Source organism: Dermacentor albipictus, chromosome 4 (assembly GCF_038994185.2).
Source record: "Dermacentor albipictus isolate Rhodes 1998 colony chromosome 4, USDA_Dalb.pri_finalv2, whole genome shotgun sequence".
NCBI classification, from domain to species: Eukaryota; Metazoa; Arthropoda; class Arachnida; order Ixodida; family Ixodidae; genus Dermacentor; species Dermacentor albipictus.
Window position 1 is genome coordinate 113,126,849 of NC_091824.1, and position 565,786 is coordinate 113,692,634.

Consider the following 565,786-nt stretch of genomic DNA (forward strand, 5'->3'; position numbering starts at 1 on the left):
GCGCCCCCACAAGGGTCCTAATGAAGGTTGCATTTGTAATGGAGCTGTCAATGCCATGTATTGCAGTATTTCCAGCAGAGGGCAGCCTCCTCCATTATTTGTTCACCTTCGTCTATGGCATGGGAACCCATCTGACCCTGGTGACGTTCTACTTTGAGAGACGGACACTACCAGGCGCGGAAGCTATCGAAGTAAGTGCTCGGCACTTCTCCTTCTGTGGACCAGCCTTTGTCAAAGGCTGGTCCACCCAGTAACGTTGAGTCCGCCAGCCGAAACGTCTGTCTCTTCATTTATATATTATCTTTAGAAATAGGATTACTATACTACACCAAGAGAATATATCAGCAAAAGATACCAGAAGGGTTGCTGCATTACGCACTGTTTTGCTACCGTCTGTCAAAACAAGAAGTTAGAACAAGCCTCATTGTTTGGAGAAGCACTTGAAGCCTTTTCGTTATAGACCCAGTTTGGTAATTTAGCACCAATGTGGGTCAATGTTGTGTTTTAATTTTTTCTTACATTTCAGAGGCAGTTCTTCACCACGCTCAGTAAGATCATGGAACACAGTAGTGCGGCCGAACTTTTCTCGGTTTGTGTCCTTCTGTACACGCTCGCCCACATGAGCCTCATGTGGGCTACGTGGACAGCAGTGAACCAGTGGCCAGCAGCACCATGGAGCGGATTGCGGGGGGCAGCGATGTTGTGCGGCATGCTTATGGAACTTTGTATGCCGCTGTTTCCCGCGGAAGGCTCTGCCCTCCACGGCATTTTCACGGCAGCCTACGGCGCGGGGACCCACCTGACGTTGCTGATGTTTGTGGTGGAGCGGTCGACGCTACCAGGCGCAGACGTAAGTTCTCGGCACTTATCTTTCCGTGGACCAGCCTTTGTCAAAGGCTGGTCCAACCAGTAACGTTGGGTCCACGAGCCGAAACGTCTGTCTCTTCATTTATATATTATCTTTAGAAATAGGATTACTATATTACACCAAGAGAATATATCAGCGAAAGATACCAGAAGGGTTGCTGCATTACGCACTGTTTTGCTACCGTCTGTCAAAACAAGAAGTTAGAACAAGCCTCATTGTTTGGAGAAGCACTTGAAGCCTTTTCGTGATAGACTCAGTTTGGTAATCTAGCACCAATGTGTCAATGTTGTGTTTTAATTTTTTCTTACATTTCAGAAACATTTCTTTACTACCGTCAGTATGGTCATCACGTACAGCGAACTGCCCCAACTGTTCGTGGCCGCCTTTTTGGTATACTCCATTGCGCACGGCAGTCTCATTTGGGAAACGGTGGCCCAAGTAAATCTGTGGCCTCTCAACGCCACTACATGGAGCGCCCCCACAAGGTTCCTAATGAAGGTTGCCGTTGTAATGGAGCTGTCAATGCCATGTATTGCAGTATTTCCAGCAGAGGGCAGCCTCCTCCATTATTTGTTCACGTTTGTCTATGGCATAGGAACCCATCTGACCCTGGTGACGTTCTACTTTGAGAGACGGACACTACCAGGCGCGGAAGCTATCGAAGTAAGTGCTCGGCACTTCTCCTTCTGTGGACCAGCCTTTGTCAAAGGCTGGTCCACCCAGTAACGTTGGGTCCGCCAGCCGAAACGTCTGCCTCTTCATTTATATATTATCTTTAGAAATAGGATTACTATACTACACCAAGAGAATATATCAGCAAAAGATACCAGAAGGGTTGCTGCATTACGCATTGTTTTGCTACCGTCTGTCAGAACAAGAAGTTAGAACAAGCCTCATTGTTTTGAGAAGCACTTGAAGCCTTTTCGTGACAGACCCAGTTTGGTAATTTAGCACCAATGTGGGTCAATGTTGTGTTTTAATTTTTTCTTACATTTCAGAGGCAGTTTTACACAACGCTGAGCAAGGTGATGGAATATAGCGGAGCAGGCGAAGTGTTCGCCGTGAGTTTCCTCACCTACACCGTCGCCCACATGAGCCTCATGTGGATTACCTGGGCACAAGTCGAACAGTGGCCAGCCGCAACGTGGAGTGGCTTGAGGAGAGGAGTGATGTTATGTGGAATGCTCATGGAACTGTCGATGCCGCTAATACCGCTGTTCCCTGCCGAAGGCTCCCCCCTCCACGGCATTTTCATGGCAGCCTACGGCGCGGGGACCCACCTGACGTTGCTCATGTTTGTGGTGGAGCGGTCGACGCTACCAGGCGCAGACGTAAGTGCTCGGCACTTATCCTTCTGTGGACCAGCCTTTGTCAAAGGCTGGTCCACCCAGTAACATTGGGTCCACCAGCCGAAACATCTGTCGCTTCATTTATATGTTATCTTTAGAAATAGGATTACTATACTACACCAAGAGAATATATCAGCAAAAGATACCAGAAGGGTTGCTGCATTACGCATTGTTTTGCTACCGTTTGTCAGAACAAGAAGTTAGAACAAGCCTCATTGTTTGGAGAAGCACTTGAAGCCTCTTCGTGACAGACCCAGTTTGGTAATTTAGCACCAATGTGGGTCAATGTTGTGTTTTAATTTTTTCTTACATTTCAGAGGCAGTTTTACACAACGCTGAGCAAGGTGATGGAATATAGCGGAGCAGGCGAAGTGTTCGCCGTGAGTTTCCTCACCTACACCGTCGCCCACATGAGCCTCATGTGGATTACCTGGGCACAAGTCGAACAGTGGCCAGCCGCAACGTGGAGTGGCTTGAGGAGAGGAGTGATGTTATGTGGAATGCTCATGGAACTGTCGATGCCGCTAATACCGCTGTTCCCTGCTGAAGGCTCCCCCCTCCACGGCATTTTCACGGCAGCCTACGGCGCGGGGACCCACCTGACGTTGCTCATGTTTGTGGTGGAGCGGTCGACGCTACCAGGCGCGGACGTAAGTGCTCGGCACTTATCCTTCTGGGGACCAGCCTTTGTCAAAGGCTGGTCCACCCAGTAACATTGGGTCCACCAGCCGAAACATCTCTCTCTTCATTTATATGTTATCTTTAGAAATAGGATTCCTATACTACACCAAGAGAATATATCAGCAAAAGATACCAGAAGGGTTGCTGCATTACGCACTGTTTTGCTACCGTCTGTCAAAACAAGAAGTTAGAAGAAGCCTCATTGTTTGGAGAAGCACTTGAAGCCTTTTCGTGATAGACTCAGTTTGGTAATCTAGCACCAATGTGTCAATGTTGTGTTTTAATTTTTTCTTACATTTCAGAAACATTTCTTTACTACCGTCAGTATGGTCATCACGTACAGCGAACTGCCCCAACTGTTCGTGGCTGCCTTTTTGGTATACTCCATTGCGCACGGCAGTCTCATGTGGGAAACGGTGGCCGAAGTAAATCTGTGGCCTCTCAACGCCACTACATGGAGCGCCCCCACAAGGGTCCTAATGAAGGTTGCAGTTGTAATGGAGCTGTCAATGCCATGTATTGCAGTATTTCCAGCAGAGGGCAGCCTCCTCCATTATTTGTTCACCTTCGTCTATGGCATGGGAACCCATCTGACCCTGGTGACGTTCTACTTTGAGAGACGGACACTACCAGGCGCGGAAGCTATCGAAGTAAGTGCTCGGCACTTCTCCTTCTGTGGACCAGCCTTTGTCAAAGGCTGGTCCACCCAGTAACGTTGGGTCCGCCAGCTGAAACGTCTGCCTCTTCATTTATATATTATCTTTAGAAATAGGATTACTATACTACACCAAGAGAATATATCAGCAAAAGATACCAGAAGGGTTGCTGCATTACGCATTGTTTTGCTACCGTCTGTCAGAACAAGAAGTTAGAACAAGCCTCATTGTTTGGAGAAGCACTTGAAGCCTTTTCGTGACAGACCCAGTTTGGTAATTTAGCACCAATGTGGGTCAATGTTGTGTTTTAATTTTTTCTTACATTTCAGAGGCAGTTTTACACAACGCTGAGCAAGGTGATGGAATATAGCGGAGCAGGCGAAGTGTTCGCCGTGAGTTTCCTCACCTACACCGTCGCCCACATGAGCCTCATGTGGATTACCTGGGCACAAGTCGAACAGTGGCCAGCCGCAACGTGGAGTGGCTTGAGGAGAGGAGTGATGTTATGTGGAATGCTCATGGAACTGTCGATGCCGCTAATACCGCTGTTCCCTGCTGAAGGCTCCCCCCTCCACGGCATTTTCACGGCAGCCTACGGCGCGGGGACCCACCTGACGTTGCTCATGTTTGTGGTGGAGCGGTCGACGCTACCAGGCGCGGACGTAAGTGCTCGGCACTTATCCTTCTGTGGACCAGCCTTTGTCAAAGGCTGGTCCACCCAGTAACATTGGGTCCACCAGCCGAAACATCTCTCTCTTCATTTATATGTTATCTTTAGAAATAGGATTCCTATACTACACCAAGAGAATATATCAGCAAAAGATACCAGAAGGGTTGCTGCATTACGCACTGTTTTGCTACCGTCTGTCAAAACAAGAAGTTAGAAGAAGCCTCATTGTTTGGAGAAGCACTTGAAGCCTTTTCGTGATAGACTCAGTTTGGTAATCTAGCACCAATGTGTCAATGTTGTGTTTTAATTTTTTCTTACATTTCAGAAACATTTCTTTACTACCGTCAGTATGGTCATCACGTACAGCGAACTGCCCCAACTGTTCGTGGCTGCCTTTTTGGTATACTCCATTGCGCACGGCAGTCTCATGTGGGAAACGGTGGCCGAAGTAAATCTGTGGCCTCTCAACGCCACTACATGGAGCGCCCCCACAAGGGTCCTAATGAAGGTTGCAGTTGTAATGGAGCTGTCAATGCCATGTATTGCAGTATTTCCAGCAGAGGGCAGCCTCCTCCATTATTTGTTCACCTTCGTCTATGGCATGGGAACCCATCTGACCCTGGTGACGTTCTACTTTGAGAGACGGACACTACCAGGCGCGGAAGCTATCGAAGTAAGTGCTCGGCACTTCTCCTTCTGTGGACCAGCCTTTGTCAAAGGCTGGTCCACCCAGTAACGTTGAGTCCGCCAGCCGAAACGTCTGTCTCTTCATTTATATATTATCTTTAGAAATAGGATTACTATACTACACCAAGAGAATATATCAGCAAAAGATACCAGAAGGGTTGCTGCATTACGCACTGTTTTGCTACCGTCTGTCAAAACAAGAAGTTAGAACAAGCCTCATTGTTTCGAGAAGCACTTGAAGCCTTTTCGTTATAGACCCAGTTTGGTAATTTAGCACCAATGTGGGTCAATGTTGTGTTTTAATTTTTTCTTACATTTCAGAGGCAGTTCTTCACCACGCTCAGTAAGATCATGGAACACAGTAGTGCGGCCGAACTTTTCTCGGTTTGTGTCCTTCTGTACACGCTCGCCCACATGAGCCTCATGTGGGCTACGTGGACAGCAGTGAACCAGTGGCCAGCAGCACCATGGAGCGGATTGCGGGGGGCAGCGATGTTGTGCGGCATGCTTATGGAACTTTGTATGCCGCTGTTTCCCGCGGAAGGCGCTGCCCTCCACGGCATTTTCACGGCAGCCTACGGCGCGGGGACCCACCTGACGTTGCTGATGTTTGTGGTGGAGCGGTCGGCGCTACCAGGCGCAGACGTAAGTTCTCGGCACTTATCCTTCTGTGGACCAGCCTTTGTCAAAGGCTGGTCCAACCAGTAACGTTGGGTCCAGCAGCCGAAACATCTGTCTCTTCATTTATATGTTATCTTTAGAAATAGGATTACTATACTACACCAAGAGAATATATGAGCAAAAGATACCAGAAGGGTTGCTGCATTACACACTGTTTTGCTACCGTCTGTCAAAACAAGAAGATAGAACAAGCCTCATTGTTTGGAGAAGCACTTGAAGCCTTTTCGTGATAGACTCAGTTTGGTAATCTAGCACCAATGTGTCAATGTTGTGTTTTAATTTTTTCTTACATTTCAGAAACATTTCTTCACTACCGTCAGTATGGTCATCACGTACAGCGAACTGCCCCAACTATTCGTGGCCGCCTTTTTGGTATACTCCATTGCGCACGGCAGTCTCATGTGGGAAACGGTGGCCCAAGTAAATCTGTGGCCTCTCAACGCCACTACATGGAGCGCCCCCACAAGGTTCCTAATGAAGGTTGCCGTTGTAATGGAGCTGTCAATGCCATGTATTGCAGTATTTCCAGCAGAGGGCAGCCTCCTCCATTATTTGTTCACGTTTGTCTATGGCATGGGAACCCATCTGACCCTGGTGACGTTCTACTTTGAGAGACGGACACTACCAGGCGCGGAAGCTATCGAAGTAAGTGCTCGGCACTTCTCCTTCTGTGGACCAGCCTTTGTCAAAGGCTGGTCCACCCAGTAACGTTGGGTCCGCCAGCCGAAACGTCTGCCTCTTCATTTATATATTATCTTTAGAAATAGGATTACTATACTACACCAAGAGAATATATCAGCAAAAGATACCAGAAGGGTTGCTGCATTACGCATTGTTTTGCTACCGTCTGTCAGAACAAGAAGTTAGAACAAGCCTCATTGTTTGGAGAAGCACTTGATGCCTTTTCGTGACAGACCCAGTTTGGTAATTTAGCACCAATGTGGGTCAATGTTGTGTTTTAATTTTTTCTTACATTTCAGAGGCAGTTTTACACAACGCTGAGCAAGGTGATGGAATATAGCGGAGCAGGCGAAGTGTTTGCCGTGAGTTTCCTCACCTACACCGTCGCCCACATGAGCCTCATGTGGGTTACCTGGGCACAAGTCGAACAGTGGCCAGCCGCAACGTGGAGCGGCTTGAGGAGAGGAGTGATGTTATGTGGAATGCTCATGGAACTGTCGATGCTGCTAATACCGCTGTTCCCTGCCGAAGGCTCCCCCCTCCACGGCATTTTCACGGCAGCCTACGGCGCGGGGACCCACCTGACGTTGCTCATGTTTGTGGTGGAGCGGTCGACGCTACCAGGCGCGGACGTAAGTGCTCGGCACTTATCCTTCTGTGGACCAGCCTTTGTCAAAGGCTGGTCCACCCAGTAACATTGGGTCCACCAGCCGAAACATCTGTCTCTTCATTTATATGTTATCTTTAGAAATAGGATTACTATACTACACCAAGAGAATATATCAGCAAAAGATACCAGAAGGGTTGCTGCATTACGCACTGTTTTGCTACCGTCTGTCAAAACAAGAAGTTAGAACAAGCCTCATTGTTTGGAGAAGCACTTGAAGCCTTTTCGTGATAGACTCAGTTTGTTAATCTAGCACCAATGTGTCAATGTTGTGTTTTAATTTTTTCTTACATTTCAGAAACATTTCTTTACTACCGTCAGTATGGTCATCACGTACAGCGAACTGCCCCAACTGTTCGTGGCTGCCTTTTTGGTATACTCCATTGCGCACGGCAGTCGCATGTGGGAAACGGTGGCCGAAGTAAATCTGTGGCCTCTCAACGCCACTACATGGAGCGCCCCCACAAGGTTCCTAATGAAGGTTGCAGTTGTAATGGAGCTGTCGATGCCATGTATTGCAGTATTTCCAGCAGAGGGCAGCCTCCTCCATTATTTGTTCACCTTCGTCTATGGCATGGGAACCCATCTGACCCTGGTGACGTTCTACTTTGAGGGACGGACACTACCAGGCGCGGAAGCTATCAAAGTAAGTGCTCGGCACTTCTCCTTCTGTGGACCAGCCTTTGTCAAAGGCTGGTCCACCCAGTAACATTGGGTCCACCAGCCGAAACATTCTCTTCACTTATATATTATCTTTAGAAATAGGATTACTATACTACACCAAGAGAATATATCAGCAAAAGATACCAGAAGGGTTGCTGCATTACGCATTGTTTTGCTACCGTCTGTCAGAACAAGAAGTCAGAACAAGCCTCATTGTTTGGAGAAGCACTTGAAGCCTTTTCGTGATAGACCCAGTTTGGTAATGTAGCACCAATGTGGGTCAATGTTGTGTTTTAATTTTTTCTTACATTTCAGAGGCAGTTTTACACAACGCTGAGCAAGGTGATGGAATATAGCAGAGCGGGCGAAGTGTTCGCCGTGAGTTTCCTCACCTACACCGTCGCCCACATGAGCCTCATGTGGGTTACCTGGGCACAAGTTAAACAGTGGCCAGCCGCAACGTGGAGCGGCTTGAGGAGAGGAGTGATGTTATGTGGAATGCTCATGGAACTGTCGATGCCGCTAATACCGCTGTTGCCCGCCGAAGGCTCCCCCCTCCACGGCATTTTCACGGCAGCCTAGGGCGCGGGGACCCACCTGACGTTGCTGATGTTTGTGGTGGAGCGGTCGACGCTACCAGGCACAGACGTAAGTGCTCGGCACTTATCCTTCTGTGGACCAGCCTTTGTCAAAGGCTGGTCCACCCAGTAACGTTGGGTCCACCAGCCGAAACGTCTGTCTCTTCATTTATATATTATCTTTAGAAATAGGATTACTATATTACACCAAGAGAATATATAAGCAAAAGATACCAGAAGGGTTGCTGCATTACGCACTGTTTTGCTACCGTCTGTCAAAACAAGAAGTTAGAACAAGCCTCATTGTTTGGAGAAGCACTTGAAGCCTTTTCGTGATAGACTCAGTTTGGTAATCTAGCACCAATGTGTCAATGTTGTGTTTTAATTTTTTCTTACATTTCAGAAACAGTTCTTCACAACCGTCAGCATGGTTATCGTGTATAGTGAAGTGCCCCAACTGTTCGTGGCCGCCTTCTTGGTTTACACCATCGCGCACGGCAGTCTCATGTGGGAAGCATGGGCCCAATTAAATCTGTGGCCTCTGGACGCCACATCATGGAGCGGGCCCACAAGGATCCTTATGAAAGTTGGAGTTGTTATGGAGCTGGTAATGCCATGTATAGCAGCATTTCCGGCAGAGGGCAGCCTACTCCACTACTTCTTCACATTTGTCTATGGCATGGGCAGCCACCTGAGCCTGGTGACGTTCTTCGTTGAAAGACGGACGCTACCAGGCGCGGACGCTATCGAAGTAAGTGCTCGGCACTTCTCCTTCTGTGGACCAGCCTTTGTCAAAGGCTGGTCCACCCAGTAACGTTGAGTCCGCCAGCCGAAACGTCTGTCTCTTCATTTATATATTATCTTTAGAAATAGGATTACTATACTACACCAAGAGAATATATCAGCAAAAGATACCAGAAGGGTTGCTGCATTACGCACTGTTTTGCTACCGTCTGTCAAAACAAGAAGTTAGAACAAGCCTCATTGTTTGGAGAAGCACTTGAAGCCTTTTCGTTATAGACCCAGTTTGGTAATTTAGCACCAATGTGGGTCAATGTTGTGTTTTAATTTTTTCTTACATTTCAGAGGCAGTTCTTCACCACGCTCAGTAAGATCATGGAACACAGTAGTGCGGCCGAACTTTTCTCGGTTTGTGTCCTTCTGTACACGCTCGCCCACATGAGCCTCATGTGGGCTACGTGGACAGCAGTGAACCAGTGGCCAGCAGCACCATGGAGCGGATTGCGGGGGGCAGCGATGTTGTGCGGCATGCTTATGGAACTTTGTATGCCGCTGTTTCCCGCGGAAGGCTCTGCCCTCCACGGCATTTTCACGGCAGCCTACGGCGCGGGGACCCACCTGACGTTGCTGATGTTTGTGGTGGAGCGGTCGACGCTACCAGGCGCAGACGTAAGTTCTCGGCACTTATCCTTCCGTGGACCAGCCTTTGTCAAAGGCTGGTCCAACCAGTAACGTTGGGTCCACGAGCCGAAACGTCTGTCTCTTCATTTATATATTATCTTTAGAAATAGGATTACTATACTACACCAAGAGAATATATCAGCGAAAGATACCAGAAGGGTTGCTGCATTACGCACTGTTTTGCTACCGTCTGTCAAAACAAGAAGTTAGAACAAGCCTCATTGTTTGGAGAAGCACTTGAAGCCTTTTCGTGATAGACTCAGTTTGGTAATCTAGCACCAATGTGTCAATGTTGTGTTTTAATTTTTTCTTACATTTCAGAAACATTTCTGTACTACCGTCAGTATGGTCATCACGTACAGCGAACTGCCCCAACTGTTCGTGGCCGCCTTTTTGGTATACTCCATTGCGCACGGCAGTCTCATTTGGGAAACGGTGGCCCAAGTAAATCTGTGGCCTCTCAACGCCACTACATGGAGCGCCCCCACAAGGTTCCTAATGAAGGTTGCCGTTGTAATGGAGCTGTCAATGCCATGTATTGCAGTATTTCCAGCAGAGGGCAGCCTCCTCCATTATTTGTTCACGTTTGTCTATGGCATGGGAACCCATCTGACCCTGGTGACGTTCTACTTTGAGAGACGGACACTACCAGGCGCGGAAGCTATCGAAGTAAGTGCTCGGCACTTCTCCTTCTGTGGACCAGCCTTTGTCAAAGGCTGGTCCACCCAGTAACGTTGGGTCCGCCAGCTGAAACGTCTGCCTCTTCATTTATATATTATCTTTAGAAATAGGATTACTATACTACACCAAGAGAATATATCAGCAAAAGATACCAGAAGGGTTGCTGCATTACGCATTGTTTTGCTACCGTCTGTCAGAACAAGAAGTTAGAACAAGCCTTTGTTTGGAGAAGCACTTGAAGCCTTTTCGTGACAGACCCAGTTTGGTAATTTAGCACCAATGTGGGTCAATGTTGTGTTTTAATTTTTTCTTACATTTCAGAGGCAGTTTTACACAACGCTGAGCAAGGTGATGGAATATAGCGGAGCAGGCGAAGTGTTCGCCGTGAGTTTCCTCACCTACACCGTCGCCCACATGAGCCTCATGTGGATTACCTGGGCACAAGTCGAACAGTGGCCAGCCGCAACGTGGAGCGGCTTGAGGAGAGGAGTGATGTTATGTGGAATGCTCATGGAACTGTCGATGCCGCTAATACCGCTGTTCCCTGCCGAAGGCTCCCCCCTCCACGGCATTTTCACGGCAGCCTACGGCGCGGGGACCCACCTGACATTGCTCATGTTTGTGGTGGAGCGGTCGACGCTACCAGGCACAGACGTAAGTGCTCGGCACTTATCCTTCTGTGGACCAGCCTTTGTCAAAGGCTGGTCCACCCAGTAACATTGGGTCCACCAGCCGAAACATCTGTCTCTTCATTTATATGTTATCTTTAGAAATAGGATTACTATACTACACCAAGAGAATATATCAGCAAAAGATACCAGAAGGGTTGCTGCATTACGCATTGTTTTGCTACCGTCTGTCAGAACAAGAAGTTAGAACAAGCCTCATTGTTTGGAGAAGCACTTGAAGCCTTTTCGTGACAGACCCAGTTTGGTAATTTAGCACCAATGTGGGTCAATGTTGTGTTTTAATTTTTTCTTACATTTCAGAAACATTTCTGTACTACCGTCAGTATGGTCATCACGTACAGCGAACTGCCCCAACTGTTCGTGGCTGCCTTTTTGGTATACTCCATTGCGCACGGCACTCTCATGTGGGAAACGGTGGCCGAAGTAAATCTGTGGCCTCTCAACGCCACTACATGGAGCGCCCCCACAAGGTTCCTAATGAAGGTTGCAGTTGTAATGGAGCTGTCAATGCCATGTATTGCAGTATTTCCAGCAGAGGGCAGCCTCCTCCATTATTTGTTCACCTTCGTCTATGGCATGGGAACCCATCTGACCCTGGTGACGTTCTACTTTGAGAGACGGACACTACCAGGCGCGGAAGCTATCGAAGTAAGTGCTCGGCACTTCTCCTTCTGTGGACCAGCCTTTGTCAAAGGCTGGTCCACCCAGTAACGTTGGGTCCGCCAGCCGAAACGTCTGTCTCTTCATTTATATATTATCTTTAGAAATAGGATTACTATACTACACCAAGAGAATATATCAGGAAAAGATACCAGAAGGGTTGCTGCATTACGCACTGTTTTGCTACCGTCTGTCAAAACAAGAAGTTAGAACAAGCCTCATTGTTTGGAGAAGCACTTGAAGCCTTTTCGTTATAGACCCAGTTTGGTAATTTAGCACCAATGTGGGTCAATGTTGTGTTTTAATTTTTTCTTACATTTCAGAGGCAGTTCTTCACCACGCTCAGTAAGATCATGGAACACAGTAGTGCGGCCGAACTTTTCTCGGTTTGTGTCCTTCTGTACACGCTCGCCCACATGAGCCTCATGTGGGCTACGTGGACAGCAGTGAACCAGTGGCCAGCAGCACCATGGAGCGGATTGCGGGGGGCAGCGATGTTGTGCGGCATGCTTATGGAACTTTGTATGCCGCTGTTTCCCGCGGAAGGCTCTGCCCTCCACGGCATTTTCACGGCAGCCTACGGCGCGGGGACCCACCTGACGTTGCTGATGTTTGTAGTGGAGCGGTCGACGCTACCAGGCGCAGACGTAAGTTCTCGGCACTTATCCTTCTGTGGACCAGCCTTTGTCAAAGGCTGGTCCAACCAGTAACGTTGGGTCCACGAGCCGAAACGTCTGTCTCTTCATTTATATATTATCTTTAGAAATAGGATTACTATATTACACCAAGAGAATATATCAGCGAAAGATACCAGAAGGGTTGCTGCATTACGCACTGTTTTGCTACCGTTTGTCAAAACAAGAAGTTAGAACAAGCCTCATTGTTTGGAGAAGCACTTGAAGCCTTTTCGTGATAGACTCAGTTTGGTAATCTAGCACCAATGTGTCAATGTTGTGTTTTAATTTTTTCTTACATTTCAGAAACATTTCTTTACTACCGTCAGTATGGTCATCACGTACAGCGAACTGCCCCAACTGTTCGTGGCTGCCTTTTTGGTATACTCCATTGCGCACGGCAGTCTCATGTGGGAAACGGTGGCCGAAGTAAATCTGTGGCCTCTCAACGCCACTACATGGAGCGCCCCCACAAGGTTCCTAATGAAGGTTGCAGTTGTAATGGAGCTGTCAATGCCATGTATTGCAGTATTTCCAGCACAGGGCAGCCTCCTCCATTATTTGTTCACCTTCGTCTATGGCATGGGAACCCATCTGACCCTGGTGACGTTCTACTTTGAGAGACGGACACTACCAGGCGCGGAAGCTATCGAAGTAAGTGCTCGGCACTTCTCCTTCTGTGGACCAGCCTTTGTCAAAGGCTGGTCCACCCAGTAACGTTGGGTCCGCCAGCCGAAACGTCTGTCTCTTCATTTATATATTATCTTTAGAAATAGGATTACTATACTACACCAAGAGAATATATCAGGAAAAGATACCAGAAGGGTTGCTGCATTACGCACTGTTTTGCTACCGTCTGTCAAAACAAGAAGTTAGAACAAGCCTCATTGTTTGGAGAAGCACTTGAAGCCTTTTCGTTATAGACCCAGTTTGGTAATTTAGCACCAATGTGGGTCAATGTTGTGTTTTAATTTTTTCTTACATTTCAGAGGCAGTTCCTCACCACGCTCAGTAAGATCATGGAACACAGTAGTGCGGCCGAACTTTTCTCGGTTTGTGTCCTTCTGTACACGCTCGCCCACATGAGCCTCATGTGGGCTACGTGGACAGCAGTGAACCAGTGGCCAGCAGCACCATGGAGCGGATTGCGGGGGGCACCGATGTTGTGCGGCATGCTTATGGAACTTCGTATGCCGCTGTTTCCCGCGGAAGGCTCTGCCCTCCACGGCATTTTCACGGCAGCCTACGGCGCGGGGACCCACCTGACGTTGCTGATGTTTGTGGTAGAGCGGTCGACGCTACCAGGCGCAGACGTAAGTTCTCGGCACTTATCCTTCTGTGGACCAGCCTTTGTCAAAGGCTGGTCCAACCAGTAACGTTGGGTCCACGAGCCGAAACGTCTGTCTCTTCATTTATATATTATCTTTAGAAATAGGATTACTATATTACACCAAGAGAATATATCAGCGAAAGATACCAGATGGGTTGCTGCATTACGCACTGTTTTGCTACCGTCTGTCAAAACAAGAAGTTAGAACAAGCCTCATTGTTTGGAGAAGCACTTGAAGCCTTTTCGTGATAGACTCAGTTTGGTAATCTAGCACCAATGTGTCAATGTTGTGTTTTAATTTTTTCTTACATTTCAGAAACATTTCTTTACTACCGTCAGTATGGTCATCACGTACAGCGAACTGCCCCAACTGTTCGTGGCCGCCTTTTTGGTATACTCCATTGCGCACGGCAGTCTCATTTGGGAAACGGTGGCCCAAGTAAATCTGTGGCCTCTCAACGCCACTACATGGAGCGCCCCCACAAGGTTCCTAATGAAGGTTGCCGTTGTAATGGAGCTGTCAATGCCATGTATTGCAGTATTTCCAGCAGAGGGCAGCCTCCTCCATTATTTGTTCACCTTTGTCTATGGCATGGGAACCCATCTGACCCTGGTGACGTTCTACTTTGAGAGACGGACACTACCAGGCGCGGAAGCTATCGAAGTAAGTGCTCGGCACTTCTCCTTCTGTGGACCAGCCTTTGTCAAAGGCTGGTCCACCCAGTAACGTTGGGTCCGCCAGCCGAAACGTCTGCCTCTTCATTTATATATTATCTTTAGAAATAGGATTACTATACTACACCAAGAGAATATATCAGCAAAAGATACCAGAAGGGTTGCTGCATTACGCATTGTTTTGCTACCGTCTGTCCGAACAAGAAGTTAGAACAAGCCTCATTGTTTGGAGAAGCACTTGAAGCCTTTTCGTGACAGACCCAGTTTGGTAATTTAGCACCAATGTGGGTCAATGTTGTGTTTTAATTTTTTCTTACATTTCAGAGGCAGTTTTACACAACGCTGAGCAAGGTGATGGAATATAGCGGAGCAGGCGAAGTGTTCGCCGCGAGTTTCCTCACCTACACCGTCGCCCACATGAGCCTCATGTGGGTTACCTGGGCACAAGTCGAACAGTGGCCAGCCGCAACGTGGAGCGACTTGAGGAGAGGAGTGATGTTATGTGGAATGCTCATGGAACTGTCGATGCCGCTAATACCGCTGTTCCCTGCCGAAGGCTCCCCCGTCCACGGCATTTTCACGGCAGCCTACGGCGCGGGGACCCACCTGACGTTGCTCATGTTTGTGGTGGAGCGGTCCACGCTACCAGGCGCGGACGTAAGTGCTCGGCACTTATCCTTCTGTGGACCAGCCTTTGTCAAAGGCTGGTCCACCCAGTAACATTGGGTCCACCAGCCGAAACATCTCTCTCTTCATTTATATGTTATCTTTAGAAATAGGATTCCTATACTACACCAAGAGAATATATCAGCAAAAGATACCAGAAGGGTTGCTGCATTACGCACTGTTTTGCTACCGTCTGTCAAAACAAGAAGTTAGAACAAGCCTCATTGTTTGGAGAAGCACTTGAAGCCTTTTCGTGATAGACTCAGTTTGGTAATCTAGCACCAATGTGTCAATGTTGTGTTTTAATTTTTTCTTACATTTCAGAAACATTTCTTTACTACCATCAGTATGGTCATCACGTACAGCGAACTGCCCCAACTGTTCGTGGCTGCCTTTTTGGTATACTCCATTGCGCACGGCAGTCTCATGTGGGAAACGGTGGCCGAAGTAAATCTGTGGCCTCTCAACGCCACTACATGGAGCGCCCCCACAAGGGTCCTAATGAAGGTTGCATTTGTAATGGAGCTGTCAATGCCATGTATTGCAGTATTTCCAGCAGAGGGCAGCCTCCTCCATTATTTGTTCACCTTCGTCTATGGCATGGGAACCCATCTGACCCTGGTGACGTTCTACTTTGAGAGACGGACACTACCAGGCGCGGAAGCTATCGAAGTAAGTGCTCGGCACTTCTCCTTCTGTGGACCAGCCTTTGTCAAAGGCTGGTCCACCCAGTAACGTTGAGTCCGCCAGCCGAAACGTCTGTCTCTTCATTTATATATTATCTTTAGAAATAGGATTACTATACTACACCAAGAGAATATATCAGCAAAAGATACCAGAAGGGTTGCTGCATTACGCACTGTTTTGCTACCGTCTGTCAAAACAAGAAGTTAGAACAAGCCTCATTGTTTGGAGAAGCACTTGAAGCCTTTTCGTTATAGACCCAGTTTGGTAATTTAGCACCAATGTGGGTCAATGTTGTGTTTTAATTTTTTCTTACATTTCAGAGGCAGTTCTTCACCACGCTCAGTAAGATCATGGAACACAGTAGTGCGGCCGAACTTTTCTCGGTTTGTGTCCTTCTGTACACGCTCGCCCACATGAGCCTCATGTGGGCTACGTGGACAGCAGTGAACCAGTGGCCAGCAGCACCATGGAGCGGATTGCGGGGGGCAGCGATGTTGTGCGGCATGCTTATGGAACTTTGTATGCCGCTGTTTCCCGCGGAAGGCTCTGCCCTCCACGGCATTTTCACGGCAGCCTACGGCGCGGGGACCCACCTGACGTTGCTGATGTTTGTGGTGGAGCGGTCGACGCTACCAGGCGCAGACGTAAGTTCTCGGCACTTATCTTTCCGTGGACCAGCCTTTGTCAAAGGCTGGTCCAACCAGTAACGTTGGGTCCACGAGCCGAAACGTCTGTCTCTTCATTTATATATTATCTTTAGAAATAGGATTACTATATTACACCAAGAGAATATATCAGCGAAAGATACCAGAAGGGTTGCTGCATTACGCACTGTTTTGCTACCGTCTGTCAAAACAAGAAGTTAGAACAAGCCTCATTGTTTGGAGAAGCACTTGAAGCCTTTTCGTGATAGACTCAGTTTGGTAATCTAGCACCAATGTGTCAATGTTGTGTTTTAATTTTTTCTTACATTTCAGAAACATTTCTTTACTACCGTCAGTATGGTCATCACGTACAGCGAACTGCCCCAACTGTTCGTGGCCGCCTTTTTGGTATACTCCATTGCGCACGGCAGTCTCATTTGGGAAACGGTGGCCCAAGTAAATCTGTGGCCTCTCAACGCCACTACATGGAGCGCCCCCACAAGGTTCCTAATGAAGGTTGCCGTTGTAATGGAGCTGTCAATGCCATGTATTGCAGTATTTCCAGCAGAGGGCAGCCTCCTCCATTATTTGTTCACGTTTGTCTATGGCATAGGAACCCATCTGACCCTGGTGACGTTCTACTTTGAGAGACGGACACTACCAGGCGCGGAAGCTATCGAAGTAAGTGCTCGGCACTTCTCCTTCTGTGGACCAGCCTTTGTCAAAGGCTGGTCCACCCAGTAACGTTGGGTCCGCCAGCCGAAACGTCTGCCTCTTCATTTATATATTATCTTTAGAAATAGGATTACTATACTACACCAAGAGAATATATCAGCAAAAGATACCAGAAGGGTTGCTGCATTACGCATTGTTTTGCTACCGTCTGTCAGAACAAGAAGTTAGAACAAGCCTCATTGTTTTGAGAAGCACTTGAAGCCTTTTCGTGACAGACCCAGTTTGGTAATTTAGCACCAATGTGGGTCAATGTTGTGTTTTAATTTTTTCTTACATTTCAGAGGCAGTTTTACACAACGCTGAGCAAGGTGATGGAATATAGCGGAGCAGGCGAAGTGTTCGCCGTGAGTTTCCTCACCTACACCGTCGCCCACATGAGCCTCATGTGGATTACCTGGGCACAAGTCGAACAGTGGCCAGCCGCAACGTGGAGTGGCTTGAGGAGAGGAGTGATGTTATGTGGAATGCTCATGGAACTGTCGATGCCGCTAATACCGCTGTTCCCTGCCGAAGGCTCCCCCCTCCACGGCATTTTCATGGCAGCCTACGGCGCGGGGACCCACCTGACGTTGCTCATGTTTGTGGTGGAGCGGTCGACGCTACCAGGCGCAGACGTAAGTGCTCGGCACTTATCCTTCTGTGGACCAGCCTTTGTCAAAGGCTGGTCCACCCAGTAACATTGGGTCCACCAGCCGAAACATCTGTCGCTTCATTTATATGTTATCTTTAGAAATAGGATTACTATACTACACCAAGAGAATATATCAGCAAAAGATACCAGAAGGGTTGCTGCATTACGCATTGTTTTGCTACCGTTTGTCAGAACAAGAAGTTAGAACAAGCCTCATTGTTTGGAGAAGCACTTGAAGCCTCTTCGTGACAGACCCAGTTTGGTAATTTAGCACCAATGTGGGTCAATGTTGTGTTTTAATTTTTTCTTACATTTCAGAGGCAGTTTTACACAACGCTGAGCAAGGTGATGGAATATAGCGGAGCAGGCGAAGTGTTCGCCGTGAGTTTCCTCACCTACACCGTCGCCCACATGAGCCTCATGTGGATTACCTGGGCACAAGTCGAACAGTGGCCAGCCGCAACGTGGAGTGGCTTGAGGAGAGGAGTGATGTTATGTGGAATGCTCATGGAACTGTCGATGCCGCTAATACCGCTGTTCCCTGCTGAAGGCTCCCCCCTCCACGGCATTTTCACGGCAGCCTACGGCGCGGGGACCCACCTGACGTTGCTCATGTTTGTGGTGGAGCGGTCGACGCTACCAGGCGCGGACGTAAGTGCTCGGCACTTATCCTTCTGGGGACCAGCCTTTGTCAAAGGCTGGTCCACCCAGTAACATTGGGTCCACCAGCCGAAACATCTCTCTCTTCATTTATATGTTATCTTTAGAAATAGGATTCCTATACTACACCAAGAGAATATATCAGCAAAAGATACCAGAAGGGTTGCTGCATTACGCACTGTTTTGCTACCGTCTGTCAAAACAAGAAGTTAGAAGAAGCCTCATTGTTTGGAGAAGCACTTGAAGCCTTTTCGTGATAGACTCAGTTTGGTAATCTAGCACCAATGTGTCAATGTTGTGTTTTAATTTTTTCTTACATTTCAGAAACATTTCTTTACTACCGTCAGTATGGTCATCACGTACAGCGAACTGCCCCAACTGTTCGTGGCTGCCTTTTTGGTATACTCCATTGCGCACGGCAGTCTCATGTGGGAAACGGTGGCCGAAGTAAATCTGTGGCCTCTCAACGCCACTACATGGAGCGCCCCCACAAGGGTCCTAATGAAGGTTGCAGTTGTAATGGAGCTGTCAATGCCATGTATTGCAGTATTTCCAGCAGAGGGCAGCCTCCTCCATTATTTGTTCACCTTCGTCTATGGCATGGGAACCCATCTGACCCTGGTGACGTTCTACTTTGAGAGACGGACACTACCAGGCGCGGAAGCTATCGAAGTAAGTGCTCGGCACTTCTCCTTCTGTGGACCAGCCTTTGTCAAAGGCTGGTCCACCCAGTAACGTTGGGTCCGCCAGCTGAAACGTCTGCCTCTTCATTTATATATTATCTTTAGAAATAGGATTACTATACTACACCAAGAGAATATATCAGCAAAAGATACCAGAAGGGTTGCTGCATTACGCATTGTTTTGCTACCGTCTGTCAGAACAAGAAGTTAGAACAAGCCTCATTGTTTGGAGAAGCACTTGAAGCCTTTTCGTGACAGACCCAGTTTGGTAATTTAGCACCAATGTGGGTCAATGTTGTGTTTTAATTTTTTCTTACATTTCAGAGGCAGTTTTACACAACGCTGAGCAAGGTGATGGAATATAGCGGAGCAGGCGAAGTGTTCGCCGTGAGTTTCCTCACCTACACCGTCGCCCACATGAGCCTCATGTGGATTACCTGGGCACAAGTCGAACAGTGGCCAGCCGCAACGTGGAGTGGCTTGAGGAGAGGAGTGATGTTATGTGGAATGCTCATGGAACTGTCGATGCCGCTAATACCGCTGTTCCCTGCTGAAGGCTCCCCCCTCCACGGCATTTTCACGGCAGCCTACGGCGCGGGGACCCACCTGACGTTGCTCATGTTTGTGGTGGAGCGGTCGACGCTACCAGGCGCGGACGTAAGTGCTCGGCACTTATCCTTCTGTGGACCAGCCTTTGTCAAAGGCTGGTCCACCCAGTAACATTGGGTCCACCAGCCGAAACATCTCTCTCTTCATTTATATGTTATCTTTAGAAATAGGATTCCTATACTACACCAAGAGAATATATCAGCAAAAGATACCAGAAGGGTTGCTGCATTACGCACTGTTTTGCTACCGTCTGTCAAAACAAGAAGTTAGAAGAAGCCTCATTGTTTGGAGAAGCACTTGAAGCCTTTTCGTGATAGACTCAGTTTGGTAATCTAGCACCAATGTGTCAATGTTGTGTTTTAATTTTTTCTTACATTTCAGAAACATTTCTTTACTACCGTCAGTATGGTCATCACGTACAGCGAACTGCCCCAACTGTTCGTGGCTGCCTTTTTGGTATACTCCATTGCGCACGGCAGTCTCATGTGGGAAACGGTGGCCGAAGTAAATCTGTGGCCTCTCAACGCCACTACATGGAGCGCCCCCACAAGGGTCCTAATGAAGGTTGCAGTTGTAATGGAGCTGTCAATGCCATGTATTGCAGTATTTCCAGCAGAGGGCAGCCTCCTCCATTATTTGTTCACCTTCGTCTATGGCATGGGAACCCATCTGACCCTGGTGACGTTCTACTTTGAGAGACGGACACTACCAGGCGCGGAAGCTATCGAAGTAAGTGCTCGGCACTTCTCCTTCTGTGGACCAGCCTTTGTCAAAGGCTGGTCCACCCAGTAACGTTGAGTCCGCCAGCCGAAACGTCTGTCTCTTCATTTATATATTATCTTTAGAAATAGGATTACTATACTACACCAAGAGAATATATCAGCAAAAGATACCAGAAGGGTTGCTGCATTACGCACTGTTTTGCTACCGTCTGTCAAAACAAGAAGTTAGAACAAGCCTCATTGTTTCGAGAAGCACTTGAAGCCTTTTCGTTATAGACCCAGTTTGGTAATTTAGCACCAATGTGGGTCAATGTTGTGTTTTAATTTTTTCTTACATTTCAGAGGCAGTTCTTCACCACGCTCAGTAAGATCATGGAACACAGTAGTGCGGCCGAACTTTTCTCGGTTTGTGTCCTTCTGTACACGCTCGCCCACATGAGCCTCATGTGGGCTACGTGGACAGCAGTGAACCAGTGGCCAGCAGCACCATGGAGCGGATTGCGGGGGGCAGCGATGTTGTGCGGCATGCTTATGGAACTTTGTATGCCGCTGTTTCCCGCGGAAGGCGCTGCCCTCCACGGCATTTTCACGGCAGCCTACGGCGCGGGGACCCACCTGACGTTGCTGATGTTTGTGGTGGAGCGGTCGGCGCTACCAGGCGCAGACGTAAGTTCTCGGCACTTATCCTTCTGTGGACCAGCCTTTGTCAAAGGCTGGTCCAACCAGTAACGTTGGGTCCAGCAGCCGAAACATCTGTCTCTTCATTTATATGTTATCTTTAGAAATAGGATTACTATACTACACCAAGAGACTATATGAGCAAAAGATACCAGAAGGGTTGCTGCATTACACACTGTTTTGCTACCGTCTGTCAAAACAAGAAGATAGAACAAGCCTCATTGTTTGGAGAAGCACTTGAAGCCTTTTCGTGATAGACTCAGTTTGGTAATCTAGCACCAATGTGTCAATGTTGTGTTTTAATTTTTTCTTACATTTCAGAAACATTTCTTCACTACCGTCAGTATGGTCATCACGTACAGCGAACTGCCCCAACTATTCGTGGCCGCCTTTTTGGTATACTCCATTGCGCACGGCAGTCTCATGTGGGAAACGGTGGCCCAAGTAAATCTGTGGCCTCTCAACGCCACTACATGGAGCGCCCCCACAAGGTTCCTAATGAAGGTTGCCGTTGTAATGGAGCTGTCAATGCCATGTATTGCAGTATTTCCAGCAGAGGGCAGCCTCCTCCATTATTTGTTCACGTTTGTCTATGGCATGGGAACCCATCTGACCCTGGTGACGTTCTACTTTGAGAGACGGACACTACCAGGCGCGGAAGCTATCGAAGTAAGTGCTCGGCACTTCTCCTTCTGTGGACCAGCCTTTGTCAAAGGCTGGTCCACCCAGTAACGTTGGGTCCGCCAGCCGAAACGTCTGCCTCTTCATTTATATATTATCTTTAGAAATAGGATTACTATACTACACCAAGAGAATATATCAGCAAAAGATACCAGAAGGGTTGCTGCATTACGCATTGTTTTGCTACCGTCTGTCAGAACAAGAAGTTAGAACAAGCCTCATTGTTTGGAGAAGCACTTGATGCCTTTTCGTGACAGACCCAGTTTGGTAATTTAGCACCAATGTGGGTCAATGTTGTGTTTTAATTTTTTCTTACATTTCAGAGGCAGTTTTACACAACGCTGAGCAAGGTGATGGAATATAGCGGAGCAGGCGAAGTGTTTGCCGTGAGTTTCCTCACCTACACCGTCGCCCACATGAGCCTCATGTGGGTTACCTGGGCACAAGTCGAACAGTGGCCAGCCGCAACGTGGAGCGGCTTGAGGAGAGGAGTGATGTTATGTGGAATGCTCATGGAACTGTCGATGCTGCTAATACCGCTGTTCCCTGCCGAAGGCTCCCCCCTCCACGGCATTTTCACGGCAGCCTACGGCGCGGGGACCCACCTGACGTTGCTCATGTTTGTGGTGGAGCGGTCGACGCTACCAGGCGCGGACGTAAGTGCTCGGCACTTATCCTTCTGTGGACCAGCCTTTGTCAAAGGCTGGTCCACCCAGTAACATTGGGTCCACCAGCCGAAACATCTGTCTCTTCATTTATATGTTATCTTTAGAAATAGGATTACTATACTACACCAAGAGAATATATCAGCAAAAGATACCAGAAGGGTTGCTGCATTACGCACTGTTTTGCTACCGTCTGTCAAAACAAGAAGTTAGAACAAGCCTCATTGTTTGGAGAAGCACTTGAAGCCTTTTCGTGATAGACTCAGTTTGTTAATCTAGCACCAATGTGTCAATGTTGTGTTTTAATTTTTTCTTACATTTCAGAAACATTTCTTTACTACCGTCAGTATGGTCATCACGTACAGCGAACTGCCCCAACTGTTCGTGGCTGCCTTTTTGGTATACTCCATTGCGCACGGCAGTCGCATGTGGGAAACGGTGGCCGAAGTAAATCTGTGGCCTCTCAACGCCACTACATGGAGCGCCCCCACAAGGTTCCTAATGAAGGTTGCAGTTGTAATGGAGCTGTCGATGCCATGTATTGCAGTATTTCCAGCAGAGGGCAGCCTCCTCCATTATTTGTTCACCTTCGTCTATGGCATGGGAACCCATCTGACCCTGGTGACGTTCTACTTTGAGGGACGGACACTACCAGGCGCGGAAGCTATCAAAGTAAGTGCTCGGCACTTCTCCTTCTGTGGACCAGCCTTTGTCAAAGGCTGGTCCACCCAGTAACATTGGGTCCACCAGCCGAAACATTCTCTTCACTTATATATTATCTTTAGAAATAGGATTACTATACTACACCAAGAGAATATATCAGCAAAAGATACCAGAAGGGTTGCTGCATTACGCATTGTTTTGCTACCGTCTGTCAGAACAAGAAGTCAGAACAAGCCTCATTGTTTGGAGAAGCACTTGAAGCCTTTTCGTGATAGACCCAGTTTGGTAATGTAGCACCAATGTGGGTCAATGTTGTGTTTTAATTTTTTCTTACATTTCAGAGGCAGTTTTACACAACGCTGAGCAAGGTGATGGAATATAGCAGAGCGGGCGAAGTGTTCGCCGTGAGTTTCCTCACCTACACCGTCGCCCACATGAGCCTCATGTGGGTTACCTGGGCACAAGTTAAACAGTGGCCAGCCGCAACGTGGAGCGGCTTGAGGAGAGGAGTGATGTTATGTGGAATGCTCATGGAACTGTCGATGCCGCTAATACCGCTGTTGCCCGCCGAAGGCTCCCCCCTCCACGGCATTTTCACGGCAGCCTAGGGCGCGGGGACCCACCTGACGTTGCTGATGTTTGTGGTGGAGCGGTCGACGCTACCAGGCACAGACGTAAGTGCTCGGCACTTATCCTTCTGTGGACCAGCCTTTGTCAAAGGCTGGTCCACCCAGTAACGTTGGGTCCACCAGCCGAAACGTCTGTCTCTTCATTTATATATTATCTTTAGAAATAGGATTACTATATTACACCAAGAGAATATATAAGCAAAAGATACCAGAAGGGTTGCTGCATTACGCACTGTTTTGCTACCGTCTGTCAAAACAAGAAGTTAGAACAAGCCTCATTGTTTGGAGAAGCACTTGAAGCCTTTTCGTGATAGACTCAGTTTGGTAATCTAGCACCAATGTGTCAATGTTGTGTTTTAATTTTTTCTTACATTTCAGAAACAGTTCTTCACAACCGTCAGCATGGTTATCGTGTATAGTGAAGTGCCCCAACTGTTCGTGGCCGCCTTCTTGGTTTACACCATCGCGCACGGCAGTCTCATGTGGGAAGCATGGGCCCAATTAAATCTGTGGCCTCTGGACGCCACATCATGGAGCGGGCCCACAAGGATCCTTATGAAAGTTGGAGTTGTTATGGAGCTGGTAATGCCATGTATAGCAGCATTTCCGGCAGAGGGCAGCCTACTCCACTACTTCTTCACATTTGTCTATGGCATGGGCAGCCACCTGAGCCTGGTGACGTTCTTCGTTGAAAGACGGACGCTACCAGGCGCGGACGCTATCGAAGTAAGTGCTCGGCACTTCTCCTTCTGTGGACCAGCCTTTGTCAAAGGCTGGTCCACCCAGTAACGTTGAGTCCGCCAGCCGAAACGTCTGTCTCTTCATTTATATATTATCTTTAGAAATAGGATTACTATACTACACCAAGAGAATATATCAGCAAAAGATACCAGAAGGGTTGCTGCATTACGCACTGTTTTGCTACCGTCTGTCAAAACAAGAAGTTAGAACAAGCCTCATTGTTTGGAGAAGCACTTGAAGCCTTTTCGTTATAGACCCAGTTTGGTAATTTAGCACCAATGTGGGTCAATGTTGTGTTTTAATTTTTTCTTACATTTCAGAGGCAGTTCTTCACCACGCTCAGTAAGATCATGGAACACAGTAGTGCGGCCGAACTTTTCTCGGTTTGTGTCCTTCTGTACACGCTCGCCCACATGAGCCTCATGTGGGCTACGTGGACAGCAGTGAACCAGTGGCCAGCAGCACCATGGAGCGGATTGCGGGGGGCAGCGATGTTGTGCGGCATGCTTATGGAACTTTGTATGCCGCTGTTTCCCGCGGAAGGCTCTGCCCTCCACGGCATTTTCACGGCAGCCTACGGCGCGGGGACCCACCTGACGTTGCTGATGTTTGTGGTGGAGCGGTCGACGCTACCAGGCGCAGACGTAAGTTCTCGGCACTTATCCTTCCGTGGACCAGCCTTTGTCAAAGGCTGGTCCAACCAGTAACGTTGGGTCCACGAGCCGAAACGTCTGTCTCTTCATTTATATATTATCTTTAGAAATAGGATTACTATACTACACCAAGAGAATATATCAGCGAAAGATACCAGAAGGGTTGCTGCATTACGCACTGTTTTGCTACCGTCTGTCAAAACAAGAAGTTAGAACAAGCCTCATTGTTTGGAGAAGCACTTGAAGCCTTTTCGTGATAGACTCAGTTTGGTAATCTAGCACCAATGTGTCAATGTTGTGTTTTAATTTTTTCTTACATTTCAGAAACATTTCTGTACTACCGTCAGTATGGTCATCACGTACAGCGAACTGCCCCAACTGTTCGTGGCCGCCTTTTTGGTATACTCCATTGCGCACGGCAGTCTCATTTGGGAAACGGTGGCCCAAGTAAATCTGTGGCCTCTCAACGCCACTACATGGAGCGCCCCCACAAGGTTCCTAATGAAGGTTGCCGTTGTAATGGAGCTGTCAATGCCATGTATTGCAGTATTTCCAGCAGAGGGCAGCCTCCTCCATTATTTGTTCACGTTTGTCTATGGCATGGGAACCCATCTGACCCTGGTGACGTTCTACTTTGAGAGACGGACACTACCAGGCGCGGAAGCTATCGAAGTAAGTGCTCGGCACTTCTCCTTCTGTGGACCAGCCTTTGTCAAAGGCTGGTCCACCCAGTAACGTTGGGTCCGCCAGCTGAAACGTCTGCCTCTTCATTTATATATTATCTTTAGAAATAGGATTACTATACTACACCAAGAGAATATATCAGCAAAAGATACCAGAAGGGTTGCTGCATTACGCATTGTTTTGCTACCGTCTGTCAGAACAAGAAGTTAGAACAAGCCTTTGTTTGGAGAAGCACTTGAAGCCTTTTCGTGACAGACCCAGTTTGGTAATTTAGCACCAATGTGGGTCAATGTTGTGTTTTAATTTTTTCTTACATTTCAGAGGCAGTTTTACACAACGCTGAGCAAGGTGATGGAATATAGCGGAGCAGGCGAAGTGTTCGCCGTGAGTTTCCTCACCTACACCGTCGCCCACATGAGCCTCATGTGGATTACCTGGGCACAAGTCGAACAGTGGCCAGCCGCAACGTGGAGCGGCTTGAGGAGAGGAGTGATGTTATGTGGAATGCTCATGGAACTGTCGATGCCGCTAATACCGCTGTTCCCTGCTGAAGGCTCCCCCCTCCACGGCATTTTCACGGCAGCCTACGGCGCGGGGACCCACCTGACGTTGCTCATGTTTGTGGTGAAGCGGTCGACGCTACCAGGCGCGGACGTAAGTGCTCGGCACTTATCCTTCTGTGGACCAGCCTTTGTCAAAGGCTGGTCCACCCAGTAACATTGGGTCCACCAGCCGAAACATCTCTCTCTTCATTTATATGTTATCTTTAGAAATAGGATTCCTATACTACACCAAGAGAATATATCAGCAAAAGATACCAGAAGGGTTGCTGCATTACGCACTGTTTTGCTACCGTCTGTCAAAACAAGAAGTTAGAACAAGCCTCATTGTTTGGAGAAGCACTTGAAGCCTTTTCGTGATAGACTCAGTTTGGTAATCTAGCACCAATGTGTCAATGTTGTGTTTTAATTTTTTCTTACATTTCAGAAACATTTCTTTACTACCGTCAGTATGGTTATCACGTACAGCGAACTGCCCCAACTGTTCGTGGCTGCCTTTTTGGTATACTCCATTGCGCACGGCAGTCTCATGTGGGAAACGGTGGCCGAAGTAAATCTGTGGCCTCTCAACGCCACTACATGGAGCGCCCCCACAAGGGTCCTAATGAAGGTTGCAGTTGTAATGGAGCTGTCAATGCCATGTATTGCAGTATTTCCAGCAGAGGGCAGCCTCCTCCATTATTTGTTCACCTTCGTCTATGGCATGGGAACCCATCTGACCCTGGTGACGTTCTACTTTGAGAGACGGACACTACCAGGCGCGGAAGCTATCGAAGTAAGTGCTCGGCACTTCTCCTTGTGTGGACCTGCCTTTGTCAAAGGCTGGTCCACCCAGTAACGTTGAGTCCGCCAGCCGAAACGTCTGTCTCTTCATTTATATATTATCTTTAGAAATAGGTTTACTATACTACACCAAGAGAATATATCAGCAAAAGATACCAGAAGGGTTGCTGCATTACGCACTGTTTTGCTACCGTCTGTCAAAACAAGAAGTTAGAACAAGCCTCATTGTTTGGAGAAGCACTTGAAGCCTTTTCGTTATAGACCCAGTTTGGTAATTTAGCACCAATGTGGGTCAATGTTGTGTTTTAATTTTTTCTTACATTTCAGAGGCAGTTCTTCACCACGCTCAGTAAGATCATGGAACACAGTAGTGCGGCCGAACTTTTCTCGGTTTGTGTCCTTCTGTACACGCTCGCCCACATGAGCCTCATGTGGGCTACGTGGACAGCAGTGAACCAGTGGCCAGCAGCACCATGGAGCGGATTGCGGGGGGCAGCGATGTTGTGCGGCATGCTTATGGAACTTTGTATGCCGCTGTTTCCCGCGGATGGCTCTGCCCTCCACGGCATTTTCACGGCAGCCTACGGCGCGGGGACCCACCTGACGTTGCTGATGTTTGTGGTGGAGCGGTCGACGCTACCAGGCGCAGACGTAAGTTCTCGGCACTTATCCTTCCGTGGACCAGCCTTTGTGAAAGGCTGGTCCAACCAGTAACGTTGGGTCCACGAGCCGAAACGTCTGTCTCTTCATTTATATATTATCTTTAGAAATAGGATTACTATATTACACCAAGAGAATATATCAGCGAAAGATACCAGAAGGGTTGCTGCATTACGCACTGTTTTGCTACCGTCTGTCAAAACAAGAAGTTAGAACAAGCCTCATTGTTTGGAGAAGCACTTGAAGCCTTTTCTTGATAGACTCAGTTTGGTAATCTAGCACCAATGTGGGTCAATGTTGTGTTTTAATTTTTTCTTACATTTCAGAGGCAGTTTTACACAACGCTGAGCAAGGTGATGGAATATAGCGGAGCAGGCGAAGTGTTCGCCGTGAGTTTCCTCACTTACACCGTCGCCCACATGAGCCTCATGTGGATTACCTGGGCACAAGTCGAACAGTGGTCAGCCGCAACGTGGAGCGGCTTGAGGAGAGGAGTGATGTTATGTGGAATGCTCATGGAACTGTCGATGCCGCCAATACCGCTGTTCCCTGCTGAAGGCTCCCCCCTCCACGGCATTTTCACGGCAGCCTACGGCGCGGTGACCCACCTGACGTTGCTCATGTTTGTGGTGAAGCGGTCGACGCTACCAGGCGCGGACGTAAGTGCTCGGCACTTATCCTTCTGTGGACCAGCCTTTGTCAAAGGCTGGTCCACCCAGTAACATTGGGTCCACCAGCCGAAACATCTCTCTCTTCATTTATATGTTATCTTTAGAAATAGGATTCCTATACTACACCAAGAGAATATATCAGCAAAAGATACCAGAAGGGTTGCTGCATTACGCACTGTTTTGCTACCGTCTGTCAAAACAAGAAGTTAGAACAAGCCTCATTGTTTGGAGAAGCACTTGAAGCCTTTTCGTGATAGACTCAGTTTGGTAATCTAGCACCAATGTGTCAATGTTGTGTTTTAATTTTTTCTTACATTTCAGAAACATTTCTTTACTACCGTCAGTATGGTTATCACGTACAGCGAACTGCCCCAACTGTTCGTGGCTGCCTTTTTGGTATACTCCATTGCGCACGGCAGTCTCATGTGGGAAACGGTGGCCGAAGTAAATCTGTGGCCTCTCAACGCCACTACATGGAGCGCCCCCACAAGGGTCCTAATGAAGGTTGCAGTTGTAATGGAGCTGTCAATGCCATGTATTGCAGTATTTCCAGCAGAGGGCAGCCTCCTCCATTATTTGTTCACCTTCGTCTATGGCATGGGAACCCATCTGACCCTGGTGACGTTCTACTTTGAGAGATGGACACTACCAGGCGCGGAAGCTATCGAAGTAAGTGCTCGGCACTTCTCCTTGTGTGGACCTGCCTTTGTCAAAGGCTGGTCCACCCAGTAACGTTGAGTCCGCCAGCCGAAACGTCTGTCTCTTCATTTATATATTATCTTTAGAAATAGGATTACTATACTACACCAAGAGAATATATCAGCAAAAGATACCAGAAGGGTTGCTGCATTACGCACTGTTTTGCTACCGTCTGTCAAAACAAGAAGTTAGAACAAGCCTCATTGTTTGGAGAAGCACTTGAAGCCTTTTCGTTATAGACCCAGTTTGGTAATTTAGCACCAATGTGGGTCAATGTTGTGTTTTAATTTTTTCTTACATTTCAGAGGCAGTTCTTCACCACGCTCAGTAAGATCATGGAACACAGTAGTGCGGCCGAACTTTTCTCGGTTTGTGTCCTTCTGTACACGCTCGCCCACATGAGCCTCATGTGGGCTACGTGGACAGCAGTGAACCAGTGGCCAGCAGCACCATGGAGCGGATTGCGGGGGGCAGCGATGTTGTGCGGCATGCTTATGGAACTTTGTATGCCGCTGTTTCCCGCGGAAGGCTCTGCCCTCCACGGCATTTTCACGGCAGCCTACGGCGCGGGGACCCACCTGACGTTGCTGATGTTTGTGGTGGAGCGGTCGACGCTACCAGGCGCAGACGTAAGTTCTCGGCACTTATCCTTCCGTGGACCAGCCTTTCTGAAAGGCTGGTCCAACCAGTAACGTTGGGTCCACGAGCCGAAACGTCTGTCTCTTCATTTATATATTATCTTTAGAAATAGGATTACTATATTACACCAAGAGAATATATCAGCGAAAGATACCAGAAGGGTTGCTGCATTACGCACTGTTTTGCTACCGTCTGTCAAAACAAGAAGTTAGAACAAGCCTCATTGTTTGGAGAAGCACTTGAAGCCTTTTCGTGATAGACTCAGTTTGGTAATCTAGCACCAATGTGTCAATGTTGTGTTTTAATTTTTTCTTACATTTCAGAAACATTTCTTTACTACCATCAGTATGGTCATCACGTACAGCGAACTGCCCCAACTGTTCGTGGCCGCCTTTTTGGTATACTCCATTGCGCACGGCAGTCTCATTTGGGAAACGGTGGCCCAAGTAAATCTGTGGCCTCTCAACACCACTACATGGAGCGCCCCCACAAGGTTCCTAATGAAGGTTGCCGTTGTAATGGAGCTGTCAATGCCATGTATTGCAGTATTTCCAGCAGAGGGCAGCCTCCTCCATTATTTGTTCACGTTCGTCTATGGCATGGGAACCCATCTGACCCTGGTGACGTTCTACTTTGAGAGACGGACACTACCAGGCGCGGAAGCTATCGAAGTAAGTGCTCGGCACTTCTCCTTCTGTGGACCAGCCTTTGTCAAAGGCTGGTCCACCCAGTAACGTTGGGTCCGCCAGCCGAAACGTCTGTCTCTTCATTTATATATTATCTTTAGAAATAGGATTACTATACTACACCAAGAGAATATATCAGCAAAAGATACCAGAAGGGTTGCTGCATTACGCACTGTTTTCCTACCGTCTGTCAAAACAAGAAGTTAGAACAAGCCTCATTGTTTGAAGAAGCACTTGAAGCCTTTTCGTTATAGACCCAGTTTGGTAATTTAGCACCAATGTGGGTCAATGTTGTGTTTTAATTTTTTCTTACATTTCAGAGGCAGTTCTTCACCACACTCAGTAAGATCATGGAACACAGTAGTGCGGCCGAACTTTTCTCGGTTTGTGTCCTTCTGTACACGCTCGCCCACATAAGCCTCATGTGGGCTACGTGGACAGCAGTGAACCAGTGGCCAGCAGCACCATGGAGCGGATTGCGGGGGGCAGCGATGTTGTGCGGCATGCTTATGGAACTTTGTATGCCGCTGTTTCCCGCGGAAGGCGCTGCCCTCCACGGCATTTTCACGGCAGCCTACGGCGCGGGGACCCACCTGACGTTGCTGATGTTTGTGGTGGAGCGGTTGACGCTACCAGGCGCAGACGTAAGTTCTCGGCACTTATCCTTCTGTGGACCAGCCTTTGTCAAAGGCTGGTCCAACCAGTAACGTTGGGTCCACGAGCCGAAACGTCTGTCTCTTCATTTATATATTATCTTTAGAAATAGGATTACTATATTACACCAAGAGAATATATCAGCGAAAGATACCAGAAGGGTTGCTGCATTACGCACTGTTTTGCTACCGTCTGTCAAAACACGAAGATAGAACAAGCCTCATTGTTTGGAGAAGCACTTGAAGCCTTTTCGTGATAGACTCAGTTTGGTAATCTAGCACCAATGTGTCAATGTTGTGTTTTAATTTTTTCTTACATTTCAGAAACACTTCTTCACTACCGTCAGTATGGTCATCACGTACAGCGAACTGCCCCAACTGTTCGTGGCCGCCTTTTTGGTATACTCCATTGCGCACGGCAGTCTCATGTGGGAAACGGTGGCCCAAGTAAATCTGTGGCCTCTCAACGCCACTACATGAAGCGCCCCCACAAGGTTCCTAATGAAGGTTGCCGTTGTAATGGAGCTGTCAATGCCATGTATTGCAGTATTTCCAGCAGAGGGCAGCCTCCTCCATTATTTGTTCACCTTTGTCTATGGCATGGGAACCCATCTGACCCTGGTGACGTTCTACTTTGAGAGACGGACACTACCAGGCGCGGAAGCTATCGAAGTAAGTGCTCGGCACTTCTCCTTCTGTGGACCAGCCTTTGTCGAAGGCTGGTCCACCCAGTAACGTTGGGTCCGCCAGCCGAAACGTCTGCCTCTTCATTTATATATTATCTTTAGAAATAGGATTACTATACTACACCAAGAGAATATATCAGCAAAAGATACCAGAAGGGTTGCTGCATTACGCATTGTTTTGCTACCGTCTGTCAGAACAAGAAGTTAGAACAAGCCTCATTGTTTGGAGAAGCACTTGATGCCTTTTCGTGACAGACCCAGTTTGGTAATTTAGCACCAATGTGGGTAAATGTTGTGTTTTAATTTTTTCTTACATTTCAGAGGCAGTTTTACACAACGCTGAGCAAGGTGATGGAATATAGCGGAGCAGGCGAAGTGTTCGCCGTGAGTTTCCTCACCTACACCGTCGCCCACATGAGCCTCATGTGGGTTACCTGGGCACAAGTCGAACAGTGGCCAGCCGCAATGTGGAGCGGCTTGAGGAGAGGAGTGATGTTATGTGGAATGCTCATGGAACTGTCGATGCTGCTAATACCGCTGTTCCCTGCCGAAGGCTCCCCCCTCCACGGCATTTTCACGGCAGCCTACGGCGCGGGGACCCACCTGACGTTGCTCATGTTTGTGGTGGAGCGGTCGACGCTACCAGGCGCGGACGTAAGTGCTCGGCACTTATCCTTCTGTGGACCAGCCTTTGCCAAAGGCTGGTCCACCCAGTAACATTGGGTCCACCAGCCGAAACATCTGTCTCTTCATTTATATGTTATCTTTAGAAATAGGATTACTATACTACACCAAGAGAATATATCAGCAAAAGATACCAGAAGGGTTGCTGCATTACGCACTGTTTTGCTACCGTCTGTCAAAACAAGAAGTTAGAACAAGCCTCATTGTTTGGAGAAGCACTTGAAGCCTTTTCGTGATAGACTCAGTTTGGTAATCTAGCACCAATGTGTCAATGTTGTGTTTTAATTTTTTCTTACATTTCAGAAACATTTCTTTACTACCGTCAGTATGGTCATCACGTACAGCGAACTGCCCCAACTGTTCGTGGCTGCCTTTTTGGTATACTCCATTGCGCACGGCAGTCGCATGTGGGAAACGGTGGCCGAAGTAAATCTGTGGCCTCTCAACGCCACTACATGGAGCGCCCCCACAAGGTTCCTAATGAAGGTTGCAGTTGTAATGGAGCTGTCAATGCCATGTATTGCAGTATTTCCAGCAGAGGGCAGCCTCCTCCATTATTTGTTCACCTTCGTCTATGGCATGGGAACCCATCTGACCCTGGTGACGTTCTACTTTGAGAGACGGACACTACCAGGCGCGGAAGCTATCAAAGTAAGTGCTCGGCACTTCTCCTTCTGTGGACCAGCCTTTGTCAAAGGCTGGTCCACCCAGTAACATTGGGTCCACCAGCCGAAACATTCTCTTCACTTATATATTATCTTTAGAAATAGGATTACTATACTACACCAAGAGAATATATCAGCAAAAGATACCAGAAGGGTTGCTGCATTACGCATTGTTTTGCTACCGTCTGTCAGAACAAGAAGTCAGAACAAGCCTCATTGTTTGGAGAAGCACTTGAAGCCTTTTCTTGATAGACCCAGTTTGGTAATGTAGCACCAATGTGGGTCAATGTTGTGTTTTAATTTTTTCTTACATTTCAGAGGCAGTTTTACACAACGCTGAGCAAGGTGATGGAATATAGCAGAGCGGGCGAAGTGTTCGCCGTGAGTTTCCTCACCTACACCGTCGCCCACATGAGCCTCATGTGGGTTACCTGGGCACAAGTTAAACAGTGGCCAGCCGCAACGTGGAGCGGCTTGAGGAGAGGAGTGATGTTATGTGGAATGCTCATGGAACTGTCGATGCCGCTAATACCGCTGTTCCCCGCCGAAGGCTCCCCCCTCCACGGCATTTTCACGGCAGCCGAGGGCGCGGGGACCCACCTGACGTTGCTGATGTTTGTGGTGGAGCGGACGACGCTACCAGGCACAGACGTAAGTGCTCGGCACTTATCCTTCTGTGGACCAGCCTTTGTCAAAGGCTGGTCCACCCAGTAACGTTGGGTCCACCAGCCGAAACGTCTGTCTCTTCATTTATATATTATCTTTAGAAATAGGATTACTATATTACACCAAGAGAATATATAAGCAAAAGATACCAGAAGGGTTGCTGCATTACGCACTGTTTTGCTACCGTCTGTCAAAACAAGAAGTTAGAACAAGCCTCATTGTTTGGAGAAGCACTTGAAGCCTTTTCGTGATAGACTCAGTTTGGTAATCTAGCACCAATGTGTCAATGTTGTGTTTTAATTTTTTCTTACATTTCAGAAACAGTTCTTCACAACCGTCAGCATGGTTATCGTGTATAGTGAAGTGCCCCAACTGTTCGTGGCCGCCTTCTTGGTTTACACCATCGCGCACGGCAGTCTCATGTGGGAAGCATGGGCCCAATTAAATCTGTGGCCTCTGGACGCCACATCATGGAGCGGGCCCACAAGGATCCTTATGAAAGTTGGAGTTGTTATGGAGCTGGTAATGCCATGTATAGCAGCATTTCCGGCAGAGGGCAGCCTACTCCACTACTTCTTCACATTTGTCTATGGCATGGGCAGCCACCTGAGCCTGGTGACGTTCTTCGTTGAAAGACGGACGCTACCAGGCGCGGACGCTATCGAAGTAAGTGCTCGGCACTTCTCCTTCTGTGGACCAGCCTTTGTCAAAGGCTGGTCCACCCAGTAACATTGGGTCCACCAGCCGAAACATCTGTCTCTTCATTTATATCTTATCTTTAGAAATAGGATTACTATACTACACCAAGAGAATATATCAGCAAAAGATACCAGAAGGGTTGCTGCATTACGCACTGTTTTGCTACCGTCTGTCAAAACAAGAAGTTAGAACAAGCCTCATTGTTTGGAGAAGCACTTGAAGCCTTTTCTTTACAGACCCAGTTTGGTAATTTAGCACCAATGTGGGTCAATGTTGTGTTTTAATTTTTTCTCACATTTCAGAGGCAGTTCTTCACCACGCTCAGTAAGATCATGGAACACAGTGGTGCGGCCGAACTTTCTCGGTTTGTTTCCTTCTGTACACGCTCGCCCACATGAGCCTCATGTGGGCTACGTGGACAGCAGTTAAGCAGTGGCCAGCAGCACCATGGAGTGGATTGCGGAGGGCAGCGATGTTGTGCGGCATGCTTATGGAACTTTGTATGCCGCTGTTTCCCGCGGAAGGCTCCGCCCTCCACGGCATTTTCACGGCAGCCTACGGTGCAGGGACCCACCTGACGTTGCTGATGTTTGTGGTGGAGCGGTCGACGCTACCAGGCGCAGACGTAAGTGCTCGGCACTTATCCTTCTGTGGACCAGCCTTTGTCAAAGGCTGGTCCACCCAGTAACGTTGGGTCCACCAGCCGAAACGTCTGTCTCTTCATTTATATATTATCTTTAGAAATAGGATTACTATATTACACCAAGAGAATATATCAGCAAAAGATACCAGAAGGGTTGCTGCATTACGCACTGTTTTGCTACCGTCTGTCAAAACAAGAAGTTAGAACAAGCCTCATTGTTTGGAGAAGCACTTGAAGCCTTTTCGTGATAGACTCAGTTTGGTAATCTAGCACCAATGTGTCAATGTTGTGTTTTAATTTTTTCTTACATTTCAGAAACAGTTCTTCACAACCGTCAGCATGGTTATCGTGTATAGTGAAGTGCCCCAACTGTTCGTGGCCGCCTTCTTGGTTTACACCATCGCGCACGGCAGTCTCATGTGGGAAGCATGGGCCCAAGTACATCTGTGGCCTCTGGACGCCACATCATGGAGCGGGCCCGCAAGGATCCTTATGAAAGTTGGAGTTATGGAGCTGGTAATGCCATGTATAGCAGCATTTCCGGCAGAGGGCAGCCTCCTCCACTACTTCTTCACATTTGCCTATGGCATGGGCAGCCACCTGACCCTGGTGACGTTCTTCGTTGAAAGACGGAGGCTACCAGGCACGGACGCTATCGAAGTAAGTGCTCGGCACTTCTCCTTCTGTGGACCAGCCTTTGTCAAAGGCTGGTCCACCCAGTAACATTGGGTCCACCAGCCGAAACATTGTCTCTTCATTTATATATTATCTTTAGAAATAGGATTACTATACTACACCAAGAGAATATATCAGCAAAAGATACCAGAAGGGTTGCTGCATTACGCATTGTTTTGCTACCGTCTGTCAGAACAAAAAGTTAGAACAAGCCTCATTGTTTGGAGAAGCACTTGAAGCCTTTTCGTGACAGACCCAGTTTGGTAATTTAGCACCAATGTGGGTCAATGTTGTGTTTTAATTTTTTCTTACATTTCAGAGGCAGTTTTACACAACGCTGAGCAAGGTGATGGAATATAGCGGAGCAGGCGAAGTGTTCGCTGTGAGTTTCCTCACCTACACCGTCGCCCACATGAGCCTCATGTGGGTTACCTGGGCACAAGTCGAACAGTGGCCAGCCGCTACGTGGAGCGGCTTGAGGAGAGGAGTGATGTTATGTGGAATGCTCATGGAACTGTCGATGCCGCTAATACCGCTGTTCCCTGCCGAAGGCTCCCCCCTCCACGGCATTTTCACGGCAGCCTACGGCGCGGGGACCCACCTGACGTTGCTCATGTTTGTGGTGGAGCGGTCGACGCTACCAGGCGCAGACGTAAGTGCTCGGCACTTATCCTTCTGTGGACCACCTTTGTCAAAGGCTGGTCCACCCAGTAACGTTGGGTCCACCAGCCGAAACATCTGTCTCTTCATTTATATGTTATCTTTAATACTAGGATTACTATATTACACCAAGAGAATATATCAGCGAAAGATACCACAAGGGTTGCTGCATTACGCACTGTTTTGCTACCGTCTGTCAAAACAAGAAGTTAGAACAAGCCTCATTGTTTGGAGAAGCACTTGAAGCCTTTTCGTGATAGACTCAGTTTGGTAATCTAGCACCAATGTGTCAATGTTGTGTTTTAATTTTTTCTTACATTTCAGAAACATTTCTTTACTACCATCAGTATGGTCATCACGTACAGCGAACTGCCCCAACTGTTCGTGGCCGCCTTTTTGGTATACTCCATTGCGCACGGCAGTCTCATTTGGGAAACGGTGGCCCAAGTAAATCTGTGGCCTCTCAACGCCACTACATGGAGTGCCCCCACAAGGTTCCTAATGAAGGTTGCCGTTGTAATAGAGCTGTCAATGCCATGTATTGCAGTATTTCCAGCAGAGGGCAGCCTCCTCCATTATTTGTTCACGATTGTCTATGGCATGGGAACCCATCTGACCCTGGTGACGTTCTACTTTGAGAGACGGACACTACCAGGCGCGGAAGCTATCGAAGTAAGTGCTCGGCACTTCTCCTTCTGTGGACCAGCCTTTGTCAAAGGCTGGTCCACCCAGTAACGTTGGGTCCGCCAGCCGAAACGTCTGTCTCTTCATTTATATATTATCTTTAGAAATAGGATTACTATACTACACCAAGAGAATATATCAGCAAAAGATACCAGAAGGGTTGCTGCATTACGCACTGTTTTCCTACCGTCTCTCAAAACAAGAAGTTAGAACAAGCCTCATTGTTTGAAGAAGCACTTGAAGCCTTTTCGTTATAGACCCAGTTTGGTAATTTAGCACCAATGTGGGTCAATGTTGTGTTTTAATTTTTTCTTACATTTCAGAGGCAGTTCTTCACCACGCTCAGTAAGATCATGGAACACAGTAGTGCGGCCGAACTTTTCTCGGTTTGTGTCCTTCTGTACACGCTCGCCCACATGAGCCTCATGTGGGCTACGTGGACAGCAGTGAACCAGTGGCCAGCAGCACCATGGAGCGGATTGCGGGGGGCAGCGATGTTGTGCGGCATGCTTATGGAACTTTGTATGCCGCTGTTTCCCGCGGAAGGCGCTGCCCTCCACGGCATTTTCACGGCAGCCTACGGCGCGGGGACCCACCTGACGTTGCTGATGTTTGTGGTGGAGCGGTCGACGCTACCAGGCGCAGACGTAAGTTCTCGGCACTTATCCTTCTGTGGACCAGCCTTTGTCAAAGGCTGGTCCAACCAGTAACGTTGGGTCCACGAGCCGAAACGTCTGTCTCTTCATTTATATATTATCTTTAGAAATAGGATTACTGTATTACACCAAGAGAATATATCAGCGAAAGATACCAGAAGGGTTGCTGCATTACGCACTGTTTTGCTACCGTCTGTCAAAACACGAAGATAGAACAAGCCTCATTGTTTGGAGAAGCACTTGAAGCCTTTTCGTGATAGACTCAGTTTGGTAATCTAGCACCAATGTGTCAATGTTGTGTTTTAATTTTTTCTTACATTTCAGAAACACTTCTTCACTACCGTCAGTATGGTCATCACGTACAGCGAACTGCCCCAACTGTTCGTGGCCGCCTTTTTGGTATACTCCATTGCGCACGGCAGTCTCATGTGGGAAACGGTGGCCCAAGTAAATCTGTGGCCTCTCAACGCCACTACATGGAGCGCCCCCACAAGGTTCCTAATGAAGGTTGCCGTTGTAATGGAGCTGTCAATGCCATGTATTGCAGTATTTCCAGCAGAGGGCAGCCTCCTCCATTATTTGTTCACCTTTGTCTATGGCATGGGAACCCATCTGACCCTGGTGACGTTCTACTTTGAGAGACGGACACTACCAGGCGCGGAAGCTATCGAAGTAAGTGCTCGGCACTTCTCCTTCTGTGGACCAGCCTTTGTCAAAGGCTGGTCCACCCAGTAACGTTGGGTCCGCCAGCCGAAACGTCTGCCTCTTCATTTATATATTATCTTTAGAAATAGGATTACTATACTACACCAAGAGAATATATCAGCAAAAGATACCAGAAGGGTTGCTGCATTACGCATTGTTTTGCTACCGTCTGTCAGAACAAGAAGTTAGAACAAGCCTCATTGTTTGGAGAAGCACTTGATGCCTTTTCGTGACAGACCCAGTTTGGTAATTTAGCACCAATGTGGGTCAATGTTGTGTTTTAATTTTTTCTTACATTTCAGAGGCAGTTTTACACAACGCTGAGCAAGGTGATGGAATATAGCGGAGCAGGCGAAGTGTTCGCCGTGAGTTTCCTCACCTACACCGTCGCCCACATGAGCCTCATGTGGGTTACCTGGGCACAAGTCGAACAGTGGCCAGCCGCAATGTGGAGCGGCTTGAGGAGAGGAGTGATGTTATGTGGAATGCTCATGGAACTGTCGATGCTGCTAATACCGCTGTTCCCTGCCGAAGGCTCCCCCCTCCACGGCATTTTCACGGCAGCCTACGGCGCGGGGACCCACCTGACGTTGCTCATGTTTGTGGTGGAGCGGTCGACGCTACCAGGCGCGGACGTAAGTGCTCGGCACTTATCCTTCTGTAAACCAGCCTTTGTCAAAGGCTGGTCCACCCAGTAACATTGGGTCCACCAGCCGAAACATCTGTCTCTTCATTTATATGTTATCTTTAGAAATAGGATTACTATACTACACCAAGAGAATATATCAGCAAAAGATACCAGAAGGGTTGCTGCATTACGCACTGTTTTGCTACCGTCTGTCAAAACAAGAAGTTAGAACAAGCCTCATTGTTTGGAGAAGCACTTGAAGCCTTTTCGTGATAGACTCAGTTTGGTAATCTAGCACCAATGTGTCAATGTTGTGTTTTAATTTTTTCTTACATTTCAGAAACATTTCTTTACTACCGTCAGTATGGTCATCACGTACAGCGAACTGCCCCAACTGTTCGTGGCTGCCTTTTTGGTATACTCCATTGCGCACGGCAGTCGCATGTGGGAAACGGTGGCCGAAGTAAATCTGTGGCCTCTCAACGCCACTACATGGAGCGCCCCCACAAGGTTCCTAATGAAGGTTGCAGTTGTAATGGAGCTGTCAATGCCATGTATTGCAGTATTTCCAGCAGAGGGCAGCCTCCTCCATTATTTGTTCACCTTCGTCTATGGCATGGGAACCCATCTGACCCTGGTGACGTTCTACTTTGAGAGACGGACACTACCAGGCGCGGAAGCTATCAAAGTAAGTGCTCGGCACTTCTCCTTCTGTGGACCAGCCTTTGTCAAAGGCTGGTCCACCCAGTAACATTGGGTCCACCAGCCGAAACATTCTCTTCACTTATATATTATCTTTAGAAATAGGATTACTATACTACACCAAGAGAATATATCAGCAAAAGATACCAGAAGGGTTGCTGCATTACGCATTGTTTTGCTACCGTCTGTCAGAACAAGAAGTCAGAACAAGCCTCATTGTTTGGAGAAGCACTTGAAGCCTTTTCGTGATAGACCCAGTTTGGTAATGTAGCACCAATGTGGGTCAATGTTGTGTTTTAATTTTTTCTTACATTTCAGAGGCAGTTTTACACAACGCTGAGCAAGGTGATGGAATATAGCAGAGCGGGCGAAGTGTTCGCCGTGAGTGTCCTCACCTACACCGTCGCCCACATGAGCCTCATGTAGGTTACCTGGGCACAAGTTAAACAGTGGCCAGCCGCAACGTGGAGCGGCTTGAGGAGAGGAGTGATGTTATGTGGAATGCTCATGGAAATGTCGATGCCGCTAATACCGCTGTTCCCCGCCGAAGGCTCCCCCCTCCACGGCATTTTCACGGCAGCCTAGGGCGCGGGGACCCACCTGACGTTGCTGATGTTTGTGGTGGAGCGGTCGACGCTACCAGGCACAGACGTAAGTGCTCGGCACTTATCCTTCTGTGGACCAGCCTTTGTCAAAGGCTGGTCCACCCAGTAACGTTGGGTCCACCAGCCGAAACGTCTGTCTCTTCATTTATATATTATCTTTAGAAATAGGATTACTATATTACACCAAGAGAATATATAAGCAAAAGATACCAGAAGGGTTGCTGCATTACGCACTGTTTTGCTACCGTCTGTCAAAACAAGAAGTTAGAACAAGCCTCATTGTTTGGAGAAGCACTTGAAGCCTTTTCGTGATAGACTCAGTTTGGTAATCTAGCACCAATGTGTCAATGTTGTGTTTTAATTTTTTCTTACATTTCAGAAACAGTTCTTCACAACCGTCAGCATGGTTATCGTGTATAGTGAAGTGCCCCAACTGTTCGTGGCCGCCTTCTTGGTTTACACCATCGCGCACGGCAGTCTCATGTGGGAAGCATGGGCCCAATTAAATCTGTGGCCTCTGGACGCCACATCATGGAGCGGGCCCACAAGGATCCTTATGAAAGTTGGAGTTGTTATGGAGCTGGTAATACCATGTATAGCAGCATTTCCGGCAGAGGGCAGCCTACTCCACTACTTCTTCACATTTGTCTATGGCATGGGCAGCCACCTGAGCCTGGTGACGTTCTTCGTTGAAAGACGGACGCTACCAGGCGCGGACGCTATCGAAGTACGTGCTCGGCACTTCTCCTTCTGTGGACCAGCCTTTGTCAAAGGCTGGTCCACCCAGTAACATTGGGTCCGCCAGCCGAAACGTCTGTCTCTTCATTTATATATTATCTTTAGAAATAGGATTACTATACTACACCAAGAGAATATATCAGCAAAAGATACCAGAAGGGTTGCTGCATTACGCACTGTTTTCCTACCGTCTGTCAAAACAAGAAGTTAGAACAAGCCTCATTGTTTGAAGAAGCACTTGAAGCCTTTTCGTTATAGACCCAGTTTGGTAATTTAGCACCAATGTGGGTCAATGTTGTGTTTTAATTTTTTCTTACATTTCAGAGGCAGTTCTTCACCACGCTCAGTAAGATCATGGAACACAGTAGTGCGGCCGAACTTTTCTCGGTTTGTGTCCTTCTGTACACGCTCGCCCACATGAGCCTCATGTGGGCTACGTGGACAGCAGTGAACCAGTGGCCAGCAGCACCATGGAGCGGATTGCGGGGGGCAGCGATGTTGTGCGGCATGCTTATGGAACTTTGTATGCCGCTGTTTCCCGCGGAAGGCGCTGCCCTCCACGGCATTTTCACGGCAGCCTACGGCGCGGGGACCCACCTGACGTTGCTGATGTTTGTGGTGGAGCGGTCGACGCTACCAGGCGCAGACGTAAGTTCTCGGCACTTATCCTTCTGTGGACCAGCCTTTGTCAAAGGCTGGTCCAACCAGTAACGTTGGGTCCACGAGCCGAAACGTCTGTCTCTTCATTTATATATTATCTTTAGAAATAGGATTACTATATTACACCAAGAGAATATATCAGCGAAAGATACCAGAAGGGTTGCTGCATTACGCACTGTTTTGCTACCGTGTGTCAAAACACGAAGATAGAACAAGCCTCATTGTTTGGAGAAGCACTTGAAGCCTTTTCGTGATAGACTCAGTTTGGTAATCTAGCACCAATGTGTCAATGTTGTGTTTTAATTTTTTCTTACATTTCAGAAACACTTCTTCACTACCGTCAGTATGGTCATCACGTACAGCGAACTGCCCCAACTGTTCGTGGCCGCCTTTTTGGTATACTCCATTGCGCACGGCAGTCTCATGTGGGAAACGGTGGCCCAAGTAAATCTGTGGCCTCTCAACGCCACTACATGGAGCGCCCCCACAAGGTTCCTAATGAAGGTTGCCGTTGTAATGGAGCTGTCAATGCCATGTATTGCAGTATTTCCAGCAGAGGGCAGCCTCCTCCATTATTTGTTCACCTTTGTCTATGGCATGGGAACCCATCTGACCCTGGTGACGTTCTACTTTGAGAGACGGACACTACCAGGCGCGGAAGCTATCGAAGTAAGTGCTCGGCACTTCTCCTTCTGTGGACCAGCCTTTGTCAAAGGCTGGTCCACCCAGTAACGTTGGGTCCGCCAGCCGAAACGTCTGCCTCTTCATTTATATATTATCTTTAGAAATAGGATTACTATACTACACCAAGAGAATATATCAGCAAAAGATACCAGAAGGGTTGCTGCATTACGCATTGTTTTGCTACCGTCTGTCAGAACAAGAAGTTAGAACAAGCCTCATTGTTTGGAGAAGCACTTGATGCCTTTTCGTGACAGACCCAGTTTGGTAATTTAGCACCAATGTGGGTCAATGTTGTGTTTTAATTTTTTCTTACATTTCAGAGGCAGTTTTACACAACGCTGAGCAAGGTGATGGAATATAGCGGAGCAGGCGAAGTGTTCGCCGTGAGTTTCCTCACCTACACCGTCGCCCACATGAGCCTCATGTGGGTTACCTGGGCACAAGTCGAACAGTGGCCAGCCGCAATGTGGAGCGGCTTGAGGAGAGGAGTGATGTTATGTGGAATGCTCATGGAACTGTCGATGCTGCTAATACCGCTGTTCCCTGCCGAAGGCTCCCCCCTCCACGGCATTTTCACGGCAGCCTACGGCGCGGGGACCCACCTGACGTTGCTCATGTTTGTGGTGGAGCGGTCGACGCTACCAGGCGCGGACGTAAGTGCTCGGCACTTATCCTTCTGTAAACCAGCCTTTGTCAAAGGCTGGTCCACCCAGTAACATTGGGTCCACCAGCCGAAACATCTGTCTCTTCATTTATATGTTATCTTTAGAAATAGGATTACTATACTACACCAAGAGAATATATCAGCAAAAGATACCAGAAGGGTTGCTGCATTACGCACTGTTTTGCTACCGTCTGTCAAAACAAGAAGTTAGAACAAGCCTCATTGTTTGGAGAAGCACTTGAAGCCTTTTCGTGATAGACTCAGTTTGGTAATCTAGCACCAATGTGTCAATGTTGTGTTTTAATTTTTTCTTACATTTCAGAAACATTTCTTTACTACCGTCAGTATGGTCATCACGTACAGCGAACTGCCCCAACTGTTCGTGGCTGCCTTTTTGGTATACTCCATTGCGCACGGCAGTCGCATGTGGGAAACGGTGGCCGAAGTAAATCTGTGGCCTCTCAACGCCACTACATGGAGCGCCCCCACAAGGTTCCTAATGAAGGTTGCAGTTGTAATGGAGCTGTCAATGCCATGTATTGCAGTATTTCCAGCAGAGGGCAGCCTCCTCCATTATTTGTTCACCTTCGTCTATGGCATGGGAACCCATCTGACCCTGGTGACGTTCTACTTTGAGAGACGGACACTACCAGGCGCGGAAGCTATCAAAGTAAGTGCTCGGCACTTCTCCTTCTGTGGACCAGCCTTTGTCAAAGGCTGGTCCACCCAGTAACATTGGGTCCACCAGCCGAAACATTCTCTTCACTTATATATTATCTTTAGAAATAGGATTACTATACTACACCAAGAGAATATATCAGCAAAAGATACCAGAAGGGTTGCTGCATTACGCATTGTTTTGCTACCGTCTGTCAGAACAAGAAGTCAGAACAAGCCTCATTGTTTGGAGAAGCACTTGAAGCCTTTTCGTGATAGACCCAGTTTGGTAATGTAGCACCAATGTGGGTCAATGTTGTGTTTTAATTTTTTCTTACATTTCAGAGGCAGTTTTACACAACGCTGAGCAAGGTGATGGAATATAGCAGAGCGGGCGAAGTGTTCGCCGTGAGTGTCCTCACCTACACCGTCGCCCACATGAGCCTCATGTAGGTTACCTGGGCACAAGTTAAACAGTGGCCAGCCGCAACGTGGAGCGGCTTGAGGAGAGGAGTGATGTTATGTGGAATGCTCATGGAACTGTCGATGCCGCTAATACCGCTGTTCCCCGCCGAAGGCTCCCCCCTCCACGGCATTTTCACGGCAGCCTAGGGCGCGGGGACCCACCTGACGTTGCTGATGTTTGTGGTGGAGCGGTCGACGCTACCAGGCACAGACGTAAGTGCTCGGCACTTATCCTTCTGTGGACCAGCCTTTGTCAAAGGCTGGTCCACCCAGTAACGTTGGGTCCACCAGCCGAAACGTCTGTCTCTTCATTTATATATTATCTTTAGAAATAGGATTACTATATTACACCAAGAGAATATATAAGCAAAAGATACCAGAAGGGTTGCTGCATTACGCACTGTTTTGCTACCGTCTGTCAAAACAAGAAGTTAGAACAAGCCTCATTGTTTGGAGAAGCACTTGAAGCCTTTTCGTGATAGACTCAGTTTGGTAATCTAGCACCAATGTGTCAATGTTGTGTTTTAATTTTTTCTTACATTTCAGAAACAGTTCTTCACAACCGTCAGCATGGTTATCGTGTATAGTGAAGTGCCCCAACTGTTCGTGGCCGCCTTCTTGGTTTACACCATCGCGCACGGCAGTCTCATGTGGGAAGCATGGGCCCAATTAAATCTGTGGCCTCTGGACGCCACATCATGGAGCGGGCCCACAAGGATCCTTATGAAAGTTGGAGTTGTTATGGAGCTGGTAATACCATGTATAGCAGCATTTCCGGCAGAGGGCAGCCTACTCCACTACTTCTTCACATTTGTCTATGGCATGGGCAGCCACCTGAGCCTGGTGACGTTCTTCGTTGAAAGACGGACGCTACCAGGCGCGGACGCTATCGAAGTACGTGCTCGGCACTTCTCCTTCTGTGGACCAGCCTTTGTCAAAGGCTGGTCCACCCAGTAACATTGGGTCCACCAGCCAAAACATCTGTCTCTTCATTTATATCTTATCTTTAGAAATAGGATTACTATACTACACCAAGAGAATATATCAGCAAAAGATACAGAAGGGTTGCTGCATTACGCACTGTTTTGCTACCGTCTGTCAAAACAAGAAGTTAGAACAAGCCTCATTGTTTGGAGAAGCACTTGAAGCCTTTTCGTTATAGACCCAGTTTGGTAATTTAGCACCAATGTGGGTCAATGTTGTGTTTTAATTTTTTCTTACATTTCAGAGGCAGTTCTTCACCACGCTCAGTAAGATCATGGAACACAGTAGTGCGGCCGAACTTTTCTCGGTTTGTGTCCTTCTGTACACGCTCGCCCACATGAGCCTCATGTGGGCTACGTGGACAGCAGTGAACCAGTGGCCAGCAGCACCATGGAGCGGATTGCGGGGGGCAGCGATGTTATGCGGCATGCTTATGGAGCTTTGTATGCCGCTGTTTCCCGCGGAAGGCTCTGCCCTCCACGGCATTTTCACGGCAGCCTACGGCGCGGGGACCCACCTGACGTTGCTGATGTTTGTGGTGGAGCGGTCGACGCTACCAGGCGCAGACGTAAGTTCTCGGCACTTATCCTTCTGTGGACCAGCCTTTGTCAAAGGCTGGTCCAACCAGTAACGTTGGGTCCACGAGCCGAAACGTCTGTCTCTTCATTTATATATTATCTTTAGAAATAGGATTACTATATTACACCAAGAGAATATATCAGCGAAAGATACCAGAAGGGTTGCTGCATTACGCACTGTTTTGCTACCGTCTGTCAAACAAAGAAGTTAGAACAAGCCTCATTGTTTGGAGAAGCACTTGAAGCCTTTTCGTGATAGACTCAGTTTGGTAATCTAGCACCAATGTGGGTCAATGTTGTGTTTTAATTTTTTCTTACATTTCAGAGGCAGTTTTACACAACGCTGAGCAAGGTGATGGAATATAGCGGAGCAGGCGAAGTGTTCGCCGTGAGTTTCCTCACCTACACCGTAGCCTACATGAGCCTCATGTGGGTTACCTGGGCACAAGTCGAACAGTGGCCAGCCGCAACGTGGACCGGCTTGAGGAGAGGAGTGATGTTATGTGGAATGCTCATGGAACTGTCGATGCCGCTAATACCGCTGTTCCCTGCCGAAGGCTCCCCCCTCCACGGCATTTTCACGGCAGCCTACGGCGCGGGGACCCACCCGACGTTGCTCATGTTTGTGGTGGAGCGGTCGACGCTACCAGGCGCGGACGTAAGTGCTCGGCACTTATCCTTCTCTGGACAAGCCTTTGTCAAAGGCTGGTCCGCCCAGTAACATTGGGTCCACCAGCTGAAACATCTGTCTCTTCATTTATATGTTATCTTTAGAAATAGGATTACTATACTACACCAAGAGAATATATCAGCAAAAGATACCAGAAGGGTTGCTGCATTACGCACTGTTTTGCTACCGTCTGTCAAAACAAGAAGTTAGAACAAGCCTCATTGTTTGGAGAAGCACTTGAAGCCTTTTCGTGATAGACTCAGTTTGGTAATCTAGCACCAATGTGTCAATGTTGTGTTTTAATTTTTTCTTACATTTCAGAAACAGTTCTTCACAACCGTCAGCATGGTTATCGTGTATAGTGAAGTGCCTCAACTGTTCGTGGCCGCCTTCTTGGTTTACACCATCGCGCACGGCAGTCTCATGTGGGAAGCATGGGCCCAAGTAAATCTGTGGCCTCTGGACGCCACATCATGGAGCGGGCCCACAAGGATCCTTATGAAAGTTGGAGTTATGGAGCTGGTAATGCCATGTATAGCAGCATTTCCGGCAGATGGCAGCCTCCTCCACTACTTCTTCACATTTGCCTATGGCATGGGCAGCCACCTGACCCTGGCGACGTTCTTCGTTGAAAGACGGACGCTACCAGGCGCGGACGCTATCGAAGTAAGTGCTCGGCACTTCTCCTTCTGTGGACCAGCCTTTGTCAAAGGCTGGTCCACCCAGTAACATTGGGTCCACCAGCCGAAACATTGTCTCTTCATTTATATATTATCTTTAGAAATAGGATTACTATACTACACCAAGAGAATATATCAGCAAAAGATACCAGAAGGGTTGCTGCATTACGCATTGTTTTGCTACCGTCTGTCAGAACAAGAAGTTAGAACAAGCCTCATTGTTTGGAGAAGCAGTTGAAGCCTTTTCGTGATAGACCCAGTTTGGTAATTTAGCACCAATGTGGGTCAATGTTGTGTTTTAATTTTTTCTTACATTTCAGAGGCAGTTTTACACAACGCTGAGCAAGGTGATGGAATATAGCGGAGCAGGCGAAGTGTTCGCCGTGAGTTTCCTCACCTACACCGTCGCCCACATGAGCCTCATGTGGGTTACCTGGGCACAAGTCAAACAGTGGCCAGCCGCAACGTGGAGCGGCTTGAGGAGAGGAGTGATGTTATGTGGAATGCTCATGGAACTGTCGATGCCGCTAATACCGCTGTTCCCTGCCGAAGGCTCCCCCCTCCACGGCATTTTCACGGCAGCCTACGGCGCGGGGACCCACCTGACGTTGCTCATGTTTGTGGTGGAGCGGTCGACGCTACCAGGCGCAGACGTAAGTGCTTGGCACTTATCCTTCTGTGGACCAGCCTTTGTCAAAGGCTGGTCCACCCAGTAACATTGGGTCCACCAGCCGAAACATCTGTCTCTTCATTTATATATTATCTTTAGAAATAGGATTACTATACTACACCAAGAGAATATATCAGCAAAAGATACCAGAAGGGTTGCTGCATTACGCACTGTTTTGCTACCTTCTGTGAAAACAAGAAGTTAGAACAAGCCTCATTGTTTGGAGAAGCACTTGAAGCCTTTTCGTGATAGACTCAGTTTGGTAATCTAGCACCAATGTGTCAATGTTGTGTTTTAATTTTTTCTTACATTTCAGAAACATTTCTTTACTACCGTCAATATGGTCTTCAAGTACAGCGAACTGCCCCAACTGTTCGTGGCCGCCTTTTTGGTATACTCCATTGCGCACGGCAGTTTCATGTGGGAAACGGTGGCCCAAGTAAATCTGTGGCCTCTCAACGCCACTACATGGAGCGCCCCCACAAGGTTCCTAATGAAGGTTGCAGTTGCAATGGAGCTGTCAATGCCATGTATTGCAGTATTTCCAGCAGAGGGCAGCCTCCTCCATTATTTGTTCACCTTCGTCTATGGCATGGGAACCCATCTGACCCTGGTGACGTTCTACTTTGAGAGACGGACACTACCAGGCACGGAAGCTATCGAAGTAAGTGCTCGGCACTTCTCCTTCTGTGGACCAGCCTTTGTCAAAGGCTGGTCCACCCAGTAACGTTGGGTCCGCCAGCCGAAACGTCTGTCTCTTCATTTATATATTATCTTTAGAAATAGGATTACTGTAGTACACCTAGAGAATATATCAGCAAAAGATACCAGAAGGGTTGCTGCATTACGCACTGTTTTGCTACCGTCTGTCAAAACAAGAAGTTAGAACAAGCCTCATTGTTTGGAGAAGCACTTGAAGCCTTTTCGTTATAGACCCAGTTTGGTAATTTAGCACCAATGTGGGTCAATGTTGTGTTTTAATTTTTTCTTACATTTCAGAGGCAGTTCTTCACCACGCTCAGTAAGATCATGGAACACAGTAGTGCGGCCGAACTTTTCTCGGTTTGTGTCCTTCTGTACACGCTCGCCCACATGAGCCTCATGTGGGCTACGTGGACAGCAGTGAACCAGTGGCCAGCAGCACAATGGAGCGGATTGCGGGGGGCAGCGATGTTGTGCGGCATGCTTATGGAACTTTGTATGCCGCTGTTTCCCGCGGAAGGCTCTGCCCTCCACGGCATTTTCACGGCAGCCTACGGCGCGGGGACCCACCTGACGTTGCTGATGTTTGTGGTGGAGCGGTCGACGCTACCAGGCGCAGACGTAAGTGCTCGGCACTTATCCTTCTGTGGACCAGCCTTTGTCAAAGGCTGGTCCAACCAGTAACGTTGGGTCCACCAGCCGAAACGTCTGTCTCTTCATTTATATATTATCTTTAGAAATAGGATTACTATATTACACCAAGAGAATATATCAGCGAAAGATACCAGAAGGGTTGCTGCATTACGCACTGTTTTGCTACCGTCTGTCAAAACAAGAAGTTAGAACAAGCCTCATTGTTTGGAGAAGCACTTGAAGCCTTTTCGTGATAGACTCAGTTTGGTAATCTAGCACCAATGTGTCAATGTTGTGTTTTAATTTTTTCTTACATTTCAGAAACAGTTCTTCACAACCGTAAGCATGGTTATACAGTGCAGTCAAGTGCCCCAAGTGTTCGTGGCGGCCTTCTTGGTCTGCACCGTCGCGCACGGCAGCCTCATGTGGGTAGTATGGGCCCAAGTAGATCTGTGGCCCCTGGACGCCACAACATGGAGCGAGTCCAGAAGAATCCTAATGAAAGTTGGCGTTTTTATGGAGCTGTTTATGCCATGTATACCCGCCTTCCCGGCAGAGGGCAGCCTGCTGCACTACTTTTTCACATTTGTCTACTGCATGGGCAGCCACCTGACCCTGATGATGTTCTATATTGAAAGACGGACGCTACCGGGTGCGGAAGCTATCGAAGTAAGTGCTCGGCACTTCTACTTCTGTGGACCAGCCTTTGTCAAAGGCTGGTCCACCCAGTAACGTTGGGTCCGCCAGCCGAAACGTCTGTCTCTTCATTTATATATTATCTTTAGAAATAGGATTACTATACTACACCAAGAGAATATATCAGCAAAAGATACCAGAAGGGTTGCTGCATTACGCATTGTTTTGCTACCGTCTGTCAGAACAAGAAGTTAGAACAAGCCTCATTGTTTGGAGAAGCACTTGAAGCCTTTTCGTTATAGACCCAGTTTGGTAATTTAGCACCAATGTGGGTCAATGTTGTGTTTTAATTTTTTCTTACATTTCAGAGGCAGTTTTACACAACGCTGAGCAAGGTAATGGAAGGTAGCGGAGCGGGCGAAGTATTCGCCGTGAGTTTCCTCACCTACACCGTCGCCCACATGAGCCTCATGTGGGTTACCTGGGCACAAGTTAACCAGTGGCCAGCCGCAACGTGGAGCGGCTTGAGGAGAGGAGTGATGTTATGTGGAATGCTCATGGAACTGTCGATGCCGCTACAACCACTGTTCCCTGCCGAAGGCTCCCCCCTCCACGGCATTTTGACAGCAGCGTACAGCACGGGAAGCCACTTGTCGGTGCTGATGTTCGTGATCGAGCGGTCGACTCTACCAGGCGCAGACGTAAGTGCTCGGCACTTATCCTTTTGTGGACCAGCCTTTGTCAAAGGCTGGTCCACCCAGTAACATTGGGTCCACCAGCCAAAACGTCGGTCTCTTCATTTTCGCCTTGCTTCTCTCCTTCTCAGATGCACTACTTAACTGATGCCTATGAAAGGACGATGTCACGACAGACGAGTCATAGGAATGACTATCCAGGTTTGAATATGAGTACAAAAAATCTTTATCAGTTGTGGACAATGTACCATGTTTTGAATTATCTACTACTGTGGTTAACTTAGACGCATTCCACGTCTTCCCATCATTGAGTACAAAAGAGGATGGTCCTATGTGGGCCTTAACTGTACGATGCGTACTGTACTTAAATCCTTTCTTGGCAAGTTTTACTTTGACGGCATCTCCCACCTTGATACGAGTTGCCTGAGCACCTCTACGTTTGTCTACATACTCTTTAGTTTGCCGCTGTCTCTGCGAGACTCTTTCGCGAACTTGAGGAAGAAAACTGTCCTGAACCGCTGTGTGCTTATGCAACCTGAAGTTGCTAATATTTATCTTTGAACGAGGTTGACGCCCATGAAGTAGGAAAGCTGGGGAGAGACTCGTAGCATGTGGCGTAACCCTATAAGAACCCAAGAATTCTGAAATGCTTTTCGAAGCATCTCGACCTTCAAGCCTTGCTACCTGCAGGTGTTCCTTAATGACTCGGTTGAACCTTTCTATTTGACCATTTCCCTGAGGATGATAGTTTGAGGAGAAAAAATGAGCGATTCCCTTTTCCTTTAGGTAATCTTGGAATTGTTTTGAGACAAACTGCGGACAATTGTCTATAACTATAGAGTCCGGCAACCCTTCACAGCTGAAAGCCCAGTCAAGAAGCTTAATGACATCTGTGGAGATGGAATTAATACCATTACTTCTGGCCGTTTTGAGTAGTAATCAACTAGGGTGACTAGATACCTAGGGTAGGACGTGTGTAATGGGCCAATGATGTCCATTCCCAATTTCTGCCAAGGCTCGCTCGGCCATTTGACTGGCTGCAATGGAGCTACATGAGGCTTTGCAGACTTGTCTGCCAGCTTACATACATGACAATGCTTTACATACTGTTCAACAGTACTATCCATCTGGGGCCACCAATAGCGTTCACGAAGAAGCTGCTTGGTATGTAATATACCCTGATGATTTCCATGTGCCAGCTGTAGAAATGTCGGTATTAGAACACTGGGTATTACGACACGATCACCACGCATGAGTAATCCATCTACAAAGGACAATTCTTCATTTAAATGAAAGTAAGCTATTAAAGCATTGTCTATGTTTTTCTTAGAAGGCCAACCCTCTGCTAGGCATTTGCTGTCCTTCTGAAGAGTCTCATCTGTACTCGTTGCAAGTTGCACAGTTTCCTTGTCAACGACCGATGTAACTAAGGATACTATTTCTTCCTCCTGGACTACATTCTGCGAATCGTTTACTGGAAGTCTAGACAAGGCATCAGCTACTAGATTTTCTGATCCTTTGCAATAATCAATCTGAAAGTTGTAATACAGGAGCCTGGCTGACCATATTGAAATGCGAAAAGGTCGACGACCTGAGTCGCCAGTGGACAGTAATGCAACTACTGCTTGATGGTCAGTTCGAAGAATGAAGCGTCTACACCACAGGTAAACATGCCATTTTTCACATGCAAAGCGCTTCACGCTCTCCTACAGAATACTTTCGTTCAGCTACGGACAAAGTTCTAGATGCAAAAGCTAGTTTCTAGCTTGGAACCATACGGTTGTAACGCAGCACCAACACCAACATCAGATGCATCAGTCGTGACTACCACAGGCAATTCAGGGTTGAAAATCTTAATGACAGGGGAACATGTAAGACGAGCTTTCAACTGATTGAAGCTACGTTGCGCATCATCAGACCAAGCAAAATTCTGCCCTTGCCTGAGCATGAGGCGAAGCGGTTCTACAAGTTCTGCATAATGATCAATGAACTTGGCATAGTAACCAGCTAATCCTAAGAAGGATTGCAATGACTTGATATCTGTAGGAGCAGGCGCGTTCAGGATTGCTTTTACCTTGTTCTCTGTAGGCGAAATGCCTTCAGCTGAAATTTTATGGCTTAGAAAAGTCTGTTCTCTCATAGAGAAGACACATTTTTCATTCTGTTTCACACCACTGTTTGAAATGCAAAGCAAGACTTGTCTTAAGTTAGCATCATGCTCAGGTTTTGTCTGACCCCATACCAAAATGTCATCAAGGTAACAGACAACATTCTTACAACTCTGCAAGATTTGTGACATTTTCTGAAACACTGCTGGCGTGCATGCCAAGCCTAAACAGACACGCTTGAACCTGAATAAGCCTTCATGGGTTATGAATGTAGTGAGATCTCTACTATCTTCTTCCAGTAACAGCTGATGATAAGCAGATGCTAGATCCAGCTTAGAAAAATATGTGGCACCATGAAACATTTGTAATAACTTCTACATGCGGCAAAGGATACCCATCAATAACAATTGCCTTATTCGGTTCCCGTAGGTCAGCACAGAGCCGGATGGCTCCATCCTTTTTGCGCACCACGACGAGTGGAGACACCCATTCAGAATCCTCGACACGCTCAATGACGTCGCAGTTCATTTGTCACCTGGTCACGGAGAGCCAGAGGTAGTCTGCGCAACTTTGAAGATACTGGTTTCATACCTTGCCGCCGATGTATTCGCTGCATGAAGTTTTTGACGAGTGCCAACTCGCCACTGAAGAGGTGATCAAAACCCGGAGGCACACCTGTGGGGCTCTGTACTGGAGGAAGCGTAGCCAGGCAGCATGTCAGCGACGTACCGTCGATTTGTATCCCCAAGCGCTGGATGGTGTCAAGACCCAGCAGTGATGTTCCTGTAGACGTGGAACTTGACTGAGCACGACCTTTGAAGAAACTGGACAGTGGCTTGGAAAAGGCCTCGAATGTCGATGCGTTGCCTGGAGGAATTCCTCAAGTCCACTGCTGTTTTTGACAGTCTGTGCTGTCGACCAAAGTGCTTTCCAAAATCCTCAGCAGTCATCAATGAGACAGACGCTCCTGCGTCCACGAGCAGCCGCATGGCGACGTTAACCACAACCGGGACTTGTAAATCCCTTTTAGCTTCCAAAGTTCTCACCATCAAGACAGACGCGTACGTCTGTCCTGCAGAAGTTGAAGACCGTGTCTCTGCGGAAGAGACATGCTGAACAGTACGGGTTTTTCAGCATACTGATGCAAAATGGCCCAACGTGTGGCAGGCGTTGCACTGCCGGTTCCTTGCGGGACAATTCCTGTACGTTGCAATATGCTTTGTGCTGCCACACCGATCACATGAACTACGGTCGAAATTAGGGTCCTTCGCATCCTGTGCTTCATTGCGGGTCCCGGAGGAGCCTCGCGGAAAATGTCGATCATCTGGGCGGCTCCTCGGATGAAGTCGGCCATCTTGGCGGCTCCCCGGAAGAAGTCGGCCATCTTCATGGCCTCCCGGGCTACGTCGGCCATCTTGGCAGTTCCCCGGAAGAAGTCGGCCATCTTGGCTCGTTGACGGAGCGCCAAGTTGAGCTGCCTCGATTCTTTGTATTTTTTTCGGAGTCGAACGCGCGGTTCGCTCGATGCAGGGCTTCTAACGAGCGTCCAATTTCTTCTGCCTTGTCCAGGGACAGGGTTGCGCCATGAGCCAATAACTTTTCGCGAACGCTGACGTTCGCTACCTTATGTATTATTTGGTCTCGGACGCGCTCGTTGTAGGTTGTGCCGAAGTTGCACTGTACCGCCTTCTCCCTCGAACTGCCTTCGACTGGTGAATTCGTGCCTCTCCGCCAGAACATTTGTTGACGCGGCGAACAGCCGGTCAAGCCGCTGCCAGAGTTTCTGGAACTCTGTGACGCTGGCGGGACCGCATCACTTGACGTTGACGCTGCGCTGGTTGACTGCCTTGCTGCTTCCTGCTCCTCGTCTGCAAAGTGCTTTCGTTGTCCCTCACGCCCGAGAGCGCTGACGAGCGCGGTCGCGCGTCCGTCCAGTCGCCACCGCCGGCTGCTTCAAGGTGGGCCTGAAAATTTTTTTTTCCATCGATACCACGGAATTAACGGAGGCCCAGGCACTTCAAGAAAAACGGGAAGGTTCGCCGTAAAAGCCATGCCGGGTAGCGTGCAGGAGACAGTGCAGGAGGCAAGCCGGAACTCGCAGCAGGAATGGGCAAGAAAGAACAAAGGGGGCGAGAAGGCCTAGGCTCGGAAGCCTCGCGACGCCAAATGCGTCGGCGGCGTTTGCAGGCCGTGCAGACACGTAAAGGACGCTTCACTTACGAAGCTCGTTGGTTTCCCGGGGCTTCGGTCGGAACCGCAGAGGGAATCCCATCCTCGTCGCCAAGAGAGAGAGAGAGAAAAAAACTGGCTGTGGCTTAGCTAAGGTTAAACCCAGGATGCGAAGCATACTAGCCTTTATTTTAACGCGACAGCGTTAAGGAGCTCGTGTCACAGAAAAGCCGGTGTCGTCGGCGTCGGCTCAGGCGTGCGGCATGGTGCGGCGCTTGCTCAGGCGCACATTTCGTTGTCGCGCGGAACGCTGCGTTGCTCGACGCTCACCGCGTCCGATGCGGGGCGCGTAGTCGCTGCGCCGTAGCAAAGCCACCTAGAAACAGTCTCTGTAGCACGCCGCAACCTTCGCTTCTCATTCCAACGAGCAGCTCTGTCTCCAGGAGGCCTCACCCCTCGTGAGTGTCTAGCTAGAGGCAAACGCAGCTGCTTATATACCGCCGCGACGCCGCGAGCACTTTTTTTTCTTTCTCTATAGACGAGCGCACGCCAAGTTTCGCCCGAGACGCCAGCGCTCGTTTCTCCCCTGGCGGCACGGTTTCCAATCCTCCGGGGGTTTGCTTCCGCCGGTTCCCTTCGCTCGCGCTGAGCCAGAGGAGGCCAGGCTGAGCGCGCGCTGCACGAGAGAAGGCTTTCTCGCGCGCGCTGCACGCGAGAAGGTGTAGGTTTCCGTCGCCGCTTCCCTTCGCGGTCGCGCCCGCGTTCAGTTCGCGCTGCGCGCGAAACGTCTCTTGTTTGCGACGGCGCCTCTTCGGATGACCGGAAATTATTATTGTGTTGTTAACTGTCACGACAGCAATGTAAACATGAAAAGGTTGATGCCACCAGTGAAATTATACCGATTCACAAGAAAATGGTACGAAAGAAGCAGACGACAGACATGGATTACTGCGGTGCGCCGAGCGAAGTAAACATCTGGCAAACGAAGCGAGATCGTTTATTGATCACTCCTGAGTGTATGACGGTTTCTATATCTAACCCACGTGAAATTAATAATTACTCGGTACATAATCCTTTTATTCATACAAAAACTTTAAGTTCAACGAGTGCTTGTCCTGTCTTCTTTCTCGTGTTTCGTTTGTGTGTGCGCTGTCTGAGAATGGAAACCACGTCTGTTGTATGCGCTAGCAGTGGCCGAAGTTCACGCGTGCCGAGAAATTGAATATGTGCATGATGCATTGAACATGACCGGAGTTCATTCCCGCTTCACCACTGCACCGATAGATGGGGTTACTGGACGATACACACCCGCGTCTTGGTCGCGCCGGCATTGCTGAAGCAGGAATGATTAATAATACTTTCAACTTCCGTCTCTTGAGTACTGTTAAAAAATGACCAAGCTGTCTACATTGCTGCCTCTATTCCATATTGTAGGGGACGTACTAGTTAAAGTTGTGTGCGCATGTCGTACTTGTGCTATGCAGCGATATATCTTGTTTATTTCCGCACAATGTCGATAGAAGTCCGTTGTCGCCATCAGAGACAACACGGATTTGTAGCAAACATAATGTGAGAAACTGCAAAAATGACTTTAGCTCGTAGGTGCCGTATGTGTGTGCCGCATCGTATGTGCTGACGATTTTTCCGGCGGCACATACGATGTCGTTTCCAATTACCTGCTCAGCGTCCCTTACATGGTTAAGCAGACGCTGCCCTTTCGCCGCATTGCAGCCATAAAAATAATCGTCAAGCGTACCGATCTTCTTAAAGGCAAATATAGCGTGTGCAGTTTGTTTCACACTAAGGGGAAAACTCGGAACGTATTGCATCGCGATGCGGCAAGCAATGGAGTCGTGCGGCGGCAGCAGCTCGAGCAGGCGCACACGCTTGAGGGGCGGTGTCGTGATCTGCGTCGTCTGCTATGGCGGCGCGCGCTGGCCGCATTTTCGGGAAGCGTGGTACTGTCAGGGGCAGTGCACCGATTTCATCGGTACTGCGGGAACTGAGCTGATGTTCTTTACTAAACGTTGTGCGTCGCCACACTCTGATCCTTCACTGGCGCTAATGGAGTTCCACAAACGTCTTTTGACAACATGGTTCATTTGTAATTTCGAAGGGCCGGAGTACTGAGCGTGTGCACGTATATTTCTTCACTGTGTGTGCTACCGTAATGAGCAGCGACGAAACGCACCAAGATGTGCGCGCAACGTGCTCAGTCTTTGTTTGACTCGAAAGGAAAACAAAGCACTCAACAATGGGAGTCGAACACGGTGAAACAAACGGACACGATTAAATGAACGTTTTAGGTTCAGACAATGAGCTGGAAGTGATTTTTCTCGATAATCATTCGCTACACCAGACAGACCCTGCCCGCCGGTGGGGAATTGGACACGTCACGCTCGGAACTTCAGTTAGTATCTCGTCATGTCCCCAGCGGCAGCGATGACAGCGCTCATCCTGGAAGGCAGTGAAGTGTAGAATGACTTGATCAGGGATGTGTTCATTCGCTGCACGTCTCAGTCACTGACGATGGTGGATCGAAGCCTATCCTTGGGCGACTGATAGAGGGGACGTTGCGCCAGCGATACTTTCAACGAGCCCCAGACATTTTAAATGATGTTGGCGCCCGGGGATTGAGGCGGCCGCTCCAAGAGAGTGACTGCGCGCTCTTCTAGCAGTTCTTGCACAGCACGAGCAGTGTGGATCGGCGTCCTATCGCGTTAGAATATATAGTCGCCTTCCAGAAACGGGCCGTCAAGAATGTATGGAATCTGTACGTCGTCTATGACTGCCATGCAGCGATGAACTTACATTCGAGGCGTATCAGTGGGCGTCGCGCAACGCTTAGCAAAGAATACCGGCTCCTTTCACGCAGTAACGATGTGATCAGCGCCCTGCACCTGACAGTAGAACGTTTCTCGACAATGCGGCCAGCGTGCGCCGCCGTAGCAGACGACGCCGTTCAAGATCCCGCCCCTCGAGCATCTGCGCGAGCTGCTGCGCTTCGAGTTTTCCCCTAAATGTGAGAGAGACTGTACACCGCCCTCCGAAGGAAATGTCCACGCGCACACACCGCGCGCGGCGCGAAACGTGCCCAAACACGCGCAGTGCAGGAGGCAATCAAGGCGGCGCGAACGAGAGATGGGAGAAGAGCACCACCGCTAATAGAATTTTGCTCCGCATGCGGCGCTCTCAACGCCGGCGCAGCAGCGCCGCTCTCGGTGCCGTTTTTGTCTATGCCGCGAGCGACGGCGCTAGTTGGAGCCTCGTTTCTCCGCTGTCGTGACGTCACGGTGTCACGTGGTATTGAAGGCGACACCGCCGCGCTTGAGGAGCTGGGTTGAGCTCTCGTAATATGCTTCGCATAAAAATAGTCGCCATGTGTCGGCAGCGGCAGGCAAGTGGGTTGGCAAATGATGCCTGCATTACAAGGAACGTAGAAACAAGTGCGCTTCACTTGGCATACATCTTTATGTTCAGAAGAGGCCATTTCGCTGCTTCTTTTTACATCTTGGTTCAGGCTTCTGAAAGTTCTTCTGGGTCTGAGAATACAGTTTGTACTCCCTACTGTGAGCCTGTATCTTTTAGTCCATGCAAATACAGGCTCACATTAGGGAGCACAAAATGTATTCTGAGCCCAAGAACTTTCAGAAGCTGACACCAAGGTGTAAAAAGAAGTAGTGAAGCGCTCTCTTCTAAACATAAAGATGTATGCCAAGTGAAGCACACTTGGTTCTACATTCCTTGCGACTGGTTAACCTCCCGGCCTTTCCTCTCTCTGTCTCTCTCATTAGCCATGCGAAAATTGGCGCACATGCGAAATGATGCCAAGCTTTTTTCTTGTGTTGTTTGACTGTATGTGCAGCTTATTGCCGTTCACGATGACAGTTGCTATTAGTCTGTTACATGCGCTAATTATGACATGGCTGTACCCAGCCTGACGATATGATCAGAACTTTTCCCGCCATGTCATTATCAACGCATGTGACAGATTAATAGCAGCCGAAAAGGACAGTGGGTTGTGTAAACCATCGAATGTAAGAATAACACGGTGTCTACCAACCGAGAATCTCGGGGATTTTGAGTAGTCTGGAAGAACTCTGGGAAAACCCAGGGAATTTTGTGCGTCTATCAGGGAAAATTCGCTGTAATTTTATTGAAAGAGAACGAAGGTTGCTTTATTGCGGACTCGAGTAACGGAGAGGAATCGTAATGAATTGTCTTGGACGCCGTGTCGTCGGCTGGAGGAGTTGCCAGTGTACAATCAAAACCACCCACTTTCCGGACGCCCGATAATTCTGACGGCTTTGCGGCACCACCACGTAACCGCTAGAGTCAATGTATAAGAACGTCTAGAATTTCGGATGTAAGAACCCCTCGCCTTCCAAATTTCCCGAATGTTTGTCGTCATTAATCAAAGCCACCATCGTTGCCATTTTGATTACCTCGCCGCCTCGACCCGGCGTTCTCACACGCAGATCCGCTGGCAACCGTAGCCACCACCGCGGCAACACTAGGCCTAGCTGCTTCGACGTTCGCTGTTGAGCTTCTTGCCGTTCGATGCAGTGTTTTTAATTGAAAGAAATCTCCGCTGTCAGCTATGGCACCGACTCCGCCCTTGTGTCCCTCGCGATTGGCCTCCAAGCTCGGAAAGCACGGCGCGTTGCATAGTGCCGGTTCCCGAAAGTTAGGTTCGCCTCAATAGAGCGATGTTACGCTATGAAGCATACACGAAAGTATTTGCGGTGAAGCATGACAAACGTGGGAAGAGGCAATTGTCACGGGACATAGTATGCATTCCTTAATTATACATGCGTGCACCCGCCATTTCTTGTTGCAGTACGAGCACTGATATGATGCCTGATAAGTGCGCTGGCAGGCCTTCAGAGCTTTTTCGGATGTGCCTGTGGCGATTTGAGGCTTTAAGGGCAGTAAAAGATAGGCATTTATTTTTTCGAACTGGCCGATTTTCGAACGTTTCGCGCCCCATAGGGAGACCGAAGTACAACTCTCCAAGAGGATGCATCAAATGGTCCGTGTAGCGAGCGTGCAGCGGAAGGAGGACAAGAACACAGGACCTATGCATTAGGTCCATTAATGCATTAATCAGAAGAATAAGAATGGGCTGGGGTGCGTTTGGCAGGCATTCTCAGATCATGAAGAGCAGGTTGCCATTATCCCTCAAGAGAAAAGTGTATGATAGCTGTGTCTTACCAGTACTCACCTACGGGGCAGAAACCTGGAGGCTTACGAAAAGGGTTCTGCTCAAATTGAGGACGACGCAACGAGCTATGGAAAGAAGAATGAAGGGTGTAACATTAAAAGATAAGAAAAGAGCAGATGGGTGAGGGAACAAACACGAGCTAATGACATCTTAGTTGAAATCAAGAAAAAGAAATGGGCATGGGCAGGACATGTAATGAGGAGGGAAGATAACCGATGGTCATTAAGGGTTACGGACTCGATTCCAAGGGAAGGGAAGCGTTGCAGGGGGCGGCAGAAAGTTAGGTGGGCGGATGAGATTAAGGTTGCAGGGACGACATGGCCACAATTAGTACATGACCCGCGTTGTTGTAGAAGTATGGGAGAGGCCTTTGCCCTGCAGTGGGCGTAACCAGGCTGATGATGATGATGATGCATTAAAGAATGAACGGGAAAGGAAGCATGCCGCCGCTTCTTTGAGGAGCTTGAGCTCAAAAAACAAAGTGTTGACATACGCCGAGATGCAGGTGTCCCTCATCCAGTCCAAAATAATCTCTTTAAAGCAGGGAAACGCAACATTGAGGCGTTGTGCGCCGCTCAATGTCGGGACAGTTGAGGTTGACTAATTACCAGCTGTTGCGAGAGAATGTCACTTGTGACAAAGTTCGGGCCTCATACCAATGAGCTCGCTATCAGTTGATAGAAATAGCTCACATTCTAAAATATTTGCTTTTGCATGCATCTCCTTTTTATTCGTATTTGAGAATGTTCGACTCGATTTGCAATGGGCATTACCATTATTTTCGAATTTATTTCATTCGCTCTGCGTTTTACTAACCCTTGCCTTCTGTTTTCTTTTGGAATAAAATAAACACTACTTACTATCCAAACTACATGTAGTCGTTTTTTTTTTTTTTGTAGAGTGTGACAGCGTCAGGCGACGTGGTGTCAGCGCCTCTTGACATGAAACAAAGTTCTGTGTCACTCAGGGAAAAGCTGGAAAACTCAGGAAATTTGGCAATGTCAACTTGGTAGACACCCTGAAGAAGAATAACTGTATTGGAAGGCCCGGCGAGTTATTCTAGGCTTGGGAAAATATCCCCGCCTAGGCGTCGGCCACGAGAACCCCCCCCCCCTCCCAGAAAAAAAGCAGAAAAGGAAAAGCTGGAGAAGGAGATCTGGCATGGTACTCTGTTAGTGAAGCAGATCGAATGAGTGCAGGTAATTTGTGTTGTTTCCATCAGATACCTAGATGTTAGGGATCTTGAGCATACGTACAATACATGCAAAGGTCACAGAGTCGGCTTTCACGTATCGTTTCGTGTTATATGTAAATATCATTTTGGCTTTCATAGAGAGCTAACCTTAATTTCGCTGCACAGTGTCCTCTTGTTAACATTGGTTAATATCAAAATAACATTTTACTCGTTCATGAAGCGTGTATTCGTGTTCTTTACCTCTTCCTTAATCGGCTCTCGGACCTCTTATACCGGTATGTCAATAATGGAACAATGACGTTTGCTGACGTCGTATGAACTTGCAGGGTGGGACTCCAGCGCCAGTTGTGCAATTTTGACACAAACGCAAATTCCTGCTTCAAACTGCCCCAAACACAGAAGATTGATCGAAATTGCGCCACGTTGCCCCAGAACGCCTTCCGCATGTGTGCTGCGGCAGTGGCCGCGAACATCACCGTCGATTACGATATCCCCTAATGCGAAATTTGAACGCAGCTGTATACGTGTTTTCATTTTGCGATATGCTGACTAGCGCAGACGATCTGTCTCGTGCAGCAGTTTGCAGACGGAGCAAAATGCGGCGCAACTGCCTCGCAAGCCGTGACGCTTGGGCGCGATTCACTGCAACCGCCGCTAATAGACCTCCGCTGATGCAGCGCTGTTTCCTTACAGACGACGTGCGATACTCTGGCGCCATCACGCAGCCATCGTCGCCGCACAGCCCGTCTTGTGCGACACTATGCTTTTCTTCTCACGCTTCTGCGACACTCTCCCCCTCCGTTTTCCACTTCATGGTTCCGCTGCGCCCTCCTCCTCCGCTTTCCTCCTCGCGCTCTCATCGCTATCGCCTTCTTTCATCCGCGTTCCACGTTCGCTATTTAATCCTTTTCCTGTGCTCGTTCGCTCGGTTACGGGGACGCCGAGGGACGACGTCGACACTCGGCCACAGGAACGGACGCCCAAGAGCTGCGCTCTGAAACAGTGCAGTCGTTCACATTCCGCACACCGCGCGATGGCGCCTCCCGCGCAGTTTCTCGTAATTTTGGCGCTTGTAACACTGGTCTTTTCGGCGCTTCCGGCAAGTGGCCGGCGCGCATGCGGCCGCTCCTGGTTGTTTTCGCTGCTGTCGGAACGGCCAGGACGGCGGTATTTAGAATGTACTAGAATCAAAGAGGTTAAATGATTGGAACACGGTTGAGTGGACTGAGTGGCGCTGCGCTCCCTAGCTGAGACGCAAAACAACGAAAAGTAGGCTGAGGGCGCTGTGAGCGAACTAGATATTAGGGAGGCCCGTGCTTTAGCCGGTTCAGCGGGCGGGTGTCCCAGTCCCCAGGGCTGGTATAACATCAAACTATTCCAATCTGTCTTTGCGCTCGTATGGGCGAGGCCTCAGCCATTTTGACCTATTGCGATGGGCTAATGGCGAATTTGGCGTAATAACAGCGGAATAGTTTTAGATTATACGAGCCCAGGGTCGACTGCGGCTCTCTGGGTCTGCGGTGACATATGGTGAACCAGAAATTATGTTACCTTGTCGATTGACCGCGTAATTTGAACATTTCCCGCTATCATGAGCGTTGGCCCGGGAATATATAGTTCGATCGTAGTGCAACCGATCTTTTTTGGCTCTGCAGGAAAGCATGCGCCGTGCCGCCGCTCGACCCACTCTTCCATATTCTAGTAGTCTACAAAGCCCACTTCTACCGCCCCGCATTCTGATTAGCTTGCGGCAAAGCGAAACTATTTCTATATTATGTAGAAATAGCTTTGAATAAACCACAGTATACGTCATAACTGTGGCTTCTCCGTACGCTCTGCTGGTGAAACGAATTTCCAGGCACTTCACCCACACTGTCGAGACAAGCTGTCAAGCGCTTTTTAGTCCAAAAAAGGACGCCCCAGCTCATGCGCGAAGAAGTAGAAGAACAGGGAAGATGATGATAGCTATTTACAAATGAAAGCGATGAAGTACGTTAGTTATGCTTACAGTATATATAAAGATGTCTTGGGCTACATTTCGAAAATTCGGACTCACTATTGCAGAATGCGTTTTTTAAGGCGAAAGCCTTTGGTGGCTGATGGGTCGAAAATTTGACCGTCCAGCATTACAGCACCAAAATTCAATGGCACCAAAATTGGGGGTCGAACCCTCGACCTTTGATGGCTACCACTAATTTAATATCTACAGGCACTATTACTAAAATGTGCATGCACTAGACTGTATCAATATCAGGGGAATATGTTACAAAATTAACCAACGCCTTAGCGTTGGTTAAGGCAGTTGAAGCACAGCGCTCGTGTTGGTTTAAGGATAATGGGGCTTTACGTGCCAAAACCACGATATATGATTATGATGCACGCCGTAGGGTGGCACTCCGGATTAATTTTGGCCACCTGGGGTTCTTTAACGAGCACATACATCTCAGTACACGGGTGTTCTTTTAAGGAGTTTCTGGCAACGTACAGTGAGGTGCTTGGTCACTATAGGAAAGAACGAAGAAAATATCCGCAACCCCACGGGCGCCTAGACAGGTCCCAGGCGGTCGACCTGAGACGGTTGCAGATGGGCACTTTCACCAACCCCTCCCACCTGCACCGCCTGTGGCCCGCGCTGCACCCGTCGCCCGGCTGCCCGTGGTGCGAGCACGAACGGGCCGGTATGGCCCATGTGCTTTTATATATATATATATATATATATATATATATATATATATATATATATATATATATATATATATATATATATATATATATATATATATATATTTTTTTTTTCAAATACTGTTGGCCGTCTTGGCCGTAACAGGGTGGGTACAGCAAGTTTGCACATAGCGTAAAAAATGTGAACACTTTACAAACGTAAATAGGACATGAAGCAGCGAATGTTGGAAATACAATGCAAAACAAATAACGAAATACAATAGTTTGGCTTAGAGATACATGATTCTAACATTGTGTCAGTGATATTGGAAGCAGCATAAAAGAAAGACTATTGTGTGTATTTCTAGAATAGTGTGACAATGTTTGCACGGCACTACTAAAATTCAATTTCATAAAAGGTTTTTAAGCGTTCCTCAAAGATTTTAATGCTACTCGACTGCAAAACAGACGCCGGCAAACTGTTTCATTCCTTGATCGTTCGCGAAAAAAATGAACAAGCGTACATGTCCAGATATGCTTTTGGAATTGAGAACATGCAATGATTGCTTGACCTGACGTTTCTAGCCTGCCTGGGAGCAAGCTAGGGTGTGGTTTTAATATTGAACTGGCCTTTTGATAACAAAAAAAGAAATTTAAGTCTAGCCAACTTCCGCCGTTGAGCCAGTGGAGGCAAATCAAGCAACCGAAGCATTTCGGAAACAGAGTCAGTACGATAATACCGGGAAAGAATGAATCTTGCAGATTTTCTCTGTATCTTCTCAATGCGGTTTATTAAGCCTGATCGAAACGGATCCCAAATGACTCTGGCATACTCTAACGTTGGTCTAATGTAAGTTAAATATGCAAGTAGTTTGACGGGTGTCGTTGCTAGCTTTAATTTTCGGCGAGGGAACCATAACTTTTTTTCTGCAGATCCACAAATTCTGTCTATGTGTGATTTCCAACTTAAGTCTTTCGAAATTGTTAAAACTAGGTATTTTATCGTTTCAGCTTTGGTTAGAATTGTTGAGTTCATCTCATAATTACACTCAATACCATGCTTTGTCTTGTTTGTGACTCTGAGCGGGACTAATTTAGACTCGTTAATTTTCATTTTACTTTTTGCGGCCCAGACTTCTACAGCTTTAAGGGCTTGACTAAGTGACGTCTGATCGTTTTGGTTATTGATTTCACGATATAATAAACAATCATCTGCAAATAACCGCATAGTTATCTCGTTACTTATGTTATGAGCAATATCATTTATGTAAACTAGAAAAAGAAGTGGTCCTAGAACGGATCCCCGTGGAACGCCTGAGGTTATTTTTAATTGGTTAGATTTGTTACCATTTATTTCAGTGTATTGTGTCCGATCTGTAAGATATGAGCGGATCCACATAACAACATCATAATTTATATTCATTTCCATCAGTTTTTTAATTAATCCATTATATACGACCAGATCGAAAGCCTTCGAGTAATCTGAAAATATAGCGTCGACCTGCTTTCTATTGTTCAAGGAAGCTGAAAAATCGTTGATCGTTTCTATCAACTCTGTGACAGTCGAAAGGTGCTGTCGAAATCCATGCTGGTTGGGAAAAAAAAAGCTTTCTTCTCTTCAAGGTAGGTGTAGATTGACTTTGAAACTATGCGTTCAAGTAGCTTGCAGCATACACACGTGAGTGAAATTGGCCGATAGTTTCCAATATGTTGCCTTTCACCAGACTTGTGAACCGGAACCACTTTTGTGACCAGCCAGTCATCTGGGACCCGTTTTTGTTTCAGCGAAGAATTAAAAATCATCTCTAGATAGTGAGCTACCCATTCCGCATACATGCGCAGAAAGGCATTTGGTATGCCGTCTGGACCTACAGATTTCTTATCGTTAATTTTAAGCAAAAGAGGTACAATGCCTTCATGCGAAACCTGAATATTAGGCATTGGTGATGTGTACGAGGATTCTAGAGAGAGGGGAGAAAGACCATCTGCAGAAATGTCAGTAAAGACAGATCGAAAAACATCATTAAAACATACTGCCATACGCGAGTTGTCCGACACAAGTTCACCATTAGCGACAATGACACTTGGACCTTCGTTATTATGCGACAAATGGCGCCAAAAACGGTGCGGATCGTGCTTCATAAAATTAGTTAATGTCACATCATAGTAATTTGTTTTAGCAGCTGCCATATTTGCGCGCAATATAGAGCTTAGCGCCGAAATTTTATTATGATCTTTTTCTGACTTCTGTCTCTCACGGTTCATTTTCTGCTTTAAATGTATAATTTCGCGGGTTGTCCACGGGTTACATTTATTTTTTTTTCTTCCGAGTTGGCACAAATCTGTTTATGCAGTAAAAAAACGATATCTTTAAACGCAATCCACATCGAATTGACGTCATCCGTCGAAGTGAATTCATCAAAACACAGCGAAAGATGATCAATAATACTTGTGTCATCGGCTGTATCGAAGCACAGAACATGGGTAGTACTGCCAGCCTTCGGGTATACAGCGGTAGACTTGATCTCCACATAAACTAGCTTATGATCCGAGAGGCCGGTTTCAACCGATGCGTCATAGTCTTCAAATCGCCAGTCTAGAAACACCAAGTCTAATACAGATCTTGATTTCCCAACTACGCGTGTGCACTCATGAACTACCTGTTGTAAATCCTTACTGAAAGCTATTTCTAGAAGTAGTTCACAATGGGCATGTTCGCGAGGCTGAACGCTAAGCGTGGACCAATCAATCCCTGGCAAGTTGAAATCCCCAGCAATCATTATGCGACAGCTGCGCCTTTTAAAGCTTTCTAAGTAAAGCTGCATATCTTCAAGATAGGAAATGGGTGATTTAGGCGGTCTATAAACAGTTCCAAGAATTGTCCTTGTTTTATCTAGCTTAATTTCACACCAGATGCTTTCATGTGTTGGAATACCAGTAATTTGCACACAGTCAATATCAGCCTTGAATACAATAACAACTCCGCCCCCACGAGCATCGCGGCCTCTTCGTATGATTTTATAATTAGGTGGTAGAAGCCCTTGGTCTTGTATTTCGGGTCGCAGCCACGTTTCGGTTATTGTAAGCACATGAGGGTCGTAATTAGCCAGGATGTATTCTAAGTCTCCAATTTTTACTAAACTTCTAGCGTTCAAATCGATCAAGCGGAAGGCATTCGAATCACATTTTTTGTTCCGTCAGTCACCCCTCCCAGCAGTAGGGCGTCTGTTAGGTTACGGAACCTTCACACGGCTGCGCTTTGATTGATCCCACCTGTACACGTCAGAGTCCACATGTAGTTCGTCGTAATTCAGGCTCACGCGATGCCCGTCCTCCCTTTCTTGTTTCGCGGAATACCAGAGCATTTTACGCTTTTTCGGCGTTTCTTTTGAAAAATCATCATAAATGGAGAATGCCATTTCTGGGAATGCCAACGCCACGTGGAACAAGGACAAAGAGGAAGGGGGAACACAACAGCAGAATCCTCTGAAGCGGGGCGCCTCGCTGAGAGATGGCAAGCCGCCCTCCTCAGCGAGGCACCCGAAGACCAGGAGTGGGCCGTCCAGCGGGCCAGGGCCGTTGCCGAGGATCTCGAAAGATTTTCCTCGGGTGATGGACCCCTGGCAGCTTATAGCCCCGGGCACCAACATCAATAACCGTTGGACAAATAAAGTTTATTCCTATCCTATCCTTGCATTTGGCCCCCATTGAAATGCGGCCGCCGTGGCCCGGATCTGATCCCGCGACCTCGTGCTTAGCAACGCAACACCAAAGCACTTATGTTGGTTTATCCTGTGTTCCGTTCTGCTTTCGAAGTGCGCTGCTATATTCCATTATTCCACCATAATTCAGAGTGGCCTGCTCCAAACTGCTTCAAAACGATATTTAGTCTGCTACAAGCTGCTCCAAAAGCAATTTTGCGGGCTCCAAACTGCTCCAAAAGGTAATTTTACTTGCTCCAAAAATTGCTCCAAAATGTCTTTGGGGAGTCCCACCCCTCAACTTGCGTCAAAACATGTCACACGTCTACACGTCGCTGCGTATCTTTCTATGCCTAAAGTAAGCGCCTTGACGTCAAGAAGATAAAATGTGTAAGCCAATATAGCAAGGAGGTTATATGGCCAATACAAGAATAGAAAATGCCTTAACTTTTTTTCTCACTGTTTTCATGCGTATAATGCGAAGCGCGTTGAAGGTTTTCTCAGAGTCATTGTGGTTACATATGATGGACATGCAATGTTTAGCGTATGTTGAATAATTACTGCCTTTGCAGTAAAGTTATTTAAAGCGCTCTAATGCGCTATAGGCATGTTTTGTGAACCGCGTACAATGTATGTCCATTTCCCTAAGGAACTGATGACGGCACCGATCTGATATTTGGTGGAAATGTGGAGCACATTATGTCTTATCTTCAGGCAAAACTTTCGTGCAGTGTGTGGCAAGTGTGTGGCATTACGCCTTTTGCAGTATATTAATTAGACGAAAGCCTTAGATCTGTACGTTTCAAGGTGGCGTTGTGAGGTACAGAAAAACGGATCGCACCGGGATAGTTAAACAGCAGCGCCGGAGGAGGGTTCTGAGAAGGGGCGACGGAGGAGGAGGGAAATGGCAGCGGCGGCGCCCGTAGAATGTTCTGGATAAAGTCCCTTGATAATTTGAAAGTACCGCCACTCTTTGAACTCTGCCGCCGCCGCGCGACCTCCTCGCCTCCTTCTCGCCCCTTGCGCGTACCCCCCAAGGCAACCAGTTTTGCCCCCGTTTTCCTGCACGACGATTGGTCTCCCTGCCGTTGCCCTTGGAAACGCGCGGATCTTGAGTTTTGCTTGTGTTTTTCTTTTTCGTTCGCGCCATTTTCCTCCTCAGCACGGCTGGCTCGGCGCTTTAGCTCGGCGTAGCGAACGTTGAAAGCTGTGTTTCCTGCTGTATAAGCTAGCGCTATGCCTTGCTGTTGCGCATATAACTGCAACAAGAAGCCTGAGCATGGTTATGCCGTTTTTGTGATACCGCAAGGAAAGCGTGACGGCTTGCGCAAGAAGCAGTGGCTGCATAACATCGGCCGAAAGAACTTTGTTCCGACAAAGAACAGCGTTGTTTGCGAGGTGAGGCGTCTCTCATTGCTCGAAGCAAATCATATCGTAATGCATCTAGTAATTCTTCCGGCCTGCTCACCAGCGTTTTTGTTGCGGCAATTTGTACGTTGCATAAAAATGCGGTTGCCCTCAGTAACGTATTATTATAAATGTATGAAGACGTTTTACTCATCCTGCCTGAGTGACTAACTCTTCTCTAATTGTTCTAGCTACATTTCACTGAAGACCAATTTGAGCCGCGCATATTACAAAGACTCGGGAAAAAAAAAGCTGAAGCTGAAAAAAGTTTGCTTTCGCTGACTTTCATTGCCATTAATTTATCATTTGTTTAATTCAATCGGTAAGCACTAGTAATTTCCCCTATGTTGTCCTTCGCGTCTTTGTTGGCTTCTCATGATATCTTACCACTGCTGTGTTCTCTTGAGCGTCTCTTTTTCTCATAATTCTACACTAGCATTGATTCTGATGTTGAATATTATATTCAGTACTATTATTATTGTTGTCGAATATTCTATTTTATGTTCTCGGTTACGTGTATCTTGTCAACCAACGTTAGTGCGTGTACATAAAAATAAAACATTCTGCTGACAATGCTGTTTGATTTTCGTTGCTATAAATGTTTTGTGATGCTTAATTCAAATCAAATTTAAATATGCTACTACATAATGTAACAAAATTTCGTTGTGAACTATTACAATACGTTATCCAAAGGCGTTTCTCTTGCCTAAAGATATAGAATGTCTTCTCCTATAGATATACCGAGTATTTCTTAACGCTTCCTTGACGGCGACCCCTAAAGAATATTCATTAGATGCCCTTCCTCGGCTTCTACTACTGTAGTCAATGAGCGGTTGCCGGCACCGCTTTTTCACACTGAAATTCCGCAATCGTCCTATTCAGTTTACAGACCACAGCAAAAAAGCTATAACTTTCACATTGTGAAGACAAAGGCATGGACAGTCGATGCACTCGCGACTAATTAAGGCATGCTGAATATATTAACTGCGGTGCACATACGCGCACAGGCAAGAAAAAAGGGTGCCAGGTGTTCTTATTTATCGCCCAAGAGAAGCGAGCGTGAAAGCCTTCTAAAGCCTACTGCGGTAAGACATCCTTCATCCAACTTAATCGGCCTTAATCCCCTCAAATGTACCTTAATCCCTCCTAATTCACCCTAATCCACCTTCATCCACCTTAATCCAGCCTAGTCCTTCTTTATACACCTTTATATTTACTAATGCACCTTAATTCACCATCATTCACCCTAATCCACTTTCATCGACTTTAACCCTCCTTAATACACCCGAATTAATCTTAATCCAATCACTAATCAATCATAACTTTGCTAATCAATAATCATGTCTTATACACGGGTGCACATGCTTTGGTTCGCTTCCCGCCTTCTTTCGGTCACGCGATATTTTCTGTAGGTGACAACACGACCTTGAAACAGAGGTCTAAGACTTTTGCTTAATATGCCGCACACAAAGGGATGTGTCACAAGCAATACTAGATCAGACGCACAAAGTAAAGCATCTCATCATGCGGCAGAAAAACTGTCTGGAGTTTAAACTCGCCTCAAAAGCTCCCTTTACATCGGTATACACCGTTCATACGGCTTTAGGAAAAAACCTACCCCCTCATAAATGTTGCCTCTAGCATTATCGATGCTGTTATTAACATTTCTCAAAATTTTCAACCCCACTGGGGCGCGCAACTGGCCCAAAATAACACGCCTCCATAGAATCCTGCGGCCCGTCCGCGGGAGCCAGGGAGGAATAGCGTGCCGTGCGCAGCCGGCGGGCGAGGAGAATCGAGGAGGAAAGCGCCGTGAGGAGGAGAGTGTCGCTACTTTCAAACATCAAGGGGCTTTAGTTCTGGAAACGGCGGCAGCTAGCGGCAGCATGCTCGTGCGCCATATAGGTTGCTGCGTGGGCTCAGAGCTTCATTCCACATCGCTATGGGTGACGATGCACCAAACCCTAGTTGCTGGCGGGGAGACCAAGAAAGTACTACACGGCGGAAACCATGTAACACACAGTCTTAAAAAATGATCAGGGATACATCGGATAAAACGGATTTCTGATCTTTTTCGACGTCTTAAGGACGCCTCAGACTTGTCAGGTATCTCAAAATTGCTTGCAAAACGTTAAAAAAAACTGTATCATCGCCTTCTTCGAAACTTACTACAGCCATGTTTTTGGTGGGAAAGCTTGTTTTCTTTTTTTCCGCGGCGGTGTCACGCATTCTTCGCAGTCGTTAGAAGGTAGTGGTCGGCAAGGCAGTTACAGCGCGTGGTGAAGTCGAGCGGCGCACTGGCTACCCGCCATATTGCGAATTGCGTCAAGCGGACAAAAGAACTTGGAATAAGGCGCGGATTCTCCGCTTTCTGTGAACCTCTTGGCCGGTGCAGGGCGAGTTCGTTGTTGCTGGTTGTTGTTTGCAGATATCTGAATTTGAGAGCAGCCGCCACAGATGCAGTTACTCGTGATTATACCCGCAAACGATGAAAAGTGGTGGGAACGGTCGCATTCATTTGCAACCAGTGCCACCGCAGCATGTGCAGCGTTGATAGTCGTATTTATTCCACGCGTCTATTTAGATATTGTATCGTGAATACTTGAAGTAGAAGTCAGTCTTGAGGGCTGCTACTTTTAGGTTGTGAGCAATTTTTGAAGTGGCATCCACGTGCATGCTGCTGTACGATCGCTGACAGGCCCTGAGTAGCTCCGATGCCTTCTCCTATTTGTGGCAGACAGAACACGTCCTTTCCAAGCCTATAAGGAAGGGAAACGAGCACAAAAAGCTTTTGTAAGGAGCTTCTTAATTTAGCGTGTATGTAACTGTCCATGGGCTTGCTTCTTACCTGTCAGTTACGAATTAGAATAGTAAGAAATGCGCTTTATATGAATTTGTTCACATACGCTGGTAAGTACCTCGCGTTAAAAAGTGGGCGATTCCCATTCACTTTGACTCTGTGTGTAAGTATGCCATGTTTAAGTAAGCTTGTGTGGAACTTCGTAAAGCTAAATAGCTTTCTTTGGCTCTTTGGCCGTTTTCGTGGTAGGTCGTTGGCACGACGGTAGGTGGGACTTGTGGGAGGGAAGGCGAGGAAACGCGTCAAAGGAAAGGGCGCGTGCTCTGAAGGACGAGGGAGGGAAATGAAGGGGGAAGGAGGGTCATGCGTGAGCTCTCGCGCGGGGGAGGGGCACAGGATCTCCAGAGGGTGTTGCGCACCGTCGCTTGTTCGTCGCGAAAAGGCGAGGGAAAGGGCTTTGCTCTTTGGCAAGCGAGTGGCGAGAGGAACCGGAGAGAGGAGGAAGGGATGCTGTCGGCGCGCTCGTTCATCGCACGTCTCGCTGGCCGTCCGGCGGTGACCCACCGGTTCTAGAAGACGGGGTTGACGAGAATCCATAGCAGATCCTCACCCACGAAAAATACACCGCAGGCGCGCGTGAGCGTTTCGTCCAACTCTGATGGCGTTGACACGTCACACCAAGTAGAGCAATAAGTGGACGCGTTCGCTCTCCCGCCCCTCCCCAATAACCTGCGAGTCGTCCCTCTACACCGACGACGGTTGCCATCGCGCCTCCGGCAGCCTTGGTCACATCCCGCCGAACGGCCCGACGGGCTCGCCGCCGCCTGCACTCCCACGCTTTTTGGCCGGCCGCCGCTGAACCCAGCCGCCAAACCGGTTGCCAATCGGACTTTGCCTGCGCGGCCCTGGCGCGCCAGGCTCTCCGACTGTAAAACCACCGCCTCGACTGCTGAAATGGCCGCCGAAGTTTCGCCCGAAGGTCCGGGCCCTTCCAACGGCCACCAACGTACACCATCCATGGTCAACCTCCCTGACGAAGACTCCGATATGGACTCTCGTGATTACTTCACGCAAGAACCAGGCCTCCTGACTTCGTCGTCCGATTCAGCTGCGAGCTTCCCTACCCACGGTCCCGCGTGGGAGTACGTTCTCAGCAAGCATCGGGCGAAGAAGCTCCGCAGGGCCGCCCGGGAAACACAGACCTCCTCATCACCGGAATCAGCCATATCCGTGAGTGGCACTCCGTCCAATCGCAACCTCCTGTCCCCAGGCATAACCCGAAAGCCCGGTCCTCGTCGCCCTAGACTGCCACCCCTACCAAAGGGAGATCTGAAGGTAGTCATCCGGCCGACGAGAGGCCTAGCCCTAAAAAAATACCCCAACCACGCTATCGCGGCAGCAATTGTCAAGTCCTGCCAGAACCCCACCCGTGCGGAGGGGAAATACGTCGTGCGGCCCCACATGGGCTCAAACATCTTGATAGTCAGCACCCCGCACGAGGAGGCCGCTGACGAGATCTGCCAACTCACCCACCTTAAGCTGGACAACCAAGCCCACCCGGTGAGAGCATACGTCCCGTTCTCACCGCAAACCATCAGAGGGATCATTCACGGACTCGACCCCAACAACACAAGGGAAAGCCTCATGGAAGGACTGTGGGTGCGGGACACCCGCATCAAGATCCTGGACGCCCGCATCTTGGGCGCATCTACAACGGCGCTGCTCACGATAGAAGGATCCCACCTACCCAAGCTGGTCTACCACGGAGGGTGTGAATACCCATGCTACCAGTATAGGCCGGCCCGGCAGTTCTGCCGGATGTGTATGCAGCCAGGACATCGCCCGGATGTGTGTCCAGACCCCAAGACGCCGGTTTGCCGCCGGTGCGGCATGCCGAGCCCACCCCCCACCCACGTTTGTGAGCCGAAATGCGGACTCTGCGGTGGTCAGCACGAAACCGGCACCAAAGAATGCCCTAAGAGACTGAAGCCACCAAGAGCGCTTCAGCTGCCACCCACCCGCAACAACGAAGAGAAAAGGTTGTCTCGATGGGACGGCCTCCCCAAGATCCACAATAACCGCTGGTTCGACTCCGAGGACGGGGACTCAGCCGACCGCAGCCGCAGCCGCAGCCGATCCAGGAGCCGATCCAGGTCGAGAACCCGAGCCCGGCAGCAGCAGCCACAACCACAACAAATGCGGACACCGCCCACACCGATGCCGAGAAAAAAGCAGCAGCCCGCCCAAGACACAACCAAGCAGGTGAGCTGGGAAAGCAGGGGCAAGGACTCCTCTGCTCCTCCAACAGACACCCGAATCCCTAAACTACAAGCGATAATAACTGCACAAAATGCTAGGATAGCAGAACAAGACGCCAAGATCGCAGCGCTTATGGCCAAACTAGACAAAGTAGTCAAACAAAACACTGCGCCGCCACCCACCACACCCCCACAGCAACCCGATGAAGTAGTGACACACCAAACGCTACAGCAAACACTACAGGACATGGAGAAGAGAGTAGTCAGCTCCCTCACCGAAAATGTCACACAACTATTCAGCGTGCTTCAAGCTAAAATCGAAACCATAGCGGGCAACCTCGCGCAGGTAACTGCTGCACAGAACTCACACTCGATTTCAATTCAGGCGCTCCAGACTCAAAGCCGCAAACGCGCCTCGTCAAGCGAGCAAGGTCCCTCCCGCAATCGCAGCCGGGCCAGTTCCATTGGGAGCGATGCCGGCCCGCCAGCCCACCTAGCCGCCCAATATGGCCCCAAACCATAAGCCAAACAACACCGAACACATAGAAATATGGCAGTGGAACTGCAGAGGTTTCAGACGAAAACAAGGACTCCTTAAGCAATACCTCTGCACCACCCCCATAAGACCTGACCTTATCTGCCTGCAAGAGATAGGAGCCGAAAGAACCCCAACGCTAGCCGGCTACTACACAATCCACCAACCCCACATGGCGACGGTTGCAATCCTCGTCGCAAAAGACATCACTGTCATCGAGCACTCTTTATCGGAACCGGACATTGAGCACTTAGCCATAGAGATAGTGCCCAATAAACGGGGCCGGAAGAGCACGTTCGTGGTTAACACGTATAAGCCACCAAAACCAGCAAAGGCCGATTTCACCAACCTCCTTTCCGAAGCCAATCGACTGGCGCAAGCTAACCAGCTCATCGTAGTTGGGGATTTCAATTCCCCCCACCATGACTGGGGGTATCAGTCAAACTCAGCAAGAGGAGTGGCAGTCGCACGAGCAATAGAAACCCTCGGACTGGAACTCCTCACCGACCCTTTATACCCGACCAGGGAAGGCAACAGTGTCACCCGTGACTCCTGCCCCGACCTCACCCTAACGAAGAATGTCGCCGACGCAACGTGGACGAACCTAGGCGAAACGCTGGGCAGCGACCACTGCATACTCAGCACGTCCATATCATCATCCAAAATTAGAAGGGGTTTGGGCACCGCCCATATCACAGACTGGCCCAAATTCCGCAATGCACCCTTCCCGTCAGGTCCCATTCAGTCTATTCACGCCTGGAGCGAAGGCATCAGACAAGCATACAGAACAGCAACAGAAACAATACACCGCACACCGGAAGCCCCAGAAGTAGACCGCCACCTACTCAAGCTATGGCAGAAGCGCGGCCGGCTCGTGGGAAGATGGAAAAGGCAACGCCTAAACAGACCCCTCCGCCTGCGGATTGCACAGCTCACGGAGGAAGCTCAAACATACGCCACCAATCTAGCACAGCAAAATTGGCAACAGTTCTGCGAGTCACTGCGAGGAACGCTGGGAACTTCCCGCACCTGGGCAATTCTGCGGAACCTCATCGACCCCTCTAAATCAAAATCACAATCTACACGCACCCTGAAGCGCATTGCTCACCTCTTTCCGGGAGACGACGCAGCACTGCTTCAGGCTCTAAGGGACAAATACATCGGCACTAGTACGGCTCCACCGTGCTCGGCGACCTACCAGGGCAAGGAAAATCCTGCACTCGACGCTCCCATCTCTGCGGCCGAGGTGTATGCCGCCGTCCGATCGTGCACCCGAAACACGGCGACGGGAGTAGACAGAATTACCAACGCCATGATCCGCAACCTGAGCAAGGCACAGATCAGGGACCTCACCAAGTACCTCAATGACTCGCTCTGGGAGAAGAATGAAATTCCCTCCGAGTGGAAACACTCGGAGATCATAGTAATTCCGAAACCGGGCAAGAAGCCGGTGATCGAAGCACTACGACCTATATCTCTCACATCGTGCCTGGGCAAGCTCTACGAGCGAGTCGTCCAGACGCGCCTCCAACACTACATGGAAGACAACAATCTTTTTCATCCCTCCATGATTGGCTTCCGATCGGGCTTGTCGACGCAAGACGCCTTCCTTCTCCTGAAGGAAGAGGTTCTCTCCAACATCCCGAGGGGTGGCGAACACATCATTATGGCGCTGGATCTCAAAAGTGCGTTTGATAACGTGTCTCACGAGGCCATTCTCTCGGAGCTCAGCAACCTCAACTGCGGCAAGCGCACCTTCCAATATATCAAGAACTTTCTATCCAGCCGAACGGCAACAATAGGAATGGGTGACACGAGATCGGACCCTCAAGACATGCCCAACAAGGGCACGCCACAAGGATCGATCATCTCCCCGCTCCTATTTAACATCGCCATGATAAGAGTCGCAAGGGCTCTGCAACAGGTTCCGAACATTGGATACACCCTGTATGCGGACGACATTACGATCTGGACAAACACCGGCTCCCTAGCCGAGAAGGAAGACACGCTCCAAGCGGCAGCAAACTGCGTCGAAACCGAGGCCATTCGATGCGGGCTCTGCTGCTCGCCCGACAAATCCGAAGTTATCCGCATACAGGGACACAACTACAAATCACCAGGCAACCTGAGCATCCTCCTACACGGGGCTCCCATCCGGGAAGTGCCAGTCATCCGGATCCTGGGTCTCTGGTTGCAGAGCGACGGAAAGGCCAACCACACAATCCAACTGCTCAAAACGACAACACAGCAGATCTCTAAGATGATCCGCCGGGTGGCCAGAAACAGAAAAGGCATGCGGGAGGAGGACACGATCCGTCTGGTGCAAGCGCTGATCATCAGCCGCCTCTCCTACGGGCTCCCATACCTCACCCTGCTCCGAGCAGACCTAAACAAAGTCAATGCGATGATACGTGTAGCCTACAAGAATGCCCTTGGTCTCCCACCGTATACATCCAATGTGAGCTTGGAAGCTCTGGGACTACACAACACGTTCGAGGAAATTCAAGAGGCGGTCCTCCTGTCCCAGAGAGAACGCCTGCTCTCCACAGCGACAGGCCGACACATCCTCAAGCGTATCGGCTACCCGGCGGACATTGACACCATCCAGTCGACCACGAACATTCCTCCACGGTACCGGGCCAGAGTACACGTGGACCCACTCCCAAAAAACATGTCTCAAACTCACAATGAAGGCAGAAGAAACGCCCGAGTAGACTACCTCAAACGCACAGCGGGACGAAGCCCGAAGACGGTCTACGTTGACGCTTCCCTCTATCAGGGTGCATCGAACGCAGCAGCAGCCGTGGTGGTGGACTCTACTTACACAGAAGTCTCCAGTATCTCCATTCCGCACTGTACGGTTACGGAAGCGGAAGCGGCGGCGATCGTGCTGGCTGTTCAATACGGGGACGCGACCAACCGAGAACTACAAGTAGTAACCGACTCCTAAGCGGCATGTCGGCTCCTTCTAGCAGGCAGAATACCTCAAAAATTAGCTAGATTCACGACTAATCCATTGGCTACAAACTCTTCACTCAAACACCAGATTACGTGGGCCCCGGGGCACTCGGGGCTGGAGGGTAACGAGGTCGCGGACAGGCTAGCTCGAGGTCACACAAACCGAGCGGCCACAATCCTCGATTCCACAACCACCCTCCCCGTCCCCGCGGCTTACGGCGCGAGACTTCAATATCTGCGTAAACAACGACAGCTTTACCCCCCACCACACAAGGGGCTAAACGCACAGGAAGCGCGGGACTGGAGACAGCTCCAGACCAAGACTTTCCCCAACTTACACAAATACAGCTTCTTCTCAGAACACTACAAAGACGCATGCCCCTGGTGTAACGAACAGCCCACTGCCTACCACGTCACGTGGGGGTGTACGGGCCCCAAACCGCCAGACATACAAACACAACAACCGGAGGAGCAGTGGGAGGCCACCCTGTCCAGCTCAGACCTAGAGACCCAGCGCGGACTGGTAATCCAGGCGAGAGCAGCAGCCAAGGCCACTGGGGTTTTGAAATGAAGACTCCACTCACTGTACATTTCTTTTTTTCTCCGCAGTTCTTTCCTCTTTTGTGAATAAATGTTTTCTACTACCGCCGAGGTAAAGGGCGCGCGCTCTCGCCCAACGGAGGGAGAGCAGCAAGGTGGAATGTGGTGGGGGCCTGTCGCTCACTTGCTCGCTCTTTCGCTCGGGCTATTCGCTTACATTGACAATGACTGCCGATTGTTTCTGCATTATCTTTTGAAGGTATAGAAGAACATGGCAGATGATGTAAGAAAAATATATTTATTCGTGACGTTTCCTAGCTGGACAGAACTCAGTTGACAGTAGCACCCAGTCTGCGTTGTTGTCGTTTTTATCTTACAACCGATAATGAGTTCGCACATAGAAAAAAAAACAGATAAGCAGAATTGCTGCTAGTATCAATGCAGTAGCATGTTTGCTAATGTGGCTAACCGCTAAGTTTCCTTTCACATTACTGTTAAAGGAGTAAAACTATGGCGTTTGCATAAAGGCTGTTGCACTGAGGCATCCATTGTGCCACTAACTTGGGTCAGTGGTTCATCATTCAGCTTTATTGCACAGTCCTATGAACACACATGTATCAAGTTGCACTTTTGCTTGTTCAATCAAAAGGACCTGCGTGTCTCCTAAGAAAGATCAGGTCCCGTCCACTTAACCATTCCTGCTATCACTGCGCGAAGAAAAAACTGGGACAAGGGGGAAGCACACAACACACGCGCAGACTAGCAACTGTTTCTTTCTGAAAGTTGCTACAAATATATAGTTGACAAATGTATACACGTGTCATCACATCTAAGGCAGAAAAAAACAACACCACCTAGATGGCGCAATGCCTGTTCACTCCCACCTATGACGTCTCGCTACTGGCCCGACTGCCGTAGAATCTAATAGGTTTGCTCCCGAGTACGCCGCGGCGATTTTGACCTCATCGCTTTCTTCACGCTAGCCTTGGCAATGGAAATTTCGGGCCATTAGCATGATCTCACGGATTGGAGTGAAGAGGCCTTGCGCTTTCTAGGTGGTGTTGAACGAACTGGCCAAGAAAACATTACGTCACAAAACAATATTTTCCATGTACCGGAATTCAAGATACCGTGCTACAGAGACGCGAACGCTCCTCATCTGTGAGGGCTATTGACGGTTGGCCAATGGATTCTTTGTAGATCCAATATCAAACGTTTCCGTTATCTCGCGGCTCTCTTCTCCTTTTGAGTGTCTGTGCTCTCTAAAGCGTTTGGGTGTATCCACACTCTCGGCAAATGTACAGCCAGGTGGGACAAAGATGCGTTTTTCAGGGACTGTTGATGTTCTCAGAGGCGTGTGTTGACGCACCTTCCACTTAGCCGAACGTAATATTTTCGGCGCGACGAGGGTATCCGGTAAACTATGCCTGCATTACAGGGAACGGAGGAACAAGTTTGCTTCACTTGGAATACACGTTGACGTGCGGAAGAGGCAGTTTCGCTCCTTTTTCACATGCACTCAATTGGGTGCAGGCTTTTGAAAGTTTTTTGGGGGGCCGAGAACACAGCTTGCACTCTGTACCGCAAGGCTATATCCTTTAGCCCGTGTAATAGTAAGCGCACATGAGGAATGACAGTGAGCTTTTTCTTATGTCTTTAGATGGTTTTCACAACGTAATTCTCACCCTTGGCGGTTGTTATTAGTCTGTTACATGCGCTCATCATAGGGGACGTTCTCTGGCTGGGGAAAAGCAACTTTCCAGTTGTGCACTCATTATCGCATGGATTAAAGAATGTAGGCTAGCGGTAAGGAGGGGAAACTGCACTCTCAGCCCCGAAAAGCTTTCAAAAGCCTGCACCCAGGTAGGAAAAAGGAGCGAAACAACAACTTCCGCACCTCGACGCGTATGTCAAGTGAGGCACACTTTCACTTCATAACTTGTAATGATGATGATGATGATGATGATGATGATGATGATATACGTGGTTTTATGGCACGATCTTGTGATGCGGATACTCTGGTCGTACCGTTATCGTTCCCGCATCTGGTGTCGTTTACCGGATACCCTTGTCGTGCGGAAAATCTTGCTTGGGGTAATGTGGAAGGTGCGTCAGGACATGCCTTCGAGAACATGAACTGCCCCTCAAGAACGCAGCTGTGTCACATCTGACTATACATTGCCGAGAGTGCGGATGCGCCCCAAAGCTTCCCAGCGCACGGGCCCTCACGCGGGTAAGGGAACAAATTAACTATGGGACAGCGGATGTGTTTTGCATTGAAAAACTAAAAGAAGCATGCATAAGCGAACCGTCAATAGCATTAGCAGATCAGTTTTTGTATCTGTATAGCAGGATGCATTGAGTGCCGACGTATGGCAAATATTTTGTGACAAATACTGTTTTTTCCCCGTTCATTTAACCTTAAAATAATTACGAAGATACATGTACCTTGTTCAACTGTTTATTTGTAGCACGGCACCTTCCAGAATAAACCAGTTGTTTGTCAGAGCATGTGTTGTGTGTTTCGATCAACCTTGTATCCGTTTTTATTCGCGCAGTAATGGCGAATTCGTACCAACTCGCCCGACTTTCAGTGCTTCCAATCCACTTTACCATGTTTTGGGACTGTGCTACTGTGACTGCAGCGATTTGAAGATTAGTAATGCTCCTGGCGCGGTGTCTGATTCTAGGGGATTACTCGAGATTTCTTTTCGTGTTACGATTACTTTAGGTCTCTATCATATGTTACACAATTGTCTACATGGTTGCGAATAATATTGAATAACCTACATGCATTTAAATCCAATTATCTTGCTTCTAGTTGTTATATGAAGCGGTAAAAAATTCACTCGAAATACTTTTGTATGCTCAATCTGTTTCTCTTTCAGAGGAATCACATGTAACTAGAAATTTACATGAAGAGAAACGGGGGGCCTAATTTTTTGGTAATCATAACCATATGGATTCAATTATAGAAAAAGTTTACCTCGTACCTTCAGGTTCCAGTCACTTGAAAAGATGAATTACAAGTTCTGTGTTGCAGTACTCTTTGCAGGAGAAAAAGAAGAAACTTTATTAAAAAGAATGGTCCGGCAGTTTTTGTTGTGGTGGCCTTTGCAGAGGCAATTCTTTATTAGAAGTGGGGAGTCCGCCTTTGTAGCCTGCAATTGCTTTCATACTTAGTTATGTATTCTTCCAAATGTCTGCGTTCATGTGTTGATTTTATTCATTTTTGAAAAATATATATTACTATGAAAGCTGTGTTTTTGCCACTGATGACATGCTGCTTCTTGTTATATACTAGTACTGATAAATTCTATAGAACAGCAAAAGGTATTTATTAATCATAAACTGTTTAGGTGTTCTGTGAAAACTTGAAGGCATTTTATTTTACTTGGTTGTAGTTTACCACACCAGATTACTATTAGTTTTTGATGGTATGATTAACTTTGGAAACTTTTTTACCTTGTTCTACATTTCCGGTCTGCTGTGTTGTATGATGACTGTGTTCATTTTTACATTGTCGGTGGTGTAATTTTATTATACTGGTATAGTGTAATTGTGAATTTGAAAATAAAGTCATGATACTCCATCAATATCTGTTTGGGTATCTACTTATTACGGTGCAAGAGCTTCCTTTCGCACGTGCTGTGACAAAGGTTAGGAAAGTGACCGGGGCTGAGAACTGCGAAAGGTGACGCTGTTGTGAAGACGTATGCAGATAGTGAGAGCGCTAGGCTCTTTCTCACGTTGTTATATGGCGAAATTAGAAGTTGTCGACAACGGCGGGCGCGCGATTATGGATCGGCATCACGATTTGTTTAGCTCTGGTTCGTGCGTTGACCAGCCACCAAACCAAACAATTACTTCGACACCGCAACTGGTAGATCGAACTACCTTCGAGTGCGAACAGTGGGAACGGCTCGGGGCTCTTTCTCCTTAGCGCCGTGCCGTTATTCCGCTGCTCCGATTGCCGGCTACTCGCGCGGACCTTTTTCCGTTACCACAATACCATGCAAAAAAAAAAAGAAAGAACAAAGCTAAGCTGCAAAATCAGAGCCAAACAGTAAGCCGGATTCCTCTCGGCGGTTTGATAAGGTCTTAAAAATAATTTTGACAGCGATTTCGACGAGACTCTTTAGGTATTTGGAAACCCCTTTTCGAGACAGGGTTTCCTGCGACGTTTTTAAAACTGGATTTAGAACGTCTACAAAATGGATTCAAGCCGGACATTAAACTGAATATACGACGTCTGCCAGGGTATATGAGCTTTTATTCACTGTATTGTTTTAGACGTTTTTATTGTCCAGGATAAACGGTGAAAAAAAAAATGTAATGTGTCCCTTTTGTGCTATCTGGGAAGAGGTAAGATCAGATCGAAATGCCGCTCGTCGTAACCGCCGTCGGGAGGAAGTGTCTATGGACGAAGCTGGGGCAGCGGCCCGACGAGAGCGACATGCGGCCCTAATGCAAGGCAGGCGTTCGGGGAATGCAGAATTGGGGAAGAGAGAGGCCGCTGGCATCACGTGCAAGACGAGCCTGGTCTTTCGCCTTCACATTCTCAGAACGTTTTAAATATTCCCCGTAATTTTTTTATTGCAGCGCACGAAAGTGTTATACAAGTGTTATACAAGTATTGTACGCATGCTTTCTTGGTGTCCTTGGAGAACGAAATGTGACACCGAGTTTAAATTTGCAAGAAATTGGTGTCGTACGTGTCACGAATCATAATGCGGGCAAAACTTCGAAGTGCGTACTTTAATTACAGTCATGAAAATTAATAATACAACTGCTCGAAAGCGATACGGCTTCGTTGGAAAGCGCGCTAGCTGTGATTGCGCAATGTTGCACAAGCTTGCTGTGTTTCTTATTATATTGTGATCGTTACAAGACGCGACGCAAGTCAAGCTTAGATTTATGCGGTCTGTTCAGCTTGAACGTGGTGCAATTCGAATGATACGTATGAGCAGCCATGTTCTAAGTCAAACGCACGCTTGAAAACGGTCTCTCTCTGTCAGCACGCACTGGCAATTGGTGGAAATCTGTCACACTTTGTAAGGAATGCGTGGAGGTACGTTTCGCCAGTTAAAAGATGTGCTTACGAAAGAAAAAAAAAGAAAACATTTACCGATTGCACTAGAAGTGCACTTTTTTGCAACAACAAAACCAGGGAAGATGAGACGAAAAATTGGAGGACGCTTAAGCTTCGCCTTCAAGAGTGGGACGCGACAGCGTTCCCGTCGACCCGCCAAGGGGTATAAGACAATGCGCTACGGCACAGCGATCACTTACGATGCGCCCCGCATCGGACTTAGCGCCCACCTATCACGCGGTGAGCGTCGAGCAACGCAGCGTTCGCCGCGGCAACGAAACGTGCGCCTGAGCGAAAGAAACGAACCAAAGAACTCGGTGTCTCGGAGGGGAAACGATCTACGCCAGCCGTCAGCCGCCAGCCGCCAAACGTCGTGATCGGCACGGGCAGAGAGATAGATAGTAATCTAAACCGGCAGCACGGCGAAGCGTCGTCAGGGGAGAGGGAGTCCCGCGACGCGCCTGGCAGCGGTCCCAATGCGCGCGCGGCGCGCCTCCTGTCGGGGCAGCGCCGTACATTGAGAGGAGGGGGTCTTCTGTGTTTGCCGCAAGATGGCTCTGCGTGTGCGGAAAGCGCAGAAGAAATGCAGCGGAAACGCACTTCGCAACTCGTGTAATTGTGACTTCTGTACGTTACATGTTCATAATTACCGATATACACCGCAGTATAACTTTCCACGGCTCGTTTCGAAGGCAACACCGCATTCACTAGAGGCGCGTTTGCACCGCTTGGAAGCATCGAACTCGTGGCTGAGTGGTAGCGTCTCCGTCTCACACTCCGGAGACCTGGGTTCGATTCTCACCGGGCCAATCTTGGAAGTTGCTTTTTATTTATGAAGCGCCTGCCGTGATTTATCGCTCACGGTCAACGCCGCCGACGCCGACGCCGACGACACCGGCTTTTCTGCGACACGAGCTCCTTAACGCTATCGCGTTAATAAAATGTGTTGTCGCTGCACGTCCCTTGCTGCAGGCGTTTCAACGCGTATCACCGCTCTATAGGCAAACTCAAATTCTTGCGCCACTACCCACTCTGACAATGAACTGAGGCGCATCATATCGGACACCTTTAACTACTTTAAATTAGTAATTGTAATGGGAAAACTTAAAACGTAGGTTTCCGGGTATCAATTTATTCATCCGCGAGCAGTCAAACCGCCGTAGCCCTCGCAGTGCAAGGCATTGGAGTAGGAGCGGAAACGTCGCGAAGGCCGTATTTGAGTGGCAATAACTGCGCTTCTGCTGAACGCGTTGAATTACTTTTTGCAGCAAAGTATTTCTGAAGTAGGTTATCTTAACTTCAAACGCATTTCACCTCTTCGATAAAAAGTCGTTCAGGGCCCCTTTAAGTGTCTCTGTGAAATTTTGGAGGTACGATTAGTTGAAGAATTAGTTCAAGCTTAATTATGCAAATATTAAGTATCAGTATTAGGGCATACGCCGTATTTGAAAAGTGGATCGTGCTCAGAGGCACCCAGTGAAGTTGTTTCCGTTACGTTATCTTTAACGCATTTCTTTCTTTCAGTATCTTAAGTAAGTACGCAAAGTATTAAAAAGGTCACGCAACCGCACGCGTGCACATCTGGACTGCAACCCTCTCAATTGTGTTTTCAAAGAACGAAGCCCTACACGCCCGTCCTAAAGAAAGCCGACGAGTTTGACGTTATAGTTCTGCGGAAACCCGTAAGGTGGAGAGAAGTAATCAATTAAGAGAAAATGAGATATTCATCCAATCATAGCAATTGCTACGAAGGAAACCCATACGGGTTTCTCGAAAGAAAGGCCTCGCAGTTGAAGAAAAATTCGTCCTTGTCAGGACTCAGACCCGGGACAACCGTCTTTCCAGGGCAGTCGCTCTGCCATCTCAGCTAACCTGGCGGCTAGCAGATAGCAGGGCGAAGTCGAATTTGTCAACAACTCGAAGCAAAGGCATCAGTTTGACGTAATAGTTTTGCGGAAACCCGCAAGGTGGAGAGAAGTAATCAATTTACTTGAGCAGTTCATCACTTCAGGTTTCCTTTGTAGTGATTGCTACGACTTGGCGGTTGTCTCATTTTCTCTTAATTAAAGCCGACGAGTTTATTTTCATCTGCGTTTCAGTGTCATCCGGTTTCCATCCGTGATGGAACTTATATAGTAGGAATATATGTGTGTCGGGAGATAGGGGAGAAAAAGGCTTAAATGAGAGCTGGGAGTGTCAGCTCATTCAAACTCCTAGCATTGATATTGCGATATTCCTCGCAAAAGGGCGCACATAAGGTTTCTTTCTGCTGGTGTAACTCGAGCGTGTTGCAGGCGACGCACTATCCGCCGTGGTCGCTTAGCGGCCATGGTGTTGCGCTGCTAAGCACGAGGTCGCGGGATCAAATCCCGGCCGCATTTTGATGGGCGCGAAACGCAAAAAAAAAGAAAAAGAAAGAAACGAACGATTGTGTCCCGCAGGCATTGGGGCAACATCTCCTATATACTTGTGTTGATTGGGGGTACGTTAAAGATCCCCTAGTGGTCGAAATTATTCCGGATCGAGCGCCCCCCCCCCCTCCTCCAATGCGGCTTGCCTCATACACACATCGTGGTTTTTGGAACGTAAAACCCCAAAATTAAATTCAGGCAACGTGCTGTTGTGCGACTGCCGTATACCCTCCCGTGCAGAGCGTCTCTTTTCGTGCCTTTAGTGCGTTCGCATAACTTCCACTGAAGCTGATTAGTTCAGCATGCATGTGAAGTCACGGTTTAACTAAACGTCATCTTGAGGTTTTCATAACTTTAATATGCATTACATTTACAAACGGGTATTGACGGATTGGTTTTAACGTTGCGGTGCCGTGGGTATAACAGGGGCCGTGGTGACTGACTCGGAATTAATTTTGATTTCCGTATAATTTCTATGACATGCACATAAATCGAAGTACACGATCCTTTTAAATTGAGCCCTCGTCGGAATGTTGCCGCCGCCGCTAGGAACCGAACCCGCGTCCTCATGCTCAGAAGCAAGACGCCATAGCCACTTAGGCACCGCGGCAGGTAGTAGAGATTAGCTTTGATTTACTACACATTGCAAATGTAGAAATGAGTGGACGACAGAGGACAACGACATGGTGAGCAAACGTCATTGTTTTCAAACAAAAACAAGGGACCGTTCGGGTCCGTGCTAGTTCCCGGTTCACGGACAGCGTACCGGTTCGACCCGTGATAGACCACCGATGGCAAATTTTAAAAGTGCCAGCAGCAGAGGGTGCCCTTTTGCACGCCGCGATTGCCGCCGATGCGACATCGAGGTTGCCTGCACATTGCATAATTCCGCGAAGCTATTCAGCAATCGCATCTTGTTGCAGCCGTGCTTGAAAGGACAGCGTCACAATCAAGCATGGCACATGCGTATGTGCCGCCGCCCGTGTCCTTTCTTTTTGCCGTTGCCCTTCGTTACAAATGCGCTGCACGTCAGGTTACACAAGCGCATATCCAGTTAGTTCGAGTGATCGCTGCGGTCAGATACACTATAGGGTGCTATCCTTGAAGAAATGAGCAAGAACAAACAAAACCGGAAAATTAGTTTCGTACGTCTTGTAGGGCACTTTTCTTTCGTATCATACCCCGTGTAGGTGACCCACGCCGCCCAGAGTACATGCTTTTCAAACATTTTGTTTAGGTGGCATTGCATCAGGGAAGCTGAAGAGTCACGTGTGTGTGCACTTATTGGCGGATATGTGCAGCAGAATGCATTATCTCGCAGTAATTAACAGTTAGCGAAAAAAAAGTTAGCGATATTTCTTGCAGAACTAACACTTACATGAACTCTTTATTCCCCCGTACCATCCGTCATTGGAATCGTTTGCCCAGAGAAGTAATCAAGAGCTCTTCTGTTGTCACTTTCGCTGCCGCACTTCAAAATGTGAAATGATGGTGTCTGGTGTCTTTATCACCAATGGTCTAGCAACGTTCCATGAAAACGTCGCACTTACATGCTGCTTTTTTATTTTTATGTTTTTACAGTTATGTTTTCTGTATACTGTGCATCGCATTGACATGCATAACGCACCTAACCAAATACATTTCTTTTTTTTCTTTTTTTCTTCACATTGCCAATTGTTGAGCAACGCTCTTGCCTAATGCGTCTTGATGTGTATTCATATATTTACTATTGCGATATGATGTGTATTCGTATATCCACTATTTTGCCATTTGAAATTACATTGTTCAATGCCGTACTTCACACACCGGTCGCTTTTCTCCAGTTCCGTTAGTTTGCATGTGTGCTCTTTTTGTTTTTCAGGTACATTTGTTCCGAAGTGTAACCCACTCCTGCTTAAGGCCTGGAATTCACGCTAGCGGTACTTAATAAATAAATAAATATAAATAAATAAATTTCTGCTAAGCATGTGCGATGATTAGAAAAAAGTAAATAAACAACACGATTGAAATAAAGATGACGCGTAAAGCGCTATATTTACGACAGAATTGTTTGTTTTCCGGAGGGTTAAATGACAGATAGGAGATTTCCATGTCCGCCCGCCTTCAATGGTCTTCATACTGTTGCGCGTCGAGAGACATACATTGACACGTGTCGCTAACATAACGCAAGGGCACAATGGCGATAGATAAACAGGATGCCCGCGCTCCGCACCCTCGCCACTGAAAGCTCTGCGTCCATCCGAGGTCGTTTACTCAGTCGGCCTTGGCAAAGACCGAGGGGTTGCCCGACAAATGGCCATTATTCTTGCAGACCATTGAGTCATACAACGACGAGACGAAATACGCGACTCGGAGTGTGTTCTGGAGATCGCCGGGAAATGCTTGTGTTCACTGATCGAGCGTGCAGAAGAGAGGAGTAGTTTCTTTACGAGAAAGGGAAAGGTTGCCGTGGGGGACGCAAACTCGCGTCAACCTCACCGTAGATGTCATCACGCCCCCATTTGTTCTGTGACGCTACCCCCTCTCTCGTTTCGGCCTCGCCTCTCTACGCTAAGAATGTTCTCTCGCTTTTCGGCAGTGGCGATATAAGAAAACCCGTTTTGAAGCGGTGCACCGTGTGCCGTCTGCAGCTGTGCGGAACGCGCGCATAGCGAGCGTAGAATCTCCCTCGCTTCGGCTGTTCTCGCTTCCGAATCGAGTCCCCAGGTGCGCGAGCTGCTGACTCGCGCCTACACTCGACGTCACACTCCAGAGGACGCTACGATGGAACTGATTGGTCTGCCGGACTGGTTGCTGCTTGCGGCAACCGCCGTCATTCTGTTTTATCTGTAAGCCTCTTCCGGCTCCGTTTTCTCCCCTATGCCGCTGTTGTCGCGTTTGTGGCTGTCATTGTTGATTTCGTCCTTTCAGTTGCTTCTTTATTTATCTTGCTCGGATTTGCACAATCTACACGTTTCACTGATGCACAGGGGGCGATAATATTGGTGATGCTGTTCCTCTCTTTACAATCGTACTATCGTCCAGCAATTTGTGTCCCATTTACTTGCGCTGAATGTTTCGCGTTCATATTAACGTGGATGTTCGCTTCTTATGAAGTGAAGAGTGACGTCAATGCACATTGTGTACAAAAACAGATTAAATGTTAAGTGCAAATATGTCTGAAGTGCTGCTCGCACATACACGTGAAACTTCTACATGACTTGTCAGGTATGCGGCAAGGAACCGAAACTACTGGAAGAAACAGAACATCGCTCACGAAGACTTTTCCTTGGTTATCGGCCCGGCGATGCGAATATTTTTCAAGGTGAGTTGGATATCAGTCACAATTTTCCATAGGCGAGTGCGCGCTTCCGTGCGAGTTCCGGAAGCTGCGGTGCTATATGCCGTTCGCTCCAGATAGTTTTGGCGGAAAGTGATTTCTCTAAAAGGCATTCGCACAGCTATAGTGAAGATGTGGTGAGATGGTGCACTGATTATTTCTAAGACATTGACAGTCTACAGAGGTGTAACTTTGAAGAGACTTAAACTGCACACTATATACAGGGCGTTTCACTTGAACCAAACTTTAAAGATATGCAAATGCTACGTAGCTGGACAGAACCAAGGTAATGGTGTTTGCCATCGCTTGGAGATACTCAGATTATCTTGTTTGCACTCAAGGTAATTAGAGAGCAAGTCTTAATTAATTAATCAACTTCTGAATTATAATAAATAAATGAAAAGTGTCAATGAGAAAATTGTAGAGCAGTATGAAAAACTCCCGATACAGCTTTCTGTTGCTCAATACGTGCTACATAAAAGTGCTTTTCCAAGCGTGAAAGAAGTCCATGAACACACGCAACCGCGAATATTGCCTCGAGCGGCCAGCAGCGCGCCAATTTTGCGTTGATTTGCCGGGAACATTTGAGACGTCGGTGTATGTTTCGAGGGCAGCGTAAGCGAAAACCTCAACAGAAGGAAATGTTGCAGGTTAGCCTGTGAACTGCGACCGCCGTATATATAAAAAAAAGATAACATAAGGTCGCATTCACCAACGCTACAATATCCTATAGTCGTATGTGATCATGTGGGCATTAGCCGATGTAGAGGTGTTACGGTAAATGGGACATTCTATTTTTACAAACGTTAGGTGGTTGCGTTAGCTCAGTGACAGGAGCTTAGGAAAAGTGCCTTAGCTAAATTTTCAACACTTCTTAATTGGAATGGATGAAACAGATCCACTTGTATTCACAACTGCTCTTCCGTCACTTCCCCCTCTCCCCTTTCCCCTACCCTTTTTTTTTCTTTCTGCAGCCTTTCCACGAGATAGATGATCAGCGCTACAAGAAGTATGGCAGAGTTTTCGGGTGAGTGGTATACTTCTTCTTTTTGTCTCATATGTGCAAGGAATAACCGACGACATCTCGCTTGCGTCTTGTTTCTTGACATCGGCAGGATCTACGAAGGAGGAAAACCGACTCTGTTGGTTGGTAAGCCGGAACTCGTGAAGCAGGTGCTTGTGAAAGACTTTCCACTGCTTTCCAACAGACGGGTAAGTAAAACATAAATGCGTATATATGCCCAAATAAGAAAAAAAATATGTTTGTCAACCACAGACAGTTTGTAATCCCGTGTAAGTCAGTAATTACGTAGCACATAGGCGCCTAAACGCCGTCAGTGAATAGGTATACATGCTTGATATCAACAACAAAAAAATGGAGTAATATGAGATTGGTATTGAGGTTTTCGGGCACAGAAATAAGATACACACGGGATAGCTGTAAAAGAAAGAAAGAAGTTGGCACCCCACTATTCACCAGTGTACTGCCAGAGTCCTTCCATGTTTTTTCTGGTCACGAAACTGCCGCCTCAGTTTCATATAGCGCCAGCGCCCGCCGCTAGAGGCGCAACCGTGCATGAGAGGGCATGCGAACGCCGCTACCGCTGTGGTTGTGTGTGGGGCAGCCTCGGTATTCTAGCTTTCTCAACTTCCTCAACGATCGCTTTAGTTTCACGTAACTATTTTTAACATTGAATATAATTAAATTACTGCCTGAGCGTGTCTTCTGCGATGATATGAGCGCACGGGACGAAAAAAAAAAGCCGCTCATAACATGGAGCTTGCGGCTGTCTCAGATCGAAAAAAAAGAAAGATCTGGAATTTTAAGAGCCAGAACCGCGATACGATTATGAAGCACGCCGTAGTGGGGGACTCGGGATTAGTTTTGACCACCTGGGATCCTTTAAAATGCACCTAAATTTAAATAAACGGGTGTTTTGCATTTCGCCCCCGTCGAAGTGCGTCCGCTGTACACGGCCGGGCGGTCTCGGTCCGGATTTCTTCGTAATCGCCGTTCGCCTCAACGCTTCGGTGGGCTCCGCTTTTCAATATTTGCCTTAAATTAAACACCGCGCATTCGCAACAAAACGCCAGTGGTCCCACTTATCACCAGATGAGTAAGCGCCAATTCTCCGTTGTGCATAGCGCCAGATTGTTCGCCGAGCACAGCTGTTCAGTTTCTGTTAAACTGTGGCAGAGAAGGATTCTGTGGCAGTATCTTATAACGAGATCAAAAGAATGAAATTGCTCTTGCAAAGGGCTGCTACCGTAGAATACTTAATGACAAAGAATGAGCTGCTCCATATGAGCTTAAGATTTCTTGCAAAGCGATGCCATTTCTGAATAAGATTTAGGTAGAATTAATGCAAGACAAACTTCGCTACTGAATGTCTTCGGTCCGGCTTTTAACAACGGATTAAGGCGAACCTGAAGTGTTAGGACCTGCACAGTTGAAACTAGCTGTAATTAGGCAATTGCCTTAGCAAGCAGTCGTTTAGACGCGTCAGTGAGCCCAGCACTTATTCACGCTGCTCGTGGTTTCGACGCAGAAACGACGAGGCTTAATTCGCAACTATTTACAATATGTTAAAATGTTGCAATCACCGGTCCTGATATTTTTATCATGGTCGAAAAATGAAGAAAAAAGACTTTATAATTCGATTAAGAAAAGAAATAAAACGTGTTGGTGCAAAAACAAAATACAAGCACGATCATTTATTTATCATGTAATATAAGCGGAGCGAAATACAGATAGCTCAGAGGCGTCCGGTCATAAATGGTCCACCGTTCACAATGCAAGAAGTTTGTTAAAAGCATGACACTGATATAATACGCATAAAGAAATAAGATCAAACGGGAGAGGTATGCATTGGCAGGCAGGAAACAAACACCAGCAAACGAATGGCAATAAGTACAGAATGCATAGTCGATTGTTTCTATAAACAAGAAAGTGTAAAGCATAAGCATTTCATAACACACGGCTAAAGAACTCACAAACGAACACAAGTAGCCACATCACAAATACAGCAATTTTCTTAAAATGGCTTGTTAGAGATACCACCTTTCTACTTCTTCAGCTGTTACTTAAACATGCACACATAACTTGCTCAGCAAATCACAATACAAATGTAGCTAACAGTGTGCTAATAACCTTCTTACTCATAGCAGCTTATAGACTTAAAAGTACGTGCAATTGAAGAATTGTAGCCCATTAATAGCCAAGACTAAAGGACAATGGAAAATAAAACAATGCATATTATTCTGTTTTAACACTTGCATTTAAAGGAATTCTAATGCTATACCTTTCATAGATGGTCGGGGTAAGGGCGCTATTGCTGTGAACTACTCTATCCTGGTATAACACAAATTGAGCTTGCAACAAAGCATAAAGCAAATGTGTTTTGTCATCAATGCCCTGATCAGATCTCACAACACCCTTATTCTCCTTCATCATCAGCATTGCAATTTTTTGTAAGTGGTCACCTTTACACGATAATCGTGATACCTACTGCGTCACTTTAACTGGTACCCCTTCAACTGGTTGGTTTCCTACCACCCCCGGTGGACATGAAGCTCGCCCCTTTGCTTGCATTTGCTTGTTTTTTTTTCTCTCGTGAAAAAATTCAAGCGGGTCTTAAGAAAAAACTGAACTACTTCTGCAGTGGTGCTTACAAAGTGTGATTTGCAGCCGACAGCGGCTGTAGCAGTACGACTGTCCATCAAAACATTCTCCACAATATTAACGTACACATCAGAACAGGCAATTTCACTTCCAGATGATCTTCCACAATTTGGAGGAGAGCGACTAGCTGGCTGGAAGGCACTTGTAGACCACCTTTGGATTTGGCAAGAATCAGGCCAGTTGCCGCTTGTTCAAAACTTCTCATTGTTCTTACACACCTCGAGCAGCTCAATGAAGAAAACTTTTTTTGCGACATAGCCACACACGTGTATACGTTTTTGCGCGCACACGTGTATACTTCGATTCGAAATTAAAACCGCCACTTTCCTGCCGCGGTATGGCCCGCTTCCATTTCTCGCGCTGCTCCTTGTTATTAGGTAAACAGAACAACGACACCTTTTCGGTCGTGCCCTTGTAGCCGGAACGGCACCCAGGCACGCAACACGTGTTCGGCATCGTTGTCCCACCCCACCACTTCAACCAAACAGCCCAACACACGAAAAATAGCACAGCACATGCACAAATCGCACCCGATCAGTCAGCTCGCCTCGCACTGCGCACGCGTTTCGGTACGCGAACGATGCCCTCTGTGGCACAGTGGCGCCGCATCGCGGCACCTTTGGGCAGCATATGAACCTCTCCCATAGCGTGACGGCGGAGTTTCGTGACCAGAAAAACATGGAGGGACTCTGGTACTGCTATATACAAAAATAAAAACAGAACATATACCGTATAAGTATTACGCTAAGAAGGTTAAGTGTTGAACGGCTCCTCTTCAGTTGCTAGTTCTGATGGATTGTCGTTACATAGATGCAAGTTATGCGTTTTATTCTGAGCCGCTGCAGACATTATCGAAAAAGAAATTCAAGGTGGCGGGATGATGCGTTGCTCGTTTTCAAACGAGTTCTCATAGTTACAAATCAATCAAATTTAGGTTTAGTGTACAGTCAGTCATATCGTGTCTTTTATGAAACAAAAATCAAATCACCAGCCCAAAAATCAAATCACCAGCCCAAAAGACATGCACCAGTTAAATACTGGCTGCAGGCATTACGAGAAAGGAAACGCTATTCTTTCTTAATCGCTGGAGCAACATACCGTCAAGCATATATGGCAGTGCCCTTGGCAAAATTGTGAAACGGAGAGTTTAGCGTGCCAGGGCTTAAATTATTCACAGTCCGATGTCAGTTCTTTGTTAACATGCCTCCACTAGACAGAACTGGTAAAATAAAACGTGTACACCATGAACGAAAGGGTTAAAATCGACATATTTCAATTTACTCCAATCTATATGTGTGCGCGCAATTTTGAATCATGCTTTGGTTACTTTGATCATCGCTGGTGTTCCGTACCTTCAAACATGTCAGTGCCTTTGGCAAAATAGTGAAATGGAGAGTTTCATGTATCAAAGCTTAACTCATTCACATTCCGATGTCAGTAATTACCATGCCTACAGAACTGGCGGAAGAAAACGTGTACACCATGGACGAAATGGTTAAAGCCGACATACTTCTATGTACTCCAAGCTATACGTATGCGCGCAATTTTGAATCATGCTTTGGTTATTTCTCCTCGTTTTAGCGCCGTAATGGTAGAAACTGAATGCCTATTCGCCGCAAGAGTACAGGTCCTTTATATGCACGACCGATAGTCAAGAAATAAAGCGCTGACATGTATTTTTTAAAAATCTTCTCGTCACTTTGACGAAATCGACAAATAATTTGACGCAGGAATTTTTTTTTTGTTATACTGACTGCCGTGACGCGTGTACGAGTGCTTCATACAGCCTGCCTGTCATCATAAGCAGCTCTAATGTCTGCCCGCGATTAGTGGCACAGCATGTCGACTGCAGCGCCCCTTCAAACGCACTCCACAATGTTCTTACCGAATGTTAATGCTCTGGTATTATACGCTAGTCGCAGTGCAACGGCAATTGCTATAGGCACTGTAGCTCTTTGTCGTGCTACATCTGCACCTTCCATTACAACAGCCGCTGCAATTTTTCGACCCGATTCTGGACAACATGATGAGCATTGCCCCCGTGGAACGATGGAGAAAGATAAGACCATCAGCAAGTCCGGCCTTCACCACTGGAAAACTCCGCAGGGTAAGAAAGATGTACGACCACGCGAATAACGACTCTGCCATAGCAACCCCCCCCTCCCCCTCATCCCCACCTACTTTTTTCACTACCCGCCCTCCTTCTTCTTTTGCAACCGAAGGGTTGCAGTGTTTGATTCTGACTCTGTGAGAGATATTAAAACTTTAAAAAAGGAACACTAAGTTAGTTTACACTTATTAGGTATTCTTTCGAAGCTTCAGTTACGCTTATTTCGCGGTTACAGGTTGATTATGAGAAGAGAACATGGTAGCAGTCAAAGTTACATTTCTCTTTAATTTCGTGGCGAAGCTCCAACGCCAGTATGTCAGAGCGGCATCACGCATTTCAAGCGTATTTTCTCGTATACGGGCTGTTGAGGTGCAGTAAAGGTTCTTCAGGCTTGCAAAGTTCAGTCTTTGGCTCCTCACCCGCCGTGATTGCTCAGTGGCTATGGTGTTAGGCTGCTGAGCACGAAGTCGCGGGATCGAATTCCGGCCACGGCGGCCGCATTTCGATGGGGGCGAAATGCGAAAACACCCGTGTACTTAGATTTAGGTGCACGTTAAAGAACCCCAGGTGGTCAAAATTTCCGGAGTCCCCCACTACGGCGTGCCTCATAATCAGAAAGTGGTTTTGGCACGTAAAACCCCATATATTATTAGTCTTTGGCTCCTTCAGAATGCAGTGTAGTCAATTTTTACCGACAAAAAAAAAAGAAGAAATCAACTAGTTTGGAGCAGACGCCGTCAAAATCTATTATATCACAGCGAACTGGTATTCGGAAAAACAAAGGTAGCGTCGGCCACCTGTCATTCGTTTGTACTATTGTTAGCAGCATTAATTAGTACAGCTCAACTTATTTTTTGTTTTTAGTGTCCCTCCATAAAGTGAACTCCCATAGCGATTGAAACATGACAGCGGGGCACGAACAAGCAATGTTCGACCAAGTCGCCGCGACAACTGTGTTGTTGTGAAAACTGTCATAACGAATTTAGACTTCTCACTGCCCCAGACACATATAGAGATGAAGAGAGGAAATTGGACAGGCATGCTAATTGGAACGGCATCTGCCTTGTCATTCAAGAGAAGCGTCGGCGAGATAGAAAGAATGCTTAACGGATTCGCCGGATACGCGTGCACCCAAGGGCATCACTTTACCTCGAATTCGCCATGCTGTGATGTACCAACCCGTTTCCCGTCACCGGGACACCACCTATTCCCATTTTAAGTAAAACGATGTCTGTGGTACAAAATGCGCTTACAATTTTCCCGCATCTACGTGGGAACAGCAGATCCCAACGTGTCGTAGAGACAACACGCCCAAGCTTAGCCCGATCACGTTGCGCTCGCATTACAGCCGCATTTTTCTTTTCTTTCGTGTCATCCTTGCCTCAGGAGCGCACGTAGGACAGTGTAAGCTCGTACGCTAGCAGGTTTCGTCGCGCAACTGCGCCAGTTGAAAAAGTGTGTGGGCACAGCCTCCTATATTTGCTGGTGTGGGGCGACTTCGGACCGTATGCCGTGAACATTGCCGCAAACAGAAGCGAGGTGTATGCGTACCCTACACATGTAGCAAAAGACACGAGCGTTCGCTGGCACTGGGCGCTCGTGTCACTCGCTTCCTCGGCACTCACTTTCGCGTTGTCGCTACGTGGGTCGTAATACTGGTCCCGAGTCAACACTTTGCGAGGGGTTCGATGAGGTGACGAGTTCCAATAAAGATTTGTACGCCGTTCGGGAGCTCCCGTGAAGCCATCACGCTTCACTCTCGAACTTTTCTTAACGAACGGTTTTTAATATTATCATTATTATTTGCTTCAACTGCGAGTCAACGTCCGCTTGTCCCTCCCCTATGTGTTCGTTTCTCTTTTTTTTTGTCATATTACGTACCGGCTTTGAATGGTGAGCGATCTTTATGGCTGGTGATATTGCAGTAATAACAACTGTGGGTAACGTGCTCTCTGCCCACACCTATCCTCTGAAGCGAAAAAAGGGGCGAACTGTACGTACTTCGATGGTTGTGTGTGTTCTCGTTTCCAACGTTGAAAAACGATACCCTCTATGGCTAACGCAAATCGAATGCGTTCCAGATGAACGAACTGATCCAAGCGTGCGCTGAGATAACGTCGGAGCACCTCAAGAACGCTGCTCAGCAGAAAAAGGACATTGACGTCAAGCAGTAAGTATTCCTTGAAGTTCAAAGAACGCTTAAGTTTTGAAAATTGCCCTCTTGTTTGTGTTTCCTGTTATGTGAAATTCATAGCCTAGTGGTTGTTTACCGGCTGCAACCATGTAAAGCAATATGTAGAAAGCGCCATGTTGGTAAGTTAATCGTGAGTGCCACAAAACAGAAATGGAACTCATGGGCACGCAGTGGCAGTAAATGTGGCCCAACTGCCCATGTTTACCGAACATACCGAACACGCATGTTTACAGAAGAGGTTTTACGCTTCACCGGAGCGCATGCTGAATATTTCACCAAACACTCACGGCTCATTATTAGCGTATCATCCAATTAGTTCCGGTTATGTCATGTATTCACTTACTTCGTGAAGATTGTCATTTCGACTACTTTTCTATTTTGTGGACCTTGCGAATGAAAGAATAACAGAGTAACTTTTCCGGGAACAGAATGACAAAAAACAAAGGTACAAACAAAAGAAAAATAACATTTACGTTTGCTTACTTAAGTTCGTTTTTGTTTTTCGGCAAAGCTGGAGGGTAACTGCATTGCAGTGCATCTTCTGAATACCGTGTTTTCCTTTCATCTGTAAAAACTCAAGACTTTCTTTAACGAAACCGGGGACTGAGGAGATCAGCTAAGTGTTGCTACAGAAAAGCTTCAGATAGTGACGTCACGCAGATGCGGCGACGCTGTCGTCGCATTAAATACAAGCAAAAAGAAGCTTACCGACTTTATTGGCGGTAATTTTCTCGGGAGGCAAGATGAATAGACGTGGCCCAGTTTTAAACATTTACTTCGCAAGGACTGTAGGTCAAAGAGACTAGCAGCGAAGAAGAAAATTGTTAAAATACTCGTCTGGCTACAGTTCTGCTAGTACAATTTCTATTTGTTTACGACTATGGGGCTTATTCATAACAGTGTTTCAAAAATATAGTTCTGTTAGTGCAATGACCACTTACAACCAGGATGCCTACATATAGCAATGTTTCGAAACTGCCCTTAACTTAGTCAGAGCCGGAGACATGTCAGGGACATTAGCACATTCGCATCAGCAGCGGTTGTTATTACCGACTGGTATGTTACTGTGTGGTGCAGCGCAAGGTGGCACAATGGGCACAGAAAAACGAGAACAAGCGATTTTTCTGCATCCCTTGTACCGCTTCCCGCTGCACTACACAGCCTAAAGGAAAACCAACTAGCCCAAACCATCACCCTTTTAAAGTATGCTACTACCGTGAAAAACAGCTTTTTTTCTTTTTGCTTAAATACTACGGTCGGATACTGAAAGCAATATTTCCACGTACGCGTAGAAAGTAATCGCTCTTCAGGCATCCTGTACTAAAAGAACAATATTTTTGTTCTCTCTCTTTCTTTTTTTTTTTGCCTAGACACAACAATGAAGATGTAACTTCATGTGGTAGGTCGACGTGTTAGTGCCACATCCCGAATTTTCATTTCGTATCACAGTATTCGAAACGCGCATCAGAGGTGCTCTTCGTCGTCTGCGACAGCGGTCTAGACGAACTCGGTGTGAATTTCCACGAAACCTGACGGCATAAATATGAGTAACACCCCTAACACACGGGCGAACTAAAGTCCTTTGAAGTAAACCCTTTTCTTCTATAGGCTGAAATACCACTTATCAGGAGTTTCGTTGCTGACACGTGGTACAGCGTGGTCTCCTTTACATGTTTTGAGTAAGAAACACAGCAGACCACATGGCGCTTCTTCTATAACCTGAAACAGACAAAATGTCAGAAAAAACATTATGTATATTGTCAAATCGCGTCACTGCTAGCTATAAAATTGCTTTAGAGCGCATCTCTTAGGCTCGTTCCTTTACGGCAAGCGTCGGCGTTTCCCCTTGTAACCGAGTGAGCAAGCACAGCGAAAGATGAAAGCGAACGTGGAGTGCAGCGGGTGGTGTAAGACGGCGATAGCGAAGAGAGCGCGAGGATGAAAGCGAAGGAAGAGGAGGGAATGGCGAAAGCGTGAGAAGACAAGCCTAAAACCCCTTAAACTTCGTAATGTAGCGACACTCTCCTCCTCCGCCTTCACTCCTCGTTTCTCATCTCTTTCGCGCTTCCTTCTCGACCGTGGCGCCGCCTACACTGCTCGAGCGTAGCAACGGCGCCAAACATGTGCTCCTCGCCACTCCGCAGACGCTTCTCGAGCAAAAATGGCGCTGATGCATGGCGCGAGGGCCCACGTGATGCTATTAGGCCAATAGCGACGCGGCGTCGGCCAGAGCGCGCGAGGAGGAGGCGGTATTCTTCAAAGCGTGGCCGTACTTTACGAAGTTTAAGGGGTTTTAGACAAACCTAGCGCCGGCGCAAGACGGGCTTTGCCGCGATTATGAGTATGCGAGATGGCGCCAGAGTAGCGCGCGATGTCTGTATGGAAACAAAGCGCTGCATGAGCGGCGGTCTGTGTGCAGCGACTGCTATGAATGGCGCCCACGCGTCACCAACGCGCTGCCTCTCGCGATCTCCCGATTAGCGAGGCAGTCTCGTTACACTTCGCTCCGTTTGCAACGTGCCGCACGAGAGAGATTGTCCGCGCTAGCAAATATATACGAAATAAAAGGGCCAAAATTTCCCGTTAAAGAGTGTCGTAATCGTCGGTGAATTATTTGTAATCACTAAAATTGTTAACACTACACTAAATGAGTATTGTAATGTTTTGTGTTGTTAAAGAGCTGCGCACTACGTTACCCTTTTAGCTCCATAAAAGAGTTCAGATATCTCCCCTTCTGCAAGGGACCTTCACCAAAAAGGAGATATCCCCTTTTTTGTATGTCTCTGTGAACTCTTCTACAGTAGGGGTCCCCTACTCAAAAGGTATTTGGAGTGCCCGTTTGTCAGGGGTATAAGCCACTATCATACGTTTTCGCATGCATCCGATTTTATATGCTGAAAGAATGTTTCGCGTAATCACTTCAGAGTTTATTTTAAAAAAAAGATCAAAAGCAATCTCCACTATTACGTACAAAAGGTCTCAAGAGGTTAAAAAGTTGTGTTGTACCGCAGGTTTTATGGTCACTACGCTCTGGATGTCATCGCGAGATGCGCTTTCGGCACGAAGTTGGACTCTCACACCGACGCAACTAACGAATTCGTGACGAAAGCAAGAAAAGCATTCTCTGGCGGAGTTACCCTGCCTCTGCTGATGCTGTGTATGGATATAACTCTTATTTTTTTTTAAAGACGACTTTCTCGTTTTCAAAACCCTAACAGCCGAACGAGCCAAGTAAAGCATTATAACATGTGCATGGATGTGTCTTTGCAGTTCTCTTCCCTGGCCTAATGAAGGCTCTGAAAGTGAAGGCGTTCAACTCGGAAATTTTCGAATACTTCAAGGACGTTTCCGTGAATATCATACAAAAGAGGAAGGATAAGCATTACGTAAGCAAAGGCTTGCTATTTTTCTATGCCCAAATCACGTTGAACAGTGAAAGTTGTATAGGACGACCTAAGTGTAGCTCCAAAACCTGCAACGGACTCTGCAAGCAAGATGGGATCAAAGCGGATAGGAAAAATTAACAGCCCGAAGTCAGCGAGACCACGTTGGTCGCAAGTCTCGTTAACAGAATTAGCTGCGCGCGCAAATGCAGAGCGCGCAAGAAATGTGAGGTGCGTGTTTATTTGCGCATGCCATAAATGTGGACGCCAGATGGCTAGTTTCATGCAGTTATATAATATTGAAACAAGTTGTAGCTTTTAGGGGACGCTTGCATATGGTTGGAAAACCGATGAACGTGCCGATACCTTAACTATAATGCAACCAATGGCATTTTCAGTGCTAGTCCCCAGGACGCCTGTAGAATATTATAGCGCGCCAACTGAAATCAGGCCCTGTTTTATTATTTATTTATTTTATTTCTTGTTTCAGCGTCAGGAAGACTTTCTGCAACTCATGATGGATGCTCAGGAGGGCGCCCTTCACGAAACTACCGAATCTACACCCGGTAAGGAGTCCGCAGAAATCTTCAATCTCGATTCTGAAGTCAAGAACGACATCACTTTCATTTCTAAGGGTGAGTACTCCAGGAAAACACGTGATCCACAATTTTTATCAGTTGTGCGAAATGGGTACGGGGTTATGAGCCATTGCACTTTTGTTTGCTTACGGAGGTACGACCCATTGATGCGTCACTGCTTGTAACCTCTGCCTTAAGGGTGTATGAGCCATTGCTATACCCTGCATTGCCACCGCGGTCGGCCTGCTGTTGTTTTTTATCGTGCCCCGCGTCGCAGAATATCCGTTGTCGGGGAAAGCGTCAACGGGTCTCGATAACGATATCGCGTGCTTTAGCTCGGGCCCAACTACGACGCGGCCTATTCAAATACATGTAAAACGCAAAAACATTTTTCCGAGATAACCCCTGGGCCAATTCTGATGAAATTTGTTGCATTTGAGAGAGAAAGTTAGATTCTAATGACTGTAGGAAGCGGAATGTCTATTTAGGGCTCGAATTTTGTTACAAGAACTTTCAAAAATTCGGAAGTTTGAAAAAAAAATAGGAAAACGAAGTTTACAAATTAATAGCTCTCCACCAAGAACAGATATCGCGGTTTTGTAAGCGGCATCCATTAGATCATTGAAAGCGGACAAACTTGATGTTTATGTCTTACGTAAATTTGTTACGTATTTCCATATTCCTCAATTTTTCGAGACTCATGTGTAACATATCAATTCTTTTCCGCTTTAGATGTACTATTAGATGCAAGTGACAGATTTATGGTATAATTTTTCATTGCAAAGTTACAGGGTTGTAAACTTGATAGCTTCGTTTCCTGAAGATCTTCAATTTTTGCCAATTTTCAATAAAAAATTGACAACCTAAATAAAAAATCATAGATTTTAAGTTCTTCTTTTAAATGCAGCAAACCTCGTCAAATTTGGTTCCGTGGTTGACGAGAAAAACGAATCCTCCTTTTAGTGTATTTACATAGGAGCACCCGAGCTAAAGCTTGCTCTTAAAGGCGAAGCTTAAGCGTACAAGTTTTTTTTCAGTGCTTGATTACCTCATGGCGAATCAGTGCACTTGAAATGCAAAACCAAGGGAAAACGTGCTGAATAGTGGTTAATTTATTTCTTCATCGCGTTCTACTACGTATACGTTTATCATCCATCGACTGTATTCGCGCCCGTACTACAATGGCTTTATTGGGAACTCTCTTGAACGAAGGTGCTCCGCAATTAAATGTGTTTCCCCAGCCTTCTAAGAGCAGTGGATGCGTAAAAGAAGAGGAAACTGTATATATATATATATATATATATATATATATATATATATATATATATATATATATATATATATATATATATATATATATATATATATATATATATATATATATATGTATATATATATATATATAAACGAGAAGAGGGGGTTAACCCACAACCTTCGCTCAATGCGAAGGTGTTGCTTTTTCATCCACTTTAATTTCCATTAATTTTCAATTCTTTATTTCATTTATTAAGCACAACTAATTTCCCCTATCTTGTCCTTGGTGTCGGTGTTTGTTGGCTTCTTATGATATGACTATATATATATATATATATATATATATATATATATATATATATATATATATATATATATATATATATATGATATCGTTTTTGTGTTTGCGATATTCTTATTTGTAATTAAGTGAGAGTAATGGTCTGGCAATGTGACTTCAGCATACGCTGGATAAAGATGATTGAACTTTATTGAGAGCAAATGAAGTGCTTTGGTCGCCTTGCTTGCGTGTGACCTCCCGTGTCCAGGAAGCCATGTGACTTGGACACCCACCTTGCTCTGTTCCCAGCTGACGCTGGTCATCAGGGCTGATGCTGGTGAGCTGGGTCTCCCACTGCTCAGTTGTGGGGTTGGGGAAATGGGGGAATGTCGGTGCTTGAGTCGCATTCTAATACCATGTGGCACAGGGTTTACTGGCGTCTGGCCGAATTTGCAGTCGTGCTCGTAGGGTGTGGGGTAAATGAGATGGTATCTCGTGTCGTGTGGGAAAATGCCGGTTTGCAGTTATCTCTAAGTTATAGCACCTCTTTCGAGAGCTTCGCGTGTGCCGGGGCATAGATTATTCTACCCAGCCTGTGGTGTTCGAGTACCGCAGCGTATCTGTGAGCTACCGGTTTACATAGAGGCGAATTTTTTTTAGCGGTGAAAAATGATCGCTCGTATAACAAAACATCTTTGCATTTCCCCGTCATTCTTGCACTTCCCCGTCTTCCTGTGGGGCAGAGAGAAGTAAAGGTTTCGTCATTGTTGAACCTCGTGTATCAAAAAGTTTATCGTTTCTATTGCGTCTCTTTGCAGCATTGTCTGAAGACGAAGCCTTGGCGCAATGTGTTCTGTTCTTCCTCGCCGGCCATGACACGACATCATCTGTACTCTCCTATGCCGCCTACTTGCTGGCACTGAACCCCGAAGTACAGGCCAAGCTTCGCATGGAAGTCGACGAATGCATTGCTTCACATGTACGTGGCGCTATTTGAACAGCACAGTTGGCGTCAAAAGTCCACGGGAGGTGGGGTCTGAGAAAAAAAAAATATGTTTCGTGATCTGTAGCACATCACCTGGATTTCAGACTTGCTATCTCTACAGGTATACTAGACCAGCATTATGTAGATATTATTTTACTGGGTGCCTTATCTCTTCGGAGAACTCGCATCTCGCACGCTTTTGACGCCAATTGTACAGCTTTTGTCACATGGTTTCGCCGTACCGATTAGCCTGAGTAACACCAAAAATGGTGCTGCATGTAAGCCTTAACCTTGTGTTTTCGTGGTATATATATATATATATATATATATATATATATATATATATATATATATATATATATATATATATATATATATATATATATATATATAATGTTCGAACGACACATTGGAACTAGCAGTTATTGCACTGCGTACAAGCAGTGCAAGCAGTACTGCTAATATGTGTTAATGCTTCCTCTAAGGGTCCAGCGATTATTATAGCGAAAGCCGTAAGAAGTCGGTCTAATGTGTGCATAGTCTGCATTATAAAGACGCCACCGCGGAATACGGGACGACAGAGGGCGGATGACAAAGGCACCGGCAACGCATGCGCACCTTGTCAACCTTCTCTCACCTGATGTACGTTATGCTGGAGCACTTGGAAGGAGTCGTAAAATATCATCATAAAAGAAAACTGCGCAATTTTTTTAAGAAGGCAGTTTATAAAGCATTTAGAACGCCCAATGATTTGGTATTGCTTGTGCGCAGTCAGTGCCGAGCTTTGAATGCGTAAGTATTTTTATACTTATCCAACGAGAAAACTGTTCGTCCGTACAGTAAAACAATCGCTTTCAAGATAGCACCACTTAAAATTAAAACTGCGCACTTTTTAAAGAAAGCCGTTTATAAAGGATTTAGAATGGCCAGTGCTTCGGTATTACCCGTGTGCAGCCATTACCGATCTTTATATGCGTAAGTATTTCTAAGCTTATCCAACGAGAAAACTGTTCGTCCGTCCCGTAAGAGATCGCTTTAGAGATAGCACCATGTAAAATTAAAGCTGTGCACTTTTTAAAGAAAGCACTTTATAAAGCATTTAAAACGCACACTGATTTGGTATTACTCGTGTGCACTCATTGTCGATTTCTAAATGCGTAAGTATTTTTGTGCTTATATCCAACGAGAAAACTGTTCGTCCGTCCCGTAATACGATCGCTTTAGAGATAGCACCATGTAAAATTAAAGCTGTGCACTTTTTAAAGAAAGCACTTTATAAAGCATTTAAAACGCACACTGATTTGGTATTACTCGTGTGCACTCATTGTCGATTTCTAAATGCGTAAGTATTTTTGTGCTTATATCCAACGAGAAAACTGTTCGTCCGTCCCGTAATACGATCGCTTTAGAGATAGCACCATGTAAAATTAAAGCTGTGCACTTTTTTCAGAAAGCAGCTTATAAAGCATTTAAAACGCACACTGATTTGGCATTACTCGTGTGCAGTCATTACCGATTTCTAAATGCGTAAGTATTTTTGTGCTTATATCCAACGAGAAAACTGTTCGTCCGTCCCGTAAGAGATCGCTTTAGAGATAGCACCATGTAAAATTAAAGCAGTGCACTTTTTTAAGAAAGCAGTTTATAAAGCATTTAAAACGCACACTGATTTGGTATTACTCGTGTGCAGTCATTACCGATTTGTAAATGCGTAAGTATTTTTGTGCTTATATCCAACGAGAAAACTGTTAACCGTTGTCTCGAACGCGGCCGCTGCCGGAATGCGGTGTATAACACGGTTCCTAATGATTCGACGACTTGGATAAGGCGCTGAAGAGCGATAACGGCCTATAACGATTGGGACGTCATCAGCGCACGCGGCGCCGCCATCTGCAGTAGTTTGCGCCATCAATTCACGTTGCGCCGCCGTCGCAGCAGCTCGTGTCGCCGCAGCGCCGTAGTTTGTACTGGTCGGATGCAGTTTCGTAACATTGATAATGACGCCAGGTTGCGTGGCACTGAGCAAGTGGCATAGTGATTACGCATACGTAGACAGCTCCCAGATGCGTTCCTTCATATCTTTATTTCTAGCTTTACCATTCTGTCTTTTAAGTATTCAGGTTCTTTTATGTATTGTGCAAAATAAATATAAAAAAAAACGTCTTTATTAATTGCGTAACCGGCTTCTATATATGTATGCAGGGGAAGGAACCAAGCCTTGATGTCGTTTCCAAGTTGCCATACTTGCACTGCGTTGTGTCGGAGGTCTTGAGAATGTACCCACCAGCACCACGGTAAGTTCAACAGTTGTGCCATTAAAAAAAAGTGGCAGTTTAGCCCGAAAAGCGAAGCATCGATTGCGATAGCAAATTAATGGACAGCTATACGAAGTGAAGATAGTAGGTTCATCGGCCGTATAAACTTGCGAACATAGGTACACTAACTAAATTAGCAAGCATGGTGTCACGCGCACTAGCAAACATGAACACATCTGACTCGATGACCATGAAATGGCAACCGGCAAAGCAGATTGGTTGGAGATGATACTAGTCACAATCTTGAAATTGGTTGTAGTGCATGTTCGTGACGGCACACAAACCGCACCACGCCGTACTGTGCACTGGTCTATATGGACGCTACCCAGCCAGAAGAAAACCGGCTGAAGGTCGCGCGACAGGCAGCGAGAGACGCCGGGGAGACAGAGCCCATTGCCCAGCTAGAAGAAGAATGAATTGAATTCTGGGGTTTTACATGCCAGACCCACGGCTTTATTATGAGGCACACCGTAGTGAGGGACTCCGGATTAATTTTCACCACCAGGGAATCTCTAATGTGCTCCCAATAGACGGCACACGGGCGTTTTTGCATTTAGCCTCCATCGAAATGCAAACGGCCGCCGGGGCCAGGATTCGATCCCGCGACCTCGTGTTTAGCAGCGCAACACCATAACCGCTAAGCCACTTCGGCGGGTAGAAGCGCCTGAGGGAGGCGTCACGCACGCCAGTGCACTGGCGTTCAGCGTTCAGCACAAAAAGATGACAATAAAGTGCATGGTGCCCTGTATCTGCCTTTTGAGCGTTGCTATGCTATTGGAAATGACAAATAAAGCTTCAGCTTCATGCTACAAGTTACAGCTTGAGTGATATTCTGAACAAATATGAGGAAGAGCTCGGACGCATAATTTTTTTCTCACTTGTTTGGGCAGTAACTAGCGTATGTAACACGGCCTCGTACAAAGAGTTGAGGGCCAGAGACCGCATTTCTTTTAGTTTTGACTGGCTGCCCGGATGATTTCGTTTTGTTCTCGCAACTTGCCCAGATAACGGCTCAGGCTTATGGCTCAAGGTCACTCGAAGGTCGCTGACAGCGGGAGCTAAAAGCATTCCATGCTTAAAATGCCGGCGTGAGGAAACGCGGCAGCAGCAGCAAGCGAAGTGACATTCGCGCTGTCTGTCTCTTCAGCGCAAAGTGAGCGCTGAGAACACATAGCACGGACAAAGCTATACGAACCGCCGGCGCACCTAGACTCTGCCCCAACGCAGATCGCCCTCAATATACAGCCGCGCGACCGTGCGCAGCCGCGTCATGCACGGTTGCAGCCGGAGTAGAACACCCCTTCCCCCCACCCCCATCTGTTCCCCTCTCCCCGGTGCCTCGCAACGTGGGGTGTCTCGCGCACGACGGAAGACGGCGCGCTTCTTCCTCGCTTTCGCCTCTTTCGACTCTTTCGTGCAGGCGAGGTTGAGCCGCGATTGTCAGCTCTTCTCGCAAGCCTTCACTGGCACAGCGTAGGGCGCGCGGCGAAGCCTTTATCATCCTTGATGCGAAACATAACGCCGACGGCTGAACTGGGCTTGGAGTGCCCGTGTAATTGGTATCGCAATAAAAGTAAGACATGTATGTGCTCATATAGCGCAGTCATTGATAAACGTCTGGGGTAGTACAAGAACGCCGTAGAAGAAGATATTTGTCTTATAAGTTTCATGATCGTGGTAGCATGAATGTCAATTCCAGCATGTTAACACACTGCGCCTCTGGGAGATTGCGAGTTCTGATGCAAACTTGTTGTTCGAAGCCACTAAGGTGTCGGTAAAGGATAAATATCTATATAGTGCAATATTTGCAAATACTTCATTTTTTTTCAGCCTCGAGAGGTCGGCACACGAAGACTACGTTCTTGGTGATACGGGAATCCGGGTGCCCAAGGGATGTGTCATAGGCGTACCGGTGTACTCTATGCATCACGACTCCGAGTTTTTCCCCAGTCCAGAGACGTTCGATCCCGACAGGTGAGGACGACTACTTGCACGTGCCGTCTTCGGTCGTTGCTGTATAATGCACTAAATATTTGATTGAAAATGTCACAATAGCGAAATGTTATGATGCAACGCGAAGTCCCGCATTTGACGCAAGTGAACATGTGCAAAATATACAATGCGTATTATCTCGCCGCGCGGATGTACGTTGTGTCAGTGTCATCGAATAGTTTTGCGCGTACGATGTCGCTGCTCGAGTCACTGGTGTGTAAAGTATCAGTCAATTTATCTCTATGACGTGCTTATTATCCACAATAATTGTGTTTTACGAATAACGAAGCTGCTCAGTGGGCTGCGGGGTGCCTTGGTCTGTGCTCTGGAGTAATTTAGAGCGCCTGGAAAACTTTGACTTGTGCCTAAGTAGGACATGAGCATTTTTGCATTACGCCCCCAACGCAATGCAGGCGGTTTGTATACGAACGCGCGACCTCGTGCTTCGCCGCAGAAGTTCACAGTCACTAAACTTCCGTGACAGGTTATCTTCCGCGATGCCTTTAAAGCTGGCTTATTAATTATTATTTTTTTTTGCATGTAGGTTCAGTGAAGAAAACGTTGGTTCCATACGGCCGTACTCGTACCTGCCTTTCGGAGCCGGGCCTCGAAATTGCATAGGCATGCGCTTCGCCTTGCAGGCCGTCAAACTATCTCTGCTCCATTCCATACATAGCGTGCAGCTTGTGCCCACGGAGAAAACAGAGGTGAGTGCTGATAGACCCCACATGTACGTGGATTAGGCGCTTATTTCGAGCCATTTTTATCGTTTGCGGTTATGCATGTTCCTTGGCAGAAACTTGACCGCGAGCTCATGCAGTTTGCGGGCTGCGTATTACAACTGCCGGTCAGGCCTTTAAAGGACCACCCCTCCCCCGCCGTCCCTCCCCCCCCCCCCCCCCCAGCTGCAGGGTTCTACAAATGTTGAGGCTATTGCAACTTGTGTTGTTCCCAGACGGCTTAACCGGAAGTCTCTTCGCAAGTCTTGTCCGTAAGCATGAAAAGAGTCCATAGCTTTTTGAGACGCAAGTGCTGCCTTGGTGCATCCGAACGTTTAGAAATGGGAGGCGCCGCTACAGACAACACCCATCTGATGAATCGGCTTATATGTGTAGCCGCCTACACTATCGCTACAGTTGCGCTGGGTTAACGGCTCTGTTCTGTAATGAAATACTCGATGAAACAACAAACGTCACAAGTATCCCGACTGCAATATATATATATATATACGCCTTCAGTCGCACCACTCCTCCAGTAAAACGAATAGCTTTCCAGAGGCGTTCGGCTATTCACTTGCACTGGCAATCACCGTCGATGGTTCCCGGACATCTTTTTTTTTCTCTTTTGTTATTTGCAGGTGCCGCTCAAGTTCCTCCCAGGCCTCGGCCTTATGAATGCTAAGAATGTCACCGTGGGCATCAGGGAGAGGCCGGAGCGGTGACACTGGACAAATGTGTTGTGCACAAAATATTCGTAGCAAGGCGAAACATTAGCCGCTTGTACAGTGTTAAAGTTAATTTATTGTCTTGATGCCTGTACGTAGCGTTTCAAAGGAAAACTACCGTCTGCATAGAAGTTGCGCTTTATTTCCTTTAGCAGCTGGCGCAGCTTCGAATAAACTTCCTTTTTTTTGTACTGAGTCTCTTTGCTGGAACATATAAAAACATGTCAACGTTTCAACACCTAGTACGAATGCTCTTATCGAAGTACAGAACACAAACTGCAAGATCGCGGGACACAAACGGTTTCACCAAACTGAATTAGAAAAAAAGAAGGATGACCGCGAAGGAGGAATTACGAATTATAAACGCAAGAATCGACATGTATACAATCAAAAATGCGAAACTGCGTGAAACGGCACATGCTTATTTCTCTTTGAACAAATTCGAGCACGTAGTCATAATGAAGGCAAGTTAACGGCGTTGTTGCCCCGTCTGTAGCTGACGGCTGTGTAAAAATGAGAGGACGACTAAAGTGAGAAACTGGAAACAGATGCGAAATGCGTAAGGACAGGAGCTGGGTTGCTGGTACGCGATCGTAAATTTTCATGGCAGAAAATACGGAATTTGTGTCTCGTTTTCGCATTAAACAGACTTAGGTCGGTCATGAGATTATAGTCTAGCTTTTAAAAAGTTGTAAGATGATACGTGTAAATTACTTGGCAAACTTCCTGACATTGTTGCCATGGCATCATGGCGTCGTCGCATGTTTAATAGCGCCAGACATTTTTTCATTCGCGCAATATGTGAGAACTGCTACGTGATATTTTTGATTGATTGAATGATTTATTTATTTATTTATTTATTTATTTATTTATTTATTTATTTATTTATTGCATGACTAACTGACTGACTGACTGTTTACAGCTAATCCAGGCAGATCAGGCAAGCAGGCCCTCCGAAAATCTTGTGCGCTGTTGCTTGAAGAGAGAGAGAGAGAGAGATTTCATACCGGCCCCCTGTCCGGGGCTACTGTTGCTTGGAGATTTCAGGTTTCTACAGTGCACATTACGGATCTGCCTATTCCGATTGATGGCGGTGCGTTTCTTTATTGTATAGGGAGCCTGAGGAGCCAGTAGTTAAAGGAACTTCTGCCTTTTGTAAATGCCATTTTAACAATGTAGGTGAACTAACAATAAGGACATCTATTCAGCGCCATATGGGCAGTTCTGCTTTCTAAAGTTGCTGTACATTTAACTGACAATGGGTGTTGCCACTTTAGCGAATTCGTCGCCAGGTTAAGTGACCCTTATCTGTTTGGCAACACTTTAGAGACTTGGAAGTTAGTAAAGCTGATTCGAAAATCGCCTTTTAAAACGCACTTTGTTATTCAAAAGCTATATGTAAGGGGCCTAGGTCGGGTGTACGACGCATAGACTCAGTCACCATGAAGCAACAGTATCTTTCACGTCTGTGGCCTTCACACTGTGCTTAACTGCATAGTGACCTTCACGGGATTCACAATATGCTCACAAAAATCATTTCGTTGTCTTTTATTTACGAAACCGATTTTAATGGATCTTAATGATTCGTGTTCAGCACTAAATACGTTCGAGTGGTGGACATCTGCAATAGTAGCAGTCACTGTTAATGAGAGATTTGGAACGCAGGAAGTGTCACAATAAGAAGACAGATCGACTGTCTGAAGGGGTAGATATTAGAGCACCTAGGCTCCTTCACGGCAGTCTGAAAACACCGCTTCTCTGTCTTATGGCTTTTGGACAAACCAATACTGTGAAGAGCTTTCAGGTGATGATGATGATATTAAACATTCGTCTATTTGCATGCCGCAGAATTTAGGTTTTCTATAAGAAACGCCGAGAAATAGGCAATTTGCAGGGGTTATGCGAATCAAGTACCTTTGCGTGCTAGAAAAAAAATAGCTTGCTTTTGTTTGAATCGTGCTGCATTTGTAACCTCAGAATATGAAGGTAAACAATAAATATCAGCTATCATTGTCCGTCGTTCGAAAAGTATAGCAGCAAATTAAAGGCCCACTACACATTGCTGGTCAAGCAGCTGTCTATTCCTCACCTACACAAAGCTTAGACAAACGTGATACGTTTCGGTAAATAATTTACGCCACATAGGCTTATATTACAGCGTTTCAAAATGCTTCCGCCAATTAATACCTTCACAAAAGCTTTAGACAGAAATTTAGCGACCTTGCAGCGAAATGTCTGGCACTTTAAAGACACGCGTGAAATGTTTATGGCAACTCTGGTAACTGAGATAAACGATTAAAGGAACAGTCGATAATTTATATAAGCCAGTCAATAAACGGCTATGTGTACCACGAATATGCTCAATCCTAGACGTCGACACGAGAAATTTGCTTTTGGAAACTCATAAATATTTTTACCGAGCCGCCGCGGACAAGGATCGCACTGACGTCGTAACCTTACTCACTCTTTAGAGCTAACGAGCCGAGGATGACAAACCGCCTTTGACACAGACAAGTCCATCTACCAAAACGTTTGCCAGTCTTTTGAGGTACTTTATCTTCCTTTATGCCACTTCTATCTCCCACATTTATATCCCTGCAACGGCGGCCGCATTTCGATAGGGGGGAAGTGCGAAACCACCCATGTACTTAGATTTAGGTGAACGTTAAGGAACCCCAGGTGGTCAAAAATTCCGGAGTCCCTCACTACGGTGTAAACCAACCAATTTTTTCCAGTGTCATAGAAATTGCGGAAACGTAAATTCTACGGAATCACCGAGGCGGAGGCTGCATATCTGTTTCGACAATGTTGACAATAGAGTAATTCCCAACGACAGTCACGCTATAGTGCGACTAGCTCGCTGCATTTGGAGTCGTCGCCGGTAAATCAGTAGTAAATGCACCGAAAGTTGTACCTTGATCACGATGGTGCGCTTCGAAAAGAATATATTCAGCTGCAGTGAGGGACTGAGCCACGGGCTCCTCGCCGGACACTTCTATTCAAATTTAACACATCAAATGTTTTGAACGACTAAGCAGCTAATTGTGGACTCAGCTAAATGTAAACATGCAAAAGTGACACGGCCATTGTACCAATTTTGACACCTCGCCTGCCTGTTTGTGCTGTGCGCATCGTTTTTGCAGCAACTCTAGTTTATTAGCGCTATTGCCCCACGTTTGCACACCTATTGCTCACGTGCTCACGTGCTATGGTTCCGTCCGCAAATATTCATTTACAAGAAGTCCCATATCTCCATGGAATCATATCGCTAATGTTTACGCACAATCGAAGTTAAAGTCACAAAGGATGGATGACTTGTAACATGCAGCCATGGACGATGCACGGAGGTCTTCGCTGATGCCTGTCTCGCGTACAGTTATAAATCGTTCCGTCGACGCGTAGTAATATAAAATTTCTGCGAGCAGTGTTCAAAGTCGCTCCTTGTGAGTAGGCAAGCCGGACTTCCCTTGCACTAAGACTTAAGGAAACCGAAATACCCTTAGCTGTGGCCTGGAATGGTGCGCGTTTAAGACTCGGCTTGTGACCAGAACGGAAACAAAGTGGAGCTGCGCGCGTGTACGCCTGCAGTCAAACAAAGAAGTTAACCAAAGAGCGCGTCGAGGGGGCGTCACAGGCCAGCGAGGTCCCTGAAGAACTCCAGCGTGCGGTGCATGCAGTCGCTGATCTTGCGATAGGGCCTCAAGAGCTAGTTGCGACTTGGCGTGTGTACCGCGTTCACCCGGATGATGACCACCGTCACAGCACTGCTCAGCGCCAGGCAGAAAAAGTCAGCTACCAGTACGTCTGCAGAAGTGTACCAGACGTGCACAGAATGCTCTAAGTATCTAAAATGGGACACTAAACAATATATGCAAACATTTACTTAATGTTCTAATTCCAAACAACTATCCCACTAAAATACGAAATGTTAAGAAAGGTATTTCGTTACTTTCAAGATGCTTTCAGAACACCAGACATTGCACAAACGAAACAAATTTCCGCATCGTTGAAGTACTTTATCTTTTTAAACTAAGCAATAGGCTATAACATAGGCGCTGACTAAGGGGAGGGGGGGGGGGGTGCTCCGGGGCTCGAGCCGGCTCTGAAGGTTTTGTGCGGGGGGAGGGGGGAGGCTCAGCCCCCTTCGGGCTGAGCCCCCTCCCCGCTCCCCACAGATATATATTTTTTGCTACAGCACCTACCCCACAAGAGTGAATTGACAAAGTCAGTGCAAAGGTTTAAAGGTGCGTTTTGTTTAGTCCCAGTCGCCACGCCTTTCTCTATGAGCAGAAGGTAAACATGATCGTTTACTTGGGATCTGCAAAATAGATACCAGTCATGGAAGTGTTGCGGAAGACCAAACGCATCCACTATCCTATTATGATAACATGGGACAAACCGGCAGTTAAAAAAAAGAAAAACACCGGCGGAGGACTAAATCTTTGAGTGCTAGCCTACGCACGGATGTTTTATGGCCTCAAACCTTAAAGCTAGCGTACGGGACGTGGCCGCCCAGGTACCTATTTCCAAGTCATCAGTTTGGAGGATTCTAAATGATGGCCATTCACCCGTATTACCTTAACCAGCACCAATGCTCAGAAGATAGGGACCCATATAATTGTCTAGATTTCTCGAATTGGGGTCCTCAGGAAAGCCGATGAGTCTACGGACTTTTTGAGCAATATTATGTGCGCAGGTGAAGCCAACTTTTGCAGAAATGCCTACGTAAATTTGCATAATGCGCACTATTGGAGGGAGTCCAGTACACACTGGGTAAAGCGCACTCGGCACCAGTACCAGTGGTCGTTCAATGTGGGGTGCCGAATTGAAACACACCAAACGCCTGCTCACGCAGACGTCCTCTATAGGAGGACGTGGATGACGGTAAGCCTTTCCTCGCATCTACCACAGGTTGGAGGGTCGTTTCCGGTGAGTAGAAAATTATGGGTGCCAAATGTGTGTCCTATTCTGAGACGACAGAATAGGACATCTATTCGGCGTGATTTTGTTACAGAAGGCCAGAATCCTAGCTGTGGCTTTATCACGTGGAGCTTATTACTTGTTTCCGCGTCCCACAGGTGTTGCCAGTAGTTCCGCAGTTTCCTCCGTAAGAAGGGCTTCATGTCTGTAACAGGGACTGCAGCGGTGGGATTGACAGAATGCGATGCAACTGACATGGCCATCTGGTCCGCCAGAACATTACCTTCGATGCCCCTATGACCTGGCACCCAGCATATAATGACATGCTGATTACCTATATACGCTTTACACAAAACGGAATGGAGTTCATTAATTACCGGATTTTTGTGGTTTACGAATGACATGAAGGCCTTTACAACACTGAGGGAGTCCGTATATATAACTGATTTCTGGAGTTTTGATTTCCTGATATGCTTCACAGCCGACAATAGTGCGTAGGGCTCAGCCGTAAAGATGCTTGTTTCGGGATGTAGTACATCGGATTCCGAGAAGGATGGGCCGACGGCTGCACAGGACACCCCCTCGCGTGATTTCGATGCGTCTGTGTAGAACTCGGTGCAGGCGTACTTGTACTGGAGTTCCAGGAAATGCATTTGGATTTGAATCTCTGGATCGTGCTTTGTAACTTGAGTGAAAGATATATCGCATTGTGTCAGCTGCCACTCCCAAGGAGGTGGCAGCTTGGCTGGATAAATTAGGCGAAGCTCGAAGAGTGGGACATGCATTTCTTCACTAAGCTCCCTCAGACGCAGCGAGAAAGGCTGTCTTACGGAGGGACGATTGCGAAATAGTGTAGCATATGTCATATCATTAACGGTATTAAGACACGGTTGTTGAGGATTAGAGGCAACTTTCACAAAATATGTTTGGCTGATGTATGTTCTCTGTAGATGGAGTGACCACTCATTTGATTCTACATACAAACTTTGAATGGGACTTGTTCTGAAAGCGCCAGTGGCCAGTCGGATTCCTAGATGGTGGACCGGATCTAGCATCTTTAGCGCGCTCGGGGTGGCTGAATGATAGATCACAGCACTGTAGTCCAGCCGGTGATCGAACGAGGCTCTTGTAAAGATTCATTAAGCATTTCCTGTCGCTGCCCCATGCTTTGTGGGATAAAACTTTCAGTAAGTTCATTGTTTTCAAGCATTTGGTTTTGAGATTCTTTATGTATGGAATAAATGTTAGTTTAGAGCCAAGTATGATGCCTAAGAACTTGTGCTCTTTGTTCACAGGTATTCGCTGACCATACATTTCGATACTGGGACCTGCAATGAGCTCTTTGTTTCTAGTGAAAAGCACGCAAGAACTCATGCTGGGGTTCACTTTAAGTCCGTTTTCGTCTGCCCATTTGGACACTTTGTTCAAGCTCTGTTGTACTTGCCTCTCGCATACTGTAAGGTTGCAGGATTTGAAACCTATTTGTATGTCATCTACGTAGACAGAATAAAATATAGCTGGTGGTAATGAAGCGCGGAGTGTGTTCATCTTAACTATAAAGAGGGTGCAGCTGAGCACACCTCCTTGGGGTACACCAGTTTCCTGTATAAATGGACGTGAAAGTACACTCCCCACTTTCACGCGGAATGTACGGTTGGACAAATAGCTTTCTATTAGGGCGAGCATATTGCCACGGATGCCCATTTAGGACAAGTCTCTCAAGATTCCAGAGCGCCACGTTGTGTCGTACGCCTTCTCCATATCGAGGAATACGGATAGGAAATATTGTTTATGTAGAAAGGCGTGGCAAATGTTTCCCTGGATGCGCACAAGGTGATCGGTTGTGGACCGCCCTTCTCTGAAGCCACACTGAAAGGGATCAAGCATTTGGTTTAATTCCAGGAAATGTATGAGTCGCCGATTAATCAGTCTCTCAAACAGCTTACAAATGCAACTTCTGAGGGCTATCGGGCGGTAACTTGACGCCAACGAAGGATCGTTACCTTGCTTCAGAATGGGAATCACAATCACTTCTCTCCATGCAAGTGGAAGATATCCAGCAGCCCAAATGGTGTTGAAAAGTGCAGTAATGTAAAAGTGCAGAATGCAAGCCCTTTTCATGGAGTGGAGCCTCCATGTCTCGGAGTGCAAGATATGCGTACTTGGAAGTGGCATATTAATTTCACGTTGTGTGGTACTTTGTATGAGAACGGATCAAGCGTTCGAGAGTGGGGAATGGGAAATGTGAGAAGTACTTTCACGTATATAATTCTAACGTTATTTTTTCGTCTGGTAAGTGTGACGTATTTTCCTTATTTTTCTCTAGGAAACTCTGGAACGACACTGGTTAAATTGAAGTACACTGTGCGAATGACCTGCTACGCTCGGAACCGTTATCACCACTCGGTGAAGAAATTAGGTGAGACGCTTGTGTGGTTGTCATTGTGGAAAAGTCATAAATAATTCGAAGTCGCTTTTGTTTCCACACATTAAAAAACAATAAAAGCAAACAAATGTAAATATCCACTACTGTACGGTACGTCTCGCGCATTGCAGGTAAGAATGAATGATTTTTACAGGTTAGAATGGATGGAGGTTTCCGTTTGAGGTCTAGAGTAGATATAGGAACATCTAACAAAAAGACACGTACGTGAAACACTGTGGACAGCCGATATGTAACTTGTTCCTAAATTTTTCTGTTGTCGCATTTTCGTAGATTACGCGTAATACTTTGGAACCGCAGTCTCGACGTTATGTATAACTATACATGTGTCTCGTGGCAGTTTACGTGCTATTTTGTTTGTGAGGTCGCGGGATCGAATCCCGGCCATGGCGGCCGCATTTCGTCCAAATTTCTTTCTGGGCGAGTTGGTGCATACTTGACATAAAAATTGTAACAGCGCGAACACATGCTACCACAAAGTAACAAGGACGAGACGCAAGCGCTTTCCGCATTTGGATGATGGCGAAATGCGAAAACACCCGTGCACCTAGATTTAGGTGCACGTTGAAGAACCCCAGGTGGTCTAAATTTCCGGAGTCCTCCACTACGGCATGTCTCATAATCAGAAAGTGGTTTTGGCACGTAAAATCCCATAATTTATTTTTAATGTTTTGTGCAACCATGTATTGTATTCATTTCTTGCGTTACCTGGATGTATACTTTTTTTGCAATGATATTCTCAGCCAAGTCAGTAGATCAATCCTTCCTGCAGTCGTCATTTTTCCTTGGGCGTCTCTAAAGCGTGAATCACGTCGCAGAAGTCGAACACACTAATTTTCCCTTCAATTGCACAAAATATGTTTATTGCATGCATGTGCAACGACAAAATAATCCTTTTGTCTGTGACTGTGTCACGATCGGGATCTCCTGCACACGAATGTGAAAAATGTCACTAAACCATCTGCACGGTTTACAGAGTTATTCATTACTATATTATTTGTTTGTTCGTTTGTTTCATTTTGTATGAGCACTGTAACTATCCAAGCTTCACTCTCGATGGTGACAGAGAAATGCCAGATGCTATACCGTTCAGAGACAAGAACCTGTGAACGGCTGAAAGAGAGCCTCCCGGGCAATATGGGAAACTCTCACAGCAGACCAGCGCTGTCCTTTTGCTGTATCGTAGTATTTCAGTGAACAAAGAATACTTGCAATTGTGAACACTGCTGCACGAAAAAATTAATGCATTTTATGATTGCAAAATCACTTGCCGATGGTCGCTAGACGTGGGGCCAGTGTCAATCCCTGACACTGGCCCCCATCAGGCACCGAGGTCGGGCCAACCGTTTTGCAGTCGGCCAGAGACGTCGGGCCGATGTTGTAACGGGGACTTTCTCCTGCTTGAGTATATATGCAAGTGGCGCTGTCGTGCCGGCTGGTTTGTTGTGCAAGCTGCTACTTCTGCACGTTACAATGCGTTTGTTTGATTGCGTGTTTTTGTGTTTGCTTTATCCAAATGTGCCGCAGTTAGCGGGCCCAAAAGTGTCAGAAGATAGCTTGTGCCTTGCTGCAAACTGGCCGTATGGGTGGCGCGCCAAGCAAGTGTGGACCAGCGATTTTCATGCCGTGGTGTGCGTTCCCTTGGTGTCTGCAACTGGAAAGTTTGGTGGATGTCGCAAAGAAATAATGTGTGTTATTAGCGTGCCTCAGGTCGTCCACTAGGCAGTGGCATGTATGCTGGGAGTGACATTTTCGATGCAGCAACAGCAACATGGAGAGCGCTTTCCGACCACGTCGTACCATTCGAAAGGTAAGTAATTGTGCTTGCTTACACACGTATTGTGCGTGCTTCTCCTGTGTGCATAGAGTGCGTGAGCGTAGGTAGTAGAACTCTCACGACAACAGTGGAACCTGTGCTGATGGTTGCTGAGAACTGGTTGCCAGAATTTTGTTCCGCAAGTTTTTATTGCCTCAAAGTAACATTGAAAATCTTCAGAAGCATTTTCTTGCGATGAGGAATGTTACGTTTGGAAATAATCGTGTTCTTCACCTGCGACTGTGTGTGATGCCCCGCTTTTATGCTGAAGTTGTATAATAACGACTCATCGGTCTCTTCACCTATTCTTACTGCAGCGAGGTTTCCTCGCTTATAAATGCTTCGAAGTTTGACGTACAAATTCTTCGATCTCTGCTTAGGCGTTTTTTTTTTGTTTACGAGCTGTTTTAGAGGGAAAAAATACGAGAAATCAAAGCTTGCTACTAGTACAGCATACCTTTTAAGACAAGATGTGTTGACATAACTTGTGCGTAATTAAACATGACATGAGAAAGTTGCTGAAATACAGTCGTGAAAAAGAATTGTTATGTAGGTAAACATTTCTTTGTAATGTGCTGCTGCTGCGTGTCAAAAATTTTACTGTGATGAAAATGTCCATCTGCTGCCACCTTTCACTAGTACAAACATTGTTTTAGTGACTATATTAGATGCCGCTTGCATGTGTTCATAATGTGACTGCTTTAATGTGCCACTGCTATGAATTAACACGGAATTTACTTTGTAGTGGCGAGGCCTTCGCCCACAACAGTGCCCACATAACGGAGCAACAGAAATGCAGGGCACTTTTAGGTGGCTGCCGTAGAGCAATCTGTAATCTGGATGGTTGGGTCAGATAAGTGTGAAGTATACGTGTTCCACGAAGTAGGACCTCGGTATCACTCGACACAGCTTACTAAATAGGTTAAATATTTATGGAACTTGCTGATTATTTCTGTTGTAAACACAACACACTCTGCGCTCCGTCTGTTTCTTTTGGCGATCGCACGCACTTACAAAGCCTGGAATGGTGCCCCGGCTTGCTGCCTTCGGTGACTATCTCCGTGGGTGACAGATAACTCTAGTAAAATTCATAAGAAGGAGAAAAATAGACTGCTTCTGATGCGGCTGTAGCTTAGGTCTCGCGTCCCCGCTTCGCTTCGAGCAAGCGTCATGTTTGCTGTGACGACACCAGACACCGTCCGCTTTGGACCAGGCAATGAGAGACGAGCAGGTGTGCGAACGGGAAAGTTGCGACCACTCGTCCCTCTCCACTAGAGAGCCATCCTCACGCGAGTGGAAGAGGCGGGTGCGGCGGGTGGATTGATCATGTTTGGGCCTAAACAGTCATTCAATATTTAAAGAGTACATATATTTATAAATGAGGAAATAAGGGAAGAATGAAATGGGTAATTCGTTTGACAATGAAATCGGTTTGAATCAATAATGAATTTCTTTATGGCGATGCATACATTCCTATGTGATTGCCTATGCACAGACGCTCCGAAAGACAGCAATACCTAAATGCTCAATGGCAGACCGAACGGTCGCACTGTAATTTCCAATGTTTCTCAGGGAGTGAAAACGCCGGCAGTTGTGTAAGTAATGTGCATTCATTTCTAATACCTTGCAATAATGGCACAAAGTCGAAATTGCCATACGAGATTGGTGCATGTATAAGTTTAGGAGCGGGACTATACATCGCAGTCGCCTTAATGTTACTTCTGTTAGTCTGCTTTTGCAAAATTTCCCGCTCCAAGAGAATTGTTTGTGGTGTAGGTCCATGGATGATGTTAAATCTGATTTCTATGTCACAAGGGTGTATCTTCTGAACCTGACAGACTGGATAAAACCCGTAGTGGAAGGACGGTAAACACATGGCCACTAATAAAAGGCTCGGCCAAGCCGTCATGTTTATAATCTGTTTGCTACCATACTACAGTCACCAGTGCACTGAGCGATCACGTACGTAGATGAGCCAGGGCTGGGAGGCTAGGGCAGTTACCCTGTGCCGATGGTTCAATGTAGCCCTGGTTGGTGGCCGCCATTACGGAGGGTCACAACGACACTGACGTGGGTTGTGGTCAGTCAAGCATAAGTGCTGCGCGTGATTTAGTTACCTAGTCGCAGTGTAACGAAATTGGGCGGGGTGATTATCTATGGACTTGCTAACCGGTCAAGTCTTGAGGATGTTTGCTCGTCACCCTAGGATACCGGTCATGCTAAAACTGTCATCAGGGCGGGTTCTCACAATATTGGGCGCACTGCCATGCGCTATACGTGAATATGTGCTTAGTCATAGACACCTAGTAAGAGTCAGTTGGGACTCAACCGGTCTTGTTTGGTAATGGGTGCAACACGTGAACCACACATTGCCATTTATTTTGAGTGGGCACATTTAGCGTTTCTAACGAGATTATGGAGCATGTAAAAGTGATTCAGACGAAAAGCTTTTCAGACTTCGCAAGATAAACTTGCTTTGCTGTATTATTTGGTACGCCAATACTTTTAGTGCCAACGGACGAGCACAGAAGCAAGACGCTGACAACACGTTTTACTAACTTCAACGATTTATTCCAGCAAATAACTGTCCTCATAAACCATGCAACGTAGCGCCACACGCCACAGGTAGCACCATATGTGAAACTGACTTTTCTAAAAACGCGGCTCACTAATCTGTCATTGGTGGAAGTTCGGAGTCTCCTGTAATCCTGGAATTGCGCTGCCGGACACTCCCGGCCATCGGGACCACCGAAACTACCCCGAGCTCCAGTTCAGCGAGGTTATCGGCCACCCTGCTGTTCGAAAGCTCTCTGCCGAACAGCGTCTGCGGCAGCGCTATCAGCAACCTGGTGAGACCTTTACCAGCGATTCCGAAGTGGTCATCGACCTCTGCAATTACGTTGATGCGTCAATGACCGAGAAAATAAAATCAAGCATATATTGAAGGGTATCGACGAGGACGCCTTTGAGATGCTGATTTCGAAGAGCCCCTCTAAGCTGTGCCAAAGCTATGGAGAGCTCCGTCGACAACGCCTCGTCACCGCGTGTCGTAGGGTCGGACTAGGGGACGAACTTGACTCCGGCGGGTTGGATATGAGGGAGAGCTGGCGAGCAACTTCTTCCCGCATGAAAGCCTTCATCTGCGAGAGCAGGGTGAGAGCTTTAAAAGGTGGGATTAAGCCGGACAAGGATTCCTGATGTGGAACAGGGCGGCGGGTGACGAGGCGTTGTGGACGGAGCTCGTCATAGCTTTGGCACAGCTCAATAACTTGGGAAATCGTAGAGGGGCTCTTCGAAATAAGCATCTGAAAGGCGTCCTCATCGATACCCGTATATATATATATGCTTGATTTAATTTTCTCGGTCATTGACGCATCAGCGCATTTACAGAGGTCGATGACCTCTTCGAGCTCGCTGGTAAAGGTCTCACCAGGTTGCTGATAGCGCGATCGCAGAAGCTGTTCGGCATAAAGCTTTCGAACAGCAAGGCGGCCGAAGAGCACGCTGAACTTTACAAGCACAGTCCAGCTTGGGATCTCGCTTTCGAAGCTCCGAAACCACAAGTGGGCAATTCCGGTGAGGCAAAAAGGGACGGTGGTTAATTTCATGGTGTCATCTTATTTGTTGTTCACATTGACACCTTCATGAGATGACAGCCAGCCATCAACATCGTGGTCGTCAGTGCCGCTGGAGATGGAAGGGTCACGCTGACGGAGTGTGCCGGTGCATACGGAGGACTGGGGAGCAGATGGTGGGGAGCTCGCGGTAGTTTCGGTGGTCACGATGGCGAGGAGAGTCCGGCAGCGCAATTCCAGGATTGCAGGAGACCCCGCACCTCCATCAATGACGACAAAGTCCGACACGGCTGTGAACCAGATTGAACTATCTTTTCAGAAAAGTCAATTTCACATATGGTGCTACGTGTGGCGCTACGTTGCATGGTTTATAAGGGTAGTTGTTTGCTGGAATAAATTCTTGAAGTTAGTACAACGTGTTGTCAATGTCTTGCGTCTGTGCTCGTCCGCTGTCACGAAAAGTGTTATCCCGTTTGGAGTACCAAATAATACAGCAAAGCAATCTATATTGCGAAGTGTGAAAAGCTTTTCGTCTGAATAACTTTCACATGCTGCACAATCTTGTTAGAAACGCTAAATGTGCCTACTCAAAATAAATGTCAACGTATGACTCTCGCATTGCGCACATTACCACAGAAGACCGTTTGAGACCTATTACACTGTGGTAGCAACTGACTCTGTCTAGGTGTCTATGCCTAAGCACATTTTCACGTAAACAGAGGGGTGTCAAATGCGCCAAATATTGAGAACCCACCCAGATACCAGATTTAGCATGACGGGTATCCTAGGGTGACGAGCAAACATCCTCAAGTCTTGAGCTCAGTTAGCAAGGCCATAGATATTTCACCCCGCCCAATTTCGTCACACTGCGACTAGGTAACTAACTCGTACGCAGCACTTATGCTTGACTGACCACAACCCACGTCAGTGTCGTTGTGCACCCTCCGTAATGGCGGTGTTACGTTTTGGCCGAGCAGGGCTCCGAGCCGAGACAGGAACACTACGCCGAACGAAGAACGACGTTACTTTATTCCGGCATAGCTGCTGCCGGTTGATACAACAAGCCACTACGGCGTGGCTGCGCTGGCCTTTTAACCAGCCTCGCGTTCACAAAGGGAGAGGGAAACACAACCCTCCTCACGAGCAGAACCATGCGCGACGGTACCTTATCTCACAGAAAGGCTCGCCGAGCTTCGGCACTTGGTGTAGGCAGACGCATGCGCGTGAGCGCAACAGCTCCTCCCCACGGAAGAAGAATGGGGGGGGGGGGGGAGAGTGGTTCCCAGAAGGTCCACACTGCAACACAAATGCACTTCCGAACGTTTGTCGAAGTTTGACAGAAGAACACATTCGGTTTTCCCTTGAAGCAGTTGAAGCGGGCGAAGTGCCGGAAGGTGAGCCGAGGGTACGGAGCGACTCCGGCGTACTGGGCGCTGCTGATGCGCAATCCGGCGCCAGGACCTATGGTGACCCCAGACGTCACAAGACTGCCAGTAGAGGCTTCCTTGGCCAAATCGGGCGCATTGTTGAGAGATGAGCCCGTGGTGAAGTGGTTCTGGAGTATTGAGCTACTGATGGGTGGACAGATCGGGCACCGGGTTTTCAGGTGACCGCAGACGTCAGAGGGTTGCTCGAGGAGGCGTCCATGGCCAAGATCCTGGGCATAGGCAAGAAGGCAAGCCCCCACAAGCACAACAACAACCGCCGGATGCGGCCCGGCCCGACCCCGATACGCAGAGGGTTTTGGAATCTTTTTAAAAGAAACAGAACTGACGACCAGTGAGGACCCTCGACAGACCCAGGCCGGATAATGAATTCGGAATGAATGCTTTGCTGCATTACTGCCGAGTGACGCCGAGTGAGAGAAGGCCCTGCTCAGGCCATCTGCATTTGCATGCAGAGATCCTTTCTTGTGTTTAACCGTGAACGCGTATGGTTGCAAACTTAGGCTCCAACGTAGTAATCTACCGTTTTTGTTCGACATTTGTTGAAGCCATGTGAGCGGCCTATGATCTGTAATAAAAATGAATTCTGAACCTGACAAGTAACATGAGAGCTTCTCTAGAGCCCACACTAGGCACGCGCATTCTTTTTCTATGGTACTGTAGGCTTGTTCGCGAGCGCTCAACTTTCGGCTCACGTACAAAATCGGATGTTCGTGTCCGTGCTCGTTTTCCTGGCTTTGTACTACACCCACCCCTTTTTCGCTGGCGTCACATTGCACAAGAAAGGGCCCCGAGTAGTCCGGGCTTGCGAGGATTGGCTTTTCTGCAAGTGCAGCTTTCAAAGAAGCAAATGCAGTCTGTTTGGCTTCGTCCCATTCTACCCGAGTAGGGGCGTCTTTCTTTAGTGCGTCTGTAAGTGAGCTAGCAACCTCCGAGAAGCCCTTGATGTAGTGTTGGTAATAACCTACCATTCCTAGAAATGTGCGGATTTCAGTTTTCAGAACAGAACTGTGGGGTATCTTGATGCCACACTTGTTAAGGAACGTGGTGGTCAACTCGCTCGTAAAGACGCTGCCAAGATCCGACTGGATTTCACTCGGGAAACCAACGCGGGAAAAGATGTAGAGGAGTGCATGCACTACGTCTGTTGACGTCTGGGCACGCAATGGCACTGCCTCAGGAAATTTAGTTGCAGGGCACACCATGGTCAAGAGATATTTAAACCCCGACTTTGTCACTAGCAAGGGCCCGACGATGTCTACCACGACTCGGCGGAACGGCTCCGTAATAATCGGTACGGTGGCCATGGGCGCCTTACGTTTCTCGTTCGGTCTACCTGTGCGCTGACAAACGCCACAACTACGAACAAACTGTTCCACATCTTTAAAGCAGCCGGGCCAGTAATAATGGCATAGCAACCTTGCTTTTGTTTTGTTAATGCCGAGATGACCGGACCAGCCTGCCCGATGGGAAAGCTCCAGAATGTTCTCGCGGTACTTAAGAGGAACCACAAGTTGGTCAACGCTTGTACCTTTCTTTCCGTGAAACAAACGGTACATTATGCCACTCCTTTCATAGAATGAGCCGCTGCCTGTTTCTTGCTTAAAAACGCTTTCACGGCATTTTGCGAGAGTTGAATCTTTCTTTTGTTCCTCGATCAACGTGTCCTTATCAACGGAAGACAACGCCTGAAAATCGCGGCTCGTGGGGGGGATACAACGGGTTTCAAGTTCGCTTTCTTCGTCGACGGATTCCTGCGAGCCTAAACTTGGGCCACCGTTGTTATCGGCCAGACCGTGATGCTGGTCCGCAGCGCTGCGAGTGATAGCGCGTGGGAGAAGCTGCGGTTGAGTTTCAGCTTCTTTCGCCATCGACCTAGTAACAATCATAACAGGGTTCATGTCGAGCGTGACTCCAGACTTCAGCAGCTCTTTTGCCGTTCTGTTTGATAACAAATATGGACACCTTGGCAATACATCGTCAGAGACGGCTGCTTCGGTCTCAATTTCACCGAACGAACCTTTCAAAGTTACTTTGGCTACTGGTAGGCTCAACGTACTTTTTTCCAAGGCCTGCCGTAAGCACACGCTACCCCCCGTGAAATCTCCCGCCTTTACGAAGGACGAGTGCACCACGTCATACGTTGCACCTGTGTCGCGCAATACTTTACATTCCTTTCCGTTAACTTCCATGTCGTGAAGGTACGGACGCAGTAGGTCTTCGTTTGGCTCGTGAACGAACTGGACCGGGGACACTCTCGGAACCCGGCATCCCGCGGCCACGTGTCCGGATTTCTGGCAGTTAAAGCAGACAATTTGTTTCGGCGCCTCAAACGACTTGTGCCGTGAATTGAAGGATTCCTTTAGTTCATTCTCATCTTTCTTCTCTGGCTTACGAAATGATCTCGGCTGTCCTGTGGAGACACCTGCTACCCATCCGTTTTTTCCGGAATTATCAGAACGGTGTTTAGCGCAGTAGTCATCGGCATACTCCGCTGCCTTTCGTGCAGTTTTCACGTCTGACCTGTCGAGCACCCATTCCCTCAATTTGGTTGGAAGCGTGGAATAGAACTGCTCTAGGCAAAATTCCTCAAACATTTTCATCTTGTCATCAAACGCGTCGGCGCCTTTCAGCCAGTTTTCCAAAAAGCTTGCTAGCTTGTATGCAAACTTCGAGTAGCTTTCGTCTGGCTGTTTAGTTGTTTCTCTAAACTTTAACCGAAAAGCTTCAGGCGACAAGTTATACTTTGCTAACAACGCTCCTTTTATACGTCCGCGTAAACCTCCGCTTCTTCGGGGCTCATCCTGGCTAAAATATTGGCGGCTTCCCCCGGTAACAAACTCAGAAGTCTCTGTGGCCAGGAGGACAGCTCAAAGCCCATTCTTGTACAAGTGCGCTCAAAGTTTGTCAAAAACAACCCCAATTCACTATCGATGGAAAAAGGCTGAAGAAAACCTCTCATGTCATAGTTGACAGGACTCTGTTCTGCCCTTTTTGCCAGTGTTTGTTTTAGTTGTTCCAGTTGACACTGCTTAAGTTCCTCCTCTCTTTCTCTGGCTCGGCGTTTCTTTTGGATTTCACTGCTTCAGCAATTTCATCGTCTTTGGCCTTGCAAGCTAAAATTTTGCTCACAATTTCGGGCTTCCGAATAGCTTTGCTACATTCCACACCGAGCTCTTCTGCTACGGCTAACAAATCTACTTTTAGCAAGCTATTCAGATCCATGGCTGCCCGCAACTGTAACGAAAGTCCCCTCTAGTCGCCTTTCCTATTTCCTGCTTATGCCAAGAAATTATAACGCTCGGCGTACCAGAGTACAAGACCAAAAGCCTCACCGACTGCTGCCGCAGAACCTCCGGGAATCCGCCATCTTACCGCTGCCACCAGCTGTTACGTTTTGGCCGAGCAGGGCTCCGAGCCGAGACAGGAACACTACGCCGAACGAAGAACGACGTTACTTTATTCCGGCATAGCTGCTGCCGGTTGATACAACAAGCCACTACGGCGTGGCTGCGCTGGCCTTTTAACCAGCCTCGCCTTCACAAAGGGAGAGGGAAACACAACCCTCCTCACGAGCAGAACCATGCGCGACGGTACCTTATCTCACAGAAAGGCTCGCCGAGCTTCGGCACTTGGTGTAGGCAGACGCATGCGCGTGAGCGCAACAGCGGCCACCAACCAGGGCTACGTTGAACCATCGGCACAGGGTAACTGCCCTTGCCTCCCAGCCCTGGCTCATCTACGTACGTGGTCCCTCAGTGCGCTGGTGACTGTAGTATGGTAGCAAACAGATTATAAACATGACGCCGCGTGCCAGGAGCCCATTTAGCTACCTTCCTTGATTCAGATAAATTTATTAAAATTCATTAACACCACACGCGCCCTAAAATATTAACTGCGACAGTTATTCGTACTTATAAGGGACCAATGTCAACATACAAAAGTCCAGACCAGACCTGTTCACTACCTAAACAGTTCCAATACGGACCCACCTCCAGCAGCACTGGACCAGATGACATCAGGGGCATGACACCGTGAAGCTATACTAAAGAAGATGAAGGCGAAATCCTGCTCACTCTCGATACACTCATTAAATTAAAAGCTTCCAATACAATCACGGCAATAATCAGGCTCTTTATCGTTGTGCGCCTCACTTACTGCCCCGCGATGAGTCGCATATATTAAAAACTTTGTACTCACTGGCTCCAATTGATTTGTGGAATTTACGATTAATATGGGTACCTGGGCATAAAAGCATATTCATAAATGAAGCGGCAGACAGCTTGGCCAAGCCTTCTATTAGAGGCCATGTGATTACCGTTCTTTCAACTACGGTTTTTATCACGTCTGTCAGGTTCAGAAGAAACACCCTTGTAACATAAAAATCAGATGTAACATCATCCACGGAGCTATACCACATACAATTCCCTTGAAGCAGGAAATTTTGCAAAAGCAGACAAGCATAAGTAACATTAACGCGACTGCGATGTCGAGTCCCACTCCTAAACTTATGCATACACCAATCTGATATGGCAGTTTCGACTTTGTGCCATTTCTGCAAGGCATTAGAAATGGATGTACATTACTTCCGGACTGCCGGCGTTTTCCCTCCCTGAGAAACATTGGAAATTATAGTGCGACAGTTCGGCCTGCCATTGAGCACTTAGGTACCTCTGTCTTTCGGACCGTCTACGCATAGACACTCACATAGGAATGTATGCATCGCCATAGAGAAATTCATTATTGATTCAAATTGATTTCGTTGTCAAACGAATTACCCATTTCATTCTTCCCTTATTGACTCATTTATAAATATATGTACACTTTTAATATTGAGGGACTGTTTAGGGCACATGATCAATCCACCCGCCGCTCCCGCTTCTTCCACCCGCGTGAGGATGGCTCTCTAGTGGAGAGGGACGAGAGAGAGAGATTCTTGGTTTGGGAAGGAAAAATGGGGTAAAGTACAGCGCAGTAAGTGTCTATGAGGACACCTCAACCGCGCTGCACAAGAGGGAGAGGGAATTGAAAGAAGGGTGAAAAAAAATGGCTGTGGCTTAGCTAAGGTTAAGCCCAGGATGCGAAGCATACTAGCCTTTATTTTAGTTGTTGAACCACTGTTTAGCCTGGTGAACTGCTGTTGCTTGGCTATATTTGGTTCGGCTAGACGAAAAAACAACTCATGCGTTACTCTGCTTCGCCTTCAAGAGTGGAACGCGACAGCGTTCCCGTCGACCCGCCAAGGGGTGTAAGACAATGGGCTACGGCGCAGCGACTACGCGCCCCGCATTGGACGCGGTGAGCGTCGAGCAACGCAGCGTTCGGCGCGGCAACGAAATGTGCGCCTGAGCAAGCGACGCACGCCTGAGCCTTAGAAACAGCTCGTTTCTAAGGCAACACCGCATTCACTAGAGGCGCTTTTGTACCGCTTTGAAGCATCGTACTCGTGGCTCAGTGGTAGCGTCTCCGTCTCACCCTCCGGAGACCCTGGTTCGATTCCCACCCAGCCCATCTTGCAAGAGTTGAGCCAAAGCCACTAGAAAATCAGTCTCTGTAGCACGCCGCAACCTTCGCTTCTCATTCCAACGAACAGCTCTGTCTCCAGGAGGCATCTCACCTCGTGAGTGTCTATCAGAGGCAAGCGCAGCTGCTTATATACCGCCGCGACGCCCCGAGCGACGGCGCGAGTTGGAACCCCGTTTCTCCTCTGTCGTGACGTCACGGTGTCACGTGGTATTCAAGGCGACACCGCCGCGCCTGTGGAGCTGGGTTGAGCTCTCGTAATTGGCCTCGAGCTCCACCACTGGAAAAGCTGGCGCCACCGTCGGCGTGACGTGCTAGGAGGGATCACGTGGACATAGCGGCCGCGTCGGCTGCTTCGAGCGCGGCGAAGCGAGCTGAAAACGAGAGTTTAAATTCCCTCGTACGCTGCGGTCCTCATTTAGTGGCGAGATTTTCCCGCTTCGAGTGTCTCCTTTACAACGCTTGAAAGCACTACAATAGGTAGTGGCTGCCTTTGAAGGCGCACAACATGGTAGGCTACTGCTCGGTGCCGCAATGCCGGACGCACGCAACGGAGCACAGTGTCAGCCTTATTCACACGTAGCCGCAGGACAAGAAGCTGTGGGAAGCTTGGCTCGCGAAACATAAAACCGGCAAACAGTCATCGGCTACAACTCGGGTATGCAGCAAGCACAGACGCGAGGAAGATTTCTACTACGGCGCCCGGTCTGCGATGTTCTGAAAACGCGCACTGAGACGCTCGCCCGAGTCCGCTGCCCGACTAATGTCATGACGGTTTGGTCTATGAACTTGTCGATGCTATAGATACTGGCAAGTTCAGTGGAGTGGAAAGGCAGCGGTAAGAAGCACATTTAAAAAAAGCATATGGCATATGGTCATGTTTGTGTTATGAATTAATGCACTGCATTACAAAAAAGGAGCAGCGGGGAATCGCACGCTGAGAACACCGATAAACATACAGTGCGACGCAACTCGAGAAATAGTATTGAAAGGTAAAAGAATTTAGAAGAAAAAAAAGATTGAATCGTCGCGACGTCACATCACAGTCTCCGTAGGCGTCGAAGTCTCTACAATGAAATTATTTTTGAACAGCTGTGATAGCGCCCACGCAACAATGGTTGCTTGTATACTGTCAAGTGCTCATATTCTGCGGCCTAAAGCTCATGGCACGGTGCGAAAACGCGCGCGCGGTGAAAGGGAAACAGTGCGCGGACAAGCATGCAGACGCGCATGCTTGTCCGCGCACTGTTTGTCCGCGCAGTCGGTCGCTTCGAATCTGCGCGATCGCTGCATTGAGGCTTAATTCTATTACGCTCCATTTAGTTATACAAACACTATAAGAACATATTTCAGATAGTTTGCTCTCAGCGTTTACCTACCTTTCACGCAAGAAGCCGGTTCGGGAGACTCCATCGCGGCGACCGCGCGCAGTGGCGTTCACTGTACGTATTCGGTAAAGAGATGGCGTCTGTAAACGATTGTGTGCGTTTCACTGCGTGCCAAGCAACGATATTTGAGTTGGAACCCCGTACCTCTGTCTGTAAAGTACTTACAGAAATGTCCGGGAGAGCTCGCGCGTGCTGTTTTCAGTGAGCGCTGACAGCAAAACCTATGAGGAGCGTGCCACGTGATCCCTCATACTACGCCAGCAAGGCGCTTCGGATAGATGGCGACTCCGTAACTCCTCGCCGCCAATAGTCGGGCGCACCGGCGCAGCTAACGTAACCGGCGGCTTCCAACGCACCCCGACGGGCCCGGCGCCGATTTGGCTCCGGAGCCATTCGCGCGTCGAAGTCGGCGGAACTCTCGCACCACAATGCATTGCGCGCGAAGAAAAAGGCGCCAACACAACTCCGCAGACGGCTTTTGCGGACGGCGCGCGACTTGGCGAACCTTCTGCGCATGCTACGAAGATAGCAGCCTACGGCGCGCGCGTTGAAGTGTAGAGGGGATGGCATCTCGGCTGGCGCAGCGCAACCGACGTAGCATGACTGACCGCGAACGACGCTCGCCCGCGCGCCGATAACGTCGGACTATAAACGGCCTTTTAGTCTGCTTCTCGTTCCAACGGGGCATCAAAACTCGAGATTGCGCACCCTTCAATACTAAACGCGCGGGAAAACGGCTTAGATGATGCCGCGCCGTCTTGGCATGCCCGCTCTTTCCACACGCAGCAGATTACCTCTAGAGCAGGGTGCGCGGCTGCGTATGCGCTCAGCCGCGCTCAGTCATGGCCGAGACGCGCGCCAACTTACCCCGCCCCCTCGCGCGCGCTTGATCGCGTTACCGCGAGCTCGCTTTCCTTCCCTACTTTGCCATTGCTCGCGTGGGAAGGCCGCGCTTACGAAGCCACCATTTTCTTGCCTCACCCTCGCACACTTTCACTCGCACCTAAAGCACAAGTGCGCGAGGCGCGATAGGATCTGATCGCATTTGGACTTAATTTATACGGAACATGATGCGGCTCCAAGCTGCTGTTGTTGTTGCGCTGCACGCAGTTTGAGAGGTCCGTTTGCAAGCAGCCGCTTGTAATTCAATCATGTGACTATCTGCGTCCGCGGAAGTTATCATCGATTGTCTTGGCACTCCTCTGCGGCAGAAGCGAAATTTCGTTATATTGAAATTGCACACAAACACACTTCTTTATATTGAGGCTCTAAATGCATGGTGTTCTATGGAGAAGAGGTTATGAAAAGTTAAATACTTCGTTATACGAGAATTTTGTTATACTGAGGTTTAACTGTACAGAGATTGGAATTTATATAGCTTGTTGTGCAGCTCCTTGGGTCATGACTATGACTCATATGACTATGACTCATATGACTGTATCTGTTGCGTAGAAAATCTCTCTCGCCCCGTTTTCCTACCGTTCTCCTTTTGGAGGAGGCCCCCTCTTGATGCTATCTTTGTTCCACTCTTGGCCTACATCATTTCATAATGGAGGCATGTAAGGCCACAGTTCCTTATGCGATGCAGCTCTGACATCATGCGTACCATACAGAATTGTACATGAGCCTGAGCCCATGCATAACCATTCTTCTGATCAAATGTTAATTTTTAGACTGACATCCTTTCCTCTTGCATGACAGTTATCTCTGCTGTATTGTTACTGCTCTCTCATGTATGTATACCAATAAATTATCTTAGTCAATTTCTTCTTGAACATTGAGTCCAAACTTTGCCAACTTAAGTGTGTGTTGAATGTTAATTTTTTAAGACCTGTCTTCACAATCTGCCTCCACCTCATCCATTTTAGCATCCTCAATTCCGTCACTTCTCCATCCTGACTTATAGGTGACTTTATTAAAATTGTTTAGGTTCCATACAGTATTGCTGGTCATGTATTGTCTTATAAGTTTATTAGACAGTGAAAATCTTCAACTTGACTGGAATCTGTGTAACATAAATATCATAATGCATCTTTTCAGTTTTTCCAAACTATGTCAATTCTACTGATTCTGTGGGCTGTACAAATTTTCCATGTTGGTGTTTTCAGTTATCATTGAACCGAGGTATCCGTCTTCTCTATGGTTTACCCTCAAGGCTTCCCTTTCATCTACTCTGAGAAATTGGCATGCGGCTACCAGATGTGGGCAGCTTGCACCACAACACATGCACATGCTCAGCTACTTTTGCCAACCTTTGTGCTAGATGTCAATCAGCATGAGTGAAGCAGCGAGAATGGGGAATTATGAAATTAAGGCAGAGGTTCGAGCATTAAGGGAAGTCATACTTATGAGGTGAGTACATATGAAGAAAAGTATTCAGAAATGTTGGGAATTTGCAGTTTCCTGTTTATTGGTCTATTAAACTCTCCCTAGCTATTTCAGTTATTTCATCATGTGTTGCAATTTTTAGTTGCAATATGTTTTTCTTAAGTGCTGCCACACTTACTACTAGAAGTTTGAGAACCTATATTTCTTATTCACTTGGTTCATTCAGACCTACAAGCAGCAGTCTTTTCACTTTGCATCAGCTATTGAATGTAATGCCCAGATATGTTCTCAGTCTACTTCAGTGGGAGTCATTACCACAGTGAATGATCATGAAGCATGTGTGTTCCTAGAAAGTGCCTTCACGTGATGCAGCTGTAAGTTAAGGTAGCGGATGCTTTGGAAAGCATGTTATGTGGCTTACATGAGAATTATTTTGTGCCAGAAAGCACACAAATATTCGTGTTTATTTCTGGTGTTCTCCTTCCTTAATTGCCTTCTTGATTCAGCGCTAATATATGAAGCAAGCGATCTTGGCTTGTTCTTTCTTTACATTAGCAAATTACGTTAATCATATAATAGCACACTTTACATAATTGAGCACACTAAATGTCACTTGGCGAGCAAAACATGTACTTGTCTTTTTGAATATCCCAGTTTAATGTTTTAGTGTGTGCAGTTTGGACGGGATTCTTCAGAAGCACTACATCTGCTTCAAGTATATGAGGTATAATTACTTTTGCTTAAAAATAATCCTAATCTTTCTTGATAGCTGTCCTTTTTTACTAGACAATATAAGCATGGTGCTTAATTCCAAGATAAATATGCCTGCTGTAAATGTATGCATCAGTGTTTAACTATTCGTTACCTACTATTCCTATTAGAAAAATGTGTTTGCCAACCTCCAATTATTTGCATTGAAGTAGTGAAGAGTTTGACGACAGCCTGTCTGGTTTGGTCAAAAGAGGCACGGTAAGTCGTTTAAAAATAGATGCCAAGCATAAAAATAAAAAATAAGAGCTGGTTCTACTGGAGCTTTGTTCACAATCTTTGTGAACAAGGCTTTCAAGTGGGAGCCGAAATATCTATCTTGTATGCCCGATCTTCATTTGCTTATAATTATTATTTGAATTCACCTAGCCCTAAAGAAGTGGCAATTTATTTCGAATACTACTCTTTGCATTTTGTTTCCATTGCTGAGTTTTTTTTTAATTAACTTCATGCAACACACAAGTACAACTCAAACATTTTCATTCTTTCAAGGACGTCACAACTAGTGGAAGGTATTCTGCACTAACATAATTATTTTGAGATTTCCAGTAAATATGTAGTCCTCATAAAAAGTATCTAAATAATTTTGGCCTAAGCGGTTATACATTAACCATGTAGGCTTCATCAACTTCTGACATCACTTGGTCTTGGCAAACTTGTGAGCTCACAAGTTTGAGCATGCAATCACTTCCCTCCATGTTTGTTTCGATGAGGGCTTGCCCTTTGGTGCTACTCTGGATCCACCCCGGTTTCCTGTGATTACCACTACGGGCTTCAAGGCACACACCCTTAGGAAAACTTTTCATGCACAAACCTGGTTCCTTCACACTTTTACTAAGACAGACATTGAAAGCAAGGATGGTATTCTGCACTAACATAATTATTTTGAGATTTCCAGTAAATATGTAGTCCTCATAAAAAGTGTCTAAATAATTTTGGCCTAAGCGGTTATACATTAACCATGTAGGCTGTAACCATAACCATAACCATGGAACCATAGCAGGCATGTTGGTTTCAGAAGTACTTTATTAAATAGCTTTGCAAGTATTCATCTAGTGGACATGTCCATATCCTCTTCTGCTGAAGTGCAATTAGCTGGGGGAGCATGTCTCCTTCCCATGCATACCCCAGCCCAGCGAATCAGAACTTCAGCGGATGAAATGGATATTACCACTAGGTGGACACGGAATACATCCCCTGTGCTCTGTCCTATCTTTCCACCCTTCTCCGTGTATTTTACTCAGTAAACTACTGGCTCAGCATGTAGGTCACCTTAATCAATCTTTCAATAGCTCAGCACTTAAAAGGTATACAATACAAATAAGGCACTGTAAACCCAAGCAGTTAGGCTGGCGATTGCTGCTGTTATGCACCATACAGGCAGAAGCAATGGTTTCACCGTGGCTTTCTATGTTAACTTTACTGAACTTTGAATTTAGAGAAGGCAGAATATAAAAACAGACTAGCATTTTTCTTATGTGCTTCACCCCTCTGCTTTTTTGTGTTATTAAAATCAGTATATTGAACCTAAGTGAAATAAAAAGAAAAGGATATTGTGACACTAATTTTATTTCACTGTCTTTTTAAAGGTATAGCAAGGTTTTTTAATTGCATTACGAGTTGTTACTTATGTTTCGACCTTAATGTTCATTTCTCATGCTCCAAATAGGACTACAACTGTTCCCTCATCCACAGCTATCAAGGCCTTATGGCAACTTTGGAAGCTCTCTGAACTGAGTAAATGCTATGCATTGCATAATTTCTTACTACATTTTCATAGCTACCTTTAACCTCTATAGTTCCTCATTAAAGCCAGCATCTCTCTTGTGACCACCTTTAAAGAGCTTGTAGTAATGTATGCCTAACAAGAAAGATGGGTGCTTTGTAGTGTTAGTATGCTCAAAGTAAATCGTTTTATGCAAAAATTGCTGACATAATTGTGTGACAAATACTGCATCATCATTATTCAAAAGACTAGCGCTAAATAGCAGGGACAAAGACAGGGAAGACGACAGGACGAGCTGACGAGGATGACAGCGACGTTCTGTCGTCTTGTCTGTCTTTGTCCCTGCTATTTTGCACTAGTCTTTTGAATAATGATGACACACAAACTAGCCCAGCTTACTGCCTTGAATACTGCCTATCATGTTTGCTATTTTGCCTTCTGTTTCAATTTCACTGCATCTATACATTTTACCAGTGCACGAGTAGGGTTGAAGGCTGTTCTTTAAAATGCTCATGAGCACTTATCATGATCAGTTCCCCATATAAGAGGTTTTGCTGAAGAGAATACAGGAATACAAGCAAAATTGACATGGAACCAACATATCGATAACATCTGCATGACTGCCTATCAAAAGTTATATTTTCTGAGAAAAAAACTGGAACGTGCATCGCGTAATGTAAAGCTTATTGCATACACCACCTTCATTAGGACGATATTAGAATATTCAGCCGTTGTTTGGAGTCCCCTTCAAGTGACGCTTAAGAGGAAGTTGGGAAGGATACAGAGTCTGGTGGCATGTTTTATTTGTTCGACGTACCGAAGGAAGAAATCGGTCACGCTTATGTTACAGCATTGCAACTAGGATCTTCTTGAGGTACGTAGGAAAAAATATAGGTTGAAGGTGCTTTATGAAATAATGCAGGATCAACTTAAGATTGATAAGCTCAAACATCTACACGCTCCAGGCAAAAGAAACCCGCGAACTAACCATGACTACGTCATAAAGCCGTACCGTGCCAATAGTGATACATATCGATACTCAATTTTTCTCGGATGCGATAGAAATGTGGAACCAATTGCCAAATGCTATTGTTAGCCTAAAAGATCTCACCGACTTTGAAAATGCTGCCGAGGCATATTTATGGGAGTTTTCGATTTAGTTTCCAAGTGATATGTGCAGCTTGATATTCATTGTACGTATTTTGATAAATGTCACAAGTGTGCTGAACAGCATTCAAGTGAACATCTTATTCACTGTGAATTGATAAGTGTTAAGCAACTTTACGTATATATTACGTAAAGTTGCTAAAATACGTAAAATTTATTAGGTATTATTATTATGTATTTATTTAAATAAATAAATAATTAATTAATTAAATAAATAAATAAACAACGAGGAGTGTGAGTAGGAACACTTTATTTTCAGCACACATATTTTTTAAATTAACTACTGTTATACTGCAAAAATCTGCACATTTAATAAAAGTACACTGCTCTGCTTCATCCCTCCAAGCCAAGTGCAAGTATCCTGTACCAAGAAGTCAAACCTAGACGTGGGATGTTCAGTCTGTGAAAATAAAAACGAGTTTGAAACATTAACAAGCAAAAACTAAAGCGCACTCAAGAAACTAAACACAGCACAGGAGCATATCCAATGAATCAGAATTACCTTTTAGAGCAAACATATAGTTTCCATGGCACAGTGAATAAACCTTATTCCTCTGGCCTTTCTTGTGCGCAAGAAAATATGAAAGTGCATGTGTTCTCCCTATTTTGTGTAATCTGTCACCTTTTCACACACAACAAAGATGTTGTCTCAATGCGCCCAACAGCCTTTGCATATTTATTTCTCTGCTCTCATACCATGATACCTACAGTTAAAGGATGTAGTAATGCTTAGCTTGAATGAACCAACACCAACTACATGCACTGTGCTGTTCAACATGGCATTGTAAGTTAGATTCATGCACATCACATTCATGTGCTATAAACATTTGATTGTGATTATAGGCGAGATAAATAAAAAGAAGGTATGTAAATAAGGATGTTCCCTAATGAGCTATGCAGAAGCGCTCTCCCGTTAGGATAGAAACCGAGCACAACTGCAGTCAACAAGAAGCCAACTTAACTTATACAGCATTTACAATCTAGGTTTTAAATGTGCTGCAGGTTTTTCTGAATTCATGGTCAAAAATCTAGGTGTTAAAGGTGACAAACATTTAAACAGGTCTCTGTTCGGACTGGTAATGCTATGTGTTGCCTAGTTTGATAAAATATGCCATATCACTGGTCTCCCAAGCTAAGGCTGCTGTCAAGTTGCAAGTGCAAATCACTCAATCATGTCTAGGGCATGTTTGAGCAAAAGGCAGCCAAGATTACTGTGCCACTGAGGTCTATTTCCTGACATCTGATTTCTTCTCAGAAAGCTGCCTCTCTAAAAAAACCTTCACAACAAAATAACCCAAACCTTTCTTGAGAAAAGCCATCACACTCGTCCTTGAACACTAATTACACAGTGGCTCCTTGTGATGTAATGTTATGTACGTCAGCACCTTACAAAGCACAGGAAAATATAATAATGGCAGCGTGACAGGTACACAAAAAATTAAAGGGATAAAACATCACACAGGCTGCCATTAGTGTTCATATCTCCATTTCAATGTGGATATTTTTAGGAGTGAATACGTGTTCTCATTAAACTGACTCATAATATCACAAAAGCGAATTGCTTTACATTCTAAACTGACAAATGTGCTTTATTACAATTCACCGCAATACAGGATGTGTTTTGCAGTGAACGGTCACGTAGGGTTTTGGCTAACCACGGCGGGCGTGTCCTGCAGCAGGGCCCCTTACGTATTGCGGTAAGGCATATTATGGTGACAATAGCTAACCTGGCATGTATGGCTTTAGCCAACAAAAGTTCTCAAGACATCATGCATCCTGCCACGAAAATCTCCTTTGTTGAGAGTAGAACATTAGGTTCGTCGCTGATTGAAACCACACATTTCAGATTCACGTAAATCTTTCCCAACATCGGTATGCTTCACCGCAACACACAAATATGTTGCGGTGATAACGGTGGTCAAACAGGCTGGTGCAAATGTTTCGACAGGGGAGCGTGCCTTCACCAGGGCAACTGCTTTCCTTGGCAGTTTTCATATACGTGAGTCTCCCCCACTCCCAACAGGGGAGATTTAGCTGGACCTTTGCCAAGAGACGTACTGACAAGCATTTGGTACTGGCTCGTAGAGATGCAGGAGTCTAAAAAGCGTTGCGAAATTCGGTTCCGTAAGGTTAGGTTCATCATCATCAGCCTGGTTACGCCCACTGCAGGGCAAAGGCCTCTCCCATACTTCTCCAACTACCCCGGTCATGTACTAATTGTTGCCACGTTGTTCCTGCAAACTTCTTAATCTCATCCGCCCACCTAACTTTCTGCCACCCTCTGCTACGCTTCCCTTCCCTTGGAATCCATCCCGTAACTCTTAATGACCATCGGTTATCTTCCCTCCTCATTACGTGTCCTGCCCATGCTCATTTCCTTTTCTTGATATCAACTAAGATATCATTAACTCGCATTTGTTCCCTCACCCGATCTGCTCTTTTGTTATCCTTTAACGTTACACCTATCATTCTTCTTTCCATAGCTCGTTGCGTCGTTTTCAATTTAAGCAGAACCCTTTTCGTAAGCCTCCAGGTTTCTGCCCCGTACGTGAGTACTGGTAAGACATAGCTGTTATATACTTTTCTCTTGAGGGATAATGGCAATCTGCTGTTCATGATCTGAGAATGCCTGCCAAACACCCCCCAGCCCATTCTTATTCTTCTGATTATTTCAGTCTCATGATCCGGATCCGCAGTCACTACCTGTCCTAAGTAGATGTATTCGCTTACCATTTCCAGTGCCTCGCTACCTATCGTAAACTGCTATTCTCTTCCGAGACTGTTAAACATTAGTTTAGTTTTCTGCAGATTAATTTTTAGACCCACCCTTCGGCTTTGCCTCTCCAGGTCAGTGAGCATGCATTGCAGTTGGTCCACTGAGTTACTAAGCAAGGCAATATCATCAGCGAATCGCAAGTTACTAAGGTATTCTCCATTAACTCTTATCCCCAATTCTTCCCAATCCAGGTCTCTGAATACCTCCTGTAAACATGCTGTGAATAGCATTGGAGAGATCGTATCTTACTGCCTGACGCCTTTCTTTATTGGGATTTTGTTGCTTTCTTTATGGAGGACTACGGTGGCTGTTGAGCCGCTATAGATATCTTTCAGTATTTTTACATAGGGCTCGTCTACATCCTGATTCCGCAACGCCTCCATGACTGCTGAGGTTTCGACTGAATAAAACGCTTTCTCGTAATCAATGAAAGCTATATATAAGGGTTGGTTATATTCCGCACATTTCTCTCTCACCTGATTGATAGTGTGAATATGATCTATTGTTGAGTAGCATTTAAGGAATTCTGCCTGGTCCTGCCTGGTCCTTTAAGGGTACCTGGCCTTTGATGCAAAGCAGCTTCCCAGGAGGCACGCTAATCCCATGCCTAGTTATGCAGCTCCCCGCGTTGAGTGGTTTCCCAGTGACATACAAAATTACATTGATTGACTGTGTTGTGAATAGGCGACGGTAATATGCTGATGCAAAAGCGTCGTTTCGCTTTCTAAAACTGCGCTCGGCTAAAGAGAACACGCATATGACCAAAGCAGTTGGACAGGAAACTACGAAATTACGTAGCTATTATGGAAGAAATAAACAGTTCAGAAAAAAATAGCCGTGTAAACATTAACTGGCTTACGAGGTCGACAAATCAATGGTTCGAAGCATCACAGCCACGTCCGAAATAGCGCTGAAGGCCGGCCAGTACACTTAGGCGCCTCGGCGCGCGTAATGTAACAGGAGACGGCAGGTGCACGCGTACATCATTAAGCAACACATATTATATATGTCGGTGAAAGCGGTCACTCTTCACTTCTGACATGCTTCACCACGTAACAACAGTCTATTGTGGCGAAGCTGACTTCAGGACGCCGATTTATTCAACTCATCTAGCGAGGCAGGTCCGTTTATCACGCTTGGCAACGTTTGACATTTTCTGCATTAATTTCGTTTGTTCTTTTCTAATCTTATTATCATAGTGACCCTGTATCACGCAGTAGCAGAGCTGGTGCCGCGTCCTAACTGCATTAGGAAAGGTAAGCGTGTATGCAGCAGGCACGGCGGCATTGGCTCTTGTTTGGAAACTTCGAGAGACGCTCTTCCGCGCAGCGATGCCATTCGTATTATTAAAAGAATGCAGGTGATGGTTAAGTGAGCCGCAGCAAAGCTGTAAAAAAGGAGTAGTCATGCTGTTCTAAGATCCTCTCGCTCGAGCGAGATGGTCTTAGAAAGAAAGCGCGATGTAACACGATCTGACGGAACAGCTCCGTCATGCCAGTGTTTTCTTACGTCCTCGTTCTTTCGCGCATCCTCCCCTGAACCAGACTACTGAATGGTTCTGCGCACGCACCGACGATCCTGACGGAGGCAATAGCACTAGCTGCCACGGCCCATTCCACATGCCGGCTGCAATTTGACGCGGCCAGGAGGCAAAATATGCGCACAAGGTACCTAATGGTAACGCATCAAACAGCTCACAGCCCCAAGCTTTTATTACACGCATATAGCGTGGAAAGATGAATTACTCACGCTCTAAGTGGGCACGGAATACGGACCGCTTCGCAGCGCAACCAGCTCCGTAAGACACGCCATGGAAATGAACGGATGTGACATCATGGGTTATAGCGAACGTGACGTCATAGGTGAACGTAGACATTTTGGGCATCTTTTGCATGCTGTGCCCCGGTCACACCAGACACGGCCTTTATGTTTCGAGTGCAAGTGGTTCTTTATCACAAAGGGGCCAATACTGCAGCACATTGTCGTTGACTCGAATGTTCTACTACGTGACGTTTGTACACATCAATGCTTGCGAGCTTGGTGCTTGTTTTTGAGCCCCATTATCTGCGATGTCAAACGCGTCGTTTTTTTTTTCACGTAATTTGCGGAAGGTTCCGGCGTAAGCGATGGTGCCCGCATTACTTCCAGAAAGTACTACACAATTCGTGTCACGCATACAATCTGATTACTCTAGGTTAGGCGATAACATATATACACAACAAATATAATCAACGATATAACATTAGAGTAAGTTCATCAGAGCGATAAACTTAAGTGGCCAGTGGGTGAGTGCAGTTACCGAGAAAAGTGTTGTGCAAGACTTGTATAGCACATAGAAGTATTAAGCGTATACTGGCGTGCACCTGTAGCTCTGCTTAACGTGTAAGAGATGCGCATGCACTACTAATTTAATTTATTGATGGGGTTTTACGTGCCAAAACCACTTTCTGATTATGAGGCACGCCGTAATGGAGGGCTCCGGAAATTTCGACCACCTGGGGTTCTTTAACGTGCACCTAAATCTAAGTACACGGGTGTTTTCGCATTTCGCCCCCATCGAAATGCGGCCGCCATGGCCGGGATTCGATCCCGCGACCTTGTGCTCAGCAGCCTAACACCATAGCCACTGAGCAACCACGGCGGGTACATACACTACTGATACACATGCCTGTATGATGTATAAGTAGAATTGCTTGTATGCAGTGGTTGCCTTTTTACTGAATGCATATAAATATTTCAGATGGTGATATGTGCAAGAGTTACGAAATGTGTAAACGTGTGCAAGGTCATCAAGGGAGCATTCAAGACGTTTCATCGCTAAACACAAGCTCAAGTGTTCCAATAAATGTCAAATTTCAACACCAAGCTGCTTCGGCTGCATAAATTTCTCTGAACCGGCTGGTTCTTTGCGACACGCGATGACAACCACAAAAAGCATACAAGCTATGACCAGCCTGAATCCCATTTGTATGTAAACGTTTACCAGTGGCTCCTGCCCATGGCTCACCATCCCTATTGCACTATCGATGCCAGTTGCAATAGGAACTGGAACCTGTTCCGGACCAACTGCGACCAGTTGCAAGGGGGATCAACTGGGACCAGTTGCAATGGGGACCAACTGGGAATTGTTCCATAAACCAGTTGAAGTGGAACCATGGTTGCATTCCCAGTTGGAAATTTTTACCTGGTTACGTATCTCTTTTGTGCTACCTGGGGCCCCTGGGCAATGGAAGAGCCCCTAGAAGCCGCCGAGCAGGGTCGCCGCTGCTCACTACGTCAGCGCGGACCTCCCGACCGCTATACGGCACCTAATGCGTATAAGCTACCTGAAGGGCGTAAACTGTTCTTCCACTCTTAGGCAAAGTTACACCCTTTGGAGTGCCCCTTCTGCCACACAACAATAATCGTTATCTGCCTTGATGCGTTTCCTTTCTTGAAAACGCCGCGCCCGCTACTTTCTTGTCGGGAATACATATCATGTTGATAACGCGTATGCCGTCCGTTACTGGAAAGTACCGGGCTCGCAGCGTTATAGAAAGGAAACGCATCAAAGCAGATGACGATTATCGTTGTGTGGTAGAAGGGGCACTCCAAAGGGTGTAACTTTGCCTAAGAGTGTAGAGTGTATCTTTGGTACGTCAGTTATAGGAGTCAGCCACAGGGACGTGTGTGCACTTTAGGAACAGTTTACACCCTTTGGAGTGCCCCTTCTGCCACACAACGATAATCGTCATTTGCCTTGATGCGTTTCCTTTCTTTAACGCTGCGAGCCCGGTACTCTCACTCTAAGAACAGTTTACACCCTTTGGAGTGGCCCTTCTGCCACACAACGATAATCGTCATCTGCCTTGATGCGTTTCCTTCCTTTAAAACGCCGCGCCCGCTACATTCCTGTCGGGAATGCTATCATGCTGATAACGCGCATGCCGTTCGTTACTGGAAAGTACCGGGCTCGCAGCGTTAGAGAAAGGAAACACATCATGGCAGATGACGATTATTGTTGTGTGGCAGAAGGGGCACTCCAAAGGGTGTAAACTGTTCTTACCCCCGTATTCAGAAATGCATCTTCATTCGAAGCCCATGCTTGACTTGATTTAGACGACGCCTGTCGTCAACGCACCAAAAGAAACGCAATGAGCGTCTTCGGCGCGTTCGCATAAGACGTCATTCATATCAAGTCAAGCATGGGCTTCATGTTAAGACGCATATACGGGGGTTAGAGTGCATGATGCCGTTTGCAGTTACATACAATCAACTAAACGAATAACTTTTTGAATGTTCTTTCGTTACTTGTTTTGCATGTTTTTCTCTCCCTCTTTTTTAATTGAATAGGTAAAGAGAGAGAAAGAAACGTTTATTATACGAAACAGTGTCTCGAGCGAGACCGGGTATCACCCTGTATAAGGTGGGAAGGCTCCTTAGTCCAGGAACGCCGTAGCGATCGAACGCCACGCGACGACTAGTACCGAGATTTTCCCGAACTCAATTTTTGCAGACATTGCCACTTTCCAGGAGTTCCAGGTGTTCCAGGAGTCCCTGTGAAAGATCCAGTGAAAATATTCCAGGAGTTGGAGTGAAGAAGGTAGGTTGCAGAGTGGGCAGAGGTAGCCGTAGAGCGCCGGGTAGAGGCGATGCATTGAATAGGTAGAGCTTTGAAAAATTAGATAATTGTTGCAGCACGCAATTCTTGGCCAATCCCCCACTGTGGGTACGAGCCATAATATGCTATCATCGTCATCATTTTTCACTGATGTAGGGGACCTGTAGCCATGTCGAGGCGCTGTGTAGCAGCAGCAGTGGTCCTGGCACTGTACCTCACCTACCTGAAGGAGTGCCTGGAGAACCGTGAATGCCTGTCCAAAAAATCCGGGGTAAGTAACAACCCACAGTACCATGTACCTGCCAGACGGGCCGCGATAGCACGCTTTTTGACGGGGATTACTGGGGGAAATTACATTGCTGGACGCAATCAGAGTTTATATATTAACAAAAGCGATTGTGAACATTTAACTTATGGCAATCGTTGCAAGAAGTAATCGCAGCGAGCTGAAATACCAGTTCCTCTCTTTATGCATTCTAACAACTCTCTTTGTAAACTACTCTCAATAATTCGGTGCCAACTTTGAATCTAGGAAGGACCGTCTGCCAGCTTCCCTCGAAGTGCCGAACCAAATTCTACTATTTCGCAACAATTCCAGAACTAGAACCTGCTCATAGGTAACCTGCGATCATTAAATAACCAACTCTGCACCTTTTACCAACAATATATTTTTTTTTACTTGGAAGCGCCTCTCGCGTCTCGGTAACGACAAATCAAAACGCACCAAGCGTCTCAACGCGCTTGCTTTCCCGCAAAGAGCTCGTAACTCGATGGACCGCACAGCGGCGTTCCGTTGGACATTAATGCTTTTATGCGCAAGCGTACTTCCCCCGCCGTGAAATCGGCCGTGTGTGTCGCCGCGAGGGAAGCTAGCGCCGGACGAGGAAGGCGCCAGGAGGTGTTGGAGAATCGCCGCGTTCGTGTCCTTTCAGTTCGTGCTTCTGTGTTCGCGGCGTCATATCTTTTCATATGCAGCTGTGTGTGCTTTCCCTGAAGCACACCAAGATCAATGTAGCGTCCGCGACTGCGCCCTTTCCGTTAGTGCTTCGACGCCGTGATATAGGCTGCGCATATTCGCGGTGTCCAAACGCTTGCGCGTAACCCGCGTTCACTAAGTCAAACGCCACTGTAACTTTTTTTTTATTTTATGCACTAAAGCGCCACCTCCTTCCCATTGATTGAGCCGTCGCGCGTGCAATGACGCACGCACTACGAACACATTTAGTATTTGAGAACCGTGAAGCTGCAGTGGCGTTATTCTATGCTGTGCTGTTCATTCTTTCGATAAAGAAAAGGCTGCGGCGTCGTCGGAAAAGCGTGCTCGTTTCGTACGTTAAAGGCGCAGGTTCGATTCTTATCTAGACTAAAATTTACGAAATTTTCTTTTCAAAGACATTAATTTGCTTTGTTTACAGGAACCTCCCCGATACATTTAACCTCAATCCGAGCATTTTGTGGCATATCTTTTTACTCTTTGCGCCATCGGCCATTTTTGTACCACCTTTCTGCCTCACATTTTCGCATAATAGCGCATATAATGCTTTCACACTGAAACATCACAAAGGCTTCACCTTTTGCACACTTTACATCCATGGTTGCAACACCAAGGTGCAGAGATTGCGAAAGTCAATCATACGCAGCTGTGACGCTATATAACTGCAAGTGCACCATTTCACCTCAATAAAAGAGAGCCCAGAAGGGTCATGGCAAGGACATGGCAAACGGCGGCTGCTTTACGTGGAAAGCTTAAAGTTGGCCATTATGATGCACTCGAGGAATTCGCCCACCATGTTCATGTATATACTCGTCTAAAGCTCTGCATTATGTTTTAAACCGTCGCAGAGGCAATGTCTCCATCATGTATCTTGAACCTACTAAATGCGTCTAGACGCATTTAGTAGGTTCAAGTGCACTGACAAAGATTGGCGACAGCTGTCGCCAATCTTTGTCAGTGTACTTGTTTGCGCTCTCTATTACTCCTCTCAATGAGCCTTCATTCACGAAAAATTATTGTACTGCCAATATTGTATAGGGAATTGATTTATAGATTATCTTTAGAAATAGGGTTACTATACTACACCAAGAGAATATATCGGCAAAAGATACCAGAAGGGTTGCTGCATTACGCACTGTTTTCCTACCGTCTGTCAGAACAAGAAGTTAGAACAAGCCTCATTGTTTGGAGAAGCACTTGAAGCCTTTTCGTGATAGACTCAGTTTGGTAATCTAGCACCAATGTGTCAATGTTGTGTTTTAATTTTTTTTTACATTTCAGCGGCAGTTCTTCACGACCGTAAGCATGGTCATCACGTACAGCCAACGGCCGCAACTGTTCGTGGTGGCCTTCTCGGCATACACCATTGCCCACGGCTGGCTTATGATCGAAACGGTGGCCCAAGTGGATCTGTGGCCTCCCAACGCCACTGCATGGAGCGCCATCAGAAGATTCCTCATGAAGGTTGCTGTTCTGATGGAGCTGGCAATGCCACTTATTGCCGTTTTTCCAGCAGAGGGCAGCCACCTCCACTATGTGTTCACTTCTGTCTACGGCATGGGAACACATCTGGCACTGCTGACTTTCTACTTTGAAAGACGGGCGCTACCAGGCGCGGCCGCGATCGAAGTAAGTGCTCGGCACTTCTCCTTCTGTGGACCAGCCTTTGTCAAAGGCTGGTCCACCCAGTAACGTTGGGTCCACCAGCCGAAATGTCTGTCTCTTCATTTTCGCCTTGCTTCTCTCCTATAGAGTGCGTTTTCTATTACGCTCTTCTGCGTAAAAAGAACGAAACAACGAAGATTTGCCACGATAAGGTGCAGCGCAGAAGAACAAAAGATGACTTGTTGCGTTCGCCACCGGGCCCTATGCGTCAGCACTCGTGACTCGTCAAAAACCGGCCGCAGTGGCACGCGCAAGCTCACGTTTTTAAACACGCTTCACAGTGGCACACTCTCAAAAGAGTTGCCCGATTTGGGGTGTTTTTTTGTCCCACAACCATAGTCGTCATCTGTCTTGCCCGTGTTTCCTTTCTTTAACGCTGCGAGCCCGGTACTTCCCAGTCACGAACGGCATGCGCGTTATCAGTGTGACGCAGCATTCTCGACAGGAAAGTAGCGAGCGCCGAGTTTGCAAGAAAGGAAACGCAAGCAACGCAGATGACGATAATTGTTGTGGGACAAATATACACCCTAAAGGGTGAAAACAGTTTTTAGAGTGCCGCGGCGACATTAATCGCTCCTCAGCATCATTCAACCAATTTGATTCAACAAAGGCGGAATGACAGGATATATCCTGCCATTCGCGGGTACGTGTATACACGTACCGGTACATACGTATATGAACGTGTACGTGGATACACGTACCCGTCCGTTGTTGCCACCCACGGCACGGAACCGCGCCCTAAGTCATATACATTCGCCACACACTTTCCACAACACCACATCGCAACGTTCATCAAGGGTAGGCACCAACACGGCAATCGCGCTGTCGCTTTTGGTGCACCTCACAAACGATTGCAATCATATATGGGTCGTTTTCAAACGAGGGAGTGGTCACACACATGACAACCGAAACCAAACGTTTTGTCGATGAAATATCGATCGGTGGAATCGCGCATCTGCACCAATGTAATTATCAGCCGTCCGAGCGCGGTACCTTGATTGTTGCGCCGCATTAATCGCTTTAATATCTGGTTCGCTTTCTGATCGAGCTCACCGCTTACGGGCAGCCTCCTCAGCCTGCTCCTCACTGGTTCATGCCACCCGCCACTCTCGCTCAAGCTTGCGCTCCTGAAGTGTGGCTTCGTGAGCACCTTGTTCTCTGACAGCATGCACTACATGCGGCCACCTAATGCCACCGCAGGCAAGCAGGCGCGGATATGCAGCAGATGGCTTGTAAGCAGTAAACCTGTTGCCTTCCCAGCCTTCCGAGCGTCGTGCCTCGATTGTTGCGCCGCATTAATCGCTCTGTTGGCCTTTCTGCTCGAGTTGGGGCCTTCGTTGTAAGCAAGATCAAAGCACTCGAGGAGGGAATTTATTACTTCACCCTAAATCTAAATGTGGTGATGTAGCCAAAGTTTACCATTATTTGGAATGTTTCCGCAAAGCTGGTGTCACGTACCGGTTTCTCATGTTCTCCTTTCTGAAATTAAGGCTTCTCCCAGGAGAAGTTTCCTAGGCTTATGCAATTTATTTTTCAGGAATTTGCAAATGCATTCAACATAATCCTTGTTTTGCAAATTCGCAGGGCGCTTTAATGTGGCTGAGAGCGTTCGTCTTCATCCACGGTACGTCACTGCTCATCATGGCACTTGGTTTTGCCGTGCACACCGGTGGATACGAGTACTGTAAGTTCCTAAATTATTCACCCTGTCCTACAGACTGATTTGAAAAAAATATACTGCCTTAAAGATAACACTTTTCGTGTAACCAAAATTTTCCATAATAACCAAAAATGGGCTCTGGATAGATAGTCCTCAATTAAACAATTTTAGTGTACTTTGTATATATTCCAGAGACCTGTACCGGATCTTAAGAGTTTCAAGTAGCACTGTGCGTGTGTTTATGCGCCTCTTGTGTTCTGTGTCTTGTGTGCTTTCAGTCAGCAAAGCTCAACTTTAATTGAACCTCCCAGATACATTTAACCTCAATCCGAGCATTTTGTGGCATATCTTTTTACTCTTTGCACCATCGGCCATTTTTGCACCACCTTTCTGCCCCACATTTTCGCATAATAGCAGATATAATGCTTTCACACTGAAACATCACAAAGGCTGCACCTTTTGCACACTTTACATGCATGGTTGCAACCCCAAGGTGCAGAGATTGGGAAAGTCAATCATACGCAGATACGCAGCTGTGACGCTATATAACTGCAAGTGTACCATTTCACCTCAATAAAAGAGAGCCCAGAAGGGTCATGCAAGGACATGGCAAACTGCGGCTGCTTTACGTGGAAAGCTTATAGTTGGCCATTATGATGCACTCGAGGAATTCGCCCACCATGTTCATGTATATACTCGTCTAAAGCTCTGCATTATGTTTTAAACCGTCGCGGAGGCAATGTCTCCATCATGTATCTTGAACCTACTAAATATGCGTCTAGACGCATTTAGTAGGTTCAAGTACACTGACAAAGATTGGCGACAGCTGTCGCCAATCTTTGTCAGTGTACTTGTTTGCGCTCTCTATTACTCCTCTCAATGAGCCTTCATTCACGAAAAATTATTGTACTGGAGACAGCCAATAATGCATGTCGAATTGATTTATAGATTATCTTTAGAAATAGGATTACTATACTACACCAAGAGAATATATCAGCAAAAGATACCAGAAGGGTTGCTGCATTACGCACTGTTTTGCTACCGTCTGTCAAAACAAGAAGTTAGAACAAGCCTCATTGTTTGGAGAAGCACTTGAAGCCTTTTCGTGATAGACCCAGTTTGGTAATTTAGCACCAATGTGGGTAATGTTGTGTTTTAATTTTTTCTTACATTTCAGAGGCAGTTCTTCACCACGCTCAGTAAGATCATGGAACACAGTGGTGCGGCCGAACTTTTCTCGGTTTGTTTCCTTCTGTACACGCTCGCCCACATGAGCCTCATGTGGGCTACGTGCACAGCAGTTAACCAGTTGCCAGCAGCACCATGGAGCGGATGGCAGAGGGCAGCGATGTTGTGCGGCATGCTTGTGGAACTTTGTATGCCGCTGATACCACTGTTTCCCGCGGAAGGCTCCGCCCTCCACGGCATTTTCACGGCAGCCTACGGCGCGGGGACCCACCTGACGTTGCTGATGTTTGTGGTGGAGCGATCGACGCTACCAGGCGCAGACGTAAGTGCTCGGCACTTATCCTTCTGTGGACCAGCCTTTGTCAAAGGCTGGTCCACCTAGTAACGTTGGGTCCACCAGCCGAAACGTCTGTCTCTTCATTTTCGCCTTGCTTCTCTCCTTCTATTGAGCGCGTTTTCTGTTACGCTCTTCCGCGTAAAAAGAGAGAAACAACGAAGATTTGCTACGATAAGGTGCAGCGCAGAAGAACAAAAGATGACTTGTTGCGTTCGCCACCCGGCCTTATGCGTCAGCACTCGTGACTGGTCAAAAACCGGCTGCAGTGGCACGCGCAAGCTCACGTTTAAACACGCTTCACATTGTTTTGCCCGTCGAAGCCGCCAGAGCGCATATCGCAAGAGGGGCACCTCGTGGCTACATTCGTATATCGCCGGCACGCAAGGGGGATGCGCGCTTGCAGTCTCGGAGGGACGCACTCGCATTGCGCTGTGGTATGTTTGCGGCTGTTGTGAATGTGCTGCCGCTGCCCTTTGTCATGTAAGTGTCGCAGTGTTTTGCCGTCAAGAAAACGGCATTCTGTGATTAGTTTGGGTTGTGCGATCTGTTTGTGTCGTTTTATTTGGAAATCAGTAGTGTTTTCAATTGCAGGGCGCCGAGTGGAGGGCACTAATCAGCTCTTCAAGTTCATTGTCATGTTATGTGAGGCGCCTTTTCACTGACGCTGTAATTAAGTCAGTAAGGGCAGTATAAGGACGAAAGTTTGAGCTACCAAATTGTGCCTGTGTGTCCCTAGCGTCAGGATCGGCCGCTGTGCGTGATCCTAACAAGAAAGCATTTTGCAGAATGCGAAGAACGGCGGCGAAATTGCGGTCTGTGTGCACCTTTCTGATCTCCGCAATAGAGGCGTCATCGTGGTATTTTAGTCTCCCCTTTAGCAAGAGTGTTGCAGACAAGAAAACTGGTTCAAACAGGCTTTTTTTAATGGCTCAGGACTAGTATGGTATCCCAAAAGGTGAGGTCAAGTGCCTGCCCTATTTTCTTCCCTTGTGCTACAGCGCACTGACAGAATTTTGCGTGCACCATACCGTGCTTTTATCGTTTGCGCTTCAGGTTCTCGATTGTGTTTTCGCCCCCTTTACCCATGTGATGGGTACGTATTTCATGGTCTTACGGGGAACCACGTGTGTCCATATATTGTGTCCAATATATGAAACGGCCAAATTCGATTTTATTTGACTCCTCAGATGGTTTATTGAGTCCCTTGTAGCTTTGTGCTTGTTATCAATTTTACTACTTGGCGAATGGATAACTCTGCTGCAACTCGCTGCATAACTCGCTTGTGGATACTGCGTACGTGAGTTGAGTATGTCCTTGGTATAAAATAACTTGTATGCTTTATGTAGTACGATTGTTTGCAGTTTGGGACGTGTCGGAATGTACGCTGTGCGCCCTTCGCGCTTTACTTAGTCGGTGGCCTGCCAAGTTCTTGTGGGTGCCATGTGTGCGCATTGAGTTTGCGAAGCGCGCGCGCGGTTTCTTTTTTTATTAGTGTTCTGTTCGCACGCTTCGCACAACAGGGCATGCCGCAGTTCTTTGTCCTTGTGCAACACATTTTCCTAGCATACGTCTGTTCATTATTTGATACCGGTTTCACACGGGGCTCTTTTAACCGCTATCCAGTCCGTTACAAATAGAATTTCTCAGTCGTGATTGGCTCCTTTGCGCAAGCTATGAGAGTGAGCCAGTCGTATCGATAATTTCGATCCGGATCGGGCTTGATCGCGATCGAGAGTGGTCGTGTGACACCGGTTTTACACATGGCTCCCACATAGGGAACACTGTAAGTTCAATGCTACTGAGTGAAGATCAAGTGCATATATGATGTGCATATATGTGTGTATGTGGGCAAGTCTTTCTGGATAAGCCAATACTTGTGCATTCAAAACATTTCAACTACCAGCGTAGTGCATCAATGGGTCTAGTTCGACAAAATGGAGCGCCAGTGCAGATATATGAGCATACCTGTCCAGGGCAGCAAGTGTGTCTGCATTGAAACCACTACCAGCATGTGCGGCAGTTCTATTTCCAGCGGGACTGCAGAATAATCAATAGGGTGCTCTCAAGCTGTTTACCTATGAAGCTCTGCCTGGACTGTGTGCCAAATAATATAATGCAACACTTTCTTATGCCTTATAATTATCGAGTAGTCAGGATTATTCAGGCAAATTTCAATGAAATTCGATGATGATGTTTTTTTTATATCCAAGTCAAAGTTGTCACTTTTTTGACGTTCTTGAACTTCGGCCAATTTTGAGGCCATATTGGAAGATATCTGTCAAGTGTAGAGCTACAAAACTTGCCTTAAGTGACTAAAAGTAGCTTAAAAATATTGAGAAAAAGATTCAGTGTGGAGATCTTTACGCATGTTGCCCTGAGGCTGCCCTGAAAAGTGCCTTTTTTGCACTGCATAGCTCCAGAAGCGAAGTTTGCGATTTTCTATTTATAAGATTTACACAGCAAGAAAATGTCTTATTTATTTGTTTGTATAGCACAAGTTGCAAAGAAGTAACGAAAAAATACTTATGTGTGGAAAAAATTTATTGTGCATGCAGTGAGGCTCCAAACTTCCACCCCATATAATTTTTTTCCGAGAAAACTACGAAGTTTCTTGCAAAACTAATGTTCATTCCTTTGTGTGGACACATTTACCCATCACATATAAAAATTTAATTTAATGAGAACAAGAAATGGTCATGGGACCTCGATTACCGTTCTTCTCTGAACATGCCATATATATATATATATATATATATATATATATATATATATATATATATATATATATATATATGAAAAGAAAGGTGACAAACATTATGAAAACATTTTAGTAACGTGTCAATCCAGGGATCAGCCTGACAAAGGTGGGACCCTTGGCTGAGCGGTTACTGAAATGTTGTCATAACACTTAAATTAAATTTAAATTTAAATTTAAATTTGTGCCTTTGGGTGCGGTGGGAAAAGAACCCTTCTTTATATATAAATACACACACTTTACTCCACTTTGTAATTTATAAATTGTAGCCAGAAAGCATGCAAGATCGGCCTACTTGAAACGAATTCTCAGGATTACATGTTTCAACACATAATTGTTGGTGCAGTTACTTTTGTGCAACAGTGCATGTGGGAAACATTGCTTGGTTAAAAAAGTGGAATGACAGTAGATTTTTTCTGCAAGTTTGATAGTGCATGTCTCAAAAATGGTGTCATACACAAAATTATTTATAAGTTTATATGGCTTGCAGCCTTGCTGGATAAGTTTTTCATGTTGCAATATGCGTCTTACGTAATTATGTATTAAAAAATTGTGCATTTTATAAATCAGTCAATTACGCATTTCAATTTCTCGTTATAATAACGTCCGCCTCTTTCAGCGATGCAACTAAAGGACTAAGAATTGTGCTACCTGCCACAGGTGACATTTAAAAAAAATGTCAGTGTTCACAGAAACACCATATAATATGGAGTGGTTTTCTTAGACCATACAATATTTTTAAAAATCACCTGTGGCAGATAGCATAATTGCAGTTCTTGAGCTGGAGTACTCAAAGTAGCGGACATTTACTCACAGAGAAAATCGATGAATAATTGCAAAATTATGTAACTAAGTTACATATTAATTGGTTACTCTGTCATCATCATCATCAGCCTGTTTTATGTGCATGGCAGGACGAAGGCCTCTCCCTGTGATCTCCACTTACTCCTGTCCTGTGCTAACCGATTCCAAATAGCGCTTATGAATGTCCCAATTTCATCGCTCCACCTAGTCTTCTGCCATCCCCGACTGCGTTTCCCTTCTCTTGGTACCTATTCTGTAACCTTAATGGTCCAACGGTTATCTATCCTGCACATTACATGACCTGCCCAGCTCCATTTTTTCCTCTTAATGTCAATTAGAATATCGGCTATACCCGTTCGCTCTCTCATTCAAACCACTTCTTTCTGTATCTTAATGTTATGCCTAGCATTCTTCGTTCTATCACTCTTTGCACGATCCTTAACTTTGTCTGAAGCTTCTTTGTCAATTTCCAAGTTTCTGCCCCATATGTCAGCACCGGCAAAATACACTGCTTGCACACCTTCCTTCTCAATGATAATGGTAAGCTTCAAGTCAGGAGCTGACAATGTCTGCCGTATGCGATCCAACCCGTTTTTATTCCTCTATGACATAATTTCCTTCTCATGATCAGCGTTCCCTGTGAATAGTTGACCTAGGTAAACATACTCATTCACAGACTCTACAGGCTGACTGGCGATCCTGAACTCTTGTTCCCTTGCCCGGGTATTCATCATTGTCTTTTGCATAATAATCTTCAACCCCACTCTTACACTCTGTTAAGGTCCTCAATCATTTGTTCTAACTAATATGCAGTGTTGCTGAATGAAACAATGTAATCGGCAAACCAAAGGTTGCTGAGATATTCACCATCGAACCTTACTCCTAAGCCTTCCCAATTTAATACCTTAAATACTTCTTCTAAACATGCAGTGAATAGCATTGGAGAGGTTGTCTTCCTGGATGACCCCTTTCTTTATAGGTATGTTCTAACTTTTCTTGTGTAGAATTAAGGTAGCGGTGCAATCTCTGTAGATATTTTCGAAGCTATGTACGTAAGCAGTCTGTACTCGATTATTTAATGCCTCTATGACTGCTGGTATCTCTACTGAATCGCATGCTTTTTCGTAACCTACGAAATCCATATAGAGAGGCTTATTGTACTCTGTGGATTTCTCGATTACCTGATAGATGAAATGGATGTTATCCATTGGAGAGCATCCCTTCCTGAAGCTACCCTGGTTGACTAAAGTCCAGTGTTGCCTTTGTTCTATTGGAGATTATTTTGGTAAATATTTTATATAATACTAGGAGTAAGCTAATGGGCCTATAATTTTTCAATTCTTTAATGTCTCCCTTTTTGTGGATTAGTATAATGTTTGCATTCTTCCAGTTTTCTGGGACCCTTGCAGTCAATAGACACTTCGTATAAAGAGCCGCCAGTTTTTCAAGCATTATGTATCCTCCATCTTTGAATAAATCAACTGTTATTCCATCTTCTCCTGCCGCTCTTCCTCGTTTCATGCCTTGCAAGGCCCGTTATAGGAGGAGTTCCTGTATCCTGTTCATTACTGCTTTTAATTGAGGTATCCTGACTCCTCTGGGTACTGTACTGGTCAGCATAGAATTATTCCGCTGCATTTACTATATATTCAAGATTGCTGATGATATTACCCTGCTTATCTTTCAGTGCATACAGCTTGGGTTGTCCTATGCTAAGTTTCTTTCTCACCAATTCAGGCTGCATAAATTTTTTATGGCTTCTTCAGTCTTTCTCACATTATAGTTTCGAATATCCCTTATTTTCGCCTTGTTGATGAGTTTTGACAATTTCGGGAATTCTATCTTATCTCTTGATTTGGACACTTTCATTCTTTGTCGTTTCTTTATTAGGTTTTTCATTACCTGGGAGAGCTTTCTATTTGTTGCCTTAGTGCCTTGCCTCCCACTTCCTTTGCTGCCTCTGAAGCCAGCCTAGATATGGTTTTATTTATTACCTCTACGTCATCATCATCTCTGTTCCAATGTTGCGTATTTGTTTGCAAGTACCAGCCTGAATTTCTCTGCTTTTACCCTTACTGCCTCTAGGTTGACCTGTTTCTTCTTACCTTTCTCTCTTCAAATTGAGGTGAACCGTAGCCCTCACTAACCTATGATCACTGCACTTTACCCTACCTTTCACTTGTACATCCTGTACTATGCTGGGATCGACAGAAAGTTTGAAGTCAATTTCATTTCTTGTTTCACCATTAGGGCTTTTCCTGGGTCCACTTTCTGTTGATACACTTCCTGAAAAAGGTGTTCATTATTCGAAGTTCATTCCTTTCTGCAAATTCTACCAGCATCTCTCCTCTAGTGTTCCTAGCATCGACGCCGTTGTTGCCAATTGCTTCTTCACCAGCCTGCTTTTTCCCCACTTTTGCATTGAAATGGCCCATTATTACAGTGTACTGAGTTTGCACTTCTCTCATCGTTAATTCGACACCTTCATAAAACTGATCTTGTTCATCATCATTGTGACTGGATGTTGGAGCATAGGCTTTAATCTATACCTCTTATTAAGTTTGATTACGACTACTGCTACCCTCTGATTAATGCTGTAGAATTCGTCAATGTTGCCCGCTATGTCCTTATGAATTAAGAATTCTACTTCGTATTGCTTCTCATCTGGGAGATCTCTATAGCAGAGGACATGACCGTTATACAGCAATGTATAAGCCCCACCCGTTTTTCCAAGTTCACTGAGGCCAATGATATCCCAAGCAACGTCTGATAGTTCCTGAAAGAGTCCTGTTAAGCTAGCCTCAATCGACAGCGTTCGGCTGTTAAAGGTTGAGAGGGTCAGTTTCCATTGGTGGCCTTTCTGGACCCAGGGATTCTTAGCACCCTCTGCTGCATTACAGGTATAACCCGGGTTACTGTGTGGCACATAATAAAATATACAAATTGTAGCAGGTGCGTTGGTAAGGCACATCCTCTTGGAATGAATTCTAAGGATTTTATGGTTTTCAAGATATGCAGCATGAAACTTGTAGTAAAAATGCACTATTGTTCCCCTTTTAGCAAACCTCAATTTTATGCATTCAAGCACAAAAGTAACGGAGTACTTTGTATTTTGGCTCACACCTTGGGAATGAATATTTTGTAACTGGTGTCATCCTAAAAATTTGCTACAATTGAATAGACTTTTGAACTCACTGGTTGTATTTCGTAAATTGCAATATGTGCCATGAGGTCATCAATCAAACATAATTGGTGTTATTTTATTAATCAGTCAAATATGCAAATAGATTTTTTATGAAAGTAATGACCACTTCTTTGACTAATCTAGCTCAGTGGCTAAAATTAAGCTATATGCCACATGCAATTCTTAAAATTTCGGTATAAATAGTTGTTTTTAACATTGTCAAAAATCCATTTCTGGAGATCGACGACTCTCAGAAGCCAAGTTACACTGAAGATCCACATGTTCAAATGAACACTCAACAAAATTTCACTCATAACCATAAAATGATTTTCGCACATGATACGCTGGACATTAAGGAAATTGCATTAAGTTTTTAACTAATGACATATAGTGCAATCATTGTAATACAGAAATTGAAGCGAGTGATTCTGCAATGTATATTCAAGAGAACAAATTATAATGCTGGAACCAGTTTTGAGATAAGCACTGTAAAAATTGCGATAAATGTACATGGTGTCCCACAAGCCTAGTGCAAAAACCAGGCACACACAAATAGGCGCTCGGAAAAGCGTTCGTATAAAATTTTTGCCTAGTGCAGAAACCAGGGGCACATTATTCTGCGCTAGGAAAAGCGTGCGAAAGAACATAGCGAGCCGCACCAATCTAATACAGAAGCCAGAGGGTGGGGGGGGGGGAAGTAAAGTGTTACACTAAGCTCAGTGCTACCACTTACTCTTCCAATGCATTGACTCTTCTAACAAAGTCTTGTTATACATTGAAGCTCAAAAATTAGCTGGCCGCCAATGCATTTCATCGCAAAATTTGGGACCGCGTATCTCAAAACCGGTGTCATCCTCAGATTTTATTCCAAGTGGACATGACTTTCAATGTCATCGGCCATGCACATAAATTGCACCAAGAGGCGTAAGATAATTAGCAAATCATTTGAATTTCTCGAGCAAATAGTGTTGATCTCTCAGACTAATCGCGCTTGAGAAGTAAAATTGTGCTGCATGGCACGGGCGATAAAAAAATATAACAATAAAGAAAACTCCCAGCATTTTCGCTGTGAATCTGGGATACCAGCTGAGCTTTAAAAGAAGCACACAAAGATCACTCTGCGAGTAACTACGAAAATGAATGTCACCTACTTAGGCCTCTTCCAGAATACACTCAAACGTGCCCGCATCAAAGTGTGTACCATAGTACTGGTTCAGTGGCGTTACCAGTAGAAACTGCAAACAGACCTTGATGTATTTTCTTCTGTATAAAACCCGGTGCACGTGGTGCGATATTGTACTGCAGTTTTTGCAGCTACAATTCCCGCAAATGCAAACATCACGACTGTTTCACATGCACCGAGCGTTGCAGCTGCCATTTTTGCATTTGCGAGCACCTCGTGGAGGACTTAATTATTCTTGGCATCATTTCGCTTCTATAAGAAGAAAGTAAAGCAACTTATTTGTTCCCCGTCCTTGCCGCCTGAGCATTTTCGCAGAGTTCAGCACTACGAATATCAAAGAATCGCACGCATGAAGGTTCAGTTGGCCCATTTCCTATAACTGCGAATTCGCAAGTGCGAAAACGCAGTCAAATTTGCACCATGTGAAGGCCCCTCTTGCACGTCAGTTTTGCCAGGAATCTGCGCTTAATGTGCACCTTGATTGCCCTATCGTTGCTGATTTATCATGGTTAACACCGAACCACGTCTTGTACATCAATGGGCACGTTTTCCGCCTGCCCCTTAATGACCACCTCCATGCCTGAGCCGATGGATGGACATAGGGCAAGCATGGCGACAACAATTGCTTCTCAACGTGATTGAACCTAGGCAACTGAGGAGGAATGACAGGACGCATGTACCCGTTCACCGTGGCCTATCGTGGCACAGAACCACACAATAACGCATATAGATGCGCCACACACTTTCCACAATGCCACATCGGCTCCGTTCACCAAAGGTAGCCACCAACACTGCAATCGTGCTGTCGCTTTTAGTTACGTCATAAACGTTCGCAATCACAAATAGGTCGTTTTCAAACAAGGAATCGGTTACACACACGATAACTGAAACCAAACATTTTGTCCATGAAGTCTCGATCAGTAGAATCGCACATCCGCACCAATGGAACTATCAACGTTCCGAGCGTAGTAGCTCGATGGTTGCGCCGCATTACACGCTTCGATTTCTGGGGAACTTTCTGCTCTAGCTCGGCTTGTACGGGCAGCCTCCTCACTCCGCTCCTCAGTGGTTCTTGCCACTTGCCACTCTCGCTCACGCCTGCGCTCCTGAAGTCGGGCATTGTGTGTGCTTTGACAGTACGCACTACATGCGGCTGCCCAATACCAGCGCAGGCAAGCAGGCGCGGAAATGTAGCAGATGACTTCTAAGCAATAAACCTCTTGTTTGGGCTAGTTATCTAGAAAGACCCAATTGGGTCTTTCTAGAGCGTGTAACAGGGCAGCACAAAAAAACCTGTCAAACCAAATGATCAAGAGAGGGCGGCGTTATGTAATATTGCGCAGTTTCTTTGCTTTCCTCTTGCTATACAGACATGGAACACTTCGTTGTAAAAAAAAAAGGCATATAATGGGTGTGTGAGAGCACGTGCACGGCTATATGCTGCTCAAGGGGATTCTGACACATTGCCCTGGATTTTTTCCCCCTTGTTTTTAGCAAGGGAAATGGAATCGGCAGATAATGCTGCTAACATTCGACCTCAATGCTTCACAAGAGAAACTGTAGCCTACACTCCTTGTGAGAGAAAAAGTATGCGAATTAAAAATTGTGTACATGCAGCAAACATGCTAAACAACAAGATGGATGCACTTGAGGAAGGCATTTACGACTTGATCAGGCAAATGAAAAATGTGGTGATGTAGCCAAAGTTTACCTCCATTTTGGAATGTTTTCGCAAAGGCGGTGTCACCGGTTTCTCATGCTCTCCTTTCTGAAATTATGGCTTATGCCAGGAGAAGTTTCCTAGGCTTATGCAATTTATTTTGCGAATTTGCAGGTGCTGGCCAACATCATCGTTGAAATTGAAATGCTGTGTTGCAATGCTGGAAGCATTGCCTTCATGGCAGTTGCGTTCTGGCAACACATGTCGGGCACCCCCTTCTGTAAGTTTCTAAATTATTTACCCTGTTCTTCTAGACATTGATTTGACAGAAGTGCGCTGCCTAAAAAATCACACTGTTTGTGTGACCAAAATTTTGCATTATAACCAAAAATGGGCTCCGGATAAATTGTCTTCATTGGAATAATTTTTGTGTGCTTTGTATATATTCCAGGGACCTGTACAGGATCTTAAGAGTTTCAAGTAGCACTGTGCGTGTGTATGCGTCTCTTGTGTTCTGTGGTTTGTGTGCTTTCAGTCAGTAAAGCTCATCTTTAATGCAGCTTATCCTTTAGCTTGGTTAGGCTAATCTACTGTCAATTTATATATGAAGTTTCAAGAGAAGTTCTGCGTCAAAAATTTCTAAAATATTTCATACCACGACATTGCAAACTCCTTCCTTTAGCAGTTTTCGCAGTTCCTATGGTTTATCAATGCCAATTTTGGCCATTCTTTTCATAACTTATTTGCAATCTTCACAAGAAAAAAAGGCAGCAGATGTGTGCAACCTTGGAGAATTATAACCGGATTTTTAGTGAAGCTGTTTCTTTCGAAGTGTTGCAATAAATGTTTCAGTTTCTTGCGATTATATTGCATACATTCTCAAGTTGCCCGCATATATATGACTGTTCCGTTTTGTTTGTAAGGGATTTCAGTAAGGCATTAGGAAGGCATTTTAGTAACGAATTCGACAAGTAGTTCATTATAAACTGATTCAATGCCTTAGAGATGATCACCTTCTTAAGGTTACTCTTTCTTGGATAGCAGCTTATGTTTCGGATCGCGTGCAGTTTGTCTCAATTGAAGGTAACAACTCCAGCTGTGTTCCCGTAGCATCCGGTGTACCCCAAGGTAGCGTCCTGGGGCCATTGCTGTTTCTACTCTAGATAAATGGCATTGTCACCGTTGTTACACCAGGCACACAAGTTAGATTGTTTGCGGACAACTGCATCTTCTTTACCGAACTTTATCTAAGCTGACACAATATACAAGTATGATATGATAGGTTGAGCATGGCCTTGAACACAGACAAAACCGTCTGCAAGAGAAGCCTTTTAAGATATTGATACACATTGGCTGCTTCACCATTAAAGGAAGTTGAAAATTATAAATATCTAGGCATGAGATTTTCTAATAACCTTTCCTGGAATTTACATATAAGTAATTGTTCTGCCTTCCGTAAACCTTGCTTATCTCCAATTCTTCCCAATCCAGGTCTCTGAATACCTCCTGTAAACATGCTATGAATTGCATTGGAGAGATCGTATCTCCCTGCCTGACGCCTTTCTTTATTGGGATTTTATTGCTTCCTTTATGGAGGACTACGGTGGCTGTGAAGCTGCTATAGATATCTTTCAGTATTTTTACATACGGCTCGTCTACACATATATAGTGGTCCGAAAAAACTGGCCATGATGCAAGTTATGCAAGCTGACATTTGTTAGGGCGGGTACTGCCCAGCACCAGGCACATTGCAACGCGAGTATGTATGGCGAATACCGTGCGTGGTCTGGTACAAGGCATCCTGATAAGGCACAAAAGGCAAACCTTGCTGTCCAAGCAAGAGATGCGTAGCAAAGAAAATCATTACTTATGAAGTCACTCTGTTAAGAAAGAACATTTAGCTTGAGGTGTAGTTCTGTTGGAGTTTTCAGCATGCAGCCGAAAGCGCCCGCTTTCAAGGGGGGGGGGAGGCAAATGACACACTTTGCCCCCCCACCCGCTCCAAATAGATACACCTATCTTTCATTGCGTACCATATACCTGAGCCCTCATTTGGATATAGCACATTGTTTAGCAATGCAAGCCTAGGCAAGAAGGCATAGACTACTTGCTGCACCCAACAAACCATTTTCTAGCTTTGCTGTTTGCATTTATGATAACATAGTAATTTCTGTTTCAAATACAAAACAAAAATTGCAGGATAAAAGCAGGTGCTATGGTTTACAACAGCACGGTAATTCATCAACAAGCACATAATTGGTAAAGACACTTATAAAAATTTATTAACACATGTATGTAGGCTCGTAGTGCTAGTAGTTTTCTTTATGTTGCAGGGCACAGTAGGTTAGGGGTTGCTGGCTTCAGTTGCTTGCTGTTCTGGGAATTGGTGACCGTCCCGGGTGAAGCAAACCAGTGAAGTGAGTTCTGTTGCATCTTTGCTGTTATAAATTTTTTGACAAGACAAATCAATGAGGCATACCACATAAATAAGACATATGAGCCAGCCCCAATTAACATCACAAGAAAAAAAAAGGCGTCCTTTCCAGATGGCAAAGGATAGAAATTAGTCTGCACATATCTACTTTTCTTTTTATGCAATACTATTTATTGTCATTTTATGCCTTTATATCACAGCTTATGCCTTCCCTATGAAAGAAATTGTGCACAGTATAACCATACATCTAGTGTTATTGTTATTTTTAATCCTTTCATCAAAATAAAGAGTAAGTTGTTAGCAGCAGTCATGTTGTATGGTATTCCTTGCCTCCTTTTGTAAACTTTGTCCTGAAAAGTCACATAACTGACTGGCAAACTCAAGAACAGACTCCAAATTACATTTAGCAAACACAGGTGTTTTTGAGAAAATGCAGAAATACGGTGATGGGTATCTGTTGACATACCGTAGCAATAGTAGGTGCGAGCAAGCTTCAACATGACTGCAATACTTCAGCTGTAACAGGACTACAGTGCTTAAGATACCACAGAAGTGTAACTGCACAACAACAAAAACAAGCAGGTGCATCAACCACACATTTCACTTGAGCAGTCACAGCATAGGCTGTTTCCTCAAATGAAAACGCTAGCTATATGTAGAAAGTATATGCACAGGTATACTTAGATATAGAAACTTGCATATATCCAACTTAAAACTGTAAGAGTTGCAGTGCATATGATGCTTGTTTTAGACACTGGTATATTTGTCAAAAATACTTATGGAATGAGATAAAATGCTTTCAATTCCTCAGCCCAGTAATGAAAGTCTTACTGATAGCCTTATAATTCTGACTTGCTGCTTGAACATATTCTGACCTGAACAGCACCAAGCAAAATAAACAGAAGACTGCCCGCTGTCCTGAGCAAATACTTGGAAAGGGACCCAAAGAAATAAATATAATTCTTGGCAGCTGTAGAATTCGAGCGTGTTGTTTGATTATCACTACTAAAATTACACCAGTGCCTAGGAGGTGTCCTTCGTGGTGCTGCTGAAAGCAAAGTCATTTGATGAGCAACATTGCAACAACGAGCAAATGCCATAGCAAGTGCAAGAAGACAATTTTGCACTGTGTACGAAATAGTGTTCTTTAATATTTGAGCATCAATACACTGAAATTTCTACCAGGTAACTATGTGGTCTATGCTGCACTGACTTAAAGTAAAAAATAATGTAACCGGACAAAGACTACTTGCATGAATGGGGATAACGTTCCCAGAATATAAGAAAATGGCAGAGAAAAATTCAAGCTTACTAAAAAACAGCTCAATACAGTAGTAACTGCAGTGCAGTAGCATAAGGCAGTGGCAGTTATTCTGAGAACAAGAGCGGAATAATTGTGAATATGAATGTTAAACATTGGTAAGCATGCGGTGTGCTTAGACCTGCGACATAGTTGGTCCACAACACTTTGAATTCTTATATACGCAGAAACTGCACGAGCCTGTAGCATATACAGAAAAATTTGGCAATAAAAGCTGCAGCATAGTTTCAAAACAATATGACCAAAAGAAAAAGTGATACAACAAATGATTGAGGACCTTTATTTACAGAGAGAGTATAAGAGTGAGGTTGGAAGATTAAAATGCAGAAGACAAAAATAATGATCAAGAACCGGGCAACTGAACAAGAGTTCAGGATCACCAGTCAGCCTGTAGAGTTTGTGAAGGAGTACGTTTGCCTAAGTCAGTTGCTCACAGGGAACCCTGATCATGAGAAGGAAATTCATAGAAGAATAAAAGTGGGTTGGAGCGCATACGACAGTCATTGTCAGATCCTGACAGGAGGCTTACCGTTATCATTGAAAGGAAAAGTGCATGATCAGTGCATTCTACCAGTGTAAACATATGGAGCAGAAACTTGGAGATTGACAAAGAAGCTAGAAAATAAGTTAAGGACCGCGCAAAAAGCACCGGAATGAAGAATGCTAGGCATAACGTTAAGAGACGGGAAGAGAGGGGTGTGGATCAGAGAGAAAGGAGGGAGAGCCGATATTCTAATTGACATTAAGAGAAGGATGGAGCTGGGCAGGTCATGTAATGCATAGGTTAGATAACCGGTGGACCAATAAAGTTACGGAATGGGCGCCAAGATAAGAGAAGCGCAGTCGATGACAGCAGAAGACTAAATGAGACAATGAAATTAAGAAATTGGCAGGTGCTAGCTGGAATCGTTTGGAGCAGGACAGGGGTAATTGGAGATCACAGGGAGAGGCCTTCGTCCTGCAGTGGACATAAAATTAGGCTGACTATGATGTTGAAATGCGCTGTGTAGTAAGCAAAAATTAAATTTAACTTGCAGCCAAGCGAATGATGCATGAAAAAATACTCAACATCAGGATATGTTAGGTCTAGTTTTATGTAGAAAATGATAATGCATGCTTAACAGCTATGAACACAAATAATCAGCAAGTTCCATAAATATCCAACCTATTTAGTAAGCTGTGTCTTGTGATACTGAGGTCCTAGTTTTTGGATCATGTACACTTCACACTTACCTGACTCATCCATCCAGATTAAACATTGCTCTCTATGGTAGCCACCCAAAAGTTCCCTGCATTTCTGTTGCTACATTATGTGGACACTGTTGTGGGTCACGGCCTCACCACTACAAAGTAATTTCCGTGTTAATTCATAGCGGTGGTACATTAAAGCAGTCATGTTGTGAACACATGCAAGGTGCATCTAATATAGTCACGAAAACTATGTTTGCACTAGTGAAGGGTGGCTCAGATAGACCTTTTCATCAAAGTAAAATTTTTGACACGCAGCAGCAGCACATTACAAAGAAATTTTTGTTTACATAATTTTTTTTCAGGACTGAGTTTGAGCAACTTTCTCGTGTCATGCTTAATTACGTATAAGTTATGTCAACACATCCTGTCTTAAAAAGTATGCTGTACTAGTAGCAAGCTTTGATTACTCATATTTTTTCCCTCTAAAACTGCTCGTAAACAAAAAAAACCTTGTAAGCTGAGATCGAAGCATTTATATGTCAAACGTCGAAGCATTTATAAGCGAGGAAACGTCGCTACAGTAAGAATCGGTGAAGAGATAGATGAGTCGTTATTATGCAGCTTCAGCATAAAAGCGAGGACTCACGCACAGGTGCACGTGACGAACACAATTATTTCCAAACATAATATTTCTCATCGGAAGAAAATGTTTATGAGGATTTTCAATGTGGCTTTGAGGCAATAAAAACTTGCAGAACAATATTCTGGCAACCAGTGCTCAGCAAGCATTAGCACGGGTTCCACTGCTGTCGTGGAAGTTCTGTTTCCCACGCTCGCGTACTCTAGGCACACACGAGAAGCACGCACAATACATGTGTAAGCAAGGACGATTACTTACCTTTCGAATGGTACTACGTGGTCGGAAAGTGCTCTCCAACTTGCTGTTGCTGCATCGAAGATGTCACTCCCAGCATACATGCATTTTCGCAGAGTTCAGCACTAAGAATATCAAAGAATCGCACGCATGAAGGTTCAGTTGGCCCATTTCCTACAACTGCAAATTCGCAAGTGCGAAAACGCAGACAAATTTGCACCATGTGAAGGCCCCTCTTGCACGTCAGTTTTGCCAACAATCTGCGCTTAATGTGCACCTTGATTGCCCGATCGTAGCTGATTTATCATGATAAACACCGAACCACGTCTTGTGCATCAATGGGCACGTTTTCTGCCTGCCCCTTAATGACCACCTCCATGCCTGAGCCGATGGATGGACATAGGGCAAGCATGGCGACAACAATCGCTTCTCAACGTGATTGAACCTAGGCAACTGAGGAGGAATGATAGGACGCATATACCCGTTCAACGTGGCCTATCGTGGCACGGAATCACGCAATAACGCATATACATGCGCCACACACTTTCCACAATGCCACATCGGCTCCGTTGACCAAAAGTAGCCACCAACACTGCAATCGTGCTGTCGCTTTTAGTTACGTCACAAACGTTCGCAATCACAGATAGGTCGTTTTCAAACAAGGGATCGGTCACACACACGATAACTGAAACCAAACATTTTGTCCATGAAGTCTCGATCAGTGGAATCGCACATCCGCACCAATGGAACTATCAACGTTCCGAGCGTAGTAGCTCGATGGTTGCGAAGCATTACACGCTTCGATTTCTGGGGAACTTTCTGCTCTAGCTCGGCTTGTACGGGCAGCCTCCTCACTCCGCTCCTCAGTGGTTCTTGCCACTTGCCACTCTCGCTCACGCCTGCGCTCCTGAAGTCGGGCATTGTGTGTGCTTTGACAGTACGCACTACATGCGGCTACCCAATACCAGCGCAGGCAAGCAGGCGCGGAAATGTAGCAGATGACTTCTAAGCAATAAACCTCTTGTTTGGGCTAGTTAAATCTAGAAAGACCCAATTTGGTCTTTCTAGAGCGTGTAACAGGGCAGCACAAAAAAACCTGTCGAACCAAATGATCAAGAGAGGGCGGCATTATGTAACATTGCGCAGTTTCCTTGCTTTCCTCTTGCTATACAGACATGGAACACTCCGTTGTAGAAAAAAAAAGGCATATAATGGGTGCGTGAGAGCACGTGTACGGCTATATGCTGCTCAAGGGGATTCTGACACATTGCCCTTGATTTTTTCCCCCTTGTTTTTAGCAAGGGAAATAGAATCGGCAGATAATGCTTCTAACATTGACCTCAATGCTTCACAAGAGAAACTGTAGCCTACACTCCCTGTGAGAGAAAAAGTATGCGAATTAAAAATTGTGTACATGCAGCAAACATGCTAAACAACAAGATGGATGCACTTGAGGAAGGAATTTACGACTTGATGAGGCAAAAGAAAAATATGGTGATGTAGCCAAAGTTTACCTCCATTTTAGAATGTTTCCGCAAAGGCGGTGTCACCGGTTTCTCATGCTCTCCTTTCTGAAATTAAGGCTTCTCCCAGGAGAAGTTTCCTAGGCTTATGCAATTTATTTTGCAAGAATTTGCAAATGCTTTCAACATAATCCTTGTTTTGCGAATTTGCAGTTGCTGGTCAACATCTACCTTGAAATTGCATCTCTGGTGTGCAATGCTGGGAGCATTGCTTTCGTGGACATCGCTTTCTGGCAACACATGTCGGGCGCTGCCTACTGTAAGTTTCTAAATTATTTACCCTGTTCTTCTAGACATTGATTTGACAGAAGTGCGCTGCCTTAAAAATCACACTGTTTGTGTGACCAAAATTTTACATTATAACCAAAAATGGGCTCCGGATAAATTGTCTTCATTGGAATAATTTTAGTGTGCTTTGAATATTTCAGGAACCTGTACAGGATCTTAAGAGTTTCAAGTAGCGCTGTGCGTGTGTATGCGTCTCTTGTGTTCTGTGGTTTGTGTGCTTTCAGTCAGCAAAGCTCATCTTTAATGCAGCTTATCCCTTAGCTTGGTTAGGCTAATCTTCTGTCAATTTATATATGAAGTTTCAAGAGAAGTTCTGCGTCGAAGCTTCCTAAAATATTTCATACCACGACATTGCAAACTCCTTCCTTTAGCAGTTTTCACATTTTCGCTGTTCCTATGGTTTATCAACGCCAATTTTGGCCATTCTTTTCATAAATTATTTGCAATCTTCACAAGAAAAAAAGGCAGCAGATGTGTGCAACCTTGGAGAATTAAAACCGGATTTTTAGTGAAGCTGTTTCTTTCGAAGTGTTGCAATAAATGTTTCAGTTTCTTGCAATTATATTGCATACATTGTCAAGTTGCCCGCATATATATGACTGTTCCGTTTTGTTTGTAAGGGATTTCAGTAAGGCATTAGCAAGGCATTTTAGTAACGAATTTGACAAGTAGTTCATTATAAACTGATTCAATGCCTTAGAGATGATCACCTTCTTAAAGTTACTCTTTCTAGGATAGCAGCTTATGTTTCGGATCGCGTGCAGTTTGTCTCAATTGAAGGTAACAACTCCAGCTGTGTTCCCGTAGCATCCGGTGTACCCCAAGGTAGCGTCCTGGGGCCATTGCTGTTTCTACTCTAGATAAATGGCATTGTCACCGTTGTTACACCAGGCACACAAGTTAGATTGTTTGCGGACAACTGCGTCTTCTTTACCGAACTTTATCTAAGCTGACACAATATACAAGTATGATATGATAGGTTGAGCATGGCCTTGAACACAGACAAAACCGTCTGCAAGAGAAGCCTTTTAAGATATTGATACACATTGGCTGCTTCACCATTAAAGGAAGTTGAAAATTATAAATATCTAGGCATGAGATTTTCTAATAACCTTTCCTGGAATTTACATATAAGTAATTGTTCTGCCTTCCGTAAACCTTGCTTATCCCCAATTCTTCCCAATCCAGGTCTCTGAATACCTCCTGTAAACATGCTATGAATTGCATTGGAGAGATCGTATCTCCCTGCCTGACGCCTTTCTTTATTGGGATTTTATTGCTTCCTTTATGGAGGACTACGGTGGCTGTGAAGCTGCTATAGATATCTTTCAGTATTTTTACATACGGCTCGTCTACACATATATAGTCATCCGAAAAAACTGGCCATGATGCAAGTTATGCAAGCTGACATTTGTTAGGGCGGGTACTGCCCAGCACCAGGCACATTGCAACGCGAGTATGTATGGCGAATGCCGTGCGTGGTCTGGTACAGGGCATCCTGATAAGGCACAAAAGGCAAACCTTGCTGTCCAAGCAAGGGATGCGTAGCAAAGAAAATCATTACTTATGTAGTCACTCTGTTAAGAAAGAACATTTAGCTTGAGGTGTAGTTCTGTTGGAGTTTTCAGCATGCAGCCGAAAGCGCCCGCTTTCAAGGGGGGGGGAGGCAAATGACACACTTTGCCCCCCCCCCCGCTCCCAATAGATACACCTATCTTTCATTGCGTACCATATACCTGAGCCCTCATTTGGATATAGCACATTGTTTAGCAATGCAAGCCTAGGCAAGAAGGCATAGACTACTTGCTGCACCCAACAAACCATTTTCTAGCTTTGCTGTTTGCATTTATGATAACATAGTAATTTCTGTTTCAAATACAAAACAAAAATTGCAGGATAAAAGCAGGTGCTATGGTTTACAACAGCACGGTAATTCATCAACAAGCACTAAAGACACTTATCAAAATTTATTAACACATGTATGTAGGCTCGTAGTGCTAATAGTTTTCTTTATGTTGCAGGGCACAGTAGGTTAGGGGTTGCTGGCTTCAGTTGCTTGCTGTTCTGGGAATTGGTGACCGTCCCGGGTGAAGCAAACCAGTGACGTGAGTTCTGTTGCATCTTTGCTGTTATAAATTTTTTGACAAGACAAATCAATGAGGCATACCACATAAATAAGACGTATGAGCCAGCCCCAATTAACATTACAAGGAAAAAAAAGGCGTCCTTTCCAGATGGCAAAGGATAGAAATTAGTCTGCACATATCTACATTTCTTTTTATGCAATGCTATTTATTGTCATTTTATGCCTTTATATCACAGCTTATGCCTTCCCTATGAAAGAAATTGTGCACAGTATAACCATACATCTAGTGTTATTGTTATTTTTAATCCTTTCATCAAAATAAAGAGTAAGTTGTTAGCAGCAGTCATGTTGTATGGTATTCCTTGCCTCCTTTTGTAAACTTTGTCCTGAAAAGTCACATAACTGACTGGCAAACTCAAGAACAGACTCCAAATTACATTTAGCAAACACAGGTGTTTTTGAGAAAATGCAGAAATACGGTGATGGGTATCTGTTGACATACCGTAGCAATAGTAGGTGCGAGCAAGCTTCAACATGACTGCAATACTTCAGCTGTAACAGGACTACAGTGCTTAAGACACCACAGAAGTGTAACTGCACAACAAAAACAAGCAGGTGCATCAACCACACGTTTCACTTGAGCAGTCACAGCGTAGGCTGTTTCCTCAAATGAAAACGCTAGCTATATGTAGATAGTATATGCACAGTTATACTTAGATATAGATACTTGCATATATCCAACTTAAAACTGTAAGAGTTGCAGTGCATATGATGCTTGTTTTAGACACTTGTATATTTGTCAAAAATACTTATGGAATTAGATAAAATGCTTTCAATTCCTCAGCCCAGTAATAAAAGTCTTACTGATAGCCTTATAATTCTGACTTGCTGCTTGAACATATTCTGACCTGAACAGCACCAAGCAAAATAAACAGAAGACTGCCCGCTGTCCTGAGCAAATGCTTGGAAAGGGACCCAAAGAAATAAATATAATTCTTGACAGCTGTAGAATCGGAGCGTGTTGTTAATTATCACTACTAAAATTACACCAGTGCCTAGAAGGTGTCGTTCGTGGTGCTGTTGAAATCAAAGTCATTTGATTTCAACAGTTTTTTGATCGACGTCAGTTCTCCTCTCAAGTACCGTGAATGGCCCTTGCCACGTAAGAATCAATTTGTTGTTGTTCGAAGGGAGCAGTAGCAGAACCTTGTCTCCTACAGCTAAGTAACGTGGTCTGGTCTTACGGTCGTAGTGCTTCTTGTGTACAAGTTTTGCTTTTTGAATCTCCTCCTTGACCAAACGACAAGTGTCTTCAAGACGCTTCCGTAGCTCAACTACATACCCGTGTGAGGTTTTTGCATCATCATCAATATGATCACCTGTCCATAATTCTTTCAATATCGCCATGGGTCCTCTGACGTAACGGCCATACAAGTCGAAGGGTGAAAAACCCAGGCTTGAATGAGGGACTTCTCGATAAGCAAGAAGCAAGGGTGCCAAGTAACGGTCCCATTTTTTTCGGGCTCTCTTGACACATTCGTCTTATCATTTGTTTAAGGGTGCCGTTGAACCTCTCCACAAGGCCATTTGCCATCGGATGATATGGAGTTGTTGGCAACTGCGTAAAAGAGAGAAGACGGCTCAGTTCCTTCATAAGGCGTGACGAGAATGATGTGCCTCTGTCACTGATCATCTCCTGTGGGACTCCCACACGAGAGAACATCTCTAGAAGTGCCTCAGCTATTTTTTCTGTTTCAATGCTTGGCAATGCCACAGCGTCAGGATACCGCGTTGCCATATCGACCATTGTCAGAACGTACTTATTCCCTTTCTTTGACATGGGAGTTAATGGTCCCACAATGTCAATGGCAACTCTCTGAAACGGGGTATCAATGACGAGAGTACTTCCCAATGGTACTCGACCTATTAGATGTTTAGGAAAAGTCCTCTGGCACGTATCGCACGATTTAACAAATCGCGTGATGTCTGATTGGAATCCAGGCCAGTAGAACTCTTTGCTCACACGGTCTGTGGTTCGCTTTATTCTTTGATGTCCGGCAAGGATCCCTTCGTGAGCCATTTTCATCACAAAATGACGAAGGCTTCTGGGTACGACAAGCTGTTCCATTTGTTTCTTTGACCGAAGTGTGTATTTTCGGTAAAGAATTCCCTCCTTTATAAAGAATTGGACGTCGGTGAACGTAGTCTTCATCTCTTCGTCCACTGCTTCAAAGCATTTACGTAGACTGCTGTCCTCCCTTTGCCTGCTTTTCAAGTCGATTGGGCTGATGTCTAGGGGGCTTATAGCTGGCACTAGTAATGAAGGCGGACTTGATCTTGGCTGTCTGGTTGTCGCCACCACTTCCGACTTTTCCCTGGTTTCACTAGCAGCCGTTGATAAAATGTCAGCAGAGATGGATTCATTAATAGAACCGTTTCGACCTTCTGCTCTAAAGCACTCATCCACAGCGCTCTGTGTATAAAGATGTCTTTTCCATTCATTGTCAGGATTGGAGGCATTCCGTACGCCTTTCACATTTCCCAGGACAGCATCATATAAGGGATTGCCTATGCATAAAACTCTAGTCTTGCCTGTGAAGAACGGTGACGCGATCTCCACGGTTGCTTCAGGTAGCTTCAACAATCTTCTATCCAGGAGACACACCGAGGAAATGTTTCCTGTCAGCTTACTGTCTGGTACACGGGACCTCTTGACAATAATAGAGTCACATCCCGTATCTCGCAAGACAGTAGCGGGATGTCCTTCAAGCACACCTTCGGCAGTAGGCATAGACTTTTCGTCTTGTTTACGCGTCTGCGTTCTCCCGCGTTCCAAACTTCCGGGAACTCGACGCAAGGTCTGTGTCTCTTCGGTTACTGCCTTGGACATGTCTACTTGTTGCATCGAGCACGAAGCCTTCTCAGTACTGTTGGGTTTTTTGGGGCAGTCACCTGTCTTATGCCCAGTGCGGCGGCACTTTCCACAGAAAGATGTATTTGTATATGGACCCTTCGTATTGGTCCAGCAATCAGCAGCTCTGTGACCGCGCTTACCACAAAGAAAGCACCAAATTATTAAAGCAGCTAGATATGAATGCTAAGGCTTTATTTTCTCCCATGGTCATGTTTATGATTTTCACTGGTGGTGGGAAGAAACTTGCAGGCCCGCATCGGAACCTTCTGTCATTCATGCCAGTTGTGAAGGTCTGAAAATAACTGAGCCACTGCACATAACTTGTTTTGGCGCTAGGGTAGCTTGGTGACGAGCCTAGCATTTCATTAATGACAAGGAGAACCGAGGGCCCAGAATTTTGTTAGTCTCAACCCTATGAAGCCAATAGACAATAAAGGAATGGAAGTAGTAGGGTAATTAACTGATCTTTAATTAAAATTAGAAATTATAGCGAAAAAGGAAATGAAAGTGGACAAAAAGATAACTTGCTGCCCGTGGGATCCAAACCTGCACCTTCTGCATTATGCGCATGATGCTCTACCACTTGAGCTGTGGGCAGTAGCTACCCCCTTATTAACTTTTTTTGGTAATTTATGTATGTGTACTAGCTCTGGTTCTGGGAGTGTTAGCCAGCACCATGCACCACTAATGGCCATGGTAGCAGATGTGACATGTCGATTTTCAATCACAGGCATCACGCAGTAGTCCGTGAGCTATAGGAGCAGGCAGATAGCCAATAGGCCCTCATATCCTACCCGGAAGCATCAAAGTTGTCAGAGTCAAGACCTTTGGTATCCAAAGAAATAAATAAATTCCTGTGTATCATGCGCCAAAACCGCGATCTGATTATGTGGTATGCCATAGTGGGGGACACTGAATTAATTCCTTGTTACCTAAGGTTCTCAAACGTGCGCCCAATGCATGGTGCATGACTGTTTTTGCATTTTGCCCCCACCAAGTATACAGTGAATGACAAGAATGAGACCTCATTTATAGAATTAATTTAGTAGAGACCTTGACACCTCGGCAGCCTCTTGTGTAAACTACCCTGTTCACTAAATGGTTGTTAAGTTCAGTGGTTGTTGAAGATGACCGCATGCAAGCTGTGGAACCCTATTGAGTTTGTTGGCCATTGGCTGGAAGGCTGTAAAAATTCTATATGTGATGCAGGTGTACTAAACCTTACGTTCTTGAGAATTCCTTCATTCACACTCTGCCTCAACTGCCATTGAGTGCATGCAACTGGGCATGTGTATGCCATCAGGTGGGCACCGGATAAACAAGCAGAACAAGAGACGAGAAGTGAATACGTCGATAACAGAAAACTGAATTCAGCCTCAGAAAAGTAAGAAAGATGGCATCGAGAGGAGCCAAGTGTGGAGAAAGAAGTGAACAGAATGGGACCAGAGTGTGCATTGAGTGAGGAGTGCTGAGGTAGAGAAGTGAAGACGAGGTCAGTAACAGAAAATTGAAAAATTTGGCTACACAGAAGTGAAGAATTTAGCAATACAGTGTGTTACTGCAATGATTGAATGCTAATTGCATTAATGTTGACAGTAATTGCGACATAGGTTCTTTCAGAATATTTTTTTTGTGCTCCTGCTGCCCCCTTCCTCCCTTATGCTAATGACCCATCCTTACAGATATGGTCTATTCATTCATTGCATACTTTGATTGCCCTGGAGAAAACAGAAGGGTCAGTGGCATATGCAGTGGCCCAGCTTTCTGGAAAACGCAGCCAGCTCTTGTTACTGATTGGTTGAAATGAGGCCAAGCCTTTGCTGCACTAGACAGTTTGTGATGCAAAGTACATTCAAATCTCTATATAATAAACATGGATATAGCAAAGTAAATATAAAACATTTTTCTTCAATATCCGCATTTTGTAGTGAACATGGAGGCATAACGAATGCCATAATAAAAAAATATATTTTCGTGTCAGATCCAACTTTGATATAATGAGATTCAACTGTGTAGGCATCCTCACACATGCTAAAGGGACAATGAAGAGAAGCACTCATTCAGTTCACCTTGAAGAAGAATTCTTCCAGCTGTCTATATTTGTTAATTTAGTGTTTAGGACATTCGTTATAAAAGAGGAAATAAAGCTCAACATTGCATTCTTCTCGTTTTCCACATATTATGCTGAAGCTCTCCTGACATGTATCAGTCGACGGTCACTGATCATGAAGTAGCCTATTCATCTATATTAGGCCTGTTATGGCTCAGCAAAAGTTTTTGAAACTTCAGTCTTTGACCCTTTAGGAATACGATGTGGTCCATCCTACCCGATAAAAAGATTAAATATGCCCAAGCAGATGGTGTCAAAATCCATAACCTCACTACGAGCTGGTGCAGAAACGTCACTGCGTGGTCGCCGCCTGTCTTTCATTTATCCTCTTTTCTGGCTTACTTAGCTTCTGCTCATGGTGACAGTAGCTTTGCTATGGCATTGCAGAAGAGTAGTTTAAACGAATACAGCTCAAATTAGCCTTTTTAGGGTTCCTTCATGAGGGGCATTCATTGGTGTTTTTAAATGAAGCTTGTATTGGCTCACAAGCGGTATTGTCATGGTCCCGCAAAAAAAAAGAGCCTGTTGCTCCCAGAGCAGAGCAGCTGCAGGAAAGCGATGAGTTGACAGTTGCGCCGGCGCCAGAGGATGAGTCATAAGCAAGGATTCCAGCTGCATAGGTGCGTGCTCACGCCACACGTGCAACCAATGAGAGCCGGTTCGCTTCCACTGGGGAGGGAAAGGGCACCAAAGAATTTAACGAGTGCTGCGCCGGCTTCATTTCCGTTCAATTCAGTCTTGGAAAACGGATGGGACGGCCATGCGTTATGCGTTCCCCCGAGAAACGGGCAGCCTTCGACGAGCGGCAGCGAGAACTCGTACGTGAAAGGGCTCGCCGTTGGCCCACCGATTCATCCGTTAAGGGCTAATGTAACTAAGTATAGTCTCACATAGCATGAGTGCGCGCACACATCACATCACGTTGGCGAGAACGGCACCTATAGTTGATCGATAATTCAACGTGCTGGCAGAGCCAACGTAACCGGGCACAGCCAATGCACTTCGACATGCCCGATGTCGAGCGACACTCACCCACGCGCCGATAATGTCAGACTGTAAGCACGCCTTTGGACCCACCCAAGCCCAGGCAATCAGACAGCAACGAGAAGATCCCGCGATGAGGGAGTGAGAGGCCAAGGCAGTACGGCACTGTTACCTGTGGCTTACTTAACTGTGACGAAGGCCGGGTGCATGCAAGACAAGCTTCGCTTACCCCCATTTTCTAGTTGGGGAAGGGTAAGTCATTCTTTTATTATGTATTACCATGAAGGAACACAGAGATTAAGATTGGGTGGGAGTTTAATCTGAGCCCGCTGTCATGTTAACCTGCAACATTATTCATTCAGCAGTTACCTGTTGGTCAACAAGTACTAGGGCCTCTACTTTTGCGTAAATTTGCAGTTGACCATCAAACAATGGTCGGCCGCATCATTTTTGTTGTGGCTTGTTCGTCCTCATTAAAATCTTCGGCACTATTTCGCAACAGTCATAAGCTGGGACATTGTCAGCACACACCGCCACCAGTTTGGCACTGCTGGTGGTGTTCACTGCTTGTGCTTCAAACAACTTTCCTGTATATGCTCTGCAATATTCGCTTAGTTGTCCTAGGGGTGCTTTGTGATATATATATATATATATATATATATATATATATATATATATATATATATATATATATATATATATATATATATATATAAAATTTTTATATTCCATAAAAACTGGAGAGACATGGGTTTATTTTCATGCTTATTGTGTACGCCCGTTCAAATTTGTGGTGCGCATAATACAAACTTTATGAACTCCCCTTGTAGGATCCACTAGATGGTAAAGCACGAGTTGTTAGCTAGCCAAAATCTGCACTTACCTTGTGCTTTTTCTTAATATACAAAATGTCCAGTCAAACAGGCTCCCATGTTGCATAGTCTCTCGGGACGCAGTTAAATTTATATATTTTTTTTACCACTGTGCACTTCCATGTTGTCTTTTATGCTATTAGAAGCAGGAAAAATAATTTGGTGTTTAAGGGATTTTATATTTGAAACCTGCATTTTTCTAATGTTTGTGTTCAGTTGGAAAATGTGACTGCTCAGGCACCCTTAGCAATGCCAATGGGGCCATGGGCTGACGGTTACCAGAATTTTCTGATTTGAGTTATTTAGTTGTAGTTGGCATTGTTTTCCGCTGCACCTAGAAAAGAACAGTTGTAATCAATATCTTCAATAATGGTTGGTTTGCTTCAAATGCCTTTATAGCAGTTAAAGCTAGCACTGCTTTAAAGGGTCAGAGCCCCTTTCTAAAACTTATCTCAGATCACTCAGCGGGGTATTCGTTTGTAAATTTCGATGACTCCATAAAAAAGATTGTGTAAAGTGCCCAGTGGCTCGTTGTGTATTGCTCCTCAAGCAGAAGATCACACTTGCCTACCCCATGCAGTGGTGGCCACGAAACAACCCCTGCACTTCGACAGAGACGAACGTTTAGAACAGCAGGACGTAAAGTTTTTAAGGGGTCTTCTTTTGCGCCATAGCGAACCGCTGTCTGCAGCTTATAGTTTTGAGGTAAGCCAGTTATACGTTGATTTTTTTAAAGGGTATAAAGAGATGACAGGATTTCAGGCCCATGAACCGCTTCTTCACTCTATCCTTATCACCCAACGTGTTCCACTTTCTTTTCCTGCTTTACTGACGATTGAAATAAATAAATCCAGCAATAAACACTTCCATCGTCCGCTTGGTCCTTCGCTGGTAAGGTGGCTAAATGAGCATGCCTTACGACATTTTATGTGTACTGTATCATCAATAAAAATATTCTAGATGACAAAGCGCTTAGGGTGTTTAATAATAATAATAATAATAATAATAATAATAATAATAATAATAATAATAATAATAATAATAATAATAATAATAATGTTTATTGCCGCAAAATATACAAAACAACACAAGCAGGCCGGTCTAAGCCTCAGTTGGCTTTGTAGGACCGTGCCAATTAATGCGATAGACAAAGCAAACAAGTATACATAACTTGATGAGAAATTAAGAAAAATAAATAAATAAAAAATACGAAAAAAATGAGGCAAAGAATTGAAAAGAACAAGTTAACATTTGGTTATCTACATATAACAAAAGTTCAAGAGGTAAATGTTGCGATGCAAAAAAAAAATGTACAAGAGGGTAATTTTACTGTAGCTGCTTCAAGAAGTGTTTAAGCGTGCTTTTTGATGTTGAGTTAAAGATTTCTTCTGGTAATTTGTTAAATATGTCAGGCACATAAGCACAGCGTTTGGCCGCGCCATACCTTGTGGCTGAACGCGGAACTACATAACAGACATGTTTTCTAAGCTCCCTTGCGGCGGAAAATTTTTGTTTGAAAGCGGAATTCCAGAAATATTTAACAACAACTGTTTCTCTAAGTAATGAAAGGAAGTTTGGTAGCCCAAGTTCATGGAAGATGTTTGCAGATGTTACTATTGGGGAATTGTACGCAACATTTTTAAGAACGTTTTTTATAATTCGGTCAACCCTGCATCTCCAATGATCCAAACGAAAGCCAAAGACTGTAATGCCATACCTCAACACACTGTAACCTAGTGCCTGTGCTATAATCTTTTTTTACAGACAAGGGTGCAATACTTTTGATATTGAATAACAGCCAGGCTACTGACCTCAGTTTAGAACAAATAAGTGATAAGTGATGTTGCCACGATATGTTATTATTATTAGTATTATTATGCAGTTACAACCGAATACACAGTGTGACTGCCTGCTTGAGAGGAGGGCTGTACATGTAATAATGGCTATCTGCTAGGGCCATTATCCGTGAATTCTTACGCTAGCACAGTAGTGCGACGTCACGGATATAAATTTTCTTTTTTTCGCATTCAGGTCGTTGTGGCATGGCAAATGTTTTCGAAGCTTGTTAACTTCAGTCTTTGGCTTCTGTAGAATACAATGGAGTTCACGTTTACCAGTCAAAAAGAACAAAAAAGATAAAAATTTGCTAAGTCCTAGCAGACGCTTTCAGAATCTCGTCACGGCGAGCTCGTAACGGGAATTTCCAAGCCGAATCGGGACCATTCGTGTTTTTCGTTCTTGCGTCTTTTCTGGATGATCGAGCTTCCGCTCGTAAGAGCTGCTTTCTACTTTGTTTGGTAGTGAACTATGTGTATTGAACTAAGGCAGCTCGAACAAGTCTTCTCTTTAGTCTCTTTTTGAGCGAACACGTGTGCGGCACGTAGGAACCTCCCTGCCTTCTGCTCTTCTCTTTCCTTCCTTCCTAGGGACTCGCGGGCAGACGGCGGCAGTCTTTGCTGATTCATCGACCGCAGCGGCGAGCCGTTCCCCGTCGTCGGCAGCGTGCAGTCAAAAGCGAAGCCTACCAGGCTCCTGATACCACCAGCGATACCACCAGGCTCCTGACAGCATTGAGCTGATCACACTTACGCCTGCCCTTTTAGACTTGCAGATCATTGTCGACAAACACCGAGAAATGTAAAATACGTAAATTGCTACCATTATCACTGCGTCAGTGGCAGTGCCTTGTTTATATTGTGTTGCAGTTTGAAGTAGTACTTGTGATATATCTGTGCAAGTTTTGTAACTGTGTGACCGGTGCCTTGTGTGTAATATATGTTATGTGTTTGTGTGTAATTTGTTTTTCAGAAAAATATAAATATAATGTGTTGCATTTAAGTGATGGTTGTGATATAAGTGTGCAAGTTCTGTCTTGATTGTAGGACCGGTGCCTTATGTCTAAGGAGGTATGCACTGAGCTCGAACCGCGAGGCGGTGACAGTGTCGCTGGGGCAGCCGCGCCATATTGACGGTCGGGGAGCATCGAAAAAAATGGCAGCGGTCTTACTCGCGCAAACGTCTGATCCCTATCTTTTGGCCCGCCGTTCACCTTGTTTTCTTATCCAGTCGCTGATGTATAAGCAGGTCGTTTCAGTGTCTCAAGCGCAGTGCTGTTCTACGTCTGCGAATAGGTCTACGTACAATGTTTACGTATCCGGACAGACTACGCTCTGGCGTGGCCGTGCGTCAACTGAGCTTCGGTGTCGCGGTGAACTGTGCTGTGTTCGGATGCAGTAGTCACACAAGAAAGAAACTCGGTGATAGGAATATGTTGTCCAGATTAGGTTCCTGTCGACACGTGGTTATTTCTCTTCTTAACTACAACCTTAATGTAAAAGAGCAAAGCAGCTATGTGTGAGCACGCCTCTGCCAGGCCTGCCTTGCAGGCGCAGTGTGCCGCCAGCACCTCGCCATTTTATTTTGCGAGAAGCCATGGTGCGAGTGGCTTTTCATCGAATGATTGTGACTGACAAACCTGGGAGGGCAAAAAAAAAAAGACTGTTTTGGCAAGACCAGAATAAGTGACGTAACATAAAAATTACGAAGGCTGTGTAAAACCAGTGATTAGTTCTCGGAGGCAGGGGGGGGGGGGTCATTTTTTTTTTTCATTGAAGCAAATTTAACGCAAGTGGACAACGCGGTGTAAATTTTGTAATGAAGGCGATCATGTTACGCGAGCACTTTGACGCGCGGCTGCTGCGTGCACCCAGCCGCTCGGCAGATTATTGTGGCCTTCCATCGACTTATAGGATTTCGATTGCTCGCGGGTCGCGAAGCTTGTTGCATTCACAGTGTAATCCTTGATGTCTGCGACGTCCATGCGAGGCAGTAGTCCGACATCGCCCCGAAGCTTATGATCTTTGAGTTAGAGCTGGTCGACACAGTTGCACGAGCGCACTACGTTTTCATAACGCGATTTTTCTGGTTCGCTCAACCCACGCACGTACATGCTTTGGCCCATCGTTGACCTAAGACCTACTACTTTATAGCCAAGTCAGAAAGGCACATTGAAAAGGTCGTTTGACGGTTCGTGCGTATCGGTGGGCCACTTGGCGACGTAGGCCTGCTCGCGTAGGCAGCGCGAACTTGTGACAGCAGTTATGGCGGCCTTTGCAAATGCCTCTAGCGCTCCTAGCGGATGACGTCATGTGCATGTATTGTTTTTTCAGAAAACTGTTATAATTTATGTGCACTGAGAGAATGCCATCTGGGCTTTTTTTTCCCTTACATTTTCTCTCTCAAGGTAGCTACATTAGTTTAGTCAAGTTCATCATCATGTGTTCTCTATTTCTATTTTAGTCAGAAAGTGAACTGGGAATGTCTTTATTCTGCAGCTGTAGGTATGGCGCATTGCGTGCCCGAGTTGTTAATCCATGGCCGTGCTCGAGTTACTGTAGCAAAAAGACATGAGAGTTGCAGTCAATACAAGCTTGTGATACAAGTTGCAAGTCAATACAGACTTGCAACTGAGCTGTTTCTCGAGGCAATGCGGAAAAATGTTGTGTGGGCTTTGTCAAAATGCATGTCCTACTTAAGAGTGTAGACGTAAATGACAAGAGTGTTAGCTCGCTAGTTTGTAATGGTTTATTTTGGGAGCCGCAGTGTGACGAGCATAGAAATAATCCACGATGGTTGCTAACTCGGACAGTAAGTGCCCATCCGATATTAATTATTAATCGTTGTTTTTACTGCACTCCCGTAAATGAGTTGCATGCAGTGGCTTACGTAATAAATAACTTTGGCTGTTACAATAGAGCACCATTAAAGTGAGCAATGGCTGTTATGAAAAGACGCCTGGCCTGCCAAACTCCGATATAAACGGGTTCATGCATATTCTTATGTAGTGGAGTTGGCTGTGTTGAGGAAACAAAATAAAAAAAATTCAGTTCGCTGTATTTGAGAATACCCAAATGGCACACACATGCACACCCACCCACTTATTTTACATATCATCCCAATAAAATACAAAGTAGTAATACACAAAATAGTGCATCTATATTAAGCAAACATACACGACTCAAAAAGCAATATCAGAAATCAAAATTTAAATAAATTTAAACAAAATATGAGAGGCAATAACCTTCATAAGGTGTAGCAGAACAGAAAAGTAGCATGAAGCAAAAGTATTATAGACTAAAAGGTAACCAAGATTTAACAGCAGATTTCAATTTTTTTACCGACTGAAAATGCATCATTTCCTCAGGCAATTTATTATATTAAAAATTTTTGAAGGATCTGCCTCAAAAGGTTTGTTTCAGGCTTAAGCATGCAAGATGACTGTAAACTGAAAACTAGGTACTAAAAATAGACCAAAGTGCTCAAACCTCCTTGGCCCTGTAGGACTCGACGGGTATGAAACTTAAAAAGAAAAAAGAAAAGAAAAAAGCAGTTGCAGTTCTGCAGACAAAGAAACTCTCCACACGAGGCATTGCACTCGAGATTTGCCTTGCAACGAGTATTTTTACATCGATGTGATTCAAGCTTCACTCCATGGTCTGGGAAGTATCCCGTCTGTCAAATATGATGTCATCAATGGGCAGCGGAATTATCACCATCGTTATCATTGATGACACATGAAAACCTGATGGCAATGAAAAAGAAGCCCATTTTGAGTTTTCAAGTTTGTAGCATTGATCAACTAAGCTCCTACTAAATAATTTTCCCCCACTTCGGCCTCTTCCAGTCCCCCTTTCACCCAAGAGAAAATGATGAAGCTCATTAGGGCCCAGGACCAGACCTCTCAAATCCTGGCAGTCCAGAGGGCTTGCGAGAGGGCCGTCAGGTTTTACCTGACGGTCCCCGAGTGGGCCTATCCATGTGACGTTGAGTTGTTTCGAGTGGGCCTAGTTGGTGACGTTGAGCCAGGTGACGAGTTGAGATAAAGTTGTTTCACTCATTCCACTTGGGGTGTGCCTTTGCTAGTCGCCGGGGGAAATGTGTGTTGACTTCAATGTCGTGACCCCTGTTTTTGCTCTCCATCTCTGCACTGCCACAACCCTCAGCATCATCAACAAATTAAGCTTGAGATTTTCCCGGATCCGAAAAATTGCCATGGCTACCTTGCAAGAACACCTCAATTTTTTTGTATGTCAAATATTTTGCCGGAAGCCATAAAGTAGCAAGACCCACAGGCCCCAATTGCGGACATCAAAGTTAGTCTCCTGAGCTGCGATAAACCGCCCATCTTCTCCATATAAATTATACACGTGTGATCTGTGAACTTTTTTGAAAAGGCTTGCAAAACATAAAAAGCTTTGCAAAGCATGATGTAACGACAATGAATAAACGTGAGGTTGAAGACGAGTGCTTTTGCTTGAGGAGGCCATCTTTGGATGCAACTGTTCTTGCCATCTCATGCACGGTGCACAAACTAGTACACAAAAATGCAGCTAATTCACATTGAGAGAGATCCCTGGCTCTAACAACTAACTACACACGCTTAAATCAGTGACCGAATTCGGGGTCGCAGGGACTGAGGAGTATATAAGCACTACTAGTATTAGTGACGTAAAAAATGAGCTTCAGCTGCTGTCATTTTTGAAATACCATAGAGTCTAACCCATCACAGTTTGTACCATACATGTTAGCCAACGACCTATGTAAAACTTATTTAATTTGTTGAGCTCGTGACTGAGAGCAAGAAGCATACACAGTAATACTGTACCGCAAGATTTGCACAAGGCTTTGAATACAGTAGTCTGCAGATGAATGGAGCTGTTGGGCTTAATTCGATATGATTGGACAGAAAGCAGGAGACACTTAACTATGTGTCCTGCACGTGAGCATTCCAGGATATTTTCGCATTGTAGTGCAATTCCAAATTAATATACCTAACAGCAGTAGAACAGAATGGTATAGGTGAACATTGACACCTTGTACATGAGCTGCCATGAAGTACAATAACTTCTCTGAACTCGACTCTCTTGTGAGGATTTCTAAAGCATACTAGCGTGGTTTTGGCTTTATTTACATACATTTCGTTATCCGATAGCTAATCAAAAAGTGCCTCAACATCAGCTTGTAATAACATCAATGCTTGATTGTGTGACTGATGAAGTATTATTATTATTGTTATTATTATTTTAATAGGTTTTTGTGACTAGTGTATAAAGTGCTGCTGTTGATTTCGTCACGTACAATATTCAAAGAGCTGATATATCTGCACAAGCTGCGTTGTCAGCATGGTGACCGGCAACTAACAAAAAAAATGGACGTAAGGATTTTCCCAGTAAATTCGCATTCTTGTTACCGTCAGGACATTGTTTCGAATCCTATTTGCAATGCCTTTCATAAATTAAGCAATGTGTCGAGCTGTGCAGGGTGTCGAACCAAACCCGAACTGAAATCCTTGCCCAAACTGGTACTTTAGCCGGAAGTGAACCCAAACTGAATTTCTTGGAACATGCCAGAACCAAAACCTGACTGTAGATATATTGATGGTCATCGGTTCAGCATGAAACAGTTCAAGCACATACAGTGACAACTGTTGCTCAATAAATAAATGATTCTTCGAAATAATTATTTATTCTGTGCATTCCACTAGCATACTGCTAGGATTCACGAGTTGCGTTGTGTGCGAGAATGGGCTTGGGTAGTAGTAGGGGTACAGTAGCCTCGTGCGTGACTGGTGACGTCAGTCGGGGGACCCGCCTTAGTCGTCTGCTATGCTCCGGCTATTCGCGGCGAGTACTTACGGAGTCGCCATCTATCGGAAGCGCCTCGCTTGCGTAGTATTACAGTGTACTAGATAGGGGCAGTGTGTTCAGACGGCGCCGCGCGCCACGCACCGCTTTGAAGCGGGGAGCGTAGACAGGTCTCGGATGTATGCGGCGGCGCTGCAGTCGCACGGGCTGTACGGACGCGTTCTCCGTGTGTTGCGGCCAGTTGCAGCGTGCTTGCCATGTGCTTGCTCTGAAGGGCTCTGAAGGAATTCCTCGAGTTTCTGTCTCGTTGGGAGTCACATGCAAAAGGATTGCCATTTGTTGGGCATGTTGGTAGCCTGACTTGGAAATCATATTTAGCGCCAGCGAACTAGGACAGAAGGGAAACGACACCACAATGCGCTAACTTCAACTTCATTTTCAGTAAACACCCGCCTATTTAACTGTGCATGGGTTAAATAGGTGGGTGTTTCCTGAAAATCAAGCTGTTGAAGTTAGCGCATTGTGGTTTCGTCTCCCTTATGTCCTTCTTCGCTGGCGCTAAATATGCTTTCCATAGCAAAAGGACTTTGCGGCTTGAGCCAGTCGACGGCAGATAGGCTCCGTGTCACATTGTGCAGCACTTTGGCTCTGTTAGAATACTTGGAAGGAGAGGGTTTTAAATACCTATTGACATCTAGACTAAGCCAATAAAAGTTGGAGAACTTCTTGTGTGGTAGTCGTGCGGATCCAACGATCACCCAACGCCGTCTCAATTTTTGATTGTTGTGTATTGCGTTTTTATATATTGCCGAAGGCGATGCAAACAGGGAACACAGAAGTCAGTAAATATTTGGTATCGCTACTTCACTCACTTGATAATTCTGACAAGGAGGGGGACGTTGCGTAACAACTGACGAGTTAGTTTAAGCTGGAAATCTGACGCTGGTAGAGCAAAGGCTAAACAATACTCCGGCAGAGCATCGGGCTTATGTGGAGGAAAGGAGTGATGACCGCCTCATCTATTATATATGGCAAGGTATGTCGCGCAGAAATTTTTTATTCGCGAGAACTGTGAGGACTGCCGCTCTCTTCTTTTGCAGAACTCTAGTGTCAGTAGCAGCCTCAAAATTCATGACATTTGTGACAAGGGTGGATTGCTGTATCCCTCCAAGTTGCTTTTCGAAGCACTAAAGAAACTTGAGGGAATCTATTTACAACCTTCTTCAGCAAAAAGGAGCTTTGCAGCGACAGCATAGTTGATGTCATGATTCTAGTGAAAGCTTTAAATTTGGCTATATATATAGCTTAAAATTACATGCTGATAATTTCACATCAACAGTTGTGCGTCTTTATGTCCTAACAAGGCTGCACTTTCCCGTTAAAGGTGTTAATCAGCTAGTGAAGAGAAGCACCACGAAAAAAGAAATTGCACTTTATAGTTAGCTGCACTGTTCTTAGCAGGCTGGTGCAACATATGTATGCGGACACTTCTTTGTGTTTTTCTTCTGAATGCACAACTTCTTCTGGTGCATTCAAAAAGCCAACTTTGTGAATATAATAAAATGAATTAAGTAATTTATTTGCGCATTATAATTCCGCTGTAGGTCTCCGTTGTTTGGGTAGGAATGTACTTGCACTGTTTTTCTGTGTTTTGGCATGCTGTGTGTAGTTTTGCAGAGATCCCTTTTACTTGGCGTCATTCCTACCTGTTTTATTCGTTCCATAGGAATGTAGGATGTCGGTGTGTCTCATACTCGCACATGAGCCTGACGTTCGGGAACACTTCATGATGTAAATAAAAAAAAAATCACGAATAAACTGTGCAAATGTAGTTGCGGGGCGCTCGCGAAACCGAATGAAAGAACGAGGGCACAAATGTTTATCGCGAAAGAAGGTAAATGACAAGCAGGGAAGCTCTTTGGCTTTGGGCTATGTACGTACATATTGTTTTGCCTTCTCTCCTACCAAGAGCGGCTGAGGAACTAAGCGCTTGACGTTGGCTCGCGGATGCCGCGGCCGCTTTTTTATGAATGCGAACCGCAAAAGAAAATGTGCGCACCTGGAATCCGAGTTAGTTTAAATCAATTCGATGTCCTTAACTACGGCGTTATTTGCAGCCGACTTTTCCGTTCGAATAATTTCTAGTTACGTGGCAGCGTGGCTCAAAACAAATTTAACGGCTTTACGCCACTACTTCGGTGTCTGCAGAACCTTTGCTGTTAGGTTAATAAATGTGTCGAATGGGTGTTGAGATGCGCTAGGAGTGCACATACAATTCAACTCTTATTTGAAGTGAGTTTCGGGGATGCATCTTAACACCCGCCGATGATTTGCACGTCTATTTGATTGCGACAGAAAATGATTATCAAAATATCAGCATGCAGTGCTGGCGCTGCGCCGTACGTTCCGTACAGCCCATGTTCCTACAGCGCCATCTCGTGCTATCTACATGAAGCGCCTCAGCGGCGAGGGCTTCCTGAACACACTGCCCCTATTCTAGTACACTGTAGTAGTATGAGGGCGCGCTCCTCAATGGCTGTCGGTAAAGAATCTCCCAAAGTAGCGCCATTCACTTCTCTCCTCCTCCGCTCGGCGCGGCCTCGACGGTGGCGCCGCCGGCAGTGGGCCTGCCGTAGCAGACGACGGCTAACACGCTACGGGAGGAAATCCGCGGAAAAGTTCGTTCGAGTCCTGCGGAGCAGTTTTTTCAATCTAGATCTTGCTTTGTCAGTCGGTAACTGGCCTTAAGAATGTCGTGTCGGATTTGCGGAAGAAATAGAGAAAAGCACCATTATTCAAGGCGTATTTAAGGCGTAAAGCGCGCGCACGTTGAAAGTTCGTGTTGCTGAAACACGACACAAGCACGCGGTGTGCTCAGACACGCGAGTAATTACCAGAGTTTCAGGTTTTGACAGCGCGAAAGTATGTGCACGTGGTTTCGTAGGTTAATTTACGTACCTGCAGGATGCTTTTGTTCGGCCGGCGCGTGAGAGATTCCGACTGTCTGCGGTCAGCAATGCCTGGCAGCAGGGCCGTTTCTGTTCCGCGCCTTTTACAGATGTACGTAGCTCATGCACAGGTTGTGGTGGCCATGAGCAACGTTTTCACACATAGGCGGTATAGATAATTTTAACAACTTACCAGCATATGAAATCGTTATTTATTTATTACAGTGCAAATGGTTAGAATTTGATAGAAAAGAAAGAAGGAACTTGATGGGACAACTGGAAAGAGGTTCAGAAAATAATTATCCCCCTCCCTCATTGGCACCAGCAACACTTTTGTTGAAGTGCTAATTTTATCTCTGTATACTACGTGCGTCTGTATTCTTTTGCGTTGTAAGTTTTCACAAGGAAGCAGTGTTGCGTTAACTGGAACAGTCAAGGCACACAAGACAGAAGAAAAGTTGATTCTTGGGTTTTACATCCCAACACCACGATCACATAAGGCACGCCATAATGGGGGCTCTGGATTAATTTTTTTTGCAGCTGGGGTTCTTTAACGCACCCCCAATGCACTGGACACGGGCCCGTTTTGACACGGGCGTCAAAAGAAGAGGTTGGAGGAGCCGTGTCACTTAACAAAGCCGCGCGTTCTTTGCCACTTGGTCGAAGTCAGCCCGCCCGATCTTGTGAATCCACACTTTTCTTCGTTTTGCGTTGCGCCCGGCGGATGGTAAAACAAAAAGCTTTTTGCCGTCACTGGCTCTGTTGTGGCAACCGTAGGCGCAGCAGCACGGCATCGCAATTAAGCACTCGGCCCTAACACATTGTATAAAACTACCGCGCTCCTTCAAACCGCCTGCCGTACTTCGTCGCGGAGGCCCAAAAATGGGGGTCGCAGGCCCAAGATTGGGGGTCGCAGCGCGCTGGAAAGAAAAGATATACAAAAGCGCAGCGCCTGCTCTGCGCCGGAAAGAAAAAAATATACAAAAGCGCGGGGCCCGCTTTCACGTGATACAGATTGGCCAATGGGGGAGCGGAGGAGGCTGGGGCGACAGGAGGAGTGGAGGAGGAAGCGCCTGGGTGAGCGGGGTGGCGGAAAGATCTAAGAATGGCGCTACTTTTGGAAAATTGAGGGGCTTTAGCTGTCGGCGTTCAATAAAAACACCACGCGGGAGCCCTCCTGGACATTTCTGTAAGTACTCTCGAAACGGCTGTCAAAATAATACTCTTGGGCCAAATAGAAAGCACAGAATTGTTTACAAACGCGTTTTTTTTTTACAGAATATGTATAGTGAACGCCCACTGCGCGCCGTCGCCGAGTCCCCGATGGAGTCCCCGAGCCTATTTCTTGCGTTAAAGGACCCTTCACCAGGCCCCATAGCAAATTTTATACATGCACTGAAAGTTACGTGTCTTTTAGGGAGTGTTCTGCCGCAAAAAGTTTTCAAGTGGACTTTCAAGTGGTTTTCAAGTGGTTTTCAAGTGCCGCGAACCCATGGTTTCAACAGGCGGGCTCCACTGCCAAGCAAGACGCTCTATCCACTCGCCCCGTCTAGCCTTCGCAAGCGAAAATCATCCCCTGCGTCCTCCCATAACAGACCTCGAGGATCGCGTGACTCATGCGTCACGGGCCCCCCTTCATTTTTTTCCTCTTGTTTTTTTTTCTCCGGCGCTACGCATTTCCGTTGGCGGCGTCGCGCGCGAGCTCTTGTCTCGTTCGCGCTGCGCACGATTTTGCGCGCTGTGCACAAGGAAACATGACTAGCGGTATAATTCAGTGCTACACGATTACTGAGGCAGAACAGGCGGATCCAGAGCATGATCACGCGCTGGAGCACGGTAGAAAATGGCATAATTTCGGCACCTACGCACGTAACCGCACGACCGTGGGATCGAACAAACAGACTAAGCGGAAGTACATCTCTTGCTTCGGTGCGAAGCAAAAAAAAAAAAAAAGAAAACAACAGACATTCCAGTTGTGTGTTTTATTATTTCTCTAAACATCAATCCATCAATTCAAGCAACAGATCGCGCATATGACAGATGTCTTGAATAATTCTCCAAGTCACGTGTCACCACGAGCGACGTCACACTGCGGACTCGAGTACGTTGCCGCAGGGACGGGCGTACGTCATCCTCCGGCTTCGAGCCTGACGGAATGGAAGCAAAATTTCATAATTAGCCATAGCAAAAGGGCCATTTGGAATTTTGGAAAGGGTCGGATCTCGCCGGAAGCGGCAAGGGTTCTTGCCAGTAGACGGCTAAACAGAAAAATTAGCTATATAATTTGGATGCCCTCCCCCCCCCCCGATCTATAAACGGTGCCCCCCCCCCCCCAACGCCCCCACGCACACACACGTCCATTCCTGGCAAAGACGCGGCCCACGAGTTAGCGTTAGCCCGAGCTCTCTACTTACAGCTGTCCGACTGTCGGAACATGGACGAGCGTCTGCAAAATTATACGGAGATTTTCGAAAATTATCGGCTACGCAGGGGACTGGTGCCACCACCGGATAAAAGTCTAAACAATAGAGAGGCAGTCGCATGGCGGCGCCTGCAAGCTGGGAACTTCGTAAACCCGGTCTGGGCATACCATGTTATACATGATAGAGAAAACGATAAGTGCAAACACTGTGGGGTGAGAGGGACCCTCGACCACATAATCTGGAAATGCGCTAGCTCCCCAGGGGCTAAACAGAGGCCTAGGAAGCCCCGCTGTGGAGCGAGGACCCTACTCCACAGCAACACGCCATCCGCCTGGCTGAAGAAGCCGCGAAGAGTCAAAACCTCTTTGCTTGCTTCTATTCGCGGAGGTCCCGGCCCTCGCCCTCTAGGTCTGTGTGCCAGGGACAGGGAGTAGGGGGACAATAAATTTGCTATCATCATCATCATCGAACGCAGCGGCCGCGAAGAGAAGGAAAAACGGCGTTCGGTTTGAAATTTCAGATCTTTCCGCGGTGCGTAGCGGCGTATTACTTTGCAGACACGATCGCTATCACGCAGTGTATGCTCTGTTCTTGTAGCTCAAAATGGTCAGACCTCTGGTGAGGGGCCCTTTAGAGGTAGGCAGTCGCTGATAGCAGACTATGTGAAAACATGCTTCATTTTCGTTCGTTTTCTCGCGCTCTGAGTCTCGTGTAGCACAGTGCTCTCGGAATTACTCCCTGTATTTTTTTTCTAGCTTTAGTTCTATAAATGACAGCCTTAGGAAGACAACAAACGTTGTATATTTAATTGTCCCTGCTGTATCACCACCAGACGTTGTATGTAGCCCAGTTGCGCCGCTAAGCTCGAGGTTACAGATTCGACCGCGGCCGCATTTCGATAGGGGCGAAGTGCGAGAACGCTCGCAGCCGGGTGAAAATTTGGAGGACGCTTAAGCTTCGCCTTTAAACCAGCTAGTCTTGAGGTTGCTGGTTGTACCCGAACCGAACTGTTTTTTTTTTCTTTTTTTTTGGGGGGGGGGGGTCGACATCCTGGAGCTGTACCACGCCTCATATCTCCAGCAATAACTTCAGGTAGTTCTTCTTTGGGGGAAAAGAGAAGCTGGATTTTGGAGAGAGCATCCAAAAAGCGCCATGGCTACAATTGCGCCCTTTCCTTTTCTTCGTTGGGCTTCGATATTTTACAACAAAAGGGGTCAAGTGTACAAAAGCCGTGAACTAATTGAACTGGCGTTATCATTCTGAAATTGCAGTAGAAGTACTGTCAATGATTTCTTTCTGAATTTCGCCAAAGGCTGACTCTCCACTACTCCGCGGAGGCGCGCACGGCGCGAGATATCGATTGAATGACTAGAAGCCCACGTGCAAAACCCCTGTGTCTGTATTTCATTCGGTAGACCACGCGCGCTAAAGCCGGTAGCCAAAAGAAGCCTTGAATCGCCTCGCACGGTGCATAGTGTGGTAACTGCTCGTGAAATTCTCACAGGTCTCGTCGCACCCGTGATTGGCCGGCATCGACCCTTTTAATTCTTTTTCTCCCTTGCCCTGTAAGACCTCTCTATTCTTGGCCACGCTTAGCCGCCAACCGAAGTTACATTTCGTCTTCCCTTTCCGCTGTAATACGAGCCCACAAGCCATGTAATCGGGCGCCAAGCACGGTTCGAGCCAAAATGATCCGCGTCGTGTATTCTCCAGTGTGTCGCTAACTGACAGATCGCTATGCCACGAGATGGCAGCCAGCTGGGGACGGCCCCGTACAAACTTACCCGCGAACTTTCGTGCCTGTACAACACGCGATGTCATTATACAACACGCTATGCCATTACTAGAGCCCTACCGACCAGATGTGCCACAGACGCCGCTGATTTCTTGCTTCATGACGTTATCTTGCACCATGGTGCACCTCGTCAACTTCTCACCGACCGCGGCAGATACTTTCTTGCCAAAGTCATAGACGACCTACTTCAATCATGTGCTACTAAACACAAACTTACTACCGCTTACCATCCTCAAACTGACTGTCTTACCGAACGCGTGAACCGCGCATTAACTGCGATGTTAGCAATGTATGTTTCCTCCGATCATCGTGACTGGGACATTGTTCTACCATTTATCACGTTCGCCTACAATTCCTCGCGCCACGACACAGCTGGATATTCACCCTTCTATCTCCTCTTCGGCCGTGAGCTGACTTTGCCTTTCGAGACTCTCCTTTCGACCACACTCGACTCGCCGACAGAGTACACTCGGGATGTCATAGCCACAGCGACCCAAGCACGCCAGATTGCCCGCATTCGTCTTTCTGCTTCACAGACACGCCAGAAGGGCCGTTACGACCAGCGCCATCACGAAGTGCACTACGAACCAGGTGCTCTTGTGCCAGTTTGGTATCCAACTCGGCGTGTTGGTCTTTCGGAGAAATTCCTCTCGCGCTACTACGGCCCTTACCGCATCCTTCGCTAGGTGACCCCTGTCACATATGAAGTGTCTCTGCTGGATGCCACGGTGCCTTCACCTCTCTCTGACATCATCCACGTCAGCCTCCTCGAACCCTACCTATCTCAGACCAATGAGCCGCACCAATAAGGTGCTTTTTCCGATGGGGGTGATGTCACAGTCGGTAATGTGGGAAAAGGAGGACGATGATGGTGGCCTTGGATACGACGAAGAAGATTGGCATTATCGCTGCTCTACGCTTGCTGGCTCAGCCATTAAAAGCCATCTGTAAATAGACGCACGCTTCTTCCTTCTCGTAACAATATGTTGCTTGAATAGACGAATTAAAGCTAAGAGAAATAATAAAACACACAAACCGAATGTCGGCAAGTTCTTGTTTTACTTCGCACTGCAGCAAGAGAGGTGCACTTCCGTTTCATCTGCTTGTTCCCACGTCGTGCAATCACCCGCGCAGACACCGAAAGCGCGGGATCATGCTCTGTCATACGCTCATGTCTGCCTCAGTATTCGTGTCGCACTGACTTACGCATCTAGTCAGGTGTCCTCGTACACAGTACGCAAAATCGTGCGCTGCGCGAAGCGAGACAATCACAACAGCTCGCGCGGGATGCCGTCAGCGCAAGTGCGCAGCGTCACCATAAAAGAAGAAGAAAGAAAGGAAATGAAAAAAAAAACGCGAGGAGGAAAACAAAATGAAGGCGGAGCCCGTGTCGTATGTGTCACGCGATCCTCGAGGTCCGGTGTGGGAGAACGCAGGAAAGGTATTTCGCTTGCGGAGGTTAGACGGGGCGAGTGGAGAGGGTGTATTGCTTTACAGTGGAGCTCACCTCCTGAAATCATGGGTTGTCGGCACTAAAATATTTCTACTCGGCTATTAATGAGCCGATCTGAAATATCTTTTGCGGCAGAATGCTCGCCAGAGGACACGTAACAACTTCCAGCTTATAACCACAATTTCTTATGGGGCCTGGTGAGGGGCCCCTTAAGGGAAATAAAATATACGCATTCATTTTTTCGAACGGTCCTATTTTTCAGACGTTTTCGTGGCGCCTAGGGAGTCCGAGAAATCGGACGTTGACTGTACAACTGACGAAGAGGATGCTTCAAATGGTCTGTGGGGCGAACGCACGGCAGAAGGGAGAGAACAGAAAGGACCTACGCACTGAAGAATGAACGGGAAAGGAAGCGCGCCACTGCTTCTTTGAAGGACACACACACACACACGCACACGCACACGCACACACACACACAAACACACACACACACACACTCTCTCTCTCACACACTCACACACACACACTCACACACACACACACACACACACACACACACACACACACACACACACACACACACACACACACACACACACACGCACACACACACAAATGAAGTGTTGGCTGCCGCAGAGATGAAGGTGACCATCGTACAAACAAAATAAGCTCTTAAAGCAGTGACACGCAACACTAAGGCGTAGTGCGTGGGCTGAGAGTATGTGAGAACAGTTGAGGTTTACTTAAAAGCTGTTGTGAGAGACCATATTACCTGCGAGAAATTTCTGGCCTTATACGAATGAGCTTGCTATCAATTGATAAAAATAGCCCACACTGAAACATTGCTTTACATTTCACTAACCCCTCCCTTCTGTTTTCTTTATATTACTCCTCCCTATTAAACTGGATTAAGTCGTTTTTCTTTGTTCTTAAAATACTTACTAGAGAGTGACAGCAACGGTCAGCCCGTCTTGAAATACAACAAAGTTCTCTGACACTCAGGGAATCTTACGAAGCCACTCAGGGAAAAACTGGTAAACTAAGGGATTTTGGAAGTGTCAACTTGGTAGACACCCTGGTTTTTAGACATGAGCACGATAAGTCCTACAAATATAAGATATGAAAACTAGCTCAAATCCACCCAAAATTCAGCCAAACCACCAAGCAAGTTCCAGCTTGAAAACACCGGGGCGGAGGACGAGGCGAGCGGACAGTGACCATGGCGGGGCGTCTTCCCAATGTCGCAAGCTTCGCTTGCGACAGCCTGGATAGTTTGGAGAGTTTGGATAGGACAGCAAGAGAAACTTTTCTTTTTATTCTTTTTCTGGCGTCAAATTTTGGCACGTATTTATTGCCTCTATTTGGTGCATATGGATGGGGCTAAACCCACCACGGGAGATCGGCATTGAATGGGTCGGCAGTAGGCAAGAAGGAAAGAATACTCGGATAGAATTTGCAATTTAAAAATGATAATGAATACTAGTCGTTATTATCAATTTTCAGACTATTATATTAAAAATTGAAGGTAATATTTTTGTGTTCATATTGGGGAAAGTAAAACAATGAAATTGACATGACACTCTCTTTGCTTCGCTTCCAAATTACATATGGCATCACATACGTTCCTATTGCAGTGTCCTATAGTGCCGACGCGCCAAGAGACAGTATGACAGGGCGCCTAATGACCAATCCATGTTGGCGAAGGGGACCTTCCGGAAGCCGTTTTCTACGCACGTCGAACCTACGAAACTCTCTAAAGGAATGTTCAACGGTTTCATGTCCGTTGCAATGAAAGCATTGAGGGGAAGGTGCCGAACCAGACCTGTGGGAATAATAATTAAGCATTACTATTCGGCAACGCATTCTCATGAATGAAACGCCAAATTTGCTGAACACCACCTACTGTGCCAACAGAATCTAAGGCGCTCAAAATCGGTGGTATTTAATACGTGTAATACACGTGATTTATCATGTTCTTGTTCTTTCTGAATCATAAATATAATGTTTGAACGCGGTATCTTTCCAGACCTTCCAAAATTACCCGAGTGTGCCCAATTTAAGAAGGATGTTATAAACACCTAATGACATATTATCAGCCGATATCTGTTTTTCCTTTTCTATCAAAGGTGTTCGAGAGTGCCCTGAATACTTTTTCAGTATATATAACGTAATTAGTGTCATGCAATATGGTTTGAAAATATTGAAAATGGAATGTACACATTAGGTTTATTTGTAGACCTCAGGAGCGCCTTTGATTCAGTAAGCCACAATTTATTAATTAGCAAGTTGGAATGCTATGGTGTACGAGGAATCATACTGGAACTTTTACGATATTACAAAACACATCGTTATCAATATGTCAGCATAAATTAAGAGGTCTCATCATACGCGGAAATCATAACAGGTGTTCCACAAGGATCAATACGGGGACCTATTTAATTTATAATACTTACCTGTGCGACATCCCCGAATCTCCTCAATTACTTATGTGTGCAGATGATACTAACATATTCTTTAAAGCTGCCACTATAACAGAGCTCGACTTAAAGTTAACAATTACCTGATGCAACTTACTTGCTGATACGTTACAAATGAATTATTCTAAAGCAAAACATATGATATTTGTTCCTTCTAATAAACCACGTACGTAACTGCAATATAGCTATTCTTTTTATTGATAGTACGATATAACTGGTACAATGTGAGAAATTTCTCGGAGTGGTTCCAGGAAGATTTGGCCTGGAACATGCATGTCGACCAAACTTCTATGGGGCTAAGTAGAACTGTCACTTGCTTATGTAGACTGAGCACCCTGGTTCCTCCATGGTTGCAACATTCCTTGTACTACGCACTTTGTTATTCTCGATTAACTTATTGCATATTAATTTGGGGCACTATTTCGCAAAAAATATAATAAATTGATAGTACTTCAAAGCAGTCTTTTTTATTTATTTAGTTTATTGCATACACACAATGCACAGGGTTCTTTGGACCCATAGCCTTGGCGGCTAGTTTGGGTTCCAGTAATAAAATAGACATAAGAAGAACAGCGTACTTGTTGTACGAGACAAGTTAAACACACGTTATTAACGCATTTTAACTTGGAAAATATAGAATAAACAAAAGACAATGTCCTGACATCAGGGGATACAAGTAGAAAGACCCTGTGAGCATTCATGAAAGAATTTTTTTAAGCATTGCACAAAGTTTTTGACTGGTGGTTACACTGAGTGGGAGTGCGTTTCATATTAGAGCACCGTTGAACTCCACGAGTCTTTGTCCATACACGTTGTGAGACGATGGTAAGTTAATACAGTTGTTAGTAGCTGCCTGCATGTGTCGTGCGAAAAATTAAATATTTTGATAGGTAGTGGATTATTAAAAAGTATTGCTGCTTTAACTACCTGAGCAACTTTTACTTTATGCTCCTCACTGAACGGCAGAACCCGAAGCAATTGAAGCAGAGGTTTACTTGGATCAGCATCTTTAGAAAAGAAACTATTCTTAGCGTCCGTTTTTGAAGACCAACGACAGGTGCTACCTAGGTTTTCTACGTACGGCCCCAAGACTCCAAACACCAATAAACGTAACTCTGTATAAAAGCAAAGTAAGGTATCCATAAATCTTGAGGGTAAAACACTAGCAGGCTTTTAACAATACATGACAATCAAACATTGTGTCAAGCCCCCGTACAGACCATCCACGTGTTAGGCGTGCTGGTGCAGAACAACACGCAGAATTCGGAAGCCGTCCAACGCCTCCGAACCACAGCCCACCAAATCAACGGCCTAGTCCGCCGCATTGCCACTCGCCGCAGGGGAATGCAGGAGACCGACCTCTGCCGCCTCACACAAGCCTACCTCATTAGTAGGACTGTCTACACATACCCATATTACCACCTCCTCCGCAAAGACGAAGAGGCGGTAAATAGCATCATCCGCTCGGCGTACAAGGCGGCAATGGGACTGCCCCAGTCCGCCAGCACACAGCGTCTGCTCCAGCTTGGAGTATACAACACCCTCACAGAACTGATACAGGCACACAAGACTGCACAAATACACCGTCTTTATCGCACCGAACACGGTCGTTACATTCTCAATCGTCTTAACATCAAACCTACAGGTGACATCCACCCCACTACTCCCCTCCCGACTGGAGTCTTCAGTCGGCTGGTCATCAAACCCATGGCTTCGAGGAGGGTTGGAACTCCGAGGAGGGTTCGAACCAGCTGCTGCCAAGAGCAGACAAGAAAACGCAACTCGCACTCGTCTCGTGGGCCCAAGACGTCGCCCCCACCTGGGAGCCACACTAAGCCTACCTGCCCTAACTTCCTACCCTACAGTGGCAAATAAAGTTGTTTCTCTCTCTCTCTTTCTCTTTAATAGCATATATGCTGAGATTGACCCGAATTGTTATTGCGTGGCCTGTGCTGATCCTGCTACTTTGTCTCACACGCTCTGGGAGTGTGGGTCGTTGGGCCCGAGGTTCACCAAGGAAGAGTGGGACGCGCTCCTGCGAAATCCCGTCTTTGAAGACCAAATCCTGGCTGTCCAGTGAGCCTGCGATCGGGCCGGCAGGCTAGACCTGTCAGTCCCGTCGTAGGATTAACCGGGTGTGTGTGTTATCGCGTTTTGCTGGACCCTATAAAAGTCTATTCACTATCCCACGAGGCAAGTGAGAACGGCTGGCTGCTGCATTTGGACTCGAGTGTGATGCACGTAGCGTAGTGCCTGCATGACTGCTTGCTGTTGCTTGTATTAATATCCGAGAACTTTGTCGTTCGCGTCACCACTGTACAAGAGCAACTAACACTCGTATCATAACATTTCAGCAAACTGCAGACTTATGCTATGTTCAGACTACGTTCGTAAGGCGCCGATTTTTCGTAACATACGTAAGCGGAAGCGCAACAAGCGTATGCGTCTAGTTCAGACTGCGAACGTAAAGGTACCAACGTGCGCAATTCTCGCAAAAATCGTGGGTGAGAGTGTTAAAGGGTCGGCAACATTTACGACTGTTATGTTACGACCGTTGCGACACAGCCAATGACCGATAAGCTTTCGGCTTTCAACAACCGGTGACGACACTTCCGTCCTCCCGTCTGCAGACAGCTCCGGGCGCGGGAAGTGCCATTCCGCCATTCCGTGCGCACTATTGGCTGTGTTCGTGAAAATTTTTGCAGTGCGCCTTGCGAGACTGTTTTCAGTTCATCTGGTTTATCCGCCGAGGAAATCGATGGCCGCAGATGCGTGCTCCGAACTTCGATGAGTGGTCTCATTAGGTTTTCAAGGAAGCGGAACTGCTGGGGCGACATGCGCATGATGTTATGAAACATCGCAGCGTCACCAACTCGGAGCTTGGCGAAAAGGTTGTGAAAATCGCCGTCCACGGCCCTGTCGAGAAATACTTGCCGCACCCAAACCCTTCTGCGTCGCCTTCGTCGTCTTTGGGCGATTGAATACATGACTATAAGTTTGTTTTGAGCGTGAATTTCTTCGATCTCGGCCAGCGCTCGCATGTTGGCAGGAGCCATATTGGACCGCTGGTGACGTCGATTCTGCAGCTCCAAATTTGATTGGCCTGTTGTAAAAGCCGTAATTTAAGCAGCAGTAAATGTGAACAAATGTGCCGGCTTAACTGCCGTAACGTGTTTTACAGCCGTTACGTTCGATACGCCAAAAGAGCTGTTACGCGCGTTACGACCGTAGTGTGAACATAGCATTACGTTCCAGCCGACCACGCTAGCGCATTCAACTTGTCCTGTCTTCGCTTGTCTACTAATTCGGGCTCATACCATGCAACTACGGGGGATTACCCATGAAGCAGGCGGTTTCAAGTATGTTCAGTGTAATTAAATGAAAAATTAAATTCCCATAGCAGGGCGTGGGATAAAGAAATCGTCGCTTGAGTATGTTTGTTTCTTTCCTCTAAGAGTGGCTGATACCGGCTACAGGCCTTTGGCCAATAAGTGTATCTGTCGTAGCTGCTGCTCTTTCATTATACCTGTATGGCTCGTACTCACTACGGTTGAGTAACAAATGAATACGTAATTACCTAATTATAGCCCAAATAATTCACAGTTGCGAACTTCAAGAACTCATGATGAATATGGACTGTAATTAAACGTCAAGTAGTAGGGTAGTCTTAAACAACGATGAAAAAGCATGATTCGGGATAAATAACAAGAAAAGCATAAACAAGTAAAAAAAAGAACACAGAAGAACAAAGTAGTTAGTTGCGCTGTTGCGGAATCAAATCCAAGTTTGCAGTGAGAACCCTTACTTTTAAAGTTGCAATAATAACATTATGATTATTAGAGTTTGTTTTGAAAACATATATACATTTGAAAGGAAAGGGAAAGAGAAATGAGAGAAGGAAGCTATCAGCTCAATACCCGGAGGGCCACTACAAACTCATGATACCCAGCATAGTCCTCAGAAAGAAGACGCAGAAACGAAGAAATCGAAGATGGGCAGTGAAAGAAACTTTATGATGGGTGTAACAAAACCACGCACTTATTAACTTTATTTATTGTTATCCTTGATAGTAGTTTCTCCAAAATATTATGTTCTGCCTTCTTCTATATATCTGCCGTATCATGCATACTCACGATAGTATTGTTGCTTGAGTATTTCTGGAAGTTGCGAACTACTTAATTTATTCCAGCAGAACTTTTTGTTGGGCTAGTTGGTCCATATTACTGAAGTACTATAGCGCCAAACAAACGACACAAGAAGAAGAGACACGGACGAGCGTTTACTAAGAACTGATTCTTTAATGGCGGAAACACACAATATATATACGCAAATTTTGCGGCGCAACTCGCGCATTGTCAACACATCACATGGTAACTTGGCAAAAGGCGATAGAACGATTGTGAAGGTGACGTTTATAGCGCTGTCCTGTGATCCTAACTTCTTGTGTTTCTTGTTCTGTGTGCCACGATGTTTCAAACCATAGCTTTCACTTTTCTCCATACTTTCGGCTTGGCCAGTTTCTGGCCTTCTGTGCTTGAGCTTGAGACACAATATATCACTAGTTTCCACCAAGTTTAAACACCACCACCAGTGGGAAGTCGTTCTACGTAGTTCATAGATACAGTACAGATTCTGCATTATAAAACAAGCTTCAATAATCTCACGGGACATGTTATATTCAGCTATGTGTTCAATGCAATCTCTCTTAAATAATTCTTGCTGAGCGATTTGGGGTGTAAACAAGCTCAGTGCGGGTGCGATGACCAAAGCCCTAACGGGGCTTCTGCGTTGAAGTAAAACCATGGTTGTCAGGAACAAACAGTTAGCATGCGCAGACTCTGCAATGTGTCGTCAAATGCGGACCTATGAAACCTTTTAGATCATTCTTGTTCTGACAAAGCGCCTGTTCAGACATCTGGTCAGCTGGCCTACCTGTACACATTCGCACGTGACAGGGAGGTTTTACACGACCACGCATACGCACGACACGAACGACCTCGTGCTTGGCTGGATATGCGCTTTGGCCACTCCTTCGTAGTGCCGGTTTGTGACTCGTTGGCGCTTTCTTCCTCGCCGTTTGTCATATTCTCCTCCGGCTTTCCTACAGTCATGCCAAAGTGCATGCCCTTGCCGAGTGTTGGAGAAATTTTATTCATCAGGGTATGGCTAACCCGGCAAAGACAGCTCCACCCGTTGGCAGCGGCAGACGCTGAGCTTTTTTCTTGGGTTGCCACTTTACGCCGTGCTGCTCTATGAGGGATCCCGTGCCAGAAACAGCAGACACAATCCGACGATTTTGAGTGCTCTTTGACACTGTGTCGGGACGCCGCCGTTCATGCCCCATCGCTGAAGGCTGGCGAACCATCCTCTCCTGGGGGTGGCACCTCCTTGATGAAGAGACTGCAGCCACGACGCCACGGTTCCGGAACGAACTCCTGCTGTGCCGAAGCCGAGGGCGTCCAGTATGTTTATGGAAGGCACGATATTGAAGGTCATCAGCATATCCAGAACTTCATCCACGATGATGTAAATATAAAAAGCGCCTGCAAGGAAAACGAAATGCTCTTTCAAGTACCTTAAATTATTCCGCTTACGTCTAGAACATACTACATGATATTTATTAGGCTAACACAATGGCTTTTCAGCGCACCAAACATATAGGAATATCAATTGTAGTAATGACATGCTGCAAAAAAAGTCGGTATTTTGCGGGTTCTGCCGTCGAACCGCAGTGGCAAAGGTGGCCATGAGTAAAAAGACGCCTTTGTCTAACAACGGATTATGATGTACTAACGATGTATTTGACTTATTACGGCTTCATGAGTGATTGCCTGATTACCGTGTCCTGCACGCGAAAATGTGCACTATTTCCACGAAAAAAATAGGCGATCGGACATCTAAATTGGCGCTGCGAAATATGTCAATCAACAAACCGCGAAATCCCCGGAAAGTGTCTTGATGCGCTGTTACCCACTCGGAAAAATTGTGCGCGCTGCAACGCGCACTGGTATTCCCACTATGTGGCTCTACGAAGTTTACCTAAACACACCGAAAGTTCTTATTAGCGTTAATACAAATTATTCACAGCCAAGAGTTGTCGTACCACACGTTTCTACAAGTAATTGTAACATGCATGCAACATAAATGCACATCTCATGCAACACCCACGTATTTGAAAGTCCGCAATTGATGAACTCTGGTAATAAAGTGTTCCTGCTCATATACATATTTGTTGTCCACATAACCACTCCTTTCTCTAACGCCCCCCGCCCCTGAGAGTACGTAACTAACCCCATCAATTCTCTAAAATACCTTTCGAAACATTGGACAAGTGAAGTATTAATCTGGGACCAAATCAGATACATTTAATTTAGTCAATTTTCTGCGAGGGTTGTTCAACTAAACTCTGAAATCCTTCAATCTGAAAATTATCAATCGGTATATTGATCATTTTCTTTATGGTCCCAAGTAAAAAAAAAAGGCACGGGTCCCTCCCTTTTTACTAAGCCATGATAACATGGGTGAAGTCATCTTCACATCTACTTAAGATCGCTTCCAATGTCTTAACTGAATCTTGTAGCATGTCATAGCATTGTCATTCTTATAGTGAGGTACATAAATAAGTCGGAAAGTGCCACATCTCAAATGCAGGGTGGGTAAGGGGATTGTTGCGATGCTTCGGGAAACGGTTAAAAAAAAAGAGCACATCCTTGACATGAAACAGGCGGTGCGACATCCCTTCATACCAAGTTTCTTTACCCAGGTTAGTGTACGCGCCTCGCTATCATCATTCCCGGTGGGAAGGGTTCTACCCTCGCTTGACCGGACCGAGGCATCGCTTTCCGATCACACTCTGCGCATTCGCTTAGACGCAGGCCTTCTTGGATATTGACGCGTGAACGCGTTTATCTTTTACGGGTGAGCGCTTTTACCGTCTAAGGAATGTTATCGCTCAGCACAGGACGCGTCTACATGTGGCGGAAATATCCAGAATTTTATCGATGCTTCTATCCGCTGTCTGTTGTCGCCGAACCCTGTGTATTCTGATTGGATGTATGCGCGTCGCGAATGGAGTAGAACTTTGTGGAAGGTACGCGGGTCCCAGCGATTTCTCTGGAACTTCGACGACTGATCTATAAAAGCTGACGCGCTCGACCCGCTGATAAGAATTTCGACGATCGCCGACTGTGTTCGCCGCTGTCGCCGTTCTTGTGTAAGTGTAACCTGTTTTTGTGGGCACAGGTTCGCCCAATAAAAGTTAGTTTCGTCTTCCGCAGTATTGCTAGTGTGTTCTTTATACGTCACTACCACGTGACAATATAGTGCGGCGACAGTAGCTTTTTCGCCTACCCACGACCTTGGGTGCACCAGGCCAGTCCTGGTTATAACGGACAATTTCGTCAGGCAAGGTGGCAACTCGATCGATAGAGGGAACTCGGCGTGGCTGTGCGGCTGTAGGACATCAATGCAGCCATGCGCTTTCTACAATTATTTTACCAAGGTGAGTAAAGTTAATAAGGCTGCTTGCTTCCGCAGCCCCGCCTAAGGGTTAGTGGCGTTGAGTGCCTGCGCTACATATGCTGGCTAGCATAGATGAATGTGTCAGCGCGATGCTTTTTTTGTTTAGCATAGTGTTTGATCTGCTAATATTGCTGTATGGAGATGTGGAAAGAAACCCGGGCACTCTTGAGGCTTCAGAAAGAAGGCAAGCGCAAGTATTGATGGCATTTACGTTATTGGCACGCGTACTTATTTATACTTCTTCTGATAGCTGCATTTCACCAACGATACCTAGATCGCACAAGGCCTGCTCAGTGAAATCCATGACGCCATGATAGCTGTCCAGAAATTTCCTTTGACCAGGCTGGCATCACGAAAGCTGTGACATCAAAATTACCGCGGCATACTTGGGAGCGTCCCCATTAGATTCTATGGCAGTCGGGCAAGCTTGCACGGCATCATGGATCGGAGTGAACATGCCTTGTGCTAAATAGGTGGTGTTGGTTTCACCCGCGAACGTAACCTTACCGCTCCACGCAAGCCGCGCCTGCGCGATTCGGAACTTATTCGAATGTTAGCGTTGATTCTATCCGTCGCGTAAGTTCACGCCTAATCTTGTGTAATCAGATTGTATGCTCGATGTGAATCGTAGTATATCTTCATAAAGCTGCACAAGCACCAACGATTACGCTGCAACTTTCGACGAGTCATGCACAAGAGTCGACGCACTTGACCTGCATATCAGATTCTCGGCGATCGCCTACTTTCCTTGCCGCTATCATTGTGCTTAAGTGTCGCTTGTTTTGCTGGGTCTTAGTTCGCGCTATGAAACGTTAAATTCCTAACTCAAAGTATGAACTCTTCGTCGTTTGTCACTGTCACAACAACGTGATACCTGGCTGAGGTGCTTCATCGTTAATGTTCAGGACACACCCTCAGAGCCGTGACCGTAGCCCCAACCACGCATACAACGCCAGCGCCGCTCTTGACGTTCGAGTTAGCCGAAGGCAACAAAACATGCCCCTGGACCACAGACTTCGACCCGAAACGACCAGAAAAACCAAGGTCAAATCAACGAGCACGATGGAGGATGCAGCATCCCCTGTAACCATCGACCCATAGCACGCAAGGGAGCCATTTATTTATTATCCGCGGATCCTCGTCATACGACCGCGAAACCAGGCTTAAGACTTTTGAAAGAATTTATACATTCAGCAAATGGAACACTTAGGAGCGGTTGCGCCATGTGTACTTCTACTTGGAAGACGCCACGAGGTCGTGGTAAGAAAATCGAGAATTCCCCCTAACAGCATGGGACACTGGACATTTTGCAGAGGCTTCCTGCAAAGCTTCACAATCGTAGTGTACAAAGAGCAAGCTCACACCGCGCGGTCTCACCTCTTGATCCAGAAAAAAACCTGAAATAGAACATACTCCGATTCGAGAAGATCTGAATACGGGGCCTAACAAGGGCGACACCATACGACATAGCTGTGACTCAACGCAGCGACCTAAGTGCAATGCAAGGTGAAAAACAATTGACCTCTATTTGCTTCTCGGTGGACACGAAGTCACAGCACTTGTAGACTCAGGAGCCTAATATTCCATCATGACATTACAAGTGATTTATTCACTGCGAAGATGAGGAAAGTGAAGACTGCACGAGACGGCCCTCATATCTCGCTAGAGGACACCTTATAACGCCTACTGGAATATGCACTGCAAGAATTACCGTTCATGACGGGACCTACCCTGCAACCTTCGTTATTTTCCAACCGTGCTCGCGAAATGTAGTTATCGATATGGACTTTCTGAACCAACACGGCACAATATTTGACCCGAAGTCCGAGTCGATAACGCTACCCGAAGGCCAAGCGAGACAACTGGAGAGCTCGCGGAGTGACCATATGCTTTAAGTGTGCTCGGAATTGTAGTGAGCGTTCCGCCTCTTTGCAGTATCATCATTTACGTTGGCACCGAAACACCTGCAAAAGTGGAAGGTGTCTTTGAGGCACACCAAAATCCGCTGTTCAACCGTGAAATTCGCGTCATAAAAGCGATTACTCGACTTGATGTTATTCCATCAACGAAAGTGATGGTGACAACCTTCAGCAAGGAGTACAAACACCTTACCCAGGGCACGACGATCGCATACATTCAGAAAATAGTGGAAGCTAGTCGTGCGTTTGTCATCTTCGATTCTGCAGCATCCGCCATGACGGCCATAGTTCGTGAACCAGCCGTAGACATCAGTTCAAATCTGCCCAACAGCTCAAAAATCTCTTTCGATGAAACAATCACTACTTGCCGGCGTCAGAGAAGATTCGACAAACATCAGTTACTAACGTCGTATAATAACCGGGGCAAGCGCTCGGTCACCCCGTCAGAGCCCGCACTAAGTTTCGAAGTTTCGATGCGGGAATGAGAAGCCATCAAGCAACGAAATCACCCAGCCTTAAAGGAGCCCGTGGGCCATTCTTGTAGCCTTGGTGACGGAACAAATGACGGAACCCTGCTTTCCTGCGTCGATTGTCGTCGCCTGAACGTGATCAAAACGAAGGATGCATAGACCCGCCCACGGATAGACGACGCATCGAACCGCATCTGGGACGCTATGCATTTTACTTCGATCTATCTCAAACCTGGCTACCGACAAATAAAACTCGACGAGAGAGATCCCAAGAAGACCGGGCTCATCCCGCCGGACGGCCTCTGTTATATCAAAATTGTGCGAGTCTCGCTGAGCGCGGCACCTGCACCCTTCCAGTGCGCGATGGACACGGTTTTCTCAGGGCCACAGTAAAATTAAGCTGGACCCAAAAGATCACTCTACAACTTTCACCTGACGTCTTAAAGCGCAATAATGAGCATCTAGAGCAAGATCAGTACTTCACGAACGTCTGACTCGGCTTAACTAACACATAATAACGACATAACCAGTTGAATTCAGCAATGACCTCTTTCAATCTTTTGATCTCTCTGCTAACTGCTCTCATCATCCTTGATCAATATTAATCTGGAGTCCCCCCTTACGGCGTGCCTGATAATCAGATCGCAGTTTCGGCACGCATAAAAGTCTAAAATTAAATTTAGGTTTAGTTTTCATCACAATATGAGAGCATATATAGTACCCCGCTGTGGGGAGGATATACTAGTATATACCATTATATATACGAAAACTTTAGCATGAGTTAGCATGGTATTAGATCCCAGTGAGGGCATCAGCTTCTTCCGTGTAAACAACTTATTGGATTCTCCTAGCTTTTTTAAAGGCTAAAACAGAGAAATTTCACGTTGGCTAAAATGATTATAAAAAAATATAGTATTCACTATTGGTGGTCACGGGGCATAGCTGCGAAAATGAAGATAAGGTAAATATGACTGAATTAACTACATCAACAAAGCTTCACTTAGCATAGATTCCGGCATGCGCGTTGTATCTGCGTGATATTTGTTTTTGAAATATTTGTTGAAGCTCCGTATCCGACGATATCTTACAAGTAAAGTGCAATTCTGTTTCTGTTGCAAAAACCGAATGCACACTAATAATCCCTCAGCTTCTCGACGTTCAGTCCCTCGTAAGCTAGAATTGCTTGTAAGATAAAATTTCAGCCAATCCTAGTGCTGAATAGAATAGTACCGAAGGAGCCGGGCCAGTGGAAATGATGCTTTACGAACGAAAAGCTTTGTGAATCCAGCCCCACATTTCTGTAATATTAGCCTTATTCGTATATTAAGCAGTGTTTGCGGAAGGCACCGTCAGGGCTTTACGAAATGTCTGTCAAGTTATGAAAAGAAAGATTTTGCTCACGGATCACCAGCAAGACGCCCATGATGCTCGAGCGATGTAACTGCAATGGGAGGAGAACATAAGTATGTGAAAAAAAAAACGAACTTGAAAAAGTCGCAGTTTAGTCCGAAAAGCTAAGCACCGATTGCGATAGCAAATTAGTAGACAGCTATACGAAGGATAGTAGTTTTGTCGGCCGTATAAACTTGGAAACATTCGCTTACTAATAGAATTAAATGGCATGGTGTCTGCGCGCACAAACAATCATGAACACATCACATTCGATGATCGCACACACTCGCTGTCAAAACGCCGGTGTGAGCAGCGAGAGAAGTGACATTCGTACGGTCTACGCATCAACGCAAGAGATCCCTTTCAAGGTAGATTCCTTTCAACGCAATACATCGTGTTTCAAGATAAAGGGCGTGCGACGGTGTAAATTGCACACTTGTTGGCGGAGTCGAAGTCACCCCTCTCTCTCGCGCGTTGCGTCCCCACTTTTCTACATGGCGCGCGACATTGAGCCGCGTTTATCATCAGTTGCCCTTGGTCCTGGTCGCGAAATTTCTGGTCCTGGTCCCTTGGTCCTGGTCTGGTGTCTGGTCTGGTCTGGTCTGGTTTCTGGTCTGGTTTCTGGTCCCTTGGTCCTGGTCGCATTTCCTCCTCTCCCCCCCCCCTCCCCCCACAGCCTTACGCTCAACGGAAGACGGCGCGTTTGCGCTTCGCCTTCCGCCTTCTCGCGAGCCTGAATGAGCCGCCATCATGGGCCTTCGTCGCCTGCTTTCACTTGCACATACAGCATAGACGCATTTCGACAGTGTTATCGCTTCTGGGACTTTATATCGAGCATTATGGCGACGGCGTCGGAAAAAAATGCGCCAGGAGTGTCCATAACTTTACTACCGCTATGAAGCGAATAATAAGGCAATGAGGGTAATAGCGTAAGGAGCAGCGCCAATCGCAACAGTGTGAACACGCAAAAGCCCACCGCACTGCTGCGACCATCTTTGTGCTGAAGTGTGCGATAATTGCAGTGGGCTGCATATAAACATGGGTGTATTGGCATAAAGTGAACACGTTCTCACCGTTAGGGGAGCAACTGCGGTGTCCTGCGTCAGGTGGTCTCGGCCGAGGCTACCGGAGATTCCTTACGGTGGAACCTCGTCGGCAAATTTTGCCGTTGTTCTTGAATTTCACGACGTTGTCGGAATGGGCATCGGGACTTCGCCGCCGCTGCTGCACCTGCTGATGAAGAAAACAAATAGTCGTGGGCCAAATGTTTCATTATTATTTTAGAATGCTGAAGATTAAGGGAAACTGCAGACTTACGACGTTACAGCCAGCGGGGTCTCCGTCCTTTTCGTCGTCGTCGTCGAATGCGTAGTAGCACTAATTGTTTTTTTTTTTATTGCGTGGCTGAAACCCACTATGACGGGTTGGCAAACGTTCACGTATCGATAGAGCGAAATGATAGCAGGAACTAATTCACAGTGGCATAATTCACGTGGTCCTGTTGGCTAAGGGATGGGATAAGGGTTGAATAGCAAGTAAAAGGTAAAAAAGGCTGAGATAAAAATAAATAACTTGGAGAACTATTGATTAAAAGGAGTTGTTCGCGCACATTTGAAATATATATTCATACAAGACCCTATCACAGGGAAACGGGATAATATAGAATGTAGTATTACGTCACGCCACCAGACTTCTCAAGCCAACTCTAACAGAAAGCATTCCCTTCTTCATTGCTCTGTCAGAAAGCCGTCACAACACGTGACCCTGCACATCTGATCACGGCTTGGTTCAGTTGTTGCTTCAGTGCTTGGCTCCCGGTAGGTTTTAATTCCTCTTTTGCGATTTGCTAGAACTCAGCGCCATCTATCGCCGCCGCCCCGAAGCCTGCGCATGGCCTTCCAAATGCATGGAGCACCAGTGGTTGGCAAACGCTAAGAAACGCGTCATGTGGCCCGGGATGTTCTTACCGGCTTCTTTCTAGACATGCTGCGCCATCGAGTGGCCATGCCGAGAAGTTCTCGCGTGATCTCCGAGACGAGAAGCGTGGCGCGCCAGCGCCTGCGAACGCTGAGAATTGTTCTCTCGCTTGCCGCGCAATCAGCAATACATAACCACTGACTCATGTTGGCGAGAGGTTCATTGAAGAGCGGTGCATATTCAGTGCATTTGTAGCGCAAGCCGCTAAAGCATCGCATCGTTGTTCTTCGGTAACCCTGGCGATCTGTCCAAGGATGTATTGCATAAGTTTGTACCCGTTGTAACTGCCGCTCTTTCTTCTTCCACAGCTGGCTCGTTGGCGGCCCTCGGCGCTTCCGTGAGAATGCGCTCGTGCAACTGCTCCTGCGTTCTTAGGCGTCATGAATTAACTAATTAATTAGTTAATAAACACAAAGACGTAACAAGCCTTACAGCGAACTTGTGTGGCTGGTACCCACTATAGCCTAATGGCGAATATTTGCGTAATTATATAGTTGCAGTGGGCTGCATATAAACGCCGGTGTATAGGCATAAAGTGAACACGTTCTCACCGTTACGGGAGCAACCGCGGCGTCCTGCGTCAGGTGGTCTCGGCCGAGGCTACCGGTGCTTCCTTACGGTGGAACCACCGGTATTTCACAAAATATTTCACTATGAATAACGCATAGAGTTTCTAAATAAATAGCCTAGAGGGAAATGTGGCGCTAGTATCTACGTGGGCTCTTTTGCGCGTTGCCTGAACCTACATGGGAATGATGGGAAATACAGGCCTAAATAATTCACAGCCTCAAAATTAAAAAAACTCATATGAGCAAGGTCTTTGATAAATGTAAAGCATAATGTTAGTCTTATAAAACTACGAGAAGAAATGATTCGAGATACATAATTATGAAGGTATGTCAAAGTAATTAAAGAAGATAAGAACAAACTGGTTTCTTCCGTAGCTGTTCCTGAATCAAAGCCGAATTTCCACTGAAGCCGCTTCTTCTTCTTCTTCTTCTTCTTCTTTCTCTTTTTTTCTTTCACTTTCTTTTCTTTTCTTTCTTTTCTTTTTTCTTCTTCTTATTATTAAAGTGTATATTATTATTTATTATTTATTACAAGCGCTCGTGTGTCCCCCTTCACAGTGTCCTTGTCAATTGTGCGCGCAAAATATTTCACTATGAATAACGCATAGAGTTTCTAAATAAATAGCCTAGAGGGAAATGTGGCGCTAGTATCTACGTGGGCTCTTTTGCGCGTTGCCTGAACCTACATGGGAATGATGGGAAATACAGGCTTCGGATTGACTTCGATCTTTAGACTAGCGGTGTTTGCTTGCGGCACAGTAAACAAACCTATACTCAAATGTTATAGCTTAAATTATAATTTTATTTCGGAATTATCCTATTTAATGCACAACACATTACATAAACTTTGTGTGACATTGAGATGGAAGCGCAGTTTACCACCGGTGAACCCAAGGGTATGCATTCTTCTACAAATCTGTTCCAGATTTACCGCCGAAGAATAACTATTTATTTTTACAATAATAACAACCGTACATGAACTTAGATAAAAATATTCAAGTAATAATGGAAATAAAAATTTTGTATTGTTAAAAAGTGTTGCGCCTTTGAGAGGAATGCTACAAGTGTCGTCTGCTATGACGCCTGCTCGCTTCGAAAGCGATGGTTTTCTGTCTACGTCAAAAGACAGGCTGATCGTCAGCGTGTCCCTGAAGACAACAGACCCCGCAGTTGCCGAAGAAGCGGCCGTGGCCCTCGCACAGCTGAGCGTGGGCACCATAGTCACCGACTCAAAGACAGCCTACGGAAGCTTCAGCAGGGGGGTAATCTCCTCCGCGGCCCGAGCCATTCTATAAGAGCGCAAGCCCCCGGGAAGAGCCATAGAGCTCGTGGAGGTACCTGCTCACTCGTAGGTAGCAGGCGCCACCATAGCCGACAACCATTCCCGAGAAATGTCAATCCGGGCCGACCACGAGCTGGAAGGGCTACCGCAGCCGGTTACCAGCTATTGGGACATTACCCGGATGTACCCAGATGAAAGGTGCAGACTGCCAGAACCGCACCCCAAACTCACCAGGCAACAACAGACGATCCTGCGTCGAGCGCAGGCGGGATCGCTATAGCATCCCGTACTAATGAACCGCATGTACCTTGCGAAACACGATATGCTCTGTACTTTTTGCAAACGAGAAAAGGGCACCCTGCCGCACGTCTTGGCAGAGTGCAAAGAACTAAAGACCCCCCTCCTCCCCTTCCCACCAACAGCCCCAACCCCCAACCCCTTGAGCGATGGGAGACCTTGATATCCAGCCCCGCCCCACCGATTCAGCTCGCACTGACGGAAAGCGGCAAGGAGCTGCTGGGAACATATGGGTCCCGTAACTAGGCAACTACCCCATCTGGTGCCTGCGTGCACCACCGATTTTTTTTGGGGCCCAATAAATGTTGCTTCATCATCATTGCCGACGTCAGGCACTTGCAAACTCTCTCGCTCTTTCGAAAGGCCGCTTTGGCTGCCATGATTGCTGAAAGTCTTCAAGAACTTTTAAACATATCTAACGCAGTGCTAGCTATGACGCTTGTGGCCTCCTACGAGTATCCTTCATTATATTTTATATTGACGTACACCTTCTGAGGCGGCCGCAAGCAGATGTTATGGCGTGGCTTCGCAGTTAACCATTTTGCGATAGCGGAAGGCCAAAAAGCAGCAACGTTTTCTACCACAGCTTTGTCTTTCAAAGTCGTAAAACATACATTTAAACGAGCTCATAAACGAGCAATGTGTAATGAAGCCCTCGAAAAAATTTGATTAACGTGCCACTAGATGTTCAAGAGTCTGTCTTGTCAGAGTAGTGCCTTCCTTTTGCTCTTCTGAAGTTACATAAAGCATGTAACGCTACAGCGCCGACCTAACACAATTAACAAACGAAGGTCAAAACACTTTCTTCCAGAGTTTACGATGCGGTCACCTTCTCGTCAGGGCTGCGACACCACACCGCGGCTTCTGCCTAGGCGCTCGCCGAGCGCACTATCGCCACTTCGAGCAACACGACGAAACACTTGCGTCGCACTGTCCCACTGCAAGTTGTAGCAATTGCGCTTGGAGAGAAACGGAAACTGCCAAAAAAATACTTGTATACTAATTCGCCAGTCAACAGAAAGCCAATCCGTAGCCTGTACTTTTCTTCATTCCCATGATAGTTGAACGATCACAGCACCAGATTTCCCTCTAGTTTGGCTCAGGTGAAACTCCATAGAAAACCGTAATTATTATTACATAGAAATTGAAGATGGAAGGAATAAAACTAAATTTGTCATTCCCCTAACGAAACCACCAACTTAATAACTGAATTTATTCTTATCATTCATAGTAGTTCCTCTAAACTATTATTTTCGGCTTCTGCTGTATGTTTGACATATCTTGCCCACTTAACATAGAATGGTTGCTTGAATGTTTTGGTGTGGCCTCAACTGCTTATATTGCAGCGTCATCACTTGACCCTAACTTCCCTTGCGTTTCTTCGGCTGTTCTCCACACTTAAGGGTTTGCCAGTTTTTTGCCGTTCATGGACAACTTGAGACCGTAAATATCGCTAGTTTCCATCGAATATAAGCAACACAGACAGTGGGCAATCGTTCTACGTGGTTCACAAATACATTTAAAAGCCCCATCACTACAGATTTTGCACTACAAAACATGCTTCCATAATGTCACCATACATCTTATGTTTAGCTGTGTACTCAAGCCGATGTATTTTGCATGCATCTTGCTGAGCTGTTGGGCGGGTCAACTTCCTCATGGTGCGCATGATGACCGAAGTCTAAATAAAGCTTCAGGGTCGAAGCAAAACCGTGGCTGTCAGGAACAACAGTTCGCACGTACAGCCGCGGCATTGTGTTGCCCAATGCGGGCGTGTGAAACCTTTTACATTATTTTTGTTCTGACAAAGCGTGTATTCAGTCATCTAGCCAGCTGGCCTACCTATACACGTTCGCATGCAACAGGGAGGTTGTTCACAACCACGCATACGCACAACACGAACGACCTGGTACATGGCTGGATATGCGCCTTGGCCACAGCTTCATGGTGCCCGTTTGTGACTTGCACACGAACTGCCTTATTTATTATTGGCCAAGACTACCTTCAGTAAGATTCGATAGCTGTCCTTACGATAACTGCAACCCGAGTTCAACAATCCCACACGCTGGCGCGTGGGTTTAACCGGGAATGACATTTGCGTGAGACAGCGTGCAACATCATCAATCCCTGCTCACTCACTTTTCCTCAGGAACTCTCCTCACTCGATGGCGCTTTCTTCCTCAACGTTTGTCATACTCTCCTGCGGATCTTCAACAGTCATGCCGAAGTGCATGCCCATACGGAGTGTTGGAGAAATTTTATTCATCAGTGTCTGGCTAACCCGGCAACGACAGCTCCACCTGTCTGCAGCTGCAGACGCTGAGCTGCGTTTTTCTTGGGTTGCCAGGTTACGCCGTGCTCCTCTATACTAGAAGCAGCAGGCAACACCCGACGATTTTGAGTGCTGTTTGGGTCTGCGTCGGGACGCCGCCGTTCATGCCCCATCTATGGAGGGTGGCGAACCATCCTCGCCTGGGGGTGGCACCTCCTTGATGGAGAGACTGCAGCCACGACGCCACGGTTCCGGAACGAACCCCAGCTGTCCCGAAGCCAAGAATGTCCAGTAGGCTGATCGATGGCAGGATGTCGAAGGGCCCCAGCAGTATCTCAGTCACGAGAAAGTAATAATACACGGCGACTGCAAGGAAGACGATACGATTTTCAAATACTATAAATTATGGCGCTGACGTGTGTAGAACACACTATATGATATTTATTAGGCTAGAACGGCTTTCAAGCGTACCAAACATTCGTATCTATAGCGATTAATATATAGTGGTGGCATGCTGCAGTAACGTTGGTGTTTTGTGGGTTCTGTCGTGGTAGTACAGTGGTAAGGTGGCCATCTGTAAAAGACGCGTTGGTCCAACAATGTATGCTATCATACTAACGATGTATTTGACTCATTACAGATTCATACACGATTATCGTGCCTTGTACACTCTAAAAAAGTTTACACACTTTAGGGTGTGTATTTGTCACACAACAATAACAGTCAAATCCCTTGCTTGCGTTTCCTCTGTTGAAAACTCGGCGCCCGCTACTTCCCTGTCGAGAATGCTGTGTCAAGCTGATAACGCGCAAGCCGTATGGGACAATAGGAAGTACGGGCTCGCTGCGTTAAAGAAAGGAAATGAGGGCAAGACAGATGACTATTGTTCTGCGGCAAGATAAGCCCCAAAGGGCCTAAACTTTTTTTTAAGGCGCAAGCGAGAAATCTGCACTATCTGCACGAAAAAAAAATCCGATAGGACATATAAATTTTCGCTGCCTGATATGTCAATAAACAAACCGCGATATCCTCAGAAAGTGCCTTGATGCGCTGTTATCCACTCGCAAGAACTGTCGGCGCTGCAACGGGCACTGGTATTCCCGCTATGTGGCTCGGCCAAGTTTACTTACACACTACGAAACTTATTAGCGTTAATAGGAATTATTCATATGCGAATAATTCTCACACCACACGTTGCTACAAATAATTTGTCCCAAAGGCCAACGTCGACAGGAATTGTCCCATCTCACTCCGGTGCAATACCCACGTATTTGCAAGTCCGTAATTGAGGAACTCTTGTAAAGAAATGTTCCTGTTCATATTCATTCTTGTCCACACACCTCTCTGTAACGTATCCCGTCCGTCAGAGCACGTAAATAAATAAATAAATCCTGTGAAACATCTTTCGGAACATAAGACAACAGATGTAATAAATCTGGGAATTAATCATATACCTTTAATTTTAGTCTCGTTTCAGCCAGGGTTGTTCATCAAAAACTGAAAGTAAACTCGGAAATATTTCTGTCTGTCTGAAAGTTTCTATGTGGTTAGCAGTATTAAAAACGCATTGGACCCTGCCTTTCTACCGAGTAATGATAACATGGGTGAAGACGCCTTAACACCTACTTAAGATCGCCTCAAATGCCTTAACAAAACCTTGTAGCAAGCATTGTCATTTTTACGCTCAGCTACATAAAGAAAGTCGGATAATACTGCATCCCGAATGCATGAAGCGTAAGGGGATCAGTGCGATGCTTCGGGAATGGGTTAAAAAAAAGCACATATCTTTGACGTGAAACAGGCGGTTTGACATCGCTTCACACTACGTTTCTTTACCCAGGTTAGCGTAGGCGCCTCGCTATATATACAGTTTTAGAAAAGCGCTTGTCGCCTTACGTACGGTAAAGGTAAGCATCTTTGCGGGACATTACGGTGCGTGTCCTTTCAAGTATTTTAGTTTACTTCACGGAAACTCAAACGTAAAGAAAATGGATGGCTGATTGTTATGAGCGTCCCCTTTGGAACGTGGTGGTGGGTTGCGCCACCAAGCTTTTGCTTTTATACTGCCTAATGTCATACCTAGGTTAAAGAGAATAAAGAAAGAAAAACCAATATGAACTCCCGGAACCAAATTTTCTGATCACCTTTTGCGACCTTTGCTTTTGTACGTCTCCGTTTTCTGTCGTTTCCTTGCTTTTCTTCCACCAATCTTCCAATCGCCTCTTACTAATCTCTATTGCAGACAAGTTTACTTTTGCTGTGCTCTCGCTGAACCAAAGGGCTTCCAAGAAATTGAAGGAAAACATTATAAAACCGGGCGCCGTCTGTTAGGTCTGTTGCCTCGCGCCAAACATATCCAAGCCAAGACGACCCATTAGCGACCATACTGCTATTTCTATGCGGAAGTGTCTCATTAGGCCCACGGGTGGCAGAATCGCCCAACGACCTCAAAAAATGGACGCGCTATGCGCTGAAAATTAACCTTTGACGTGATTTTAGCGAAAGCGATAGCTCAATACGGGAGTTACTAGCGATCAACGCGAGTGAGAGTGTAGCCTTCATGAGAATTCCCGCTGAAGCAAGAGCCATGGGTGCCGCCTTGTTCTACAGCGATATTTCTTAGCGTTTGTAAACATTACGAATCATTCCCGATGGGAGTGGTTTCACACTCGCTTGACCGGACTGAGACATCACTTTCCCGTCAGACGCTTCTCGCTCGCTTAGATGCAGGCCGGCTGGGATACTTTGCAGCGACAGCAACCTTTCGCCTACCCTCGATCTTGGCAACACCAGGCCAGTCCTAGCCATAACCGTGAATTTCGTCAGGCAAGGTGGCACCTCGATCGATAGCGGGAACTCGGCGTGGCTGTTTAGGCATCAGGTCACCGAACAAATGTGGTTGCGCGGCATCATTGCAGCAATGCGCTTTGTACAATGCTTTTACCAAGCTGAGTTAGGTGAAAAAGATTGCGTGGCACCGCAGCTCTGACTAAGGGATAGTGGAGTTGTAGTGTCTGGGCTACGTATGCTGGCTATAGCACAGATAAATTTATCAGCGCGCTGCCTTCTGTGTTTGCCATAGTGTCCGATCTGCTAATATTGCTGCCAGGAGGTGTGAAAAGAAACCATAACCCTCTTGATGCTCATAGAGAGAATGCGAGCGCAACTATTGACGACGTTTACGCTATTCACACATGTAGTTATTTAACCTTTTGCTGAGGACTGCATTTCACCAACGTGACCTAGAAGCACAAGGCCTGTTCATTCTTATCCATGACGTTGTCTTACCTTTCCGGAAATTTCCTTTGCCAAGGCTGGCATGACGAAAGTGGTGACGTCAGAATTACTGCGGCATACTTGGGAGCATCCCGATTGAATTCTTTGGCAGTTGGGCAAGCAAGCTAGTATGACATCATGGATCCGAGTGAACAGGCCTTGTGCTATGTAAGTGGTGTTGATTTCACCTGTTAACTTAACCTTATCGCTGAACGCAAGACGCGCCTGCGTGATTTGAACTTACTCAAATGTTAGCGTTGATTCTATACGCGGTGTATGTTCTCGCCGAACTTTGTGTAATCAGACTGTACGCGTGATGTGAATCGTTTATATCTTCTGTTAAGCGCCAGCGAGAAAAGCCGACGCACTTCACCTGCATATCAGATTCTCGGCGATTGTCTGCTTTGCCCTCTGCTATCGTTGTGCCTAAGTGTCATTTGTTTTTGCTGGGCTCTAGTTCGCCCAATAATATGGTAAATTCCCAGCCCGACGAAAGGAAAGTTCACCGTTTTTCACTGTCACAACAACGTGATACCTTGTTGAGGTGCTTCATCATTAATGTTCAGGATACCTTCTCAGAGCCGTGACCGTAGCCTCAACCACGAAGACAAAGGCAATGTCTCTCCGGGCCATCGAATTACCCGAAGGCTACAAAACGTGCTCCGCAACCCGGAATCCGACGGGAGACCACCAGGAAAATCAAGGTCAAGTCAGCAAGCCACGATGACGGATGCAGCATCTCCCGCAGCCATTGTCCCATAGCAGGCAAGGGAAATCGTGACATCATCGGGAAATCTGGCTTAGGACTTTTGAATGGATTTCGACATTGAGCAAATGGAACACATAGGAGCTCCTAAGTTGCGCTATGTGTTCTTCTGCTTGGAAGACGCCACAAGGTCGTGGTTAGTGAATTGAGAATGCATCCTAACAGCATATTTTGGTACATTTGGTATATGGTATATTAGACATGGTATATGGTAGACATGGTATATTTTGCAGAGGCTTCCTGGAAACCCTTCACAATCGTCGCATTCAAAGAGGTAGTTCACACTCCGTTGTAATACCGGTTGCAGTTACCTAACGAGAACGTCGAGATTATCGCCGAGAAAATGACTCGGCTAATCCGCCACGCCAATACCGACATGTCCAAATAGGGTTCGTTTCGTTATAGGTGGTGTAAAGCACTCGACTTGATGGCATTCTATTAAAGAAAGTGATGCTGACGAACTTCAGGAAGAAGTAAAAACACCTCAATAAAGGGCAAGACGATCGCATACATTCAGAAAATTGTGGAAACTAGTAGTGCATTTGTCCACTTGCATTTGTGCATTTTTGCATTAGTGCATTTGTCCACGTGACGGGGTAGCCGAGCGATCGCTCGGCCATCCCGTCAGATCCTGTTCCAAGTTTCAAACTTTCGATGCGGGAATGAGAAGCCATCAAGTAGCGAAATCACCCAGCCCTAATGGAGCCCGTGGCGTTTCTTGTAGCCTTGGTGAAGCCAAAGGTCGGAATCCAGCTTTTCTGCGTCGACTGTCGTCGCCTGAAAGCGATAAAAAATAAGGGTCCATAGCCCCGCCCAGGGACAGACGACGCATCGGACCGGCTGTGTAACGCTATGTATTTTATTTCGATGTGTCTCCAACCTGGCTACCGACAAATAAAGCTTGACGAGCGAGATTGCAAGAACACCGTGTTCGTCACGCCGGTGGTCCTCTATTATATTGAAATTGTGCGAGTGTATAGCTGTGCTCGTAACTGCAACGTTCCGATGGACATGGTGTTAGCAGGGCTACAGTAATATTAAGATGGACCCAAAAGATCCCTCGATAACTTTCAGACGACTTCTTAAAGCGCAATAATTAGCATCTAGAACAAAATCAGTACTTCCTGAAAGTACGACTCGGCTTCAGAGCGGGTATTTCTTGGGTCACATAACTACTTGAATTCAGCAATGACCTCTTTCAGTCTTTTGATCTCGCTGCTAACTGTTCTCATCATCATTGACTAATATTAATGTGGAGTCCCCCCTTACGTAGTGCGTGATAATCAGATCGCAGTTTTGCCACGTATAAAGTTCTAAAATAAAGTTCGCTTTAGTTGTCACAATATGACAGCATATATAGTGCTCCTCTGTGGTAAAAATATATTAGTATATACCGTTGTGAAAACTTTAGATACTGGCGAGTTAGCACGGTATGTGTTCACAGCGAGCGCATCAGCTTCTTCCGTGTAAACAACTTATTACATTCTCCTAGCTCATTGAAAGGCTAAAACAGAGAAATTTCACGTTGGCTCAAATGAATATGAATAAATTTAGCACTCCTTATTGAGGTTTCTGGGGCGTAGCTACGAAAATGAAAATTAGGTAAATTATCAGAATCGCGTATAGTTGTATGGGACTTGATTCACTGCATCAATAGAGCTTCATTTACCATAGGTTCCAACATGCGCGTTGTATATGCGTGATATTTTTTTTGAAATACTTGTTGAAGCCCCGTATCTGGCGATATACTACTAATAAAGTGCAATTCTGTTTCTGTTGCACAAATAAAATGCCCTCTAATAATTCCTCAACTTCGCGTTCGACTTCCCGTTCAATTCCTCTAAGCTGGAATAGCTTGTACGAAACGTCTGTCAAGTCAGGAAGAAGAAAGATTTTGCTCACGGATCAGCAGCAAGACGCCCATGATGCTCGAGCTGTGGAACTGCAATGGGAGCAGAACATAAGTATGTAAAAAAAAAAAACTTGATGAAGTCGCAGTTTAGCCCGAAAAGCTAAGCACCGATTGCGATAGCAAATTAGCAGACAGCTATACGAAGTAATGATAGTAGTTTATGGGCCCTATAAACTTGGAAACATTGGCTTACAAATAGAATTAAATAGCATGTTGTCAGCACGCACAAACAATCATGAGCCCATCACAGTCGATGATCGCACACACTCGCTGTCACTACGCTGGTGTGAGCAGGGAGCGAAGTGACATCCGTACTGTCTACGCATCAACGCATGGGATCCGTTTAAAGATAGAGATTCCTTTCCACGCAATACATTCAGGAAAGGGGCGCGCGACCGTGTAAATTGCGCACTTGTTGGCGGAATCGATGCCACCCCCTTTCCCTCTCGCGTTGCCTCCCCACTTTCCTACATGGCGCGCGACATTGAGCCGCGTTCATCAGTTGCCTTAGGGCCTGGTCGCGAAATGCGCACTTGCTGTAGGAGGTCAACGTCATCGTTTCGCTCGACGGAAGACAGCGCGCTTGCGCTTCGCCTTCCGCCTTCTCGCGAGCCTGACTGAGCCGCCATCATGGGCCTTCGTCGCGTGCTTTCACTTTTAGACGCATAGACATAGACGCACTTCGATGGTGTTATCGCCCTTGGACATTATACCGAACGTTATGGTGACGGCGACGAAAAAAAATGCGCCTGGTGTGTACCTAACTATACTATCGCAGTAAAGCGAATTATAAGGTAATGCGCACCGTTAGCGCAAGGAGCTGCGCCAATCACAACCGCGTGAACACGCAAAGACCCACCGCACTGCTGCGACCGTCACTGTGCTGAAGTGTGCGTTAATTGCGGTGGGCTGCATATAAACGCGGGTGTATAGGCATGAATCGAAAACGCTCTCACCGTGACGAGGGTAGCCGGGGTGTCCTGTGTTAGATGGTCTGGGCCGAATCTACCGGTGGTTCGTTACGGTGGAACCTCGTCGGCAAATTTTGCCCGTGATCTTGAATTTCACGACGTTGTCGGAATTGGCATCGGGACTTCGCCGCCGCTGCTGCAGCTGCTGATGAAGAAAACAAATATCCGTGGGCCAAATGTTCCATTATTATTTTAAAATACTTAAGGTTAAGGGAAACTGCAGACTTACGACGTTCCAGCGAGCGGGGTCTACGTCCTTTTCGTCGTCGTCGCCGAATGCAAAGTAGCAGTAATTGTTTTGCTTTTTTGATGCGTGGCTGAAGCCCACTACGGAGGGTTGGCAATGTTCACGTATCGATAGAGCGAAATGATAACAGAAATTAATTCACAGTAGCAAAATTCACGTGATCCTAATGACTAACGGATGTGATAGGGGTTGAATAGCAAGTAAAAGGTGAAAAGGCTGAGAGAAATAAATTGGTGAACTATTGGCCAAAAGGAGTTGTTTGCACGCTTTTAAAATATGTATTCATCAAGGACCCTATCATAGGGAAAGGGGATAAAATAGAAGGCAGTATTACGTCTCGTCATGAGACCTCTCAAGCCAACTCTAACTGAAACCATTCTCTTCGTCTTTGCTGTGTCAGAAAGCCGTCTCAACACGTGATCCTGCACAGCGGATTGGTTGGTTTTAATTGCCTGGTGCTTGGTTCTTCGTTGGTTTTAATTCTTCTTTCGCTATATTCTAGAACTCACCGCCATCTGGCGGCGCCGCCCCGAAGCGTACGCTTGGTTTTCCAGATGCATTGAGCACCGGTGGTTGGCAAACGCTAAGAAACACGTCATGCGGCAACCGGGATCATCTCTCCGGCTTCTTTCTTGACAGACTGTGCCTCGTCGGGTGCCATGCCGAGAAGCTTTCGCGTGACCCCCGCAACGAGAAGCGTGGCGCACAGGTACCTGCGAACGCTGATAATTGTTCCCTCACTGGCCGCGCAATCAGTAGTACATAACCACTGACTCATGTTGGCCAGAAGTTCATTGAAGAGGGGCACATAGCCAGTGCATTTCTGGCGCAAACCGCTAAAGCATCGCGTCGCTGTTCTTCAGTAACCATGGCGACGTGGGTTCGATGCCATTCAGGACTGGACAAATTCAAGGGATCTTTTTCGCCATTCTAAAGAAGCACATTCCCAGCTGCAAAAACCTAGCTACACAAGTTGGCATCAAATACGTTCACTGTAGATCAACACATGCCTTCTGAAACATACTTAGTGACCCAAGCTCGAATTCAAAAAATTAAATTTGTATAGCAGGGCATGGTGTAAGGAAATCATCGCTTGAGTATGTTTGTTTATTTCCTCAAAGAGTGATTGATCCCGGCTACGGGGGTTTGGCCAATAAGAGTATCTGTCGTATTTGCTGCTCTTTAATTATGCCTGTATGGCTCGCACCTACTATGGCTGAGTGGAAAATAAGCACGTAATTACATAAATATAGCCAAAATAATTCACAGTTGTGAAATTCAACAACTCATGAGAAACATGTGGTATAACAAATGTAATGTAGCATGCTAATTTTAAAGAAAAGCTATGAGAAGAAACGATTCCGGATACATAAATCGAAAAGTGTGGGAATCAAATCCAAATTTATAGTGAAGACGCTTGTTAATACAGTTGTAATAATTGCGGTATAATTACTATTGTTTGCTTTGGAAACAGGAAAGGGAAAGATAGATGTAGGTTGTCAGCGGAAAGCAGTAAGGGACACTACGCCTGCCCACTTTTCAGAAATAGAGATATGGAGAAATAGAAATTGAAGATAGGAAGAACACAAATAAACTTCATGAAGCCCGCAACAAAGCCACCCACTTATAAAGTGGATTTATTGTTATCCTTAGGAGTAATTCCTCCAAGCTAATATTTTTTTTTTGCTTCTGCTGTATACTTGATGTATGATGCACCCTCAACATAGTAATGTTGCTTGGATGTTTCTGGTAGATCTCAACTGCCCATTTTCTAGCGTCTTGTTGAGACCCTAACTTCCTTTGCGTTCCTAGACTTGTGTTTAGCCATGTGTTATACTATGGGTTTCTTTGACTTTTCTCCACACTTTGCGGTTTGTCAATGCCTTGCCGTTTATGGCCAACTTCAGACACTACTTGTCATTGGTTGTTACTAGAAATAAATTAAACATCCTTGTCCGATGATCTGTTTTACATACTTTGCTTCACATAATAGAAGCTCTAACCATTAGTCCACGGACACCTCCCCCCCCCCCTCCGCTCTTCCCTGAAAAGGAGAAATAATCTAATGGAAGCGTGTACTTGCGAAAACTTAGCGCGCTGGGCGCGCTATAAATAGGCGCTTCACATAGCAACAGTCTAGTTATAAAAACGGGCAGTTTGTCCCCAAGGGCGAAGCACTTCTCAGTGTTCGGGTGGTGTTTGAACTATGCGCGGGTCTGCCTAAAGTTCCAAGATGTTTCTCGCCGGTTCTTTTATTTTTATTGCCCAAAAAGCGCAGACTAACGCGGACGTGACATGTGCGGGTGTGCCAATTTCGCTGGCACCCTGGGAAGCTTTAAGACGCCGTGTAGGCCCTGTAGTGAGATCACGCAGGCACCCATACGCAGCACGGAACGAGCGACGCCGGTAACACTATATCGTCTTGAGATTTCAGCAGCGATATTCTTTTGAACATATAATGTTTATTAACCTGAAAACATGTAAGATGGACGACTTGCGCTGTAAATGGTGTTTCATGACATATGGTGGCGGGTTGCCATTCTGCAAATTCTGAGCAATAAGGTTGAATAATATGTTCAATAGTACAGCATCCATGTACGGCATATACGGCCATGATAGACATATAATAATAATAATAATAATAATAATAATAATAATAATAATAATAATAATAATAATAATAATAATAATAATAATAATAATAATAATAATAATAATAATAATAATAATAATAATAATAATAATTTTGTATGTCCATTGAAGGATGAAGTCCTCTCCCAGCGATCTCCAATTACCCCTGTCTTGCGCTTGGCGATTCCAAGTTGTGCCTGCCCATTTCTTAAATTCATCGCCCCACCTAATCTTTTGCCATCCTCGATAGGCCTGCCCTTGTCTTTGCACACAATCGGTGACTTCAACAGTCTACCGGTCATTTCCCTTGCGCATTAGATGGCGTGCCCAGCTGTATCTGTTTTTTCTCGTAATGTCAGCAAGAGTATCGTCTATCCCCGTCTGTTCTCTGACCCACACCACGCTATATTAAACCTTAATTCAATCTAAACCAGAATATGCCTGTGGTATTTATAACTACCTTCATAATAGCATGATCGATACCCTCGAATCGGTCCAGCATCGAGTTGCTAGGTTCATTCTTTCTGACCACTCTTATAAAACATTCTTTTAAGCATCAAGATACCCCAGTTGCGTCTTCCTTCGCTCGTCTCTCGTAGCGGAACTGCTCGCCCTTGCTTATTTTTTTGGCTTTTTTCATTCACCAGCAAATCAGGAACCAGATCCTCATTCCAGCGCATCGTTTCACCCGCCTGATGCAGCCTGATGCTGTGTATCCCCCACATGCTCATACCACTACATATCAATATTCTTTTTTTTGTGCCAGAGAGCCCTAAAATTGAACACTCTTTCTAATGGCATTGTCATCATTACCGACGTTTCTCGTTTTAAAACTACGATTGAAGGAGACCATCTTTCAAGTCGCGCCACCTAACCTAACCCGCCATTTTTCTCTGTGCCCTCTTCTCAAGTATTGTCCCTTTCCTTGAAAGTTTCGAGGTGTTACGAATAAACGAACAGACAAATGAACACTTATATCAATAAACAAATAACTATAGAATGAAAAGAACAGACTTCTGCACAGTTGCGGGGTCAGAGCCCAATTTCAGGTGAAGGCGTTTGTATTTACAGTTCTTGCAGTTTAATTGACTTTCTGGTGCCTTAGCGGACGATGATTTATTGTATTCCTTTTGAAATGAGGCAGTGACATAGTCACTTAGCCAACTGATTGATACAGGTACACAGTTCACATTTTTTCTAGCATTCGTGTATACATCTCTTTAAACTTGATTTTCTTTCATAAACCTTCTTTGACTGCCTTGTACCGGTAGATGTGCATCTGCTATGTGGCGTTCTATCTAGTGCAAGTAGGGAAACGACAAAATAAAAAAAAATGAAACCAGGCGTACAAAAACAAACTTCACAAGAGGGGGTGCCGAAATTCGGTTATGAGAATTCATCGTCGGGGTTCTTTTATATTTTTCTGTTCTTTTCTTCTTTAATCTAGGTAGGACATTAGGCAGTATACTAACAAGAGCATGGTGGCACAACTCAACGTCCCATTTCGAAGGGGACGCTCATAGCATCCCTCCATCCATCCATCCATCCATCCATGCTTCCAATACGCACCTGCAATTCAATATGGGTATCTAGAGACGCTACGTGGCGCGCATGTCACACCGCGTGCCTCCTCGCGCGCTAGGACGCGTTTATCGGTCATTTCATCTGCTGCATGCTAGCAAGGACGCACGATAATGGGGAACAGGAAACAATGTGTCTACTATTGCAGCACAAATTTCTTCGCTGGAGGCAGTAAAAATATAATCAATAATAAAGTGATCCTTAAGGAAGTGAAAGCCTTCAACAATCTCCTTCAAGAATTGAGACGCCAAGCTGGGCGAGTTGGTGATTGAACATGTTCCGATGGGTGGGCAGCGAAACCCGGACGAAGGCAGAGAGTAAGTACACAGTACGAGCGCAGCTTCCGTTCGTCTTTCGCCCGGGTTGCGTTGCGCACCCATAGGAACATGTTCCTTCAAGAAGCCTCAAGGTGGTGCACAACTGACAAAGTACCACACAACTATTTATGGAAGGTAATATATTAGTCGAAGTTGTAACATCGCTTTAGAAATGGATTTTACATCACGAAAGACGAATAACCGCGAGACAAGTTGCCGAAAGAAAAGGTGAACTTGGCTAAGACCCCCAATCCCAATATGAAGAAAGAAGATTATTACGCTGCATGGCCTCAACACACGAGCTCAATATATGTAGCAAACACATGACGGAAAATTTGCAACCTAGGATGCTAGCCCTGTAATATCTGCAGGACCTACATAAGTAGAGCTTGCAGGAACACATCGCATGCTTCAGATTGCCTAAGTAACGATAACTGCCACGCCTGCCATTTATTAACGTTCCGTCATATTGCTGCAAATCCCGCTGACCAGAGTGGATTACGATTGCGATATTGAGAGATGGGTACACCTAAGTACTTAGTTTTGCCTCCACTGAATGCCTGCGAAGTGGGTTGGCATCGTACACCACAGACCGAACCAAAACCCGGAACTCTTTTCAATGTTTACTTCTGCACCAGAAACTGATCAAGACTGTTGTGTTATGGAAAGCGCAATATCTACACTTCACTTGAAAGCACAGAAGAAGGCTATCTCTTCTTAAGCGTTTACGTGGAATGAACATGCCACAAGCAATCAATATATTTTAAAGTTTCGTTCTTCAACATTTTCTGTCAAAATATGGTTAGGAAATATGGGTTGTTTCGTGCCGTGGTCGACAAACTGCCGATTCTGTACACAGGCTGCAACGATTGATCACTTTTTTATAGATTACACGGATACCGTGTTCTTCTGGGGCATTCTCCAAAAAACAGTTTTATTTAGGTATCTAAATTTTTTAGGTATCTATTTAGGTATTTTATTTAGCTATCACACCTTATACAATTTGTTTCCCACGTTATAAATGTCCCTGTGACCCACCATATGATATGTTCATGGTACTTGGCCTACATAGCTTTTGTCACTGCAGAATTTCTTACAGGCACGCTGGGCCACTGCGAAGCAACCGGTTGGTTTTTTTTTCTATAATCTGCTGCCTGCGTTCGAAGTGTGTACGCTGCACAAGGAACAGCGCCGGATTGGATGATATATTGGGACGCTTGTGTTTTCAGTAACCTTAAATTTCTGTAGCGTTATTTTTTTATTTGGTGAAGATTCTGCTCCCAGGAAATAATGCAAGTGAGCGCTAGCTTGGCTCCATGGTAGAGTAGGTGACTCCCACGCGCCTGGCTATTGTTCAACCCCGTCGGGGACTGGGTATTTTCTTTTTTTTTGTCTCATTCTCGGCGATAGCTGCTACGGACACCGGACAGCGGCGGCGGACAAGGATGCGCACAGAATCGCGAACCGAAACGGCTACTGCAATCAGCCCACAAAAGTTTTCGCGACACTGGTTTTTGAGCAACTGCCTCTGTTTGACTTTGAAATCAGGGTTTTTCTTAGGCCATTTTAAATAAAGCCACGAAGCTGAAATATATTTATGACAAGTCTTCAAAAGATTTCACACAAACTGAAAATTAATTATGTAACTGCACCAACTATTAATTTCGTTATTAAATCCCAAAAATACCCAAAGTGAAAAAAAAAGATATAGCGCGTAGAGGAACATTTAAGAGCCGTCCTAAATAAATATTCATCGCCGATATTTATGGAAAATTCATAGCATATCCACGCAGGAATGGTAAATATAGCACTGAAAATCATGTTGCAATCATGTAGCCGAAATTTGAACTTAATTTAACACCCATGTATCACCATCCCAAAGATATGTCTCGTTCTAATATTAAAATAAATGTCACACTCATCTTGAATTTTGAACTCATTATTTCCGGACTCATCATTTCTGTAGTACTACAGAAGAGAAACTAAGAGTCTCATTTTCTTTTAGCCCCTTTTTAGCGATGAAATGAGTTGAGCTTTAGTTTTCAGGGCCTCCTGCATCTGTATTCCCACTACGGTGTGTTGGGGTAGCAAGCACGCGAGAGCGCGTATATACAGCAAGTTTTCTGAGAACTAGTCCGGCGAATATATTTCTCGCATTGATCTCTAATTACAACTGCTGTCTGAAATGTTTCCCGTGTACATGAAAGGGGCAGTTCCCTAGTGGGAAAGCACGATGGGTCCCGAATATTCTTCATTTGCACTTAATTTTTTATATTAGGCATACAAATTCTTTCACGCCACGGAAACGCGACTACTTTTCGCACATTTGTTTCCACACACAAAAATCGTAACTACGACAACATGCAAGAATCTCGTTATTGAGTCGTAAACCATGGCAAACTTTAAAAGCGCGTAGTATGGAGAACAGTTTTCTACACGCTAGCCCTTCTATAGCCCACATTTACACCGCCTCTCGCACCGGATTAAGGCAAACGGAATCTAATTAACATTCGACTCGACAAAACGCGAAGAGGTCAGCGGCTTATTGGAAAGTGTACAGGGCGCCTTCTATCAAGGGTTAAACTTAAATATCCCCCCCCCCTATTGTTCGCTAAATGCTGCTCAATTTACAGACAAGTTCGTTCCCCCTTTTCTGGGTTTTGCTTGAAACTGGATGGCGAATTAGGAAAGGAGGGCATGAAAAGTAAGGTTCCCGCCTATTTTTTTTCTTCGAATAAATATATTTGTACTCGTGTTGGTACGCTCTATAGGGCTGGTATGCTCTATTAATAACTAAAGCATTCGATGTAGACTGGGAATTTTGATCTACTTTACGCTGAACTGCTTAGGTAATTGTCCTAGTTTTAGGCGTACTGATCCAGATTTGGTTTATAACGCAACGAACTTGATTGTGGCAGGACTTAATTGCAATAATGCACAGGCAGCCCGAGCATTACTGTGTTCAGGGGTATTTAGAGGCTACCAAGAGTATGATATACACAGAATAATTTATTATTCGCAATGTGGGCCGAAAGGGAGGGCATGAAGGAGTCATTCTTGCACATGTGGCTTGTCTGAATTCTTTGCAGCCTCCTGGCACCTTCCTATTTTTTTTTTTTGCCATTTTCTGAAGGCTTCTACTTCACGCTTCTTATGTGCAGTAATAAAACGTTTTCTTTAGGTTTCTAAGCTAAAATGTTCACAAACTCTCTTGCTCTCAAAAATCTCTAAACAACGCTCGAATGACAAACATCATGGTTTCCTTGTCGACCTTTAGCTGAACGACGCACTTTTATTTATGCTGCTGGGATCACCAAAGGCTATGCGCCCTAATATTGCAGTCCAGTCAAAAGAAGCCCTATGGTGAGACGAGTTCCATACGAGCGCGTAAAATGCCTATTGTAAAATTTTTACTAAGGTATCATTAAATTGGTTTACAATCCCCAATTTTAGCCTTATGTGTTAGAAAACAAGAATCGCTGTGTTTTTTCCCCACAATGGTTAGACTAATTAAATGCACATAGCTTTCATTCTGTGTGAGAAGTGGTATAGATGTCGAGTGAGAAAGTTAAAGTGTAGGAAACTGCGGTATGTATACCACGCGCTTTTAAAGCTGGCAACTTTCTTTGACCAGATAATGAGATTTGTGCAGCTTGTCTGAGTTAAGATGTTTTGTTTGTGAAAAAAATATGTTCGCTAAAAAAATAGTCGCATTTACGCGGTGTGCAAGAATTTGTATGCCTAATATACGAATTTAAGTAAAAATGAAAAATATTCGGGACCCATTTTGCCACTGCCCTCATTTGAGTCTACCGCGCTGGCTCATCTGTCGCAATGGTGTCATCGCGCTTTCCCACTAGGCTGGCGTATCGTTCATGTACAAAGGGAGCATTTCAGATAGCAGATCTAATTTGAGGTCGATGCCAGAAACGAGCTCTCCCGGCTATATTCTTGAAAATATCTTGTCTTTGCACGCTTTCGCGTGCTTCTTACCTGAATGCACCGTAATAGCAATACGCATTATAGGAGCCCTGAAAACTCAAGCTCAACTCATTTCGTGGCTAAAAAGACGCAAGAAAGATAACCTGAGTCATCCCTCTTCACTAAAACAAAAACAATCAGTTCAGAAATAAAGATCAGTATGATATTTAGTTTATTATTAGAACGAGAGACATCGCTGGGATGACCATGCACGGGTCTTGAAATAGCCTCAATTTTCTCGCTTAAAATAGAAGATTGCAACTTGTTTTTGCAGTACTAGATTTACTAGTCCTGGGTTGGTATTCAGCAAAATTTTCATAGAAATCGTTGATGATAATTTTGTTTTAGTCGACTCTAAGGTGTTCCAATTTCGCTATCTTTGACAATCTTGGAATTTTTTGGGATTTTAAAACGAAATTGATACGCTGTGTAGTTGCATGCTTTTGTCTAGTTTACGAGTAACGTTTTGAAAATGTGTCAAAAATATTACATAGCCTCATCGCCTTAGCTAATATGAAACCCAGAATGCATCTTATGTCACGGTCAGTCAGAGGCAGTTGGTGAAAACCAATGTTTCAGAAAACTCTACTGTGGATGGCGCAAATCTAACTTCCGATGAACCAATATTACTAGTGGTGTATATTCACCGGAAAAAAATTATTGATAAATTATATTAGGAATAAATTATTGCGAAAGGAGTTGCCCCCGAATGCATTACACAGTTATGTGATTAGCCATAATGAAAACAATAATTCCGTTTAACAGATCCCAAGACTGATAATAATTAGGCAGATGTACATATATAAAACATTTAGGAAATATTGTGATCTGCTTCACTAATCATGCTGTAAATGTTCCGGCGTCATATATGTGTATGCTGGTACTATTTATTTGTTGAAGCGAGCACTTCAGCTCGAAAATCTACATGTAACAATGTTGCTTTGTTTTTGGACATTGCTGATTTTCCGATGAAATAAAGAACTTTCGTTTTTTCGAACCTCAATCATTGTCGGTGTGGCTGCTTTGTCATTTCCTTTTACAATACCCTAGTCCGAATAGCGTGTGACCTACGGGCGCAGGGCAGTTTTCGAGTGTCAGAAATCAGCTTTCCTCTCAGCGTCCGTTCTTTGTGGCACTGGAGCACTGTACCATACCTAGAAATAAATCTGCATCAGCGTCTGTCACACCGGTCCGCGCTGTATTTCATGAGATTTTTGGACCCACAGAGGAGCCAGGGCAAGTACTCATTAAAGCGTCCTACCCTGGAGTTGTTCGTAAAAAAAAAAAAAGAACGTCAGGCAATCATGCTGCTGGACATATTAGGGAAACCTCATAGCCAATAGCAAAGAGCACTCGCGAACGGAAAGCTTTGTGAATTCTTCTCAAGTTCCGCCAACGCGTTCAACGAGCCCAATGCTGTTTTCACTGAGAGAGTAAAGGACGTTTCAATCTGCTTTCGCACCAGGTCTGCACCACGTGTGCTCAATGAAAAGGTGTGCTGTATTTCTTCAGCTGGTTAAAAAAATATACAGATGAATTCCATGGGCGCTTGGCCATGGGCGCAAATGCAGCTGGCTGCTGAATTTGCGCCAGCAATACAGCAGCAATACAGCAGCAATACAGCAATGCTATCACTCGTAGCATAATAAGAGTTAAACGTAGTGCACAGTTATGCTCCAGCCGACAGCGTCACCAATGGTGACGGTAATAACGATAAACCTCTGTCGTGGCTCTAATACAACAAGGGGGATAGGCCAAAAGCCTTTCGATCACCTCCTTAGTCTTATCTGTCTCAGAATACTGGTTCATATACATTACGGGGGAAGCATGTTGGTTTCAAACATGTTTATTATAATTCAAACAAAATAAGTTTGCATATGGCGGAGCGTGGGTTAAAGAAATCGTCGCCTAAATATGTTTGCTTCTTCAAAGAGTGGCTCATACCATAGGCCATTGGCCAATAATAGTATCTGTCCAAGGATGCATTGCAGAAATTTGAATCTGTTGTAACTGCCGCTATTTCTTCTTCCACAGCTGGCTCGTTGGCGCCCCTCTGCATTACCGTGCGAATGCGCTCGTGCAACTGCTCCCGAGTTCGTAAGCGTCATAAATTAAGTAATTATTTAATTAATAAACACAAAGACGTAACAAGTCTTACAGTGAACCAATGTGGCTCGTACCCACTATAGCTTAATGGCGAATATTTGCGTTATAGCCCAAATAATTCACAGCCTCAAAATAAAAAAAGAACACATAATAAGCAAGGGCTGTGATAAATGTAAAGCGTAATGTTAGTCTTATAAAACGACGAGAAGAAATTATTAGAGATACTCAAATAGGAATGTATGTCAAAGTAGTAAAAAAAAAAGATAAGAACAGAGTGGTTTCTTCCGTAGTTGTTCCTGAATCAAAGCCGAATTTCGAGTGAAGCCACTTCTGCTTCTTTTTCTTTTTCCTTTCTCTTCTTTTCGTTCTTTTCCTTTTTCTTCTTTTCCTTTTTCTTCTTCTTCTTATTATTATACTATATATTATTATTTATTATTTATTATAAGCGCTCCTGTGTCCCCCTTCACAGTGTCCTTGTCAATTGGGCGTGAAAGATATTTCACTATGAATACGCATAGAGTTCCTAAATAAATAGCCTAGGAGGAAATGTGGCGCTAGTATCTACGTGGGCTCTTTTGCGCGTTGCCTGAACCTACATGGAAATGATGGGGAATGCAGGCTTCGGATTGACTTCGATCTTTAGAATAGCGGAGTTTGCTTGCGGGACAGTAAACAAACCTATACTCAAATATTATCGCGTAAATTATAGATTTATTTCTCAATAATCTTATTTAAAGCACAACACATTACGGAAACTTTGTGTGACATTGAGGCTGAAGCACAGTTTACCATGGGTGCACACAAGGGTATGCATTCTTCTGCAAATCTGTTCCAGATGTACCGCTTAAGAATAAATATTTATTTTTACAGTATTAACAACCGTGCATGAACTTAGATAAACATACTCAAGTATTAATGGAAATAAAAATTTTGTATTGTTAGAAAGTGTTGCGCCTTTGAGAGGAATGCTACAAGTGTCGTCTGCTACGACGCCTGTTCGCTTCGAAAGCGATAGTTTTCTGTCTACGCCAAAAGACAGGCTCATCGTCAGCGCGTCCCTGTGGACAACAGACCCCGGAGTTGCCGAAGAAGTGGCCATGGCCCTCGCACTTGCACAGCCGAGTGCGTACACCGTGATCACCGACTCAGACAGCCTACGGAAGCTTCAGCAGGGAGGTAATCTCCTCCGCTGCCCGAACCATTCTATACAAGCGCAAGCCTCCAGGAACAGACATAGAGCTCTTGTAGGTACCTGCTCACTCGCAGGTAGCAGGCAACACCATGACCGACAACCATTCCCGAGAAATGTCAATCCGGGCCGACCACGAGCTGGAAGAGCTATCGCAGCCGGTTACCAGCTTTCGGGACATTACCCGGATGTACCCAGATGAAAGGTGCAGACTGCCAGAACCGCACCCCAAACTCACCAGGCAACAACAGACGATCCTTTGTCGACCGCAGGCGGGATCGCTTTCGCATCCCGTACTAATGAACCACATGTACCTTGAGAAACACGATATGCTCTGTCCTTTTTCTAAACGAGAAAAGGGCGCCCTGCCGCACGTCTTGGCAGAGTGCAAAGAACTAAAGACCCCCCTCCTCCCCTTCCCACCAACAGCCCCAACCCCCAACCCCTTGAGCGATGGGAGACCTTGATATCCAGCCCCGCCCCACCGATTCAGCTCGCACTGACGGAAAGCGGCAAGGAGCTGCTGGGAACATATGGGTCCCGTAACTAGGGAACCACCCCGTCCGGTGCCTGCGTGGACCACCGATTTATTTTGGGCCCAATAAATGTTGATCCACCATCATCGCAGACGTCAGGCACTTGCAAACTCTCTCGCTCTTTCGAAAGGCCGCTTTGGCTGCCATGATTGCTGAAAGTCTTCAAGAACTTTTAAACACATCTGATGCAGTGCTAGCTAGGACTCTTGTGGCCTCCTACGAGTATGCTTCATTATATTTTATATTGACGTACTGCTTCTGAAGCAGATGTTATGGCGTGGATTCGCACTTCCCCATTTTGCGATAGCGCAAGGCCAGAAAGCAGCAACGTTTCTACCACAACTTTGTCTTTCAAAGTCCTAAAACACACATTTAAACGAGCACATAAACGAGCAATGCGTAATGAAGCCCTCAAAAAACATTGATTATCAGACTACTAGATGTTCAAGAGTCTGTCTTGTCTGAGTAGTGCCTTCTTTTTGCTCTTGTGAAGTTTCATAAAGCCTGTAACGCTACAGGGCCGACCTATCACAATTAACAAACGAAGGTCAAAACACTTTCTTCCAGAGTTTACGATGCGGTCACCTTCTCGTCAGGGCTGCGACACCACACCGCGACCTCGGCCTAGGCGCTCGCCGAGCGCACTATCGCCACTTCGAGCAACACGACGAAACACTTGCGTCGCACTGTCCCACTGCAAGTTGTAGCAATTGCGCTTGGAGAGAAACCGAAACTGCCAAAAAAATACTTGTATACTAATTCGCCAGTCAACAGAAAGCCAATCCGTAGCCTGTACTTTTCTTCATTCCCATGATAGTTGAACGATCACAGCACCAGATTTCCCTCTAGTTTTGCTCAGGTGAAACTCCATAGAAAACCGTAATTATTATTACATAGAAATTGAAGATGGAAGGAATAAAACTAAATTTGTCATTCCCCTAACGAAACCACCAACTTAATAACTGAATTTATTCTTATCATTCATAGTAGTTCCTCTAAACTATTATTTTCGGCTTCTGCTGTATGTTTGACATATCTTGCCCACTTAACATAAAATGGTTGCTTGAATGTTTTGGTTTGGCCTCAACTGCTTATATTGCAGCGTCATCACTTCACCCTAACTTCCCTTGCGTTTCTTCGGCTGTTCTCCACACTTAAGGGTTTGCCAGTTTTTTGCCGTTCATGGACAACTTGAGACCGTAAATATCGCTAGTTTCCATCGAGTATAAGCAACACAGACAGTGGACAATCGTTCTACGTGGTTCACAAATACATTTAAAAGACCCATCACTACAGATTTTGCACTACAAAACATGCTTCCATAATGTCACCATACATCTTATGTTTAGCTGTGTACTCAAGCCGATGTATTTTGCATGCATCTTGCTGAGCTGTTGGGCGGGTCAACTTCCTCATGGTGCGCATGATGACCGAAGTCTAAATAAAGCTTCGGGGTCGAAGCAAAACCGTGGCTGTCAGGAACAACAGTTCGCACGTACAGCCGCGGCATTGTGTTGCCCAATGCGGGCCTGTGAAACCTTTTACATTATTTTTGTTCTGACAAAGCGTGTATTCAGTCATCTAGCCAGCTGGCCTACCTATACACGTTCGCATGCAACAGGGAGGTTGTTCACAACCACGCATACGCACAACACGAACGACCTGGTACATGGCTGGATATGCGCCTTCGCCACAGCTTCATGGTGCCAGTTTGTGACTTGCACACGAACTACCTTATCTATTATTGGCCAAGACTGCCTACACTAAGATTCGATAGCTATCCTTACGATAACAGCAACCTGAGTTCAACAATCCCACATGCTGGCACGTGGGTTTAACCGGGAATGACATTTGCGTGAGACAGCGTGCAACATCATCAATCCCTTCTCACTCACTTTTCCTCAGGAGCTCTGCTCACTCGATGGTGCTTTCTTCCTCAACGTTCGCCATAGTCTCCTGCGGATCTACAACAGTCATGCCGAAGTGCATGCCCATGCCGAGTGTTGGAGAAATTTTATTCATCAGTGTGTGGCTAACCCGGCAAAGACAGCTCCACATGTCTGCAGCTGCAGACGCTGAGCTGTGTCTTTCTTGGGTTGCCAGGTTACGCCGTGCTCCTCTATACGGGATCACGCGCCAGAAGCAGCAGGCAACACCCGACGATTTTGAGTGCCATTTGGCTCTGCGTCGGGAAGCCGCCGTTCATGCCCCATCTCTGGAGGGTGGCGAACCATCCTCGCTCAGGGATGGCACCTCCTTGATGGAGAGACTGGAGCCACGACGCCACGGTTCCGGAACGAACTCCAGCGGTCCCGAAGCCAAGAATGTCCAGTAGGCTGACAGACGGCATGTCGATGTGCAGCAGCGTGATAAGCTCAGCCACGATAATGTACAAATCTATGGAGACTGCAAGGAAGACGATATGATTTTCAACTACTATAAATTATGGCGCTTACGTGTGGAACACACTGTATGATATTTATTAGGCTATCAGAACGGCTTTCAAGCGTACCCAAACATTCGTAGATAGAGCGATTAATTGTAGTGATGGCATGTTGCAGTAACGTTGGTATTTTGTGGGTTCTGTCGTGGTGGCGCAGTGGTAAGGTGGCCATCTGTAAAAGACGCGTTGGTCCAACAATGTATGCTACCATACTAACGATGTATTCGACTCATTACAGATTCATACACAACTATCGTGCCTTGTACACTCGAAAAAAAGTTTACACATTTTGGGGTGTCTATTTGTCACACAACACTAACAGTCATCTCCCTTGCTTGCGTTTCCTCTGTTGAAAACTCGGCGCCGGCTCCTTTCCTGTCGAGAATGCTGTGTCAAGCTGATAACGCGTAAGCCGTATGGGACAATAGGCAGTACCGGGCACGCTAGTTAAATAAAGGAAATGTGGGCAAGACAGATGACAAATATAGTTCTGCGGCAAGATAAGCCTCAAAGGGCCTAAACTTTTTTTTTTAGGGCGCAAGCGAAAAAATGTGCACTATCTGCACAAAATAAAAGATCCGATAGGACATCTAAATTTTCGCTGCCAGATACGTCAATGAACAAACCGCGAAATCCTCAGAAAGTGTCTTGATGCGCTGTTATCCACTCGAAAGAACTGTCGGCGCTGCAACGGGCACTGGCATTCCCGCTATGTGGCTCGGCCAAGTTTACTTAAACACTACGAAACTTATTAGCGTTAATAGGAATAATTCATATGCAAATAATTGTCACACCACACGTTGCTACAAATAATTTGTCCCAAAGGCCAACGTCGATAGGAATTGTCCCATATCACTCCGGTGCAATACCCACGTATTTGCAAGTCCGTAATGGAGGAACTCTTGTAGTGTTCCTGTTCATATTCATTCTTGTCCACACACCTCTCTGTAACGTCTCCCGTCCCTGAGAGCACGTAAATAATTAAATAAATCCTCTAAAACATCTTTCGGAAAATAAGAAAATTGATGTAATAAATCTGGGAATAAATCATATACCTTTAATTTTAGTCTCATTTCAGCCAGGGTTGTTCATCAAAAACTGAAACTAAACTCAGAAATCTTTCTGTCTGTCTGAAATTTTCTATGTGGTCAGCAGTAACAAAAACGCATTGGACCCTACCTTTCTACCAAGTCATGATAACATGGGTGAAGACACATTACCACCTACTTGAAATCGCCTCAAACGACCTAACAAATCCTTTTAGCAAGCATTGTAATTGTTATGCTCATCTACACAAAAAAAAATTTGGATAATACAGCATCTGGAATGCAGGACGCGTGAGGGGATCGATGCCATGCTTCGGGAAACGGTTAAAAAAAGCGCATATCTTTGACATGAAACAAGCGGTTCGACATGGCTTCACACTACGTTTCTCTACCCAGGTTAGCGTATGCGCCTCGCTATATATACAGTTTTAGAAAAGCGCTTGTCGCCTTACGTTCGCTAAAGGTAAGCACCTTTGCGGGACATTACGGTGCGTGTCCATTCAAGTATTTCAGTTTACTTCACGGAAACTCAACGGCAAAGAAAATGGATGGCTGAATTTTATGAGCGTCCCCTTTGGAACGTCGTGGAAGGGTTGCGCCACCAAGTTTTTGCTATTATACTGCCTAATGTCATACCAAGTTTTTGCTATTATACTGCCTAATGTCATACCAATTTTAAAAAGAAATAAAGAAAGAAAAGCCAATATGAACTCCCGGAACCAAATTTTCTGATCACCGTTTGCGAATTTTGCTTTTGTACGTCTCCATTTTCTGCCGTTTCCTTACTTTTCTTCCACCAATCTTCCAATCGCCTCTTACTAATCTCTATTGCGGACATGTTTACTATTGCTCCGGCCTCGCTGAACCAAAGCGCTTCAAGGAAATTCAAGGAAAGCATTATAAAACAGGTCTTCGTCTGTTACGTCCGTTGCCTCCTGCCAAAGTTATCCAAGCCAAGACGATCTATTAGCGACCATACTGCTATTTTTGTGCGGAAGTGTCTCATTAGGCCCACCGGTGCCCGAATCGCCCAACGACCTCAGAAAATGTACACGCGATGCGCTGAAAACTAACCTTTCACGTGATTCTAGCGAAAGCGATATATCTCAATACAGCAGTTACTAGCGTTGAACGCGAGTGAGAGCGTAGCCTTCATGAGAATTCGCGCTGAAGCGGGAGCCATGGTTGCCGCCTTGTTCTACAGCGCTATTTCTTAGCGTCTGTAAACTTTACGAATAATTCCCGATGGGAGTGGTTTCACACTCGCTTGACCGGAACGGGACATCACTTTCCTGACAGACGCTTCCCGCTCACTTAGATGAAGGCCGGCTGGGATATTGTGCAGCGACAGCAACCTTTCGGCTACCCTCGATCTTGGCAACGCCAGGCCAGTCCTGGCCATAACCGTGAATTTCGTCAGGCAAGTTGGCAACACGATCGTTAGCGGAAACTCGGCGTGGCTGTTTAAGCATCAGGCCACCGAACAAATGTGGCTGCGCGACATCTTTGCAGCAATGCGCTTTGTACAATGCTTTTAGCAAGCTGAGTTAGGTGAAAAAGATTGCGTGGTACCGCAGCTCTGACTAAGGGATAGTGGCGTTGTCGTGCCTGGGCTACGTATGCTGGCTATAGCACAGATAAGTTTATCAGCGCGCTGCCTTCTGTGTTTGCCATAGTGTCTCATCTGCTAATATTACTGCCAGGAGGTGTGAAAAGAAACCATAACCCTCTTGATGCTCATAGAGAGAATGCGGGCGAAACTATTGATGACGTTTACGCTATTGACACATGTAGTTATTTATCCTTTTTCTGAGGACTGCATTTCACCAACGTGACCTAGAAGCGCAAGGCCTGTTCATTCTTATCCATGACGTTATCTTACCTGGCCGAAAATTTGTTTTGCCAAGGCTGGCATGACGAAAGTGGTGACGTCAGAATTGCTGCGGCATACTTGGGAGCATCGCGATTGGATTCTATGGCAGTTGGGCAAGCAAGCTATATAGTATGACATCATGGATCCGAGTGAACAGGCCTTCTGCTATGTAAGTGGTGTTGATTTCACCCGGTAACTTGACCTTATCGCTGAACGCAAGACGCGCCTGCGTGATTTAGAACTTACTGGAATGTTAGCGTTGATTCTTTACGCGGTGTATGTTCTCGCTGGACTTTGTGTAATCAGATTGTACGCGTGATGTGAATCGTTGTATATCTTCTGTTAGGTGCACAACCACCAGCGAGAAAAGCCGACGCACTTCACCTGCATATCAGATTCTCGGCGATTGTCTGCTTTGCCCTCTGCTATCGTTGTGCTTAAGTGTCATTTGTTTTTGCTGTGCCCTAGTTCGCCCAATAATATGTTAAAATCCCAGCCCGACGAATGGAAACTTCACCGTTCTTCACTGTCACAACAGCGTGATATCTTGTTGAGATGCTTCATCATTAATGTTCAGGATACCTTCTCAGAGCCGTGACCGTAGCCTCAACCACGAAGACAAAGGCAGTGTCTCTCCGGACCATCGAATTACCCGAAGGCTACGAAACTTGCCCCGCACCACGGAATTCGACGGCAGGCGACAGAAAGGACTATGAGGATTCAGCTTGAATGCGTAATGTCCGCGATAGGTGGAATGACCATGGGACACCTTCGACTGCAAGGAAGCAACTGAGGGCAGACTGCGACGATCTTGCCGTTCGCCGTCGCCTGACCGCTACCTTTTTCCTCAGCGCCGACCACACACTGGCCCAACCCGTAGCGGGTCAGTTAACCCATGTCCCGAAAACTGAAAGCAGCAACCCATCAAGGTGCAGTTGCTGTTCGTAGAAATTCCGAAAATCCTACGCCCCTGACGACGATGCTTCAAGATCCAACTCAAAGACGGAGGAACGACATGTCTCGCTTGTCCACGCGCGAATCTCCACTCGCTTTTCCTTTTTGCTTGTTTGTGCTCAGTGACAACTCTCGTGCTCGTTATAACGTAATGGAATATCAATATAGCATGGTCTCACACCTTCATCCAGCAAAAACTTGAAATCCAACAATACTTCGCCTCCAGAAGACGTTAATATGGGGCGTAAGATGGGCGAGACCATACGACATAGCCGCGACCCAACGCAGGGACCTAAGTGCAATGCAATGCGAAAAATAATCGAGGTCCATTTCCTCCTCGTTGTCCACGAAGTCACAGCACTTGTAGACTGGGGAGCCGAATGTACCATCATGACGTTATAAGTGGTCTATTCACTGCGAAGTTGAGGAAAGTGATGGCTACACGAGACGTCCCTCAAATCTCGCTAGAAAACACTTTATAACGCCGACTGGAATCTGCGCGGCAAGAATTATCGTTCATGACTGCACCTACCCTTCGACGTTCGTTATTTTCGTACCGTGCTCGCGAGGTGATATATCGATATGGACTTTGTGAACCAACACGGCACAATATTTGACCCGAAGTTCGAGTCGATAACGCTACCCGAAGACCAACCGATACAACTGGAGAGCTCACAGTCTCCATATGCTTTAAGGTTTCTCGAAGTTGTAGTGAACCTTCCGAGTCTCCGCAGTATCATGATCTACGTTGGCACCGAAACACCCGCCAAAGTGGAAGGTGTCGTTGAGGCAGACCAAAATCCGTTGTTAGACCGTGAAACTTGCGTTCTAAGAGGAATCACTCGACTTGATGGCATTCTATTAACGAAAGTGATGCTGACAAACTCCAGGAAGAAGTAAAAACACCTCAACAAAGGGCAAGACGATCGCATAAATTCAGAAAATAGTGGAAACTAGTGCATTTGTCCAGTTGGATTCTGGCACACCCGCCATGACGGCCATAGTTCGTGAACCAGCCTTACACGTCAGTCCAAATCTACCCAACAGCTCAAAAGTCTTCTCCGATGAAACAATGTCTGCTTGCCGGCGACAACGAAGATTTGACAAACACCAGTTGCTAACATCGTATAATAACCGGGGCGAGCGCTCGGCCACCCCGTCAGATCCCGATCCAAGTTTGAAACTTACGATGCGGGAATGAGAAGCCATCAAGCAGTGAAGTCACCCAGCCCTAAAGGAGCCCGCGGCGTTTCTTGTAGCCTTAGTGAAGCCAAAAGTCGGAATCCTGCTATTCTGCGTCGATTGTCGTCGCCTGAACGCGATAAAAAATAAGGGTCCATAGCCCCGCCCAGGAGAGACGACACATCGGACCGGTTGTGTAACGCTATGTATTTTGTTTCGATGTGTCTCAAACGTGGCTACCGACAAATAAAGCTTCACGAGAGAGATTGCAAGAACACTGTGTTCATCACGCTGGTGGGCCTCTATTATATCAAAATTGTGCGAGTGTAGCTGTTCTCGTGCTTGCATCGTTCCGATGGACACGGTGTTAGCAGGGCTACCGTTATATAAAGCTGGACCCAAAAGATCCCTCGATAACTTTCAGACGACGTTTTAAAGCGCAATAATGAGCATCTAGAACAAAATCAGTACTTCCCGAACGTCCGACTCGGCGTCAGAGCAGCCATTTCTTGGGCCACATAAGTACTTGAATTCAGCAATGACCTCTTTCAATCTTTTGATCTCGCTGCTAACTGTTCTAATCATCCTTGATCAATATTAATCTGGAGTCCCCCCTTACTGCGTGTCTGATAATCATATCGCAGTTTTGCCACGTATAACGTTCTAAAATAAAATAAATTTCGCTTTAGTTTTTGTCACAATGTGACAGCATATATAGTGCTCCGCTGTGGTAAAAATATATTAGTATATACCGTTGTGAGAACTTTAGATACTGGCGAGTGAGCACGGTATGTGTTCACAGCGAGCGCATCAGCTTCTTCCGTGTAAACAGCTTATTGCATTCTCCTACCTCATTGAAATGCTAAAACAGAGCAAATTCACGTTGGCTCAAATGAATAATAATAAATATAGCATTCCCTATTGAGGTTTATTGGGCATATAGCAGCGAAAATGAATATAAGCTAAATTATGAGAATCGCGTGTAGTTGTATAGGACTGAATTTACTGCATCAAGAAAGCTTCATTTAACATAGATTCCAACATGCGTGTTGTATATGCGTGATATCTCGTTTTCGAAATACTTGTTGAAGCCCCGTATCTGGCGATATCCCACTAAACAAGTGCAATTCTGTTTCCGTTGCAAAAATCAAATGCCCTCTAATAATTCCTCAACTTCGCGTTCTACTTCCCATTCAATTCCTCGTAAGCTAGAATAGCATGTAAGATAAAATGTTGGCCAGTACTAGTGCTGAATATTTTAAGAACGAAGGAGTCGCGTCAACGGCAATGAACCCTTAAGCACGAAAAGCTTTGTGAAATCCGCCCCACATTTCTGTAATATTGGCCTTATTCGTATATTAAGCAGTGTTTGCGGACGGCACCGTCAGGGCTTTACGAAGCGTCTCTCAAGTAAGGCAGAAGAAAGATTTTGCTCACGAGCAAGCAGGATGAGGCCCATGATGCTCGAGCGATGGAACTGCAATGGGAGAACATAAGTATGTAAAGGAAACGAACTTGAAAAAGTCGCAGTTTGGCCCGAAAAGCTAAGAACCTATTGCGATAGCAAATTAGTAGACTGCTATACGAAGTAATGATAGTAGTTTGATGGGCCTCATAAACTTGTAAACATACGCTTACTAATAGAATTCAATAGCATATGGTGGCAGCACGCACAAACAATCATGAGCACATCACAGTCGATGATCGCACACACTCGCTGTCAAAACACCGGTGTCAGCAGCGAGAAAAGTGACATCCGTACAGTCTACGCATCAACGCAAGGGATCCGTTTCAAGATAGAGATTCCTATCCACGCAATACATCTCTTTCAGGAAAGGGGCGCGCGACCGTGTAAATTGCGCACTTGTTGGCGGAGCCGAAGCCACCCCCTTTCTCTCTCGCGTTGCCTGCCCACTTTCCTACATGGCGCGCGACATTGAACCGCGTTGATCAGCTCCCCTTTGGCCTGGTCGCGAAATACTCACTTGCTGTAGGGGGTCAACGTCATCGTTTCGCTCGACGGAAGACAGCGCGTTAGCAATTCGCCTTCCGCCTTCTCGCGAGCCTGACTGAGCCGCCATCATGGGACTTCCACGCGTGCTTTCACTTTTACATACAGCATAGACGCACTTCGACGGTGTTATCGCCCTTGGACTTTATACTGAGCAATATGGCGAAGCCGACGAAAAAAGATGCGCCGGGTGTGTACCTAACGTGGCGATCGCAGTAAAGCGAATTATAAGGTAATGCGCACCGTTAGCGTAAAGAGTTGCGCCAATCACAACCGCGTGAACACCCAAAGACCCACATCACTGCTGCGACCATCAGTGTGCTGAGGTGCGCGATAATTGCGGTGGTCTGCATATAAACGCGGGTGTATAGGCATGAATTGAAAACGCTCTCACCGTGACGACGGTAGCCGGGGTGTCCTGCGTTAGATGGTCTGGGCCGAGTCTACCGGTGGTTCCTTACGGTGGAACCTCGTCGGCAAATTTTGCCCTTGATCTTGAATTTCACGACGTTGTCGGAATGGGCATCGGGACTTCGCCACCACTGCTGCCGCTGCTGATGAAGAAAACAAATAGCGGTGGACCAAATGTTCCATTATTATTTTAGAATGCTGATGATTAAGGGAAACTGCAGACTTACCACGTTCCAGCGAGCGGGGTCTACGTCCTTTTCGTCGTCGTCGCCGAATACAAAGTGTAGTATAGTGTCGCCCCCTGTCAGATCTATGTGTCATCGCACGTGTATGTTTTGTAGTTGGTTAGCTAGATGGCGCACCCCCCTTCTGTCATGAGACGAGCATTGGACCAATCGGGTGGTGTCATCTGGCGTGTGAACCCTTTATGAGCAATAAACAGCCGCCGGTCGGCGGAGTCTTCGCACCGGTTTTCAACGGGTGCAGTTCGCTCCGCGTCTCCTTTACTGCGCCGGCGTTAGCCGGGCGTTCGCTGGTCGGGGCCCCCCGCTTGCCTGCCGCTGCCGACACAACATCATTGGCGACGAGGATGGGATTCCCGCAACGGTTCCGACCGAAGCCCTGGGAAACCAACGAGCTTCGTGAGTGAAGCTTCCCTTCCGTGTCTGCACGGCCGGCAAACGCCGCCGACGCACTTGGCGTCGCGAGGCTTCCGAGCCTATAGGCCTACGCTCCCCCTTGCTCTTCCTTGCCCATTCCTGCGGCGAGCTCCGGCTTGCCTCGTGCACGCTACCTGGCATGGCATTTACGGCGAACCTTCCCGTTTTTCTTGAAGTGCCCGGCCCTCCGTTAATTCCCTGGTACCGGTGGAAAAAAATTTTTCAGGCCCACCTCGAAGCGGCCGGCGGCGGCGACTGGACGGACGCACGGCGAGCGTCTGCGCTCGTCAGCGCTCTCGGGCGTGAGGGACAACGGAAGCACTTCGCAGCCGAGGAGCAGGAAGCAGCAAGGCAGTTAACCAGCGCAGCGTCAGCTTCAAGCGAAGCAGCAAGGCAGTCGACCGGCGCAGCGTCAACGACAAGTGATGCGGTCCCGCCAGCGTCAGAGTTTCCGAGACTCTTGCAGCGGCTTGACCGGCTGTTCGCCGCGTCAACAAATGTCCTGGCGGAACGGCACGAGTTCACCAGCCGAAAGCAGCTCGAGGGAGAAGGCTTCCTGGAATTCGTGACCGCATTGAAGGAGAAGGCGGTACAGTGCAGCTTCGGCACAAGCTATGACGAGCGCGTCCGAGACCAAATCATACACGGGATAGCGAACGCCAGCGTTCGCGAAAAGTTGCTGGCCCATGGCGAAACCTTGTCCCTGGACAAGGCAGAAGAGATCGGATGCTCGTTAGAAGCCCTACATCGAGCGAACCGCGCGTTCGACTCGGAGAAAATACAGAGAATCGAGGCAGCTCAACTTGGCGCTCCGTCGACGAGCCAAGATGGCCGACTTCTTCCGGGGAGCCGCCAAGATGGCCGACGCAGTCCGGGACAATGTCCGGGAGGCCATGAAGATGGCCGACTTTTTCCGAGGAGCCGCCAAGATGGCCGACGTCTTCCAAGAGGCCGCCCAGATTATCAACATTTTCCGCGAGGCTCCTCCGGGACCCGCAATGAAGCACAGGATGCAAAGGACCCTAATTTCGTCCGCAGTACATGCGACCGGTGTGGCAGCACGAAGCATATTGCCACATATAGGAACTGTCCCGCAAGGAACCGGCGGTGCAACGCCTGCCACACGTTGGGCCATTTTGCATCCGTATGCCGAAAAACCCGTACTGTTCAGCACGTCTCTTCCGCAGAGACGCTGTCTTCAACTTCCGCAGGACAGCCGTCCGCGTCTGTCCTGACAGTGAGCACTTTCGAAGCTAAAAGGGATTTACAAGTCCCGGTCGTGGTTAACGACGTCGCCATGCGGCTGCTCGTGGACACAGGAGCGTCAGTCTCATTGATGACTGCTGAGGATTTTGGGAAGCACTTTGGTCGACAGCACAGACTGTCAAAAACAGCAGTGGACTTGAGGAATTTCTCCAGGCAACGCATCGACATTCAAGGCCTTTTCCAAGCCACTGTCCAGTTTCTTCAAAGGTCGTGCTCAGTCACGTTCCATGTAACGTCTACAGGAACATCACTGCTGGGTCTTGACGCCATCCAGCGCTTGGGGATACAAATCGACGGTACGTCGCTGACGTGCTGCCTGGCTACGCTTCCTCCAGTACAGAGCCCCACAGGTGTGCCTCCGGGTTTTGATCACCTCTTCAGTGGCGAGTTGGGACTCGTCAAAAACTTCGTGCACCGAATACGTCGACGGCAAGGTATGAAACCAGTATCATCAAAGTTGCGCAGACTACCCCTGGCTCTCCGTGACCAGGTGACAAATGAACTGCGACGTCTCGAGGACTGCGACGTCATCGAGCGCGTCGAGGCTTCTGAATGGGTGTCTCCACTCGTCGTGGTGCGCAAAAAGGATGGAGCCATCCGGCTCTGTGTTGACCTACGGGAACCGAATAAGGCGATTGTCATTGATGGGTATCCTTTGCCGCACGTAGAAGAGTTGTTGCAAATGTTTCATGGTGCCACATATTTTTCTAAGCTGGATCTAGCATCTGCTTACCACCAGCTGTTACTGGAAGAAGGTAGTAGAGATCTCACGACATTCATAACTCATGAAGGCTTATTCAGGTTCAAGCGTGTCTGTTTTGGCTTGGCATCCGCACCAGCAGTGTTTCAGAAAATGATGTCACAAATCTTGCAGAGTTGTAAGAATGTTGTCTGTTACCTTGATGACATTTTGGTATGGGGTCGGACAAAACCTGAGCATGATGCTAACTTAAGAGAAGTCTTGCTTTGTATTTCAAACAGTGGTATGAAACTGAATGAAAAATGTGTCTTCTCTGTGAGAGAACTGACTTTTCTGGGCCATAAAATCTCAGCTGAAGGCATTTCGCCTACAGAGAGCAAGGTAAAAGCAATCCTGAATGCGCCTGCTCCTACAGATATTAAGTCATTGCAATCCTTCTTAGGATTAGCTGGTTACTATGCCAAGTTCATTGATCATTATGCAGAACTTGTGGAACCGCTTCGCCTCATGCTCAGGCAAGGGCAAAATTTTGCTTGGTCTGATGATGCACAACGTAGCTTCAATCAGTTGAAAGCTCGTCTTACATGTTCCCCTGTCATTAAGATTTTCAACCCTGAATTGCCTGTGGTAGTCACGACTGATGCATCTGATGTTGGTGTTGGTGCTGTGTTACAGCAACCGTATGGTTCTAAGCTAGAAACTGTAGCTTTTGCATCTAGAACTTTGTCTGTAGCGGAACGAAAGTATTCTGTAGGAGAGCGTGAAGCGCTAGCATGTCTGTTCGCATGTGAAAAATGGCATGTGTACCTCTGGGGTAGACGGTTCACTCTTCGAACTGACCATCAAGCAGTAGTTGCATTACTGTCCGCTGGCGACTCAGGTCGTCGACCTCTTCGCATTTCAAGATGGTCAGCCAGGCTCCTGTATTACAACTTTCAGATTGAATATTGCAAAGGATCAGAAAACCTAGTCGCTGATGCCTTGTCTAGACTTCCAGTAAAGGATTCGCAGAATGTAGTTCAGGAGGAAGAAATAGTATCCTTAGTCACATCAGTCGTTGACAAGGAAACAGTGCAACTTGTAACGAGTACAGATGAGACCCTTCAGAAGGTCAGTAAATGCCTAGCAGAAGGTTGGCCTTCCAAGAAAAACATAGACAATGCTTTAATAGCTTATTTTCATGTGAATGAAGAATTGTCATTTGCAGATGGATTACTCATGCGTGGTGATCGTGTGGTAATACCCAGTGTCCTCATACCTACATTTCTACAGCTGGCACATGAAAATCATCAGGGCATAGTACGTACTAAGCAGCTTCTTCGTGAACGCTATTGGTGGCCCCGGATGGATAGCACTGTTGAACAGTATGTAAAGCATTGTCATGTATGTAAGCTGGCAGACAAGTCTGCAAAGCCTCATGTAGCTCCATTGCAACCAGTTGAATGGCCGAACGGGCCTTGGCAGAAATTGGGAATGGACATCATTGGCCCATTAAACACGTCCTACCCTAGGTATCTAGTCACCCTTGTTGACTACTATTCCAAGTGGCCAGAAGTACTTGGTACTAATTCCATCTCCACAGATGATGTCATTAAGCTTCTTGACTGGGCTTTCAGCCGTGAAGGGTTGCCAGACTCTATAGTTACAGACAATGGTCCGCAGTTTGTCTCAAAACAATTCCAAGATTACCTAAAGGAAAAAGGAATCGCTCATTTTTTCTCCTCCAACTATTATCCTCAGGGTAATGGTCAAATAGAAAGGTTCAACCGAGTCATTAAGGAACACCTGCAGGTATCCAGGCTTGAAGGTCGAGATGCTTTGAAAAGCACTTCAGAATTCTTGGGTTCTTATAGGATTACGCCACATGCTACAACGGGTCTCTCCCCAGCCCTCCTACTTCATGGTCGTCAACCTCGTTCAAAGATAGATATTAGCAACTTCAGGTTGCGTAAGCACATAACGGTTCAGGACAGTTCTCTTCCGCAAGTTCGCGAGAGAGTCTTGCAGAAACAGCGGCAAACTAAACAGTATGTAGACAAACGTAGAGGTGCTCAGGCAACTCGTATCAAGGTGGGAGACACCGTCAAAGTAAAACTTGCCAAGAAAGGATTTTTTAAGTACAGTACGCCTCGTACAGTTAAGGCCCATGTAGGACCATCCTCTTTTGTACTCAGTGATGGGAAGACGTGGAATGCGTCTAAGTTAACCACAGTAGTCTATAATTCAAACCATAGTACATTGTCCACGACTGACAAAGATTTTTTGTACTCGTATTCAAACCTGGATAGTCATTCAGATGACTCGTCTGGCGTGACATCGTCCTTTCATACGCACCGCTTAAGTAGTGCATCTGACTGTATCGCTTCCGAGTCTACACAGTCAGCAATAGTTTCAGATTCCGTGGGGGAATCGGTAGTATCCCAGGACTTGTTGGGACTTCGAGGGGAGCGTCCTGGGCAACCCTCTCCAGCTTCGAACGACAACCACATTCAACTTTCCAACCAGGGGGAGGGAAATAGTAGTGGGACGACTGGGTCTTTAAAGTCGACCGAAACGCGTCGCAACCCCCAAAGTTCTTCTGAGGTACGCACGCGTCCTCATCGTGTCAAAAAACGGCCTCCGCGGCTTGACGATTATGTTTCCTGAATGCAGAGCGTTTTGCCGTCTTCGAAATGCCACGGCTAGGGGCCTCGCTGTGACATTTAGGAGGCAGTTCACATTTTTCGTTCACACAGGTAAAATGTGTTCCTTGTTGCGGTGCAGTGAGTTTTGTGCCGTATTCCTTGTTGGACTTTGTTTGAGTGACTGCCTGTGTTTTGGTGCCCAAGACTGGTGCGCGTGTATGTGAACTTGGGCGGGGACGGATTGAATTTGTTGTGGACTTAAGTGCGTGCTTTGTGTGCAACTGGTGCGCGTGTGTGAACATGGGGGGGGGGGAATGAACTGAAATCTCCTTTGGACTTAAGTGCGCGTCGCGTGTGCGCGCTTCACTGTATGTTACTTTGTTTCTAGGGGGGGATGATGTAGTATAGTGTCGCCCCCTGTCAGATCTATGTGCCATCGCACATGTATGTTTTGTAGTTGTTGAGCTAGATGGCGCACCCCCCTTCTGTCATGTGACGAGCATTGGACCAATTGGGAGGTGTCATCTGGCGTGGGTACCCTTTATCAGCAATAAACAGCCGCCGGTCGGCGGAGTCTTCGTTCCGGTTTTCAACGGGAGCAGTTCGCTCCGCGTCTCCTTTACTGCGCCGGCGTTAGCCGGGCGTTCGCTGGTCGGGGCCCCCCGCTTGCCTGCCGCTGCCGACACAACAACGTCGTAACCTTACTCACCCTTTAGAGCTAACGAGCCGAGGATGACAAACCGCCTTTGACACAGACAAGTCCATCTACCAAAACGTTTGCCAGTCTTTTGAGGTACTTTATCTTCCTTTATGCCACTTCTGTCTCCCACATTTATATCCCTGCAACGGCGGCCGCATTTCGATAGGGGGGAAGTGCGAAACCACCCATGTACTTAGATTTAGGTGAACGTTAAGGAACCCCAGGTGGTCAAAAATTCCGGAGTCCTTCACTACGGTGTAAACCAACCAATATTTTCCAGTGTTATAGAAATTGCGGAAGCGTAAATTCTACGGAATCACCGAGGCGGAGGCTGTATATCTGTTTCGACAATGTTGACAATAGAATAATTCCCAACGACAGCCACGCCATAGTGCGACTAGCTCGCTGCATTTGGAGTCGTCGCCGGTAAATCAGTAGTAAATGCACCGAAAGTTGTACCTTGATCACGATGGTGCGCTTCGAAAAGAATATATTCAGCTGCAGTGAGAGACTGAGCGACGGGCTCCTCGCCGGACACTTCTATTCAAATTTAACACATCAAATGTTTTGAACGACTAAGCAGCTAATTGTGGGATCAGCTAAATGTAAACATGCAAAAGTGACACGGACATTGCAACAATTTTCACACCTCGCGTGCCTGTTTGTGCTGTGCGCATCGTTTTTGCAGTAACTCTAGTGTGCGTAGCGCTATTTCCCCACGTTTGCACACCTATTGCTCACGTGCTCACGTGCTATGGCTCCGTCCGCAAATATTCATTTACAAGAAGTCCCATATCTCCATGGAATCATATCGCTAATGTTTACGCACAATCGAAGGTAAGTCACAAAGGATGGATGACTTGTAACATGCAGCCATGGACGATGCACGGAGGTCTTCGCTGATGCCTGTCTCGCGTACAGTTATAAATCGTTCCGTCGACGCGTAGTAATATAAAATTTCTGCGAGCAGTGTTCAAAGTCGCTCCTTGTGAGTAGGCAAGCCGGACTTCCCTTGCACTAAGACTTAAGGAAACCGAAATACCCTTAGCTGTGGCCTGGAATGGTGCGCGTTTAAGACTCGGCTTGTGACCAGAACGGAAACAAAGTGGAGCTGCGCGCGTGTACGCCTGCAGTCAAACAAAGAAGTTAACCAAAGAGCGCGTCGAGGGGGCATCACAGGCCAGCGAGGTCCCCGAGGAACTCCAGCGTGCGGTGCATGCAGTCGCTGATCTTGCGATAGGGCCTCAAGAGCTAGTTGCGACTTGGCGTGTGTACCGCGTTCACCCGGATGATGACCACCGTCACAGCGCTGCTCAGCGCCAGGCAGAAAAGGTCAGCTACCAGTACGTCTGCAGAAGTGTACCAGACGTGCACAGAATGCTCTAAGTATCTAAAATGGGACACTAAACAATATATGCAAACATGTACTTAATGTTCTAATTCCAAACAACTATCCCACTAAAATACGAAATGTTAAGAAAGGTATTTCGTTACTTTCAAGATGCTTTCAGAACACCAGACATTGCACAAACGAAACAAATTTCCGCATCGTTGAAGTACTTTATCTTTTTAAACTAAGCAATAGGCTATAACATAGGCGCTGACTAAGGGGAGGGGGGGGGGTGCTCCGGGGCTCGAGCCGGCTCCGAAGGTTTTGTGCGGGGGGAGGGGGGAGGCTCAGTCCCCTTCGGGCTGAGCCCCCTCCCCCCTCCCCACAGATATATATTTTTTGCTACAGCACCTACCCCACAAGAGTGAATTGACAAAGTCAGTGCAAAGGTTTAAAGGTGCGTTTTGTTTAGTCCCAGTCGCCATGCCTTTCTCTATGAGCAGAAGGTAAACATGATCGTTTACTTGGGATCTGCAAAATATATACCAGTCATGGAAGTGTGGCGGAAGACCAAACGCATCCACTATCCTATTATGATAACATGGGACAAACCGGCAGTTAAAAAAAAGAAAAACACCGGCGGAGGACTCAATCTTTGAGTGCTAGCCTACGCACGGATGTTTTACGGCCTCAAACCTTAAAGCTAGCGTACGGGACGTGGCCGCCCAGGTACCTATTTCCAAGTCATCAGTTTGGAGGATTCTAAATGATGGCCATTCACCCGTATTACCTTAACCAGCACCAATGCTCAGAAGATAGGGACCCATATAATTGTCTAGATTTCTCGAATTGGGGTCCTCAGGAAAGCCGATGAGTCTACGGACTTTTTGAGCAATATTATGTGCGCAGGTGAAGCCAACTTTTGCAGAAATGCCTACGTAAATTTGCATAATGCACACTATTGGAGGGAGTCCAGTACACACTGGGTAAAGCGCACTCGGCACCAGTACCAGTGGTCGTTCAATGTGGGGTGCCGAATTGAAACACACCAAACGCCTGCTCACGCAGACGTCCTCTAGGAGGACGTGGATGACGGTAAGCCTCTCCTCGCATCTACCACAGGTTGGAGGGTCGTTTCCGGCGAGTAGAAAATTATGGGTGCCAAATGTGTGTCCTATTCTGAGACGACAGAATAGGACATCTATTCGGCGTGATTTTGTTACAGAAGGCCAGAATCCTAGCTGTGGCTTTATCACGTGGAGCTTATTACTTGTTTCCGCGTCCCACAGGTGTTGCCAGTGGTTCCGCAGTTTCCTCCGTAAGAAGGGCTTCATGTCTGTGACAGGGACTGCAGCGGTGGGATTGACAGAATGCGATGCAACTGACATGGCCATCTGGTCCGCCAGAACATTACCTTCGATGCCCCTATGACCTGGCACCCAGCATATAATGACATGCTGATTACCTATATACGCTTTACACAAAACGGAATGGAGTTCATTAATTACCGGATTTTTGTGGTTTACGAATGACATGAAGGCCTTTACAACACTGAGGGAGTCCGTATATATAACTGATTTCTGGAGTTTTGATTTCCTGATATGCTTCACAGCCGACAATAGTGCGTAGGGCTCAGCCGTAAAGATGCTTGTTTCGGGATGTAGTACATCGGATTCCGAGGAGGATGGGCCGACGGCTGCACAGGACACCCCCTCGCGTGATTTCGATGCGTCTGTGTAGAACTCGGTGCAGGCGTACTTGTACTGGAGTTCCAGGAAATGCATTTGGATTTGAATCTCTGGATCGTGCTTTGTAACTTGAGTGAAAGATATATCGCATTGTGTCAGCTGCCACTCCCAAGGAGGTGGCAGCTTGGCTGGATGAATTAGGCGAAGCTCGAAGAGTGGGACATGCATTTCTTCACTAAGCTCCCTCAGACGCAGCGAGAAAGGCTGTCTTACGGAGGGACGATTGCGAAAGAGTGTAGCATATGTCATATCATTAACGGTATTAAGACACGGTTGTTGAGGATTAGAGGCAAGTTTCACAAAATATGTTTGGCTGATCTATGTTCTCTGTAGATGGAGTGACCACTCATTTGATTCTACATACAAACTTTGAATGGGACTTGTTCTGAAAGCGCCAGTGGCCAGTCGGATTCCTAGATGGTGGACCGGATCTAGCATCTTTAGCGCGCTCGGGGTGGCTGAATGATAGATCACAGCACTGTAGTCCAGCCGGTGATCGAACGAGGCTCTTGTAAAGATTCATTAAGCATTTCCTGTCGCTGCCCCATGCTTTGTGGGATAAAACTTTCAGTAAGTTCATTGTTTTCAAGCATTTGGCCTTGAGATTCTTTATGTATGGAATAAATGTTAGTTTAGAGCCAAGTATGATGCCTAAGAACTTGTGCTCTTTGTTCACAGGTATTCGCTGACCATACATTTCGATACTGGGACCTGCAATGAGCTCTTTGTTTCTAGTGAAAAGCACGCAAGAACTCATGCTGGGGTTCACTTTAAGTCCGTTTTCGTCTGCCCATTTGGACACTTTGTTCAAGCTCTGTTGTACTTGCCTCTCGCATACTGTAAGGTTGCAGGATTTGAAACCTATTTGTATGTCATCTACGTAGACAGAATAAAATATAGCTGGTGGTAATGAAGCGCGGAGTGTGTTCATCTTAACTATAAAGAGGGTGCAGCTGAGCACACCTCCTTGGGGTACACCAGTTTCCTGTATAAATGGACGTGAAAGTACACTCCCCACTTTCACGCGGAATGTACGGTTGGACAAATAGCTTTCTATTAGGGCGAGCATATTGCCACGGATGCCCATTCAGGACAAGTCTCTCAAGATTCCAGAGCGCCACGTTGTGTCGTACGCCTTCTCCATATCGAGGAATACGGATAGGAAATATTGTTTATGTAGAAAGGCGTCGCAAATGTTTCCCTGAATGCGCACAAGGTGATCGGTTGTGGACCGCCCTTCTCTGAAGCCACACTGAAAGGGATCAAGCATTTGGTTTAATTCCAGGAAATGTATGAGTCGCCGATTAATCATTCTCTCAAACAGCTTACAAATGCAACTTCTGAGGGCTATCGGGCGGTAACTTGACACCAACGAAGGATCGTTACCTTGCTTCAGAATGGGAATCACAATCACTTCTCTCCATGCAAGTGGAAGATATCCAGCAGCCCAAATGGTGTTGAAAAGTGCAGTAATGTAAAAGTGCAGAATGCAAGCCCTTTTCATGGAGTGGAGCCTCCATATCTCGGAGTGAAAGATATGCGTACTTGGAAGTGGCATATTAATTTCACGTTGTGTAGTACTTTGTATGAGAACGGATCAAGCGTTCGAGAGTGGGGACTGGGAAATGTGAGAAGTACTTTCACGTATATAATTCTAACGTTATTTTTTCGTCTGGTAAGTGTGACGTATTTTCCTTATTTTTCTCTAGGAAACTCTGGAACGACACTGGTTAAATTGAAGTACAGTGTGCGAATGACCTGCTACGCTCGGAACCGTTATCACCACTCGGTGAAGAAATTAGGTGAGACGCTTGTGTGGTTGTCATTGTGGAAAAGTCATAAATAATTCGAAGTCGCTTTTGTTTCCACACATTAAAAAACAATAAAAGCAAACAAATGTAAATATCCACTACTGTACGGTACGTCTCGCGCATTGCAGGTAAGAATGAATGATTTTTACAGGTTAGAATGGATGGAGGTTTCCGTTTGAGGTCTAGAGTAGATATAGGAACATCTAACAAAAAGACACGTACGTGAAACACTGTGGACAGCCGATATGTAACTTGTTCCTAAATTTTTCTGTTGTCGCATTTTCGTAGATTACGCGTAATACTTTGGAACCGCAGTCTCGACGTTATGTATAACTATACATGTGTCTCGTGGCAGTTTACGTGCTATTTTGTTTGTGAGGTCGCGGGATCGAATCCCGGCCATGGCGGCCGCATTTCGTTCAAATTTCTTTCTGGGCGAGTTGGTTGCATACTTGACATAAAAATTGTAACAGCGCGAACACATGCGACCACAAAGTAACAAGGACGAGACGCAAGCGCTTTTCGCATTTGGATGATGGCGAAATGCGAAAACACCCGTGCACCTAGATTTAGGTGCACGTTGAAGAACCCCAGGTGGTCTAAATTTCCGGAGTCCTCCACTACGGCATGTCTCATAATCAGAAAGTGGTTTTGGCACGTAAAATCCCATAATTTATTTTTAATGTTTTGTGCAACCATGTATTGTATTCATTTCTTGCGTTACCTGGATGTATACTTTTTTTGCAATGATATTCTCAGCCAAGTCAGTAGATCAATCCTTCCTGCAGTCGTCATTTTTCCTTGGGCGTCTCTAAAGCGTGAATCACGTCGCAGAAGTCGAACACACTAATTTTCCCTTCAATTGCACAAAATATGTTTATTGCATGCATGTGCAACGACAAAATAATCCTTTTGTCTGTGACTGTGTCACGATCGGGATCTCCTGCACACGAATGTGAAAAATGTCACTAAACCGTCTGCACGGTTTACAGAGTTATTCATTACTATATTATTTGTTTGTTCGTTTGTTTCATTTTGTATGAGCACTGTAACTATCCAAGCTTCACTCTCGATGGTGACAGAGAAATGCCAGATGCTATACCGTTGAGAGACAAGAACCTGTGAACGGCTGAAAGAGAGCCTCCCGGGCAATATGGGAAACTCTCACAGCAGACCAGCGCTGTCCTTTTGCTGTATCGTAGTATTTCAGTGAACAAAGAATACTTGCAATTGTGAACACTGCTGCACGAAAAAATTAATGCATTTTACGATTGCAAAATCACTTGCCGATGGTCGCTAGACGTGGGGCCAGTGTCAATCCCTGACACTGGCCCCCATCAGGCACCGAGGTCGGGCCAACCGTTTTGCAGTCGGCCAGAGACGTCGGGCCGATGTTGTAACGGGGACTTTCTCCTGCTTGAGTATATATGCAAGTGGCGCTGTCGTGCCGGCTGGTTTGTTGTGCAAGCTGCTACTTCTGCACGTTACAATGCGTTTGTTTGATTGCGTGTTTTTGTGTTTGCTTTATCCAAATGTGCCGCATTTAGCGGGCCCAAAAGTGTCAGAAGATAGCTTGTGCCGTGCTGCAAACTGGCCGTATGGGTGGCGCGCCAAGCAAGTGTGGACCAGCGATTTTCATGCCGTGGTGTGCGTTCCCTTGGTGTCTGCAACTGGAAAGTTTGGTGGATGTCGCAAAGAAATAATGTGTGTTATTAGCGTGCCTCAGGTCGTCCACTAGGCAGTGGCATGTATGCTGGGAGTGACATTTTCGATGCAGCAACAGCAACATGGAGAGCGCTTTCCGACCACGTCGTACCATTCGAAAGGTAAGTAATTGTGCTTGCTTACACACGTATTGTGCGTGCTTCTCCTGTGTGCATAGAGTGCGTGAGCGTAGGTAGTAGAACTCTCACGACAACAGTGGAACCTGTGCTGATGGTTGCTGAGAACTGGTTGCCAGAATTTTGTTCCGCAAGTTTTTATTGCCTCAAAGTAACATTGAAAATCTTCAGAAGCATTTTCTTCCGATGAGGAATGTTACGTTTGGAAATAATCGTGTTCTTCACCTGCGACTGTGTGTGATGCCCCGCTTTTATGCTGAAGTTGTATAATAACGACTCGTCGGTCTCTTCACCTATTCTTACTGCAGCGAGGTTTCCTCGCTTATAGATGCTTCGAAGTTTGACGTACAAATTCCTCGATCTCTGCTTAGGCGTTTTTTTTTGTTTACGAGCTGTTTTAGAGGGAAAAAATACGAGAAATCAAAGCTTGCTACTAGTACAGCATACCTTTTAAGACAAGATGTGTTGACATAACTTGTGCGTAATTAAACATGACATGAGAAAGTTGCTGAAATACAGTCGTGAAAAAGAATTGTTATGTAGGCAAACATTTCTTTGTAATGTGCTGCTGCTGCGTGTCAAAAATTTTACTGTGATGAAAATGTCCATCTGTTGCCACCCTTCACTAGTACAAACATTGTTTTAGTGACTATATTAGATGCCGCTTGCATGTGTTCATAATGTGACTGCTTTAATGTGCCACTGCTATGAATTAACACGGAATTTACTTTGTAGTGGCGAGGCCTTCGCCCACAACAGTGCCCACATAACGGAGCAACAGAAATGCAGGGCACTTTTAGGTGGCTGCCGTAGAGCAATCTGTAATCTGGATGGTTGGGTCAGATAAGTGTGAAGTATACGTGTTCCACGAAGTAGGACCTCGGTATCACTCGACACAGCTTACTAAATAGGTTAAATATTTATGGAACTTGCTGATTATTTCTGTTGTAAACACAACACACTCTGCGCTCCGTCTGTTTCTTTTGGCGATCGCACGCACTTACAAAGCCTGGAATGGTGCCCCGGCTTGCTGCCTTCGGTGACTATCTCCGTGGGTGACAGATAACTCTAGTAAAATTCATAAGAAGGAGAAAAATAGACTGCTTCTGATGCGGCTGTAGCTTAGGTCTCGCGTCCCCGCTTCGCTTCGAGCAAGCGTCATGTTTGCTGTGACGACACCAGACACCGTCCGCTTTGGACCAGGCAATGAGAGACGAGCAGGTGTGCGAACGGGAAAGTTGCGACCACTCGTCCCTCTCCACTAGAGAGCCATCCTCACGCGAGTGGAAGAGGCGGGTGCGGCGGGTGGATTGATCATGTTTGGGCCTAAACAGTCATTCAATATTTAAAGAGTACATATATTTATAAATGAGGAAATAAGGGAAGAATGAAATGGGTAATTCGTTTGACAATGAAATCGGTTTGAATCAATAATGAATTTCTTTATGGCGATGCATACATTCCTATGTGATTGCCTATGCACAGACGCTCCGAAAGACAGCAATACCTAAATGCTCAATGGCAGACCGAACGGTCGCACTGTAATTTCCAATGTTTCTCAGGGAGTGAAAACGCCGGCAGTTGTGTAAGTAATGTGCATTCATTTCTAATACCTTGCAATAATGACACAAAGTCGAAATTGCCATACGAGATTGGTGCATGTATAAGTTTAGGAGCGGGACTATACATCGCAGTCGCGTTAATGTTACTTCTGTTAGTCTGCTTTTGCAAAATTTCCCGCTCCAAGAGAATTGTTTGTGGTGTAGGTCCATGGATGATGTTAAATCTGATTTCTATGTCACAAGGGTGTATCTTCTGAACCTGACAGACTGGATAAAACCCGTAGTGGAAGGACGGTAAACACATGGCCACTAATAAAAGGCTCGGCCAAGCCGTCATGTTTATAATCTGTTTGCTACCATACTACAGTCACCAGTGCACTGAGCGATCACGTACGTAGATGAGCCAGGGCTGGGAGGCTAGGGCAGTTACCCTGTGCCGATGGTTCAATGTAGCCCTGGTTGGTGGCCGCCATTACGGAGGGTCACAACGACACTGACGTGGGTTGTGGTCAGTCAAGCATAAGTGCTGCGCGTGATTTAGTTACCTAGTCGCAGTGTAACGAAATTGGGCGGGGTGATTATCTATGGACTTGCTAACCGGTCAAGTCTTGAGGATGTTTGCTCGTCACCCTAGGATACCGGTCATGCTAAAACTGTCATCAGGGCGGGTTCTCACAATATTGGGCGCACTGCCATGCGCTATACGTGAATATGTGCTTAGTCATAGACACCTAGTAAGAGTCAGTTGGGACTCAACCGGTCTTGTTTGGTAATGGGTGCAACACGTGAACCACACATTGCCATTTATTTTGAGTGGGCACATTTAGCGTTTCTAACGAGATTATGGAGCATGTAAAAGTGATTCAGACGAAAAGCTTTTCAGACTTCGCAAGATAAACTTGCTTTGCTGTATTATTTGGTACGCCAATACTTTTAGTGCCAACGGACGAGCACAGAAGCAAGACGCTGACAACACGTTTTACTAACTTCAACGATTTATTCCAGCAAATAACTGTCCTCATAAACCATGCAACGTAGCGCCACACGCCACAGGTAGCACCATATGTGAAACTGACTTTTCTAAAAACGCGGCTCACTAATCTGTCATTGGTGGAAGTTCGGGGTCTCCTGTAATCCTGGAATTGCGCTGCCGGACACTCCCGGCCATCGGGACCACCGAAACTACCCCGAGCTCCAGTTCAGCGAGGTTATCGGCCACCCTGCTGTTCGAAAGCTCTCTGCCGAACAGCGTCTGCGGCAGCGCTATCAGCAACCTGGTGAGACATTTACCAGCGATTCCGAAGTGGTCATCGACCTCTGCAATTGCGTTGATGCGTCAATGACCGAGAAAATAAAATCAAGCATATATTGAAGGGTATCGACGAGGACGCCTTTGAGATGCTGATTTCGAAGAGCCCCTCTAAGCTGTGCCAAAGCTATGGAGAGCTCCGTCGACAACGCCTCGTCACCGCGTGTCGTAGGGTCGGACTAGGGGACGAACTTGACTCCGGCGGGTTGGATATGAGGGAGAGCTGGCGAGCAACTTCTTCCCGCATGAAAGCCTTGATCTGCGAGAGCAGGGTGAGAGCTTTAAAAGGTGGGATTAAGCCGGACAAGGATTCCTGATGTGGAACAGGGCGGCGGGTGACGAGGCGTTGTGGACGGAGCTCGTCATAGCTTTGGCACAGCTCAATAACTTGGGAAATCGTAGAGGGGCTCTTCGAAATAAGCATCTGAAAGGCGTCCTCATCGATACCCGTATATATATATATGCTTGATTTAATTTTCTCGGTCATTGACGCATCAGCGCATTTACAGAGGTCGATGACCTCTTCGAGCTCGCTGGTAAAGGTCTCACCAGGTTGCTGATAGCGCGATCGCAGAAGCTGTTCGGCATAAAGCTTTCGAACAGCAAGGCGGCCGAAGAGCACGCTGAACTTTACAAGCACAGTCCAGCTTGGGATCTCGCTTTCGAAGCTCCGAAACCACAAGTGGGCAATTCCGGTGAGGCAAAAAGGGACGGTGGTTAATTTCATGGTGTCATCTTATTTGTTGTTCACATTGACACGTTCATGAGATGACAGCCAGCCATCAACATCGTGGTCGTCAGTGCCGCTGGAGATGGAAGGGTCACGCTGACGGAGTGTGCCGGTGCATACGGAGGACTGGGGAGCAGATGGTGGGGAGCTCGCGGTAGTTTCGGTGGTCACGATGGCGAGGAGAGTCCGGCAGCGCAATTCCAGAATTGCAGGAGACCCCGCACCTCCATCAATGACGACAAAGTCCGACACGGCTGTGAACCAGATTGAACTATCTTTTCAGAAAAGTCAATTTCACATATGGTGCTACGTGTGGCGCTACGTTGCATGGTTTATAAGGGTAGTTGTTTGCTGGAATAAATTCTTGAAGTTAGTACAACGTGTTGTCAATGTCTTGCGTCTGTGCTCGTCCGCTGTCACGAAAAGTGTTATCCCGTTTGGAGTACCAAATAATACAGCAAAGCAATCTATATTGCGAAGTGTGAAAAGCTTTTCGTCTGAATAACTTTCACATGCTGCACAATCTTGTTAGAAACGCTAAATGTGCCTACTCAAAATAAATGTCAACGTATGACTCTCGCATTGCGCACATTACCACGGAAGACCGTTTGAGACCGATTACACTGTGGTAGCAACTGACTCTGTCTAGGTGTCTATGCCTAAGCACATTTTCACGTAAACAGAGGGGTGCCAAATGCGCCAAATATTGAGAACCCACCCAGATACCAGTTTTAGCATGACGGGTATCCTAGGGTGACGAGCAAACATCCTCAAGTCTTGAGCTCAGTTAGCAAGGCCATAGATATTTCACCCCGCCCAATTTCGTCACACTGCGGCTAGGTAACTAACTCGTACGCAGCACTTATGCTTGACTGACCACAACCCACGTCAGTGTCGTTGTGCACCCTCCGTAATGGCGGTGTTACGTTTTGGCCGAGCAGGGCTCCGAGCCGAGACAGGAACACTACGCCGAACGAAGAACGACGTTACTTTATTCCGGCATAGCTCCTGCCGGTTGATACAACAAGCCACTACGGCGTGGCTGCGCTGGCCTTTTAACCAGCCTCGCCTTCACAAAGGGAGAGGGAAACACAACCCTCCTCACGAGCAGAACCATGCGCGACGGTACCTTATCTCACAGAAAGGCTCGCCGAGCTTCGGCACTTGGTGTAGGCAGACGCATGCGCGTGAGCGCAACAGCTCCTCCCCACGGGAGAAGATTGGGGGGGGGGGGGAGAGTGGTTCCCAGAAGGTCCACACTGCAACACAAATGCACTTCCGAACGTTTGTCGAAGTTTGACAGAAGAACACATTCGGTTTTCCCTTGAAGCAGTTGAAGCGGGCGAAGTGCCGGAAGGTGAGTCGAGGGTACGGAGCGACTCCGGCGTACTGGGCGCTGCTGATGCGCAATCCGGCGCCAGGACCTATGGTGACCCCAGACGTCACAAGACTGCCAGTAGAGGCTTCCTTGGCCAAATCGGGCGCATTGTTGAGAGATGAGCCCGTGGTTCTGGAGTATTGAGCTACTGATGGGTGGACAGATCGGGCACCGGGTTTTCAGGTGACCGCAGACGTCAGAGGGTTGCTCGAGGAGGCGTCCATGGCCAAGATCCTGGGCATAGGCAAGAAGGCAAGCCCCCACAAGCACAACAACAACCGCCGGATGCGGCCCGGCCCGACCCCGATACGCAGAGGGTTTTGGAATCTTTTTAAAAGAAACAGAACTGACGACCAGTGAGGACCCTCGACAGACCCAGGCCGGATAATGAATTCGGAATGAATGCTTTGCTGCATTACTGCCGAGTGACGCCGAGTGAGAGAAGGCCCTGCTCAGGCCATCTGCATTTGCATGCAGAGATCCTTTCTTGTGTAACCGTGAACGCGTATGGTTGCAAACTTAGGCTCCAACGTAGTAATCTACCGTTTTTGTTCGACATTTGTTGAAGCCATGTGAGCGGCCTATGATCTGTAATAAAAATGAATTCTGAACCTGACAAGTAACATGAGAGCTTCTCTAGAGCCCACACTAGGCACGCGCATTCTTTTTCTATGGTACTGTAGGCTTGTTCGCGAGCGCTCAACTTTCGGCTCACGTACAAAATCGGATGTTCGTGTCCGTGCTCGTTTTCCTGGCTTAGTACTACACCCACCCCTTTTTCGCTGGCGTCACATTGCACAAGAAAGGGCCCCGAGTAGTCCGGGCTTGCGAGGATTGGCTTTTCTGCAAGTGCAGCTTTCAAAGAAGCAAATGCAGTCTGTTTGGCTTCGTCCCATTCTACCCGAGTAGGGGCGTCTTTCTTTAGTGCGTCTGTAAGTGAGCTAGCAACCTCCGAGAAGCCCTTGATGTAGTGTTGGTAATAACCTACCATTCCTAGAAATGTGCGGATTTCAGTTTTCAGAACAGAACTGTGGGGTATCTTGATGCCACACTTGTTAAGGAACGTGGTGGTCAACTCGCTCGTAAAGACGCTGCCAAGATCCGACTGGATTTCACTCGGGAAACCAACGCGGGAAAAGATGTAGAGGAGTGCATGCACTACGTCTGTTGACGTCTGGGCACGCAATGGCACTGCCTCAGGAAATTTAGTTGCAGGGCACACCATGGTCAAGAGATATTTAAACCCCGACTTTGTCACTAGCAAGGGCCCGACGATGTCTACCACGACTCGGCGGAACGGCTCCGTAATAATCGGTACGGTGGCCATGGGCGCCTTACGTTTCTCGTTCGGTCTACCTGTGCGCTGACAAACGCCACAACTACGAACAAACTGTTCCACATCTTTAAAGCAGCCGGGCCAGTAATAATGGCATAGCAACCTTGCTTTTGTTTTGTTAATGCCGAGATGACCGGACCAGCCTGCCCGATGGGAAAGCTCCAGAATGTTCTCGCGGTACTTAAGAGGAACCACAAGTTGGTCAACGCTTGTACCTTTCTTTCCGTGAAACAAACGGTACATTATGCCACTCCTTTCATAGAATGAGCCGCTGCCTGTTTCTTGCTTAAAAACGCTTTCACGGCATTTTGCGAGAGTTGAATCTTTCTTTTGTTCCTCGATCAACGTGTCCTTATCAACGGAAGACAACGCCTGAAAATCGCGGCTCGTGGGGGGGATACAACGGGTTTCAAGTTCGCTTTCTTCGTCGACGGATTCCTGCGAGCCTAAACTTGGGCCGCCGTTGTTATCGGCCAGACCGTGATGCTGGTCCGCAGCGCTGCGAGTGATAGCGCGTGGGAGAAGCTGCGGTTGAGTTTCAGCTTCTTTCGCCATCGACCTAGTAACAATCATAACAGGGTTCATGTCGAGCGTGACTCCAGACTTCAGCAGCTCTTTTGCCGTTCTGTTTGATAACAAATATGGACACCTTGGCAATACATCGTCAGAGACGGCTGCTTCGGTCTCAATTTCACCGAACGAACCTTTCAAAGTTACTTTGGCTACTGGTAGGCTCAACGTACTTTTTTCCAAGGCCTGCACTAAGCACACGCTACCCCCCGTGAAATCTCCCGCCTTTACGAAGGACGAGTGCACCACGTCATACGTTGCACCTGTGTCGCGCAATACTTTACATTCCTTTCCGTTAACTTCCATGTCGTGAAGGTACGGACGCAGTAGGTCTTCGTTTGGCTCCTGAACGAACTGGACCGGGGACACTCTCGGAACCCGGCATCCCGCGGCCACGTGTCCGGATTTCTAGCAGTTAAAGCAGACAATTTGTTTCGGCGCCTCAAACGACTTGTGCCGTGAATTGAAGGATTCCTTTAGTTCATTCTCATCTTTCTTCTCTGGCTTACGAAATGATCTCGGCTGTCCTGTGGAGACACCTGCTACCCATCCGTTTTTTCCGGAATTATCAGAACGGTGTTTAGCGCAGTAGTCATCGGCATACTCCGCTGCCTTTCGTGCAGTTTTCACGTCTGACCTGTCGAGCACCCATTCCCTCAATTTGGTTGGAAGCGTGGAATAGAACTGCTCTAGGCAAAATTCCTCAAACATTTTCATCTTGTCATCAAACGCGTCGGCGCCTTTCAGCCAGTTTTCCAAAAAGCTTGCTAGCTTGTATGCAAACTCCGAGTAGCTTTCGTCTGGCTGTTTAGTTGTTTCTCTAAACTTTAACCGAAAAGCTTCAGGCGACAAGTTATACTTTGCTAACAACGCTCCTTTTACGTCCGCGTAAACCTCCGCTTCTTCGGGGCTCATCCTGGCTAAAATATTGGCGGCTTCCCCCGGTAACAAACTCAGAAGTCTCTGTGGCCAGGAGGACAGCTCAAAGCCCATTCTTGTACAAGTGCGCTCAAAGTTTGTCAAAAACAACCCCAATTCACTACCGATGGAAAAAGGCTGAAGAAAACCTCTCATGTCATAGTTTACAGGAGACAGTTGACTCTTTCTCTGGCTCGGCGTTTCTTTTGGATTTCATCCACTGCTTCAGCAATTTCATCGTCTTTGGCCTTGCAAGCTAAAATTTTGCTCACAATTTCGGGCTTCCGAATAGCTTTGCTACATTCCACACCGAGCTCTTCTGCTACGGCTAACAAATCTACTTTTAGCAAGCTATTCAGATCCATGGCTGCCCGCAACTGTAACGAAAGTCCCCTCTAGTCGCCTTTCCTATTTCCTGCTTATGCCAAGAAATTATAACGCTCGGCGTACCAGAGTACAAGACCAAAAGCCTCACCGACTGCTGCCGCAGAACCTCCGGGAATCCGCCATCTTATCGCTGCCACCAGCTGTTACGTTTTGGCCGAGCAGGGCTCCGAGCCGAGACAGGAACACTACGCCGAACGAAGAACGACGTTACTTTATTCCGGCATAGCTGCTGCCGGTTGATACAACAAGCCACTACGGCGTGGCTGCGCTGGCCTTTTAACCAGCCTCGCCTTCACAAAGGGAGAGGGAAACACAACCCTCCTCACGAGCAGAACCATGCGCGACGGTACCTTATCTCACAGAAAGGCTCGCCGAGCTTCGGCACTTGGTGTAGGCAGACGCATGCGCGTGAGCGCAACAGCGGCCACCAACCAGGGCTACGTTGAACCATCGGCACAGGGTAACTGCCCTTGCCTCCCAGCCCTGGCTCATCTACGTACGTGGTCTCTCAGTGCGCTGGTGACTGTAGTATGGTAGCAAACAGATTATAAACATGACGCCGCGTGCCAGGAGCCCATTTAGCTACCTTCCTTGATTCAGATAAATTCATTAAAATTCATTAACACCACACGCGCCCTAAAATATTAACTGCGACAGTTATTCGTACTTATAAGGGACCAATGTCAACATACAAAAGTCCAGACCAGACCTGTTCACTACCTAAACAGTTCCAATACGGACCCACCTCCAGCAGCACTGGACCAGATGACATCAGGGGCATGACACCGTGAAGCTATACTAAAGAAGATGAAGGCGAAATCCTGCTCACTCTCGATACACTCATTAAATTAAAAGCTTCCATTACAATCACGGCAATAATCAGGCTCTTTATCGTTGTGCGCCTCACTTACTGCCCCGCGATGAGTCGCATATATTAAAAACTTTGTACTCACTGGCTCCAATTGATTTGTGGAATTTACGATTAATATGGGTACCTGGGCATAAAAGCATATTCATAAATGAAGCGGCAGACAGCTTGGCCAAGCCTTCTATTAGAGGCCATGTGATTACCGTTCTTTCAACTACGGTTTTTATCACGTCTGTCAGGTTCAGAAGAAACACCCTTGTAACATAAAAATCAGATTTAACATCATCCACGGAGCTATACCACATACAATTCCCTTGAAGCAGACAAGCATAAGTAACATTAACGCGACTGCGATGTCGAGTCCCACTCCTAAACTTATGAATACACCAATCTGATATGGCAGTTTCGACTTTGTGCCATTTCTGCAAGGCATTAGAAATGGATGTACATTACTTCCGCACTGCCGGCGTTTTCCCTCCCTGAGAAACATTGGAAATTACAGTGCGACAGTTCGGCCTGCCATTGAGCACTTAGGTACCTCTGTCTTTCGGACCGTCTACGCATAGACACTCACATAGGAATGTATGCATCGCCATAGAGAAATTCATTATTGATTCAAATTGATTTCGTTGTCAAACGAATTACCCATTTCATTCTTCCCTTATTGACTCATTTATAAATATATGTACACTTTTAATATTGAGGGACTGTTTAGGGCACATGATCAATCCACCCGCCGCTCCCGCTTCTTCCACCCGCGTGAGGATGGCTCTCTAGTGGAGAGGGACGAGAGAGAGAGATTCTTGGTTTGGGAAGGAAAAATGGGGTAAAGTACAGAGCAGTAAGTGTCTATGAGGACACCTCAACCGCGCTGCACAAGAGGGAGAGGGAATTGAAAGAAGGGTGAAAAAAAAATGGCTGTGGCTTAGCGAAGGTTAAGCCCAGGATGCGAAGCATACTAGCCTTTATTTTAGTTGTTGAACCACTGTTTAGCCTGGTGAACTGCTGTTGCTTGGCTATATTTGGTTCGGCTAGACGAAAAAACAACTCATGCGTTACTCTGCTTCGCCTTCAAGAGTGGAACGCGACAGCGTTCCCGTCGACCCGCCAAGGGGTGTAAGACAATGGGCTACGGCGCAGCGACTACGCGCCCCGCATTGGACGCGGTGAGCGTCGAGCAACGCAGCGTTCGGCGCGGCAACGAAATGTGCGCCTGAGCAAGCGACGCACGCCTGAGCCTTAGAAACAGCTCGTTTCTAAGGCAACACCGCATTCACTAGAGGCGCTTTTGTACCGCTTTGAAGCATCGTACTCGTGGCTCAGTGGTAGCGTCTCCGTCTCACCCTCCGGAGACCCTGGTTCGATTCCCACCCAGCCCATCTTGCAAGAGTTGAGCCAAAGCCACTAGAAAATCAGTCTCTGTAGCACGCCGCAACCTTCGCTTCTCATTCCAACGAGCAGCTCTGTCTCCAGGAGGCATCTCACCTCGTGAGTGTCTATCAGAGGCAAGCGCAGCTGCTTATATACCGCCGCGACGCCGCGAGCGACGGCGCGAGTTGGAACCCCGTTTCTCCTCTGTCGTGACGTCACGGTGTCACGTGGTATTCAAGGCGACGCCGCCGCGCCTGTGGAGCTGGGTTGAGCTCTCGTAATTGGCCTCGAGCTCCACCACTGGAAAAGCTGGCGCCACCGTCGGCGTGACGTGCTAGGAGGGATCACGTGGACATAGCGGCCGCGTCGGCTGCTTCGAGCGCGGCGAAGCGAGCTGAAAACGAGAGTTTAAATTCCCTCGTACGCTGCGGTCCTCATTTAGTGGCGAGATTTTCCCGCTTCGAGTGTCTCCTTTACAACGCTTGAAAGCACTACAATAGGTAGTGGCTGCCTTTGAAGGCGCACAACATGGTAGGCTACTGCTCGGTGCCGCAATGCCGGACGCACGCAACGGAGCACAGTGTCAGCCTTATTCACACGTAGCCGCAGGACAAGAAGCTGTGGGAAGCTTGGCTCGCGAAACACAAAACCGGCAAACAGTCATCGGCTACAACTCGGGTATGCAGCAAGCACAGACGCGAGGAAGATTTCTACTACGGCGCCCGGTCTGCGATGTTCTGAAAACGCGCACTGAGACGCTCGCCCGAGTCCGCTGCCCGACTAATGTCATGACGGTTTGGTCTATGAACTTGTCGATGCTATAGATACTGGCAAGTTCAGTGGAGTGGAAAGGCAGCGATAAGAAGCACATTTAAAAAAAGCATATGGCATATGGTCATGTTTGTGTTATGAATTAATGCACTGGATTACAAAAAAGGAGCAGTGGGGAATCGCACGCTGAGAACACCGATAAACATACAGTGCGACGCAACTCGAGAAATAGTATTGAAAGAAAAAGAATTTAGAAGAAAAAAAAGATTGAATCGTCGCGACGTCACATCACAGTCTCCGTAGGCGTCGAAGTCTCTACAATGAAATTATTTTTGAACAGCTGTGATAGCGCCCACGCAACAATGGTTGCTTGTATACTGTCAAGTGCTCATATTCTGCGGCCTAAAGCTCATGGCACGGTGCGAAAACGCGCGCGCGGTGAAAGGGAAACAGTGCGCGGACAAGCATGCAGACGCGCATGCTTGTCCGCGCACTGTTTGTCCGCGCAGTCGGTCGCTTCGAATCTGCGCGATCGCTGCATTGAGGCTTAATTCTATTACGCTCCATTTAGTTATACAAACACTATAAGAACATATTTCAGATAGTTTGCTCTCAGCGTTTACCTACCTTTCACGCAAGAAGCCGGTTCGGGAGACTCCATCGCGGCGACCGCGCGCAGTGGCGTTCACTGTACGTATTCGGTAAAGAGATGGCGTCTGTAAACGATTGTGTGCGTTCAGTTTGCCCAAGATTATTATTTAGACAGTAAGAAACTTACAGTACTTAACTTACTTAACTTAAGTACTTAACTTAAGTACTTACTTAAGTACTTACAGTACTTAAGTACTTACAGAAATGTCCGGGAGAGCTCGCGCGTGCTGTTTTCAGTGAGCGCTGACAGCAAAACCTATGAGGAGCGTGCCACGTGATCCCTCATACTACGCCAGCAAGGCGCTTCGGATAGATGGCGACTCTGTAACTCCTCGCCGCCAATAGTCGGGCGCACCGGCGCAGCTAACGTAACCGGCGGCTTCCAACGCACCCCGACGGGCCCGGCGCCGATTTGGCTCCGGAGCCATTCGCGCGTCGAAGTCGGCGGAACTCTCGCACCACAATGCATTGCGCGCGAAGAAAAAGGCGCCAACACAACTCCGCAGACGGCTTTTGCGGACGGCGCGCGACTTGGCGAACCTTCTGCGCATGCTCCGAAGATAGCAGCCTACGGCGCGCGCGTTGAAGTATAGAGGGGATGGCATCTCGGCTGGCGCAGCGCAACCGACGTAGCATGACTGACCGCGAACGACGCTCGCCCGCGCGCCGATAACGTCGGACTATAAACGGCCCTTTAGTCTGCTTCTCGTTCCAACGGGGCATCAAAACTCGAGATTGCGCACCCTTCAATACTAAACGAGCGGGAAAACGGCTTAGATGATGCCGCGCCGTCTTGGTATGCCCGCTCTTTCCACACGCAGCAGATTACCTCTAGAGCAGGGTGCGCGGCTGCGTATGCGCTCAGCCGCGCTTACAGCCACGCGCAGTCATGGCCGAGACGCGCGCCAACTTACCCCGCCCCCTCGCGCGCGCTTGATCGCGTTACCGCGAGCTCGCTTTCCTTCCCCACTTTGCCATTGCTCGCGTGGGAAGGCCGCGCTTACGAAGCCACCATTTTCTTGCCTCACCCTCGCACACTTTCACTCGCACCTAAAGCACAATTGCGCGAGGCGCGATAGGATCTGATCGCATTTGGACTTAATTTATACGGAACATGATGCGGCTCCAAGCTGCTGTTGTTGTTGCGCTGCACGCAGTTTGAGAGGTCCGTTTGCAAGCAGCCGCTTGTAATTCAATCATGTGACTATCTGCGTCCGCGGAAGTTACCATCGATTGTCTTGGCACTCCTCTGCGGCAGAAGCGAAATTTCGTTATATTTAAATTGCAGACAAACACACTTCTTTATATTGAGGCTCTAAATGCATGGTGTTCTATGGAGAAGAGGTTATGAAAAGTTAAATACTTCGTTATACGAGAATTTTGTTATACTGAGGTTTAACTGTACAGAGATTGGAATTTATATAGCTTGTTGTGCAGCTCCTTGGGTCATGACTATGACTCATATGACTGTATCTGTTGCGTAGAAAATCTCTCTCTCCCCGTTTTCCTACCGTTCTCCTTTTGGAGGAGGCCCCCTCTTGATGCTATCTTTGTTCCACTCTTGGCCTACATCATTTCATAATCGAGGCATGTAAGGCCACAGTTCCTTATGCGATGCAGCTCTGACATCATGCGTACCATACAGAATTGTACATGAGCCTGAGCTCATGCATAACCATTCTTCTGATCAAATGTTAATTTTTAGACTGACATCCTTTCCTCTTGCATGACAGTTATCTCTGCTGTATTGTTACTGCTCTCTCATGTATGTATACCAATAAATTATCTTAGTCAATTTCTTCTTGAACATTGAGTCCAAACTTTGCCAACTTAAGTGTGTGTTGAATGTTAATTTTTTAAGACCTGTCTTCACAATCTGCCTCCACCTCATCCATTTTAGCATCCTCAATTCCGTCACTTCTCCATCCTGACTTATAGGTGACTTTATTAAAATTGTTTAGGTTCCATACAGTATTGCTGGCCATGTATTGTCTTATAAGTTTATTAGACAGTGAAAATCTTCAACTTGACTGGAACCTGTGTAACATAAATATCATAATGCATCTTTTCAGTTTTTCCAAACTATGTCAATTCTACTGATTCTGTGGGCTGTACAAATTTTCCATGTTGGTGTTTTCAGTTATCATTGAACCGAGGTATCCGTCTTCTCTATGGTTTACCCTCAAGGCTTCCCTTTCATCTACTCTGAGAAATTGGCATGCGGCTACCAGATGTGGGCAGCTTGCATCACAACACATGCACATGCTCAGCTACTTTTGCCAACCTTTGTGCTAGATGTCAATCAGCATGAGCGAAGCTGCGAGAATGGGGAATTATGAAATTAAGGCAGAGGTTCGAGCATTAAGGGAAGTCATACTTATGAGGTGAGTACATATGAAGAAAAGTATTCAGAAATGTTGGGAATTTGCAGTTTCCTGTTTATTGGTCTATTAAACTCTCCCTAGCTATTTCAGTTATTTCATCATGTGTTGCAATTTTTAGTTGCAATATGTTTTTCTTAAGTGCTGCCACACTTACTACTAGAAGTTTGAGAACCTATATTTCTTATTCACTTGGTTCATTCAGACCTACAAGCAGCAGTCTTTTCACTTTGCATCAGCTATTGAATGTAATGCCCAGATATGTTCTCAGTCTACTTCAGTGGGAGTCATTACCACAGTGAATGATCATGAAGCATGTGTGTTCCTAGAAAGTGCCTTCACGTGATGCAGCTGTAAGTTAAGGTAGCGGATGCTTTGGAAAGCATGTTATGTGGCTTACATGAGAATTATTTTGTGCCAGAAAGCACACAAATATTCGTGTTTATTTCTGGTGTTCTCCTTCCTTAATTGCCTTCTTGATTCAGCGCTAATATATGAAGCAAGCGATCTTGGCTTGTTCTTTCTTTACATTAGCAAATTAAGTTAATCATATAATAGCACACTTTACATAATTGAGCACACTAAATGTCACTTGGCGAGCAAAACATGTACTTGTCTTTTTGAATATCCCAGTTTAATGTTTTAGTGTGTGCAGTTTGGACGGGATTCTTCAGAAGCACTACATCTGCTTCAAGTATATGAGGTATAATTACTTTTGCTTAAAAATAATCCTAATCTTTCTTGATAGCTGTCCTTTTTTTACTAGACAATATAAGCATGGTGCTTAATTCCAAGATAAATATGCCTGCTGTAAATGTATGCATCAGTGTTTAACTATTCGTTACCTACTATTCCTATTAGAAAAATGTATTTGCCAACCTCCAATTATTTGCATTGAAGTAGTGAAGAGTTTGACGACAGCCTGTCTGGTTTGGTCAAAAGAGGCACGGTAAGTAGTTTAAAAATAGATGCCAACCATAAAAATAAAAAATAAGAGCTGGTTCAACTGGAGCTTTGTTCACAATTTTTTTGAACAAGGCTTTCAAGTGGGAGCCGAAATATCTATCTTGTATGCCCGATCTTCATTTGCTTATAATTATTATTTGAATTCACCTAGCCCTAAAGAAGTGGCAATTTATTTCGAATACTACTCTTTGCATTTTGTTTCCATTGCTGAGTTTTTTTTAATTAACTTCATGCAACACACAAGTACAACTCAAACATTTTCATTCTTTCAAGGACGTCACAACTAGTGGAAGGTATTCTGCACTAACATAATTATTTTGAGATTTCCAGTAAATATGTAGTCCTCATAAAAAGTATCTAAATAATTTTGGCCTAAGCGGTTATACATTAACCATGTAGGCTTCATCAACTTCTGACATCACTTGGTCTTGGCAAACTTGTGAGCTGACAAGTTTGAGCATGCAATCACTTCCCTCCATGTTTGTTTCGATGAGGGCTTGCCCTTTGGTGCTACTCTGGATCCACCCCGGTTTCCTGTGATTACCACTACGGGCTTCAAGGCACACACCCTTAGGAAAACTTTTCATGCACAAACCTGGTTCTTTCACACTTTTACTAAGACAGACATTGAAAGCAAGGATGGTATTCTGCACTAACATAATTATTTTGAGATTTCCAGTAAATATGTAGTCCTCATAAAAAGTGTCTAAATAATTTTGGCCTAAGCGGTTATACATTAACCATGTAGGCTGTAACCATAACCATAACCATGGAACCATAGCAGGCATGTTGGTTTCAGAAGTACTTTATTAAATAGCTTTGCAAGTATTCATCTAGTGGACATGTCCATATCCTCTTCTGCTGAAGTGCAATTAGCTGGGGGAGCATGTCTCCTTCCCATGCATACCCCAGCCCAGCGAATCAGAACTTCAGCGGATGAAATGGATATTACCACTAGGTGGACACGGAATACATCCCCTGTGCTCTGTCCTATCTTTCCACCCTTCTCCGTGTATTTTACTCAGTAAACTACTGGCTCAGCATGTAGGTCACCTTAATCAATCTTTCAATAGCTCAGCACTTAAAAGGTATACAATACAAATAAGGCACTGTAAACCCAAGCAGTTAGGCTGGCGATTGCTGCTGTTATGCATCATACAGGCAGAAGCAATGGTTTCACCGTGGCTTTCTATGTTAACTTTACTGAACTTTGAATTTAGAGAAGGCAGAATATAAAAACAGACTAGCATTTTTCTTATGTGCTTCACCCCTCTGCTTTTTTGTGTTATTAAAATCAGTATATTGAACCTAAGTGAAATAAAAAGAAAAGGATATTGTGACACTAATTTTATTTCACTGTCTTTTTAAAGGTATAGCAAGGTTTTTTAATTGCATTACGAGTTGTTACTTATGTTTCGACCTTAATGTTCATTTCTCATGCTCCAAATAGTACTACAACTGTTCCCTCATCCACAGCTATCAAGGCCTTATGGCAACTTTGGAAGCTCTCTGAACTGAGTAAATGCTATGCATTGCATAATTTCTTACTACATTTTCATAGCTACCTTTAACCTCTATAGTTCCTCATTAAAGCCAGCATCTCTCTTGTGACCACCTTTAAAGAGCTTGTAGTAATGTATGCCTAACAAGAAAGATGGGTGCTTTGTAGTGTTAGTATGCTCAAAGTAAATCGTTTTATGCAAAAATTGCTGACATAATTGTGTGACAAATACTGCATCATCATTATTCAAAAGACTAGCGCTAAATAGCAGGGACAAAGACAGGGAAGACGACAGGACGAGCTGACGAGGATGACAGCGACGTTCTGTCGTCTTGTCTGTCTTTGTCCCTGCTATTTTGCACTAGTCTTTTGAATAATGATGACACACAAACTAGCCCAGCTTACTGCCTTGAATACTGCATCATGTTTGCTATTTTGCCTTCTGTTTCAATTTCACTGCATCTATACATTTTACCAGTGCACGAGTAGGGTTGAAGGCTGTTCTTTAAAATGCTCATGAGCACTTATCATGATCAGTTCCCCATATAAGAGGTTTTGCTGAAGAGAATACAGGAATACAAGCAAAATTGACATGGAACCAACATATCGATAACATCTGCATGACTGCCTATCAAAAGTTATATTTTCTGAGAAAAAAACTGGAACGTGCATCGCGTAATGTAAAGCTTATTGCATACACCACCTTCATTAGGACGATATTAGAATATTCAGCCGTTGTTTGGAGTCCCCTTCAAGTGACGCTTAAGAGGAAGTTGGGAAGGATACAGAGTCTGGTGGCATGTTTTATTTGTTCGACGTACCGAAGGAAGAAATCGGTCACGCTTATGTTACAGCATTGCAACTAGGATCTTCTTGAGGTACGTAGGAAAAAATATAGGTTGAAGGTGCTTTATGAAATAATGCAGGATCAACTTAAGATTGATAAGCTCAAACATCTACACGCTCCAGGCAAAAGAAACCCGCGAACTAACCATGACTACGTCATAAAGCCGTACCGTGCCAATAGTGATACATATCGATACTCAATTTTTCTCGGATGCGATAGAAATGTGGAACCAATTGCCAAATGCTATTGTTAGCCTAAAAGATCTCACCGACTTTGAAAATGCTGCCGAGGCATATTTATGGGAGTTTTCGATTTAGTTTCCAAGTGATATGTGCAGCTTGATATTCATTGTACGTATTTTGATAAATGTCACAAGTGTGCTGAACAGCATTCAAGTGAACATCTTATTCACTGTGAATTGATAAGTGTTAAGCAACTTTACGTATATATTACGTAAAGTTGCTAAAATACGTAAAATTTATTAGGTATTATTATTATGTATTTATTTAAATAAATAAATAATTAATTAAATAAATAAACAACGAGGAGTGTGAGTAGGAACACTTTATTTTCAGCACACATATTTTTTAAATTAACTACTGTTATACTGCAAAAATCTGCACATTTAATAAAAGTACACTGCTCTGCTTCATCCCTCCAAGCTAAGTGCAAGTATCCTGTACCAAGAAGTCAAACCTAGACGTGGGATGTTCAGTCTGTGAAAATAAAAACGAGTTTGAAACATTAACAAGCAAAAACTAAAGCGCACTCAAGAAACTAAACACAGCACAGGAGCATATCCAATGAATCAGAATTACCTTTTAGAGCAAACATATAGTTTCCATGGCACAGTGAATAAACCTTATTCCTCTGGCCTTTTTTGTGCGCAAGAAAATATGAAAGTGCATGTGTTCTCCCTATTTTGTGTAATCTGTCACCTTTTCACACACAACAAAGATGTTGTCTCAATGCGCCCAACAGCCTTTGCATATTTATTTCTCTGCTCTCATACCATGATACCTACAGTTAAAGGATGTAGTAATGCTTAGCTTGAATGAACCAACACCAACTACATGCACTGTACTGTTCAACATGGCATTGTAAGTTAGATTCATGCACATCAGATTCATGTGCTATAAACATTTGATTGTGATTATAGGCGAGATAAATAAAAAGAAGGTATGTAAATAAGGATGTTCCCTAATGAGCTATGCAGAAGCGCTCTCCCGTTAGGATAGAAACCGAGCACAACTGCAGTCAACAAGAAGCCAACTTAACTTATACAGCATTTACAATCTAGGTTTTAAATGTGCTGCAGATTTTTCTGAATTCATGGTCAAAAATCTAGGTGTTAAAGGTGACAAACATTTAAACAGGTCTCTGTTCGGACTGGTAATGCTATGTGTTGCCTAGTTTGATAAAATATGCCATATCACTGGTCTCCCAAGCTAAGGCTGCTGTCAAGTTGCAAGTGCAAATCACTCAATCATGTCTAGGGCATGTTTGAGCAAAAGGCAGCCAAGATTACTGTGCCACTGAGGTCTATTTCCTGACATCTGATTTCTTCTCAGAAAGCTGCCTCTCTAAAAAAACCTTCACAACAAAATAACCCAAACCTTTCTTGAGAAAAGCCATCACACTCGTCCTTGAACACTAATTACACAGTGGCTCCTTGTGATGTAATGTTATGTACGTCAGCACCTTACAAAGCACAGGAAAATATAATAATGGCAGCGTGACAGGTACACAAAAAATTAAAGGGATTAAACATCACACAGGCTGCCATTAGTGTTCATATCTCCATTTCAATGTGGATATTTTTAGGAGTGAATACGTGTTCTCATTAAACTGACTCATAATATCACAAAAGCGAATTGCTTTACATTCTAAACTGACAAATGTGCTTTATTACAATTCACCGCAATACACGATGTGTTTTGCAGTGAACGGTCACGTAGGGTTTTGGCTAACTACGGCGGGCGTGTCCTGCAGCAGGGCCCCTTACGTATTGCGGTAAGGCATATTATGGTGACAATAGCTAACCCGGCATGTATGGCTTTAGCCAACAAAAGTTCTCAAGACATCATGCATCCTGCCACGAAAATCTCCTTTGTTGAGAGTAGAACATTAGGTTCGTCGCTGATTGAAACCACACATTTCAGATTCACGTAAATCTTTCCCAACATCGGTATGCTTCACCGCAACACACAAATATGTTGCGGTGATAACGGTGGTCAAACAGGCTGGTGCAAATGTTTCGACAGGGGAGCGTGCCTTCACCAGGGCAACTGCTTTCCTTGGCAGTTTTCATATACGTGAGTCTCCCCCACTCCCAACAGGGGAGATTTAGCTGGACCTTTGCCAAGAGACGTACTGACAAGCGTTTGGTACTGGCTCGTAGAGATACAGGAGTCTAAAAAGCGTTGCGAAATTCGGTTCCGTAAGGTTAGGTTCATCATCATCAGCCTGGTTACGCCCACTGCAGGGCAAAGGCCTCTCCCATACTTCTCCAACTACCCCGGTCATGTACTAATTGTTGCCACGTTGTTTCTGCAAACTTCTTAATCTCATCCGCCCACCTAACTTTCTGCCACCCTCTGCTACGCTTCCCTTCCCTTGGAATCCATCCCGTAACTCTTAATGACCATCGGTTATCTTCCCTCCTCATTACGTGTCTTGCCCATGCTCATTTCCTTTTCTTGATATCAACTAAGATATCATTAACTCGCATTTGTTCCCTCACCCGATCTGCTCTTTTGTTATCCTTTAACGTTACACCTATCATTCTTCTTTCCATAGCTCGTTGCGTCGTTTTCAATTTAAGCAGAACCCTTTTCGTAAGCCTCCAGGTTTCTGCCCCGTACGTGAGTACTGGTAAGACATAGCTGTTATATACTTTTCTCTTGAGGGATAATGGCAATCTGCTGTTCATGATCTGAGAATGCCTGCCAAACACCCCCCAGCCCATTCTTATTCTTCTGATTATTTCAGTCTCATGATCCGGATCCGCAGTCACTACCTGTCCTAAGTAGATGTATTCGCTTACCATTTCCAGTGCCTCGCTACCTATCGTAAACTGCTATTCTCTTCCGAGACTGTTAAACATTAGTTTAGTTTTCTGCAGATTAATTTTTAGACCCACCCTTCGGCTTTGGCTCTCCAGGTCAGTGAGCATGCATTGCAGTTGGTCCACTGAGTTACTAAGCAAGGCAATATCATCAGCGAATCGCAAGTTACTAAGGTATTCTCCATTAACTCTTATCCCCAATTCTTCCCAATCCAGGTCTCTGAATACCTCCTGTAAACATGCTGTGAATAGCATTGGAGAGATCGTATCTTACTGCCTGACGCCTTTCTTTATTGGGATTTTGTTGCTTTCTTTATGGAGGACTACGTACGGTGGCTGTTGAGCCGCTATAGATATCTTTCAGTATTTTTACATAGGGCTCGTCTACATCCTGATTCCGCAACGCCTCCATGACTGCTGAGGTTTCGACTGAATAAAACGCTTTCTCGTAATCAATGAAAGCTATATATAAGGGTTGGTTATATTCCGCACATTTCTCTCTCACCTGATTGATAGTGTGAATATGATCTATTGTTGAGTAGCATTTAAGGAATCCTGCCTGGTCCTGCCTGGTCCTTTAAGGGTACCTGGCCTTTGATGCAAAGCAGCTTCCCAGGAGGCACGCTAATCCCATGCCTAGTTATGCAGCTCCCCGCGTTGAGTGGTTTCCCAGTGACACAAAATTGCATTGATTGACTGTGTTGTGAATAGGCGACGGTAATATGCTGATGCAAAAGCGTCGTTTCGCTTTCTAAAACTGCGCTCGGCTAAAGAGAACACGCATATGACCAAAGCAGTTGGACAGGAAACTACGAAATTACGTAGCTATTATGGAAGAAATAAACAGTTCAGAAAAAAATAGCCGTGTAAACATTAACTGGCTTACGAGGTCGACAAACCAATGGTTCGAAGCATCACAGCCACGTCCGAAATAGCGCTGAAGGCCGGCCAGTACACTTAGGCGCCTCGGCGCGCGTAATGTAACAGGAGACGGCAGGTGCACGCGTACATAATTAAGCAACACATATTATATATGTCGGTGAAAGCGGTCACTCTTCACTTCTGACATGCTTCACCACGTAACAACATTCTATTGCGTCGAAGCTGACTTCATGACGCCGATTTATTCAACTCATCTAGCGAGGCAGGTCCGTTTATCACGCTTGGCAACGTTTGACATTTTCTGCATTAATTTCGTTTGTTCTTTTCTAATCTTATTATCATAGTGACCCTGTATCACGCAGTAGCAGAGCTGGTGCCGCGTCTTAACTGCATTAGGAAAGGTAAGCGTGTATGCAGCAGGCACGGCGGCATTGGCTCTTGTTTGGAAACTTCGAGAGACGCTCTTCCGCGCAGCGATGCCATTCGTATTATTAAAAGAATGCAGGTGATGATTAAGTGAGCCGCAGCAAAGCTGTAAAAAAGGAGTAGTCATGCTGTTCTAAGATCCTCTCGCTCGAGCGAGATGGTCTTAGAAAGAAAGCGCGATGTAACACGATCTGACGGAACAGCTCCGTCATGCCAGTGTTTTCTTACGTCCTCGTTCTTTCGCGCATCCTCCCCTGAACCAGACTACTGAATGGTTCTGCGCACGCACCGACGATCCTGACGGAGGCAATAGCACTAGCTGCCACGGCCCATTCCACATGCCGGCTGCAATTTGACGCGGCCAGGAGGCAAAATATGCGCACAAGGTACCTAATGGTAACGCATCAAACAGCTCACAGCCCCAAGCTTTTATTACACGCATATAGCGTGGAAAGATGAATTACTCACGCTCTAAGTGGGCACGGAATACGGACCGCTTCGCAGCGCAACCAGCTCCGTAAGACACGCCATGGAAATGAACGGATGTGACATCATGGGTTATAGCGAACGTGACGTCATAGGTGAACGTAGACATTTTGGGCATCTTTTGCATGCTGTGCCCCGGTCACACCAGACACGGCCTTTATGTTTCGAGTGCAAGTGGTTCTTTATCACAAAGGGGCCAATACTGCAGCACATTGTCGTTGACTCGAATGTTCTACTACGTGACGTTTGTACACATCAATGCTTGCGAGCTTGGTGCTTGTTTTTGAGCCCCATTATCTGCGATGTCAAACGCGTCGTTTTTTTTTCACGTAATTTGCCGAAGGTTCCGGCGTAAGCGATGGTGCCCGCATTACTTGCAGAAAGTACTACACAATTCGTGTCACGCATACAATCTGATTACTCTAGGTTAGGCGATAACATATATACACAACAAATATAATCAACGATATAACATTAGAGTAAGTTCATCAGAGCGATAAACTTAAGTGGCCAGTGGGTGAGTGCAGTTACCGAGAAAAGTGTTGTGCAAGACTTGTATAGCACATAGAAGTATTAAGCGTATACTGGCGTGCACCTGTAGCTCTGCTTAACGTGTAACAGATGCGCATGCACTACTAATTTAATTTATTGATGGGGTTTTACGTGCCAAAACCACTTTCTGATTATGAGGCACGCCGTAATGGAGGGCTCCGGAAATTTCGACCACCTGGGGTTCTTTAACGTGCACCTAAATCTAAGTACACGGGTGTTTTCGCATTTCGTCCCCATCGAAATGCGGCCGCCATGGCCGGGATTCGATCCCGCGACCTTGTGCTCAGCAGCCTAACACCATAGCCACTGAGCAACCACGGCGGGTACATACACTACTGATACACATGCCTGTATTATGTATAAGTAGAATTGCTTGTATGCAGTGGTTGCCTTTTTACTGAATGCATATAAATGTTTCAGATGGTGATATGTGCAAGAGTTACGAAATGTGTAAACGTGTGCAAGGTCATCAAGGGAGCATTCAAGATGTTTCATCGCTAAACACAAGCTCAAGTGTTCCAATAAATGTCAAATTTCAACACCAAGCTGCTTCGGCTGCATAAATTTCTCTGAACCGGCTGGTTCTTTGCGACACGCGATGACAACCACAAAAAGCATACAAGCTATGACCAGCCTGAATCCCATTTGTATGTAAACGTTTACCAGTGGTTCCTGCCCATGGCTCACCATCCCTATTGCACTATCGATGCCAGTTGCAATAGGAACTGGAACCTGTTCCGGACCAACTGCGACCAGTTGCAAGGGGGATCAACTGGGACCAGTTGCAATGGGGACCAACTGGGAATTGTTCCATAAACCAGTTGAAGTGGAACCATGGTTGCATTCCCAGTTGGAAATTTTTACCTGGTTACGTATCTCTTTTGTGCTACCTGGGGCCCCTGGGCAATGGAAGAGCCCCTAGAAGCCGCCGAGCAGGGTCGCCGCTGCTCACTACGTCAGCGCGGACCTCCCGACCGCTATACGGCACCTAATGCGTATAAGCTACCTGAAGGGCGTAAACTGTTCTTCCACTCTTAGGCAAAGTTACACCCTTTGGAGTGCCCCTTCTGCCACACAACAATAATCGTTATCTGCCTTGATGCGTTTCCTTTCTTGAAAACGCCGCGCCCGCTACTTTCTTGTCGGGAATGCATATCATGCTGATAACGCGTATGCCGTCCGTTACTGGAAAGTACCGGGCTCGCAGCGTTATAGAAAGGAAACGCATCAAAGCAGATGACGATTATCGTTGTGTGGTAGAAGGGGCACTCCAAAGGGTGTAACTTTGCCTAAGAGTGTAGAGTGTATCTTTGGTACGTCAGTTATAGGAGTCAGCCACAGGGACGTGTGTGCACTTTAGGAACAGTTTACACCCTTTGGAGTGCCCCTTCTGCCACACAACGATAATCGTCATTTGCCTTGATGCGTTTCCTTTTTTTAACGCTGCGAGCCCGGTACTCTCACTCTAAGAACAGTTTACACCCTTTGGAGTGGCCCTTCTGCCACACAACGATAATCGTCATCTGCCTTGATGCGTTTCCTTCCTTTAAAACGCCGCGCCCGCTACTTTCCTGTCGGGAATGCTGTCATGCTGATAACGCGCATGCCGTTCGTTACTGGAAAGTACCGGGCTCGCAGCGTTAGAGAAAGGAAACACATCATGGCAGATGACGATTATTGTTGTGTGGCAGAAGGGGCACTCCAAAGGGTGTAAACTGTTCTTACCCCCGTATTCAGAAATGCATCTTCATTCGAAGCCCATGCTTGACTTGATTTAGACGACGCCTGTCGTCAACGCACCAAAAGAAACGCAATGAGCGTCTTCGGCGCGTTCGCATAAGACGTCATTCATATCAAGTCAAGCATGGGCTTCATGTTAAGACGCATATACGGGGGTTAGAGTGCATGATGCCGTTTGCAGTTACATACAATCAACTAAACGAATAACTTTTTGAATGTTCTTTCGTTACTTGTTTTGCATGTTTTTCTCTCCCTCTTTTTTAATTGAATAGGTAAAGAGAGAGAAAGAAACGTTTATTATACGAAACAGTGTCTCGAGCGAGACCGGGTATCACCCTGTATAAGGTGGGAAGGCTCCTTAGTCCAGGAACGCCGTAGCGATCGAACGCCGTGCGAAGACGAAGAGAGAGAGAGAGAGAAAGAAACGTTTATTGTACGAAACAGTGTCCCGAGCGAGGACGGGTATCACCCTAAGGTGGGAAGGCTCCTTAGTCCAGGAAACCTCTGGCTTCGACTGCCCTCTTGGCCCTGGCGACGAGTTGTCGTTGGTCTTCCAGGTCCCCGAGGGTTAGCTTGGCCTCCCACGTTTCGAATAGGTCGTTTGCTTCTATTGCTCGTTTTGCGTGCGTCTCTGGTTGCATTTCGCTGCCTTCCTGCCACGGGCATTCCAGGAGCAAGTGTGCCAGAGTGTCGGGTACGTTGCAGAGTGGGCAGAGGTATCCGTAGAGCGTCGGGTAGAGGTGATGCATTATCATTCCGTGCGTGTACGTACTACTTTGCAGGCGTCTGAGGATCAGGCTTTCTTCTCTGTCGAGTTTAGGGTGCGGTGGAGGGTACACTCGACGCTCGAGCCTGTAACGTTGCAATATGGCCGAATAGTTGGTGGGTACGGCCTCCGTCTCTTCTGTCGTGGGTCCGAGAGCGCGTGGGGAGAGGGGAGCCCGGCTGACGTACTCGCGGGCAGCGGCGTGGGCCGCTTCGTTCCCCTCTAGTCCCTCGTGACCGGGTACCCACGTTACGGAGGTGTACGGGAGCGGAGTGCTTCGTCTTTTTAGTATCTTGAGTGCATCGGCCGAGATGCGGCCCCTCAAGAAGTTTCTGCAGGCGGCCTGAGAGTCGGTGAATATAACCGCTGAGTCTGTGCATGTAGTGGTGGCGAGAGCGATTGCCGCTTCTTCAGCCGTTTCCGGGTTGTGTGCCTTGATGGTTGCCGATGCTAGCTCGGAGCCTTGGGAGTCTACGACGCTGACAGCGTACGCGTTTCTATGCGGATACTTGGCCGCGTCGGTGTAGCGGGCATTCGGGTCATGCTTGAAACGTCGTTTGATGGCGTTGGCTCTAGCCTGTCTTCTACTCTTGTGATATATGGGATGCATGTTGCGCGGGACGCGTGCGATGCAAATGCACTCTCGAACGTCCGGTGGTATTCGCTCTTTCTTGTCCATGTCTGCGACATACGTCTCGCTGTAGTTCAGGTGTCGCAGTACTGATCTCCCTGTGGGCGTGAGCTTGAGTCGTTCTAGCTGGCTGTTCTTGTGCGCTTCGGCGAGTTCTTGCCACGTGTTGTGGACGCCCATCTTAAGGAGACGTGATGTAGAGGCCATGGCGGGGAGTCCCAGGGCGACTTTGATTGGTTCCCTTATCATGATGTTGAGCTTTTCTATTTCACCGTTCTTTAAAGCCAGGTACGGCGTGCCGTATGTGATGCGGCTGGTGAGCAGTGCTTGTATTATGCTTAGAGTGTCTTGCTCCTTGAGCCCGTTTCTTTGGCTTGAGATCCTCTTGACAAAGTGCGTGAGTTGCGAAAGGGTGCGTTCTAGTCTCGGTAGGCTTGCAGCTCCCGATCCGTCTTTGTGTATGTGGAGTCCAAGTACTCGCATGGTGTCGACTTTCGGGATTGTTGTCCCGTTGAGTGTGATGGTAGGGTCGGCCTCTTCGTAGTTGGGTGGTCGGCCTCTCGTTCTTGCTTTCAGGACGAGGTGCTCAGACTTCTCTGGGGCGCAGCGGAGACCGCAGTTTCGGAGATAGCTTTCGATGGTGTCGACGGCTTCTTGTAAGCTACTTTCTTGCCTTCCAACGTTCGTAGCTCTGGTCCAGAGCGTGACGTCATCAGCATACATAGCGTGACGCAGATCTGGTATGGTCTCGAGGAGTGGGGGTAGCTTTATCATAGCTACATTAAAGAGTAGCGGTGAAATGACCGACCCTTGCGGGGTGCCTCTGTTTGGAAGTAGGAAGCTTTCACTGCGGATGTTGCAGATTCCGACTGTTGACGTGCGGTCCATCAGAAAGTTTCTGACGTATGCGTAGGTCCTAGCGCCGCAGCCGGTGTCTTCGAGATTGGTGAGAATCGCGTCGTGGCTAACGTTATCGAAGGCTCCCTTGACGTCTACTGCCACTATGGAGTATTTGCTTCGATTGTTTAGGTGATCTAGAAGGCCTTCTTTTAGTTGTAAGAGCACGTCCTGCGTTGAGAAGTGCTGCCTGAAGCCGAACATGGTGTCTGGTAGGTGGCCGTTGTCTTCCAGGTACTGGGTAATGCGATCGTGAACCATATGTTCGAAAAGCTTTCCCGCGCACGAGGTGAGGGAAATTGGGCGTAGGTTCTCCAAGCTGAGAGGTTTGTTGGGCTTGGGGATCATGGTGATGTCCGAGTGTTTCCACACAGCAGGCAGTTCTCCTTTCTCCCAGCACTCATTGTAGTAACGGAGGAGAGCCTCGGTGGCCTGCGGCGGTAGGTTGCGTAGCTGTTTGTTAATGATCCGGTCTTTACCAGGGCTAGTATATCTAGTCAGCTTGGATAGGGCTACGTGGATTTCGGCCTGCGTGAAAGGTCGGTCGAGTTCTGGATTCGGTTTTCCAGAGTATTCTTTGCTGCGAGTTGCCGCGGTAGAGGGTGCGTCCCCGCATAGTTTATTTTAAAGTTCTCGCAGGAGGTGTTCTTCTGATCCGGCGTGGTTGTGGATAAGACTGTGAAGATGGTGCTTCTGTTTCGTTTTGGTGGGTTCAGTGGCCAGGAGTGCGTGTAGGAGGTGCCAGGTCCTCTTCGTGCTCAGAGTCCCCTGTAGCTGGTCACAGAAAGCGTGCCAGTTCTGCCTGGCGAGGTGGTCCGCATAGTCTTGAGCCTGCTTGGTCAGGAGAGCGATACGTGTTTTTAGCTTTCTGTTAAGCTTTTGTCGCTTCCATCTCTTCAGGAGGCCACGTCTTGCCTCCCAGAGATGGAGGAGGTGCGTGTCGACCGCGGGTGTATCGGCATCGAGTTGTATGATCTTGGTGCAACGTTTTGCTGTGTCTAATACATTTTTGAGCCACTCGTCAATGTCAGTTATGCTTGCTCCGGAATCTAGCTTGTCCCTAAAGGATTTCCATTCGGTTAGCCGTGCAGTTCCGGTCTTGGTCTGTTTACGGGTGTGTGCTACATCTAATTGGAGGATATGGTGATCGCTACCTAAGGTTTCCTGGAGTCGACTCCATTCTGCCCAGGGGACGTCCGCAGTAAAGGTTAGATCGGGGTTTGTGTCCCTCGAGACGCTGTTTCCAATTCTCGTGGTCTGGAGAGGATCATTCCAGAGGGTGAGTCTGTGTTGCCGGGCAGCATCATGCACTCTAGCACCCTTCTTTGTGGTGGTATGATAGCCCCATGCCGTGTGCGAGGCGTTGAAGTCTCCCACTATGACGAGTTGGTGTCCATTCGTGGATTTCCTGATTTTTCGCACAAAGTGATCGAAGTCCGGTAGCTGGTCGCGAGGCGGGCTGTACACGCTGGCCACGAATAGGCTTTTCTGCGTCTTTCATTCCGGTAAAACCTCGATTAAGGTGTGTTCGGTCTGGGTGTTCTCTACGTCATGTTTTTGGGCTGTGAAAGTTTTCTTCACCAGTATGGCAGTTCATCGGGTTTGTGGATATGTGGCGTATCCTTGCAGTCGGACGTTCTGCGTGTTGGTTTCCTGTAGTGCTATGACGTCGGGTTGATTCAGCTTGACGAATTCTTGTAGATTGGCGTGTCGAGGGCGGTATGATCCACAGTTCCATTGCCATATGCGTATAGTTGAATGCTGGTTCTTTGCCTTGTGGTTAGGGGTCGCCATCGTCGTAGGATTCGAATTCGCGTCGGCGATCGCGAGTGGGCGAGACCGAGTGAGAGTCGCTGTGGCTGTTCGCCCGTGCCTTCTTCCGAGTCGTGGGGCGCGAATTGTCGAGCTGTGCTTTAGTGATGTAGTTGTTCTTTACATGCGCGATAAAATTGTTGAGCTGTGGTGCGATCCCATCAATTTTGGCGTTTAACGTGGCGATCTTGTTTTCGAAGGTAGCGGCCGTTTTTTCGACTGCTGATTGGACAACTGTTTCCATTGTGGCGTGAATGTTCTTCATAAAGGCTTCTTGAAATATCAGGCACCTTGCATCTACTATGGCTTCAACGTCGGCTTTGGTCAACGTCGTTCCCGACTGTCCGTTCATGTTTTCGAGCTCCTGGCATTTTTGATGCAGCTTGTCTGTGAGTTCTTGTTGTTCTTTGCATTTTTGAAGCAGTTTGTCGGCGAGCTCTTGCTGTTTCTGTTGACTGCGGAGTAGCTTGTCTATGAGGTCTTGCTGGCTTTGTAATTGGCTGTGCTGATTCTGCAGTTTGCTCTGCTGGTTCTGCTGCTTGTTTTCTAAAACCCGTAAGACTGCCGCCTCGGCCGATGCATCCAAGCTGCTCGTACCACCCGAGTCGCTCGAGCCGTTTACCGCATCGGCGTAGCTCGCGCGTTTGACTGAGCGGGAGCGAGAGCGGGAACGTGAGCGCGAAGGACTTCGCAGTATTGGCTTGGAGCTGCTGCGCCTGGGCGAGCTGCCCGCACTCACACTGCTCGAACTGGTGGCCGAGGTGCCCAGCTCCAGGACCTCTTCACTGCTGGAGCTCCAGCGGTTGTCTCTTTCTTGTAGTCTGTTAAGGCGCTGTTGCCGTATATTGTAGGGTGGAGGGCTTGGCTTCAGTCTCTTCTTTCACTGTGTACTTGCAGTTTCGTGCGCTTCTCCGCAGAGCTTGCAGGTCGGTTTGCAGTCATGGTCTTGTGGTTGTCCAGTCTTGCCGCACTTGTAGCAAAAATCTCGGATGGGTTTCGGACAGACGTCTTGGCGGTGTCCCGTGTTGCCACAGGTGCGGCAGTACTGCACTGACTTGCGATATGGTCTGCAGCGGAAGTCTACGCTCTGGAAGATGATGTAGTAGGGAACGTGCGGTCCTTCGAAGAATACGATTGCCGCGCTCGACTGACCCATCATTCGGGGGTGAAGGACGGTGTATCGTGCCGGTGCTCGGATTCCTGTCGTAAGTTCTGCGGTGCTTGTTCCTGGTATGAGGCCATTGATGACGCCTCGGGAGACGTCGTCAGGGGTTCGTATGTTGCCTTTGACGTTGTGGTAAGTGTCTCCGAGCTGTATTCTGTTGATGCTGACCAGCATCTTGGCGTCTTCCTTGTCGGCCGTGCTCGCGATGATAAAATTTTCGATTCTCTGTACTTGTACGCGTACTTTATCATTGAAGTCCTGCTGCGATAGTCCACTCGCTCTACCGATGGCGTGCATGACTGCGACGGTATTCCATTTGGCGAAGTCGAGACCTGCTTGCGGGCGGTAGACGATCTTAAGGTCATCAAGTGGTAGGGGCGGCATCCTGGGTCTGCGTTGTTGCTGTAAAGGTGCTGCATTGGGCATTTGCTCATCGGTTGGTTTTTTTTTTTTTTTTGCCGGCGTCTTTGAATTCGAGGTGTCCTTCTTGGCTTTCTTGCTTCTTGTGATCCAGGCGCTTTCCGCTTCGATCGTTCGGCCGCTTTCTGCATCATAGTTCCAGGTACCTTCCCCGGTGTTTTCTTCCGTCCGGTCTGTTTGCATAGCGTTTGCTTCATCTTCTTTCTGGTTTGACATTGCGCTTGCAGCAGCTGCTTCTCGGCTCATCGTAGAGGCTCTTCGCCGCGGCGTGGGCGAGCGCTCGTGTGCTCGTGCTCACGCGGCGCGCGGCCAAAGCCAACCGCGCGGCAGTGCAGAACTCGTCACTGGCCTTGTTCCGGGTTGAGACAACATAAGACCGATTTCTCTTACTTCCAATGTCGTCAAATTAATAGAAAGAGTACTTCACGGCCGCATAACAAATTGGATGCAGGATGATACCCTTCTCAGTCCTTGCCAGATTGGATTTCGTCCCGGTCACTCCATATGGTGCGCCCATGTAGATTTAGAGAGCCGCATTAAACTTGCTCGCCGCAAACGAGAGTACGCAGCTTTGGTAACACTAGATGTATCAAAAGCATACGACTCTGTAGAACATGGTATTTTATTCGATAAACTTCAGTCTACGAATTTTCCTAAATATATAACCGCTTGGATCTATGAATTTATAAGAGATAGAGAGTTTTATTGTTACCAAAACGGTATTTCGACTTCCCAACACAAGCAGACAAGAGGTGTACCACAGGGTTCCGTTCTTTCTCCTATATCATTTAACATTTTGCTAAGCACAATTCCTTTGTCTCCGGAAGTACGTGTTTATGTTTATGCCGACGATATCGCATTTTTTACGTCCGCAAATAATATACATTCACTACAACAGTCGTTGCAGAATTACTTAGGAATGCTGGAAACATGGCTAGAGGGGTTACGCTTGTCGTTAAATATTAGCAAAAGTGCGGTATTAGTTTTCCCATTAACTGCACAGGTGCATATATCTTTACAATACCGACAGGAAATCATTCCCCAAGTTGACGAAGTCAAGTACCTTGGTGTCATTTACGATGGCAAACTCACCTGGCACAGTCACATTGAATATATTAAAACAAAGGCAGAACGAACCATAGGCATGCTCCGCCGGCTCAGCCACCGACGCTCTGGACTACGCAGGGATACTTTACTGATGATCTATAAAATGTATATTCGGCCCATATTAGAATTCGGCTGCGTAATATTTTCCGGTGGCCCGGCCTACAAAATTAAACCTTTGGTACTTTTAGAAAGAGAAGCTCTACGGTCATGCCTTGGGCTACCTAGATTTGTTGCCAACGTTATTCTTTATCAGGAAGCTCATATACCCACCCTAGATTGCAGATTCCGCATACTTACGGTTCAGACATTTTTAAAAATTTACGATTATTTCAAAAGGCGTACGCAATATATATTTATCACTGAACCGTCTGAGTTTTTCCAAGTATCATGGTCGAGATTCCACAGTCCTCAGGTAATATTCGTTCAAGAACAGTTACAAAAATTGGATGTGTCCCTACACCATGTTTACCATTCAAATGATGCCTTCCCAGACCTCAAAATTCAGTTCGATGACATATTTCCAAATCATGTTAAGCTATTACCAAGACGAGATTTAATTAATATCTTAAACGGCCACCTACACCAGCTAACCACTGACAATGTAATAGCTACGGACGCTTCTGTGTGCAACGAGAAGGCAGGAGTGGGGATCTTCTCTGAATCTCTTCAGTGGTCTTACTCCCTTCGCCTTCCCGACTTCACGCCTATATTTCAGGCGGAATTATTAGCGATAACACTAGCATTACGAAAACTGCCCCAAAATGACCCATTAGCTGTTATTGTGACCGACTCGCTATCTGTATGCACAGCACTAACTGCATCTTTAAATTCAGCAATTCAAAGAACATTTCGTTCGATGGTGCCTCCGTACTTACGAAAAGTACGTTTGCTTTGGGTACCCGGACATCATGGGTTGCATTTGAATGAAATGGCTGATTCTCTCGCACGAGCTTCCCTGAACGGCCCAATCATATCTGTTTTACCGACATTGGCTTATGTCACCGCGGCTAGGTACAGAAATTTCGCTATATCTCAAAACTCTGCAATATCCATGCTAACACCCTCTTCTGATTTCCACCATCTTGGCTTCCCATGGAATACTAATTGGTGTCCTTCAAGGCAATTGGAAGTTTCCTTTACAAAATTGAGATGTCGCATACCTCCTCTAAATTTTTACTTACACAGGTCTGGCCTCGCAGTGTCCCCTCTATGTTCTTTTTGCAGTCAGCCTGAAACTGTCGAACATTACTTTCTCTCGTGCCGCCGCTTTCTAAGACAAAGAAAACTATTAGAATACTCATTTACTAAACTTAGCCTTTCGCTATCCTCGCCAACCATTCTTTCTTTTGGGGCGACTTCACTGGGATCCAGCCACAGGGATGCTTTTCTAGCAGTTTACAATTTCATCAGAGACACAAAAAGAGTACCTTGCTGAATTTCTAAAATTATCCATAATTTATATTATTTCATTTCTTCACGTTTACTTATTTTATTGGAATTCCTAACAATAATCAATTAAACTTCTAATTTACAGTACTATCGTCCCACGCTCCACTATAGACCGTTTTTTCGTAGGCGCCGCCTATGAGCAGCGCCATACTGGCTTGGGTGAAAGCGGTCTTTTGCATGGCAGGTATACGCTCGACGGTAGGTTCTGGCGTTTGTTTTCGCGGTCATGCGGTCTGTTTAGCATGACGTGCGTCTTGTACGTGGTAAACGGTTCTGTGAGACGTGCTGAAGTGGTTTAAGGCGTCATGGCCGGAATTTCTGCTGGCGTTGAGGTGGATGGAACACGCAGCGCGATGTGTGCGCGCAACAAGCCTCGGAGATAAATAGTGTATTTCTGAATGTTCCAATCACTAATGTGGCGTTATTACAGTATTATTCTCTATTTTTAAGCTGCGGTTTAAGAGCCATGAAACATACCCGACGATCGTAACAGCGTAAGCGCGGGTACCGTTCTGCTACGATATAGGAGCTGTGATGTTATACTTTGACAAGCGTTCAAACTGTTCGCTGCAGGTTACATTGCGTGACAACTTGGTTCGATGGATGAGTTTTCCGCCCCTGAATAAAATAGTTTTGGCAAGTAATAGCAGCATACCTTACAGCCTGAATTACGCTTTCCCAGCAAAGGGACTGTTTACGAACTGCGCGAGCGTCCTAAGCAGTGGGTGCTGGATTACATATATCTTTGTTCTATATACCGCATGGTCCAAGCATACGGCATCAGCGGTTATATATTTATAAACGCTGTGCGGCGTGACTATGCGAGATCCTATTGCTGCGTTAGCCCGTTTTCTCTTGCTTTTTCGAGAAAGAGGATGACTGAATTTTTTTTTTCGGTTGTGTTCGTTCCGTTATCTACGACGCACTCACACGTATTACGGAAATTTTGTCCTCAAAAATAGCCATCGCATTCTTTTTATGCGATCCCTTTCACACATTATGGCTGTATACAGGCCAAAAAGGCAATGCCGAAGCACACAGCTTACATATGTATCGTGCTGGCCTCACCAACCGCAGTGATCGTTGTGTTGAGCAGCGCCATCGGCCTCATGCAGGAAGGCTTGCGTAGACATATGGTAATTTGAAGCCTACTAGACTTGAAATGCGCGAGAACAATGCCGGTGCATCACACATATTTGATAGCGCCTTCCGCTTAGATGTTTCGTGGTTGCCTGAGGTCGGCCGTGCACGAGCATGCGCTCTTATGCTTTATGTTTTACTCCCTACGCCAGGCGATCAGATATTGAGCAGATTTACCATTTCATGCTGCTAATACAGAGACACCGGTTTTCTTTGTTGAATTAAAACTGATATAAGCAAAATAGTTCACAACACATACACGCACCGCGACTGATAATGTGCGTACACCGCGGCTGATAAAACGCGTCACATTTTTGCGCCCCCAAGAGATATTTCCACCTATATACTGTAGTTACCGATGCACCGAAAGGCTTCCCTGACGACCTTATATGAACGGACATGGCGTAAATTTCATAAAGTACCATCCAAAACATCACGAAATCGTTCCGCAGCACGCGACAGCAATACCTTCAAGCAGCGCCGCGCCGGATCGCACAAGCCAGAGAGGAGGAAAGGCCCTCCGCGCGCCCTATCCTCCTCGCCCAAGATTGTCTCTACTTCTAACCATACGGAAAACCACGACCTACTGAACTACAGACCTGCACAGATCTCCCTCCTCCAGCACGCCTTGTCTAGTTCGCCCCTTTTGCCGCTAGGGAAAGAACTTACGAGCAGAGTGGCGCTAGTCATAACCTGTTCGCTGTCGTCTGCTTCTGCGATCTGTTCAGCGCTTGTCTTGCCATTTCGGCAGGCACAAAGCGCTTGTTTTGGCGGTAAATGAATAAATTCACAAATATACAAAAGAAGACATATTTGCGAATGCTTTGCGTTTGAATAGTGAAACTAGAAGAGGATGAGCGGTGCAAGAAATGTAAACAACGAGCATAGGTGGCCGCTGCAATGCTAGATCAACGGCATAAATTTCCCTTTCCTAGCCTCCTCAAGAGACTGGAAAAATTGTTTAAAAAGATTCATAGGATAATATAGCTTTCTTTAGTTGATTACAGACAGCCTAATGTCGTAGATGACATTAGGATTTACTACTGTGTGCCGTAGTGAAAGGAAGATGATCTGGTAAAAGTATAGTAAAAGTATTCACTAGTAAGTCCTCCACCCGATATGTGCAACAGTCTGATCGATTCTGTTTCAAGGGAAGGTGAGCATATCTTGTTTTTAATATCGTTGGATGTCTAGTTCAGTAGAAAGCGCGCAAAAAATTAAGCGATCCCAATGCTTTAAAACGTGCTGCAGTGCAGGCCTTAAAAATCGTGTCACGGAACTCTTTTCAAACTGTAAAGCTAGCTTTTCCGCGTAGTACGGCGGTAGCATAACGGTGGTGCTGAAGATACGTACGCAGTGAAGCTGTGTGCGTAATTCACTTTTTGAGCTCGTGACGCATTCACGGACAACATTTAAGAGTTAAAATGAGTGGTAATCGTTCTGTCGTCGAACATTACGGTGGCTTCAAGTTTCTAAAGAGCGCAGACGCGAATTTTACAACGTGTACAATGAAACTGTTGGGTACGTTGCGAACTCTATACACAATGGGATTTATAATAATCTCCTTGAAAAAGGCAGTGGGAGCGGCTATTTAACGCTATTTTAGAGAGCAGCGGACTACACGCTCCGACATTCTTTAGGTTCGGGGAGTCAACTTTTGGAGCCAAGTTACCGATCAAAGCCTTGTGACATCTCTGTCACTGTGTTAGCAAAAGTAATCAACTAGAGAAGCAGTTCGTCGCAACACCACAGCTGCCGTACTACTTACAACGCCGCACAACCGCCCACCGCGTAGCAGACGAACAGGTTATAAAAGCGCCACCTACGGCAGTCGGTTGAACGAAAGTGGGCGCAAGCTGCTCCCATAGAAGCCGGATATCTGTGCAGGTCTGGAGTTCCAGTAGGTCGTGCGGAAAACCACCTGCTTCTTGGCCAATCCCCCATAGTGGGTACGCGCCACTCTCGAGGCCACAAGACAAGACAAGACAAGAGAAGCACAAGAAGCGGGAGCCCACATTTGAACTCAACGGTCCTCTGGCGGATTCGCGTTCAAGGTGCTCCAGCTTCTTGTGATCCAGGCGCTTTCCGCTTCGATCGTTCGGTCACTTTCTGTATCATAGTTCCAGGTACCTTCCCCGGTGTTTTCTTCAGTCCATCCGTCAAGGTGCTCGAGCTGCTGCTGTGAAATACCCAGCGAAAAGATTCCAGAAGTTGGAGCGAACGTAGGTAGGTTGCAGAGTGGGCAGAGGTAGCCGTAGAGCGCCGGGTAGAGGCGATGCATTGAATAGGTAGAGCTTTGAAAAATTAGATAATTGTTGCAGCAAGCAATTCTTGGCCAATCCCTCACTGTGGGTACGAGCCATAATATGTTATCATCGTCATAATTTTTCACTGATGTAGGGGACGTGTAACCATGTGGAGTCGCTGTGCAACAGCAGCAGTGGTCGCGGCATTGTACCTCTCTTATCTGATGGAGTGCCTGGAGAACCATGAATGCGTGTCCAAAAAGTCCGGGGTAAGTAACAACCCACAGTACCATATACCTGCCAGACGGGCCGCGATAGCACGCTTTTTGACGGGGATTACTGGGGGAAATTACATTGCTGTAGGTAATCAGAGTATATATCTTAACAAAAGCGATTGTGAACATTAACTTATGGCAATCGTTGCAAGAAGTAATCGCAGCGAGCTGAAATGCCAGTTCCTCTCTTTATGCATTCTAACAACTCTCTGTGTAAACTACTCTCAATAATTCGGTGCCAACTTTGAATCTTGGGAGGACCGTCTGCCAGCTTCCCTCGAAGTGCCGAACCAAATTCTTCTATTTCGCAACAATTCCAGAACTAGAAACTGCTCATAGGTAACCTGCGATCATTAATTAACCAACGCTGCACCTTTTACCAACAATCTTTATTTTATTTTTTTACTTGGAAGCGCCTCTCGCGTCTCTGTAACGGCAAATCAAAACGCACCAAGCGTCTCAACGCGCTTGCTTTCCCGCAAAGAGCTCGTAACTCGATGGACCGCACAGTGGCGTTCCGTTAATGCTTTTATGCGCAAGCGTACTTCCCCCGCCGTGAAATCGGCCGTGTGTGTCGCCGCGAGGGAAGCTAGCGCCGGACGAGGAAGGCGCCAGGAGGTGTTGGAGAATCGCCGCGTTCGTGTCCTTTCAGTTCGTGCTTCTGTGTTCGCGGCGTCATATCTTTTCATATGCAGCTGTGTGTGCTTTCCCTGAAGCACACCAAGATCAATGTAGCGTCCGCGACTGCGCCCTTTCCGTTAGTGCTTCGACGCCGTGATATAGGCTGCGCATATTCGCGGTGTCCATACGCTTGCGCGTAACCCGCGTTCACTAAGTCAAACGCCACTGTAACTTTTTTTTTATTTTATGCACTAAAGCGCCACCTCCTTCCCATTGATTGAGCCGTCGCGCGTGCAATGACGCACGCATTACGAACACATTTAGTATTTGAGAACCGTGAAGCTGCAGTGGCGTTATTCTATGCTGTGCTGTTCATTCTTTCGATAAAGAAAAGGCTGCGTCGTCGTCGGAAAAGCGTGCTCGTTTCGTACGTTAAAGGCGCAGGTTCGATTCTTATCTAGACTAAAATTTACGAAATTTTCTTTTCAAAGACATTAATTTGCTTTGTTTACAGGAACCTCCCCGATACATTTAACCTCAATCCGAGCATTTTGTGGCATATCTTTTTACTCTTTGCGCCATCGGCCATTTTTGTACCACCTTTCTGCCTCACATTTTCGCATAATAGCGCATATAATGCTTTCACACTGAAACATCACAAAGGCTTCACCTTTTGCACACTTTACATCCATGGTTGCAACACCAAGGTGCAGAGATTGCGAAAGTCAATCATACGCAGCTGTGACGCTATATAACTGCAAGTGTGCCATTTCACCTCAATAAAAGAGAGCCCAGAAGGGTCATGGCAAGGACATGGCAAACGGCGGCTGCTTTACGTGGAAAGCTTAAAGTTGGCCATTATGATGCACTCGAGGAATTCGCCCACCATGTTCATGTATATACTCGTCTAAAGCTCTGCATTATGTTTTAAACCGTCGCAGAGGCAATGTCTCCATCATGTATCTTGAACCTACTAAATGCGTCTAGACGCATTTAGTAGGTTCAAGTGCACTGACAAAGATTGGCGACAGCTGTCGCCAATCTTTGTCAGTGTACTTGTTTGCGCTCTCTATTACTCCTCTCAATGAGCCTTCATTCACGAAAAATTATTGTACTGCCAATATTGTATAGGGAATTGATTTATAGATTATCTTTAGAAATAGGGTTACTATACTACACCAAGAGAATATATCGGCAAAAGATACCAGAAGGGTTGCTGCATTACGCACTGTTTTCCTACCGTCTGTCAGAACAAGAAGTTAGAACAAGCCTCATTGTTTGGAGAAGCACTTGAAGCCTTTTCGTGATAGACTCAGTTTGGTAATCTAGCACCAATGTGTCAATGTTGTGTTATAATTTTTTTTTACATTTCAGCGGCAGTTCTTCACGACCGTAAGCATGGTCATCACGTACAGCCAACGGCCGCAACTGTTCGTGGTGGCCTTCTCGGCATACACCATTGCCCACGGCTGGCTTATGATCGAAACGGTGGCCCAAGTGGATCTGTGGCCTCCCAACGCCGCTGCATGGAGCGCCATCAGAAGATTCCTCATGAAGGTTGCTTTTCTGATGGAGCTGGCAATGCCACTTATTGCCGTTTTTCCAGCAGAGGGCAGCCACCTCCACTATGTGTTCACTTCTGTCTACGGCATGGGAACACATCTGGCACTGCTGACTTTCTACTTTGAAAGACGGGCGCTACCAGGCGCGGCCGCGATCGAAGTAAGTGCTCGGCACTTCTCCTTCTGTGGACCAGCCTTTGTCAAAGGCTGGTCCACCCAGTAACGTTGGGTCCACCAGCCGAAATGTCTGTCTCTTCATTTTCGCCTTGCTTCTCTCCTATAGAGTGCGTTTTCTATTACGCTCTTCTGCGTAAAAAGAACGAAACAACGAAGATTTGCCACGATAAGGTGCAGCGCAGAAGAACAAAAGATGACTTGTTGCGTTCGCCACCGGGCCCTATGCGTCAGCACTCGTGACTCGTCAAAAACCGGCCGCAGTGGCACGCGCAAGCTCACGTTTTTAAACACGCTTCACAGTGGCACACTCTCAAAAGAGTTGCCCGATTTGGGGTGTTTTTTTGTCCCACAACCATATTCGTCATCTGTCTTGCCCGTGTTTCCTTTCTTTAACGCTGCGAGCCCGGTACTTCCCAGTCACGAACGGCATGCGCGTTATCAGTGTGACGCAGCATTCTCGACAGGAAAGTAGCGAGCGCCGAGTTTCCAAGAAAGGAAACGCAAGCAACGCAGATGACGATTATTGTTGTGGGACAAATATACACCCTAAAGGGTGAAAACAGTTTTTAGAGTGCCGCGGCGACATTAATCGCTCCTCAGCATCATTCAACCAATTTGATTCAACAAAGGCGGAATGACAGGATATATCCTGCCATTCGCGGGTACGTGTATACACGTACCGGTACATACGTATATGAACGTGTACGTGGATACACGTACCCGTCCGTTGTTGCCACCCACGGCACGGAACCGCGCCCTAAGTCATATACATTCGCCACACACTTTCCACAACACCACATCGCAACGTTCATCAAGGGTAGGCACCAACACGGCAATCGCGCTGTCGCTTTTGGTGCACCTCACAAACGATTGCAATCATATATGGGTCGTTTTCAAACGAGGGAGTGGTCACACACATGACAACTGAAACCAAACGTTTTGTCGATGAAATATCGATCGGTGGAATCGTGCATCTGCACCAATGTAATTATCAGCCTTCCGAGCGCGGTACCTTGATTGTTGCGCCGCATTAATCGCTTTAATATCTGGTTCGCTTTCTGATCGAGCTCACCGCTTACGGGCAGCCTCCTCAGCCTGCTCCTCACTGGTTCATGCCACCCGCCACTCTCGCTCAAGCTTGCGCTCCTGAAGTGTGGCTTCGTGAGCACCTTGTTCTCTGACAGCATGCACTACATGCGGCCACCTAATGCCAGCGCAGGCAAGCAGGCGCGGATATGCAGCAGATAGCTTGTAAGCAGTAAACCTGTTGCCTTCCCAGCCTTCCGAGCGTCGTGCCTCGATTGTTGCGCCGCATTAATCGCTCTGTTGGCCTTTCTGCTCGAGTTGGCGCCTTCGTTGTAAGCAAGATCAAAGCACTCGAGGAGGGAATTTATTACTTCACCCTAAATCTAAATGTGGTGATGTAGCCAAAGTTTACCATTATTTGGAATGTTTCCGCAAAGGTGGTGTCACGTACCGGTTTCTCATGTTCTCCTTTCTGAAATTAAGGCTTCTCCCAGGAGAAGTTTCCTAGGCTTATGCAATTTATTTTTCAGGAATTTGCAAATGCATTCAACATAATCCTTGTTTTGCAAATTCGCAGGGCGCTTTAATGTGGCTGAGAGCGTTCGTCTTCGTCCACGGTACGTCACTGCTCATCATGGCACTTGGTTTTGCCGTGCACACCGGTGGATACGAGTACTGTAAGTTCCTAAATTATTCACCCTGTCCTACAGACTGATTTGAAAAAAATATACTGCCTTAAAGATAACACTTTTCGTGTAACCAAAATTTTCCATAATAACCAAAAATGGGCTCTGGATAGATAGTCCTCAATTAAACAATTTTAGTGTACTTTGTATATATTCCAGAGACCTGTACCGGATCTTAAGAGTTTCAAGTAGCACTGTGCGTGTGTTTATGCGCCTCTTGTGTTCTGTGTCTTGTGTGCTTTCAGTCAGCAAAGCTCAACTTTAATTGAACCTCCCAGATACATTTAACCTCAATCCGAGCATTTTGTGGCATATCTTTTTACTCTTTGCACCATCGGCCATTTTTGCACCACCTTTCTGCCCCACATTTTCGCATAATAGCAGATATAATGCTTTCACACTGAAACATCACAAAGGCTGCACCTTTTGCACACTTTACATGCATGGTTGCAACTCCAAGGTGCAGAGATTGGGAAAGTCAATCATACGCAGATACGCAGCTGTGATGCTATATAACTGCAAGTGTACCATTTCACCTCAATAAAAGAGAGCCCAGAAGGGTCATGCAAGGACATGGCAAACTGCGGCTGCTTTACGTGGAAAGCTTATAGTTGGCCATTATGATGCACTCGAGGAATTCGCCCACCATGTTCATGTATATACTCGTCTAAAGCTCTGCATTATGTTTTAAACCGTCGCAGAGGCAATGTCTCCATCATGTATCTTGAACCTACTAAATATGCGTCTAGACGCATTTAGTAGGTTCAAGTACACTGACAAAGATTGGCGACAGCTGTCGCCAATCTTTGTCAGTGTACTTGTTTGCGCTCTCTATTACTCCTCTCAACGAGCCTTCATTCACGAAAAATTATTGTACTGGAGACAGCCAATAATGCATGTCGAATTGATTTATAGATTATCTTTAGAAATAGGATTACTATACTACACCAAGAGAATATATCAGCAAAAGATACCAGAAGGGTTGCTGCATTACGCACTGTTTTGCTACCGTCTGTCAAAACAAGAAGTTAGAACAAGCCTCATTGTTTGGAGAAGCACTTGAAGCCTTTTCGTGATAGACCCAGTTTGGTAATTTAGCACCAATGTGGGTAATGTTGTGTTTTAATTTTTTCTTACATTTCAGAGGCAGTTCTTCACCACGCTCAGTAAGATCATGGAACACAGTGGTGCGGCCGAACTTTTCTCGGTTTGTTTCCTTCTGTACACGCTCGCCCACATGAGCCTCATGTGGGCTACGTGGACAGCAGTGAACCAGTGGCCAGCAGCACCATGGAGCCGATTGCAGAGGGCAGCGATGTTGTGCGGCATGCTTATGGAACTTTGTATGCCGCTGATACCACTGTTTCCCGCGGAAGGCTCCGCCCTCCACGGCATTTTCACGGCAGCCTACGGCGCGGGGACCCACCTGACGTTGCTGATGTTTCTGGTGGAGCGATCGACGCTACAAGGCGCAGACGTAAGTGCTCGGCACTTATCCTTCTGTGGACCAGCCTTTGTCAAAGGCTGGTCCACCTAGTAACGTTGGGTCCACCAGCCGAAACGTCTGTCTCTTCATTTTCGCCTTGCTTCTCTCCTTCTATTGAGCGTGTTTTCTGTTACGCTCTTCCGCGTAAAAAGAGAGAAACAACGAAGATTTGCCACGATAAGGTGCAGCGCAGAAGAACAAAAGATGACTTGTTGCGTTCGCCACCGGGCCTTATGCGTCAGCACTCGTGACTCGTCAAAAACTGGCTGCAGTGGCACGCGCAAGCTCACGTTTAAACACGCTTCACATTGTTTTGCCCGTCGAAGCCGCCAGAGCGCATATCGCAAGAGGGGCACCTCGTGGCTACATTCGTATATCGCCGGCGCGCAAGGGGGATGCGCGCTTGCAGTCTCGGAGGGACGCACTCGCATTGCGCTGTGGTTTGTTTGCGGCTGTTGTGAATGTGCTGCCGCTGCCCTTTGTCATGTAAGTGTCGCAGTGTTTTGCCGTCAAGAAAACGGCATTCTGTGATTAGTTTGGGTTGTGCGATCTGTTTGTGTCGTTTTATTTGGAAATCAGTAGTGTTTTCAATTGCAGGGCGCCGAGTGGAAGGCACTAATCAGCTCTTCAAGTTCATTGTCATGTTATGTGAGGCGCCTTTTCACTGACGCTGTAATTAAGTCGTTAAGGGCAGTATAAGGACGAAAGTTTGAGGTACCAAATTGTGCCTGTGTGTCCCTAGCGTCAGGATCGGCCGCTATGCGTGATCCTAACAAGAAAGCATTTTGCAGAATGCGAAGAACGGCGGTGAAATTGCGGTCTGTGTGCACCTTTCTGATCTCCGCAATAGAGGCGTCATCGTGGTATTTTAGTCTCCCCTTTAGCAAGAGTGTTGCAGACAAGAAAACTGGTTCAAACAGGCTTTTTTTAATGGCTCAGTACTAGTATGCTATCCCAAAAGGTGAGGTCAAGTGCCTGCCCTATTTTCTTCCCTTGTGCTACAGCGCACTGACAGAATTTTGCGTGCACCATACCGTGCTTTTATCGTTTGCGCTTCAGGTTCTCGATTGTGTTTTCGCCCCCTTTACCCATGTGATGGGTACGTATTCCATGGTCTTACGGGGAACCACGTGTGTCCATATATTGTGTCCAATATATGAAACGGCCAAATTCGATTTTATTTGACTCCTCAGATGGTTTATTGAGTCCCTTGTACCTTTGTGCTTGTTATCAATTTTACTACTTGGCGAATGGATACAGCATGTACGCTGCATAACTCGCTTGTGGATACTGCGTACGTGAGTCGAGTATGTCCTTGGTATAAAATAACTTGTATGCTTTATGTAGTACGATTGTTTGCAGTTTGGGACGTGTCGGAATGTACGCTGTGCGCCCTTCGCGCTTTACTTAGTCGGTGGCTTGCCGAGTTCGTGCGGGTGCCATGTGTGCGCATGGAGTTTGCGAAGCGTGCGCGCGGTTTCTTTTTTATTAGTGTTCTGTTCGCACGCTTCGCACAACAGGGCATGCCGCAGTTCTTTGTCCTTGTGCAACACATTTTCCTAGCATACGTCTGTTCATTATTTGATACCGGTTTCACACGGGGCTCTTTTAACCGCTATCCAGTCCGTTACAAATCGAATTTCTCGGTCGTGATTGGCTCCTTTGCACATGCTATGAAAGTGAGCCAGTCGCATCGATAATTTTGATCCGGATCGGGCTTGATCGCGATCGAGAGTGGTCGTGTGACACCGGTTTTACACATGGCTCCCACATAGGGAACACTTTAAGTTCAATGCTACTGAGTGAAGATCAAGTGCATATATGGTGGTATGTGGGCAAGTCTTTCTGGATAAGCCAATACTTGTGCATTCAAAACATTTCAACTACCAGCGTAGTGCATCAATGGGTCTAGTTCGACAAAATGGAGCGCCAGTGCAGGTATCTGAGCATACCTGTCCAGGGCAGCAAGTGTGTCTGCATTGAAACCACTAGCAGCATGTACGGCAGTTCTATTTCCAGTGGGACTGCAGAATAATCAATAGGGTGCTCTCAAGCTGTTTATCTATGAAGCTCTGCCTGGACTGTGTGCCAAATAATATAATGCAACACTTTCTTATGCCTTATAATTATCGAGTAGTCAGGATTATTCAGGCAAATTTCAATGAAATTCGATGATGATGTTTTTTTTATATATCCAAGTCAAAGTTGTCACTTTTTTGACGTTCTTGAACTTCGGCCAATTTTGAGGCCATATTGGAAGATATCTGTCAAGTGTAGAGCTACAAAACTTGCCTTAAGTGACTAAAAGTAGCTTAAAAATATTGAGAAAAAGATTCAGTGTGGAGATCTTTACGCATCTTGCCCTGAGGCTGCCCTGAAAAGTGCCTATTTTGCACTGCATAGCTCCAGAAGCGAAGTTTGCGATTTTCTATTTATAAGATTGACACAGCAAGAAAATGTCTTATTTATTTGTTCGTATAGCACAAGTTGCAAAGAAGTAACGAAAAAATACTTATGTGTGGAAAAAATTTATTGTGCATGCAGTGAGGCTCCAAACTTCCACCCCATATAATTTTTTTCCGAGAAAACTACGAAGTTTCTTGCAAAACTAATGTTCATTCCTTTGTGTGGACACATATACCCATCACATATAAAAATTTAATTTATTGAGAACGAGAAATGGTCATGGGACCTCGATTACCGTTCTTCTCTGAACATGTCATATATATATATATATATATATATATATATATATGAAAAGAAAGGTGACAAACATTACGAAAACATTTCAGTAACGTGTCAATCCAGGGATCAGCCTGACAAAGGTGGGACCCTTAGCTGAGCGGTTACTGAAATGTTGTCATAACACTTAAATTAAATTTAAAATTTAAATTTAAATTTAAATTTGTGCCTTTGGGTGCGGTGTGAAAAGAACCGTTCTTTATATATATATACACACTTTACTCCACTTTGTAATTTATAAATTGTAGCCAGAAAGCATGCAAGATCGGTCTACTTGAAACGAATTCTCAGGATTACATGTTTCAACACAATTGTTGGTGCAGTTACTTTTGTGCAACAGTGCATGTGGGAAACATTGCTTGGTTAAAAAAGCGGAATGACAGTAGATTTTTTCTGCAAGTTTGATAGTGCATGTCACAAAAATGGTGTCATACACAAAATTATTTATAAGTTTATATGGCTTGCAGCCTTGCTGGATAAGTTTTTCATGTTGCAATATGCGTCTTACGTAATTATGTATTAAAAAAATTGTGCATTTTATAAATCAGTCAATTACGCATTTCAATTTCTCATTATAATAACGTCCGCCTCTTTCAGCAATGCAACTAAAGGACTAAGAATTGTGCTACCTGCCACAGGTGATATTTAAAAAAAATGTCAGTGTTCACAGAAACACCATATAATATGGAGTGGTTTTCTTAGACCATGCAATATTTTTAAAAATCACCTGTGGCAGATAGCATAATTGCAGTTCTTGAGCTGGAGTACTCAAAGTAGCGGACATTTACTCACAGAGAAAATCGATGAGTAATTGCAAAATTTGGTAACTAAATTACATATTAATTGGTTAGTCTGTCATCATCATCATCAGCCTGTTTTATGTCCATGGCAGGACGAAGGCCTCTCCCTGTGATCTCCACTTACTCCTGTCCTGTGCTAACCGATTCCAAATAGCGCTTACGAATGTCCCAATTTCATCGCTCCACCTAGTCTTCTGCCATCCCCGACTGCGTTTCCCTCCTCTTGGTACCTATTCTGTAACCTTAATGGTCCAACGGTTATCTATCCTGCACATTACATGACCTGCCCAGCTCCATTTTTTCCTCTTAATGTCAATTAGAATATCGGCTATACCCGTTCGCTCTCTCATTCAAACCACTTCTTTCTGTATCTTAATGTTATCCCTAGCATTCTTCGTTCTATCACTCTTTGCACGATCCTTAACTTGGTCTGAAGCTTCTTTGTCAATCTCCAAGTTTCTGCCCCATATGTTAGCACCGGCAAAATACACTGCTTGCACACCTTCCTTCTCAATGATAATGGTAAGCTTCAAGTCAGGAGCTGACAATGTCTGCCGTATGCGATCCAACCCATTTTTATTCCTCTATGACATAATTTCCTTCTCATGATCAGCGTTCCCTGTGAATAGTTGACCTAGGTAAACATACTCATTCACAGACTCTACAGGCTGACTGGCGATCCTGAACTCTTGTTCCCTTGCCCGGGTATTCATCATTGTCTTTTGCATAATAATCTTCAACCCCACTCTTACACTCTGTTAAGGTGCTCAATCATTTGTTCTAACTCATATGCAGTGTTGCTGAATGCAACAATGTAATCGGCAAACCAAAGGTTGCTGAGATATTCACCGTCGATCCTTACTCGTAAGCCTTCCCAATTTAATACCTTAAATACTTCTAAACATGCAGTGAATAGCATTGGAGAGGTTGTGTCTTCCTGGCTGACCCCTTTCTTTATAGGTATGTTCTAATTTTTCTTGTGTAGAATTAAGGTAGCGGTGCAATCTCTGTAGATATTTTCGAAGCTATGTACGTAAGCAGTCTGTACTCGATTATTTAATGCCTCTATGACTGCTGGTATCTCTACTGAATCACATGCTTTTTCGTAATCTACGAAATCCATATAGAGAGGCTTATTGTACTCTGTGGATTTCTCGATTACCTGATAGATGAAATGGGTGTTATCCATTGGAGAGCATCCCTTCCTGAAGCTACCCTGGTTGACTAAAGTCCAGTGTTGCCTTTGTTCTATTGGAGATTATTTTGGTAAATATTTTATATAATACTAGGAGTAAGCTAATGGGCCTATAATTTTTCAATTCTTTAATGTCTCCCTTTTTGTGGATTAGTATAATGTTTGCATTAGTTTTCTGGGACCCTTGCAGTCAATAGACACTTCGTATAAAGAGCCGCCAGTTTTTCAAGCATTATGTCTCCTCCATCTTTGAATAAATCAACTGTTATTCCATCTTCTCCTGCCGCTCTTCCTTGTTTCATGCCTTGCAAGGCCCGTTATAGGAGGAGTTCCTGTATCCTGTTCATTACTGCTTCTAATTGAGGTATCCTGACTCCTCTGGGTACTGTACTGGTCAGCATAGAATTACTCCGCTGCATTTACTATATATTCAAGATTGCTGATGATATTACCCTGCTTATCTTTCAGTGTATACAGCTTGGTTTGTCCTATGCTAAGTTTCTTTCTCACCAATTCAGGCTGCATAAATTTTTTATGGCTTCTTCAGTCTTTCTCACATTATAGTTTCGAATATCCCTTATTTTCGCCTTGTTGATCAGTTTTGACAATTTCGGGAATTCTATCTTATCTCTTGATTTGGACACTTTCATTCTTTGTCGTTTCTTTATTAGGTTTTTCATTACCTGGGAGAGCTTTCTATTTGTTGCCTTAGTGCCTTGCCTCCCACTTCCTTTGCTGCCTGTGAAGCCAGCCTAGATATGGTTTTATTTATTACCTCTACGTCATCATCATCTCTGTTCCAATGTTGCGTATTTGTTTGCAAGTACCAGCCTGAATTTCTCTACTTTTACCCTTACTGCCTCTAGGTTGACCTGTTTCTTCTTGACCTTTCTCTCTTCAAACTGAGGTGAACCGTAGCCCTCACTAACCTATGATCACTGCACTTTACCCTACCTTTCACTTGTACATCCTGTACTATGCTGGGATCGACAGAAAGTTTGAAGTCAATTTCATTTCTTGTTTCACCATTAGGGCTTTTCCTGGGTCCACTTTCTGTTGATACACTTCGTGAAAAAGGTGTTCATTATTCGAAGTTCATTCCTTTCTGCAAATTCTACCATCATCTCTCCTCTAGTGTTCCTAGCATCGACGCCGTTGTTGCCAATTGCTTCTTCACCAGCCTGCTTTTTCCCCACTTTTGCATTGAAATGGCCCATTATTACAGTGTACTGAGTTTGCACTTCTCTCATTGTTAATTCGACATCTTCATAAAACTGATCTTGTTCATCATCATCGTGACTGGATGTTGGAGCATAGGCTTTAATCTATACCTCTTATTAAGTTTGATTACGACTACTGCTACCCTCTCATTAATGCTGTAGAATTCGTCAATGTTGCCCGCTATGTCCTTATGAATTAAGAATTCTACTTCGTATTGCTTCTCATCTGGGAGACCTCTATAGCAGAGGACATGACCGTTATACAGCAATGTATAAGCCCCACCCGTTTTTCTAAGTTCACTGAGGCCAATGATATCCCAAGGAATGTCTGATAGTTCCTGAAAGAGTCCTGTTAAGCTAGCCTCAATCGACAGCGTTCGGCTGTTAAAGGTTGAGAGGGTCAGTTTCCATTGGTGGCCTTTCTAGACCCAGGGATTCTTAGCACCCTCTGCTGCATTACAGGTATAACCCGAGTTACTGTGTGGCACATAATAAAATATACAAATTGTAGCAGGTGCGTTGGTAAGGCACATCCTCTTGGAATGAATTCTAAGGATTTTACGGTTTTCAAGATATGCAGCATGAAACTTGTAGTAAAAATGCACTATTGTTCCCCTTTTAGCAAACCTCAATTTTATGCATTCAAGCACAAAAGTAACAGAGTACTTTGTATTTTGGCTCACACCTTGGGAATGAATATCTCGTAACTGGTGTCATCCTAAAAATTTGCTACAATTGAATAGACTTTTGAACTCACTGGTTGTATTTCGTAAATTGCAATATGTGCCATGAGGTCATCAATCAAACATAATTGGTGTTATTTTATTAATCAGTCAAATATGCAAATAGATTTTTTATGAAAGTAATGACCACTTCTTTGACTAATCTAGCTCAGTGGCTAAATTTAAGCTATATGCCACATGCAATTCTTAAAATTTCGGTATATATAGTTGTTTTTAACATTGTCAAAAATCCATTTATGGAGATCGACTACTCTCAGAAGCCAAGTTACACTGAAGATCCACATGTTTAAATGAACACTCAACAAAATTTCACTCATAACCATAAAATGATTTTCGCACATGATACGCTGGACATTAAGGAAATTGCATTAAGTTTTTAACTAATGACATATAGTGCAATCATTGTAATACAGAAATTGAAGCGAGTGATTCTGCAATGTATATTCAAGAGAACAAATTATAATGCTGGAACCAGTTTTGAGATAAGCACTGTAAAAATTGCGATAAATGTACATGGTGTCCCACAAGCCTAGTGCAAAAACCAGGCACACACAAATAGGCGCTCGGAAAAGCATTCGTATAAAATTTTTGCCTAGTGCAGAAACCAGGCGCACATTAATCTGCGCTAGGAAAAGCGTGCGAAAGAACATAGCGAGCCGCACCAATCTAATCCAGAAGCCAGAGGGTGGGGGGGGGGGGGGGCGGAAGTAAAGTGTTACACTAAGCTCAGTGCTACCACTTACTCTTCCAATGCATTGACTCTTCTAACAAAGTCTTGTTATACATTGAAGCTCAAAAATTAGCTGGCCGCCAATGCATTTCATCGCAAAATTTGGGACCGTGTATCTCAAAACCGGTGTCATCCTCAGATTTTATTCCAAGTGGACGTGACTTTCAATGTCATCGGCCATGCACATAAATTGCACCAAGAGGCGTAAGATAATTAGCAAATCATTTGAATTTCTCAAGCAAATAGTGTTGATCTCTTAGACTAATCGCGCTTGAGCAGTAAAATTGTGCTGCATGGCACGGGCGATAAGAAAATATAACAATAAAGAAAACTCCCAGCATTTTCGCTGTGAATCTGGGATACCAGCTGAGCTTTAAAAGAAGCACACAAAGATCACTCTGCGAGTAACTACGAAAATGAATGTCACCTACTTAGGCCTCTTCCAGAATACACTCAAACGTGCCCGCATCAAAGTGTATACCATAGTACTGGTTCAGTGGCGTTACCAGTAGAAACTGCAAACAGACCTTGATGTATTTTCTTCTGTATAAAACTCGGTGCACGTGGTGCGATCTTGTACTGCAGTTTTTGCAGCTACAATTCCCGCAAATGCAAACATCACGACTGTTTCACATGCACCGAGCGTTGCAGCTGCCATTTTTGCATTTGCGAGCACCTCGTGGAGGACTTAATTATTCTTGGCATCATTTCGCTTCTATAAGAAGAAAGTAAAGCAACTTATTTGTTCGCCGTCCTTGCCGCCTGAGCATTTTCGCAGAGTTCAGCACTACGAATATCAAAGAATCGCACGCATGAAGGTTCAGTTGGCCCATTTCCTATAACTGCGAATTCGCAAGTGCGAAAACGCAGTCAAATTTGCACCATGTGAAGGCCCCTCTTGCACGTCAGTTTTGCCAGGAATCTGCGCTTAATGTGCACCTTGATTGCCCTATCGTTGCTGATTTATCATGGTAAACACCGAACCACGTCTTGTACATCAATGGGCACGTTTTCCTCCTGCCCCTTAATGACCACCTCCATGCCTGAGCCGATGGATGGACATAGGGCAAGCATGGCGACAACAATTGCTTCTCAACGTGATTGAACCTAGGCAACTGAGGAGGAATGACAGGACGCATGTACCCGTTCACCGTGGCCTATCGTGGCACAGAACCACACAATAACGCATATAGATGCGCCACACACTTTCCACAATGCCACATCGGCTCCGTTCACCAAAGGTAGCCACCAACACTGCAATCGTGCTGTTGCTTTTAGTTACGTCATAAACGTTCGCAATCACAGATAGGTCGTTTTCAAACAAGGGATCGGTCACACACACGATAACTGAAACCAAACATTTTGTCCATGAAGTCTCGATCAGTAGAATCGCACATCCGCACCAATGGAACTATCAACGTTCCGAGCGTAATAGCTCGATGGTTGCGCCGCATTACACGTTTCGATTTCTGGGGAACTTTCTGCTCTAGCTCGGCTTGTACAGGCAGCCTCCTCACTCCGCTCCTCAGTGGTTCTTGCCACTTGCCACTCTCGCTCACGCCTGCGCTCCTGAAGTCGGGCATTGTGTGTGCTTTGACACTACGCACTACATGCGGTTGCCCAATACTAGCGCAGGCAAGCAGGCGCGGAAATGTAGCAGATGACTTCTAAGCAATAAACCTCTTGTTTGCGCTAGTTAAATCTAGAAAGACCCAATTGGGTCGTTCTAGAGCGTGTAACAGGGCAGCACAAAAAAACCTGTCGAACCAAATGATCAAGAGAGGGCGGTGTTATGTAATATTGCGCAGTTTCCTTGCTTTTCTCTTGCTATACAGACATGGAACACTTCGTTGTAAAAAAAAAAAAGGGATATAATGGGTGTGTGAGAGCACGTGCACGGCTATATGCTGCTCAAGGGGATTCTGACACATTGCCCTGGATTTTTTCCCCCTTGTTTTTAGCAAGGGAAATGGAATCTGCAGATAATGCTGCTAACATTCGACCTCAATGCTTCACAAGAGAAACTGTAGCCTACACTCCCTGTGAGAGAAAAAGTATGCGAATTAAAAATTGTGTACATGCAGCAAACATGCTAAACAACAAGTAGGATGCACTTGAGGAAGGAATTTACGACTTGATGAGGCAAAAGAAAAATGTGGTGATGTAGCCAAAGTTTACCTCCATTTTAGAATGTTTCCGCAAAGGCGGTGTCACCGGTTTCTCATGCTCTCCTTTCTGAAATTAAGGCTTCTCCCAGGAGAAGTTTCCTAGGCTTATGCAATTTATTTTGCAAGAATTTGCAAGTGCATTCAAAATAATCCTTGTTTTGCGAATTTGCAGTTGCTGGTCAACATCTACCTTGAAATTGCATCTCTGGTGTGCAATGCTGGGAGCATTGCTTTCATGGGCATCGCTTTCTGGCAACACATGTCGGGCGCTGCCTACTGTAAGTTTCTAAATTATTTACCCTGTTCTTCTAGACACTGATTTGACAGAAGTGCGCTGCCTTAAAAATCACACTGTTTGTGTGACCAAAATTTTACATTATAAACAAAAATGGGCTCCGGATAAATTGTCTTCATTGGAATAATTTTAGTGTGCTTTGAATATTTCAGGAACCTGTACAGGATCTTAAGAGTTTCAAGTAGCACTGTGCGTGTGTATGCGTCTCTTGTGTTCTGTGGTTTGTGTGCTTTCAGTCAGCAAAGCTCATCTTTAATGGAGCTTAGCCTTTAGCTTGGTCAGGCTAATCTACTGTCAATTTATATAAGAAGTTTCAAGAGAAGTTCTGCGTCGAAACTTTCTAAAATATTTCATGCCACGACATTGCAAACTCCTTCGTTTAGCAGTTTTCACATTTTCGCAGTTCCTATGGTTTATCAAAGCCAATTTTGGCCATTCTTTTCATAATATATTTGCAATCTTCGCAAGAAAAAAAGGCAGCAGATGTGTGCAACCTTGGAGAATTAAAACCCGATTTTCAGTGAAGCTGTTTCTTTCGAAGTGCTGCAATAAATGTTTCAGTTTCTTGCAATTATATTGCATACATTGTCAAGTTGCCCGCATATATATGACTGTTCCGTTTTGTTTGTAAGGGATTTCAGTAAGGCATTAGCAAGGCATTTTAGTAAGGAATTCGACAAGTAGTTCATTATAAACTGATTCAATACCTTAGAGATGATGACCTTCTTAAAATTACTCTTTCTTGGATAGCAGCTTATGTTTCGGATCGCGTGCAGTTTGTCTCAATTGAAGGTAACAACTCCAGCTGTGTTCCCGTAGCATCCGGTGTACCCCAGGGTAGCGTCCTGGGGCCATTGCTGTTTCTACTCTAGATAAATGGCATTGTCACCGTTGTTACACCAGGCACACAAGTTAAATTGTTTGTGAACAACTGCGTCTTCTTTACCGAACTTTATCTAAGCTGACACAACATACAAGTATGATGCGATAGGTTGAGCATGGCCTTGAACACAGACAAAACCGTCTGCAAGAAAAGCCTTTTAAAATATGCCCAGCACCAGGCACATTGCAACGCGAGTATGTATGGCGAATGCCGTGCGTGGTCTGTTACAGGGCATCCTGATAAGGCACAAAAGGCAAACCTTGCTGTCCGAGCAAGGGATGCGTAGCAAAGAAAATCATTACTTATGTAGTCACTCTGTTAAGAAAGAACATTTAGCTTGAGGTGTAGTTCTGTTGGAGTTTTCAGCATGCAGCCGAAAGCGCCCGCTTTCAAGGGGGGGGATGCAAATGACACACTTTGCCCCCCCCCCCCCGCTCTCAATAGATACACCTATCTTTCATTGCGTACCATATACCTGAGCCCTCATTTGGATATAGCACATTGTTTAGCAATGCAAGCCTAGGCAAGAAAGCATAGACTACTTGCTGCACCCAACAAACCATTTTCTAGCTTTGCTGTTTGCATTTATGATAACAGTAATTTCTGTTTCAAATACAAAACAAAAATTGCTGGATAAAAGCAGGTGCTATGGTTTACAACAGCACGGTAATTCATCAACAAGCACATAATTGGTAAAGACACTTATAAAAATTTATTAACACATGTATGTAGGCTCGTAGTGCTAATAGTTTTCTTTATGTTGCAGGGCACAGCAGGTTAGGGGTTGCCGAGCTCTTTGCAGGCTTCAGTGGCTTGCTGTTCTGGGAATTGGTGACCGTCCCGGGTGAAGCAAACCAGTGAAGTGAGTTCTGTTGCATCTTTGCTGTTATAAATTTTTTGACAAGACAAATCAATGAGGCATACCACATAAATAAGACGTATGAGCCAGCCCCAATTAACATTACAAGAAAAAAAAAAGGCGTCCTTTGCAGATGGCAAAGGATAGAAATTAGTCTGCACATATCTACTTTTCTTTTTATGCATTGCTGTCTATTGTCATTTTATGCCTTTATATCACAGCTTACGCCTTCCCTATAAAAGAAATTGTGCACAGTATAACCGTACATCTAGTGTTATTGTTATTTTTAATCCTTTCATCAAAATAAAGAGTAAGTTGTTAGCAGCAGTCATGTTGTATGGTATTCCTTGCCTCCTTTTGTAAACTTTGTCCTGAAAAGTCACATAACTGACTGGCAAACTCAAGAACAGACTCCAAATTTCACCTAGCAAACACAGGTGTTTTTGAGAAAATGCAGAAATACGGTGATGGGTATCTGTTGACATACCGTAGCAATAGTAGGTGCGAGCAAGCTTCAACATGACTGCAATACTTCAGCTGTAACAGGACTACAGTGCTTAAGGTACCACAGAAGTGTAAGCGCACAACAACAACAACAAGCAGGTGCATCAACCACACATTTCACTTGAGCAGTCACAGCATAGGCTGTTTCCTCAAATGAAAACGCTAGCTATATGTAGAAAGTATATGCACAGGTATACTTAGATATAGATACTTGCATATATCATATGCAACTGTAACTGCAACTGCATATGCAACTGCATATGCAACTGTAACATATGCAACTGTAAGAGTTGCAGTGCATATGATGCTTGTTTTAGACACTGGTATATTTGTCAAAAATACTTATGGAATTAGATAAAATGCTTTCAATTCCTTAGCCCAATAATGAAAGTCTTACTGATAGCCTTATAATTCTGACTTGCTGCTTGAACATATTCTGACCTGAACAGCACCAAGCAAAATAAACAGAAGACTGCCCGCTGTCCTGAGCAAATATTTGGAAAGGGACCCAAAGAAATAAATATAATTCTTGACGGCTGTAGAATTCGAGCGTGTTGTTTGATTATCACTACTAAAATTACACCAGTGCCTAGGAGGTGTCTTTCGTGGTGCTGTTGAAATCAATTCGTGGTGCTGTAAACAATAGGAAACAGATAGATGCCATCTGTCTTGATCTCTCGAAAGCATTCGACAGAGTGGTACATGCAGAATTGATTGTGAAACTGACTAATATGGGAATAAACGCGAAAATAGTAAAATGGATAACCGCGTACCTCCGGGGCAGAACCCAATACGTAGAAGTGGAACGCACTAAATCAAAGCCGTTGAACGTAACGTCTGGTGTCCCTCAGGGGTCTGTGTTAGGCCCTGTACTATTTCTAGTATATATTAATGACATTTCCTCAGCAATTGACGAAGGTATCACGGTGCGACTTTTCGCCGACGATTGCTTACTATACAAAGAAATTAATAGCACAGAAGATCAGAAATTACTCAGTGACGCTCTTAGTGCTATAGAAAAATGGTGTGACAAATGGAAAATGAAAATAAATGAGAGTAAAACTGTTGTATTGCGCATAACGAATAAAATAAATCATATTTTTGATTTTAATTACACAGTGAATTTTTCGGTGCTTTCCACGGTTGACGTGCTCAAATACTTAGGCATACATATATCCGCGAATTTAAGCTGGTCCAACCATGTTACAAAAATATGCCAAACTGCGGAAAGGAAGCTTTGGTTCTTACGACGGAAATTGCAGTTAGCCTCACAGTCAGTAAAACTAACAGCTTATTTAACGTACGTTCGACCCACGTTAGAATACGCCAGCATAATCTGGGACCCTTATCAGTCAGGGCTAATTGAGAGACTGGAAAGAGTTCAACGTCGAGCAGCAAGGTTTATCCTATCGCGTTATTCTCGCACAGATTCAGTCTCCGAAATGCTCGGATTGCTGCACTTGCCTACGCTCGCTGAACGCAGGTGCATAGCTAGGTTAAAGTTCTTTTTTCTTCTCACTAAAAACACATTCAACATTAATAGCGAACAGTATTTGATAGCACGACAAGGTAGAACACTACGGAAAAGCAAACATAATACTTTTCAAATACCTCAGTTACACATTAACGCCTATGCATTTTCCTTCTTCCCAAGAACCATTAAAGAATGGAATGAGTTACCGGTGTTAACGCGAGAAAGCGTCAGTGCGGAAGAATTCGAGAAAAACTTAAGGCAACATTGAAAGAAGCTCGCACGTATTCGTGTTTTTTTGTTTTTGTTTTGTTTTGTTTTGTTTTTGGGGAGGGGAGAGTGTATGACCTCGTTTATTAACACTGCGTTTATAGTCATATTTATCGGAGTATATATATGTATTATATTTTGCTTATGTATCTTCTTTGTTCACTTATGTTCTCATATTAAAACACTATTCATGTACTGACTTCATGTACTGTACTAATTGCCGAAATACTGCTACTAACTTGGTTTTTTTGTTTTTTGTTTTTTTGCTATGTGTATAATTGTAATACCATGTATTGTACTGATTGTCCAAGTGCTGCTTTGACCCACCCTGTAACGGCCGACAGGCCAACAGTATTCGTAAATAAAAAAAAAAAAGTCATTTGATGAGCAACATTGCAACAACGAGCAAACGCCATAGCAAGTGCAAGCAGACAATTTTGCACTGTTGTGATGTTGTTAGGATCGTCACGTTGCAAAGCGTGTGACGCGAGGAAGGTGGAGGAGACGGTGCATGATGAGCAAACACACAATTATATTAGACGGCACGTGAACACGAAAAAATATCTTAACCTAGGCCCACACATACAAAGTTGTTCGTAAGTAGGAAAAATGTAGTCTCACGAGGTTGTGGTTAAGTTCGTAGTGTGGTGACACGTAGAGTCCTTGACATGAAACGCTTGTTCGTCGAGTGATGACCGGCGTGGAATAGCAGGCGCAGCAGCACGGGGCAGGAAAAGGTGGACGGCCCAGAGCTCCGTAGACGAGAACAGGCCACTTGTTCGCCCGGTCAACCGAAACTCGCGCATAGAAGCGGGTTCCAAGATGCCGGCAGGCCGACCTGAGGTCTTGTGCCAGGCAACGACCCGAGGCGCTCCTCGTCTCGACGACGGACGCTCGCTCTCCCGAACCTCGTGCGTAGATGCGGGTTCGAGGCTGCAGCAGGCTGTTCCGGGGTCTCGTGCCGTGCAACGACCTGAGGCGTTCCCTGTCCCGAAGACGGATGCTCGGTCAGGTGAAACTCACCAGGAGATGTGGGTTCCGAAGGCCCGGTGGCCCTAGTCGTGCCGGCGTTCCAACCATCTCCGTTGCGCGAGCCCCCTTTTCATACGCTGCACGAGCCTCCTTCGTCTTTCTTTTCCTCGTGTTGAGGACAGCCGCAATGTCGTCGGCTCTTGCGCTCGGTACTTTTTGTGTACTTCTTCACAACTGTGTACGAAATAGTGTTCTTTAATATTTGAGCATCAGTACACTGAAATTTCTACCAGCTAACTATGTGGTCTATGCTGTACTGACTTAAAGTAACAAATAATGTAACCGGACACAGACTACTTGCATGAATGGGGATAACTTTCCAAGAATATAACAAAATGGCAGAGAAAAATTCAAGCTTACTAAAAAACAGCTCGGTACAGTAGTAACTGCAGCGCAGTAGCATAAGCCAGTGGCAGTTATTCTGAGAACAAGAGAGGAATAATTGTGAATATGAATGTTAAACATTGGTAAGCATGCGGTGTGCTTAGACCTGCGACATAGTTGGCCCACTACATTTTGAATTCTTACATACGCAGAAACTGCACGAGCCTGTAGCATATACAGAAAAATTTGGCAATAAAAGCTGCAGCATAGTTTCAAAACAATATGACCAAAAGAAAAAGTGATACAACAAATGATTGAGGACCTTTACAGAAAGAGTATAAGAGTGAGGTTGGAAGATTAAAATGCAGAAGACAAAAGTAATGATCAAGAGCCGGGCAACTGAACAAGAGTTCCGGATCACCAGTCAGCCTGTAGAGTTTGTGAAGGAGTATGTTTGCCTAAGTCAGTTGCTCCCAGGGAACCCTGATCATGAGAAGGAAATTCATAGAAGAATAAAAGTGGGTTGGAGCGCATACGGCAGTCATTGTCAGATCCTGACAGGAGGCTTACCGTTATCATTGAAAAGAAAAGTGCATGATCAGTGCTTTCTACCAGTGCCAACATATGGAGCAGAAACTTGGAGATTGACAAAGAAGCTAGAAAATAAGTTAAGGACTGCGCAAAAAGCGATGGAACGAAGAATGCTAGGCATAACGTTAAGAGACAGGAAGAGAGCGGTGTGGATCAGAGAGAAAAGAGGGATAGCCAATATTCTAATTGACGTGGTGCAGAAAATATGAATGTTGTTGTAAAGGCAGCACACTTGTGGGTGCAGGCACTAACACAAAGACAATCATGGGTGCGTATGTTTATCTTTTTTAATATTTGTGTCTGGAAGCGTACTGCTTGCGGACACAAATATGAATATATATATATATATATATATATATAAATATGAATATGAATATATAATATGAATATAACGTTATGCCTAGCATTCTTCGTTCCATCGCTTTTTGCGCGGTCCTTAACTTATTTTCTAGCTTCTTTGTCAATCTCCAAGTTTCTGCTCCATATGTTGGCACTGGTTGAATGCACTGATCATGCACTTTTCAATGATAACGGTAAGCCTCCTGTCAGGATCTGACAATGACTGCCGTATGCGCTCCAACCCACTTTTATTCTTCTATGAATTAGGCCACCAATATTTCCTTAGCAAGATTAACCCTCATCTTCTATTAGCTATACTACATTTTTACATTATTTTGTTACAAACCAAAATATTAAAGCAGCTAGATATGAATGCCAAGGCTTTATTTTCTCCCATGGTCATGTTTATGATTTGCACTGGTGGTGGGAAGAAACTTGCAGGCCCGCATCGGAACCTTGTGTCACTCATGCCAGTTGTGAAGGTCTGAAAATAACTGAGCCACATCACATAACTTGTTTTAGCGCTAGGGTAGCTTGGTGACGAGCCTTGCATTTCATTAATGACAAGGAGAACCGAGGGCCCTGAATTTTGTTAGTCTCAACCCTATGAAGTCAATAGACAATAAAGGAATCTGATCTTTAATTAAAATTAGAAATAGCGAAAAAGGAAATGAAAGTGGACAAAGATAACTTGCTGCCAGTGGGATCCAAACCTACACCTTCTGCATTATGCGCATGATGCTCTACCATTTGAGCTATGGGCAGTAGCTACCCCCTTATTAACTTTTTTTGGTAATTTATGTATGTGTACTAGCTCTGGTTCTGGGAGTGTTAGCCAGCACTAGCACCACTAATGGCCATGGTAGCTGATGTGACATGTCGATTTTCAACCACAGGCATCACGCAGTAGTCCGTGAGCTATAGGAGCAGGCAGATAGCCAATAGGCCCTCATATCCTACCCGGAAGCATCAAAGTGGTCAGAGTCAAGACCTTTGGTATGCAAAGAAATAAATAATTAAATTCCTGTGTGTCATGCGCCAAAACCACGATCTGATTATGTGGTATGCCATAGTGGGGGACTCTGAATTAATTCCTTATTACCTAAGGTTCTCAAACGTGCGCCCAATGCATGGTGCATGAGTGTTTTTGCATTTTGCCCCCACCAAGTATACAGTGAATGACAAGGGTGAGACCTTATTTATAGAATTAATTTATTAGAGACCTTGACACCTCGGCAGCCTCTTGTGTACACTACCCTGTTCACTAAATGGTTGTTAAGTTCAGTGGTTGTTGAAGATGACCGCATGCAAGCTGTGGAACCCTATTGAGTTTGTTGGCCATTGGCTGGAAGACCGTCAAAATCCTAGATGTGATGCAGGTGTACTAAACCTTAAGTTCTTGAGAATTCCTTCATTCACACTCTGCCTCAACTGCCATTGGGCCATTGGGTACATGCAACTGGGCATGTGTATGCCACCAGGTGGGCGCCGGATAAACAAGCAGAACAAGAGACAACTTGTATTTCAATGTAACACCTGCCTTTTCCTATGTTCACATGTTAACCACCCCTTATGTGATACCCCGAATGGGGTCTTTAAGGTAATAAAATGAAATGAAATGAAGAAGTGAATACGTCGATAACAGAAAACTGAAGAATTCAGCCTCAGAAAAGTAAGAAAGATGGTATCAAGAGGAGCCAAGTGTGGAGAAAGAAGTGAAGTGAACAGAATGGGGCCAGAGTGTGCATTCAGTGACGAGTGCTGAGTTAGAGAAGTGAAGATGAGGTCATATAACAGAAAATTGAAAAATTCGGCTACACAGAAGTGAAGAATTTAGCAATACAGTGTGTTACTGCAATGATTGAATGCTAATTGCATTAATGTTGACAGTAATTGCGACATGGGTTTTGTCAGAATATTTTTCTTTGTGCTCTTGCTGCCCCCTTCCTCCCTTATGCTAATGACCCATCGTTACAGATATGGTCTATTTATTCATTGCATACTTTGATTGCCCTAGAGAAAACAGAAGGGTCAGTGGCATATGCAGTGGCCCAGCTTTCTGGAAAACGCAGCCAGCTCTTGTTACTGATAGGTTGAAATGAGCCCAAGCCTTTGCTGCACTAGACAGAGTTTGTGATGCAAAGTACATTCAGATCTCTATATAATAAACATGGATATAGCAAAGTAAATATAAAACATTTTTCTTCAATATCCGCATTTTGTAGTGAACATGGAGGCATAACGAATGCCATAATAAAAGAATATATTTTCGTGTCAGATCCAACTTTGATATAATGAGATTCAACTGTGTAGGCATCCTCACACATGCTAAAGGGACCCTGAAGAGAAGCACTCATTCAGTTCACCTTGAAGAAAAATTCTTCCAGCTGTCTATTTTTGTTAATTTAGTGTTTAGGACATTCGTTATAAAAGAGGAAATAAAGCTCAACATTGCATTCTTCTTGTTTTCCACATTTGATGCTGAAGCTCTCCTGACATGTATCAGTCGATGGTCACTGATCATGAAGTAGCCTATTCATTTATATTAGGCCTGTTATGGCTCAGCAAAAGTTTTTGAAAGTTCAGTCTTTGACCCTTTAGGAATACGATGTGGTCCATCCTACCCGATAAAAAAATTAAATATGCCCAAGCAGATGGTGCCAAATCCATAACCTCACTACGAGCTGGTGCAGAAACGTCACTGCGTGGTCGCCACCTGTCTTTCATTTTATCCTCTTTTCTGGCTTACTGAGCTTCAGCTCATGGTGACAGTAGCTTTGCTATGGCATTGCAGAAGAGTAGTTTAAATGAATACAGCTCAAATTAGCCTTTTTATGGTTCCTTCATGAGGGGCATTCATAAGTGTTTTTAAATGAAGCTTGTATTGGCTCACAAGTGGTATTGTCATGGTCCCGCAAAAAGAAAGCCTGTTGCTCCCAGAGCAGAGCAGCTGCAGGAAAGTGATGAGTTGACAGTTGCGCCGGCGCCAGAGCGTGAGTCATTAGCAAGGATTCCAGCTGCATAGGTGCGTGCTCATGCCACACGTGCAACCAATCAGAGCCGGTTCGCTTCCACTGGGGAGGGAAAGGGCACCAAAGAATTTAACGAGTGCTGCGCCGGCTTCATTTCCGTTCAATTCAGTCTTGGAAAACGGATGGGACGGCCATGCGTTATGCGTTCCCCTGAGAAACGGGCAGCCTTCGATGAGCGGCAGCGAGAACTCGTTCGTGAAAAGGCTCGCCATTGGCACACCGATTCATCCGTTAAGGGCTAATGTAACTAAGTATAGTCTCACATAGCATGAGTGCGCGCACACATCACATCACGTTGGCGAGAACGGCACCTATAGTTGACCGATAATTCAACGTGCTGGCAGAGCCAACGTAACCGGGCACAGCCAATGCGCTTCGACATGCCCGATGTCGAGCGACACTCACCCACGCGCCGATAATGTCAGACTGTAAGCACGCCTTTGGACCCACCCAAGCCCAGGCAATCAGACAGCAACGAGAAGATCCCGCGCTGAGGGAGTGAGAGGCCAAGGCAGTACGGCACTGTTACCTGTGGCTTACTTAACTGTGACGAAGGTCGGGTGCATGCATGACAAGCTTCGCTTACCCCCATTTTCTAGTAGGGGAAGGGTAGGTCATTCTTTTATTATGTATTGCCATGAAGGAACACAGAGATTAAGATTGGGTGGGAGTTTAATCTGAGCCCGCTGTCATGTTAACCTGCAACATTATTCATTCCGCAGTTACCTGTTGGTCAACAAGTACTAGGGCCTCTACGTTTGCGTAAATTTGCAGTTGACCATCAAACAATGGTCGGCCGCATCATTTTTGTTGTGGCTTGTTCGTCCTCATTAAAATCTTCGGCACTATTTCGCAACAGTCATAAGCTGGGACATTGTCAGCACACACCGCCACCAGTTTGGCACTGCTGGTGGTGTTCACTGCTTGTGCTTCAAGGAACTTTCCTGTATATGCTCTGCAATATTCGCTTAGTTGTCCTAGGGGTGCTTTGTGATATATATATATATATATATATATATATATGTGTGTGTGTGTGTGTGTGTGTGTATATATATATATATATAGAGAGAGAGAGAGAGAGAGAAAATTTTTATATTCCACAAAAACTGGAGAGACATGGGTTTATTTTCTTGCTTATTGTGTACGCCCATTCAAATTTGTGGTGCGCATAATACAAACTTTATGAACTCCCCTTGTAGGATCCACTAGATGGTAAAGCACGAGTTGTTAGCCAGCCAAAATCTGCACTTACCTTATGCTTTTTTCTTAATATACAAAATGTCCAGTCAAACAGGCTCCCATCTTGCATAGTCTCTCAGGACGCAGTTAAATTTATATATTTTTTTTACCACTGTGCGCTTCCATGTTGTCTTTTATGCTATTAGAAGCAGGAAAAATAATTTGGTATTTAAGGGATTTTATATTTGAAACCTGCATTTTTCTAATGTTTGTGTTCAGTTGGAAAATGTGACTGCTCAGGCACCCTTAGCAATGCCAATGGGGCCATGGGCTGACGCTTACCTGAATTTTCTGATTTGAGTTATTTAGATGTAGTTGGCATTGTTTTCCGCTGCACCTAGAAAAGAACAGTTGTAAACAATATCTTCAATAATGGTTGATTTGCTTCAAATGCCTTTATAGCAGTTAAAGCTAGCACTGCTTTAAAGGGTCAGAGCCCCTTTCTAAAGCTTATCTCAGATCACTCAGCGGGGTATTCGTTTGTAAATTTCGATGACTCAATAAAAAAGATTGTGTAAAGTGCCCAGTGGCTCGTTGTGTATTGCTCCTCAAGCAGAAGATCACACTTGCCGACCCCATGCGGTGGTGGCCACGAAACAACCCGTGCACTTCGACAGAGACGAACGTTTAGAACAGCAGGACGTAAAGTTTTTAAGGGGTCTTCTTTTGCGCCATAGCTAACCGCTGTCTGCAGCTTATAGTTTTGAGGTAAGCCAGTTATACGTTGATTTTTTTAAAGGGAATAAAGAGATGACAGGATTTCAGGCCCATGAACCGCTTCTTCACTCTATCCTTATCACCCAACGTGTTCCACTTTTCCTGCTTTACTGACGATCGAAATAAATAAATCCAGCAATAAACACTTCCATCGTCCGCTTGGTCCTTCGCTGGTAAGGTGGCTAGATGAGCATGCCTTATGACATTTTGTGTGTACCGTATCATCAATAAAAATATTCTAGATGACAAAGCACCTAGGGTGTTTAATAATAACAATAATAATAATAATAATGTTTATTGCCGCAAAATATACAAAACAACACAAGCAGGCCGGTCTAAAACTCAGTTGGCTTTGTAGGACCGTGCCAATGAATGTGATAGACAAAGCAAACAAGTATACATAACTTGATGAGAAATTAAAAAAAAAAAATAAATAAAAAATACGAAAAAAAAACGAGGCATAGAATTGAAACGAACAAGTTAACATTTGGTTATCTATATATAACAAAAGTTCAAGAGTTAAATGTTGCGATGCAAAAAAAAAAATGTACAAGAGGGTAATTTTACTGTAGCTGCTTTAAGAAGTGTTTAAGCGTGCTTTTTGATGTTGAGTTAAAGATTTCTTTTGGTAATTTGTTAAATATGTCAGGCACATAAGCACAGCGTTTGGCCGCGCCATACCTTGTGGCTGAACGCGGAACTACATAACAGACATGTTTTCTAAGCTCCCTTGCGGCGGAACGTTTTTGTTTGAAAGCGGAATTCCAGAAATGTTTAACAACAACTGTTTCTATAAGTAATGAAAGGAAGTTTGGTAGCCCAAGTTCACGGAAGATGTTTGCAGATGTTACTATTGGGGAATTGTACGCAACATTTTTAAGAACGTTTTTTATAATCCGGTCAACCCTGCATCTCCAATGATCCAAACAAAAGCCAAAGACTGTAATGCCATACCTCAACACACTGTAACCTAGTGCCTGTGCTATAATCTTTTTTACAGACAAGGGTGCAATACTTTTGATATTGAATAACAGCCAGGCTACTGACCTCAGTTTAGAACAAATAAGTGATAAGTGATGTTGCTACGATATGTTATTATTATTAGTATTATTATGCAGTTACAACCGAATACACAGCGTGACTGCCTGCTTGAGAGGAGGGCTGTACATGTAATAATGGCTATCTACTAGGGCCATTATCCGTGAATTCTTACGCTAGCACGCTAGTGCGACGTCACGGATATAAATTTTCTTTTTTTCGCATTCAGGTCGTTGTGGCATGGCAAATGTTTTCGAAGCTTGTTAACTTCAGTCTTTGGCTTCTGTAGAATACAATGGAGTTCACGTTTACCAGTCAAAAAGAACAAAAAAGATAAAAATTTGCTAAGTCCTAGCAGACGCTTTCAGAATCTCGTCACGGCGAGCTCGTAACGGGAACTTCCAAGCCGAATCGGGGCCATTCGTGTTTTTCGTTCTTGCGTCTTTTCTGGATGATCGAGCTTCCGCTCGTAAGAGCTGCTTTCTTCTTTGATTGGTAGTGAACTATGTGTATTGAACTAAGGCAGCTCGAACAAGTTTTCTCTTTAGTCTGTTTTTGAGCGAACACGTGTGCGGCACGTAGGAACCTCCCTGCCTTCTGCTCTTCTCTTTCCTTCATTCCTAGGGACTCGCGGGCAGACGGCGGCAGTCTTCGCCGACTCATCGACCGCAGCGGCGAGCCGTTCCCCGTCGTCGGCAGCGTGCAGTGAAAAGCGACGCCTACCAGGCTCCTGATACCACCAGCGATACCACCAGGCTCCTGACAGCATTGAGCTGATCACACTTACGCCTGCCCTTTTAGACTTGCAGATCATTGTCGGCAAACACTGAGAAATGTAAAATACGTAAATTGCTACCATTTTCACTGCGTCAGTGGCAGTGCCTTGTTTATATTGTGTTGCAGTTTGACGTAGTACTTGTGATATATTTGTGCAAGTTTTGTAACTGTGTGACCGGTGCCTTGTGTGTAATATATGTTATGTGTTTGTGTGTAATTTGTTTTTCAGAAAAATATAAATATAATGTGTTGCATTTAAGTGATGGTTGTGATATAAGTGTGCAAGTTCTGTCTTGATTGTAGGACCGGTGCCTTATGTCTAAGGAGGTATGCACTGAGCTCGACCCGCGAGGCGGTGACAGTGTCGCTGGGGCAGCCGCGCCATATTGACGGTCGGGGAGCATAGAAAAAAATGGCAGCGGTCTTACTCGCGCAAACATCTGATCCCTATCTTTTGGCCCGCCGTTCACCTTGTTTTCTTATCCAGTCGCTGATGTATAAGCAGGTCGTTTCAGTGTCTCAAGCGCAGTGCTGTTCTACGTCTGCGAATAGGTCTACGTACAATGTTTACGTATCCGGACAGAGTACGCTCCGGCGTGGCCGTGCGTCAACTGAGCTTCGGTGTCGCGGTGAACTGTGCTGTGTTCGGATGCAGTAGTCACACAAGAAAGAAACTCGGTGATAGGAATATGTTGTCCAGATTAGGTTCCTCTCGACACGTGGTTATTTCTCTTCTTAACTACAACCTTAATGTAAAAGAGCACAGCAGCTATGTGCGAGCACGCCTCTTCCAGGCCTGCCTTGCAGGCTCAGTGTGCCGCCAGCACCTCGCCATTTTATTTTGCGAGAAGCCATGGTGCGAGTGGCTTTTCATCGAATGATTGTGACTGACAAACCTGGGAGGGCAAAAAAAAAAAGACTGTTTTGGCAAGACCAGAATAAGTGACGTAACATAAAAATTACGAAGGCTGTGTAAAACCAGTGATTAGTTCTCGGAGGCAGGGGGGGAGTCATTTTTTTTTTCATTGAAGCAAATTTAACGCTATCCTTTGTCGACGCAAGTGGACAACGCGGTGTAAATTCTGTAATGAAGGCGATCATGTTACGCGAGCACTTTGACGCGCGGCTGCTGCATGCACCCAGCCGCTCGGCAGATTATTGTGGCCTTCCATCGACTTATAGGATTTCGATTGCTCGCGGGTCGCGAAGCTTGTTGCATTCACAGTGTAATCCTTGATGTCTGCGACGTCCATGCGAGGCAGTAGTCCGACATCGCGCCGAAGCTGATGATCTTTGAGTTAGAGCTGGTCGACACAGTCGCACGAGCGCACTACGTTTTCATAACGCGATTTTTCTGGTTCGCTCAACCCACGCACGTACATGCTTTGGCCCATCGTTGACCTAAGACCTACTACTTTATAGCCAAGTCAGAAAGGCACATTGAAAAGGTCGTTTGACGGTTCATGCGTATCGGTGGGCCACTTGGCGACGCAGGCCTGCTCGCGTAGGCAGCGCGAACTTGTGACAGCAGTTATGGCGGCCTTTGCAAATGCCGCTAGCGCTCCTAGCGGATGACGTCATGTGCATGTATTGTTTTTTCAGAAAACTGTTATAATTTATGTGCACTGAGAGAATGCCATCTGGGCTTTTTTTTCCCTTACATTTTCTCTCTCAAGGTAGCTACATTAGTTTAGTCAAGTTCATCATCATGTGTTCTCTATTTCTATTTTAGTCAGAAAGTGAACTGGGAATGTCTTTATTCTGCAGCTGTAGGTATGGCGCATTGCGTGCCCGAGTTGTTAATCCATGGCCGTGCTCGAGTTACTGTAGCAAAAAGACATGAGAGTTGCAGTCAATACAAGCTTGTGATACAAGTTGCAAGTCAATACAGACTTGCAACTGAGCTGTTTCTCGAGGCAATGCGGAAAAATGTTGTGTGGGCTTTGTCAAAATGCATGTCCTACTTAAGAGTGTAGACGTAAATGACAAGAGTGTTAGCTCGCTAGTTTGGAATGGTTTATTTTGGGAGCCGCAGTGTGACAAGCATAGAAATAATCCACGATGGTTGCTAACTCGGACAGTAAGTGCCCATCCGATATTAATTATTAATCGTTGTTTTTACCGCACTCCCGTAAATGAGTTGCATGCAGTGGCTTACGTAATAAATAACTTTAGCTGTTACAATAGAACACCATTAAAGTGAGCAATGGCCGTTATGAAAAGACGCCTGGCCTGCCAAACTCCGATATAAACGGGTTCATGCATATTCTTATGTAGTGGAGTTGGCTGTGTTGAGGAAACAAAATAAAAAAATTCAGTTCGCTGTATTTGAGAATACCCAAATGGCACACACATGCACACCCACCCACTTATTTTACATATTATCCCAATAAAATACAAAGTAGTAATATACAAAATAGTGCATCTATATTAAGCAAACATACCTGACTCAAAAAGCAATATCAGAAATCAAAATTTAAATAAATTTAAACAAAATATGAGAGGCAATAACCTTCATAAGGTGTCGTAGCAGAACAGAAAAGTAGCATGAAGCAAAAGTATTATAGACTAAAAGGTAACCAAGATTTAACAGCAGATTTCAATTTTTTTACCGACTGAAAATGCATCATTTCCTCAGGCAATTTATTATATTCAAAATTTTTGAAGGATCTGCCTTAAAAGGTTTGTTTCAGACTTAAGCATGCAAGATGACTGTAAACTGAAAACTAGGTACTAAAAATAGACCAAAGTGCTCAAACCTCCTTGGCCCTGTAGGACTCGACGGGTATGAAATTAAAAAAAAAAGAAAAGAAAAAAGCAGTTGCAGTTCTGCAGACAACGAAACTCTCCACACGAGGCATTGCACTCGAGATTTGCCTTGCAACCAGTATTTTTACATCGATGTGATTCAAGCTTCACTCCATGGTCTGGGAAGTATCCCGTCTGTCAAATCTGATGTCATCAATGGGCAGCGGAATTATCACCATCGTTATCATTGATGACACATGAAAACCTGATGGCAATGAAAAAGAAGCCCATTTTGAGTTTTCAAGTTTGTAGCATTGATCAACTAAGCTCCTCCTAAATAATTTCCCCCCACTTCGGCCTCTTCCAGTCCCCCTTTCACCCAAGAGAAAATGATGAAGCTCATTAGGGCCCAGGACCAGACCTCTCAAATCCTGGCAGTCCAGAGGGCTTGCGAGAGGGCCGTCAGGTTTCACCTGACGGTCCCCGAGTGGGCCTATCCAGGTGACGTTGAGTTGTTTCGAGTGGGCCTAGTTGGTGACGTTGAGCCAGGTGACGAGTTGAGATAAAATTGTTTCACTCATTCCACTTGGGGTGTGCCTTTGCTAGTCGCCGGGGGAAATGTGTGTTGACTTCAATGTCATGACCCCTGTTTTTGCTCTCCATCTCTGCACTGCCACAACCCTCAGCATCATCAACAAATTAAGCTTGAGATTTTCCCGGATCCGAAAAATTGCCATGGCTACCTTGCAAGAATACCTCAACCTTTTTGTATGTCAAATATTTTGCTGGAAGCCATAAAGTAGCAAGACCCACAGGCCCCAATTGCGGACATCAAAGTTAGTCTCCTGAGCTGCGATAAACCGCCCATCCTCTACATATAAATTATACACGTGTGATCTGTGAACTTTTTTGAAAAGGCTTGCAAAACATAAAAAGCTTTGCAAAGCATGATGTAACGACAATGAATAAACGTGAGGTTGAAGACAAGTGCTTTTGCTTGAGGAGGCCATCTTTGGTTGCAACTGTTCTTGCCATCTCATGCACGGTGCACAAACTAGTACACAAAAATGCAGCTAATTCACATTGAGAGAGATCCCTGGCTCTAACAACTAACTACACACGCTTAAATCGGTGACCGAATTCGGGGTCACAGGGACTGAGGAGTATATAAGCACTACTAGTATTAGTGACGTAAAAAATGAGCTTCAGCTGCTGTCATTTTTGAAATACCATAGAGTCTAACCCATCACAGTTTGTACCATACATGTTAGCCAACGACATATGTAAAACTTATTTAATTTGTTGAGCTCGTGACTGAGAGCAAGAAGCATACACAGTAATACTGTACCACAAGATTTGCACAAGGCTTTGAATACAGTAGTATGCAGATGAATGGAGCTGTTGGGTTTAATTCGATATGATGCGACAGAACGCAGTGAGACACTTAACTATGTGTCCTGCACGTGAGCATTCCAGGATATTTTCACATTGTAGTGCAATTCCAAATTAATATACCTAACAGCAGTAGAACAGAATGGTATAGGTGAACATTGACACCTTGTACATGAGCTGCCATGAAGTACAATAACTTCTCTGAACTCGACTCTCTTGTGAGGATTTCTAAAGCATACTAGCGTGGTTTTGTCTTTATTTACATACATTTCGTTATCCGATAGCTAATCAAAAAGTGCCTCAACATCAGCTTGTAAAAACATCAATGCTTGATTGTGTGACTGATGAAGTATTATTATTATTGTTATTATTATTTTAATAGGTTTTTGTGACTAGTGTATAAAGTGCTGCTGTTGATTTCGTCACGTACAATATTCAAAGAGCTGATATATCTGCACAAGCTGCGTTGTCAGCATGGTGACCGGCAACTAACAAAAAAAAAAGGACGTAAGGATTTTTCCAGTAAATTTGCATTCTTGTTACCGTCAGGACATTGTTTCGAATCCTATTTGCAATGCCTTTCATAAATTACGCAATGTGTCAAGTTCTGCAGGGTGTCGAACCAAACCCGAACTGAAATCCTTGCCCAAACAGGAACTTTAGCCGGAAGTGAACCCAAACCGAATTTCTTGGAACATGCCAGAACCAAAACCTGACTGTAGATATATTGATGGTCACCGGTTCAGCATGAAACAGTTCAAGCACATACAGTGACAACTGGTGCTCAATAAATAAATGATTCTTCGAAATAATTATTCATTCCGTGCATTCCACTAGCATACTGCTAGGATTCACGAGTTGCGTTGTGTGCGAGAATGGGCTTGGGTAGTAGTAGGGGTACAGTAGCCTCGTGCGTGACTGGTGACGTCAGTCGGGGGACCCGCCTTAGTCGTCTGCTGTGCTCCGGCTATTGGCGGCGAGTACTTACGGAACCGCCATCTATCGGAAGCGCCTCGCTTGCGTAGTATGAGGGCACGCTCCTCAATGGCTGTCGGCGTTCAATAAAAACACCACGCGGGAGCCCTCCTGGACATTTCTGTAAGTACTCCCGAAACGGCTGTCAAAATAATACTCTTGGGCCAAATAGAAAGCACAGAATTGTTTACAAACGCGTTTTTTTTTTACAGAATATGTATAGTGAACGCCCACTGCGCGCCGTCGCCGTGATGGAGTCCCCGAGCCTATTTCTTGCGTTAAAGGACCCTTCACCAGGCCCCATAGCAAATTTTAGTCATGCACTGAAAGTTACGTGTCTTCTAGGGAGCGTTCTGCCGCAAAAAGTGTTCAAGTGGACTTTCAAGTGGTTTTCAAGTGCCGCGAACCCATGGTTTCAACAGGCGGGCTCCACTGCCAAGCAAGACGCTCTATCCACTCGCCCCGTCTAGCCTTCGCAAGCGAAAATCATCCCCTGCGTCCTCCCATAACAGACCTCGAGGATCGCGTGACTCATGCGTCACGGGCCCCCCTTCATTTTTTTCCTCTTGTTTTTTTTCTCCGGCGCTACGCATTTCCGTTGGCGGCGTCGCGCGCGAGCTGTTGTCTCGTTCGCGCTGCGCACGATTTTGCGCGCTGTGCACAAGGAAACGTGACTAGCGGTATAATTCAGTGCTACACGTTTACTGAGGCAGAACAAGCGGATCCAGAGCGATCACGCGCTGGAGCACGGTAGAAAATGGCATAATTTCGGCACCTACGCACGTAACCGCACGACCGTGGGATCGAACAAACAGACGAAGCGGAAGTACATCTCTTGCTTCGGTGCGAAGCAAAAAAAAAAAAAGAAAACAACAGACATTCCAGTTGTGTGTTTTATTATTTCTCTAAACATCAATCCATCAATTCAAGCAACAGATCGCGCATATGACAGATGTCTTGAATAATTCTCCAAGTCACGTGTCACCACGGGCGACGTCACACTGCGGACTCGAGTACGTTGCCGCAGGGACGGGCGTACGTCATCCTCCGGCTTCGAGCGCGACGGAATGGAAGCAAAATTTCATAATTAGCCATAGCAAAACGGCCATTTGGAATTTTGGAAAGGGTCGGATCTCGCCGGAAGCGGCAAGGGTTCTTGCCAGTAGACGGCTAAACAGAAAAATTAGCTATATAATTTGGATGCCCCCCCCCCCCACCCCGATCTATAAACGGTGCCCCCCCCCCAACGCCCCCACGCACACACACGTCCATTCCTGGCAAAGACGCGGCCCACGAGTTGTCGGAACATGGACGAGCGTCTGCAAAATTATACGGAGATTGTCGAAAATTATCGGCTACGCAGGGGACTGGTGCCACCACCGGATAAAAGTCTAAACAATAGAGAGGCAGTCGCATGGCGGCGCCTGCAAGCTGGGAACTTCGTAAACCCGGTCTGGGCATACCATGTTATACATGATAGAGAAAACGATAAGTGCAAACACTGTGGGGTAAGAGGGACCCTCGACCACATAATCTGGGAATGCGCTAGCTCCCCAGGGGCTAAACAGAGGCCTAGGAAGCCCCGCTGTGGAGCGAGGACCCTACTCCACAGCAACACGCCATCCGCCTGGCTGAAGAAGCCGCGAAGAGTCAAGACCTCTTTGCTTGCTTCTAATCGCGGAGGTCCCGGCCCTCGCCCTCTAGGCCTGTGTGCCAGGGACAGGGAGTAGGGGACAATAAAGTTGCTATCATCATCATCATCGAACGCAGCGGCCGCGAAGAGAAGGAAAAACGGCGTTCGGTTTGAAATTTCACATCTTTCCGCGGTGCGTAGCGGCGTATTACTTTGCAGACACGATCGCTATCACGCAGTGTATGCTATGTTCTTGTCAGCTCAAAATGGTCAGACCTCTGGTGAGGGGCCCTTTAAAGGTAGGCAGTCGCTGATAGCAAACTATGTGAAAACATGCTTCATTTTCGTTCGTTTTCTCGCGCTCTGAGTCTCGTGTAGCACGGTGCTCTCGGAATTACTCCCTGTATTTTTTTTTCTAGCTTTAGTTTTATAAATGACAGCCTTAGGAAGACAACAAACGTTGTATATTTAATTGTCCCTGCTGTATCACCACCCGACGTTGTATGTAGCCCAGTTGCGCCGCTAAGCTCGAGGTTACAGATTCGACCGCGGCCGCATTTCGATAGGGGGCGAAGTGCGAGAACGCTCGCAGCCGGATGAAAATTTGGAGGACGCTTAAGCTTCGCCTTTAAACCAGCTAGTCTTGAGGTTGCTGGTTGTACCCGAACCGAACTGTCTCTTTTTTTTTTTTGGGGGGGGGGGGGGGGGGGTCGACATCCTGGAGCTGTACCACGCCTCATATTTCCAGCAATAACTTCAGGTAGTTCTTCTTTGGGGGAAAAGAGAAGCTGGATTTTGGAGAGAGCATCCAAAAAGCGCCATGGCTACAATTGCGCCCTTTCCTTTTCTTCGTTGGGCTTCGATATTTTACAACAAAAGGGGTCAAGTGTACAAAAGCCGTGAACTAATTGAACTGGCGTTATCATTCTGAAATTGCAGTAGAAGTACTGTCAATGATTTCTTTCTGAATTTCGCCAAAGGCTGACTCTCCACTACTCCGCGGAGGCGCGCACGGCGCGAGATATCGATTGAATGACTAGAAGCCCACGTGCAAAACCCCTGTGTCTGTATTTCATTCGGTAGACCACGCGCGCTAAAGCCGGTAGCCAAAAGAAGCCTTGAATCGCCTCGCACGGTGCATAGTGTGGTAACTGCTCGTGAAATTCTCACAGGTCTCGTCGCACCCGTGATTGGCCGGCATCGACCCTTTTAATTCTTTTTCTCCCTTGCCCTGTAAGACCTCTCTATTCTTGGCCACGCTTAGCCGCCAACCGAAGTTACATTTTGTCTTCCCTTTCCGCTGTAATACGAGCCCACAAGCCATGTAATCGGGCGCCAAGCACGGTTCGAGCCAAAATGATCCGCGTCGTGTATTCTCCAGTGTGTCGCTAACTGACAGATCGCTATGCCACGAGATGGCAGCCAGCTGGGGACGGCCCCGTACAAACTTACCCGCGAACTTTCGTGTACTAAGTGCCTGTACAACACGCGATGTCATTATACAACACGCTATGCCATTACTAGAGCCCTACCGACCAGCTGTGCCACAGACGCCGCAGATTTCTTGCTTCACGACGTTATCTTGCACCACGGTGCACCTCGTCAACTTCTCACCGATCGCGGCAGATACTTTCTTGCCAAAGTCATAGACGACCTACTTCAATCATGTGCTACTAAACACAAACTTACTACCGCTTACCATCCTCAAACTAACGGTCTTACCGAATGCCTGAACCGCACATTAACTGCCATGTTAGCAATGTATGTTTCCTCCTATCATCGCGACTGGGACATTGTTCAACCATTTGTCACGTTCGACTACAATTCCTCGCGCCACGACACAGCTGGATATTCACCCTTCTATCTCCTCTTCGGCCGTGAGCCGACTTTGCCTTTCGAGACTCTCCTTTCGACCACACTCGACTCGCCGACAGAGTACACTCGGGATGTCATAGCCACAGCGACCCAAGCACGCCAGATTGCCCGCATTCGTCTTTCTGCTTCACAGACACGCCAGAAGTGCCGTTACGATCAGCGCCATCACGACGTGCATTATGAACCAGGTGCCCTTGTGCTAGTCTGGTATCCAACTCGGCATGTTGGTCTTTCGGAGAAATTCCTCTCGCGATACTATGGCCCTTACCGCATCCTTCGCCAGGTGACCCCTGTCACGTATGAAGTGTCCCCGTTGGATGCCACGGTGCCTTCACCTCTCTCTGACATCATCCACGTCAGCGGCCTCAAACCCTACCTATCTCTGACCAATGAGCCGCACCAATAAGGTGCTTTTTCCGATGGGGGTGATGTCACAGTCGGTAATGTGGGAAAAGGAGGACGATGATGGTGGCCTTGGATACGACGAAGAAGAGTGTAGCATTATCGCTGCTCTACGCTTGCTGGCTCAGCCATTAAAAGCCATCTGTAAATAGACGCACGCTTCTTCCTTCCCGTAACAATATGTTGCTTGAATAGACGAATTAAAGCTTAGAGAAATAATAAAACACACAAACCGAATGTCTGCAAGTTCTTATTTTACTTCGCACCGCAGCAAGAGAGATGCACTTCCGTTTCATCTGCTTGTTCCCACGTCGTGCAATCACCCGCGCAGACACCGAAAGCGCGGGATCATGCTCTGTCATACGCTTATGTCTGCCTCAGTATTCGTGTCGCACTGACTTACGCAGCTAGTCAGGTGTCCTCGTACACAGTACGCAAAATCGTGCGCTGCGCGAAGCGAGACAATCACAACAGCTCGCGCGGGATGCCGTCAGCGCAAGTGCGCAGCGTCACCATAAAAGAAGAAGAAAGAAAGGAAATGAAAAAAAAAAAACGCGAGGAGGAAAACAAAATGAAGGCGGAGCCCGTGTCGTATGTATCACGCGATCCTCGAGGTCCGGTGTGGGAGAACGCAGGAAAGGAATTTCGCTTGCGGAGGTTAGACGGGGCGAGTGGAGAAGGTGTATTGCTTGACAGTGGAGCTCACCTCCTGAAATCATGGGTAGTCGGCACTAAAATATTTCTACTCGGCTATTAATGAGCTGATCTGAAATTTCTTTTGTGGCAGAACGCTTCCCAGAGGACACGTAACAACTTCCAGCTTATAACCACAATTTCTTATAGGGCCTGGTGAGGGGTCCCTTAAGGGAAATAAAATATACGCATTCATTTTTTCGAACGGTCCTCTTTTTCAGACGTTTTCGTGGCGCCTAGGGAGTCCGAGACGTTGACTGTACAACTGACGAAGAGGATGCTTCAAATGGTCTGTGGGGCGAACGCACGGCAGAAGGGAGAGAACAGAAAGGACCTACGCACTGAAGAATGAACGGGAAAGGAAGCGCGCCACTGCTTCTTTGAAGGAGCTTAAGCTTACACACACACACACACACACACACACACACACACACACACACACACACACACACACACACACACACACACACACACACACACACACACACACACACGCACACACGCACGCACGCACGCACACGCACACGCACGCACGCACGCACGCACGCACGCACACACACACACACACACACACACACACACAAATGAAGTGTTGGCTGCCGCCGAGATGAAGGTGACCCTCGTACAAACAAAATAAGCTCTTAAAGCAGTGACACGCAACACTAAGGCGTAGTGCGTGGGCTGAGAGTATGTGAGAACAGTTGAGGTTTACTTAAAAGCTGTTGTGAGAGACCATATTACCTGCGAGAAATTTCTGGCCTTATACGAATGAGCTTGCTATCAATTGATAAAAATAGCCCACACTGAAACATTGCTTTACATTTCACTAACCCCTCCCTTATGTTTTCTTTATACTACTCCTTCCTATTAAACTGGAATAAGTCGTTTTTCTTTGTTCTTAAAATACTTACTAGAGAGTGACAGCAACGGTCAACCCGTCTTGAAATACAACAAAGTTCTCTGTCACTCAGGGAATCTTACGAAGCCACTCAGGGAAAACCTGGAAAACTAAGGGAATTTGGAAATGTCAACTTGGTAGACACCCTGGTTTTTAGACATCAGCACGATAAGTCCTACAAATATAAGATAAGATAACTAGCTCAAATTTACCCAAAATTCAGCCAAACCACCAAGCATGTTCCAGCTTGGAAACACCGGGTCGGAGAACGAGGCGAGCGGACATTGACCATGGCGGGGCGTCTTCCCAATATCGCAAGCTTCGCTTGCGACAGCCTGGACAGCTTGGAGAGTTTTGATAGGACAGCAAGAGAAACTTTCTTTTTATTCTTTTTCTTGCGTCAAATTTTGGTACGTATTTATTGCCTCTATTTGGTACACATGGATGGGGCTAAACCCACCACTTGAGATCGGCATTGAATGGGTCGGCAGTAGGCAAGAAGGAAAGAATACTCGGATAGAATTTTGCAATTTAAAAATGATAATAAATGAATACTAGTCGTTATTATCAATTTTCAGACTATTATATTAAAATTTGAAGGTAATATTTTTGTGTTCATATTGGGGAAAGGAAAGCAATGAAATTGACATGACACGCTCTTTGCTTCGCTTACAAAATTACATATGGCATCACATACGTTCCTATTGCAGTGTCCTATAGTGCCGACGCGCAAGAGACAGTATGACAGGGCGCCTAATGACCCATCCATCTTGGCGAAGGGGACCTTCCGGAAGCCGTTTTCTATGCACGTTCAACCTACGAAACTCTCTAAAGGAATGTTCAATGGTTTCGTGTTCGTTGCAATGAAAGCATTGAGGGGAAGGTGCCGAACCACACCTGTGGGATTAATAATTAAGCATTACTATTCGGCAACGCATTCTCATGAATGAAACGCCAAATTTTCTTGCTGAACACCACCTACTGTGCCAACAGAATCTAAGGCGCTCAAAATCGGTGATATTTAATACGTGTAATACACGTGATTTATCATGTTCTTGTTCTTTCTGAATCATAAATATAATGTTTGAACGCGGTATCTTTCCAGATCTTCCAAAATTACCCGAGTGTGCCCAATTTAAGAAGGATGTTATAAACACCTAATGACATATTGTCAGCCGATATCTGTTTTTCCTTTTCTATCAAAGGTGTTCGAGAGTGCCCTGAATACTTTTTCAGTATATATAACGTAATTAGTGTCATGCAATATGGTTTGAAAATATTGAAAATGGAATGTGCCCATTAGGTTCCACCAAGTCTAAACACCACCAGTGGGAAGTCGTTCTACGTAGTTCATAGATACAGTACAGATTCTGCATTATAAAACAAGCTTCCATAATCTCATGGGACATATTATATTGAGCTATGTGTTCAATGCAATCTCTCTTAAATAAATCTTGCTGAGCAATTTGGGGTGTAAACAAGCTCAGTACGGGTGCGATGACCGAAGCCCAAACAGTGTTTCTGCGTTGAAGCAAAACCATGGTTGTCAGGAACAAACAGTTAGCACGCGCAGACTCTGCAATGTGTCGTCAAATACGGACCTATGAAACCTTTTAGATCATTCTTGTTCTGACAAAGCGCCTGTTCAGACATCTGGTCAGCTGGCCTACCTGTACACATTCGCACGTGACAGGGAGGTTTTACACGACCACGCATACGCACAACACGAACGACCTCGTGCTTGGCTGGATATGCGCTTTGGCCACTCCTTCGTAGTGCCCGTTTGTGACTTGCACACCGACTGCAATATTTATTATAAGCCAACACCGCCTCCAGTAAGATTCGATTGCTGTCCTTACGATAATAGCAAAATAGGTTTAACAACCCCACACGCTGGCGCGTGGGTTGCAGCGGGAATGAGGTTTGCGTGAGACAGCGTGCAACGTCATCAATCGCTTCTCAGTCGCTTTCGCTCAGGAGCTCTCCTCACTCGTTGGCGCTTTCTTCCTCGCCGTTTGTCATACCAAAAATTGGTCATACTCTCCTCCGGCTTTCCTACAGTCATGCCAAAGTGCATGCCCTTACCGAGTGTTGGAGAAATTTTATTCATTAGGGTATGGCTAACCCGGCAAAGACAGCTCCACCCGTCGGCAGCGGCAGACGCTGAGCATTTTTCTTGGGTTGCCACTTTACGCCGTGCTGCTCTATGAGGGATCCCGTGCCAGAAACAGCAGACACAATCCGACGATTTTGAGTGCTCTTTGACACTGTGTCGGGACGCCGCCGTTCATGCCCCATCGCTGAAGGCTGGCGAACCATCCTCTCCTGGGGGTGGCACCTCCTTGATGAAGAGACTGCAGCCACGACGCCACGGTTCCGGAACGAACTCCTGCTGTGCCGAAGCCAAGGGCGTCCAGTATGTTTATGGAAGGCACGATATTGAAGGTCATCAGCATATCCAGAACTTCATCCACGATGATGTAAATATAAAAAGCGCCTGCAAGGAAAACGAAATGCTCTTTCAAGTACCTTAAATTATTCCGCTTACGTCTAGAACATACTACATGATATTTATTAGGCTAACAAAATGGCTTTCAAGCGCACCAAACATATAGGAATATCAATTTTAGTAATGACATGTTGCAAAAAAAGTCGGTATTTTGCGGGTTCTGCCGTCGAACCGCAGTGGCAAAGGTGGCCATGAGTAAAAGGCGCCTTTATCTAACAATGGATTATGATGTACTCACGATGTATTTGACTTATTACGGCTTCATGAGTGATTACCCGATTACCGTGTCCTGCACGCGAAAATGTGCACTATTTCCTTGAAAAATATAGGCGATCGGACATCTAAATTGGCGCTGCAAAATATGTCAATCAACAAACCGCGAAATCCTCGGAAAGTGTCTTGATGCGCTGTTACCCACTCGGAAAAACTGTGCGCGCTGCAACGCGCACTGGTATTCCCACTATGTGGCTCCACGAAGTTTACCTAAACACACCGAAACTTCTTATTAGCGTCAATATAAATTATTCACAGCAAAGAGTTGTCGTACCACACGTTTCTACAAGTAATTGAAACATGCATGCAACATAAATGCACATCTCATGCAACACCCACGTATTTGAAAGTCCGCAATTGATGAACTCTGGTAATAAAGTGTTCCTGCTCATATACATATTTGTTGTCCACATAACCACTCCTCTCTCTAACGCCCCCCGCCCCTGAGAGTACGTAACTAACCCCATCAATCCTCTAAAATACCTTTCGAAACATTGGACAAGTGAAGTATTAATCTGGGACCAAATCAGATACATTTAATTTAGTCAATTTTCTGCGGGGGTTATTCCACTAAACTCTGAAATCCTTCAATCTGAAAATTATCAATCGGTATATTGATCATTTTCTTTATGGTCCCAAGTAAAAAAAAAAAAAAGGCACGGGTCCCTCCCTTTTTACTAAGCCATGATAACATGGGTGAAGTCATCTTCACATCTACTTAAGATCGCTTCCAATGTCTTAACTGAATCTTGTAGCATGTCATAGCATTGTCATTCTTATAGTGAGGTACATAAATAAGTCGGAAAGTGCCACATCTCAAATGCAGGGTGGGTAAGGGGATTGTTGCGATGCTTCGGGAAACGGTTAAAAAAAAAAAGAGCACATCCTTGACATGAAACAGGCGGTGCGACATCCCTTCATACCAAGTTTCTTTACCCAGGTTAGTGTACGCGCCTCGCTATCATCATTCCCGGTGGGAAGGGTTCTACCCTCGCTTGACCGGACCGAGGCATCGCTTTCCGATCACACTCTGCCCATTCGCTTAGACGCAGGCCTTCTTGGATATTGACGCGTGAACGCGTTTATCTTTTACGGGTGAGCGCTTTTACCGTCTAAGGAATGTTATCGCTCAGCACAGGACGCGTCTACATGTGGCGGAAATATCCAGAATTTTATCGATGCTTCTATCCGCTGTCTGTTGTCGCCGAACCCTGTGTATTCTGATTGGATGTATGCGCGTCGCGAATGGTGTAGAACTTTGTGGAAGGTACGCGGGTCCCAGCGATTTCTCTGGAACATTCGACGACTGATCTATAAAAGCCGACGCGCTCGACCCGCTGATAAGATTTTCGACGATCGCCGACTGTGTTCGCCGCTGTCGCCGTTCTTTAAGTGTAACCTGTTTTTGCGGGCACGGGTTCGCCCAATAAAAGTTAGTTTCGTCTTCCGCAGTATTGCTAGTGTGTTCTTTATACGTCCGCTACCACGTGACAATATAGTGCGGCGACAGTAGCTTTTTCGCCTACCCACGACCTTGGGTGCACCAGGCCAGTCCTGGTTATAACGGACAATTTCGTCAGGCAAGGTGGCAACTCGATCGATAGAGGGAACTCGGCGTGTCTGTGCGGCTGTAGGACATCAATGCAGCCATGTGCTTTCTACAATTATTTTACCAAGGTGAGTAAAGTTAATAAGGCTGCTTGCTTCCGCAGCCCCGCCTAAGGGTTAGTGGCGTTGAGTGCCTGCGCTACATATGCTGGCTAGCATAGATGAATGTGTCAGCGCGATGCTTTTTGTGTTTGGCATAGTGTTTGATCTGCTAATATTGCTGTATGGAGATGTGGAAAGAAACCCGGGCACTCTTGAGCCTTCAGAAAGAAGGCAAGCGCAAGTATTGATGGCATTTACGTTATTGGCACGTGTACTTATTTATCCTTCTTCTGATAGCTGCATTTCACCAATGATACTTAGATCGCACAAGGCCTGCTCAGTGAAATCCATGACTTCATGATAGCTGTCCAGAAATTTCCTTTGACCAGGCTGGCATCACGAAAGCTATGACATCAAAATTACCGCGGCATACTTGGGAGCGTCCCCATTAGATTCTATGGCAGTCGGGCAAGCTTGCACGGCATCATGGATCGGAGTGAACATGCCTTGTGCTAAATAGGTGGTGTTGATTTCACCCGCGAACGTAACCTTACCGCTCCACGCAAGCCGCGCCTGCGCGATTCGGAACTTATTCGAATGTTAGCGTTGATTCTATCCGTCGCGTAAGTTCACGCCTAATCTTGTGTAATCAGATTGTATGCTCGATGTGAATCGTAGTATATCTTCATAAAGCTGCACAAGCACCAACGATTACGCTGCAACTTTCGACGAGTCATGCACAAGAGTCGACGCACTTGACCTGCATATCAGATTCTCGGCGATCGCCTACTTTCCTTGCCGCTATCATTGTGCTTAAGTGTCACTTGTTTTGCTGGGTCTTAGTTCGCGCTATGAAACGTTAAATTCCTAACTCAAAGTATGAACTCTTCGTCGTTTGTCACTGTCACAACAACGTGATACCTGGCTGAGGTGCTTCATCGTTAATGTTCAGGACACACCCTCAGAGCCGTGACCGTAGCCCCAACCACGCATACAACGCCAGCGCCGCTCTTGACGTTCGAGTTAGCCGAAGGCAACAAAACATGCCCCTGGACCACAGACTTCGACCCGAAACGACCAGAAAAACCAAGGTCAAATCAACGAGCACGATGGAGGATGCAGCATCCCCTGTAACCATCAACCCATAGCACGCAAGGGAGCCATTTATTTATTATCCGCGGATCCTCGTCATACGACCGCGAAACCAGGCTTAAGACTTTTGAAAGAATTTATACATTCAGCAAATGGAACACTTAGGAGCGGTTGCGCCATGTGTACTTCTACTTGGAAGACGCCACGAGGTCGTGGTAAGAAAATCGAGAATTCCCCCTAACAGCATGGGACACTGGACATTTTGCAGAGGCTTCCTGCAAAGCTTCACAATCGTAGTGTACAAAGAGCAAGCTCACACCGCGCGGTCTCACCTCTTGATCCAGAAAAAAACCTGAAATAGAACATACTCCGATTCGAGAAGATCTGAATACGGGGCCTAACAAGGGCGACACCATACGACATAGCTGTGACTCAACGCAGCGACCTAAGTGCAATGCAAGGTGAAAAACAATTGACCTCTATTTGCTTCTCGGTGGACACGAAGTCACAGCACTTGTAGACTCAGGAGCCTAATATTCCATCATGACATTACAAGTGATTTATTCACTGCGAAGATGAGGAAAGTGAAGACTGCACGAGACGGCCCTCATATCTCGCTAGAGGACACCTTATAACGCCTACTGGAATATGCACTGCAAGAATTACCGTTCATGACGGGACCTACCCTGCAACCTTCGTTATTTTCCAACCGTGCTCGCGAAATGTAGTTATCGATATGGACTTTCTGAACCAACACGGCACAATATTTGACCCGAAGTCCGAGTCGATAACGCTACCCGAAGGCCAAGCGAGACAACTGGAGAGCTCGCGGAGTGACCATAAGCTTTAAGTGTGCTCGGAATTGTAGTGAGCGTTCCGCCTCTTTGCAGTATCATCATTTACGTTGGCACCGAAACACCTGCAAAAGTGGAAGGTGTCGTTGAGGCACACCAAAATCCGCTGTTCAACCGTGAAATTCGCGTCATAAAAGCGATTACTCGACTTGATGTTATTCCATCAACGAAAGTGATGGTGACAACCTTCAGCAAGGAGTACAAACACCTTACCCAGGGCACGACGATCGCATACATTCAGAAAATAGTGGAAGCTAGTCGTGCGTTTGTCATCTTCGATTCTGCAGCATCCGCCATGACGGCCATAGTTCGTGAACCAGCCGTAGACATCAGTTCAAATCTGCCCAACAGCTCAAAAATCTCTTTCGATGAAACAATCACTACTTGCCGGCGTCAGAGAAGATTCGACAAACATCAGTTACTAACGTCGTATAATAACCGGGGCAAGCGCTCGGTCACCCCGTCAGAGCCCGCACTAAGTTTCGAAGTTTCGATGCGGGAATGAGAAGCCATCAAGCAACGAAATCACCCAGCCTTAAAGGAGCCCGCGGGCCATTCTTGTAGCCTTCGTGAAAACATATGACGGAACCCTGTTTTCCTGCGTCGATTGTCGTCGCCTGAACGTAATCAAAACGAAGGATGCATAGACCCGCCCACGGATAGACGACGCATCGAACCGGCTCTGGGACGCTATTTTACTTCGATCTATCTCAAACCTGACTACCGACAAATAAAACTCGGCGAGAGAGATCCCAAGAAGACCGCGCTCATCCCGCCGGACGGCCTCTGTTATATCAAAATTGTGCGAGTCTCGCTGAGCGCGGCACCTGCACCCTTCCAGTGCGCGATGGACACGGTTTTCTCAGGGCCACAGTAAAATTAAGCTGGACCCAAAAGATCACTCTACAACTTTCACCTGACGTCTTAAAGCGCAATAATGAGCTTCTAGAACAAGATCAGTACTTCACGAACGTCTGACTCGGCTTCAGAGCGGGCATTTCTTGCGCCACATAACCAGTTGAATTCAGCAATGACCTCTTTCAATCTTTTGATCTCTCTGCTAACTGCTCTCATCATCATTGATCAATATTAATCTGGAGTCCCCCCTTACGGCGTGCCTGGTAATCAGATCGCAGTTTAGTCTAAAATTAAATTTAGGTTTAGTTTTCATCACAATATGAGAGCATATATAGTACTCCGCTGTGGGAAGGATATATTAGTATATACCATTACATATATGAAAGCTTTAGATCCTATTGAGTTAGCATGGTATTAGATCCCAGTGAGCGCATCATCTTCTTCCGTGTAAACAACTTATTGGATTCTCCTAGCTTATTTAAAGGCTAAAACAGAGAAATTTCACGTGGCTAAAATGAATATAAATAAATATAGTATTCACTATTGGTAGTCACGGGGCATAGCTGCGAAAATGAAGATAAGGTAAATATGACTGAATTACCTGCATCAACAAAGCTTCACTTAGCATAGATTCCGGCATGCGCGTTGTATCTGCGTGATATTTGTTTTTGAAATATTTGTTGAAGCTCCGTATCCGACGATATCTTACAAGTAAAGTGCAATTCTGTTTCTGTTGCAAAAACCAAATGCACTCTAATAATCCCTCAAGTTCTCGACGTTCAGTCCCTCGTAAGCTAGAATTGCTTGTAAGATAAAATTTCAGCCAATCCTAGTGCTGAATATAATAGTACCGAAGGAGCCGGGCCGGTGGAAATGATCCTTTACGAACGAAAAGCTTTGTGAATCCAGCCCCACATTTCTGTAATATTAGCCTAATGCTATGTTCAGACTACGTTCGTAAGGCGCCGATTTTTCGTAACATACGTAAGCGGAAGCGCAACAAGCGTATGCGTCTAGTTCAGACTGCGAACGTAAAGGTACCAACGTGCGCAATTCTCGCAAAAATCGTGGGTGAGAGTGTTAAAGGGTCGGCAACATTTACGACTGTTATGTTACGACCGTTGCGACACAGCCAATGACCGATAAGCTTTCGGCTTTCAACAACCGGTGACGACACTTCCGTCCTCCCGTCTGCAGACAGCTCCGGGCGCGGGAAGTGCCATTCCGCCATTCCGTGCGCACGATTGGCTGTGTTCGTGAAACTTTTTGCAGTGCGCCTTGCGAGACTGTTTTCAGTTCATCTGGTTTATCTGCCGAGGAAATCGATGGCCGCAGATGCGTGCTCCGAACTTCGATGAGTGGTCTCATTAGGTTTTCAAGGAAGCGGAACTGCTGGGGCGACATGCGCATGATGTTATGAAACATCGCAGCGTCACCAACTCGGAGCTTGGCGAAAAGGTTGTGAAAATCGCCGTCCGCGGCCCTGTCGAGAAATACTTGCCGCACCCAAACCCTTCTGCGTCGCCTTCGTCGTCTTTGGGCGATTGAATACATGACTATAAGTTTGTTTTGAGCGTGAATTTCTTCGATCTCGGCCAGCGCTCGCATGTTGGCAGGAGCCATATTGGACCGCTGGTGACGTCGATTCTGCAGCTCCAAATTTGATTGGCCTGTTGTAAAAGCCGTAATTTAAGCAGCAGTAAATGTGAACAAAGGTGCCGGCTTAACTGCCGTAACGTTTTTTACAGCCGTTACGTTCGATACGCCAAAAGAGCTGTTACGCGCGTTACGACCGTAGTGTGAACATAGCATTATGCTATGTTCAGACTACGTTCGTAAGGCGCCGATTTTTCGTAACATACGTAAGCGGAAGCGCAACAAGCGTATGCGTCTAGTTCAGACAGCGAACGTAAAGGTACCAACGTGCGCAATTCTCGCAAAAATCGTGGGTGAGAGTGTTAAAGGGTCGGCAACATTTACGACTGTTATGTTACGACCGTTGCGACACAGCCAATGACCGATAAGCTTTCGGCTTTCAACAACCGGTGACGACACTTCCGTCCTCCCGTCTGCAGACAGCTCCGGGCGCGGGAAGTGCCATTCCGTTATTCCGTGCGCACGATTGGCTGTGTTCGTGAAAATTTTTGCAGTGCGCCTTGCGAGACTGTTTTCAGTTCATCTGGTTTATCCGCCGAGGAAATCGATGGCCGCAGATGCGTGCTCCGAACTTCGATGAGTGGTCTCATTAGGTTTTCAAGGAAGCGGAACTGCTGGGGCGACATGCGCATGATGTTATGAAACATCGCAGCGTCACCAACTCGGAGCTTGGCGAAAAGGTTGTGAAAATCGCCGTCCACGGCCCTGTCGAGAAATACTTGCCGCACCCAAACCCTTCTGCGTCGCCTTCGTCGTCTTTGGGCGATTGAATACATGACTATAAGTTTGTTTTGAGCGTGAATTTCTTCGATCTCGGCCAGCGCTCGCATGTTGACAGGAGCCATATTGGACCGCTGGTGACGTCGATTCTGCAGCTCCAAATTTGATTGGCCTGTTGTAAAAGCCGTAATTTAAGCAGCAGTAAATGTGAACAAAGGTGCCGGCTTAACTGCCGTAACGTTTTTTACAGCCGTTACGTTCGATACGCCAAAAGAGCTGTTACGCGCGTTACAACCGTAGTGTGAACATAGCATTATTCGTATATTAAGCAGTGTTTGCGGAAGGCACCGTCAGGGCTTTACGAAATGTCTGTCAAGTTAGGAAAAGAAAGATTTTGCTCACGGATCACCAGCAAGACGCCCATGATGCTCGAGCGATGGAACTGCAATGGGAGGAGAACATAAGTATGTGAAAAAAAAAACGAACTTGAAAAAGTCGCAGTTTAGTTTGAAAAGCTAAGCACCGATTGCGATAGCAAGTTAGCAGACAGCTATACGAAGGATAGTAGTTTTGTCGGCCGTATAAACTTGGAAACATTCGCTTACTAACTGAATCAAAGAGCATGGTGTCTGTGCGCACAAACAATCATGAACACATCACATTCGAAGATCGCACACACTCGCTGTCAAAACGCCGGTGTGAGCAGCGAGAGAAGTGACATTCGTACGGTCTACGCATCAACGCAAGAGATCCCTTTCAAGGTAGATTCCTTTCAACGCAATACATCTGTTTCAAGATGAAGGGCGTGCGACGGTGTAAATTGCACACGTGTTGGCTGAGTCGAAGTCACCCCTCTCTCTCGCGCGTTGCGTCCCCACTTTCCTACATGGCGCGAGACATTGAGCCGCGTTTATCAGTTCCCCTTGGTCCTGGTCGCGAATTGCGCACTTGCTGTAGGTCAACATTATCCGCCGGAATTTCCTCCTCTCCCCCCTCCCCCCCACAGCCTTTCGCTCAACGGAAGACTGCGCGTTTGCGCTTCGCCTTCCGCCTTCTCGCGAGCCTGACTGAGCCGCCATCATGGGCCTTCGTCGCCTGCTTTCACTTGCACATACAGCATAGACGCATTTCGACAGTGTTATCACCCTGGGACTTTATACCGAGCATTATGGCGACGGCGTCGGAAAAAAATGCGCCAGGAGTGTCCATAACTTTACTACCGCAATGAAGCGAATGATAAGGCAATGAGGGTAATAGCGTAAGGAGCAGCGCCAATCGCAACAGTGTGAACACGCAAAAGCCCACCGCGTTGCTGCGACCATCTGTGTGCTGAAGTGTGCGATAATTGCAGTGGGCTGCGTATAAACACGGGTGTATAGGCATAAAGTGAACACGTTCTCACCGTTAGGGGAGCAACCGCGGCGTCCTGCGTCAGGTGGTCTCGGCCGAGGCTACCGGAGGTTCCTTACGGCGGAACCTCGTCGGCAAATTTTGCCCTTGTTCTTTAATTTCACGACGTTGTCGGAATGGGCATCGGGACTTCGCCGCCGCTGCTGCACCTGCTGATGAAGAAAACAAATAGCCGTGGGCCAAATGTTCCATTATTATTTTAGAATGCTGAAGATTAAGGGAAACTGCAGACTTACGACGTTACAGCCAGCGGGGTCTCCGTCCTTTTCGTCGTCGTCGTCGAATGCGTAGCAGCACTAATTGTTTTTTTTATTGCGTGGCTGAAACCCACTATGACGGGTTGGCAAACGTTCACGTATCGATATAGCGAAATGATAACAGGAATTCATTCACAGTGGCATAATTCACGTGGTCCTGTTGGCTAAGGGATGTGATAAAGGTTGAATAGCAAGTAAATTAAAGGTAAAAAGGCTGAGATAAAAATAAATAACTTGGAGAACTATTGATTAAAAGGAGTTGTTCGCGCACATTTAAAATATATATTCATACAAGACTCTATCACAGGGAAACGGGATAATATAGAAGGTAGTATTACGTCACGCCACCAGACTTCTCAAGCCAACTCTAACAGAAAGCATTCCCTTCTTCTTTGCTCTGTCAGAAATCCGTCACAACACGTGACCCTGCACATCTGATCACGGCTTGGTGCAGTTGTTGCTTCAGTGCTTGGCTCCCGGTAGGTTTTAATTCCTCTTTTGCGATTTGCTAGAGTTACTGTATATGCTACCGCAGGTAGCAGAGTTGCGCGTCTGTTTTATCACGCCGCTAGCGCCCCTATTGGCAGAGCGTCATCACGTGGTAGTCAAGCAACCGTGCATTGCGGAGAAGCAGACGCCCGGGCCAATTTTTGTATTTCCCGACGCCGCCGCTGCAGCGAACTGGATTGACACAAGTTATCGCCAGTCAAATTCAAAGCGAATCCGGCCGATCTTGGCGTTCGCTGTTCGCGTGCGCGCTAGCTGCGGAGAAACAACACAACGTGCGCAGCGTATCTCACAGTTGGTTCATCGCAGTGGCCGCGCAGTCCCATCGGAATGATATAATGACCAGGTGCTCTGCTCCCGTCTGCACGAATCGCTCTGAAAGCGGAAAAGCTTTTTATTCGATCCCATTCAAACCCATGCACCACACTGCTTTCACAGAACTGTCATAAAAATGCCAGCTCACATTTTCAGGATAATGCACTGCTCTGGTTGCTGTTTCTGAACATAAAAGAGGTTACACAACTAAGTAAAGATATTTCATCTACTACTGCTTATGTGAAGCAGGATGCAAGAGGAATTAATGTCGTTATTTACCATACGGTAAGGGCCTTTAATGTGTTTTGCATTATTACCCATATGGTAGCTATGTCAATCCTGTGAGAGAAAAACTTTCACTACACTCCCACAGAAGGTTACTTTTCGAATCCCTGCAGTGAAAAGGCACATAATGAAGTGGCACTTGAAGGTGTGGCTGATATCCAGTGCCTGCTAGTAGGTGGGTACGTTTCTACAGCAAATTTATTGGGGTACGTACCAGAGTCGAAATACTAATGGTTGGTCATTTATTCACCAGTAATATTTAAGACTGCCTACACGTTGAGAGCTTTGGCACATAAGCAGGCAGTATCCGGTGTCCAGTGCAGCGCCGGATTATGGGCCCAGTGCCGCGCGCTGGATGCTGGGCAGGCGCGGCGTACTGGGAGGCACTGGGTACTGGTGCGAAAAACAGCTCTAGCTCGTTAAATACGTGGTGCATGGACACCGTATATATATTTTTTGAGAACAGAAATAAACAGAGAGCCTCTTGGCGCATTAAAAAAAAAACAAAAAAAAGCTCCGACCAGGATTCGAACGTCGGACCTGCAAATCCCAAGCCCAGTACTTTAGCACTACGCCACGCCAGAAGCCCAACATCGGCGCAAGATTTCCTATGTCAAGGACCAAGAAGCAGTTTTAGTTTCACAGAAGTCTCGCTCAGTCATGGTAGATGCGCTATCGCCCAGCAACTAAAGCTCACGCCTGTACCACAAAGAAAATTTTGCTGTCCATATTCAGTAGCTTGCTCGGAAGCGCCACAACACCGATTTTCACTTGCGATTGGCATTTTAACTTCGAAAAAAGTCCTAAATGAACCACCGACCCGGGATGCTGTATTAGCTGTTACTACCGATTTGGATAGCCGTTTGTTGTTCTTTACGCGAAGGATATGCAAAGTTTTCTTAGTTCAGCGATGCCTTTCAGTCGACACGTCTGTCTATTCATATATCTTCGTCAGAGAAGCGCAGGCTAGGACTGTGATCCTTCGGCGACAGCACATACCTGTGTTCATGACGCGTCACATCGGCGCTCATCGCTACTTGTGCTGTTTGTGCGCGCATGCTACTTGTGTTAATTTAAGGACACTGATGCGAAAGCTGAAATATGGTGATTTATCCTTGTTAGACTTCTTGATTCCTGAGCCTAAACGCGCCGAGAGCGTGCAGATGGACTCGGCGGATACGCTTGGCATAAGCTTCGGTGGGGACCGATCTCGGCGCCTTTTCTTGACGATCTTATTGTCAGCTGTTTCGATGCACTTTGTTTGCGATTAGGCGGAAAAGCAGTCCACAAGCGATGCAAAAGCGCCCACGGTCGATCGACAATACGGTAGGCAAGTCGCCTGCAAAAACAGAGTGCGGCTTCGCCGCATAGATTTGGTTGCTTGCCAGGCAAGATGGCGGACCTACGCGCAACTCTGCTACCTGTGGTAGCATATACAGTAACTCTACGATTTGCTAGAACTCAGCGCCATCTATCGCCGCCGCCCCGAAGCCTGCTCATGGCCTCCCAAATGCATGGAGCACCGGTGGTTGGCAAACGCTAAGAAACGCGTCATGTGGCCCGGGATGCTCTTACCGGCTTCTTTCTAGACATGCTGCGCCATCGAGTGGCCATGCCGAGAACTTCTCGCGTGATCTCCGAGACGAGAAGCGTGGCGCGCCGGTGCCTGCGAACGCTGAGAATCGTTCTCTCGCTTGCCGCGCATTCAGTAGTGCATAACCACTGATTCATGTTAGCGAGAGGTTCATTGAAGAGCGGCTCATACCCAGCGTATTTGTGGCGCAAGCCGCTAAAGCATCGTATCGTTGTTCTTCGGTAACCCTGGCGATCTGTCCAAGGGTGTATTGCATAAATTTGTACCCGTTGTAACTGCCGCTCTTTCTTCTTCCACAGCTGGCTCGTTGGCGGCCCTCGGCGCTTCCGTGAGAATGCGCTCGTGCAACTGCTCCTGCGTTCTTAGGCGTCATGAATTAACTAATTATTTAGTTAATAAACACAAAGACGTAACAAGTCTTACAGCCAACTTGTGTGGCTCGTACCCACTATAGCTTAATGGCGAATATTTGCGTAATTATATAGTTATTGCCTAAATAATTCACAGCCTCAAAATTAAAAAACTCATATGAGCAAGGGCTTCGATAAATGTAAAGCATAATGTTAGTCTTATAAAACTACGAGAAGAAATGATTCGAGATACATAATTATGAAGGTATGTCAAAGTAATTAAAGAAGATAAGAACAAAGTGGTTTCTTCCGTAGCTGTTCCTGAATCAAAGCCGAATTTCCAGTGAAGCCGCTTCTTCTTCTTCTTCTTTCTCTTTTTTTCTTTCTCTTTCTCTTCTTTTCCTTCTTTTCTTTTCTTCTTCTTATTATTAAAGTGTATATTATTATTTATTATAAGCGCTCGTGTGTCCCCCTTGACAGTGTCCTTGTCAATTGTGCGCGCGAAATATTTCACTATGAATAACACATAGAGTTTCTAAATAAATAGCCTAGAGGGAAATGTGGCGCTAGTATCTACGTGGGCTCTTTTGCGCGTTGCCTGAACCTACATGGGAATGATGGGAAATATAGGCTTCGGATTGACTTCGATCTTTAGACTAGCGGTGTTTGCTTGCGGCACAGTAAACAAACCTATACTCAAATGTTATAGCTTAAATTATAATTTTTATTCGAAATTATCTTATTTAATGCACAACACATTACATAAACTTTGTGTGACATTGAGATGGAAGCGCAGTTTACCACCGGTGCACCCAAGGGTATGCATTCTTCTACAAATCTGTTCCAGATTTACCGCCGAAGAATAACTATTTATTTTTACAATAATAACAACCGTACATGAACTTAGATAAAAATATTCAAGTAATAATGGAAATAAAAATTTTGTATTGTTAAAAAGTATTGCGCCTTTGAGAGGAATGCTACAAGTGTCGTCTGCTATGACGCCTACTCGCTTCGAAAGCGATGGTTTTCTGTCTACGTCAAAAGACAGGCTGATCGTCAGCGTGTCCCTGAAGACAACAGACCCCGCAGTTGCCGAAGAAGCGGCCGTGGCCCTCGCACAGCTGAGCGTGGACCATAGTCACCGGCTCAAAGACAGCCTACGGAAGCTTCAGCAGGGGGGTAATCTCCTCCGCGGCCCGAGCCATTCTATAAGAGCGCAAGCCCCCGGGAAGAGCCATAGAGCTCGTGGGGGTACCTGCTCACTCGTATGTAGCAGGCGACACCATCGCCGACAACCATTCCCGAGAAATGCCAATCCGGGCCGACCACGTGAGCTGGAAGAGCTACCGCAGCCGGTTACCAGCTTTTGGGACATTACCCGAATGTACCCAGATGAAAGGTGCAGACTGCCAGAACCGCACCCCAAACTCACCAGGCAACAACAGACGATCCTGCGTCGAGCGCAGGCGGGATCGCTATCGCATCCCGTACTAATGAACCGCATGCACCTTGCGAAACACGATATGCTCTGTACTTTTTGTAAACGAGAAAAGGGAACCCTGCCGCACGTCTTGGCAGAGTACAAAGAACTCAAGACACCCCCCCCCCCCTCCACTTACACCCCGAATCCCAACCCCTTGAGCGATGGGAGACCTTGTTATCCAGCCCCGCCCTACCGATTCAGCTCGCGCTGACGGAAAGGGCCCAAGAGCTACTGGGAACATATGGGTCCCGTAACTAGGGAACTACCCCATCTGGTGCCTGCGTGCACCACCGATTTTTTTTGGGGCCCAATAAATGTTGCTTCATCATCATTGCCGACGTCAGGCACTTGCAAACTCTCTCGCTCTTTCGAAAGGCCGCTTTGGCTGTCATGATTGCTGAAAGTCTTCAAGAACTTTTAAACATATCTAACGCAGTGCTAGCTATGACGCTTGTGGCCTCCTACGAGTATGCTTCATTACATTTTATATTGACGTACACCTTCTGAAGCGGCCGCAAGCAGATGTTATGGCGTGGCTTCGCACTTAACCATTTTGCGATAGCGGAAGGCCAAAAAGCAGCAACGTTTTCTACCACAGCTTTGTCTTTCAAAGTCCTAAAACATACATTTAAACGAGCTCATAAACGAGCAATGCGTAATGAAGCCCTCGAAAAAATTTGATTGAGCCACGAGATGTTCAAGAGTCTGTCTTGTCAGAGTAGTGCCTTCCTTTTGCTCTTCTGAAGTTACATAAAGCCTGTAACGTATACAGCGCCGACCTAACACAATTAACAAGCGAAGGTGAAAACACTTTCTTCCAGAGTTTACGATGCGGTCACCTTCTCGTCAGGGCTGCGACACCACACCGCGACCTCGGCCTAGGCGCTCGCTGAGCGCACTTTTGCCACTTCGAGCAACAGGACGAAACACTTGCGTCGCACTGTCCCACTGCAAGTTGTAGCAATTGCGCTTGGAGAGAAACCGAAACTGCCAAAAAAAAAAAAATACTTGTATACTAATTCGCCAGTCAACAGAATGCCAATCCGTAACCTGTACTTTTCTTCATTCCCGTGATGGTTGAACGATCACAGCACGAGATTTCCCTCTAGTTTTGCTCAGGTGAAACTCCATAGAAAACCGTAATTATTATTACATAGAAATTGAAGATGGAAGGAATAAAACTAAATTTTTCATTCCCGTAACGAAACCACCAACTTAATTACTGAATTTATTCTTATCATTCATAGTAGTTCCTCTAAACTATTATTTTCGGCTTCTGCTGTATGTTTGACATATCTTGCCCACTTACCATAGAATGGTTGCTTGAATGTTTTGGTTTGGCCTCAACTGCTTATATTGGAGCGTCATCTCTTGACCCTAACTTCCCTTGCGTTTCTTCGGCTGTTCTCCACACTTAACGGTTTGCCAGTTTTTTGCCGTTTATGGACAACTTGAGACCGTAAATATCGCTAGTTTCCATCGAGTATAAGCAACACACAGAGTGGGCAATCGTTCTACGTGGTTCACAAATACATTTAAAAGCCCCATCATTACAGATTTTGCATTACAAAACAAGCTTCCATAATCTCACCAGACATGTTATGTTTAGCTGTGTACTCAATCCGATGTATTTTGCATGCATCTTGCTGAGCTGTTGGGCGGGTCATCTTCCTCATTGTGCGCATGATGACCGAAGTCTAAATAAAGCTTCGGGGTCGAAGCAAAACCGTGGCTGTCAGGAACAACAGTTCGCACGTACAGCCGCGGCATTGTGTTGCCCAATGCGGGCCTGTGAAACCTTTTAGATTATTTTTGTTCTGACAAAGCGTGTATTCAGTCATCTAGCCAGCTGGCCTACCTATACACGTTCGCATGCAACAGGGAGGTTGTTCACAACCACGCATACGCACAACACGAACGACCTGGTACATGGCTGGATATGCGCCTTGGCCACAGCTTCATGGTGCCCGTTTGTGACTTGCACACGAACTGCCTTATTTATTATTGGCCAAGACTACATTCAGTAAGATTCGATAGCTGTCCTTACGATAACTGCAACCCGAGTTCAACAATCCGACACGCTGGCGCGTGGGTTTAACCGGGAATGACATTTGCGTGAGACAGCGTGCAACATCATCAATCCCTGCTCACTCAGTTTTCCTCAGGAACTCTCCTCACTCGATGGCGCTTTCTTCCTCAACGTTTGTCATACTCTCCTGCGGATCTTCAACAGTCATGCCGAAGTGCATGCCCATACCGAGTGTTGGAGAAATTTTATTCATCAGTGTGTGGCTAACCCGGCAAAGACAGCTCCACCTGTCTGCAGCTGCAGACGCTGAGCTGCGTTTTTCTTGGGTTGCCAGGTTACGCCGTGCTCCTCTATACTAGAAGCAGCAGGCAACACCCGACGATTTTGAGTGCTGTTTGGGTCTGCGTCGGGACGCCGCCGTTCATGCCCCATCTATGGAGGGTGGCGAACCATCCTCGCCTGGGGGTGGCACCTCCTTGATGGAGAGACTGCAGCCACGACGCCACGGTTCCGGAACGAACCCCAGCTGTCCCGAAGCCAAGAATGTCCAGTAGGCTGATCGATGGCAGGATGTCGAAGGGCCCCAGCAGTACCTCAGTCACGAGAAAGTAATAATACACGGCGACTGCAAGGAAGGCGATACGATTTTCAAATACTATAAATTATGGCGCTGACGTGTGTAGAACACACTATATGATATTTATTAGGCTATCAGAACGGCTTTCAAGCGTACCAAACATTCGTATCTATAGCGATTAATATATAGTGGTGGCATGCTGCAGTAACGTTGGTGTTTTGTGGGTTCTGTCGTGGTAGTACAGTGGTAAGGTGGCCATCTGTAAAAGACGCGTTGGTCCAACAATGTATGCTATCATACTAACGATGTATTTGACTCATTACAGATTCATACACGATTATCGTGCCTTGTACACTCTAAAAAAGTTTACACACTTTAGGGTGTGTATTTGTCACACAACAATAACAGTCAAATCCCTTGCTTGCGTTTCCTCTGTTGAAAACTCGGCGCCCGCTACTTCCCTGTCGAGAATGCCTTGTCAAGCTGATAACGCGCAAGCCGTATGGGACAATAGGAAGTACGGGCTCGCTGCGTTAAAGAAAGGAAATGAGGGCAAGACAGATGACTATTGTTCTGCGGCAAGATAAGCCCCAAAGGGCCTAATCTTTTTTTTAAGGCGCAAGCGAGAAATCTGCACTATCTGCACGAAAAAAAAATCCGATAGGACATATAAATTTTCGCTGCCTGATATGTCAATAAACAAACCGCGATATCCTCAGAAAGTGCCTTGATGCGCCGTTATCCACTCGCAAGAACTGTCGGCGTTGCAACGGGCACTGGTATTCCCGCTATGTGGCTCTGCCAAGTTTACTTACACACTACGAAACGTATTAGCGTTAATAGGAATTATTCATATGCGAATAATTCTCACACCACACGTCGCTACAAATAATTTGTCCCAAAGGCCAACGTCGACAGGAATTGTCCCATCTCACTCCGGTGCAATACCCACGTATTTGCAAGTCCGTAATTGAGGAACTCTTGTAAAGAAATGTTCCTGCTCATATTCATTCTTGTCCACACACCTCTCTGTAACGTATCCCGTCCCTCAGAGCACGTAAATAAATAAATAAATCCTGTAAAACATCTTTCGGAACATAAGACAACAGATGTAATAAATCTGGGAATTAATCATATACCTTTAATTTTAGTCTCGTTTCAGCCAGGGTTGTTCATCAAAAACTGAAAGTAAACTCGGAAATATTTCTGTCTGTCTGAAAGTTTCTATGTGGTTAGCAGTAATAAAAACGCATTGGACCCTGCCTTTCTACCGAGTAATGATAACATGGGTGAAGACGCCTTAACACCTACTTAAGATCGCCCCAAATGCCTTAACAAAACCTTGTAGCAAGCATTGTCATTTTTACGCTCAGCTACATAAAGAAAGCCGGATAATACTGCATCCCGAATGCATGAAGCGTAAGGGGATCAGTGCGATGCTTCGGGAATGGGTTAAAAAAAAGCACATATCTTTGACGTGAAACAGGCGGTTTGACATCGCTTCACACTACGTTTCTTTACCCAGGTTAGCGTAGGCGCCTCGCTATATATACAGTTTTAGAAAAGCGCTTGTCGCCTTACGTACGGTAAAGGTAAGCATCTTTGCGGGACACTACGGTGCGTGTCCTTTCAAGTATTTTAGTTTACTTCACGGAAACTAAAACGTAAAGAAAATGGATGGCTGATTGTTATGAGCGTCCCCTTTGGAACGTGGTGGTGGGTTGCGCCACCAAGCTTTTGCTTTTATACTGCCTAATGTCATACCTAGGTTAAAGAGAATAAAGAAAGAAAAACCAATATGAACTCCCGGAACCAAATTTTCTGATCACCTTTTGCGACCTTTGCTTTTGTACGTCTCCGTTTTCTGTCGTTTCCTTGCTTTTCTTCCACCAATCTTCCAATCGCCTCTTACTAATCTCTATTGCAGACAAGTTTACTTTTGCTGTGCTCTCGCTGAACCAAAGGGCTTCCAAGAAATTGAAGGAAAACATTATAAAACCGGGCGCCGTCTGTTAGGTCTGTTGCCTCGCGCCAAACATATCCAAGCCAAGACGACCCATTAGCGACTATACTGCTATTTCTATGCGGAAGTGTCTCATTAGGCCCACGGGTGGCAGAATCGCCCAACGACCTCAAAAAATGGACGCGCTATGCGCTGAAAATTAACCTTTGACGTGACTTTAGCGAAAGCGATAGCTCAATACGGGAGTTACTAGCGATCAACGCGAGTGAGAGCGTAGCCTTCATGAGAATTCGCGCAAAAGCGGGAGCCATGGGTGCCGCCTTGTTCTACAGCGCTATTTCTTAGCGTTTGTAAACATTACGAATCATTCCCGATGGGAGTGGTTTCACACTCGCTTGACCGGACCGAGACATCACTTTCCCGTCAGATGCTTCTCGCTCGCTTAGATGCAGGCCGGCTGGGATACTTTGCAGCGACAGCAACCTTTCGCCTACCCTCGATCTTGGCAACACCAGGCCAGTCCTGGCCATAACCGTGAATTTCGTCAGGCAAGGTGGCAACTCGATCGATAGCGGGAACTCGGCGTGGCTGTTTAGGCGTCAGGTCACCGAACAAATGTGGTTGCGCGACATCATTGCAGCAATGCGCTTTGTACAATGCTTTTACCAAGCTGAGTTAGGTGAAAAAGATTGCGTGGTACCGCAGCTCTGACTAAGGGATAGTGGAGTTGTCGTGTCTGGGCTACGTATGCTGGCTATAGCACAGATAAATTTATCAGCGCGCTGCCTTCTGTGTTTGCCATAGTGTCCGATCTGCTAATATTGCTGCCAGGAGGTGTGAAAAGAAACCATAACCCTCTTGATGCTCATAGAGAGAATGCGAGCGCAACTATTGATGACGTTTACGCTATTCACACATGTAGTTATTTAACCTTTTTCTGAGGACTGCATTTCACCAACGTGACCTAGAAGCACAAGGCCTGTTCATTCTTGTCCATGACGTTATCTTACCTGGCCGGAAATTTCCTTTGCCAAGGCTGGCGTGACGAAAGTGGTGACATCAGAATTACTGCGGCATACTTGGGAGCATCCCGATTGGATTCTTTGGCAGTTGGGCAAGCAAGCTAGTATGACATCATGGATCCGAGTGAACAGGCCTTGTGCTATGTAAGTGGTGTTGATTTCACCTGTTAACTTAACCTTATCGCTGAACGCAAGACGCGCCTGCGTGATTTGAACTTACTCAAATGTTAGCGTTGATTCTATACGCGGTGTATTTTCTCGCCGAACTTTGTGTAATCAGACTGTACGCGTGATGTGAATCGTTTATATCTGCTGTTAAGCACCAGCGAGAAAAGCCGACGCACTTCACCTGCATATCAGATTCTCGGCGATTGTCTGCTTTGCCCTCTGCTATCGTTGTGCCTAAGTGTCATTTGTTCTTGCTGGGCTCTAGTTCGCCCAATAATATGGTAAATTCCCAGCCCCACGAATGGAAACTTCACCGTTTTTCACTGTCACAATAACGTGATACCTTGTTGAGGTGCTTCATCATTAATGTTCAGGATACCTTCTCAGAGCCGTGACCGTAGCCTCAACTACGAAGACAAAGGCAGTGTCTCTCCGGACCATCGAATTACCCGAAGGCTACAAAACGTGCTCCGCACCGCGGAATTCGACGGGAGACCACCAGGAAAATCAAGGTCAAGTCAGCAAGCCACGATGACGGATGCAGCATCTCCCGCAGCCATTGTCCCATAGCAGGCAAGGGAAATCATGACATCATCGGGAAATCTGGCTTAGGACTTTTGAATGGATTTCGACATTGAGCAAATGGAACACATAGGAGCTCCTATGTTGCGCTATGTGTTCTTCTGCTTGGAAGACGCCACAAGGTCGTGGTTAGTGAATTGAGAATGCATCCTAACAGCATATTTTGGTACATTTGGTATATGGTATATTAGACATGGTATATGGTAGACATGGTATATTTTGCAGAGGTTTCCTGGAAACCCTTCACAATCGTCTTATTCAAAGAGGTAGTTCACACTCTGTTGTAATACCGGTTGCAGTTACCTAACGAGAACGTCGAGATTATCGCCGAGAAAATGACTCGGCTAATCCGGCACGCCAATACCGACATGTCCAAATAGGGTTCGTTTCGTTATAGGCGGTGTAAAGCACTCGACTTGATGGCATTCTATTAAAGAAAGTGATGCTGACAAACTTCAGGAAGAAGTAAAAACACCTCAACAAAGGGCAAGACGATCGCATACATTAAGAAAATTGTGGAAACTAGTAGTGCATTTGTCCACTTGGATTCTGGCACACCCGCCATGACGGCCATAGTTCGTGAACCAGCCTTAGACGTCAGTACAAATCTGCCCAACAGCTCAAAAGTCTTCTCCGATGAAGCAAGGACTGCTTGCCGGCGTAAACGAAGATTTGACAAGCACCAGTTGCTAACGTCGTATAATAACCGGGGCGAGCGCTCGGCCACCCCGTCAGATCCTGTTCCAAGTTTCAAACTTTCGATGCGGGAATGAGAAGCCATCAAGTAGCGAAATCACCCAGCCCTAATGGAGCCCGCGGCGTTTCTTGTAGCCTTGGTGAAGCCAAAGGTCGGAATCCAGCTTTTCTGCGTCGACTGTCGTCGCCTGAAAGCGATAAAAAATAAGGGTCCATAGCCCCGCCCAGGGATAGACGACGCATCGGACCGGCTGTGTAACGCTATGTATTTTATTTCGATGTGTCTCCAACCTGGCTACCGACAAATAAAGCTTGACGAGCGAGATTGCAAGAACACCGTGTTCGTCACGCCGGTGGTCCTCTATTATATTGAAATTGTGCGAGTGTATAGCTGTGCTCGTAACTGCAACGTTCCGATGGACATGGTGTTAGCAGGGCTACAGTAATATTTAGATGGACCCAAAAGATCCCTCGATAACTTTCAGACGACTTCTTAAAGCGCAATAATTAGCATCTAGAACAAAATCAGTACTTCCTGAAAGTACGACTCGGCTTCAGAGCGGGTATTTCTTGGGTCACATAACTACTTGAATTCAGCAATGACCTCTTTCAGTCTTTTGATCTCGCTGCTAACTGTTCTCATCATCATTGACGAATATTAATCTGGAGTCCCCCAGTAAAGTTTCGTTCGTTCTCCGTCCTCGCTTCACCGTTGGAACTTGAAGCTTCTCGGATGATGATCGGCAGTTGTTGATCAAACGCAGGCAGGAAACGATGAGGTCAGATGTACAAGAAGTATTTATACGTAAACGTTTCTATATACATGGCAGGTAAAACAAATACATTACAAAAGTGAACAATTGAGAAACAAAGTCTCACTCTTCGACTGTCTCAATGACTGTTAGAGCCCAGACTCGTTTTAACGTACATAGTACGGAGGCTCACTGATCTATCAGCAATCCTGATTTCAGCCAAGTCTGAGGGACAGCATGTCGTCCCGATTTTTATAGCCCAAATATACAAAGAAAAAAAAAGGCGGTAGGGCCGTTGGCCCGTCCCACAGGTTCAGTTGCCAATCAGAGTCAACCGTTTGTTAAGCCACAACCCACAGGGATCGGCTTACTCTTAAAAATAAACATATTGGAAAACAAAGCTCTTTTCCTTCTTCGCCAAAACTCCGTTGCCCTCTCATTTCTCCGTAGTGAGTGACCGGCTCAGCAAAACACGCCAGGCCCGAACAAGTTATCGCCAGACCGTTTCAAATGCCAACGGCGTCTAGGCTGCAAATGTCTCGGAAGCAGGGGCACCGGCACCACGAAGTGCCGCTGTACTCAAAGTTTGGCCGTCTGGGAGACGGATGACCCTCCTTGTCCTTCAAACTTATTGTCTACAAGACAAAGTTCTTTGAGTGCGTGTTTCCAAGACGCCGTCGTGCGAATGCACTCTTTACGCGTGCACCGCATTCCTACAGCGTGCACGGTAAGCTGGTCTTAGACACCACGCAGGCAGTCGCACCCAACAACAAGGCTGGCGACTACGTTCCGGAGGCGTAGAGGATTAGGTCCATGCTCACTGCATGCGGCCCGGAGTCAGAGTTGCTAAGTCCTTCTTAACGTCGGCGGCGCCTCCAATTAGTCAGGGACTCGGGCGCCAGACCCACAATACCTTTTGTACAGCGGTTCATTTCAAGGCTGGTCTGTGTGACCCGTCGGCGGACTGCCAACATCGTGCGCACAATACTGACTCCCAGGAATCGGCACACGCCCGCCTGGCACCTGCCGCGACGCGTCACCCAACCCCGCGCGTTGCCTGTGACCCCGCATAACACAGCAACTGTCGCCCCGCTGACATGGGGGGAAGTGAACCCCCTCTCTATACACAAAGCACGAGGCCGATTCGTGAGACTTAAGAACCCGAACAATCAGAGCGACCTTACACCCCCCTTACGTAGTGCGTGATAATCAGATCGCAGTTTTGCCACGTATAAAGTTCTTAAATAAAGTTCGCTTTAGTTGTCACAATATGACAGCATATATAGTGCTCCTCTGTGGTAAAAATATATTAGTATATACCGTTGTGAAAACTTTAGATACTGGCGAGTTAGCACGGTATGTGTTCACAGCGAGCGCATCAGCTTCTTCCGTGTAAACAACTTATTACATTCTCCTAGCTGATTGAAAGGCTAAAACAGAGAAATTTCACGTTGGCTCAAATGAATACGAATAAATTTAGCACTCCTTATTGAGGTTTCTGGGGCGTAGCTACGAAAATGAAAATTAGGTAAATTATGAGAATCGCGTATAGTTGTATGGGACTTGATTGACTGCATCAATAGCGCTTCATTTAACATAGGTTCCAACATGCACGTTGTATATGCGTGATATTTTTTTTGAAATACTTGTTGAAGCCCCGTATCTGGCGATATACTACTAATAAAGTGCAATTCTGTTTCTGTTGCACAAATAAAATGCCCTCTAATAATTCCTCAACTTCGCGTTCGACTTCGCGTTCAATTCCTCTAAGCTGGAATAGCTTGTACGAAACGTCTGTCAAGTCAGGAAGAAGAAAGATTTTGCTCACGGATCAGCAGCAAGACGCCCATGATGCTCGAGCGGTGGAACTGCAATGGGAGCAGAACATAAGTATGTAAAAAAAAAAAACTTGAAGAAGTCGCAGTTTAGCCCGAAAAGCTAAGCACCGATTGCGATAGCAAATTAGCAGACAGCTATACGAAGTAATGATAGTAGTTTATGGGCCCTATAAACTTGGAAACATTGGCTTACAAATAGAATTAAATAGCATGTTGTCAGCACGCACAAACAATCATGAGCCCATCACAGTCGATGATCGCACACACTCGCTGTCACTACGCTGGTGTGAGCAGGGAGCGAAGTTACATCCGTACTGTCTATACGCACCAACGCATGGGATCCGTTTCAAGATAGAGATTCCTTTCCACGCAATACATCTCTTTCAGGAAAGGGGCGCGCGACCGTGTAAATTGCGCACTTGTTGGCGGAATCGATGCCACCCCCTTTCCCTCTCGCGTTGCCTCCCCACTTTCCTACATGGCGCGCGACATTGAGCCGCGTTCATCAGTTGCCTTAGGGCCTGGTCGTGAAATGCACACTTGCTGTAGGAGGTCAACGTCATCGTTTCGCTCGACGGAAGACAGCGCGTTTGCGCTTCGCCTTCGGCCTTCTCGCGAGCCTGACAGAGCCGCCATCATGGGCCTTCCTAGCGTGGTGGTGGTGGTGGTGGTGGTGGTGGTGATGTTGAAGCAGGCGGGGTTAGCCTGGCATACATAGCCGGCAATTGTTCCGCCTGATCCTCCTTCGAGTTGAGATCAGTGGTGTGTCACCAGGTGTCGATGAGCCCCGTGTCTCGCAGGAAGGCTATCAGAAGTCGTTGCGCTCTCTTCCTCAATGCCGCGGGCCCTCCGGGGAAAACAATATCTTCAAAGGTCGCTTTTTTGTAGGTTGTCGACCGTTCAAACCGCTTTTTTGTAGGTTGTCGACCATTACTTTTCGTTCTGTGTCAAACTGAGGGCATAGCCAAATGAAATGTTCGATGTCGCCAATGTCACCACAGAAAACACAGAGTGGGGAAGCGCGAAGCCCAGTCTTGAATAACCAAGCTGGCGTGTACGCGGAGTCGGTCCTGATGCGGTATAAAAGCGTCGCTTGTTCACGTGTAAATCCATGAGTCACACAGGATTCGTGTGGATTCTTGAAAATCTCTCTAAAGTGAAGGCGGATTGCACCCTTAGGGTTTCGAAAAGCTTTTGGAGCTTTCACTTTTGGGACACATGTCAGCGCTAGGTGTGCAAGAGTGTCAGCTTCCTCGTTCCCATCAATGCCTACGTGCGATGGAATCCACTGAAACCTTATGTTAAATCCTTTGCTCGTTAGGTCGTCGATCAGTGCCAGAGACTGCCTTGTAAATTTCTCTAGAGGTAGGCCCCGATGTAATCTCTGTAATGCTGACTTGGAATCCGTCAGTACCACGACATCTCGTGCAGAAAAGGCCCGTAGTTTCCGCAAAGCCGCGGTGATTGCGGCACTTTCGACTGTTGTAGAGGAAACTACGCGATCCAGTCGGCCAGACCATGACACAGCAAGGGATGGTATGCAGAATGCCGCTGCACAGCTATCTGTTTGTGCGCACACCGAACCGTCTGTGTACACTTGTAGATGGCTTTGAAACTCAGTGCTCAAGTGGTCCAGCACAATGAACTTGGCTTCGGCAGTTGAAATGGTGCGTTTCGTCGGTAGGTGGGGTACATTGAGGCTGCAGGTAACGTCCGGAAAAGACCATGGCGGGTCAAGGCGACTTCGTTTAGGCCATTCCAATCCTAAAAATCGGAAGGTGTTCAGCGCCGCATAGAAATGTGAGCGAGTTCTTGCTCTTAGCCGCCGGAGAAGCGCCGTGCCTGCGCGTGACTCGCCCAGCCTTAATAGCTGCGTCAGCAAGGCCTGAGATGCCAAGAGGCGGAGTGGGAGAGACTCTGCCTCATTAGTGACTTTCTTGTTTGAAGCCGCCGTTGGAACTCCCATCGCCAAGCGAAGTCCCTTTCTGTGCACTGCCTCCAAGCGCTCCAATTGACTCGATGACGGTGATATCAGAGGGAGCTGATAGAGAATGCGGCTTGTTATCAGTGCAGCGTTCAGTTTAAGCATGGATATAGGATTGTTACCCCAACGTATACCTGCCAATCGACGAAGTGCGTTGATTCTTTGCACTGATGCAGCCACAACACTTTCGACCGCACCACGCCATAGCAGCTTGTTGTCGACGGTGACGCCCAGGAATCGAACATGAGTTGCACGAAGAATTGAATGCCCTCTGATATTCAGCGTCAGACGTGTTGACTTGCGTCTCACTCCCGGGAAAAGCATGAAGGCCGATTTTTCTGCTGATAAAGACAGGCCAAGCTTCGATAAGTGGCGATCGATAGTGGAGATTGCGGCCTGGGCTATTCGGGCCAAACGTTTGTGCTGGTACCCCGAGATCCAAATGCAGATTCTGCGTAGATGGACATTTTAACTGCCGTCCGACCTACTTTCAGGGCATTTGGAAGGCTGGCCATGGCAACGCTAAAAAGCAAGGGGGATAGGACACTTCCTTGTGGGACGCCGAGGGCATGCACTTCGATGGTCTTATCGCCCTTGGACATTATACCGAACGTTATGGTGACGGCGACGAAACAAAAATGCGCCTGGTGTGTACCTAACTATACTATCGCAGTAAAGCGAATTATAAGGTAATGCGCACCGTTAGCGTAAGGAGCTGCGCCAATCACAACCGCGTGAACACGCAAAGACCCGCCGCAGTGCTGCGACCGTCACTGTGCTGAAGTGTGCGTTAATTGCGGTGGGCTGCATATAAACGCGGGTGTATAGGCATGAATCGAAAACACTCTCACCGTGACGAGGGTAGCCGGGGTGTCCTGTGTTAGATGGTCGGGGCCGAATCTACCGGTGGTTCGTTACGGTGGAACCTCGTCGGCAAATTTCGCCCTTGATCTTGAATTTCACGACTTTGTCGGAATGGGCATCGGGACTTCGCCGCCGCTGCTGCAGCTGCTGATGAAGAAAACAAATAGCCGTGGGCCAAATGTTCCATTATTATTTTAGAATGCTGAAGATTAAGGGAAACTGCAGACTTACGACGTTCCAGCGAGCGGGGTCTACGTCCTTTTCGTCGTCGTCGCCGAATGCAAAGTAGCACTAATTGTTTTGCTTTTTTAATGCGTGGCTGAAGCCCACTACGGAGGGTTGGGAATGTTCACGTATCGATAGAGCGAAATGATAACAGAAATTAATTCACAGTAGCGAAATTCACGTGATCCTAATGACTAAGGGATGTGATAAGGGTTGAATATCAAGTAAAAGGTGAAAAGGCCGAGAGAAATAAATTGGTGAACTATTGGCCAAAAGGAGTTGTTTGCACGCTTTTAAAATATGTATTCATGAAAGACCCTATCATAGGGAAAGGGGATAAAATAGAAGGCAGTATTACGTCTCGTCATGAGACCTCTCAAGCCAACTCTAACTGAAACCATTCTCTTCGTCTTTGCTGTGTCAGAAAGCCGTCTCAACACGTGATCCTGCACAGCGGATTGGTTGGTTTTAATTGCCTGGTGCTTGGTTCTTGGTTGGTTTTAATTCTTCTTTCGCTATATTCTAGAACTCAACGCCATCTAGCGGCGCCGCCCCGAAGCGTACGCTTGGTTTTCCAAATGCATTGAGCACCGGTGGTTGGCAAACGCTAAGAAACACGTCATGCGGCAACCGGGATCATCTCTCCGGCTTCTTTTTAGACATACTGTGCCCCGTCGGGTGCCATGCCGAGAAGCTTTCGCGTGACCCCCGCAACGAGAAGCGTGGCGCACAGGTACCTGCGAACGCTGAGAATTGTTCCCTCACTGGCCGCGCACTCAGTAGTACATCACCACTGACTCATGTTGGCCAGAAGTTCATTGAAGAGGGGCACATAGCCAGTGCATTTCTGGCGCAAACCGCTAAAGCATCGCGTCGCTGTTCTTCAGTAACCATGGCGACGTGGGTTCGATGCCATTCAGGATTGGACAAATTCAAGGGATCTTTTTCGCCATTCTAAAGAAGCACATTCCCAGCTGCAAAAACCTAGCTACACAAGTTGGCATCAAATACGTTCACTGTAGATCAACACATGCCTTCTGAAACATACTTAGTGACCCAAGCTCGAATTCAAAAAATTAAATTTGTATAGCAGGGCATGGTGTAAGGAAATCATCGCTTGAGTATGTTTGTTTATTTCCTCAAAGAGTGATTGATCCCGGCTACGGGGGTTTGGCCAATAAGAGTATCTGTCGTATTTGCTGCTCTTTAATTATACCTGTATGGCTCGCACCTACTATGGCTGAGTGGAAAATAAGCACGTAATTACATAAATATAGCCAAAATAATTCACAGTTGTGAAATTCAACAACTCATGAGAAACATGTGGTATAACAAATGTAATGTAGCATGCTAATTTTAAAGAAAAGCTATGAGAAGAAACGATTCCGGATACATAAATCGAAAAGTGTGGGAATCAAATCCAAATTTATAGTGAAGACGCTTGTTAATACAGTTGTAATAATTGCGGTATAATTACTATTGTTTGCTTTGGAAACAGGAAAGGGAAAGATAGATGTAGGTTGTCAGCGGAAAGCAGTAAGGGACACTACGCCTGCCCACTTTTCAGAAATAGAGATATGGAGAAATAGAAATTGAAGATAGGAAGAACACAAATAAACTTCATGAAGCCCGCAACAAAGCCACCCACTTATAAAGTGGATTTATTGTTATCCTTAGGAGTAATTCCTCCAAGCTAATATTTTTTTTTTGCTTCTGCTGTATACTTGATGTATGATGCACCCTCAACATAGTAATGTTTCTTGGATGTTTCTGGTAGATCTCAACTGCCCATTTTCTAGCGTCTTGTTGAGACCCTAACTTCCTTTGCGTTCCTAGACTTGTGTTTAGCCATGTGTTATACTATGGGTTTCTTTGACTTTTCTCCACACTTTGCGGTTTGTCAATGCCTTGCCGTTTATGGCCAACTTCAGACACTACTTGTCATTGGTTGTTACTAGAAATAAATTAAACATCCTTGTCCGATGATCTGTTTTACATACTTTGCTTCACATAATAGAAGCTCTAACCATTAGTCCACGGACACCTCCCCCCCCCCCCCCTCCGCTCTTCCCTGAAAAGGAGAAATAATCTAATGGAAGCGTGTACTTGCGAAAACTTAGCGCGCTGGGCGCGCTATAAATAGGCGCTTCACATAGCAACAGTCTAGTTATAAAAATGGGCAGTTTGTCCCCAAGGGCGAAGCACTTCTCAGTGTTCGGGTGGTGTTTGAACTATGCGCGGGTCTGCCTAAAGTTCCAAGATGTTTCTCGCCGGTTCTTTTATTTTTATTGCCCAAAAAGCGCAGACTAACGCGGACGTGACATGTGCGGGTGTGCCAATTTCGCTGGCACCCTGGGAAGCTTTAAGACGCCGTGTAGGCCCTGTAGTGAGATCACGCAGGCACCCATACGCAGCACGGAACGAGCGACGCCGGTAACACTATATCGTCTTGAGATTTCAGCAGCGATATTCTTTTGAACATATAATATTTATTAACCTGAAAACATGTAAGATGGACGACTTGCGCTGTAAATGGTGTTTCATGACATATGGTGGCGGGTTGCCATTCTGCAAATTCTGAGCAATAAGGTTGAATAATATGTTCAATAGTACAGCATCCATGTACGGCATATACGGCCATGATAGACATATAATAATAATAATAATAATAATAATAATAATAATAATAATAATAATAATAATAATAATAATAATAATAATAATAATAATAATAATAATAATAATAATAATAATAATAATAATAATAATAATAATAATAATAATAATAATAATAATAATAATAATAATAATAATAATAATAATAATAATAATAATAATTTTGTATGTCCATTGAAGGATGAAGTCCTCTCCCAACGATCTCCAATTACCCCTGTCTTGCGCTTGGCGATTCCAAGTTGTGCCTGCCCATTTCTTAAATTCATCGCCCCACCTAATCTTTTGCCATCCTCGATAGGCCTGCCCTTGTCTTTGCACACAATCGGTGACTTCAACAGTCTACCGGTCATTTCCCTTGCGCATTAGATGGCCTGCCCAGCTGTATCTGTTTTTTCTCGTAATGTCAGCAAGAGTATCGTCTATCCCCGTCTGTTCTCTGACCCACACCACGCTATATTAAACCTTAATTCAATCTAAACCAGAATATGCCTGTGGTATTTATAACTACCTTCATAATAGCATGATCGATACCCTCGAATCGGTCCAGCATCGAGTTGCTAGGTTCATTCTTTCTGACCACTCTTATAAAACATTCTTTTAAGCATCAAGATACCCCAGTTGCGTCTTCCTTCGCTCGTCTCTCGTAGCGGAACTGCTCGCCCTTGCTTATTTTTTTGGCTTTTTTCATTCACCAGCAAATCAGGAACCAGATCCTCATTCCAGCGCATCGTTTCACCCGCCTGATGCAGCCTGATGCTGTGTATCCCCCACATGCTCATACCACTACATATCAATATTCTTTTTTTTGTGCCAGAGAGCCCTAAAATTGAACACTCTTTCTAATGGCATTGTCATCATTACCGACGTTTCTCGTTTTAAAACTACGATTGAAGGAGACCATCTTTCAAGTCGCGCCACCTAACCTAACCCGCCATTTTTCTCTGTGCCCTCTTCTCAAGTATTGTCCCTTTCCTTGAAAGTTTCGAGGTGTTACGAATAAACGAACAGACAAATGAACACTTATATCAATAAACAAATAACTATAGAATGAAAAGAACAGACTTCTGCACAGTTGCGGGGTCAGAGCCCAATTTCAGGTGAAGGCGTTTGTATTTACAGTTCTTGCAGTTTAATTGACTTTCTGGTGCCTTAGCGGACGATGATTTATTGTATTCCTTTTGAAATGAGGCAGTGACATAGTCACTTAGCCAACTGATTGATACAGGTACACAGTTCACATTTTTTCTAGCATTCGTGTATACATCTCTTTAAACTTGATTTTCTTTCATAAACCTTCTTTGACTGCCTTGTACCGGTAGATGTGCATCTGCTATGTGGCGTTCTATCTAGTGCAAGTAGGGAAACGACAAAATAAAAAAAAATGAAACCAGGCGTACAAAAACAAACTTCACAAGAGGGGGTGCCGAAATTCGGTTATGAGAATTCATCGTCGGGGTTCTTTTATATTTTTCTGTTCTTTTCTTCTTTAATCTAGGTAGGACATTAGGCAGTATACTAACAAGAGCATGGTGGCACAACTCAACGTCCCATTTCGAAGGGGACGCTCATAGCATCCCTCCATCCATCCATCCATCCATGCTTCCAATACGCACCTGCAATTCAATATGGGTATCTAGAGACGCTACGTGGCGCGCATGTCACATCGCGTGCCTCCTCGCGCGCTAGGACGCGTTTATCGGTCATTTCATCTGCTGCATGCTAGCAAGTGCGGGCGTGGCTCCAGCACATCTACATAATTAGATTTCATAGAAGACGCACGATAATGGGGAACAGGAAACAATGTGTCTACTATTGCAGCACAAATTTCTTCGCTGGAGGCAGTAAAAATATAATCAATAATAAAGTGATCCTTAAGGAAGTGAAAGCCTTCAACAATCTCCTTCAAGAATTGAGACGCCAAGCTGGGCGAGTTGGTGATTGAACATGTTCCGATGGGTGGGCAGCGAAACCCGGACGAAGGCAGAGAGTAAGTACACAGTACGAGCGCAGCTTCCGTTCGTCTTTCGCCCGGGTTGCGTTGCGCACCCATAGGAACATGTTCCTTCAAGAAGCCTCAAGGTGGTGCACAACTGACAAAGTACCACACAACTATTTATGGAAGGTAATATATTAGTCGAAGTTGTAACATCGCTTTAGAAATGGATTTTACATCACGAAAGACGAATAACCGCGAGACAAGTTGCCGAAAGAAAAGGTGAACTTGGCTAAGACCCCCAATCCCAATATGAAGAAAGAAGATTATTACGCTGCATGGCCTCAACACACGAGCTCACTATATGTAGCAAACACATGACGGAAAATTTGCAACCTAGGATGCTAGCCCTGTAATATCTGCAGGACCTACATAAGTAGAGCTTGCAGGAACGCATCGCATGCTTCAGATTGCCTAAGTAACGATAACTGCCACGCGTGCCATTTATTAACGTTCCGTCATATTGCTGCAAATCCCGCTGACCAGAGTGGATTACGATTGCGATATTGAGAGATGGGTACACCTAAGTACTTAGTTTTGCCTCCACTGAATGCCTGCGAAGTGGGTTGGCATCGTACACCACAGACCGAACCAAAACCCGGAACTCTTTTCAATGTTTACTTCTGCACCAGAAACTGATCAAGACTGTTGTGTTATGGAAAGCGCAATATCTACACTTCACTTGAAAGCACAGAAGAAGGCTATCTCTTTTTAAGCGTTTACGTGGAATGAACATGCCACAAGCAATCAATATATTTTAAAGTTTCGTTCTTCAACATTTTCTGTCAAAATATGGTTAGGAAATATGGGTTGTTTCGTGCCGTGGTCGACAAACTGCCGATTCTGTACACAGGCTGCAACGATTGATCACTTTTTTATAGATTACACGGATACCGTGTTCTTCTGGGGCATTCTCCAAAAAACAGTTTTATTTAGGTATCTAAATTTTTTAGGTATCTATTTAGGTATTTTATTTAGCTATCACACCTTATACAATTTGTTTCCCACGTTATAAATGTCCCTGTGACCCACCATATGATATGTTCATGGTACTTGGCCTACATAGCTTTTGTCACTGCAGAATTTCTTACAGGCACGCTGGGCCACTGCGAAGCAACCGGTTGGTTTTTTTTTCTATAATCTGCTGCCTGCGTTCGAAGTGTGTACGCTGCACAAGGAACAGCGCCGGATTGGATGATATATTGGGACGCTTGTGTTTTCAGTAACCTTAAATTTCTGTAGCGTTATTTTTTTATTTGGTGAAGATTCTGCTCCCAGGAAATAATGCAAGTGAGCGCTAGCTTGGCTCCATGGTAGAGTAGGTGACTCCCACGCGCCTGGCTATTGTTCAACCCCGTCGGGGACTGGGTATTTTCTTTTTTTTTGTCTCATTCTCGGCGATAGCTGCTACGGACACCGGACAGCGGCGGCGGACAAGGATGCGCACAGAATCGCGAACCGAAACGGCTACTGCAATCAGCCCACAAAAGTTTTCGCGACACTGGTTTTTGAGCAACTGCCTCTGTTTGACTTTGAAAACAGGGTTTTTCTTAGGCCGTTTTAAATAAAGCTACGAAGCTGAAAAATATTTATGACAAATCTTCAAAAGATTTCACACAAACAGAAAATTAATTATGCAACTGCACCAACTCTTAATTTCGTTATTAAATCCCAGAAATACCCAGAGTGAAAAAAAAAGATATAGCGCGTAGAGGAACATTTAAGAGCCGTCCTAAATAAATATTCATCGCCGATATTTATGGAAAATTCATAGCATACCCACGCAGGAATGGTAAATATAGCACTGAAAATCATGTTGCAATCATGTAGCCGAAATTTGAACTTAATTTAACACCCATGTATCATCATCCCAAAGATATGTCTCGTTCTAATATTAAAATAAACGTCACACTCATCTTGAATTTTGAACTCATTATTTCCGGACTCATCATTTCTGTAGTACTACAGAAGAGAAACTAAGAGTCTCATTTTCTTTTAGGCCCTTTTTAGCGATGAAATGAGTTGAGCTTTAGTTTTCAGGGCCTCCTGCATCTGTATTCCCACTACGGTGCGTTGGGGTGGCAAGCACGCGAGAGCGCGTACAGCAAGTATTTTAAAAACTAGTCCGGCGAACATACCTCTCGCATGGATCTCTAAATACAACTGCTATAAATGTTTCCCGTGTATATGAAGGGGGCAGCACCGTAGTGGGAAAGCACGATGGGCCCCGAATATTTTTCATTTTTACTTAATTTTTTATATTAGGAATACAAATCCATTCACACCGCGGAAACGCGACTACTTTTCGCACATTTGTTTCCACACACAAAAATCGTAACTGTGACAACATGCAAGAATCTCGTTATTGAGTCGTAAACCATGGCAAACTTTAAAAGCGCGTAGTATGGAGAACAGTTTTCTACACGTTAGCCCTTCTATAGCTCACATTTATACCGCCTCTCGCACCGGATTAAGGCAAATGGAATCTAATTAACATTCGACTCGACCAAACGCGAAGAGGTCAGTGGCTTATTGGAAAGTTTACAGGGCGCCTTCTATCAAGGGTTAAATTTCAATATCCCCCCCCCCCCCCCCTGTTGTTCGCTAAATGCTGCTCAAATTACAGACAAGTTCGTTCCCCCTTTTCTAGGTTTTGCTTGAAACTGGATGGCGAATTAGGAAAGGAGGGCATGAAAAGTAAGGTTCCCGCCTATTTTTTTTCTTCAAATAAATATATTTGTACTCGTGTTGGTACGCTCTATAGGACTGGTATGCTCTATTAATAACTAAAGCATTCGATGTAGACTGGGCATTTTTATCTGCTTTACGCTGAACTGCTTGGGTAATTGTCCTAGTTTTAGGCGTACTGATCCAGATTTGGTTTATAAAGCAACGAACTTGATTGTGGCAGGATTTAATTGCAATAATGCACAGGCAGCCCGAGCATTACTTTGTTAAGGGGTATTTAGAGGCTACCAAGAGTATGATATACACAGACTAATTTATTATTCGCAATGCGGGCCGAAAGGGAGGGCATGAAGGAGTCATTCTTGCACATGTGGCGTGTCTGAATTCTTTGCAGCCTCCTGGCACCTTCCTATTTTTTTTTGCCATTTTCTGAAGGCTTCTACTTCACGCTTCTTATGTGCAGTAATAAAACGTTTTCTTTAAGTTTCTAAGCTAAAATGTTCACACTCTCTTGCTCTCAAAAATCTCTAAACAACGCTCGAATGACAAACATCATGGTTTCCTTGTCGACCTTTAGCTGAACGACGCACTTTTATTTATGCTGCTGGGATCACCAAAGGCTATGCGCCCTAATATTGCAGTCCAGTCAAAAGAAGCCCTATGGTGAGACGAGTTCCATACGAACGCGTAAAATACCTATTGTAAAATTTTTCCTAAGGTATCATTAAATTGGTTTACAATCCCCAATTTTAGCCTTATGTGTTAGAAAAGAACATTCGCTGTGTTTTTTCCCCACAATGGTTAGACTAATTAAATGCACATAGCTTTCATTCTGTGTGAGAAGTAGTATAGATGTCGAGTGAGAAAGTTAAAGTGTAGGAAACTGCGGTCTGTATACCGCGCGCTTTTAAAGCTGGCAACTTTCTTTGACCAGATAATGAGATTTGTGCAGCTTGTCTGAGTTAAGATGTTTTGTTTGTGAAAAAATATGTTCGCTAAAAAAATAGTCGCATTTACGCGGTGTGCAAGAATTTGTATGCCTAATATACGAATTTAAGTAAAAATGAAAAAAATATTCGGGACCCATTTTGCCACTGCCCTCATTTGAGTCTACCGAGCTGGCTCATCTGTCGCAATGGTGTCATCGCGCTTTCCCACTAGGCTGGCGTATCGTTCATGTACAAAGGGAGCATTTCAGATAGCAGATCTAATTTGAGGTCGATGCCAGAAATGAGCTCTCCCGGCTATATTCTTGAAAATATCTTGCCTTTGCACGCTTTCGCGTGCTTCTTACCTGAATGCACCGTAATAGCAATATTCATTATGGGAGCCCTGAAAAATCAAGCTCAACTCATTTCATGGCTAAAAAGACGCAAGAAAGATAACCTGAGTCATCCCTCTTCACTAAAACAGAAACAATCAGTTCAGAATTAAAGATCAGTATGATATTTAGTTTATTATTAGAACGAGAGACATCGCTTGGATGACCATGCACGGGTCTTGAAATAGCCTCAATTTTCTCGCTTAACATAGAAGATTGCAACTTGTTTTTGCAGTACTAGATTTACCAGTCCTGGGTTGGTATTCAGCAAAATTTTCATAGAAATCGGTTATGATAATTTTGTTTTAGTCGACTCTAAGGTGTTCCAATTTTGCTATCTTTGACAATCTTGGAATTTTTTGGGATTTTAAAACGAAATTGATACGCTATGTAGTTGCATGCTTTTGTCTAGTTTACGAGTAACTTTTTGAAGATGTGTCAAAAATATTACATAGCCTCATCGCCTTAGCTAATATGAAACCCAGAATGCCTCTTATGTCACGGTCAGTCAGAGGCAGTTGCTGAAAACCAATGTTTCAGAAAACTCTACTGTGGATGGCGCAAATTTAACTTCCGATGAACCAATATTACTAGTGGTGTATATTCACCGGAAAAAAATGATTGATAAATATATATTAGGAATAAATTATTGCGAAAGGAGTTGCCCCCGATTGCATTACACAGTTATGTGATTAGCCATAATGAAAACAATAATTCCGTTTAACAGATACCAAGACTGATAATAATTAGGCAGATGTACATATATAAAACCTTTAGGAAATATTGTGATCTGCTTCACTAATCATGCTGTAAATGTTCCGGCATCATATATGTGTATGCTGGTACTATTTATTTGTTGAAGCGAGCACTTCAGCTCGAAAATCTACATGTAACAATGTTGCTTTGTTTTTGGACATTGCTGATTTTTCGATGAAATAAAGAACTTTCGTTTTTTCGAACCTCAATCATTGTCGGTGTGGCTGCTTTGTCATTTCCGTTTACAATACCCTAGTCCGAATAGTGGGTGACCTACGGGCGCAGGGCAGTTTTCGAGTGTCAGAAATCAGCTTTCCTCTCAGCGTCCGTTCTTTGTGGTACTGGAACACTGTACCATAACTAGAAATAAATCTGCATCAGCGTCTGTCGCACCGGTCCGCGCTGTATTTCATGAGATTTTTGGACCCACAGAGGAGCCAGGGCAAGTACTCATTAAAGCGTCCTACCCTGGAGTTGTTCGTAAAAAAAAAAAAAGAACGTCAGGCAATCATGCTGCTGGACATATTAGGGAAACCTCATAGCCAATAGCAAAGAGCACTCGCGAACGGAAAGCTTTGTGAATTCTTCTCAAGTTCCGCCCACGCGTTGAACGAGCCCAATGCTGTTTTCACTGAGAGAGTAAAGGACGTTTCAATCTGCTTTCGCACCAGGTCTGCACCACGTGTGCTCAATGAAAAGGTGTGCTGTATTTCTTCAGCTGGTTAAAAAAAATATGCAGATGAATTCCATGGGCGCTTGGCCATGGGCGCAAATGCAGCTGGCTGCTGAATTTGCGCCAGCAATACAGCAGCAATACAGCAATGCTATCACTCGTACCATAATAACAGTTAAACGTAGTGCACAGTTATGCTCCAGCCGACGGCGTCACCAATGGTGACGGCAATAATGATAAACCTCTGTCGTGGCTCTAATACACTAAGGGGGATAGGCCAAAAGCCTTTAGATCACCTCCTTAGTCTTATCTGCCTCAGAATACTGGTTCATATACATTACGGGGGAAGCAGGTTGGTTTCAAACATGTTTATTAGACTTCAAACAAAATTAGTTTGCATATGGCGGAGCGTGGGTTAAAGAAATCGTCGCCTAAATATGTTTGCTTCTTCAAAGAGTGGCTCATACCATAGGCCATTGGCCAATAATAGTATCTGTCCAAGGATGCATTGCACAAATGTGAATCTGTTGTAACTGCCGCTATTTCTTCTTCCACAGCTGGCTCGTTGGCGACCCTCGGCACTACCATGCGAATGCGCTCGTGCAACTGCTCCCGAGTTCGTAGGCGTCATAAATTATTTATTTAATTAATAAACACAAAGACGCAACAAGTCTTACAGTGAACCAATGTGGCTCGTACCCACTATAGCTTAATGGCGAATATTTGCGTTATTATATAATTATAGCCTAAATAATTCACAGCCTCAAAATAAAAAAAGAACACATAATAAGCAAGGGCTGTGATAAATGTAAAGCGTAATGTTAGTCTTATAAAACGACGAGAAGAAATTATTAGAGATACTCAAATAGGAATGTATGTCAAAGTAATAAAAAAAGATAAGAACAGAGTGGTTTCTCCCGTAGTTGTTCCTGAATCAAAGCCGAATTTCGAGTGAAGCCACTTCTGCTTCTTCTTTTTCTTTTTCTTTCTCTTCTTTTCGTTCTTTTCCTTTTTCTTCTTCTTATTATTATTATACTATATATTATTATTTATTATTTATTATAAGCGCTCCTGTGTCCCCCTTCACAGTGTCCTTGTCAAATGGGCGCGAAAGATATTTCCCTATGAATAACGCATAGAGTTCCTAAATAAATAGCCTAGGAGGAAATGTGGCGCTAGTATCAACGTGGGCTCTTTTGCGCGTTGCCTGAACCTACATGGAAATGATGGGGAATGCAGGCTTCGGATTGACTTCGATCTTTAGAATAGCGGAGTTTGCTTGCGGGACAGTAAACAAACCTATACTCAAATATTATCGCGTAAATTATAAATTTATTTCGCAATAATCTTATTTAAAGCACAACACATTACCTAAACTTTGTGTGACATTGAGGCTGAAGCACAGTTTACCATGGGTGCACACAAGGGTATGCATTCTTCTGCAAATCTGTTCCAGATGTACCGCTTAAGAGTAATTATTTATTTTTACAGTATTAACAACCGTGCATGAACTTAGATAAACATATACTCAAGTATTAATGGAAATAAAAATTTTGTATTGTTAGAAAGTATTGCGCCTTTGAGAGGAATGCTACAAGTGTCGTCTGCTACGACGCCTGCTCGCTTCGAAAGCGATAGTTTTCTGTCTACGCCAAAAGACAGGCTCATCGTCAGCGCGTCACTGTCGACAACAGACCCCGGAGTTGCCGAAGAAGTGGCCATGGCCCTCGCACTTGCACAGCCGAGCGCGTACACCGTGATCACCGACTCAGACAGCCTACGGAAGCTTCAGCAGGGAGGTAGTCTCCTCCGCTGCCCGAACCATTCTATACAAGCGCAAGCCTCCAGGAACAGACATAGAGCTCTGCTACCTGCTCACTCGCAGGTAGCAGGCAACACCATCACCGACAACCATTCCCGAGAAATGTCAATCCGGGCCGACCACGAGCTGGAAGAGCTACTGCAGCCGGTTACCAGCTTTCGGGACATTACCCGGATGTACCCAGATGAAAGGTGCAGACTGCCAGAACCGCACCCTAAACTCACCAGGCAACAACAGACGATCCTGTGTCGACCGCAGGCGGGATCGCTTTCGCATCCTGTACTGATGAACCACATGTACCTTGCGAAACACGATATGCTCTGTACTTTTTCTAAACGAGAAAAGGGCACCCTGCCGCACGTCTTGGCAGAGTGCAAAGAACTCAAGACCCCCCTCCTCCCCTTCCCACCAACAGCCCCAACACCCAACCCTTTGATCGATGGGAGACCTTGATATCCAGCCCCGCCCCACCGATTCAGCTCGCACTGACGGAAAGCGGCAAGGAGCTGCTGGGAACATATGGGTCCCATAACTAGGGAACCACCCCGTCCGGTGCCTGCGTGGACCACCGATTTATTTTGGGCCCAATAAATGTTGATCCATCATCATCGCAGACGCGAGGCACTTGCAAACTCTCTCGCTCTTTCGAAAGGCCGCTTTGGCTGTCATGATTGCTGAAAGTCTTCAAGAACTTTTAAACATATCTCATGCAGTGCTAGCTAGGACTCTTGTGGCCTCCTACGAGTATGCTTCATTATATTTTATATTGACGTACTGCTTCTGAAGCAGATGTTATGGCGTGGATTCGCACTTCCCCATTTTGCGATAGTGCAAGGCCAGAAAGCAACAACGTTTTCTACCACAGCTTTGTCTATCAAAGTCCTAAAACGCACATTTAAACGATCACATAAACGAGCAATGCGTAATGAAGCCCTAAAAAAACATTGATTATCAGACTACTAGATGTTCAAGAGTCTATCTTGTCTGAGTAGTGCCTTCGTTTTGCTCTTGTGAAGTTTCATAAAGCCTGTAACGCTACAGGGCCGACCTAACGCAATTAACAAACCAAGGTCAAAACACTTTCTTTCAGCGTTTACGATGCATTCACCTTCTCGTCAGGGCTGAGACACCACACCGCGACCTCGGCCTAGGCGCTCGCCGAGCGCACTATCGCCACTTCGAGCAACAGGACAAAACACTTGCGTCGCACTGTCCCACTGCAAGTTGTAGCAATTGCGCTTGGAGAGAAACCGAAACTGCCAAAAAAATACTTGTATACTAATTCGCCAGTCAACAGAATGCCAATCCGTAGCCTGTACTTTTCTTCATTCCTATCATGGTTGAACGATCACAGCACAAGATTTCCCTCTAGTTTTACTCAGGTGAAACTCCATAGAACACCGTAATTATTATTACATAGAAATTGAAGATGCAAGGAATAAAACGAAATTTTTCATTCCCGTAACGAAACCACCAACTTATTAACTGAATTTATTGTTATCCTTCATAGTAGTTCTTCCAAACTATTATTTTCGGCTTCTGCTGTATGTTTGAAATATCATGCACACTTAACATAGTATTATTGCTTGAATGTTTTGGTTTGGCTTCAACTGCTTATATTGCAGCGTCATCTCTTGATTATGACCTCCCTTCCGTTTCTTCGGCTGTTCTCCACACTTAAGGGATTGCCAGTTTTTTGCCGTTCATGGACAACTTGAGACAGTAAATATCGCTAGTTTCCACCGAGTTTAAGCAATACAGACAGTGTGCAATCGTTCTACGTGGTTCACAAATGCGTATAGAAGCGCCATCACTACAGATTTTGCATTACAAAACAAGCTTCCGTAATCTCAACAGACACGCTATATTTAGCTGTGTACTCAATCCGATGTATTTTACATGCATCTTGCTGAGCTGTTGGGCGGGTGAACCTCCTCATTGTGCGCTTCATGACCGAAGTCTAAATAAAGCTTCTGTGCCGAAGCAAAACCGTGGTTGTCAGGATCGAACAACAGTCCGCACGCACAGCCGCGGCAATGTGTTGCCCAATGCGGGCCTGTGAGACCTTTTAGATTATTTTTGTACTAAGAAAGCGCGTATTCAGTCATCTAGCCAGCTAGCGTACCTATACATGTTCGCATGCGACAGGGAGGTTCTGCACAATCACGCATACGCGAAAACACGACCGACCTCGTGCATGGCTGGATATGCGCCTTGGCCACAGCTTCGTGGTGCCAGTTTGTGACTCGCACACGAACTACCTTATCTATTATTGGCGAAGACTGCCTACACTAAGATTCGATAGCTATCCTTACGATAACAGCAACCTGAGTTCAACAATCACACATGCTGGCACGTGGGTTTAACCGGGAGTGACATTTGCGTGAGACAGCGTGCAACACCATCGATCCCTTCTCACTCACTTTTCCTCAGGAACTCTCCTCACTCGATGGCGCTTTCTTCCTCAACGTTCGTCATACTCTTCAACAGTCATGCCGAAGTGCATGCCCATGCCGAGTGTTGGAGAAATTTTATTCATCAGTGTCTGGCTAACCCGGCAAAAACAGCTCCAGCTGTCTGCAGCTGCAGACGCTGAGCTGTGTCTTTCTTGGGTTGCCAGGTTACGCAGTGCTCCTCTATACGGGATCACGCGCTAGAAGCAGTAGGCAACACCCGACAATTTTGAGTGCTCTTTGGCACTCCGTCGGGACGCCGCCTTTCATGCCCCATCTCTGGAGGCTGGCGAACCATCCTCGCCTCGGGATGGCACCTCCTTCATGGAGAGACTGGAGCCACGACGCCACGGTTCCGGAACGGACTCCAGCTGTCCCGAAGCCGAGGATGTCCAGTATGCTGATCGACGGCAGCGTGTCGAAGTGCAGTAGCGTGATAAGCTCAGCCACGATAAGGTACAAATCTACGGCGACTGCAAGGAAGACGATATGATTTTCAACTACTATAAATTATGGCGCTTACGTGTGGAACACACTATATGATATTCATTAGGCTATCAGAACGGCTCGCAAGCGTACCCAAACATTCGTAGATAGAGCGATTAATTGTAGTGATGGCATGTTGCAGTAACGTTGGTATTTTGTGGGTTCTGTCGTGGTGGCGCAGTGGTGGCACTTAACGCTACGATGGCTACATTTGGCAATCGGTAAAAGACGCGTTGGCCCAACAATGTATGCTACCATACTAACGATGTATTCGACTCATTACAGATTCATACACAACTATCGTGCCTTGTACACTCTAAAAAAAGTTTACACATTTTGGGGTGTCTATTTGTCACACAACACTAACAGTCATCTCCTTGCTTGCGTTTCCTCTGTTGAAAACTCGGCGCCGGCTCCTTTCCTGTCGAGAATGTTGTGTCAAGCTGATAACGCGTAAGCCGAACGGGACAATAGAAAGTACGGGCTCGCTCCAACAAGCCACTCTCATAAAGAAAGGAAATGCGGGCAAGACAGATGACAAATATTGTTCTGCGGCAAGATAAGCCCCAAAGGGCCTAAACTTTTTTTTAAGGCGCAAGCGAAAAAATGTGCACTATCTGCGCGAAATAAAAGATCCGATAGGACATCTAAATTTTCGCTGCCAGATACGTCAATGAACAAACCGCGAAATCCTCAGAAAGTGTCTTGATGCGCTGTTATCCATTCGAAAGAACTGTCGGCGCTGCAACGGGCACTGGCATTCCCGCTATGTGGCTCGGCCAAGTTTACCTAAACACTACGAAACTGATTAGCGTTAATAGGAATTATTCATATGCAAATAATTGTCACACCACATGTTCCTACAAATAATTTGTCCCAAAGGCCAACGTCGGTAGGAATTGTCCCACATCACTCCGATGCAATACCCACGTATTTGCAAGTCCGTAATGGAGGAACTCTTGTAAAGAAGTGTTCCTGTTCATATTCATTCTTCTCCACACACCTCTCTGTAACGTCTCCCGTCCCTGAGAGCACGTAAATAATTAAATAAATCCTGTAAAACATCTTTCGGGACATAAGACAACAGATGTAATAAATCTGGGAATTAATCATATACCTTTAATTTTAGTCTCGTTTCCGCCAGGGTTGTTCATCAAAAACTGAAACTAAACTCAGAAATCTTTCTGTCTGTCTGAAATGTTCAATGTGGTCAGCAGTATTAAAAACGCATTGGACCCTACCTTTCTACGAAGTCATGATAACATGGGTGAAGACACATTACCACCTACTATAAATCGCCTCAAATGACCTAACAAATCCTTTTAGCAAGCATTGTAATTTTTATGCTCATCTACACAGAAAAAAAGTTGGATAATGCGGCATCTGGAATGCAGGACGCGTGAGGGGATCGATGCCATGCTTCGGGAAACGGTTAAAAAAAGCGCATATATTTGACATGAAACAAGCGGTTCGACATCTCTTCACACTACGTTTCTTTACCCAGGTTAGCGTATGCGCCTCGCTATATATACAGTTTTAGAAAAGCGCTTGTCGCCTTACGTTCGGTAAAGGTAAGCACCTTTGCGGGACATTACGGTGCGTGTCCATTCAAGTATTTCAGTTTACTTCATGGAAACTCAACGGCAAAGAAAATGGATGGCTCAATTATATGAGCGTCCCCTTTGGAACGTGGTGGTGGGTTTCGCCACCAAGTATTTGCTATTATACTGCCACTGCCTAATGTCATACCAATGTTAAAAAGAAATAAAGAAAGAAAAGCCAATATGAACTCCCGCAACCAAATTTTCTGATCACCATTTGCGAATTTTGCTTTTGTACGTCTCCGTTTTCTGTCGTTTCCTTAATTTTCTTCCACCAATCTTCCAATCGCCTCTTACTAATCTCTATTGCGGACATGTTTACTATTGCTCCGGCCTCGCTTAACCAAAGCGCTTCAAGGAAATTCAAGGAAAACATTCTAAAACAGGGCTTCGTCTGTTACGTCCGTTGCCTCCTGCCAAACATTTCCAAGCCAAGACGATCCATTAGCGACCATACTGCTATTTCTGTGCGGAAGTGTCTCATTAGGACCACCGGTGCCCGAATCACCCAACGACGTCAGAAAATGGACCCGCTATGCGCTGAAAATTAACCTTTCACGTGATTCTAGTGAAAGCGATATATCTCAATACAGCAGTTACTAGCGGTCAACGCGAGTGAGAGCGTAGCCTTCATGAGAATTCGCGCTGAAGCGGGAGCCATGGGTGCCGCCTTGTTCTACAGCGCTATTTCTTAGCGTCTGTAAGCATTACGAATCATTCCCGATGGGAGTGGTTTCACACTCGCTTGACCGGACCGAGACATCACTTTCCCGTCAGACGCTTCCCGCTCACTTAGATGAAGGCCGGCTGGGATATTTTGCAGCGACAGACACCTTTCGGCTACCCTCGATCTTGGCAACGCCAGGCCAGTTCTCGCCATAACCGTGAATTTCGTCAGGCAAGTTGGCAACACGCTCGTTAGCGGGATCTCGGCGTGGCTGTTTAGGCATCAGGTCACCGAACAAATGTGGCTGCGCGACATCTTTGCAGCAATGCGCTTTGTACAATGCTTTTAGCAAGCTGAGTTAGGTGAAAAAGATTGCGTGGTACCGCAGCTCTGACTAAGGGAGAGTGGCATTGTCGTGTCTGGGCTACCTATTCTGGCTATAGAACAGATAAATTTATCAGCGCACTGCCTTCTGTGTTTGCCATAGTGTCTGATCTGCTAATATTGCTGCCAGAAGGTGTGAAAAGAAACCATAACCCTCTTGATGCTCATAGAGAGAATGCGAGCACAACAATTGATGACGTTTACGTTATTCATACATGTAGTTATTTATACTTTTTCTGAGGACTGCGTTTCACCAACGTGACCTAGAAGCACAAGGCCTGTTCATTCTCATCCATGACGTTATCTTACCTGGCCGAAAATTTCCTTTGCCAAAGCTTGCATGACGAAAGTGGTGACGTCAGAATTACTGCGGCATACTTGGGAGCATCCCGATTGGTTTCTATGGCAGTTGGGCAAGCAAGCTAGTATGACTTCATGGATCCGAGTGAACAGGCCTTCTGCTATGTAGGTGGTGTTGATTTCACCCGGTAACTTAACCTCATCGCTGAACGCAAGACGCGCCTGCGCGATTTCGAACTTACTCGAACGTTAGCGTTGATTCTTTATGCGGTGTAGGTTCTCACCGAACTTTGTGTAATCGTTGTATATCTTCTGTTAGGTGCACAACCACCAGCGAGAAAAGCCGACGCACTTCACCTGCATATCAGATTTTCGGCGATTGTCTGCTTTGCCCTCTGCTATCGTTGTGCTTAAGTGTCATTTGTTTTTGCTGTGCCCTAGTTCGCCCAATAATATGTTAAATTCCCAGCCCGATGAATGGAAACTTCACCGTTTTTCATTGTCACAACAACATGATATCTGGTTGAGATACTTCATCATTAATGGTCAGGATACCTTCTCAGAGCCGTGACCGTAGCCTCAACCACGAAGACAAATGCAGTGTCTCTCCGGACCATCGAATTACCCGAATGCTACAAAACTTGCCCAACACCATGGAATTCGACGGGAGACGACCAGGAAAATCAAGGACAAGTCAGCAAGCCATGATGACGGATGCAGCATCTCCCGCTGCCCTCGTCTGATAGCAGGCAAGGGAAATCGTGACATCATCGCGAAATCTGGCTTAGGACTTTTGAATGGATTTCGACGTTCAGCAAATGGAACACATAGGAGCTCCTAAGTTTCGCCATGTGTTCTTCTACTTAAGAGGCGCCACGATGTCGTGGTTACTAAATTGAGTATGCACCCTAAAAGCATAGGACATGGGGCATATTGCAGATGCTTCCTGCAAACCCATCAGAATCGTCGTACTCAAAGAGGGAGTTCACATTCTGCTGTAATACCGGTTGCAGTTACCAAATTAGAACGTCAGGATTATAGCCGAGAAAATGACTCGGCTAATCCACCACGCCAATACCAACATGACCAAATAAGGTTCGTTTCGTTATAGGCGGTATAAAGCAAGAGCCCTTCGCCGGAGTGAGGCCAAAGGCAGTGGTGAAATATCTGACAAAGGCGTCGTGGATCAAAAAGACGCCGGAAATGTGCAGCAGACAATCCATGGGCCGCGTGAGGCCAGATTGCGCACGAGCCTATGGACTCCACACCTACGACCCGCGGGAGACGCTCAGAACCGTCGCGCCGAGAAACTACTGATGTTGTTCCCATTGCCGCAGCCTGAAGTGTCCTTGACTGTCTACATCGTCCACGAGAAAATTCAGCACTCTCTGAGAGTTCCAGAAACAGTGCAGCCTCGTCTCGAAGCCATGAACTAGGCTGCTGCCTCCTGCCGCCATGTTTCGCCTCCACGCCCTCGTCAAAGCATCATGACGCTGAAATTCCGTTGTGAATTGCCGCCGCCGCCACCACCAGCTCACGCGCTCGTCGGCTCATGCAACGCCGGGAGGAAGGCGGACCTTTGGCACGCCCCGCCCATCGCCCGCTGCGTGACCAATGTGGAGCACTGACCCACGTCCAATGCCTATACCGTCAGAAAGGACTATGAGGATTCAGTTTGAATGCGTAATTGCCGGGATAAGTGGAATGACTAGGGGACACCTTCGACTGCAAGGAAGCAAATTAGGGCAGACCGCGACACTCTTGCCGTCGCCTGACCGCCACCTTTTGCCTCAGCGCCGACCACACATTGGCCCAACCCGTAGCCGGTCAGCTAACCCATGTCCCGAAAACTGAAAGCAGCTGCCCATGAAGGTGCAGTTGCTGTTCGTAGAAATTTCGAAAATCCTACGCCCCTAACGACGACGCTTCAAGATCCAACTCAACGACGGATGAACGACATGTCTCGCTTGTCCACACGCGCATCTCCACTCGCTTGTGCTTGTTGCTTCTTTGTGCTCCGTGACAACTCTCGTGCTCCTTATAACGTAATGGAATATCAATATAGCCTGGTCTCACACCTTCATCCAGCAAAAACTTGAAATCCAACAATACTCCGCCTCCAGAAGACGTTAATATGGGGCGTAACAAGGGTGAGACCATACGACTTAGCCGCGACCCAACGCAGTGACCTAAGTGCAATGCAAGGCGAAAAATCATCGACCTCCATTTCCTTCTCGATGTCCAACAAGTCACAGCGCTTTTAGACTGGGGAGCCGAATAAAGCATCGTGACATAATAAGTGGATTATTCACTGCGAAGGTTAAGAAAGTGAAGGCTACACGAGAAGTCCATCAAATCTCGCTAGAAAACACTTTATAACGCCGACTGGAATCTGCACGGCCGGAATTATCGTTCATGTCTGCCCCTATCCTTCGACGTTCTTTATTTTCGTACCGTGCTCGCGAGATGATATATAGATATGGACTTTGTGAACCAACACGGCACAATATTTGACCCGAAGTTCGAGTCGATAACCCTACCCGAAGACCAAGCGATACAACTGGAGAGGTACGTCTCTATATGCTTTAAGTGTTCTCGAAGTTGTAGTGAAGCTTCCCAATCTCTGCAGTATCATGATCTACGTTGGCACCCAAACACCCGCCGAAGTGGGAGGTGTCGTTGAGGTAAACATACATCCCTTGTTCGACCGAGAAACTTGCGTTCTAAGAGGAATCACTCGACTTGATGGCATTCTATTAACGAAAGTGATGCTGACAAACTTCAGTAAGAAGTAAAAACACCTCAACAAAGGGCACGACGATCGCATACATTCAGAAAATAGTGGAAACTAGTAGTGCATTTGTCCACTTGGATTCTACCACACCCGCCATGAGGGCCACAATTCGCGAACCAGTCTTAGACGTCAGTCCAAATCTGCTCAACAGCTCAAAAGTCTTCTCCGATGAAACAATGACTGCTTGCCGGCGACAACGAAGATTTGACAAACGCCAGTTGCTAACGGCGTATAATAACCGGGGCAAGCGCTCGGTCACTTTGTCAAATCCCGCACCAAGTTTCGAACTTTCGATTCGGGAATGAGAAGCCATCAAGCAGCGAAATCACCCAGCCCTAAAGGAGCCCGCGGCGTTTCTTGTAGCCTTAGTGAAGCCAAAAGTCGGAATCCTGCTATTCTGCGTCGATTGTCGTCGCCTGAACGCGATAAAAAATAAGGGTCCATAGCCCCGCCCATAAATAGACGACGCATCGGACCGGCTGTGCGACGCGATGTATTTTATTTCGATGTGTCTCAAACCTGGCTACCGACAAATAAAGCTTCACGAGAGAGATTGCAAGAACACTGTGTTCATCACGCTGGTGGGCCTCTATTATATCAAAATTGTGCGAGTGTAGCTGTTCTCGTACTTGCATCGTTCCGATGGACACGGTGTTAGCAGGGCTACAGTTATATAAAGCTGGACCCAAAAGATCCCTCTATAACTTTCAGACGACGTTTTAAAGCGCAATAATGAGCATCTAGAACAAAATCAGTACTTCCCGAACGTCCGACTCGGCTTCAGAGCAGGCATTTCTTGGGCCACATAAGTACTTGAATTCAGCAATGAGCTCTTTCAGTCTTTTGATCTCGCTGCTAACTGCTCTAATCATCCTTGATCAATATTAATCTGGAGTCCCCCCTTACCGCGTGGCTGATAATCATATCGCAGTTTTGCCACGTATAACGTTCTAAAATGAAATAAATTTCGCTTTAGTTTTCGTCACAATGTGACAGCATATATAGTGCTCCGCTGTGGTAAAAATATATTAGTATATACCGTTGTGAAAACTTTAGATACTGGCGAGTTAGCACGGTATGTGTTCACAGCGAGTGCATCAGCTTCTTCCGTGTAAACAGCTTATTACGTTCTCCTACCTCATTGAAATGCTAAAACAGAGCAAATTCACGTTGGCTCAAATGAATAATAATAAATATAGCATTCCCTATTGAGGTTTATGGGGCATATAGCAGCGAAAATGAATATAAGCTAAATTATGAGAATCGCATGTTGTTGTATAGGACTGAATTTACTGCATCAACAAAGCTTCATTTAACATAGATTCCAACATGCGTGTTGTATATGCGTGATATCTCGTTTTTGAAATACTTGTTGAAGCCCCGTATCTGGCGATATCCCACTAAAGAAGTGCAATTCTGTTTCGGTTGCAAAACTCAAATGCCCTCTAACAATTCCTCAACTTCGTGTTCTACTTCCCATTCAATTCCTCGTAAGGTAGAATAGCATGTAAGATAAAATGTTGGCCAATACTAGGTGGTGGTGGTGGTGAAAACTTTATTGAAAATGCCCGGCGATTTGGGTGGGGTGGGGCCATAAGCACCCCAGCCTAGGTGACGGCCTCGAGTCCTTGGACCCGGGCGGCTTCCTCGGCGTGCCGGACGGCCCACAGTTGATCGGCGAGGTCGTGGCTGAGCAGGGCCGCCTCCCAACGCGCCCCTCGTTTCGAGATTGCCATTTCTATCCCGTTCGTCGGAGACTCCTGCTGCTGTCTACCGGCGCATGCCCACAGCATGTGCTGCAGCGTCGCTCTGGCTCCGCACGCTTTACAGTCGTCGGACGGATATATGTCGGGGTAGCAGAGGTGAAGGATCACCGGGTTAGGATATGTGTGTGTCTGCAATTGCCTCCAGGCAACCGCCTGTTTCTTGTTTAGGTTGGCGTGCGGTGGTGGGTATTTACATCTGTTCAATCTGTAGTGTTGCGTGATGTCTCTGAAAGTGGTCATGCGATCCCCCCACGTCCACTCCTGCATCGCTCTCGCGGTGGGCGAGACGTCGGGATTGCCGGCGGGCGCCGCGGCTCGGCATGTAAGTCCTCGAGCCGTGGCGTGGGCCGTCTCGTTTCCCGAGAGCGGAGGGTCCGTGTGGGCGGGGGTCCATACGAGGAAACGGTCGTTTTTGCGGCAAATATTGCCCTGTTGAATTTGGAGAATGTGGGCCGCTTCCCGGGAGATCCGGCCGCTAGCATAGTTGCGTATCGCTGCCTGCGAGTCGCTGATTATCACCTCGGCATCCGTGGTGGCCACCGCGAGGGCTATCGCTGCTTCCTCGGCCGCCTCCGTCTCTTCCGTGCGTATCGTCGCGCTCGCGACGCAAGTTCCGCTATGGTCCGTGACTGCAACCGCGAAACCACGCTGCCGCTCGTAACGGGCCGCATCTACGTAGACAGTTTCTTTGTTGCTGCCGTATTTCTTTTGTAAATCTCGCGCGCGCCTGTTGCGCCGGCCAGCGTGATGCGTCGGGTGCATGTTCTTGCGCAACGGCGAAACGGCGATGCGCTCGCGAATCGGTATGGGTATCGCAACCTTTTCGCCCTGCTGTGTGTAGTAGCTGATGCCCAGCGTCTCGAGAATGTGTCGTCCGGTTCTGCTTTTTGACAAACGCTCGTACTGCGCGATGTTGTGCGCTTCTATTATCTCGTCTAGGGTATTGTGTAAACCCAGTTCGAGAAATTTATCCGTGCTGGTATTGATCGGCAATCCTATGGCACGTTTGTACGCCTTGCGGATGAGGCGGTCTAGTTTAGTTCGTTCGGCCACCTGCCACTTGAGGTAGGAGGCGACGTACTTTATGTGACTGGTTACGAACGCTTGTACCAGGCGGATCGTATTGCTTACTTTCATTCCGCTATGTCTGTTCGTGATGCGTATCAGTAACCGGATCGTTTCATTGACCACACGCTCTAGTCTGCGTACGGTTTCGCCGTTGTGGCCGTTGGCCGACAGGTGCAAGCCCAGTACCCTAATTTTGTGAACATGCGGGATGATGGTGCCGTCAGATGTGACTACTCTAATTTCTCTGTCGGCGTGCTCGGCTGCGGAATCGGAGCTCCTGGGTTTGCGACCCCTGCGCGTGGGTCTGTAAAGCAGGAGCTCCGATTTGGCCGCGGAGCATTCGAGGCCCGTGTCACGTAGATACTCCTGCACCGCGTCGACGGCCACCTGTAAGGTTTGCTCTACGTGGCCGTCATTTCCCTCAGCAACCCAGAGCGTAATGTCATCGGCGTACAAGCTGTGGTGGAGGCCTTCTATCTCTGCCAGTTTCTGGGGTAATCCGAGAAGCACGACGTTAAAGAGCATGGGCGAGATGACAGAGCCCTGCGGTGTGCCCGTGCAACCTATGTCTATGTCTTGCGATTCCACTCCGCCGATCACTATGCGGGCATGGCGACCCGTAAGGAAGTCCCGTACGTAGTCGTACGTTCTCTCGCCCAGTCCCAATGCTCGTATGCTTTCAAGTATCGCAGCGTGTTTTACGTTGTCGAACGCCTTTTTGAGGTCAAGACCGAGTATTGCTTTTGTGGATCGCGTGGGATTGTCTACGTTGTGGTGGTTGAGTTGAATCATGACGTCCTGCGTAGAAAGGCCACGACGGAACCCCAGCATCGTGTGCGACAGCATGTCTCGGTCCTCGAGGTAGTTGGTAAGGCGAGTGAGAACCGCGTGTTCCATGACCTTGCCGACGCAGGACGTCAGGGATATTGGTCGAAGATTGTCGATTTGTACCCGTTTGCCCGGTTTAGGGATCATAATTATGCGCGCCGTTTTCCACGAGCTCGGTATCGCGCCGGCATTCCAGCACACGTTAATGTAATCCGTCAGCCGTTCTATCGACTCGTCGTCCAAGTTGCGGAGCGTTTTATTGGTTACGCCGTCCGGGCCCGACGCCGATTTTCTGTTGAGCTTGTGCAGTACCGCCCTCACCTCTGCTACGCTAAAGTCTTTATCTAGCTGCACGTTACTCTTCCCCGCGTACGCCGGATGCGAGACGGGGCTAGTTGCCTTGACGTAACGGGTTCGCACGGCTTCTAGAAAGTCCGCGGACGTGCCTTCGTAGTCGTGTACTAGCTTGTTAATCTTATGAGCGTGCGCTGATTTGGTCTCCTCAGGATCCAAGAGGTGCCGGAGGAGGTGCCATGTCTTGGCCATTCCTAGCTGATTTTCCATACCGTTGCACGTCTCCTCCCATTGCGTTTTGCATACCTGCAATGCGTGGACTTCTATGTCTCTGTTTAGCCGTGCTATGCGTCTGCGTACCCAGTTGAAAAACACAACAGGAAATTTTACCAGTCTGTTGTATTTTGGGACGTTGTTTCTGTAGTTCTGTTGCCTGTAGTTCTGTTGCCTGTAGTTCTGTTGCCTGTAGTTCTGTTGCCTGTAGTTCTGTTGTCTGTAGTGTGACGTCCTGTAGTAGAAAGTTCTGTAGTTCTTGATCAATATTTAATTAAAAATTGACAGAGACGTCCGTAAGATTACGTAAATGTGTTAGCACAAAAAAGAAAAACATAAAAGTAAAAAAAAAATTTAAAAAAAAAACCGTCTTTGCCTAGGATTCGAACATGCAACCTCTCGATTCCCAGCCCGGCATCTTACCACTGCACCACCCCTGACATGCTCTTGGAGTGTATATTTTGGCCATGTGAATAGTACGACGTGCTGATGCGCTGATGTTTACATTTGCATTTTGAGAGCCAAGATCCGCTATCACTCCACCGCGACAAGTGCCGCATCTCTAGAAGAGCAAGAGTGTTCGTACCATCGACAAGTACATCGTGCAGTGCTAGAACATCGATTTTGATGTACGATATCCATATTAAATAAGAAATTCAGAAATATACAACGTTGACTTTTAGGGTTATTACTGCTAGTTTCGACAGTTGTCTCTCGTTTTTTACACTTTTGAGCGCGCATATAATTCGTGTGTTCAATGCAAAATAGCTACATAAACATTCGTGGATTAGAGTTCTTTCTGACAGCATACTGGCTTCTCACGGCAGCACTGTATCAGATTAATGAGACCCGAGCGAGACAGCTTTTCACGCAACTTTGTGGAACAACCGAAATCTTCTTTTCCGCTTCGCATAAGCTTGTGAAATATTCCTGGGAAATTAACTAATGTGTCAGTGTAACAGCACATGTAAGTCCACAGGCCTGTGTGCCACATCTTACAAAAAAAAAAAAACGGATACGCAGCCATTCCCGCAGATGCTATGATTTTGATCAGCGGCCGATTTTGAGGAGGCCGGTAGGGCGTTGCTGGTGCCGCGTCGTCACGGCACAATTATAACTATTCGCCACGTCGACTTTAATACCGGTGTCGGTGCCATCGGTGTCAGCATTGCCGGCTTCAGAGAAGTGCGATTGAATACCGCGCAGGAGAAAAGTACAGTGTACACTACCGATGCAAAAACATACAATTTTAAAGGACCGCGACGGGAAGCGCTTCTGTTGCGACTTCGGAACTCTTGGCCGTCGCGACCGAATGTTTCTGCTGCGACGTCAGAATTGGTGTCGTAACGTCGGAGTCGCTGTCAGGATATAAAGCTGTTGTTCCGACTTCAGAACTCTTGTTGTCGCGACAGAATGCTTCTGTTGCGAAATCAGAATTTCTGTCGTAACGTCAGAAATGTCTCCCAATTAAGAAATGTCAACAACTTCTGTCGTACAACAGAATTTCTGTAGTTGCGACAGGAATTCCTTTTGTCTTTTTCAACCGGGCACTACAGAAGCTTGTCGCATCACACAATTTCAGTGAACTTCTGTTGTGATCATTGGGTATATGTTGCGGCGATAGGTTCCCGTTGTGGAACAGTTCTCTGTAGTACAACAGAAGTTTGTCCATTACTTCAGGAACACTTCTGTTATGACAACTGGGGGCCTGTTGCAATGATAGGTTTCTGTCGTACAACATTTTTCTGTAGTACAACAGAAGTTGGTCGCATTACATCAGGAACACTTCTGTTGTGACAATTGGGGGCCTGTTGCCACAATAGGTTTCTGTAGTATTTCAACAGCTCTCTGTAGCACTACAGAAGTTTTTCGGGTTACTTCAGGAGTATTTCTGTTGGGACAACAGGGTGCCTGTAGTGATGACAATTTTTTCTGTAGTACTACAAAAATCTGTTGTAGAGCTTCAGCTTTCTGTTGTAACAACAGACATACGATAGACTGTACTTCTGTAGTAGCAACAACAAATGTCTGTTGTACATCAGAAAAGTCTGTCGCTCCATCAGGAATCTGTAGTTACTACAGAAAAATCCTGTTGTACAACAGAAATTTCTGTAGTACTACAAAAATCTGTTGTAGAGCTTCAGCTTTCTGTTGTAACAACAGACATACGACAGACTGTACTTCTGTAGTAGCAACAACAAATGTCTGTTGTACATCAGAAAAGTCTGTCGCTCCATCAGGAATCTGTAGTTACTACAGAAAAATCCTGTTGTACAACAGAAATTTCTGTAGTTGCGACAGGAATTCCTGTTGTCTTTTTCAACTGGGTAGCGTTCGATTGTGTCGTTGACGCTTCCACCTGTCCTGTAAGCTGCGCTTGGCTTCCCACATGTGTAGGAGTTTACTATCTATCACCTCTAGGTGTGCTTCCTGCGGTACTTCCCGCGTTGCCGCTTCGACATCCCTCCTGAGCGTCGCGGTCCAGCTCTCGATGTCGTCGATAGCATCGCTGCCGCGATTATGCTCCTTCCGGGCTTTGCGAAACGCGTCCCATTCTACCAGCCGATAGTGGTTGCCCTTGGTGCCGTCCCGATGACCGTGGTGATGGTAGTGCGGTCCCACATCGACCTGGATCTCGATCACCGAATGATCGCTACCCAAGTCCTCCTGGGTGTTATGCCACCGCGCGCCAGCGACGTTCTTCGTAAACGTAAGGTCGGGCGAAGTGTCCGCACATACGCTGTTGCCCTTGCGTGTGGGCGCGGAAGGGTCCGTAACGAGCTCCAGCCCCTCATTCTGCGCGTCTTCCCACAGGCGCTTACCCTTCGGCGTTTCGTACTTGTACCCCCACGCCGCGTGAGGCGCGTTGAAATCACCCGCGATGATTAAGGGCCTGTCGCCGGCTGCCTCGCTCGCCTTTCGCAGTAACGTGCTAAAGCGGTGTTTGCCTTTAGGTCTACTGTACACGTTCAATACAAACAGACCGCGCCCTTTCGTCGGAATAAGCTCAATCAGCACGTGCGGTATTCTAACGTTCTTGAGTTCGCGTTGCGCCACGGTGAGGTTGCGTCTCACTAGCGTTGCAGCGGCCGGCGGTACTCCCGCGGTCACGGCCTCATCGATCGCTTTGTAACCGGCCAGCTTGACCGCGTCATTGGTTTCTTGTAATAGGATTACGTCAGGCCGTTCCCGGTTGCGTAGGAATTGTTGAAGATGCCCCCGTTTCCTCCTGTACCCCCTGCAGTTCCACTGCCAGATTGTGAACGTGTTCTGTGTGTTACGCGGTCGTGGGCGTTGTGTTTGTGTGTTGTGTTGAGCCATCGTGACTGTCCGCATTATTATTTGCCGTCCGGCTGATCCTGCACCTCTTCGTCCGGTATCGGCCTAAGGTACGGTTTCCCAGTCGTCCGTACCGGGCGACCCGCTGCGCCCGGGAGCCGCATTTCAATATTGTCTATGCGCGATTGGAGCGTCGCAACCATTTGAGTGAGTTGTGCTATTGCACTGCTCAGCTGTTCGGTTTGCGCGGTTTGCTGAGCGATTGCGCGGTTCAGTTGCGTTGTTTGATGCGCTTGTTGCGTCATCATCGCGTCTACTTTGTCTTCGAGTCTGTCGACTCGCTCGCGGAGTTTCTGCTCGCGCGTTTGCAATGTGGTCTCGGTCTGTTGCGGGTCTAGCGCCTTGCGTTTAGTAGGAGCGGGTTGTGCGTCCTGCGCCTCCATGACTTCCTCCGCGCTCTCGACCGTTCGAGCAGCTGCGTCTGCGGCGACTGGTTTGGTCAGAGGAGGAGGAGAGGGGGTTGCTGGGGCCCCTTTTAACGTGGTAATTTCGTTCTTTAGCCTAGCATTTTCCTGCTGTAGTGTTTTGATGACGGATTCTAACTGATCCAGTCGCTTCTGTAACACGCTTTCTGTTCCGTAGTTGCTACTCTGAGCGCTACTGCTGCTTCTAGTTGCTCCGGGGTTTCTATTAATGGCAGTCTCGGTTCGCGATAGCGGCGCACGAGGTGCGCCTCCGGAGGCGACCGCCGCCCAGCTCACCTGTGGGGGGTTGGATCCTCGTCCATCTTCCGCTGCAGCTGCATGGCTGGCACGGGCCGTCGACCTGCTGCGAGGCCTCACCGAGCGGGGGCGGGAGCTGGTGCGAGAGCGGGCTCGAGAACGAGTGCGGGAGCGAGTGCGGCTACGTGCACGGCTCTCCCTCGAGGCCGAGCGGCTGTCGGCGCTAGGTCGTCTCTGTGTGGGGCGTTGTCGGTAGCTCTCCTCTCTGCAGTCGTAGGTGCTGCTGCTGGCGTAAGCGGCCTCAGCCTCCTCGCGCATTCTGCGTTCCCATTGTCGTCGCTTGACTAGGTACGGCGTCTTGTACCTGGCTTTGCACTTGCGGTCCCCGGTAAGGTGACCCTTACCACACAGTTGGCACACCGGCTCGCACCGATGGTCGTCGGGTGGGTTGCTGCATCCGCACCCGCGGCACTTTTTGTCGTTCGGGTTGGGGCACACGTCGGTCCTGTGTCCCAGACGACCGCACTCGTAGCACATGTCGATTTGTTTCTTGTAGAGAGAGCACCTCATCAACATCCCGCCGTAGTTCACGTAACGGGGCACGTAGTAGCCGTCAAAGAGGATGACCACGTTGCTCGTGTTCCCCATGCGCTTGGCATGCAAGACGTTAGGGTTTCGCTGGTTCACGAGACTTCTCACGACGTCCGCCGGCTTTTCGTCTAGCGATATGCCCCTGATAACACCTTTGGATGTGTTCTCCGGAGCCGCTCTGTAGGCGCTTGCTTCGAACTCGCGGTCGCCAATGCGCAGCTTGCAAATGCTGCCGTATCGTCTAGCGCGATCTTCGGACGGAGTGCTCACCACTATCACGTTTTGGCGCTCATTGAGACAAACGCTGTCCTCCTCAGCTGCCTCGCGTCCCACGCCTGCTGCGTTGCGTATGCAGCAATGGACGCGGTCCTTCTGGTACTTCGACACGTTGATGCCGTCCCGGGGCCGCACGATGATCTTGTAGTCGTCCGTGGGTAGGTTGGGCATTCGGCTCGCCATGGTGATCTTCTGCACGTAGTGCGTCGCTTGCTTTATAGACGCCGCCTTCTTGGAAGACGCTGTCGCGGCTTGCTGCAGGGTTCGTCGCAGGGTCGGCGTCTCCCGCCGCCTTCTTGGTGTTACGCTTGATCTCGCACCATCCCTGCTGTTCTCCGAGCTCCGTCGGCGATATTTCCTCCCCGTCGACTTGCACGACTTCCATCTCGGAAGCCGACGCAGCGGATCGGGGCTCCGCTGACACTTAGGCTTACCGTGCCTTGTCTACCAGCCTGGCTGTCGTGCCGACGTGGCGACGTGGAAAATCTTCGAAAAGTGGCCGGAAAACGGGCTCACCTGCCGAAATCTGGTATCTAGAGAGTCCGTAGAACTTTCAAAAGCAGCTGGGAATACCGTGAACAGGATAGTTGTAGATAATTCGCCGAAAAGCACAGAAAATTTGCGGAGCCGGTGCGACGCGCGTCCGCACTCCGTGGCCCCCTAGCGGCTTCTCTTGGCCAATACTAGTGCTGAATATTTTAAGAACGAAGGAGTCGCGTCAACGGCAATGAACCCTTACGCACGAAAAGCTTTTTGAAATCCGCCCCACATTTCTGTAATATTGGTCTTATTCGTATATTAAGCAGTGTTTGCGGACGGCACCGTCAGGGCTTTACGAAGCGTCTGTCAAGTCAGGCAGAAGAAAGATTTTGCTCACGAGCAAGCAGGATGAGGCCCATGATGCTCGAGCGATGGAACTGCAATGGGAGAACATAAGTATGTAAAAGAAACGAACTTGAAAAAGTCGCAGTTTGGCCCGAAAAGCTAAAAACCTATTGCGATAGCAAATTAGTAGACTGCTATACGAAGTAATGATAGTAGTTTGATGGGCCTCATAAACTTGTAAACATACGCTTACTAATAGAATTCAACAGCATATGGTGGCAGCACGCACAAACAATCATGAGCACATCACAGTCGATGATCGCACACACTCGCTGTCAAAACACCGGTGTCAGCAGCGAGAAAAGTGACATCCGTACAGTCTACGCATCAACGCAAGGGATCCGTTTCAAGATAGAGATTCCTTTCCACGCAATACATCTCTTTTAAGATAAGGGGCGCGCGACCGTGTAAATTGCGCACTTGTTGGCGGAATCGATGCCACCCCCTTTCCCTCTCGCGTTGCCTCCCCACTTTCCTACCTGGCGCGCGACATTGAGCCGCGTTCATCAGTTGCCTTAGGACCTGGTCGCGAAATGCGCACTTGCTGTAGGAGGTCAACGTCATCGTTTCGCTCGACGGAAGACAGCGCGTTAGCAATTCGCCTTCCGCCTTCTCGCGAGCCTGACTGAGCCGCCATCATGGGACTTCCACGCGTGCTTTCACTTTTACATACAGCATAGACGCACTTCGACGGTGTTATCGCCCTTGGACTTTATACCGAGCAATATATGGCGAAGCCGACGAAAAAAGATGCGCCGGGTGTGTAGCTAACAATGCGATCGCAGTAAAGCGAATTATAAGGTAATGCGCACCGTTAGCGTAAAGAGTTGCGCCAATCACATGTGCGTGAACACCCAAAGACCCACCGCACTGCTGAGACCATCAGTGTGCTGAATTGTGCGATCATTGCGGTGGGCTGCATATAAACGCAGGTGTATAGGCATGAATTAAAAACGCTCTCACCGTGACGACGGTAGCCGGGGTGTCCTGCGTTAGATGCTGTCGGCCGAGTCTACTGGTGGTTCCTTACGGTGGAACCTCGTCGGCAAATTTTGCCCTTGATCTTGAATTTCACGACGTTGTCGGAATGGGCATCGGGACTTCACCGCCACTGCTGCCGCTGCTGATGAAGAAAACAAATAGCGGTGGGCCAAATGTTCCATTATTATTTTAGAATGCTGATGATTAAGGGAAACTGCAGACTTACCACGTTCCAGCGAGCGGGTTCTACGTCCTTTTCGTCGTCGTCGCCGAATGCAAAGTAGCACTACTTGTTTTGCTTTTTTAATGCGTGGCTGAAGCCCACTATGGAGGGTTGGCAACGTTCACGTATCGATAGTGCGAAATGATAATAGAAATTAATTCACAGTAGCAAAATTCACGTGGTCCTAATGACTAAGGGATGTGATAAAGGTTGAATAGCAAGTAAAAGGCAAAAAAGCCGAGAGAAATAAATTGATGAACTATTGGCCAAAAGGAGTTGTTCCCCCACTTTTAAGATATATATACATAAAAAATGGCTGTGGCTTAGGTAAGGTTAAGCCCAGGATGCGAAGCATACTAGCCTTTATTTTAGTTGTTGAACCACTGTTTAGCCTGGTGAACTGCTGTTGCTTGGCTATATTTGGTTCAGCTAGACGAAGAAACAACTCATGCATTACTGCTTCGCCTTCAAGAGTGGAACGCGGCAGCGTTCCCGTCGACCCGCCAAGGGGTGTAAGACAATGGGCTACAGGGCAGCGACTACGCGCCCCGCATTGGACGCGGTGAGCGTCGAGCAAAGCAGCGTTCGGCGCGGCAACGAAATGTGCGCCTGAGCAAGAGACGCACGCCTTAGAAACAGCTCGTTTCTAAGGCAACACCGCATTCACTAGAGGCGCTTTTGTACCGCTTTGAAGCATCGTACTCGTGGCTCAGTGGTAGCGTCTCCGTCCCACACTCCGGAGACCCTGGTTCGATTCCCACCCAGCCCGTCTTGCAAGAGTTGAGCCAAAGCCACTTCTCCTCTGTCGTGACGTCACGGTGTCACGTGGTTTCAAGGCGACACCGCCGCGCCTGAGGAGCTGGGTTGAGCTCTCGTAATATGCTTCGCATAAAAGACCCTATCATAGGGAAAGGTGATAAAATAGAAGGCAGTATTACGTCACGTCATGAGACCTCTCAAGCCAACTCTAACTGAAACCATTCTCTTCGTCTTTGCTCTGTCAAAAAGCCGTCTCAACATGTGACCCTGCACAGCGGATCACGGCTTGGTTCTGGGATTCACGCTTGTAATGCAGATGTTGTAATCAGAACGGAAACGCGGTTAACTCCTGAAGTTAGCAATTCTGAGTTACAAATTTTAAATTCATTCACTGTTTTTCGTAAAGACCGTGTGGATAGAAAGGGAGGCGGTGTCGTAATAGCCATCAGAAAGCATATAAAGCTAAAACACATACCTACTGACAGCATTCTTGAAACTATTTGGGTTGCATGCTATTTACCAGCTGGAAATTTGGTTATTGGAGCATACTATAGGCCACCTGACTTTCTACAAGATTTTTCTGAGGAACTGCAATCTGTATTAGGCTCCATCCAATCCGAATACAATAACTCTCCCATAATTTTGGCCGGCGATTTTAACTTTCCAAGCATAGAGTGGTCCGCTTTAAAATTCCCTAGCACGCGCCAGACACGCGATTGTGCAGATTTTGTTGACCTTTTAGAATATTTTCAGTTGCCTCAACTTGTCGAAATCCCTACGTGGAACAATGCTATTCTTGATCTGCTTCTAACAACACACCCCGAGCGTGTTACCGTGGATGTACTATAGTATATCAGGGATCATCGTGTCATACATTGTACCTTTAAAACGCAGACCATGAAGAAACCGCGACAAAAAAAGAAGATTTATACTATTCTAAAGCAGATCCCGAAAGCTTCAACTCTGAGCTTTTTGAATTTTACCTGTCATTCATGCAAACGTATGAAAACTGTTCGCTGCAAGATAACTGGATTCGTTTTCGTGACGAGTTGTTAAGACTTCGGGAGAAATACAATCCAAAAAAATGGATCTATGAAACAGCAGACAAGCCATGGTTTACTCGCGAGATTAAGCTATACCTGAATAAAAACAAGCGTTTGTTTCGAAAGGCAAGAAGCGCAAAATCTGTTGAAGCTAAGTCAGAATATTTACCGTTTTCTAAAGGAGGAGGAGTAGATTTTAATGAACAGAAAGGAGGAGAGGTCGGCCTGGAGAGCGTGTCCCTAGCCTGCTACTCCTCACTGGGGAAAGGGGAAGTGGGAAATACAGGGAAAGGTAGGTGGCGGGTGATTATGTTATGGTACAATGAGATACTATATACACGTTATCGGGTGCGGGTGCGCAGTGCGGGTGCGGGTGCGCAGTGAACGCGCATACACGTAACGGTAATCTTGTCCATACAAAAAGTAATATTGTCCCAAAAAGTTATTGCGCAAACACATTTCGTATTGACTGCACGTCTGACAGCTTCTAAAGGCGATCGTCTTGACCAGACTCACTTAAAAAGTTCAAAAGCGATTTTATGGCACGTTGGGCACAGTGAACACTCCTCCAAGCGCCCAAAAGCTTTTCTTCTGAAAAGGGACGGGAGTCCAAGCTGTCAACTATTGATTTGAGTTTTCTGCGTTCGGCTGCATATTGAGGGCACACACAAAGTACGTGAGCTATTGTCTCGAGAGTGTGACAGACGCTACATTCAGGGTCCCGTGCTTGTCCAATCTTGTGAAGGTATCGGTGGGTGTACGCAACACCCAGCCGTAATCGATGAATCAGTGTTTCCTGGCTTCTCCGCAACCGAAGTGGAAGCCGGAATTGTAAGCCAGCGTCAAGTCTATGAAGGCGCTCTTGTCGATGTTCGGGGTTGTCCCAATGTCGTGCCGTAGAAGTTTTAAGGGAGGTATGGAGCAAGGCGTTAATGTCATACCGGGAAAAATGAATTTTTATAATAGTTCCGTCAGTGTGCGCCTTTTTTGCTTCCGCGTCAGCCTGTTCGTTTCCAGCTATTCCACAATGGCCAGGAATCCACTGCAGCACGATGGTATGCCCGGAGTGTGACGCCTCAGCAAGTAGAGACATGATGTCATGAACCAGAGGACTATATGCCGTTCTCTCACTCATATAATTGCTGATGAGTTGCAGTGCTGGTTTTGAGTCACAGAACTCGTTTTCTAAAGAATGTGCATTACATATTGAGGCTGCGAAATATAAGTTTTTCAACCAGGATATTTCGTAATTTCTAAAAACAGATCCAAAAAAATATTTTGGACAGTCATTTCTGCCGCACCTACAAAAGAGGTAACTGTTTTTGACACTGAGTCTGGTGCTGCAATTTATGTCATAGATGCTGCTGAATGGTTTAATTTATTCTTTTGTAGTGTATTTAGTGACGAAAAGCGCCTAGATAAGTCTACACATTTTTCTGATAGTTCTGCATTTATGGAATGTATAACTGTGACAAGTGACGGTATTGTGAAAGTTATTGAGCGTTTACCATCGTTTTCTAGTCCAGGTCCAGATGGTATTTGTACTAAGCTACTAAAAATGACAAAGCACAATTCTGCTCTTATACTTGCACTATTGTTTCAACAGTCTCTCGACACCGCCGAAATTCCAGACGACTGGAAACTGGCACATGTCATACCAATATATAAAACCGGTGACAAAAACAAGCTAACAAGCTATAGGCCTATATCCCTTACGTCTGTTGTATGCAAACTATTTGAACACGTATTATGTTCTCAAATCATGCAGTACATGGCTAGCAACCACATTCTATTTGCAAACCAGCATGGTTTTCAACGAGGGCAGTCATGTGAATCCCAGCTTCTTGAACTAACTACAGACATTCACCTTAACCTTCGCGAACTTACACAAACTGACGCCATATTTATAGATCTTGCTAAAGCCTTTGAACGTGTGGCTCATAACTGCCTCATATATAAAATGAAGCTGATTAATGTTGACGAAAAAGTGAAAAAACTGGGTTAAAGAATATTTAAGTAACAGACGACAAGCTGTCGTAGTCAATAATGTACGTTCTTCATTTCAACCTGTTCAGTCCGGTGTGCCTCAAGGTTCCGTTTTGGGACCCACTCTATTTTTAATTTATATAAATGATATTCATCAGAGCATAGACTCAGAAATCCGGTTATATGCCGATGATTGCGTTCTGTATCGTCCAATAAAACGTAAGGGTGATTGCGATAAATTACAAAATGACTTGAACAGTACTGAAAGATGGTGCTCCGACTGGCAAATGAGCGTAAATACCTCGAAAACTAAACTTATGAGATTTACTCCTTGCAGTGAAATTACGAAACACCCATACTTTCTTAATGGTGAGGCTCTAGAAACTACAGAATCATTTAAATATCTAGGTGTTCGTCTTTCTCCGACTTTGTCTTGGCATAATCACGTGGGTTGTATTGTTTCCGCTGCATGCAAATCTCTCGGCTTCATTCGTCGAACGCTTCGTCAGGCTAATAGTGATACTAAGCTTCTTGCATATACCACCGTACTTCGTTCAAAGATTGAGTATGCCTCATTTATATGGAACCCACACCAAACGCATCTTTTTACAAATTAGAATTTTTTCAGAACAAGGCAGCGCGATTTATTACAGGTAACTATTCACAACATTCAAGTATCACCAAAATAAAACATGACCTAGGACTCATTTCATTGCAGACTAGAAGAAAGATATGTCGGCTAACTTTCTTCCATCAGCTTTTTCACACCCCAAATATATTCTCTCAGGCACACATCTTACCAGCCAAAAGAAAATTCTCACGAACTGATCATGAATTTAAGGTCGAACAACCATTCGCACGTACTAAACTATTGCAGTTTTCATGTCTGCACTTAGCCATTTCGGAATGGAATCATCTCCCAAGTAATATAGCTGAAATAACTTACCATATTATATTCAAACAAGCACTTAATGAAACATTCGTGAATTAATAACATTAACATTTCTTCCAAGCCTTTCTTCATATGTCATATTATTGTTTGTATAATTTAATAATTATTGGCGTATGATGTTGTCGAATTAGAAGTGATGTAAAGATAGTATAGCATGTACTACGTCATATAAGGATATCCGACTTACAATGTATATTGTATATCATTGTATATTGTATATCAATTGTTCTCCCCCCCCCCCTATGTAATGCCCAAGCTGGGCCTTTAGGGTAAATAAATAAATGAATGAAATTGCTTCAGTGCTAGGTTTCCGGTTAGTATTAATTCTTCTTTCGCTATATTCTAGAACTCAACGCCATCTAGCGGCGCCGCCCCGAAGCGTACGCTTGGTTTTCCAAATGCATTGAGCACTGGTGGTTGGCAAACGCTAAGAAACACGTCATGCGGCAACCGGGATCATCTCTCCGGCTTCTTTCTTGACAGACTCCGCCTCATCGAGTGGCCATGCCGAGAAGCTTTCGCGTGACCCCCGCGACGAGAAGCGTGGCGCACAGGTACCTGCGAACGCTGAGAATTGTTCCCTCACTGGCCGCGCAATCCGTAGTACATAACCACTGACTCATGTTGGCGAGAGGTTCATTGAAGAGGGGCACATAGCCAGTGCATTTCTGGCGCAAACCGCTAAAGCATCGCGTCGCTGTTCTTCAGTAACCATGGCGACGTGGGTTCGATGCCATTCAGCACTGGACAAATTCAAGGGATCTTTTTGCCATTCTTGAGAAGCACGTTCGCAGGTGCAAAAACCTAGCTACACAAGTTGGCCTCAAATACGTTCACTGTAGAGCAACGCACGCATTGTGCAACATACTTAGTGACCCAAGCTCGAATTCGAAAAATTAAATTTGCATAGCAGGGCATGGTGTAAAGAAATCATCGCTTGAGTATGTTGGTTTATTTCCTCAAAGAGTGATTGATCCCCGCTACGGGGGTTCGCCAATAAGATTATCTGTCAAATTTGCTGCTCTTTAATTATACCTGTATGGCTCGCACCTACTATGGCTGAGTGGCGAAAAACACGTTATCAGTGTTATCACATAAATATAGCCCAAATAATTCACGCTTGTGAAATTCAACCACTCATGAGAAACATGGGCTGTAACAAATGTCATGTAGCATGCTAGTTTTAAAGAAAAGCTATGAGAAGAAATAATTCAGGATACATAAATAGAAAAGTGTGGGAATCAAATCCAAATTTATAGTGAAGACGCGTGTTAATACAGTTGTACTTATCGCGGTATAATTATTATTGTTTGCTTTGGAAACAGGAAAGGGAAACATAGACGTAGGCTGTCGCCCGAAAGCAGTAAGGGACACTACACCTGCCCACTTTTCAGAATTAAATATATGGAGAAATAAATATTGAAGAAGGAAGAACACAAATGAACTTCATGAAGCCCGCAACAAAACCACCCACTTATTAAGTGGATTTATTGTTATCCTTGGAAGTAATTCCTCCAAGCTAGTATTTTTGATGTATGATGCGCGCTCGACATAGTATTGTTGTTTAGAAGTTTCTGGTAGATCTCAACTGCTAATTTTGTAGCGTCTTGTTGAGACCCTAACTTCCTTTGTGTTCCTATACTTGTGTTTAGCCATGTGTTTTACCATGGGTTTCTTTGACTTTTCTCCACACTTTGCGGTTTGTCAATTCCTTGCCGTTTATGGCCAACTTGATACACTACGTGTCATTGGTTGTTACCAGAAATAAATTAAACATCCTTGTCCGATGATCTGGTTAGCAAACTTGGCTTCACAACATAGAAGCTCTAACCATTAGTCCGCGGACTCGTCCCTCCCCTCCACTCTCCCCTAAAAAGGAGGAATAATCTAGTGGAAGCCGGCACTTGCGAGAACTTGGCCCGCTGGGGCGGCTATAGATAGGCGCTTCACATAGCAACAGTCTAGTTGCAAAAATGGGCAATTTCGCCCGAAGGCGGAAGCACTGTCAGCGGTCGGGTGGTGTTCGAACTATACGCGGGCCCGACTAAAGTTCCTGGATGTTTTTCACCATTTCTTTTTAAAAATCTTTTTGGCCAAGAAGCAAAGACTAACACGGACGAATGTTGTCTTTGGCGCGCGTCTACAAATTTGTGCACAGTTTTTTTTAAAGATTTTTTCCGTGCCTTTTCGGTGTTTCGCGTGGGTCGGTTGCTGGTCGTGTTCATGACTAGTGGGCTCAGCGGTGTTTGAACCCTATAATGTCCAAGATATCACATATGCCTTGCTGAGTTTGATGCCTCGTAAACGTAATTAAAGCGTCGGAAACATTATGCACAGCCCACAGTTACGTCACTGATATGCTGAAGTGAAGTTTCAGCTGTGGGTAGGTTAACAAACCAATTGCTAATTAATTCATTCCTACAATAATTAGGTTGTAACTGAAAACTTTTCTTTGATTATTTTGCAATGATGTACTCCCGGTGGGCAGAAATAAATGCAAACAATTTGTTCCAACTTTCCAACGATGTGGAACTGTGTTTGGACATTACAGGGTTAGCAAAAGCTACCACTAAATACAAAAAAAAGTAAGGCACGTCCGACGGTCGTACTTGAACCAGGGTCGTCGGGCACATACTCTAAAAATTAGGCCCCATGCATAATTCTTAGCTTTAGTATTCTTCGCTCATTAAAATGCGTGGACGCGTCCGAAAGTTCTAGTACAGAGCATATCCACTCGTGAACGTATGCCGCATAATCACAAAGCTGCACCAAAACTGCCGCTCCAAAAGGCGGCAGTTGCATATGGAGACACATGCTGGAGCAAAATTAAAACTTCCACATTTTTGCGGAACATATGAATAGTTGGTGATTACTCAGCGACTTTACGCCTTTTCTTCATTTGCCGCAGCTGTTCACTGGAAATGGACACTAGAAAGGCGCCAATCCAACTAAAGGTGATAAATGATTAATTCTTACTTTTGATTCATTCATACAATTTATATAGATTTCGCAGAAAAAAAAAACGTGTTAGGCTATTTATACATAATCAAAATAAATTTTGTGGCATGCACTGTGAATGCACATTAGCGAAAGAAATGATTACTTCAGGTTAAAAGTTTGGTATGAAACACTCTTCCCGGAATGCGCCGTGCTGAAGCGGTAGAAATGTAAATACCGTTTCGTCGTGAACCGTCTTTAGAATCAGTGCGAGGTTGACTTGTTAGAACGGCATGTAAGCAAAACATGTTATAGCATTATCGCGTATATTTTTTGCATCCATACTCAATATATTTCACTAGAGTATAATTTTGTACAGAAAAGAAGTCATTGCTCGCTCATGCATGGGGTCAATTGTCGCGCCACGCATAACTGAATAGGGGTGAAATTAAGCCTCTCGTTTGGCTCTCCGAGACTATTGCTCGGCCGTGCGATTGTCGAGCTGGACAGTAATGATAGCATTTTAGAGAGATCACAACGCCACGTAGTTGGTGTTAATTATTACACTCAAGGTAGTGCTAGTTAAAGGGCCTACTAGTGTGCAATTCGTTTTAAAAATTTCAAGCTTGCTCGGCCACGGTCCCCTTGTGCTCTACAAGCAGGGTACAGAGATGGCATGAAGAAACTCCGGCAGCAAGACAGAGGGAGGTACAACCTCTTTGACCACGCCGGAAAGCGTCCGTCTTCATATGGAAGCGCAAGCGCACGAGATGGAGGCCAGCGCAGGAGCCCTAGGTATCTAGTGGTGCTGCCGGTTTCAGTGCTATAGGTCAGTCTCGCGCCCCACCAGATGCGGGGTCATTTCTTTAACTTAGTGGACCATAAACATGCTCTTCAAAACAAACGGGCCCACTACATTTTGAGAGCGAGCATGATAGCAAAAAAAGACCGCGTAACTCCCACAAGTTGTAACGTGGGTTAACATTTCAGCTTTGTAAAACCTGAATAAGTAACTTTTGTATACAAGATGTGGACGTTTTCGGCAAGGTGAGATGCAGTGGCTATAGGATTGTAAGAACGCGAAATTAGCCTAGACTTGAGGAGGGAACGGAAGAAACTGGTACATAAGAAGCCGATCAATGAGTCAGCGGTAAGAGGGAAAATAGAGGAATTCCGGATAAAGCTACAGAACAGGTATTCGGCTTTAACTCAGGAAGAGAACCTTAGTGTTGAAGCAATGAACGACAATCTTATGGGCATCATTAAAGATGGGGCAATAGAAGTCGGTGGTAACTTCGTTAGACAGGATACCAATAAACCATCGCAGTAGACGAAAGATCTGATTAAGATGCGCCAATTTATGAAAGACTCTAACCCTACAGCTTGAATAGAACTGGCAGAACTCTCCAAGTTAATCAACAAGCGTAAGACAGCTGACACAATGAAGTATAATATGGATAGAATTGAACACGCTCTCAGGAACGGAGGAAGCCTAAAAAGCAGTGAAGAAGAAACTAGGAATAAGCAAGAATCAGATGTATGCGTTAAGAGACAAGGGTGGCAGTATCATTACTAATATGAATGAGATAGTTCAAGTGGCTGAGGAGTTCTACAGAGATTTATACTTTACCAGTGGCACCCACGACGCTAATGTAAGAGAGAATAGTCTAGAGGATTTTGACATGCTACAAGTAACGCCACAAGGGAAGAAAGCCTTGGGAGCTATGCAAAGGGGGAAGGCCATTGGGGAGGATCAGGTAACATTAGATTTGTTTAAGGATTGTGGGCAGATTGTTCTAGAAAATCTGGTCACCCTGTATACGCAATGCCTCATGACCTCGAGCGTATCGGTATCTTGGAAGAACGCCAACATAATCTTAATCCATAAGAAAGGGATGCCAAAGACTTGAAAAATTAAGCCCGATCAGCTTATACTGTCCATTGTCTACAAAGTATTTGCTAAGGTAATCGAAAACATAATCAAGAACACCTTAGACTTCTGTCCACCAAAGGACCAAGCAGTATTTCGTAAAGGCTACTCAACAATAGACCATATTCCCACTATCCATCAGGTCTTAGAGAAATGCGCGGAATATAACCAACCCTTATATATAGCTTTCATTGATTACGAGAAAGCGTTTGATTCACTTTAAACCTCAGCGGTCATGCACGCATTACGAAATCAGGGTATAGGCGAGCCGTACGCAAAAATACTGAAAGATATCTATAGCGGCTCCACAGCCACCGTAGTCCTCCATAAAGAAAGCAACAAAATCCCGATGAAGAAGGACGTCAGACAGGGAAATATGATCTCTCCAATGCTATTCACAGCGTGTTTACAGGAGGTATTCAGAGACCTGGATTGGGAAGAATTGGGGATAAAAGTTAATGGAGAATACCTTAGTAACTTGCGATTCGCTGATGATATTGCCTTGCTTAGTAACTCAGGGGACCAATTGCAATGCATGCTCACTGACCTGGAGAGGCAAAGCAGAAGGGTGGGGCTAAAGATTCATCTGCAGAAAACTAAAGTAATGTTTAACACTCTCGGAAGAGAACAGCAGTTTACAATAGGTAGCGAGACACCGGAAGTGGTAAGGGAATACATCTATTTAGGGCAGGTAATGACCGCCGATCCGGATCATGAGACTGAAATAATCAGAATAAGAATGGGCTGGGCTGCGTTTGGCAGCCATGCTCAGATCATGAACAGCAGATTGCCATTATCCCTCAAAAGAAAAGTGTATAACAGTTGTGTCTTATCATTACTCACCTACGAGGCAGAAACCTGCAGGCTTACGAAAAGGGTTCTACTTAAATTGAAGACGACGCAACGAGCTATGGAAAGAAGAATGATGGATGTAACGTTAAGGGATTACAGCAGATTGTGTGAGGGAACAGACGCGAGTTAATGACATCTTAGTTGAAGTTAAGAAAAAGAAATGGGCATGGGCAGGACATGTAATGAGGAGGGAAGATAACCGATTGTCCTTAGGGGTTAGGAAATGGATTCTAAGAGAAGTGAAGCGTAGCAGGGGGCGGCAGAAAGTTAGGTGGGCGGATGAGATTAAGAAGTTTGCAGGGACAACATGGCCACAATTAGCACATGACCGGGGTAGGTGGAGACGCATGAGAGAGGCCTTTTCCCTGCAGTGACGTAGCCAGGCTGATGGTGATTATGTATTTGATTACATCATATTTGTGCCGTAGTGCCTATTCTTGGGCCACAGCACAATTGATGTACCCCACTGTGGCTCTGTCCCTGATACAACCTACCCAATTTTATGTGCCTAAGAATGGCTTTTTTGTATATACATATGCCTACTGCGATCTCCATTTCGTGATATTATTAGTGGGGTACATAACGTTCTTGTTAAACGATTGTGAATACATGGACATACATTAGGCGCAGGTTACCACGAGCTATCGCGGATGTGACATGTAGGAGCATCGGAATACAAGTCATGCGGTTGCAGTTCAATTCAACCGATAAGTTCACGCTTATAATGGGTACAATGATAATGAGGGTGGCGGGAATTATGACTATATGTAGCTCATTCCAGACGACTACTGAGCGCTGGAAGAGTGAATACATAAAACGCTTGTTGTGTCTGCAATGATGGCTTATTGTAATCTCCTGCTTTTGTCTAGTAAAGCCTGAAGAGAAAAAGAATCGTTCATGTTAGCACTACAATGTCCTTTTACTGGTAATCCAACAACTTCAGCCTTGAACAACGATATTCTAATATGAAGGGTGATAGCTGAACTCTGTTTAAAAGGTCTTTAACTGAAGTAATTGAAAACAATATAAGAAACATGCCGTTCTTGTTTCTCGTTTCTGTATTTTATTGTATACAATTTAGTACATGTGTCCCATACGATTGTGCCGTAACCTAAAACTGTCAGAACAATCAATTTGTACGCCAAAAGGTGAACAGGAAGAGTACAAGACTTCAGAGCGCGCCAAAGGAAAAAGAACTGCTGAATATTTGGATTTATTTTTGTATGCGTGTTTTGTCTGAATACATAAAGAAATTCGGGTCGCCTCGATCCTGGATGTCTGTCCATGTAAGCAGAGCTTTCATTGTTTCGGAGAACATTGCACTCAACCACAACGCCTCTTATACAGAGTGTTTCGGCGAACACTTTCAAAATGTTTTAAAGGTTGCCTGTCGCAGATAGCGCAGTTCTGGTTCTTCAGCTTGTCTATTGGAAAATGTTCACATTACCTGCACACAAAAAATTGAATGACATAGTTGCCTCATTAACAGACATTCGGTAATTGAGTTTTTAAGTAATTACCTCACGGCGCATAGTGCAATTTACAAATTCTAGCCGTGTAGTTCGCAAGGCTGATCCACTTGCAACGCATTCTCAGGATTTTCGAAATATTAATTCCCAAACTTTGCGGAGAAATGCATTGGCGTTCCAGTTACTTTCTTAATAATACGTAGTTTATGCATTCAAGTACAAAATCAACTGGAACGCCAATGCATTCTTGCGCAATGTTCTGGAATTAGTATCTCGAAACTTGTGTCATCATGAGAGTTCGTTCCAAGTGGATCCGCCTTGCGAACTCAACAGCTAGAAGTGCTAAATTGCAATATGGGCCGCAAGGTAATTAGTTGGCGAATATTTGTTAATTATTCAAGTATGTATTTCCATTTTTTGTGCTAGTAGTGTCCACCGCTTCGAGTAGACCAACTCATGAACTAGATCTGTGCTGTGTGCCACAGATCCTTTAACCTTTAAGAATTTTTGAAAGTGTTGGCTGAAACACGCTGTATATGTGCAATGTACAAGTCTCTTTCCTCGCAGATTACTGCCTTACTCCGGTAAAACGCCACGTTCGCTACGTGGAAATCCGGTTTTTAACAAATTTGCATAGTGTGAAGAAAAGAAAGAAGAAACAGGCATATGAAGAAAAGAAAGAAGAAACAGACATACTGTTCATATTCATAGAATAAGCAAGTTAAAGAAAAAGCATATGAACAAAACACTATTCAGGCTAAAAAATACGGCAGAACACCCGCAGCAATACATTTCGTCGATGAGAACTATTTATTTGGCTTAAACAACGGCTATCTACGGAAGTTCGCAGGCTGGCTCGTCCACCTCGCAGGCAAACGCGTCGGCAAATGGACGAAGCCTTCGCAGGGCGCTTGCCTCGCAGTTGGCCTCCATGCCGTGCCTGCTGCGGCGACAGGTCTGCACAAGAGTAGCAATTCAATTGGGCTAATTGATTTTCATGCGTCAACTTCAGGGGTGTCCAAGACGGGAAAAAAGTGTATGTCTACCAAGTGCGGGTAGCCATTAACGTGGTATACAGGGTGTCCCAACTATCAAGCATCAAGATTTAAACATATGGAAGTGCCACATAGCATGAAAGGACAAAGGTAATGTTGTTTGCCGTCGTATGAAGGTACTCAGATAATTTTTTTGCATTCGCCTAATTACATGATTAGTCCTAATAAATAATCAAGTTCTCTATTATTGTAATTAGAGGAAAAGCGCCAATGATAAAATCGTAGGGCAACACCAAAAACTCCCGATACAGCTTTCTGTTGCTCAATACGTCCTACATAAAAGTGTTTTTCCGAGCGTGAAAGAAGCCCACGAATACACGCAATATTGCCGCGCGACTGGCCACTCGAGCCAGTTCGTGCGTATCACATTTGTATCGCATTTATCGCTGGTGAATTTTTTATCACGTTATTGATGTCGTGTCATCACGTCCTCACATGCATGCATACGGCATTCATGACATGACAACGTTATTCCTGCAAGTCATTCGTGTTCAAGCTATGTCATGACGTTACTTATGTCATGCCTGTCAGGACGTCACGGTCATGTCATGCATGTTATGTGTGATATGATGTCATTAGATTTCATGCCATTCATGTATGTCATGCATAACTTGGGCCATAGGTTCGTGGTACTGCATCATATATGTTACGACAAAAATTAAATTATGGGGTTTTACGTGCCAAAACCCCTTCCTGATTATGAGGCACGCCGTAGTGGAGGACTCCGGAAATTTCGACCACCTGGGGTTCTTTAACATGCACCTAAATCTAAGTACACGGGTGTGTTCGCATTTCGCCCCCATCGAAATGCGGCCGCCGTGACCGGGATTCGACCTCGCACTCACTGAGCCACTGAACAACCACGGCGGATTATATGTTACGACCAATTGTTCAGGTTATTGTCATTACATGTCGTGCATGTCAAGTCATGACGATATTTATGTCACTCACGTCATGCATCCCATTTAGGTCACACGTCATTAATGTAATGTGCCGCATGTTGATTGATTGATTGATGCTTTATTGGTTTATCACATATAGATGTGATGGGAGGCGAAGGGAAAAGCCATTCAAGGATGGCTTGAGGGAGTCCTTCGCCCCCATATACCGGCAAGGACAACAGCAGAGGCACACCAATTTTGTTCAAATAGCCGTACACTTTCACAAAACCATCATATTAAGCACAAAATTTTCATACACTTTGACAAAGCCTTGAAATTAAACAAATTATTATTTACTGTCCTACGTAGGCCATCATGCGTTAACATACGTCACTTCGCCTCAGCGTCGAATGCCAGCACATTTTATAACAGCGTGCGCGTAGTCATAGTGGCATTAAAGCAATATAATTAAATACAAATTATAAACAGCTCTAGAGGTCAATGTTAGGCTAGAAAGAACGTGTACAAGTCAGATAATTTTACTTCGCGAATATCGATTTGATTCTGACGAAACTCATCTAGTAGACGTGGTAGAGAAATTTGAAGCATTTGCCGACCATAGCCAGTGCGACAATACGGAACATTCGATATTTCTGTTGTTCTTGTGTTACATGATACTTTTTTTGAATGGAGATTTACTAAACCCATGAAGAGAGAATTATGGCAGTCATAGTTAAGGCGATATCACGCAACAATTTATACTCATATGTGTTTTGTGCTCAAATTATTAAAAATTTTTAAAGAGCTCTACAGTAGAATGCCGGAGTGGCACATTCTCAATTATTCTCAAAACTCTTTTTTTGCATTACTAATAGCCGCGAGAAATTCGATTGTATAGTGGTCCCCAGACCAAATGAGAATAGTTTAGATACGAAGCAAAAAAGGCATTATAGATCAACAGTGTTATTGACTTCGGAATTAAGTAGCGGTTTCTGTTCACAATTCTCGTTATCGCACCTATGTAGTGTAATGTCGCATTGATATGCTCATCCCGCTGCAGGGATTCTGAAAACGCACATCGAGTACGTTAATAGAGCTAACTAGCTCTATCTCTGAGCAGCGAAAAACTGGGTTGAAATACCTGTTTCATATATATATATATATATATATATATATATATATATATATATATATATATATATATATATATATATATATATATATATATATATAACAACTTCATGTTCTACTGTTGCTTCTACAAAGGACGTATTTACATTATGAGGATAAGAGCTGTGTAGAATGCTTATAGATAAGAATGTGTGAATTCACTCATAGGACGGAGAGAGAGGAAGGAACCGGTGATGGAAGTCCTACACGGTGGGAGAACAGTCAATGGTGACTGTGTGATAAACGTGTTTAACAACTATGTCGGGCAGCGAGATTTTGACAGTGGGCCTCGAGCATATATATATATATATATATATATATATATATATATATATATATATATATATATATATATATATATATATATATATAACAACTTCATGTTCTACTGTTGCTTCTACAAAGGACGCATTTACAGAGGATAAGAGCTGTGTAGAATGCTCGTGGCCCACTGTCAAAATCTCGCTGCCCGAAATAGTTGTTAAACACATTGATCATACATTCACCATTGACTGTTCTCCCACCGTGTAGGACTTCCATCACCGGTTCCTTCCTGTCTCTCCGCCCTATAAGTGAATTTAGCTTGTTCCATAATACTGTTCGTTTAGAACAGGAAGAAAATAGGTGATAGTAATACATTTCCTTTGATTTTTGAAGTTCCTTATCTAAGGCATTCCGAAACCGCTTAAATGCAATTAAGTCTACTTCTTTACGTGTACGCATAAACTTCTTGAATAAACGATGTTTTTTCTCAATCAGGTGTGATCCATGGCTTTCGACAGCCTTTCACCCTCTCTAGACGTTCGTGGACTAAGTGTTTTTTGTATACTGCCGAGGAACAACTCAATAAAGTATCGTAAGCCACATTGGCATCAGTAGAATGAAAAATATTGTCCCAACGCACGTTACTTATAGCGAAATAAGCACCCAGAGCCGTTTCCGAGACACACTGGAAACCAGAAGCAACATAAACGTCCACTCTAAGGTTGTCGGTCTTAATACAACAGCATATTGGCCTATGGTCGCTGATGGAATACGAAAGCACTCTTGTTGTAACCAAGTACTTATAAAAAATTGTTATGAACAAATCAAGGATAGTCTGCGAGCACATGGTAGCCCTTGTAGGAATGTTTACTATGTTTTCACAGTTATAGCATGAAAGCAGGTTTTCGAACTCAGATGTTTTACATTATAGGAATTCATATCTATATTGTAGTCTCCGCCAATGACAACATCATACTGATTTTCATTCACAAATGTGAGCATGTTATCTAAGAAAACAAGAAAAGGACGCATGTTGCCATCTGAAGGACGATAACACGAAACAGTGACGACATTGCAAAAAGAACACACACTACTTCGTGATCAGCAGTTGCGCAAGAAAACTCGTCAAATAGAACTGCTTTAAAATAACTATTGAATAACAAAGACACGCCTCCACCTCGTCGCGTTAGCCTATGCAAGAAGAACGTTTTGGTGCCGGGAAGTTGAAAAGCATCCAAGTCATTTGACTGCCAGGTTTGTGTGAACATAATAATATCAAAGCAGTAATTCATTCTCTTAAAAAGACATTCAAGCTCCGTGAACTTGTTTTCAATGGACTGCACATTTAAGTGAAAGCACCGAAGAAAACCATTGTGCTTGTTATCAAATTCTCGGACTAATTCAGTGAGTACAATAAATCCGAAAGAATCCATTGCAAGTCGTGTAATACGTTACACAAGCAGATACGCTGACAAAATAGAAAGTCAATCAGCCAGGACAGTGAAGTCGTTCTCGCCTCTGGTGACTGCAGCTGGTTCCTCGTTCTTTCTGCGCACCAGGACTTTCCCGTTCGAGTGCCATGTATAATCATACACAACCCTTGTAGCCCATGCTCTTGTTATCCCAAGGATAATCCTTGCATGCCTAGTCATGTTCTCTGTTATATAGAGGCCCTCACTAGAATGTCGGAGAGCATTCCTCCTCTCCAGCCAGATGTGACATGTGTCCTGGTGCCCAAAGCGAAAGATCACTCCCCGTATCTTGCCCGACTTAGATGCCATTCTACAGTGTGAAGGGCGGAAATGTCTGCTCGAACAAGTTTATCACCACGCAACTTTGTAGAGACATCACTGACATTAGATAGAAGGTCCTGCCCGTCTTGCTCAGGTATTCCATGGATTAGAATATTCAAGCGCCTACTGCGCCATTCAAGGTCGTCAACGTCAAGCTATCGCTGCGCAAGGCTTTTAGCATCCCAGGCTTCCTCAATTTTATCAACACATCCATGAATGCATTTTATCTCGTTCTCGTGCTTGTTTAGACGCTCCTGAATGTTATCAGATTTATCGGAGAGCAGTTGAGCTAGCCTTTCCACTTCTCCGACTTTGTCACTCAAAGGGAAGAGAGAGGTTATCTTCTTGCTCATGTCTACTATTATGAGCTTGATTTCGGCATCTCCCAAGAGTTCTGCAGTCGGTGCATTGCCTATCGTACCGCCCGGCCTGTAAGCCTCACACTTCCAGTTCTTCCTGTCAGTACCGCATTTGGTGGGAAATGCTACTTCAGTCATGCCCGAACGGACCTTGCCATGAAAGCTAAATTCACAAACGCTGCATGTAATAACATTCTTGTCATCATTCATTACAGCACGACAAGTGTAACACTTAGGCATGCTTTCAACACAAACTATCAACACAATGTCACGAAAGAACACAACGGATGTTGTTTTGTGCCACATGTTATCACATGTCGTGTGGTGACATGTGATTCACATCACTGATTTCAAGCATGCCGGTGTATTGCGATGACAAAATGTTGGCTTCGTGCGTTCATGAAGCTGACTTCTCTGCAACGCGGCGGAACATTTCCCGTCATAGACCGTGTGGTGGCGCTCGGCGAGTAGCGGCATTAAATTCACTCAAACCTAGACGGTAGCGAAGCCATTGGAGCGCTCGCAGGCAACATTGTGCTGTTGTTGCCAGATTTGGTTCAACGCATATGCCTGGCAACGGCATCTCAACTGCGTAGCTTCGCTTTCCGCGCTTTATATTAGCTTATATCGACGCATTTCTGCATCCCTTAGAAAATCACATATTGCATCTATGATGCATGCTAGGAAGTTGTGCAAATATGTGGGATCGCAAACTGGCAGCCAAATCACATGAAGCGAGACGGATGAATGGGAGGGGCACTTGACCTACTGCGCTATCGTTCACGCCAGCCTTTCCGAGTTGCCCGATAAGTGATGTGTTCGCTGCAAATATCACCAGGTGCTTGCTAAAGTGCTCAACACTATGATAAACACTGCGAATATTTAAAGCACTTATACGTCGCCGGCCGGCGTGCATCTCGCGTTCGTCAAGAAAGAGCGACCGGGTTGCTCTTTGCTTACTCGTAGCTTCTCAACACGCTGAGGAAAGCGTGGAGAGCTTTTCACATTTTCAACATCTGCGGCAGTAAATAAGGAATAATAGTTGTTGCATTTGGCGCTATAAAAATTCCCGAATGAAATCAAACGCATCTAGCAATCAAGCGCTGCTACGCATGCTTTAAAACCGTGGAGCTGATGATGTTTTACTGGCGCTCAAAACACTTCATACGGATTGATGTCAATGAGGATTGAAATGACCCGTGTGGCTGTAGTGTAGTAAAGAAGTGGCTAATAACTACGTGAGCAACGTTCATCTTGTTTTAACTTACCGCAAACACGAAACACTTCCGTGTAACTCGTGTTGTAAAAAAAAATGCGTAATAGCTGTGACTTGCGGTGAATCACGCAAGCATTTCACTTTAGCGTTGCACGACACAATGCGATGCTTCTTTCAAATGTTTGCCTGTAGAAACCATTGCCTCTCCATAAAGCACAAAAAAAAACTAAATTATGAGTCTTCACGTACGGAAACAAGGATATTGTTACTAGGTACGCTCTATTGTGGTTACCTGGATTAATATTGACAAGCTGGGATCCTTTGATGTGCACCCAGTGCTTGGTACAGGAGCATTTTTGCATTCTGCCCTTATCGGAATGGGGCCACCGCGACCGAGATCGAACCCATGACCTCGAGCTCAGCAGCGTAATGTCGTAGCCACTAATCTGCCGCGGTGGGTCTCTCTAAGTCAGTTGTCTCTAGTGTGTGTGAATTTCTCAAACTCTATCTTTTGCAACCATATGTCCCGAAATTTGCTGTCGTTCTTAAGATTTGGTATTGCAAAGAAGTATTTCAGCAAAACAGGACATGAACAGGATGTAATCTCAAAAAGTGTTTTCTTGGACTCCAGGCGGTGGCCGTACAAGAAAGCTTACCTCCAGTGACATTTTCTTTTTTTAAATAAATTCAGTCAAAAATACAAAATACAACAACGCCCATCCCTCGAATGCGTTAGGATTGCGACCGATTGCTTCATCTAGCCGTTCGCGCTGCCGTGGCGTGTACAGCTTATGGCGAGATGTCATCACGGGATGGTGACTCTACAATCGGCGGCCGAGGGAAAAAAGGTTGCGGTCCTTTCAAAGTTCCAGTGACCTTAAGCGGCCCGAGAGCCGCAGGGAGAAGCAACTCTGCTCCCTTTGAGAGCATACACAGGTACATTCTCTGAGTTGCGCCTGTTAACTGGCGGGGCACTGTTCCTTTTTTTCTAGCAGCAGTTGTGTGGCATACAACGTCCCACCATACAACATGACGCTCCGGCGTATATTTGAACACCATCCGGAAACGTCGAGCGCAACGCTAAAGCTTCGTTGTGACTGTTAGGAGTTTCACTGTTCGGGCGAACTGCCGTATTACAGCGAAGATGTATAGCTCTACCTCTCAGTGGGTCTGTCGTCTCGCTAGGCAAGCACTCGGGAGCAGCGCCGCATGCGCCACTGGGTTCCTTGCAGCACCAGCAGATGGCGCAAAGAATAAAAAGAACCAGAAAGCTCGCCTTCGTGCATAGCGCACGCTGTAAGCGTTTCCCGGTAAAGATCACTGTTGAATAAGCTGCAGTTGCCGAGAAGCGGCAACTGTGGCTCATTCTAACCACACTTTCCCCACGCCTCGTACGAGGTGCGGGGAAAGTGTGGTTAGGCGCATTGCTCTCCTATCTGGTCCAGTCTTTGTAGGCGCACAAAGTGGCGGCACAAGCGAAGTCGCAGGCCGTGGAAACATCTTAGGCTAATAATTAGGTAAAGCGCACATGAATGCATCACCATGCGAATAATTTCAAGCTACGTTGCAATGAATAATCGTTCTAGTGGTTATTTACAGCTTGGCTGTCCCACCACATTCCCAGCGTGTATCGACGCCCATTTTGACCATTTTGTTCCTTCCTTCAGGGCAATTAGGCAAATTGAAGAATTGAATATGAAGCTCTCCACGAGCATAAAGATATGTGTCCTTTGCGCACCTGCATCAACTGCGGATAGATTCTGAACGTAGCACACGTAGCTGACCTAGTTACATTATCTCTTAAAGGTTTCTGAACTTAAACTTATAGCGCAAGCACCTAAGATGAACCACGAAAGGAAGACACCACGACACACACTTGTGGTTCGTCTTCGGTGTTTGCGCTGTAAGTTTAAGTTCATAATTATGTACCAACTAGGCCCAAATGAAGTTTTACTTAGCGATTTCAATGCAGTGTAATGTTCATGACGGGCCTTTTGGCACTGGTGTTCTACACGAACTGTGCACACACGCAGTATTGTTTTCTACTTGAATAAATCCTTTCGTAGCTTGCAAGTGCCCTTCTCTGCGTTGTCCACTTGCCCAACTAATGACGCCACTGACTGCAAAAGTGACTACATCGCCATTGCCTCTAGAAACTGACAGGAAAATGACATTTGCAATTATGAAAACGGTCCGATGTTGGCTCAGTCAGTGCGGTGCAAGCGCAGCGGCAGTACGCATAAGTGAATTTAACCCTAAAGCATTTCAGCTTACCGCACTTCGTGGCAAGCTTCTTCCGACACCTTTGAACCTTCAGGCTAGAATCACTGTAGCAGACTGCGCGTCCTGTCATGTGAAGACTGCAACACACGCAAAGTCACATTCCACTCGAACAAAGTGTATACTATACAATGCGTGCACGTTAAAGAGCGGCATGTGGTCAAAATTAATCCGGAGTCCCCCGCTATGGCGTGCCTCATAAACACATAGTTGTTTTGGCGTGTCTAGTACCGAGAATTTGATTTTATTTTCCTCGAATAGAGCCTTTTTTTCATTTGCCAATGGACTGGCCATTTTCTCTCCTAAATGTTGAGATGAGAGAAAGGTACGACACTGCCCTAGTCATACTGTGTGTCCTACCTAAGGTTAACGAAGCTGCCGGAAAAACAAAAGGAGATTAAAAGGACATGGTGCAAGATACAATTGTAAGACCGATGATGTCCAGTCGCCATAGATCTGATGACCGAATACTGCAGGCATGAAAGTCGTATCATGCACCGTGTTTTTTACATTTTAAATCCGTAAGCACTTATGTGCTTACCCAACGAGAAAACCGTCCGTCCGTCCCTCGGCTAAGACGACCAGTTTCGGAGATAGTGCCCGAAGCAGCGAGCGAATTCACCTTCTTGCTGCTTCTCGCTTCAGCGCCAACGAAGCGGCGGGAACACAGCGCTCATGGAGCTCTCAGAACATGCCTCACTCTGCCAATTTCGTAGATTGTTTTCAAGATATACAGGCCCGCGCGTCTCGATTTAGCGCTAAGTGGCTCGAACACAATGCACGAAGCTATGAGCAGTCGGTAAGCTTTGTCGACATTGCAGATTGCCTTCAAGATGCGGCCCTCGCATCTTTAAAGGAGGTGCTCCTGTTTATTGTTGTGAGGTTCCGAATAATGGCACATGTAACGCCGCCGAGGTCAGATGAAGTGCTGCGGCGAAGTTGTAGAAGCGCGAAGTGAATTTGGATATTGTAAAGAGCGAGCTGATTCCATCGTCTTCGCATTGTTGTGCCGGCAGCTGGTGCAGCAAGCGGGGGCCGGAGGAAGTCTGTATAGAAAGTGTCTTTTACTTCTAGAAGCTCAGCAGTGCTGCAACCATGTTGAAGTCATTATCTTTATAATGCATGACGGGACTTGCGTTGACCCATGAGAGATCAAATAGGTACCGCACTCGAGCTGTATGAAGCTTACCACTCATTTACGTTCAAAGCTGACTCCAATGCTCCACCACAGGCTGGTCCTTGTAATCCTGACTTTCTTGGTTGACTTGGAAGATATGGTTATGAAGAGGCTTGTGCTTGTGCTGCTTCCATCTTCCTATAAGTTTGCGCCGCTTCTCTTACGGTGCTCGAAGGTGCAAGTCGACATGGGATTGGTCTTGTGTTGGCTCTAGAGAGCGTGTACTGACGGACAGCGAAAAGGAATTCCCTAGTCCAATCCTCCAGATCAGCTGTGTTGTTGAGTACTGCTTCTAAGCGTGTCTTTGCCTTCATCCAATTTCTGATGCAGTTGGTCCGGTTGCGAGGGATATTGTTCTGCAGGTTTCGCTCACCGAAATATTCATTTACATTAAGTGATCACATACGAAGGAATGGTGTTTTTCTATGTGATTCTTTTTTGAGTGAGTGTCCAGGCAAGATCAGGGGACATACAGGTATCTTGTTCACAGGAACTGCCTGTTCTGCTTGGGGTTATGATCTCACTGAGCAGAGATACATGGTGATTACTCATGAAAGTTTCTAGCTTGCGACTATTCGACGAGGTGTTGGAATAGTCCCACGCTGTATGAGAACTGTTGAAGTCGCTCAGTACGATTAGAGTATGGTCGGGTGCTCAACGTTAGCGTAAAGCTAAAAAATATCGCAGAGTCCAATCTTTCTGACCTGGAATCGAATGGCTTTTGAGCAGTTATAGCGTATGGCCTCCAAGATAGCTACGTACTCAGCAGTCGGTGTACTTATGAGGTATGCATCGACTTAAATGTTAGATGGTGTATGCTTGACGCAGGTGACTGCCATGGTAGGCGTGAGCCAATCTATAGGGTACCACTTTGTTTTTGCGTTACGCTGGTTGCGCCGAAATGTCCGTAAGCATGCAAGGCGAAAACAGCTTGGGTTTCTTGCTGAGCTATTATGTCCGGCGTCCTGTTGGTGAAGTTCATGTGCTGCAAAATGTTGTTTCCTGGGGTGCAAACCACGGCAGTTCCACTGTCACATAACGAGGAGGAGATAGGGGGCTTGCGTACAACGGTTGTCGATTTCAGTTACAAAAATGAAGGTCTGGGGGCAGGGGGGGGCAGTGGGCCGTTACTTGGGATCTTCTCGATAGATTGTAAATGTAATGAGAGTTGGTTTACGTGCGCAGTGAGAAAGGAAAGGGCCTAGTAATTACATGATGAATTTGCTGGGTTGTGCTGCGGGCTAGGGCTTGCTCCCCTGTTTGTTGGACTATGGGCGGGATTCGGCTTTCAAATTCCGCTGACTTGATGACACTGTGCACGACAGAGGTGGGCACAGCTACTGGCTCACTGGCTGTTTCGGCTGAAGCGACTGTCACAGCACTCTGATCCCTACTGGGCAGCGGTAGTGTCTCTTGGGATCGTGACGGTGTTTCCGCAATCCGCCCAAAGGAAGGTTGGAGGGGTTCGTGCCAGACGATGCTGCCGAAAGCTGTCCGTACTTCTGTGAGCTCTTCTGCTTTATGTTATCATTGTGGGCAGAAAATGTCACCTTTGGTTCATGTTGTGCTTTTTTTGGCTTCGGCTGTCGAGTACACTTGACTGTCCTGCTGCGAATACGGTCGCGACTACGACTGCTACTGCGACTTGCGTGCAATAAAGCGAGCGCTCTAAACCAACTGTTTGTCGGAAAAACCGTCTGATCTATCCGGGGAAAATGTTTACCAGGCTTTTTTTGTGGTCGCGATGGTGATTTAGACTACTTGCGGCGGCAGGCAGCTTTGTTCACCGCCTGTCGTTCTGGGCACTCTGGATCAGTTACAAAGTGTGCTCCATTGCAGTCTCTGCACTGTACATCACACTCATGGGGCGTGCTAGATGGGTTCGTTCCAGGCGGGAAGCGTTGGCTGCATGAAGCGCGACAAGAGTACACAGTGGCATTAGGACACACGTAAGTACGATGCTTCAGGCTTAAACATTGTGTGCACTGCTGGCTCTGTCTGTTTTGCGCGTATAGTAGGGAAATGGTAGATGAGGATGGTGTGTCGCGAAATCTGCGGTTCATCGACAGTGAATCAGAATGGTATGCGTCTAGACAAGCCGGCGAAACGAAAGAATGTGGTGTCCTAAAATCACGAGTTCCTCGCGGCTAGAGTTCTCTGGTAGTGAAAGTGGGACGCCATGCAGAGCGCAACCTGGAATCGTTAGCTTCGTAGACGTGCATGGGGTGCTATTTGTTTTGGAGGGGCATGATGTCGACACGAAGCTTCCGCACAACGGAGTCCAGGTATGTGTCCGCCCCGACGATGTTCTGAGCGGCCTGAACGCTAATGTGTGTATCCTGCTTCTCAAGCCTTGTCAGTAGTGCTGTTTGTCGGAGCTGGAGAATGAACTCAGCAAGGGTGATTGTTGACAGGCCGAACCCATCTGTGAGTTTACCTATAATTGTTGTGGCGTCAGATTCTCGAGGCGCCAAGGGCCCAGTTGTCGAGGGGGCTGAAGTTTACCAATAATTGTTGTGGCGCCGGATTTTCGAGGCGCCATGGGCCTATTTGTCGAGAGGGCTGAATCTTTGTTAACATCCGTGCATTGCGCACAGTCCTTACTCAACGAAGGTATCTTGGGAGTTCGTGCCATGACAAGCAAGTTCGTGAGTGCTTCGTAGCTTCCAACATGGAGTGGGAGGTGCTCCAATTCCCTCGTTGGTGCCGTTGGAGCTGGCGGGCCCACCCCAGCCTGCCTTGATTTCCAAAGCGTGTAGGCATGGTTCAAGGCATCCTCCAAGGTAATGACCTCAGAGGAGTTGGAAAGTGGTTGGGTTGCGCGCTAGGTGGCGAAATGCACCCATTCTGCAATCGTCGGCAGCGTAGGTGGTCGAATACTGTCGGCGTTGGAAAGTTTTTCATAGCTAGACGCGAAGAAGATTTCTTCCGTAGAGCGACCATGGGGCCCCGTCATACAGAGAAAAAAAAATTTTGGACAACGGTGTGCCTCTCGCCTCCCCCCTTCCCCCCTTGCGTAGCATTCAACGCGCTAGTGAAGACGCAATGAGAGAGAAAGCCACGCATCGGTGCGATATCTACTGCTTACTCCGCTTATACTCTAAGGATACGAAAATTTTTTGTGGGAGGAGATTAGTGAGGTGACGCCCTTTAATACTGAGGCCATTCTGTTATTACGTTCAAAAGTTATCCAGGGCCCCTTCATGGTTGATTCTAAGCAGGCTACACTCGTCAGCTACAATATCAAAATTATATCATGCGGCAATATTCAATCATATGTACCAGATAATTGCCGAGTATTTTCAATCTGCCAGTGGGCACCTCGGCATTGCAATTTGCCTCGCAAATAACCTCCGCCCTATTGGTTAGGCACCAATGCAGGCACATGACTGCGCTATTATTCGAGGCAGTAACTTGTTCGAACTAATAAGTAGCCAAAGGGCGACGCATTGATTGCGATAGCAAATTATTAGAAAACTAGTGTTAGTGGTAACTAAGGGCAGTAGCCGTATTGCCTGTATGAAGTGGAGGAAACATTCGCTTACTATAGTCGGATACAACTTTAGAAAAAAGGGGAGGCCCCGCCCAGATGACCGAAGCGGCGAAGTCACCGGCCGTCCGGCGCATGACGTCGGTCCAGAGTGCGCGCCCATTGGTGGATGCTCGTGTGCATCCGCCGCGGAGGAGTAAACGCCCCCTTTTTTCTAAAGTTGTATCCGACTATAAATCAATGAACTAGCATGGCGTCACGCGCAGAGAGGGAAACATGAACAGATGTAATTCTCAGAAAGCTGGCGTCACGAATAGAGACATCGGTGGTGAACGAGATCTTCGCGCGGTCTTTAGCTCCAACACACCTTTGAAACTTGACATCACGCACCCTACAACACAAGGCGCGCGAGAATGCAAGTGCAGAGCGCACACGAAACCCCGCGCCCTCTCGGCTTTTGTAAGTCGCAGATCTGTTCGAATAAAGGGAGCGCGCGGCCGCGCTTACCGTGCCAACGCGCAGCAGCGGCGGGGCAAGCCGCTCACCTGCTTCTATTCGTCCCCCTTAGTGTATACTCAGGCAACAGCCCCCCCCTCCCCCCGCACACACACACAATACCCCTTTCGAGCACAACAGCAGCGGGGCACAATAGGATATTCTGGCGCTTGGACTTCATACGGCACATCATGGTGACGGGGGAAGTTGTATCTGGAGTGTCCGTATAATCGCTATCGCAATGCATAATAAAAAAGGAAACCGACAGTATATAACGCTTCCTTTTTAGCTCCGCCACAAATGCAATCAGTCTTTACCTTAAAGCAGGCAGCGACAAACAATTGTCTGGCCGGAGTCAGGTTTTGATGCATGGGTAAGGCTGTCCTTGTATTCGGAACCACGCTGCCGCTGAATATTTTTCGGGTGCACTGGTAAGCGAGTAGAGACTCGAACACGTTCTCTGCCTTTGAATCGACTGGCGCACGACACTGGGGCTTCGGCTTCACACTGGGCCGCTGGAACCTGTGGAACACACGTGCGATAGTCTTTAACGGCGTTAGATTCAACATTCCGTCTTCGCTGTCAGTAATCCTGGCTAATCACTCTCTTGCGTAATGACCCACGACTTGTAACTTCTGCTAGCCACATAGGCTCCCCTTCCGAACTGAACCCGTTGTATCTCCGGAAACGACTGTTCTCAAGTCGATGGGACACGGAACCCCGACTACGATGAGAAGTAAGAAAAATGGGAAAGTACCTCTGGAGAAAGCTTCTGCCGATCCATTGACCAAGGCTACCCATGTTGATTGCTGGAAGGTCGCCATCTCGGTATAAGGCGAAGACAGCTCCAGCTGGCACTACCACCAGCCCGTCTCTGGATACCACTATGTCAAGTTCAGTTGGGTCGAAGTGCACGTGAGAGATGTTGAGTCGCTGCCTCCTGATCTTCATCGCTTGAAGCCAATCTGGTAGGAATTCACCGCGCGCTTTATCTGCAGGTGCAACGTGAAAGAAGTGATTCGCATAATTAGTGCGCATTGAGGGCAGACATAAAAGGCATGCTTCCGAAACTGGCAATCTAGATTTAACTGATACAATAAAAGAAATTTTAAGGTTGTTACATGTCTTTTCCTTGTTGCCTTCTAACCAGTGACGTGACTGCGGGATGTTGTGTATTTCGCGGACCGTGTGTGTGTGCGCGTGTGTGCGCGTGTGTGTGTGTGTTACAGAACATTGGAAATCTATGGCTCTGCAGGAATGGCTGTCTGTTAACTTGCATAGTAAAGCTCCAGAAAAACTGGAACGTGAAGGTGGCATACATGTGCAAAAGCGCTTAGAGCAGTTTGGCGTGCACGGCCATGGGCAGGTGATCACAAAGGCTTTAGGACCGTACAGTGACGATTTTTTTCACTAAGGTGAGACCCCAATTCGTGGATTTATGTTTCATTACCTAGGTAAGGTGCGTAGCGCACGTTCAGTTTCTCCAAGGTGTCCTCCTCTGGCGGAAAGCCGATGACTACATTGGTACCTTCTATTGAGGCAGCGGATGGAAACCAGCGGTGCGTATTTCTGGCCAAGCACTCCACGATAGCGCGAACTATTCTCCGCACGTCGTTCCGTAGCGTCTGGCTGAGAGGCGAACATGCGCAGGCCAGAGAACAAGAAAGAAGCTCGATGCTGAACACTGTCGATAGACGATGGCCACAAAGATTATTATTATTATTATTATTATTATTATTATTATTATTATTATTATTATTATTATTATTATTATTATTATTATTATTATTATTATTATTATTATTATATAATTAGCTTCATAATAGAATTAGAGACAGTTTTGAAGCGTTTCAGTTATGAGGAGGTGTTTTGCCTCACCGTTGATTTAAAATTGACGTATTATGCCCAGGCAAAGCTCAAGTGTCAAACTATTTATCTGCCCTTTCTGCTTTTGGCCTTGAAAGCATGGTCACCACCTTCACACGTGAAGAAATTGTGAATGGCCGAATAACGCATTCTTGTTTAGACCACATCGCCGCACGGGCGCCTAATCATGATCTGCATTCATGCGTGATTACGCAACGCTTAGCAGACCACTATTTCACTGTCTGTCGTTTTAGCTTGAGGCACATTTTTAACACACCTCAACGTTGGAAAGTGAATAGCTCAGATAGGCGGACGCGCGTTGTCTTTGTTTATCAACGCAAATTGGATGAGATGATTGGCAGGTTCGACTGGTCTTCACTGATTGTTTCCGGAGTGCCAGTGTTTATTTATGAACAATTTTGTTCGAAAATACGCAGCTTTCAAGAAGCCTGCACTCGAATTGTTCTAACTAAACAGAGAAGGAATCATAACTGGCTTACCGTGGATATAATAAATGCAATCGCCTACCGAGACTTGCTGTGGAAACGGCTTAAACGAACTCCTAACAATGCTGAGCTTCGCGCTAGCTACAGAATCGCAAGCAATGAAGTCGTCGCCCTTATACTATGCGCAAAATGACGCTACTTTCAACGTCAGTTTCAATGATCTGTTCGAAATCCGGCGAAGACGTGGTCACTGATAAAGCACCTACGCGGGAAAGACACTAATAATTCAAAGCTAGCTGACGCTTTCCCATGTGATCTTGCACAGGCAGCCGCAATCTTCAATCAACATTTCGCGTGCGTTTCGGGAGCAACTTTAATGGTGCCAGCTGGCCGCTCTGGAAAAGAAAAAATCATATCGGCTTCCGCGTTCTTACCGACGATAACATTCGACACACTCGCAAGAATAGTCGCTGGGTTTAGGCGGCATAAGCCAGCTGGTATAGACGGTATATCGTTATCTTTGCTCCAATGAAACGTCAACGCACTATCGCGTATTCTTCTTGTCGTACTTAATGGATTCCTAGAGACGGCTACAATGCCGGCGGAATTAAAAACGGCTATAGTATCTCCATTATTTAAAGGAGAAAAGAAAGGTATTGTGGACAGTTACCGACCTATTTCGATCTTGCCTATCATGTCAGAAATAATAGAAAAATTTCTCTTAGAACCTATGACGTCATTTCTAGATAAGTTTTCAGTTATATCGAGTCGTCAGTTCGGCTTTGTCGCAGGACGGGGCACCATTCTGGGCACCATTCTGCTCGAGGAATTTTCCGATGAATTAAACACAGCTTTAGAACAAAACATGTTTGCATGCGCATTGTTTCTCGATACTTCTAAAGCCTTCGATACTGTGAACCACGAACTCCTGCTTGAAAAACTATACCTGCTCGGTTTCAGGGGGCCATTTTACCAGTTCCTAAAAAACTGTTTGTCCGGCCGCTCGCAGGTGATATCTTTAGACAACGAGTTATTCATCAATAACAAGCTACCTTTGAAAGCTGGAGTGCCTCAGGGCTCTATATTGTCTCCTCTTCTTTTTAGCATATTTATAAATGACTTTTCTTCAGCTGTATCGCAGTGTACGATATTTCATTATGCAGATGACACTGTCCTTTTAACTAAACATATCTGTTACTCAAAAGCAATTGCGTTACATCAAGAGAGTGTGTACGATGCAGTGACCTGGTTTGCTAACGACTGTTTGTCAATAAACAAAGAAAAAACAAAAAATGTTATGTTTTAGAAATCCACTTAAAGCAACGGTTACAAATTTACCCTTGTTTCTACACTGTCGTACTTGCCAATCGTGTCAGTGTGCCCCTGTAGAATATGTTAACTCCATTAAATACCTTGGCGTTTTCTTTGACAGTGACCTCTCATGGAATGATCACATGACATATCTTTGCGGCAGGCTCAGAAGTGTTTCCTCGCTGCTTTTTAATATTAAATCCATTGTTCCGATGCCTGTGAAAATCACTATCATGCACGCCTTAGCATACAGTGTGTTACGTTATGGCATTACATTGTTCGGATTTTGCTCATCTCGATGGCTCTGTCGAATTGACAGAATTCTAAAAAATATGTTGAAGTCCATTGTTTTTAACTCTTCCTCGGCCGACAATGTGAACTTATTTATACACCTGGGTCTTCCGTCATTTAAAACTTTGTTCACTCAAACGGTTGTGGTAAGACATTTTGGACCCCTGATTTCAAACAATATGTTGCTCCCCGTGCACTGCGGTAAACATTGCGTTATATAGTACCCCACTGCAACACAAGATTTGGTAAAGCTAGTAGGTATGCTTATGTCCCAAGAATATTCAATGACCTTCCTGATCATATATTTACTGCAACTTCGAAACGAAACTTGAAAGAAATGTTGAAGGCATTGTAAGATATGTATAATACATTTCTCTTTTCTTGTTTCTTGTATTTCTTTTGTCACTGATTTCAGCTGAGTTTCTGTTTCATTTTCTGTGATAAACTTCACTAGCTTGTCATTTCTGTACATGTTACCATTTTGACTTTGTTTGCCGACATGCCGGGCCAAGTCACGCAAGCCACTTCCTTGGCTTTGACGGGCCCGCCTTCTGATGTACGATTATTGTAAGATGGTAATAATAATAATAATAATAATAATAATAATAATAATAATAATAATAATAATAATAATAATAATAATAATAATAATAATAATAATAAGAAGAAGAAGAAGATGGAAAACGCTTATTGATAGCTACAAAACCCCTCAAAAATTCAATATACCCTCATAGGTTTTATACTGAACTAAAAGCGTAAATAAAGCTGAAAAGCCGTGCACACAGAAAAGGGGGGCAATCAGGCCTGGATAACTGGAAACTTGAATTTCAGTTCTATCTTTGACTGTGCAAATTTTATTATAACAGCACACAGCCACATTGAATGTGTTGAAGCTAGCATGACGCACAATTCAACATATTTCTGGAGCTACGCGCGCTCTCGTTTGTTAAAGAGCGCCGATGATGTATGTCTTATTGATAAAAATGGCGATTTTGTCTCGAACGCTGCTGATGCCTTTTGCAGCACATTTCTGTTCAGTATTTGATGTAAAAGATTCTTTTACCTGAGGTAACCTCCATTCTTAGTCTTGTACGCTTTATATGCTATCACTCAATGAAGACCTTGTTTTCAGCTGCATGAAGCGCCTCAAACCTTCCCTTTCTTGTGGCGCTGACTTTCTTAAGACGTACGGAAGCATACTTGTCCCTTTTCTCAAAAGCATCTTCAGCAGTTCTCTACGTCTAATACATTTCCTAGCAGTTGGAAGACAGCATACATAATTGTGTGCAATGTGTGCAGTTACTAACTACTGGCCTATATCTATCCTCTGCGCTCCGTCAAAAGTGCTTGAATCTGCACTGAATTCCTCACTTTCTGTTAGGACTAAAAAGATTTTAATAGATGAACAGCATGGATCAGCGCGCTCCACAACACGAAATTGGACTCATATGTGACCCATGCTTCCAGTGTGGTACATGGTAAGGCCCAATTAGACGCACTATACTTTGACCTAGTTAAAGCATTTGATGTATTTTGCCATGAGCTTCTTATGACAAAGCTTACGCAAATGCACATACCTTCTTCCATTACCGCCCTGGTATCAAATTACATAAACAATAGATCGTGCTTCGTTGGGATTATTGGCCAGAGTTCTTTTAGGTATGAGGTCACTGGCGGAGTTCCTCAGGGATCTGTTTTTGGCCTTCTTCTCTTTCTACTGTTCATAAATGACATTTCGTCAGCAATTCGACACTCTTACTTCCTTCTATATGCTGACGACTTAAAGCTATTTAAAACTTTCAGCCATGTTCACGATTGCATTGACCTTCAAAAAGACGTTTTTTTTTACTCTCAAAGCGATGCAGGAACAATAAGCTACTCTGAAATGGTTCAAAATTATGATATTAAGTTATAACCGGGAAGCGCACCATGTACAATTCCTATACGCCCTTCGGGCTGCTCCACTGACCATCATCGATGAAACGAAAGATTTTGGTGCGTACTTGGACAAAGCCATAAGCTTCCCCTTCTCTTCACACGCTAAATATGCGAAAGAACGTGCCCTTCGCACTCTTAGTATTTTTTGTTGTAAATCGCATTACTCCCACTCCCTTGTTGCCTTTCTGAAAGTGTGTTCTACTGTGTGCCTTCCACTACTATTATATGCCTCTGTAGTTTGGGGTGGAACCTGCAAATATAATTCTGTCCTCCGTGAACGCAACCAAAATAAATTGATATCTATTTTCAAGCACCGTTTTGGCCTTTCTGGAGATCATAGCACAGGCCTCTCAAATATACTTCAACTCACACTTCTAAAATCAAGACGTATTAAATCAGACATTTTGTTCCTCTATAAGGTGATCCATGCAATTATACATTGCTCAAAGCTTCTTAATCAATTTTCTGCGCCACAATGGTGTACCAGGCAACATTCCACATATTCTGCTTGGCCATGTTGTACTGAAGGCTGTCCTTTGGTTCGACTACAAAAAACACATAATAGGTATTCTGTCTTTATTACATATTCCACAGTTCCTTTACTATGTTTTGCATAAATGTAGATAATCCTGCATTATCATAAACTACCGATCACGCCCGCCTCCTTGTTTTATATCTCCCCCTTTGTTTTTCCATCTCGCATTGTCTTGTCTAGCACATATGTCGTCTTTGTACATTTTTCCTCGCGTACCACTTTTTACGCGCACCAACACGAAGCCTCCGTAATTGTTCCTGGACACTAGAATAGACAAGTGATTGATTGATTTGATTGACTGATTACTTTCATTGCACTCTTGCATTCTTATTGTCCTTACTTAGAGGCCGACGAAAGTGCTTTATCTTTTTGTTTTTGCTTTCTGTTTTTTTTTTGAACCCCTTCAAGGTATGCTCACCCGCCACGAACTCCTCAGTTGTATCATGTTTCGTATTCTGCCCTAGATCACCAGAGAACTTGAACATTTCCATGTTTCTGCCTGTCATCATCAACGCTCAGCCGCCTACAGAATACCGAGCTTTTACAATGCGTATTTCATGACGTCAATATTTTTAGGCGATAGCCTTAGCTGGCTTGTTTCAATAGCCCATACCTGAATAAAGCAGCTCCTATCCAGTGATGCAAAATATATCATTATCAGGAATAGCTCCAGTAAACAAGCAAAGATGCAATGGCTGAATATGAATTAAGAAATGAAAGAAAGAACGAAGGAAACAAGGAAAGAAATGACAGAACAGAAACAACGAAAAAAGAAGGAAATAGCGAAAGAAAAAAAAAGAAAGAAAGAACTCATTGAGGAGGTCAAACTACAGGGCCATACGTTTACTTCACACTGCGGCACGCTATGTTTTGCAAGAAGTCTGGCCCCTCGGATCCTATAACTTACATAAGCGTAACGTGCTGCTGCTGGATTTTTATCTCACTGCCACTGTTGTTTTCCGAGGTTCGCGTTGTGGTATCAACTTTTCACACATTCTTCAACTGCTGTTCCCCTCCTTTTACTTTGCTATATATTTTGCGTAATGTTGCACGCACACTCTTCTTATCCTAATTGCTCTTATTAGACAATGTGTTGTTTACTTGTATTTTCATGTATTTCCGTAATGTCTTTCTTTGTTTTAATTCATGCGTTCGGGAGCTTATTAATATTATTATTATTATTATATGTTTCTTTGTATTGTGTTTAATAATAATAATAATAATAATAATAATAATAATAATAATAATAATAATAATAATAATAATAATAATAATAATAATAATAATAATAATAATATTATTATTATTATTATTATTACCAAGCTCAACATTTCACTGGCATTCTGCAGGACGGAATGCGCATCTGCGTTCTCCTATAACGACTGCGCCCTTCACGCTACCCTTTCTAGTTTTCGACTGAGCTTTGCAAATAGCTGAAATCCAAGGAGAAATGCAAACACAGCTGTAGCCCAGAATGATGTCTTTCTTAAGAATCCTTTGAAGCACATCTCAACACAATGTTATTCTGGTTAACCTCCCTGCCTTCTGCTTTTCTCTTTCCCTCCTCCTCTCAACACAATATTGCCTCTCTAACTCATGAAGCAATGATCTGTAATTTCGGAAGCATCGCAAAGGCGACAATTCAGAGGAGATAGAAAAATGGCTATATTGTGCAAACAAGTTTTCCCAAGTAGCCGTTTAAAAATGTTTCTGTACATGGGGATCAAGAGGCATTGTGGACTCGCTGAAGTACGCCATGCCTTGGCAAACTAGAGAATGTAGAACGATAAAGGGGAGGGGGAAAATAATTGATGTTAATTCTTTATAAAGCTTTTTTCTCGATATTGTATAGAGATGCTCAGCAGGAAACCAAACCAAGAGGAATTGCACACAAATTTACTACATATACATAAAAGCCCACAAACAAGGTCACTCAGAATATTGGGAGCAAACTACCGGTTTGGGTAAAGCATTGACTAAATTAAACTCTAAGAATGATCGTAGTATTGGGTTGAAGTATCTCGAAAAAGGAATAGACGACAAACAACCTGTCGCTAAAATAGATGCAACAGACCAAGTCCGCCAGAACATACGGACCTAAAGGTATTATCTCGCCTCATAGGCTCGTACGTAGAAGACAACACAAAAGTAGCAAATATTCTGGGAAAACCGTGAATGTAAGTCCTGGCACAATGAAGAATCTGCAGTACTTAAAATATTTTTGCAGCTAGGAATGGCCAGCGACGGCTGGCCAAGCCGTCGAGACGTTGGGTTTTACCTGAAGCCTTACTGGGATGAGAGTCAAAGCATTGCCCTTGTCGAAAACCTGCTCATGTGCGGGTCTCGGATAGTGATCCCATCGACACTTCGGCAGCCCGTCCTTAAAATAATTCACTTCGGCATCGAGAAGTGCCGGGCACGCTCCAAGAGCTCAGTTTGGTGGCCAAGTATCGACGCGGAGATTGAACGACTTAAGAACTGCCACAGCTGCCTCAAGCAGAGCACCAACCTAAAGATGCTTCTGCAACAGACCAAGCTTCCAGATAGGCCATAAGAGCGCATTGCGATGGATTTACTCTTTCTTGAGGGAAAATGGTGGCTGATCATCAGGGATTATTTTTCACGATACCCGGAGCTCGTACCGCTAAATAACCTGACTTCATCAACAGTAATACACCACTGCAAATCCATTTTCGCCAGACACTGGATTCCGGAAGTTGTTGTTTCTGATAATGGGCCGCAATTTTCAAGAGCCTTCGGCGGTGAATTTTCAAAGTTTGCATCAGAGTACAACTTTCAACACGTGATGTCTAGCCCTCATTATCATCAGAGCAACTAAATGGCAGAGTCCGCCGTGAAAATTATCAAGGGCTCCTTAAACAAAACTGCTGACGCTTATAAAACTCTTCTGGCCTACAGGACAAGCCCACTGAAGTACGGATACAGCCCGCGGCCGAGCTTCTCATGGGGAGACGACTGCGCACGGCTGTGCCCACGCCCAGCGAAAGCCTCCAGCCTCGGACACCAGACTTCCAAGAACTGGCAGCGTTTGAGAGGTTGCAGCGTTAGCGCCGGAAGAGAGACTACGACCGACGCCACAGAATGCGCAATCTATCCGAACTGTCCGAAGTAACAGACGTATGGTTCGTAGCCCTCCAAAGTGAAGGAGTGGTTCGAGGAAGCACCGACGAGCCCAGATCGTACTGGGTCGACTCCGGGGAAACTTATCTACGCAGAAATCGCACTCATCTCGTCCCGCTGACTCCGACTGGTTTAGAAGACGGCCGAGGAACAACGCAACTGACAGCGGATGCACCAGAAATAGTCAATGATGAAAGAAGCAGCGTGCAACAGTGTAACGATCCCTGTCACAATCACACACGAAACGGAAGGTGTGTGGTTTCTCCAGAACGATTTCAAGCTTCGTAACAAAAATGGCTTCATTCAACAAAAATAGAGAGGGAGATGTCCTTCGCATTGCTATCACGAGCGCCTATCACCAATTATGTGGATCAGATGCTTGTTTGATCTTGTTTTTTATTGAAACGTACGCTGTTCTGTATGTTGTATGCGTGGTTCCAAAGAATATATGCACTGTTCACTTCACTTTGCCGGGTGCCTTTAGCCTCTGTCTTACGGGGATATGATATTGAATTTGTTGCTTGCTTACATGGGTATGGGCAATTAATGATAGTTTTCGGTATGCTCTTCTTTATGTCGTATGTGTGGTTCCGAAGAATGTATGCACCGTTCGCTTCACTTTGCCGACTGCTTTTAGCCTCTGCTTTACGGGGCCATGAGCCATTGCATTTTTAGCTTGCTTACATGGTTATGAGTGTTTACGGGGTAGGAGCCATCGATGATGATAGTTTTCTTTCGACGGACGCGAGAGAGCGAGAGAAAACTCTATTTGGTCCATTAAGGGTTTAGCGTTCGGTCTTCTTCTTCATCGCTGCAGGCGCTTGACCTTCTTAGCAGGGTTAGGCCCCTAGTCCAGGGCTCCACTGAGCCGCGCTGCTTCACTTGCGTGCTGCACCATTGCCCTTTGGGCGGCGAGCTCGCAGCTGGTGAGCCGGCTCTCCCACTGCTCCACACTCGGGATTTTGTGTTGCTGGAATGTGTGGTTACGTTTAAATTCCCAGGTTATATGGTAAAGCATGCGGGTTGCCCCGCACCACGGGCATGTGTTCCTAAATTGTGTAGGATACATCTTGCTTAGACAGAGCTGCTCGTTGGAATGAGAAGCGGAGGTTGCGGCGTGCTACAGAGACTGTTTCTAGGTGGCTTTGCTACGGCGCAGCGACTACGCGCCCCGCATCGGACGCGGTGAGCGTCGAGCAACGCAGCGTTCGGCGCAAAAACGAAACGTTCGCCTGAGCAAGCGCTGCACGCCTGAGCCGACGCCGGCGACACCGGCTTTTCTGCGACACGAGCTCCTTAACGCTGTCGCATTAAAATAAAGGCTAGTATGCTTCGCATCCTGGGCTTAACCTTAGCTAAGCCACAGCCATTTTATGCGAAGCATATTACTAGAGCTCAACCCAGCTCCTCAGGCGCGGCGGTGTCGCCTTGAATACCACGTGACACCGTGACGTCACGACAGAGGAGAAACGGGGCTCCAACTCGCGCCGTCGCTCGCCCTCGAGCTCCACCACTGGAAAAGCTGGCGCCACCGTCGGCGTGACGTGACATGAGGGATCACGTGGACATAGCGGCCGCGTCGGCTGCTTCGGGAGCGCCGAAGCGAGATGAAAACGAGAGTTCCCTCGTACGCTGCGGTCCTCATTTAGTGGCGAGATTTTCACGCTTCGAGTGTCTCCTTTACAACGCTTGAAAGCACTACAATAGATAGTGGCTGCCTTTGAAGGCGCGCAACATGGTAGACTACTGCTCGGTGCCGCAATGCCGGACGCACGCAACGGAGCACAGTGTCAGCCTTATTCACACGTAGCCGCAGGACAAGAAGCTGTGGGAAGCTTGGCTCGCGAAACATAAAACCGGCAAACAGTCGTCGGCTACAACTCGGGTATGCAGCAAGCACAGACGCGAGGAAGATTTCTGCTACGGCGCCGGGTCTGCGATGTTCGGAAAACGCGCACTGAGACGCTCGCCCGAGTCCACTGCCTGACTAACGTCATGACGGCTTGGTCTATGAATTTGTCGATGCTATATATACTGGCAAGTTCACTGGAATGGAAAGGGAGCGGTAAGAAGCACATTAAAAAAAGAAAGCATGGCATATGGTCATGTTTGTGTTATGAATTAATACACTGAATCGCAAAAAAGAAGCAGCGGTAAATCGCACGCTGAGAACACCGATAAACACAGTGCGACGGAACTCCAGAAATAATATTGAAACGTCCAAGAGTTTAGAAAAAAAAAGATTGAATCGTCGCGACGGCACATCGCAGTCCCCGTAGGCGTCGAAGTCTCTACAGTGAAACTATTTTTGAAGAGTTCTGATAGCGCCCACGCAACAATGGTGGCTTGTATACTGTCAAATGCTCATATTCTGCGGCCTAAAGCTCATGGCACGGTGCGAAAACGCGCACGCGGCGAAAGCGAAACAGTTCGCAGACAAGCATGCACACGCGCAGTCGGTCGCCGCGAATCTGTGCGATCGCTGCATTGAGGCTTCATTCTATTACGCTCCATTTAGTTATACAAACACTATAAGAACATATTTCACATAGCTCGCTCTCAGCGTTTACCTATATACTTTTCACGCAAGAAGCCGGTTCGGGAGACTCCATCGTGGCGACCGCGCGCAGTGGCGTTCACTGCACGTATTCGGTAAAGAGAGAGCGTCTGTAAACAATTCTGTGCTTTCAGTTTGCCCAAGAATATCATTTAGACAGTAAAAATCTTCTCTCATTTCGAAAGTACTTACAGAAATGTCCGGGAGAGCTCTCGCGTGGTGTTTTCACTGAGCGCTGACAGCAAAACCTATGAGGAGCGCACCGCGCGATCCCTCATACTACGACAGCGAGGCGCTTTCGGTAGATGGCGACTCCGTAACTCCTCGCCGCCAATATAAGCAGCTGCGCTTGCCTCTGCTAGACACTCACGCGGTAAGATGCCTCCTGGAGGCAGAGCTGCTCGTTGGAATGAGAAGCGAAGGTTGCGGCGTGCTACAGAGACTGTTTCTAGGTGGCTTTGCTACGGCGCAGCGACTACGCGCCCCGCATCGGACGCGGTGAGCGTCGAGCAACGCAGCGTTCGGCGCGACAACGAAATGTGCGCCTGAGCAAGCGCCGCACGCCTGAGCCGACGCCGACGACACCGGCTTTTCTGCGACACGAGCTCCTTAACGCTACCGCGTTAAAATAAAGGCTAGTATGCTTCGCATCCTGGGCTTAACCTTAGCTAAGCCACAGCCAGTTTTTTTTTTTTTGCTGTGTTAAGGCTTTGTGTGGCGGGGAATATCTAATTCTTTTGCCTCTGTGGTAGTTCAGTAACTCTGAATAGCCGATCTCCACGGTGAAGTGCTGTCCCAGGGCGTGTGGCCGCTCGACTCGGTACTGTTAGATATGGAGCTGGTTCCTGCGATTACTTCGAGTTCCCCAGACCACATCGGATTGCAGCACAGCTAATTGAGGAATGCAGAAGCAGGAAAGCGCATTCCAGAGAAGCGGCCGAGCAAACAAGTTTAAGGCATCAAGTTCACGTGTCAACAAGTTCGTGCACCGCCGGGATTTGCAGGTGGGCGTCGGACAATGGAGCAGGTGCTGCCCTCCCCTTCTCCTTGTTCGAAGTGTATGGCCAGTCTGCGATGCAAGACCGCAGCAAGCCGCCAGGTGTGACACCACGACACGGGCGCCTACCATTGGCTGCAAGTGGCGTCATCGGAGTGGACTCTCCCATTGGTCAAACATGACGTGACTTGCAGTGCTCGAAGGGCTTATAAGAAGCCTTCCAGAGAGACCTGAGGATGCTGGGACATGCCCTGATTCCCTGTTTCACCTCTCTCGAACTTCTTGCCGCGGGCCGCAGCGTCCGAGTTGCTGCCGGCCCGTAATGTCTGTACTACTGTTACTTGACGTCTCAGCTCCCTGTACATAATGTAGAATAAATCCCTCCCAAGTTTGGGTTTTCATCCCGAAGTCCCGTCCTCCAACCCCTACATCTGGTTGGCAGCGGTAGGATCGCCTCCGAACGCATCAGCTGGTGGCAGCGCTACGGATCAACCTTCGTCGAGAAAGATCATAAGGAACCGGGAAGAACGAAGAAGAGAGAGCCTTCGTCGAAAGAGGTCCGAAGAGACTGGGAGTATCGAAGAAGGAGCGAGCCTTCGACCCAGGGAGTCCGGAAGGAACCGGGAACAGCGGACAAATGAACCGGATGGCAGGGTGCTGCAACCGTAAGTGAGCGCGTGGTTTTTTTCCTTATGATTCGCCAGACTCAAAGGTTGTGTGTTCAATTTTGATAGTTCTGGGAATCGGGAGTTTGTTGCATTGTGTGTTTGCACAAATTAATTAAGGAAAACAGTTTTAACCACCTGTCGGGGCAGCTGCCATGGATCTTAGAAGGTTGACGAGGTTGGACTTGTTGTTGGTGTGCGACGATTTGGGAGTTGAGGCGGACGAACGGATGGAAACGCCAGCTATCATAAAGGCGATTAATGATAGTGGCAATGATGACAAAAGCATTGAGCTTGCTTGGGAGGTGATACAGGAGCCTCGGCAGCGTGAGCGTCGTGTACGTTTGCGAGCGCGTCGTGAGCTTAGGAGTGAGCGTCAGCGTGAAGAACGCGAGAATGAACGGAAGCAGGAGCTTCAAGAACTTACTCTTAGGTGTCAGCGTCACGAACGTGAGAAGGCACGCGAACGTGAGCGAGAGGAAAAGTATGAGAGAGAGAAGGCAGCACTGATCAAAGAGCTACAGTATTGCGATCAGTTATTGGCACAGAGACAACGGCTGTCTGAGAATTCTGTAGGTAGTACAGAGCGAAAGAATGAGGCAGCATCGAGCAGATTTTCGCCAGAAGCCGACGAAAAGAGTAGTGCCTGTGAGATTGGCTGCCGATTCATAAGTGAAGGGAAAACGCTAGCTGCTAACGATGCCTTAGTGGCAACAGAGGCCGTTAAAGGCCGTAGTGAGAGCGACGAGGTGCTGTGCCAACAGATGACTGTGGAGACAGCTAGGCCAGCTGCGAACAAATTGGCACAGTTACCGAGCGTGTGCGTCGCTGGTAATGTTAGCGAGGTTGCTAGCGAAGAGAAGGGCACTTCTGACCCGACAGAAGCGAGCACCCATGTAGAGCCAGATGTGCGTGCAGAAGTGAAGTGCGAGCTGGACGATGCAGTTGAGAATAGTTCTCGGGGTGGCGAGCTCCGTAGCTCACGAGAGAACAACTGCATTGTTCAGGGATCGGTGCGGCTCTCCGCCAGTCTAGATGGCCTAGATAGGGATGATTCAGTTAATCATTCGGACTGTGCGCGTGAGACAGCGATCGATACCGACGGGCTGTGTGCCGATTCACAGCGTGCGCTGGGCAATGTAGTAGAGGGCAGTTCGCAAGAGTGCGAGTTGTCTTACTCGAGTAAAGCCTGCTGCATTGTGCCAGAGTCGGTTGGGCTGTCCGCCAGTCGAGGCAAAGTGAGAGTAGATTTAAATGTAAATCACTCAGACTGTGCGGGTAAGAGGCCGATCCGGGCCGACGAAATGTGTACCGGCCAGCACGAGGCACGAGAAGGCGACATGAAGGCTAGTGCAAAGAGAAAGCGCCTTAAAAAGAAGCGCGGTAAAAACCGAAAGTCGGTAATTAATGTAGCGCCGCCAAAAATGGCGAGAAACCCAAATGGGCAGGGCGCGAGGAAAAAGATGCGGTCGTCTCGGACGATGTTGACGCATCGAAAACGTTCAAGCCACCGGTCAAAGGGGGACCGCGAAGAATGTTCTGCACGGACGCGGACAAAGGGCACGGGGCAGTTAATCTCCTCGTCGTTCCGTAGTTCTTTTCATAGCTCAGCGTGCAGTTCGAAGAAACGCAAGGTGGCAGGACGAGACCAGGTGGGGAGTAGCGACGCGGTCAATCGAGTTCGTGTTGAAAGCGGGGCGCGGGGACGCAAATTGGCAGGAGACCGTAACGTCTTGGGGGAGCTGATAGTTAGTCAGCCCTTTTGTTGTCTCTCGGCAGCCAGAGTAGCTTTCAAGCCGCGACGACCGCGAGGACGGCTCAGAGTATGAGTCAGACATAAGCGTTTGGAAAGGGAGGCGAAGAGCCCTTCCGTAGAAATGGAGTGTCTTGTTTTTTATTTTGAGCATCGGAAAAGTTTTCGCGATTTGAGACTAGGATTTCTTTCAAGGTGTAAGGTTTGAGCTTTGTGTTTTCGTTTGAGAAGCTCGAGATTTGAAAGATGCGTTTTAAGTAAACATGTAGTCTCGCGAGATGCTCATTAATAAGTAGATAGGCTTTTTTTTGTGTGTGTGAGTAACCTGAGGGTCAAGGTTATTGTTGAGAGGCCTATCGTAACGCGCGTGTGTGTTATTTAACCTTCTTTCTTTTTAAGCGTTTTTGAATTTTGTAAGGTTAAGCGCGTAGATTTGAGTGAGTGCATGATTTGCACTGAGAAGCGTTCTTAGTTCCATTAGCGCGTGTCCTGTGTGGACGGAAGGAAGCAGACTTTATGACTGGGTTGCTAGTGTGTGTGTGAGGGCAGCCGTGTATTCTGACTTCTTTAGTGAACGTGCGTGGAAAGAGTTAGTAGAAGACGCATCATTTTAAGAGTTCTGCGGAGTGTGTAAGTCCCGCAAGTTTAATTGTTCGTTTATGTCACGTGTCCTGTAGGACTTTCAGGAAAGAAACGTGAGTAAGCGTAAGTGAAAAGTTTGCCTACAATGCAAGTACGCGTTTTGTTTAGTGACCACAAGGCTAGTGCGCTTGTGATTACGTACTTGTGAGGGTGACCAGATTGTTCAGTGGCACCAATACGTGTGATAAGTACGCCACTGCGATAAATTGGAAACATGCTGTTCGTGTAGTTAGGCCACTTATGTTATGTTCGGCTGTTTTCATTTGTTGTTTGCATCGTCGACGACCCTTTTGTTTTGCAACAACAATAGTACTCTGGTCTTGTCGGCAATCGGGGAGAAATGGATAGCTGTTTGGAAGGGTGGTTGGAACTGTTGTCAAAATTGGGGAACTAAAAGATCAGGGTTGATTTTGACTCAGTAATAGTCTGGCGAGTCAGGGGTGAAGAGCCTGCGCTTACGCGTGGTGCAGCGCTGTGCTGTTTTGTTTGTTTGACGTTTGTTCTCCAGGGCCTAGGATCCCGAAGTTCGTCAAACGAGGCTCGACCCCAGTACCCTGCAGCTTCTTTCAGCGTTCCTCCTGGCCAGCGAATTGAGTTCACCGGCCATTCAGAACAACCGGGGCGAGGACGAGCTGTTAGATATGGAGCTGGTTCCTGCGATTACTTCGAGTTCCCCAGACCACATCGGATTGCAGCACAGCTAATTGAGGAATGCAGAAGCAGGAAAGCGCATTCCAGAGAAGCGGCCGAGCAAACAAGTTTAAGGCATCAAGTTCACGTGTCAACAAGTTCGTGCACCGCCGGGATTTGCAGGTGGGCGTCGGACAATGGAGCAGGTGCTGCCCTCCCCTTCTCCTTGTTCGAAGTGTATGGCCAGTCTGCGATGCAAGACCGCAGCAAGCCGCCAGGTGTGACACCACGACACGGGCGCCTACCATTGGCTGCAAGTGGCGTCATCGGAGTGGACTCTCCCATTGGTCAAACATGACGTGACTTGCAGTGCTCGAAGGGCTTATAAGAAGCCTTCCAGAGAGACCTGAGGATGCTGGGACATGCCCTGATTCCCTGTTTCACCTCTCTCGAACTTCTTGCCGCGGGCCGCAGCGTCCGAGTTGCTGCCGGCCCGTAATGTCTGTACTACTGTTACTTGACGTCTCAGCTCCCTGTACATAATGTAGAATAAATCCCTCCCAAGTTTGGGTTTTCATCCCGAAGTCCCGTCCTCCAACCCCTACAGTACGTGATCTCGCGAGCCAAGCTGTCTGCCCTTTGATTTCCTTCTATCCCCGTGTGTGCCGGAATCCAGATTAGTTTGTGGGTTGCGGTGTGTCTGAGGTGTTCTGCCTTGCGGAGGATAGCTAAGGCAGCCCTGCAGATTCTACCCTTTGTGTGGTTCTTGCGTGTCTCTTTTGAATCCGTTAAAATGACCATCGATTTGTATTTTCGATAGCCCTCAGCCGCCACCAGCGCCACAGCGACCTCCTCCGCTTCCACTATCCTGGCGCTGCGTGTAGTTGCGCAGGTGATTAGCTTGCCTGCGTTGTCAAGCACTACCTAAGCTGCCTTAATGTAATTTGCATATCTATTCCATGGATACAGCGCTGCATCCGTGAAAACCGCGTTTTCTAGTTTGGCTAAATGCCTTTCCACATAATCTGCCCGCGCCTGAATTCTGGCCGCGTGGAGATTTGGATGCTTGTTTTTCGGAATGGGATTGACCTGCAGCGTCTTGCGAATCTCGTCGGGTATATCGGCGGATCGATCGAGATGCCTCCTTGGGTCGCGACCTAACCTTGTCAGGAGCGCTCTTCCCGTAGCCGTGTCTCTGAGTCGGTGAAACTGTGCTCCAAGCTGTGCTTCTGCCAATTCGGCGACAGTGTTGCTAATCCCTGTAGCAGCTTGTCGTTCAGTGTGTTTCTTGGTAGGTTGAGTGCCGTCTTGTAGGCCTTCCGCGAGATTTTCTCTGCTTGTTCCGTTTCGCTCTTGATCATGGGGTGGTATGGTAGCGAGTAGATTACCCTGCTGACTGTGAGGCTTCTGACGAGCTTTAGCGTGTCGTCTTCTTTCATCCCATGCCTTCGGTGGGAGACTCTGGTTATCATTCTGCCTACCTGTTCAGCCGACTTGCTGAGCAGGCTGAGTGTGTGGCTGCATTTCTAGCTTGCTTGTAGCCACATTCCCAGGACTCTTATCATGTTCCTCTCCGCAATGTTTTGCCCCTCCAGTTTCAACTCGTTGAATCAGTGGGGTGCCTTCCTACCCTCAATAGCTCAGACTTCTCTGTAGAGCAGGCTAGTCCTCTTTCCTTCATGTATCTTTCTATGCAGCTTGATACTTGTTGTAGCTTCTGTTTCTTTCCCAGGGATACATGGTTCACGCAGACCGTGATGTCGTCTGCGTACATCGCGTGCTGGATGCACTGGGTTCTGCTGAGTCTTTCTGCTAGGGCGATCATCGCCACATTAAGAGTATAGGCGAGATGACCGAGCCTTGGGGTGTGCCTTTGCTTGGGGTGGTGAAGACATCACTCCTCAACTCCCCTAGTCCCACTGTGGCCGTTCTGTTGGTCTGGAAGTCTTTGACATAGTCATGGATTCTTCTCCCGCAGTTGGTGTTATTTAGCCCCTCCATTATAGCGGCGTGGCTGACGTTGTCAAAAGCAGCTTTTAAATCAAGTGCCGTGACTACGTATTCCCCATTCTTGGGCATTGTCTCCAGGACCTCTTCTTTAAGTTGCAGATGCATGTCCTGCGTCGAGAGGTTCACCCTGAAGCCGAACATGGTGTCTGGGTAGAGCCTCTTGCTTTCTAGGTGTTGCTGGATGCGTTGAAGAAATTTTGGGATCCTAGCCATAGACAATTTCGCTGTGAAAGAAAACGACGTTCGGCTGGGGGCTGCCTCTCTACGGGTCCCGGCGTTCGCCAACCATTCTGAGTCATGCCTCACGTCTTTAAAGTAAACGCCTTTCTCGCAACAATATCAACTGCAAGTGGACAAGGATAAAAAAAGGATAATATGAACCCCTAAATCGGTGATTTCCAACTACATCATTAATTCCAACTGCAACGGTTTTCGTCAATGCTCTTGTTCGTCTTGACTTTCTTTGTCCTTGTCCACGTGCGCGATGTAGTATTCATGCCATAGATAACCAAGCACGCCAGTTATTTACGTGTCTTGGTACATACTGTCGAAGTCATACATACTAGAACTTATCCGCATTTGTTGTCTATAGGTACTTACGTGGGAAGTAGTGCAATGGCAGCAAAAGGCGCTCCGAACGGCTGCCTGATCCTCTTTATACATCCATTGACGAATTCATCCTTCCCGTACAACTTGGCAACGGCGGGATACACGTAAGGCAAGAGCTGTTCCAGCACCGTCCAGCTGGTCCATAGATACAATTCATCCGAACCTACTCGTTGCCATACAGCCTCCAGCATGAACGGCACATGCGAGTTCATGTCTACGGCGGCGCTCCGTGGGTAGGGCGTCTTGGCTGCCACCGCATCCGCGAACGCTTTCTCACCTATACCTTCGAGGACAACGAGGTCCGCGTTCGTGTGTATCACAGAGGGGCCCTGCAAATCGGAGACAGAAAGAGAGATCAGGGCATAGGTTTATTTTCAGAAATTTAAGACATATTCATATTTCTAATATCCAATCCATAAAAGCTTGTCAATAACCTTGCAGGGCTTCTTTTATGCGAAGCATATTACTAGAGCTCAACCCAGCTCCTCAGGCGCGGCGGTGTCGCCTTCAATACCACGTGACACCGTGACGTCACGACAGAGGAGAAACTGGGCTTCAACTCGCGCCGACGCTCGCGGCGTCGCCTTCAAGGCTGACCACGTGACACCGTGACGTCACGACAGAGGAGAAACGGGGCTCCAACTCGCGCCGTCGCTCGCGGCGTCGTGGCGGTATATAAGCAGCTGCGCTTATCTCTGCTAGACACTCACGAGGTAAGATGCCTCCTGGAGACAGAGCTGCTCGTTGGAATGAGAAGCGAAGGTTTTGGCGTGCTACAGCGACTGTTTCTAGGTGGCTTTGCTACGGCGCAGCGACTACGCGCCCCGCATCGGACGCGGTGAGCGTCGAGCAACGCAGCGTTCGGCGCGACAACGAAATGTGCGCCTGAGCAAGCGCCGCACGCCTGAGCCGACGCCGACGACACCGGCTTTTCTGCGACACGAGCTCCTTAACGCTGTCGCGTTAAAATAAAGGCTAGTATGCTTCACATCCTGGGCTTAACCTTATCTAAGCCACAGCCATTTTTTTTATACATGTGACAACAGGCTCACCAAGCGAACGGCAAGGCGGAGCTCCCACAATTATTGCGCAAATTTCTACGGGGGGAAGCATTATTAGGCTCCTAGAGATTTTTTTTTTAAATTGCGTGTGGCAGACCGCTTAATTCTAGTCCTTCAGCTGCGTTATTCAAAGAGGCGCACATCACTTGCACAAGAAATTGAAACGTATAATCAATTAAACGAGAAAAATTCAATAATTAACTTCTTAATTAATTTCTGTGCGGCACATATTGCAGTTTACGAATAGTAGCCGGAGAGATTGCTAGGCATATTCACTTACAACGAATAGCGAGGACTTCTGCGATTCCTTGGCACATTCTACCGCACATAACTTCCACTAGCACACTGGCTCGTGGAAGAAGCGTAACGATTTTTTCGGAAAGACTAAGGATATCGTCACGTCGCTTGTAGTACCCGTCGACTGCTCGGTCGGCTGAAAAGGCGACTACACCTCCCTGTAGGTCAATAACAGCGCTGTATTCTTGCATAAAGTCAACCCGAGAATGAAGTCACGGGAGCATTTGCGTAGGACAAGGCACCTCGCCCCATATGTCGATACTCGAATCCGAACTCTTGTCGTACAGATTCCCAATGGAGTAACGACGTGGCCACCAGTCGTTCGAATCTGCGAGCCATGCCAAGGGGTAATTACTTTCTTCCGAAATGTCCCCATCTATCCGCTTAAGAAAGAATAGTCCGCGCCGGTATCCACTAAAGCGCTAACTGCGTAACCGTCTATCACCATTGGTATGTTGAGCGAATGCCGGTCATTCATTTCAACTGCGGTTGACATCGGGTCGGGGTCCGTCCTTGTTCGCGTCGATAGGAAGCCTTCAGCGCGTCCACTGCCTGCGGCCTCGCCTCCAAAGGTCGCTGTATTTAGTTTTCCCGGTGGTGAGTTGGCGATCGTGCGCTCGAATATCGCTGGGGCAATGGCGAAAATCGCCTTGGTGATGGCGAGTGTGACTGTCTCCCGATAGGGGGTGGCATGCGCTGTTGGGCGAGATAATCTTCAATGGCCCAAGGTCGTTGGCCAAGTGGCGGTGGCGGTGAGTTGGCGGAAAAGCCCCGCAACCCGAGACGTTGGTATGGGCAATGGCGGTACAAAGGATCTGCTTCACCGCAGTGGAAGCACAGGGGACAGTGTTCCGGTATGCGCCAAGCATCCAACTTCCGAGGGGCCATGCGTCGGTCACCGCCGTAGTATACTGGCTGCTCTGAGTCCAGCGTAGCAGAAGGAGCTGCAAGGGGGAAACGCAGGAGGCGTGCGTCGCTCTGCGATTTATTGTACCGGTTGGGCTGGTGAAAGTGCTACCGGGTGAGTGGCGTGAACAAACTACGGGGGTGATGAAGCAGGGAGCCTCAGGGCTTCTTCGTAGGTCGCACAGCGTAGGTGCACGGTAGCACGCATTTACGCCGTCATGCGATAAAAGCCGCATGCCCAGATACCTACACCAGATATAACGCCCTGTCGTGGGCCAGTCTCGCTACAGCCGACCTTGTTCATCCGTCGCACGCTTAAGAGCAGCACAGTAATTGCGCAAGAACCCCGTCCCGTGTTTTTTTTTTTTCATATTTCGCGGGCTTTCTTTGGAACGCGGGAAAAAGGACCACGTGAGATATATCGTGTTGGAAACAAGTTTCTCAACACGTTCTACAACATTGCGTATCACACTTGGGGTCTGCAGCCATTACTTAAAAAGTTGAGTAATTAAACATAACTAAGCCTTTATTTAAGGGGGAAAAATAGTCTGAGTAACTCTAGGCCAGTGCCAACATTACGCATTCAGTTAAACTCGCGTCAGGGGTGCCGCTCATTTTTAAATCTTTGGCTCAATCTATGTGACACAACCTGTATATTGTTGCAATGAACGACTTTATTTACGAAAGATAGTCGATTGAGTTACTGCACAGTCCGGCAGCAGGAGCTCCTCGCTATCCTTCCTCAATCCACTTCTACTATGTCCGTTACATTACCCCGGTAGTAGAAAGGGTGATGGTTTGTGCTAGTTGGTTTTCCATGAGGCTGTGGGACGCAGCGCCAAACGGGACAAGCAACACAGAAGCGACTGACATGACATGACAAGAACTTTATTTGAGTCCTGAGGGACTGAGACCTCGGGGAGCCAAACCGAAGGCTCCCGAAGATCAAGTCGGTGGCTCCGCCCACGATGGAACCGGGAGATCAAGTCCCGCAGCAATGTCGTGGGCCCTCTGGACAGCCTGGAGTTGAATGTTGAGATTGCTGCTCTTGAGAGTGTCCTGCCATTGTTCTTTCGTGATGGGTGGAGAGGCGTTAAGGGCTGGGCACAGCCAGAGCATGTGGTCAAAGGAGAATGAGTCATGACCACATTTGGGGCACGACTGTGAGTGTTCAGGATCTATCCTGTGAAGAGACCGAGGAGTGGGATATGTACGGGTTTGCAGGAGTCTTAGTGTGGTAGCCTGAGGTTTGTTCAATTTGGGGTGAGGGGGTGGAAATGTCCTCCTGCCTAGTCGATAATGAGAAACAATTTCGTGAAATGTACTTAATGGATCTTTGTGGATATTGACCTTGTTCCAAGCCTGGCTACCCGCGACAGTGCGGTGCGTAAAATCGCGCGCTCTCTGGTGGGCCTGCTCGTTAGGATTACATCCAAGCGGGTTAATTGAGTTATCTAGATGGGCTGGGAACCACGAGATTTGGTATCCTCCTTCGGTACTGTCCCTAGTCCTTTGAAGTGCTCTGATCACAATACTGTACGCCTGTTCAGATATGAGGACGGACGAGAAGCATTTAACCGCGGTGCGCGAGTCCGAGAAGATGATAGCGGGAACTTTAGAGCTGTGAAAAGCCAGAGCGATCGCCGCTTCCTCCGCCACATGAGCAAACTTAGTATAAACAGAGGCTGCATTGACCAGATTGCCCCCCGCGTCTACCACCGAGACAGCGAACTTATCCCCACTGTCATATCTGGCAGCATCGACAAAGAGGGTATCTAGCTTCTGCTGATTAATCTTGTTAAGGATGGACTTGGCTCTCGCGAATCTTCTTCCCTGGTTATGCACTGGGTGAATGTTTCGCGGGACGGGGTCAACCATGATGCGAGCTCTGGTTTCCCGGGTCAAGCTAACTTTGGTCGCCGGTTCATGTCTGGGTTGGATTCCTGCTTCTTCTAAAATCTTAATCCCTGGCTTAGTGGATGAAAGTCTCATTATCTGAGCCACTGTGTGAGCTTCTATTAGCTCATCGATGGTGTTATGGAGTCCTAGCTCCAGCAGCCTCTCAGTGCTTGTGGACTGCGGAAGGCCGAGCACGCGCTTGAGGCCGGTTCTGATTAGGGAGTCGAGCTTGGCCTTTTCCGCTTTACCCCAATTAAGGTACGGCGCGATGTAGGTGACATGATTCAGGAAGAATGCCTGATAAGCTCTGAGCAAATTATCCTCTTTAAGACCGCCTCTTCGATTTGAGACGCGGGCTACAAGTCTTAGGACATTACTAGCCTGTCCAGTGAGCCTGTTGAGGGCTGTCGAGTTACAGCCCTTGGCGTCAATGAGGAGAACTTGTACCTTGACCGAGTCCTTCCTCGGTATGGGATGCCCATTTTTAGCTCGAATTTCTACCGGCAGAGTTTCCAGAGGCGCAAGATTCCTGACCCCCTGTCTGGACTGGCGGTATAACAGTAGCTCCGTATTAGCGGGGGAGAGTTCAAGGCCCGTGTTTGAAAGAAAATCTTCGGTAGCCTCCAACGCGCTTTGTAACGAGTGTTCGAGCATTGCTAGCGATCCGCCCGTCGCCCAGATCGTAATATCGTCCGCATAAATGGCGTGACCCACGTTCGGAATTGCAGCGAGGCTTATTTATATGTGGAGGTTTTCCTGGTTGTCCTCGTTTTTCTTTGTCCCTTGTCCCGCTTCGCACTGCACCACACAACCCGGTAGCAGACGAAGCCCTTTGAGACAGTAAGGATGGATTGGAAGGGTATAAACATTTCAGGCGAGCATTATAAGTCCTCTGCATTATGTTGCATCGCCAGCCACTGTGCATTCCCTTACAAAAGTTTTTATAGAAAGTCTATAGACAATCTATAGACGTCCATAGACTCTCTATAGAACTTCTATAAAAACTTTTGTAAGGGTTAGGCGAGCTATTACGTAAGCGAACTCACTTAAATGGTCAAGAACGACAAATGGGCCTGCATACTGCGACAAAACGTTTTGGCATAATGCGCGCTTGCATTACGGGGTCCGTAGAAGTCACCAAGTCACCTATGGTGAATGAGACTGGTTCATGACGGTCATCATATTGTTCTTTCGAATGACGTTGCGAGGCCAGAGCACGTAGATGGGATATCCGACGGGCTTCTACAAGCAAGACATAAGGCTTTCGATACAGAATCGTCATGGTGAAGAGTAAATGGTAAGAAGGCATGCATCCAGAAAGATTTGTGGTGATCTTGCGTAGAGGAGGCAGAATGGGCTATAATTCGTGGTTTCATATGCCAACGTGCTGCATGCGTAAGTTATGAAGAGCAACACGTCGTCCCTGTTCTTGTGGTTGGAGGACAAGTACGTGGCAAGCATGTTAGTGTTCTATTCGTCCTTTCAACGAGGCTATTGGTATGTAGAGTGCACATACGAAGTAGCTCTTCAACGACGTCAACAGCGAACTGGCTATCACGCTCACTGATGATAACATGTGGTGGGCAATCACTGGATTACAGAGCGCAACAGGAATACCGCCATGCAAGCATTCGTGGGAGAAGGCATGGCTGCAATTTCAGCGTACCTTGTAAGCTGGTACACACAAACAATTATGCAACAGCTCTTGGTGTTCCATAGGAGAAATGGTCCCAAAAGGTCAACGTATATTTGCTCAAAAGACGTACTGAGTAGTGTTAAGGGCCGAATAGGACCTGGCGACGCTGTTGCCGGTTCACACGTTTCGCAACTGGTGACGTGCCAGTTGGTTGACTGGTGCATGTTGGGCCAATGAAACCGTTCCTGCGTGTACTGCAGCGTTCGTACGAAGCCAAGGTGACCGGACGTCGCATAATCATGCATTGTGCATAGGACGTCCGAACGGAGCCTCTCGGGGACAACTAGGAGGAAAGGCGCTGCATTTCCGGAGTAATTGGTCTTGGAGAGCAGCCAATCATGAATATAGATGCTACCACTGCCTTGATAGCCGCGGGCAGTGAAAAAAAGCGAATGCAAGCTGATATTGTGTTGTTCTCGCTGAAAGGTAGCTGAGTTAGGGAACCTACAAGTAATAGTAGCGAAATAGTCATCGAACTCCTCTTCATCACCCTCTGCAGTCGCAAGAGAAATGAAGGAAAAAAGGTCTGCGCAAGCGTGACGTCGGCCGCTCTTTTATGACACCAAAAGTATTCTTGAAGGCGCAGCGCCCGGCGAAGGAGCCGACCAGACGGATCATGCTAGCTAACCAGTCAGCATACGGAATGATGGCCGGTGAACATGGTACATGGTCTTCCGTAAAGGTAAAATCGAAATTTCTGCACGTCGAAAACAGGCGTGAACCATTCCTGCACCATGACTGTATAATTGCGTTCAGATTTGCTCAGGCAATGACTGACATACGCGGCATTTTCTGCATTATTGTGGCGTTGTACAATCACCGCTACTGTTGCGATTCCATTAGCGTCACTGCGTATTTAAGTCGGGCAAGATGGATCGAGGTGACGCAAGAAGGACTCCAATGTCACCATGAACTTCAGTTGAGAAAATGACGGGTCACTCTTCGGCGTCTCATTTGTAGTCCGCAACTTCCCGCAGAATACATGTGAATGGGTTAACTATGTCAGCAAACCGGGGCACAAAACGACAAGAATGGGAGGACAATCCACGGAAAAAAGGAAGTCCTCGTGTTGACTGTAGTGGTTTGAAGGAGCTCTCTGCTTCATCCTTGCGAGGGTCGGTCTGACGCCATCCTTGTCGACTAAGTGTCCCAGAAACAAAGTTTTACTCATAATAGTAAAGCCTTTAGCGCAATTCAAAAAGACAAAAACGTGACAGAGACACAGGACAGCGCTGTCCTGCGCTGTCCTGTGTCTCTGTCACGTTCCTGATTTCTGAATTGCGCCTAAAAGCTTTGGCATTATGAGTAAACCGTACCAACTAGCCCAAGAATCAGCCTTGTTAAAGTTTGACGTTCGCCAAGCCGACCCATTTCTTTTAGTTTAGAACCAGTCCACCTTTTTCGATACAGTCGACAACAAGGCTAAGGCAAGTCTTATGTTCATCAAATGTACAAACAAATATTACATTATCACAGTAACACATGCAGATCTCCCACTTTAGACCACGTAATATTGTGTCCATAAATCTTTCGAAGGTGACAGCGGCATTCCAAAGGCCAAAGGGCATAACATTAAATACAAATAGGCTATTTGCATGGGGCCACAAATGCGGTTCCATGTCGTCATATTCCATAGTTTTCTTCCAATAGCCTCATCACAAGTCAAGTGTCGAAAAATGAGAAGCAACATGTAGACAGGCAATCAATGACGTCGTCGATACTTAGTAGCAGATATACGTATATACTGCGTCTCACCGTCTGTAAATTACGCAGAATCTCGAGGAGCCATCTTTCTTTGTTCGAATCAGGATGGCAAGCACCGCCCTTAAACTGAACGACTATCGAGTGGCGCCTTTTTTTAGCAGTTCTTTGACTTTCTCTGTAATAACTTTTTGCTCGGAGCATTAAACTCGATAAGATTACTGGTGGATATGGTGTGCTGAGCCGGTAGCTATTCTGTGGCAGGCGCATGACGATGGCAAATGAACTGCTGCGTCTCCGTGTGCAAAGTCGAAAGCAGCAGACAACTTTGGCGTGATTCTTTTTGTCTTAAGTTGCTCGATTAATCAGCTGTGCCGAATTACGTCGCCGACAGAGGTTATGTTCTCTTTTGCGATGAGGCAACTATAGATGTCCTAGGCGAATCCTTTCAGGACGTGCCCGACATTGTCTTCCTCGGAGATTCGAGATTTCACCGTCCTCCAGAGCTTTATAATTGCCTGGATATAAGTTGCGTCGGTTTCACCTGCTGCTTGCGCGTGTTGTAGTAGCGTCTAGCCTGGTCGTTTCGTTTTCGCTGCTGAATCGCCATAGCGCTCCTTGATTTCCTAAACGAAGCGGTTCCATATTGTCAGCGTTTCCTCATGACTGTCTAAGCACACGAGTGCAGTATCCGTTAGAAAGAATACGAAATTCTTAAGCAGGGAAGCGCTATTCCAGGAGTCGTAGTCGCTCACCTATTTGAAGTAAATGAGCCATTCCTCGACGTCTTCGGCCAGCTTTCCTGCCAATTGGCAGGTATCTCTCAGTTGTTTCACAGAGCTAACAGTTGGAACAGGCCGTTGTTCTTCGGCGTCGTAAGACATCTCCAACTCACGTAGATTTGGCAGGAGAGCAGCGAGAGGAGGACTTCGTCGAAGGATTGGTAAGTCAACGTCCGTCTTCGGGTGTTGAGTGCGATTACCCCGCAGGTCCACCAAAATCGTTAAGATCAAATGCTTTATTTACAGAAGATGGAGTATGGCTTCCCCTACAGTCTGACAGCCAGAGTTTTTCGTTCTACTCTTCTTCCTCAATATATTCCTACTATATCCGTCAAAATATATATACGAGGGTTGTTTGATAAATATGGCAATAATACAAGCGAAGGCCCTACAATTTTGTTTTCTTCTAGGTGGAGCGCGAGATGCACGCTTCATATGACGGCGGAACTTGTTAGTACCGACAGTTATTAGGCTTCTGACAGCCATCGGCCTTGAACTGTATGTTGATTCCAGCCAAAATGGAAAATGGTGAATTTCGACCAGTGATCAAACATTTTTATTTAAAACACTGAAAGGCTGCCCAAATTAAAGCCGAGTTGACCGAAGCTCATGGAGACTCTGCACCATTACTGAAGACCATTTACTACTGGATAAGTGAATTCAAATGTGGCCGAACTCCGACGCAAGATGAAGCACGTCCTGGGTGTCCAGTGGAGGTCACCACGCCAACAAAGGTATCGAAAAGTCATAAAATTGTCATAGAATTATCATGAAATTCTCATGGAAGACCGCCCGCCGAGTCAAGGTACTGGAAATAGCTGAAATTGTAGGCATCTCGGCAGAGAGAATTCACAACAATCTTCATGAGAAATTGCAGATGAAGAAGGTCCGTGCACGTTGGGTGCCGCGACTGCTGACGATTGAACAAAGGCGCATGAAGGGAGACATCTCGGAGCAGTGTTTATCGATGCTTGATCACAATCCGCAGGACTTTAGGCATCAATTTGTGACAGTTGACGAGATTGGGATACAACATTACACTCCAGAGTGTAAACAGCTGTCAAAGCAGAGGACTGGGTCTGATGAAGGTGCTCCAAAAAAAGGCAAAGACTGTTCAGCCGATCCTGGCGACTGCTTTTTGGGATTCACGAAGAATAATGTTTGTAGACTACTTACATAATAGCAAAACGATAACAGGATCATATTATGCAACACTCCTAGATCAACTACAAAAAGAATTGCGCGCTCAACCACCTAGGTTAACACGGTAGAAACTTCACTTTTACCAAGGCAATGCTCCGCCACACAGATCGCTTGTTGCAGTGGCCAAATTGCACGAGTTAGGCGTCATGGTTGTGCCTCATCCACCCTATTCTCCAGATTTAGCCCCATGCAACCTTTTCCTTTTTTCAAACCTGATGGGTGCATGGAGAGAAATTTCCTTCAGATGAAGAGGTTACCTCAGTGATAAACGACTGCTTCAAGGGCCTCATGCCATCCTTTTTTTCTGAGGGGATAAAAAATTGGAGCCCCGCTGGAAGAAGTGTGTGGAGCTGGAAGGAAACTATCTTTAATAGCTTTTTACCCCACTTATCAAACGAACCTTGCATATTGTTGAGACTGCTAGCGCTGAGAAACTTATTGACTCGTTAAAGAAACACTCCTCGCCGGGGTTGTGTGCCGGCTGACTGAAAATTTCTACAAGAAACAAAACTGTTACTATCACCTTGTTCATTATTGCGAAACTTTTCCACAATTGCTGTTGTAGCGAAGAGGAGGACGAACGAAATGCTCTTGTGTCGGCTGTGCGCGCGATCAGCGTTCATGTACTGCCGGGGCAACTAGACTGTGCCTAGTGTCTTGTAATAAATCCTCATATTACACTAAATATGTCTGCTCTATCCAGTCAATGAACAATTCGGATAGAATTTCCTCTGCACAAATCAGCATAAAGACTCGTCAGCCAATTATCTCTCCATCTAGCTTTTCTGTATTTGCTATTAACTACTACAGCAGACAATATATAAGAATCTTGTTGACTTTCTAGAACCTAACGACACGTTTTGCAAAAACACAGCGTGTTTGTAGGAAAGCACTTCCTTGTGAAACGCAGGTTGCGTTACTTACGCACCAGTTGCATCGTATTCTCGATTGCTTCTTATTCGCAGATTGCTGTTTTTTCAAAACCATTTTATAAATTGGGCCATAATATCGCACTTTAAAAACTAAGTTAACTTACCCTTCACAGCAAAATCTTTATGTGGATGTAATGCTTTCGTATTAGTTGCATTCCCTTTGTTACTACGACATATGGTGAACCAATGACAATACGAAAAGTCGAGGATGGAAAGGTGACACATGCATGCGGATTGTCTATGTGTGCTGATTACGTATGTAACTTCCGGCGTGCCGCAGAGGTCGGTAATGGAACCTCTCCAGTTCTTTATTTATATTATTGATCTAGCTTTCTCGCTTTCATCTAACATTAATATTTTTAACTATCATCGTGCGACCTCTCGGGAAATAATTATTGCTGATGATGCTCACCGCCTCCGGTGTGACCTCATCAACGTAGCTAACTCGTGGGAAGAATGGTTAATGGAACTTGACGTTAGCAAGTGTGTGACATAGGGATGACGTTGTGCGCAGTCATGCACACGCGAAAGCATAGCGTTGGACGCCCCCCTCGCACGGCGGCTATGTAATCTTTGGTCTACTTGATTAAAGCGTCTTTCCAAACCCGCACTCGTCTCATGCGTATTACAAAGTGCAAATTGATGCGTGCCTCTCCAGCGATCAATAATATACGTAGTTATCACTTAAATAATGTTACCCGCCGTGGTTGCTCAGTGGCTATGGTGTTGGGCTGCTGAGCACGAGGTCGCGGGATCGAATCCCGGCCACGGAGGCCGCATTTCGATAGGGGCGAAATGCGAAAACACCCGTGTACTTAGATTTAGGTGCACGTTAAAGAACCCCAGGTGGTCAAAATTTCCGGAGTCCTCCACTACGGCGTGCCTCATAATCAGAAAGTGGTTTTGGCATGTAAAACCCCAAATATTATTATTATTAAATAATGTTCCCCGGCAATTTGTAACCTCGTAAAAATGCCTAGGTGGGGCGTCGAAACTAACCTAACATGGACGATCCATTACTGACTACGCAATTAACAATGATAACACCATGCTAGGCTACCAGCATCAAAACTCTAAAATTCGTCTCTAAAATTGTATCTTTTAAGAGATCACGTCCCAAGGTAGAGTATACCAGCGCTGTATGAGATTCTGTTCAGAACAGGCAAGTTATTTCTCTGCAACTTGTTCAGAATAATTTAGATATTTTCACCTTGCGTAACTATGATAGAACCGCGAGTACATCTGCTACAACTACTAACCTGGCACTCACACCGCTATCACACCTGGTCGCAAAATCAAGCATTTCGTTTTTTTCCCATAAAGTATGCCCTTATTATACTCGGTGCGATTAACTAATTCCTTAGCCACAGTACACGTCCCATCAAATGCACCACCCTTACACAGATGATCGTGAATCATGCCACGTTAAATCTGTTGCCGAGCCCTCTTGCCCTTGCTCCTCCGTTGACTGGAACCACTTTCTCGAAGAAGTTGTACCTGCCAATAATAAACAATGATATTGCGCCCCTCTTCTTCACATTGCGTAATCAGATGTATTTATACCTTGCATTTGTAACAAACTGCCTTTGTCTACAAACATTACTTTTTTTTATGAGCCCTTTTTTAGTATGTTGTGAAACACCCGCTGAAATTATTTAAACAAAGTCCTCGCAATTAATTTTCTAACACACTATATTTTCCTTCGAACATATTTTTGTTTGTTTGCGCTTTGCTTTGGTCCTGAGAGCCTGATAAAAAAATATCATAACTAGACCCAAACGGACGCCATTAATGTTTGTGACGTCACGGCGAACTGATGCTGGAAGTTGTAAATCTTATGTTGCATTGAGCTTTTTTATTATTTTCTTTTCTTTAAACAGCTTGGCTAACGTTAGCTGGGGCACCTTATACAGACTCTGGAAAGTGAATTGAATGGGATTTCCTTTAAACGTTTTTTTTCTACGTTTTCTATATCTCCGACAAAGGCGTTCAACCATTTTCAATACCGTACCATGGGGATAGTGCCAGAAGCCGCTGCTTTGATGTACGTAAGCAGCGTTGAATATCTTCTGATAATGTCATCCGTGTCCGTAACACCGCCTAGTGAAGCTGTCATCTTCAATAAGGCGCTGCTTTCTTGTGAGGTCAGAGCTTTGTAGACGCCATCGCGCTCGGCCAACCAGCTATCCACTTCAACCGATAGGCAGCCAGGAGTACCTGCACCCAGGTGCAGGCCGAAAGTTTTTATACGCTCGCAGTTGCCGTTTTCAAAGGCATCAGAAAACTTCAGCACAGCGGCGTGTGTTTTCGCTTGTCCTTGAATGTCTGCAGCCTCGAAATCAGTCCTTTCTTATGTTGTGTCGTCACAATCAACCATGTCCGCTAGAGGAGGGAGGCTTCTGCCATCGACCTCTGATCCCCCTACCTTGCGTAACCTAGGCGCGTTCCGTGTATGCGAATTTGCTCATTTCGTCGCACCACTTAACATTGTAGTGCACGTGTCATATATGTTATGCAGAACTTCACTCGTCAAAATTATTTTTTAAATTTATTATAACTGAATCACCGTTTGTGTGACATTTCACTTGATATCCATGACCATATACTACATAACATACGAGAACATCGAACTGAGCGTATGAATAGTGATCAGTAAAGGCTATATATTTTCAATTAGCAATGGTAACAAAAGGAATACTTGATTAATTACTTTACTTTTTCATCGATTCCAATGACGACGTGCGCGAATGAAGGCAGCAAGACATACAGAACAAAGTGATTCATGATTACTAGTGGCCCAGGTCTACCACCCATAATTATAGTTGAATTACCGTTTTAGTGACTTCGTTTGATATACATGACGCTAGGCCGTATGAAAGTACGACTCGGCGTTATCGATTAGACACGGTAACCAAAAGACTCATTTAATTACAGCGTAAATGGCACCAATAATGACGGGGCCGAATAATGCTGCCATCCTCACAGTAAAATAATGGATTCATCATTACTATTGACTTACTCATACCATTTCCTAGTAGGAATAGTTTGATCACTGTTTGTTTTTACACTTAATTTCATATCCATGGCATTCGGGTGTGTAAAACAGCGAGAACTCAGCATAGTAAGTTATTAACTTGGGATGACTAGTGATTATTCGTATAGGCTGGTTTTGTTTCACAGTTATTTATTTAATCGCGCATTTAATTGGAATCTAATTACTGATTGGCACTCATGACGACGTGTTCGATCGGAGGCTACCGACAGCGTAGTAGAAAAACTGCAGTGACGTTTCCCTTCGTGAACGCTACGTTACGCGCAAGCATATGGGTGCTATACCCATGCACTTGTGCGTAACCCTCGCGTTTCTATAGCCCGGGTTGGTCGACTCCAGCGAGCCTACATGCAAACTCTGGAGCTTGCATGTAGGCTCCCTGGCTTGAATCGCGCTCGTCCTGCCGCCTCGCTTTGCTGCGGTGGCCTTCTCACTCGGCGCTCGGCCTCTCGATCGCCAGGCGAACCCGGTATATCCATAGCGCACACAGCACACAGAACCCTTGGCAACTTCCAGAGAGGTGTAAAGCCCCTTGAGCTTCGTAAAGTAGCGCCACGCTTTGAATAACACCGCCGCCTCCTCGCGCCCTCTGTCTGAGGCCGACGCCGCGTCGCTATTGGCCTAACAGAATCACGTGGGCCCTTGCGCCATGCTTCAGCGCCATTTTCGCTCGAGAAGCGTCTGTGGAGTGGCGAGGAGCACATGTTGGCGCCGTTGCTACACTAGAGTGGTGTAGGCGGCACCACGTATCGAGGAGGGAGTGGGATGGAGAGGAGAAACGAAGAGGAGTTAATGCGGAGGAGGAGAGCGCCGCTACTTTATGAAGCTTAAGGGTTTTTAAGGAGGTGAGCCTTAGAGCGCCTTGTATAACTTCCTCCTCCTCCCTTCCGTCACGCGCGTCTCTGTACCTTCCGCGATACGCCCTCCTTTTCTCCAACTCTTGGCGCCCTCCTGCTCCTACACTCGCTTCGCTCTCCCAGCTCGGCAGCCTCAATCACGCCAATGTCACAGACGGGTCAAGTACGCTTGTGCATAAAAAAAGGGAATCATATTCTCAAGAGAGCAAAGCCTACCAGTGCCTAGCGATGTCTGATGATCCCGTTGATAGCCCCCACGACGACATCAGGCGTGCGTCATTAACTCTGTCAACAATCTCATGCTAACATATCCTTAAAATATTTGCGCTAATCGGAATCTGCTTGCTTCATATGTCCTGGAAAAAAATGGCCCAGAACGTTGACATTAGGCATGTGGGAGGAAAGCCACTAGTCTTCTATGTTACATCTTTATTTCGAACAAAATGTTTCAACTCCTAATATCATCACAATGTTTTACTTCCCTCGAAATTTGAAGTTTCTTGCAGGACGTTATGCATGGATTAACCTCACTGGCGCTAAGATTAAATTGGCTGACGTTTGAATTGGTTGATATGGTGCTTGGATTAAATCGAGTGGCGCATGCACCAAATTAGCTGGCTTGGATTAACATGAGCGGAAAAATGTGTAGCTGATACACCAATGGTCTGATCAATCACAAACCGCCATGCTGATCTTGCTCTGTACCGGCAATCTCTTGTGAAGATGTTAGGAATGTCATTTATTTATTTGCATGTAGGTTCCTTGGCGACACCCCAGCCAGTTTGGCACATGAAATGGTTCTAGCATGAAGCTCACGTATACTCACTAGGAACGATGCGGACGAGTCCCCCCAACATGTAGTCGAAAGACAGGTGCACGTGCAAGGCCAGCACGTCCGCTGGTCCCGTGGCCACGTTGGCAGGAGGGCCTGTCAGGTTGAGCCCCTCATTTCTCGCGAACTCGATAAGCTCTTCGCGACTTGCGTTGCTTGAGCGCACGAAGCTCCATGTACAGAATAGTAACAGGTAGGCGGCCTTCTCGGGAGCGCCAATCGGATGCCTGGGTACCGCTTTCACGAGAGCTGCCCACTTCGTAATCAACTCCTTGACTCCACATTGCCCCAGGGTAGAACGAAGAGGAGAAAAAGTTAGTGTCGTTCGTTCGATACTTTGCTAGCAGTGTGACTTTTTTGTCGTTCATTTCGTTGCAGTGCTATCACTGATCAAAAAACTCGCAAATAAGTTTGATTGGGAGACCGTGAGCACATGGGCGGCAAAGAGGCAGTGAGTGTCGAGTTATAGAACATCGCTAGAGAGGTATTTCCCTTGAGAAGCATATTTTCAAAATCCTGCCTCTGTTAAAAAAGGATAGGCAGATTGAACGCACGTATTCGTATCTATGTGAAGCGAAGCTTTGCTGAAGCGGGTAATCAAACGCTATAAGCTTGTCTATTCCATTCTTGCATCTTTGGCGTAACGGATACTGGTGCGCACGCATGTGCTATTCAATGTGATACACGTGGTGATCATTTCAAAGAGCTAATCAGCACTGGCAAGATAGAAGCATACGAGCGATTGTCGCCTACTAATAAAGGAAACAAAAAAGTGCAGTCGTGGCCTCCACAGCATTCCCGACGCAAGAAGCCGGCGAACTTTGCGTTTCAATGCTAGGAGAAACGCGGCGCTGAAGGGGAACTGATGAAAAACATGTTTTTTGGTGGCCAAACCAAACTTCACTTGGATCCTCCAGCGCTTGACACGAGGAAGCAAACAAGATAGCGGAGAACCATGGCAGATACCACAGAAGAAAATGCGCGCTCGTCATCAACGCTTCTCAAGTGGAAATCCTTAAACGGGTCTGTCGTGAAAATACACCATATACAACTACAATGTGGTCCCGAGATCGGATTGTATTCAGTTTGCGTCCAAGTGGACGCACGGTACATCTGGGGTGATTGTGCGGCAGTCACTCCATTCACTTTTAAGGACTAGGTATTTCTCTTAGTGAATTACCACCACTTTTTCGTATCAGGCGTCTTACCCTCAACCAATCCCGGAGGTATAGTACCGCCTAAAAATGTGGGCCGCTTTGGGCTGCTGGGTATGTTCCCCACAATCCACTGGACGCCGTCATGTAACGTATATAATGTTATATATGTGTATACCTATACATCATATTTATTGAATGAACTGGTCTGACGACAGGATTTGCACAGAGGACCCCCTTGCACAAAAGCCCGATGCTCGAACCATTAGGCCACGGGCTCGTGCCCTAGCTGGGGCAGTGAAACATCCTTAAGCGTTTCTCGCGAGTAAGCCAGGGTGTTGAGACACTTGGCACGTTTTATTGCAATATCGATTATATGAACACTCCATGCTATCTGTCGCTGTAGTCGACAGTTTCACATAAAAAGCTGTTTTTTTTTAGGTTTGCTACCGCTTTCTGAAGAACATCACTCACATTATCAGCAGACTTCTTTCGAGTTCCATCGTAGTTTGAACGCCAGGTGACGGCGAAACATGTCTACACTCTTAGGCAAAGTTACAACTCTTGGGGTGTACCTCTGCCAGACAACAATAATCGGCATCTGCCTTGCTCGCGTTTCCTTTCTTGAAAAAGCCGCGCCCCATAATTTCCTGTCGGGAATGCTATGAGATGCTGATAACGCGCATGCCGTTTGTGACTGGAGAGTACCGGGTTCGCCGCGATAAAGAAAGGAAATGCGGACACGACAGATGACGATTATCGTTGTGTAGCAAAACGGTGCAATATTGCTTAAGAGGGTAGGCGTGTTCGTGTTCGAATCGCGCAGATTGGTGCACAGAAGGTATTTGAAGTTTGCCATGGGTGTAAGACCTCAGGTACAAACAGCTTTGCTTGCTGCAACGAATTTTACCACAACTTTGAAGACTCTACAGCGTTTGCCATCGTTTTCCACATGTAAAGCATGGTAGTACCTATCGGTGCGGGGTTTCTGCAGACAAGCACCGCGTCCCTGACATCGCGCAAACATGCCCGCTCGTGTAAATTGCCAGGACGCCAACCGAGAAGCTGCTGTGAAACGCTAACGGCACTGAAGCAAGCAGGGCTCACATACGCGCTAAGGCCACTTGCTCTGTGGACCAGAAGCAGGAACTACGTGCTGCCGCGTGTGCTGCGCATGATGCGGCTCAACGCTGGGGCGCGTAGACGTGGCGCTGCGGAAACGGGAGGTGAGGCTAAGCGATCACGGTGGCAAAACTCTGCAGTTCACAAGCGTGCAGCGGACGCACACACCGTGCCCACCGTGAGCACTGCGTAGAACAGGAACGCGAGGCCGACGCAAGGCGAGAACGCCGACAAGGTCCCGAAGTTCTTGCCCATGCTGCTCGCGGTCGTCGAGTTCTTTCTGTCCCTGTGAGTCTGCGAACGTCACATCAAGCGTGTTAACGCGACAGCGTTAAGGAGCTCGTGTCGCAGAAAAGCCGGTGTCGTCGGCGTCGGTGTTGGCGTCGGCGTCGTCGGCGTTGGCCATGAGCGATAAATCCCAGCAGGCACTTCATGAATAAAAAACAACTTGCAACATGGGCTGGGTGGGAATGGAACCAGGGTCTCAGGAGTGTGAGATGGAGACTCTACCACTCAGCCACGAGTTGGATGCTTCAAAGCGGTACAAAAGCGCCTCTAGTGAATGTGGTGTTGCCTTAGAAACGAGCTGTTTCTAAGGCTCAAGCGTGCGTCGCTTGCTCAGGCGCACATTTAGTTGCTGCGCCGAACGCGGCGCTGCTCGACGCTCACCGCGTCCGATGCGGGGCGCGTAGTCGCCCACTGTCTCACACCCCTTGACGGGTCGACGGGAACGCTGTCGTGTTCCACTCTTGAAGGCGAAGCTTAAGCGTCCTCCAATTTTTTTTCTTAGTCAGCTTATGTTTGCGACAATACTGCCACTCTATACTCTATACTCTATACTGCCACTAAAGCTACGAGCCTTAGTTCAGGTAATATTTTAACCTGTCTGTCGCACTCCTTGCTTCGCCTTTATGCTGAAATTGTGATTTATTAAATAAAAAAGTAAATAAAATTGCCCGACAGCGGAATTTGAAAAGAGGACGTATAGCACGGAAGCCGGATGCGATATTCATTAGGCCATGGACGTTTTTATCCCATGTCGAAAAGAATATTGAATATTGAAATGAGTACTGAAATGCCTCATAATCGGATCGGAGTTGCGACATGTCATACCTCGGGAATTATTTAAACTAAATTAATCTCTCATCAGACGTCAAGATTTGGGCCGGTCCCGAAGGTTGCGCAGTATCAGAATGTGTGTTGATCCAGAAGATAGTGCCGTAAAGACATTTACGAGTCCAACGCTTCTCCTACTCCCCTCCGGCGCGGAGTGACGCGATTAAGTGCAGTGCGCAGTGGCTCCGGCCCCGTCTAAGCTCCCGACTCGATCTGGAAGACAGTCTTTCACCGACTTCAATTAGAGGTTGGATCGTCTTCTAACTTTTATCTCCTCTATGCTCCAGCGAGGTGAGTCGTGGGCTACAGAGAGAAATTGAAGGACCCTTAAGCTTCGCCTTTAATCGTGGAACGCGAAAGCAATCAAAGATCCTTGACTGCTTGTGACGCGTCCCAGCAACTATAGCTTCCATTTTTTCCTCTGCCTTTGCCTCGACGCGCCGTTACCGCGGGTGCGCTGAGGCGAACGCCATCTGGATGGTGTTGCAAGGAACCGAGCGGGGCGCACCGCTCTAGGAAAAGGGGTTTGTGTTTGAGTTTCCGCGTAACAAACTTATATTTTCTCGTATATTCAAATTGCAACCCGATGCTACCATGTCTGTAGGTTGTGTGTCACTGTTCGTAAATGTGAAAATTCCTCAAATATTATTCAAACATTTCAACTTGATAACTGCTCACAAATAAACATAAAATTTTCTCAGGGGAACAGGCTTCGTCATTTAGGTAGCCATACTTTACAGGCTGCACAGCGATCATTCGCACTCTCTGAAGAGCCCCGTGCATAGGAAGAAATTACTTGTTTGCTCCTAAAGGTCCAGTTGTACTTTTCATAAACAACGCTTCATAACGTACTATGTAACGACAGAATCTTGAGAAATTAAGAATAATGGGATGTGAACATTTTTTTATATTAATTGTGATAACGTCTGTTCACAACTCGAAAATATTCGAAAAGTATTTTATATTCGATTCGTTTCTCTTTCAATTATCGATTTGTATTTGATACGCTCTCAAAATCACTATTCTTGCACCCCTCCTTGTTTCCGTAGGGTAAAACACTATGCTTGCAGAAATAGATCGCTTTTTGAAATTAGTGTGCGAAACGACAGCAACCAGGAAAGCACGGCACCACAAGGTCGGCAAGTGTATTAAAAAACAATCGAAAGGTCCTCCGACCAACTGACGATGATCCCGCGCATGGATTCGCCGAGAAGAGCAGAGTCAACGTAATCGGCTGCCCTTGTCCTCCCACCTAGAGTCGCCAGCATCAAGGATGTCACGATCACCATGGATGGAGCGCTTATCAGAACTATGGTAAGCTTCATCTTCTACAATATCTACGCGGCACTCTGTGAGGCCACCAGCCTTTAACTTCACCTCATGAGCAGTCGGCTCAAAATGCTTCAAGAAAGTATATGTTTTTCAGACGAGAAGATTGAAATACTGCTTTCTGATGAAGCAATATATAAATAATATAGCCTCTATGTAGATTACAGGAATATATTAGTTAGACTGAAGCCTAACATCAGAGTTGCTATTGAGATGAGGCAGAGTGTAGGAAGCGATGGCGTGTCCTTGATCTCTGGAAGCGAAATTGCCAGCCTATCACTCATTCCTCTAAAGCATTGCAAAAGGCAGGACAGGTAATACATTCTAAATAGAACCTTCGAGCCAAGACAGCATTGAAGTAGGTACAAGAATGAACGCCATAAAGACAGACAGCTTCACTGCCATCAAGACCCACTGAAGCAAAAATTGTCTAAACCTTGCAATAATGTGGTTAGTGAGTTGGATGACGGAATTGGAAGCAGCTATCAACTGATGTCAGTGTGTTAGATTTCAGAGTGGCGTAAAAAGCACAAGAAGGGCAGACAAGAAGATTTTGTTGCCACAAGAATATCGAAAGAGCCTTTCTGGAGTGTGCAGGCCCTGCGACTGGTTCAGATAGCAACACGTAGCTCAGTAACGTCGCTTCACCAAAGAATGTTGTTAGGTTCACGCAAAGTATCAACATAAGACTGACCGTTTTCTTGAACTTGAGCACTGTGACGAAAACCAATTGGACAGGAGCATGAACTGAAATAAATTCTGACGTTTCATTTGCCAATACTATGATTTCATTATGAGGCATGCCGTGGTGGATGATTACGGGCTAATTTTGACCACCAGGGGATCTATAACATGTCCCCAGTGCACGGGACACGGACATAATGCATTTCACCCCCATCGAAATGTGGCCGCCGCGGCCGGGATGATTAGATCCCGCGGCCTCGTGGTTAGCAGCCTAGCACCTTAGCCACTAAGCCACCGTGGCGGGTAGGGCAAGAGAGACCAAATCAATTCCAGCTAGTACAGGTGGCCACAACAGGAGGTCGATCATCACAGTGCAATCAACGTAGAAGCGGTTCTGCCCACTGAGCAGTCTCTCGCGTTCAAAACTGACTGCTTAACTTTTTGCAGGGTCCTGCGGGGCACAAACAGCCTACGTTCAGCCAGTAAGACTGCGTCTAACACAGATATCGAGTAATCCCAGGACAACGATGCGTCGTAGGCCAAACATCGTCCGCGCAGAAGCAACGCAGAAGAATGACATAACAAGATGTCCGTTCAGCAAAGTGCTTTGCCGATGCTCCAGATCGCCACCTTGCACGGCGGTGTGTCCACACTGTTTCAAGGAACATCAAGCAACGACAATGGAATGCTCAACCTTAACTTCTGGTGTTGTTACGTCTCAACACCACAAAGGCGTTAATTGGACTTTGCCACAAGTCGAAACACCCGCCCATCCATCAGCTCCTATCCAGACGTCAACGCAGCGTGGACACCGATTCTTGAGGGGTCCCAAAAAAGTACACAACGCCACCATTACCTGGCAGCCAGAACTAAGGATGAAAGGGGGGCCTCATTCAATGCTACCAAACTATGGTGACCTGGGATTCGCATTTAATTAGACCTTTGCCACGAGGCAAACCACCACCTATCCACCAGCACCTATCAAGAGGTCAACGCAGCACGGAGACCCACTCTTGACGAGTCCACAAATGGCCAAACCCCACTATTACCTGACAGCCTGAACTAAAGATGAATGGGGGAGGGACGCCTATTTATAGCTACCAAACAACAACGGCAACCTAGTATTCGCAAAGTGCTTTCTTGCCAAATATTCCAAACCATCGGGCTTTGGAGGCGGGATTACGGCAGAGTGTTGCAAGCTTGGGCGTGGTATCGCCACGGATCCAACAACTGTGATTTCCTCCTGGACGGTCTTCAGATTCCCTAGTCGACTCGCCTAAAGGCGACGGAATTAAAAGCGAAGGCTTCTCGAGCAGGGAGGCAGATGGTCCTGATATGAACTCAGACATTTAACTTGCTTCTGCATGGAGTGGGCTTCCGTAACTGGAGCCGGGTAACTAAGCTAATAAACCCTTTTTCCTTCATTCTTACAACCTAACGTAGCCGTCGATGGGCTTGGTGGATTCTTTTCCTAAGCTGCAACAATGTTCAACGTTGAGCAACGTCGTCTAACTCTCCTACGCGTGCACATCAGAATTGGCACTAGCATACGAATTGCAACTTTGCATTTGCTAAGACAAGAAGGACAGGGCACACATCGTGGCAGATTCCCGATCGCAAAGCGAATGTGCACGAACTAACACGAACCGATGACGAACGCCGCCTGTGCGACGTTCCCTTCGCAGTCACTGAACTTCTAGTTTTTTGTTCTTGTTTTTTATGGTGTAACCGAACTGTCCCTTTGCCAAGGATACGATAATAATCTTTCATGTCTTATGGGTAGTGTGTTTAGCCGTCTTCCGATCGCTGTCGTGCTATCATCATCATCGTTATGATTACTTCTCGCTGTTCTGTTAAATCACCATGTTAGTCCATCGACCACACTACCCTTCTTGTGTAGTCTGTCGCGGGTTTCTACATGCTGTTTTGATACCACAGCATGTGTCCCTTGTCCTTTTCGTGTAGGTATCGTTTCCTCCAGTGATTAGAAGTATGCTTCCTTTCCTGCATCCGAATGGGTCTCTCCTGAGGCTCAAGTCCCGTGATTTCGTGCTTCTGTATATTGAGAGCCACCGGGTTACGACGAGCGTTCAGGTTCTGGAAAGCGAGCGTGTATGTCCATTTGTGCAGAGTAAATTTGTAATGCAGGCAGTATGCAGCACTGAAGTCTGTTAAAATGGTGTGAAGAAACGCAGATTTTCTCATTTACCATACAAAAGAGCCTAATCAAAAGAAATTACCTTCTCGCTTAACAATAATCGCTGCAAGAGGCAGAAGTTGTGCGCCCACGCCGTGGAAAAGCATCGCCCGGTGCCGCTGAATGTATAACACTCGACACGACATCCAACTTTACACGTCACTCGCGCTCTGGCGATAGACGGTGCCCCAGTATGTATTCGCTCTTGATAGCCTCTTGAGACGCGAAAAACGCTACGCAATGTGATCGCGTTTCAAGTTGGTTCTTATCACCCATTGGCTTATTACAGTGTGAAAAAATAATGTTTTGTTAATCCCTAAGTATCACATTTACGTGCTGCAAGCAGCATTTCCATCTTAGTGGGCGCAGTAAGGACATCCTTATGTTTGTTTGCTTGGTTTCCTTGGAAACGCTTGGAAATTGCTTTCTTTTGCCTAAACACAGAAATGAATATGTGACGTCATGTAGTAGGTTGGTACCTTAGTGCTGTATGTAGCACATGTCATTTCACGGCTTTCGGATTGCACTTCACAATTGGTTTTAGCCGTCTGTGACGACCGCGGCTATGGTCCGCGTCAAATTAGTGCCAGTTTTCTGAAAAGCCGGCGGCAAGAGAGTAATTAGATCGCTCCCACACAGTTTATCCGCATTTAACTGATCTTAGGTCAGGGATCAATATTTTACGCAATCGCATTTGGTTTGATTCATTTGAAGCGATGCTCAATATAACGTGCAAGAGGTCTAGGCAGAATATACGTATTGTGCCTCCTGGCGAACGAACAATGTTTGCAAGCTATTTACCTTTAGGCGTCCCCTTTGCACTTGAAAGGCCGGCATTAACTCCATTGTCGTGCTTTCTGAACGTGAACAGCTCATGATGCATTCGCAGCGTAATCGATAGCCGTCAATATGGGCAGCAGGCCCATCTTCTTGAGGTAACAGCGCGTGTCAGGCAACCTCCGCAGTTTCCCGTAGTCTCTGTTTAAGTGTTGTGTAGTGCGCAGTACAGTATTTACGAGCCCCCCATTATACATACTGGGCTATGAAGTGCAAGCAACAAAAAAATCTAACAAGAAAGCAATATTAAGGCGTCAGGTATCCTCAAGCAATTCGCTTATGCACCCGGTGTCCCGAGAGTTCAACGTCTGTATCCGATTTGCGAAGTGTGCTCAGCCACTCACCATGAGAACCTCTAGGTTTAGTTCCGCTCGGGCGCTGCCATATTGAAAGCTGCGGCGTCCACAGACATAGTCCTGGAAGTGTTCGCACGGCGGCACCACAGGGTTAATGGAGTCGCGCAGCTCCTTGGCCGTCTTCGCACACGCAGCTGTGTAGCAGACTTTGTCGTTGGGCTGGTCACGGAACCACGCCTGTGACTGTGCCAGACTTGTAGTATGCGCCATGGGAGCGGCTGGTGAAGTCTGCGTAGTTTCGCAGGTAGTCAGCGGAAAGTAGCAAATAATGAGATCACGAACCGTAGTTGAGAGACACTAAAACTTAGCACGTTAGATTACGTTTCTGTTTAATGTTAGAAGAATGTAAGTCTTCCATCTAAGAGATGTACGGAAACTTCCATCAGTTCCAGGGCAGTGGTATCTTGGCTTTCACCAAAATACCGCTACCGGAGAGCTGATGGAAACTTTTTATATATCTTTTAGAGGGAAGGCTTGTGTAAGTGACGCATCTATTTCTTTAATGGATAGTGAGAAGTGTTTTTTTTTTGCGTGGCTTGCGCTAATCTACGGTTGTGACAACGTGATTACATGTTTCGAGCATTCGCGCCTTAAGATATATATTGACGAGCGACGAAGAATAAACGTAGCGTGTTCGTTATTACGTCTTTGTTTTGAATTCCACGCAGTCCATTTATTCCTTCGCTGTCATTGGAATGGTGAAATGTAACAGATTTTTATATTTACGTTATTTTTTTTATTTAGCCACTAAGTACTTGCGTATGCCCGTTCTTGGCCACTCCTCCAGAGAGTGTATGTCTTACTAGAATGCTACATGAACCCTGAGCGTTGCATGCCGTCGTTTCCGTAGGAACGACTCGAAAATAGCAGTAACGAGCGTGCGGGAAAACCCAGTCGAAGACCATTGCAGTTTTCAGAGCCAAAGACAGTCTCATACCCCTGTCACATGGGAAGATTTGATGTCATTCGAATCGAATGGCATTCGCATATAATCCCACTAATCGAGATTTACACGGGAACATTTTATGTAATTCGAATGGCATGACATTTGCCATCGAATGAGTTAGGGCAACGCATTCGCATTCAATTTAGAACCAAATGTATACTCTTGACCCCAGATAGACAATAGCGACACGCAACGCGAAAAAATAATGCGTGCATCAGCAAAGTTAGAAGATATTTTTTATACTTATAAAAAGGAATAATTATTTTTGCCGCGATGATATTTTCACCACGGGCTCTGCTCAAGCGTTATTACTCTTTGCACTAGAAGTCTGTTGCGGTGGTAGGTCATATTGGATGTGTTGATCGAAGTGCTTTTAGTTGGGAATAATTGGCTTCAACACGTTTTCGACCGTTTGAAAAGTACTCGTAAAAGTTCTTAAACGCGCCTAATAGGCACAAAATTTCCTTGAATTTTACGAATTTCGTTCCAGATCGTCATTGCTATGATTTGCGAATGCCATTATATTTTACTGTGTAGCACCGCAAGAGACCGAAGGGCATTCGATGCATCGAATGCCATTCGATTCGAATGACATTGCATCTTCCCGTGTGACAGGGGTATAAGACGAGAGCAGGACATTCAGCTGAAGAAGATCGAAGCTTTCAAAGTCGATTGGCTCAGCGACTTTAGCTGGGTTTTCGCTCACGGCCTTTACTGCCATTTCCAAGTCTCTCCTCCCGAAATTCAAGAGCAGGGAAAAAAAGACAAAAAAAGGCAAATCAAGCTAAGCTAACTGTAAGGACTTATGTGCACCGTGTATTCCAAAGCCTAAAGGATGTCGCAAACAGGCATGGGGTGCCCATCTTGTCTTCTGCTCCAATAAAAGCTCGCCCACCTCCACCCACGCAAACTATCTGATAATAGCAAGAAGTTTGGTTGCACTAGGAAGCACGTCAAGTGGTTCATAAAAAGTGCGAACAGAAAGCTGCGGGTGTCATCACGTCCAGTTCACGTCGAACGATTCGCACCACGTCCTCTGATGGCGACGCATGCTGCTGTGCGGGCTGACCTTTACACGTCGACGTTGCGGCAGTATTGGGAAGTCCGGTGAATGGATGCAGGACGCGTCGGCTTTTGGCCTGCTCGCATTGTCGGCACTCTTTGCTGACAGCATCAACTGTAGAGGAGCTTTTGCACGTGAGCATATCAAAGGCATCGTGAGCGATTCCCTTGAGCACATTCCCTACCTTCTCAGCTTCTGTCATGTACTTACCGGCTTTACGACAAAGCCCCAGCACCTCCTGTATATACGAAGCATAGGACTCTGAGGGAGATCGGGCACGAGAGGCCAGTTCCTGCTTTGCGGCAATATTACGGCCGGCTGGTTTGCCAAACAACTCTGTTAACTTCTCTTTGCATTGGTACCAGCTGGTCAGCTCCTCTTCATGGTTTTCAAACCACACCTTTGTGTGCCTCTTAGGCAGAACAGCAGGTTAGCTAGCATAAGCGTAGTGTCCCATCTGTTGATTCCACTCACACGTTCGTACACAGCCGCTCTCTTTTCAACGTCGGCACCATCAGTTCCGCAGAAAGTTCAAGAATCTTTGGGTTGCAAAACCACAACCGAAGGGGACAGCGACGTAGCGGGCGATGGTGACGTTGGAGGCGGCAACGACTTTGATCCCGAGTGTTCACCAATCATTCATGGTGAGGACGGTGATGCGACGTCCGCTGCGGAGCTCCGTCTCCAGCTGTGGTACCCCGCACCTCCCTTCAATGTGTTACGGAGATGTTGGGAGTATAAGAGTGTATTTACAATGTATATGCAAGCAGAACCAATGTGGTAGAATGGCTCACTAGTAACAACACGCAGCCGCCACCGTCTCGCAATCTTCTTCTTCCTCTCTTCTTTCGTCCTTCCGTGACAATATATTCAGAGCCTCGAAAATTGGTTCTGTCTGTGTTGTGCGCTGCATTAGCGATGTTACGAAGGGCTTTCCTTTGGAGTGTGTGTAACTATTGAGTGTCTGTTTTTATGATCACCGCCAAGTCTGAGTGGTTAAGAAAACTGAGTAAGAAGATGGATATGTAAATAATAAATTTGTCTTGTGACGCCAGATATAGCGAGATTTCCACAAGATCCCTAGAGTTTTCGAATGTTTATTTAATGTTGCATTTGCTTGATCATGTCACGTGTTCTTCAAAAATGACGCCAATGCTGCTGAACAGGCGCGGTAGTTGTATAGTTGACGGCCGTAATTTTCAATTGTTGGTTATATTGGGAGTTATATTGAATATATGAGTGAATATGAGTCTTCGCATATTATGCTGTTGCTTTATTGAGTATATATGAAATTGGTTTAAAAATACTTGTGCATTAGAATTCTGAAAATCAGTGACTACTTTATTAACTCGCAGCGGCTATTCCGGAAACCATAATGCTTGTTATCGAAGAGCAGCTGATTCATACTTAAGTATAGGTCATTATGTGCGACTACAGGACGTGTTCTAGAAACTGACCACAGGTTTAAGTTTGTGAAATGGGCCTGTACTTGTTCTGATCAGAGGTATCACCATACATAAATACAGGTATGATAACAGCTCCTTTCCAATGATCCATGATGCTTCGGGAGTTTAGAAACTGCAGAAATAGAAGGGCTAGAGTGTAAGAATAGCAGACACAATGCAATTTTAGTAATTTGGCGCTTGCCATCAGCATTGCCGAAGCGCACTCTCTAATTCAGCCGTGAAACGGCGCTGAAATCCATGGAGTACGTGTAGGCTTACAAAAATAGCAAACAAGAAATCATGGTGGTGGTAAACATTATTGAAAGGGGGAAGGGTAAAGGGAGACGTGGCTAAGGGATCAGGCTCAAGTAAGGCCCTGGGCCTGCTTGGCCTTCTCCGCCCAGTCCACCAGTTCAAGCTGTCGGTCAACGTCCCCGGAACTGAGCCAAGCTGTCCAGTCAGTCTCGATGCTGACGGGGGGATGAGGAAACGGGAGCTGGGTGCATTCCCACATCATGAGTCTGATTGTTCCTGTTTGTGAACAGAGCCTACATTGGTCGCTTTCCTTACTCCCTGTGATTTGGGTAACGTTCCTAAACGAAACACTGCACAAACGCAAAAGGCAAGTTGCTGAGTTTTAAGGCCCGAGTCACTTGCGTGATAACAAAAACATACAGGAGTAAATATTCGCACTGTGAATGTAGCCTGCAAGAAAGAAAAAAATACTGAATACAATTCTACCGCATTACAGATGAATGTCACGGTATTTGGCCAACCAGAACCACTGGGAATGTCTACCTTCAATGAGCGCTGGGGTTAGTAGCTGATGAAGCGTTAACTGAGCAGGTGGTTCAGGTAAGTAGGATATGTTTGAGCATTCGTGAAAAAAGAAAAAAAAAGCCTCAGTGCCTTTCCACTCTATGAAGCAGGATAACCAGCGAAGCAGTGTATGTAGGCCCTTTAACGCCTGCTTCACCTCCGCCTTGGGTCGGCCAGGCATTGTACTATCTTCGGGATCGGCCCGAGTAATGACGTTTTATTCTACTAGGGCCACGTCAATCACGGCACGTGCTCGACGGAACAAAAACAGGTGGCATCTGACGCAAACGCCACACGAGAAAGCTCGAGTTTTGTGTCTACGCAAAGATGCGATCCTTGGGGAACGAGCCCTTAACAACTGCGCTGTAAATAAAAGCACGGAGCAGATGATGACGGCTTCATCAAAGCCATAGGTAACCTTACGAAATAAAACAGGCTGGCAGATGGTATAGGTTACGATTGGATAGGACTCAGGTAGATTATAATGCATGGATGTTTATTTGGCGCCAGCAAGATTTTAACTTATTCCATTATACACATTCTTCGTGGGGTCGAGAAAGAACATCTAGACGAAGAAAGTTTGTGCGTACGTGGGTAACCGCGTGAACCAAAACATGAAACACGTTTGGCATATGCCTCAAAGGCGATTTTTTTTCGTTCCCTTTCATAGTCTTATTCAGCCACCACACAATACAAAGGCGTAATATTCTTACTCACCGAATGGCGAGCAGTGAAGTAAGCCACATAAAAGATCAGGCAGCCCACCAGGTAACCGATGCCCACGGACGCCAGCAAAGCGGCAGTCGCCGCTGTCCGCCTGATGCACCAAGAATCCTCTCCTGTCTCCTTAGCGTCGGACGCCTGGAGCGGTGGTTTGAATTACACCCATTTTAAACAGCGCCAAAAAGAAAACACGCACAAGAAGCACAGGTCCAGCGCTTTATTAGTGTATAACACTAATGTAGGTTGCTTCGATCCAAGCTCCGCCATCACGAGTGGCGTCCGCTTTTCTCCGACGCTGAGCGTCTACGAACCTTGAGCGTCATAACACTCATGCTCCTCCGATTCTGTAATTTGCGTAAGCCGTAACCCCTGTTTCAATGAAGGCGCATGCATGATATCACCTGTCTACAGCATGTCACGGTACTTGGCAACCATTAATTTTTTTTTTATTTTCATTTCACCTCACTTAGGACCGCAATCGTGAACATCGTGTACTCTCGCTTCGAGGTATCCGCATTCCGAGTTGTAAAAGTGCCTTCAAAGCTCGCTGGTTATACGCATATTATGTGCGACTTTCTGCAATACATTAGAAAGAAAAAAAAATACATGCCCCAAAACAGCGCTAATAGCCTTTGACAACTTCCGAATGCGTGTTTGCGCTTGTGTGCAAGTGCAGCTCTTCCACAGCGGAACGTAGAATTTCGAATTGAGCTGGAAAGAATTACACGTTACCTGAGTGGTCGACATCTCGGTTCGATTTGGTGTCGTTTCGGGCCTAATAGCATGCCTCTACCCACTACGGGGAATGGGCCGTGAATTGGGCTGTAATATAGAAAAAAAATCAAGAACAACTTAAAACAATCTTTTCGAACATATTAAATTGATAATAATCGTTAATGTCAATTTAAGGGCTATATTGTGGATGATGTTCTTTCGAGGAAGTCGCACGTACCCACCGTGGGGTGAACGGAGAAAAATTGTTCTCCTTTGCGATTTGTTCACTTCTGCATCGTTCACTAAACTTTTTCCTGCATTTTTAAAACTAAATTTTCGTTAATGCAGTTAACATTCGTTGGAACCTCACGAACTTTTTGGGAACTATTGGGCTGGGTCTCTCCACGTTTTCCCGCCTGCATGCGCCTATATATATATATATATATCATCAGGGCACTGATGTAACAAGGGTTTAAAACCAAACGTCGAACCGTCTTGCGTCACTTGGTTATGTGCCACTGAGTTTGTGCCGTTGGCTACGTGCGACTGTTTAATCACAAAAAAAGATGCCTTAAAATGTTTCTCTTGTTGGGCAGAATCGAACGCACAACATATACACGGTGCTTTTTTTAGATGCACCATTTTTTTTTTTTACAGATTACTTATGCCAGACAACGCAGATCTAACCCTCGATCTAAATTACTCGATGAGGCTGCCATTACTTCTACGAGAAATCGAAATGTTCAATTGAATTATTATGCTGATTATGCTAAGTAACTTTTTTAAATATTTTACGCCACATATACGCCACATATATACGAAATACAGCCGCTGATTTCGCGCGGCGTATCCACTTGGAACGAATTGCTGGACAGCACCAGTTCCGCAATATTAATTTTCACTGTCCGTCGACATTCATTGGTGTTCCAGTTATTCTTGCGCTTCGATGCGTAAAAACAGCGGTTCCTAAGGACGTCCGCCCTTTCTGCCGCAGGCGTCACGAGTACGTGATCTATAGTCGGATACAACTTTAGAAAAAAGGGGGCGTTTACTCCTCCGAGGCGGATGCACACGAGCATCTGCCAATGGGCGCGCACTCTGGACCGACGTCATGCGCCGGCCGGCCGGTGACTTCGCCGCTTCGGTCATCTGGGCGGGGCCTCCCCTTTTTTCTAAAGTTGTATCCGACTATAGTTGAGTGACGATCACTGGCCAGTAAACCCACACATGCTACCCGAAGGCATCAGTGTTGCTGAATTCTGAACCCTCGTAATTTAATGAACGAGAAAAAAAAGGAAGTAAGGGGCCCGATGTTTATTAATCCTATCATAAAAAGCCAATAAACAAAGACACCAAGGACAACAAGGGGGATATTGCTTGTACCTACTGAGTTAAGGAAATCGAAAAATAATTGAAATGAAACTGGATGAAGGAACAACTGGTCACAGTTGTTCCTTTGGGCACTATTTGGGCACTATAGACAGCCCACGTCTTGGTATTACGCCGTTGAGGTCACCGTGAGGTGCCGTATCAAAAGAAATTGTGACACATTCCTATCGCGCCCTCCGCGTGTGAGGGTGAGCCAAGCAGGATGGTGGCTTGAGGCGCCCTCGTTGTTGGAGGTCACGAGAGTGAGTGAGTGAGTGAGTGAGTGAGTGAGTGAGTGAGTGAGTGAGTGAGTGAGTGAGTGAGTGAGTGAGTGAGTGAGTGAGTGAGTGAGTGAGTGAGGGAAACTTTCAAAGGGTCCAGCAAAACGAGATAAAACGCACACTCAAGGCAGGGGGCAGGTGAGCATCGGTTTCCTCCTCTATACCGACTTTGGCTGCGCAAAATTGCACGCGGTTGAGCAAGTGCAACTTTACTTACACGACATATACCTTGCGGGTTTCCGCAGAACTATTACGTCAAGCTCTTGCCTTTGCCTCTAAGTCGTTGATAAATTCGACTTCGCCTGCCATCTGCTAGCCACCTGGTTAGCTGAGTTGGTAGAGTGGCTGCTCCGGAAGGCGGTGGTCCCGGGTTCGAGTCCCGGACAAAAACGAGTTTTCCTTCAACTGTGAAGCTTTTCTTTCGAGGAACCAGTATGGGTGTCCTTTGTAGCATTTAGCTATGTTTGGGTTGATGTCTCATTCTCCCTTTATTAACTTTACGTACACCGCCCGCGCCCTATTTTAGAAGCAATGATTGGCCGATGCAATGTTCAAGCGAGCCGAGATGGCTGGCTGTTGTGTTTTCGCTGTCTTTCCACGCGACTATTGTTGGAAGTCGTGTAACGTCATGTTTCGGAGTAGGCTTGCAAGTGTTCACTCCCCTCTGTGCTCTTGAGGACACCAGCAGTGGGACAGCGAGTGTTCGATGTCACCCAGTGAGGACTGCTCATGTTTGACGGCGTGTGACACCACTCTTGTTAATTTAATTAGCAAGCGAAAATTTATTACTATTTACTTGGTCGGTAAAACTATGAACCTTTTTTCATGTAGTTGTCTAGTGCTTTGCTACCGCTATCAGTGCTTCGCCTTTCGGACAACATTTATGATTAGGCGATTTTTATGATTAGGCTTAAATATTGTCAAGTGGCGGTTCGCCCTATTCTATTTTGTTCCTCTACGGCATGTTTCCTTAACTTTAACGAGATCTTTACCATTTTTTCGTTTTTTTTTCTCGTCGTTATATTGACACTGTCTCGATTGCCATTGGCAGAAATATTTTTGTTGGTTATAGGTACGAAGCAAAGCACAAGAGAAAACAAAATTACCCTTTTCCCCTTTCAAGGGGTAAAATAGCCGGTTCGATCACGTAAACTAAGAACTCCGCCCTGCCCCCCCCCCCCCACCCACTGTCTCTTTCTTTTAAAAAATAATATTCTTTCTTCCTTCCATGACTGTCTTCGTTTTCGTTTTGCTCGTTCAGCTCATGCTTGTCTCACTGCCCTCCAAATAATTCTTTTTTTATTCCAACTTAAATGTTTTATACATGAAATTGAAGATCGCTGAAGATGTGTTGGCTCACACTACCCTATTTTTGGCCAATACACTACAGTGGGTAGTATGTGGCACAGTTTCTAAGGTCATCATCATCATCATCATCATGGTCGTCGTGACCAAAACCGCGCTACCAAATTTATAGCAGCAACAAGCCAAAACTAGGCCTTAGCAAATAAGACAAGGGAGGGGGGGTGCAGCTTTTGACTCGCTGATCTGATGGGTCAATTCTCGGCTAGACCACAGTGGACACCTGCCATTATCAACATTATCATCATAATCATTAATACGGAAACCAAGAGACAAATTCCAGGTCTTCTTTGTCAATATTCTCTTAGAGGGTAAGCATCCTTGCTTGAGAAGAAGTTGAAGAAGCAGCGCATGAGCTCTAATGTGCAGGCGTCGTCGTAGCAGAACCGCAATTAGAGAAATGGAGGCAGTTGGAACTGATTGGGTGAGCTACTTTCATCTTTCTGTGAAGCGTTGCTCATTTTAATTGGCTATAGATGTTTCATAAGGCACACGCCCAATACGGCAAGGAACGGACTTCGAGGGGAGTCAGCGCAGATTGTCACTGAAGCATCGTCTAAAAGAGACCATGCTAGTACAGCTGCGCTTTTAACAAAAGAGAGAACTAAGCAGACTTGAGAACCAAAGGGAAACTGAGTAAAGTTAAGCAAGGTGTTCCTGGTAGCGATGTCGGCGAGTTGATTTTGGTAGGCTGAATGGCCTAGCATCGCACGGGGTACATGACATAGCTGAGGAAGGAAAAAGAAAGATTAGGGGCGGATGAAAAGGAAGCTTCTTGTGCATGACCCATATTATAAGATTATTCATAATGCAAACAAGTGGTATGAGGTGCAAACACGGACACAAGAGAAGTGGACAACACGAACGCCGGGTTCGTGTTGTCCACTTCTCTTGTGTCCTTGTCTGCACGCCTTACCCCTTCTTTGCACTATGGATCCTTACCAACTAGTTCAGCTTTCACTCGTCCTAAATATTATACGCTGTCATAGCATCAGGTACCACGTCAACATGTGGCACAGTTGTCCGACTTCATTTTAGCAACCTTATTACTGGCTCAACACAACACGCCTCGCCAATTCAGTAGGCGCTATAGCTAATCATGTATTCGCACAAGAGTCGCTCAACTTCCTATGCTACCCTGGTACATTCTTTCTGGAGTACTTGTGTTTTGTGGTCCTCCTTTTGTACTTCTGCTTTTAATTATCACGCAGCATTTTTCGGCACTTCTTTTGATGAGTGTGCCAATATTTTTGGCGCAAATGTGCAATAGCACACGCCTCGAATGACTCTGCACGACCGTACAGTACCACGACAATTTAATTTCGTTTATCGATTTGTGTAGTTTGTGTGAAAGCCCCAAGTGCAAGCGCCGACCAGCTCACGGACGCCCGTCCTGCCTTTTCCTGCCTCTTACGGCATCTTCCTGGGCAGCAATGTCGGTGCCGCTCTTCAGCGCTCTAGTGAAGTAACGTGAGTTCCCATGCTGAATAAGGTTGCCACCCTCCATCGGAAACGCTACTGGCCTTCAGGGAGCAACAGCTTTACTGCGGACAGAGTATCCGTGTTGCCGTTCACAGGAGACTTCTATCAGACGCCACGACTGAACGACGATCAGTCCATTACCAAATCCGGCGTTTTCTTTAGTGCTCAGAGGTTTTGAACTTGGCTGGCGTCTAGGCCATCCTCAATGGGCGTAACGACTTTATGTGCACGTTTCCACGCAATGTGTCACGCGTGAAAATTGCCTTAGTCGTGATCACTTAGTTTGTATAGTCGAAGCCGTCACACTACAAATCCCGAAAAATGATGTTACAAGCTTCGCACAATAGGATTGTGATATCGAAGCATAGGGGTAAAGAAACCTAATTTTTTCAAAATATTGTACATGACGACGTCACTGGCATAGCAAGTCTTGATCTTGATGCTGTGTTCGTTTCGCGCGGTTGGCGATAGGTTAGCAGGAATATTTGTCAGTGACCGTGATGAACGTAAGGCAAATGAAAATGCCGGGGTGCATGATCATGTTCATACCGGTTCATACATACGTGTTACGTAGGGTACGTAGCACTAAGGTACGTACTAAGGTACTAAGGTACGTAGCAATCTCTTGTGCTGCGGATGGCTGACGCCTTTGTCCAGCATCAACCTCCCTGGCTCCAATAACAGAATTTTCTGTACCGCGTACTCGGCCGCCGCAGCTGTTGGTGCCTTGACGTTTCTAACTCCCAACACTCGACTGTTCAACGAGTTTATTATGATGACTTTTACGAACGATCATTGGAGTTCCACCAAATGGCATGTAAATCTGTCCTCACCATGAACCCCGTTAAGGAGAAGCTGTGAGTACAAACTCCGGGTGCCTGCTGGCTGTCGGGGCTGTTGGGATGTCGGACGGCTCCGGAATGGTTTTGACCATCTGGAGTTGCCTAACGTTCACTTAAATTGAACTATAGGCACGTTGTCGCGTTCAGCGAGTATAGAAAGTTTGCTGCTGGTGCTCCACTGCTGTGGTCGCAAATGGAACCTTCGACCTCGTCCTCGGCCACAAAAGACGATAACCACTGAAGCACCACGGCAGGTGCGTTGCCACTTTCGGTAGTGGTGACGACGACTGGAGGAAGGTTAATCCGTACATCTCGTACCAGCATACGTCGCATAAACGCTCGCAATGCAGTAGTCTTTTCCACAAAATTCAAACAAATGGCCTTAGCCAGCGCTGCACCAGAATAAGGCACTCGTGCTGACATCTTGCGTGGTATTTTACTCTTACCGTGCAATAATGACACAATCGGCAAAATAGAACACATGAAGTATTCCCGGTTCCCATCATTCTGAGAAGAAATGACGCTCCTTTAAAACTATAGCTCTACTCGCGTATCAGGGAAACAACTCATGTACTCAAGTGAATGAGTACTAGGAGATGAAAACGGCCTCCGAAAAACAAAGGCTGATTCACTAACGTATAGAATGACATAGGAAATTCAGGAGCTCGCTGTCACGTTGGGCACGCCGGCGGAACACAGAACTAACACATATTATAGCGGGATGCTTCGGTGGCGAAAAATGTTGGTCTCTCGGTAACAAAAAACTATACCCTAGAGCCATGAGTATACAACAGTGCAACTCATCCTTGCAACGGTAATTTAGTTTCGCTCCATCTAACCAGCCCGCTTCCTCGGTGATCTGCGGACCAGTTCTTTCATCCCTTTCGCTCGCACGAGGTTGACATCATGGATGTTTGTTTCAGGTGCCTGCTTCGACTCCGCAGTCGGGACACCAGCGGGATAACAACCGCGCCACCTTCGTTTTCTTCTGGCTTACCAGCGTCACCTTCAGAGACGTGCTGTGGTTCGCGTGCGTCGTGCGTGCCTACTCTGACGCCAGCGTCGGGGCGGGGCCGCACCCTCCGCCAGTGCTGGCTCCGATGGCGCCGCCTGAGCAGACAGCGCCTCAAGGGCCAGGGTCCACGATCCGGAGTCCAGAGGAGAGCATCACACTACCGATCGCTGCCGCACCTCCTAAGCCGCTAAGCACGAAGGCGCGTCTACTAAATATAGACAATTTTAGTTGACCATAGCTTCTGCTCACTTTTCACGCGCACTGGCGCTGCAGATGGTTGCAGTAATTTGTAATTCCAACGAAGGGTGGCACCACAGCCGAAACATCAGTATATGGTCGCTTTTGTTCTCCTACATACTTCTATAGTCTTTTTTCTCTCTCTTACTACCGGATCCTATAATCCAACGCTTCAGTTTATACACACACACACACACACACACACACACACACACACACACACACACACACACACACACACACACACATATATATATATATATATATATATATATATATATATATATATATATATATATATATATATATATATTTGAACACCGTGGCATCTCCATGCGTGTCAAACGATTACAACACCAGCGAATTTCCTAATTTAGTCGCACCATCTAGTCGTCTGCCGTCCCCTACTGCCCTTCCCTTGTCTTCGTACCCATTTTGTCACTGTAATGGTCCAACGGTTATCTAAGCTGCGCATTAATGACCTGCCCAGCGCCATTTCTTTCTCTTGATGTCTATTAGAATAACGTCTATGCCCGTTTGCTTTCTGATCCAAACACTCTATGACTGGAAACCCTCATTCCAGGGTGCGTGATGCGAGTGGTGAGGTCGGCATTTCAGTCTTCAACGTCAAGATTTCTTAGGAAGGCTGAAATGCATCCGTATCACCTCCAGCTGCTTCGAAAGCTGCAAGAAAGAGTCTTTCAATGGCGGCTTGATTTGTCAAATTGGATCCTTGAGAAGAGTGACGAAATACCAGATTGTGTTGACAAAGTGCTCTGGACAGATGAGGCAACCTTCTCCAGAAATTCTCAAGTCAACATCCATAATGCGCATTACTGGAGCGAAACGAATCCGCATTGGGTGGCGCAGACCAGAAACAAGTGCCAATGGTCATTCAGTGTGTGGTGCGGTATCTGACGGAAGAAAAATTCCCCCCATATTTTTTTACCACATGCTCACTGCTCAGCGGTACGTGAACGGCATCTTGGAAGGTCATGTCGAAGTTTTTCGCTGTGATCTTCCTCTTGCTTTTTTAAAGCAAACTTGGTATCAGCACGACGGCGCACCAGCTCACAGCGGCAGCCTTGGCCGAGCCTGGCATGACGAAGCCTTCAAACGCCAGTGGGTCGGGCAGCATGGACCAGACGCGCTAAAGGCAGAGATTGCTGAGGCCTCCAGCGAGATACCGTCTTGCGTCATCGAAAAAGCTACATCGGACGTGCTGAAAAGGTGCCAATACTGCATTATGGCAGAGGGTGACTTGTTTGAACGCATTCTTTAGACAGACATCACAGCGAATAAATCTCTGCAACCGTTATCCTTGAAAAGAGTCATCTGTGTGAAACTTTTTGTACGACTTGGAAAACGCGCGCAAGTAATATGAAATTACAAATTTTCTGCCGACAATGAATGGACAGGAAGCTAAAAAGCAACCTTCCGTGTCAGTTTACAATTCTTGCTTTTGTGACAACCAGCGTCATTCACACAACGTTAACAAGCTTGTTATAATGCGTGTTTGCTTGTTGGGGTCTTGCTCCCAAATTCGAACTCATGAGCTTGTCATTTTTCCTCCGCATGCATTCTGCTAGCGTGAGTGTGCAATTATCACCGCAGAAATGGTAGCCGCGCTGTATTTCAAATGCCGTTCGAACACATTGGCGTTTATCTCGGAACCAAGCACAACGTGAAGCTTTGTCGTGGGCAGCACGAAAGGTGCGAAGCGAGCGATGTTTTTTACTAAGCACGGTTGAGAACTCTGTAATCGTGGCGCATTCGGCCGTGCAGAGCGTGCTGTCACGTGGTATTTTTTAAACTCCGCGGGCTTTCGTTTTTTCCCGAATAAAAACCGCCACACTAAGTCTATCTCGTTGGAAGTGCCTGGGTTGGGCCATATTTGTTGAACTCCACAATTTTTCGATTGACACCGTTTCAAGTTATACTTAAGAAGTTAATTAATTTACCTCGTTTAATTACTCACAAAAATACGAGCACAAAATGGTATGGTAAGTTTAGATAAACGCTAACAATATCCATGCGATTTCTGTTCTGAAGAACGCATAGGTTTTTTCAAAATCTGGGTCCAAGTTGGCTGGGTCCGCGTTGTGTAAACTTCTCGCGCCTACTGTTGCTCATGTCGTTCATGTGAGTTCGCCTTTTATTTTTTATTAATATGTTTCATACTCTCGATACGTTAAATGCAGTGCATGTATCGGTGTTATTTGGCCGTTCGCATCGCAAAAATGCAATTGTGAAATGGTGCCCTTCATAAATGCTGGTGGGCCAAAAAACACTTCAGAAGAACTCGTGGAGACCTTAGTCGGTACTTTCAGTGCGGTGTAACTTGCCGCAAAAAGAAAGGAGGTACACGGAAGCGTGGACGCGGCAGATAACAATCCCGACGACACGGACCACACGTGTCCCTGTTTCCGTGTGCGTCCTTTTTGTACCAGTTATGTCCTACAACAAGAAGTGCACTTTGCATGAAAAGCAATAGCGGGTGCACAAATTCTCACGCCTGTGCTGACCACTTTCCGTGTGCTGATAACCACGACGTCAATGTACACCTACACAACCTCGAAGCATCTGTACCTCGGTATAAGCGAAGTGGCGAGAGAAGCAAGTCTGCCGCTGACGGACGCCCAGAAGAAGGCCGCGTCCCTCGTGGCCGGCTGCATTCACCGGTTTTCGCAAACCACGGCAGTCCACGCTGCACTCTCAGACTTCATGAAAGCGGCGCAGCTCATCGTGGAGACAGTGCCTACCAGCGTGGCAACGAGCCTCGAGAGCGTATTGACACTGTAAGTGCACCGGTCCTTCGCCTGTGATCCGCCTGTGATCCACGTCATGCAGAATGAAGATTCGTGCTGACCCGCTTTTCTGCCTTATTGCCACCTCATTGTGCCTACGTTGTGTTATTAGATTCGTTCACATCAACTCGACGTGAGTGGCTAGAGTCAGGAATCGGGGATGATCCGGACCGACCCAACCGCGCTTCCATATATTTTACCGAGAGGGTGTTTTATCGCAGTCGGTGTTGACTCAACGCGACCCGGCCTATAGCGTTTACATTAGTACGATGATCAGATTTCATGCCGATAAGCCAACTCGACTTGACTACGACTTGTCCATGTAATAATACCTATGGTGGACTCGCGCATATTCTTATAATGATTTGATTAAAACGCGGGCCGCACCCGAGGGTGCCACCAGTCGGATGCAGCACGTGGGCCACGTGTTTGATATCCGTGGATCAGAGTGTCCCATTTCGGATTTAAAGCCACGGATTCAGTGCAGGTTGCTAATGAGACGTGGCCGTCAACGTCAACGCGAAATGTTGAATTGAAAGTTGTTCGCTACAATATGCGGACTAAATGACACGGGACATTGACTTTGTTGTTTTTTTTGTTTTTAGAAATGCAGAACATAGTGTCAGGTTTTTTTTTCATGTTTACAACCTAGAAAAGTATATTTGCAATATATGGTCGAGATATTGCTATAAGGTAGTGCCCCCAATGGGTGGGATGCGCTGCCCTGGCGGCGGTCAACAGTGGCTTACAGGTTTCGGATAATATGGAACGAGAGGCCCTACTGCTATATGCAAGAGGAGTCGCAGTACATCTTGTCGTCCGAGTTGCGCTGCGGTGGAAGTTTCGGAACATCTCGTGCCTGGAAGGATTTGTAGCGTGCTTCTCCGTCGAAGACAAAGCCAAATGTTTGGCCAAATGCGTACGCCGGTTACAAGAATTCTGAGACGGAGTTTTGCTGCGCTGCAGATTTCGAGTGTGTTCCGCTCAAGTCTCATGATGTCAAGCTGCTATGGTAGATTTTCGCAATGTGCTTCTATTCGTTCAACGCACATGAACTCAGAACTGTGGCCTCTGAACAATAATGTATTCAACTAATAAAATTAATATTATAATAAATGAGCTGCCATAGCGTTACCACTGTGGCTGAGTCTGACTTGTTCCAGTGCGCGTCGACGCATAACGCCGTTGTAGTGTCGAACATAAAAGCGTGCTTCGTGCGCTTCGTAAACGCGTGCGTCAAATTCACATTTCCTGGTAGTGGCCGTCGGTGGCTATACTAAGAATAGTATCTATCCAAGTATGTATTGCACAAATTTGTATCCGTTGTAACTGCCGCTCTTTCTTTGTTCTTCCACAGCTGGCTCGTTGGCGCCCCTCGGCGCTACCATACGAATGCGCTCGTGCAACTGCTCCCGCGTTCGTAGGCGTCATAAATTAACTAATTAATTAGTTAAAAAACGCAAAGACGTAACGAATTTTACAGGGAACTTATGTGGCTCATACCCACTGTGGATGATTGTCGAATAATTACGTAATTATAAAATTGTAGACTAAATAAGTCACAGCTGCAAAATTTAAGAACTCATAATAAACAAGGGCTGTGATGAATGTAAAGCGTAATGTTAGTCTTATAAAACAACGAGTAGAAATGATTCGAGATATTCAAATAGAAAGGTATATGAAAGTAAAAAGAAAAGGTAAGAAAAGAACAAAGTGGTTTCTTCCCTAGCTGTTCCTGAATCATAGCTGAATTTCGAGTGAAGCCGCTTGTTTTTACACTTGGATGAAAAACCGATAGAGTTGCTAAATAAATACCCTAGAGGGAAATGTGGCGCTAGTGTCTACGTGGGCTCTCCTGCGCGTTGCCTGAACCTACGTGGGAATGATGGGAAGTACAGGCTTCGGATTGACTTCGATCTTTAGACTAGCGGAGTTTGCTTGTGGCACAGTAAACGATGCTATACTAATGTATTATCGCTTAAAATCTTATTTTATTTCTGAATTATCTTATATAACGCAGAACAACTTACGTAAGCTTTGTGTGACTTTGAGATTTAAGCACGCTTTACTACCAGGGCACATCAGGGTATGCATTCTTCCGCAATTCCGTTCCGGATTTACCGCCAAAGAATATTTATTTATTTTTACAATGATAACAACCGTGCATGTACTTAGATAAAAATACTCAAGTATTTATGCAAATAAAAAGTTGTACTGTTAGATAGTGGTGCGCCTTTGAGAGGAATGCCGCAAGTGTCGTCTGCTACGTGGACTACATGCTTCGAACGCGATATTTTTCTCGCAGACGACAGCCACTTGCCAACTCTCTCGCTCTTTCGAAAGGCTGCGTCGGCTCGGCTGTCATGAATGCTGAAAGTCTTCAAGTACTTTTAAACACATCTGATGCAGTGCTAGCTAGCACGCTTGTGGCCTCCTACGTGTATGCTTCGTTATATTTGATATTGACGTACCGCTTCTGAAGCGGGCCTCAGCAGCTGTTACGGCATGGCTTCGCGCCCATTTTGCGACAGCGAAAGGCCAGGAAGCAGCAACGTTTCCTACCACAAGTTTGTCTTTCAAAGTCCTAAAACACACATTTCAATGAGCCCATGAACGAGCAGAGTTTAATGAAGCCCTAAAAAAAAATTGATTCACAAGCCACTAGATGTTCAACTGCCGGTCTTGTACCAGTATTGCGTTCCATTTCCTTTTTTCAAGTTTCATAAAGCATGTAACACTACAGTGCCAACCTAACACAATTTGCAAACCAAGGTCAAAACACAGTATTTCAACGTCTAACGTTTACGATGCAGTTACCTTTTCGTCAGGGCTTCGACACCACACCGCGACATCGGCCCAGCCGCTCACCGAGCGAACTATCGCTATTTCAACCAACAAAACAAAAGCTTTGCGTCGCATTGCCCCACTGCAGGTTATAGCAATTGCACTTGGAGAGAAACCGAAACTGCCAAAAAAATAGTTGTAGCCTAGTTCGCCAGTCAACAGAACGCCAATTGGTAGTCTGTACGTCCCATCATTCCCATGATGGTTGGACGATCGCAGCACCGGATTTCCCTCTAGTTTTACTCATATGAAACTGCATAGAAAAACGTTCGTTATTACATAAAAATTGAAGATTGAAAGAATAAATTGGAATTTATCATGCCCGTAACCAAACCACCAACTTATTAACTGAATTTATTGTTATCCTTCATAGTAATTCCTCAAAACTATTATTTTTTGCTTCTACAGTTTGTCACTTAGCAAACAATACTTAGCAAAGTATTGTTGCTTGAATGTTTTGGTTTGATCTCAACTGCTTATATTGCAGCGTCATCTCTTGATCCTAACTTCATTTGCGTTTCTTCGGCTCTTCTCCACACTTAAGGGTTTGCCAGTTTCTGGCCGTTCATCGACAACTTGAGACACTAAACATCGCTAGTTTCCACCGAGATTAAGTAACACAGACAGTGAGCAATCGTTCAACGTGGTTCACAAATACATTTAGAAGCCACATCATTACAGATTTTGCATTATAAAACAAGTTTCCAATAGAGCGCAGGCATTGACCCTCAGATTACTGCAAACAGGCTCATATCTTAGCCCGGCTTTATTCCACAAAATTTATCCCGACACCTATACCACTAGTTCTTGCAGGCATTGCAATGACATCGCTAGCCTAGATCATATGCTCTGGCGTTGCCCCTCGTTACGAGGCACTGAAGAAATCAATGAAGACAAGTGGCTCTCCGCTATCAAGAGCCCTGATGCCGGGGTGCAACTATGGGCTGTCCAGAGGGCCCACGATGCGGCGGTCGGGCAAGGCCTGGCTGTCCCAACGTGGGAGCGGCCCGCAGCGCGCTGAGTCGCGTACCTCAGGACCTTATTAAAGTTTCGCATCCATCCATCCATCCATCCATAAGCTCACCAGACATGTTATATTTAGCTATGTATTCATTCCGACCTATTTTGCATCCATCATTCTGAGCTGCTTGGTGGGTCAACAAGCTCACTGTGGGCTTGATGACCGCAGTCTAAACAAAGCTCCTGTGTCGAAGCAAAACCGCGGTTGTCAGAAACAGTCCGCACGCGCAGTCACGGCATTGCGTTGCCAAATGCGGGCCTGTGAGACCTTTTATAGTTCTTGTTCTGACAAAGCGCGTGTTTAGAGATCTGGCCAGTTGGCCAACCTTTACACGTACGCACGAGACTGGGAGGTTGTACACGGCACCACATACGCACAACGCGAACGACCTCGTGATTGGCTGGATATGCGCCTTGGCCACTGCTTCATGGTGCCCGTTTGCGACTGCATTATTGGCCAAGACGGCATCCAGTAAGATTCGATAGCTGCACTTACGATAACAGCAACCCGAGTTAAACGATCCCACACGTTGGTGCGTGGGTTGTACCGGGAATGACTTTTGCGTGAAACAGCGTGCAACATCATCAATCCCTTCTCACTCACTTTCCCTCAGGAGCTCCCCTCACTCGTTGGCACTTTCTTCCTCACCGTTTGTCATACTCCCCTCCGGATCTTCAACAGTCATGCCGAAGTGCATGCCCTTGCCAATTGTTGGAGAAATTTTATTCATCAGTGTCTGGCTAACCCGGCAAAAACAGCTCCACCTGTCTGCAGCTGCAGACACTGAGCTGTGTCTTCCTTGGGTTGCCAGGTTACGCCGTGCTTCTCTATACGGGATCACGTGCCAGAAGCAGCAGGCAACACCCGACGATTTTGAGTGCTCTTTGGCACTGCGTCGGGACGCCGCCGTTCATGCCCCATCGCTGAAGGCTGGCGAACCATCCTCGCCTGGGGGTGGCACCTCCTTGATGGAGAGACTGGAGCCACGACACCACGGTTCCGGAACGAACGCCAGCTGTGCCGAAGCCAAGGATGTCCAGTATGCTGATGGACGGCAGGATGTTGAAGGGCAGCAGCGGCATCAGAAATTCAATCACGATCAGGTAAATTAATAAAGTCTCTGCAAGGAAAAATAAATCATTTTCAACTACTATAAATTATGGCGCCTGCGTGTAAACACACTATATGATATTTATTAGGCTATCAGAACGGCTTTCAAGCGTATCAAACATCCTTAGATAGGACGTATAATTATAGTGATGGCATGCTTCAGTAAACTTGATATTTTGTGGGTTCTGTTGTGGTAGCGCAGTGATAATGTGGCCATATATAAAATACGCGTTTGTCCAACAATATATACCACCATTCTAACGATGTATTTGACTTATTACATATTCATGCACGATTATGGTGTCCTGTACCCTCCAAAAGAAGGTTTACACCTTTTGGGGTGTATATTTGTCACACAACAATAATAGTCATCTGCCTTGCTTGCGTTTTCTCCCTTCAAAACTCAGCGCTCGCTCCTTTCCTGTTGAGAATGCTGTGTCAAACTGATTACGTGCAAGCCGTTCATGACTAGAAGTGCCGGGCTTGCAGCGTTAAAGAAAGGAAATGCGGCCAATACAGATGACGATTATTGTTGTGTGGAAATATAAGCCCCAAAGGATGTAAACTTTCTTTAGAGTGCAAGCGAAAATGTGTACTATATGCACGAAAACAAAATCTGATAATACATCTAAATTGTCGCTCCAAGATATGTCAGTAAACAAACCGCGAAATCCTCGCAAAGTGTCTTGACGCGCTGTTGGCGCTGCAACACCCACTGGTATTCCCGCTATGTGGCTCTGCGAAGTTTACTTGAACACGCCGAAACTTATTAGCGTCAATACGAATTATTCACATGCAAAGAATTGTCATACCACACGTTGCTACAAATAATTTGTCCCAAAGGCCAATGTCAATAGAAATTGTTCCATGTCATTCCCATGCATTACCCACGTATTATAAAGTCCGTAATTGAGGAACTCTTGTAATAAAGTGTTCCTGCTTATACATATTTTTGTTGTCCACACAAACACTCCTCTCTGTAACACCTCCCGTCCCTGAGAGAACGTAAATAAATAAATAAATCCTCTAAAACATCTTTCGGAACATAAGGCAAGTGATGCTATAAATCTGGGACTCAATCAGATACCTTTAATTCTAGTCTAATTTCAACCAGGGTTGTTCAACGAAAACTGAAACCATAGTCTGAAATCTTTGAAAATTAGTCATGGGTGCATTTATCATCTCTATATGGTCCCCAGTAACAAGAACGCACTGGTCCCTCCCTTTCTACCACGCCATGATAACATGGCTGATGTCACCTTAACACCTACATAATATCGCCTCCAATGCCTTAACAAGACCTTCTAGCATGCCAAAGCATTGTCATTTTTATCCTCAGCTACATAAAAAAGTCGGGGAATACCGCATCTCGAATCTAGGAAGCGTAAGGGGATAGTTGCGATGCTTCGGGAAACGGTTAAAGAAAACACATATCTTTGACATGTAACGGGCGGTGTGGCATCGCTTCATACTACGTTTCTTTACCCAGGTTAGCATACGCGTCTTAGTTTATATACAGTTTTAGACTATCGCTTGTCGCCTTCCGCACGTTAAACGTAAGCACCTTTCCCGGACGTTACGGTGCGTGTACTTTCAAGCCTTTTAGTTTGCTATATGGAAACCCAAACGTGAAGAAAATCCATGGATGGACGTTATGAGCGTCCCCTTTTGGAACGGGGACACGAAGCTCTTGCTATTATACTGCCTGGCGTCCTACCTAGGTTAAAAAGAATAAAGAAAGAAAAACAATATGAACTCCTACAACCTAATTTTCTGACCACCTATTGCGAACTTTGCTTTTGTACGCCTCCCCGTTTTCTGTCGTGTCCCTACTTTTCTTCCATCAATCTTCCAATCGCCTCTTACTATTCTCTATTGCAGACATGTTTACCTTTTCCCTGCTCTCGCTGAGCTCAAGTGCTTCAAGCAAATTCAAGGAAAACATCATAAAACAGGGCGCCGTCTGGTGCCTCGTGCCAAACGTATTCAAGCCAAGACGATCCATTAGCAACCATCCGGCTGTTCCTAAGCGAACGCATCTGATTAATCACCGAATGACCTCAAATCGCCGAACGACCTCAGAAAATGGACGCGCTATGCGCTGATAACTAACCTTTCAGGTGAGTTTAGCGAAAGCGAAAGCGAAAGCTCAATACATTAGTGACTGGCGATCAACACGAGTGAGAACGTAGCCTTCACGAGTATTCGCGCTGAACTGGGAGCCATGGGTGCCGCCATGTTTGACAACGCTATTTCTTAGCGTCCGTAAACATTGCGAACCTTAAGCTCACAAAATAACGTATGTTATCATAGCGTACGTAAATCGCACAAACCCTTTACCGTTCGGAGCATGCGCAGTGAGGACGACGCTATTTTTTTATCTACATAATGCGTTTACGTTTGGTTGCAAACGCTATTCTAAAACTGTCCAATATCATTCCGGACGGGAGCGGTTTCACATTCACTTGACCGGACCGAGGCATCGCTTTCTACTCAGACGCTTCCCGCTCGCTTAGATGCAGGCCGGCTCGGTTACAGTGCAGTGACAGGAGCCTTTCGCCTATCCTCGACCTTGGCAATTCCAGGCCAGACTTGGCTATAACGGTGAATTTCGTCAGGCAAGGTGGCAACTCGATCGATAGCGTGAACTCGGCGTGCTTGTTTAAGCATCAGGTCACTGAACGAATGTGGCTGCGCGGCATCATTGCAGCAATGCGTTTTCTACAATGCTTTTACCAAGGTGAGTTAGGTGAATAATATTGCGTACTACCGCAGCTTTGACTGAGGGTTAGTGGCGTTGTCATGCCTGGGCTACGTATGCTGGCTAGCATAGATAAATGTGTCAGCGCGCTGCCTTCTGTGTTTGCCATAGTGTCCGATCTGCTAATATTGCTGCCAGGAGATGTGAAACGAAACCATAACCCTCTTGATGCTCATAAGGAGAATGAGAGCCCAACTATTATTGACGTTTACGCTATTCACGCATGTAGGTATTTATCCTTTTTCTGAAGACTGCATTTCACCAACGCGACCTAGAAGCACAAGGCCTGTTCATTCTAATCCATCACCTTATTTTACTTGGGCGGAAATTTCTTTTGCCAAGGCTGCCATGACGAAAGCGGTGACATCAAAATTACTGTGCCATACTTGAGAGCATCCTGATTGGTTTCTATGGCAGTTGGGCAAGCTAGCATGACATCATAGATCGGAGTGAACAGGCCTTGTGATATGTAAGAGGTGCTGATTTCACCCGCTAACTTAACCTTATCGCTGAACGCAAGACGCGCTTGCGTGATTTGGAACTCACTCAAATGTTAGCGTTGATTCTAGACGTGGTGTATGTTCTCGCCGAACCTTGTGTAATCAGATTGTACGCGTGATGTCAATCAAGGTGTATTTTCTCTTAGGTGCACAAGCACCAGCGATTGCGCTACCAGTTTCGACGAGTTATGTACAAAATCCGACATACTTGACCTGTATATCAGATTTTCGGTGATCGCCAGCTTTGCTTCCCGCTATCGTTGTGCTTAAGTGTCAGTTGTTTTGCTATGCCCTAATTCGCTCACTAAAATGTTAAATTCCTAGCCCAAAGTATGGACACTTCGCCGTTTTTCACTGTCACAACAATGTGATATGTGGTTGAGGTGCTTCATCGATAATGTTCTAGATAAACCGCCGTGCTTGCACAGTAGCTATGGTGTCAGGCTGCTGAGCACAAGGTCGCGGGATCGAATCCCGGCCACGGCGGCTGCATTTCGATGGGGGCGAAATGCGAAAACACCCGTGTACTTAGATTTAAGTGCACGTTAAAGAACCCCAGGTGGTCGAAATTTCCGGAGTCCTCCACAACGGCGTGCCTCATAATCAGAAAGTTGTTTTGGCACGTGAAACCCCATAATTTAATTAATGCTCAGGATACTTCCTCAGAGCTGTGACCGTAGCCCAACCCACGAAGACAAAGGCAGTGTCGCTCCGGACCATCGAATTATCCGAAGGCTACAAAAGTTGGCCCGGATCACGGACTTCGACCCGAGACGACCAGAAAGACGAGGGTCAAATCAGCAAGCCACGATGGCGGATACAGCATCTCCCGCAGCCATCGTCCCATAGCAGTCGAGGGAGCTATATATTATACTTGGATACTCCGCATACGATCGCAAAACCTGGCTTAGGATGTTTAAAAGGATATCGACATTCAGAAAATGGAACACTTGAAAGCTCCAAAGTTGCGCCATGTGTTCTTCTACTTGGAAGACGCCACGAGGGCGTGGTTAGAAAATTGAGAATGCACCGTAAAAGCATGGGACATGGGACATTTTGCAGAGGCTACCTACAAATGCTTCACAATCGCCGTACTCAAAGAGCGAGGTTACACTCTGTTGGAATTCCGACAGCAGTCACCTAATGAAAACGTCGGGATTATCGCCGAGAAAATGACTCCGAGTTTGAAAGTCCGAGTCGATAACGCTACCCGAAGGCTAAGCGATGCAACTGGAGAGCTCGGGTAGTGTCCATGTGCCTTAAGTGTGCTCGAAGTTGTAGCGAACGTTCCGAGTCTCTGCAGCATCATAATTTACGTTGGCACCCAAACACCCGCAGAAGTGCAAGGTGTCATTGAGGCACACCAAAATTTTTTGTTCGACCGTGAAACTTGTTCCATAAGCGGAATCACTCGACTTGATGTTATTGCATCTACGAATGTGGTGGTGACAACCTTCAGCAAGGAATACAAACACCTCAACAAATAGCACGACGATCGCATACATTCAGGAAATAGTGGAAACCAGTAGTGCATTTGTCGTCTTGGATTCTGTCACATCCGCCATGACAGCCGTAGTTCGTGAACCAGCCTTAGACATCTTTCCAAATCTGCCCAACAGCTCAAAAGTCTTCTCCGATGAAACAATGACTACTTGTCGGCGTCACAGAAGATTTGACAAACACCAGTTGCTAACGTCGTATATTAAATGGAGCAAGCGCTCGGTCACCTCGTCAGACCCCACACCAAGTTCCAACTTTCGATGCGCCAATGAGAAGCCATCAAGCAACGAAATCACCCAGCCCTAAAGGAGCCAGCGGCGTTTCTTGAAGCCTTGGTGAATACATAGGACGGAATCTTGCTTTTGAGTGTCGATTGTCGTTGTCTGAACGCGATAAAAATGAGGACGCGTAGCTCCGCCCACTGATAGAGGACGCATCGGACCGACTCTGCGGCGCTATGTATTTTACTTTGATCAATCTCAAGCCTGCCTACCGACAAATAAAGCTAGACGAGAGAGATCGCGAGAAGACCGCGTTTACCACGCCGGACGGCCTCTATTATACCAAAATTTTGCGAGTGTAGCTGTGCTTGCACCTGCATCCGTCCAGTGGGCAAATGACACGGTGCTAAGTGGGTAATGGACACAGCAACATTAAGCTGGACCAAAAAGGCCATTCGATAACTTTCACCCGACGTCTTAAGCGCGCGAATGAGCATCTAGAACAAAATGAGTATTTCACGCAAATCGGCTTCAGAGCGGGCATTTTTTGCGTCACATAACTGGTTGAATTCAGCAATAACTTCTTTCAATCTTTTGATCTCGCTGCTAACTGCTCTCATCATCCCTGATCAATATTAATCTGGAGTCCCCCCTTACGGCGTGCCTGATAATCAGATAGCAGTTTTGGCAAGTATAAAGTTCTAAAATTAAATTTTGCTTTTGTTTTCGTCACAGTATGACAGCATATATAGTACTCCGCTGTGGTAAAATATATATTAGCATATACCGTTGTGAAAACTTTAGATACTAGCGAGTTAGCACGGTATGCGATCACAGCGAGCGCAAGAGCTTCTTCCGTGTAAACAACTTATTAGATTCTCCTAGCTCATTGAAAGGCTAAAACAGAGAAATTTCAAGTTGGCTGAAATGATTATTAATAAATATAGCATTCCCTATTGAGGTTTCTGGGGCATAGCTGCGAAAATGAAAATTAGGTAAATTAACAGCGCGTTTGCGCTTAGCCTTCCGCCTTCTCGCGAGCCTGACTGTTCCGCCATCATGGGCCTTTCTCGCGTGCTTTCACTTGCACAAACAGCATAGACGCGCCGCGACGGCGTTATCGCCCTTGGACGTTATACCGAGCATTATGGTGAAGGCGACGAAAAAAAAAAAAAATGCGCCTGGAGTGTACCTAACCATGCGATCGCAGTAAAGCGAATTATAAGGTAATGCGCACCGTTAGCGTAAGGAGCTGCGCGAATCGCAAGTGCGTGAACACCCAAAGACCCACCGCACTGCTGCGACTATCAGTGTGCTGAAGCGTGCAATAATTGCGATGGGCTGCATGTAAACGCGGGTGTATAGGCATGAAGTGAAAACTCTCTCACCGTGACGAGGGTAGCCGGGGTGTTCTGCGTTAGATGGTCTGGGCCGAGTCTACCGGTGGTTCCTTACGGTGGAACCTCGTCGGCAAATTTTGCCCTTCTTCAATTTTACAACTTTGTCGGACTGGGTCCTTGGACTTCGCCGCCCCTGCCGCAGCTGCTGATGAAGAAAACAAATAGCCGTGGGCCAAATGTTCCATTATTATTTTAGAATGCTGAAGATTAAGGGAAACTGCAGACTTACGACGTTCCAACCGCCGGGGTCTCCGTCCTTTTCGTCGTCGTCGTCGATTGCGTAGCAGCACTAATTGTTTTGCTTTTTTATTGCATGGCTGAAACCCACTATGGCGGGTTGGCAAACGTTCACGTATGGACAGAGGGAAATAATATCAGAAATTAAATCACAGTAGCAAAATTCACGTGTCCTGTTGGCTAAGGGATGTGATAAGGGTTGAATAGCAAGTAACAGGTAAAAAAAGCCGCGAGAAAAATTAATAAATAGGTGAAGAGTTGGTTAAAAGGAGCTGTTGGTGCACGTTTAGAATATGTATTCCTAGAAGACTCTAGCATAGGGAAAGGGGGAAGTATAGAAGGTAGTATTACGTCACACAACCAGACCTCTCAAGCCAACTCTAACTGAAGCCATTCCCTTCCTCGTCGCTCTGTCAGAACGGGTCTCAAGACGTGACCCTGCACAGCGGATCGTGGCTCGGTTCAGTTAATGCTTCAATGCTTGGATCCCGGTACGTTTTAATTCCTCTGTCGAGATTTTCCAGACCTCAGCGCCATCTAGCGCTGCCGCCCCGAAGCCTGCCAAATGCAGGGAGCACCGGTGGTTGGCAAACGCTAAGAAACGCGTCGAGCGCCAACCAGGATCCTCTCTCCGGCTTCTTTCAAGACAGGCTGCGTCATCGAGTGGCCATGCCGAGAAATTCTCGCGTGACCTCCGAGACTAGAAGTGTGGCGCGCCGGTGCCTGCGAACGCTAAGAATTGTCCCTTTGCTTGCCGCGCTCTAAGTAGTACATAACCACTGACTCATGTTGGTGAGAGGTTCATAAGGAGCGCACATACCTGTGCATCTGCAGCCCAAACCGCTAAAGCATCGCGTCGCTCTTTTTCAGTAACCCTGGCGACGTGGCTTCGATGCCATCAAGCGCACGCCGGTTAAAGAAATCGTCGTGTGAGTATGTTTCTTTGACTTACGGGGGTATAAGAGTATCTGTCGTATTTCCTGCTCTTTTATTATACTTGTACGGCTCGTAGCTACAATGACTGAGTGGGAAATAAATGTGAAATTACATAATTATAGCCCAAATAATTCACAGTTGCGAAATTCAATAACTCATGATGAACTTGGGCTGTAGAAAATGTCATGTGGCATGCTAGTGTTAAAGAAAAGCTATGAGAAGAAATGATTCAGGATACATAAATAGAAAAGTATGGGAATCGTCCCTCTTTACCCTTCCCCCTTTCAATAAAGTTTATCACCACCACCACCACCATGGGAATCGAATCCAAATTTCCATTGAAGGTGCTTGTTCACACAGTTGTAGTAATCACGGTAGAATTATTATTGTTTGGTTTGGAAATAGGAAAGGGACAGATAGAAGTAGGCTGGCAGCCGAAAGCAGTAAAGGACACTACGCCTGCTCTCTTTTCAGAGATAAATATACGGAGAAATAGACCAAAGCACCTTCTTACTAAGTGGATTTATTGTTATCGTTGGGATTAATTGCTCCAAGCTAATATTTTTTTGCTTTACTGTATATTTGACGTATGATGCACGCTCAACATAGTATTGTTGTTTGAATGTTTCTGGTAGATCTCAACTGCTCATTTTGTAGCGTCTTCTTGCGACCCTAACTTCCTTTGTGTTTCTAGTCCTGTGTTTAGTGATGTGTTAAAGTATAGGTTTCATTGACTTTTCTCCACACTTGGCGGTTTGTCGATTTCTTGCCGTTTATAGCGAACTTGAGACTTTACATATCATTGGTTGTTAATATAACTATATAAACATTGTTGTCCGATGGCCTGGATTACAAACTTGGCTTCACAAATAAGCTCTAACCATTAGTCCATGGAATCGTCCCCCCCTCTCCCCTGAAAAGGAAGAATAATCTAGTGGAAGCGAGCACTTGCGAAAACCTGGCCCCCTAAGCGCGCTATATATAGGCGCTTCACATACCAACACTCTAGTCATAAATATGGGCAGTTTCGCCCGAAGGCCGAAGCAGTGTCAGCGATCGGCTGGTGTGCGAACTATACGCCGGTCCGACTAAAGTTCCGAGTTGTTTCTTGCGGTTTCCTCTTTGCCCAAAAAGCGCAGACTAACGCGGACGTGACATACGCGGGTGCGCCAATTTCGCTGGCACCCTTGGAAGCTTTAACACGCCGTGTAGGCCCTATACTGACATCACGCAGGCACCCATACGCAGCCCGTAACGAGCCACGCTGGTAAAACTACATCGTTTTCGGATTTGAGCAGCGGTATTGTTTTGAACATTTAATATTTATTTGTCTGAAAAGATGTAAGATAAACGCCATCCACTGTAAATGATCTTTCATGACATTTGGTTGCGGCTTGCCATTCTGCAAATTCTGAGTAATAATTTTGGATAATATGTTACATAGTACAGCATCCAGGTACGGCATATACGACCGTGATAGACATGTGCCATCATCATCGTCACCAGCACCACCACCACCACGATCATAATCATCATCATCACCACACCACCACCACCATCGTCATCATCATCATCTTCTCGTAATATCAACAAGAGTATCGTCTGTCCCCACTTGTTCTCTGATCCACACCACTCTCTATTAAACCTAAATTTGATCTAAACTAGAATGTGCCTGTGGTATTTATGAGTACATTCACCATAACATGATCGATACCCTCGAATCGATCCAGCATCGAGTTTCCATTTTCATTCTTTCGTACCACTCTTATAAAACATTTTTTAAGCTTTCAAATACCCCCAGTCGCGTCTTTCCTCGCTCGCCACCAGTAGCGGAGCTGCTCTCATTTGCTTACTTTTCAGGCTTTTTTCATTCACTACCAAATCAGGAACCAAATCCTCATTCCAGAGCATCGTTTCATCCACCTGACGCAACCTGATGATTTGTATCCCTCACATGCTCATTCCACTACATATCAATATTCTTCTTTTTTGCACCACACAGCCCTGAAATTGATCACTCTTTCTTATTGCATTGCCATCATTATCGACATTTCTCGTATTAAAGCTACGATTGAAGGAGACCATCTTTCAAGCTGCGCCACCTAACCTAACCCGCCATTTTTCTTTGTGCCCTTCCCTCAAGTATAGTCCCCTAAATGTTTCGAGGTATTACCAATAAATGAACAAACAAATAAACATTTACACGAATAAAGAAATAAATATTGAAAAAAAAACAGACTTCTGCACACAGACCTCCAGGGTCAGAGCCCACTTTCACGTGAAGGCATTTGTTTGTACAGTTCTTGCAGCTGAATTCACTTTCTGGTGCCTGTAACAAAAACACACACTTACACCCGAGTGTGTTCAGATAAGGCAATAGTATGTTGCAGAGAAGGGGGTGGGGTGGGTTCCGGGCTATCTTTAGTTGCCATAAAACTTTTATATAAGGTGCGGAAATGGCTCTGTAGAAAGGAATCAACCATCGTTTTGCGAAAGTTAGGACAGATTTGTCGGAAAAGAATTCTCAGAAAAAGAGCATTTTAATGATTTGCAAATTTCACAAATAAGAAGGCCTTTGCCACTAAAACTGCCGCATTGTACCCCATCAAAATATTTTCGAGAAGTCTACACCACTAGTACTATTGGCCCACAGGAAGTTAACAATATGTCACCCACAGTATGTCCTTGAAAAATAAATCGCATTTTCGCCCGAAAGGCGAAAGTGCGATCTACTCTAGCATTTTATTTATTTTAGCGATGTATTTTAGCGCTTTAGCACTGATTGCGAAAGCAAATTGGTAGACGGCTATACGAATTAACGGTGCTAGTTTGAAAACATTCGCGTACGAAGTAAATTAATAATGATACGATGTGTAAGAGAAACTGAACGAGAACGTAGAAAAAAAACACGGAGACAGCGCTGTCTCCGTGTGTGTGTTTCTTTCCACGTCCTCTTTCAGTTGCGCTTCAAATTCTATAATGTATTCAAATCGACTAGCCCGCCAACGTGTTTTAACTAAGTTTGCAAGCCCGATGTCACGCGCGCACTGGTAAACGAACACTCCTCGCACGATAAGCGCTGAAGCTCGCTGTCAAAAAGCGCGAACAAAAGTAGTTATACATACATGCACACACACACACACACACACACACACACACACACACACACACACACACACACACACACACACACACACACACACACACACACACACACACACACACACACACACACACACACACACACACACACACACACACACACACACACACACACGCACACACACACACACGCACACGCGCACGCACGCATGCACACACACACACACACGCGCACGCACACACACACACACACACACACACATATATATATACAACTGATTTCTCCCTTCTGCGCCCGTTATGTCACAATGGGTAGTTTCGGGCCGTAAAGCCCCACTGCATAATTAAGCAACCATTTCTAAACCACGAGCGCATATTACAAACAATATTTTCTACTTCGTGCAAATTTAAACAATTTGACAAATTCAGTTTTCCGAAAGAACTGCGAAACATTTAATATAAGTGTTTCAAAGCTGCTCCTGCTAAAAAGCCATAATTAAGCCATATTCTTCACCCTATTCTTCGCCGAATCAGTGCCGCGTCATCGCTATATTGGATTAGGATATTTCTGGCTTAGCTTTTCCTGCGAAACTCCTTAGAGGGAACTCTGTCGCTATAGCGTCTACGACATCCCCAAGTGGGACAATTCACCCAGCGTCCAGGAATGATGGTTTGTACATGGATTCACCCAAACATCATCCTTCTGGCTTCAAACGGCCTTTGGCTCTGCATTTTTCGACTATATAATTACCCTAATATATCTCAGCTTAGCGGCAACAACGACTAGTGGATCGCCTCCAAAGTTTACGCTAAAAACATTTATAAAACTGATTGCTTGAACATATAGAAAAATAAGGCATATAAAATAATTCCACAAGAACAAAGGTTAAATTCACGTATTACTGATAATTCTTATCGCAGCTCAATGATCCCAACTGCACAATTCTATCTAGTGATTTCTGGAGGAAACCCTGGATTTTTTATCAAGTGATATCGCCCTTATTGAGGATGCGGATACTTGCTAGCCGCTTGGAAAGCTTGCATAATCGGGAGCGCGCAATTTCATTTTACAGCGAACGCTGCATATGACTAACCTTCCGTAGTTTTTTCGCCATCCGGCAACAGAAATGTGGGCCGATCCTGGTGATAGTGCAGAAAGGGTCCAAGCTCAATGGCACATACCCCTGTGCGCTCGGGAACCTGAAACGCGTAGCTTGAAGTATGCTTGTCACACACGTTTTTTGCGAAAAATGTTGCGTACAGATTCTTCTTAAGGAGTTAGAAATGCTCGGTGCCATCCGCGCGAACTCGCTAGTGCCACTGCTCGCGCGTTCGTCGTCGTTGTTATCGTTGTCGTCGTCTTCCGCAGCTGGCTCCGTTGCGGCTCATCATTCCAGCGTAGAATGCACTTCTCTTCGGTCGTCGTAATTGGGAGGCCGCGTCTACGGGGGTATGAGCCATTGATTCTAAACACTCTATGTTAAAGGCAAACCAGGTGTATTATTATAAGGTGCTGCAATACGTTAAACAGAACAAATCGCAGTACATCTTGAATGTACCCACCAATCCGCATTACAGCCTTCGACAACATAACATGAGAACACCAAAAATAAGAACCAGTTACGGAAAACAACTAGTCAGTTACCAGGCACCTTCACTACTAAATCGCCTACGTGATTTTAAAGATGAAATTATAGAATATTCGAATAAATCATTCAAACATTTTCTCATCCTGAACAATATTGAGTTCGTCTAATTAGAACCACACTATAAATTGTCAGTCTTTTGTTTCTTTTGTTCTTTGGTTGTGGTTGGTCTCATACAAAATGCATCGTACTTTGAGTATCCTGTTCGTTTCGCATATTTCTTGTATACATGTTTTGTTTTACGAAAACAATATTGTCTCGTGACTATTCCAGTTGATTTCAGTATGTATGTATGATACATGGTGCTGCGTACGGCCTGCGTGCCGAATTGTTGCGGGAGCAGAAGCCTTCGTCAGGCCACATGGCCTTTAGCTTCTGCTTCCTTTCTGTTGTAAACAGGAGAAATAAATGCATTCATTCATTCATTCATTCATTCATTCATTCATTCATTCATTCATTCATTCATTCATTCATTCATTAAGGGGTTGTGAGCCATTCGTTGTCTTATGTGACGGATACATTTATTAACAGAGGTGACACGCCAATGTGTGCGCGTACCTATATCACCACAATGACCACAGATTAGGACAATAAATATGTACCTTTACGGATCACCTCCGTGCCTTGTGCAAGACAGCTTCGCTGGTCATCCACCTGCACTGAGTGGAATGCCTCATGAATTTTTGTAGCGTAAAGCTAATACGCAGGCTGGAGCCGAGTTTCGCATACTTCTCCGCCTGCCATACTGCGCATGCGCGAGAGCCGCATGACGCCACGAGAGGCGCAGCTGCGTCGCCCTCGCCGCCGCAGAATGCGGCGCATTCCAGAGGTGTGACGTCGCAGCCTCCGCAGACGCGTCGGCGTCGTGTGCGCCCGCTGCTGCATTTACGATTGCGGCGCCGCGCGGCGCTGCGCGTTTTACGCACTCCAGCGCACCGTGCGGTAAAGTGCGCTGGAGAGACGGTTGATGCAGCGCGCTCGAGTTGCTTCTTTATTCTATGCGCGCTCGACATGGAGGTTAAGGAGAGTCGAGCCGCTGCCAGTCGGCGCAAAAGACTGGAAAATTAACCAAGCATAACCGTACCTTAACGCTACGTATATCCTGGCAAAGCTGATCTGAGCCACTGCCAAGTTTTTATTACGTACCTCTGACAACGACTCCTTACTGTGAACACTGACGTGCATCGCTACAACCAGCGTTAGTAATCACAGTAGCAGTCCCACCTACGTGACGTTAAAAAACCGTAAGTGCCTTAACACGAAGCATTACTGATTCTGTAACGTCCATAAGCCATAGCACAAGTTATGGTGCACACAAGCTCTCACAGACCCGCACCATTTCGCAGTATTTGATAAGCTTATACATTTTCTTTTCATTTCACCTCAACTAGAACACAACAGGGACCATTGGCTTCTCCTTACGAGTGAACCACGTTCAGAGTTGTAAAGGTGCCTTCGACGCTCGCTGCTAAGGCAAAACATTAGCGGATTCCTCTAAGCTAATAGCAAGACAGCTATGCTATCTGTGAGACATGCTGCAACCCAGCGCTAATGGGCTTCAGCCCTCTCTAAATGCATGTTTGCGTTTGCACACTTGTGCAGTTCTTCCACAGAAAACGTGAAGTTTGAAATCCTAGAAAAACATATTGTAAGCTACCCTATCATTTGTACTGGTCGTCATTGTTACTGTTGTTAACCTGAGTGGTTGTGGCGTATACCACAGTGGGGGATCGGTCATGAATTGGGTGGTTAAATTGTTGTGGTGGTTTTGTTGCCTCGAATTAGGTGGAGCTGGCACTGCGCACGCCTTCTTCGTCTTATTTTTCTCCAGTGAAGAATTCCTAACTTATGAAGGCCCTAGTAATTCCACTTCCTTGTCTTGCCAGAGCTGAAATGTTCTTTTTCCATTCTATCTGGGTCGAGCGCGCTTTGGTAAAGCTAAGCTACTATGACAAGCTGAGCTAAGCTACGGTGACTTGCCTACTAAAAGTTTTCAAGCTGGCTCCCTGGTGTGCTTTCGGTGCAGCCTTATAGCCCTGGTCTTTCACCTAAACTTCTTGCGCGCTAAGATGATCCCTACCGCATCATAGACCGTGCCTTTCCTGTCAACTACGTCGTTGAACCTGTGACACCGTCACACGACCTCGGACATCACGGTCACGGCACGGTCCATGTCAGCCGACTTAAGCCATATTATGACCCGCTCATTCTGGCTGCGCCACAAATCGCCAGGATATCAAGTGTTTTATGTTGACAATAAACATTTTTAGCAAGTGTTGTCCTTGGCGCGCGTCTACAAAGTTGCGCGCAGTTTTTTTTAAAGATTTTTCCATGCCTTTTTGGTGTTTGACGTTCGTCGGTAGCTGGTGGTGTTAATAACAAGTGGGCTCAGCGGGGTTTTAACCCTATAATGCCCAAAGTATCATATAGGCCATGCTGAGTTTGATGTCTCAAAAGCTAAATAAAGCGTGGGAAACATAATGCAAAGCCCACAGTTACGTCTTTGATATGCTGAAATGAAGTTCCAGCTGTGGATAGTTTAAGAAAGCAATAGCTAATTAATTAATTCGTACAATAATTAGGTTGTAACTGAAAAACATTTGTTTATTTTCCGATGATGTACTCCCGCTGGGCAGAAATAAATGCAAACAATTTGTTCCAACTTTCCAACACGTTCCAACTATGTTTGGACATTGCAGGGTCAGCAGAGGCTGTCACTCAATACAAAAAAAAGGAAAGCACGTCCGATGGTGGTACTTGAACCAGGGTCCTCGGGTACATACTCTAGTAATTAGGCCCCATGCATAATACTCAGCTTTACTATTCTTCGCTTACTAAAACGCGTGGACGCGTCCGGAGGTTCTGGTATGGAGCATATCCACTCGTGAGCGTATACCGCATAATCACAAAGCTGCACGCAACTGCCGCTCCAAAAGGCGACAGTTGTATGTAGAGACACCTGCTGGAGAAAAATGAAGACGTCCACACTTTTGCGGAACATTCGAAAGGCTAAAACTAAACTAAAAGTGATAAATGATTACTTCTCACTGTTGATTCATGGGAGGTTCGCGTTGACGCACTGACCCAGAACAAATCAATGTTGACGATGCCGGAGGTGTTGTTTGGCTGGCGTAGTCAGGCATGATGGCCGGCAGTGTCCGATTACGTAGTTCCAGGGTGGTTTGGGAAATACTACCCAGCACCTCCACCAACTATGTAACGCGGTTTATTGAGCACTCAGAAACGCGACCGTCTCAGTCGAGCGTCAGACACCGAGAGCGCGAGCCCCCTCTTCGTCGGCGGGCCGATGATGATAGTGCGTCCATAGGGCGCGCCAGTGTTCTTCGCTACGATATATATATATATATATATATATTCTCCGCTTCGTGATATTGTTAGCGGGGTACACAACGTCCTTGTTAAGCGATGGTGCATACACGGACATACATTAGGCGCAGGTTATCACGAGATATCGCGGATATGACATGTAGGAGCCTCGGAATACAAGTCATGCGGGTACAGTTCAATTCAACTAATAAGTTCACGCTGCACTTATAAGGGAAACAATGATAATGAGGGTATCTGGAACTATGATATTATTTAGCTCATTCCAGTCGACTACTGAGTGCTGGAAGAGTGAATACATAAAACGCTTGTTGTTTCTACAATGAAGGCTTATTGTAACCTCCGGCTTCTGTTTAGTAAAGACTGAAGAGAAAACTAATCGGTCGTGTTAACACTACAATGTCCTTTTACTGTTAATACAAGCACTTCAGCCTTGAACAAAGATATTCTAATATGAAGGGTGACAGCTGAACTGTTTAAAAGGTTCCTAAATGAAATAACTGAATGCAATATAAAAACATGCCGTTCTTCTTTCACCTTTCTAGATTTTATTGTATGCAATTTAGTACAAATGTCTCCTACGATTGTGCCGTAATCTAAAACTGCCGGAACTACCAATTTGTACACCAAGAGGCGGACAGCTAGAGTAGAGAACTTAAGAGCTCGCGAGAGAAAAAGAAGGAAAGTGCTTATGATTTGGATTTGTTTTTGTATGTGTGCTATGTTTCTTCCAACACAGATTATTTGATAAATGAAGATCCACGTGCTTATGAGAAGTCGCATCAGACGGGAAATATTGTTAACATTTTAGCCAAAATGCAAATAGATTTTCATATGTGTTATCCTCATAAAACTTTTTATCGAATTACCAATTTCCATTCCTCGCACCGGGATACCTTTCTGAATGAGATCCCTCAGTAAACATCAACGAAACAGATGATCCACACTATAAAACGCAGCCATCCACCTAAAACTCGATCTTAATAGGAATTTCTTCCACGATATCATCAATAGATAAAAGAATATACAAAGGACCCGGAACAGAGCCTTGAATGACTCCAGTACAGGGCACTATGTATACACATGTTGAGCGAGATGGTCACTAAATGAAACATAGTAGTAAGATCTTGATGAGGGCTAGTTGACTCTGGTTTAAAACGGAGGTTAAACAGCGCGAATAAAACAATTACACAAAGAAACAAATTCCACAGACCACAGTGGTATCTGTTTTCTGCGTCTGTCTTATTTGCGCTGTTAAACCTCAATTCTGAAACATAATGTCACCCTTTAGTTAAGTATGCGGAGAAACAATGACTGAACTTCCTGTTTCCAAATATTTCATCTAATTTGAAAAGTAACATTTCTGTACGAAAATTTATCAAGGACGTCGGAATAATGTATTAAAGTTGGGTCCATCAGTTCCCCAGTGTTATTCTTTTTCCCAGAATCGCGCATGGAATCAACGAGCTGGCTGCAGGTCGGATAAACTTACTTCTAAAGCCGTTTTGGTAACAAGTTAGAGAGTTGCGTTTTTTAAGGAATACAATATATGATTCTATACTACGTGTTCCAGTTACCTCGCTAGAAGCTGAATATAATGAAATCAGTCGATTGTTTGGAATGTGTTCTTTTCTTTTTAAAGTGGTTGCCTTAATATCAGTAGTTTCTCAATCATTAAGTAATTTAAGGGCGGAATCTATAGTTTTTCTCTGCGGAATTGGGAATACCAGCGCATTTCCCTGAATTTCTTTTTAACTCGGAGCACACACAAACCTTCAGTTTCTTTGTTTGTTTTTTTTTTGCGGGCAATCTTATTTTTTGTTGTTGTTGTCGTTGCTCATTGAGGTACCTTGCGTAACCCCCGGGGCTGATTAATCCAGCGAGAGAGATATATAGAGCGAGAACTAGCATACTTATATGATAAAGTTAGTATCGGTGAAATGATACTCTACGCAATTTAACGGGACATTTGCTTCCCGACATTTAATCTTACTGAGCAGTGGAAATGTAACTCTGCACAATGTCTTAATACACAAAAAAATTCGGGCGAACTCGATCCTGAATGCCTGCCCATGTAAGCGCATCTTTCATTGTTTCGGAAAACAGTGCACTCAAACACAACACATGGTATACCGAGTGTTTCGGCGAATACTTTGCAACTTTTTTTAAAGATTGACTGTGGCAGATAGCACAATTCGCGTTAATGAGCTGGTCTACTGGAAGAGCTTGACATTACTTGCATAAACAAATTTAGGGTCATAGTAGACTAATTAACACACATTCTCTAATTTAGCTTTTAACTAATTGCCTTACGGCCTATATTGCCATTTACAAATTCTAGCTGTGGAGTTCGAAAGGCTGATCCACTTGGAACGCATTGCCAGCTCTGCCAACTTTGCAGAGAAATGCATTGGCGTTCCAGTTACTTTCCTAACAAAACGTCGTTTATGCCTTCAAGCACAAAAGTAACTGTAACGCGAATGCATTCTTCCGCAAAGTTCGGGAATTAATATTTCGAAACTGGTGTCATCTTGAGAATTCCTTCCAAGTGGATCCGCCTTGCGAACTCCACGACTAAAATTGATAAATTGCAATATGGACCGCAAGGTAATTCGTTAGAAACTTAATTAGCGAATATTTGTTAATTAGTCAAATATGCATTTCCATTTTTTGTGGTAGTAGTGTCCACCGCTTCGAGTAGACCACCTAACCAACTAGATCTGTGCTGTGTGCCACAGGCATCCTTTAAGAATTTTTGAGAGTGTTCGCTGAAACACCCTGTATATTTGCAATGTACAAGTACCTTTTCTCGCAGATTACTGCCTTACTCTGCTAAAACGCCACGTTGATTACGCGGATATCCGTTTTTTTAACAAATCTACGCACTGTGAAGAAAAGGAAGAAGAAACAGGCATACTGTTCATATTCATAGAATAGGGAAGGTAACAGAAAGAAAGCAAAGGGGAACAAAACACTATTCAGGACAAAAAATACGGCAGAACTCCCACAGAAATAAACCTTCGTCTATGAGAAGCATTTATTTGGCTTAAACAACGGCTCGCTACGGAGCTTCGCAGGCTGGCTCGTCCACCTCGCAGTCAAACGCGTCGGCAAAGGGACGAAGCCTTCGCAGGGCGCTGGTCTCGCAGTTGGCCTCCATGCCGCGCGTGCCTATGCGGCAGCTCTGCACAAGAGTAGAAAGTCAATTGGGCTAATGGTTTTGCATGCGTCAGCATCAGGAGTGTCAAAGAGGGAAAAAGGTGTATGTCTACAAAGTTTGGGAAGCCAGTCACGTGGTATACAGGGTGCCCCAACCATCATGCACCAAGATTTAAAGATATGCAATGCCACGGAGCTGGACAAAACCAAGATAACGTTGTTTGTCGTCGCTTGGAGGTACTCAGAATCTATTTTTGGCACTCCATCTAATTGCATAATTAGTACTAATAAGTCATGAACTATTAAAAGTGCCAATGAGAAAATTGTTGGGAATCATTAAAAACTCCACATGGAGTTTTCTGTTGCTCAATACCTGCTACATAAGTGTTTTACCAAATGGGATAGAAGCCCGCGAATGCAGCCATCATTGCCGGGCAACTGGCCGCTCGAGGCACTTCGTGTGAATCACATTCCTATCGCATTTACAGCTGAATCGCTTCTGAATCCTTTATCACGTTATTAATGTCGTGTCATCATGTCATGGCATGCATGCGCATGGCATTCATGACATGACAATGTTATGCATGCATGCCTTTCATGTTCATGTGATGTCATGAGGCTACTTATGTCATGTCATGCATGTCAGGACGTCACTTTGGTCATGTCACACATGTCATGTGTGATGGGATGTCAACTCGTGTACTCCATGTATGTCATGGATTACCTTGGGCCATGCGTTCGTGGTCATGCATGTCACATGTCATGGCATGTCATACATGTTACTGTCACTACATGTCATGTCATGAAGACATTTATGACACGTCATGCATGCCATTCATGTGTCATGTGATGTCATTATACGTCATGTCAGTCATGTGATGACATGTGATCCACGTCACTGATTTTACGGACGGTGGTGTAATGCGATGACAAAATGTTCGCGTCGTGTTCATGAAGCGGTCCTCTCCGCAATGTAGCGGAACATTTCTCGTCATATCGTGTCGTGTGGTGGTGCTCGGCGAGCAGAAGCCCTAAAGTCACTTAAACCTATACAGTACCGCAACCGTCGGAGCGCGCGCAGCCAAGACTGCGCTGTTGTTGCCAGATTTCGTTCAACGCATCTCTCCGGCGGCGGCATCGATCTCAACTGCGTAGCTTCGCTTTCTGCGGTTTATATTAGCGTAAATCGACACATTTCTTCATCCCTTAAAGAAATCAAATGTTGCATCTATGATGCATGCTAAGAAGTTGTACAGGTATGTAGGATCGCGAACTAGACAGCCAATTCACACAAAGCGAGACGGATGGATGGGAGGGCCGCTTGAACTACTGCGATGTCGTTCTCGCCAGCCTTTCCCAGCTGCCCGGTAAGCGATGTGTTCGCTGCAAATGTCGCCAGGTGCTTGCTGAAGCGCTAAACACTATGCTTAATTAGGAAACACTGTGAATGTTTAAGGCACTTATACGTCGCCGGCCGACGTGCATCTCGCGTTCGTCAAGAAAGAGCGACCGGGTTGCTCCTTGATTACTCGTAGCTTGTCAACACGCTACGGAACGCCGCAGAGCGTTTCACATTTTCTATATTTGCCACTGTGAAGAATGAGTAGTAGTTGCTGCAGTTGACGCTATGAAAATTCACGTATGAAATCAAACCCCTCTAGCAATAAAGCGCTGCTACACATGCTTTTAAACCGTGGAGCTGAGGATGTTTTGCTGGCGCTCAAAACTCTTCATATGGACCGATTTCACTGAGGATTGAAATGACCCGTGTGGCTGTAGTGTAGTAAAGGCGTCGGTAATAACCACGTGAGGAACGTTCACCTCATTTTAGCTTACTGCAAGAACGAAACACTCTCGTGCAACTCGTGTTGTAAAAAACAAAACAAAAAATGCGCAATAGCTACCTGCAACTTGTGGGGAATGACACAAGCATTTAACTTTAGCGTTACACGACACAATGCGACACTTCTTCCAAACGTTTGCCTGTAGAAACGCTTGCCTCTCCATGAAGCAAAAAATATAAGAGGCTAAATTCTGAGGCTTCACGTACCGAAACAAGGATATGGTTGTAAGGCACGCCCTAGTGGGGTTCTTCGTTTAATTTTGACCAGCTGGGGTCCTTTGATGTGCACCTAGTGCGTGGTACATGAGCATTTTTGCATTCTGCCCCCATCGGAATGTGGCCACCACAACCGGGATCGAACCTATGACCTCGCGCTCAGCAGTGCAACGCCACTGATCTACCGCGGTGGATCTGTTTAGTCAGGTGTCTCTGGTGCGTGTGAATTTCTCACGCTCTATCTGGTCCAACCATGTGTCACGGCGCTTGCTGTTGTTCTTAACGTTCGATATTGCAAAGACGTGCTCCAGAAAGCAGGAAATGGACGAGGTGTAATCTCAAAAAGTGCTTTCTTGGACTCCAGGCGGTGGCCGTACGAGAAAGCTTACCTTCGATCACATTCTTTCTTTTAAATAAATGCAGTAAGAAATACAAAATACAACAATGCCCATCCCTCGAATGCGTTAGGATTGCGACCGATTGCTTCATCTATAGCTGTTCGCGCTGCCGTGGCGTGTACAGTTTACAGCGAGATTTCATCACGTGACGGTGACTCTACAATTGGCGGCCGAGGGAAAAAAGGTTGCGGTCCTTTCCAAGTTCCAGTGACATTAATCGTCCCGAGTGCCGCAGGGAGAAGCAACTCTGCTTCCTTTGATAGCATACACAGGTACATTTTCAGAGATGCGCCTGTTAACTGCCGGGGCACTGTTCCTTTTTTTCCAGCAGCAGTTGTGTGGCGTGCTAGGTCCCAACATGCAACATGACGCTCCTGCGTATATTTGAACACCATCCGGAAACGTCAAGCGCAACGCTACAGCTTTGCTATCACCGTTAAGAGTTTCACTGTTCGGGCGAACTGCTGGTTTACAGCGACGATGTATAGCTCTACCTCTCAGTGGGTCTGTCGTCTCGCTGGGCAAACACTCTGGAGCAGCGCCGCGTGCCCCGCTGGGTTCCTTGCAGCACCAGCAGATGGTGCAAAGAATAAAAAAGAACCAGAAAGCTCGCCTTCGTGCATAGCGCGCGCCGCAAGCGTTTCCCGGTAAATAATACGGTTGACTAAGCTTCAGTTACCGGGAAGCTGTAACTGTAGCATCCGCAGCGGGGAGTGACGTAACTACACTTTCGTGTGTGAAAGAGGAAGCCGCCTAGCAAGTGATTTGCGTTGTGACAGTGCTATGGAAAGACCGCGTACAGTGAGGAAGCCTGAAAAGCAGCGTGCATACGAAGCGCGGCAAAAGTGGGGTTAAGTGCATTTCTCTGCTCTCTGGTCCATTCTTTATAGGTGCACTAAGTGGCGGCGCAAGCCAAGTCGCCGGCCGTTGAAACGTCTGAGACTAATAATTAGGCAAAGCGCACCTGAATGCGCCACCATGTCAATAACCTCAAGCTACGTCGCAATGAATAATCGTTCTAGATGTTGTTTACAGCTTCGCTGTCCAACCACCGCCCCAGCGTGGATGGGAGACCATTCTGACCATTTTGTTTCTTCTATCTGGGCAATTAGGTGAATTCAAAAGTTGAAACAGAAACTCGCAACGAGCATAAAAAATGTTTTTATGTTCCACACCTGCATCAAATGCGCATAGATTCCGAGCGTAGCAAACGTATTTTCCTTATCTATAAAGGTTCCACTGCAGTGTAATGTTCATGACGGGCCTTTTGGCACTGGTGTTCTACACGAACCATGCACACACGCAGTATTGTTTTCTACTCGAATAAATCCTTTTGTAGCTTTCAAGTGCCCTTCTATGCTTTGCCCACTTGCCGAACTAATGACGCCACCATGTTCATAGTTCAAATGAAGACGAGCTACTAGCTGCGCCATGCAAGGCAGTCTTCTTCTCTCTTGCTCATAGTTTCATCACGGAAGCCGGATATTCGTTTCCCGCGCCATACGAAAAGCCCACTGTGCTCGCACGCACTGACTGCAAAAGTTACTATGCCGCCATTACCTTTAGAAAGTGCCTCACGCGAAAATGACATTTGCGATTAAGAAAGCCGTCCCATGTCGACTCCGTCAGTGTGCTCCTAGCGCAGCGGCAGTACTCACACGTGCTGCCGTGAAACAATAAGCGTTTCAGCTTAAAGCAGTTCGTGGCAAGCTTGTTCCGACACCTTTGAACCTTCAGGCTAGAATCACTGTAGTAGACTGCGCGTCCTATCATGCGAAAACTGCAACACACGCAAAGTCGCATTTTACTCGCACAGTGTGTGTACTGTACATAGGGTGCACGTTAAAGAGCCTCATGTGTTGAAAATTGTTCCGGAGTTTCCCACTACGGCGTGCCTCACAATCTTATATTTGTTTTGGCGCGTATAGTATCCGAGAATCTTATTTTATTTTGGTGGAACAGAGCGTTTTTCTCATTTGCGAATGTACTGGCCATTTTCTCTCCTAAATGTTGAGATGAGAGAAAGGCACGGCGCTGCCCTAGTCATACTGTGTGTCCTACCTAAGGTTAACAGAGCTGCCGGAAAAAAAAAGAAAAAGATTAAAAGGACACGGTGCAAGATACACTTCTAAGACCGATGATGTTCAGTCGCCAGAGATCTGATGACCGAATATGCTAGGTCTGAAAGGCGTATAATGCAACGTGTTATTCACATTTTAAATGCGTAAGCATTTATATGCTTACCCAACGAGAAAACCGTCCGTCCCTCCGGTAAAGCGACCAATTTCGGCGATAGTGACCGAAGCAGCGAGTGAATTCACCTTCGGGCTGCTTCTCGTTTCAACGCCAACAAAGCGGCGGGAAGACAGCTCTCACGGAACCCGCCGTGGTTGCTCAGTGGCTATGGTGTTGGGCTGCTGAGCATGAGGTCACGGGATCGAATCCCGGCCACGGCGGCCGCATTTCGATGGGGGCGAAATGCGAAAACACCCGTGTGCTTAGATTTAGGTGCACGTCACCACTACGGCGTGCCTCATAATCAGAAAGTGGTTTTGACACGTAAAACCGCAAATATTATTTTATTATTACAGCTCTCACGGAGCTCTAAGAACCCGCCTCACTCTGCCACTTTCGTAGATTGCTTTCAAGGTGCGCGTCTCGTTTCAATGCTAAGTGGCTAGAACACAGCACACGAAGCTATCAGCAGGCAGTACTTTTTTGTCTACATCGCAGATTGCTTTCACGATGCGGCCCGCGCGGTTGTGCCGTACGAAGCCGCTACCTGAGTACGTTGGGTCGCAGTTAAACATGGATAGATAAGGCCCTAAAGAGTGATAACGGTTTATAATAGTCGGAACGTCATCAGCGCACCTGGCGCCACCACCTGCAGTACTTTTCTTGCGTCATCCATGCTCCTTGTGCCGCCGTCCGCACCAGTTCGTGTCGCCACAGAGCGGTCGCTCCGCTCTCTTTCACTCCAACGCACTTCCAACACAACGCGCTTGAGAGCGCGGCGCAGAGCGCACACGAAGCCTCACGCCCTCTCGCCTTTTGTAAGCCACAGATTTCTTTGAATGTAGGGAGCGCGCGGCCGCGCTCAGCCGCACCACACGCAGCAGTGGCGGGGCAAGCGCGCTGACCTGCCTCCCTTCGTACGCCATAGGGCATGCTCAAGCTCTTTCCCGTCCCCTCCTCCCACCCCCACACACTACACCTCTCACGCACAATAGGATAGGCACGATAGGATGTTATCGCACTTGGACTTTATACGAAACATGACGGCGACGGCGGAAGTTCACCTGGAGCGTCCGTATAATCGCTATCGCAATTCATAATAAAAAGGAAACCGACAGTATATAACGCTTTCTTTTTAGCTTTTCCGTAAATGCAATCAGTCTTTACCTCGTAGCAGGCAGCGACAAACAATTGTCTGGCCGGAGTCAGGTTTAGATGCATGGGTAAGGCTGTCCTTGTATTCGGAACCACGCTGCCGCTGAATATTTTTCGGGTGCACTGGTAAGCGAGTAGAGACTCGAACACGTTTTCTGCCTTTGAATCGGCTGGCGCAAGGCACTGGGGCTTGGGCTTCACACTGGGGTGCTGGAACCTGTGGAACACATGTGCGATAGTCTTTAACAGCGTTAGATTCAACATACCAGATTCGCTGTCAGTAATCCTGGCTATTCACTCTCTTGCGTAATGACCCACGACTTGTAACTTCTGCTAGCCACATATGCTCCCCTTCCGAAGTGAACCCGTATTATCTCCGGACACGACTGTTCTCAAGTTGATGCGACACAGAACCCCGACTACGATGAGAAGTAAGAAAAATGGGAAAGTACCTCTTTAGAAAGCTCGTGCCGATCCAGTGACCAAACCTACCCGTGTTGATTGCGGGAAGGTCACCATCTCGGTAGAAGGTGAAGACAGCTCCAGCTGGCACTATCACTACGTCCCTGGATACCACTATGTCAATATCGGTTGGATCGAAGTGTACGTGAGAGATGTTGATTCGCTGTTTCCTTATCTTCATCGCTTGGAGCCATTCCGGTAGAAATTCACCGTGCGTTTCACCTGCAGGAGCAACGACAAAGATGTCGTTCGTCTAATTCGTGCGCATGGAGGACAGACATAAAAGGCATGCTTCTGGTACTGGTGATCTAGACTTAGCTGATACAATAAAAAAATTTAAGGTTGTTGCGTGTCTTTTCGTTCTTACTTTCTAACCAGCGCCGTGACTGCAGGATGTTGTGTATTTCGCGGACCGTGTGTGTGCGTGCGTGCTTGCGTGCGTGCGTGGGTGTGCGTGCGTGTGCGTGTGTGCGCGCGTGTGTGTGTTACAGAACTTTGGAAATCTATGGCTCTGCAGGAATGGCTGTCTCTTAGCTTAGAGCAGTTTGGCGTGCATGGCCATAGGCAGGTGATCACAAAAGCTTTAGGACCGTATAGTGACGATTGTCTTCACCCCAGTGAGAACCAATTCGTGGGTTTCTGTTTCCTTACGTAGATAAGGTGCGTATCGGACGTTCAGCTTCTCCAAGGTGTCCTCCTCTGGCGGAAAGCCGATGACTACATTGGCACCTTTCACTGAGGCAGCAGATGGAAACCAGCGGTGTGCATTTTTGGCCATGCACTCAACGACAGCGTTAACTGCTGTCCGCACGTCGTTCTGTTGCGTCTGGCTGAGAGGTGAACATGCGCAGGCCAGAAAACAAGTAAAAAACTTGATGCTCAACACTGTCTATAGACGACGGCAACATAGATCACCATCATCATCATAAGCAGCATCATCATCAGTGTTATTATTATTATTATTATTATTATTATTATTATTATTATTATTATTATTTGAAGATGGAATACGCTCATTTCATACCTACAAAACCCCTAAAAAATTCCAAGTACCCTCATAGGTTTTCTAAAGAACTAAAAGCTGCAATAAAGCTGAAAGGCCGTGAGCACAGAAAAGAGGGGCAAACAGGCCTGGATAACTGGAAACTTCAATTTAGGCGCTGTCTTTGTCTTCACAAATTTTATTATAGCAGCGATCATTAACACATTGAACCTCTTGAAGCTAGCATGACACGCAATTCAAAATATTTCTGGAGCTACATGCGTTCTCGTTTTTTTTTCTTTTTTTTTTAAAGAGCGCCAAAGATGTATGTCTTGTTGATGATGTCTCGAACGCTGCTGGTGCCTTTTGCAGAACATTTCTGTTATGTATTTGATGTAAAAGATTCTTCTACCTCAGCTACCCTTCATTCTTAGTCTGGCATGGTTTATACGCTATCACTCAATGAAGACCTTGTTTTCAACTGCGTGAAGCGCCTCAAACTTTCCCTTTCTTGTGGCGCTGACGGTCTACCTCCCGTACTGCTTAAGATGCACGGAAGCATACTTGTCTCTTTTCTCACAAGTATCTTCAGCAGTTCTCTAAGTCTAGTACCCTTCCTAGCACTTAGAAGACAGCACGGGTAGTGCTCATACACAATCGTGTGCAATGTGTGCAGTTACTAACGACTGGCCTATATCTATCCTCTGCGCTCCGTCAAAAGTGCTTGAATCTGCATTGAATTCCTCACTTTAAGTTTGGGGGTAAGAAGGTTTTAATAGATGAACAGCCTGGATCAGTGCGCTCCACAAGATGAAATTGTGCATATTTACGCCCCAGTTAGGCGCACTATACTTTTACCTAGTTAAATCATTTGATGTACTTTGCCATGAGCCCCTTATTACAAAGCTTACGCAAATGCAAGTACGTTCTTCCATCACCACCCTGGTATCAAATTACCTAAACAATAGATCGTGCCTCGTTTGGATTAATGGCCAGAATTCTATTAGCTACGAGGTCACTAGCGAAGTTCCTCAAGGATCTGTTCTTGGCCTTCTTCTCTTCCTACTGTTCACAGATGACCTTTCGTCAGCAATTCGACACTCTTCGTTCCTTCAGTATGCGCACGACTTAAAGCTATTTAAGTCTACCAACGGTGTTCACGACTGCACTGACCTTCAAGAATACCATTTTTTAAACTCTCAAAGCGGTGCAGAAACAATAAGCTACACTGAAATGCTTTCAAAATTATGGGGAGTTATAACCGGAAGACACACCATGTACAATTTCTATACGCCATTCGGGCTGCACCACTGCCAAGCATCAATGAAATGAAAGAACTCGGTGTGTACTTCGACAAAACACTAAGCTTCCCTTGACACTCTGACGAAACAACGTTCCCTTCGCACTCTTAGTATTGTTTGTCGTAAATCGCATGACTCCCACTCCCTTGTTGCCTCTCTGAAATTGTGTTCTACTGTGTGCCTTCCACTATTATAGCATGCCTCTGTAGTTTGGGGCGAAACCTGCAAATCTAATGGTCGTCCGTGAACGCATCCAAAATATTGATATCTATCTTCAAGCACCGTTCTTGCCGTTCTGGGGACCATAGCACAGGCCTTTCAAATATACTTCAACTCACACTTCTAAAATCAAGACGTATTCAGTCAGATCTTTGTTTCTCTATAAGGAGGCCCATGGAATTATACATTGCCCAAAGCTTCTTAATCATATGCAATTTTTCGGGCTGCAACGATGTACCAGGCAACATTCCACATTTTCTGCTTGGCCATGTTGTACTGAAGGCTGCCCAATGGTTCTTCGACTACAAAAAAAACGTGTAATAGGTAACGTGTAGTAATAGTAAACGTGTAATAGGGGGAAAATAGTTGATATTAAATCTTTATAAAGTTTTTTCTCGATATTGTGTAGAGATGTTCAGCAGTAAACCAAACCAAGAGGAATTTCCCAGAAATATACTACCTACATACAACCCCCCAAACAAGGTCGCTTAGAATATTGGGATGAAACTACGGGGTGGGGTAAAGCATTGACTAGTTCAAGTTCAAGTTCAAGTTTTATTCATTCATTCGTTGATGTTATTAGGTTAACATCTACAAATGATCTGACTATTGGGTGTGAAATATCTCGAAATTGTTGCGGGATCAAATCCCGGCCACGGCGGCCGCATTTCAGTGGGAGCGAAATGCGAAAACACCCGTGTACTTAGATTTAGGTGCACCTTAAAGAACCACAGGTGGTCGAAATTGCCGGAGTCCTCCAGTACGGCGTGCCTCACTACCTGAAAGTGGTGTTGCTACGTAAAACCCCAGTACAAACACACACACACACACACACACACACACACACACACACACACACACACACACACACACACACACACACACACATATATATATATATATATATATATATATATATATATATATATATATATATATATATATATATATACCGAAAAAAGAAAAAAGCGACTAACAATATGTCGCTCAAAAAGACGCAACCGACCAAGTCCACCAGAACATACGGACATAAAGATATAATCTCGCCTCATAAGCTCGTAGGTAGAAGACAACACAAAAGTATCAAATATTCTGTGAAAACGTTGAATTTAAGTCCTGACAAAATGAGAAATCTGCAGTACTTCAAGTATTCTTGCAACTAGGAATGAATTACAAGCCGCCGCCCTACCATATATTAAAAGGCAGTGTGGAGTAAATGTATCCGCTTGGCGTTGGAGTGACGGTACATGTTCTCGCCCGAAACGTACACTGAGCTTATAAACATCAAAGGGAACACCAATGTATTTAAATGGTACGCCTGTCCATCCTCTATCAGCAAAGTGATTTTGTGTACATTCTCGTAAACCAAACCAAAGACACGAACCTTTTGACTAACATAGCTGGACACTTGAAGAAATACCAAAATTTTCAGACAATGATAGAGCTTTGAGAATGCCCGGTTTCTCTGAACAGAAAAAGGCAAGATAATCTGCGTTAGCCGATACTCTGAGTTCGTTGCCCAAAACGTTAAAACCATGAGTGGCGCTGCATTTTATAAAGCTTATACACAATGCTCCCTATTAAAGGGCGGTAACGGACAACCCTTTTTTTTTTTTGCAGAGGAAAAAAAAATAAACACCGGCTCGAACAGATTGCTATTAGGAAGGAGACGTGTAAAACAGTTAGTGTAGCAAGTGCGGACGCCTTTGTAAACAATCGAGCCAATATTCACAAATGCTAAATGGCTTAAAAGGTAGACGTGCGTGCTTTGCTCGGTCAAATACTTTTGATAAATAGATATCAAGCAGTGGAAAGTGGCCACAGTGGGATGAGTAGTACTGAAGAGCTGTTGCGACTAGATGTAAGTTGGTATGTATTGAATGGCCTTCTAATCCGCACGTGTGGTGAGGTCAAATAAGTAATAACTTTTCCTGCTGTAATCAATTAGATAAAACTGTTGCGTAAACTTGTTGCGTTTGGTGGTTGGTTGAACCACCAAACTTTTGTTATATTTCCTGACGTCCTACATATGTTAAAGAAAAAAAAGAAGGTAAGAAAAAACCAAGATCAATTCTCATAACCAAACTTTCTCAACACCTATTGTGAACTTTGTTTTTGTACGCCTCCGTCGTTTGTTGTTTCCCTGCTTCCACTAATCTACCAATCACCTCTTACTAATATCTATTGCGGACAGGGTTACTTTCCCCCTACTGTCGGTGAACCCGAGGACTTCAAGGAGGCCATAGCTGCCTAAATCGACAGCTGGGCAGGTATTTTCACATTCTAATAGAACATACTCCATCGTTTCCCTAGCTTTGCCGCACCAAGCACATCCTTCTCCTTCCTTCTCATGTCTCGCCTTATAGGTGTGTGTTCTAAGGTCTCCTGGTCTCGTTTCGAAAAGTAGAGCTGCCCTTTAAATTGTTTATTTCCCGATTTCGTTTTTTTAAGAGGTTGCTCATAGCAGGTTTTTTTTTCCATTGCCGCCACCCATGAGATTATCTCAGCCTCTCTGATTTTCCACTTGACGTTCTTTGTTGCCATGTGGCTCACTATACAGGTCGTATGCTTGCTGGTAAGCTTCCTAGTTCTTTTCCGCCACTGTGAATCAAGGTTTCCTGTACAAACACATAAACACTCTCCCACCCTATTTACTTGTTTCCATATTTCTCAGTCGTTCTTCATAATAAATTTTGCTGTGAGCTTCCCTCACTTCAAAACTTGTCCAGTCCATACCTCCCTGCACCGATTGCATTCTTCGCGCCCATTGTGAAGCGTCCCACTGACCTTTGGTTACTATTGGGTTTTGAATGTACCTCTGATTTCAAGCGATCAACCTCATTTCAATGTGTAAGTCTTGGAACCATAACACCTTTCCACGTACCCCTGACCACCTCCTACCTAATACCTCCCTCCTACCACCTCCTACCACAGCGCTCTGCATTTCATTATGGCCGCATTCCTCTTAAACTTTACTGTATTTTTTTTCTGTGTCTCCATATATCTATTGCCTTCGTTTATCCATATACCAAGGTATTTCCTGGCCCTGCATTGACACTGTCTGCTAACTGTCTTCATTTAATATCATAACACCCCCTTTCTAACGCAAAATCTCAGACCTAAATTCTCACCTTCCTGACCGCAGATATTACCCAGGCGTTGCATATCACTTTGCTTGTTAGCTAGCAACACAATGTCGTCCGCATAAAACAAACCTGGGAGCTGCTGCTCAACTACTGTACCCGGCCATTTGTAGGAGAGATTAAACCCGATATTACTCCCTTCTAGCGCGCTTTCCATCCTCACCATGTACATCATAAAGAGCAGTGGCGATAAAGGGCACCCCTGCCTCAGTTCTTTGTTGATATGAGCTTTCTCCTCGCACCTCATCCCTTCCCATTTGACGCCAACGGTATTTTCTAGGTGAATCTCTCCCAAAAGCTGTAGACACTAATCGTCTCCTAAGCCCTCCCTTTCAAGAATATCCCATAAATTGTTCCAGTTTACGTTGTCATACGCTCCTTTAATGTTTAAAAAGGCCACATATAATAGTCTCCTTTGTAGTCTGAATATTTTAATGCACTGAGTAACGACAAAGAAGTTATCATCCAGACGCCTACCTATTCTGAAGCGATTCTAAAGTTATCCCAAAATTTCATTACTCCCTGCCCACACTTGCAGCTTTAATTTAATTGCCTGCATTGCTAACGTGTATATTAGCTCATACTTATAACCGGCAGAAGCGTGGTTTGTGCAGGGTGTTCCTGGCTCCCTGTGTTGGGTCCTAAGTTATACGATCTAACGTTTCAGTCAGGTGAACTATCCTATAACACGCCTCGCAGGCAGTTACTTATTTGTTTATTTATTTATTTATTTATTTATTTATTTATTTATTTATTTATTTATTTCATTAACTTCAATACCCGAAGGCGTTACAGAAGGAGTGGGGGAACATTGTTGTGGTTGTTGGCGGCTTGTATGTACGATAATAATCGTCCACAGCGGATTTAAATGCAGAAACACTTGTAATGGTGACGACGGAGGTGGGCAGGTGGTTCCATTCGTTAAATATCTTTAGCAAGAATAAATCGAGAAATGAGTTAGTATGGCGAAAAGGGATTTCAACTTGATGACGGTGATTAGTACGACAAGACAAATAAGGTGGCTCATTAAAAAGTTCATTTTTTAGATGTGGTTCATGAAAAGTCTTATGAAATACGGTTAAACAAAACCCTTCTCAGCGCGGAGAAAGATTAGAAAGTTTCAAAATGTGTTTCATCGATGATACACTTGAAAACCGAGAATAATTTGACAGAATGAAACGCGCAATACGGTTTTGTATTGATTCTAATCGATCATTAAAACGTTCTTCACTGGGATCCCACAAAGCGCATGCATATTCAAACCTGGACCTTACAAGTGTTTTGTATAATGTTAATTTAAGAGAAGATGGTGCCCTTGAAAAGTTGCGGCATAGGAAACCTAACATGAAATTAGCATTGCCAACGACATAGTTAACATGGGTTTGCCAAGAAAAGTTAGCAGTCAGGTGAACACGCCAATTCTTATACGTGGTGACCTCGTCTAGTACAGAGCCAGCAATGTGATAAACAGGAGGGTTACAAGATGAAGCTTTTCGGGAGATTCTCATTACTTTACAGTTTTTGAACGTTCAAATATATTTGCCATTCGTTGCACCAATTAGGTATAGCGCCAAGGTCAGACTGAGGTGCTCCAAGATCAGTGTTAGATGATATTGCACTATAAATTACGCAGTCATCAGCGTATAGCCTGATGGATGATTGAACTACATTAGCCAGGTCGTTAGTGTAGACTAAAAAAGTGGGCCGAGGACACACCGGAAGTAACTGGACAGGAAGATAACTGGAGAGGAAAATTGTTGGTTGTCACAGATTCCGTTCCATTAGAAAGAAAATTTTTGGGTCGACTTTGGATGACTATCTGACAAAACCGAAGTCATGCAACTCGTACGTTTCAAGGCTTACAATTCCTGACCAAATGACTGACTCGCCGGGCGATCATCGTCTGCCAATCGGGAAATGCCACGAGCTCTCGTCCCGGACGACAGGAAAGGCAAATGACCGTCGACATGGATGGCAGCAAAAAAAATTGGAGGACGCTTGAGCTTCGCCTTCAAGAGTGGAAAGAAAGAATCTTGGGATCCTTGCCATAGGCAGCTTCGCTGTAAAAGACAATGTTCGGCTAGGGCCTGCCTCTCTCCGGGTCCCGGCGTTCGCCAACAATCCTGAGTCATGCCTCGCGTCCCTAAAAGAAACGCCTTTCTCGCAACAATATCAACTGCAAGCGCGCAATGATGAAAAAAGGATAATCCGGACCACTCAATCTCTGATTTCCAACAACATTAGTCATTGCACCTACAACTGTTTGCGTCAATGCTCCTGTTCGTCTTGACTTCCTTCAACCTTGTCCACATGCGCGATGTAGTATTCATGCCATAGATAATCGAGTGGCTGAGTTACTTCCATGTCTTGGTACATACAGTCGAACGTCGTACATATTGGAACTTATTCGCATTTGTTATCGATAGGCGCTTACGTGAGAAGTAGTGCAGCGGCAGCAAGAGGCACTCCGAGCGGCTGCTTGGTCCTCTTCACGCAATTTTCCTTGAATATAGAATCCCCGTACAACTTGGCAACGTCGGGATACACGTAAGGCGAGAGCTGTTCCAGCACCGTCCAGCTGGTCCATAGATACAATTGATCCGAACCTACTTGTTGCCATACAGCCTCCAGTATGAACGGCACCGTAAAGTGCATGTCTACGGCGGCGTTTCGTGGGTATGGTGTCTTGGCTGCCACCGCTTCTGCGAACGCTGTTTTACCTATGCCTTTGAGGGCGACGAGGTCCGCGTTCGTGTGTACCACAGAGGAGCCCTGTAAATCGGAGAGATAAAGAGAGAGTAGGGTATGTGTATTTATTTTCAGAAATTTAAGACATATGCATATTTGCTATATCCAATCCATGTAAGCGTGTCAATAACCTTGCAGAGCTTTTTTTTATACATGCGATAACAGGGAGGTGAAGCGAACGGCGAGGCCAACGGTGGAGCTCCCGTAACTATTGCACGAATTTCTACGGGAGGGTGGGGGGGGGGGGGATCATTATTAAGTTTCCTAGGGTTTTCATAAATCGCCCGTGGCAAAGCGCTTAATTCTAGTTCTTGAACTGGATTATTCGCAGAGGTGCACAATACTTTCAGAATAAATTGAAACACATAATCAATTAAATTACTGCTAGACATATTCACTTAGAACGAATGTTGAGGATTCCTGCGATTCCTTCGTGCATTCTACCGCACATAACTTTGACTAGGACACTGGCCCATGGCGGAAACGTAACGATTTCGGCGGAAACACGAAGGGCGTCGCCACGTGGCATCTCGTCGCACCCGTCGATTGCTCGGTCGGCTGAAAAGGTGACTACACCTCCTCGTAGGTCAATAACGGCGCTGTATTATTGCAAAAAGTCAATCCGAGAATGGGGCGTCATGGCAACATTCGCGTAGGACAAGGCACCTCGCCACGAATGTCGATCCATGATTCCGAACTGTTTTAGTGCAGGTTCCCAGTGGAGTAACGACGTGGCCCCCAGCCGTCCGAACTTGTGAGCCATGCCAAGGGGTAATTACTTTCTTCAGAAACGTCGCCATCTATTCGCTTAAGAAAGAATAGTCCGCACGGATATCCTCTAAATTGCTAACCGCGCAGCCGTCTATCACAACTGGTATGTTGAGCGAAATCCGTTCATTCATTTCAGCAGCGGTTGACGTCGGGTTCGTGCCTGTCCTTGTTCGAGTCGATAGGAAGTCTTCAACGCGTTGACTGCCAGCGGCCTCGCCCCGAAAGGTCGCTATAGTTAGCGTTCCTGGCGGGGAATCGGTGATCGTGCGATCGAATATCGCTGGCACGATGGTAAAAATCGCCTTGCCGACGGCCGGCGTCACTATCGCCCGGTAGGTGGTAGCATGCGCTATTGAGGCCGGTAAATCTTCAACGTCCCGAGGTCGTTGGTCAAGTCAGGGTGGCGGCGAGTAGGCGTAAAAGCCCCGCAACGCACGAGATTGGTATGGGCCACGGCGTTACAAATGATCTGCCTCACCGCAGTGGAAACACAGGGAACGGCGGCGCGGTATGCGCCAAACATCCGACTTCCGAGGGGCCATGCGTCGGTCGTGGGCGTATATACTGGCTGCTCCGGCTATAGCACAGCAGGATTAGTGGCAGGTGGAAACGCAGGAGGTCTGCGTCGTTCTGCTATTTACTGTACCGGTTGGGCTAGTGAAAGTGCAACCGGATGAGCGACGTGAAGAAACAACGGAGGTGATGAATCAAGGAGTCTCAGGGCTTCTGCGTAGGTCGCACGGCGGTCTTCAGTTGGTGCCGCTACGGCGTCACGAAGAGGAAAGGTGAAACAGAGCGCTTGGCGCACTTCTTTTGCAACTCTCGCAATGGAGCTCACCGTAGCTTGAGACGTGCCGTAAACCTCCGACATTTCTTCGCGCACAACGGTGCGTATGATTTCTCGGAAGTTGTCATTGTTGCTTCCGGTGGCCGTGAAAATATAGGAAGTAGATGTCGCGTTCCCCTGCCGCTCGTAGAAGTTCGATAGTTGCTGAAGCATCTTCTCCATACTTAATTCCTCAGATAAAAAATCAGCGCCAATCTTCAGAGGGCTCCGCACAAGACCAGCAGAGACCTGCTCCTCCATTCTTCACATCAGGTGACGCAACTTCTTGTCCTTGGTCATTCCTGAGTCTGCTCTTTTGAAGAGGTGCGTCATGTCTTCGACGAACGTGGCGATACTTTCTTTAGGAAGCTGGACGCAGGCCTGGATCGCACGTTCTGCTCATTCGCAGCGATCAGCACTGGTGTAGGTGTCTAGCAGCTGACGGCGGAACGCACGCCTCGACGTCAATTGCTCCTCGCGGTTTCTAAACCACGTGTGCGCGCCGCCCTCCAGGTGAAAATAGCAATTTCTAAGTTTAGTCGCGTCGTCCCATTCGTTGTACTCGGCCGCGCGCTCAAAGTCGGCCATCCGGTCTTCGACGTTTCCGAACTCGTCGCCAATGAACGACTATGGAACCCGTGGGATCTGAAGTGCATACATGGGCGTCATTGCGTAATCCATAACAGTTGAGGTGGTTTGAATCACTGTGTTGTCTTCCGGAGACAGTCCCCGCATCCTGCGGCTGGTCCTGCATGTTGGGCCAGTGAAAGCGTTCCTGCTGTAAGGTGGTTTAATTAACAAGCCAGAGCGTTGCACGATACACAGGCAGGTCTGTTGATCAAGCATCGGGCACCGAGCGCGCGAGTCTTCTCGAGCGAGGCGCTGACGATGCGCCTGAAGCACATGCCTGTCTTCTTCGCTTCAACTTCCCCCTGGAGAAGAGGGCGCCATCTTGGCGACTCAAGGCGAGTGGAGGGCGACCGGGTCGTAGTAAGGTTTGAGTAGCTGCACGTGCACCGCCTCACTTCCACGGCACCTTAAGTTTGCAAACATCGTGAGAGGCTCGACAAGGTAACTGACAGGGGACGTCTGTTGCACGCCGCGGTAGGGACAGTGGTACTTGGCTAAGAGTTTAGAAGAAAGAGCGGAGGTGGCGGAAGATATCAAGAGCCAGACTAAAGAGTCCTCCTGATATGAGCTGGTGGGCCGGTCGTCATTGGGACCGTACTTTTGCAGACATTGATCTTCAGTCGTAAAAGAGTGGGCTAGCTGGCGGGATTCCTCGGCGTATCTCTAACCAGAAGCTTCAGACAGTGGCGTCCACTCCGATGGTTCAGGTCGGTAGGGGAGAATCGTGTCGAAGGTGCAGGAAGGTTCGCGGCCACATACGGGGAAGAATGGGGAAAAGCCTGGCGTGGTCCGTGAAGCCGTGTTGTATGTGTAGTTAACATATGGTAAAACGAGGTACCAGTTGGTGTGGTCGGACGCAATGTACATGGGTAACATGTTGCCGAAAGTGCGATTGAATCGCTTAATCATGCCGTTAGTCTGCAGGTGACAGGCAGTAGGGGTGCGAGGGACAGTGCGGCATGCAGTAAGGAGTGCGTTACATGTCCTCTGTCACTGAGAATTTTCCGCGGCGCACTATGGTGAAGTACGAAGTGTTGCAAGAGGAAGCGCGCAACGCCGCGGGCTGTGGCGGTTGGTAGGGCAGCTGTTTCTGCATAACGCGTAAAGTGATCTACGGCAACAAAAATCCAGTGATTCCCAGCAGGTGTGTAGAGAAGAGGGCCGTAGAGGTCGAAGCCTACGCGTTCTAATGGTCGCGAGCGGCGAGGCATTGGCTGCAAGGGATCACAAGGACGGCGAGCAAGAGATTTGCGGCGTTGGCATTCGGAACATAAGCGGATGTACTTCTGCAGAAAACTGTACATTCCACGCCAATGAAAGTGCAAGCGGAGCCTCGTGTACGTTTTGAAGATGCCAGCGTGGGCGTATTGTGGGTCTGCATAGAAAGCAGAGCACACATCTGCGCAGAGGTGGCGAGGGACGACGAACAACCAATTGAAACCACTTGAATTGTAGTTTCGGCGATAGAGCAGTCCATCCCGTACCGTAAAGTGAGAAGCTTGACGGCGGAGAGCATGGAAAGGGCGAGTCGCTGGGGAGTCAGGTAGGCAATCCAAAAGAGCCACACTCCACGCATCTCTGCGCTGCTCTGCAGCCATATCGATGAGCGCTGGTGACAAAAACACCGAGTCGATGGCAGAAATGCAAGTCGTGTCACTCGACGTGTGGGAGCGAGAGAGAGCGTCCACGTCGGTGTGTTTGTGGTCAGACCGATAAACAACGCGCCTGTCGAAGTCTTGTAACCGGAGGGCCCACTGGGCGAGGCGGCCAGATGGGTCTTCCAATGTAGACAGCCAGCATAGGGCGTGATGGTCGGTAACGACATCGAATGGACATCCGTGCAGGTATGGTCGAAATTGTGCAAGGGCCCAAATGATAGCTAAGCTCTCCTTTTCAGTTACGAAATAATTAGATTCGGCCTTGGTTAGTTTCCTGCTGGCGTATGCTACCACGTATTCGCCGTATCCACATTTGGGCTGAGCGAGGACAGAACCAAGTACTACCCCGCCGACGTCCATATGAACTTCGAAATGAAACAAGGTTCTTCGCGCAATCAACAAATTAGTTCTTACGCGGATGTTTAAGGCTACATTCTTTCTTTGCGTCATCCTTTCTTTCGAACTTATTTTTAACCTTAGAACACAGACAACCTATATTGTTTTTTGCCGAAAACACCACTTTTACTTCGTAACTCCCGCATAAGAACCAATTTGTTGATTGCGCGAAGAACGTTGTTTATCAGATTCCAATGACATGTGGTCATGTGTACGTAGGGCAGACTTCGAGATGCATTAACACGGGACTAAGGTAATACTTATCTAGTCTGAAAGGTCGTCCTTGTACGCATTTGGCAATGCGTTTTCAAGAACATGACTGCTCACCTTGTCTTAGTAGCACCGACATATTATATAGGTATATGAATCAAACCGCGTGAGAAATTGTGCAAGCTCACTGGATTGAAAAACAAAAAGAAAAATGCATCAGCCATCCTTCTGTTTCATTGTTGGATAAAGAAAATTCGCTTCTGTCATCACATCTTTACCGCATTTTCATCGTAAGTGCTTGTTTCATGCGCCTTGCTGTTTTTATGTTGACCGAGTGGCTTTGGTCCACGGCATTATATCACAAGTGTTGTTATATGCGCTATAGGCGTGCTCTGTTGACTAGATCGCGCAGATCTGTGGGTATTTAAGGAGGTGGCTCTTCCAAAATAAAACCAGTTGTTAGAAAGCGCTCGTCCTTGTGTTGCTCCTCTTCTTCGTCCCTGTTTGTTTGCGAACTAAAAGTATTTAAGAAATGAATCTGTTCCAATAGGCCGACGAACAGGCAAGTTAGTTCTCTGCGACTTGTTCAGAATAATTTAGCTATTTTCACCTTGCGTAACTATGATAGAACCGCGAGTACATCTGCTACAACTACTAACCTGGCACTCACACCGCTATCACACCTCGTCGCAAAATCAGGTGTTTCGTTTGTTTTTCATAAAGTATGCCATTATTATACTCGGTGCGATTAACTAACTTCTTAGCAACAGTACACGTCCCATCAAATGCACCACCGTTACACGGATGATCGTGAATCATGTCACGCTAAATATATTTCCGAGCCCTTTTGCCTTTGCTCCTCCGTTGACTGGAACCACTTTCTTAAAGAAGTTGTATCTGCCAATAATAAACAATGATATCGCACCGCTTTTCCTCACATTGCGTAATCAAATGTACTTATGCCTTGTATTTGTAACAAACTGCCCTTGTCTACAAACACTACTTTTTTCATGAGCGCTTTTTTAGTGTATTGTGAGACACGGGCTGAAATTATCTAAATAAAGCCCTCAAAATTCATTTGCTAACTCAATACACTTTCGTTCGAATATATTTTTCTTTGTTTGCTGTAAGCACTCCCCCCTTTGGTTTAGTCCTGAGAGCCTGGTAAAAAAAATCTCACCTAGGCCCGAACAGATGCCATAAATATCGGTGACGTTATGGCTATAACTGATGCTGGAAGTTATAGGTGGCCCTTTCTGCTTTCGTCTTTCCTTTTTACATCTTTTCTGGCTTACCAAACATCTTCTTACGATGAATGTGGCTTATTTGGCATTATGGAAAGGTGATTTATTTTTTCAGCTCGCAATATCTTTCTTTCTTAGTCCTGCTTTCAATAATACTAGAAGATGTTAGTTTAATAGCCACTTGGCCAGTATCACCGTAAAAAAGAATTTTTTTTTATTGTCCAGGAGGGACGGAAGAGTGAAACATGGTTTGCTTAGTCGCTTTGAATTTCTCATTCCCCTTCCTCAGGAAGGTCCATACTCTGGCATAATTACTTCGCTAAAACAAAGTTCCAAAAATTGCATTCGAAAAAGGAAAACAGGAAGAGCTGAATCGAGTGACTCTCGTGAGCTTTTTCTGTACAGAGACAACAGAACTGTGATACTACCTAATCTTTATATTAGCGACGTCGGAATAACGTCATTGCTGACTCATTCTCTGTGGGAAATAAAAACGGACTGCTTTAGCTTTTCACACCAGAGATATGTTAAATCAATACATCGTGTATTCCAGCTAACGTTAGCCAAATGTTCAATAAAAAATGTGCAAGTTACAATAATAAGACATACAGTCTTAGATCATCAGAGGTCTCACGACCGGACAACGTAAGTCTGAAAATTATATCTTGTATCCAGCTTTTTTAATCTTTTCTTTTAGTTAACGAGCTTGGCTTACGTTAGCTGAGACACCTTATACAGACTGTGGAAAGTGAATTGATTGGGATTTCTTTTATATGTTTTTTTCTACGTTTCATAAATCTCCAGCAGAGGGCACTCAAACCATTTCAATACCAAGAGCTTGGTGGTGCGACCCCCCGCCCCGTTCCAAAGGGGACGCGCATAACATCCGTCCATCCATCCATCCAGCTCGTACCTCGGGTATACTGCCAGAAGGCACTGCGTGGGTGGTGCCAAACATCGCGGCTTTTTCAACATCGGTAAGCAGCTTTGAAAATCTGCTGATGACGTCCTCCGTGTCCGCAACGCCGCCGAGTGAAGCTGTCGTCTTTAATGGAGCGGTACTTTCTTGGAGGTTCGTATCGTTGTAGACTGAACTGCGCAAGAACAACCAGCCATCCCCTCCGACCGATAGGCAGCCAGGAGTGCCTGCGCCCAGGTGCAGGCCGAAAACTGTTATACGCTTGCAGATGCCGTTTTCAAAGGCATCAGAAAACTTCACCACAACGGTATATGTTTTTGCATGTCTGAATGTTTGTAGCCTCGAAGTTAGTCCTTCCTTTTGCTGTGTGGTCACAATAAACCATGCCCGCTAGAGAAGGTAGGCTTCTCCCGTCGATCTCTAATTACCCCTGCCTTGTGTAATCTGGGGGCATCCCGTGTATGCAAATTTGCTCATTTCCTCGCACCATTTAACATTGTAGTGCACATGTTATATATGCTACGCAGAACTTGACACGTCAAAATTATTCTTTTAACAATGTGATTCGCGATCGCTAGGGGCTCAGCCTGTACCACCTCCTAGTTATTATAACAGAATCACCGTTTGTGTGGCATTTCACTTGATATCCATGACCATATACTACATAAAATACGAGAACCTCGTACTGAGCGTTTGAACAGTGAACTCTAAAAGCTGGATATTATCTATTAGCAATAGTAGCCAAAGGAACACTTGTTTAATTTAATTTTTCATCGATCCCAATGACGATGAGTGCGAATCAAGGCAGCTAGACATAGTAAACAAAGTAATTTATGATAACTAGTGGCTCAGGTATGTATAATAACTGGTAGTTATAATTGAATCACCGTATTAGTGACTTCGTTTGATATACATGACGCCAGGCTGTATGAAAGTACGACTCGGCGTTATCGATTAGCGATGTTAACCAAAATGCTCATTTAATTACAGCGTGAATGGCACCGATGATGACGTTGACGAATGAAACTGCCGTTGTCACAGTAAAATAACGAATTTATCATCATTGTTGACTTACTCATACCGTTTCTTAGTAGGAATAGTTGAATCGCTGTTTTTTCTTTACATTTTATTTCATATCCATGACATTCGGGTGTATAAAACAGCGAGAACTCAGCACAGTAAGTTAGTAACTTGGGATCACTAGTGATTAGTCGTGTAGGCTAGTTGTATTTTACAGATGCTTAGTTAATCGGTCATGTAATTGGAATCTAATTACTGGTTATTGGTACTCACGAAGGCGTGTCGATCGGACGTTACCGATAGCGTAGTAAAAAAATTACAGTGACGCTTCACTTCATGACCGCGAGTTACGCCCAAGCGTATGGGCGCTATTCCTATGCGCTTGCGCGTAACCCCCGTGTTTCTATTGACGGGGTCGGTCGACTCTAGGGAGCCTACATGCAAACTCTGGAGCTTGCATGTAGGCTCCCTAGCTTGAATCGCGCTCGGCCTGCCGCCTTGCTACGGCCTTCTCACTCGACGTTCGGCCTCCCGATGGCCAGGCGAATCCTGTATGTGCATAGCGCACACAGATCCCGCAGCAACTGCCAGGGTAGGTGAACCTAGAGTGCCTCCTATAACTTCCTGTTCCTCCCCTCCGCCGCGCGCTTCGCTGTGCCATCCCTGGCGCGCCCTCCTCTTCTCCACCTCCAAGCACCCTCCTTCTCTAGCGCTCGCTCGCTTCGCTGTCCCAGCTCAGCAGCCTCAGACTCAATCTCGCCGATTTCACAGACGGGACAAGTACGCTTGTGCATAAAAAAAAGGAATCATATTCACCGGTGAGCAAAGCCAACCAGTGCCTAGCGGTGTTTGATGTTTCCGTTGATAGCACCCACAACCACATCAGGCATGCGTCATTAATTCTGTTGACAATCTCATGGTAACACATCCTTAAAATGTTTGCGCTCATTGGCATCTGCTTGATGCTTATTTGCAGGGAAAAAATTGGCCGGGAAGGGTGTCATTAGTCACATGGGAGGAAAGGTTCTTCTTGTTACACCTTTAATTTCAACAAAATATTTCAACTCCTAACATTATCACAAAGATTTCCTTCCCTCTAAATTTGAAGTTTCTTGAAGGACGTTATGCATGCATTAAACTCACGGGTGCTAGGATTAAATTAGCTGGGTTGGATTACCTTGTGTGGAAAAACCTGTAGCTGATACGCCACTGATCTGATCAATCACAAACCGCCATGCTAATCTTGCTCTGTCCTGGCAACCTCTTGGGAAGCTATTAGGACTGTCATTTATTTATTTGCATGTAGGTTCCTTGAGGACAACTCAGCCCGTTTGGCACGTGAAATGGTTCTAGCATGGAGCTCACGTATACTCACTAGGAACGATGCGGACGAGTCCCCCCAGCATGTAGTCGAAGGACAGGTGCACTTGCAAGGCTAGCACGTCCGCTGGTCCCGTGGCCACGTTGGCAGGAGGGCCTGTCAGGTTGAGCCCCTCATTTCTCGCGAACTCGATAAGCTCTTCGCGACTTGCATTGTTTGTGTCATCGAAGCGCAAGGTGCACGATTTAAGCAGGTAGGCAGCCTTCTCGGTCGCGCTCATCGGAGGCCTTTCCGCTTTCACAAGAGCTTTGTACTTCGTATCCAGCTCCTTGACTCGACATTGCCCCGGGTAGAAAGAAGAGAAGAAAAAGTTAGGGTCGTTCGTTGGAGACTTTGCTATCAGTATGACTTTTTTTGTCGGTCATTTAGCAGCAGTACTATTACTCATCGGGAAACTCTCAAATAAGTTTGATTGGGACACCACGAAGACATGGGCGGCAAAGAGGCAGTGAGCGTCGAGTTATAGAATATCGCTAGAGAGCTATTGCCCTTGAGAAGCATGCTTTTCAAAATGCTGGTTCCCTTTAAGATATAGGCAGATTTAACGCACGTCGCCGTGTCTATAGACCATTTTTTCATGGGCGCCACCATATTGTTACGCATTGGCGCCATCTATGGGCAGTCGGCATGCTGGCTTGGGCGAGCGCTCCGTCTTGCATGGCAGGTATACGATCGGCGGTAGTTTCTGGCATGTGTTTTCGTGCTCGTGCGTTCCATTTGGTATGGCGTGCGCCTTCTACGTGGTAAACGGTTCTGTGAGACGTACTGAAGTGGTTTAAGTTGGTATGGCCGGACTTTCTGCTGGCGTTGAGGCGGACGGAGGACGCAGCGCAAGGTGTGCGCGCACATTTGAGCCTACAATCAGCCTCGGAGATAAATCATGTATTTCTGAATGTTCCATTCATTATAGCAACCTTATTGCAGTTTTATCGTCTGGTTCTAAGCTGCGGTTCAGGAGCAATGAAACATACGCGACGATCCTAACAGCGTGGGTACCGTTCTGATACGATAGGATCTGTGCTGTTATACTTTGAGAAGCGTTCAAACTGTGAGCTGCAAATTACATTGCGTGACTACCTGTGTGAGAACAGATATCCTTGTTCTATGTAGCGCATGGTCCAAGCATACCGCTTCAACGCTTATGTATCAGTAAACGTCGTGCGGCGTGGCTAATGAGTGGTCGTATTGCGGTGTTAGCCCGTTTTCTCTATCTTTTTCGAGAAAGAGGATAATAATCGATTTTTTTTCGGTTGTGTTCGTTTCGTTCTCTGCGACACACTCACACGTATTACAGAAATTTCGTCCTCAAAAATAGCCATCGCATTCTTTTTATGCGATCCCCCTCATATAGTATGGCTTTACAGGGCAAAAAGGCAATGCCGAAGCAGATAGCTTATATATGTATCATTCTGGTTCACCAAAAGAAGAGATCGTTGTTTTGAGCAGCGCCGTCGGCCTCATGCAGGAGGCTAGCGAGACATATAGTGATTTCAAGCCTACTAGACTTGAAATGCGTGAGAACGATGCCGGTGTATCAAAAATATTTGTTAGCGCCTGTCGCTTAGTTCTTTCGTAGTTGCCTTAGGTTGGCTGCACAGGAGCAACCTCTCTTATGTTTCAGTTCCTACGCCAAGCGTGCAGATAGTGAGCAGGTTTACTATTTCATGCTGGTAATACAGAGACAGTGGTTCTCTTTGTTGAATTAAAACCGATACAGGCAAAATAGTTCACAACCCACACACACACCGCGGCTGATAATGCACGTGACAAATGCACTGAAAAGCTTCCCTGACGACCTTATATGAACGGACATTGCGTAAATTTCACGGAGTACGATCTGAAACATCTCGACATCGTTCCACTGCAAGCAACAGCAATACTTTCAAGTACCCTACTTTCAAGCAGCGCCGTGCCGGATTGCACAAGCCAGAGAGGAGGAAAGGCTCGCCGCACGCCCTTTCTTCTTCGCCCGATGAAAAGTTCTATATGAAGCGACGCTTTCCTGAAGCGGATAATCAAACGCCATAAATTTGCCTATTTCATTCTTGCGTCTTTGACGTAAAGGATACTGGCACACGCGCATGTGGTATCTAGTGTGCCGCACGCGGTGATTATTTCAACGAGCTAGTCGGCACTCGCAAGCTAGAAGTATACGTGATATTATCGCCCACCAATAAAGGAAACAAAAAAACTTAGTGCCCTTCCACTTTGTGAAGAAGAATGACCAGCGAAGCTGTGTGTGTGGGCTCCTTAATGATGAACGGCGCCTCCGCCGTTGGTCGGGCCGGCATTGCACTGTCTTCGGGATCGGGGCACGTATCGGGAGAGCTTACGCCTGCTTCACCTCCGCCGCGGATCGGCTCCGCATTGCACTGTCTTCGGGATCGACCCAAGTATCGGGAGTGCTTAAGGCTTGCTTCACCTCCGCCGCGTATCGGGCCGGTATTGCGCTATCTTCGGGATCGGACCACTTATGGGGAGTTTTTTGCTGGGCACAAGAAGGAACCGTTGGTCGGTAGAGGTGTATAGCTCCGCTATAAAATGTGCTGTCATGGCCTCGACAGCAGCCCCGACGCAAAAAGCCGGTGAATTTTGCGTTTCAACGCTAGAAAAAAATGCGTCACTAAAGCACAAATTGATGAAAGACATGCTTTTTGGTGGCCAAACTAAAGCTCACTTGGATCCTCCAGCGCTTGACACGAGGAAACAAACAAGATAGCGGAGAATCATGGCAGATACCACAGAAGAAAATCCGTGCTCGTCATCAACGCTTCTCAATAAGGAATCCTTAAATGGGTCTGTCGTGAAAATAAGCCATGTACTTACAAGTAAAATGTAGTCCCGAGATCGGATTTGTTCTGTTTGTGTCCAAGTGGACGCGCAGTACGTCCGGTGTGATTGTGCGACAGCCACTCCATTCGCTTTTAAGGACAAAGTTTTTCTTAGTGAATTACCACCACTTTCCGTGTCAGGTACGTCTCTGGCGTCTTACCCTCAACCAATCCCGGAGGTAGTGCCGCCTAAAAATGTGGGCTGCTTTGGGCTGCTGAGTACGTTCCCCGCAATCCACTGGACGCCGTCATGCTACGTATATAAAGGTGTATGTGTATGCCTGCACATTATTCTTAATGAATCAACTTGTCCGACGACAGGATTCGTACAGAGGACCCCCTTGCACGAAAGCCCGATGCTCGAACCATTATGCCACGGGCGCGTGCCCTAGCTGGCGCAATAAAACATCCTTAAGCGTTTCTTGCGGGTAAGCCAGCGTGTTGAGACACTTGGCACGTTTTATTGTAATATCGCTTACACAATTGTTTTTTTTTTCGTCTGTGACGACCGCGGGTATGGTCCACGTCAAATTAGTGCCAGTTTTCTGAAAAGCTGGCGGCAAGAGTGTAATTAAATCGCTCCCACAGAGATGATCCACATTTAACTGATCTCAGGTCAGCGATCAATATTTTACGCAATCGCTTTTGGTTTGATTCATTTGAAGCGATGCTCAATATAACGCGCAAGAGGTCTAGGCAGAATATACGTATTGTGACTCCTGGCGAACGAACAATGTTTGCGAGCCATTTACGTTTAGGCGTCCCCTTTGCACGTAAAAGGCCATTATTAACTCCATTGTCATGCTTACTGAACGAGAACTGTTCATGATGCATTCGCAGCGTAATCAATAGCCGTCAATATGGGCAGCAGGCCCATCTTCTTGAGCTAACAGCGCGTGTCAGGCACGCTCCGCAGTTTCCCGTAGTCTCTGTTTAGGTGTTGTGTAGTGCACAGTACAGTATTTACGAGCCCTCACTTGTGAATACTGGGCTATGGAGTGCAAGCAACAAGAAAATCTAACAAGAAAACAATATTAACAGGGTCAGGTATCCTAAAGCTATTCGCTTATGCACCCGGTGTCCGGGGAGCTCAACGTCTGTATCCGATTTGCGAAGTGCGCTCAGCCACTCACCGAGACAACCTCGTTGAGCACTTCTGCTTCGGCCCAGACTAATTGAAAGCTTCCGCGTCCACAGACATACTCCTGGAAGTTGTCGCACGGCGGCACCACAGGGTTAATAGAGTCGCGCAGCTCCTTGGCCGTCTTCGCACACGCAGCTGTGTAGCAGACTTTGTCGTTGGGCTGGTCACGGAACCACGCCTGTGACTGTGCCAGACTTGTAGTATGCGCCACGGGAGGGGCTGGCGAAGTCTTCGTAGTTTCGAAGGTAGTGAGCGGAAAGTAGCAATTAATGACGTTACCAACTGTAGTTAAAAGACGCTAAAACTGAGAACGTTAGATTACCTTTCTATTAGATGTCAGAATAATGCAAGCCTTCCCTCTAAGAGATATACGGAAGCTTCCACCACCTCTCGGGCAGTGGTATCTTGCCTTTTATCAAGATACCGCTACCGGAGAGCTGATGGAAGCTTTTTATATATCTTTTATAGAGGGAAGGCTTGTGTAAGTGACACATCTATTTCTTTAATGGATAGTGAGAAGAGTGTTTTTTGTGTGGCTTGCTCTAATCTGTGGTTGTGACAATGTGATTCCATGTTTCGCGCATTCGAGTCTTAAGAATAAACTACGTCCTTGTCCTGAATTCCACACAGTCCATTCATTCCCTCGCTGTTATGGTAATGGTGATATGTATCTAACGGATTTTTATAGTTACTTTTTCTTTGATTTAGCCACTAAGTACGTGCGTATGCCCGTTCTTGGCCAATCCTCCCGAAAGGGTACGTCTTACTACAATGCCTACATGAACCCTGAGCATTTCATGTCGGCGTTCCCGGAGGCATGACCCGAAAAGAGCAGTAACGACCGTGCGGGAGAACCCAGCCCGAGACGACTGCAGCTTTCAGAACCAAAGGCAGTCTCAGTCGAGACCAGGACCCTGAGCCGAAGACGATCGAAGCTTTCAAAGTCGATTGGCTCACCGTCTTTAGCTGAGTTTTCGCGCACGGTCTTTACTGCCATTTCCAAGTCGCTTCTCTCGAAATTCAAGAGCAGCAAACAAACAAAAAAGACGAAAAAGGGCAATTCGAGCGCAGATAACGGTAAGGCCTTATGTGCACCGTGTATTCCAAAGCCTAAAGAAGGTCGCCAACAGGCATGGGGTGCCAAGCTTGTCCTCTGCGGCAATGAAAGGTCGCCCAGCTCCGCCCCCGCAAACTATCTGATAACAGCAAGAAATTTGGTTGCACTTGTAAGCACGCCAAGTGGTTCATAAAAAGTGCCCGCGGAGACGTCAGCGAGATTCTGTTGTCTTGTGGCAAGACATATGTCAGCCAGACAGGGGCGCTGCGTGAATGAATGAGCACGGAAACATGAGCGGTCACTAAAAGGTATAGACGGAGCGCATTTGCCTTCACACAGCAATACACATTAGTGTTAGCCGCGGCTAGACAAGTTCAGGATTCTGGGTAGAAATAGGGAATCAGGAGCACGTGAATTATTAAAGGCTTTTTATGCTAAGAAGCGAAGGAAGTCGTGAATCAGGAACGCGCCCTTGCACCTTTTCTTCGGAGAGATGGTTTATCGAAAGCCTGTTGCTAGTGCAGTGATGAGCGTTTGAAATTTTCCTGTCTTTCTTTATCTTTTTACATGCTGCGCAGTGCGTGCTTCTATATATTGGACGTCAGTGGGAGGCAAAATAACGAGTTGAAAGTCACTGTTTCCCTTGTCCCCGGCCCCTTTTCTAGCGAAGCTGTATGTGGCTAGCCGATTTGTGCGTCCGTCTGTCGCCTTCATTCCGAAAACTCCTCCTGTGCAACCCCATGCGCATGCGTGAAAAAAAAAAAACAGAGAAAGAGAGGCACGCGATTGGTTGCACCAGGGGTTTTGATTGCCGTTACTGAACGCCAAATTTTTTCAGGGCTTTGGCAACAACGCGTTCTTGTGCCTAGACCACGTTAAGATGGACGGAAGTTAGACCTCTCGGAATTCAATAAGGACGACAGCGTCATTTAAAGCTTCATTTAGTGAGTAGTGGTTAGTACGCATGTTATGTACTGCGGGAAATGTAACCCCTTCGTTTTGTCAATATTAATTTCCGTCTACCTTGAACGGCAACTATTGCTTAGCTTCGTAAAATGGGACTGGAGTACAAGCTTGTCAGAATTGTTAGATATTTCTTTGCAAATGACAATCGGCTTCAAAAAGAAAAGATATATATATATATATATATATATATATATATATATATATATATATATATATATATATATATATATATATATATATATATATAGCTGTGTGTGTGTGTGTGTGTGTGTGTGTGTGTGTAGTAACGAAATTAACCTCTCCCATTTTCTCTTGAACCACTCTGTGAAGCGTTTTGCTAAAGTCAACGAATATCCATCAATCATTTAACTTCAGATCAATGACAGTTGTTGGGTACAGAAAAAAAAAGTACGTCTATCAGGCTTGACAGGGTCGGCAGACCCGAGCATTGGCAAACAGGGTGCGTAATAATACATTACACGATCAAAATGAACCAAAGCGTATACAGAAGTCAGGTGCCTTAATCGACAAGATCGCAAATCATATACCAATTCCTGAAGTGAGAGCCAAAAAGGAAGCATAAGTTGTAGTGCAGGAAACTGTTGTTCATTGAAGAATCTTCAAATGAGTACGCGTGACAATGGAAGAAGGTTATGTCAATAAATATTAGCAGGTCGAGAAAAATAAGAGCAAAAAACAGAAAAGACACACAATGTTGGATCAACAGAAGAGAACATAAAGCTAGCCATACCTACAACTCTGGGCTTTATTGGAGCACGAGTATTGGTATTTTAACATCTGTATGCCGTAGTTCGCGCTCTGGGCACCTTTCAGAGTTCATGCACCCTCAGTATGCAGGCATGCTCAGCTTGCTTTAGTTCGGACAATTAATTCACTATGGGTGCGCGAACACTCCAACTTTTGGAAAATTTAGTCGAATAGTGTCCCATTCCATTCAGTCTTCAAATCGAATCATCACTATTCGTAAATGCGAATATTTTTTCGAATATATTTAGAATATTTCAAAACGTCAACTGCGCCCAATTGTACGTAAGACTGGAGCAAAAGTACGGTGAATTTTCGCCGCCGGGACCATAGTATATAGCCATAAAACATGAGATCTTGCGTATTGGAGGAGGCTGCTACGCTTAAGTACCCGTACTTTGCAGCCTACGCAAATATCATTTGCACTCTCGGAAGAGTCGTGTGCATGCGATTCAAATACATGTTTGCTCTTAATTCTCCATCTTTTGTTTTGACTAACAACGCTTCATAATGTACTATGTAATTATAGAGAATTAATACTCTAAGAATAGTAGCATGTGAAGATCGTTTTATATTAATTGTGGTAACAGCCGTTCATTATTCGAAATTATTCGAGAACAATTGGACATTTGATTCGACTTGATTCGCTTCGGGCACTATTCAATTCGTAATCGATTCGGTCTCAAAAATCACTATTCCTGCACCCCTACAATTAGGTGAAAAGCGTATTTCATTGTATTTCGTTATTTTCGACTGCTTATGAAACATTGAATGTTGGAGTTAATGTACAGGTAGTATATTTAGAGCCTAAAAAATGGGTTGTGGGTGTGCGTCGTGTGTTGCATTAACGATGTTGCGAAGGGCTTTTCTTTGGTGTATGTGTAACTTCTGTGTCCCTGTTTGTGTGGTCACTGCCAAGACTCAGTGGTTAAGATAGCTTGGTTAAGAAGAGGGACATGTGAATAATAACTTTACCTGGTGACGCCAGACATAGCGAGATTTCCAGAAGATCCCTAGAGTTTTCAATTGTTTATTTAATGTCACATTTGCTTGATCACGCCACGTGTTCTTCGATGGCGACGACAAAACTTCAGAACATGCGAGGCGGTTGTATAGTTGACGGCCATAATATAAAATTGTTGGTTATACTGAGAGTTATATTGAATATATGAATGAATATGAGTCTTCATATATTATGCTTTGGGTGTATTGAGTATATATGGGATTGGTTTTAATGCACTTGTGCATTAGAATTCTGAAAATCAGTGACTACTTTATCAACTCCCAGTGGTTATACCGAAAACGATAATGCCCGTTATCGAAGAACAGCTATCACCAGACATAAATAAAGTAATTATAACAGCTCCTTTCGGATGATGCGGGATGCTTCCCGAGTCTAGAAATGCGCAAATGGAAGGGCCACAATGTCTGGCGCTTGCCATCAGCATTGCCGAAGCGCAGTCTCTAATTCAGCCGAGAGGCGGCGCCGAAATTCATGGAGCCCATGTGGTCTTACAAGAACAGCAAGCAAGGAACCGCAAAGGAAACATTGCACAAGGCAAAAGGCAATGGCCCGAGTTTTAAGGCCCGAGTCGTCTACCTGGTTACAAAAACATACAGCAGCAAATATTCGCACTGTAGCTAAGGAGTATATAGCCTGCAAGAAAAAAAATACCTGGAGGCGATCCTAAGACATTGCAAATGAATGTCACGGTATTTGTCCAGCCAGAACCGTTGGGAATGTCTACCTTCAAGGAGCGCTGGGGTTCGTAGCTGATAAAGCGTTAACTGATCCGGTGGTTCTGATGAGCAAAATGTGTTTGGGTATTGGGAAAAAAAGAACGAATAAACCTCATTGCCCTTCCACTCTGTGAAGCAGGATGACCAGCGAAGCTGTGTATGTGGGCCCCTTAATGGCGAACTGCACCTCCGCCTCGGGTCGGCCTGGCATTGGACTGTTTTTCGGATCGGCGCTCGTATGGGGAGTGCTTAACGCCTGATTCACCTCTGCCGCAGATCGGCCCGTCATTGTACTATCTTCGGGATCGGCCCACGTAATGACGTTTTATTCTAGTAGGGCCGCGTCAATCACGGCGCGAACTCGACGGCACGAACGCAGGTGGCATCTGACGCAGACGCCGCAGGAGAAAGCTCGAGTTTTGTGTCGACACAGGGACGCGATCCGGGAGGAACTAGCCCTTAACAGGGAGGGGAATAATAATAATAATAATAATAATAATAATAATAATAATAATAATAATAATAATAATAATAATAATAATAATAATAATAATAATAATAATAATAATAATAATAATAATAATAATAATAATAATAATGAGAAGAAGAAGAAGGCATACCTAACGCATTTCTTGTGAGGTATGCTGAATGGTGCTCTAAGTTTTTGTGCATTATTTTCCAGAGATCGTTTTTTTTTTCAGCGCGAGCTTCCCAGTGATTGGAAATTTGCAAAAATTATTCCTTTAACTAAACCACCAAACACTACCCTCATTTCTTCCTAGAGACCGATTTCCCTGCTGTGCTCATGCGCAAAAGTTTTGGAACACATCATATTCAAGCACCTGTCACTTTTTCTCGAGGAACATAATCTAATCAATGGCCGACAGCACGGCTTTCGTAGGGGACTCTCAACTATCACACAACTGCTGGAAACTGTTCACTATATTGCAGCTATCCTAGATAAACAAGGTCTAATTGACATGATATTCCTAGACTTTGAAAAAGCATTTGATCGCGCGTCCCATCCCAAACTCCTGGCAAAACCTAAACCTATACTGAAGAATGATACCTTAATTTCATGGATCGAGGCCTACCTCTCGTATCGAAATGAAACTGTCACTATCGGCAACCAGTGCTCCGATTCACGACAGGTGAAGTCAGGAATCCCTCAAGGTTCAGTGCTTGGACCACTGTTCTTTTTAATATTCATAGATGACATCACCCTTGACATTCCGGTCACTATTAAGTTATTTGCAGGTCACTGCATCCTTCATCAGAAAATGCGCAGCCCACATAACCAGGCTCTGTTAAATGCAGCTTTAATCAAAATATCTTCTTGGTGTGAAGACTGCCAAATGAAGTTCAACGAAAAGAAGACAGTGGCTATGGGCATGACGCGTAAACGGTCTTTCTTAAAGTACAATTATTTTATTAATGGCCAAAAACTATCTTTCGTTGATACTTGCTAGTATGTGGGAGGCATACTTAGCGCTGATTTTAGGTGGAACGAGCATGTTGCCTACATCAAAAAGAAAGCTATGCAGAAATTGAGATTTCTAAGAAGGTATCTGCGCAAATCCACCCCAAAATTAAAAATAATAGCGTACAAAACTTAGATCCGTCGAATCCTCGAGTAATCGTCTGTGGTTTGGGATCCGCATAGCCAAGAAAACATTAAAAAGCTAGAAATGATTCAAAGGAAAGCCATTAGATGTGTTTACAATCGCTACAGTTCCCTTACATCCTCCACCACACTACTAAACAACGCTAAACTGGATACATTGCAGACAAGAAGACAGCATGATCCTTTAAACTACATGTTTTTACTTTATCATGACAAGCTCCGCATAAACAAGGATACGTACAAAGAATTCATTAATCGGCGATCCACGCGATCTGAGCGCCCGAAGAAACTGAGGGAGTATTCTTGCAAGACACGAGCTTTTAAAAATTCTTTTTTTTTTCGCGCACCGTTATTAAATGGAATGCTCTTTCTGCTGATACAGTAACCTGCACTACTGTTGAGTCTTTCATGGCAAAACTGCGGCAACCATCCGCTAGACCTTACCGCATCGTACATGCCCCCCCCCCCCCTCCCCTATCTGACCTTGCTCAACGCACGCCCACTACGCTTCAATTTACCTTTTATTCTCTAGTACTTCTTCAGTGTGCTAAAAATATTTGCTTGGCGTCACATGTGTCTTTCTTTGTTCGCAAGGCGTAATGTTTTACAAGTTTATCATGCGCTGATTATGGTATGTTCACTCGTTGCAGAGATGTTTGATAAGAGATGTCTGTTGCCGTTATTCTTCCCTTGTATTGTTTAACTTATAATGTTCGAGTTTCTAGCGTTTCAGTTTCTTGTACCTGTGCAAAAATCAGGTTATCCCTAGTACCTGCATTGGACTTGCTTTCGCGAATTTTCCTGTTGCGCTTCTTGAATTGTTTCTCTTTGTTTTCGAATCTGTTGTGTTATAACCCACTCCTGCCTAAGGCCCCATATGAGAGGTCGGCGGTACTCCTGAAATAAATAAATAAATAAACAGCTCCACTGTGAAAAAACAAAAACAAAAAAAGCAAGGAGCAGATCGTGACGGCTTCATCATAGCCATAGGTAACTTTACGAAATAAAGTAGACTGGCAGATGATATAGATTACGATAGGATGGGACTCAGGTCGCTCATAATGAATGGATGTTTATTTGGCGCCAGCGAGATTTCAACTTATTCCATTATACACATTCTTAGTGGGGTCGAGAAAGAACATGTAGACGAAGAAAGTTTGTGCGTACGTGGGTAACCGCGTGAACAAGAACATTAAACACGTTTGGCATATGCCTGAAAGGCGATTTTTTTTTCGTTCCCTCCCATAGTCTTATTGAGCCACCACACAATAGAAAGGCGTAATATTCTTACTCACCGGATGGCGAGCAGTGGAGTAAGCCATATAAAAGATAAGGCAGCCCACCAGGTAACCGATGCCCGCGGAGGCCATCAAAGCGGCAGTCGCCGCTGTCCGCCTGAAGCCCCAAGAATCCTCTCCTGTCTCCTTAGCATCGGACGCCTGAAGTGGTGGCTTGAATTACATTCATTTTAAACAGCGCTAAAAAACACACGGACAAGGAAGAGTACAGGTCCAGCGCTTGATTAGTGTATAACACTAGTGCAGGTTGCTTAGATCAAAGCTCCGCCATCACGACTGGCGTCCGCTTTTTTCCGAAGCTGAGCGTCTACAAACCTTGAGCGTCATAACACTCGTGCCCCTCCGATTCTGTAATTTGCATAAGACGTAACCCTTGTCTCAATGAAGGCGCATGCATGATATCACCTGTCCACAGCGTTTCGCGGTACTTGGTAACCATTTATTTATTTTTTCTTTCATTTCACCTCACTTAGGACCGCAATCGTGAACATCGTGTACTCTCGCTTCGAGGTAACAGCATTCCGAGTTGTAAAAGTGCCTTCAAAGCTCGCTGGTTATACGCAAAATATGTGGGACTTTCTGCAAAACATTAGAAAGACAACCAATACATGCCCCAAAATAGCCCTAATAGCCTTCGACAACTTCCGAATGCTTGTTTGCGCTTGTATGCAAGTGCAGCTCTTCCACAGCGGAACGTAGAATTTCGAATTCAGCTGGAAAGTATTACACGTTACCTGAGTGGTCGACATCTCGGTTGGATTTGGTGTCGTTTCGTGCCTAATAGCATGCCTCAACCCACTACGGGGAATGGGCCGTGAATTGAGTGGTAGTATAGAAAAAAAAAGCAAAAAGAACTTAAAACAATCTTTTTGAACATATTAAATTGATAATAATCGTTAATGTCAATTTAAGGGCTATATTGTGGCTGTTGTTGCAAAAGTCGCACATACCCACCGTGAGGGAACGGAGAAAAATTATTCTCCTTTGCGATTTGTTGACTTCTGCATACTTCATTTAACTTTTTTCTTGCATATTTAAAGCTCAACTTTGGTCAATGCGGTTAGCATTCGTTGGAACTTCACGAACATTTTGGAGCACTATTGGGCTGGATCTCTCACGTTTTGACGCGCCTACATCGGTCAGTATACAAATATATATATATATATATCATACAGGGTTCAAAACCAACCGTCGCACCACCTTGGGTCACTTGGTTATGTGCCACTGAGTAATGTGCCCTTGGGTACGTACGACTCTTTAATCCCCAAAAAAAGATGCTTTAAAATGTTTCTCTTGTTGGGCAGAATCGAACATATACAGGGTGCTTTTTTCAGATGCACCAAATTTTTTACAGATTGCCTATGCCAGATAACGCAGTTCTAACCCTCGATCTAAATTACTCGATGAGGCTGCCATTATTCTAACGAGAAATCTAAATGTTCAATTGAATAATTAAGGTGATTAGGCAAATTAACTTTTTAATTATTTTACGCCACATATTTCAATCTACGAATTACAGCCGCTGATTTCGCGCTGCGTATCCACTTGGAATGAATTTCTGGACAGCACCAGTTCCGCGATATTAATTTTCAGTGTCCGTGGACATTCATTGGCGTTCCAGTTATTCTTGCGCTTCGATGTGTAAAAACAGGGGTTGCGTAAAAACGTCCACCTTTTCTGCCGCAGGCGTCACGAGTACGTGATCTATTTGAGTGACGGCTCCTGGCCAGTATTAGCGGCGAGAATGAGGAGTGGCGCCCTCTCGCGTGTGACGTCACGGCCAGGACGCCGCTCGCACCGTCTCGCTTGGCGGCCGCGCGCGCTCGTTCCCTTCGTGTATGCTTGGGTTATTGGTGGCTCGAGCCGCACTTATTGAAGGGTATGTCAGCTTCTTTCCTCTGCCATGCCTGAACCACAGTTCCTTCTCCTAAAGCACGCGAGTCAATAAAATTTGGGGCTTGGATATCGCAAGCTATGCAGCGTTGAACGGGGCTACTGGTTTTACAACGCATATATGCGCCGTGTCTGTCCATAAATTTTGCGTAAAAAGAATGTCTGCAAATTCAATACCGCGAAGTTGTGTACGATGCTTGACTAAACAGTTAACACATTCCCTTAGAATTTAGCTATGAGAGACATTGCATTTTACATGAAAGAAAAATCTTGGTAATTGATGTCCGACAACTTACCAGAGATTTCATGTTGTTAGGTGGTCGGCATCGTATGCCAACTGCGAAAGGTTGTTGTTCTCGAAGACGGGGGCCAGCCGCTTGTATACACGCTCCGTGAAGGCCAGGCTGGCCTAGCACCTCGGCTATGCAAGAGCAGCGGAAAGTGAAATTATTCGACTCGGGAAATTACCTGCGCGAAACTGTACCACTATGATACTTTCTTTCTTTTTATTTTTCTCGGGGTCGACTTGGGGACGAAACGCGAAGAACTGTATCCGTTAGCCATGCCTTCACAAGGAAGGGAAACCCGCTGTGAACCTACCGCTTCCTCCCTGAGCTGCCTTCCCCGCTTGCGGACGACATGGACAGCAGAAAGCAGTGGAGACCAGTTCCACGGGCCTGCCTCTGGCAACTGAGACGTTCGGTTTCATGGTCTGGTGAAATTCCCACAGCCCCATTATGTGAAGAAATTGTTCTGCAGTGGTATTGTGGTGGATTTTTATGCGACAAATGTAGCTGCTCAGTAACGTGGTAGTCACCCTAGGTGTGATCTCTGTGTTTTTTGAATGGGTGCTACGAGCATTTGAGTAAGCATCATTGGGTGACACAGATGCAGGGGTCGCTTTGTGGAGGAACTCGTTGAAATTCGGAAGTATATACTCAAACTAGGAAAAACGAAAAAAGGTTATTGAAGCTAGTCGATATCTGGTGGACTTATTTTGCGGTAATTTCCCGCAGCACTTATCACTGGCTCTCTTGGAAATCCTAGTATGACTCCATGTACGCCCCAATTAAAAGAGGAAAACTCCAATTATCGCCTTAGTAGAGCATCAACGCGACGCACCACATCTTAAACGAGAACAGCAGTGATGGAAAAGTGCTCAAACAAGTCACTTGCGCACAGGTCTCCTGTTAATTAGGAGAAGACGTTAAGGCACTTAGCTGCCAGCTGAGGAAGTGGAATGCAAATAAAAAGAAATATCCCCTAACGATACTGTTATACTAATACTAACGATATTGTTATGCGCAAGCTTTCCGGACACGCATGCGTACGCGTAAGTGTTCGGACACGAACATAGCGCTAAATTTGCTTCCGCGTAACATCCACGCTCAGTCATCATAAGAAAAGTTATTGTTTCGATCGTGGAATACGTGTATGTACACAGCCCAGCATCTCGCGTACAATATTTGCGGTTCAGTCGGCGCCCAGTCACATCGAATTAATGAGGCAAACTGTAAATATGTGGTCATTGTAGGTAACTTCAATCCAGCACGCCCTGTCCGGGGTTATCAAAACGAAAAAGGTAAAGGCCGCCGGGTTGCTCAGACTCTTGCGCTCCATCGCATCACCCTTGTTACAATTGTCGTTTAGCCCTTCTCGATGATTAATGCTTCACCGGCGAGCGCGCAGCTACGAAAGGCCCCTCACTCTTCATCTCAGGACCAGCGAGCTGGCGACTAAATCACCGTAACCAAAGGTGACGGGTGAGACGGGCGCGTGTCTGGACTACACGGCACCCGACATAGATGGCGACACGCAAACAAAAGAGCTGACCCGAAGCAACAGTGGTGACAGAGAAGGAAAATCACTCTTGGTATAATCTCATGGAGAACCGGGTGAGGGTACGTCAGAGCCTTGCTCCTGATGGCTAAGCAGCAACAAGACGCACCCCTGAACGTAGCGTTAGCATTACCAATTGGGATGGATTCAGGGGCAACCAGAGTTCACCTCCCTTTCAGGACCCCCCCCCCCCCGACCCTCCTGGCCTGGATCCAACAGCTTCAAACCCTGAAAAGCGCTACAGGAAAGATCAATGCGATGGCAGAAACGTTCTATGTGTATCAGCATCTGCGCCATAGCTGGATGACCTGCAGAAGTGGATCACTGGGCGAACGCCATTACAGTTCATAATTATCACTGTCTTCACGTTTGGCGGAGTGAATCTTTAAGCAGACTTCGGACCTGGTCGCTACTCCGTATGGTACTACAGTCTGTGCAAATAGCATCACATACTACCAGCACTACCCACACTCCGATGGAATGGCAGCAACGTGAGGACTGGGCAAGATCGACATTGCGGCTAAAGGAGCAAAGGAGGTTTAACGGGTGAACTTGTCATGGAACGCCATAATATCGAACCAAGGATCAACCGCATGTGCAGTGCGCCCCACAGTACCTACTAGACTGCAGCTACACTGAGGCTGTGCGAAGCTTATTCCGTTTTCGATGCCCAGAAGCCGCATGGTTTAAATGTAAGGGAAAGACCCACAGATACTTACCCGGCAAGTGGCGCCACCTACTAATACGCATAATAAGTCGAGGTACATCAGGTCGCATATGTTACCTCACATTGGCAAGAGGGTAGTACGGCATAATTGACAAATCCGAACAGATGAATTATACGACTGCCCAGTTGCATGTTGAAGGTACAAGAGTCTTTTTGGTGAATAACTGACCGACACGAACATAAGGCGAAAATAGGTTAAACGTAAGACACACCTTCACGCCAGTGAAGAGTAGACAATGCGGCCTGACACCTCGCAAGACCATGGGAGCTGCAAACAAGAATTTGTCCATATCTGTTAGAAAGATCCCGCTTTACTCGAATCAATTTCGCACATAGCACTCAACAGTATGAACGCAGCGATAGTTTCCCGTCTCTCGCATTGCCAGTAATATATACGTCAAACACGAATATCATAAGACACCATGGACAGCATAGAGGAAATTACTTGTAATAACTTATTCAAATAAGAAAATGCTAAAATAATGAAAAGTAAAATTGATGAGAACACAATTGGCAGCACGTGGTGAACGATCCCATCTCCGCGTTATGCGTGCGATGCTCTTGCCAATTGAGCTACCGAGGCGAAGTTTTCGCATGAATATTCGGAGCATACCGCCCTCCCAACCCAGTCCACAAAACGAAGTAAAAAAAATTGGGGGTGCATGCCTCTTTAAAGAGAGTCGCCGACTTTCTACCGATTATCAAAACAGCTTACGTTTGGTTCACAACTGCGTATATGTTTTCTATTAGGACTATTATGAAGGGTGTCACTACCCAATGACACATACGCAGTGATCTTACTTTGCACCCAAGTTGCGCCCGCGCATGCGCTTACGGTCTGCGCGATGTTTCCAAAGAGTGTCCATATCAATATTATATTAACAACTTTACCACTAGAAGAACTCACCATACCGTGGCCAAGCAATGCGACTTCGACTGCGGTGGTTGGTAGGTGGTGGGTCGCAGCATTTCTTCACCACCGATGGGCATTTGTGATCCCAGTTGGCCTTAACAGACAGACCTCGCGGTAAAGGTCGGGTATGCGAGGTGCCGGGCGAAAGGCATGATTGGCGTTGCACCATGACAGTGTAAGCGCTGGGTGTCAGTCAGCTTACTAACTGCTTCGCGGGGGGTGCACGAGTCCCAAATTGCGGCATGGTTTCTCTCCCTTCCTTCCAGTCCATAACAGATGACTAACAGCTGTCATGGCATGTGGGGTGGTACTCGAATTGCCACTTCACACCGCCGGTCTGGTATCAGTGGTGCGAAAGAAACTGGAACGATGCTGGTCCTCTAGACGTGTACAACACACGCCCATTTGCAACAAATTTAGCCCCTCAGTAAGGGTGCATACTACTACAGTGTGCTCTGCTACTGAACTGTGTTTTCACCACTTCCATTTTAGTGTATTCTTTAAATTTATTTGTTAGTATTCTTTGTAATATGCCACTCCTGCTTGCTCTGCGGACTGCAGTACGTTAAAAATATTGTTTTTAATCTGAAGCAATTATATTGAAGTAGAAGTTCAAAAATCGCCCTGCCCAGGGTTATCAAATCGAGAAACCTAAAGTCCGCCAGGTTGCTCAGACGCTTGCGCTCCATCGCATCACCCTTGTTACAATGGTCGTTTAGCATTCTTATACTCGAAATTCCTCCTTGATGATTAATGCTTCACCGACGAGCGTGCAGCTATGAAGAGCCCTTCACGCTCTATATCTGGACCATGGAGCTGGTGACTACATCAGGCTAACCAAGGCTGACGGGGAAGGCAAGCGCACCCCTGGACTAGACGGGACCGGCATAGACTGCGACAAGCAAACAAAAGAGCTCTCCAGAAGCAACAATGATGAGAGAGATGGAAAATCACTCTTGGTATAATATTGAGTGAGTGAGTGAATAAACTTTTATTTGGTCCAGCAAAGCGCGATAAAACGCGCAACTGGCTAATCCCACGACGGGACTGACAGATCTAGTCTGCCGGCCCGATCGCGGGCGCGCTGGACGGCCAGGATTTGATCCTCAAAAACGGGACTTCGCAGGAGGGCGTCCCACTCTTCCTTGGTGAACTTCGGGCCCAGCGACCCGCACTCCCAGAGCATATGAGGCAACGTAGCTACCTCACCACAGGCCACGCAAGAACAATTGGTATAAATCTCTGGATATATGCTATTAAGGGACGCCGGATTTGGGTACGAGTTCGTTTGCAGAAGTGTAACCGCCTGCGGCCTGCTTAACTTGGAGTGAGGCGGGGGGAAAACCCTTCTCTCTAAGTAGAAGAATTTAGTTATTTCGTTGTGTGTGAGAGGAGCGTCTCGGTGTCCGGGGAGAGAGTCGCCCGACTCGAGGGCAGCGCGGTCGGTAAAGCCACGCGCAGCCTCGTGGGCAGACTCGTTGAGGTTCAGAGGAACCCCCTCAATCGCCCCGACGTGTGCAGGGAACCAAAAAATCGAGTCCATGAAGGTGTTGCCGTGTTTGGCGCCTTTCAGAATTTGAACTACCTGCCGGGCTACCCGGCCTTTCTGGAATGCCCTGATGGCGGCTTTCGAATCGCTATACACCCTGTCTCTCCGACCATCCTGCATGGCGAGTGCAATGGCCACTTGCTCGGCCACCTCTGGGTTCGTCGTCCGGACGGAAGCACAGTTGATAACTTTGCCCAGCGTGTCAACGACGGAAACCGCAAAAGCCTTGCCGTCTTGGTATGCAGCTGCGTCCACGAAGCTTGCTGCGATTTTGTCCCTGTTTACTTGCTTTAGCATATTGAGTGCTCTTGCCTTGCGACGACCTGCGTTGTGAACGGGATGAACGTTGCGGGGCAAAGGGGCGACCACGATCTTCTCCGCTATTTCTCTGGGGATTTGGGTGTCTTCAGCCAAGGTCTTGGTTGGTGACACCCAAATCCCCAGAGAAATAGGGTATAATATTGTCACAGTCGGTAATGTGGAAAGAAGACGACGCTGATGGTGGTCTTGGAGACGGCGAAGAAGTGTTTTAGCAGTATCGATGCTACTTCTAGAAGGTCCCTTCCGCCAACTTGGATTAGCCATCACGCTACCTATCATTCTGTCTCTGGGGGCGTCGGCACTAGGAAACTGTAATAGGAACGTATGTGATGCCATATATAATTTTATAATGGAAACAAGGAGACTTCCATGCTAAATTTACTGTTTTATTTTCCAAAACAAGAAACCAAAAATATTAACTTCTAATTTTAAGAAACAATAGCATGAAAATTATTATTAACGATTAGAATTAATTTAATATCACATTTTCAGTAAAAAAAAATCCTATTTAGGTATTTATTCCTTTTCAACCCACTGCCGCCCGATTCATGGCCAATCCCCCGTAGTGGGTTGTGCTATATCTACAGGCTCCAAACCAAGCCAAACCAAATCTACGCTTGTTGGCTCAGCCATTAAAAGCTACCTGTAAATAGACGAACGCTTCTTCCTTCCCGTAACATCATTGGTGGACGTGCGGGGTAATCGAGCAACACGGAGCTCCGCAGCGGACGTAACCTGGCCGCCATGTCTTCCGAAGGAGACAGTTCAACCGCGGCCCCGTCGTCACCACCGACGGTCATCCTGGCCCAGCCTCGCGACCCAGGCATGTTTTCCGGGATTGACAACGTTGACGTCGATGACTGGTTAGAGAATTATGAACGGGTCAGCGCACACAACAGGTGGGATAACACGCTTATGCTGGCTAATGTAATATTCTACCTCAAGAAAACAGCACGGGTCTGGTTCGAAACACACGAAGAAGAGATTACGAGTTCGGACCAGTGCAAACAGAAGCTTAGAGATTTGTTCGGCAAACCAGTCGGCCGCCAACGTGCTGCAAAGGAGGACCTTGGGACCCGTGTACAGACGTCCACTGAATCTTACGTGGCGTATATCCAGGACGTCCTCGCTCTTTGCCGCAAAGTAGATAACAATATGGCAGAGGCAGACAAGGTCAGCCACGTCTTAAAGGGCATCGCGGACGACGCGTTTAACCTGCTTGTTTATAAGGACATCACAACGGTCAATGAGATCATTAACGAATGTCGCCGCTTTGAAGACGCGAAGAGATGCCGCATAGTTCGACAGTTTACGCGTCTACCTATGCCGCAGCTTCGTCGACGTGCGAAGACATTTGTCCACCGCGTGAGCCCACCTCCTCCGAGAACGTCGTCCGTATCGTTCGGCGAGAAATCGAAGCAGCGTCTCCTGCCACGCCTGTGACGCAGTGCTTTGACGATTCCCGGCCGCTTGTGTCACTCATTCAGTCGGTCATTCGCCAAGAACTTGCCAATGTAGGTCTTCCATCCATCTGCTCCGCCAGCCGTCCTGACTTTGCTTCGTCTGCTGCCACTGCCCCTGTTCACCGGAGCCAATACGGTCCATATCTGAGCTATCGCAACCCGGCCGAATGGCGCACCCATGACGATAGACCCATCTGCTTGTACTGTGGACGTGTGGGCCACATCTCTCGCCACTGTCGAAGTTCCTGGCCAGCCCACTCTCAACCAAGCTTTCCCGCCTACCGCCGCTCCCCACTGAACCCTCGCCCGCCATCCCTCCCCACCGAGGTTGAAGACGCACTTGACGACGCTCGAGCCACCTCGACCAGCCGATCGCCATCACCACATAGTCGCCGCTCCCGTTCGCCCCAGCTGCGTCGCTCTCCATCCCCAGCTTACCGTCGCCACTCTCCGACGGGAAACTAACTGGGGCAGCTCCTGGAGGTGACGCTGCTCTAGAACACCGGCCTGAAATTCCTCTGCTGACCCTGCCTACTAATCGGAACCTTCTGGACGTGGGCGTGGATGGTTTGCCTGTTACAGCACTCATCGACACTGGAGCCCAAATTTCCATCATGAGTGCGGAGCTTCGAACGCGCTTGAAAAAGGTACTTACTCCTGCTCCGACTCGACTGCTCCAGGTCGCCGATGGTGGAACTCCGGCTGTGCTTGGAATGTGTACTGCTCGTGTCAGTGTCGCCGGTTGCCACACGTCCGTTTTGTTTAGTGTGCTTGAACGTTGCCCTCACAATGTGATCCTCAGACTCGACTTTTTGTCCGCCCATTCTGCTCTGATTGACTGTTCCGCCGGTGTTGTACAACTTGACTTACCCCTACCTGTTCCCATTGACCTTCCTGCTCAAGCTCCAGCCTAGCTTTGTTCCGCGGATTTTATACGCCTGCCATCTCTTGCAGCAACCTTCATCCCTGTTTTAGCCAGCCCACCTGTACCTGACGGAGACTATGTCCTTACTCCCGCGACGTCAGTCCTGCTTTCTCACAATGTCTCCTTCCCACACACCATCGTTTCTGTTGCGGACAATCAGACATGTCTTCCGATCCTAAATTTCGGACAGTGCCCGCAAGTAGTTCCTCGAGGCATGTCTCTTGTCACGTTGTCACCAACGCACGAGTGCCACATTTCTGCTCTATCTCTTGCGCCGTCTTCGACCAATGCTCATTCTGCGCCTTCTGCATCAGCCCCGACCGAGGACTTTACAAAGATGATTGCACCGGACCTCTCCACCCAACAAGCCGCACAGCTCCGTGGCCTCCGCGAGTCCTACTCCGACATTTTCGATCTGAACGATAGCCCTTTGCGTCAAACTACGGTCGTGACGCATCGGATAAATACCGGCGATGTAGCACCTGTTTGCAGACGCCCATACCGGGTGTCGCCCTCAGAACGACAAGTCATCCAGAGCGAGGTTGACAAGATGCTTGCCAAAGGGATTATTGAACACTCTTCCAGTCCGTGGGCGTTCCCTGTTGTTCTCGTCAAAAAGAAGGATAACAGCTGGCGATTCTGCGTTGACTATCGTCATCTAAACACGATCACCAAAAAAGATGCGTATCCACTTCCCCGCATTGACGATGCTCTGGATTGTCTCCACGGTGCCACTTATTTTTCATCTATAGACCTTCGCTCTGGATATTGGCAAATTGCCGTGGATGACATGGACCGTGAAAATACCGCATTCGTCACACCAGACGGCCTATATCAGTTCCGAGTAATGCCATTTGGCTTGTGCAATGCCCCGGCGACCTTTGAACGGATGATGGACATGCTCTTGCGTGGTCTGAAATGGTCCATCTGTTCGTGCTACTTGGATGACGTCATCGTATTCTCTTCAACTTTTGCGACTCATCTTGAAAGACTTTCATATGTTCTTTCTGTTTTTCGCACCGCTGGCTTACAGCTCAACTCGTCCAAGTGCCACTTCGGTCACCGCCAAATAACTATGCTCGGACACCTTGTCGATTCGTCAGGCATTCGCCCCGACCCCGCTAAAGTTCATGCTGCGCAGAATTTCCCTGTACCAAATTGTGCCAAAGATGTTTGCAGCTTTATGGTCCTTTGCTCTTACTTCCGCAGGTTTGTGGAAAACTTCGCCCATGTTGCCTGTCCCCTGACTGACCTCCTGAAGAAAGACGTTCCTTTCTATTGGGGCCCTGAACAAGCGTCTGCTTTCTCGCAGCTCATCACGCTGCTTACTACACCTCCTGTTCTCGCCCATTTCGACCCCTCCGCTCCGACAGAAATCCGCACTGATGCCAGTGGCTACGGAATCGGCACAGTTTTAGCTCAGCGCCAATGTGGGCACGACCGCGTTATCGCCTACGCCAGTCGCCTCCTCTCTCCCGCCGAGCGCAATTACTCGATTACTGAGCGCGAGTGCCTCGCCCTCATTTGGGCCGTGGGCAAGTTCCGACCCTACATATATGGACGACCATTTACAGTTACAACCGACCACCACGCCCTTTGTTGGCTTTCCTCCCTCAAGGATCCCACCGGCCGCCTCGGTCGCTGGGCGCTACGGCTGCAAGAATACACATACACTGTGGTCTACATGTCGGGTCGTCTACATCAGGACGCCGACTGCCTGTCTCGTCATCCCGTCGATGTACCAGACGGTTTAGTGGATGTCGCACCGATCTGCGTTCTTTCGCTCTCAGCCTTGCAAGACATTGGCGCTGAACAACGACGCGACGAGTCGTTACGCCTCATTATCGAACGCCTGCTCTCTGCTTCGTCGTCTGACCCATCCCTTCACATGTTCGTACTACAAGATGGCATCCTGTATCGCCGCAAAATGCACCCCGACGGGCCCGAGCTCCTAACCGTCATTCCGTCTCATCTGCAAACGATTGTACTGCAGCAACTGCACGACGTTCCCACCGCTGGACACCTTGGCGTCACGCGGACCTATGACCGAATTCGGCGACGGTTTTTCTGGCCGCGTCTCAACCGCTCCGTCCGGCGCTATGCTGCCGCGTGTGAGTCGTGTCAACGCCGAAAAAGACCAGCTGTGCCTCCTGCCGGACTGCTGCAGCCTTTGGATATACCGGCCGACCCTTTTTTTCGCGTTGGCCTTGATCTCCTCGGACCATTCCCTATATCCAAGGACGGAAATAGGTGGATTGCCGTCGCTACGGACTATACAACTCGCTATGCCAATACTAGAGCCCTACCAACCAGCTGCGCTACAGACGTCGCTGATTTCTTGCTTCACGACGTTATCTTGCACCACGGTGCACCTCGTCGACTTCTCACCGATCGTGGCAGATACTTTCTTGCCAAGGTCATAGCCGACCTACTTCGATCATGTGCTACTAAACATAGACTTACTACCGCTTACCATCCTCAAACTAACGGTCTTACCGAACGCCTGAACCGCACATTAACGGACATGCTAGCAATGTATGTTTCCTCCGATCATCGCGACTGGGACATTGCTCTACCATTTGTCACGTTCGCCTAGAATTCCTCGCGCCACGAAACAGCTGGATATTCACGCTTCTATCTCCTCTTCGGCCGTGAGCCGACTTTGCCTTTCGAGACACTCCTCTCGACCACGCTCGACTCGCCGACAGAGTACACTCGGGATGTAATAGCCACAGCGACCCAAGCACGCCAGATTGCCCGCATTCGTCTTTCTGCTTCCCAGACACGCCAGAAGTGCCGTTACGACCAGCATCATCACGACGTGAACTACGAACCAGGTGCTCTAGTGCTTGTATGGTATCCAGCTCGGCATGTTGGTCTTTCCGAGAAATTCCTCTCCCGATACTATGGCCCTTACCGCATCCTTCGCCAGGTGACCCCTGTCACATATGAAGTGTCTCCGCTGAATGCCACGGTGCCTTAACCCCTCTCTGACATCATCCACGTCAGCCGTCTCAAACCTTACCTTTCTTCGACCGATGAGCCGCACCAATCAGGTGCTTATTCCGACGGGGGTGACGTCACAGTCGGTAATGTGGAAAGAAGACGACGCTGATGATGGTCTTGGAGACGACGAAGAAGTGTTTTAGCAGTATCGATGCTCTACGCTTGTTGGCTCAGCCATTAAAAGCTACCTTTAAATAGACGAACGCTTCTTCCTTCCCGTAACAATATCATGGAGAACCGGGGAAGAGACCGTCATAGCCTTGCTCCTGATCTCTAAGCAGCAGCAAGACGCACACCGGAACGTACCGTTAGCATTACCAATTGGGATGCATTCAGGGGCAACCAGAGTTCACCTGCCCTTCAGGACGCCCCCCACCCTTCTGGCCTGGAACCAACACCTTCAAACCCTTAAAAGTGCTACAGGAAACATCAGTGCGATGACAGTAACGTCCTATGTTTATCAGCACCTGCGCCATAGCTGGATGACCTGCAGAAGTGGATCCCTGGGTGAACGCCATTACAGTTTATAATTGGCATTGTCTTCGCGTTCCGCGGAGTGAAGCTCTAAGTAGACTTCGGAACTGGTCGCTATACCTTATGGTACTACACCCTATGCAAATAACACATTCTCGACCCTCTAGTTTACTCCAAGTGTGGCACATGCACCTAAAACTATATTAGGGTTTTTTTAGACCCCACGGTCACAACAGGTCTCAAAGAACTCCGACTGGACGTCACAACCCTCGTACCTAGAGGACCACAACAGGACTCTACTTTCGGCCATTCTCTTTGACATGGCTATGGCTAAGCGTATTTTGCTAGACCACATTCCCGAGAACCATTACGCTCTGCTCGCAGAAGGCGTTACGATTTGGGCAACACAAGCATTGGACGGCGTCATCCAGGAAACTCTCCAGCAAGCTGCATGTGTAGTACAAGACTAAGCGGCCGCAGGCGGCTTTATGTCTTACCTGTGCTACCAGAATAACAAAATTGGTGCACTCACACGATCGGCGCCGCAGATTCCATGACTCTTGATATCTCCCTGTTTATGCGTCGCTGTCCTATTCCTGAACAAGCTGGACTCCGTATCTTAGATCTCCGCATTTAGTCGGTTGACGAAGAAATGCATATCACGCATCTTCTCGGTCGGCAGGTGACACAAGGAACATGTATGAGACACCACATCACTAATCATAGGAGAGGCTTTCGCGAGAGGGATGCTCTTCGCATAGTACCGGCTCTTACAGTGAGCTAACCTGCCAGCTCCGATATCATGTCCTCAACCTTATTCAGACAGAGATGTCCACGTGCTTCTACCGAAAATAGTGAAGGCGTCTCTCGGGTTGCCTCCACAGGCATCCACACAACGCCTTCTTCGGCTCGGTGTTGTTAACACCATAGGGGGACAGTTCCAGGCGCAGCGCAGAGGTCAGCTCCAACGTTCTGGGCGCACCTGCCAGAGTTGTTAGTACTTGCTTGCTCAACACAAGCCGACAGGAACAGCAGTGAGTAGTGCGGCGGGCTCGTGGCGTCACGATAGGCATTGGCACACTGGAGTGATGGGGTACCACCCACCGAAAAATTTTCTGCTAGTTCCATAAATCTATAATTGAATTCCCTCTCTGTTCGCGTTTTTCGCATGCGGTTTGCGAACGACGGTTTTCATTCCACTCTTCGCAGAGGAAACGCTTTGCGGCTATCTTAATTTCCTTTGTATTAACAATGGATACCTGGTCTTCAAAGAACCATGCACAACCAACTCGCCCATAACGTAACGCTTCTGACCAACACAAAAGTCCTTCCAGGTATGAAACGCACACTGTCAATGCTTCACACCAAGGCCACGTAGTTTAGCGCCGCGTTAGAAGCAACGAGTGTTTGATATCTTGCGTGCCAAGTGCCAAGTGGAGAAGAAGACAAGCTCGGGAGAAGAGAAGAAAGGACAGTCAATCTGGCGGATACCTGTTGTCTAAAGCATCGCCAGGAAGCCTCAGATGAACGGTGCCCACTGACGTCAACAAGTGCTTCATTCAAAAACAATTGGAAAACAGCCGTCGTTCAAACGTTGGAAAGAGCGCTTACGCTACGCCACGCTACGCTGCACGCAATTCCAAAGAGAGGAAACATCGTCTGCATGAAATCAGTCAGCTGAACGCCGTAGGCGGTAGGTCCTACTATTCGCTTACTTAGGTAATCATGTTTCGAATACAAATACTATATATTTATTCCCATCATCACTTTCGGCCAAAAAAATAAATAAATAACGCGGAACTCATCTCGCAATGACTGTCGATGGAAATGTGCTTAACATTCGAGCAATGGAGGCTCAGTGGATTTCTGTAATCATGTTTATGTAACTTGAGTAGTGGTCTTTCTACGACTTCCATTGCTTTGGCTGTATGCAACATACTCTACTATCGGCAGACTTTGCTATAGCATTTGTTTACCGCGATCATGGCGGCATGAATGTGGCTGTAAAGTGCAGACGCAGTGATGACGACGGAATGACGTAAGGGAATTACATCGATAGAATCACAAGTAGAAAGTTGGGCGAATTTCTATGCATTTACAATGGTAACAGTCGGAACAAAACGACGACGGAGTGAGAGGGCACAGGACGAGCGCCGATTTCAGGACGCAGGCCTCATTCTGTGTTCTTTCACTCCGTCATCGTTCGGTTGGCGCTATTACCATTAGGAATTACAAGAGTGGTATAACGATGGCATGTGGACAAAAAGATCACGGCTTCTAAATGGTGACGATTGTGCAACGACGCCAGCGAGTTGACGACAAGATAGGGACAATGTGTTGACGACGACAGTATGATTCTGATGGCGTGAAAACAATAGAAGCGCAATCAATGACGAAACTTCAATGATGACAATGGCATGGGCCCGACGGCATGACGACGCCTGTATAAGGACGACTAAATTGCGATCACTGCATGACAAAGATAAAGGAAAATAGAATAATGACGATTGTATGATGAGAATTGGGTATCAAGGACTTTATAACGCTGCCATCATGGCGACAATGGCGCAGCGATAGTGGGGTGACAACAACGGCATCAGGAGAAGCGAATCACAAAGCTGGGCTGATGAGGATGACAAGATGACGTTAACGGTTGCATTATTGCGACTGCATAGCAACGATGGAATTACAGCGACGGCAAGGCAACGGTGGCCTAACCCCACTTTAATGACCACAGCATGGCTGTGATAGAGGGACGAAAAACCAATTCATGACGATGAAACGACAAAGGTGGTACGACATAACTGAAATGATGACGCTGGTAAAACAAAAGCATGACGACGACGGCAATGGGACGACGATGGTATGACAAGTACTACGACATCATGACAGTCGGCTGAGGAAAGTAAAATTACAATCATGGAACGACTGGCAAGGCATCACGAAGAAGAACGTGCAACCGAGCAGTATGTGAGACAAAATAAAAATTTATAGGATACATTCAGGATTGCAGCCAAAGTGATTTGTATGAACTCTCGTGTTGCTGACTATTTAGAACTGCAGCTCTAAGTTCTGACTCATGGTATCCCGATCATTCAAGATGATGAAGTCCTCGAAATATTAAGTGCAGCTGCCAAGAAACAATCTGGCAGGAAGCATCTTCTTAGATCACGTGATATTAAATGATATAGCGAAGCACCGGGATATTTGGGAAGATTGCACTAAAGTATGGCACATCGGCTAGCAGAATAAGTGCGGTAAAAAACCTTCTTGCGTTCAACGCTTACTTTTGGGCCTTCTCACTCAGTATGTGAGGCTTTGTGCCAGTAATTACAAATGCGCTGATGAAGTGTCCAGTGCTTCAATACGCACCGATATGCATTCCTGTTGCAGTGCATGTATTTCTACACTGGGGAAAAATAAAACTTTCACTGAAACAGCGGTGCACTTGAGAAGGTGTGCAATTTCCGACTGTACTTCTCGAAACTGGAACAAAGCCAAACATTCTAGAACAAGCACATGCTTGAGTACTCGCTGATTCGAATCGACCAATGATGTTGCCGCTATAGTCGACCACAATACATTCAAAAAAATTTCATAATTCGTCATTTGGCGGCTATTACGCAAACTCGCAAGTGTGCCACCACTACAATGTTTGGACTCTAAGACGCATAATTTCACTGTGGATTGTTTATATCTACAATGCAAGATGATTGCCGCAGAAGCATGGAATATATTGAGTGGTATTACTTGCATATTAGTGAGTTTCAGCTTACGGTGTTTATGAGTTCGGGAACGCAAACTGCCTGGCGTAATAAAGAACGCAAAGAAAGCACAAAATAACGCAAAGGGCCCGCAATGAAGTTTGCTTTCCCAAACACCTGAGTAACCTAATCTCAAACTCTCTATTTATTTTCCTCTCTAGTCTAAGCTGATATGCCGTATTTTCTAAAGAACGACGATTGTTTTTGCATTCTTTCACTCCGCTTTTTCAATTTATATATATATATATATATATTGCCCAGCGAAGATGTGATCGTGATTCTTATTACTCTGGTGAGTTGTTCTAGCCAAATATGGCCATTTATTAATGCGTAAAAGAAAGAGTTAGGCGCCCATTTTTTATGAACAAGTTTACTGCTAGTTTCACTTCTCTCTGAAACAGGCCTCCAACAAACGAATCGCTCATGGCTGCTAACACGACGGCGCATCATGTAGAGTATTTGCATAGTTAATTCACAAATACCATAGTAGCAATAACCTGAGAGAAAAGTTTCGTTTTGAATATCGAGATCCAATCAATTGCAAGCGATGAAATGTTTCATAGTGGCCCTCAGTAGCCTTTATCGACAATATGGCACACCCATCACGCAACGGTAGCACGTAACGGTAGCAACCGACTGTCTGTATGGCGAGGCACGCTTCGCTCGTGAAACCCATCAGTTCACTACGATTTCGAATTGAAACCATAAAGCATTTTTTTACAGCTCCAATTGGAATGGCTAAAATATTCTCGAGCTACTACAGCGCAGCTTAGATTGCCTAGAAAATTCAAGCACTTTCTGTCTCACCATGTCTCGATCCAGCGTTGTTTAATTATGCAAACGGAGAACTATCCGCTTCGTCGGTACATAAAAGAGAACCTCGCCCAACTGCAGGCAAAATAAAGTTTGCTCTAATCTAATCGCAAACATTCATAAAGAAAGCACCACAAGGTGTTTATATATATATTCACTTGATTGTTGACCCTCCACAGGGGAATTATATCTTCAGTATGTCCCATACTACCAATGATTGACGCTTCGACTTCTTTCTAGCTGCAGCATGCGGTCCAACAGGCATATTTCACTAAAACATTTTGGCCGAGTAGCCTGTGTCAGTTCGCCAAGCAAATTCTTCATGTATATTCCTCAAGCAACAAGCACCAGTAAATTTCTCAAGTGAGTTTAACGTGTAGCACAGAAAAGGGATTATATATTGGTACATTCCATTTTGTATTCTGTAAATAGATGTGAGCCTTCAATAGCTTTACTTCAAAATACCGCCGCTTAATATAAACACGTGAAGAACCGCCTAGTTTTAAGAAGCAGTCAAAGAAGCAAGTTGTGCTTGTAGAACCTAACTGCACTATTAGTTAAATCCTCGTGTTACTGCCGAGCGTTTCTGTGAAGAAACGCAAAAATTCGATATTACACCATAAACTACTCGTCGTGAGCAAACCAGTTTTAGCGGATTGTAACTGTTGTAGAAGTCATATATAGCCAGCGTCTTTGACATACTTGTTGTCGATTGAAAAACCCGCAATGGGCTGGTCTGCGCTCCTTCGGCTGGCACTGTAGCGTTGCCTTCGAGAGCTGCATTATCGTCTAAGAAATAAGCTCTTTGAATAAATTTTCGCAAATGAGGACGCCGTAAAAATATATTTGAGACGACCGCTATAAGCATACAAGCAGAGAGCACGAGGGCGAGCAAACGAAAACACCGCAGAAAGCGCCCGGACACCGCCCGAACTGTAGCAGACGACAGGCGCGCGTCCTTGCCCTGACGTCACGCGAGCGGCGCTCGCAGCGCCCCTGTAGTTCGTTCTCGGGGCTAATACCCACACATGCTACCTGAAGGCATCAGTGTTGCTAAATTCGCAACCCTCGTAATGTAATGAACGAGGAAAAAAAAAACCGAAGGGCCCGATGTTTATTTATCCAATCATAAAAAGCCAACAAACAAAGACACCAAGGACAACAAGGGGGAAATTACTTATACCTACTGAGTTAAAGAAATCGAAAAATAATTGAAATTAAAGTGGATGAAGGAACAACTGGCCACAGATGGGATAGAGAGCCCACGTCTTCGCGTTACGCCGTCGACGTCACCGTGAGGTGCCGTGTCAAAAGAAATTGTGACACAATCCTATAGCGCCCTCCGCGCCCTATGCGGTGGGTGAAGGGAAAAGGTGTGGGGGTGAGCAAAGCAGGATGGTGGCTCGAGGCGCGCTCGTTGTTGGAGGTCACGTGATAGTGAGTGAGTGAGTGAGTGAGTGAGTGAGTGAGTGAGTGAGTGAGTGAGCGAGCGAGTGAGTGAGTGAGTGAGTGTGAGTGAGTGAGTGAGTGAGTGAGTGAGTGAGTGAGTGAGTGAGTGAGTGAGTGAGTGAGTGAGTGAGTGAGTGAGTGAGTGAGTGAGTGAGTGAGTGAGTGAGTGAAACTTTTAAAGGGTCCAGCAAAACGAGATAAAACGCACACACAAGGCGGGGGGCAGGTGAGCAGCCGTTTCCTCCTCTATCCCGACTTTGGCTGCGCAAAATTGCACGTGGTTGAGCACGTGCAACTTTACGTACACGGCATATACCTTGCGGCTTTTCGCAGAACTATTACGTCAAACTCTTGCCTTTGCTTCTAAGTTGTTGATAAATTCGACTTCGCCTGCCATCTGCTAGCCACCTGGTTAGCTCAGATGGTAGAGTGGCTGCTCCGGAAAGGTGGTGGTCCCGGGCTCGAGTCCCGGACCAGAACGAATTTTTCGACTGCGACGCTTTTCTTTCGAGGAACCCTTATGGGTTTCCTTTGTAGCATTCAGCTACGTTTGGGTTGATGTCTCATTCTCCCTTTATTAACTTTACGTACCCCGCCCGCGCCTTATTTAAGAAGCAATGATTGGCCGATGCAATGATATACCGAGCCGAGATGGCTGGCTGTTGTGTTTGCGCTGTCTTTCCACACGTGACTAGTGCTGGTAGTCGTGTAATGTCAAGTTTCGGAGTAAGCTTGCAAGTGTTCACTCCCCTCTGTGCTCTTGAGGACACCAGCAGTGGGACAGCGAGTGTTCGAGGTCACTCAGTGAGGACTGCATATGTTTGAAGGCGTGCGACACCACTCTTGTTAATTTAATTAGCAAGCGAAAATTTATTGCTGTTTGCTTGGTCGGTAAAACTATGAACCTTATTACGTGTAGTTGTCTAGTGCTTTGGTAGCGCTATCAATGCTTCGCCTTTTCGACGATACTGCCACTATTTTTATCATTAGGCTTAAGTATTTTGGCGTGGCGGTTCACCCTATTCTATTTTGTTCCTCTGTGCTACGTTCCCTTAACTTTTACGATATATTTACCGCTCTTTCGTTTTTTCTCTCATCGTGATATTGAGAGCGTCTTGATTGTCATTGGCCGAAATATTTTTGTTGGTTCTCAACGTTCCTTTGTTGCACTCAACGTTCCATCCTTTTTAAAAATAAAATAAATAAAATAATAAATAAATAAATAAATAAATACAATAAAATTAGCACCGCTTCCATGTCCTCTTCAAACGGGCAATCGACATCGCCAAGGGGCAACAGCTGTTCATTGGGGGGGACTTTAACGCGGCGCACACGGCGTGGGGTTACAAGCACGATCACCCCAAAGGCACCCATCTATGGGCAACGGCGCAATACGCCGGACTCGAGCTGGTAACCGACCCCGCGGCACCAACAAGGCAGGGCAACAGCGTAAGCACTGACACGACGCCGGACCTTACTTTCACGTGCAACACACGCAAAGTCACTTGGACAAACACCGTGCAAGACTTGGGGAGCGATCACTACATTATTTCCATAGAAGCAGAAGGCGGTCCGCAGGAACACAATGCCGGTCGTCAAATGAAGATCACCAACTGGAATCGGCTACGCAAACATCGTGATGAGCAACAGATGGAAGACATCAAAGATATAGAACAATGGACCGACCAACTGCGGTGGGATATCGAGTGCATGGCGCAAACGATCCCGTCGACAGCTGGGCTCGAGACAATAGACTCCCGGTTGCTACACAAGTGGGAAGCCAAAACTCACCTGCAGCATCGATGGAAACAACAGAGACACAATAGGAGACGTTGTAAACGGATAGCACAGCTCAACAAAGAAATAGAAAAGCACGCGCTTAATCTGCAACATCAACAATGGGAAGAGAAATGCGCGGAGATGGATGGTCAACTCACCACGCGTTGCACGTGGCAGATACTGCGGTACCTGATCGATCCCGCCAACACCACGACCACACATATGCAAGGCATATACAAAATCATACACGCTTACGGGGGAACGGAAGAACAATTCCTACGGGATTCGGAACGCCTTTACATATCCCAAACGCCACCGCAAATATATTTAGACTACTCAGGAGAAAGCAACGCCACCCTAGACGAGGAATTCTCCGTTGCCGAAATCCAGGCGGCCTTCGTAAAGCTGAACACCAAGTCGGCCCCTGGCCCCGATCGAATACACAATAGGGCACTACGCAATCTCGATTACGTGTCGATCGAGAAACTAACCAAATACATTAACGAGTGTTGGGCGCACGGCAAGCTACCCCGGCAATGGAAGGAAGCAAATATCACACTGATACCGAAACCCGGCAAGAAATTACAGCTGGAGAACCTGCGCCCCATCTCCCTCACGTCCTGCGTGGGCAAGTTAATGGAGCATGCGTTTCTCAATAGACTCACGGATTACCTCGAGGACAACGACCTAATTCCACACACCATGATGGGGTTCAGAAGACATCTCTCCACGCAAGACGCCCTTCTGCAACTAAAACACCAAATCATAGACAATCCGGGGCGTTCGACGAGAGCCATCCTCGGGCTGGAACTGAAGAGGGCTTTCGATAACGTTCGCCACGATGCCATATTGCGACAAATAGACAAGCTAAATCTCGGCCTACGCACGTACAACTACGTCCGAGACTTCCTCACGGGAAGAACCGCTCGCATGCGAGTGGGGCAACTAGAGTCAGAGCAAATCAACATCGGCAGCTCGGGCACCCCGCAGGGTTCGGTGATCTCGCCAATGCTCTTCAACCTCGTCCTGCTGGGGTTGCCCGACCGATTGTTTCAAATCGAAGGACTGCATCACAGGCTATACGTGGGTGATATTACGATCTGGACGACAACGGGCAGTGACGGAGCGATCGAGCAACGTTTACAACCGGCCATCCAATGCGTAGAAAACTACCTCGTGGGCACGGGACTCGCCTGCTCGGCCGAAAAATCCGAACTGCTGCTATATAGACCAGTGAGAAAGGGGCGCCCACCTAAATTCTACACCCCCCTGGAAAAGCAAAAGATCCAATAAATGGCATCAAATGGCCTACCCATCCCTATAGTAGAGAAGATCCGGGTACTAGGAATGATGATAGAGCATAAGGGTGGCAATGGCGAAGCACTTCGCAAGATAACGGCAAAGGCCACCAGCACGATGCAGCTCATTCGACGCATCACCAACAAACACGCGGACATGCGCGAAGGAAGCGTCATCCGACTCATAAAAGCCTTCGTCATTTCTCAGATAAGGTACATGTCAGCGTTTCAGAACTGGACGGTTGCGGAAAAAAACAAGCTCAACGCGCTCATACGCAAGGCGTACAAATCTGCGTTGGGACTTGCGCCTGGAGTTAGCACCACCAAGCTCTTAGAACTAGGCCTACACAATACGCTCGAAGAACTCGTGGAGGTGCAACAAGTGTCCCAACTTGAACGCCTATCCAAGACCCGCCCGGGCAGACACGTACTTGAAAATCTCGGCATCACATACCACTCGCAACACGGCGTCAAAGTAGACATTCCAAGACCCATACGAGAGCAACTATACGTACCCGCATTGCCTCGCAACATGCACCCCCAACACCGTGCACACGGGGAGGCGTAAAGCCAGGGCACAACAAATGAACAAAAGTTACTCTAACGACAAGGAGGCGGTCTTCACCGACGCAGCCCGCTATCGAGACAGGAACAGTTTCGTGGCGGCAGTTACTAGCCACCGAGGCAACCACCTCACGAGCGTCACCGTGAACACGGCACATGCCGAAGCGGCAGAGAAAGCGGCCATAGCACTGGCCCGCACACAAACCAAAGCTACATACGTGATCTGCGACTCGCAAACGGCAATTCGCAATTTCGCAAATGGGCGCATCTCGCAAGAGGCGTATCAGATACTCCATCGACATCCCATACACCAGGGAGAGGCCGACGTTGATAACCGAAGGCATTTGCTGTGGATTCCGGCACACACTGGAATGAGCACCCCCAACGAAGCGGCTCACAGCGTTGCTCGAGGCCTGACTCACCAAGCAGCATCGGAGGAAGAGCCGCCGCGGGGTACTGCAAACGTCTGGGCATGGGAGGATCGTATGACCAGTTTTCACGACATCACGGCACACTACCAATTACAAAGACGCATATACCCATTCCCTCACGCCAGGTTAGACAGGACGCAAGCAGTACACTTCAGACAATTACAAACAGACTTGCAGAAACCCCAGACTCATGCACGCCATGTATCCAGACATGTACACTACAAACAGATGCACATCGTGTGGCGAGGTTGCCACACTAAATCACATGTTATGGGAGTGTCGGGACCTAACAAACAAGTGGGGCAGTGCCGACCCCTACGTCTCTTCCACCGCCAGCCTCCGGTCACGCTGGATGACCGCACTGCTCAGCTCTGACCTGACAGCACAACTCTGGGCCGTCCAGCGAGCCGAGGAAGCCGCTTCGAGACAAGGTCTCGGAACCGCGTCCGCGGCGGTTGCCCAGACCCACTAAAAAGTCGCCGGACTCAAATCTTGTTCATTTGAAATAAAAGTTTACGCTCTGTCTCTCTCTCCTTTGCCTGTCTTCGTTTCCGTTTTTCTCCTTGAGCTCATGCTGGTCTCACTGTCTTGCAAATTACTCTTTTTTTATTACAAATTCAAAGTTTTATAAATGGAATTGAATATCGCTTAAAATGTATTTGCTCACACTACCCTATTTTTGACCATTAGACTGCAGTGGGTTGTATGTGGCGCAATTCTGAGGTCATCATCATCATCATCATCAGTGTGGTCGCCGTGTCCAAATCCCCGCAATGGAATTTATAGTGGCAACAAGCCAAAACTAGGTCTTAACAAATTCGGGGACGAGGGGAGGGGGGGGGGGGATTGCAGCTTTTGGCTCCCCGATCTGATCGGTCAATTCTCGGCTAGTCCACAGTGGACATGTGCCACGGTATCTAAATTCAGCATCATTATCATCATCATCAATGCGGAAACCAAGAGACAAGTTCCAGGTCTTCTTGGTCAATATCCCCTAGAGGGTAAGCATCGTTGCTTGAGAAGAAGATGAAGAAGCAGCGCATAAGCTCTATTGTGCAGGCGTCGCCCTAGCAGAACCGCAATTAGAGAAATGGAGGCAGCTGGAACTGATGAGGTGGGCTACTTTTATATCTCTGTGAAGCGTTGTTCATTTCTTTAATTGGCTAGAGATGGTTCAAAAGGCATACGCCCAATACGGCAAGGAACGAACTTCGAGTGAAGTCGGCGCAGATTGTCACTGAAGCATCGTCTGAAAGAGACCATGATAGTACAGCTGCGCTTTTAACAAAAGAGAAAACTAAGCAGACTTTAGAACCAAAGGGAGACTGAGTAAAGTTAAGCAAGGTGTTCCTGCTAGTGACGTCGGCGCGTTGACATTGGTAGGCTGAATGGCCTAGCATCGTACGGGGTACATGGCATAGCTGAGGAAGGATAAAGAAAGATTAGGGACTGATGCTGAAGCTGCTTTTGCGTGGCCACTATTATAAGCTGATCCATAATGCAAACAGGGGGTAAGGCGTGCAGACACGAACACGTACAAGAGAAGTGGACAACACGAACACGGCGTTCGTGTTGTGCACTTCTCTTGTGTCCGTGTCTGTACGCCTTACCACTTCTTTGCACTGTGAATGCTTCCCAACTAGTTGAGCTTTCACTCGTTCTAAATATTATAAGCTGTCATAGCATCAGGTACCACGTCGACATTTGTCCGGCTTGTCTGACATCATTTTAGTAGACGTATTACTGACTCGACACAAAACGCCTCGTCAGTTCAGTAGGCGCTATAGCTAATGATGTATTCGCTCAAGAGTCGCTCAAGCTTCTATGCTGCCCTGGCACATTCTTTCAGGTGTACTTGTGTTCTGTGGTCCTGCTTCAGTACTTCTGCTTTTAAATAACACGCAGCACTTGTCGGCACTTCTTTTGAGGGGTTGCCTCCCTCCATCAGAAACGCTACTGGCCTTCAGGGAGCAACAGCTTTACTGCAGACAGAGTATCCGTGTTGCCGTTCACGGGAGACTTGTGTCAGATGCCACGACTGCACGACGACCAGTCCATTGCAAAATCCGGCGTCTTTTTACTGCTCTGATGCTTTGAACTTGGCTGGCGTCTAGGCCGTCCTCAATGGACGTAACGACTTTATGTACACGTTCCCAGGCAATGCGTCACGCGTAAAAATTGCCTTAGTCGCGGTTATTTTGTTTCTACCAGCGGCCTCGCCGCTTGCCGAAGCCGCTACACTACACATCCCGAAAACTGATGTCACAAGCTTCGCACAACAGGATTGTGATCTCGAAGCATAGTGGTAAAGCCAGTTAACTTTTTCGAAACATTGTGCGTGACGACGTCACTGGCATAGCAAGTCTTGATCTTGATGCTGTGTTCGTTTCGCGTGGGTGACGGTAAGTCAGCAGGAATATTTGCCAATGACCGTGATGAACATACTGTATATGAAAATGCCGTGGTCGATGATCATGTTCCTACCAATTGCTAGATACGTGTTCTTTCATTTAAGGCAGCAATGTCTCGTGTTTGGGCGGATAGCTGACGCCCTTGTCCCGCATCAAGCTCCTTGGCTAGAATAACTTAATTTTCTGTACAACGTACTGGGCCGCCGCAACTGTTGGTGCCTGGAGGTTTCTAACTCACAACACTCAACTCTTCAGATAGATCATTGTGATGGCTTTTGCGAATGTTCATTGGAGTTCCACCCGGTAGCATGCAAATCCGCCCCAGATGTAGTCGTGCCTCTCCATGAGGCCCGTTGTGGAGAAGCTTCGAGTATAAACTCCGGGTGTCTAATGGCTGTCAGTGCTGTTGAGTGTTGGACGGCTCGGGAATGATTTTGACCATCTGCAGTTGCCTAACGGTCATCTAAATTTAACTATAAGCACGTTGTCGCCTTCAACGTCTAATGAAAATCGGCTGCGGTGGTCGCAAACGCTACCTTCGACCTCGTCCTCAGCCACAGAACACCATAGCCAATGAGGCACAACAGCAGGTGCGTTGCCGCTTTCTATAGCGTTGCCGCCGACTAGGGAAAGGCTAATCCGTACATCTCATACTAGCATACGTCACTTCAAGGCTCTCATGTAGTCTTCTTTCCTAAAAAATTAAAACAAATGGCCTTTGCCAGCTCTGCATCAGAATAAAGCACTCGTGGTGACATCTTGCGTGACATTTTGCTCTTCTCGTGTAATGATGGTGCAATCGGCAAAAAAGAACACATGAAGTACTCCCGGTTCCGATTATTCTGAGAAGAAAACTATAGCTCTACTTGCGCATCAGGGAAACAACGCACGTACTCAAGTGAATAAGTACTAAGATATGAAAATGGCGTCAGAAAAACAAAGGCCAATTCGCTAACGTATAGAATGACATAGGAAATTCGAGAGCTCGCTGTCACGTTGCGCACACTGGCGGAACGCAGAACACATATTACAGCCGGATGCTTCGGTGACAAGAATGTCTCTCTCTGCAACAAAAAACTATACCCCAGAGCAATGAGTATAAAACTGTGCAACGCATCCTTGCAACAATAATTTAGTTTCGCTCCATTTAACCAGTCACTTTCCTCGGTGATCTGCTGACAAGTTTTTTCATCCCCTTCGCTCACCCGAGGTTGACGTCATGGATGTTTGTTTCAGGTGTCCGCTTCGACCCCGCAGTCGGGGCACCAGCGGGATGACAACCGCACCGCCTTCGTCTTCTTCTGGCTTGCCGGCATCGCCTTCGGAGGCGTGCTGGGGTTCGCGTGCGTCGTGCGGGCCTACTCTGACGCCAGCGTCGGAGCGGGGCCTCACCCTCCGCCAATGCGGGCTCCGATAGCGCCTCGAGAGCCAGGGTCCACGATCCGGAGTCCAGAGGCGAGCATCACACTACCGATCGCTGCCGTACCTTTTAAGTCGCTAAGCAGGAAGGCACGTCTGATAAATATAGACAATTTTAGCTGAGCATTAGCTTACGGTCACTACTACTCACTTTTCACTCTCATCGGCGCTACAGACGGTTCTGGTAATTTTTAATTCCGACGAAGGGTGGTACCACGGCCGAAACATCTGTATATGGTCGCTTTTTTTCTCCTACGTACTTCAATAATCATTTTCGTCTTTTACTACCTGATCCTATATGCCAACGCTTCAGTGAATATATATATATATATATATATATATATATATATATATATATATATATATATGGACGGGAAGAAAGGAAATCGATGGACTCGATTTGTGTTAATCGCATCACAAGAAGCCAACAAACACTGACAAGAAGGACAGCATAGGGTACATTAGTTATAGTTCTTTATTATAATGAAGAAAATGTTAAACACATTAAAATGACAGTGGTTAAAAAGTCGCGGTATTGCCCGGAAGGCGAAGCATCGTTTGCGATAGCAAAGTAGTAGACTGCTACACGAAGTAAGGACAGTAGTTTTATCGGCTGTATAAACTCGTAAACATAGGCATGATAACTAAATTAACGAGCATGATGTCAGGCGCGCACAAGCGAACATGAACACATCTCGTTCCATGAGCGGGAAAACTCACTTTCAAGACGCTGAAGCGAAGAAACGCGGCAGCAGCAGCGAGCGAATTTACCTTTGTGCTGCCTCTCGCTTCAACGCGAACTAAGCAACCAGAACATATCGCCCACGAAGCTATGAATACGCGGCACACATAGACACTGTATTCATTGCAGATTGCTTTCAAAACTGGGCCCACGCGGCCGCGCCATACGCATCAGCCTATCCCGGCGGGTGCTGCGTACGGCCGCCACGTACAGCCGCCACCGTCGGCTCACCCTCACACGCTTTCACTCGCACACACAGCATACGGCGCGCAGCGATGTTATCGCCCTTGGACTTTATACTGAACATCACAACGACGCCGACGCAAAAATTCGCCTGGAGTGCACATACAATTGCTGTCGCATTAAAACTGGCCACAGGTGGGATACGAACCCCCGTCTTCGCATTACCCCTGCGATGCTCTTGCCAATTGAGCTACTGCGGCGCCGTTTCCCCCATCCTTTCTCTGGGGTAGTAAAATCAGCCTACTAGAGCTAACCCTGGGAGTGTGTTAGCCAGCGCCACCGCTCACGACCATGGTAGTGGATGTAGAACATCCCATCTACCGCAGGCTTCACGAAGTAAGGACTTTTTCGGTAAAGGCCACTGGTCAATAAAGGTACCCCTGCTCCCTGAAGGCGTTAAAGCTGCCGGATTCGAGATCCCCTCACTATGTAATGTACGAGAGGAAAGGAAACTGAGGCACCTTATTATTTGGTAGGTTATAAGAAACATTGACACGAAGGACGGCATAGGGTATGTTATCTGTACCTCTTAAATGAATTAAAGAAAAACGTAAACAAATGGAAATGAAAGTGGATGAAAAAGAAACTGACCGCCAAGTGACGCCTTCGCATTACGTTAGCGCAGCTTTATATTCATATATATATATATATATATATATATATATATATATATATATATATATATATATATATATATATATATATATATATATATATATATATATATATATATATATGAATATAAAGCTGCGCTAACGTAATGCGAAGGCGTCACTTGGCGGTCAGTTTCTTTTTCATCCACTTTCATTTCCATTTGTTTACGTTTTTCTTTAATTCATTTAAGAGGTACAGATAACATACCCTATGCCGTCCTTCGTGTCAATGTTTCTTATAGGAGCAGGGGTACCTTTATTGACCAGTGGCCTTTACCGAAAAAGTCCTTACTTATATATATATATATATATATATATATATATATATATATATATATATATATATATATATATATATATATATATATATATATATATATATATAATAAAAGAAAATAAGAAAGCATGCAGATTTATTCCACCCGCGCAGATCTCGTTTCCAACTTTGCCGTGAACTCGTGCCTTACCGCAGGATTCTTCAGTGCCCATGGTTGGGACTCGACCGCAGCAGCGGTCGGCCATCCTGGAGTTCAATCACACCGTCTGCTACACACCTACGTGCGTGTCGCTGGCGAGAACGCTGCGGAATAGCCTGAACCCGCTGGTCGACCCATGTGACAATTTCCAGGAGCACGTCTGCGGACGCTACAAAAGCAAAAGTGATAGCCTCCTAGACATATTCAACAAAAGGGAAAGTGTTGGCGTCCTAGACAAATACAACGAAATCGCGCTCAAGGTTGGTCACCTAATATTCTGGTCGCACAAGTTAAACTCGCGTCCTGTAGAGACTGGTGTCTACAGCATACGTTGCTTGTAAAAGTAAACTTCGCCAGTCTATGTATTGCCAACGAATTTCTTGTCCCCCTGTTTTCTTACAGGCGCGACCTAGCCGCTTTTTGAATAACATGTACTGTCAATAGAAAACCAGTTGTGAGCAAATGTGTAATTGTCCGTGAACTTTCGAACAGTTTATTGGCAGGAACATCTAGGCACGTATTAGTTGATGAAACGTGTGAGACGACAACCATAAGCAGTTACGGATACTATGGCAGTTATGGAAACTGTGGATAGTTTATCAGCGTTACGGAAAAAACGTTATTTTGGCTAGATATATACCGTCTTAAGAAGTAACTGCGAGAGGTACACTTTCACTGCATGCATATTCAACAAAGTGTGCAGAAAAAAAAAATTATTTTGAGAGCTAGCGAGCCTGGCAACGACTACTTGTCCAAAGAACCTCTTTTTTGAGGGCAAGTATTTCTTTGTTAACACTTCTGCATCTTGTATTGTAAAGCTAATTCACCTTTCTTGTTGCTTCCAGCCAGGCACGTACCCAGGATTTTTTTTCGGGGGGGGGCCCACCACATCCATCATCATCATCATAATAATCATCATCACCATCATCATAATAATCATCATTATCATCATCATCATCATCAGCCTGTTTTATGTCCACTGCAGGACAAAGGCCTCTCCCTGCGATCTCCAATTACCCTTGTCCTGCGCCAACCGATTCAAACTAGCGCCCACGAATTCCCTAATTTCATCGCTACACCTAGTGTTTTGTCGTCCTCGATTGCGTTTCCCTTCTCTTGGTACCCATTCTGTAACCCTAATGGTCCAACGGTTATCTAACCAGCGCATTACATGGCCTGCCCAGCTACATTTTTTCCTCTTGATGTCAATTAGAATATCGTCTATACCCGTTCGCTCTCTGATCCAAACCGCTCTCTTTCTCTCTCTTAACGTTATGCCTAGCAATCTTCGTTCGATCGCTCTTTGCGCGGTCCTTAACTTGCTCTCAAGTCTCTGCCCCATATGTCAGCACTGGCAAAATGCACTGATTGCACACCTTACTTTTCAATAATAATGGTAAGCTTCCAGTCAGGAGCTGGCAATTGCTGCCGTATGCGATCCAACCTATTTTTATTCTTCTGTGAATTTAATTCTCATGATCAGGGTTCCCTGTGATTAATTGAACCAGGTAAACGTATTCCTTCACAGTCTCTAGTGGCCGACTGGCGATCCTGATCTCTTGTTTTTTTTCCCGGCTATTTATCATTATCTTCATCTTCTGCATATTAATATTCAACCCCACTCTTACACTCTCTCTGTTAAGGTCTCCAATCACTTGTTGCAACTCGTCTGCATTGTTGTTGAATAGAACAATGTCATCGGCAAACCAAAGGTTGCTGAGATATCTGCCGTCGATCTTTACTCCTAAGCCTTTCCAGTTTAATAGCTTGAATTCTTCTAAGCACGCAGTGAATAGCTTCGGAGAAATTGTGTCTCCCTGTCTGACCCCTTTCTCTATAGGTATCTCTCTGCTTTTCTTGTGTAGAATTAAGGTAGAACCTCTGTAGATATTCTTACGCGAAGGACGAGTCAGCAAGACGAGAAACTATTTACAGAATATATTTACAACAACGGTTGCAGCGCTGACCGGTTAGATTCACAGCGCGAGCCCAGTTCGTTCTTCCTCCTCTTTTCTGGAGTGATGGCGCCTACGCGCCTCGTTCAAACAAACAAATACCACACGCATGTAGCAATATTTTCCAAGCTTTTTACGTAAGCGTTCAGTACTCCTTGATTACGTAGTGCCTCTATGATTGCTGGTATCTCTACTGAATCAAATGCCTTTTTGTAATCTATATAAGCCACATAGAGAGGCTTATTGTACTCTGCAGATTTTGCGATAACCCGATTGATGACATGGATGTGATTCATTGTAAAGTATCTCTTCCTGAAGCCAGCCTGTTCCCTTGGTTGACAAAATCCAGTGTTGCCCTTATTCTATTGGAGATTATTTTGGTAAATATTTTATAGAATACTGGGAGCAAGCTAACGGTCCCATAATTTTTCAATTCTTTAACGTCTCCTCTTTTGTGGATTAGTATAATGTCTGCATTCTTCCAGTTTTCTAGGACCCTTGCAGTCGATAGACACTTCGTATAAAGATCCGCCAGTTTTCCAAGCATTATGTCTTCTCCATCTTTGATTAAATCAACTGTTATTCCACCTTCTCCTCCCGCTCTTCATCGTTTCATGTCTTGCAGGGCCCTTCTGACCTCATCGATAGTTATAGGAGAGTTTCTGTATCCTGTTCACTACTGTTTCTAAGTGAGGTATGGTGACTCCTCTAGGTACTGTATACAGGTCCACTTAGAATTTTTCCCCTGCTTTTACTATATCTTCGAGATTGCTGATGATATTATCCTTCTTATCTTTTAGCGCATACATGATGGTTTG

At 46.1% G+C, this 565,786-nt stretch overlaps 9 protein-coding genes and 7 long non-coding RNA genes across 33 annotated transcripts in view; 7 read left to right on the forward strand and 9 right to left on the reverse strand.

The window, feature by feature from the left end:
* The first annotated feature begins 49,197 nt into the window (after positions 1-49,197).
* Positions 49,198-141,843, forward strand: LOC139059270 (cytochrome P450 3A8-like). Of its 7 annotated transcripts, XM_070537465.1 has the most exons (17): positions 49,198-49,225; positions 49,559-49,906; positions 50,242-50,574; positions 50,700-50,769; positions 88,835-88,931; positions 89,921-89,973; positions 90,062-90,158; positions 94,619-94,735; positions 96,820-96,908; positions 99,944-100,089; positions 100,203-100,318; positions 100,806-100,950; positions 103,246-103,406; positions 105,615-105,706; positions 107,558-107,701; positions 108,264-108,426; positions 109,077-109,354. In XM_070537465.1, exons 5-17 carry the CDS (start codon positions 88,914-88,916, stop codon positions 109,158-109,160), a joined length of 1,425 nt encoding a protein of 474 aa, XP_070393566.1. In that variant the 5' UTR covers positions 49,198-49,225; positions 49,559-49,906; positions 50,242-50,574; positions 50,700-50,769; positions 88,835-88,913; the 3' UTR covers positions 109,161-109,354. The 7 variants fall into 7 exon arrangements, 5 of the variants coding, with proteins under 5 accessions (XP_070393566.1, XP_070393568.1, XP_070393567.1 ...); XM_070537467.1 differs by lacking the exon at positions 50,700-50,769; XM_070537466.1 differs by lacking the exon at positions 49,198-49,225 and having other exon boundaries at positions 49,529-49,906.
* Positions 141,844-143,290: 1,447 nt separating this feature from the next.
* LOC139059701 (uncharacterized) lies at positions 143,291-148,519 on the forward strand. Its single transcript, XM_070538133.1, has 4 exons — positions 143,291-143,620; positions 143,795-143,909; positions 145,914-146,261; positions 147,882-148,519. Exons 2-4 carry the CDS (start codon positions 143,808-143,810, stop codon positions 148,017-148,019), a joined length of 588 nt encoding a protein of 195 aa, XP_070394234.1. The 5' UTR covers positions 143,291-143,620; positions 143,795-143,807; the 3' UTR covers positions 148,020-148,519.
* A 663-nt stretch (positions 148,520-149,182) lies between these two features.
* LOC139059277 (uncharacterized) lies at positions 149,183-178,503 on the forward strand. Of its 2 annotated transcripts, XR_011514044.1 has the most exons (6): positions 149,183-149,467; positions 159,243-159,348; positions 161,402-161,485; positions 166,565-166,670; positions 168,721-168,804; positions 178,092-178,503. XR_011514044.1 is itself a non-coding variant. In XM_070537471.1 (4 exons), the coding sequence occupies exons 1-3, from the start codon at positions 149,228-149,230 to the stop codon at positions 168,801-168,803; spliced, it is 429 nt and encodes a 142-aa protein (XP_070393572.1). In that variant the 5' UTR covers positions 149,183-149,227; the 3' UTR covers position 168,804; positions 178,092-178,503. The 2 variants fall into 2 exon arrangements, 1 of the variants encoding a protein (XP_070393572.1); XM_070537471.1 differs by lacking the exons at positions 159,243-159,348; positions 161,402-161,485.
* A 21,028-nt stretch (positions 178,504-199,531) lies between these two features.
* On the reverse strand, positions 199,532-207,154 carry LOC139059272 (uncharacterized). The gene is made up of 4 exons (XR_011514038.1): positions 207,024-207,154; positions 206,780-206,939; positions 205,716-205,755; positions 199,532-199,947 (listed from the first exon to the last, which is right to left on the reverse strand). It is a non-coding gene; the product is annotated as an uncharacterized lncRNA (long non-coding RNA).
* A 4,915-nt stretch (positions 207,155-212,069) lies between these two features.
* Positions 212,070-219,322, reverse strand: LOC139059273 (uncharacterized). 2 transcript variants are annotated; one of them, XR_011514039.1, is made up of 4 exons: positions 219,258-219,322; positions 219,014-219,173; positions 218,048-218,087; positions 212,070-212,469 (listed from the first exon to the last, which is right to left on the reverse strand). It is a non-coding gene; the product is annotated as an uncharacterized lncRNA (long non-coding RNA). The 2 variants fall into 2 exon arrangements; XR_011514040.1 differs by having other exon boundaries at positions 219,014-219,170; positions 219,258-219,304.
* A 14,290-nt stretch (positions 219,323-233,612) lies between these two features.
* On the reverse strand, positions 233,613-241,847 carry LOC139059275 (uncharacterized). The gene is made up of 4 exons (XR_011514041.1): positions 241,764-241,847; positions 241,520-241,679; positions 240,552-240,591; positions 233,613-234,022 (listed from the first exon to the last, which is right to left on the reverse strand). It is a non-coding gene; the product is annotated as an uncharacterized lncRNA (long non-coding RNA).
* A 10,503-nt stretch (positions 241,848-252,350) lies between these two features.
* On the forward strand, positions 252,351-295,310 carry LOC139059271 (uncharacterized). Its single transcript, XM_070537468.1, has 4 exons — positions 252,351-252,365; positions 290,702-290,816; positions 292,818-293,165; positions 294,786-295,310. The coding sequence occupies exons 2-4, from the start codon at positions 290,715-290,717 to the stop codon at positions 294,921-294,923; spliced, it is 588 nt and encodes a 195-aa protein (XP_070393569.1). The 5' UTR covers positions 252,351-252,365; positions 290,702-290,714; the 3' UTR covers positions 294,924-295,310.
* A 765-nt stretch (positions 295,311-296,075) lies between these two features.
* LOC139059276 (uncharacterized) lies at positions 296,076-319,608 on the forward strand. 3 transcript variants are annotated; one of them, XM_070537470.1, is made up of 4 exons: positions 296,076-296,371; positions 306,151-306,256; positions 307,923-308,018; positions 319,197-319,608. In XM_070537470.1, exons 1-3 carry the CDS (start codon positions 296,132-296,134, stop codon positions 308,015-308,017), a joined length of 441 nt encoding a protein of 146 aa, XP_070393571.1. In that variant the 5' UTR covers positions 296,076-296,131; the 3' UTR covers position 308,018; positions 319,197-319,608. The 3 variants fall into 3 exon arrangements, 2 of the variants coding, with proteins under 2 accessions (XP_070393571.1, XP_070393570.1); XR_011514042.1 differs by lacking the exon at positions 296,076-296,371 and adding an exon at positions 296,848-296,866; XM_070537469.1 differs by lacking the exon at positions 307,923-308,018.
* A 12,438-nt stretch (positions 319,609-332,046) lies between these two features.
* On the reverse strand, positions 332,047-341,374 carry LOC139059283 (uncharacterized). Of its 2 annotated transcripts, none has more exons than XR_011514046.1 (4): positions 341,224-341,374; positions 340,980-341,139; positions 339,980-340,019; positions 332,047-332,462 (listed from the first exon to the last, which is right to left on the reverse strand). It is a non-coding gene; the product is annotated as an uncharacterized lncRNA (long non-coding RNA). The 2 variants fall into 2 exon arrangements; XR_011514047.1 differs by having other exon boundaries at positions 340,980-341,136; positions 341,224-341,306.
* Positions 334,084-369,432, forward strand: LOC139059286 (uncharacterized). Its single transcript, XR_011514052.1, has 3 exons — positions 334,084-334,424; positions 341,649-341,723; positions 369,146-369,432. It is a non-coding gene; the product is annotated as an uncharacterized lncRNA (long non-coding RNA).
* Positions 348,038-358,557, reverse strand: LOC139059284 (uncharacterized). 2 transcript variants are annotated; one of them, XR_011514048.1, is made up of 4 exons: positions 358,488-358,557; positions 358,244-358,403; positions 355,399-355,438; positions 348,038-348,435 (listed from the first exon to the last, which is right to left on the reverse strand). It is a non-coding gene; the product is annotated as an uncharacterized lncRNA (long non-coding RNA). The 2 variants fall into 2 exon arrangements; XR_011514049.1 differs by having other exon boundaries at positions 358,244-358,400; positions 358,488-358,553.
* A 3,268-nt stretch (positions 369,433-372,700) lies between the features above and the next one.
* LOC139059278 (uncharacterized) lies at positions 372,701-390,328 on the reverse strand. Of its 2 annotated transcripts, XR_011514045.1 has the most exons (4): positions 390,285-390,328; positions 390,041-390,200; positions 389,070-389,109; positions 372,702-373,336 (listed from the first exon to the last, which is right to left on the reverse strand). XR_011514045.1 is itself a non-coding variant. In XM_070537472.1 (2 exons), the coding sequence occupies exons 1-2, from the start codon at positions 388,373-388,375 to the stop codon at positions 373,328-373,330; spliced, it is 1,020 nt and encodes a 339-aa protein (XP_070393573.1). In that variant the 5' UTR covers positions 388,376-389,059; the 3' UTR covers positions 372,701-373,327. The 2 variants fall into 2 exon arrangements, 1 of the variants encoding a protein (XP_070393573.1); XM_070537472.1 differs by lacking the exons at positions 389,070-389,109; positions 390,041-390,200; positions 390,285-390,328 and adding an exon at positions 387,365-389,059 and having other exon boundaries at positions 372,701-373,336.
* A 12,672-nt stretch (positions 390,329-403,000) lies between these two features.
* Positions 403,001-465,570, reverse strand: LOC139059282 (uncharacterized). Of its 2 annotated transcripts, none has more exons than XM_070537477.1 (10): positions 465,522-465,570; positions 464,784-464,927; positions 459,782-460,021; positions 450,993-451,269; positions 448,269-448,474; positions 435,772-436,109; positions 417,840-418,018; positions 417,147-417,381; positions 416,707-416,911; positions 403,001-403,166 (listed from the first exon to the last, which is right to left on the reverse strand). In XM_070537477.1, the coding sequence occupies exons 1-10, from the start codon at positions 465,534-465,536 to the stop codon at positions 403,044-403,046; spliced, it is 1,962 nt and encodes a 653-aa protein (XP_070393578.1). In that variant the 5' UTR covers positions 465,537-465,570; the 3' UTR covers positions 403,001-403,043. The 2 variants fall into 2 exon arrangements, with proteins under 2 accessions (XP_070393578.1, XP_070393580.1); XM_070537479.1 differs by lacking the exon at positions 403,001-403,166 and adding an exon at positions 411,222-411,307.
* Positions 465,571-479,467: 13,897 nt separating this feature from the next.
* Positions 479,468-487,162, reverse strand: LOC139059285 (uncharacterized). 2 transcript variants are annotated; one of them, XR_011514051.1, is made up of 3 exons: positions 486,484-487,162; positions 486,243-486,396; positions 479,468-479,882 (listed from the first exon to the last, which is right to left on the reverse strand). It is a non-coding gene; the product is annotated as an uncharacterized lncRNA (long non-coding RNA). The 2 variants fall into 2 exon arrangements; XR_011514050.1 differs by having other exon boundaries at positions 486,243-486,399; positions 486,484-487,159.
* An 11,381-nt stretch (positions 487,163-498,543) lies between these two features.
* LOC139059281 (uncharacterized) lies at positions 498,544-534,641 on the reverse strand. 2 transcript variants are annotated; one of them, XM_070537475.1, is made up of 10 exons: positions 534,596-534,641; positions 533,859-534,002; positions 526,401-526,640; positions 522,431-522,704; positions 520,030-520,262; positions 513,068-513,405; positions 505,640-505,818; positions 504,979-505,210; positions 504,539-504,743; positions 498,544-498,704 (listed from the first exon to the last, which is right to left on the reverse strand). In XM_070537475.1, exons 1-10 carry the CDS (start codon positions 534,608-534,610, stop codon positions 498,582-498,584), a joined length of 1,983 nt encoding a protein of 660 aa, XP_070393576.1. In that variant the 5' UTR covers positions 534,611-534,641; the 3' UTR covers positions 498,544-498,581. The 2 variants fall into 2 exon arrangements, with proteins under 2 accessions (XP_070393576.1, XP_070393577.1); XM_070537476.1 differs by lacking the exon at positions 504,539-504,743.
* A 23,416-nt stretch (positions 534,642-558,057) lies between these two features.
* The window catches only part of LOC139059279 (uncharacterized), a 31,531-nt gene continuing 23,802 nt past the window's right edge, over positions 558,058-565,786 (forward strand). The window contains exons 1-3 of one of the 2 annotated variants that reach the window (XM_070537473.1): positions 558,058-558,183; positions 560,717-560,935; positions 563,010-563,273. In XM_070537473.1, coding sequence (XP_070393574.1) covers positions 558,160-558,183; positions 560,717-560,935; positions 563,010-563,273 — 507 coding nt within the window. In that variant the 5' untranslated portion in view covers positions 558,058-558,159. The remainder of the gene's footprint in view (positions 558,184-560,716; positions 560,936-563,009; positions 563,274-565,786) is intronic. The other variant, XM_070537474.1, reaches the window with a different exon arrangement.

Excerpts from the sequence above, each read along its gene's own strand:
- LOC139059281 (XM_070537475.1), bottom strand. Across the intron at positions 513,406-520,029 it reads CTTCTGGCAGTATACCCGAG|GGCTCCTCTGTGGTACACAC; the intron begins GTACGAGCTGGA and ends TCCGATTTACAG. Across the intron at positions 504,744-504,978 it reads GGCACGAGCTTTCTAAAGAG|GTTCCAGCACCCCAGTGTGA; the intron begins GTACTTTCCCAT and ends TGTGTTCCACAG.
- LOC139059278 (XM_070537472.1), bottom strand. The coding sequence starts at position 388,375 with ATGGCGAGCCGAATGCCCAACCTACCCACGGACGACTACAAGATCATC.
- LOC139059701 (XM_070538133.1), top strand. The coding sequence starts at position 143,808 with ATGTCGAGGCGCTGTGTAGCAGCAGCAGTGGTCCTGGCACTGTACCTC. Across the intron at positions 143,910-145,913 it reads GCCTGTCCAAAAAATCCGGG|CGGCAGTTCTTCACGACCGT; the intron begins GTAAGTAACAAC and ends TTTACATTTCAG. Across the intron at positions 146,262-147,881 it reads CAGGCGCGGCCGCGATCGAA|GGCGCTTTAATGTGGCTGAG; the intron begins GTAAGTGCTCGG and ends GCAAATTCGCAG.
- LOC139059271 (XM_070537468.1), top strand. The coding sequence starts at position 290,715 with ATGTGGAGTCGCTGTGCAACAGCAGCAGTGGTCGCGGCATTGTACCTC. Across the intron at positions 290,817-292,817 it reads GCGTGTCCAAAAAGTCCGGG|CGGCAGTTCTTCACGACCGT; the intron begins GTAAGTAACAAC and ends TTTACATTTCAG. Across the intron at positions 293,166-294,785 it reads CAGGCGCGGCCGCGATCGAA|GGCGCTTTAATGTGGCTGAG; the intron begins GTAAGTGCTCGG and ends GCAAATTCGCAG.
- LOC139059276 (XM_070537469.1), top strand. The coding sequence starts at position 296,132 with ATGAGCCTCATGTGGGCTACGTGGACAGCAGTGAACCAGTGGCCAGCA. Across the intron at positions 296,372-306,150 it reads CGACGCTACAAGGCGCAGAC|TTGCTGGTCAACATCTACCT; the intron begins GTAAGTGCTCGG and ends GCGAATTTGCAG. Across the intron at positions 306,257-319,196 it reads CATGTCGGGCGCTGCCTACT|GGACTCGCGGGCAGACGGCG; the intron begins GTAAGTTTCTAA and ends CTTCATTCCTAG.
- LOC139059282 (XM_070537477.1), bottom strand. Across the intron at positions 448,475-450,992 it reads ACTCGTCCGCATCGTTCCTA|GTACTCCTGGCTGCCTATCG; the intron begins GTGAGTATACGT and ends ACCTGGGTGCAG. Across the intron at positions 418,019-435,771 it reads GCCATTGCACTACTTCCCAC|CCAGACGCTACGGAACGACG; the intron begins GTAAGTACCTAT and ends TTCGCCTCTCAG.
- LOC139059277 (XM_070537471.1), top strand. The coding sequence starts at position 149,228 with ATGAGCCTCATGTGGGCTACGTGCACAGCAGTTAACCAGTTGCCAGCA. Across the intron at positions 149,468-166,564 it reads CGACGCTACCAGGCGCAGAC|TTGCTGGTCAACATCTACCT; the intron begins GTAAGTGCTCGG and ends GCGAATTTGCAG. Across the intron at positions 166,671-168,720 it reads CATGTCGGGCGCTGCCTACT|GGCACAGTAGGTTAGGGGTT; the intron begins GTAAGTTTCTAA and ends TTTATGTTGCAG.
- LOC139059270 (XM_070537462.1), top strand. The coding sequence starts at position 88,391 with ATGGAACTGATTGGTCTGCCGGACTGGTTGCTGCTTGCGGCAACCGCC. Across the intron at positions 96,909-99,943 it reads AAGGACATTGACGTCAAGCA|GTTTTATGGTCACTACGCTC; the intron begins GTAAGTATTCCT and ends GTTGTACCGCAG. Across the intron at positions 107,702-108,263 it reads GAGACGTTCGATCCCGACAG|GTTCAGTGAAGAAAACGTTG; the intron begins GTGAGGACGACT and ends TTTTGCATGTAG.